Source organism: Triturus cristatus, chromosome 9 (assembly GCF_964204655.1).
Source record: "Triturus cristatus chromosome 9, aTriCri1.1, whole genome shotgun sequence".
Taxonomy (NCBI): domain Eukaryota; kingdom Metazoa; phylum Chordata; class Amphibia; order Caudata; family Salamandridae; genus Triturus; species Triturus cristatus.
Window position 1 is genome coordinate 227,802,455 of NC_140592.1, and position 576,716 is coordinate 228,379,170.

General features: G+C 46.5%; 2 protein-coding genes across 5 annotated transcripts in view; both read right to left on the bottom strand.

The window, feature by feature from the left end:
- Positions 1-39,100: 39,100 nt before the first annotated feature.
- EOGT (EGF domain specific O-linked N-acetylglucosamine transferase) lies at positions 39,101-304,431 on the bottom strand. Of its 4 annotated transcripts, XM_085624779.1 has the most exons (18): positions 304,202-304,335; positions 262,946-263,055; positions 250,048-250,113; positions 213,311-213,535; positions 203,271-203,371; positions 183,701-183,809; positions 183,533-183,627; positions 183,335-183,439; positions 179,351-179,457; positions 155,376-155,479; positions 154,427-154,519; positions 153,452-153,523; positions 127,606-127,692; positions 123,070-123,138; positions 85,138-85,199; positions 73,462-73,581; positions 44,045-44,147; positions 39,101-39,358 (listed from the first exon to the last, which is right to left on the bottom strand). In XM_085624779.1, the coding sequence occupies exons 4-18, from the start codon at positions 213,518-213,520 to the stop codon at positions 39,212-39,214; spliced, it is 1,584 nt and encodes a 527-aa protein (XP_085480905.1). In that variant the 5' UTR covers positions 213,521-213,535; positions 250,048-250,113; positions 262,946-263,055; positions 304,202-304,335; the 3' UTR covers positions 39,101-39,211. The 4 variants fall into 4 exon arrangements, with proteins under 4 accessions (XP_085480905.1, XP_085480904.1, XP_085480903.1 ...); XM_085624778.1 differs by lacking the exon at positions 250,048-250,113 and having other exon boundaries at positions 304,202-304,431; XM_085624777.1 differs by lacking the exons at positions 250,048-250,113; positions 262,946-263,055; positions 304,202-304,335 and adding an exon at positions 233,389-233,409.
- Positions 304,432-350,159: 45,728 nt separating this feature from the next.
- TMF1 (TATA element modulatory factor 1) overlaps positions 350,160-576,716 on the bottom strand; it is a 271,023-nt gene continuing 44,466 nt past the window's right edge. The window contains exons 3-17 of the mRNA XM_085624782.1: positions 532,192-532,295; positions 531,827-531,953; positions 530,563-530,668; positions 525,467-525,609; positions 504,463-504,629; positions 503,776-503,932; positions 495,288-495,380; positions 470,424-470,580; positions 454,852-455,044; positions 444,195-444,264; positions 444,010-444,102; positions 428,740-428,859; positions 427,862-428,014; positions 400,185-400,310; positions 350,160-352,257 (exon numbers count right to left, since the gene is read on the bottom strand). Coding sequence (XP_085480908.1) covers positions 352,114-352,257; positions 400,185-400,310; positions 427,862-428,014; positions 428,740-428,859; positions 444,010-444,102; positions 444,195-444,264; positions 454,852-455,044; positions 470,424-470,580; positions 495,288-495,380; positions 503,776-503,932; positions 504,463-504,629; positions 525,467-525,609; positions 530,563-530,668; positions 531,827-531,953; positions 532,192-532,295 — 1,953 coding nt within the window. The 3' untranslated portion in view covers positions 350,160-352,113. The remainder of the gene's footprint in view (positions 352,258-400,184; positions 400,311-427,861; positions 428,015-428,739; positions 428,860-444,009; positions 444,103-444,194; positions 444,265-454,851; positions 455,045-470,423; positions 470,581-495,287; positions 495,381-503,775; positions 503,933-504,462; positions 504,630-525,466; positions 525,610-530,562; positions 530,669-531,826; positions 531,954-532,191; positions 532,296-576,716) is intronic.

The following is a 576,716-nucleotide window of genomic DNA, read 5'->3' on the forward strand; positions in this document are numbered from 1 at the left end:
ATCTTATAATCCTAACTGACTCAAGGAACATGGTAGAAATTTGAATTTAGTATGCCTGAACTCAGAATGATAAAATACATCTTTTAGTGAAGTTGGTTTTAACATTCTGTGTTTGAAAATACCACTTTTAGAAAGTAGGTATTTTCTTGCTTGACTGTCTAAGCCTGCCTCTGCTAGGTTGTGTATTGTGTGTCTGGTTCTGTGAGTGACAGGGGCTGGGGATTCCAGGGGAGAGGGTGAGTCAGCACAGGGCTGAATAGGAACATCTGCATGTAGATGGGTGGGAGGCGTTGCACCTGGGACCTGAATAGGGCTGTGCCTTCCCTCCACCTCCTGTGGTGTGTCTGATGTCTCTGCCCTGCACTCTGAAAGGAAAGAAGGAGTCAGGTAAACAAAGTGCTCCAGGACTGACCAGAACTGGTTTGGACTAGGCAAAGGCCTCTCTGCCTTCAGAGAAAAAAGAGAAAAGTAGTATAAATATGGGGACCCAAACCCCAAGACTTTAGATCACTTCTGGAACAACAAGAAGAAACCTCTGTCAAGTAGTAGAACCAAAGGAAGCTGTAGGTGTGGGACTGCACCCCTGTCTGTGTGCTGTGTTGTTGGGTTGGCCTGCAGTGGTGTCTTCATTGCCAAGGAGAGGAGAAGGAACTTTTACAGAACTTTCATCATCTTGCAGAATATTTCTCCAAGGGCTTGAACTTGTGCTTGCCTCCTGCTGAAGTCTCAGGGACAACAGACTTCACCACCAGCTCCCCTCTGAATTTCCTTGCTGGGAATTCTATCTGCAGAAGCCTGCGTGTTGCTGGGAGCTGGAAGCGCGATGCAACGAGAAGAAGCGTGTCGCCGCCGCAGCTGTAGTCATCGCATCGCCGGAGAAGCGTGCTGCCGCCGCATCTCCCAGAAGCGTGCCTCCATCGCAGCTGTCTGCTGTCGCATCACCGGAGAAGCGCGTCGCAACCGTGAGGGTCGCCGTCACATCATCAGAGAAGCGTGTCGCAGGGCCTGTCGCAGCTCCAAAGTACAGAGTCGCCACAAGGCTGCCAGGGCGTGTTGCATCGTCTCAACGTCATCGCATCAAGTGCGCCATCTTATCGGATTGCACCGGATTGTCGCATCGCATTGAGGCGCCATCTTGCCGCATCGTAACTGGGCTACAGCACAAGAATCTACGCATCACTTCCTCTCCAATAAGGATCAAGACGCATCCCCTACTCTGCGGACGCATTGAGGCACGACGCATCGTCTCCCCCGAAGCAAGGAACCGACGCATCTTCAACGCTGCGAGCCTTTTGTTTATTTTGCGTTACGCATCCAGGTACTTTTGTGAGAACTGTGTCGCATTTACCAACAACTTGAACTAAGCTAATTCTACCATCTTTAAGTCAATTTTGAGTACAGTATTGTGGATTTTTGTCGTTTGTGGTCTTGTGTTAAGTCTACATAAAGAACACTTATTTTTATAAAACCTGTGTATTGTCCATCTGTAGTGTTTTCACTGTATTACTGTATGTGTTCACAAATGCTTAACACACTGCCTCTGAGATAAGCCTGTCTGCTCGTGCCAAGCTACCAATGGGGTGAGCAGGAGTTATCCAGTAGTGTAATCCCCTTACCCTGACTTAGAAGCAAGGGTCCCTATTTGGTCAAAGGTACCTACCTCTGCCAACTAGAGACCCCTAGTTCTAACAATAGGCATAAGGAAAGAAAAAAGGAGATTCAAGTTATTTGTCCAAGGATATACTGTATCTGCCCAAGCACAAACTATTGCTACCAAATGCATCAACAACAACATACATTTATAAACTTGCACTCACCCAAGTGCTTCAAGTGAACTGCCTTGAAGAAACGTCCTTCCATAATGCAGGGCTTCATACAGTCTCCAGGAAAATTAAGAAGGGTACCCTGATAACTTCTCAAGGACCCATAATGTAAGCTCACATTTCCTTAGTGTCGATTTATGATCATGAAATCACCTTTATACAAAGTCTGTAACCATCCTTTAGCAGGAGCGATATCCAATAGTAATGTCCTCTTGGCTCAGTGCTCTGATCTTTATAGTTAGATATGTTATTCACTTCAATAGGTAGCCATAGCCATAGCCATCTACTTTGTCCGTAGTCAATTATGGGGCATAAGCGCCGGAGACAGCCATCAGCGTCAGACCAGATGAGCTGCCATAGACACAGGGAAGGAGATTGAGGAGGGGCAGGCGAGACAGCTTTCACACGCAGGAGTGAGGAGTGTGGGGGCAGGAGAGCCAGCTTGCACATGCAGGTGAGAGAAGTGTGACAACAGGAGAGGCAGACTACACATGCAGGGCTGAAGAGTGTGGGGCAGGAGAGGCAGACTTAAGAGCCAGGAGAGGGTTAAATGTCCAGAACAGGACCTGGCTAGTCAGCTCAAGCGGGGAGCAGGAGGGTGAAAGTGGAGAACACGCACAAGAAAACCCTGGAAACAGCCGCGGCAGTAAGCCAAACGACGTTCAAGTTAATGGGTGTGGTCTTTCTAGACCGCGTCCACAGGTTCCTCCAAAACATTGTGCCAGTTTGAGCACCAAAAATAAATGTGTTTTTTCCCCAGAACTTTTCTTCCCGAGCTTAAAGGGGACTGAACATAAAAAGTATCCAACTGGCAGTTCCACCAGGTCAGACTGAATTTCAGATCTGGCCTGCTCGGAGAAGAGTTTGTCTTCAGAAAAACTACAAAATCCCTTTTCAGATTGGGGCTTGATTTTTTTTTCGAACTTCCCTACTTACAGGCAGAAGCAAGATCATCTATTTGGTGTATCCAACTCGCATTCCATCGCGATCGGCCTCAAATTGCACCAAGGTCCTGGTCTACCGTGATCGTTGACTACCATTGGCACGTTGAGATTTTTGGCACTACTTTCAGTTAAATCTTTAAAAATTCATATCTTCAGTTCCCCCTCATTGGATTGTTGTCATTTTGGGGTCATGTTGTATATTAAATTTTACACTGTTTTACTAAATTGGAGTGGGATTTTATTGTGTTGTGCTTTTGACTGTATTGGTACTTCTAAATGATTTACATATTTTCTCTAAGTTAAACCTGTATGCTCTGTGTCACAATTGCCAGTGGCTAAGTGTAGGTTTAAATTACTGAAACCTTTGACTGGACTTAACAAGATAGTGGCTTTATTACTTGCGGTGGTCACCAACACCCCCCCCCCCCATCCAACTAATAAAACACTTTATCGCACCATTAAAGTCTAATTAATGTGGAGTGCCTCTTGTTGTGCATGTAGGCATGTATATTATGCATTATGGGTAAGCAGATATCCAGTTCCGAGTTTGCAGAGGATCTGTTTACCTGTAATCCTTTGTTGTTACCTCCTCGTAAATTCTCATGTCTGTCTGCTATGCTCACGTGGTGACCAAAGGCTGCAGTTCCACCCATGGTATACAGAGGTCATCACCCACAGTAACACCATGAATCCAGGCTGCAATCCTGCTGACACAAGTCAAACTATGATTTATTATTAGAGAGGCAGGTCACAGTACGAGCTAATGTGAAGTTTTCTTGTACAATAGACAATTCAATGAGGAGAATTAAACTCTATTACAGTACCTGCCTCAAACTGGCCTCCGTTTCACCCAGGTTACTTTTTTACTATGCTTTATAGTGAATATAAGTGCATCACTACATCTAGGTGCATAAAAATGCAACTAAACTGTTCCTACTGGAACAGGACCAAGATTGATTTACATATGGCAGGTCTCTGTCTGGAGTGGCATAGTGGGTAAAAAACAATGGGCTGTAATGTGGCCCGAGCAATTCAAGCATTCCTTCTATCACTTTATTGTTTGTGGCAATCGATTTTGAATTAGACAAATCAAACATCTGATACTTTTTATTAAAAAGTCTCACTACCAAACAAAAGAAATTATGGCAAGATACACGCACACAAGTTTTATAGCATAATAAATAATGGATGCATTAACTTCTTTAAACCAGAGAAGAAAGGAAGTAAAGCCAGGAGACAAGGAAATATTAAATAGAGGGTGATAGGATTTTGTACATAACGGACAATTTTGTAGTCAAACAGAAAACGTGTTTTAGGTTATAGCTCTCTGTAGGCAGACCTAACATTTTCAATACATAACACATACTTAGAGTGGGCTTTCTCATGATCGGATTGCTATGTTTCATGTCTCAGTTATCTGCGCTTGAGTTCATGGATTCCTCTCTATTCTTTTGTTTGTCGAACCCATGAGCAACACTGTGTCAAAAGGTTCTGATTTGATTCGTTGCATCCTTCCCCTGCATACTGGAGGGGACTTTTTTTTACTTACTATTAAGCACTCAATGGGAGTGCATGTTTCCTCACTCTCTCATATTTTGTCATTTTTATTCCGCCTCCCCTTGTGCTCTCCCCTTCTGTTCTTTTTTTCACTTCCGCCCTCCCCAACAAGTTCCTCATGTTAATTTGTAAACTTTTTTTTTATTCTACGAGGGACCGGCAGGGCTGCACACTTCTTTTTTTACCTGCACTTCTTTTGACTTTATTTTTAACGTTTTATATGACTGCCTTTTTAGAATATAAATTAAAAAAAGGATACCAGGTGTCATGATGCAAGCAGATTACAATTGGTGTGCGTGCAAGCTTCACAAGACTGCAGGCCAAGTGTGTCCGCGCGTCTTAATGCATGCGATTAGCAAAGCCAACAGCTTGGCCTTTTACGGCCTAGATATTTGGCTTTGCCAGTGCTTGTTTTCCCTCTTTTTTTATTTCAATATAGTTTTTTATTGTTTTTTTACAACAAATAACATATAACATGTAACCGTCAACGCTTTGTACATCTTAGGTTAACAAGTATATTTAGCTGGTACGCCCATTTTTTCTGCAAGCGAAGAGGTACACAAAAGCTATATCACACAAACGTTTTTTTGCCGAAATGTCTCTTTGTGTAGTTGAGTCCCTTTTCCCAGTTCAACAAACTCTGCAAAAAATCCACCTTATGACATTTTTCTCAAACGCAGCATTATCATTATTATGTTTTTTTATTATCACTATCTACCATTGTATAAAAACAGAAGATATAAAAAAAAAATCCCAAACATTTTGTTTTCAATTCAGATTGCTGAACAATAAAACTAAACCTAAATAAAACATTTTACGCTTTGGAGAACCATTAAGATGAATGGTGGAAAAAACGCCAGTGGAAAAATTTATGGAAATAGAAATGTTATTTTAAATAATGTGTTTCATGGTTATAGATATTAACAATTCTGATAATTGTCTTTGTTTATTTCTGTGAAACAGAGGAAAATGTTACCATAGCACTTCAGAGTCTACAGACGATTGGCACTTTGTCCGCATCACTCATCCCTAATCCTTGCGCCATTAAAATGACGAGCTCCTCAAGCTAGTTCCTAACAATTAGTTCATTCCTTCATTTTATTCCAGCTACTTCCTAGGGACCGTGGCAATGGTAGTTCCGAATAGCTCCGCAATTTGGCAGCCAGGGCCGGATTCAGCACGACAACCATTTTTGGGGCCCCCACACCCCATAACCACCTCCTCGTATTCTCTCACTACCAGCGGGCAAAAGCGCTCCTCCTCTCTCCAATCATAAGCTATTGCTAAACACAGCGCCCCCCGTGAGGTCAGCGCCCCCCTCCATAGGTCAGCGCCCAGTGCAGCTGCACCGGTCACACTGCCCTAAAGCTGGTCCTGGTGGCAGCATGCTTAACAAAGGAGTCTCTTCACAGTTACATCTAAAGCCAGTGATGAGTGCAACTACCGCTGAGTTAAGAATTTTTTTTCAAGGTGCATTTGAAGGCAAAAATGGAGAGCCCGATAGGGACCCGTCTCAGGACTTGTTTTAAAAACTGCCGGTGCTCAGCACTGGCTGACCCCAGCCCTGGCTCTATTCGACAATAGCACAATTTCAGTTTTGAGCAGACAAAGGCTCTGATCCTCCCTAAATGAACTGTTCTACTCTCACCAATGGTTAGCAGTCATTTTCACTGAATGGACATATCGCTCCTTCTCCCAGTCTAGAAAGGGTGAGGTGAAAAGAGGGTGAATCAAACTGTTCTTCAACAGGTGGGTGCTGGACATTGTTCAACAGAGATACATCAGAATTCAAGAGACCCTCTCCGGACTTGGGCTACCAGCAGGTCAGCATGGTCCAAATAGTAACTGGAAATACTGGTAACTCTGAGAAGCATCCAGGAACTTCTTGCAAAAGAGTTCATCTTCCCCATTCCTCCCTAAAAAACAGTGTACCTGAACCTTTCCGATTTTATTTGTTCAGTCCTAAAACCATATAGAGACTAGAATCCAGTCATTGATTGAAAATGGTTAACAAAAGGCATCCAGACTGTTGCATATGCTTTACTTATGTGAGCGTGGTTTTCACGAGCGTCTCCCTTTCTACGCTTGTGGAGATCATGCCCAGTGTTTTGTTTCAACTATGTGAGCGTGGTTTCCACGAGCGCCTTCCTTTCCACGCTCATGGAGATCACGCCAAGTGTTTTGTTTCAACTATGTGGATTCTTGGTGGGGCGGTTGAGGATTGCGGTTGTGGGGCATTATGTAACTGGCTCCTGACTTATGAAAACGGATTAAACTCCTCTCGTAACCTCATATTCCTTCCCGTCATTTCTTTACTTGGATACGCCTAACTTTTCCCACATTGGCGACGGCACGGATTTGCCCATGTTTATTTAAGGATTACTATTTTTTGGGGGGGGAAACTCCGGAAACCTACTCATCACATTTTGGCCATTGCCACTGTTGCCTATTGGATGTACTTCTTACACCACAGAGTGTCTTGGAACATTTCATTTTTAATTGTTTTGTTCGTTGATCCACAAGAGAATCGCATTTGTATTTAGTGCGAAGTTGATGACATTGGAGAGGATATCGTGCGCACGACTGTTGCCTGCAATGCGAGGTAGAGGGAATCGGAAATGGTAGAGGATTTTACATCTCTCTCAACTAGGTGAGTTTAGAACGCCGCTGTGCATTTCTTTCGAACTTGCATCGCGGTTCACTCACCACTTTGAAGTAGACTCCTCGGACCTGTTCACCTTCAATCTCGTTCTCCTTAAGCTTCGAGCACGCACGCATGTTATTACCTCATACGTGACGCTGCACCTTGACCCTACGTGCCTCCGCATTGAATTGTCATTACCTCATCACGGATACTGACGCTGCACTTTGACCCTACGTACCTCCATATTAAATTGTATTACTTCATCACGGAGGTTGACAAACAGCTGGTTTCAATATTGCAGCACTCACGTTTTATTCTGGAATAAGATACCTGCTTCCGCACGATCATCGCGTGTGGTGAAGCATTGATTACATTAGTACGGAGGAAGGAAATATTTAGCAACACGCATACCCCGCGTTGCGTGGTACATTATTGATTGGCACTTATTATATTTTTTTTTCCTTTTCTTTCTTTCTTTTCTTTTCCTCCTCAACTTTACACTAATTAACAATAAGTCTGCAAGGACATAAAATTTCAATTTCTACTGAACTAAATACATATATTTGTTTTGTTATGCTTTATTTATGTGCACATTAAGCACACTTGGATAATTTGTAACTTTACCTCCTATTATTGTTATTTTTACGTGACATGTCGGGTATTGTACCACCTCCTTCCTTCCTCACGGCATCAGGTGATCCTCCTATGCCATGGGAGGTGTGGGAGCCTGTGTTTCTGGCCTATGTTGAGGTTCTGGAAGGAGACGATTGTGAAGCTGAAAGGAAATTATCCTTATTAAAACATTGTCTAGGAGGATTTGGATTAAAAGAGTTTAAAACATTAGCTGCTTTAGTTAATCCTGGGAGAATTAACGTATACCAGTACGCTTCCTCATAACTCAACCTACGTTTTGGGAAAAAAAAAATGTTGTTATGGAAAGATTAATCTTTTACTCACGCAAACAACGTCCTGATGAATCGATTGAAGACTATGTTTCAGCACTCAGGTCCCTTGCAGCATCTTGTGATTTCGAACGTATCTCATATGAACAGGTACTGAGAGACCAAATTCTAATGCGTACCAATAGCAAAAAAGTTCAGGAAAAATTGTGGTCCACCTCTGATCTATCATTAAATGCGGCCATTGATATAGCCAAATCCATCGAACATTCAGAGGAATTCGTAAAAGAAATTAGTGGCAATGAAAAAGGAGATGTGTTTAGTGTCAACAAAGAGTCCAAAGACCTTGATAAACAGAAAAAGACTTAATCAAAGGATTGACAAGTCCAACAAAACTGAGAGCAAATACAAGAATTCAAACGCAAAAGTTGAAAGACGCAATCCACCTTTACTCTGTTTTAGATGTGGAAGTAACAGCCATTTAGCGAACTTTAAGGGTTGTCCTGCTATCGATAGTTTGTTCTAAATGCAATAAGAAGGGCCATTTTAGTAAGTGCTGTAAAACTACCCCTAGGGAGGTAAATTATATACAATGTTCAGATGATGATAACACTTCCTATGATAATGATGAAAATGAAATCAATACTGTAATTAATGTATGCAGTGATGATGGGGTTTCAAAATTTCCTTCTTGTTTCATCAATGTTGATGGAATCAGTTTGAGATTTTTGGTAGACTCTTGTGCTTGGTATTCCATCATTTCCTCAAACGTTTTCTATGAGAATTGGCCAAACAGACATCTTATTGATCCCGATGTATCTCCTGGGGGTTACACTGGGCACAAGATTGACCTAATAGGTTATTTCAACGCAGATTTAAAATTCTCTGGCCGCCATACCTTCAGCAAGATTGATGTGGCAAAATCAGGGAAATCCCTTCTTAGGTGGCCACACCAACATGAATTGGGCATTAGACTTGATCCCAGAGCCAATCCTCCCGTTTTTGCTGTTGAGTCTGTTACTCATTATCAGCCTATTTCAGTTGATAAATGAATCCGAGAATTTCCAGGTGTTTTCAGTGGAAAACTAGGGAAATATGAAGGATTTGAGCATGTTATTAAACTTCACGAAAATCCCACTCCCATTCGTCACAAAGTAAGAAATGTCCCACTCTCCTATAGGGACAAGTTGAAAGATATGCTAAAGAATCTTTGCAATGAGGGCATAATAGAACCCATAGAGTCCTCTCCGTGGGTTTCTCCCATAGTTATTTCGGTAAAATCTTCAGGTAAACTCAGGCTGTGTGTTGACTTACGCAGTTTAAATCGTGCCATTTGGGTTGATGCACACCCTCTCCCCAACTTGCACGAAATGGTTTCCACTTTAGCAGATGAGCAAGTATTTTCTTGCATTGATTTAGCAAGTGCGTATCACCAAGTAGTTCTTTCGGAAAACTCTAAAAACTTTACAGCATTCATTACACCCAAGGGTCTTTTCAGATATTGCCGCATGCCGTTTGGCCTGGCCAGTGCCGCATCAGTTTTCCAGTGATTGATGAAAGAGACTCTGGAGGGATTGTCTGGTGCCATTGCGTTCCAGGACGACATTCTGGTTCACGGAAAGAATGATGAGGAGCATGACCGTAATTTATAGAATGTCATAGCGCCTTTAGCTGAGAAGGGCCTCACCCTTCGTTTGGATAAATGCAAAATAAAAGCAAGGGAAGTGGAATACTTAGGACACACAATCAGTGGGAAGGGCATTAAACCAAAACAAAAACACATTGAAAGTATTGTTAACGCTCCTTTACCTACCTCAAGAGAACAGTTAGTTGCGTTCCTTGTGTTAACTGAATTTTATGCAAAGTTTATTCCAAATTATTCTGCTAAGGTTGACCCATTCAGGTGTTTGCTTACAAAAAATGCTAAGTTCATGTGGTCGAATGATATGACTGAAGCATAAGGGCAACTACCTTCCCGCTCTGCTATATGCAGATGATACGGTCCTCATGGGCCGCACCCCCAACGCGTTACGAACTCTAGTGAATGGTTTCGTCGACCATATGGACTCCTTGGACTTAAAGACCAATTTTAAGAAATCTTTTGTTATGTCCTGTGGCCCGAAGAAACGACACATTGGAAGTATCGCTGTGGGGACTGAGAGACTGGGGTCTACCAGCAGCTTCCCGTACTTGGGAGTGGTCTTTGCTGCGAACAACTCCTGGAGTGGGCATATCACCCACTCCAGGGGTAGGTTCTCAAAGGCCATTAATTCCATCCTAAGCCTCCCCCGCCCTAAAAGGACGGGCGCATTGGCCGCAACTTAAAAAATATATAAGGCCCAATGCGTTCCGGTTGCAACATATGGAGCTGAGGTTTGGGGAACAGCCAGATGTCCGCACATCCTTGCAGAGGAAAACAGATTTTGCAGGAAGCTCCTTTGTGCCCCTATCTCCTCTCCCCATTACATTTGTCATAAAGAATTGGGGTTGCACTTCATTGAGGATTTTATTCGTGCTCGCCCTGCCCTTTTTTGGCTGGCCATTTGGAAAAACCCTGCTGCTAAACTGACTAGGGACATTATAGAGGATTGTTTATGTTGTGATAGAGGCACATCCATCCCTTGGCTTTCCGGAGTGCAGAGCGTTCTTGGTAGTGTGAACTTCCAAAATGTTTTTTCTGATCCTACCACCATTCAGCTCCCCCCAAGTCTGTACTCAAACAAGCTCTCTATACACTGTTTAGTGATGAAAGGGCTGTGAGAGAGTCCGCAAAATCCAGTGTCACTAGATACCTTGCCCGCAATCCTTTAACTTATCCTATGCCCAGCTACCTAACTCTCCCAATGAGCCAGTGGAGCGAGGCCTTTTATTTCGCCTTAGGGCTGGCACTATCAAACACGCTCTGAGTTTCCCGCTATGGAACTATAACGATCAAATTGTCGAGCCATGCCCATGTGATTGCCGGAGTGACCAAACAATTTTACATTTCTTATTTTTTTGTAAATTTTATATGAAATATATTAAATGGTTTTTAACTCCGTATTTTAAAAAATTAAAACCGATTAGCCTGGATCTTGCACTTTTAATGATATTAACCCTGGATGATTCTGAACTTGTTTTCCGTGTGGGTTCCTTTTTAAAAACTGCGGTTCGTGCCCGCTTAACCGTGTCCTAAAACATGAATTGCTGTTTTTACTTTGTAAATACTTGCATACTGTATATCTGCAATGTCAATTGTATCTTGTGCTTTTATGGATTTTTATAACCCGAATAAAGTCTTTTGAACTTGACTGAAGCATTCGAAAAATTGAAGAGATTTATTGTTAATACACCATGTTTAAAACCATTTGTCCTTGGAAAAAATGTATAGTTATGGTAGATGCCAGCAATTTGGGCCTTGGTGGTGTCTTACTACAAAAAGACAATTGTAATGAATGGATTGTAGCTTATGCTTCTAGGGCTTTAAGAGACGCAGAGAAAAATTATTCTGTTGTCGAAAGAGAGTTACTTGCTTGTGTATGGGGTGCAGAACACTTTAGAAGTTTCTTGTGGGGTACTGAGGTTATTATCAAAACCGAGCATAAACCACTTGTATTTTTAATGTCTCCTGGTGGAGGTAGGTCTATGTCTGCACAGCTAGCCAGATTATCCTCAAGATTACAATCTTTTCGCTTTTGTATTGAGTACGTTCAAGGAAAGGCGAATATGCACGCTGACTGCATGTCCAGGTTACCTATTGCTAGTGACAAGAATTTGCAGGATGATGATTGTGAAGTAGCCTTCACTACACATGATGTGAACTTAATACATGGTGGAAAACCAAGTTTGTGTGAGGATATCTGGATTTCTGAAATGGAAGAGGATGTTGAATTAAATACTGTTAAGAAATACATTGTGCAAGGATGGCCGGAATTAAGGAAATTGTCAGGCAATATGATAAGTTTGTGGTAAATAATTTAATTACCGGGACTTAATTTGATGCGGAAAATCTATAATAATAGCTCAGTAAAATAAGAGGCAGAATCCGTGGTATTAGAGGTTCGGAACGGGCTTTATTCCAAAATCAATTCGAATTGGGGACTCCATATTCCATCACCACGAAGGTTCAGGAAGTGAAGGACCCCACTTTATTGACAAGTAATCATTTATATACAATAGGCATTACAGTGAAACAGATGCCGGAGGCGTAACAGTTGATAACAAAGATAAGAACATACATGCGTAACTAAAGTGGGTGTAACTAAAGAACGTCATCAGGTATGATGTCATAAATGGGTGGTTCCATGGAAGAATTTCGCAATGTCAGCAGAAATACTTGGCAGAGATGCGCACGCAGCAGCATGACGTGTGATTGACGTGTAACTAGGGGATGAAGGGGACTTGACATTTAGCTCTACATGTGGAGACAGAAGTCTGGGGTTATGTCAACCTAATCCCAAATCATATCTAATATCCTATGTTTAAAGAACTGTGTTATCCAGAAAGAAAGGTCTCTTAGGATAGAATCTTATTCTATACTGACTATACTGTCCGTTAGTGCGTGTACAAGCGTCTAAGTGTCTACACTAGATGCGAGGGCAGAAATCTTCCATAGTAATAGGGCTATTAATTACTTGCATGAAGACAGAGAAGCCGGGCCCTTTGCTCGGTAGCTGGGAGAATGTTTACTTAAACTACTAGACAGGAATGTATTGGAGAGGGAGCGGAGCAAAGCAGATAATCTTGAAGGTGAAATACAGTTTTTGGCAGGCAACAGGCTGGAGTCAGGCACCGTTAGCCGCGCAGGGAGTAGGACAAAGTTCATGGGTACAGATGCGAGCTCAGACTGGAGCTTTCAGAGGCAGAAGGCAGAAAAGACTTGATGGCAGAATCAGGGCCTACTCGTCTGAACTGTAAAATGGGATAAGTGAACCATATAAAGCCGGTGGCCTTTCATACTTATGAATAGAATATCCGGTCCATTCATGGCGGATCTGAAAGAGGACATGTTGACGGTGGACGCACATGTGTTTGCGTCTTCATAACTGGAACTGGAGGGAACATACATGTACTTATGGTTTATACATGAAACCGTTGGGGTCCAAGATAGGGGACATAACTGACCATAAAAATCCATATTTCCACATTCCCTCCTTGTCCCCTACTTGTCCTTAAGAGATATCAATCTTCATCAATCCGTTGATCTGTTCATATAGCATCATTTGTTCTTCTTTCTTCTTCCGGAATCTTGAATGAAAACTTGGATGTGGGATACACGAGGTGGCACACAGACCACAGATTGCTGGTCCACATTGTAGGCATAAACAGCAACTGAATAGTATGAGAAAGCCAATACCTAGGAAGGATAGGACCCTCCATCCAAAGGTAGATAATACACTCCAAAACCAACTGGACCAAGTCCAGGTGCTTGGATTCTGGTGTATCTGGCTTACAATCTTATGAAGGCGAGTTATGGCTTTATATACAGATGGCGAATTTTCTGGTATGAAAATGCAACAGCTTGATCCGATGACCCTACAAGCTCCGCCCCTATCGGCCAAGATGACGTCAAGGACAAGACGATTTTGAAGCACAACAATTCGCATAGCAGACTGCTCTTCTGTTAAATTGCCTAAGGCGGAAATAGTTTCGTTCACTACTGCTTCAAGGGTTCTGGTTAATCTACGTATCAGCTTACTATTGGTAACTGTACCTATATAGTGAAAGAGACCTTTATTGAAATCTGTGTATTTTTCCCATGCTGTCTCAGTGTAATCGACTATTGGGAGATCTCTCCGTTCTCTATTGTGTACTAAATGAGTATTTCTATGATAATCAGGAGGAGCTAGGAAAACAGGTGGCAAAAGGAATCCAATGTAGCAGGTACCATCCCAATCTAGAGGCAAACGTATATATGCAGTCTGACCACATACAAAGTAGGAATGGCGAGAAGCTCTAAATGTAGACTTGCCTTGATCACTGAATTCTATTACAGTGGTGCATTTACTGTGGCCCATGTGTATAGAGCCATTCTTTCTTATACATAATTCACCTTTAACTGGAAATACTGACATAGCGGGCAAAATTGGTGCAGGTTCGGATTCGACATTCAGGATCATGAGATTAAGCGTGAAATTACCTAATCCATATACTTCATTTTCTAGATCAGTTCCTGTTCTTTTGGGAAGTCCCTTCTTGTCAGGGTAGCAGACTTTAAGTAAAACTAAGTGCAGGTTTCCCCATACCCAGTTGTCTTGATAAACTGTGGAATTCGAATCTTGGGAATTAATTAGACTAAACCATGCTCCACAGGAGCCATTGTGTGTGAACGGGTATGGGAAGAGAGGCAGAATTCCTTTATAGTTCTGATAGGGAGGGAGTCGGCCACATATCCAACAATTTGTAGCATTGCTAACCTGATGGGAATGATGTAACATACTAATAAAAGTGTTATTGCGCAGCGCAAATCTATATGACAACTCATGCGGGGGAAGTTCACTAAAAGAATGTTCAGCAGTAACATTATGAACATGTTTAGAAATAGGATAATATATGTGCAACAATATACTTGCAGCTATTATTAAAAGACATAAGAAAAACAAAATTAATAACGTCACTGTGCAATGACTACGCAGTGATTTACAGTACGCATGTTGTTTCAACTTCATCCTTCTGTTTCTTTCTCTATACAGGTCTAAGGGATACATGTCAGAGACAAATTCGACCGATTCACCTTGGAGAGGACTTAAACAATCAAATTGCCTGACTTGTTAGACCGAAGTTTTAGTCTGTATTGTTCTTTGTCATTCAGTTCAACCAAAGGAAGCTTTGAGTCAATCGGTGAAGACACGCAAGGTGTGTCATTTACGTCGGACGGTAGTCCATGAAATTTCTTGATATGACTTGAATGTATCCAGCCCTTTCGACCTTCGATCTTCACGGCTGTCCTCGTCGTTAACAGTACGATTTGAGGCGACTTCCACCTAGGATCCAGCTGAGACTTCCGGTCAAAATTCCTCACTAACACCAAATCCCCTGGAATTACGTCATGGGGTTTCACCTCGGTGTTGTCGGGAAAGGCTGCAGCTACCTGTGAACGACAAGATTGTAGTGCAGACATCAAGGAAGCCAGGTCATCTGTCAGCATATTACAGTCAATATCAGTTATTTTTCGTGGTATAGGCGTCCCCCACATATTTGGTGGTCTACCGAAGATCACTTCATAAGGGGATAGCCCTGTTCGAGAGTGCGCTACCATTCTCATGTAAAAGAGTGAAACTGGTAAGGCTACTACCCAGTCGACACCTTTCTCTCTACATATTTTGGACAATCTAATTTTCAGGGTCTGATTATGTCTTTCCACGAGACCTGCTGCCTCGGAATGTCGGACACAGTGGAATTTCCACTGATAGCCTAACAAAAGTGAAACGTGTTTCATTAGTTCGGAGGAGAACGGCTGGCCGTTATCTGAGTAGACAACACGTGGTAAACCGTATCGTGGGAAGAATTCTCGAACCAACTGTTTGGCAGTAGTCGGGGCAGTGTAATCTGAAACCGGGTATGCCTCTGTCCAACGGGAAAGAGCACAGACAACTACGAGAACATATTTGAATCCTCGACATCGTTCCATCTGGATATAATCCATCTGGAGGACTTCAAAAGAGTGATCAGGAGGCTGAAATCCACCCTGTTCTACGGGAATGCTTTTACCTGGGTTAAACTGACAACAGATCATACAGGTACGGACTTTTTGTTTAGCTGCTGCTCGTAAATGTTTGTTGAACCAAATGTGTTGAATGCTGTCTAGCATAGCTTTTTCTCCTAGGTGCGCTGGACTATGTACAGTGTTAATGATAACTTGGACCATTGAATCAGGAAGGAACCACACAGATTTTTCCTTCGTCATCCATCCTTGATCCGTTTGGGTCCCTCCTAATTCAGTCCATTTCTTTATTTCATCTGGTGTAGCATGTGTCTGTATGTCAATTACGTCAAGAGCGGGATCCTTAACCGTCATGCAATGTGTTGGTGTCGGAACTATTGTCTTTCTCATGTCAGACGTGTGGGTTTGAGCAGTCTGTTTAGCTGTTCTGTCAGCTAAATCATTGCCTTGGGAAATGATATCAGTAACTTTCGTATGAGCTTTACATTTCATAATTGATATTGCAGTTGGTAGATGTATTGCATCTAATAAGGCATGAATAAGGGGTCCGTGCTGAATGTGGGTACCGTGAGAAGTTAAATAACCTCTCTCTCGCCACAGCACGCCGAAGTCATGTACAACTCCGAATGCATAACGTGAATCAGTATATATGTTGACTTTTTTATTCGTAGCTTGAATACAGGCTTGTGTCAGAGCGACGAGCTCTGCTACTTGAGCGGACAAGGTATTTATGCGATTTGTTTCAATAACTTCAGTATCTGTTGTGACTGCATAAGCGGCCACTAACTCTCCTGTACTTGTTCTCATACATGACCCATCTACATACAACGTCAGGTCTGGATCTGACAATGGGACGTCTGTCAAGTCTTGTCTAGGTTTCGTCGTGATAGTGATAACTTCAATACAATCATGTGCAAGTGGGTCTGTTCCATTTACTGGTAACAGTGTGGCAGGATTCAATGTACTACAACGTCTGATTTCTATATGTGGCTGAAACAATGTTAATTCGTAACCAGTGAGTCGTGCTATAGTCAAGTGTTGTGTCTGTGTGCGGTTCAAGAGAACCTCTACTGCATGTGGTACTTGTACTGTCAATTGGTGTCCTAATACTATGGCATCGCTTTGTCTAATTGCTAAAGCTGTTGCTGCCACTGATTTCAGGCACGCAGGCAGAGCCTGAGCTACGGGATCTAATGTACTAGAAAAATAAGCACACGGTTTGTGTGATCCTGCTTGTTCCTGAGTGAGTACTGACAAAGCAGTACCTTCGCGTTCTGTAACAAAGAGTGTAAAATGTTTATAGTAACATGGTGTTGCTAAAACGGGTGCTTGACATAAAGCTTTCTTTAGGCTTTCAAAAGCTTGTGTATGTTCCTGTGTCCAAGGGAGGACAGTCGATGTGGCTGCCTCCCGTGTTGTCAACTGAATGAGTGGTTTTGCTAGAAATGCATACTGAGGGATCCACTGCCTACAATATGAAGTGAGGCCTATAAAAGCCCGCACCTCCTTTTGTGTCTTGGGTATTGGCATGTTAGCAATTAACTGGATGCGATCTGGTGTAAGCTGCCTTCCCTCCTTGGACAGCGAGTGACCAAGGTAAACAACTCGCTGGACACAGAATTGCAGCTTAGAAGGGGACACCTTGTGCCCCTTTTCGGCCAAAAAATGTAAAACCGTCAGTGAGGCTTTTTCACATTCAGGTTCGCTTCTAGCGGTGATCAGCAGATCATCGACATATTGAAGCAGGGCAGTGTTGACTGGCATGTGTATACTGTCAAGTTCTCGTTTCAGTGCTTGGCTATAGATGCTGGGGCTTTCTGTGAATCCTTGGGGTGCGCGTGTGAATTTAAAGCTTCGTCCATTTAAACTAAATCCGAACAAGTATTGGCTTTCCGGATCTATTGGGACGCTGAAAAAGGCATTCTTGAGATCAATTACAGTAAAGAATGTTGCTTCGGAATCAATAGCTGTCAATAATGAAGAAATGTCTGGAACTACTGGGTATTGTGGTACAATACATTTATTTAATTCGCGCAGATCAATGACCAATCGATATACTGGCGGGGCCTTTGGATCAGTTCGTTTAAGAATCGGAATTATCGGTGAATTACATACATTGGAGTCTGTTTCCACAACCACTCCTTGGGTAATGAGTTCGTCAATGATTTGCAGTAAAGCCACTACAGCATCTGGTGGTAACTTGTATTGTCGCATTCGTGGTAGTACCACTCCTGCCTTTAGTGTGACTCGATATGGTGTAATGTTCATGCAACCAACATCTGTAGGGCCTTCTGCCCATAAATGTGTGGGTAAAGTCTGCAGTCGGTGATCCATGTCTCGGGACACATAGTGCCCTTTGAAATCACGTAAAAACAATCTTACTCCTTCCGGAGAACAACATATTATAGCTCCTAGAGCTTTCAAAGTTTTTATACCTAACAAGTTTTCTGGACATGATTTAGTAAGTAATAAATCTGTAGTTCGTGTCAAAGGACCAATCGTAAGGGGAAGAGGCAGTGATACTTCGTTAACGATAGGTTTTCCTGAAAAGCCAAGGGAAATATTCTGTGAGCCTGAGAGGGGTGCCCCTGGAACTTCACTACGTTTTATTGTTGTTCGGCTTGCCCCTGTATCAAGTAAAAAATTTCTATCTTGGCCTAATAGTTCACTGTGTACATAAGGTCCTTCTTGATCTACAGGGACCTCAATAAGGGGTAAGCCAACTTCCCTCTCTAGGCTGTTTCATGAGTATCGTTGATAATCAGGATAGTCATACTGTGCGGTCTGGTACATCTGTCGTGTCGTTGTTTGTGTGGCAGCAATAGGCTGCGATGGTGGAGCCGGCAGAGACTGTTGCGGGGCTGGCATGGACTGTGCATGTTGCGGGGCTCCTTGTTGGTTCTGATCCTGTCTAGGTGGCCGTGGTCTTTCTTTTGTATTACCTATGGCGATATTATGTTTTAAAACTGGACAATCGTGTACATAATGACCTGGCTGTTTACAATAGTTGCATGTCCCTTTTACAGGACTTGTTGAAACACTGGACTGTGTCATACCCTTTTTATGACCGTCAGCTGGAACTGTCTGGGAAACTAGCATTTTCATTTTCGTGTCTTTCATGCGTCTTTGTTCATGTTCTTGTTCCTCTCTAATTCTATTGTGATGGTACTGTAGCATCTGTAACATCTGTGACGGAGTGTTACCTTGCCAGGTACTCTCGAATTTCAATACTCTATTCTTAACTTGGGGCAAAGAATTTTCAACTAACTTTGTCACAAACAGATGTGGATACGACTCGCTACTTGCTTTTATTCCACTATTTATACCAAAACATTTTTCGAATCGGGCGTAGAAATCACTAGTGTCCTCGTCTGGTTTTTGTTTACAGGCTGAGATTGCACCCCAGTCTTCCTTTTTCGTAGTTAATAAACGTGGCAGTACCTGTACTAGTAAACCTGGTAGTGTTTTGGTCTTCTCCCCAAGCCCTGCACCTGGACCTCGAGCTTTTTCTTCGTTTTCTAATGCTGTCCAATCTATCTTTTGGTCTCCCACCTCCCAATCCTTTTCCTTGAGTTTTTCATAAATGCCCGCAGGCATTAATACCTTCAATATTGTCATGATGTCGGGGTAGGTATATTCTCCCATGAGTAACATGTCTTTAATTTCTCGGTGGAAACCCGCTGGGTCTTTGTCATGACTGGGTACCACCTTCTTCATTTCCAATAGTTCTATTTTAGATATGGGTGTGTATACAAACACACGTTTAAACTGATTGTCCTCACCTTTTATCGGGTGCACTTCGCGTAAGGGATTCTGTCTATCCATATAGTACGTCGTTCTTTCCTTGATGGGCAGTGAAACATGTTCGGGACATACAAAAAGAATGTACTGCTTTCTGGATTCTAGTATTTCTCTAATTAGCTCAGTACCTGAACCTCTCCATTTATTCGTGAGTAATTTAGTCAATATATCAGGTAAGGGACCAGGGTCGGAGTGTTGGCTTTTATATAATATAAGGAGTTGTTGAATCATATAGATACCAGCTAAACGCTGTTCATCTGGGGCGAGGTTCAAAAACGTGTGCGCTAATGTATCATCACTATATTTTCCGGGACTATCAACCCAATGAACGGCTGACCTGGCTAATTCTTGTTCGTCCATAGAATCGAGTATATGATAACCCCTTCGTTCTCGGAGTAGGTTGTCAGCGGCTTGGAACGAATGTTCGGGGGACCTTATATTTATTATAGGAGTTTGGAAATTTCTGCTATTATCTGGACGTACCGGACGTATCGGATCAGTGAAGCATCTAGTATTATTGCAAGATCTTCCTCTACCTACATAGGCCATGGTTTCTAACTGTCCTGTGGGCAGTTCTAATTCTTCCTCGTCCTCGGTTTGTTCAGGTTCGTCTACTGCTAATCTTTCTTCGTGTATTCGTTCTATTTCTTTGCGGATCTTTCGGCACATAGCTACTATACATGATCGTTTATCATGTCTCCCCTCTGATATATTCTGACTCCATGTGGTAAGAATTTGCATTTCTTTCGGATTTACCCCTGGTTGGTCTTGATTTCTGATCACACAATTTATGAGGAAACGTAACAGTTCCCCCTGTATTTCCACTTTTTGGTACTCCATGGCTCTGTTAATACTCTCAGAATCTCGCCCTGACTGGACAAAGTGATATATATTTTCTAAGTGTGTAGTCATTCCTGGTAGTTTCCCTAAATATATAGCAGCTCGTCGGATACGTAATGATGCTAGCATCATTTCGTCCCCTTTTCCTGGCACAGGGTCATATCTACAATCTATTAGAAGTTCCTTGAGCGCGTTGGGAGTTACTAGTTTGGGCGTACGTTGGTGGGCTATTTCTTGAAAGGAAAGTTTATTTACTCTGGGTGGCGTGGAAAAAATGTTTGATGTACCTCCGGTAGCCCCACCTGGGGTGCTGGATGTGAAAGGATTCGTCGAACGTGATATAGCAACTATAGGTGTGGATACAGATGTCGAAGCAGATGTGCTTGCCTGAACTTGTGTCGGAGTTTGCTGTTGCGGAGGTACAGACGGAAGAGGGTCTTGGCGTTGAACCCCCTCTGCAGGCGGTCTATGTGGCGCAGCATTAGCATACTCGGGAGCTGCGTCGTCTAAATAAGAGGAAAGAAAAACATCTTCTGCGGTTCTGGGATGCCCTTTGGGATGTACTTTTATCGGAAACAATGGGGGTGGTAAGTCTTTTGGTATCTCCGGAGTAGCCTTAGGTAATCCTTCGGCCAGGAGAGGATACATACCATTCATAAGGGCATTTCGTTGTCTGTCTACTTGTTCTGATTTTACTCGAGTACCTTCTTCAATTAATATATTTTCTCGAACTTTATTTAAATTCTCCTTACTCTTTTCTTCCTGTCTACGTGCTTTTTCTGTACGTCTATACGATTCTTTACGCCATAATTCAATGGCGTCTTTCTGTGATTGTCTAGCTTTCCTTTTCCATAATTCTTCCTCTACTTTCACGATGCAATCTGCATCCCAGGTCCCAGCTGCAGGCCACCTCTGACTTTCTGGTAATTCCTTGGTGTAGTCTACCCATAAATCAAGAAATAATATGGCGTCTAGGCCATGTTTATGATACATGAAGTACCCTGGAGTGTCCCTAGGAGGAATGGGAACAGCTTCTTCGAGTACCCCTTTTCTAGTTTTGATCTGTCTTAATTTCGAAAAGAGCGGCATTTTGAGAACTGATCTGATCTGATACCTAATTTTGAACACGTTTAATACAACGAAACACAATAATGAACAGTCATTCACACCACAATATGCAGAACGTATTTAAAACATTTAACATTTAACATTTAATGAACAACAATGATGGCCGTTCACTAAGCATAATACTCGATACTAACTAGATAATTCTGACTTCATATACTAGACATACTTGATATACTGCTAAACAGTACAGATACACTGCTGAAACAGTGCAGACCGGATTTGTGTACCCAAACCCGTCTTGACCGGCACAACCTATGTGCACGTCAGAACGCCTCCCCGACAATGGTACTCACCGGGTAGCTCGGAACGGAAGGCCTCGGAACTGAACTGAACTGGACTCGGACCGGACTGGACTCAACTCGATACTTCGGAACTGGTGGGCCTCTGTATACCTCGGATCTTGCTCTCTCAGCTAGGCTCTGGTCGGGATACTTCGCACTTCTCACCGCCTCGTCTGGGTGTTGATCGCAGCCTCAGTTACCCCCGCTCGGCAGGAGGGAGATACAGGAAATCCTGTGGGTACGCGTTGTTGTCCGTCCAGCTGTGACAGGAGACCGGGCCTGCAACGCACCTCCGGCGCGTGAGATGAGAAAGTGTCCCTGTTCGGGCGCCATATATGTGGTAAATAATTTAATTACCGGGACTTAATTTGATGCGGAAAATCTATAATAATAGCTCAGTAAAATAAGAGGCAGAATCCGTGGTATTAGAGGTTCGGAACGGGCTTTATTCCAAAATCAATTCGAATTGGGGACTCCATATTCCATCACCACGAAGGTTCAGGAAGTGAAGGACCCCACTTTATTGACAAGTAATCATTTATATACAATAGGCATTACAGTGAAACAGATGCCGGAGGCGTAACAGTTGATAACAAAGATAAGAACATACATGCGTAACTAAAGTGGGTGTAACTAAAGAACGTCATCAGGTATGATGTCATAAATGGGTGGTTCCATGGAAGAATTTCGCAATGTCAGCAGAAATACTTGGCAGAGATGCGCACGCAGCAGCATGACGTGTGATTGACGTGTAACTAGGGGATGAAGGGGACTTGACATTTAGCTCTACATGTGGAGACAGAAGTCTGGGGTTATGTCAACCTAATCCCAAATCATATCTAATATCCTATGTTTAAAGAACTGTGTTATCCAGAAAGAAAGGTCTCTTAGGATAGAATCTTATTCTATACTGACTATACTGTCCGTTAGTGCGTGTACAAGCGTCTAAGTGTCTACACTAGATGCGAGGGCAGAAATCTTCCATAGTAATAGGGCTATTAATTACTTGCATGAAGACAGAGAAGCCGGGCCCTTTGCTCGGTAGCTGGGAGAATGTTTACTTAAACTACTAGACAGGAATGTATTGGATAGGGAGCGGAGCAAAGCAGATAATCTTGAAGGTGAAATACAGTTTTTGGCAGGCAACAGGCTGGAGTCAGGCACCGTTAGCCGCGCAGGGAGTAGGACAAAGTTCATGGGTACAGATGCGAGCTCAGACTGGAGCTTTCAGAGGCAGAAGGCAGAAAAGACTTGATGGCAGAATCAGGGCCTACTCGTCTGAACTGTAAAATGGGATAAGTGAACCATATAAAGCCGGTGGCCTTTCATACTTAGGAATAGAATATCCGGTCCATTCATGGCGGATCTGAAAGAGGACATGTTGACGGTGGACGCACATGTGTTTGCGTCTTCATAACTGGAACTGGAGGGAACATACATGTACTTATGGTTTATACATGAAACCGTTGGGGTCCAAGATAGGGGACATAACTGACCATAAAAATCCATATTTCCACAAGTTTCTCAAAGATTTATGATGAATTAGCTATTGAAAATGGGTCAGTCATGAGAGAGGACAAAATAATTCCACCATTTGGCCTTAGAAACACCATCATGGAGATTGGTCATAAGGGACACCTTGGGATTTAGTTCACTAGAAGACAAATTAGGGAGGCATTTTGGTGGCCTGGAATAGATTCCTCTGTCGAGCACTTTGTACGCAAGTGCAGTAAATGTTCGAATAGCGATAAATCAGCTGTTCCTTTACGTGTTGAATCTCACCCTGTTGATTGTCCTGTTGGTCCATGAAGGAAATTGGGCCTTGATATCATTGGTCCATTTCATGTTCTACCAAAAGATAAATGTTTTGGCATTGTTCTAATTGACTATTTTTCAAAGTGGCCTGAGGTCAAGATGGTCAAAGAGGTCACCTCACAAAGTGTGATTGAGTTCCTAGACAATATCTTTTGCAGAGAAGGGATTCCGCAAGAAATTGTTACGGATAATGGACCTCAATTCATTAGTAAGGAGATGGAGTCATTTTTTGGAAAATGTAGTATAACCCATAGGAGAATATCTGTGTTCCATCCAGAGGCCAATGGTCAAGTGGAACGTTTTAACCGCGTTGTGAAGGAAGCGAGCCAACTATCCATTAAGGGGGGTCTTAATTGGGGTAATGCTTTACAATCCATGTTACTAGCATATAGGACATCTCCCAATGCAGTTACCCTGGCTAGCCCATTTGAACTTTTGAGAGGACGAAAAACAAGTACTAGTTTAGTTCCGTGGTGGTTAAAAAAAGGTTTAAATGATAATAAGTTGACTGCTATCGACTATGATGTCGTTAAACAAAGGGTCAATGTGTACAAAAAAAAAATGAAACAGGTTATGGATAAGCAGAGAGGTTCTGTAAGCAGACATAAAATTGTTATTGGTGACCTTGTTCGTCTGAGAAGAAAAAAATGTTCCAAAAGGTTCTCAATGTTGGTCAGATCCAAAGTGAATTATAGAAGTGTTCCAAAATGCGGTGAGAATAGAGGGAGGAAGTGTTTGGAATTTGAACAGGATTTCTTTGTTCAAGGGCGTTTCCCATTCACTTAAGAATGCTAGCAAAAATACATGTTTGGATGATGTACACAATGATGTCTTCCCTTAACAGCACCCCGGTTGCTCCAAGTGGGACAGTGATCCTTCCAGGAGGAAACGTGAACACCACTGTCCTGAAAGATTCAAAGATTATGTTATGGATTAGTATACTTGTTAAAAGAAAATCAAAAGAAAAAATAAAGGGGGAAGATTAGTTGCATATGCTTTACTTATGTGAGCGTAGTTTCCACAAGCACCTCCCTTTCCACGCTCGTGGAGATCACGCCGAGTGTTTTGTTTCAACTATGTTCCTCTCGTAACCTCATATTCCTTCCTGTCATTTCTCTACTTGGATACGCCTAACTTTTCCCACACAAACCACGTCCAGTCAAATGTACATTCCAGGGCATGATCCCTCTGGTTTCTGTATGGGCTTTCATTTCTTCCATTGAGCTAGTAATGTTTTTCTTCCTGCAAACCACGGTCAAAGTTAAAGGTAGACAGCTCAACATTCCAAACTCAAACAAATTTAAACAATTAAAGTTCCGCTTAAAAACACTCCAATGTATGGTTGGATACCCGAAGTACTGTTCACACATGAGTAACCTCAGAATTCTAGACTTCAAGGGCAAGTGAAACTGAACACTACATTAATGGAGTTGATAACATATGACATAAAAATGTTTTTGCACCCTGGTCTAGAGTGTCAGCTGATCTGCCAATTGCCCATGTTTATTGTGTTCCATTTGGATGTGAACCCAGGTAAACGCTGCTGAAATTTACTTGTTACTTTTCAGGATTTCACCAGCATTGAAAAATATGGTAAATGCTCAAGAGCAGTGGTTCTAAACCTTTTGACTTCTGTCGACCCCCACTTAATCATTACTGAAATTTGGGGACCCACACTGAATCATTATTGGAATCTGGGGACCCTCACTGAGTCATTACTGGAAGCTGGGGACCCTGGCATAAGCAATTTCGATGATTTGAACTGCTAAACAATACACAAAAATACAAACACAAGTATTCATCAAACAAATAGATGACTGATGACATATTTTATTTAATTCACAACTAAATATAAAAAAAAGCATTGGCATAGCCAATAGGTCTCGCCTTTGGGACCTTATAAGTGTTTAGCCATGCAACAGTTCAAGTTGTTGCACCAAGGATATTGTGCTGGATAACGAAACACTTTTAAGGTTCCAAAGGCGAGACCTATTGGCTATGCCAATGCTTGTTGAAGTCACGGCTGGGATTCATGCCAATTATCCATTATGCATTATGACAATTTATTTTAGTTTTCGCCGTCACGTGCCTTGGGGTGCTGAATGAAGCTGGACACCTTGCCAGGGCACAGAATGCTGACTTCCACTAAGTGCGCGATATAATTGATGCATTGCATTTCTCAAACACCCCTTCCACCTGTTTAATGGGGGTGATGGACTTTTATCAAGTGGCCGAGTGATAGGAGAGTTATACATTTCTGTCAAGCATACATTACACTCTATAAAGTTCAGAAAATTAAACAAACAACAATAAAATGAGGGGAAATTAATAACTCGTTACATATATAAACAAAGTGTCTGAAAATTGCAGGTTGCAAATTTGGCATTGCTAATCACCACTGGCCCATAGCTATTTAGCGAGTGTGTAAATTGCACATTTTCGAGTCGCACCTCCTTGAAATTATAATTATGTGCAATTTACATATGGGAATGCACAAATCTCAATTTACACCTGTGATTTGTGGCACGTTTATCATCCACAAACAGCGGGGCTAACTTATCACATTAGGATCAAGTTGCACTTTGTTTTAATCCTGTTTTAGGCATGATTACCTCCCAATTTGTCACCAACGCATGGAATGTTTGAGCACGAAAACTGATTAGCAATGCTTGGGAGAAACGTTTCTTTTTATAGTGAAATAGGAAAGAGTGGTGTTTAATAAATAACTTCAGAAGGAGTCCACAAGTTAAACGCTCTCTGCTGACATCTGTGAATGTTCAGCTCATGAGTTTGAATTTTGCAAAGACTTCAAGGTAGGTAACTTGTGTGATAGAAAAATGCCTTCTTGAGAGTACACATTCTGAGAAATGGAGTGCTGCAATATATAAAGCTCATTTTCAAAGTGCGAGAGCCAGGGAAAAGTAGCACAATCTGTGCATCATGCATGCCGGCAGACATTTCACGTTAGTTGCATCCTTGATTTTAAACTGCACCAACAAACTCTAGTACGTCACTTTTTGAAAGAACATATCACACTGCCAGAGAGCTTTGGCATGGGGGAGAAATACCAATGTAGCTAGCATCTTTAATGGAGACCACTGCTGTCCAGCTTTTAGACTAAGCGCCCAGGGGCTTATTTACAAGCCCCCTTGCGCCACTTTTGCGTCATTTTTAACATGGGAAAAGAGACGCAAAAGTGGCGCAAAGTGCTTGTAAATAAGCCCCCAGTGCATAAATTTTCCATACGAATGCCGCATTGACGCGCTTGTTTCTGCACTGTAAAGCCTGTCCTTTTCGTTGTTAAATAGGTGCGTTTCTAATGTTCGGGGTGGGACACTCAAAACATTTCATATCAGTTGTTTATTTCAAATATTCTCCAGAAAATGTAATACACTTCTGAACTTAACTGAAAGAGAAGCATGCACGATTAATCCCTGCGGAGGCCTGCTGAAAATAATTAAACATTTCTACCTGAGCTCAATGAAATTGTATTAGGTGCCATCCAGGGTCACGGGGAAGGAAGGAGGAAGCAGAATGGACAGTGGGGGAGGAAGGGAAGGGTTGTTGAACACAAAAGAGCAACAACAGACAAAGAGGGCGGATGCCGTGTGAGGACGCACCAACAACAAGTGGATGGTGGTTTTAAAGCAGCATGTGGGCACTGGAGGAGGGCTGGGAGAGTGCACTTAAAACAAGCTGGGTTTGTGATAAGCATCACTGAGAGCTTGTAAAGCCCGCGCGAGGAGAGGGCAGGAGGCGAGCCGCTCAAGCTGCAGCTTTCACTTCAACTCACCTTTCCAGCCCCAGTCGTGTTTGATGTGTCTGGGTCAGGGACCGTACTTTTTTATTATTCATTATTATTATTATTATTATTATTCTGAGTTTTATATAGCGCCTGGTTACCAATAGGCATCCCAGCGCTTGCCGGCACATACCGCTACTGCAAGGATGAGGGGATTACACAAAAAACAGAAAAGTTTTTAAAAGTTTACGGAACCGAAGGAGACTAGCTTCCGAGCGCAGTTGTAGGGGCAATGAATTCCACAGAGAGGCCACATTTATTGAAAATCTTCTGCCACCGGTTCTTGCCTTTTTCACCCTGCCAACCTGAAGGAGATGTTGATGATCAGAGCGGAGAGAACGAGAGGCCTTGTAGGGCTGGACCAATTCCTCCAAAATAGGTGGACCTACCCCATGCAAAACTTTGTGGGCGATGCAGAGTGACTTAAATTTCACCCTGTCCCTCACCGGGAGCCAGTGCAATGCCCTCAACGCCGGGCGGGCAGATTGACGCCTAGGGAGACCCGTCAGGAGCCTAGCAGCCGCGTTCTGCACTTGCTGTAGTTTATTCAAGGTAGCTTCGGGAGCCCCCAGGAAAAGCGCATTGCTGAAATCCAGTCGCGAGATGATAAGTCCCTGGATAAGAAGCCTACGAGTGGCTACTGGGAGCAAAGGCAGAATCTTCTGGGCTGAGCGGAGCAGGCCGAAGCACACGCCAGCAGTCTTTTTGGCATGGGTTTTAAACGATAGGTCCTGCTCCAGCCATACCCCCAGGCTCTTGATCTCCAGCTTGGGGGGGGGGTACCGGTCCAAGACAGTCAGGCCAGCTGCTGGGGGACAAAGATGGAGAAGAGTTCCCCAGCAGCATCAATTCCGTCTTGGAGCCATTTAACTTTAGGGCTGAGCTGCACATCCACGTGTAGATCTTTTCAAGACACGTGTGCAGCCGGTCGGGAAGGTGCGCCGACTGGGAAAGGCCAACCACCAGCTGAGTATCATCAGCGTAGCTGATGATTTTAATACCCAGCGGCAGTACCACACTCTCCAGGGGGGCCATGTAAACGTTAAATAAGGTAGGGCTCAATGAAGAGCCCTGTGGCACACCACACTGGAGAGGGGATGAAGATGATTTTTCCTGGCCTTCCCATACCTCAAATGAGCGACCTTCCAAGAAGGAGGCGAACCATTTGAGGGCCAGACCCGTAATCCCCACCCCCGAGAGCCGTTGGAGAAGCACCTGATGGTCCACGGTGTCAAAAGCAGCGCTGAGATCCAGGAGGATCACTGCCACTGAACCTTCCGAATCCAGCATGCTCCTCGCATTCTCCACGACCGCCAGCAGGGCGGTGTCAGTCCCCTGACCGGGGCGAAAGCCCGTTTGGGAGTCGCCCAGAAGGGAATTGGTTTCCAAAAAGTCCGAAAGGCGGCTGTTCACCAGCTTCTCAGCCACCTTACTGATACCCGGCAACAAGGAGATAGGCCGAAAGTTGGCGAGGTCGGCGGGATCAAGGTTAGGTTTTTTCAAAAGGGCCTTAACCACCGCCCCTTTCCAACTGGGGGGAACTACCCCCTGGACGAGAGACAGGTTTATCAGGTCCGTCACAGGGCCACCAATTGTAGATGACACCTGTTTAAGATATTTAATAGGTACTGGATCTTTCGGGGAGCCGCTCTTCATAGACCCCAGAGCCACCAAGACTTCCTCCTTAGTGACCGGACCCAGGGAGGCCAGCTCCACCGATTGCAACCTAAGTTGGGAGGTGGAATTATCCTCCAAGGACGAGACCTCACCTGGCCGGGGAAGGGAAGCCAATATACTATCAATTTTGCTTTTAAAAAACGAGGCCAATTCTATACATTTTTTGCGAGGGTCCTCGTGGATAACCTGAGGATCGGGGGCATTCAGTAGCTCCTTAATAACCCTGAATGACTCTTTAGAGGAGTTGGCCGCCGAGCCTATACGCTCTTCAAAGAATCTTGATTTTGCCACCCGGATAGCGGATTTATACCTGCTCAGGGCCGCACGATATTCTTTACGACTTGCCTCACTCCAGTCTCTCCTCCAGGACCGCTCTAGCCTCTTGCATCCCTTCCTCAGGGTTCTGAGTTCTGGCGAATACCAGGGTGCAGAGCCCATTCTCTTCCCCCTCGTAAGTTGTTTCTTTTTGGGTAGGAGAGTGTCCAAAGAATCCACGAGCCAGGTATGAAAACTCGCATCAGCAACTATTGGGTTAGCTCCCAGAGGGGGCTGCGTGGCCTCCAGGTGTGCCACCCAGGTGTCAACTGGGAGCCTCGACCAGGCTCTCTCCAGAGTGTGCACCCGTGAGACCACTGCAGTTGGGCTATTGAATTGCCATGTCGCGGACACCAGAAAGTGGTCTGTCCAAGGCAGGGCAAGAGCCGGAGATGAAATAAGATGGTCCAAGTTGGAAAGTATGGGATCAAGCAAGTGGCCCTTCTCATGGGTCATGCCCGAGTTGGCCAAATTAATTCCAAAAGATTTAAAATCATCGAGCAGATCGACTCCCGCGGCATTGGTGGGGTCCTCAAGATGGATATTAAAATCCCCGAGGACAACAAAATTGGCAGTTGAAGAGGCAAGGAGCGCAGTAGTTTCAAGGAGAGAATTAGAGAAGCTACCCAGGGGTCCAGGGGGACGGTAAATCAGCAAACCTACCAAAGACACTGTAGGTGACAACCGAAGGGAGAACTGTAAGCTCTCACAATCAGTCACCCCTCCATTCTGAATCTTACAAGCAAGAGTGTCTCTATAGAGAACTGCAATTCCTCCTCCCCTCCCTTTAGGTCTATCAAGATGGACAATGTGAAAGCCCGGAGGGAGTGCTCTGACCATGTCAGGACCTGAGCTGGGGGAGAGCCAGGTCTCAGTGAGAAACAACACATCCAACTCGTGGTCTAAGATAAGTGAATTAATTTCAATGGCGTGGCTCGGCAGGGACCGGCAATTTAACAAAGCCATGGAAAGAATAGATTTGACAGCCACTGAATTATGGCCGGAGGGGCAGGCTCTACATGGTAAAAACGGAATAGTTCCCATCTGTGCAGAGCTACAACTAATGGGATGGGGCGGACGCAAAGTCAATAATGCGTCCCTCCCATATCGAAGCCTAGTAATAGATGGCGCCACAGAGTCGGGCATGATGACAGGCCCTAGGCCCGTCTGGGCCCGGACGGGCACAGACGGGCTTGACTCTGGCGAAACTCCGGCGATATTCCGGCGATGACGCTGCGTGATGACGCTGCGCGTCAGCATGGCTGGCTTTATACTCGCCGAGCGCGGGCCACTAGGAACACTAGAGCGCTACCTGCGCCTCATGCAATGTCCCCCCTCCCAAGATGGCCACCAACACGAGACAGTGGGCAGGGACCCGCTAAAACGCGGTGATTGACCAAGTTAAGGTGAAAGTGAGGTGGCAGCAATGCGGGTATGTGGGTGGCACGAATTTAAAAACAGGGGAAAACCAAGAAACTAAGTTAAAAATAAATGACAAAAACGGGACGTTTTTAAAAGTAAATTACAGCAGCAGCCAGCAGCGGAGTAGCGGTAAGTGCGAGGCTATCCCAACGCAAGTGGTCAAGATGTTAAGGGTGCTCACCTGCGATTTGCCTGGCTTTATGCTCGCCGAGCGCGGGCCACTAGGAACACTAGAGCGCTACCTGCGCCTCATGCAATGTCCCCCCTCCCAAGATGGCCACCAACACGAGACAGTGGGCAGGGACCCGCTAAAACGCGGTGATTGACCAAGTTAAGGTGAAAGTGAGGTGGCAGCAATGCGGGTATGTGGGTGGCACGAATTTAAAAACAGGGGAAAACCAAGAAACTAAGTTAAAAATAAATGACAAAAACGGGACGTTTTTAAAAGTAAATTACAGCAGCAGCCAGCAGCGGAGTAGCGGTAAGTGCGAGGCTATCCCAACGCAAGTGGTCAAGATGTTAAGGGTGCTCACCTGCGATTTGCCTGGCTTTATGCTCGCCGAGCGCGGGCCACTAGGAACACTAGAGCGCTACCTGCGCCTCATGCAATGTCCCCCCTCCCAAGATGGCCACCAACACGAGACAGTGGGCAGGGACCCGCTAAAACGCGGTGATTGACCAAGTTAAGGTGAAAGTGAGGTGGCAGCAATGCGGGTATGTGGGTGGCACGAATTTAAAAACTGGGGAAAACCAAGAAACTAAGTTAAAAATAAATGACAAAAACGGGACGTTTTTAAAAGTAAATTACAGCAGCAGCCAGCAGCGGAGTAGCGGTAAGTGCGAGGCTATCCCAACGCAAGTGGTCAAGATGTTAAGGATATTCATGGTGACACACTCCCCCTGCCTGTGACTATCCTAAGCAAGCTCACAGGCCCTCTTTAAAAGTATTCGTAATAAAGAAGCTGCAGGAGGGATGTGACTGTACCGATGAATACCCCTGCAACTACTGAACTCAAAAACACACACTCGTGAAAAAAGATGGTGTGTGATGCATCAACAGGATATTACTGTAACCCTCTGATCATGCACATTAAAAGGATACTGCTCACTTGCGCATGTTTAGTGTGGGGTGATAGATGAGTAAGCTCACATAGACACTACTTCCGTGCACATGCTCAGTGTACGTTTATTACATATGACCCATTCAGCCGAGATACAGTATATTCAGATGAATGGTTGTGAACATCCGCCCCTTCACTAAACGAGAAGATACAACTTTTTACTATATCGCATTTTAAAAAGGGGAGGGCATTTTTTCCACTCGGCACATGTACACATACATAGGAAAAATGCATAAAGTTAAAGCACATAATTGCAGGGTCTGGAATCAAACCGCTAGCGCTGAGATTTGTGAACTGTTCTGTGCATCAATAAGAAGACAGGGTAAAAAAGCCATCTAAAAATCCAAACATAAATGCTGCCCAAGAGCATGCTTGAAATACGTGCAGTGGCATGCTCAAAAGATAAGGTAACAAGCGCTAAAATACGGCCGCGAAAGTTAACTGTTAACTGAGAGGGGGAGCAGGAGGTGAGCCTGTGAGTGGTGCGCACGCGCCTAGAAGAGCGACAGCTGATGGGCCTGAGAGGAAAGCCAGATGGCGCCTGTGCGTGTTACTGTGCGCGTAACCGCAGGCTCTAGGCCACACAAAAAGTTGTGGTCTGCTTTTTAAAGCCCACTTACTAAAAGTCTCGCCAGAGCAGCGCATGCCCTGGCTCAGGCAAGACCTAAAAAACGAAATTGTAATTTTAATGGGAAGGTTGGTGTTTTTCTACATTCAGCTGAGGCCTCCAAATTCACATTCCTACACACTTGTAGAACGTTTTAAAATTTTGAATTTTACTTCTTTATTTACATAACTTTATTAATCTGTTTATATTATTACATTTTGTAAGCAGTCGCGGACCTCCTTAGCAGGCTTCGCGGACCCCCAGGGGTCCACAAAACACAGGTTAAGAACCACTGCTCCAGAGGTGAGAGCTGCAGATGCGAGTTTTACAGGGCAGATCTTAATAGATTTTGCAGCTGAGGCGGTTGCTGGTTGATTCCAGAATTTGAGAAAATTGGGTCATAGGTGACTTATTCAGAATTTCCATTGTTTAGTTGGATTGTAAAGCGCTACATTCACTCCGAAAGGGTATCATGGTGCTATGAAAATAACTCAGACCTCGAAAGACAGTACACGCAAAAAGAAACCATAAAAGAACACATATAAATTACATCTAAACAACAATATCCTCAGTTCATTCCAAAATTTATCGAGGTCCACAATCTCCTCAAGAATTAAGTGCAACGAATTCCACTCAGTTGCTAAAAGAGAAAAAGCATGTCACAGCTCCAAATTTTGCAAACACAAGGAGATGATGGACGGAGCACTGAAACTTTTCAGACACTCACTCCTGGTCACAGATCTGGGTTAAATCCATCATCGTTCTTTAGCTCACTTCGCCAACCCAGTTCAGACCCAGCCTTATGCAAATCAGTCGTGACCCTGTTGCTCATGGGTTATGAATCCGAAACCAGTCCCAGGATGCTTGTTTCTGGTCCAGGGAAGACATGGCTTGGCAGTTCGGGCTGGACTGTTCCCATGAGGCACAGGGTCAGACTGATTTGCAAATGGCCATGTCTGAACTGGGGTGGTGGAGTGAGCTAAAGAATGATGGTGGATTTAACCCAGATCAGTTGACTGGGGGTGAGTGCTTGCAATGTTCAACACTCCGTCCATCATTTCCTTTGGTTTTTGCTTTGTTCGCCATAAGTTGGCAGGGTATGCTCAGACGTGAGTCCCTTGCTCACTTTGTCACTGGATTCAAGCAAGCCTGGCTGAAGACGGCTGAAATGCCAGAAACCGGTCCTAGGAAGCTTGTTTCCGGTCCAGGGAAGACATGGCTTGGCAGTTCGGGCTGGACTGTTCCCATGAGGCACAGGGTCAGACTGATTTGCATATGGCCATGTCTGAACTGGGGTGGCAGAGTGGGCTAAAGAACGGTGATGGATTAAACCCAGATCAGTTGACTGGGGGTGAGTGCTTGCAATGTTCAACACTCCCTCCATCATTTCCTTTGGTTTTTGCTGAATACACCTCTTGCCAGGCCCAAACCTTCCCCTTTAACACATATAAAAGTCACCTCTAGTGCAGGCCCTGGACAGCCTAGAGGTTAGGGTGTGGTGTATTTAAGCTATCCTGGCTGAAGAGGGGTGAAACCCCGAAACCGGTCCTAGGATGCTTGATTCCGGTCCAGGGAAGACATGGCTTGGCAGTTCGGGCTGGACTGTTCCCATGAGGCACAGGGTCAAGACTGATTTGTATATGGCCATGTCTGAACTGGGGTGGCGTGGTGAGCAAAATAACGATGGATTAAACCCAGATCTGTGACTGGGGGTGAATGTTTTGCCAATGTGCAACATTCCGTCCATCATCTTGTGTGTTTTGCTGGTATTTAAAAAGTTGGACATGTACCTTTAGGTTTTACATGTGCTAGTAGTGAAAAACTCTCCAATTCGTTTTTCACTACTGCAAGGCCTACTTCTCACATAGGATAACATTGGAGCTACGTTATTACATTTAATAAGCTGTAACTTCTAAATGAGAACAGGTAACCAGTTCATATTTGGTGTCTATGGAATTGTACTGAAAACTCCTACCTTATGGTGAAGTCAGATTTTAAATTACAATTTTGGAAATGGCACTTTTAGAAAGTTGGACACAACACTAGGTGACTTAGTAACCCTTCGGGGACTGGGTATAAAAGTCAACACACAGAAATCACCTAAAGGGGAAATATATTTTGTGAAATGCTCTGTTAGCGAAAAAGCAGTAAAATGATCTGCTAATCCGAATCTATGCAAAAAAAATGAAAGTAAATAATGGATTTAATCAGACACAATTTATTCATAGAGCACAGTTAATCAACTCACAGTTCATTAGCATAGTGTCAAAATAATTACATCCATAAATTGCACCGTCTCATGGTACAAATCAGATCATAACTTATAATTCCAAAGCAAAAGGATTGATATGAGGAATCATTCAATATGTGTAGTCCTCCTTATAGGCCATGCAAAGTTCTTAAGAGGCTAGAGGTTTAAGGCTCCTTAGGATTGATAAAATGTGGTGATCACAGCATCGAGGTTTTGGTCCTCAAGCTTCTGAATAGTACATGGGTCCATCCTCAGAATGAAGTGTTGAATACAATAAAGACCTTTACAAAATAAACAACCCTGAAATTAAATCATTGCAATCAGTACATAATCTACTGCACTAATGCAGTGAATATTTCAAAGGAGTACGCTACCAAGAAGACCAAAATGTGGATCAAAGCCAATCTAAGAGAGACTCCTGTGAGGAAAAACAAATGCAACCACCCGACACCAAAATCATCCACTACGTACTCACACAAAGTGTAAAAAATGGGGTTGTATGATGTGACGTTACAACGCATGCCTTTTCCATGCATGCGTTACAACGCGGATGCCATTACCACGAAAATGCCTTTACCATGCAACGATTTTTGTTGTAAAACATGCATGATAATGGCATTTTCATGGTAAAGGTTTTCTCCGATCCCAGTCCCAATTCCTTACATGTTCCCTTGCGCCCTCCTTTTTATAATACCCCTTCCCTGTACCCCTGTGCGACCCTCCGCCCCCATTCCTTCTATGAATTACCCCTGTCCGTAACACTAAAAATCTTGCCCCGCACGATTCCCCCACCCACAAACCCTTCTATCAAATACCCCTCCCCTGAACCCTAAATATTTACACTTGCGCGACACCACCCCCTCATTCTTTATTTATGTATTTATTTCTAACTAAGATTCTCCTTACCTCTATACGCTCTCTCCACTCCAAGCACTGCCGATTTGCGTTGCACGTGGTAAAGAGGAAGCGGAAGTGTCTTTCCGTTTCCTCTAACAACGCCAATTCCCTCCACATCTTTTTTCTTCAGACTCCGAAAACGACGGAAACAGGTGCGTTTTATTGGGGGGGGGGGGGAGACCCCCCAAGCCCCCTTTTTTCAACCCACGCTTTTTTGGGTGGGGGGAGATCCCCCAAGACCCCTTTTTTACCCTTAACACACATGCCTTTACTACGTATCTCGTAGTAAAGGAATGCGTGGTAAAGGCTATTCGTGGTAACCACGTATGCGTTTTAAGCATGCGTGGTTAAGTGTATGCATGGAAACGGCCGCGTTCTAATGGTTGTTTCCCAAAAAATGGGTGGAATGGTCAATCTCTACCCTCCATCAGTTTCGATTCTCAAATTGATATACCAAACAACCTAAAAAATTGAATACCAAAGATTACTCACCATTTAAAGCAAATACTAGTACAACGACAAGTGTTTTCAAATATTTTAGATGCGACTCGTTCTAGTGCAACATAATACTAAGCCAAGTAAGGAGGACTAAATGCAACAAACAAACACCAAAATCATCGACGGAGTACTCAAGTATGCAAAACTGAGGGGGGTGGAGGAGGGGAATCAATCTAAAGCACCATCCATATCTATTCTCAAAGTTGAAGAACCTAAAAATGGAACACCCAACAATTATTCTCTATTTTAAACCAATTATCGTACCACGACAAGGGATATCAAAATTTTTAAAACATGACTCGAGATGTACCAATCAAGTGAATATCGCCTCATCTGTGAGTGCATCCAAAGGTCCTTAGTGTAAACAATACCAATACGACCAGATATCCACACTTAGCGCTTGGGCGTTTTAGCACTGTTTCAGTGGAAATCTTCAAAATTGCAAATCAACCGGTTCTATTAATTGGATTGTTTCATTCATTAAAGTTTACTCTAATTTTTCTAATTTGGTATGGGATCCCTTTTTGTGGTGTGTTTTCATGTTATTACTGTTTGAAGTGTTGCATAAACGCTTCACACATTGCCTCGGAGTGAAGCCTGATTGTGACGTGCCAAACTACCTGAGAAATTAGCAAAGATTAATGTAGGATTGCTTGTGACTTCACCTTGACAAGGATTGTGGTTCCTGCTTGAGTTGGTTTCACCCCCATTCAACCAGTTATCCAATTTCTATCAGAGTGCATGCTTTGTGGAGCGCTTTTGAGGTCAGCTACACTCTCTTTATTCAAATTGTTTTTAAGTTGAATACACTTTTCTAATTTTAAATTTTAGTTTACTATAGGGAGAGCTACACTAAACTGGTGTTGGAGATCTCCCCATGGTAAAGTATAGGGAAAAGTAAAAACATTTATTCATCTTAAAAGTAAAATAGCATAATATGTTTATATTAAATATAAATATAATGTAAATTAAAATTATTCTTCTGAAGTTTAAATTAAAATCAACTAAAATAAAAAATATATAACTTTTTCATGCATTAAAAAATATATAAATTGATGTATAGAGTTAAAAGTAATGTAATTATATTAAATAAAGATAATGTTACTTTAACTTCTAAACTTAAAAAAGCTAACATTTTAAAATAAAATTAGAAATGTTATTTTTAGAAATATATTTTTACAACAAATGATATTTGTTTATATTTTAACTCGTTTAAATAACAATTGAATATTCTTTCCTATGAGGAATTATTTTACGACCTTACCTTCATATTTTACTAAGGGATGGGGTTGAAATACCAGTGGATAGCCATGTGTGGTGCTGGGCTGCGCCATCGCTGAGCTGGAGTACATTTACTATTGTTTTGGGTCCTTTTTGGCTGTAGTAAATTTATAAGTGGCGTGTGTAAATAGCAATCGGCTCTGTCTTTTGTGGGTGGGTCCCTGTCCTTCCCAAATCCCACCCCTAACCATCTCTTAACCCCTCCTTGCTCCACCTTAAAATACTTCCATTCAGTAGTAAGAATGTCTCTTTTTATTGCCACCCCCCATTGTCCATCCCACATTTACTACAAAGGGGACGATTCCGATGCAGTTCGGAACGCATTCCTACCGAATCAGTCCCGGAATGCTTTCCGGACGACTTGGATCGTGGGGTGCCCGACCAGGCGATGTGGATGTATCCTATGCTTTCGGATACGATTCAGCCGGACTCCCATTGACTTCAATGGGAGCCTGTGTTGCGAACGAGAACACAGGCTCCCATTGAAGAAAGGGGTGGCTGGGGAAAACCGTGCACCCTGTGGCGGGCATGCCATGGTGCCTGCCACACTGTGCATGGTTGGAAAGGGGGTCCCTTCAGTACCCACACAGGCCTGATTCGGAGGGCCCTGGGTGAAGGGGGGACTGCTATGGGCCCCCAAAGAAAGATTACAGCAGCCGATTTGTTTCGGAGCGACTGTCCGAATCGGTCATCGTAATTGCTCGCTCGGAAAACGAGTCCATAGAGCTGTACGATTCGGCTAGGAAAGACGCGACCTGTCCAAATGCCTTTCGGAACCGAAACCGGACAGCTCTACCCATTTCCGGGCATCGTATTTGGTCGTTGGGAACTGTGTACAATTCAGTCAGCAACAAGCCCAAAGCCCTTCTGAACGGCATCGGAATCGACCCCTAAGTAGAAAACATACATGAGAGATGATCTCTCCAGAGGAAAGATAGGCGAGGTGGAGATTTACAGCCGTAAGCTTGCTCCTGAGGTTTTTGTTGGCAATCTGTTATCAACCTGACTACATTTGGGAAAATCTCATTAGTTTACAATGCATGCAACTTTTTCATGAGAGGAGAGACATCTACTTGAAAAGATATAATCGGTGAATGAACACAATCAAAATGCATGTTGTGAAACTACATTTTAAACCACTCTGTTGCCTGAGTTACTACCACAACTAAAGTACTACAGATGGGGACTTATCCGTTTGTATTTATGTAGCAAGCAAAATATCAGGATTAATTTCCACCACTTCCTGCGATCAGCTGTCTGATACAAGCGATCTGTCAATCTCCTCAGACATGTTAAACATGGTAATTCGAACCGTCTACACACTGGAAGTGTGATTTACAGATGGGTAGCAATAGAAAATCCCCGGATTGTGGAAGATGTGCTATATGCAGAGGAAAATCCACTTGCGGGATTTCTTCCACCGTAGGAACAGCAATGGATGAGGAATTTCCACCGGTGGATTTTGCTCCGGATTCAGCATTTCCCCCACAAATCGAAATTAGTTCCAAGTTCCCTTTCCATTTCTGTGGTCTTCTCTTATCTATACGGCATACTTGGGTTATCAGACCTACTTTCCTCAGTAGCATAAAACTTAAATTTTCCTGTTGCTTGGGGATTGGTATTCAGTTTTTCTTTTCTGTTGAAATTACTATTTCATTACGGTTTAATGGGTTGCACTGATGGTTCCACTGCTTAAACTATGAACAGCACCCCTTTTATCAAACACAGCTGACAAATTACATCACTCACCCAGAAAATGACCAGATGTTCTTGCCTGTGGACAACACCGAAAAAAATAAAATACAGCAATCATAAAAGATAATACGCAATGGGAAAAAACAAAAAACAAACGCAGTGGAGGTCTATAAATAAATATTTTATGTAGATGATAAATTTAAAGGAAAGTGCCTGCAGAGCCAGTCTACATCAAGACGTTTCACAAAAAGCCGCCTTATTTCAACAGCATTCATAGTTCATCGCGATTTGTCCTACATGGCCATTTCGGATGCTTCGATACATGATTTGCTGCTAGAAGTACAAGACTCAGAAATTCTTCGACATCAAAAGAGTAATTTGTAAATTTAGGGTGTTCTCCTAGTGTTGGATGATGACCCTGCAAAATTAAAACATAACTGTGATTAAGGGGGGTATTTTGCTGAAATACCACAAGTATGCACGTCATATGTTCTCTAATAATACACAAGAAACTATTTATGACACTGGCAGTAAAAATAACCTTTTCAGTTAAAATGACAATTTCATTCGGCAAGTCATATAAGGTTTACTAATTTTCGGCTTCCTAACTACAGGCATTTCTATAAAGTAACCCCTTCAAACAAACATAGCAACTATGAAAACTATGCCATGAATTTGCACATACATGTATACGACATATGCATGTTTATATATTGTATGCAATATTTTCAGGAAAGTCGTCTCTCAACGTTACATTAGATACACCTACATTCCTGGCCTCTGACAACCACAGCTACAAGCACAGTGGGCGGCATTTCTGTATTGAGGTATACCTCATGAGAACTAGACATGCTGACAGTTGTGGGTAATTGTATGGCTGTATATATGTCTAAAACGTCTAGTGCCTTTGACGGCAAATGTATAAAATATTGAGTGTGAACATGTTTGCCAAGAATCCCTAGAAATGCTAGAACAGTAAACAAGCATTAAACCAGGGTTCGGCAGTCTTGTGCAAAGTACTCACAATAAGTCAAGTAGCAGAGCAAGCATAAGCAGGAGTGGGTACTACACAGTGACCAGAAAGCCCACCATCTGATAAGAATTACCAATATTCTGTATATTTAGGTGTGCCTAGCCACTCATTATTCCTCACTGCATCTTCATCTTGGATGTGTGTTCAGATTTGTTTCAGAAATTGTGAGAATTAGGCAAGAGCTACCCCTATTATTCGGAAGACATGGCTCCATGAGCACATTTGCACCATCGCCCAATCATAAGCCTGCATGTTCTCATTTGCACCATCAGTCAATAATAAGATCGCATGTTCTCATTAGCACCATCACACAGTAATCATTAGTGTATGTTGAGATTTTCACCATACCTCGCTAATCTTCACACAATACCCATAGCTAACACCATTACCCAATGCTTTTTTGTGCTGCAAGGGTGCAGCACCACATGTCGCTACTAGAGGTCTCTCTGGAGTCAGCGACGGGGTGAAGTACTTCCGGTCTGTACTAGGTGTTCCTCCGAAGTCATCATAAAGGGATCAGTTCATCAGGTAGTTACTAGATGTCCTACTAAAGTCAGCAGAGGGTATAGTTATAGCTTATATTTGAAGGGAGGCACTATCGCAAGAATACGGTTAGCCACCAAAGTTAGGAATAATGACAAAAAGGGGAGGGGCGTCTAACAATGGTGAGACTGCTCTCTAAGGGCCTGATTACGATCTTGGTGAATGGGATACTCTGTCACAAACGTGACGGATATCCCGTCCTCCATATTACAAGTTCCATAGGATATAATGGAGTTGTAAATTGGTGGAAGGGATATCCGTCACGTTTGTGACGGAGTAACCCTGTCCACCAAGATCATAATCCGGCCCTAAGTCACTAACTGTATTTTAAAAAGCAGAGTTGGGTGTAGACTAAAGTTCCAGTATGACTCAAATGTTTTAAAAAGTAAGCAGTGAATCAAAGGGCAAACTAAATCTCAAATCCCTTCACATATTAAAACGGTAACATTTACTAATATTTATTTGCTGATCAGAGTGATTTTTATACATTAATTCACACTGTAACTTTATTTAGGACCTGTTCATCTAATTTTCAGAAAATTAAGTGAGTGCCCACTACAGTGTTCACTGTTGCCTCAGCTCTTACTAAGATCCAAAAATGCTTTACTAGTTTTTCAAGAAGGACCACTGCTAAGGCCAATGTGAGAGGCGTATTAAACGTTCAGGGTGTAGCTGCAGGAATAGCGACGTTGGATTGACTTTAATGATCCTGCAGCACCTCCCGTACATTAGAACGCATCTTGAGCCATGTGCCCATTGACAACTCCTATGGCAAGCCCGCTGGGTCGATCAGAGTGGCTTCAGCAAACCAGGATTTGCACAAAAATGCATCTATAAATCTGTTCATTCAAGAGGCCTGGGGATGGTTAAGTCTGTCTTTTCTCAAGTTTACGACAGCGGCTGGTAAGGTACGAGATATAGAATCCAAATATCATGATCGTTTTATCCAAATTATTAAATAAGGCCACCAATCTAACATTAAGGTAGTGATCCCTAACTCCTGCGGTCAAATCTGTTGGTCTCAAGAGTAGACCATAAACATCCCAGGCAGAGGTCGATGCATAGACTTCTGAACCAGACAAGTGCAAAATTATATCCAAGAGTACATTCAACTAGATTGCTTTTTTTTTCTAACTGAAATTTCGTTTGACATGGACTACAACCACATTCTGACCGGTATAACCTCCATGACAAAGTCTTCTGTAAAAAAAGAAAAAAAACATAAGGACTGAGTAGGAGGGTGATGTTGGTATCATAGCCAGATACCACACTACACTAAAAGAACGGTGTTATGACCTAACAATGCATGCATTTACAACGCATGCCTTTACCACGCTTTCCATTACCATACAATGCCTTTATCACAAATCCATCACCATGCAATGCCTTTACCACGCATTGCCTTTACAACACAAGGTAAGTATATGTAAGGTAAGTGAAAATCCATATTTTATATATAACTATATATTTTTTTAATTGGGGTAAACACCCCAAATACCTCCAAATTTTTCAATGATCTTTACCACCCCATCTCCCTTCCCACCTCTAAAACACCCTTAGCACCCTATACCCACCCCTAAACCCTAAAAACAATCTCACCATCCCCTAAACCCTGAAAACACCCCTACACCACCCAATACCCTCCACTACACCATAAAAACACCCTTACCAACCTATACCTTTGCCCACCCCTAAAAACACCCTTCACCCTTTCCACCCAATACCCTCACCCACCCCTAAATGCACCCACTTACTATATATATTATATATTATCTATATATATATATAACCTTGCGCTGTAAAGGCATGCATTGTAAATGCAAGCAATGTTAAGTCATAACATCCTACTAATGGAATTTGTGGGACACAAAACAACTGAAAAAGGATGTCAGGGTCAGGGCCGGGCATTGGTCTAATCAGGGCCGGACTGGGAACGCAAACTGGCCCTGGCAATTGAGTCCAACCGGCTGCTGAGTGAAGGGGGGGTGGGGTTGCATGTGGAAAACACTGCAGCTGCTTTTGTTACAGGGGGCCGATAAAACCAGCTCTGGTAACAAAAATGGCCCCCCAGGGGTCCAAAACCTGCCCCATCCTGGCGGCCCACAGGGGAAATTCCCGGTGCAGCTACGGCCAGTCCGACCCTAAGTCTAATAGTTCAGATCAAGTACTGTAGCACATGCTGGATCCTAGCTCTCCTAAGTTCTGCCTCTCCAAAATCCCAACTACTTTTTGGCAAATTGTCTTCAATAAAGATCAAAGGGAGCTTAGGATTCGCCTGATGGTTATGAGCTGCACAAATCCCCCAAATATAGTGTTTCTGTAAAAAGCATGATGGCCTAAGCTCCTCTGGCAATCTTACTTTATTCAGAGGCCACTTGCTCCTTATTTTTGTATTTTTTTAAATATAAAGCTTTATTTTGAATCTAAGACACGGATTAAATGTTTTAAGCAGCACTATTTCTTAAACACTTACAAAAGCAGTAGCTTTGCCTTTTTTATATGTAAAAAAACTGGTGGGTTAGGTTTAAAGGTGTTGTGCAGCACGTTTCATAAGGCGGGGTATCTGAAAATGGTACTTTCAATTGTTGATGGACAAGGGAACAAATAACATTCGCGCCAGAACTCCATTTTACCCTTTTGAACGAGTGCAGTAGTGAACGCCATCAGGAAGTATGAGAAAGCGCTCGCTCCTCTCACGGGGATGATGTACTTTTAGTGGAACCGTTGCAACACTGCTCTTCAAGTCTTATATATCTTGAATGCCAAAGGACTGTCGCGTGTTACCAACGATGCTGTACTTTAAATCATAAACTGACAACATGAAGTGTAGGTATTTGATAGTGGCCTTTGTCTGGGAAACCACGTAGAACAAAATCAGTTCTGTGGCAAGCGGTGTCCGTGATAGACTACTGCGTCTTCTGCTCTGTGCAGCGGCCGCGCCTCCACTATGGCGGAGGAGCGTCCCCCCCCCCTGCCAGCACTCTAAAAAAAATGAAAAAATAAAACGGTTTTTAACCCATTTTATAATTGTTTCATTTTTCTTCTTTGTGACTGTGTGCCGCGTCTTGGGGGCGGGGTCAGGGGTGACAGTACTGGAGGGCGAGTGGTGGTCATTTATCAGTCCGTCTCAGGACGCACTGATGCGCTCTCCCACCTGAGCTGCATTGCTGGGTTGGAGACAGCTGGCAAAGGTTCCCAATCTCACTGGGAGCGCAAATTCATGGAGCTCAGGCCAATCCTGGAGCTGCTCTCATGCATAAGAGCAGCTGCGGGATTGGCCGCAGGACTGCGCCTGCAGTGGAGAGGAGCAGAAGCGCGCGATGCTGGAGGGCGGCAGGTAGGCTCTTTTTTATTTTTCTCTACCGTCCCCCAAATTTGTTAATGAAGCCCACCACAAAAATAACTATTAGAGAACATCTAAAATGCTGCAGGGGGCTTGTGAACACATATAAGCATTCCATATGGAACCAATCACATTGCAAAGAGCTATACAAAGTTGTGACGTAGAGGTCGATGCTGGCACTTTACCTTGTCCTGAGGGAAGACTTTACTCTTGTTGTGCCAGGTCATGTAATGCACGCCTCTCAGCCTGGCAAGGTCGGAGTAGCAGCGCTCATCGTCACAGTTGTACCTACGACAACAAACACAAGGATGCTACAGGGATGCACAGTCTGACTCAGAAGGAGATGGGATTCCAAAAAATCTACCAATTGAACCCTCAAATACATAATAATGCAGGAGATTCACAAACAAAAAGCTCATTTCCAGCCATTTATCCTATGAGCTCTGTATGGTTGCCAGGAATATAAATTACTTTTTGTGTATTCAGAGTAATGGTTTTTATGTCGCTTCGTCCTTCCTTTCTGACTGCTTCAGCCACGACATGAATTGTTCAATAACTGCCTGTGTATATCCCGGGTCTCCGACCTGGCACATAACCGGTCGGCTCATTAGCAGGCAGGATGTCCTGTCTGCGGGCCAAGATTGCTATTTTCAAACAATATTTTCATCCTATTCGTATTTGTTACATTGCCCCAGGGTTTATAAGCAGCTGCAAACAAATGCAGTACGAGGCAATCAGAAACAGAAAATGACATACAAGAACAAACAAATGTACATTTTAGCCACACACATCTCCCTCGCCCGTTGTCAGTCTGTGTGAATCTACCTGTTTTTATTACCTTGACTTTTCAATATTTTGAAGACAAAACGTGCCTGGTATCACGTTTACTCTTACCAATGCTTTTAGTCTGAGAGTAAGGCTAAGAGGGGAGCGGGAGGAGAGGAGGGTGTTGTCGGTGTGTGCGTAAAGGTCTGCATGTTGGGTGGATGCCGGGGGGGGGGGTCGGATAAAGAATTCTCAAAAACACTCTGTAGAATTCTAAGTGCCAATAATTTGTAAGCCCTAACCTGGCTTACTTTTTCTTAAATATATCTTATTAGATTCGCATAATGCACCGCGATCAGATCAGTGTATTTGCCTTCTTTAGGACAAACAATGCCATGGTGTAGGATTAGCAGTCACCAGTGTTCTGCAAAAAAAAAAAAAAAAAAAAAAATACTTTTCTGACAAAAAGTTAAAAGTCGCCAACCTCAGTTAGTGTCATCTAGTGCCCGCTCCAATATCCGATTTGTGTTTGAAACTACAAGAAATCAGGTCTGCATGGAGATCTGCAAAGATCTTATAGGAATGACACGCCAGTGTCACCTTAAGGATGTTTGCACACTACCGCCAGTTCTGAACAACTTCATACCAAACAATGTTATAGGTTACATCCTTAATATAAGATAGGAAGAGACAGTCTGAGATAGAGGTGAACAGAAAGAGGGGATTACTTGAAATAGAGGAGATATGGACAAATCACTTCACCAGGGCGCCCTTGGCAACCGTCCACTTTGCAATGCGTCAAAATGTCTCTGTGATACACAATCGAAGCTAACCATTCGTCACTCCTTCTCAATGTACAGGCGCGACCTATCACTCATAGTACACTGTGCATAGGTCTGAATGTTCCAGTTGACCACGCCCACCAGCCTTTAAGAGCCAGAATGAGCCCATGCCACACCATGGCTGAGGTTAGTTGAAGCATTCCATCTCTAACTTTATTTCCTCAGTGCAACAGCAGACCTGCTAAGTCACACGGTGCCACTGTGTGACACACTATATCGGCTTCCTTCACACGGTCAACCGGTGAGGAGCCGATACCACACAGTGGCAAGGAAAACAAGCTGAAAACCACTGCAAACAGTGGAGTTTCAGCTCCTTTTCAGAGGCTTTGAATTGCAGACATCTAATAAGGGGTGTGAAAACGTCACAGGACATCAGCACCAACCTCCGCAAGCTTTTGGAAGAGGAAGTGAATTGGAGGTGGGGCGGGGGCAAAAGTGCCTCTTATGTACTTCTCGGCACGAGGCCTTCACCCCCTCCTAGGTCCCATTCCCTTCTCACACGGTGCATTTTTTGTTGCAGTTGGCAGGTCTGCAACAAGTATACTCAGATGTGGGTCATATGCTAACTGTGCCACAGCACTTAAGCAGCATCCCACTGATGAGGCCCTTAAAAGGCTGAAACAGGTCCGGGTTGTGTTTCCCTTGACAGCGGGTATGTCCGGGCAGTTGGGGCCTGACTGTTCCTACCGGAGCAAGACCAATGCTGATTTGCATATGGCAGATTCCTTTCTGAGGTGACATGGTGGACAAACAAGAGGAAGCGGAATACCGTCCCAAGCAATTACCAGTGGATGAGACTCATTCAAGCAATTAACCTTTTCTTTTTTGTTTGTCTCTTGGAGGATATCATTGCCATGCTCAGTAGGATTTCCTTATCAACTGACAAGTGCCTCAGACCTATGCCTCAACTCATTTAATTATTATTCTTCAACTGGAAACATTTTTTAGAATTGCGAACTCCGATGTAAACCAGGTCACTGCTCCAATTTAATGTCCCACAAGTTCATCTTTCCCATCCACACTATCATGCAGCCTCTTCCCTTTAAATGATTGGGAAAACAATGCTATTGCTCCTGCATGCGGGTCACATGCAAATTTCAACACATGCCCCATGAGTACATTCCTTTACAGAGCTTTCGCTTTCTGGATCTTCCGTGAGGATGGATGTCTAAAAGTGGAAATTTAAAACTGAAACCTGGATTCTTGGCTCTGAGCTTCTGCTCTTCTCGCTGTAATTTTTTGATCACACAGTACCACCTTTGCCAAGTATACGCTGTTGCACTCCATTTTGTTGCTGCCCTAGAGTAAACTGCCGTCATGGTCGCTCGTGTTCCCATCAGTGGCAGGCTCAGCAACTCCCTCAGCAGCAGTATCACTTCTGGCTGCTCCTCTCTTCTCTTAACTGATCTTTCACATAACAGGGAAGAATGGATACCCGGAAGCCCAAACTATGTGCCCGATTTAGATCTTGGAGGCCCGTTACTCCGTCAAAACAGTGAAAGATATCCTGTCTGCTGAAATATAAATCCCATAGAATAGAACGGGATCTATATTTTGGCGGACAGGATATCCATCATCATTAACCACAAGTTGATCCAAAGATTGAATGAGAATGAAATCCAGGGACTGGCGATAAAATGGCTTGTGAGTTTCTTGGACCAGCCCACTCAAACTGTTTACCTGGGTCCTTTCCGCTCCCGCATCATGAAGCTCACGAAGGGGGTACCACAGGGCTCTTGTCTTAGCCCTATCCTGTTTAATGTATATGTGGTCCCTCTTGCAAAGATCATTAGAGATCTTGTTCACTCCCTTCTCTTATGCGGATGACACACAACTTCTTTTTTCATTTGATAACAATACAGCTTCAACCAAATCTCTCTTTGCTGATGGTATGCTGGCAATTTCTAGCTGGATGACGGAATACCTCCTCCAGCTAAATGCTGATAAAACTGAAATCTTATTATTCGGTGCTCAAACTCTATGGTCCCCTGACTGGTGGCCCCCGGAATGTGGCCTAGCCCCTACTCCAAAAATAATGGTAAAAAACCTGGGGTTCCGTTTGGACCAAGCTCTTACTATGAGAGACCAAGTAATGGCCACTTCAGCTACTTGCTTCCACACGTTGAGCCTCCTCCATAGAGTGTTCAATTTTCTTCCTTTATCTTTTCACAGGACCCTGATTCAAGCCTTGGTAATCAGTCGCCTTGACTATTGCAACACCCTTCTTGCAGCCACAAAGGAATCCTTGCTGAATAGACTGCAGGTGGTTCAGAGCACAGCTGCCAGTGAGGCACTTAATATGCCCCCTAGAACATCCTCCCTGCCACTGCTGAGAAATGGTCACTGGCTTCCCATCTGCCAAAGAATCAAATTCAAAATTTGTTGTCTAGTCCATAAAACTCTCAATGGCAGTGGCCCTGGCTATCTCGCAGAAAGACCTAAGTGTTATCAGCATGGCAGATCTCTTCGCTCAAGGGAAAAAGCTCTTCTTGTGATCCCACGTTACAGAAAACTCCGCGCTGGGGGCAAAGCTTTCTCATACTTCACCCCACGGTACTGGAATTCACTCACTCTACATCTGCGTAAGTGCCCGGATCTCCTTTGCTTCAGGAAACTCCTGAAAACAGAACTCTTCAGTAACTGATCTCTCAAGCCTTGCATACCCGCACCTTTAGAACGGGGATACCCCTTCGGGGACGATTCCGGCATTCTATAAATTCCATTATTCATTCATTGTGACAGAGTAATCTGTCCGCCGAGATCTAAATAAGGCCCTATGCACTTAGTGTTTATTGTAGGCATCCTTGTACAAAACATACGCCTCCTAATAGCTATGTTAAAACAATCCTAACACGATCATTAGGCTGTGGAAGCATGTTGGGCCTACCACTAGGAGAGGGCTCTCCTTTGGCCCAGAGTATACTGAGGACTTGCTTCCTCCTGGTGTTGCAGATGTTAATGAATCCTGCGGACCAGTAGCTAGTGAAATGAGTGTATGTGGTCTGTCCTGTTCTCTAGCCAGTAATGTCACAATCAGATTTCGCCTTACATTGTGCCAGACTGTATAGTTCTGTGTTAAACTATTAATTTCCTTAATTTGATCTCTTCTCCTATACCTTTCAAAGTTCTTTATTTATGCATGATTAATCAGTCATTCCAAACTATTGGTTAAAAACTGCAAATGCGATAAAATGTTACAAAAAAATATATACAATCTGACGACAAGAACCAGTTAAAATGGATAGTAAGCATGTAAAAAAGAACAAGGTGCAGCAGTAAGCAGTACTAACACAGACCCAATCTCATCTTAATTTGCTTTAAGAAAACGAGTAGCTGATATAAGTACTTGTAAGGGCAGCACAGAAAAGCAGCCGAAAATTCACAACCATTTGAGGCTCAATTGAATTACAACTGAAAGATACAAAGTGCAAACATTCCACATCATAAGCAGGTAAAGTGCAAGTGTTATTAATAGCAGAGTGCAACAGAAAACCTCGACCTATTCACATCAAGTTCTTCTGATAGTGAGCTGGTACTATGTGTACAACTGCTGCAATAATGCTACTTCAGTGCTAATTTAAAAAGTGCTTATTTAAATGCTTATTAAAAATTAAATAGTCATTTGACACATGAAACCGCAACATTACATTTATAGCAGACTTGATAAATCTTGCGGATAATTGGCACGAGTCCCCTTTTAAGCATTCGTCTACTGCAGCTTTACAGGATCTGATGTTCAGTTGTCCAAAAATTGGTTTAAACCAATGGCGCCTCAGACAGGAAAGGTAAGTGCACAAACAGATGGAATAAGCGAGACTCTCTGACGTGGGTCGACATCACTTCCATAAGATCTCCTGATCATCTGACAAACGGCCATACTTGTATGTTTTCAGGAAGATCCAGGCCAGTCATAGGCGGAGTAATTGAGTTTTGAGAAAAAGTTTGGATGGGCGAGATAGGTACGATGCCAGGGTTAATGGCTGGTAAAGGTCCATGGTTAGTTTTGTGTGAGCCTTGGTACAGATGACCTGCTGATCGTCATAAGCTGATAGAAGCCTTGCTTGTTTCCAAAACATTTTTGCCACCTTTCTCGGTGAGAGAAGGATTTGCATAGGATCTTTAGCTGCAAGCCCGTCAATCGCAGCCTGGTAATAATTGTGCATTTCTGATGCCTTCTCTTGAATGATGCCCCAAGGGAGATGCTTGGTGGACCCCAGCTCGGCTGATTTGAACTTAACAGAAGAGGAAAGAAATCAAGCATAGAGTGAATTGTCTTAGTGGAATATACCTCTACCTAGTAGGATAGGGTGGTGTGAGGTGGGGTGGTGTCGGGTGAGGTGGGATGGGATGGGGTGGGGTGAGGAGGGATGGGATGGGGTGGGGTGGGGTGAAATGGGGTTGGATGGGGTGAGGCGGGGTGGAGTGGAGTGAGGTGAGGGGGTGGAGTTAGAGGAGGGGGTGGGGTGAAGTGGGGTGGGGAGGGGCATGAGTGAGTGGGCTGCTAGACAAGGTTCACTGAGAGAGTGCCTCCTGCTTACCTCTCACCAACTTCATCTGATAATTACCTTTTTTTTTTTTTTTTTTTTTTTTTTGTTTCAAAGACCTTTATTACAAAATTCACAGCAGTACAGCAGCACGCCTACAACCTCACGGGCCGGCCACAGTTTAGAATGCCCCCTGTTTACCAACCCAGCTATACACAGCCACATGACCGACAACCCGGAGGCCCGGAGGCAATGCCCTGCAACAACTCCTGTATATGTTTTCTGCGTGTTGCCCAGGAGTCCAAGGTCCTTGAATTTAGTTTTGTGTCATTTTCACGCTCTTGTACTATATAGTAACATCGAAAAACAATCTTGGGGTATTAATGTCCAAAAGTCTCATGCTAAACAGAAGGTCGTGCCTGCCGTGGCTCCGCCGGGCACCCAACTGCAGCCACCAACAGGACGGGTTCTCAAACCTGATGGGCCATAGGCCTAGAAGTAGCTCCCACCACAGAAACCTCAAGAATAAGCAGCACTAATGGGTTATATGCCACTAAGATATTCCACAATCCCCGCAGCGTAGACTATGCCTCTCACCCCAGTGTTCCATCCACTTCATCCCAGCTTGTGACAATTATACCCGGGTCCCTCACCTCCACGGCTCCCACAGCAGCCCCCACTCTGTACATACCGACCATCCAAACGCCGCAGCACCTCCAGAGCCACCAGAGCTATAATGCATCCCTCATGTAGAACATCTCAATAATGTATCCCACTCTTCGCCAAACCAACCCAGCAACACAGCCGATCCTAAGCGAACTGCTCCTAGCTGCGTGTTATATGTGCAGGACTAGTCCCCGCTACCTCCAGATTTCCATCTCCACCTGAGCTGGCAGTAGCTGCCAGGTATGCCCTGAAGGGATCCCATATGTCTCTGGCCCTACTACTCACTGGCTGTGTGTCAGCGTATATTGTGTTTTGTTCTTGACAATATAGTAAATCATCTAGCCACTCCTTAAACTTCGGCGCATGGCCCCTCCCCCACCGACATGCAACCCTCCGTTTCGCCAGTAAAAGTGCAATGTTTCCAAACTTCTGATTCACCTTGGGTATCCGCATAGTATATCCCAATAGCATCATTAGCGGATCCCGGTCAACCGTGTCGCCCAACATATCCTTCAGTGCTGTGTGGACCTGCGTCCAGTACTCAGACACCCTGGGACACAGCCATGCCAAGTGCAAGAATCCGTCCCCTTCCGAGTGGCATAGCTCACATCTGTCGTTGTCCGATAGGCGAAACCGCAGCTTTCTTTCAGGCGTACAGTACAATCTTTGCAAGAACTTATAATGGATAATCCGTAATCTACAACTGGCCGAGATCTGTGAAGTGAGCTCGCAACAGTACGCCCACTGCGCCTCCGTTATGTCTCTGCCTATATCCACTTTCCACTGCCTGAGCGCTCTACACTCTCCACTCCCACTTTGCCCTCGGATACTCCGGTACAGGTGTGAGACCAGATGGCTACCATCCGCAGAAGTAAGCAAAACCTGCAAAGGCAGTACAATGTCTGGTTCCTCCGGAAATTGCGGTATGATAACCCGCAGCCCCTGTCTCAGCCGGATATGATAAAAGATGTCAAGCGGTGTGGGCTGACATCCCTGAAACCATTGGTCTTTCGTTTTGAACTGACCATTCAGAAATAAATCGCCCCAGTACCGGATCTTCAGCTTAGCGCACATCTCCCGGAACCCCCTTTCCTGCAACAGGGACAGACTCGGGTGGTAGACCAACGGCAAAGTCGGTGCATATAAGAACTCAAGCGCGACCCTGCGCAGGATCCATCGCCACGCATCTATCGTACATGTCACCGTAGTAGCCGGCGTCTCTATTGCACCGGGCCCTGAATAACGCCCCTCAGTGGCAGAGGCCGAACTATCCAGTCCTCCACAGCCAGCTGCGGCATGAATGGGGCAGGTGCAAACCAGTGGTATGCATACTGAGCCTGAGCACTTAGGTAATAGGCCAAAAAATCAGGGACATCAAATCCCCCGACCCCATAAGGCTGGGTAATAATCGACCACGCCAATCTAGGTTGCTTCCCAGCCCAGAACAATCTAATCAGCTCCGAACGTAGCGTCCGGAAAAAGAAAGCCCCCGGGTAATACGGGACATTCCGGAACAGATATAAAAACCGGGGCAATACCACCATTTTAATCAGTGAGGCTCTACCAGCCATGATGAAAGGCAAAGAGATCCAACGCGTTACATCCTCTGCCAGTTTTGTGATGGCTGTGCCATAATTCAGTCGCAGCGTCTCCTCCCTAAGCCGTGATATCTGGATTCCCAAATAGCGAAGATCCGAATCACACCATTCAATCGGAAAGTCCAATGAGAAGCGGACCACCGCAGGAGTCAGAGGAAAAAATTGCGACTTCTTCCAATTGATTTGTATACCAGACATTCGGCCGAACACCAAAAATTCTCTAAGCAACGGGTTGAGGTTAACCTGTGGATGGACCACATACAGCGTTACATCATCCGCATAAAGCGACACATCGATTTGACATTGGACACATTTAAAAGCACTTTGCTTGTGTAGCTGTCGGATACGACATGCTAATGGTTCTATCGCGATCGCGAACAGTAATGGGGACAATGGACAACCCTGTCTGGTGCCTCTGGTCAATGAAATCGGGTCTGACATTTCACCATTAATCAATACTCTCGCCTTCGGTTCAGTGTAAAGCAACTTTACCCATGCCACAAAGATCTTCGGGAACCCTATCCTGTACAGAACAGCGAACAGATATTTCCACTCAACCGAATCAAATGCCTTGGTGGCGTCAAGAAATACAGCAACGACCGGCAAGTCGGGCGCTATTGTGTGGAGCAGGGAGAATAAGGTTCGCAAATTACTGGCCGTAGACCTCCCCGGAACGAACTCGGACTGGTCCGAGAGGGCTATCTTAGTCATTAGTAAAGAAAGCCGATTGGCAAGGACCTTCGCCAATATCTTAACGTCACAATTTAACAAAGGGAGTGGCCTATACGCATCGCAATCAGTAGGGTCCTTGCCCGGCTTCAGCAAAGAGGCAATCACCACCACCCTCATTGTCCCCGGCAAGACGCCCACCTCCAGAGAATCCTCATAGACCTCCTTGAGTACTGGGGCCATAATATCTATATAGCATTTATAAAATTCCGCCGGCAGCCCATCTAGGCCTGTCGCCTTACCATTATTCAGGGACATAATCGCTTCCCGGATTTCATCCAGCTCGAACGGGGCTCCAAGGAATTGCCTGTGGTCATCACTCAGCCAACACAACGCCACATCATCCAGAAAATCCCCAAAGTCGACCTCCCCAGCGCTATGCGCAGCATATAGCTCCTCATAATGTGCAGTGAATAAGCCTAAAATACCGTTCGTATCCTGAAGCGGCACACCTTCCGATGTGCGTATCTCCAATATGTGTGTAGTGCAATGCGGATGTCGAGTAATCTCTGCTAATGCGCGCCCCGGTCTCTCACCCTCACAGTATCTTCGAGCCTGCCAGTATTTACCTCTGAATTTAGCCTCTCTATCCGCCTCTTTTATCATACTGCGTAAGTCTCTCTCTAAATTCCTTATGTATTGGTCCCATAGGCTCCCTGTCCACCCTAGTTTCCAGTTCCTTAAGTTCCATCTGTAATTTCCTAAGCGCCCCTCGAATGTCCCGCAGCACCCCAAAGCTCTTCGAAATGTAGTATTCCCTGACCGTCACCTTAAATGCTTCCCAGATGGTTTCTACACGGGCAACCGACCGTTTGTTGCGGGGGGAAAAATTCTGCGATCTCCTCTCCCAGCTCCGTTTTAAACAGTGGATCCAAAAGGGCCGTGGGTTGCATCCGCCAAGGTGGGGGAGCCCTCCCATAGCCCGGGACCGCTACCTGAACCAGAACCGGACAATGATCCGAATATGACCGCGGCAGGTGCGTGACTCTACCCAAGTCCGACACTAGTCCACGAGACAAAAAACAATAATCAAGTCTGGCCATATGTGTTAGCATATGTTATGTTATGTTATGTTATATGATTGTTAAAGCGCAAACAGCTGCCCCAGCAACGGAGCGTCCCGGCGCTGACCTAACCAGTACCTGAGGGGGGAGGGGGAAGGCTACAGAGGACTAGATGAGGGAAAAGAGATGGGTTTTTAGTGATTTCCGAAAGGCAGTCAGGTTAGTTAAAGTGCGGATATGTTGGGGTAATGAGTTCCAGAGTCTAGCCCCCAAGACTTTGAAGGAACGTCCACCCATTCTACAGAGCCTGAATCGAGGGATCGACACAAGGTGTTGTCCCAGTGAGCGTAAATTACGCTGAGGGGTGTAGGGTACAAGGAGCGGGCGTAGGAGTTCCGGACAGTCAGAATTCAGAATTTTGAAAGCGGTGGTAAGAGTTTTAAAGTGAATTCGAGATTCAATTGGGAGCCAATGCAGGTTACGGATGGTAGCTCTGGCAGAGCACCTGCGTGGGAGGCCAACCACCGCTCTGGCGGCCGAGTTCTGGATGCGTTGCAGCCGTGCTAATTCTGCTTTATTTGCCCCCAGGAATAGCACATTGGCATAGTCCAGCCGGGCAAGTATCATGGCTTGAATAATGAGTTGGCGGGTACTGGGGTCGAAGAACCCGAGTATCGGGTTAAGACTCCTCATTAGACCCACACACGTTGCTGCCAGTTTCTTTGTGTGGGACTGATAGTTAAGAGAAGAGTCAAGCCAGACACCTAGGTTCTTCACGACCTCTTTTGGCACAGGGGTAGGGCCAAGCGGAGAGGGCCACCAGTGATCGCTCCAGTAGCTGGAATTCTTGCCAAGGAAAAGGACCTCCGTTTTCCCGGCGTTCAGCTGCAGGCAGTTGCGTGTCATCCACTATGCAACTGCCGCTAGCCCATTCCTGAATTTGGTGGCCGAGGTAGAAGGGCCTTCAGAGAGTGAGATAACCAGCTGTGTGTCGTCGGCGTACGACACAAGCGTAAGGTCCCACTCTCTTGCCACTGCAGCAAGAGGCTGGACGTACAGATTAAAAAGAGATGGGCTGAGCGCCGACCCCTGAGGAACTCCTTGGTCGATGGAATGGGGTTGGGAGATGTAGGGAGGGGCTGAGACTTGAAAGGATCTGTCCTTAAGAAAGGACCGGAACCAGTCAAGGGCAAGTTCGTTAATCCCTATGGCCTCAAGTCGATTCAGCAAGATGTTGTGTGAGACCGTGTCAAAGGCCGCGCTGAGATCCAGCAGGATCAGCGCGGCACTTTGACCAGCGTCCAGGATGCCTCGAAGGTGTTCCGTGGTGGTCAGCAGGGCTGACTCAGTGCTGTATCCTGGCCTGAAGCCATTTTGAGAGGGGTCCAGGACGTGATTTAGCAGCATGTGGTGGGATAGCACTTTGTTAACGTGGGCTTCAGCCAATTTGGACGTCCAGGGGAGCAGCGAGATGGGTCTGTAATTTTCTGGTTTAGTGGGGTCTAATGAGGGTTTTTTAATAATGGGGGAAACCCAAGCTGATTTCCAGCAGGTGGGGACCACAGCTGTGGAAAAAGAGAGATTGAGTAGGTTAGAAAGCGAGGGAAGGAAGAAGTCCAGTACATCCAAGAATTTAGCTGGTCTCATGGGGTCAGTGGGGGAGCCAGACTTAACCTGCCTGCAAAGTTTAGCAAGGTCGTCGAGGGGTATGTCAGGTATTTTTGACAGTTTCGACGTGTGCGTCACAGAGCTGGAGGTGTTGATGGACACAGGCTCATCTTGGGGGAAGGACGTATAAATTTTCCTCACTTTCTCAGTGAAGAAGGTGGCAAGGTCTTCACACTGTTTCGAGGAGGTAATACAGGAGACCGGGTTGGAGGCTTTTTGGAGGTTTTGAACTAATTTAAAGATCGTTTTGGTGGGGTTGGTGCTAAGTTTAATTTCCTTTGCATAAAAGGAGGCACGGGTGGTACGTATTGCCCTGTGATACGTGCGAAGTTTAGACAAGTAAAGGGCTTTGTCACTGTCTAGGTAGTTTTTTCTCCAATCGCGCTCAGCTTTTTTGCAGTCCTTCCGTAAGGTTTTGAGCATTTCATTGTACCACGGATTGGTGGGGGAGCAGCGAGTTTTAGTCCATTTGGCCGGGATTAAGGCATCAAGCCCTGTAACAATCCAGTCATGAAAAGCAGCGTAAGCTGTATTAATGTCTCTGCTGTCGTCGGGGGGATGGAAATCACCTAGCTTTTTAATGAGGTCTCCAGAAGAAAGTTTGTGCCATGGTCGTTTGTGGCAAGGATTGGCTGTAACTTTGGTGGGTGGTTTTTTTGTTATAATAATAAGTTTGACGAGAGAGTGGTCAGTCCAACCCATGGGTTCAGGGGACTCAGTACTAGCTTCCAAAATGTTGGAAAAAATGGGATCTAGTATGTGCCCAGCAGTGTGAGTGGGAGAGTGGACCAGAGAGTTAAGTTGCAGGGCCGTGAGGTCGGCCAACAGATTTTTAATGCTCGTTTCAGTCACGGAATCAAAGTGGAGATTGAGATCGCCCAGTATGGTGAAATTGGGGGAAGAAACTGCCAGCGTGTGGGATGTTTCAAGAAGTTCGTCAATGAATCTGGTAGATGGGCCAGGTGGTCGGTAAATGTACAGACCAGAGAGGGAGAATTGGGGGCAAATGGAGATCTTAAATCGGGCACATTCACAGCCCCATATGTCTTCCTTCGTGAAGGAGCAATTATATATCGTACGAAATATAACGGCTATGCCCCCGCCCCTAGAGTCTCTGTTGACCAGTTTTATGGAGAACCCGTTGGGCAACGTGAGGTTTAAAATGCTAGTCTGGTCGTCATGAAGCCAGGTTTCGCATATAAACAGGATGTCAGGATTTTCGTCCAGTATAAGGGTGTGGACCTCCGCATGGTGCTTAGCGAGAGACCTGACATTTAAATGAAGAACCCGAAGGGGAGAGAGTTGAGATGTAGTCACTAGGTCGTTAGCTAGGCTAGGTTTAGGCGTAGTAAATTTACAGGACTCACAGTAAAGTGCTGTTTGTCCGAGGCACCCTCCAAGCCTGGCGCATCTGGTGTTGGTATTTAGTGCGAAAAGATGGTGTCTGTCATAGCAGACTCTAGGCTGGGGATTTTGTGCAGGGGGTCTGGCGAGAGGCGATGTCTTGGCGATGACGGGCGCAGACGGGCTTGCCTTTGGCGCGCCTTCGGCGCGCAAACGGCGCTCCCGCTGCGCTCGTCCGCTGCGCTTCCTCCATATGCACATTTATGGTAGAGTAAGGGGGTGTGGCCTGAACGGGGGCGTGGTCAGCGCGCACGCCTGCTCTGATGGCGGCCGCTTTAGGGGAGTGAAGAAAGCGCGACAGCTTGTCAATCAGCTGTGCACTACAGGTGAGGATTTCCAAGGAGATGTCGGCCGTGTTTAAAAACACAGTACGTGACACCACACTAGAGAAAATGCAATTTTTTTAAAATATCGTGAGCAAGAGGTTAAAAAGTATGTGGTAAAGTGTGTACCCTCCCGGAGCCCAGCATGCACGAACCTCCAACTATCTATCAATCCCCCTTCCTCCAGTACACCCGCCAGAGCATCCCGCGCATTTTTATTGTACTGAGGGCCGCCATCAGACCTGTCCATCCCCGGGGCCAATGCAACATTAAAGTCCCCACCCCATATAATATGCATGGAGCCTGTGGTCAGCTGTGTGAAAAAGGTGGGCGAATCCACGTTAGGACCGTAACAGTTCACTATCGTAACTGTGTCAGTGCCAAGCCTGCCCCATAACAAGACAAACCTGCCTTCTGCATCTGTATGCTCCCCTAGTTTCACAAAAGGCACCGTTTTTTTGATTAATATCGCTGCCCCTCTGGCATACCCTGAATACGAGGAGAAACTCCGTATCGACGCCCATTTGCTAGCCAAGGCATACGTTGGTCGGGGGCGAAGGTGCGTTTCCTACAATAAGGCGATTTGCACCTGATGCTGCTCTAAATAGGCCATCACCTGTCTGCACTTTCTAGCATCATTTAGACCTCGAACATTCCATGATAAGACTGTGATTTTCGCCATCCGTACCGTATCAGCCATCATCTATCAACTCCCCACACTCCTATGAGCCACCGGACAGTAAGTACAGCCCATGTACCATGAACCCGTATGTTTAGCAATAGAAGCATCAGCAGCCACAGCATTAGACCCTCACGAAGAACCAAAACAGCAGTCCAATAACCCCCTGCCACCTCCCTCCTCTGTAGACAAATACCCCACAACAGTCCCAAGTCCCCCACCCACGCAACCAAACTCCAAACACCAGTCCCATCAGTAAACCCCATATACCCTCCCCCCTCCCACTGAAGCAATACCCAACCTGCCAGCCAAGTTCCCTCCCCTACCCTCCCACAATCACCCCAACAACAAGGGTTAGCCAGTTCCCCACATCCCAACGAGATTCTAGGGTTTTTCCCTTCGGGGACCATACCTAGGTGGCACCACTAATTCCCCCTCATCCGTGCCAAACTCACAATGGACTTGCAGTCTGACTTGGAGGCCCAGAGGGGTGTCCGGCGCTATATCAATAGGCAACTGAGGTGCCCCATCAACACTCTGTACGAACTGTAGAATGTAAGAGATAAACACACACCACACAGCCGGGGGAACCTTCAATAAATATTGGGTGATCAACATTCCCACCCATTTCCTGCTACTCCCATAAGACTGTATAGGCAGGCAGAATACTGAAACCAAAGCATGGCCTGATACAGCCGAGGACCCCATTCTCAGTTCTCCTGCAAAGAACATCCTTATCCCAATGTTACAGTGTACGATCAATGTTCACCCGACTCACTGTTCACCATCCTCCATCTCCCCGGGCGGTGTGCCCAACTCGTCGTCCGCCCCAGCAACAGGCTTGTGCGCACGCTTGTATTGCTTGAGAAACTCCTCCACTTGCTGAGGGCTGGTAAAAAAAATGTGTCGCCCCTGGTACGTGACCCGCAGCCTAGCCGGGTAAAGTAAAGCATAGTCCATTTGCAATGTGGCCTTTATTGCTAGAAATTTCCTGCGCTCCTCCTGGACCATGGGAGTGAAATCCGGGTACAAAGTAAAGGAATTTCCATCATATGATAGTGAGCGCGTGCCGCCCTCAGGGCCGCGTCACGATCACGATAATTCAGCAGCCGGGCTATGATGGGCCTAGGGGTTGCCCCCGGTTTAGGTCTGGGGCCCAGGGCACGATGCGCCCGTTCCACTATAAATTGGGAGGAAAATACATCAGAGCCAATCGCCGCTAGCAACATCTTATCTACATACTCCTCCATTTTGCCCACATTTGTCGTCTCCGGAATCCCTACTATGCGTACTTCTCGCCTCCAAATCCTCGTTCTTGGCCGCAATAAATCGCAGCAGGTTGTCCATTCTGGAGAGCTGCGAGGTGTGTTGTGTCATTGTGTCCTCCGAATCCGATATCCGCTGTTCCGCTCCCTTCAGGCGTTCCTCATGAGCATCCAATTTGTGCACCACAGCATCCATACGCGACGACATCCGATCAACTTTGTCAGCAATCGTCGCAAACCCCTGGCGCATCTCACGCAAAACCTCTTGCAAGTTGGTGGCCGCCTCTTGTGAATCCCCCGTGGCTCCGCTCGGCCCATCCGGACTGTGAAGTACCTCCCCAGATTTGGTCGCTTTCTTGCTGGAATCAAACGTGAGCTTAGGCTGTCGTGCATCCGTTCCGCCCATCCTGAACGGTGGACCGATCAGTGTAGCGCACCGGCAAGATAAGTCCCCTGAAATTTCCCAGCCAGCAGATCCACTGCGTTACCGGCAGCCGGGGCAGCAAGGGGGGGGGAGGGGACGCCCCAGCCCCAGCGCAAAGCAGGCCTCCAGCGCGACCCTCCTCCCAAGCCTCAAGTCCCCAAGCCTGGCACTGCTGCTTCCTTCAGTTTAGTTGGTGGCGCCAACGCATGGGACAGTGTACTCCACCTTCACACACAGCACCCACGAATGAAATGCCCCTGCCTAACATTCAGTAATGGCGCCAATGCTCACCAGCAGCCCCTCAGCGTCGCTATCAAGCTCCAGTCGGCCCACGCGCGCGTCTCGCAGCGATGAAGCCACTTGTATACCGCGTTGCCACTCAGACCTCTCCAATGAATCCACTCCAAGGGCCCAGAGTCAGGGCCGTGAGCACACTGGGCATTCCGCGGAGCGAGGTCCCAGGCGCCTCAACCCGTCCCGACCAACTCACCGCCGCAGCAGCACCTGCAAAGGCACGAGGCCTGGCCTCGACGTGCGACTCTCGTGGGTCTTCAGCACTGAAGGCACTCACCCGCGGGGGCAGTTGATCAGAAGCTCCACTGTCCCAGTCCCACTCTGCCAGCCAAGTTCCGTTACATCCGCCAAGTGCACTCACAGGCAAGGCAGCCCCTTCACACGGGGATCCCTCTCAATACGCCCGTATCTCCGGTGAGGGAGGAGGGTTCCGGCGATTCACCACCCTAAGCCGACCTTCCGAGCCTCCGTGCTCATCGCAGATGCGCCACCAACACCCCGTCGATGTGGTCCTGCAGCGCTCGGGCGGGCGCGGTCCCCTCAGCTTCAGCCCCCCGGCACTGATAATTACCCTACGCTTAAGATAGAAAGTCTGACTCCAGGACTCATAACTGAATCATTTGAGCATACTTTTCTAAATGTAATGTATATCAGTAAGAACAGAAGAAAAGTATCATCACCCTCCCGGACTTGAACCTGGCATTGGCAAAGTCCATAGTCCGGCTTAGATGTGCAAACACATGTTAACACAGGCATGCACAAATGCAGTTTGCACAAATTAGCAAATTAAAGTCATACGTATAGACATTGCTAATGCTTGTTTATGTACAAGAGTATATGGGCTTGGTGCCTGCTCCTCCTAACCCCAGAAGTTATCCTTGGAATTGACTCTGATTGTTCGGCATGTCCAGGCTGACCTGGCACGGTAATGTTATATTTCTGAATTTTAAAAATATACTTAAAGAGTAAACAGTACTGCCTCCGCTCCATGCGGGCAAATCTTCATCTTTGATGGTCAGCAAGATCCACTTCTAAACGACAGAATCAATACATTTCTGACAATCTGTTATGTAATACATCTATTTGTACATGTACTTTTATGCAATACATCTATTTGTACATGTACTTTTATGCAATACCTCTATTTGTACATGTACTTTTATGCAATACCTCTATTTTTACATGTACTGTTATGCAATACATCTATTTGTACATGTAGATTTCTTCGCTATTTTCTACCTGGAGGGTCAGTTCAAACGTTGCAGTACATGAAAATCTGTCCCCAACATGAGATATATGACCAGGAGTATAAAACGCATTTCAGGTATCAGGTAAGTAGCGGATCACGCATGTTTTAATGGCATGTTATCTTCAGTTATCTTGGGGCAGTTTTTAGGTCCGTTTTGACAGTGCGCTAATTGCAATACCTTTTGTTACCAATTCTTTCAAATATACAAAGAGGCCTGTCTTCAGAGAGGTCTGTCTTCAGCTCCACCCTCAGGAGTATTTCTCTCTCACCTCGTGTTAGTGGCTGTTTGGTCTATTTTTTTTTTTTTTTTAAATGCAGATTTATATAGCGCAAACTCAACCCGAAGGTATTGGAGCGCTTTACATGAGCACCAGTTGCGTTACACAAGGACACATTCAGGCACGGGGAGATGAAGTGATTTGCCCAGAATCACAGGATATGGACGCGACTCCGAGGCTCGAACCTTGGTTTCCAGCACCAAAGTCGGCAGTCTAGCCGTCAGACCACATCCTCTCCCTAAGGTCTATGGTCCTCCCTCTTGTAGAACGCCTGCATTGCAATACAAGAGGAACTCATTTTTATCTCAAACGTACACTGAATTCTCACACAGGTTTCGTTTAAAATATTTTAGTACTCAAAATGCAAGTCAGATCTATTGGCTTTTAGGTGTTTGTTGTCAGAGAACTGTGACAATGGTAATACGTGGGCTTTGGTTCCGTCCATTACGCACCACTGTTTGTTTTTCTTGTCATTCTCCTTTGCTTGCTTCTTATTTGCTGTCTTTTCTTCCTCCTCTTGTATTCATACCTTTAGCATAGTTCAGGTTCCTTGCCATCCTTCTGGCTGGATGGTCTGTATCCTTGCACAGCTCCACATCAGGGAAATACGTTTTTCTTTCGATTTCAGCACTCCAGGGAAGTGCATTTGTTTTCTTGCTCTATCCCCCGAGTGGTACTACCCCTGCACTTTCCCTGTTGCCCCCAAGCCAGTCTGTTGCTTCCCACGTCCCTCCCTATCACGCAAAGTTTTTCAATGTCCTTTTTTAAATTTATTTTTGTAATTCTATCATCCTCACTAGCTGTTCCCCCTGCTCAGCAGCATAAATGAACTCACCCCTCCCACCCGCTCCACCGTTACACCCCTAAATCCCACACTCTTCCTGTCGTATTCAATTTTTTAGTTTATTTATAGGAAAGCCTGCAGCTGCAAATTGCATCCTTCTAAATAACGCACCTTCACACTTTTTTAAGTCGAGCCTGAGCAACGCGTGCGTGCGAGGCATGCTGTATTGGAGTATGGACATGAACCCCCGCCCACTCTCCACCCATATTGGTCATTGGCTTGTGTCATTGTCCTTCGTAAATGCTGGCTTCTGATTCGGTAATAGGCTTGTTAGTCCCTCCTTAGTACCGCCTTGTCTTCATTTGTAACCTCCCATGAGGACTGGCCCTTTTATTTCGGTTGCTACACAGTACGTTTTATTTAGTCTGTAAGCACTATTTTCTTTAATGAGTTTCTCCTACCGCAGGCACTGACATGCTTCCCTGCAACATTCAGCACACCGGGCGCACTTTCATGGGGCGCTTTTATCAAAAAAAGCATTTGTCAATTTGACAAACAAATTCTTTTTGGGTAAAAGCACCTCATACCGCGCTTTCACTTTAATAGCGGCTGCGGACCTTTCTTTAGACACAACTAGTCTAAAGAAAAGTGTGTGGCCTCTATGAACGTGAAAGCGCAGCATGGGGTGCTTGTAAACAACAAGCATTTGCAATGCAATAGGTCTCGCATTTTAGAAACTTTGACCTATTGGTATTGTAAACAACAATGACTTTTATTATTGCAGGTTTGTTAAACACAAATAAAAGGCATTGTCATTTACAATGCCAATAGCTCAAAATCTCGCAATTGCGAGACATATTGCATTGCAAATGCTTGCCTATATTTGTTTTGATTTACTGTTTCAGGTTGGGCATCAGCCTTCATAAAATGGTAAATTAAAAAGAGAAAAAATGGCTGCTGATGCATCATGACACATAAGTGCGGCAAAGCATGTGCACGTATATATAGGGCTTTTTTGCCTATGCTCTTCAGCACTGACAATAACAATGTTTTTCTTTTTGCAGATGCTAAACAGCATTTGCAAAAATCACTGACAAAACAAAATGCCAAGACCTGGCCTTCATAATGCATGATTTTCTAGTAACCCTTTCTGCCTCTGCATCAATTCCAGAAATGAAAAACATGGTGTAGCATTTTTTTTGCATAAATCCCTTGAAGGTCTAGTGCCATGGCACTCAGAATGATAAGGAACAGATCTCTGCAGCAGGTACGTTAACCCCATAAGATACTTTAAAATGCAGCCATTGTGACCAAGTGAGCAGTAACAGCTGTGTGAGTGTGATGCAGCACACCTTCCATACTGCTGGCTGGCCCTCTGCAGCATGAACTCCTTCCCATCTCATCAAGGAGCAGTCTCTAACATCTAGAAATCCCTCAGGCTCGGATTTCTATGTTTCCAGTTCTGCTTTGCTTGCCACACCTGCAAGTCTTTTGGTGCTTGACCCCATTGACTACCCTAATTGTTCTTAGACCCCTCCGTTTACTCTCGAAATGATGCAAAATTCATCAAATGCCATCCAACCCTTTGATAGGTTGTTCATACCTGCCAGGTGGAAGACTTGGATCCCAAGATCTGAGAACTATTTATCTGCCACAAAAAAGACTGACCCTGAAACAAAGAGATCTATTCTTCTGCAGCCAGTGGGCAGAGGTGCACAAAATGTTACTTACCCTCCCAGACATTGGCCAAGACAATAACTATGTCATAGTCTTAACTGCGCTGAAAATGTAATTCAGCACACAGGCAAACCCAGACTATGAACGATTTGGTCTAAAGATAGTGACACAGGCCGAATGAGTCCGCAAACGCATTTTACGCTCACCTACTTGCACTGGCGAGCATGCGCCAATTCCTTAAGGTTGACAAACTGCATGCCCAAATCATGCAAGTTTGTCACTCATCTTACCTATGAAAATACATTGTGAGAACCAAGAAGATGAATCTACCACCATGTTTTCCCATGGGTGACCTCATGAACTTGCAAATGCAAGAGCTGCACACATTGACTCATCATTAATGTCTAAAACCAACAAGACTGAATAGAGTGGACCCAGTGGAGAAACCCATGCCAACTTCATAAAATCACTGATCAGAAGGCAAGACATACCATATGGCTACTGCAGTAACATGCAACACCATGGACCCCAATGCCCAACCAAAGGCAAGACCCGTCCCGCCTACTGCAAAGCGAAACACTTACCAAAAGTGTGCCGATTAATGAACTCAGCACAATCAACCCCTGAAAGAACCCTGCAAAACCCATGTCCATTGTAAGGCACCTAAGCGCCAGCAGTAGTGGTACACAGCAGCTCGAAGACTCGGATGACACTGTATTGTTTGACATAGAACAAATCCACCAGTTCTAGGCCATTGACAACCCCGCAATCATTCAAAGAAAGTCGCATCTGAGGTGTGAACAATACATTCATGGGAATCCGATAATTAGTCTCATATATAAAGGAGGCACTGTATGTATCAGTCTATATTTGCCCACTCCTGTGTGACCAAAACCAAAGCCACCACCATGATGAGCTGCAGCACGTTAGAGTAATTGAAAACTCATTGTCTTTGTGTTTGGAGTGCAACAAGGCATTGTGCTGATGGTAGAAGAGTTTGTGGATGTGTTCTATGGGATTGTAACAAAGGGAAGACAGTGAAATTCTATATTGATTCCACGATCCTGCCTGACCTCTCCGGCACCGAAGAATCCCAGACCATATGCATGTCCAAGTGGAGCAAGAGCTAGAAAAATTGGAAGCAGCCTGTAGCATATAAATGCCAAGCTTTGATGGAAACGTACTAAAGATATTGTCAAATGGAGAGAGAAGCGACTGTGGTGCTGTGTGGCTGTAGAATTTCCACCGGTATCTCTATGGAAGCACATTCCGAGTGTGCACAGACCATATGCCTCTGATGCCCAGCGTTCAAATTGCAACCTTGCATTGTGGGTGTTGCAATTCCAAGAGAACTCGTTTGAAGTGGTTTACCGGCCAGTGCAGGATGATCCTGCTGATCACTTGTCCCTCCACTACCGAGCTGCACCTACAGCCCAACAAGAACAGGCCATCAACATGAAAGAATATGTCTGGCTAGTGATCAAAAGCACCCACCCCAAGTGTTGCACACTTGAAGAAAATGGTCAAATCTCCCTAGAAGATCACTGTTTCCAGAACGTCAGATGGTCCCTTGAGACAAACAACTGGTGGTCCAATCATGAAAGAACAGGCAAGTAGGATCCCTGAATCTGGTTTGCAAATACAAGCAATGTACAATATCTGAATTTATCAGTAGCTGAATATGGTCTGCTTCTTTTAAGTAATCATACAGTAATACCATGTCTTTTACATTGAATCATGCAGGTAGTCCACCAAACACACCAAGGGATTGTGAAAACGAAAATGAGAGTCCAACAGAAGGTCTGGTTCCCCGACTGTGACCTCCATGTTGGGAGGACAGTTACTGAATGCCTGTCATGTCAGGTGGTAGGACAGCCAGATGCTCCAGCTCCTGTCCTGTCTGCAGAGGCTCCTATGATGCTGTATATACTGTTACCCAGCTAAGTGACTGTTTTGCAGCCCTACCAGGGAATCAGCATTTGCTGGTGGTAATAGACAACTTTATCAAGTATCCTGAAGCTAAACAGGTCCTTTCAACGTCAACTAAACACGTGATATCGAAATTCAAGAAATTATTTGCCACACATGGCTGTCCACATGAGGTCCGAACCAACAACAGACCCCCTTTTCAAAATCACAAACTGTCTGCATACTTCTGTTCTTTGAGGCATAGAACAATAAAACCAAGGGAGCACCAAGCAAACAGGCAAGCCAAAACCTTATTAAGACCCTCCATAAATAATTAATTAGGACTACTGACCATATCAAGTGAGCCATTCACAAGTTTCCCTGAGATTATCACCACACCCCAAATGCCTGTACAAATGTGTCTCCTGTTACTATGATCAGTGGATGCAGAGAAAAAGGTATCTTGCACCATTTGTCAAGGGTTCCTTCTGTTGCCAATAAAGATAACTTCTGTGACCGACAGCAGAAGAACAATGATGTTGTGAGCTGCCACGTGAACGCTAGATGGCAACCACTCACAATTAACAACCCTTCGTTGCTGAGCTACTGGAGGGGCAACGTTTAGATGACTGGTTTGAGCCTGAACCGTGGCGTGTCTCAAGTTAGAAAGGCACAATGGTAACTGATGTTAGAAGGGAAGTGACCGTTACCCAAAAGATCTCGTACTTTGAACAATCTCCGAACAGGCAACGGAGCAAAGCTCAAGAGTCGGTGGCCATGATAAGACACTATTGGATCCCAGTTTACTCCATGCAATGGAAGTGTAGGCCCATCTGAAGAACTGCTGCGGGGGGTTCCTGCATCATGTGCAACAGTCAACATTCCCTCCAGGTGCGTCCCTGCAGACTTGTGCTCCAGCACAGTTGAATCCAATTTTAGAGTGGTCTTCATCAATACACCCAGAGACCCAACCCAACGCCATTTAAGCATTGCAAAGACTATGAACTGCAATCAGGGACGTGGCTGTGGATGGCTCAAATGTTCAGGTCCAGGTGTTCCAGGAGTAGAGTTTGCTAACAGAAATTTTGATTGACATCTCTCTCTCATTGACGCTGTTGTTTCAATCTAAAGTTGGGAGGATTCTAGTGTCCGAGTGGATAGCAGTTATCACTCCACACGTCATCGGCACCAGTGGTTCAGCCCGTGTCATTATGTATGCTATAAATACAGGAGTAGCGCCTTATGAGTGACTGAATATATGTCTTTTTCTGGTCTCTTTCTGAAGGCATGCATGAGGACATTACCTCGACAAAACAGAGTACTGACCCGACACGTCTCTCTGCATGTTGTTAATTGTTTTCAGATTGGCTCTAGCACACAGCTAGCCAGACCTAATAAGATGCACTTTCCAGGCAGGGGGTGCTGGCAGAGGGGAGCATCTCCCCTTCACTGAAAAGAACTCAAACAGTGGGATATACAATAATCTAATAACTGGAAAAAATATTCAGAAGTTAGATGTTCTTTTAGAAATCGTTTAAAAAAGAAATGCCCCTTTGATAGCCAAACATTATTTGCTTCTACATTCATTTAATGTACTTAATTTGGCTTGCACAAGTTATGTTTCAGAGGTAAAAGCTAGTCTTTATAATACTCGTTTTCAGGAATCTCGATTGGAGAGTCACAGGACAGACAGGGAAGTGCGCCCTAACTGTACTAAAGGAGCTCCCATACTTCAGAGCCCACTACAGGGAACAAAGTCCCCTTTTTAGCACTTGACTTTCAGGATAGGAAGGCAGAGCAGTCCAGGGATTACTCAGGGGCCGTGCTGTGGAAGAGAGTCTCAGCACCCAGATAGGCAACAGATATTTAAATCGCTGCTAGTCAGTGCTTTTTCATATAAAAAGAACATCCCTTACACTAATAAATACTATGCACAAATTTACAAATATATACAGAATGGTAGTGGCGGCTGGTGACATTTGAAAGTGGTATGAATATCAGTGGCGGCTGGTGACATTTGAAGGTGATGCGGCGTAAAATTTGTGCTGGAGCCCACCGCGGCGAGCGAGCTTGGCCAGCGAGCCTGAACAACCTAAGGAAGGTTCGGGGGTGTTCTCCCCCAAAGAAAATTTTAAAAAATGAGAGGGCAAATGGTGCGTTTTCAAGCAAATTTGAGAACACACGCTCTTAACTCTTCACAGTCAAAAACGAGGTGAGGGTTGGCCTAAACTAATTAATAATTAGTCTAGGCCAACGCTCACCTCATTTTTGACTGTGAAGAGTAAAGTTAATGTGGTTATGTAGATGGTTAAATACATACATCCCTTCCTAGTCAGTCTAGCCTGACTCAAAAAAAATATATATATAATTCAGCCTCTACTTATCTCTCTTGCAGACAGAATATCAGTTGTGTTTATGTGGCACAGTTCTGCCGCTGAGAAAGCCGGGACTGCAGACTTTTACTGGGTATATTAAAGTTTTGAGCGACAAATCCTACATCTGTCAAGATTTACGCAAATGTTTTGTACCTGCCAATGACATATGTGTGATACCGCAAGGGTCCAGATAATCCAGGCTGTTTTTTTTAGCTAGAAGCACTTTGCATGCTGGGCTTTTTTAACTTGTATTTCAAAACCAAGATTTTGCAGCATTTTGTTTAGATGAAAGCCAGGACTCACCGAATGTGTCACAAATCTCAAGTTGCCACTTGGAGGCTATGAATGTCTTAAGCTTTCGCGTTCTGCCAGTCTGATTCTGGGCACGGGTATGGAGTCCAGGGCGAAGTACATTCTAATGTCTGTCCCAGGTAGAATTACCAAAAATATCTAAGTCACAGGAGTAACAATGGGTCAGACTTAGGGCTTCACGTAACAAAGAAGTGCGTTCTGGGAGTTGTAGTCTTAATTTCACATTTCCGTAACGAATATGAACTAAAAGAAAAGATATTGTGCCGTCCATGGATAGTCAATTGGTAAGCATAGCCTCAGTCACGTTCCCTGCACTTTTAGTCGAACTGTTGGTAATAAACTTCCCACTTTCTCGGAAAAAAAGGTCATCATTGAATCTAGCAATAGGCCCAACTCTCTCCAGATGTGCACAGAGTCCTTTAAAATTACGTGGGTTCCCTTGCACCTGTGGGCTGTCGGCTCCGAGGAGTGCTTTGGAGGGGGCCCAGAAAGCGCAAGCCACTCCCCAAGATTGCTGCCCTGCCTTTTAGCTCCTCTCAAGCTTGGGTCTGAGAATAAGAGACTCCCTGGGCTCCTAGTTTGTACACATTTCGGAGTGCGTCATCTGACCACGACAGGGAACTATCGTAGGTTAGGCAGAGACATGGAACTGTTTCCTACTAAATAAATATTCATCAAGAGTACGCCAAGACATCATGAATTGTAAATGATAAAATGTACAAGGTACTCCTAACAAAGCCACAGGAAAAAAACATGTTTAGACTTAGCCCATTAAGGAAATTCACCCATAGAATGACAGTGTGAATTCTTAAGTCGAAAGGATGCTGAACCGTAACACTTTTCAGAATACCCATACCAACGGAGCAAGTTAGCGTCCCACAACCTGGCAGTATATTTCCTTTTCCTATAAAAACCAGTGGTGAGGATGAAACTAACCGCACTAACCGCCGCACTGACCGCCAGGTCAGAGTAAGGAATCTGCGTAACCATCACCAGTCCATGGTTTCAGAATAACTAGCAAGCCGCATCGCAATACTCGAGGGGGGGGGGGGGTAATCGCGCGGGGGCCGGGGAATTAAAATAAAATTAAAAAAAGAAAGAAAACGTACCCGACCGCCGGTCCGCGCCGCCTCAGCCAATACTGGCGCTGCTCCAGCAGCGCCACTATTGGCTTAGAGCAGGGTTACTCACCGCCCGCCTGCCCATTAGGAGACCGAGGGTTGAGCCTTTGATCAACCCTCGCTCTCCTAATGGGCATGCGCCAGCCAGAGCAGACACTAGTGCGCATGACTGGGCACAGCGGAAAAATTCACCGACCTTCACCAGTCATGCGCACTTGTGGTGCTGCCTGCCCCTGGTCTGACAATGCATCATGCATGTCAGTCAACATGACGCCGGACCGCCCACCCCCTTCAGACTCTGAAGGGGGTGGGCGGTCCGACGTCATGCTAACTGACATGATTGTCAGTTCTCCCTCGGCGTCTCTGAACTTAAATAAACTGAGTCAGTTTACTTAAGTTCACAAACGCCGAGGGAGCTGCGGGCGGCTTGTGGGGCAACTACCCAGCGCCCTAATGGACGCACCGCCACTGGTGAATATGTATGGTGAAACCTCTAAAAGGCCTCACAACCAACATGTGGCACACACTAAAGACAGGCAGGCAGACAAGTAACTCCCTAAATGTACCCTGTATTCACAGCACTGGAGGCACCTCTAATGGTCTATGCACCAGCAAGTCCTGAACCCTAAAACCACACTACCTCTTCTATGTCCTTAACTAAACATAGAGTGTGCAGTCAATAAACGTCAGGCATACTGGCTTTTGTAAGAGTGTCACCACAATAGTCAAAGCAAGAATTATAAAGTCAGAGTAATCAATATTAAAACATTTCAGGATAGTTCCGCCTTCCAATAATTTTCAACAATATGAGAAAATGATTCTATGCTGGTAATGTTCATGTCAATGAAGATTTCAATGATTAATACTGTGCACTGTATTAGTCTCTTTTTCCCTCGTTACACTTGCTGCAAAGCTGGCACAGGATAAAGAAACAAAGGTCCTCGCACCCAAGAGCCCTAAAGGCTAAAAGCACCAGCTTGGAAGTGCTTGAAATCCCAACAAACCTCTAGCAGGTTAGGACTTCAAGGCCACAGAAGCTTAAGCCCAGTCAATGAAAACCAGACGGTGGTTCTTTTTTGTGGGGATTGGTTCTAGCGGGGTGTGTGCTGCACTATTGGCGTCCCATCAGATGCAATTTACAAGGTTGGTGGTGCCCCTAATCCTCCTGTGGCACACGGCCCAGTGATCTCAGAATTTCCAGGGCTCTCGTTCAGTGAGTCATACCAAGGGTCAGGCGATGCTGGAGAGTCTGGAGAACCTGGCTTTAGAAACTGGTTTCATGGTGACACAAGACTGCAGAATACAGTTTTTGCCCATCCTCACTTCTTGGGTAGCCCATGTCACTTCCAAGACACTGGTGGTATAGACAGTATTTAGGCCGCTTTCAGTAAGGAGCAGACTCCTGGTCATGTGTTGCTTAGTTGCTGGTGCTTTCTTCTTCAATAGAGGTCGCACCAGTTACCCATCCTTATACCTTTGCTATTTTCTCCCTTTCGGGTTCCCCCGTGGTAAGGATTTTCCCTTTTAGTCCCTCCCTTGGACCTCCTGCACCGTAGTTTTGCCTTTTTTATGTTCCTGTCCTTAATTTTGCTCCACAGCCGGTGACCTGGCTGTTGCTGGCATCCTGGAGTTCCCACCTGGTATCCTGGTTTGACAGGAGCTCATTCCAGCGCACTCTGACATAACGATGAATAAGACATTCATTGTCCAACTGTTTATTGTTGTTGGCGTACCCAATTCAATATACTTCAACTTCACCATCTACCCTGCTGTTGCTTTCTCCTTAGCAACAGCTGGTCGCCCACTACAGAGACAGTGGATCCAATCGTGGTTTTCTCAAACCACTTTCCCTGTTTTTCCCCAGATTCCTCCAATAGGCATATCAGTTTGAGTGATACCCCATGCAAGGATTTAGGGACATCAGAAGCTTTTGGCAAGTCTAAGCTCTTGGAATCTGACAAGTGCCATCTGTGGTGCGCTTTTGGCCACAGGAGATAACTTCCCTTCAACAATGAACTGCAAAATGGATTTCAGTTTTTATTTTACTAAGGTAAATAGATTCTCGGAGGTAAACTTTCCAATTTTGAATCTAGATGCCCTTGCACCTCCTGTGGGACACCCGGGTTATGAAAGCAAAGACTGCACCTAAGCCCAAGCATGCACAACACGGTCACCTCTCTGTCTGGCGAGTACAACTCTGTGTGCAGGCACTGGAGCGGGCACTCTTCACTCCCCCACCTGCCTTGGGTCCGGGAAGGTAGCCAGATGTGCTCCCCCGAAGAAAAGGGAGCCTGGGAGGAACACCACCAGGGGGTCTGACCCTCCTTAAAAGCGTGAGCAAAGGGAGAATGCAACACTCGTAAGTATCCCTCGGGCCTGGCCTTTCCCCGCGGCAATAAGTTGGTGGGGAGCGCTTGGTGCTTCAATCACTGCTTTGACCCCGGGGATCCTAGCACCCCAGTGTTCTACTGGCAAAGCGGCAAGTGGGTGCCACACACACTGGTCTTCACAGTGATCCCTGGGGTGCACTGGCCTTTACCAGGGGATACTTGAAAAATCCTGTCGGCCCTGTGGGTCCGACCAAGCATATTCCTCAAGAGGGGAAGCAAAAAGGGCTGTTTTTGCCAGTCCTACTGGGCCAAATTTGGTGAATTTTGAATTGTTTTGCTCCTGGTGGTATGATCTATACGCCACGGGTATTCATTCTTGCCCTCTAAACGTTTGCACATTTTCACAAGCTTGATTTTCAAATGAGCTTCCTCCAGTGAGGGAGAGCTTGGGGCCTTTCTCTTCAGCCCTTTAATTCCAAATAGCCCTTTGAGGCCCATCCCCTAGCTCCAGCCCCCAACTGCCTCTCCAGCAGAAGAGACTGTGCTGAAACAAGGAGCTTCTCCTCTGCCTGGCCTTCTGAAACTTCTGCTTGGCCCAGGGCTTTCCTCAGCAGCACCCTGCAGCCATCAGGCACATTACCCTCGCCGCCTAAACTCCCCAGGCCCCATGGCCTCCTGGCCACTTGCAGGACTGTGCAGGAGTTTACATTTTTGTTATTCAGATTTTCAATTACAATGTTGAATTACTGCTACTCGGTTAAATCACGAGTGGGGTTCGAACATCAGCAACAATGATCCTAAAGTGATTCTGAATAGGCCACATGATAAACTTGAAACACTCCATGGTAATAGTGGAACCAGCCTGGATATATCACCAGCCTTTGCTTACCTAACAAAAAGGCTGAGCTAATCTACATTTATCATCCATTGTGAAACACCACTGGAACAAGTAACACCTCACTCACAAGTGAAATGAGTTAAGCAAGAACATTGGCACCATGAAAATCACAATTTGATATTTATGAATCATGAATTACTTTAACAGAACAAAGGATTTTTTATGCATTTTGAATACTCACTTAAACATACCAGGTTAAACATAAATGAATGTGAGACATTTTTTTATTACATTTTTGTGCTGGTTCCACAGTAATGCAAATTGAACCCAGCCCACAATAGTGATAATGAGTCAAAACATACATTAAGGCTCTATTATCAGTGCAAATTGAACCTCAATCTTACATTTGGGTAATTATCTCCGACATCATACACCAAGGCATGGTTGCCTTATAAACATCTTTCTAAAATGGTATGGATTAGAATAATTTAAAAACTATTTAGAATGAGGTAGAGACTGTGAAATATATTTTAAAGAGCTAACACAGTAATCATAAACATGCAAACAAATCTTTATATGACTTACAGCTCAAAGACAACTGCCCAGTCCGGTAGGAAGAGTAAGTGCGTGAGTCCAGCTCCATGCATTCCAATAAATATATCTGAGTTATGAGTTACTCTCAGTTGGTCTACGAAACCAAGCTCCCTGAAGACCAGACAGAGGAGAAAAGCATACGTAGCCTGTGAGCACAATATCTATATTTATTAGCAATTAAGTGTTTAACAGCAGCTGTACAACAGGAATATAAAAAAAATAAGACATTACTTCTTCATGGCTCTTTCCATACCTATTCTTACCATCAAAACAACCTTACCTTTTCACACTAGATTCTGGGCCAGAAAACGACTGTTTTTAACGGTCGCAAATGGAGAATCGGGCCATTTGCGAGCGCTAAAACGGCTTGTGCAATGTACCAACCCTATTTTGCGAGTTAGTAACCTATTACCAGCTCGCAAAATAGGGTTTGCAAGTTGCTATTAGGAAGTGGCGTGACAAGGGCGTCTCTTCCCAATAGCAAGTCACAAGGGCATGTACTTTTGATTTGCAACCTGAATGCGGTCGCAAAACAATCGCAGTTTACTGCCTACTTCATGTAGGTGGTTAGCCAATCGCAAATGGGAAGGGGCCACTTCCACTTTGTGATTGGCAGTGAAAACTTTTCAAAAGCAGGCAGTGGTCCAATGGACCACTGCCTACTCTTAAAAAATTAAACAGAAACGTTTCATTTTTTCTTTTTGAAACGCATACCAATAAAACAGGATGCATTAAAAAAAAAAAGTTGCTTTATTTAAAAGCAAACACAGACATGGTGGTCTGCTGTCCTTAGCAGGCCACCATCCTTGTGTTATGGCCCTTTCCCAATGGGTCCCAAATTGCGACCTTCCTCATGAATATTGGGCATTACTAATGTGTCTTAGACACATTAGTACATTTCATTTTACGAGTTGCTAAAAATCACAATTTGCGAATCGCAAAATGTAATGGCCATACATTTGGCCCTATGTTTCCTAAACGTATGGATTTTTGGGAATGAGAGAGGTGTGACAAACATGTTACTCTTTACAGATATCTGGCTTCGTCCAAGTCATTGCTGAGGTGTAAGGACTTGTCAATCCTCCAGTAAACTAATATATTTTTAAAGTGATCCAAATATGGACCAGCTTGTCAAAATTCTGTGGAACTCCACGGTCCCTGCAAACGGAGATGAACTATAGAATCTCTTGAAAGATGAGTTAGATCCCAGAACCCTTCCAAAGGTGGCTCTTGCAAAAGGATTCTTTTTCAGATATGATAAGAAAATACATAAAGTCTAGAGCATTAGTTCTTAACTTGTGATCTTTGGACCCTACGGGGTCCGCAAAGCTTACTCAGGTGGTCAATGAAGGTTTAGTAAATTAAATAATTTTAGCAGATTAATAGAGTATACATAGAGAACTAAATGTAAAAATGAACATTTTAGTTAGTAAATGTAAAGAAATTAGAAATCGGTGGCTAAACATTAAGTTGATATCCTGAGCTTGATTTGTGGGAGCAGCACAAGTACAGAACACAGAATCTAGGATGCAAGATTAGTAGCCTGGAAGCACTGGCGTGCTCGCACACAAAGAAGAGAGCATTCATGAACAGCAAAAAAGACAGTGATATGCCAAGTCTATGACTTTGGCTTTTAGAAATGAAATCCAGTATTGAAATGTTCCAAGCTTCCCATTAAAATGTAAACTCATGACTTTTGCACATTTTTTGTGACGCAAATAAAGGATTTCATTATTTGTTGAATGGTTTGGCGTATACTAGCTTCTGTATTGTGTTGAGGTTCAACTCATAGCGATTGCTTATGCGGGAGTCCCCGGCTTTCATTGGGCGTCCATACAAGTCAACAGGGTAAGAACCACTTAGATATTCAGACAGCGGCAGTTTCTTCGTGAGGGCGGGGGAGCGTCGCCCCCACCTGCTGCAGCGGCACTAAACTTGAAAAGAACAGCACGCAGCAGCTGCCAGCCTGTCTCCAACTGGGAGAAATGGGGGCGAGTCCTCCTCTGTTGCCCATTGGCAGCAGAGGAGGACTGAGGCAGAGCTGACTGGACGCTCCAAAATGCGCATGTCACAATGGCCGGCTGTTCTGTGCCAGCCAAAGCGTCATGCACACTTTGAAACTCTCCACCCAGTTGTCTTGGGCATCTGGGTGGAGACCACGCACAGGCTCAAAGAGCCTGAAGTAGCGTCCAGCCAGGACGCTCCATCTAATCCTGGTGCTGCTCTCATGTTGGTTAGAGTAGCGCCAGGATTGATTAGTGAAATTTCCTGGACGCTGGAGCCCGCGGACCCAACTGACGAGGAACCGGGAAGGACGTCGGACATGCAGCAGGCAATGTAAGTGGCTTTATTTTTTATCATTTGCCACTTGCCTTGCCTGCATGCATGCACGCACCTAGCCATCACTTAGTTGCCCGCCTCACCGATGTTTTAACTTGCCAGCCGCCGTTGTATACAGATCCAAAGAGAGCAATCGCCAATTGAGATTTACGGTGACTCTTTAACAATGTACATCACAGTAGAGGGCAAGAGCAATGAAAATGCGTTCAGTCGCTAATTTACGGTGTGTTAGAAAATATGTTTACATAAACACTGAACGGAATTTCCAAAATGGTTCAGCAGTGTAATCCTCTTTCGAAAGTTGTTAAGTGGACACCTCTGAAACACAAAAGCATAACTTTTCTTGTGTTTGTGTGAACACTATCTGGAGTTACTGCAAGGGCCCTAATCAAACGCTGAACGTGGGGTGGGGCAGCAGGATACATGGTGGAAATCATGTGACACAAATGGGCACTTTTCATATATAATACTTGTATAACAATACTCCCGGCCGCACCCCTCTTCATCTCAGCCGTCACTAGAAAAGGAGCATACACAATAGCCCAAACTTCATGTGTCCCGCCTTCCCAGGATAACACCGAGGCTAGAACTTTTCACTTCCGGTTCAAGTGCTTCATCTCCAAAAGGTTCGATTGTTCAGCAGAGCTCAGGCTTCACAACGTGGCAACTACCTACGAGTTTTAGAAACCATGACATTCAAAAGGATATAGAGTCACAGGGTGGGACAGGCCTATAGGGCAATCTGGCAGTGCATGAAGAGCTTGTCTGACAGGTCAATGTGTGGGCCACTTTTTCGGCTGTTTGCCGCATCCATTGGAGCCTATTTCAATAGAGGATTTTAGATGATTTTTGATGAAAAACCAACCTTTTGTAGAAATTATAGCAATTTGTCAATTGGGGGATTAGGCAGCCGGATTAGGCAGCCTGATTATGCAGAGAAACATTTTTACTTACAAGGCACTGGTGATGCATGACAATTCTTTTTGTTAGCACAAGTTCTTAACCTCCTTCACCCAGGATATTGTGCTGCCAACTTTAAGTGAATGGTCAGTGGCAGATCTTGCTCAGCTTCAGTGTTTGAATGGCCAAAGGGCTCTATTCTTTTATTTTTAAGGAACTGTTAGAAATTGGGTTTCAGTTTGGAAGAGATATGCACTGTACAAGCAGGAACCAAAATCCTAGTCAGGGTAAGTCAAAACATACCCTAAATTATCCTGTTCTCACCCTCTGGTAGCTATTCACAGATAATACAGGCTTAACTAAAGAGGCAAAGTGTAAAGCATTTGTGAAAAACTTCAAACAGTAACACAGTGAAAACACCACAAAAAGATTCCACACCAGGGTAGTTGGAAAATAATATTTTTTATAAATATAACAAGACTAAAACGACAAAAATCCAACAAGCAGAAGTCGAGATATACATTTTTAAAGATAAAATAGAGCTAAATGCAATAAGTGCTTAAGTGGGATATCTGGTAGCTTTGTACTGAGACAAAGCCAAAGGTTCAGGCTGACCGCACGGGCAGGGTACAGGGACCCACTTGGGCCCGTTGAACCAAAGTACCTTGATACGGAATGCAGCGGCGAAGATGCATGGTACAGCCAAAGAAATGCGTTGATGTCGAGCCACTCAGTGGACGAGATGCGTCAAATTTTTCCATGCAAAAGCAGCGATGTGTCGGTTCAGAGAGAGACGCACTGGTACCGAATGTGATGCCCGGCTGCTGCTTCTGCAGTAGGTGATGCTTCAATTCCAAAGACGATGCGCTGATCCTGAAGGCAATGCACCGAAGTCTGCTCTACGTAATGACGAGGATGCAGTGGTTCCAACTCACACAAAGGTGAAGATGCGCCGGTTCCGATGAGGATGCATGGGTTCTGGTTGAAGAAGCACCTTATACTCACTTCCAAGTGCCCAGGACTGGGTTAGCACCACTTGGCAGGGCAAGACTTGTTCGCAAGCAAAGTCCAGGCGCTGTAGCAGGATTATTTGAAGTCTTTGATGTCTCTGAGATTTAGAACAGGAGGCAAACCCTTGGAGTCACTCTGGGTTCAAGTGATGCAGGTCCAGTTCTTCTTACCCAGGCAGGAGAACAGCAAGCAGCAGAGCAGCTCAGCAAGGTAGGAGTCAAACAAAGCAGCAGAGTGGCAGTCCTTTCAGCAGCACAGCAGTTCTTCCTGGCAGAGTCTTCACAGGTCCAAAACTGTACTAAAGTCTGAGGTACAGTACTTATATCCAGTCGTGCCTTAGAAGTAGGGAAGAGTTCAAATAAGACATTGAAGTGAACAGAGGTCCTCCCTTCCTGCCCTCAGACTCACTACGGGGGGGGGGGGGGGGGTGCATGCCGCCCATTGTGTGTGGACAGGCAAAGACAATTCATGTGTAAGTGTGAGGCTGTGTCCAGCTGTTCCCTCCCATCCTCCCAGCAAGACCCATCAAGGCACACCTAAATTCCCTTTGTGTGTGGCTGTCTATAGGGAATACACAAACCACAGCTATCACTGAACCCAGACTGAAAAGAGATAGGCTGCAGGCACCAAATGACTAAAGTAAGTAAATGCCAACTTTCTATAAGTGACATTTGCAAACTGTAATTTAAACTCCACCATAAATTGTGATTTTAAATTGTGTGTCCAGTGACATAAAACTTGAAAATTCTATCTCTTCACAACTGGGAATTACACTTAAAAGATGCTGCAAGGTAATCCCAATGTTAACCTATGGGAGAGATAGGCCTTGCAATAGTGAAAAATGAATTTGGGAGTGTTTCACTACCCGGACGTGTAAAACTTAAAAGTACATGTTCTCCCGTTTACATATATTGCCCCTATCCTGTGGGTTAGGCAAGGCCTACCATGGGGGTGACTTATATGTATTAAAAGGGACGGTGTAGGCCTGGCAAGAGGTTTATCTGGTCAGGTCGAAGTGGCAGTGTAAATGCACATACAGGCTCTGCAATGGCAGGCCTAAGCCATGGTTTGAGGGCTGCTAAAGTGGGTGGTACCATGAGTGCTGCAAACCCATCAGTAACATTTACTTTACAGGCTCTGGGCACATGTAGTGCACATTACTACGGAATTATAAGTAAATTAAATATGCAGTTGGGTATGAGCTAATGTTACCATGTTTAGGGGAAAGAGCACAAGCACTTTAGCGCTGGTTAGCAGGGGCACAGAATCCTAAAGCCAGCAGTAACAAGGTCAGAATAAGAGGGGAAGGAAGGCAAAAAGTTTGCTGTGAACCTGCAAGGGGCCATTTTCCAATATAACCCCTCTCCAGCCTAATTTCAGGGTAGACTAATCAATACCTTTAGGGACTTCCCTGCTTAGGGAGCTAGAACATGGACAATAGACCACTACTGCAGGGGCAATTGCCAGTTCTATGCCTCTCTGAGCCCAGTTAGATCCCTCGGTCTATAGACTTTGGGGCCACCAAGCTGACCCATGGGGAACCCTTCTCCTTCCCTGTAGACCCCTTGTGTGCAGCAACTAACTTTAACTTGCTCACAAATACATCCCAGTAGGCAGACAGTACCACCATGACCGACAAAGTGATGTGGCCCATTCCACCCCTTGAACCAGACTTCTGTCTCCAACCCAAGGAGAATTCTGTCCATAAGGACAACAACCAACAGAGGCCCATGACAGCTATCAGGGTCAACAGCTAGGTCCCAGGACATCCATTGCCAGGTGGAGGCCCTATGTGGGGCAGGTGAGTAAGCATCTCTTCCAGCCTAAGGGCTTGCAAGGGCTTCCCTATGGCCACCAAAGGGTTTTCTGACCTCTGAGGTTTCTTAGTCTGGGCGCAGTGGCGCTAGGTGTTGTGCACCCTTTCTTCACATTCCCTCCCACCAGTGCTGGGCTGATATTCTGAAACTGGTCCTTTAACTCAGGGTCTGTACCCTTAGGCTGAACATGTGCCTGGCAAGCAAGGACTTCAAGGGCGGTACAACCACCCTCATCGAGGGTGACACACCCTGTCTTTATCATGCAAGAGTTTGCCTGGTGAAGGTCCCTGGCCCTCTGTCCCTGTGACATTGTATGGAGCCCTACTTTGTCAGAAGTTTCCTCCCAGAATCAGTCTTGGGGTGCTCTGTTCTCAGAGCCGGCAACCCCTGACCCACTGCTCCTCCCACTGTGGACTTTTTCTACCTCCTTCCGCCTCATCTGGGCCTCAGAACCCTCCGCTGTGGAGTGGAACCCTCAGAAAATAGAACTGGTAGGGCGCCTGTGGCGGCTGCCCTACCCTGCTCTCCTGACACTGTAAAGCTCCCACCAGTGGATGGTCTCTTGGTACAGACACCAGGTCCCCTTGCTTGTGCCCCCTTTGGGAACAATCCAAGCTCTGGGGCTGCAAATAGGGCACCCTTGGCCTCCGCTCACCAAAACCTCCCTTCCTAAGCTTAGAAGGAAGTGGGAGCCCTCCCCCCAACTCATTATATTGGGACCTGTCTGGGTCACTGCATACCTCCCCCTCATTCTGATGAGGGGAACCTGAGCCAACCCTCTTAGGATCACTTCAAAATGCCTTGTCAGACATTCTGGTACTCACCCACAGTCTGCCTTCTTTGCAAGCTCTCTGGTGTTAGTGAGTCACCAATCAACCAGGTGTTGGCATAGCTCTTAAAAACAATGACTGAAAATGTGCTTTCTGGTGACCAAATTTGTACAGCCCCCTCATAAGTGTTTATCCTATAACCCTTCACCCAAGCATCCACTGTAGTTTTGCTGCCATCATTTTTGCGAAACTTTAACAGCAGTTAGGCCTTCAAGTTCAGCTCTTTAAGACTCCGTTCATGAGCCAACAAGATCTTTCTTTCTTCCTGGGTTGTCTCTACCTCAGATCTCCTCTCCTCTGCCAGGGCTTTGGCAGCCTCAGCTCTTCTTCTCTCCTCTGCTGTCAGTTGGGCCAGCTGAAGCTTCAGGCCCCTCTCAGCTTGTCTGACCTTCAATTCCTCAGGGGACCAGGTTTGGGAGGAGACACTGCTTCCTGTGTATAATCCAGTGGGGCACTGACTCTCTGTGGGCTACACTCTCTCCTCTGGAGCCACTGCTCAGTCGTTTTCCTCCGCCACGTCCTTCTCATTATCCTTCTGAGGGTCATCACCCACTTAGTCCTCTGCTGCAGCCTTCAGCCAACGTGCTTCCTCAAAAGCATACAGGGCATCCTGGAGGTCCTGCCTGGGGACCCCTTTTTGACAGCGAGCCCTCTATCTTTGCAGAACTTCCTCAGCTTACCCTTGCTGAGGGCTTAATTGGGGATCAAGTCCATATCATTGTAGTCTGCTAGAAAGTTGGAATCCATTTCCAATCTGTTCAGGTATCACAGGTCAAACAACTTAAGATTCCCAAGTTTATGAAGGTGAGGAATCAAATTTGGAAAAATGACCAATGGAGAGAAAGAAGGAGAATTTCAAATTGGTCCTCATAAAGGAATGGTAGTGTACACCAATTAGTGTATGGCACTACACAAACCCAAGTCATATCCCAATGATGCCACCAATGTTAGAATGTGGGTTTCTGGTTGGCAGAGGTATGCACTGTCAAAGCAGAAATCAATCCTAGTCGGGGTAAGTCATAACATACCCTAAATTATCCCATGCTCACCCACTGGTAGCTTGGCACAGAGCAGTAAGGCTTAATTGAACCCTTCCGCTGCGTGCGTCGGCCAACGGCCGTCGCGAGCACTACCTCCGTAGTGCTGCGCACGTCCGTTGGCCGACACGGCCCTGCCCGCACACGGAAACGCCCGCAAAATCCGCCGCGGTTAACGGGTTAAGAGCCAATGTGTAAAGTATTTGTGCAACGCTTCAAACAGTAACAATTATAAATAAAACAAGACCAAAATGACAACATTCCAATAAGTAGAAGTTGAGATGTGAATCCCACTCACGCAAAGGCGAAGATGCGCCGGTTCTGATGAGGATGCAAGGGTTCTGGTTGAAGCAGCACTTTATACCCACTTTCAAGTGCCCAGGACTGGGTTAGCACCACTTGGCATGGCAAGATTTGTAGCAAGCAAAGTCCAGGTGCTGTAGTTTATGAGAGGATTGAAGGAGGTCCTGCCTTCATTCCCTGGCTCAAGACTCACCACAGGGTGGTATGCAGCCCTTTGTGTGTACATTTTTAAAGAATAAAGATAAAATAGGGCTTAGAAGCAATAAGTGCTTAAATGGCTTCGTGTTGGACCTGGGCAAAGTCAAAAGTTCAGGCTGACCGCAAAGAAGACCAGGCCGGATAAAGGGACCCACTTGGGCCCAATGAACCAAAGTACCTTGATCCGGAATGCGTTGTTGTCGACGAAGATGCAATGTGCATCCGAAGTGATGTGTCGGTGTCGAGCCAAGCAGTGAACAAGATCCATCGATTTTCTCCAAGCAACTGCGGCAATGCATTGTTTCCAAATGCAACACGCTGGTTCCGAACGCGATGCGTGACTGCTGCTCCCTCAGTATCCGATGCGTCTATTCCGAAGGCAATTCGCTGGTCCTGAAGGTGATGCCCCAGATTCACTCTACATAACGACGAGGATGCGCAAGTTCTGACTCATGCAAAGGCAAAGATGTGCCGATGCAAAGGCAAAGATGTGCCGATGCGGCTGCGTGGATTCTGGTTGAGGTAACCCTTTATACCCACTTCCAAGGGGCCAAGACTGGGTTGGCACCACTTGGCAGGGTAAAACTGCCAGCAAGCAAAGTCCAGGTGTTGTAGCAGGAGGATTTGAAGATTATGAGAGAATTGAAGGTCTTCCCTTCCTGCCATGGCTCAAGACTCACCACAGGGTGGTATGCAGCCCTTTGTGTGTGGACAGGATACAACCTTTTTATGTGAAAGTGTGAGGCTGTGCCCATTGCCCACGGTGAATGCCCTATTTATCCCAGGAAAACAGCCGATGAACTGGAATACTTCTGCATGTCAGCATTATTCGTCAGCTTGCTCCTAGAGGATGAATAGTATATACTCTAGCAGTAGCCCGTGTGACCACCAGAATATAAATCCAAGTTTGGTTGCATTTTCAAACGTTATGCTATGATGGCAAATAACACTGCAATAATGAATACATTGGGAGGAGCCAAGATGGCGACCGGAGCAGACGCTTGAGCGCCCGGCTCCGTCGGTCCGTTGCCTCGGACTACTATCCTGATGCTCATCCTTGCCGATTCTCGAGGTGCACCGTGTGCGAAGACGCGCTGACCGCGCTGCTGCTTTCCCGGAGTCCCAACCCGCCCGGATGCCCGAGTTCTGGGTGCTTTTGTCCTCGGCACTGAAACCCTGCGCCCTTACGGCCTTTGCCGGCCTCCTGGAAGCTCCGCAGTTACCGGACCAGCTAGCGCTAACCTGAGCCCCGCGGTCCCGATCTCGCCTCGCACCATGGATCGTTGCCGGATGAGCCCGGGGAGAGACGGCCGGACACCTTCTGCACCCTGTGCCTGACGGGCTGGAGCTGTGGGGTGGGCCCCGGTGCGGTGAGTCTCCTGCCCCGCTCTGAGGACCGAGCTGCGGGGGGCTGCTGCCCCCTTTGCCTATTGCCTAGCCAGCGGCGAGGGGGACCGGCGAGAAGATAAGCGACTGTCGGCCTTTCCTGTTGCGGCGTAGACCTGAGGGGAATTGACCCCTTGCCACGACCCCCCCCCCTGGCCATTGCACCGTATAGCGGCAAAACATGGCGTTGAGTGCCTGCTCGCGGCTGGGGGGTGATACTCCGGTCTCGCCCGCTGCCCACTTCGCCCTCCCTCTTCCGGACACCAGCTCCACAGTGCCGTCCCGGATTGCTGCCGATGTTGGGGCCCAGCTTCCGCTGACATGCGGCTCCGTTCTGGCTGTCCTGCGGGACTTTCAACTACAGATGTGCGCTGGCCTGCAGGCGCTGAGTGAGAGGTTTGACCCCATACTGTCGGCTGCGGGCCGTGAGCGCACTGTTTGTCATCCACGGGGCGTGGGTCTCCCGGTGCTCTTGTCCTCTTGCGGGGACGCAGCGGCGGTGTATGATTGTGCTACACTGGTGCCTTCATCTAGCGCTCCCGGCGCCCAGGGTCCACCGCTCTCCACCTCAACTGCGGATACTTTGTCCCCCTGGTCATGGCTGCCTGCTTCATTGTTCCCTGCCTCACCGCGTCCGCGAGGCTATCCTGCTGAGCGATACCTAACGGCTTCGAGGGACCGTCCGCGGTGGCCCACTGCTGCCTTTTTCTGGAACTCCTGTACCTTACTTGCCAGGTTTGGATTTTATGTGGTGCAACGAGGGACCCCAATCGGTGGTCGGCGGCCATTTCGTGATCCTACTTCACCATCCTCTCACAAGCGGCCATCTTGTCTTTGTCTGCTCGGGACACGGGGCCTTCACGCAGGAGCTGGTTTAATCCCAAGCCCGCGATCGGGCCAGGGCTAGACTGACTTCTATCGCTATGGTTTATGGACGGGCTGGCCTGGGACTGGGACTGTATGTATGTTTTGCGCGCACTCGTCGCGACTTGTATCCCTTGCTTAAACTGTGGTGCCATGGTATCTTTGCATGCCGTTTTTTGGCGTAGAGGGCTTCCAGTGTGTGGGGGCCATAACTGGCTGATGGTTCGGGGCGCTCTGGTGTCCAGTGGGCTCCTCCCCACCTTCTTTTCTGCTTTCTTCCCTTCTTTACTCTGTTCCTACTTTCTCTCTTCTCTATATTTCGGGTTCATTGGGCGACAGGCACTATGCTGGGGGGGGGGTAGGCCGTAGCCTCCGCATTGGTGTAGGGTGGGGGGGTAATACTCTGTTCTCAATTAGTTCTATGGGCCTTTCTTCTTTTATGTCTCTGTGCTCTACTTTCTTCGATTCGGGGTCCGGGTGTGGGGTGGATCGAGTGGGGGCGGCTCTGGAGGGGCGCGTACTTGCTCATGTGACTATCCTGATATATCTCTGCACCGCCTCACTGATTGAGATTTTACTCCCATTGTTGTTCTTACTGATGTTGCTGCTCGCCCGTGTGGTGAAGCTATCTTGCGGACTCGAATCTACTTTGCTCTTATCCTTCATTGACTTTTTTTCTCTGATAAAATTATCAAAAACTTAAAATTAACCTTCACCTCTCCTTCCCCGGGTTTCAAAGATATCTCCAGTATGTAACTCATAACCTGTTGTTAATCCTGACCGTTGATGCACGGGGGCTGTAATGTGGGTATCAGTGCTTTACTGTATCGTGGCCGGCCTGACGGTTGTAGGCCCGTATTTGTTCTTTTAAGATGCACGAATAAAGGTTTTTAAAAAAAAAAAAAAAAAAAAAAAAAATAATGAATACATTCAGATACATATATACACTACAATGAAAAATGTAATTGAACATTTACTTACTTGTATTTAAAATCAACTACTTTGACGTGGAATGTAAGCACAGTTTTCAGAACGTTTCTCAGCTAAGAAAAAAAACAAATAATTTTTAGTTGTGCTACTTCTTGACTCAATAAACACTTGCTAAGAAATTGTATATTACCCCTGCAAGTACATCAATTATCTGTGCAGATTATTTACACATAAATGACGCATTGACAAAGCAAATGGCCCAAGCTTCTTTTTAAAGAACACAATCACATTCCCTTAAACACCTGCCATAAGCACATTCCCCAGGCAGGCTACAGTACCTCAAGCCTTCACTAGAGGTCCCTCAAGTCAGACAAGTCCAGTCTGTAGAAGGTTGTTACTAGAGGTGCTTTGGGTTAAAGACACATTCTTGCTGTAGCAGGCTATAGTCCTTAAGCCATTAAAAAAGGTTCCACATCCTTCCACCACTGTCCACTAAAACTTTGAATCCCATGAGAAACACAAACCAAATGCCCTTGAATGTCTCCTTTTTTGAAAGTGGAAAGAAACTTGTGCCCCTGTCATGCACTGCTAATGACCTCACATATTACATCAATCATGATATATTCAATTACAATTCAATTAAATCATGTATGACATTAATGATTACACCTCAAATGGCATCATTGAGGACATCACTGCGGATAGGCCCTGTGGCCAACCCACATGGAGGCAGCCAACCCACCTGGAGGCAGCTAACCCCCTGCAGGCAGCCAGCCTCATGATTAAATAAATCGTCCCCAGGGGTTGGGTCCCTGGGGTATTTTAAGGCTTGGGGAAGGAGGCACGCAGCTCACTCCATGTTGGTGCACATTTCGGCCCGATGGTAGGCTTCCTGGGGCCTATAATTACTCAGGGAGAGGGAGCAGCACACCCTCCTCCCCTTATGAAATGTGGCCTGGGAGTGGACTCCCCTGAGCCTATAATGGCTTGTGTGCGGGGTATCCACTCCACTTAATTAGAGAAATGCAGCCCTGGGACGCCATTTTTTTTTATATAACCCCGCTGGAGTCCTGTGGAATTCCAGAAAAAAACTGCAGGTTTTTTTCCTTCAATTTTTGCCCCAGGAGCTCCCTTTGGGTCTCCCCCACGGGGGCAGAGTATCCCTACCCTGCTCCCTTAAATCTTAATTTGTTTTCAAACTTCACGACAAAATACTAAGCCCCCGTGTCCTGTAATGGCTGCCAGCAACATTTTTCTGATGCTGCTGGTATCCAGTCAGAACACACGCTCCTACAGGGGGCGTGAATTGGCCCAAGGTAAAAAAGCTCTCTAAGCCAATCAGAACGTTCCATTGTTAAACTGGGGCACCAGCGAGAGTCTTGCAAGACTCTCATGGACCCAACCGTCCAGATATACAAATATTTTTTAACCTTGATTTCTTTAAAAAAAAAATATAACATATTTACAACAACTCACAAAAAGCACAACCTGCGGACGAAGATCTAGCTTCCTGCCAAATCTGGTGTAATTCCATTCAGCACTTTTTGCTGCAGCTATGCTTAAAGAAGTCAATGGAAAATGCATGGGGATTCTGCGTTTTGGGCTCCCCCCCCTTTTTTTCTTGGCCCCCGCTTGACACATCATCCAGAAACTTTCCATGCACAAACTAAGCAAAAAGATCACTTTCTTATAGATTCGTCAAACGGTGCCAAAATCATTAGCAAGCAAAAAAATGGATTTCCGATGGAAACTCTGACATAACTAACTAACCAGTGGCGACCGCCACTGAGTAAAATAAATAAATAAATATATATATTTTCAAAAGGCTACAGGGGCGTTATAGCTAGGTTCACATTTTACCCATACAAAACCATAGAAATTCAGCAGTTATACTTATGTTAAGAAACTATAACCTGTGGCCTAAAGTTACTTAACGGCATGAGTTATAGTTTCTTCAGGTAAGTATAACTATAACTGCCAAATTACTATGGTTTTGAAGGGGTAAAACGTAAACCTAGCTATATGTCCCAGTCACCTTTGGTATTTTCAGGGTATTTCTATGGATTTTTTTTAACATAAAGTAACATATAATTCCTGTACATTAGTACAACCACTGCTGTGCACCGCTTTTGTCGTGTACGGAGGGGGTTGGCAGCAGGGCCTGGCCATAGGCCTGGCCCTGTAGCCAATCACCCCACATGCACTCAACCCCACACTGTGCTGTGCACAGGCTTCGGCCATACGTGAACGGGTATAGTGCGTGCTGTTTTTTTCTCATTGTGCCTCGGTTCTGCAGGTACCCGAGCCCCTACGGGTAACCACGGATCCCCGGTTCGGGCCCAAAAATTGTGGGAGCAATTTCCTGCCCATGGGACACCTCCATGTGTCCTATGGGGTCAAGATACCTCTAGCCTGACACCGTATATGTTTTGACACTCTATTTTTCCCTCCCCCCGACCAAGCGACAAAGAAGATGGTGGCTGCAACTTTCTTTTCAGTTTGCGGCCAGCCAATCTGGCTTTGCCCCCCGACCTGCGGATCCCCCTGTGGGAGGATCCACGAAGGATCCACGTCCCTTGATATGTATACATTTCTTTCTTTAATATCTCCCAAGCTACAGCTGAACCGTTTACACCAAATTAAAAAAAGCACACTTTCTACACCAAGATCTACCTTTCTGCAAAATTTGTTGTAAATCTATTCAGCGGTTCGGGCTGTAGTCATATTAAAAAAATACAAAATTCCCATAGACCTTGCATGAGGAAAAAGCGTTTCGGGCCCCCTTTTCATCGACCCCCGCTTCATCACTCCAAAACTTTCCAGACAGCAGCTCAACTAAGTTTTACACTGGTTTTTTAAAATGTCACTAAGATTCGTCAATTTGCACCAAAAAAGTTATTATCACAACAAAATATGCTTAGACAATGGGATAAGTTGGTCCTAACTACAAACTGGCTATCGCAGGAAGGATATATATGTGTCGCCAGTAGATAGTTATAGTTACAACCTAGTTTCCATAGGAAATCTCAAAATTCTATTTTGAATAACTTTGGCGCCGGTTGACGAATCCTCGCAAAATTTTCAAAACGAATGGGGCGCTCCGTTCATCTCCTATCCTGAAAGTCTCGGGGTCATTTGTCAAGCGGGGGCTGAGAAAAAGGGGGTCCCAAAACGCGTTTTCCCCATGCATTTTTCCATAGGACCTTTAGTCGCAGCTACAGCCCGAACGGCTGAACAGAATTACGTCAAATATATGTATAGCTAAAGATTAATGGAAGAAGACATGGGTAAATAAGTGTCTAAATACAGTGATGTAATATCTGACGTCATCAGCAGAGGATTGCGGTCGCGTGAAATATAGTTGCCTGCACTAACTATAACGGGGGAATTTCATTGGTTTTTTACGAGTGAAATGTCCAGCTAACTATAACATGTGTGAAACCTATGGTTTTTTAAGTGAATGTATATATATATGTACATATATATATATATATATATATATATATATATATATATATATATATATATATATATGTTATAGTTAGGACCGTGTTTCCATAGGAAATCTGAAAATTCTATTTTGAATAACTTTGGCGCCGGTTGACGAATCCTTGCGAAATTTTTAAAACTAATGGGGCGCTCCGCTCAGCTCCTACCCTGAAAGTCTCGGGGTCATTCGTCAAGCGGGGGCCGAGAAAAAGGGGGTCCCAAAACGCGTTTTCCCCATGCATTTTTCCATAGGACCTTTAGTCGCAGCTACAGCCCGAACGGCTGAACAGAATTACGTCAAATTTGGCAGAGAGGTAGCCATAAGGTCAAGGAAGTGCCTTTTGCAGGTCTGGTGTAAATCTGTTCAGTATTTCCTGAGAAAATAGCATTTAAAAGCATATCAATATCTATACGCGCGCACCGTGCGCGCACTGTGCGCGCACCCTGCCGTGCGCGAGCGCAATTCTGATTGGTTGTTAGATGTCGGTAAACATTCGAATCGGTCGAAACCAGGAAGTGTTGGCCGCCATTTTGTCTCTCGCAGTCTGAGGGGGTGAAAAACAAAGGTGGAGAACGTGAAAAGGGGGCAGAGTGGCCAGTTCATGACCCCCTAGCCTTGGTCAGGGGGTCACAGAAGGACCCCCAAGGGCGAAAAAAACATTTTTTTTTTTTTTTAAATCGCGAGGTGCGCGCACCGAGTGCAGACAGCGCGCGCACGGTGAAAAACCTGAAAAAAAAATATAATAAATACATAACTTAGCATTTAAAAAAACGTACAAATTCACTGAAAAAACCATAGGTTTCACACACGTTATAGTTACGAATTAGCATTTAAAAAACCTTGCAAATTCACTTAAAAAACCATAGGTTTCACACATGTTATAGTTAGCTGGACATTTCACTCGTAAAAAACCAATGAAATTCCCCCGTTATAGTTAGTGCAGGCAACTATAACTCACGCGACCGCAATCCTCTGCTGATGACGTCAGATATTACATCACTGATGACATATGTGTCTTTATGAAAAATAAATATTTGTAATATATGTATAGCTAAAGATTAATGGAAGAAGACATGGGTAAATAAGTGTCTAAATACAGTGATGTAATATCTGACGTCATCAGCAGAGGATTGCGGTCGCGTGAATTATAGTTGCCTGCACTAACTATAACGGGGGAATTTCATTGGTTTTTTACGAGTGAAATGTCCAGCTAACTATAACATGTGTGAAACCTATGGTTTTTTAAGTGAATGTATATATATATATATGTACATATATATATATATATATATATATATATATATGTTATAGTTAGGACCGTGTTTCCATAGGAAATCTGAAAATTCTATTTTGAATAACTTTGGCGCCGGTTGACGAATCCTTGCGAAATTTTTAAAACTAATGGGGCGCTCCGCTCAGCTCCTACCCTGAAAGTCTCGGGGGGATTCGTCAAGCGGGGGCCGAGAAAAAAGGGGGGTCCCAAAACGCGTTTTCCCCCCATGCATTTTCACATAGGACCTTCAGTCGAAGGTACAGCCCGAATGGCTGAACAGAAATACTTGAAATTTGGCAGAGAGGTAGTCCTCAGGTCAGGGATGTGCCTTTTGCATATATGGAGGCAATATGTTCAGTAGTTCCTGAGAAAATTGCAGTTAAAAGCACATACATATCTATAGCCGCGCACCGTACGCGCACCGTACGCGCACGGTGCGCGAGCGTAATTCTGATTGGTGGATTTATGTCAGTCAACATTCGAATCGGTCGAAATCAGGAAGTGTCGGCCGCCATTTTGTGTGTTGTATGGGTGATAGTGAAAAACAAAGGTGGAGAACGTGAAAAGGGGGCAGGGTAGAGAGTTCCTGACCCCCTAGCCTTTGTCAGGGGGTCCCTGAAGGACCCCGAAGGGTGAAAAAAACATTTTATTTTTTTTCAAAAAATCGCGGGGTGCGCGCACCCCCAGCCGCCATTTTGAGTTTTAGAGGTAGAAGAGAGCTAAAAACACAAGTAGAGAACGTGAAAAGGGGGCAGGGTAGACAGTCCCTGACCCCCTAGGCCTTGGGGACCATGAAAGAACTCTTAGGTCTCAAAAAAAAAAAATTAAAAAAAATATCGCACGGTGCGCGCACGGTGGCAAAAAAACCATAAAAAAATAGATTAAAAAATCAAGTATAAGTGTTTAGATGTTGGTTGGCTCTAAAAAGAGCCGTTGCGTTCATTGAGTGTTTTTTGTACCTACAAGTAAGTACCGATGCAGAGTCTAAAGTTCAAGAGGAAGACTCTGTTGCCATCATCTGTGAAATGAACACCGTCTCCTCTATAAATGCCTTGCATGTTGTAACGCAAGTTGTTGTGGTATATAGAACCCATACCATAGTCTCTGAGGAAAGCAGAAACAGACTTATTGACATGCTTTCTTGCTTTGTCAATCTGCGGACAATAATGGTTGGACCAGTTCCACTTTTGCCTTTGGCATATATTAGAATATACAAAGGCAGTTTGTGGAAAAAGTGACATCAATTGCACAAAGGTGTCCTTAACAAGCATTTCCAGACCTACCCCAGTTAAAGTGCCTAGGTCATTTCCACCACAGTGCACAATTATAAGGTCAGGCTGTGGGAGATGTAGAAAGGATTTCACCAAGGGCATTAATTCGTGCCACTTTAACCCTCTCTGACCAATCCATTTAATGTCTACATTTGGCAAAGCAAGGTCTTTGAAAAAACCTCTTTTTTCTGCATACTTTTCATTCCAGAAGACATAGCTATGACCTACAATCCACACTGTGAACATCTTTCAAGGAGATCTGGATGCACTCAGAAGGTGTCTTTCAGTAGAATGGCAATATGAAAAGAAAGATAGTTGTAAAATGGAGGCTTACATACTTTTTTTTTAAAATAAAAATAACTCATTGGCTGTTTCAGAACATTCAACACTAAAAACTAGGCTGCAAGTTTAAATTTTTGAAAAGCATGTTTTGTATTGGTTTAGAAAAATGTGTACCCACAGAACATTACTTTAGATTTGCTGTTAGGTTTGAAAAGTCAAGCACTCTTGCTCTTTGGATTAGAAACATTGTGTGCTGAACTTCTGACCTCTCTGCTCACACCAGTGTTCCATGACCTGTTGCTATGGTAGGAGGTAGAAGTCATGTGGGGGGTAGGGATCATTTGGAAAGGGTTGGAATGTGCAACCAATAGAAATGTGTGTTTCCATTTGAAAAAATGTGGGAAGCACTGTGATTTGAAGTTAACATGTATATGTGTGAAAAAAAGAGAGGGAAACATTGCCATTTACTGGTTCTGCTGAGAGAGGTACAGTTCTGAGATTCTGGCTCTGATAATCTGCTGTGTGAGTGCCACATTTCTTTCTCAACTAACTACTTTTAAAGGTGAGTTATGAATTTGAGAGGGGATGTATGTGGTGCATTTTGATAAAAAAAATGTAAATGAGATTCTTGTTTTAAAGTTGTGTTTTACATTTTATGTTTTGGAAGATATTTAACTGCCATGAACTTGTCAGATAATATGGAGTATGTCTTCAAAATAAGTAAAGGTGTACTGGTATCAACCAGGAATATTGTTTTCTGCCTAGAATCACACCATGAGTCAGTGTGCACAGAGGAATTTGTTGTCAGAGATTTAATTTGTCGTGGTCTGGTTCTGTAAGACTTGCATTCGTAGGAAAGGGGCAGCTTGTTTTCTTGAACTGTGATGGTTTGCACTGTGTGGTATTTCAGATAGCAGTGTGTAACACTAACACATTTAGAAGGCGAGTTATGAATTTGAGAGGGGATGTATGTGGTGCATTTTGATTTAAAAAAATGTAAATGTGATTCTTGTTTTAAAGTTGTGTTTTACATTTTATGTTTTGGAAGATATTTAACTGCCATGAACTTGTCAGATAATATGGAGTATGTCTTCAAAATAAGTAAAGGTGTACTGGTATCACCCAGGAATTCTGTTTTCTGCCTAGAATCACACCATGAGTCTGTGTGCACACAGGAATTTGTTGTCAGAGATTTAATTTGTGGTGGTCTGGTTCTGTAAGAATTGCATTCGTAGGAAAGGGGCAGCTTGTTTTCTTGAACTGTGATGGTTTGCATTCAGCAGAAATCACTATCTCACAAATGAGAGGCAAATCCTAACACATTTGAAAACAACAGGGTAGATTTTCCTTCCACACCTGCCATGGGTGAGGTAGATTCTACATGTTTCAAACTGCAATTCACCCTTACCCAACATGTACTCTTACATACATCTGTGCAGTCTTCATGCAGTTCTGCAAGCGTCAATGCAGATCTCTCTTGCACCTGACAATACACAGTCTCCAAAAGCATGCTCTGAGCACACAGGCAGTTGCTTCTCCTGCACTCCCATGCTATGTATTCAGCACTGTGTGGTATTTCAGATAGCAGTGTGTAACGCTAACACATTCAACGACACCAAGGCTCATTTCCTTTGCTCTAGTCTAATGACTCACCCAGGTTCCACATGCTCATGCTCTCAAGTAGCTGTTAGGACATGTGCTCTTTTCTGCCTCTCTAAACCATAAGGAAAATGTGTCAGACTCTTACAGTAATTATCACTTGCAAAACCACAGCTGAAAATGTGCTTTGAAATTGCCAATGAAAAATCGTTTTCTGCCTAGAATCACACCATGTGTCTGAATGCACACAGGAATTTGTTGTCAGAGATTTAATTTGTGTTGCTCTTGTACTGTAAGACATGCATCCGTAGGAAAAGGGCAGCTTGTTTTCTTGAACTGTGATGGTTTGCATTCAGCAGAAATCACTATCTCACAAATGAGAGGCAAATGCTAACACATTTGAAAACAACAGGGTAGATTTTCCTTCCACACCTGCCATGGGTTAGGTAGATCCTACATGTTCCAAACTGCAATTAACCCTTACCCCACATGTACTCTTACATACATCTGTGCAGTCTTCATGCAGTTCTGCAAGTGTCCATGCAGATCTCTCTTGCACCTGACAATACACAGTGACCAGAAGCACGCTCTTAGTACACAGGCAGTTGCTTCTCCTGCACTCCCATGATAATTATTCAGCACTGTGTGGTATTTCAGATAGTAGTGTGTAAAGCTAATACATTCCACGTCACCAAGGCTCATTTCTTTTGCTCTAGTCTAATCACTCACCCAGGTTCCACATGCTCATGCTCTCAAGTAGCTGTTAGGACACGTGCTCTTTTCTGCCTCTCTAAACTATAAGGAAAATGTGTCAGACTCTTACAGTAATTATCACTTGCAAAACCACAGCTGAAAATGTGCTTTGAAATTGCCAATGAAAAATCGTTTTCTGCCTAGAATCACACCATGAGTCTGTGTGCACACAGGAATTTGTTGTCAGAGATTTAATTTGTGTTGCTCTTGTACTGTAAGACATGCATCCGTAGGAAAGGGGCAGCTTGTTTTCTTGAACTGTGATGGTTTGCATTCAGCAGAAATAACTATCTCACAAACGAGAGGCAAATGCTAACACATTTGAAAACAACAGGGTAGATTTTCCTTCCACACCTGCCATGGGTGAGGTAGATCCTACATGTTCCAAACTGCAATTAACCCTTACCCCACATGTACTCTTACATACATCTGTGCAGTCTTCATGCAGTTCTGCAAGCGTCCATGCAGATCTCTCTTGCACCTGACAGTACACAGTGTCCAGAAGCACGCTCTTAGAACACAGTCAGGTGCTTCTACTGCACTCCCATGCTAAGTATTCAGCACTGTGTGGTATTTCAGATAGTAGTGTGTAAAGCTAATACATTCAACGTCACCAAGGCTCCTTTCTTTTGCTCTAGTCTAATCACTCACCCAGGTTCCACATGCTAATGCTCTCAAGTAGCTGTTAGGACATGTGCTCTTTTCTGCCTCTCTAAACTGCAAGGAAAATGTGTCAGACTCTTACAGTAATTATCACTTGCAAAACCACAGCTGAAAATGTGCTTTGAAATTGCCAATGAAAAATCGTTTTCTGACTAGAATCACACCATGAGTCTGTGTGCACACAGGAATTTGTTGTCAGAGATTTAATTCGTGTTGCTCTTGTACTGTAAGACATGCATCCGTAGGAAAGGGGCAGCTTGTTTTCTTGAACTGTGATGGTTTGCATTCAGCAGAAATCACTATCTCACAAATGAGAGGCAAATGCTAACACATTTGAAAACAACAGGGTAGATTTTCCTTCAGCACCTGCCATGGGTGAGGTAGATCCTACATGTTCCAAACTGCAATTAACCCTTACCCCACATGTACTCTTACATACATCTGTGCAGTCTTCATGCAGTTCTGCAAGCGTCCATGCAGATCTCTCTTGCACCTGACAGTACACAGTGTCCAGAAGCACGCTCTTAGAACACAGTCAGGTGCTTCTCCTGCACTCCCATGCTAAGTATTCAGCACTGTGTGGTATTTCAGATAGTAGTGTGTAAAGCTAATACATTCAACGTCACCAAGGCTCCTTTCTTTTGCTCTAGTCTAATCACTCACCCAGGTTCCACATGCTCATGCTCTCAAGTAGCTGTTAGGACATGTGCTCTTTTCTGCCTCTCTAAACTACAAGGAAAATGTGTCAGACTCTTACAGTAATTATCACATGCAAAACCACAGCAGAAAATGTGCTTTGAAATTGCCAATGAAAAATCGTTTTCTGCCTAGAATCACACCATGAGTCTGTGTGCACACAGGAATTTGTTGTCAGAGATTTAATTCGTGTTGCTCTTGTACTGTAAGACATGCATTCGTAGGAAAGGGGCAGCTTGTTTTCTTGAACTGTGATGGTTTGCATTCAGCAGAAATCACTATCTCACAAATGAGAGGCAAATCCGAACACATTTGAAAACAACAGGGTAGATTTTCCTTCCACACCTGCCATGGGTGAGGTAGATTCTACATGTTTCAAACTGCAATTCGCCCTTACCCAACATGTACTCTTACATACATCTGTGCAGTCTTCATGCAGTTCTGCAAGCGTCAATGCAGATCTCTCTTGCACCTGACAATACACAGTCTCCAAAAGCATGCTCTGAGCACACAGGCAGTTTCTTCTCCTGCACTCCCATGCTATGTATTCAGCACTGTGTGGTATTTCAGATAGCAGTGTGTAACGCTAACACATTCAACGACACCAAGGCTCATTTCCTTTGCTCTAGTCTAATCACTCACCCAGGTTCCACATGCTCATGCTCTCAAGTAGCTGTTAGGACATGTGCTCTTTTCTGCCTTTCTAAACTATAAGGAAAATGTGTCAGACTCTTACAGTAATTATCACTTGCAAAACCACAGCTGAAAATGTGCTTTGAAATTGCCAATGAAAAATCGTTTTCTGCCTAGAATCACACCATGAGTCTGTGTGCACACAGGAATTTGTTGTCAGAGATTTAATTTGTGTTGCTCTTGTACTGTAAGACATGCATCCGTAGAAAAGGAGCAGCTTGTTTTCTTGAACTGTGATGGTTTGCATTCAGCAGAAATCACTATCTCACAAATGAGAGGCAAATGCTAACACATTTGAAAACAACAGGGTAGATTTTCCTTCCACACCTGCCATGGGTGAGGTAGATTCTACATGTTCCAAACTGCAATTAACCCTTACCCCACATGTACTCTTACATACATCTGTGCAGTATTCATGCAGTTCTGCAAGTGTCCATGCAGATCTCTCTTGCACCTGACAATACACAGTGTCCAGAAGCACGCTCTTAGTACACAGGCAGTTGCTTCTCCTGCACTCCCATGCTAAGTATTCAGCACTGTGTGGTATTTCAGATAGTAGTGTGTAAAGCTAATACATTCAACGTCACCAAGGCTCTTTTCTTTTGCTCTAGTCTAATCACTCACCCAGGTTCCACATGCTCATGCTCTCAAGTAGCTGTTAGGACACGTGCTCTTTTCTGCCTCTCTAAACTATAAGGAAAATGTGTCAGACTCTTACAGTAATTATCACATGCAAAACCACAGCAGAAAATGTGCTTTGAAATTGCCAATGAAAAATCGTTTTCTGCCTAGAATCACAACATGAGTCTGTCTGCACACAGGAATTTGTTGTCAGAGATTTAATTTGTGTAGCTTTTATTGTGTAAGACTTGCAGTCGTAGGAAAGGGATAGCTCATATGATATGTTTTGAAAAGCTCATAAAAAATATAGTAATATATATAAATTACATAAAGGTATTTTTTTTTATTTTTTTTCAGGTATTGCTGAACAACACTGAAATAAATTAAAGATGCCTATAAAATCAAGAAAGAGAAAAGAACAGCAACAACATCTATATTTGAAGACAACTGGCCAAAAAAAAATAGTTGAAGAACCTCATGTTGGAAAAAAGAAAAAGCCTTCTGGTAAGCAGACTAAGGATTTTTTTTTAAATATCTTCAAGCAAAGAAAAAATGTAAGAAATATATCCACTGGAAATAGTGTTTCAAGTAGAAAACAAACAGACAATCGACAGAATATACTAAATGCTAATGTACAATCAGAAGTAAGAAAGAATGACTTAAAAAGAAAAATAGGTTTTAAAAACATTCGTAGAAAAATGTTTGAGAGAAGAGTGATGTTCAATCTGCTGAAGGATGTGAAAAAATATAGGAAGAAAGCCAAATTTTATAAGAAAAAGGAAACATATTGAATCAATTGTTGCCAAGGCTTTGGAATTAAAAAGAAAACTATTTATTTTAATTTTGAACAGGATCCGTACATTAGATAAATTAGTGAATTTAATGAAGTCAAAAAGAAAAAGAGAAGTGAAAAAAAAAAACTTTTGTAAAGTGTTCTTAGGAGAATGGAAGCATAGTTCAAGTACTGAACCATTTTGTAATGAAGAGAGTTATCTTCAAAGTAATAGTTTGCTGCATGCAGTTGACACCAGTGGTCGAGCTTATGAAGTTAAGGATGGTTGTGTAATGGAAAAGGAGAAAAATGGTTCCAAGAAATGAGGAAGAAGTGTTAGCTGATGAGGTTATGGGGAGACGTCCTAAAGCCCCAGTGTACACTTGGAATTGTAGTAGTATTTGTACTGTACGACAGGAATCTATTGATAAATTTCGTGATTTTCTAAGAGAATATAGTAAAAAAAAGTGTTAAACAGAAGATTAAGGTGCTTCACAGACTAGATCCATGCAGAGTGAGAGAGAATACTGGTTTGCAAGGACATTCTCTGGCTTGTCTTTCTAGGAAAGTTTGTCAAAGTGTTTTTCACCATTTTAGGATGCTGGCTGTTCATCATACTGAAATGAGAAAGTTTGTGAGAAGATTGTATTTTGCTAAAAGTCCAGCTTTAAAGTTAAATGAGTTGAATAATGCTCTGTTCCGTGGATCTGTAACAGATGTGAAGAAGGTTTGTGAGGATATTGAGTTTTGTTACTTTGGTCCAGAGCAAGAAAGTGCAGGAAATGACACAGTTATTGAAGAAAATGTGGAAGAAAATGTAGAACTCACTGTTAGTAAAACATTTGAAGATCAAATGACAAAATTTACTATCATCTCTAATGAAAGACCAAATATTACTTGTATTTGTTGCCGGAGAAGCCATTATAAAAATCAAACAAGGTATGTTGATCTCTATAAAAAAAAGTGAAAAAGAAAATAATACTAAGTGGATGGATTTTGCTACATATTTATTTCTGGAAAATTGTTTTGATTTGGGTGAATATCACCGTATTTGTAAATACTATTATAACAAGTTAGAAGAAAATAAAATGCCAGCTAGAGCTGTACATAATAATTTAGAATTGGTTGAAATTCCTGCAGAACTTAGTGATTTAAATACGTATGAGTCTATACTCATTCAATGTGTCCATCCTTTTCAGACTATAGTTCGTATGGAGCCCAAAACAGGCAAATTACCTCCTACAGATTTACAAAGAGGTTTAAAAGGAAGAGTTGTCTATTTGCCATTAGATTTGAAAAAAAATATTGAAACAATTGATGCAGATAGTTTGGAAAATGAACCATTAGTTATTCTGGTTAATGGTGTACCTACAAAGAACAAGAAAATTTGGCAGGAGCTGGTGGATGTACGAAAAGTACAAAGAGCAAATTTATATTTGAAAAGAAATAATAAATGGTATGAATCAATTTATATGGAAGAAGATGAAGAAGATTTACTAGGAGACTCAGGAATACCAACTGGGCAAATTGAAAAAGTGGATAAGTAAAAAGAAGAAGAAATTTATGAACATTTCAGCATACATCCTCTTCATTCTAAAGAAGTTATGGGAAACACTATTGATCTCTTTCAGATGAAAAAAGCAAAAGGAACTCCCGTGAGTGTATGGGAGGAGAGCTTGGAAGCTCGTAGTTTTCCCCAGCTGTTTCCTACAGGAAAAGGTGGACGATATGATGAACGTCCAGTACAGATTTCTGCTTCTGAGTATCGGACTACAAGGTTAAATGCAGAAGATCCAAGATTTCGTCAAAGTATTCCTTATTTGTTCCATCTTTTATTTGAAAGTGACTTATCAGCACTATCTTATGCAGTAAATCACATTTTGAAAACTGGAGTACATCTACATAATGTGTCTGCAAAGGATTTTCTGAACAAAGTGCAACGGCGAGATGATCATTTGGAATCATAATTAATTAATCTGATGGCTTGTCAGTGTGGGACTAATGAATATTGGTACCGACGCCATGGAGAATTGAAATGTATGTTACGGAATTTAAGAACTCCTACATGGTTCCTTCCCTTAAGCTGTGCAGAGTACGCTTGGGATGATTTACTGGATTTCCTTCGAGAGGCAAATTCAAATATTGAAAACATCCAATACAAGACAGCAGGAGAATTGTGCTCATTGGATCCGGTTAATGTTTGCAGATATTTCAATCACAGATTTGAGGCTATGATGTCCTTCATCTGCAATAAAAAAAATCCACGTCTTGGAGAAGTTGTGGATCTCTTTTGGAGAAAAGAGTACCAAGCAAGAGGTGCTCCTCATATTCATATGCTGTTGTGGATCAAGGATGCTCCAAAATTTGGAACAGATTCTGATGATGCAGTTTAATCTTTCATTGAAGGATATGCAACATGTGCTATACCTAAAAGCACAGAAGAAAAAAACTTAAAAGAGCAAGTTTTACGTTTCCAAAGTCATCGGTGTGGAAAATACTGTCGAAGAAAGTACAAGAGTAAAGATAAATTCTGCACAAAATGTCGATTTGGATTTCCACGACCTGTTCTTTCAAAAGGAAGAGTAAACAGTTTTATGTCAGCTGTGCGACATACTATTACAAGAAAATCGCCTAAGAATACCTATAACCTAAGAAGAAAAGAAGAGTCAAAATATATAAATGACTACAACCCAGTCATTTTATCCATGTGGAATGCTATTGCTGTTGCTCGGTATGTCACATCTTACATCACTAAATCTGAGAAAACGGAATTGAAAGAAATGTGGGAAGAGATTTCTCACGAGAAGACTGTCAGTAAAAAGCTATACAGTTTCAGTTTAAAGATGTTATCGCATCGAGAAATTGGATCCTACGAATGCTCAGATAGGTTATCATCTGCAAGTCTGTACTCCAAATCCAGAAGAATAATTTGGGTAAGTTTAGGCCTTGCAGGAATGAGAAATCGGGTACTGAAATCTATTCGAGAAATTGAATATTTAGCAGAGTTCAAACCTGAAAGTACAGACATTTTAAGAACAAACATGTTGGACACATATTACCCAAAGAGAAGTCATCATCTTGAGAACATGTATCTCTATGAAGTGCTGCAGAACTACATTTATAAACGGGATGCCACAGAAGAGATCAACAATGGAAAATATAAAGTCATTGGTGAGGAAGGATGTTTGGTAAAACAAACAAAAGGAAGTTTGATTAATCACAGGAAGCTGAGTTGCGACACTACTGACAAGAAGGAATTTTACCACTTAGCACTTTTACAGTTGTTTAAACCATGGCGCTCAGAGGATGAATTTCTTGGACATTTTCAAAGCTATGAAGATTCCTTTAATGCATGCAAAGATACCATCGAATGCAGTACTTTCACAACTTATGTAGAAATGTTAAATGAAGAAATTGAACAAGAAGCAACAATTGCAGCTGAAGTAGCTAGAGACAGTTCTCAAGACAGTCAAAGTTCTGGGACGCTCAGTCAAGATCCCCTAGGATAACCAATCGTAGAAAATGAAGCTGCAATAGCCATGACTGAAGTGGAAACAGCTATGAATCAAGCTCAGGAAGATTTAATAAACTTACCAAGTTTGGAACAGCAACTGAATGATGAACAAAAACAAATTTATGAGGAAGTCACAAAACAAATTATTCATGGATTACTACATGAAAATAAAGAGTGCTCATGCACATCGTTTGAACCAATCAGAATGTATGTGAGTGGACAAGCCGGAACTGGAAAAAGTTTCTTGATTAAAGTAATTAGAAGCTACCTACAGCAAAAAACAGATTCAACTTTGTCTTGTGTTGTTACTGCTCCAACTGGGTTAGCAGCATATAACATAAAAGGAATTACCCTCCATCGTTTGCTAATGTTACCAGTAGAGCATGAGAACAAAATACAATACCACAAGCTAACAGGAGAAGCATGTTTTGAAGTTGCAAGAGTATTGAAAAAAATGAAAGTTCTCATCATTGATGAGGTAAGCATGGTATCAAACTTAATGCTTGCCTTTGTGCATTTAAGAATGCAGCAAATTCTAAAGACAAACTATGACGTGCTATTTGGAGGAAAACATGTTATAGTTTTTGGGGATCTTCTGCAGCTCACTCCAGTTAAAGGACAACCAGTATTTCAAACTCTTACACATGAAGACACGAAAAAGTCGTTAGGAAGTATAGGTAATGTGAATATTTGGACATACTTTGAGTATAAAGAACTCATTACCAATATGCGGCAGGCAAATGATGATGATTATGCAAGTATTCTCAAAGATATCAGAATTAGACTACTCACAGAACATGGCAAAAAAGCTTTACAGAGTCGATTTCTATGTAATTTGTTCCCAACAGAACAAATTGTTCCAGAGAAAATATACAAGAAAATTGCTGGAAAAAATACTGAAATCTGCTTAACGCCAACACTACATGAATGCTCTATATTCAATCAAGAACTTTTGAAATTGGAAAATGAAGAGATTGTCAAACTGGAAGCTGTGGATAAAATACAACATGAAGGAATAACGATTATATTGACAAGCAAATTGACAACTAAATTGGATTCTCTAGAGAAAAACATCTCGAAAACAGCTGGTTTAGAAAAGAATCTTTATGTATGTATGAACTGTCGAGTAATTTTAAGACGTAATTTGGATGTAGAAAAAGGTTTAGTGAATGGAGCTATGGGTAAAGTTGTGGGTTTTGTTAATTACCAGAAAAAAGTTGGAATTGAATTTTTAAAAATAAAATGTGATCAGATTGAAGAGGTTAAAGACATTTGTCGTTGTTCAGTTCGTTTCTTGCTTGTGAAAGACTTATATGTACGTAGGAAGCAGTTTCCATTTTCTCTAGCATATGCTGTAACTATTCACAAATCTCAAGGATTAACTGTAGATAGTGCTTTTGTAAACATTGGATCTACTGTGTTTAAAGAAGGTATGGCATATGTTGCTTTGTCACGAGTAAAATAATTATCTGGTTTATTCATGATAGACTTTGATGATTCAAAAGTTAGTGCTGATGCAAACTGTGTAAAGGAATATAATAGATTAAGAAGAAGCTATGCTCCTCATTTAGGTCAGTATCCTGTGTTTGAAAAACATGTTGTTTGTCGGAAAAGGAGAATTGAGAATATCTGTAATGAGGATGTACAGAAGACAAAACAAAAGGAGAGTGATGTGATTCCAAGCAAAAAGAAAAAGGACAATGTTGAAGAGGTTGTTGGTTGTCATTTTGAAAATAGCTCTGGTGTCAACTGCTACGCTAATGTAGTGCTGAATGTTGTATTTTATCTTGAAAGTTTGCAAGAGCAGATAATACTAAATCATGAAAAAAGATTCTGTTCTCTGCTGAGTTTTCTTTTTGAGAAGCTGAGTAATGATAAAACTAAAATAGAAAGTGCTTCTGATGTTAGAAATCTTTTAGATGTATGTTCTGGGTGTACACAGTTTACTCAAAATGTCCAGCACGATGCACAGGAATTCTTGATGTATATGCTTATGGTACTGGAAGATGAAGGGGTAGAAATAGAAAATATGTTTGGTCTCTCTTATAAATGGGAACATAGTTGTGAAAACTGTTTGAACACATGCAGCTCTAATGTTGATTCTGAAAGGTTCATATATTTAACATTACCAGAGAGTAAATCAGTGACTTTTAGTAAATTAGTTAAAGATGCCAATCACAACATGGAATGTTCTCATTGTAAATCAGACATGTTATCAACGTTATTTTTAAAAAAATATGGACAGTATGTAATTTTAATGATGCAACGTTGTAGAGCTGATGGTACAAAATTGGACACTTTAATAAAGAAGTTTACAGGACATCAATTATCAATATCTGGAAAAACTTTTGTTGCAGTTGCAATCATTTTCCATGATGGACCTTCTATAACTTCTGGTCATTACACAGTTTATCTAAAATGTGAAAAAGGCTGGACACTGTGTAATGATTCTCAATTGATTTTCAAGCAACGTTTGCCTGCAGAATTACCAAATTCCTACTTAATTTTTCTAAAACCAAAATTTTCGATACAAATTGCAGCATCTGAACAAACCATTATTTCGATTTTATTGGATTACCATTGGATATTTCACCAAAAAAGAATTTAAAAATTACCATTTGGCCTCATGGAAAGGTAAAAATTTCTCTTGTGGACTTCTTTGACAGATATTATTTGAATGTATGTGCTTAAGCAACAAGTTTTACAGATGTTATTTATTGCAAATAGTTATTGTTCTAAGATGATATTTTTATTATATATGTTACATTTCTATCAAGGTATGTTTTACTGAGAAGAGATTCAGGGCTTTTTTTAAACAATCTTTCAGATTGTTAATTATTTTGCCCGCTGTTAAGTGATGAATGCAATTGGTTTCACAATTTGCAGTGAAATTCAATATATTCTGAAAACAGCAAAAAAAGGGCAAAAAATTACTTTGTTAAATATGAAAATATGTGTACTGTATTCTAAAATGTATTGTTAAATATTAATACTTTTTTTCTTTTTTTTCAGATCGAGAAAGAAAATTTAGGAAAATTAATCCTTTTTTCTAGCAATTAAAAAAAACCATTTATTTATAATTAAATTATTTTGTTGGTCAGGTAAGTTTGAAATATCTGTATTTCTCACCCCTTCACTTTCATGCTCCCTTTTTTTCACTTCTCCTCACTCTGCTTTTCTCATTCCCCTTCTCTCTGTCGTCTTCATTTACTGCTGTTTCATAACTCCCTCACTCCTTCTCTACTACTCCCTTAGGTTTACTGCCTCCATCACTACTTTTTCAAACATGTATCTCTCCCTGTCTCCATGTGTCTCAGTCATTCTAACTGCCTTACTCCTTCTCAGTTCCTTGCTCTCTGTGTCTGATTCTCTCTCCCTTTGTCTGTCTTACCCTTAATTTCCATTACATCTCTGGGGCAGATTAACAAGGCCTCTGCGCCACCACTACGTCACTTTTCATAACGTACTGGTGGCGCAGGGAGCTCCTTCATATTTACAAGGAGAGGAAAAGCCACCCTGCGTGACTTTTCCTCTCCACATAAATACAGCCACTTCACACGCAGCACTGTGCGTTGAAGGGGCGTTCCATGGGTGTTGTTTTGGGCGTTCCCACGCAACACACAAAGAACTAGACACATCTCCAGGTTTACGAGAAATCGTAACTCTGGAGATGTGTGTGAATGCTAAGCAACTCTAGAGGTGGTGTTGCGAGTCACAACGAGGAGAAATGTTTTTATTTCTCCCCGTTCTTTTCTCTTTTAGTGCGTCCTCCATTCTACAGCACGGATTGAAAGAGGAAAAGGCCTCTTGTGATTGTTTTTGTGCAGGAAAGTGTCCCTTCCTGCACAAGAACAATCTCCCCACCATGCAGGCATCCTTAGCCCATGGTGCAAGAGAGCCTGTGCTGGCGCATGGCTGCAGTTTGTAGGCCTGCACTGGGGAAGCATAGAGATGCGACAAAAAAATCGTATAAAAAATAGAATTAAAAAAAAAGATTAAGTGTTTGGGTGTTGGTTGGCTCTAAAAAGAGCCATTGTGTTAATTGATTGTTTTTTGGTACCTATAAGTAAGTATCGATCCAGTGTCTAAAGATCAAGAGGAAGACTCTGTTCCCTTCATCTGTGAAATGTACTGTTGCTCTTTGGATTAGAAACATTATGTGCTGAACTTCTGACGTCTCTGCACACACAACTGTTACATGATCTAATGCTATGCTAGCAGGCAGAAGTCATGTTGGGGGTATAAATCATTTAGAAAGGGTAAAAATATGCACAAAAAAAAAGTGTGTTTCAATTTAAAAAAAGGTGCAGAACGTGAAAAGGGGGCAGGGTACTGAGTTCCTGACCCCCCTACCTTTTGAAAAGAGGTCCCTGAAGGACCATGAAGGGTGAAAAAAATGTTTATTATATTTAAAAACACAAGGGGTGTGCGCAACGTGCACGCACGGCGGGGAAAAAAAATAAAAATGATGAAAAAAAAAAAAAAATTTAAGATGTAAGGTGGCTCTAAAAAGAGCCGTTGTGTTAATAGAGGGACAGAGGAAGGAAAGAATGGCAAAAATTATAAGGTGGCGCACGTGTGCTGCTGTATCTTGTTATCAATTAGGGGAATGCTGGACTCCCCAAAAGCAAGAAGAGCATAACACGTATTGCACCGTATATGCACCCTCTCAAACAGAGGGTGAATGTCCAGAGGAGCAGAAGAAGGTGAAGCTGCCACCGCAGAGGAAGTGCTCGGCTGAGCTGCCGATGATGTACTCGGCTGAGCTGCTGCGGATGTGCTTGGCTGAGCTGCAGGAGGGTTTTCTCTAGTAGCTCGAGCATAAGTCACAGGATGTACATCCCTAACGTGCCTGATCATAGTGTAGATACTAAAAGAGTACTTCTTCTTAGGATCTCCTCTAGATAAGACACGTCCACAAAGAGTGCAGGTGACTTTGGGAGCATTGACTTTCTTCTGCCCCTGTGGAAATGTAAAATATTGCCAGACAAAAGAATCTTTCTGTTTCCTCTGTCTCTGTCTGACAAGGCTCTCCTGCTCACTCCCAGAAGATGACTGCTGCTCTGCCATTGTAGCACAAAAACAGTTCAGCTCCTTCTCCTAGGGAATCAGAAGTAATAATGAGGGGAATGGGTGTGGTGTTGGAAGTTTCTGGAAATGAATGTACATTAAACCAATGAAAAGTGTTGTTTCTTGATCACATGACTAACCGTGCGCGCACCGTAGGCTTACGGTGCGCGCACGGTACAAGTACGCATGCGCATACGTAAGACGCGCGCATGCACGTACGACGCACGCGCGTAAGCGCGTTCAGGGCACGCGCGCATGCGCGTACGGCGGACCCGCATAAGGAGCACGCGCGCATGCGCAAAAAGAACACGCGCGTATGCGCGTACGGAGCCCGCGCGTACACATCGCAGACGAAGTACGCATGCGTACGTAAATCACGTACGCATGCGCACACGGAGCACGTAGCCATGCAAACTACGTGCGCGCACCGTACTTGTACCGTATTGTGCGCGCACCGTAAGCTTACGGTGCATGCACGGTAAAAATCTCTTAAGAAAAAAAAAACAACAATGTTTAGAGGTTCGTAGAAGATATTAACTATGCTGTTCAACTATATCTAAACATTTTTAAAAAAAGGTGAGCCATTCCATATTGCAGGATACAGTAAATCTATAATTATATACATAGGTAGCATATTGTTAAAAAAATAAATTAAAAAAATAAAAATAAATTCATAAATTAGCATTTAAAAAACCTTGCAAATTCACTGAAAAAACCATAGGTTTCACACATGTTATAGTTAGCTGGACAATTTTTCTCGTAAAAAACCAATGAAATTCCCCTGTTATAGTTAGTTCAGCTAACTATAACTCGCGCGCCCGCAATCCACTGTTGATGACGTCACATATTACATCACTCATGACATGGTCAGTGACATCACTCATGACATCACTGATGACATCTCAAATGACATCACTGATGACATCACTGATGACGTCATCCATGTGATAAATTACCACATCTTCTCACACCCTAACATAACCTTTCAAACACCGACTGAAAATTTCAGAGTTACATTCTCAAAACCATACCTACTCCAATACCAATAACTAGATACTCACTTATTAACTCTTAGGTCTACATCCAACTCCACTCATTCACCTGTACAGTCACTCATACTTACAGTCACTCCATACAAGACTATCATATGCATTTAGATACCTATATAGACACTCACACACCGCCAATCATCCATTGAGGTACTGACACACCTACTCAGTCGTGCAAGTAATTAAACACAGTCCAATTTACTCACCTATACAGTTAAACACACTCAAGTTCACTTACTCATAAAAATAGTACCACATTCTTACGCTCTTATACAATAATTGATACAAGCATACACGCATCCATACAGCCACTCTCACAATCACACTCTCACATATACCCACTTATATACTCTTACACACATATATACTGCCTTTCACATGTGTAGTTAGTCACACATGTACCACTGAGATATACATTCAATCCCTAACTCACCCATACATACACTCATCCAACCATACAGTCCCTCACAGATGCACTCTTAAAACCATGCACCCATAGAATCACCCACTGAAACACATCTATGCACAGAGTAACACACACCCTACCCACACAAACACACAGGCACCCATACAGATACTCAGACAACCAATCAATAACCCATAGAGACACTCATATAGCTAATCACAAAACCATGGAGCCACTTAGACACCAACACACAGACACATACAGACATTTACACAGTTAAGTCACTAGTCTGCAGTAAGATACATTTAATGACTCACTTATAGACTCAGTTACGCACCACAGAAAATCATCCATTTACACACTTGTACACCCACTCATTCTTCAACAGGCCTTTCCCTATATTTATTAAACATATTAAAACTGTTCAGAAACACACATTCACTGGATGATGTCATCAGTGATGTCATCAGTGATGTCATCTGAGATGTCATCAGTGATGTCATGAGTGATGTCACTGACCATGTCATGAGTGATGTAATATGTAACGTCATCAGCAGTGGATTGCGGGCGCGCGAGTTATAGTTAGCTGAACTATCTATAACGGGGGAATTTCATTGGTTTTTTACGAGCAAAATGTCCAGCTAACTATAACATGTGTGAAACCTATGGTTTTTTCAGTGAATTTGCAAGGTTTTTTAAATGCTAATTCCTAACTATAACGGGTGTGAAACCTATGGTTTTTTCAGTGAATATATATATCTATATATATAAAAAATGTAGAAATTCACAGAATTCAGTGAATTTCTAAGTTTTTTTTAAATTCCATTTCCTGGGGGGCGTGGCTACGCGGTGTAGCAAGATGGCTGCTAGCTTAGGTTGCACCCTCCCTGAACGTGTTAATCCGACACACAAATCCGTTCCTCCGAGGCGAGAATCGGCAACCGGAGGTGCCGCTGAGTGCAACAACCCCAAACTCGAGTTCGGTGGGACCCGGGAGCCAAAGTTAGCGCCGCGGCTGGCTGCGGCCTTCTCCAGTGTGGAAGCCGAGACCTGGAGTGGTGGCCGAGCCTGGTGGTGCGCGAGTGGCAGACGGCAAGATTCGGTCACGGACCCCGGCACCCAAGTAGGCGCTGTGTGGCAGAGATCATAACCACTAGAAAGAGAGGCTGTACCTGACGATGTCCTGCAGTCGACGGACCCCGGAAAAGCAGCTACGGTACCAGTACAAGTAGGGGGGCGGTGACGACGAAGAGGTGCGGACTGCTGCGGTGGAGAGGCCACGAATTAGTACAGGACCCCGGGAGGCTGTGGTGCCCTCGCGCCGTACTAAACCCAGAAGAGGGCCCGATATCGAGCGGTGCGGGATCGGGGGGGGTACGTCCCACGAAGACCAGACCTGACGTGGCTGATCCTGGTACACAAGAAGTGGACAGCGGAGGAGCACATACCTCAGGCATCGACCCGAAAAAGAAGGCCTGCTAGATGACCGGTGGCCTGATATAACTTCTTCCCCCCCGCACCCCGCTGGACACACTGAGGGGTTTCCCCCCTCCCCCCCACCCGCTCCCTACGCTGCGAACTTGCTGAGTGTGCGAGCTCCCACTGGGCTTGAAGTACTTGCACGCAGCGGTGCATCCTATGGGAGCGGCCACCACTAAGAAGCCTATGATCCTGTACCGCCCTGGGGTGCTGCAGCCTCTCTCTGAAGCTCTAGATGGACCACACTCCACGGCCGTGGCCCGCAGATGGGAGGTGAGGCGCCGGGATTTGGACATCACAAAAGGGGGTTTTGAGACCTGGAGCGGAACTGACGCCTCTGCTGATGACATATGTGTCTTTATGAAAAAAAAATATTTGTAATATATGTATAGCTAAAATTTAATGGAAGAAGACATGGGCAAATAAGTGTCTAAATACAGTTTTAGCATCAGCAGAGGATTGCGGTCGCGTGAGTTATAGTTGCCTGCACTAACTATAACGGGGGAATTTCATTGTTTTTTTACGAGTGAAATGTACAGCTAACTATAACTTGTGTGAAACCTATGGTTTTTTCAGTGAATATATATATATATATATATGCCAACAATTTCCTCCTCAAAGAAAAATAGGGTCGCACTCCAGTTCGTGAATATTGAGTGAATTTATTCACAAGTCAGCCACAACGACAGACACACAGGTCCCAACCAACGCGTTTCGGTATACACACGATACCTTGTTCACGGTCAATTGTTTTACTCTGAGTAACTCAAATTTAAACTTTTAAAAAAAAACTTTACAAAAGGAAATGGATATACCTCATTTCCTGTTCAGAACAGGGCTTACTCCTCAGACTGATGGGAGTTGTAGTCCCTTTAATTTACGACTTTGCATGATAATGAGAAGATAAGAGACAAGCATTGAAATAAACAAGCATTGGTTGAAATGGATACAAAAACTTGATAGATGAAGAGGAGAGTAGGTATCTACTTGTAGATTTCCCCAAACTGGCAACAATATATTTTCTCCCGAAAATACACAAAAATCGACAAGACCCACCGGGAAGACCAATCCTTTCAGCAAAGGGCTCCTTACTAGAACCAATGGCAAACTACATTGACTTCTTCCTGATTCCTTATGTAGCCAACCTAGGCTCATATATAAAGGACACAACAGACCTACTATTAAATTTTTACAAACAATAACTTGGCAAAATACATATCATCTAATAACAATGGATGTAATTGGACTGTACACCAATATTGACAACGCCCTGGGTCTGAATGCTGTCAGCTACTTCCTACAGGAAAGAAACATTCATTATAAGAATCATAATGAAATGTTACTAGATATGATCTCAACGTGCCTTACATGTAACATCTTTTTGTTCGGTGAAGATCTTTTCCGACAAAAGAACGGAGCGGCGATGGGCTTTGCCTTTAGCCCAAGCTATGCCTGCTTAACAATGGGCTGGTGTAAGGAAAAAGTTGCATGGAATACCCAAAATGAGAAATATACCAAACAGATTGTCAGCTGGACTCGTTGTATAGACGATCTTTTTATTATTTGGAACGGGGAGGTGGAGGACTTCCAGGATTATTTTCAAATACTAAACACCAGCATAAACGATTTGAAAGAGTGACCTTCCTGGACATGGAAATTTATGTGAAAAATAATCAACTGGAAACAACACTTCACCGTAAAACAACAGCTACAAATGCAACTTTGGAAGCAACAAGCTTCCACCAACCTTCTCTAATAACCAGCATACCGTATGGAGAATTTCTACGGTTAAGACGAATATGCAGTGAAGAAGGGGAATGGAGAAGACATAGTGCTGGGACAATAAAGAGATTCAAAGCCAGGAAATACAATGAAAAGATAGTTAATCGATGCTGGAACAGAGCCAACGAGAGCCCCAGAAATGAGTGTTTGAAACCAAAAGGAGTAGAACAACAACCAGAAATGGAACCCATCAGACTAATAATGGATTTCTCGTTGGAATCAAAGGAAGTAGCTGGCATCATAAAAAAGAACTGGAAAATTCTACAGCTGGATGGCACAATTGGTGAAAGAATGGGAACCCAACCAACAATAACATATCGGAGAGCGACCAATTTAAAAGACTGGCTTGTACACAGCCATTTTAAAGCTAAACAACTAAAGGAAACATGGCTCAAAACCAAAGGATTCATCAAATGCCACAACTGTAAAGTGTGCCAAATTGCGCAACCAACAATGGAAACGACAATGGCCAATGAGAAAGTCTGGCAACTAAGGGATTTGATATCATGCAAAAGCCAATACACCATATACATCATCGAGTGCCCATGCAAGTTGAAATATGTGGGAAGCACCATATGCGAATTGAAAAAAAGAATTTTAGAACATGTCCGTGCGACAAAGAATAAAGACAAGATCGCGGGGGTATCTGTACGCCCCCCCTGGTGGACACCGATATCGCCATGTCCCCCTGACCCTTGACGGTTCCGGGCACCTTTTGGAATGACTACATATGGACGTTCAGTTCCCTTGGCCCCCCCCCCCCCGTCCCCAGCCTCCCGGTACTCCTTCCTTTCGTGTGCTGCTTAATGGTCTGACCTGGAGTTCCCCGGAGGAAGCCTGACCTGCGCCGTTTGTCTTTATGCCTCGCCTTTTGTTTTTCTTTTAGTTTTCTGTGTTTGTTTGATCTAAGTCTCCTGTGCCTCTAGAACTATCCGGACTCACTACGGGGCCGACCCCCGGGAACCGACTGCAGCTTTGATAAATGTATATTTCATTCTGTACTTAGCGGCCGGCCCTGGTGGTTGTAGGCCCGTGCTTGTAATCGAATTATTGTTCAATAAAAACTTTAAAAAAAAAAAAAAAAAAAAAAAAAAAAAAAAGAATAAAGACAAGAATAACGCAGTGGCAAAGCACATGGAACTTCACCACAATAGCAATTGGAAATCCCTGAAATTTTATGGAATCGAGACCATTTCTATTTCGTCACGTGGAGGTAACAGGGAGAAAATGTTACGCCAACAGGAATCCCGTCACATTTTAAATTTCAGGAGCTTGACACCACACGGTCTAAATCAATCGGAAGAATTATATATACACATTTGATTTAAAGCAACCAAACAGCGAATTGTATAAGATTGCATGAACAGCAATGTTAAACAGAAGGTTGAATTTCTAACCTCAACATGGGTAGAGACACTCCACTGGAGGATTTCAAAAAATAAAATAGCCCCACTGAAGGGTCAAGACATGGAACTTTTCAACCCGTAAGAATTGCACTCTGCACTAAACCCTTATAACCAAAGTGGAAGGGTTTTCTTTTTATATTGGACTACAAACTTGGAAAGAATCTGTTATTAGGACTGTATAAAACATTTAAATGCTGAAAAACGAATGTGTAAATATTTCACCTTGGTTTAAACTATGGTATGAATTATAATTTTGGCGTCCAATCGACCTGAAACTTTATTATTGTTTAATGGATTATCCATTTCAACCAATGCTTGTTTATTTCAATGCTTGTCTCTTATCTTCTCATTATGTAAATGTTGTAGACTTGTAAAGCGCACAGCTGCCCCAGCAACGGGGCGTCCCGGCGCTGTAGACCGCTGGGGAACCCGTCCTGGCTATCCCTGTGAGATGGTCCCTTTCTGGGTATCTCCAAGGTGAAACCAGGCATCCCCGGCGTCTGTGGGGGGCCGTTGTAGAGATGAGGCAAGCTTAATGCCCAGAGTTGCCGAGTGTGTTCCTGGTTAGAATAGGTACCGAGGCGAGAATTATCGAGTCCGTTTTGACCCTGGTCCACGACCCTGCCGCGTCGGGAATTGAACCCTGGTCCCTGGCCGATTCTCTGCTTACGGGTCTGCCGCCTCTAACCAGTGAGCCACACTGCAAAGTCGTAAATTAAAGGGACTACAACTCCCATCAGTCTGAGGAGTAAGCCCTGTTCTGAACAGGAAATGAGGTATATCCATTTCCTTTTGTAAAGTTTTTTTTGAAAAGTTTAAATTTGAGTTACTCAGAGTAAAACAATTGACCGTGAACAAGGTATCGTGTGTATACCGAAACGCGTTGGTTGGGACCTGTGTGTCTGTCGTTGTGGCTGACTTATGAATAAATTCACTCAATATTCACGAACTGGAGTGCGACCCTATTTTTCTTTGAGGAGGAAATTGTTGGCATGTTTAGCGGTTTTTGGTTCAAACCGCGAGGATAACGCACCTTTTTGAAGCGCCGTACACCCGGACCTCTGAACCGCTGTGGGATAGCATATATATATATCCAACATTATTTCCTCACAGAAATATGATGGCTCCAGTGCACAAAAGATTTCAAGCACTTTATTTCAAACTCTGGAGACAGGCTGGCAGTTCATCTTTAGTCACTTGCCATAACTCCTTACGCGTTTCAGCTTTTCCTTAAACCTTGATCACAGGAAGGCAATCATCAAACTATCGCAAAATGTCACATGCTTTTCCAGCATAGGTAAGACTACCTGATTGGATGTAGTCTACCAATTACTGTGTCCGTGTTTGATGAGCACATTTTCGAATTTTTAAAGAGAGATTTCAATAAACTGCGTACTTGTTGAATTATTAGATATTTGAAAAACTGCAGTTCTTAGTGTTATTAATGCTGTAGGAAAATGTGCAAAATAAAACAGTGCAATGAACTTGCCTTGTGCATTTTCAGACTCCGAGTGTGTGCTTTATTTCCTTGAACACCAACCAGCAGAATACATTATTCCACAGGCATCCCTTGCCGGCCTCCTGTTACAATTTCTCCTGGGCAAAGATCCCGTTTTATTTTGTGAAAGGGGGCAGGCGGGTCAGGCTCCTTCCATAAATCCAGACACAATTTCCTCGTTTGTAGAGCCCCAGACCCACGCAGGGCGGCTTCATCAAACAGGAACGAAGAATCCTGTTATTAATCCAAAATTATTTCCTCATAGAAATATGACGGCTCCAGTGCACAAAAGATTTCAAGCACTTTATTTCAAACTCTGGAGACAGGCTGGCAGTCCATCTTTAGTCACTTGCCATAACTCCTTACGTGTTTCAGCTTTTCCTTAAGCCTTGATCACAGGAAGGCAATCATCAAACTAATGCAAAATGCCACATGCTTTATATATATATATATATATATATATATATATATATATATATATATATATATATATATATATATATATATATATATACATTCGTAGCATGGGTTCATACAAGTTCTTTTTCGAGTCACAAGATGTTGCTGCGACTCGTGACTCCTCTCAGTGTACATTGTGCAAGGGCAGACTCCATGTTGTTTTGCTTAGAACTCACAGATGCGCCTAAGTGAGGTGATAGCCACAAGGAAAGCCACTATCCAGGAAAGAAATGGCAGAGGGCATGATTGCATAGGCTCAAGTGGGCAGGACCATAAGTTTGGTTAAGGACTCTGTTGAGGTTCCAGATTGAAGCAGGAGGTATTCTTGGGAGTATGACACTTTCGAGACCCTCCAGAAATGCTTTAACTACTGGCACCCTGAACAAAAATGAGAGCTATCTGTGTGCATGTAAGTGGAAACTGCTGTTAAGCTGACATAAACTGATGTGTAGTCAAAGCTCGTCTTCTGAAGTTGCAAAATGTATGCCACAATCTCCTGCCCTGTGGGGTTTAAGGGATCAGATGGGTTTGAAATGCAGTAGTGGATGAACATTTTCAATTTGGCTTCATAGCAGGCATATACTGTGGGCCGTCGGGCCTCCTTCAGGGTGGACATACATTCGGGTGGGAGGCAGAAGTTCCTTGGGAAGGAATTCTAGCTCATGGGCTTGAAGATGTCTCCTGCTGAGCAGGTCCACAAAGCTGTTGGCTATTCCTAGTAGAAGCTCTGCTAGGAGGTGACTGTGGAAGCAAAGGAGCCAATGCTGTGTGCCGCCCTGTTTCTGGATGTAATACATCACTGTCATCATCTCTGTTCTGATCAGGACTACCTTGGGCAAACAAATTGCAGAAAGTCGTTGAGAGCTAGCTGAAAGCCCATCTCTTCCAAGTAATTAGTGTGGCAGTACTGATACTGAGTCAGCCACTGTCCTCGTAATCTGTACTGTATGAGATGCATGCCCCAGTCTGTGAGAGAGGAGTCTGTGGTAATGGTCAAATGCGGAACAGGGTCTGCCAAACAGCTGCCTTGCACCAGATTGGCGATTGACCACTACTGCAGAGAGTGGTGCACCTTGGCCTGAATCAACACTGGATTTTCCCCATTGACCCCTCTACTTGTAATCATTGGACTGCCAGACACTCTTAAAGAGGACGCATGGCAACCTTGCAAGGGAAACGAATGCAATGCAAGACGTAATCATTCTCAAAATACACATGACTGTGTGAACTGTGATCTGACAGTTGGGCTGAAAAAGAGGCAGCAGGTGCTGAAAAGCTAAGACCCTATTCTCATTTTGTATGATATGCAAAACCACTAGAGGGAATAAGGAGGAAGAAGAGACCACTAAGTTCTATCTCCAAATCACATAAAAAACACACGAAGATGCTGGCGGTCTGGAGGGACATAAGGCTATCCAGGGGTTATTACCACTGGAGATGTTCGTGAGAATGGCCAGATACTGCAATTAAAAGGATGGAAACCCTAACCCACTATGCATAAATGTATGGGTGAAAACTACCTCTTTACTGACTTAAAGGAATGTATTCCTGTCTCCAAGTGATAAGAACGCAGAGTAAGAGCTCATCACAGTATTGGTGTAAAGTTATCCCTATTTCATACTCTTAAAGTGGGTGCAAAGACATTAATCAGGACTGAGAGAGTCACTCTGCCAAAACTAAGTAAAAAAATAAGAAAATAAGGTTAAAGATACGACCATTAGTGATGGGAATTGCAAGCATCGACCAGTGTCGGGCAAACTAAGGATGGGTCATGTGCTCCAGCTCGAAGCCTCAAAGTTAGAGCAATGACGCTTTTGAAAATACGTTGTCTTGACTTGTACCCCGCCAGGTCGAGGAGATATAGTTTAAACGCGTAACTCAATACATTGCACTCTGCAACACACACCCATATTGATGCCTTTCTACCTCACAAGATTTACCCCAGGTGTACCATCAATTTTAGTGATCCTCTGTTTTACAGAGGTTTGTAGCCCACACCACTGGTCGCTGTCAGTGGTGCAGGAAGAGACCCTATTATGAAGAAACCCACCTCAGGGTGGGTGAGAGAGTGTGTCCTTTAAATAGCAATAACTTGCTATGCTTTGCCAGTGAACATATTCAGGATTGATCCGAGGAAGGACTATATCTGAAGGTGTTGCAAGTATGGCCTGGTAGCCTTTATAGTAAAGCCTAATGCATGACGCAAGAACACCGCCACTTGCATGCGTGATTGACACTGCCGCCTGCTGCTGCTCTTGTTCAGCTAATCATCTAGGTATGAAGAGACAAGCTTTCCCTCGTTGCCGAGATGCGCCGACACTTCTGCCAGACACTCTGTGGACACCCTGGGGCTATGGTGACCCCGAAGTGGAGTACCTTGACTTGGTAGTGATGTCCACATACCACAAAACTAAGGAACTTTTGATGGGCGGGTGGATTAGAATATGGAAGCAGGCATTCTTGCAACAGAGTGCAGTTATGAAATCTCCTTGCAAAGGAAGGTGGATGATGACCTGAAGGGCTCTCATTCGGAAATGTTCTCATATGATGAAACGATTGAGGGGGCCTAAGACCAAAGATGTGGACTGGGTGAGCATCCTTTTTGGGTATGAGGAAGTACAGCAGGTATAACCCTGCTCCTTGATGTTGCAGGTGTGTGGCCTCTATGGCCCCTTTTGCAGAAGTGCATGCACCTCTTCTTCAAGAAAAGAGAGATGCTTGTTGTGGAAGCTGAGGCTGTGTGATCATGGTGGGATGTTGGGAAGGGTAGAATGCAGTCCAAGGCAATAGATGTGCTGTATAATGTGTAGTACCCATCTGTCTGATGTGATTTCCTGCCAGTATTGGAGGACATTGCATAATCTCCCTCCGACAGGTGATATGTGATATGGGGGATGCATGGCACATCACTGTTTGGCAGAGGCAGGCCCCTTGTTGGAGCGTCCTTTGCCTCTACCTCTAATGTCCCCTCTGTAGGATCCCTACTGTATCCCCCTGCTGGCTTTATCTGTCATCTCATCAACAAGTGGCTCAAAAAGGTGCTGCCTGTCAAATGGGAGGTTAATGAGATAGCAGCTGAAGCTCTGGTTTAAAATCAGAGCCACGAAGTTAGGCATGGCATCTAAGCTGGTGTTAAATCCCCTTGAGCCAGTGTTGGCAGAATAAAAGTTGGAATTGGAGAGGATTATGGCCTCAGACACTATCTACCCTTATGTCCAGAACTGTCCCAGGAGGTGTTTAAGGAGTTCATCCATCTCCTGCCACTGTGCCATTCATATCTAGATAGGAGAGAGACAGAATAAGCTATTCACCAATGGGTACCTGCTCCCACCGTCACCCTGTTGCCCAGAGCATGTATATTTTTACTCTCCTTATCTGGTGGAAGGACATTACCAGTGGATTGAGTGGAGGCAAACGTGTGAGCAGTGTGGATCACTAGCAAATCTGGTGAGACCTGACCCCTAATGTACACAGGGTAACTGAGGGAGGATTTATACTTGTTTCCACTCTGAGAATGACTACTTTGGCCTTGACGGCCACTCTGAAATTATTAGGGGCTTACTTTAACATTTCTTTAAGTATAGGGAGGTAGTGGATTGAGCGCTCATACTTCGAGAGTGGCTCCATTTGAAAATCGTTCTCCTCTAGTATTAAATACATGTCAACTTAAGTAAGTTTCCTCTAGCAAGGAATAGGCTCCGATGATGGAGGTAACTTGGTAGTCATCATGCGTGAATGAAGAGGCGCTGTTGCATAGTGTTTAACTTTTGTTGTAACCTCACCAAGGTTTGGGTCTCGACATCCTCCCTCATAGGTGTTGTTGGAGACTTGTGTCTTACCTTTTCCTTGAGACTTCAATGAGATTTCGGAGCAGATTGTAGCATTGGTGCCGAAGTCGGTTTGGCGTCGAGGAAGGCTCAGATGTCGATGATGGCTTGGTTGCCAATGTAGGCTTCAGAATGGGCATAGCTTTCTGTATTGAAGGAAGCATGGGCGCCGTTGAGGGCTCTGGAGCAGAGAACCGCTTTGGTTTGAGATTGTCAATAGCCTCGTTGGGAGGCTTGATAACCTCTGAATGCTTCTCTTGGTGGGGACCAGAGCAAGAAGGCTCATTGCTCATGGGTGGGTTTACCTTGACTGCCTGCCATGACCCAAGGGGCAGCCTTCAGCACCGGGTGAAATTTGTCTGGCTGGTCATCTTCAGATTCGCCCAGCAATAACGGGTCCAAGCTGAGCGACCGTTGCCTCAAGGGTGAACCTCGAGGGACCAGCTTCCTCTTGTTGAGGGGGCTCTTCCTCCCTAAAGTTGTCCTGGATGTCAGACAGGTCCTGTTGCTGCATGGAGCTATGTGCCCAGCAGCATATACTCTTATACTGAAGCATTTTCTTCAACCAGAGGATGTGGCACGAGAAGCAGATGGTGTTGTCATGGTCAGAGGAGAGATAAAGATTGCACACCTCATGTTTCTCAGTCCAAGGATATTTTGAATGGGATGCAGCAAAATTTTGGAATGGTGGTGTTAGCACCAGAGTAGTTATAGTTAGGCCGGACTTTCAATAGGAAAGGCATTGTTGTTTTCTTAGTAACTTTCAACCAATTCCACAAATCTGCATGAAACGTTTCAAAAAATGAATATATACATTTTTACTCCTTCATGGAAAGTGTTGTACTCCTCTGTCAAACAAGGGCCAAGAAAAAGAGGGGGAGGGGTCCCAAAACACTGATTTCTCAATTTAATTCCAACAGGAAAGTTTGCTGTCCCGATGCCCAATTTACAAAAGTAATAGACAGTTATGTCTGTTAGACATTTCTGGTGACAGGGATATATATAGTGCTTGTTGGTCATCCAAAATCACATGATATCCTAATGCAGTTTATACAGATACTTGGTTGCGTGGCGATCATGCAGCAATTCATGTGGTAACTTTTAATAAATGAAAGACGGGTACGAAGGAAACACATGAATTTCTGAAATAGAGCTTATTTGTACAACTCTGAATTTGGAGCTACTCATACTATTGTATGATTGAGGGAGCAGTTTGAAAAATGTTTTCTTCTTGCACACTGACTTACAATTGGAAGTGAAAAATGGAGAGAAATTCAATTGATAATCCATTTTCTACTATTTGGTGTGATCTGTGTGAATCCCATCATGTTTTTTTCTTCTCTAGAATGCCATCAAACCACAAACTTTGGCCAAAAGCACACATTTTCCTCACATTTCTGTAATGGAAAGTTCGTGAATCAGCGGGGATCAATTCCTATCATTTAGCCTTCACACACTTCTCGCCTAATGGTTTTGATAGGACTGGATGCAAACTGTGATCATATGAAGTCAATGTGATAGAGATACTGCTGGAAAGGGGAACACTGTCCCCTTTCCATGCATACCTGCCCCGCACTGATCTGCGATCCTGTTCAGTGTTATGATCCCCACCCTCCCCGAGCACTGATAAATGTGAAAGCAGTTAGGTTCAAGTGGGCTGACTGCTTTTACTTTTGTCACTGTGACTTCAACGCATTGTGTGCATCGCAGTGAAAAAACAAAAAATGAAATTCAGAACACAAGAGATTCTGACTTTCTTTTTTTTTTTTTTTAAAGAAAATCCTTTTGCTTCTTGCACTTGAGAGATTTTGACTGTTAGTGCGGTGGATGAACCATTCACGTCCATCACACTACATAAGTAATGTGGTGGACATTAATGGTTTGCCCATCACATTTAGGCGGGTCAAAGACTCAAGCATGTTTTTAAACAATCCGAATGGCACTGGAGGACTTGAAGAAATATTTATCCTCAAATAACAAGTTTCTATATATCAAAGCTAGGAGACAATACAATGCGACAGTCCGTACAGCTAGAACTGGTTACTACTCTAATCGCATTATGGATTGCATCTAACACCACTAAAGAGACCTTTAAAGTTGTCAAAAAACGTATCCAAGCCTAGCTACATGCAAATGGCAATCCCTACCGCCAAGATCCTGTGTAAAGAATTAGTAGATTATTCTCCACCCAAATCGAAAATATATATATTTCCTTCCCATCGGCTGAACCTGAAGATCCACCTAATGACAGTACTACAGTAAGTGCAGCACTTAATACAGAGATATCTATGTCTGCTTTCACTCTTTTAACTACTTGCTCTCAATTAGCCAAAATCCCTGCCATCAAATTAGGTTTTCTGCTTGATCCCTGTCCTCTCAAAGATTTTCCAAATCTTTCAAGATCTCTTAGTACTCATCATACTGAACTACTCCCTCAACATTGGCCTAGTCCCTTTTGCATGGAATCATGCTATTGTAACCCCACTATTGACGCAACCCACATATTCTTTCTTACACCCCTCTTTTTCCAAGTTTACAGTCAGCGATCAATGAACAGTTTCCATCCTTTCTCGAAAATCATGGACATCTAGAGCAGCGGTTTTCCAAACACATTCCCAGGGGGTCCACAGGCAGCAATTTTAAAAGCAAGGCAAAGTTCCTAGTATAACCAACAGTTTCCGGGTAACAATAAAAGTGTCAGATAACTCCGGTGATTAATGTACCTGCTGGAGAGAGATGAGAGTTTTGTTAAGTGGCAGCTTTGACTCATCTATGGTAGCGCAGATGGTTAATATGTCTGCTGCAAAGATTGAGTACCATGCATTTTAAAGAACAGTATTTTATGTGCATAGCTCAGTGTGGGTTACTACTTTTGTCACAGAGATTCTTGTTACAGTGCAGTTCATGAGTTACAATTGTAATCTAGCACAATGAGCTATGAACTGCCATCAAAGAGCTGCATACAAGTACGTTATGTTTTTGCCTCAGTCTTTTAATATCCTGATGCTGCTAAAAAGGTTTTGTTTGGGTAGAAATAGATTCTTATTATTAAAGTCAACACTAACCACTGTGTTATGTTCTGAATACTGAGTTTGCACTTCTCCAGACCAAGCACTCTTAAAAATGCCTACCAGTATGAATGGCATGTGAATCCTACACCTTGAGGTCCCCGTTGCCTTATGTAACATTTTCTGTACACTGATTTACACATGTGTGATTCATTGTTTCTGTATGTGACTGATGTAAAGTGCTCCGACATCCTACACTGCTAGAAGAGGTGCTATAAAACAAATGAAATACATGTGAGAGGGGGGCTATGGAGAGATGAGAGGCAGTGTTGGGAGTTGATAGTGAGGAAATCATTGAAGAGCCCCAACAAAGATTGTTATATCCTGGTGCACAGTAAGGTCATCATTTACTATGCTTTAAAGGCTAATGCAATTGAATATATAATGACAAATGTGCTGTAGAATGCACCATTTTTTCCCAAATTTTCTTGGGGGGAGAGCCCCCAAAGCCTGCTTTTGCATATTTTTTCAATATAAAATATTAACGACTTTATTAATTAGAGTATTTGTTTGGTGTGTACTTGTTTGTGTATTGTTTGCGAAGCACTATTTTAATGTTTTCAATTTAAATTGTACAAATTGCTTGGGGGTTCCCGGCTTCCAGTAGTGACTCAGTGGGGGTCCTCAGGAGTCAAAAGGTTGGGAACACTGATCTAGATGAAGCACAAGCCAACTCCAGACCTTTCACTGAACAAGGTAATTTGTGCTTGCTGCACTCAACGATCTCTGCAGCATGCTTGACAGAGGCAAATCAGGGGCAATTGTACTCCTTTAAAACTCTCTACAGCATTCAATATGGTCTATCACTCTCACCTCCTAATATGACTTCAGGGGATGGGGTGAGACGTAGCCCTGCTTGGAATGGTTTTCTTCCTTTCTTGAAGGATTTTCCCAAGAAGAAGCCTTTTTATCATATCAATCCTCCTTTCACCCAGTACTTTATAGCATTTCACAGAGCTCAGCCTGGAGCCGTAAACTATTTAACCTCTACGTAGGCACACTTGCACATCTGCTTGGAATTTATGGAGTAGGCTTTTACTGCTTTGCTAATGACACTTACTTTTTTTTCTCTTTTGGTACGAATACCACCACACAATTTTTACGTGATCGTTTGAGAGGCTCTGACATCCATTCTTGGCTAAGCACCAATCAACGTAAGCTCAATCCTTCTAAAACAGAAGTTTTCTCTCTAGGGAATTCCTCTGCTAATTTTGAGACCCGGTTGCATTCATGTATGAATGACGCCCCTACTCCAGTTTCTCATGCTGTTCAATCAGCATTTAAGCTTGCTTCAACAAATTTCTAAATTACTGGCTGTGTGTTTATTGCTTTTGCATTTCGTAGGCAAAATAATTCCCCGTCTTCCCAGAAACCCGTAGTCTTGGCACTCATTTCCTCCAGAGTGGACTACTGTAAAGCGGTCTACCTAGGGCTTTCCCCCTAATTGACAAATCAGCTACAGCGGATTCAAAATATTGCAATACACCTTAGTAGCATGCCTTATTTTAAGTCTTTCTTGATCTAATCACACATTGCATTATCTCCACTCTCTTCACTGGTTTCCTATACATAGATGCATTATCTTCAATATCATATGCATCTTTCACATGGTGTTGCAACACATCAGATCTCAATTTATCAACAAGCAACTGGAAAACTATGAACCAATGCGCACCCACCGATCAGCAAATGGCAATCTTAGGACAATGTAACAAATTAAAAGATTCATATGTGGTGGAATATTGTTCAGGTTTATAGTTCCTAAAATCTGGAACGCCTTACTGATTTTTATTCAGTAACCCAAATGTCATCTTGTGTTCAGGAAAGCTATTAAAACATGGTTATTCATCTGCTCCACCACATATAAGCTGAATCCACCAGCAATTGAATAGGAACTGGGATACCTCTGAGAGGTCATGTACTGCACTATATCAAATTGCATAATCAATTTATTCAACAAAGTCTACAAAGGCATCATCCCTGAGCACAGAGTGATTTTGGGCACTATCACTTTCAAGACCTTCCACAAGGAATAGCACTTTGTACAAATCAATCCCCATTAAGAACGGCATCGTTGTTAATTGCTAGGTTCTGCTGGCAGACTTCTCACAGGACAGAACTTCGAGTTTTGATGCCACAGGTCTCCCAAAAAACGGTGACTAAGCCACATGTATTTTTCAGGATCATGCAAGTTATGCCACAGGTCTCCCCAAAAACAATGCAAATATTTTACAATAAGCCGGTCTGAAGGCTGAAAACTATGAGGTGAAGCAAAATTATAAAACTATACACGTGAAGAAAAGTAAGCTCACCTCAGGTAGATTCAATATTCTTCGGTAGTCCGTACTGCGTGCTAGAATGGTGACCCGAATTCTTCCATCCTAAATTTAGAAAACAAATGTTTAGCAAATTTGTTTGGTTTCCATCTTGCATGTTGAATGCAAATTCACTCTGTCGGTCAAAAATGGAGATAAAATGGATAACACCAGTTTACAAGAAATCTCTGCACACTAGTAAAGAACATTTCTTTTCATGAGAAATTCATCTTCCCTACATTTGTGGGACTCACAGCAAGCAGAAAAGGGTGACTAAGCCACGTGTATTTTTCAGGATCATGCAAGTTATCTGACTATTGACACAAAACATCAAAAGAAAGCATAGGGTAGAAATATGTGGATGTAAAGATATGTGATCTATGTATAAGATCAAAATGTATATGTAAAACTAAAGTGCAACAGCAAGAATATATTGGTCATACAAAGGGTGAGATCTCTTCTTTAAGGTGATAAAGTGAATGTAAGAAATTGGGTTTAGGATTGAGGGGGTGAGCCACAAAAGTCCCAAAATTAACCTGTGCTTAACCCTCTGGTAGCTTGGCACAAAAACAGTCAGGCATAACTTAGAGGAGGTGTGTTAAGTATTTATGCAGAACACACACAATAATACAACACAAAAGATATCACACTAATGTACAAAAGTAGAGTACAATGTAATAAATAAAATGAAACCAAAACAACAAAAATCCAATCACGAGAACTGGAGATATGCAATTTTAAAGGTTTAACTAAAAACAGCATCAAGAAGCAGAAAGCACTAACTATGAGTATCTGGTCACGCTAGACCAGAACGAAGTCACGAGTGCAGGCGGATTGCAATTCAGTGTGGGCAAAAACAAGGAACAGGTCAGTCCAGCTAAAAAAAGTTACCTTCTCAAAGTCTGGCGTGCAGAGTTCAAAACTTCAGGATTTCACATGAGAAGCTCACCTGATGCCAGCCCCGGATTCAGGACCTGGAGAGGCACATTTTGGGGATCAGGAACTCACACCAGCAGAGGCTAGCAGGGCACAGGCATATCTTTTTTGCAGGTCCAGGCAGATCCAGTTGCAGCAGGTCAGATGGACTGTTGCAGGGAGGACTCTAGAGCTTGTTGTGTCCATGTAGGTTACAAAGGTGGTCAATCAACAGACCCTTGGAGTCACCCTGGAAGTCCTGGGTTCAAGGAGATTGTCTTCTCTCCTTCAAGATGCAAAGCAAGCCATAAACAACAGGCAGTCCCTTGTAGCAGCAAGGCAGTCCTCTGAGAAACAAGGCAGGCCTCAAGCCGAAGGGCAGTCCTCCGAAGAACAAGGCAGTCCTTCTGAAGTCTTCCACAGGTCAAGGGGTGTACTGATGAGTGGATCAGGAGTTCCAATATTTATATCTGGTGCCACCCTCTGAAGTGGGGGAAACTTCTAGTCTACCCCCACATCTGGTTCTGGAGATGTCCTTCCTTCCCCTGTCCAGCCTCCAAAACGGTCCAAGGTGACAAAAGGCTGGTGCCAAGTTCCTTTGATGAAGGCAGCCTTTGAAATGTAGGTGGGACAGGGAGCAGCATCGTACCTCCTGTCCTGGCAGGATGGCTCTCTCCCAGCTGACACCCAGGTCCTATTGTTCACTATCTGGGCCCAAAACCCATTCGTAATGGGGGAGCTATTAACAGGTCCAGACAGCTGGAGACTCCCTAAGTTACGGGCAGAAAAATGTCAACTTTCTAAAAAAGGCATTACCAAAATTGTAATCTAAAGTCCGACCTTAGAGGATTTTAAATTACAATTCAATTGAGTCAAATCCTGACATTCCTTTCTAACCACTCCCAAACAAAAGTTAGCTCTTATTAAATGTAATAAGGTAACTATATGTTATCATAAGGTAGATGTAAGTCTTGCAGTAATGAAAAACAAATTTAGGAGTTTTCCATACCAGGACATGTAAAACTTAAAAACACATGCCATACTTTTTAAATACAATGCACCCTGCCCTATAGGTTGTTTAGGGCCCACTTTAGGGGTGGCTTTTAAGTATTAAAAAGGAATGTATAGGCCTCGCAAAAGGTTTATTTTGCAAACACAACAAGATGATGGACTGAGTGCTGAAACTTTTCAACCACTCACCCTCAGTCAAGAAATCTGGGTTGAATCCATTGTTCTTTTGCTCACTATGTCACCTCATTTTTGAACGAGCCATATGCAAATCAGCCTTGACCCTGCTCCTCATGGAACAGTCAGGCCCGAACTGCCAGGCCAGGTCCTCCCTGGACCGGAAACAAGCATCCTGGGATAGGTTTCAGGGTATCAGGGGGATGAGTGGCATGCGGACCCTCGCAAAAAAAAGGAAAACAATAAATACACCTCACAGAAAGAGATGTGGGGACTGGGCAGCATCATGGAATGACTAGAGGGTAAGGGTAAATGACAAAAGTGCACAGGGGAACACAAGCAATGGATTGAGCGGCCCAGCAGCAGCACCTAGCACCTCCCCGGACCATGTAATAAAATATTAACAAAAAATAAATACATAAGTTACCAGGAATGGAATGCGGAGTGGGGAGTATGTAAGGAAACCAGGGGCTGAGGAAAAAACAGGGAAGAGAGCAAAGAAACACATAGACTCCAATGTTTTTGTGGAATATAAAACAGAAAAAGTCAACTCAAGAATGCAGTCTCATCAGAACACTGCAAGATGAAAATGCTCTTGAATGGGACAAATACAAGAAAATGGTGAAAAGCCATCGGTCAAAGAGCAGTTAACTGAGAAAGACAACTAATCCATCTAATCATGAGCAACAGCTGATCCAAAAGCTACTCTAAGTTTATTAAGCACTGAAAAACACAGGTCTGAAAAGCCACAGATAAACCGGTCTACAGCTGAGACTTAAAAAGTGGTCTTTTGTGTATGAATTCATCAAAATATCAATTAATTGTGAACTCAGTGGGTTCAATGAATGGAAAATGTTGACATTATTGGAAAATGTAATGCAGTCAGGAATTGCTGGATTCAAAACCTAAGCTTCAAAGAATCAGGTTTGGGTTTTCTTTCTGCTCCTAATTCACACCCACTATGGTGAAAAATTAGTTGTAGTGAATTTATGGTTGGAAAAGTGATCATGGATATCCTGAGGGGAAGTATTTTGGGTGTCCAATCAGAAGGTGAACAGCCTAATATGTTGACCTACATATAAACACATGGGGGAGGCAAAGGGGTAATAGTTGGCAATATCATCGTTCTATCCCATGCATCTGAAAGGGCTTAACCTATAAGGAAGTACTTGATAATATACATCTAAAGATCACGTGAAGAAGCTGTGGTTAAAATTACCTAGTAGGCTACCCTGGAGATAATTTTATTAGTAGGTCCTCTGGTAAGGTTAAAAATGGAATTACCCTAAGAGATTAGGAATACTCGGTGCCATACCTCTGTACATATTAAGGCAGATTTTAGTTGCTTAGAGGGTCAAATGACCTTTGTCAGGACCAAAGATCACCCAAATTCAATGTATTATAAACCAATGTGTAAATCACTTGTCTAAATAAAAAGCACTAATTCATAGGTATGTTCTCCAGATGGAATAAGCCAGGCTAACTTCCCTAGTAAAGTTTTAGTAAAGCCCCAAAGGGGTTGAGGAAGTAGGCTGTCTTTGTAATGACACCGTCATCAACGGATGCAGCCCACTGGTAACACCTCGTTTGTGCCCACCCAAGATTGAACTTTAATGCCATGTAGTCAAGTGAAAATTTGCTGCACAAAAACACCCTATACCCTTATATTTGCAAGGAATATAAAGAATGGATTAATCTAACGGGTGGACAAGTTTAAAGCACATTTCCACTATTCTTACCCTCTGATTGTTCATCCAATAATTTACAGAAGTGGAAGTAATCAGGAAATCTGTAAATTGAGTTGATTCCCATAGGCACTAGAGGGCATTTTTACAAATACACTAAAAGGGTAAATACACTCAAACCATAGTCTAAACCTACAAGTTATTTTTTCACTTGTAACTTTGTCAACTGCCACACAGGACTTTTTAAGTGTTTTCAGACATCTCATGAGTGGCTATGTGGTCATAATAATCACCGTTTTACATCTCTGAACTTTAAGCCTTTTGCCTACATGATTTTGGACTTTTCATGAGAATTCCTAAACATACAGGTTGATGACAATGACTTGATAGTTTCATTATAATTCATTATAATAGGCAGCACTGTATGGACAATGATGTGTTTCTTACAAAAATGTAAACTGCACATTTATAAGCACAGCATGGGAAATTAATTTAAAGGTAGGATAACTTAAGAAGCCTACGTTTCAAATCACTAAATGTAACTCAATGTCTTAACTAAGCCTTTGCCCTTTGTAATATTCATTCAGTCTGTGGAGCAAAGTGAGACATTCAAAAATAGGAGTCATTTTCCTGAACCTTTGCTGAAGTCTTAGAAATCTAATCTATAAAACATGTATAAGTAGGTATATTTTGTAATAAAAAGAAACTGAAGGCGAAAGGACAATTAGAATTCAAATATATGTCTTACCTTACACCCTTCTTGCGTAACATTTAAACGATGTAATACATGCTGAGAAAATGCTCTAAAGAGTCCTGTGCTGTAACAGTCCGATATCTGAAAAAAAATAAAAATAAATGGTGAAAATGACTACATATACAATGTAACAATATCATAGGTTTATTAACTGAAACCATACCAAGGTCCCGCAACTTGTTACTGGTTTCATGAGCTGGAAATGAGGTAAGTGCATTAATTACTATATTTAAAACCCTTCTTCCGTGTCCGATTTTGGACAATTGCCATGAGATATCATGAGTGATGTACTAACCAATGATAATCCCTTCCCTCGGAGATGCTTAGTGTACATTCACAACCTACTTAGTGGTTTAAACGTTCTTCTGACATAGGTCAACCAGAAACTCCCTAATAAAAATAAACAAACAAAATCTGTCAATTACTTAAAGTCTGGATTTTGAGTCTTCACAATCAAGAATCTAGGTTGCTCGATGTACTATTATCTGTAAGTGAAGCAAGCATTGGGCAAGAAAATTGCTACACCCTCAACCCACAGACCACTATCTAAAAATGAGCCAGTATTTCCTACCTATGGCAGCTCCAACAAGATTGGGCAATTGTTCTACGTGTTCATTCATATCTATTTGGCTTGTCAGAGAAAGATGTCATTTTCCTCCTATTCCTATGTCCTTTAGGGAAAAACAAATGGGCAAAGCCCCTATTCAAAGATAATGGCATTAAATAACATTTTACCCTCATGAGTGTCTTCAATGTCTGTTCATTTTGTAGGAAAAGAGCATATTGATTCTCCGAGCATCTCAAATACAGAAAATGATGTACCATATTCATTTTACAGCCATTCGTAAAATACTGTATAAAGTTGGTCCCGGTACCCAAAGAGAAAAAGACAACTGGCAATAGTTTGTGATCCCTGACCAATACAAACTGTGAGGAGATCCTGTAACCTGTGGATAAGGGTCCTTGCAACAATTCTTCCACTGACAAATAGAGCAATTTTGTATACACTGGTAAGGCCCGAACACTGCTGTTCGTAGTCATAGTGACAAATCAATTTTTGGGTGGAAATGTACAATTTTTTTATATTTCTTTCACAGCAGCATATATACTTGCTGCAATAACAAATGGCAAAACATAATTAATTCCATGACATTTGCCACTCCCCTTCCCACAACAGCTGCCAGAATTAAAAAAATATCGATTCAGCATCCATACAAAAAGGAGTGAGGATGTTAGACACGCACTTCTATTGAATACTTTTCAAAAAGCATATTGGTCCAATGTTCAAATTATTTATAACACTTTAGTCCACTTAAAATTCAATTAACAGTACTCAAAACATCGATACACTTCACCCTTAAAATGAAACGTTCTAGGGTATTTCGCTTTTTACAATGGGTACACAATAGGCAACTGTTATGGCCACAAGTATTTCAGTATTTCTGTAAGAGTCTGCATCAGTTCCAGCACCATGTGCTGGTGTGCATACCATTTTCCAGCAATATGAGGTGAACTTAGATCTGTACACCTGGCTGACTATGCTTAGAGCCCCCACAAGTTGTGAAACAAGTATTCAGAAATCTGAAACCAACATATTTAATGTTCAAATGACTTGTGACTCGGATCTGCTACTCATCTGTGTGAACGCCAAGTTTCCAAGATATGCTTATTATCATTTGTTTCTGTGCTCCACCAATGACCATAAGAACACGAACAAAACAGAAGGCGTGTACAAAATATGTGATTTTCTTATTTACAGATCAAAACCGAAATGTGTTCTTACAGTGCTGACATCTCCTGACAATAAATCTATAAGTAACCAGGGAGAATTGTTTTTAAAAAAACAGTAAGCTGCTGATGTCAATTCTACATCTGCAAAGCAATGCTGAAGATAAGTAGGCGTCAGCACGTGTTGCAAACACAATCAATGACAACTTTGGCCTACTAACATCTAGATTCTGTGCCAGTCACATTTTCGGGGGTGTTTTGTTCTTTAGTCTACATGGGGGCTTGTCCTTGCATAGATATGTCAAAAGCTGACTATTATGCCCCTCTGAACAGTAATTACCGAACAGACACATAACATAAACAAACTATATTAGACAGATAAAGCTTCTCAAATACAAGAGTCCAGATATGGCATGTACTTGCCTTTCACAGGCTCCCAAGAGGACCACCAAAGGCACATCACCAAATAGTCATCCAGCACCACGCAGGAAACCTCACGTATATTCCACTGATAAGATCATGCACATAGTTGGCTAGCATAGGGCTATCAACAAAACAAGTAACTCAAAACACCTAAGAGTACACATTAGACAGAAAGCCTCACATGCGCCTAAAATAGCTCACAAATGCCATATACCTGGCTATCAGATGGAGCCGAAGTCCCTTAGCGCCTTAAGCTGCTACCATTGGAACCTGGCGACCCAGGTTTGACTCAAAGCATGTGCAGCGTGACTCACCTTTGTGTGAGTCTGGGAAAATCACTTACTTCCCTTGTGCCAAAAAAAATGCATGTAAAACGTATTTGTGTAGTTCCCCCTTGGTGTACACGATGTTGTGAATCGTCTCCCAGCACCTCATGTCATGTAGAGGGATTTGTTGCTACACAGTTAGGTTTGCACGATATAAATAACCAAAACATACATACATCACTAGTAATTCCTTTAGGTTTTAGAGCTACCTATACCAGAGGAAATCCTCTTTAACTAGTAGACCTACCGAAGAGCAATCCACAGAGCCAGCCAGCCACGTTTTCTCTGATACCAATATGAGATACTCAAACCCCAATGATTTCATATCACCTCTAAACTCTTCAGCAAGACGGAAGGTCAGCCCATACGTATTAACTCATTGATCAACCTTACTTCAAAGAAGCTATACCACGCAACACTAAATATACGCCAGAACACCCTCAACATATCACATGAACAGTCAGACTCCAGTCTGCAATCTAATTGTTGGAATGTCACGGACAGCGTCCCAGAGCACCGATGAGGCCATCTAAAGGCAGGCTTGTCCATCATGGTACTGTCCACAACATAATGAAGTTGAAAGAAGTGATATTTTGTATGCTACATACCAGAGTTGTAAGAATCCCTTCCCATTGAGTAGCACGAATAGGTGTAAGCAACAGTGAAGGCAATGGTGGTTCAAGAAGTCGAAACTGGGAGAAGACAAGTGTAGTTTTTAAGCACAAATCTCACCAGGAGAGTATTCTGGTTCTTGTGAGAAAGGGGTGGTGCTGCCCTGGCTGGGGTCTATGTGAACAGCCACGTTTTCATTTTGTTCCTGAATTCAAGGACTTAGCTGGCAGCCCATAGGTGAAGGGGGAGTTCTTTCCAGGCTTTAGGAGCCAAGAACAAGAAGGTGCAGTCGCCATCTCTAGCTTTTTGGATGAAGAGGACAACGGCCAACAGGAGGCTGGATAAACGGAAGGGTCTGGTGGGGTGTGGAAGCTGATGTGGATGTTCAGGTAAGTGGGGCCTAGATTATGCAGTGCTTTGTATAAGTGTGAGTAATTTCAAAAGTGCATACACATGTATGGGGGACAGTGGAGGTCTTTGTGGTGAGTGGACATCTGGGTGCATTGAGAGAGGTTGCCAGAGTCTAGTTACTGCATTCGAAATTGTCTGGAGCCGCTTTGTGAGGTGGACAGAGATTCCGATGTAGAGTTTGTTTCCGTAGTCTAGCTTGCTAGTAAATGCCTGGGTGATAGTTTGGTGGGTGTTGAGAGGAAGCCACCTGAACATTTTAATGAGGGTCCTTAGGGTGTGAAAGCAGAAGAGGTAATCGAGTTGACTAGGGTGGACATCAATAGTTTTTTGTTGATCATGATTTCCAGGTTCCTTGCTTGGCTGGACAGGGTGGATGTGGGTCTGAGTTGCAATTGCCACCCAGCAGAAGACCTGAGTGATGAGTCCTTCCTGAAAAGTACCTCAGTGTTATTCAAGTTGAGTTTAACAAAGTTGAATGTCTTCCAGAGGGCGATTTCTAACATGTGCTCAGTGAACTTTGGGCGCAGCCGGTGTTCTCAGAGAGAGAGAGGATGCGTTGTCATTGGCATAGGAGATTATGTTGATTCCATATATTCGGACAATGTTGGCAATTGAGGCCATGCAGATATTGAAGAGAGAGGCTGAGTAATGGTCTCTGGGGGACTCCACAGATTGGCTCTGTGAGTTTATAACTGCAAGAGGCTAAGCTGAATTTCTGTATGCGTCCTGTAAGGAAGGAGTTGATCCAGTGTTGGATGAGGATAAAGAAGGAGGTGGTATCGAAAGCCATGGAGAAGTCGATGAGGAGAATGAAGGATGCAGTGTTGCCTAGGTCCAAGATGGCCCTGATGTGGTCTATGGTAGATATGACGGCTGTTTTGGTGCTGTGGTTCTATCTGAAGCCTGATTGGGAAGGAACCAGGAGGTGGTTGTTGTTCAGGTGGCTTGCTAGTCTCTTGCTGAGGAAATTCTCCAAGACCGTTATTTGGTAGGGTAGCAGAGAGATAGGTCTGGTGAAAATGGCTCTGCTGTGGATTTCTTCAGTACGAGTAGGATGGTGGCGTGTTTCCAGTGGTCCAAAAAGATAGCCGTGGAAAGGGATTCATTGAGGATCAAGGTGAGGGCGGTGCAGATGGTCTTGAGTCTTTTTGCAAAGGTGTTATGCGGGCAAGGGTCCAATGAGGCTCCTTATTGGATGGAACGCATGGCAGTGTTGGTTTACATGTGGGTGATGGAGGGCCAGCAGGTAAGTGTGGTTTCTGGAGTGCTGTAATTGTCTTGAAAGAGGGCTGCCAGAGTGGAGGAGTTCATTTGGGGAGCAAAGTTAGTCTACATCGTGCTTATCTTGTTATGGAAGAAGAGTGCGAGTTAGGAGCAGAGCTCCTGATATGGAGCCATTGTAGTGGAGCTGGCAATGAGCTTGGTGACTTCCTTCACTAAGCAGAAGATTCTCTTTGAGCTGTTGGTGCTGTTATCTGTCTGCTCAGTCAGTGCGCTTGGTGGTTTTCAGTGGCTGGTAGTATTGTCAGAGGGCTGATTTATAGGTTGTTTGCTGGTTTCATAGTGGGCGAGTCTCCATCGGTGTTTGTGATTCTTTCAGTGGCGATTGGTCCACCGAAGGTCGTCTGTGTTCTAGTCCTTGCAGTGGTCTTCATTTTGAGAGGTGCCAGGGCGTCTGCTCAGGAGGAGATCCAGTGGATCAAGTTGTCGATAGAACACGCAAGGCCCTCTTGGTGCAGTAGGTGGTGTTTTTGTAGTTCTGAGGACCATGTTTCTTCAGAGATGGTGTTCCAGTTGAGCCGTGTGGTCTTGGGCAGGGCAGTAGTTCGTTGGTGGTTGAAGTATAGATTGAAGTGGACGAGACAATGGGCGGATGAGTGTAGTGGGCTTGTTCAGTGAGATGGAGATGAAGATGGGGAACAGAGGATAGCCAGCAGTGTGAGTGTGCTCATGTTCTACAGAAGGTTGGTGGTGTTTAGGTCGGTGAAGTCCTCCAGGTGGAAATGAAGGTTGCTGAGCAAGACAAAGGAGCTACAAAAGACAACGAGAGGGGGGCGTGCGATTATGTCAGCGATGGAGTTTCCAACTCAGCTCTTGGCCCTGGTGATCGGTACAGCATGGCCCCTTCCAGGGTGGTGTTGATGGAGATGAGCAGTTTGAATTCCAGGTGTTCATGTTTGTTGCAGGAGTCTGCTTTGGCGAGGGAGCAACAAATGCATTCCCTGTAGATGACTATGATTCCTCCTCAGGGTTTGTTGGTCCTGTCCTGTTTAGTTATCTTGTATACCAAGGGCAAAGCCAGTTGCGATATCAGAAGCTGATGCAGGTTTGAGTCAGGTCTCTGTGAGAAACAGTATGTCAGGAGAGAGGTCATGTAGGAATGTAGGAGGTCCCACAGTTCGAGGGGGTGTTTGGTGAGAGAGCGGGCGTTCAGTAGGGTACAGGTCTGTGGCGGGTGGGTGTGGTGTGTGTCTGTATTAATGGATGGGGGAGTGCAAGTGTTGTAAGGGAAGTAGGGGATGCTGGTGGGGTCGTAGGTGAAGTGGCAGGCGGTGCAGGGGACTGCACCTTGGCTGTTGGATGGAGGGGTCCTACAGCACCATGTAGAGATGCTGATTTATAGGATGTTTGCAGGTGTCATAGTGTGGATGAGTCTCCATCGGTACTTGTGGTTTTTTCAGTGGCGCTTGGTGCATCGAAGGTCGTCTGTGTTCTAGTCCTTGCAGAGGTCTTGATTTTGAGAGGTGCCAGGGCATCTGCTCAGGAGGTGATCCAGTGGATCAAGTTGTCGATAGAACAAGCAAGGCCATCTTGGTGCAGTAGGCGGTGTTTTTGCATTTCTGAGGACCAGGTTTCTTCAGAGATGGTGTTCCAGTTGCAGCGTGTGGTCTTGGGTAGGGCAGTAGTTCGTTGGTGGTTGAAGTGTAGATTGTAGCGGACGAGGCAATGATCCCGTTAGTGTAGTGGGCTTGTCCACTGAGATTGAGGTGAAGATGGGAAACAGAGGATAGTCAGCAGTGTGGTTGGGGCCCTTTACCCAAGGGGTGAGTTTGAGTGTGCTCATGTTGTCGAGGAGGTTGGTGGTGTTTGGGTCGGTGAGGTCTTCCAGGTGGAAAGTAAGTTTGCTGAGCAAGACGAAGGAGCTACGGTAGAGAATGGGGGAGGGGCAGACGATGAGGTCTGCAATGAAGTTTCCAATTCAGCTCATGGCCCTGGTGGTCAGTACAGCTGGGCCCCTTCCAGGGTGGTGTTGGTGGAGATGCGTAGTTTGAATGCCAGGTGTTCATGTTTGTTGCAGGTGTCTGCATTGGTGAGGAAGCAACAAATGCGTTCCCTGTAAATGATTATGATTCCTCCTCTGGGTTTCCTGGTCCTGTCCAGTCCAGTGATCTTGTATACTGAGGGCGATGTCAGGGGCTGATGCAGGTTGGAGTCAGGTCTCTGTGAAGAACAGTATGTCATGGGAGAGGTCATGTAGAAGGTCCCACATTTCGACGGGGTGTTTTGTGAGAGAGTGGGTGTTAGACCCGGCACTCGTAACATAGTCAGACCTGACCCCTGCACCTCACACCAGCCCCGAGCCCACGGCCTAGCCGATCATTCCCACCAGAACACACACACCCGACCCGGACTTCCCCCGTCCGTGGCCTTCCTCCTTCGGCCACCCCGGGCCCGCGTGCCCACTTCATGCACCAAGATGGCCGCCCGGCCCCAGCGTGACCCTAGCCTATAGGCGCCACTCCGGCTGGAGGACATCGCGCTCCCCTTGGGATGAGAAAGGGAGGAGCAGTTTCCATCACACCTCTGCGCTTCCCTGGGAAGGTGGGTTTCGATCGACCCGCCGGCCTCCCCGAGGGCTGGCTCCACGCCTGCTGGGTGTCTGGGGCTCCTCCCGACCCGGCCCTGAAAGGATCAAAGGACAATGGCAGGAAACCCCCAACAAGCGACCCCCAGGTGACAAGACCCCTGCCTGCACAGACTCCGGACATCAAAGAGGAGTCGCCCTATAACAAGGGGTGCTCTGGGACTGTCCGGCAGATTCGCCTTGGAACACCTGAGCCCTGCTGAGTGACTCGCGGCTCCCTGAAGATCGTAAGACCTCCGAACTTGTGCTTGAGCCCTGCTGAGTGACTCGCGGCTCCCTGAAGGTCGTAGACCTCCGAACCTGTGCTTGAGCCCTGCTCAGTGACTCGCGGCTCCCTGAAGATCGTAAGACCTCCGAACTTGTGCTTGAGCCCTGCTGAGTGACTCGCGGCTCCCTGAAGATCGTAAGACCTCCGAACTTATACTCGAGCCTGCTGAGTGACTCGCAGCTCCCACAGACTCTCCTGGTACCGCCGGACCCCACGACGACAAGCGTATCCCCCAGCTCGAGGATTGTGAGCTGTGCGCCGGGTACGCTCCTGCATTTGATTCCTAGCCCCAAAGACTGTCCCGCTACCTCCTAACCCACCTCCAAGACTTTGTGAGCCCGCGCTCTACTTGTATATATTTTGCCTTGCTGATCATAAAGATCCTACAACTCCGATCTGATAAAGATTTGCTCTTAAGAACTCCTCGTGTACTGTCTCTCTGTCGTGTAGCGCCGAGTGTACGATCCTAGATACGAGGTTCCTCCCCTGAGGAGTCTCCCGCCAGTGCCCGGCTACGATACCTGGAGGGTGGGTCTCAGGGCAGTCAGGGCCCCTTCCGGGCCCCTCTGAGGTCGCCTTCTAACATTGGTGGCAAGCGACGGGATTCAGGCCCATAATCTAGAGATCGTACCGTGAACGGCTGACGCACTACCGACAAAGATGGCAGAAGGAAACACCGCGGTTCTCATAGAAGACGACGCCAGTACCGTGTTCCAGGTGGAACAGCTGGAAGAGTACACTCACAAAGAACTAAAGCAATTCTGCAAGGAACTCAGAATCGCTACCACTGGTCTCAACACCAAAGAAGATATGCAAAAGGCACTGAAAGCTTGGGTGGATTCTGGAGCCTCCCGCCCAGAAGGAGCGGGGGAGCCCCACGACGAAGCTGAACCCTCCCGAGGAGAACGCAGCAGCAACCAGGTGCGAGGCTTCGTACCAGACGGGGCCCTATCCCCGGAGGAACTCGCAGACAGAGAAAAAAGTCGCCATCACGAGCTCGAATTAGCCAAACTCAAAATTGAGGGCGAGTTGAAATTAGCCGAGAAAAAGCTAGCAGTAGAACAGTTGCGAGTACAAGGAGAACTAGAAGAGAAGAAACTCCAACGAGAACACGAGGGAAGGAGACTTCAACTGGAACATGAACGCAGCTTGAAGGAAATAGAACTGAAAGCAAGAAGCGAAGAAGCGCGGCCCCCGGGGAACCGGGAGGCGGCCGCCCCGACGGAGCAGAAGGTCCACATCCCCAAGGATGTGGTCAAAGAATATTACAAAAATGATGACATTCAGCAGTGGTTCCGGGCCTACGAGGTCGCCATGACCTCCCATCGGGTCCCACAGAAGGATTGGGGGGCTGGGTTATGGGGACGATTCCTGAGCGAAGGGAGAGACACCCTGCTCGACCTACCCACCTCCATGCAGACCTCCTATGATATGAACACATGAAAGCGGCCCTCCTCACAAGGTACGGCCTCACCCCGGAGATGTACCGCCAGCGGTTCCGGGACTGCAGGAAGATCCCGGGTACCACCTGGGTGGAATCTGTGAATTTCTTCAGCCGCGCCTTCGATGGGTGGATCAAGGGCAGCAAGGTAACCACCCTGGAAGAACTAACCGACCTTATGTTGTGGGAGCACCTGGCTGCCAACTGCTTTGTGGAACTACGCCAGCATCTGCTCGACAGCAAGCTCACGGACCCGAGGAAGCTGGCTGTCGAGGCGGATCGCTGGACCAACACCCGGGTCTCCAGGGGCCCTGTAGGAGAGTACCCCCGAGCCAGTCAGGGACCACCCCGCCAGAGAGGGGGGGGAACCAGGGAGGGCATAGAGAGTCCCAGGCTAGTCCCCCGAAGTCCCAACCTCCACCTTTCCCGGCACCCCCACCAGCTGTATCCGGCCCCCCCCTGAGACGGGGGCACCGGGTAACCATCACTTGTTTTCGTTGCCAGAAGCCCGGGCATTACGCCAACGACCCGGAATGCCCCATGGCCCCACGCACCACCCAGGCAGCACCCCCCGCTAGACAGATAGCCAATGTAGCCCTGGGGGAGGAGGTGGAGGAGGCAGAGGAGTGGGAACCCGCCGCTATGGCCCTAGTATCCTTAGGAGATAGAGAGATGGTCCCTGGGAGCCCCCTGCCCTCTAACACAAAGAAATATGGGCAGCTCGTAACGATCAATGGCCACCAAGTAGAAGCCCTCCGTGACACAGGGGCCAGCATCACCGGGGTCCTCAGCCATTTAGTCCACGAAGACCAGGTCCTCCCCAACGTATTTTGCCCTGTCATTTCAGCCGACAACACAGAAAGCCTATGTAAGGTAGCCCTGGTGCCCTTTGAGTGGGGAGGGGTGGTCGGCAAACTGAAGGTCGCAGTGAGAACCTCCCAGCCCGTCGACTGTCTCCTGGGGAACGACCTGGAAAGTTCCCCCTGGGGACAAGTTGAGCGCAAGACCCACCTAGGGATGATGGGCCTCCCTGAGTGGGTGTGCGCCACCACTCGATCCATAGCGGCTCGACTGACCCCCCTGAGGGACGTCGACGACGCCCCGGCCCCTGAAGATGGGATGGTCCCGGCCGAGGGTCCCCACATCCCCCCACCAGAAGAGTCGATCGCCAGTGACGAACCCCCGCCTTCCGACTCCACCCCAGACACCGAGTTAGGCGATCTGCCCGAATTAGCCCAGTGGTGCCACGAGGGGGGCCCCTCCCGAGAGGAGTTCTGCCGAGAGCAGGCTACCTGTCCCTCCCTGGTCGGGCCCCGGCAGCAGGCAGAGGCCCAGGCCGCAGGCGACCAGACGGGGACGCACCGGGTATATTGGGAGAATGACCTTTTGTACAGCGAACAGAAGTCGGTGGAGCTAGGGTCCGGCCGGGTGCTGGTGGTACCCCTACGCTTCCGAACCCTCCTCCTGGGCTTGGCCCACGACGTCCCCCTCGCAGGCCACTTGGGTCAGGACAAAACATACAGTCGCCTCGTGACTCACTTCTACTGGCCCAGAATGAAAGCGGATGTGGAAGCCCACTGCAAGTCCTGTCCCACGTGCCAGGCCAGTGGGAAGAGTGGAGGGAAGCGCAAGGCTCCCCTCCAACCCTTCCCTGTCGTCAGTACCCCTTTTGAGCGGGTCGGGATTGACATTGTAGGACCTCTGGACCCCCCAACTTCCCAGGGGCACCGGTTCATCCTCGTCCTGGTGGACCATGCCACCCGTTACCCTGAGGCCATCCCCCTGCGTACCGTCACGGCCCCCGTGGTGGGCCGGGCGTTGATGGGAATCTTCTCCCGCATGGGTTTTCCCCGCGAGGTCGTGAGCGATCGCGGTACCAACTTTATCTCCCGATACATGAGGTCCTTATGGCAACAGTGCGGGGTGTCCTACAAGTTCACCACCCCGTACCACCCCCAAGGAAACGGCCTGGTAGAGCGGTTTAACCGGACTCTGAAGGGGATGATCGCGGGCCTGGAAGAGCCCCTCCGGCGTAAGTGGGACCTCCTGCTCCCCTGCCTCCTATTCGCATACCGAGAGGTTCCCCAGAAATCCTTGGGTTTCAGCCCTTTTGAGTTACTCTACGGGCACCCCGTCAGGGGGCCCCTCAGCCTGGTCAAGGAAGAGTGGGAGGCGGCGCCCCGAGGCCCCCCCCGAGACGTGTTCCGTTACGTCCTGACCCTCCGAAATCAGACTAGGAGGTTCCGGGAGATGGCAGAGGCCAACCTGGAGGCGAGTCAGGAGGAGATGAAGCGCTGGTACGACCAGAACGCCGCGCTAGTCGAGTTTCAGCCGGGCCAGCTGGTGTGGGTCATGGCCCCCGTGAAACCCTGCGCTCTCCAGGATAAATGGACCGGGCCCTTCAAAGTAGTTGAGCGGAAGAGCCCGGTCACGTACTTGGTAGACGTCCAGTCACCCCGGGACCCCCTCCGGGTCCTCCACGTGAACCGCCTCAAGCCCCACTTTGTGCGGACGGAGCTGAGCCTCCTACTGGCCACTGACGACGGGTCCGAAGAAGAGTCAGATCCTCTCCCTGATCTTCTGTGCACCAAGGAGAAGGACGGCTCCGTAGAGGGAGTGAACCTCTCCCCGTCTCTCACTCCCCAGCAACGTGAGGATTGCCGCCAGCTCCTAGGGCAGTTTCCGGACCTTTTCTCCTTGGTCCCCAAGGTCACCGACTGGTGTGTCCATGATGTGGATACCGGGGACAGCCCGTCAGTAAGACACCGAGCCTACCGAGTCCCTGATCGGGTCCAGTCCTGTATCCAAGCCGAAGTCTTGAAAATGTTGACCCTAGGCGTGATCGAACCCTCAGACAGCCCCTGGGCCAGCCCCGTGGTCCTGGTCCCAAAAGCAGCTGCCCCCGGGGTCGCCCCAGAACTCCGCTTCTGCGTGGACTACCGGGGACTCAATGAAGTCACCCGAGCCGATGCCCACCCCATTCCCCGAGCCGACGAGCTCATTGACCGGCTCGGGGCTGCTCGGTTCCTCAGCACCTTCGATCTCACCTGCGGCTACTGGCAAATTGTGCTCACAGAGGGAGCCAAGGAGCGGTCCGCCTTCTCCACCCCGGATGGGCACTATCGCTTTCGCGTGGTGCCTTTCGGGATGAAAAATGCCCCGGCCACCTTCCAGCGACTGGTAAATAGAGTCCTGGCCGGGCTGGAAAAATTCAGCGCTGCATATCTCGACGATATTGCAGTTTTTAGTTCCGAATGGAGTGAGCACCTCCACCACCTCCGGAGGGTGCTAACCGCCCTACGCCAGGCGGGCCTCACCGTGAAAGCCAGCAAATGCCAGATTGGGCAAGGTTCGGTAACCTACCTGGGGCACCAGGTCGGAAGCGGGCAGGTCGCCCCTCTACAGCCCAAAATCGACGCCATCCTAGCCTGGGAACCCCCCACTACCCAAACAGAGGTCCGAGCCTTTCTGGGCCTCACGGGCTACTACCGGAGATTCATCCGGAATTACGGCAGCCTGGTCGGTCCCCTCGCGGGACTTACGTCCAAGAAACAGCCCAAGAAGGTACAGTGGTCCCCTGCCTGCCAAGAGGCGTTCAATGCCCTGAAAACGGCCATGTGTACGGCCCCCGTCCTCCAGGCCCCCGACTACTCCAAAGAGTTTGTGGTACAAACTGATGCCTCCGAGCATGGCATCGGGGCAGTCCTCTCCCAGGTAAATGACCAGGGTCTAGACCAGCCCGTGGCCTTCCTCAGCCGAAGGCTGTTGCCCCGGGAACAGAGATGGAGTACCATCGAGCGCGAGGCGTTCGCCGTAGTCTGGGCCCTCAAGAAACTACGCCCTTACCTGTTCGGCACCCATTTCAGGGTCCAAACCGATCATCGCCCCTTGCGATGGCTCATGCAGATGCGAGGAGAAAACCCCAAGCTTCTGCGGTGGTCAATCTCCCTCCAGGGGATGGATTTCACCGTGGAACATCGCCCTGGTACGGATCACGCCAACGCCGATGGCCTCTTCCGATTCTTCCGCCTCAGCGAAGAGAACCCCCAAGAAGATGGGTAGTTCTCTCCGGCTTTCAGCTGGGGGGGACGCGTGTTAGACCCGGCCCTCGTAACATAGTCAGACCTGACCCCTGCACCTCACACCAGCCCCGAGCCCACGGCCTAGCCGATCATTCCCACCAGAACACACACACCCGACCCGGACTTCCCCCGTCCGTGGCCTTCCTCCTTCGGCCACTTCGGGCCCGCGTGCCCACTTCATGCACCAAGATGGCCGCCCGGCCCCAGCGTGACCCTAGCCTATAGGCGCCACTCCGGCTGGAGGACATCGCGCTCCCCTTGGGATGAGAAAGGGAGGAGCAGTTTCCATCACACCTCTGCGCTTCCCTGGGAAGGTGGGTTTCGATCGACCCGCCGGCCTCCCCGAGGGCTGGCTCCACGCCTGCTGGGTGTCTGGGGCTCCTCCCGACCCGGCCCTGAAAGGATCAAAGGACAATGGCAGGAAACCCCCAACAAGCGACCCCCAGGTGACAAGACCCCTGCCTGCACAGACTTCGGACATCAAAGAGGAGTCGCCCTATAACAAGGGGTGCTCTGGGACTGTCCGTCAGATTCGCCTTGGAACACCTGAGCCCTGCTGAGTGACTCGCGGCTCCCTGAAGATCGTAAGACCTCCGAACTTGTGCTTGAGCCCTGCTGAGTGACTCGCGGCTCCCTGAAGATCGTAGACCTCCGAACCTGTGCTTGAGCCCTGCTGAGTGACTCGCGGCTCCCTGAAGATCGTAAGACCTCCGAACTTGTGCTTGAGCCCTGCTGAGTGACTCGCGGCTCCCTGAAGATCGTAAGACCTCCGAACTTATACTCAAGCCTGCTGAGTGACTCGCAGCTCCCACAGACTCTCCCGGTCCCGCCGGACCCCACGACGACAAGCGTATCCCCCAGCTCGAGGATTGTGAGCTGTGCGCCGGGTACGCTCCTGCATTTGATTCCTATCCCCAAAGACTGTCCCGCTACCTCCTAACCCACCTCCAAGACTTTGTGAGCCCGCGCTCTACTTGTATATATTTTGCCTTGCTGATCATAAAGATCCTACAACTCCGATCTGATAAAGATTTGCTCTTAAGAACTCCTCGTGTACTGTCTCTCTGTTGTGTAGCGCCGAGTGTACGATCCTAGATATGAGGTTCCTCCCCTGAGGAGTCTCCCGCCAGTGCCCGGCTACGATACCTCGAGGGTGGGTCTCAGGGCAGTCAGGGCCCCTTCCGGGCCCCTCTGAGGTCGCCTTCTAACAGTGGGCATTCAGTAGGGTGCAGGTCTGTGGAGGGTGGGTGTGGTATGGGTCTGTATTAATGGGTGTGGGAGTGAAAGTGTAGTAAGGGAGGTAGGGGATGCAGGCAGGGTTGTAGGTGAAGTGGCAGGCAGCTCAGGAGACCGCACCTTGGCTGTTGGATTGAGGGTCCGACAGCACCATGTAGAGATGTGTCCCAGGTTCGGGGCATGAAGGGGTAAGGTAAGGCAGCGTTGTGGACTATGATTCAATGGCACTGGACCAGAGGTCCTGGAACTTACCACGGACGGGTGCAGATGGGCTTAATTAAGCAATGTCTGCTGCTGCCATTAAGGAGGTGTGGGAACGGGAGGAGATCCTGGGGTCAGTGGGCGATGCCTGGAGGATCACTGGGCGATGCTTGGAGGGGCAGAGGCGAGAGATGGGAGAGGTGCGAAGGCGGTGGTGGGAAGAAATAGGTGAGAGCATGGTGCGGGGGCACCTAGACAGGAAAGCAGAAAAAGAAAGTCAGAGCATGCAGAAGTGGCAAAGAAACACAAAGAAAAAGTGGCAAAAGCTGGCACAATGCAGCATAAGAAAGAGTGGGAAAAAGAGAGGGAAAGCCCAAAAGTGTAAGAGAGAGTGTAAGAGGGAGTGCAAGAGTGGGCAAAGTGAAACAACCGGGACAAAAGGAACAAAAACATTAAAAGTCACAAAGAAAAAGAAGGGAAAAGTGGTAATAAAGGGGAAAAAGTTGTGAGAGAAAGAGAGTGAGTAAAAGAGTGGGCAGTGTGAGCCTAGTCCTGAGGGCGAGCAGCGCAACAGAGTGGCAGGCCGGAGGGCCGTGCATAGCCACAGGGCCTAGGCAATCAGGAAAGGCAGTTAGGCAATTCCTCCTAAATTTCAATCACATACAATGAAACAATTTCTATTTTTTAGGTTTTATTATATGAATACCACTTGCAGCATTCATGCATGCTAAATCCTTGGGAAGACAAAAGAGGAGCAACTGGCTTTGTCATTAGTTGAGCAAAAGAGGCATGCAAATTTCAGGTTTCAGAAGGAAAATGCTACTTACCAGTATGCATCTGTTCTTGGCATGTAGAGCTGCAGATCCACAAACAGCATTAGATCGCCATCTGGTGTTGGGCTCGGATGCTTGCACCTTGTTGTTGTCTTGGAAGAAGTCTTTGTAGTCACGAGATAGGTGACTCCTCCCTTGGACGATAGTGCGCATGAGCATCAACTCCATCCTCAGATTGTTTTTCGCCATGATGGGAAATGATGGAGTTAGTAGAAAAGAAAAGGATGTCCATGTGTATATATCTAAGTAAGACATAACTGGAACCGATACAGGTCCCGGGGAGGCGGGTGGACGTGTGTGGATCTGCAGCTCTACATGCCAAGAACAGATGCATACTGGTAAGTAGCATTTTCCGTTCGTGGCATATGAGCTGCAGATCACACACTTAGCGTAGACTGTACAGCCGTGTCTCCCCTAGCGGTGGTCACCTGTATCGGTTGCAGTAGTTTGAAAAAGTGTTTTAAGAACAGCTTGGCCTACAGAAGCTTGTTGTTTGGCCTGCACGTCAACACAATAGTGTTTAGTGAAGGTGTGTGTTGTAGACCATGCGGCTGCCTTACAAATGTCTTCCAGGGGAATGTTCCCTAAGACTGCCATGGAAGCTCCTAGTTTGCGTGTTGAATGCGCTCAAGGGGGAATTGCTAATGTGCGTTTAGCTTTTTGGGAGCATATTTGGATACATTTAACAATCCACCTTGCAATCCCAGCTTTGGAGATGGGATCACCTTTATGAGGTGGGGAGAAAGCTACAAACAATTGTTTTGTCTTTCTAAAGGATTTAGTCCTGTCAATGTAATAAAGTATAGCTCTTTTGACGTCTAGCGTGTGAAGAGCTCTCTCTGCTACGGAGTCTGGATTTTGAAAAAATACGGGTAACTCCACTGATTGGTTAAGATGGAATGCAGAGATGACTTTAGGAAGGAATTTTTGATTTGTTCTGAGAACCACTTTGTTACGATGTATTTGTAAGAAAGGTTCTTGTATGGTTAAAGCCTGGATCTCACTTATTCTCCTGAGAGAGGTGACTGCAATAAGGAAAGCTACTTTCCATGTAAGGAACTGAAGTTCACATTAATGCAGAGGTTCAAATGGGGGTCCTATGAGCCTAGTAAATACGATGTTGAGATTCCACGCCGGAGAGGGTGGTAATCTAGGAGGAATGATTCTTTTAAGGCCCTCCATGAAGGCTTAAATTGCTGGGACCCTAAAAAGTGATGAGTGTTGTCTGTTTTGTAAGTAAGCGGCAAGTGCTGCTAGATGTAGACGTATGGATGAGTATGCTAAATTACATCCTTGCAAATGTAGTAAGTAGCAAATGATGTTCTGGATGGACGCATCCAGTGGATGAATATTATTGTGAGTGCAGTAAATGGCAAATCTTTTCCATTTTGCCGCATATCAAGCTCTAGTGGTAGGGCGCCTGGCTTATTTAATGATATTCATAGAGTCCGGTGAAAGCTTAAGGTAACCGAACTCTAGGACGCTCCATCCACAGACACGCCGTCGAACTCTGGAACCTCCTCGACACAACATCGCCAGATGTCGCCTTCCTCACAGAAACCTGGATGAACGCCTCCTCAGCGCCCGACATCGCCACAGCCATCCCGGAGGGATACAAAATCTCCCGGAGGGACCGCGTCAACCAGACTGGAGGAGGCATCGCCATCGTACACAAGAACACCTTCCGCATCACGACCAACTCCGACGACACCTTCACCGCCGCCGAACACCTCCACTTCCAGATACACTCCGACCCCAAGACAACCCTCAGAGGCACCCTCATCTACAGACCCCCGGGACCACGCGCACAATTCAGCGAAGACATCGCAGACTTCATCAGCCCGCACGCCCTCCCCTCCGCTGATTACATCCTCCTAGGGGACCTCAACTTCCACTTGGAGAACAACAAGGACTGCAACACCACCACCCTGCTGGACAACCTCGCCAACCTCGGACTCAAGCAACTGGTGAACACCCCCACCCACTACGCCGGCCACACGCTTGACCCCGTCTTCTCATCCAGCAAACACATCTCCTTCAGCCACTCTACCGAACTTCATTGGACTGACCACAGCTGCGTTCACTTCAGCTTCAGAAAAACCACGACCCACCACCACCCGCAACAGGTTCCTCGCCGGAGCTGGAGCAAGGTCACCACCGAGCAGCTCACCACCTCCCTCAGCCAAAACCCTCCCGCCAGCACAACGGGCCCTAACGAAGCAGCCAGCAACCTCACACAGTGGCTGACCGCCTGTGCCGACGACCTCGCACCACTGAAGAACCCTCCCAGCAGACCCAGCAGCAAGAAAGCCCCCTAGTTCAGCGAGGAACTCTAGGACTCCAAGAAGAACTGCCGCACCCTCGAGAACGCCTGGCGCCACGACCAGACAACAGACAACATGACCGCCCTCAAGCACGCCACCCGCAGGCACCACCAGCTGATCCGCACCACCAAGAAGACAGCATACAAAGAAAGACTGGACAACAACGCCCACAACAGCAAGGAACTTTTCAGCATCGTCAAAGAGCTCTCCAACCCCAGCGCCGGAAACAACGACATCACCCCCTCACAAGACCTCTGCGACTCACTCGCCTCGTTCTCCCACCGCAAGATCGCCGACATGCACAACAGCTTCGGCGCACCAACCACGCCCCCAACCGCCGAACCAACGCCCCACTCCACCACCCTCTGCGCCTGGACCCCGGTCAGCACCGAAAACACCACCCGCATGATGAACACCATCCACTCCGGATCACATGCCAACCCTTACCCCCACCACGTCTTCAACAAGGCCGACTCCATTATCGCCCCCCAACTACGGGACATCATCAACACCTCCTTCCACACCGCCACCTTTCCGGAGAGCTGGAAGCACGCCGAGCTCAGCGCCCTCCTGACCCCACCGACCTCAAGAACTTCCGCCCCATCTCGCTCCTCCCTTTTCCTGCCAAAGTCATCGAGAAGACCGTCAACAGACAGCTCGCCGCCTTCCTCGAGGCAAACGGTTCCCTCGACCCCTCGCAGTCCAGTTTTCGAGCCAACCACAGCACCGAGACCACACTGATCGCAGCCACCGACGACATCAGATCCCTGCTCGACAAAGGGGAAACAGCGGCCCTCATCCTCCTGGACCTCTCTGCGGCGTTCAACACTGTCTGCCACCGCACCCTAGTACAGCGCCTCAGCAACATCGGAATCCAAGAGAAGGCACTGAAGTGGATCATCTCGTACCTCGCCGGAAGAACTCCGAGAGTCCGCCTCCCCCCTTACAGATCCGAGGCCACCGAAGTCATCTGCGGCGTGCCACAAGGATCATCCCTCAGCCCAACCCTCTTCAACGTCTACATGAGCCCCCTCGCAGCCATCGCAAGCTAACACAACCTCAACATCATCTCCTATGCCGACGACACCCAGCTGATCCTCTCCCTCACCAATGATCCCGCCACCGCCAGAACCAGCCTCCAGGAAGGGACGAAAGACGTCGCCGAATGGATGAAGAACAGCCGCCTGAAACTGAACTCAGACAAGATGGAAGTCCTCATCCTGGGATCATCGCCCTCCGCCTGGGACGACTCCTGGTGGCCCCCTGCCCTGGGCGCCACTCCCAAGCCGACGGACCACGCACGCAACCTGGGCTTCATCCTGGACTCCTCCCTCTCGATGACCAGACAAGTCAACGCCGTCTCATCATCATGCTTCATCACCCTACGCATGCTCCGTAAGATCTTCCGATGGATCCCCACCGAAACCAGAAAGACAGTCACCCAGGCAATCGTCACCAGCCGACTGGACTACGGAAACACCCTCTACGCCGGAACCACAGCCAAACTTCAGAAAAAACTCCAACGCATCCAGAACGCCTCCGCACAACGCGTCCTGGACATCCCCCGACACAGCCACATCTCCGGCCACCTGAGAGACCTGCACTGGCTCCCCGTCAACAAGAGGATCACGTTCAGACTCCTCACCCACGCACACAAGGCTCTCCACGACCTGGGCCCCAAGTACCTCAACAACCGCCTGACCTTCTACACGCCCACCCGCCAGCTACGATCAACCAGCCTCACACTCGCCGCCGCACAACGCATCCGCAGAGCCACCACCGGAGGAAGATCCTTCTCCTACCTGGCAGCCAAGACGTGGAACTCCCTCCCCATCCACCTTCGGCTGACCAAGGACCATCTCTCCTTCAGGAAGCAACTCAAGACCTTGCTGTTCGAGCAGTAACGGACCCCTCTCCCCCAGCGCCTTGAGACCCTCCGGGTGAGTAGCGCGCTCTACAAATGCTATGATTGATTGATTGATTGACTTCAGGAGCCAGATTGCCAGATTCAGCTGTGTTGGATCGGGGTGCCTTATGACTCCACGGTTCTGCGTTAGTAGTGATGGGGAGAGGCAGTTTTTGGTGTGGGACTAGTGAGAGTTCCAATAGTGATGTGAACCACAGTTGACATGCCCATGTGAGAGCTATTAGGATCATTTTGAGAAACTGATGTCGGAGCTTGCGTACCACTAGTGGAATGAGTGGGAGTAACGGAAAAGCGTACGCAAATCTGCCTGACCAGTTCATTCAGATCGCATTGCCCTTGGACAGCGGGTGTGGAAACCTGGCGGCGAAGGTTGGGCATTTTGCGTTTTCGTGTGTGGCAAATAGATCTATGTCTGGTTGGCCCCACTTTTGGAAGAATGGTAGAAGAACTTGTGGATGTAGCTCCCATTCGTGAATCTGTTGTGTCTGTCGACTCAACAGATCCGCAATCTGATTGTGAACTCCTGGAAGGTGTTCTGCGAGGAGGTATATGTTTTGTGGGATGGCCCATCTCCAAATGTTCAGTGCAAGCTGGGACAGCTGCAGAGAATGTGTGCCTCCTTGTTTCTGTATGTAATACATGGCTGTCATGTTGTCCGTCCGGATGAGGACAGCCTTGTTTTGTACATGTAGTTGGAATGATTTTAATGCTAGGAATATCGCTAGTAGTTCCAGATGATTGATATGGAGCACTTTTTGTTGAGTGGTCCATTTGCCTTGGGTTGTGTGATTGAGGAGATGGGCTCCCCATCCTGTGAGTGATGCATCTGTTGTCAGTACTATCTGTGGAACAGGTTCGAGGAACGGCCACCCTTTGGATAAGTTTGTTGTGTTCCACCACTGCAGAGAGCGACGTGTGCAGCTGTCCACCAACACCAGATCTGTAAATTGACCTTGAGCCTGATTCCACTGATGTTCTAGACATTCTTGTAAGGGACGCATTTGTAGTTTTGCATAAGGTACAATAAATATGCAATATGCCATCATGCCTATGAGTTGCATGAACACTCTGGCTGGGAGAGAGTGTTGGGTTTGACATTTGGTGAGGAGAGCTTGTATGCTGGCTATCCTGGCTGGACTGGGATATGCTGGAGTTGTGGCAGTGTTTATCATGGCCCCTAGATATTGGTGTACATGAGAGGGCTGGAGATGGGACTTGGTTTAGTTGACTGTGAACCCCAAGTTGTGCAATGTTTGGATGGTTTGATGAGTGTGGTGAACACACTGGTTGAATGACTTGGCTTTTATCGGCCAGTCGTCCAGATATGGGAAGACATGGATTTTTGTCTCCTTAAGTGTGCTGCTACCACTGTAAGGCATTTGGTGAGTACTCTGGGTGCCGTGGTGACTCCGAATGGAAGGACTGTGAACGGATAGTGTTGTCCGTCCACTACGAACCGTAGATACTTTCTGTGAGCAGGATGTATGGGAATGTGGAAGTAGGCGTCCTTGAGATCTAGTGCAGCAAGGAAGTCTCCTTGTTGCGGCAGTGGAAGCGCTTGTTGTAGAGTGATCATGTGAAAATGATCCGAGTGTATATACCGATTGAGGGGTCTGAGGTCGAGTGTTGGCCTTAGAGTCCCGTCCTTTTTGGAGATTAGGAAATACAGCGAATAAACCCCTGTTCCCTGATGTGGTAAGGGGACTGGCTCTATGGCTTGCTTTTGAAGCAGTGAGAGAACTTCTTGTTTTAAAAGTGTAATATGTTCTGTGGACATTGGACGCTGCTGGGGGGTTTGTTTGGGGGGTATCTGTAAGTTCCAGGCAGTAACCATACTGGCTAATCTGGCTTACCCACTTGTCTGTTGTGATGGAGTTCCAGACAGGCAGGAACTGTGATAATCTTCCCCCGACCGGAGTGGAATGGTCTGGGGGGAGTGGAGGGAAGTCAGTTTTTATTAGCAGGGGAGGTGCGAGTGTTGTTGTTACCTCTGCCTCTCCCTTTGGTGTTATTCCCCCGGTATCCTCCTCTAAAATATCCTCTGTTTGGGGATGTTTGAGTGGTATTTTTGAATGAAGATGAGGTATCTGCACCAACGTTTTTGGAGGCTCCTCTATAAAAGGAGCGCCGAAAGGAGCCACGTGTGTGTGGAGTTTGCAGTGCTCCCATGGACTTTGCAGTCTCTGTATCTTTCTTCATTTTCTCGAGGGCAGTGTCCACAGCTGGTCCAAAAAGTTGTTCTTGATTGAACGGCTGATTTAGAATGGCTGTCTGGACTTCTTGCTTAAAGCCTGAAATGCGTAAACAGGCATGCCGTCTGAGCAGAACACTAGTATTAATAGACCTAGAGGCAGTGTCTGCTGCGTCAAGGGCGCATTTAATGGAGGCATTAGTTATTAATTTGCCCTCTTGAATTAGGTCATTTGCTTGAGTTTTATATTGGTCAGGCAAATGCTGTAATAGGATTTCCAGCTGGTCATAATGGGCCCTATCATATTTAGCCAGCAGTGCTTGAGTGTTGGCTATGCGCCAGTGATTGGCCGCATGTGCAGCTACCCTTTTGCCAGATGCATCTAATAACTTGGATTCTTTATCCGGGGGTGGTGAATCCCTGGAGGTTTGTGAATTGGCATGCTTCCTAGCTGTGGAAACTACTAGTGAATCCAAAGGCAGCTGTCCTTTAATGTACGCAGGGTCGTCAGGGGCAGGTCTATATTTGTTATCGTTTCTAGGATTAAGAATCCTAGCTCTTACAGGATCTCTGAATATTTCAGGGACATGTTTAATGACCCCTTTAATCATTGGTAGTATTTGTACAGTTTTTTGGGACTGTTGAAATGTATCTAAAAGGAAGTCCTCCTCTGTCGTGTCTGAGTGCATGTGCATGCCGTGAAATACAGCAGCCCAATTAATGAGTTGTCCAAAACCAATATTATCGTCTGGGGGAGATGGTTTTGTTGGGTATGGTTGGGGGCTTCGGCTGTCTGGTGGATCTATTGGGTCGTTGTAATCCCAATCGTCTTGTGGTATGTCGTCTGGATCCGTGAACGGGTCATTAGGGTCTCCCCCTAAGTCATCATTACCATCATCTTGTGGTGGTGTATGTGGTGGAGAAGTGAGAGGTAGAGGTGGTGTAACAGGTTTTGGGAGAGGAAGGGGATTAGAAGGAAGGGCAGGAGAAGAAGGAGGCATGGGTGAAGTGGCACAGTCATTCTTCTTGACAGGCACTGGAGGGGTATGTGCTGTGTCTGCCTTCCTCTTCTTGCATGGCACAGCCGTGACATGTCCTGCTTTGGGATGAATGTAGATCTTTTTCTGTTTAGGATCGACAGGATCCGGATAAAAAGTTCCTCTTACTCGATACCCGCTTTCGTGCCGTTTTTTTCTGTTCCGAGCAGGGCTGGGTTTAATGATCTTTGGCCTTACAAGGCGTGGTAGAATCCTTTGGCTTGGTTTTCAGTTCCGAAGGCTTGGGTTTCAGAGCCAAAGTATGATCTTTTGGTTTGGAAGTATTCGAAGCCGGTTTATCTATCGGCCTTGAAGTGTTCGAGGCCAGTTTGTCTTTCGATGTGGAATTTGGAGCGGAATGTTCTTTTGGCTTCGGTATCGAAGGCGCCGGTGGGACTATTACATGCGGTTTGCTCGGTCCCGAGCTACCGGAAGGCTTGTCTTTTTTCTTCAGAGCCGGGCCCCGAGGCAGGGCTTCAGAAGTGTGTTTTCGGTCGCGACTGGGGCCAACAGGCGAAGTCTTGACCAGTGCCTTCTGTTTTGGTGAGGTTGGGGTAGGGGCAGTAGTACTCACTCGTTGACCAGGAGTGATGGGGTCATCTGAGTCTTCTGCCTCTGACACGATTTGTAGATCTTCGGTATCTTCTTCTGGGACATCTGGGCCTTCATCGAAGATGTCCACTGGTTCCGGAGCTGATCTCTGCGCCATGATGTGACGTCGAGCCCAACAATCTCGAATGGTCTTTTTTGGACGAAAAGAGGCACAGGCTTGGCAGCTGGACTCGTTGTGTTCTGGCGAAAGGCACAGGTTACAGACCTTATGATGGTCACTGTGTGGGAACTTCGCTCCACACTGGGGGCATTTTTTGAACAGCGTCCTTTCCATGAGCCGTAGGCCTTAACGGCGTCGATAGGCCCAGCGGCCCGCGTCGACGACTGGAATCGAACCGTGGAAAAGCGCGTCGAAGATTTCGATGTTGGAAAGGGTTAGAGAAAGTTTTGCATGTCGAAAAAAGTTTGAAAATAAAGTTTCGAACTGGTGCGCAAAGATTGCATCCGAACCCAATGGCGAAAAAAAACAATCTGAAGATGGAGTTGATGCCCATGCGCACAATCGTCCAAGGGAGGAGTCACCTATCTCGTGACTACAAAGACTTCTTCCAAGACAACAACAAGGTGCAAGCATCGGAGCCCAACACCAGATGGTGATCTAATGCTAAGTGTGTGATCTGCAGCTCATATGCCTCGAACATGTTGTTTAGTTCTTGCCCTTTCTAATGTTGCATCTGCTGTTTTCCGGAGTGGCAGTGGTAGTTATGTCTTTTTATAAAAAGTATTTGCAAGGCCGGCATGTGCTGTGACACTCCGAGTCACACCAAGATGTATAGGACGTGAAGCAAAAGGTTCAGGAGGCACCAAAGAATTCACAAAGAATTCTAAAAGAACTCAAAGGAAGCAGTAACAGTCATAGAATTTCAGGAGTACTCACATTCCTAAGTATGTAAATGCACATGGTGTACATTCATGCATGTGTAAATGGCTAGAGAAAGAGCTAATGGGTTCTTATCTTTTTTGTCCAATGGATAATTATTTTTCCACTCAACGCAGCGCCCTCTGAATATCTACCAGCTATTGCAGTGGTGTCCCTGCCCTCACTACGTATACCCTGTAGATATGTTTACTACCTCTTTTGACAGAAGCAAATCTCCGACACTAATCTGGGTGGTCATGTGCCTTGTAATGGTTTGTGAATATCCACAAAGTTAGGTGTTTCTTGGTGTTCAGCTTTTCCAAGGCATCACTATTCTGGAACACCCACTTTTCACTCCTGGCAGCAGGTTTGCTTACATGTAATTTTAACTATACTGGTGCAATATAGCATGGAGTAAATGACTTTACAAGTCTACGTTCACATTTTGTAAACACACAGTGCGAGTTTACAATTGTAAAATAAGACATTTGTGAGCCTAATTTCGATATAGGTTTTGAAAAGGCTTTGTGCATCGGGCACATGATATTTATGTAAAAGAATGATGTCCCCTTTGTAATGTCTGCTGTATGGGAAAACAATCTGGTGAACACACTAGTTTGTTGCTCTATTTATTGATATAAATTCACTCGCCTACACATTGTCTTGTCTACTCATGGGGAAGATTGTCTCCACCCAATCTGTACTGTTTCTCCAGTCTCACAAAATTCCTGTCCAGCTCCATGGGGCAGGAAGTCGCATCCAGTGACCTGGCTAGGGACCTGGAAGGTTTCCATCTCGCAGTCTTGTGTCCATTTCAGAACATTACACCCTTTAATTTCCCAGGTCATCAGAAAGGCACCAACGGTGCTTTTCTTTTAAACAACAAATACAGTGGACCTGACATGTCAACTAAAATATGCATTCCAAAAACGTTAGCATTTGTTTCCGAATAATAGCAGCACTTTAAAAATAATTACCTTCAAGGAAGCGAAAAATTAAAAATAATTTCTGTCAATCATTTGTCAAATCATTTCAGTGATTTGTAATCAGGTAACACATCTTCTGACACTGAGAAGTAGAGTGGTCTAAAGAGGCCATCTGTGCTTGATGTTAAAATCGGCCTCAAAACCCCATCTGACATCACACAAACAATATTATAGAACGCCTGTTGTTAGAAATTGGCAGAAATGTATGACTAGGCGAAGAGAGTTGTTTTCTTTTCTATATATTGGCTGGCTCCTTTAAGTACATTTGGGTAAACTTGTTCCAGGTTTTTCTAACTCACATACCCAATAGTGGTATTTATGCGTTTTCAAGTTGTTGAGACAATCGTATCTAACAGGACACTCTTCAGTTTAGTCACATAAAGCACTTCAGTGTTTTTAATCTCTAAGTCTTTACAAAAAGGCATTTATACAAACACTAAGAACTGGTTTTCCACACAAAAGGTAAAAAGATACTCACCAGTGGTGTGTTATAAAATAGGCCAAATCTCATGCGCGGAAGTAACGAAAACATGGCATCCTTAAAGCACACCTGAAATATCAATATTAAGAGCATTAAAGTGGGAAGAAACAACTGACCAGTTGAGTCCACATCTTTGTAGGAATGAGAGACATGGTACAAGAGCATTTTTGTATTAGTGATAGAAAACTAAGCTACGGTTTTGGGAATAGGCCATCTGCCTTGAAAATCGGAGATTGCTTCCAAAAAACAAAAAAAAGGAGTCAGAAGTAGGAGGCAACACTTTTCCCTAATCCTTTACCTCTTGACCGTTGGCCGGGTGCTCTCCAGTAGTACAGAGGGACTCTACAGTTTAGGGCCACTAGTCCTGTCCATTTTGACCGATATGGTGTAAACAAGAGATAGGACAATGATCTTCAAAAAACAGTGATGCGTTTTGCTATATCTGACATCGAATCATCCACAAAAATGTCCCTTGCCTTCAGGGATATGAAAGAAAAACAAATACCCTGGTGGCACAGGAAAAAGATGATAACCTAAAAATGTATTCTGAAGAAGTTGAAGACACCTATCTCTCCTAAAGTCAGCTGGATAACTATTCGGCTGTCCTGTGACAATATTGAGAAAAGACTTTACAGATTACAAAGTAACCTATCACAAGCTGAAGAAATTCTTTTAAAATTCGAGGACTGTGATAGTTTCTACAATAACAATCAGTTTTGCCAATCAGAAGAATTAATTTGTGCAATTTAACTGCTTTGATGCCATATTAAATTCTCCCCCTTGACATCTTTTTTTCACCCATTTTCTTACACGTAATATTACGGTTAGTGAGATTCATATTTTACGTAGCTTTTAGTAACTTATTTCCAGTCTGAACTTTTCATTAATTACTGTAAAAGACATAGATTACAAAACAGAATACAAAATGATTTGCTTTTCATTTGATCATGCATTTCTACTTTTTCTCCATACCCTTTTGTAATCGTACGTTTTCAAATGTTTAATCTCGTGGTCAGTAAAGGCCTTCCACGTTTCACTGAATAAGTCACCATATCCAAGAGAGCTCTGAAAAGGTACACAAATGAAATTTTCCATATTAAAGGCTTCAGGCACATCACATCACGATACATTTGCAAAGGTATGCTCGCTTTATTTTTATTTGCAAATAACCACCAAAACTGAACATAATCCTATCTCCGATGTTAAAGCCCTTTAACATTTATTCTCAGGTTCGATTACCATTTTTTTTTTACTACAAACAGGGAACTACCATATGCAAATCCGTCTTGGCCACACCCCAAAGAGATGTTCTAACCTGAATGGGATCTTAAACTATGCAAGAACCGTTTTTGTCTGATTGGGCCTCACCAATAAGGTGCAGCTTGAGTCCTATAGAACAGTGAACATGGACCTATGTTTGCCTATACCCCTCCCACTGAGGACACTCTTCGTGGATGGAGTATATGGTCCAAGAAGTTCATAAAGCATTATGTTTTTAAAACATCAGGCAGATCTTAAGAAGAGTGAATGAACCTATGAATAAAGGGCTTGCTAGCTGCAGGTCAATGTCAGGTGACAGGCTACTAAAATGGATACCCAGCTCCAAATTAATTTCAGTGAAATGCATGACGTTGAAGTCTCCAAATTGAATCAAATTAATTATTTCTCCTGGTATTGTGCACAAATGTTGTCTGATTTTCTAAGACTCTTTGAAACAGGTGGGTGTATGTCATGGAAGTGATGGTGTAGATGTTGGCTTAAGCAAGAGCAGGACGTGCATATGACTACGAGAAATTAGGAGCCCTAACCGTTGCAATTCAGCAATGTGTTACTTTATACAAATCATCTATAGTTTAATACAAAAAAAAGTATGCACTGCACAAATCACCATATTAAGTACATTCAATTGAGTATTACTTACAGTGTCCCACATGACAATGTTGACGTCAGTGCTAAATGAATTGTTAATATGTTGCGTAATGTAAAGATTGACAAAATCACAGAAATGATGGTACATATTGACACCTAATAGGAGAGAGAGAGAATAACTGGTTAATGAAAAACAACAATAAAAAACACAGGAGAACTACAACTACAGATCTTGTTAGATATATTGAGAAATGTCCACAAATTATAAAGCTATAGAAACATTCTAAAGACCGAAAGGGTTCAAATTTGCGATTTACAAATTCTGCAAGAAATATACAATGATGCAGATACACATGTGAATTTTAGACTTAACTTCCCTGAAAGGTGTTCATATCAGAACCTGAACATAAAGTTCAAACACGGTTACTGTTGGGCCCTAAGTATTTCACAGACCTAGGACTTGCATTCATATATCTTCTTGAGGGAAAAATTCAATCCAAATCTAAGAACGGTATGCATGTAGTCTGCCTGCATGAGTTTTAAGGACGTTTGTTCCTTTTCTGAATAATACAAATATATGTATTTATACACCCACGGTTTGAATAGAATAGGTTTCTAATACACAAAGGGATGCTTGCACCTAACCAATTTCGAGGAAATGATGCTAGTCATATTGCTATTTCATTTTTATAAAACATAACACAGGGTCTACAAGCGTCTTTAATATGGCAGGGGTGAACCAATGGTAGTATTAATTCATACCTGTATTAGGAAAACAACTACTGTTGATCTTTTTATGGATGACTTCAAATAAAAGCAATGGTTAGGTGGACTGGAGGGGAGGGGACTTACCAATCTTACTGTTAGACCTGGCAATTTTCAGCAGGCTTATCACCAGACTTTTTGCTTTTGGGCCTCCTATTTTTGACCCTGATTTTGTTGGTGTTAGGACTCTGGGCACTTTACCACTCCACTGCTAATTAGTGCTGAAGTGCATATGCTCTTTGTATAAATTGTCAATATGGATAGGTGTTTCCATGATTGGCTTATTTGACTTAGTACTAATTCCCTGTGTGTGCCCAGGGCCTGTGAGACAAATGCTGCTAGTGGGCCTGCAGCACTTATTGTGCCACCCACACAAGTAGCCTTTGAAAGGGTTCTCAGACCTGCCACTGCAGTGTCTGCGCGCATTTTCTACTGCCATGATGACCTGGCAAGTGCACCCACTTGCCAGGCCCTAACCTTCTCTTTTATTACATGTGATTCACCCTCAAGGTAGGCCCAAGGTACCCCTTTGGGCAGGGTAAGGTGTATGTGAAAGGTAGTGCGTCAAAAAAAGGGGGAAGAGGGGGGGACCAGGAGCTAATTAATGGTCCAGTACCTGTGCTCCGAAAAATCAATGAGGTAATCACTAAGGAGGTACTGTTCCGAGGCGGATGTGGTCAAAGATCGACCGGTGTCCGCCCTAAGGTTAAGAGAGAAAAAAAAAAAAGAGCTGGCGTCTGGATCGGGCAGGTTTCCAGTGCCGTCACCTGAGTAACCCCCCTAGATGGTGTGGGCCTCCTACGCCGCATAGCTCATGGAGTAATCCCAACTCCCTTCTTAGGTCTAATGCAAACGGGGCATAACTCACTCTCCAACCACACGCTACTTGTGTAAGAGATACTACCTCCTCCTTTGCCCAGTGAGAGGGTGATTAATACCCCACTCACTACACTTAATCTGTGCACCTTTTTTCACATCACTCACCTTCTCCGGTCCTGATGAAACGCCAAGGATCGTTCTGACCACATAAGGCGTGAAACATGTCGACCACTTTGTAAGCTACCTTAGACACATTACGTCTTGATAGGTAACTATTAACCTATGGGTTTTTTACTGTACCAAGGGTACCTCTTTTTTAAAACATCCCCAACCTGTGGTAACCCTTAGGTATTTTTATCTCACTTTGCACACACAACCCCTATCACTGATCTTGGTACTTCCCCTCCACATACCCGCATGCACCCATCGGCAGTTCTCGAAAAGATCTCCGCTAAAGAGACCCTTCGGGGGACCCGTAGGGCATTGCACCGCCGGCCCGACGAGGAGCATACGCCCGATGATGAAGCATGACATCCCTCGGGGTGTGTGAGGGCAACAAGAGACACCTTATGTCTCCCCCCACCCTTAGTACCATATCCTAGACCTCTTTTCTCTTTTTTTTTTTTTTTTTTCTCTCTTAACCTTAGGGCGGACACCGGTCGATCTTTGACCACATCCGCCTCGGAACAGTACCTCCTTAGTGATTACCGTATGTGAAAGGTAGGACATGTACTGGTGTGTGTGGCATGTCCTACAGTGTATTTCGTTTTTCACTATTGGAAGGCTATCTGTCCCATAGGATAGAATGGGAGTTTATTTATAACATCTTATAAGTATAATTTCCCATTGGGACAAGATGGAAAGATGGAGTTTAGCATGCCTGAACTCAGAATATAAAAATGCATCTTTTAGTAAAGAAGAATTTTATATTGTGCGTTTGAAAATACCACTTTTAGAAAGTGGGTATTTTCTTGCTTTGCCATCCTGTGTGCCTCTGCTCGTTTTTGTGGATTGACTGTCTGGCTTTGGAGTGACAGGGATTTGGAATGTGCATTCACTGTAGATAGCCACGGGGGGAGTTGAAGTGTGTCCTGCCATTCCCAAATGAGTCAGGGCTGGGCAGAATAGACCCGAGCTGCATTTAGAGTAGCGGGAGGAGAATTCCTTGCAACTGAATGGGCCTAGTCAGCCTTACACAATGCTTTCTCCACCTCCTGCCAGGAAGCTGGACCAGAGAGGACAGAACTGGTTTAGACTAGGCACAGAGAGTCTCTGCTACAAGAGAACACATAGAAATGCTATATAAATATATGGGGCCCAGACCCCAAAACTTTAGATTACTTCTGGACTCAAGAGGAACCTCTGCCAAGGAGAAGAGCTGGGATAGCTGAAGGAGAAGTACTGCCCCTTTGTTGTGTGCTGTCTGGGGTTGGCCTGCAGTGTCTGTTTCTGCCAAGGAAAGGACAAAGACTTTGCTGTGTGCTGTGTATCCTGCTTGTAAAAGATCTCCAAGGGCTTGAAGTAGAGCTTTCCTCCTGTTAAGAAGACTCAGGGACACATAAAACTTCCTGCAACTCTGCTGGTGCTGATGGACTCTGCCATCTGTGAGTACTACCCTTGCCTGAGGTGCCTCCCTACCGACGCCGGATGACACAAAGCTGACGCATCACTTCCCAACACAGTAAGAAACCTCATCTCCAAAAAGGAGCCGACGCATCACCTCCCCTGCCTGGCAGTAAGGAACTGATGCATCACCTCCCCTGGAGCAAGGAACCGAAGCATCAACTTCTCTGCATGTAAGTAACGGACGCATCACCTTCCCTGCGGCTGTTTTTGCCTATGAGTTTGACGCATCCAAGGTACTTTGTGTTGAAAGTGCTGCATCCATAGTTTTCTATGGACAGAAGGAATATGCTACTTACCAGCATGCATCTGTTCTTGGCATGTAGAGCTGCAGATCTACACACTTTTGCATAGATCGCCATCTGGTGTTGGGCCCGGATGTTTGCAGTTTGTTTTTCCTCTTGGAAAGTCTTTGTAAGTCACGAGGTCGGTGACTCCTCCTTTGGATCGTATTGCGCATGAGCTTCGGCTCCATCCTCAGATTGTTTTTCGCCAACAGGGAAAGATGGAGCGTAGTAATAACAGTGAAGAAACCCATGTGTGTTGTATCTAAATAAGATAGACTGGAACAGATACAGGTAGCCGGGGAGGCGGGTGGGCGTGTGTAGATCTGCAGCTCTACATGCCAAGAACAGATGCATACTGGTAAGTAGCATATTCCGTTTGAGGCATATGAGCTGCAGATTACACACTTTTGCATAGACTATATAGCAGTTCCCAACCTTAGCGGCGACCACCGGTATCTGTTGCAGTGGTTTGAAATAGTATTTTTAGTACAGCCTGGCCCACACTAGCTTGTTGCTTGGTTTGCACATCTACACAGTAGTGTTTAGTGAAAGTGTGCGGTGTTGACCATGTAGCTGCTTTGCAGATATCATCTAATGGGATGTTCCCTAGGAAAGCCATAGAAGCTCCTATCTTTCGTGTAGAATGGGCTTTAGGGGGAACGGATAGCGTTCGTTTTGCTTTGTGGTAGCAAATCTGGATGCATTTTCCAATCCACCTAGCTATCCCTGATTTTGAGATGGGGTTGCCCTTGTGTGGTGGAGAGAAAGAGACAAACAGTTGTTTGGTCTTTCTGAAAGGTTGTGTTTTTTGGATATAGTAAAGTAAGGCTCGTTTGACATCTAGCGTGTGTAGAGCCCTTTCTGCAACAGTTTGAGGTTGCGAGAAAAATACTGGTAATTCAACAGATTGGTTTAGGTGAAAAGGGGAAATGACTTTAGGTAGGAATTTTGGGTTGGTACGGAGAACAACCTTGTTCTGGTGCATTTGAAGAAAAGGTTCTTGTATGGTAAGTGCTTGTATCTCACTGACCCTTCTAAGGGAAGTGATGGCTACAAGAAAAGCTGTTTTCCATGTGAGAAATTGCAGTTCGCATTTATGCAAAGGTTCGAAGGGCGGCCCCATTAGCTTTGTGAGAACAATATTTCAGTTCCACACAGGTGAGGGTGGTACTCTGGGGGGAATTATTCGTTTTAGGCCTTCCATGAAGGCTTTAATGGCAGGTACTCTGAAAAGTGATAGGTGCTGCCTGTTTTGTAGGTAAGCTGCAATTGCTGCGAGGTGAAGCCGAATGGAGGTATATGCTAGGTTACACCTTTGTAGATGGAGTAAGTAGCATATGATGTGTTGTATAGACACGTCTAGAGGATTGATTGTGTTGTTATGGCAATAAACAACAAATCTTTTCCATTTGGCAGCATAGCAGTCTCTAGTGGTAGGGCGTCTAGCTTCTCTGATGATGTTCATACAGTCAGGGGGAAGGTTTAGGTATCAGAATTCTAGGATTTCAGGATCCAGATCGCGCAGGTTGAGCTGAGCTGGGTCCGGGTGCCTGATCTCTCCATGGTTCTGGGTTAGGAGGCATGGTGAGAGGTGTAGCTTTTGGTGTGGTACTACTGAGAGTTCCAGCAGCGTGGTGTACCACGGTTGTCTGGCCCATGTTGGAGCTACTAGAATCAGTGTGAGGGAGTGCTGTTGTAGCTTTCGCACCACCAATGGAATTAGTGGGAGAGGTGGAAAGGTGTACGCAAATTTGCCTGACCAGTTCATCCATATCGCATTGCCTTCGGACAATGGGTGTGGGTATCTGGCGGCGAAGCTTGGGCATTTTTTGTTTTCGTGGGTGGCGAAGAGGTCTATCTGCGGATGCCCCCACATTTGAAAGAACGGGTGAAGAACCTGCGGGTGAAGTTCCCACTCGTGGATCTGCTGCGTCTGTCTGCTGAGTAGATCTGCCATGGTGTTTTGGACTTCTGGGACATGTTGGGCTAGGAGAAAAATGTTGTGTGGAATTGCCCATCTCCATATGCTCTGTGCTAGTTGAGAGAGCTGTGGAGAGTGTGTGCCGCCTTGTTTTTGAATGTAATACATGGCCGTCATGTTGTCTTTGCGAATGAGGACTGCCTTGCCTAAAATCTGTCTCCGAAAGGATTTTAGGGCTAGAGAGATTAGTAGTAACTCCAGATGGTTGATATGGAGTAACTTTTGTTGCGGCGTCCATGTGCCCTGCACTGTGAGGTGTAATAGATGAGTTCCCCAGCCGGAGAGCGATGCGTCTGTTGTTAGTATTATTTGTGGAACCGGGTCCAGGAACGGTCGACCTTTGGAAAGGTTTGTGGTGTTCCGCCACTGCAGAGAGCGATGGGTGCGACCGTCTACCAACACCAGATCTCTCAGTTGCCCCTGGGCCTGGTTCCATTGGCGCGCTCAGCACTCTTGGAGTGGACGCATCTGGAGTCTTGCGTGGGGCACTATGAAAATGCAAGAGGCCATCATCCCTATCAGTTGCATAAACACTCTTGCTGGGAGGGAGTGTTGAAGTATGAATCTTTGATGCAAAGCCTGAATGCTTGCAATCCTGGCCGGATTGGGGTAGGCTATGACGTTTGAGGTGTCTATGGTGGCACCGAGGTATTGCTTTATGTGGGATGGTGTTAGCTGGGACTTTTGGTGGTTCACCGTGAAACCTAGTTGGTGAAGTAGTTGGATTGTAGTGGCGGTGTGGTGTACACATTGGTTGTAGGACGTGGCTTTTATCAGCCAGTCGTCCAAATATGGGAAGACGTGAATGTGCTGTCTTCTGAGATGTGCCGCCACTACCACTAGGCACTTGGTGAATACCGTTGGTGCTGTTGTGACTCCGAATGGGAGCACCTTTAACTGGTAGTGTTGCCCGTCCACTACAAATCTGAGGTACTTTCTGTGAGCATGGTGTACCGGAATGTGAAAGTATGCGTCTTTCAAGTCCAGTGTGGTGAGGAAGTCGTTCTGGGAGAGGAGCGGAAGCACCTGCTGAAGCGTTACCATGTGAAAATGGTCTGAATGTATGTATGTGTTTAGGGGCCGGAGATCTAGAATAGGTCGTAGAGTCTCGTCCCTTTTTGGTATTAGAAAATATAGGGAGTAGACCCCTAAATTTTGCTGATTGGCGGGAACTTGTTCTATTGCCTGTTTTTGTAGGAGGGAGATTACCTCCTGTTTATGTGGAATGTTCTTGTGACATTGGGCGTTGCCTGGGTGGAATGTTTGGGGGGGGGTAGATGTTAATTCAAGGCAGTACCCTGAATGAATAATTTGGGTCACCCATCTGTCTGAGGTGATGGTCTCCCAGACCTGAAGGAAATGTTGTTGTCTGCCCCCGACCGGAGTGGGATGGTCTGGAGGAAGCGGGGGGAAGTCATTGGGTAGGCGGTGTGGCAGAGCGGGTGGTATTTGTTTTGCCTCTGCCTTTATTGTTATTGCCCCTATAGCCGCCTCTTTGATAACCCCTTGTGAAAGTGGACTGAGTGGGGGATTTGTAGGAAGTGGACGCGCTATCTGAGGAGTAGCCTCTAGATGTACTCCAAAAGCAAGAGCGACGAAAGGAGCGCCTAGGAGGGTGTGACTGCAGGGCTCCCATGGACTTCGCCGTATCAGTGTCCTTCTTCATTTTTTCGAGGGCCTCATCTACCTTTGGGCCGAATAGGTGTTCTTGGTCAAAAGGATGATTTAGGATGGAGGCCTGTACCTCTGGTTTGAAACCTGATATTCTCAGCCAAGCATGGCGACGGAGGAGGACGCTAGTATTAATGGCCCTGGAGGCTGTGTCTGCTGCATCTAAGGCACAGCGTATGGAGGTGTTAGTTATTGTCTTACCCTCTTGAATTAATTCATTGGCCCTATTTTTGTATCTTTCGGGGAGGTGGTACATTATGGTTTCTAATTCATCATAATGTGCCCTATCGTATCTAGCCAATAGCGCTTGGGTGTTGGCGATACGCCATATATTGGCTGCCTGTGACGCAGTGCGCTTTCCTGACGCGTCCAGTAGCTTTGACTCTTTGTCAGGTGCTGGTGCTTCACCTGACGCCAGGGAGTTTGACCTCTTTCGTGCAGTGGAAACCACTAGGGAATCTAGTGGCGCTGGCCCTTTGATATAGGCAGGATCTGTGGGGGCAGCTTTGTACTTTTTCTCTATGCGTGGGTTAATGACCCTGGCCCTGACTGGGTCTTTAAAAACCTCTGGCGCATGTTTTACCACCCCCTTGAGCATAGGTAGTATGGAGGTAGACCTATGTGCGGTATCAAATGTGTCGAGGAGGAAATCCTCCTCCACTGGGTCAGTGTGTAACTCTACCACGTGATAATGTGCCGACCTCTGAAGTAGGTGGTGGAAACCTAATGAGTCTTCCGGTGGAGATGGCCTGGAAGGGTAAAGGTCATCTTGTGGGACGTCTGGAATATCTGGGTTATTGTAGTTGTCCCATGGGTCTGGGGATCCTGTAGGGGTGCGGTCTTGGGGCACATCCCCTGGATCGTGATATGGGTCCCCCTGATTATCATCGTCTGGAGACGGGTTGGAGAGCGATGAGGTGGGGGTGGAGAAGGCGGAGGGGGCAGGGGTGGAGAGGGTGGAGGAGGTGGAGGAGGTGGGGAAGGTATTCTGAAAGGGGAGGTAGCAGAGTCCTTCCTTTTTGGAGGTGGAGGCGGAGCCGGTTTGTCCAAATGTCTCTTTTTGGAAGAGAGTGCCAAATGTCCAGTTTTTGGATCCATGGTAAGAGTTTTTTGTAAGGGAACCGGTGTAAAGAGTTCCTGTGACAATGTTTGTTCCGTCGGCGCCGAAGTCTTCGGGGCCGATGGCTTTTCTAGGCTTGTCCGTGCCGTGCTTAGCACTGTGTTTGGGAACCTCCGATTTCTTGGTCGGTGCCGAGGTGGGCTTCGGCGTGGAAGTGTTGGTGCCGAGGGCCTTATGGGGTTTGGTCGGTACCGAAGATGGCGTCGGTACGGAAGCGCTGGGTTTCGACACCTAGGACTTCTGTGAGGAGCTTGGTGTCGAGGTAGAGGCCGGTTTATTTTTCAGTGCCGAAGTGTGTTTGTCGGCACCGCTGGAAGGCTGGCTCGAGCCCGAGCTGCCGGAAGGCTTATTTGGCTTCTTCACCGGGCCCGAAGGTGGGGTGTGTGAAGCAGTGTCTCTGGTCTTGCCTAGGCCCGGAGGCGAAGGCGTGACCGAAGCCTTTTTGGGTGTCGGCGCGGGTGTGGGGGGGGGGTATATTACTCACGACCCTCTGCGCCGGGGTGATGTCCTCTACATCTGAGTCGTCGGCTTCGGAAGCACTGACGAGGTCCTCTTCGGTGCGCTGCTGTCCCGGATCTTCGACGTCGTCCCCGAAGATGTCGACTGGAGCGGAGGTCGAGGAGTGCGCCATGTTGCGTCTGGCTCTTCGGTCCCGAATAGTCTTTTTCGATCTGAAAGACTTACAGGCCGGACAGTCTCGAGCCTCGTGTTCAGGGGAGAGGCAGAGGTTGCACACCTCATGAAGATCGGTGTGGGGGAATTTGGACCCACATCGAGGGCACTTCTTGAATGGAGTTCTTTCCATCAGCCGGCACCGGAGCTTGGGTAGGCCCGAAGGCCGCCGTCGACGACTGGAACCGAAGATTTGTCGATGAGAAGGTGATTGAGGAGATCGCGATCGAAACAATACCGCGATGTGAGTGAGGATTCCGCTACGATCGTCGAACTGGAAATGTTCGGAACCGGAGCGCGAAGATTACATCCAAGCCCGATGGCGGAAAAAAACAATCTGAGGATGGAGCCGAAGCCCATGCGCAATACGATCCAAAGGAGTAGTCACCGACCTCGTGACTTCCAAAGACTTTCCAAGAGGAAAAACAAACTGCAAACATCCGGGCCCAACACCAGATGGCGATCTATGCAAAAGTGTGTAATCTGCAGCTCATATGCCTCGAACCTGTTTTTACCTTCTAAAAGTCATATTTGGATAACTGGATGTGGGATTTTTGCAGTTTTGGTCTTGTTTGGTTGAGATAAAGATTACTTATTTTTCTAAACTGGTGTGGTGTCCATTTGTAGTGTTTTCACAGTATACTGTATGTGTGCACAAATGCTTTACACACTGCCTCTGAGATAAGCCGGTCTGCTTGTGCCAAGATACCAAGAGGATGAGCAGGGGTTTTCTAAGGGCATAACTCCCTTATCGTGACTAGAAGCAAGTTTCCCTACTAGGACACAGGTACATTATCTCTGCCTATTAGATACACCCATTTATAACACTTACCATCTCAGCTGCTCAGAAATATATAAATAAATATTACCTGCTGAATATAGTGCATGTTATCATCTAAAAATTTAGGTATACTGCTAGCATCCATACAGTTTTTATCCTTCATGACCTGTCTGACATGTCTGCCTAGTTCACAAAACTGTGACTTGCTTTGCTCAGTGATGAGGGAACACTAGATCCATTTTAGACCTTATTCCTTTCCTGCTATTATAGCCCACAATTCCTCATCAACAAAACAGAAGCAAGACTCATGCATTTGTTGAGAATCCTTCAAACGTGGATTTAAGATACTCCTGAGGTTCTAATAATTGCTCTTTAGAAAAAAAATACTTCCTTACAAACACAATTCTAAAACTTGTGGAAAAATACTCTTCCCTAATCCTATCAATACTCTACTGTTAAAACTGCAACCGTAAAGAACAGTAAGGGGACAGCACCAACACCAACCGACCACGCACGCAACCTAGGATTCATCCTCAACTCCTCCCTCTCCATGTCCAAGCAAGTCAACGCCGTCTCCTCCTCCTCCTCCTGCTACAACACCCTATGCATGCTCCGCCGGATCTACAAATGGAACCCGACCGAAACAAGAAGAACAGTGACACAGGCCCTCGTCAGCAGCAGACTGGACTACGGCAACGCACTCTACGCAGGAATCCCAGCCAAACACCAACGGCGGCTACAACGCATCCAAAACGCCTCCGCCCGACTGATCGTCAACGCCCCCCGCCCCAGCCACATCACCCCCGTCCTGAGAGACCTGCACTGGCTCCCCATCGACAAGAGGATCACCTTCAAGCTCCTCACCCACACACACAAAGCACTCCACAACGCCGGACCAGCCTACCTGAACAGCAGACTCAGCTTCTACACCCCAACCCGCCAGCTCCGCTCCGCCAACCTCGCCCTCGCAGATGTGCCCCGCATCCAACGTACGACCGCCGGTGGCAGATCCTTCTCTTACCTCGCCGCCAAAACCTGGAACACCCTCCCAACCCACCTACGACAGACCCAATACCTACTCGCCTTCAGAAGACTCCTCAAGACCTGGCTCTTCGAGCAGTAGCGGCCACCCCCCTCCCCCCCCCCCCACCCCTCAGCGCCTTGAGACCCTCACGGGTAAGTAGCACGCTTTACAAGTACCCTGATTGATTGATTGATTAAGATAACAAGCATTTGCAATGCAAACGGTCTCGCCTTTGGGACCTTATATGTATTTAGCTATGCAGCACATTAGCTTGGGTGCTGAAACATTAGCTGTTCTTTAACATGGAGGGAAAGTAAGCACCAAACTGCGTGACACGGCAGGTATGGGAACACATGGAGAGAAATATTGCCTTTCAGCAGGAAATGGTATAGTACAAATCTCTGTTTTTAATATAAAAGCAGGGCCTTCGGTGGTCATATCACTGAAAATACAAGATTTGAAAAAAGTATTATTGTCTACGGGTGTTTGTGGAAGATAATTTATATGGACTGGAAACTAGAGAATGTTAAAGTGATTCTGGTATTTTACTGACCTCTGCTAAAGTATATACAAGAGATCTTGAATGCTAGACCTAAAAATGCTTTTTATTTGCTGGAGTTGCCTGAACTTTTTGATTTACTGACAGCGAGGGGCCCGAACTACCTTCCTATGGTTTGAAAGCCTCAACACAGATTTTAACGCGTTTTAGGTTAAATACTATGCACTTCCTGTTTGCGTCCCTAACTGTGGTACTTGGTTTGAAAATGTCGTTGAATGCCCCAGCACAATTAGAATTATAATGCATACAGCACTTTGCATGCTGCAACGCTAGGCGAGACCTAAAAAGTTACCAACGTAAGTGATATGGCATTCTGCTGCTACTACTGTGGTCTTGAAGCAGTGGTTAACTTCTCTCTGAAAGTGTTCAGGGGCAAATATTTATAGATATGAAAAACGTGAATTGTCAGGATATGAATCTAGAGTTGGGAGGTGAAAAAGAACAAGCATTGGCAGAGCCAACGGATCTTTGAAAAGACTGAGGATACCAAATAGTAGAGCTTTTTGGATATGTCAATTTTTTGCTATCTTGTACCTATCATGTACATAGAATTGTGCAGACCTGTGCAGCATGGGGAAAAGTTAAAAAAAATTGATATGATACGGCCAGTGTTGAGTACGCGATAACACTTTTTTTTTTTTTACTTTTATCCATGTTGCACAGCAGATGCTCTGCTGTACAACATCACTAAAAAAATATTGACAAAGCCAACAGATCACCAAATAGGCGAGCTCTAACTTTGCATATGCTTGTTTTACTGGTGATGGAAGCTGAAGCGGAAGTGCATGTTCTGATGAGAGGACTGCTTTCCTCGCAGACTCACACAGCAAGGGCTTGGGGACTTTAAACTCTTTTAACCCGGACATGGCAAAGGAAGTCCATCGTTATATAATGTTAAGCTGTGACACTCGCACAACAGCAACTAAGCAAGTTGTATCTGTGCTGGGGATACGGTCTCATTGTGCAGAGCCTACCTAACGTATGTAAATGTTGTTATTGAGGTAGTCTTCAGCCGCCCCACATGATTCTTAGCTTTTAGGCATTTAATACGACCTGTAGCACTCGTAACCAGCACTGTCAGAAGCTTGCATCTCAGAGAGAGGTAATGTGCCCTTCACCACAGATACCAATTGCCCCTTTGTTAGCGAGCATGTGCCTGGACAAGAGTCAGTCCGAACATCAGAGAGTGAGTCTGAATCCTGCACCTTAAAGAGGGAGAAGGATTCTGAACCTTAGTGACATAGCATGCGCCCTGCACATTAGAGAGGGATTTTACACCCAGAACTTCAGTGAGGGAGATTACAACTCAGAGAAGGAGCCTTTGGCCTGCATTTGAAGGAAGGATGTGGCACTTCTACATCACATAGGAAGCATGGATACTGTGCCCGCAAATGTTTTGAGGAATGCGTCACACACAATATAGATGAAGAGTGTGCCCTAAGAGACAGGTCGGACTTTAGAGAGAGAAGAAGTGCCCTGCAGTTCAGAGAGGGGGACCTGTATCATGCAGCCCAGAGACATCAGCATTTCAGAGAGGCAAGAGAAGGAGCCTGTGGCTTACACCTCTGACAGAGAACATGAGCTTTGCTCCTAAAAGATAACCTGTAGCTCAAAGAGGAATCATACATCCTAGAGAGAAAAGACAGGCTTTTGACGCTGAAACACAACTTGCACCTCAAGCGAGAAAGAAACTGGCAGTGGCTCTGTACCGGAAGGAGAGAGTGTGCGTGAAAGGGAGGAGAGACAAAAAAAGTGCATGGAGATAAAAGTGTGTGCGCGAGAGAGACTTTCCTCTGCATACCTTTGGGACAGGTTGCAGCTTGGCGAGGGAAGGTGGTCAGTAAGCAATAGTTTGTTTGTTGTTTTACAGGGGTACTTAAACAGCCCTGCGCAGGCCTGTCTCGAGGCAACTGACAGCGCACTTTTTTCCTTAACTGCTTGTTATTCGTTATTTTATTGAGATCCCAAATAGCACGGCAGGGACACGCCTACTCTCCGTGTTGAACCCAACATATTCCATCTTTTGAAATATGCTATAAATGTGACCAATTAGTGTTTTTAAAAAAATTATTTACCCTTAAGAAATTCATCCTACATTTAAAGACGTTGTTAACATCTTTACTACTTTAGCAATTGTGTTGCAGAGTAAGCATAGGGAGGGGAGGGGTCAATATAGGCCAGAATCGGCAAACCGAGAAGTTCATCTTCAACTCTGCGCAGTATATCTGGAAGCAAGCGATGGGAAACAGCGTGATGGACATAGAAAGGGGACTATTTGTTAACTAATGAATAAACAAGCGATCGCAAGTGTCCCGGCAGTATCGAAAGTAAAAGTGTGCACAGCGCGCTGAATATAAACAAAGCACGTTGCACTTTTGGCGTGCATGCGTACTATGTAAGGCACTACTTTAAAAACAAGCATTTTCCATTCAATAGGACGTGCATTTATGCAAGTCTTATTGCATTTTAAAAGAAAGTATGGGCGGGCAAAATGGCACGAACGGGAGTGCGGGGGGGGTGATGGTCGGAGAAGTCAAGGACTGCGGGAGGGGACGGGGGGAGAGGCATGGGAACCAAATAGTGTTGACAGTAAAGTGTCCAGTAGCCATGGAAGGACACAAATGACGACATAGCCGTCAGGAGGAGGGACTAACAAGCCTAAAACCAATGGGAAGGCTGCATTTAGGACCTAAGCCAATACAAATGATGGGCGGAGAGTGGGTGGAGCTTACACGGAGCTTCCATGCTATAGTATATACTGCATGCCTCGCAAAGCGAGCAGCACATGCGCTACAATGCTAGCGAGACCTAAAAATTAGGTGACAGGAGCATTTGTTTTATTTGATGTTTCCAATGATGAAGATGTTAATGATATATTTCAATTGAATGCAAACAATTGATGTAAAACAAAATAACACACTTATAGTTGGGAACCAGACTGCTATCACATTGCTTTTGAAATCTGATTGTGATATTTTCATTTAAGATAAAGCCAGGAACTGTCAGCTGTAGAGCAGAAGAAGGGCCTCATTCTCCGGGCCCGGGTGATCTGGGAGGTGATACCTCTCCCTGTATATAATGATATCCCCATCAGTAGTATTTAACAGGGTCGTTCCCACCTCCCTATTCCGTGTACTGCACCTCAGAATGAGGCATATAATGTGACAATGCAATTATATTTCCCTGTTCTAAGATGCACAACTCCTAAAGTGCAGATTTCCACAGACAAATCCAGACAGATTTTGACTGGCAACATGTCTGCAGTATTACCAGGCCAACTGTGATCTCAATTCGGGCGCAAACTATAATTTGTTTCTTCATTGAGATTACCAGCCCTCTCAGAATGAAAGCCTGAGGTTTGTCAAATAATATCCTATTGGCACCAGAGAGGTGACATTAGTACAGCTGAATGTAAAGATTTTAAGTGAAAATGTAACCTCTTACATCGCAAAAGTTTAAACAAATTTTCCTTATTGTTAACGAGTTATAAAGCCCTGTCAGCCTGGAGATCATGTGTTACGTAAGACATTTCACAATCAGTACCATGGAAGTACAAAACCTTGGGTGAAATATTTAGGCTACTTGTGATTCTGTTCTCCTCCTTTGAGATAGTAGTTGGAGATGAGAGTGTTGCTTATACTCTTTCAGAGCTACATTAAAAATTACAGCGAATTATAAAATGGAGTAAGTACCTATTTACTCTACACATGGAATATAAGTCAGGCATGGAAGAAGCAGTGAGATGGGTAGGTAATTGGAAAGGAAAACAGAAAAAGGCCAAGAACAAGGAGAGGCAACAAACTCAGGGGAGTGAAGACCATAGGGCTTGACTTTTTTAGGGCGCGATACAGCAAAAACTGTTGAACGGAATTACAAACTGAATTTGACAAGAAACTACATCTTGGTCCATAAAGTGTGCTTTTTGTGATTTGGTGCAAATCCTTTCAGTGGTTCTAGAGAAATGAAGGATCAAAAACATTTGCATATCTGGACGGTTTGGTTCGTGGAAACTCTTGCAAGAGTCCATTGAACCCAACTTAAAAAAAAAAGAAATAGCGCTTTCTGATTGGCCTAGGGGGCTTTCTTCCCCACTTGGACCTACTCGCTCCCGCAAGAAAAATGCCCCCTAGCCCTTGTTTGGGGCCAAAATTTTAAAAAAAAGTGTTTATGGTGTGATCCCATGGGAGCCCATTTCCTGGGACCGAATGTCAATTTAAGGGGAGGGGGGCATGCATCTTCCCTCTCCGAGAAGCTGTTGGGCCCCAGGTACCCCATCACAAAAAGGGAGGTAGGCTGCACACCCCCCATCACTGTGCAGGTATCTGCTCGGGGACCCCATCCCCTGGGGCGTGATACTTCATAGTGTCCCTAGGAGCCTATCTCCGGAACAGTGTTGTTTCCTGCCTGGATGAGTTTTGGCATAACTTGCCCGCATTTACTCAGGCAAGGAATTCAACTTTGCTTCTGCACAGCGGACGTAGTGAAAAAACACTGCTCCTGCCGATCAGGAGAAAAGCAAATAAGACGCTCACACCAGCACCCAGTATAGTGCTGGCTGAGAAGTCTTGAGGCTCTCGCCGTGGTCCCCAACACTGTGGGTAATGCAGTACCAAGGCACCCACCTACAACACAAAAATGGCTGGCTCCCACAAGGGAGCCGTTTGGGGCTGAGGGGCCCTGGTGCTTCCACAGGGCCCCCAATCACCTCCTACATTGTGGGTACATCCACCTAGATAAACAAAAATGGCTGGTTTCCACAAGGGGAGCTGTCTGGGGCCGAGGGCGCACCCCCACCTCGCAGCCCCCAAATAAACAAATAGAAAAGAAGTTATGGGCGCCACTGTTGTATACTGAGCCACCCATAAAATGTTTTCTAAAAGAAATAATAAACAAGCAGCAGGAGTCACTCATTTATTATTCACTGCTCCCAGAAGGAGACCCCCGTAAGGCCCCTAGAGGGTTATTTATATATTTGTTTACCTTGGTGGTGCCCTTATAAGGGGCAGAAGCAACACATAGCATTTTGTTGTAATGTTGTGGGGTGCCGCAGGGAGTGTAGCAGCCCCCAGTAACATTGAAATAAAAAACAGGCAGTTCATGGGTCATTAAATCCATACCTGAGGAGAACTTACCATATATGTTTAGGGCACGCCTAGCTGGATCTCTACACTATTCAGCTGGAGTGCAAGGCCCTCTAGTGGTTGTTTTTATGACTGTATTTTATAGGCTAAAAACGTTTAAAAGAAAGACTCAGATTACACACTTTTGCATAGACTATATAGCAGTACCCAACCCTAGCGGCGACCACCGGCATCCGTTGCAGTGGTTTGGAACAGTGTTTTTAGTACGGCCTGGCCCACACTAGCTTGTTGCTTGGTTTGCACATCTACACAGTAATGTTTTGTGAAAGTGTGCGGTGTTGACCATGTCGCTGCTTTGCAGATGTCATCTAATGGTATGTTCCCTAGAAAAGCCATAGAAGCCCCTATCTTCCTTGTAGAGTGGGCTTTAGGGGGAACAGATAGCGTTCGTTTTGCTTTGTGGTAGCAAATCTGTATGCATTTTACAATCCACCTAGCTATCCCTGATTTAGAAATAGGGTTGCCTTTATGTGGTGGAGAGAAAGAGACAAATAGCTGTTTGGTTTTTCTGAAAGGTTGTGTTCTTTGGATATAGTAAAGTAAGGCCCTTTTAACATCCAGTGTGTGTAGAGCCCTTTCCGCAACAGTTTGAGGTTGTGAGAAAAAAAACGGTAATTCTACCGATTGGTTCAGATGGAAGGGAGAAATGACATTGGGTAGGATTTTTGGGTTGGTGCGGAGTACAACCTTGTTCTGATGCATTTGGAGAAAAGGTTGCTGTATAGTGAGTGCTTGTATTTCACTAACCCTTCTAAGGGAAGTGATGGCTACTAGAAAAGCTGTTTTCCATGTGAGAAATTGCAGCTCACATTTACGCAATGGTTCGAAAGGCGGTCCCATTAGCCTTGTGAGAACTATATTTAAGTTCCAGACAGGTGAGGGTGGTACTCTGGGTGGAATTACTCTTTTGAGGCCTTCCATAAAGGCTTTGATGGCAGGCACCCTGAAAAGTGATAGTCTGTTTTGTAGGTAAGCAGCAATTGCTGCGAGGTGTAACCGAATGGATGTATATGCTAGGTTACACCTTTGTAGATGGAGCAAGTAACATATGATGTGCTGTATGGATACATCTAGAGGGTTGATTGTGTTGTTATGGCAGTAAACAACAAATCTTTTCCACTTTGCAGCGTAGCATGCCCTAGTAGTAGGGCGTCTAGCTTCTCTGATAATATTCATGCAATCAGGGGGAAGGTTAAGGTATCCGAATTCCAGGACCTCAGGAGCCAGATCGCAAGGTTGAGCTGAGCTGGGTCCGGGTGCCTGATCTCTCCATGGTTCTGGGTTAGGAGGCATGGTGAGAGGTGTAACTTTTGGTGTGGCACTACCGAGAGTTCCAGCAGTGTGGTTTACCACGGTTGTGTGGCCCATGTTGGAGCTACCAGGATGAGCGTGAGGGAATGCTGTTGTAGCTTTCGCACCACTAGTGGAATTAGTGGGAGAGGTGGAAAAGCGTACGCAAATTTGTCTGACCAGTTCATCCATATCGCATTGCCTTTGGACAATGGGTGTGGGTATCTGGCGGCGAAGCTTGGGCATTTTTTGTTTTCGTGGGTGGCGAAGAGGTCTATCTGAGGATGCCCCCACTTCTGAAAGAACGGGTGAAGAACCTGTGGGTGAAGTTCCCATTTGTGGATCTGTTGTGTTTGTCTGCTGAGCAGATCTGCTATGGTGTTTTGGACTCCTGGGACGTGTTGGGCCAGGAGAAAGATTTTTTGCGGAATTGCCCATCTCCATATGCTCTGTGCTAGTTGAGAGAGCTGTGGAGAGTGTGTGCCCCCCTGTTTTTGAATGTAGTACATGGCAGTCATGTTGTCTGTGCAAATGAGGACTGCCTTGCCTGAAATCTGCGACTGGAAGGATTTTAGGGCTAGAAAGATTGCCAGTAACTCCAAATGGTTGATGTGGAGTAACTTCTGTTGTGGCGTCCATGTGCCCTGCACTGTGAGATGTAACAGATGAGTTCCCCAGCCGGAGAGCGATGCGTCTGTTGTTAGGATTATTTGTGGAACCGGGTCCAGGAATGGTCGACCTTTGGAAAGGTTTGTGGTGTTCCACCACTGCAGAGAGCGATGGGTGCGACCGTCCACCAACACCAGATCTGTCAGTTGCCCCTGGGCCTGGTTCCACTGGCGCGCTAAGCACTCTTGGAGTTGACGCATCTGGAGTCTTGCATGAGGCACTATGAAAATGCAAGAGGCCATCATCCCTATCAGTTGCATAAACACTCTTGCTGGGAGAGAGTGTTGAAGTATGAATTTTTGACGCAGAGCCTGTATGTTTGCAATCCTGGCAGGATTGGGATAGGCTATGGCTTTTGAGGTGTCTATGGTGGCACCGAGGTATTGCTTTGTGTGTGATGGTATCAGGTGGGACTTTTGGTGGTTCACCGTGAAACCTAGCTGGTGAAGTAGTTGGATTGTAGCGGCGGTGTGGTGCACACATTGGTTGTAGGACGTGACTTTTATTAGCCAGTCGTCCAAATATGGGAAGACGTGAATGTGCTGTCTTCTGAGGTGTGCCGCCACTACTGCTAGGCACTTGGTGAATACCCATGGTGCTGTTGTGACCCCGAACGGGAGCACTTTGAACTGGAAGTGTTGCCCGTCCACTACAAATCTGAGGTACTTTCTGTGAGCATGGTGTACTGGAATGTGAAAGTATGCGTCTTTCAAGTCCAGTGTGGTGAGAAAGTCGTTCTGGGAGAGGAGTGGAAGAACCTGTTGAAGGGTTACCATGTGAAAATGGTCTGAATGTATGCAAGTGTTTAGAGGCCTGAGATCTAGAATAGGTCGTAGAGTCTCGTCTCTTTTTGGAATCAGAAAGTACAGGGAGTAGACCCCTAAATTTTGCTGATTGATGGGGACTTGCTCTATGGCTTGTTTTTGCAGGAGGGAGATTACTTCCTGTTTTAATAACGTGGCATGTTCTTGTGACATTGGGTGTTGCCTGGGTGGAATGTTTGGGGGGTAGATGTTAATTCTAGGCAGTACCCTGAATGAATAATTTGGGTCACCCATCTGTCTGAGGTGATGGTCTCCCAGACGTGAAGGAAATTTTGTAGTCTGCCCCCGACCGGAGTGGGATGGTCTGGAGGGAGCGGGGGAAAGTCATTGGGTAGGCGGTGTGGCAGAGCGGGCGGTATTTGTTTTGCCTCTGCCTTTATTATTATTGCCTCTATAGCCGCCTCTTTGATAACCCCTTGTGAAGGTGGACTGAGGAGGGGATTTGTAGGACGTGGATGCGGTATCTGAGGAGTAGCCTCTACCCGTGCCCCGAAAGGAAGAGCGGCGAAAGGAGCGCCTAGGAGTGTGTGACTGTAGTGCTCCCATGGATTTCGCCGTATCAGTGTCTTTCTTCATCTTCTCGAGGGCCTCATCAACCTTTGGACCAAATAAATGTTGTTGATCAAATGGGTGGTTTAATATGGAGGCTTGTACCTCAGGTTTAAAACCTGAAACTCTTAGCCAGGCGTGGCGACGGAGGAGGACACTGGTGTTTATGGCCCTGGAGGCTGTGTCTGCCGCATCTAGGGCACAGCGTATAGAGGTATTAGTTATGGTTTTTCCCTCTTGAATCAATTCATTAGCCCTATTTTTGTATTTTTCAGGGAGATGGTGCATGATGGTTTCTAGCTCATCATAATGCGCTCTGTCGTATCTGGCCAATAGCGCTTGAGTGTTGGCGATACGCCATATATTGGCAGCTTGTGACGCAGTGCGCTTCCCTGATGCGTCTAGGAGCTTGGACTCTTTGTCAGGTGGTGGTGCTTCGCCTGACGCCTGAGAATTTGATCTCTTCCTAGCTGTAGATACCACTAAGGAATCCAGTGGTGCAGGGCCTTTAATGTAGGCAGGATCTGTGGGGGTGGCTTTATATTTTTTCTCTATACGTGGGTTTAGGACCGTAGCCCTGACTGGGTCTTTAAAAACCTCTGGTGCATGTTTGATTACCCCTTTTAGCATAGGTAGTATAGCAGTAGACCTATGTGCAGTATCGAAGGTGTCTAGGAGGAAATCTTCCTCTACTGGGTCAGTATGTAGCTCTACCCCGTGATAATGTGCCACCCTCTGTAGTAGGTGGTGAAAACCTAACGAGTCTTCTGGTGGGGATGGCCTGGATGGATAGAGGTCATCCTGTGGGACATCTGGGATGTCTGGATTGTTATAATCATCCCATGGGTCTGGGGATCCAGTAGGGGTGGGGTCTTGTGGCACTTCTGCTGGATCGTAGTAAGGGTCCCCTTGATCATCATGGTCTGGAGACGGGGTCGGAGAGCGATGAGGCAGGGGTGGAGAAGGTGGAGGTGGAGAGGGTGGAGGAGGTGGAAGAGGTGGGGAAGGCACTCTGAAAGGGGAGGTAGCACAGTCCTTCCTCTTTGGAAGTGGAGGTGAGCTGGTTTGTCCAAATGTCTCTTTTTTGAAGACAGTGTCAAATGTCCAGTTTTTGGATCCTTGGTAAGTGTCTTTTGCATAGGATCCGGTGTGAATAGTTCTTGCGACACTGGTTGTTCGGTCGGCGCCGAGGTTTTCGGGGCCGACGGCTTTTTAGGCTTGTCTGTGCCGTGCTTTTTTGGAACCTCCGATTTTTTGTTCGGTGCCGAGAGGCTTCGGCACGGGAGTGTCGGCGCCGAGGGCCTTATGATGTTTGGTCGGCACCGAGAGGCCGGGTTTCGACACCGAGGGCTTTGGTGCTGAGCTCGGTGTGGAGGTGGAGGCCGATTTTTTCTTCGGTGCCGAAGGGTGTTTTTCGGCACCGCTGGTAGGCTGGCTCGAGCCCGAGCTGCCGGAAGGCTTATTAGGCTTCTTTACCGGGCCCGAAGGTGGGGTGTTAGAAGCAGTGTCCTTGGTCTTGCCTATGCTCGAAGGCGAAGGCGTGACCGAAGCCTTTTTGGGTGTCGGCGCGTGTGTGGGAGGGGGTATAGTACTCACGACCCTCTGCGCCGGGGTGATGTCCTCCACATCTGAGTTGTCGGCTTCGGAAGCACTGACGAGGTCGTCGTCGTCTTCTTCAGTGTGCTGCTGTCCCGGAGCTTCGACGTCGTCCCCGAAGATGTCGACTGGAGCGGAGGTCGAGGAGTGCGCCATGTTGCGTCTGGCCCTTCGATCTCGAATAGTCTTTTTCGATCTAAAAGACTTGCAGGCGGGACAGTCTCGAGCCTCGTGTTCAGGGGAGAGGCAGAGGTTGCACACCTCATGAAGATCGGTGTGGGGGAATTTGGACCCACATCGAGGGCACTTCTTGAAGGGAGTTCTTTCCATCAGCCGAGACCGGAGCCGGGATAGGCCCGAAGGCCGCCGTCGACGACTGGAATCGAAGAAGTGTCGAAGAGAAGGTGATTAAGATGATTTGTTATCTGAAGAATCTCGATGAACGAGGATTTTGCGTCGATCGTTGAACTGGAAAAGTTCGGAACCGGAGCGCGAAGTATTACATCCGAGCCCGATGGCGGAAAAAAACAATCTGAGGATGGAGCCGAAGCCCATGCGCAATACGAACCAAAGGAGGAGTCACCGACCTCGTGACTTCCAAAGACTTTCCAAGAGGAAAAACAAACTGCAAACATCCGGGCCCAACACCAGGTGGCGATCTATGCAAAAGTGTGTCATCTGCAGCTCATATGCCTCGAACATAACTTTACATTGAAAAAAACCTAGAAATTCACTGAAAAAAGAAAATCAAAGGTTAAAGTGATGGTATAGTTAGTTGACAATTTCAGTGACAACGTAACGTTTTAAACTAAAAAAACCACCCAAATCAATGTTATAGTTATCTCAAGTAACTATAACTCGTACCCTCAAGTAACAATAGCTCGCGCCATTGCCATGCATAGCTAATTACCCCAAATATTACATCACTTATCACACGTTCTATAACCCATTGATTATATCGATGACAAAACTGTGAAATGCAAAGGCACAAGTTATGGAGACTTTAGAGGACAAGTTCTGGTTACTTGAGATATAACTGGTGAATTTCTGTGGCCTTTTGAATTTGAAATGTTTGTTGTCACTGAAATTTCCACCTAACTAGAATGTCACTTCTGCCAACTTATTTGAATAAAATAGAATTATCTCCACTTATGAGTGGAACTCTTATGTTACATGGAATAACATTGTTTGGATGAGCTAGATAGATATTAATTTTCCCATACAAAACTTGTACGGCGATGCTGCAAAAAACACTGACTAGAATTACACCACATTTGGCAGAAAGCTAGATCTTGGGTCCAGAAAGCGTGCTTTTTGTGATTTCGTGTAAATCTGTTCAGTAGTTTTAGAGAAATTAAGGTTTAAAATGTATGTATATATCACGCAGCAGAGGATCTGTGGAGCCAACAGATCTTGAGATAAATTTGTATTGACTTCCACCACATCAACAAAGATGCGATGGAAACCATTTTAGGACTCTGGAACTTAGTGCCCTGTCATGAAAATAAGTTTTAAAAAACATATGGGGGGGCAGGATCCCTCGGTATTCGCTGCTAATTTACCTCACATAACATCAAGATTAAAATTAAAGGCTTCTCGCCAAGCTGCACCCCACCTAGAAGCATTTTGCTAAAGGAGGAAAAGCCAGTGCTTTTTTTAGGGGATATAGCTATTTCAAATGTGAACACTGTGGTGCATTATTATAAGAAGTCCGTAATGTGTGTAGTGGATTTTGCTAATCCTTTCTATAAGCATCAAATGAAACAGTCGGACTGTTTGGTTACTGTTTTCCAGGGGCTGAAGTTCCTGACCCATGGCTTAACTTGGTAGAGACACATATTCTGCAAGGGGAGCACTGCAATGAGAAGTAAACCCAGTAATTATATGGTCATAGGCGAGCTCCCAGGGTCCAAATAAATGACCCTGACAGTATGAAATCCTGCATACCGGCTAAGGACTGACAGCAGGTAGGACTGATGTGATGCAGAGAGAATGGTTGAGTGAATGCAAGGAGCTTGATGACATTAATTTCCAACTACAGTGCTAGGCTTGGACACAATTTAGTTTCCCAAAATCTCTTCACTGAACATGAGGTACTTACAAAGCAGAAAGGCTCATTTATTACTGTTATTACTTTACAAGGCTAACTGACTCCACCAACAGAGCTGTGGTGCTTTAGGTGGAACTGGCACCAGCATGTCACTGGCCTAGCAGAATCCTCACACTCTAAGTAGCACATGTCTTGCAGAGTTGTTGCTCTGGCCCTACCTAAGGGAACATGATTCATCAACATATTCCTAGAGTAAATATAATGTTAATAACAATGAAAAATCAACCCAAGATAAGGGGAACTACCGGTATGAATATCAGATTACTACCATTTTCATGGAAAAGTCACGACTTTCATCACTAAATATGGTTTAGAAAGTTCTACTATTAGCAACATAATAAACAAGAACATGGGCTATTTGGGTTACAGGCCCTTCTTTTAATTATGTTACAAGGATCCTCCTTGAAACTATCCATCCATTTGATACTTAAGGATTATTTACTTTTTCGTTCCCTGGTGCTGTTCTTTAATACAGAAGAAATGTGCCTGTAGATAAAATTCAGTCCAATTTTACTATATATAATGAGACATAAATATATTGCTTACCTGCATCTAACTTCATAAAAATAGTTGGCTTTTCAACAATGAGGTCACATTTTCCATCTTCTATGGGTGTAAAGTTCAGGGACGTATATGCCTGAAGCTCTGCAAACCTGTGATTATTTAATTACATCAAGGTGTTATTATTGAAATAGTGAGACTGGATTTAAGTATCTCGTAACTTTGCTAGAAGCCTCATCCCAACCACAAAACAAAAGAAAAAAGGCATCTGAAGTGCTTTTATATTGGTTTAGACACATTCTGCAACAGTTCAACATGCAATACATTCACCAGCTAAGCATAAAGATTAGACCAAAAGCTTGATTGACTCAGGCAAAGAACAGAAGTTAAAAGAGATGGGAGACATTCAACAAAATCCATGGGGGGACAATTTTGAAAAGTCTGCCTGTTCTTCATAAAGATCATGGTTTAGAACTCACCAGACCCATAATTTCTTACTGACTCTGATTCTCTACAAAATCCTCTGCTTCTTATGCAAAGCTCGGTGAAATAGGTTCCAGTTCCCACCAAAATCGGGCATTTTCCAGGACACAAGAGATCATAGAAAATCATGCTAGTTTCCAACACAAGACAAGATGGAAGTAATAAGAAGGATAAAAGAGTCAAGACCTAGGCGAACAAACTCTGTAACAAGCTGTGTCGTCAAGTAGAGCTCAACCTTTTTATTACAGATTCAGGTATGACTTGAAAGCAGATATGACAGAGCAAACCCCACCAGCCCAAATTCCCCACTCATTCACAAACCCCTGAAAGAACTTGTGTCACTCTTAGTCCCACTTATTGGTGGCCTGAACCACATCTAAAGGCCTCTAAACTAATCATTACAATAAGACAGATTCCCTTCCATTAGGAGACCAGACATTACTTAAGTTTGAGCCAAACGTTAACCCAGGCCATGTAATTAAAGAATAGTCATCTAATCACCTGTCTGACATAGCTGGCAGACATGGATACGAGACAACACTAAGCACTATCCCTTACTTAATAAAAAGAATATGATTAGCCAGTTTGGATGTACTATGTACATTTTTACCAGAATCATGACCTTCCATACAATCATTTGCAGCGGTTGCTAAAAATGTTCAGTTCAAGTTAAAAGTGTCTCAAAACAGTTCGGCCTTAACATCTTTCAGATCAGCTTGCGTGATGAGCTCTGTGATACAAGCTCACTTCCATCAGTGCATCTCTGCCTTCATGAAAATCAGTTTTATACACTGTTAGATACTATCCGCAAATAGAGAGCATCAAGACTAAAATTAGTCTCTCACTCCCCCTTTCCTCTTTGATTATAAAGTGGAAAAAGTAAAGCAAATGTTATCATAAGCTGGTATAAGGTCACGACAATGTAGTCGACCTTACTATAAATCATGGTTGCCCATCCAAGAGTTCATCAAATCAAATCAATGCACATTGTCATTCAAATGGAAAGCACTTTCTTATCTCTTCTTCACACAAAAAAGTAAGAGGCTTGACTGATTTAAGTAACTGAGACCATAGGCAGGAAGTCTATGGACAAATGTAATGTACATAAGTACATGGGAGTATATTCTGCCACGGATGTTCAATTAACATACCCTGCTTCAAAAGACTCATAAAATTTCAGTGTGCATTTCTAAAGACAATAATTATCTTAACTAGGTTTAAAACTGATTAATGGATTGAAGTAGGCAGAGCATTTGTTTCTAAGTATTTATTACAGGTTGTGATGTGTGGTAGAGGTTTGTGGTCTTGCAATCTAGTGTAAAAATATATTTCTGTAGCACTCACGTTTTGTAAATGTTCTTTGCTTCAATGAATCTGGATGTTTTGGTAAACCCAAAGTCTCCAGTGAAAAATGATCTCCATACTTCATACCCACACTTACTCTTAAATTAACTGATGTGTGACTTTGAAAATATCAATATTAGGACCGGTCTAGCAGGAAAAACTATAATCCAGTCAAGAAAGAACCCTTCACTTTTTCTTTCTCAATTTTGTTTACATCTTCCAAATGGACAGTCTTTCCCTGGAGGGTTCCTTTCCATATCATCAGTTTCTGCTTCATTGACTTTGAGCTGAAGTTTGGAGAAGGAGCAACCTTTCAAAATGATGCAGGAGGGACACAGAGCACAAGTACTAAGTAAAAAAGGTTGAAGATGGAGAACACCAAGTAGGGTTTATCATGATTGTGATAGAAAGAGTCAGATTGCATGGGACTCTGTGTTCCATTATGTTGCCAGATATATTTAAACAGCAACGCTTAATTTGGGGGTCTGATTTAATGTAAATATTACAGATAAAGTCTTACTTTGCACTGTATGATGGATTTGATTCTGGCTAAACTCATCCAGTTTGTCATTGGCGGGGATTTTTTTACAGTCCATAGGATGTAGTGTAGGAGGTAATTCCTTTAAATGGCAGTGTTGTGTATTTAGCGCCCCTAGTTTCTCTCAAAAGTTATATCTAAGTGTCCCTAGGTGGCATGTATAGTGACACTTTATTGTCTCTGCATGTAATTTATTGTGATGGTTTAGTGACCCTAGAGGTCAGTCCAGTGAGTAAGAATTCTTAGGATGCAGATGAGGGGACTAGTGCCCCTAAATGGCAGTACTGTGCAGTGCCGAACTGTACGTAGAATGCAGTGGAGTGCGGTGGTTCAGAGTCAGTGGGTTGTAGTGCAGTATTGTAGAGTACAGTAACTAGGAAGCAGTACCATGTCGTGGGTTACTCTATGGGATGCAGGTCTAGGTGGTGGCTTGCAGGTCTTGGGATATATTACAATAGGGTGGATTTTTCTCTGTAGAATCTTATGCAGTGTGTCATGTCTCTCTAACATGTAGTGCAATGTGGTGGTTAGAGCTTCAGGATGCAGTCCATTAATGTTGACTACCATGCCTACAATTCAATGAGGTAAGATAGATTAGAATCTTTAACATGCAGTGCGTCACGCTGTGGACCCTACAATGAAGTGCAGTGGGTCAATATTGCTTAAGGACAGTGCACTGTAGGTATTGATGTCTACAGAATGCAGCATGGAGTAATACTAGGTGACTTACAGAAGGCTCAGGAAAGAATAATGGTATCTGTGGGATAGCAGAGACAAGTAGAGGGGTTTACAGATTCTAAATGACAGCAGAGTGGGTCTCAGTGTCTGTAGTGTGAGTCTTAGGGTCAAATGAGGATGACTGAGAGCCAATGGAGGATCCAAATTCCAAGGGAGGGTTTCAGGTTATTAGTCCTTGAAGACTGCCTGAGGGTGTTTAGGGACTAAAAATAAATCTCAGGTTGGCTGATAAATAGCTTAGGGTTGGCTGAGGGTCTATGAGGGATGGTGGACGTAATATGAATGCCAGCTAAGGGATCCTGAGGCATCCACATGATGGGCGATGACAAGTTGATAGTCATCCTAACGTCCAGCTGAGGGTAACTGAGTGCCAGCTGAAAACCTTACCGTGGCCAGGAGAGGGTTACAGTGGGTTACCTGAAGAGGTCCAAGGGGATGGAAGGCCTGCCCAAAGGCCCTTAGGTTTGCGGAGGAGTTTTGAGGGATGACAGAGGCACCAGCAGCAGGCCCCTGCCAACACTCTCCATACTCCATATATTGTTGGGGCTAGCAGAACCCCAGAGAAGGCCAACATTCCCACCCCCCCCCTCAAGAATACACTGTTAAGGGTTCCATGTCTCCTCAGCAACACACACTGCTGTTATCTCTGCTGTACTACTACTGTGTTTAATAGAAAAATAGCACTAATGCTGTCCGTGTGGAAGAAGATCGCAGTGCTACTGCCTTTGATATATACAATATATACTGTTGAGCAGTCCATACATTTACTGTTTGGATGCAGGGGCGTGCATCATTGAATTTCATCCGGGAGAAGTAGGCCACATTTTGTTCCCTCAAAGCAGGATGAACACCTTCATAGTCAACCTCTTCTAGTTTACAGTGATAAGAAGGGTTAAGTGCTTCAGTTTTGGAAAATTAAACCGTACCAAGATTGCAGAGGGCTTTTACGTTGATTTTGAGCCATCAGCCCTTGAACATCAAGGTTGCAGTGCCCACCAACTTCACCACTTTGGAACAAATCTTCTTTAAATCTAAAATACATAGACAATAAAACAAATGCATTTATTACATATTGCAGGGATGAATTAAACAAAAATGTTATGCAAACTGAATGCTGATTTAACCTTTCGCTGCTTCTTTTTGGAGATCTTAAATCCAAGTACAAGTTTGTTGCTCTGCAATTCTGAAGGTTGCTTGAACAAGATAGCATAGAATCCCCCTGAAACAAAAATTGTTTTTAAAATGATAAAAGTCCTGTCAAAGATTACAATTAAGCATATTTTTTTACCTACACTTGACATAGGTTTGCACAGAATCTGCATTTCATCCAATCTTGCTTTCACATAGCCAAAATCAGCTTGTTTCCAGAACACTTGCCGAGCAGTCTCAATGTCATTGGCCCTATAACAGGAAAAATAAATATTAAGTACTAGAAACTACAGAATAAGCATAAACTGACTACATAATAGCCATGACATCAAAACCAAAATACATAGGTTAAAAAACAAATGCATTGATCCACATCGAAGGAAAGAATTTAAAAAATATTTTTTGCAAACTTAAATCCAAGTACAAGTTTGTTGCTCTGCAATTCTGAAGTTTGCTTGAGCAAGATAGAACTGTCATTAGTCCTATAACAGGAAAAATAACTATTAAGTACTGGGAACTGCAGATAAGTATACACTGACTATATAATAGCTACTTAGCCATGAGATCCAAACCAAATGATTGAAGATTTACCTACTGAATTCTGAGGAAAAGAAAGTTAACACTTATGATACAAGATATACTATATAGGTATACTAATAGTTATACTCATAATAAAATGTTGTGCGTGTTGTAAAAATCACACAATTGCATCACATTAGACATCAGTTGCTTACCAATCTTTTAGGGTAAATATGATGTAAATAGTATTTCAAAACAGAAAAAGTGATTTAAAATTGTCAAAAGAAATATATAATTAAATAAGAAATTTCAATAGAGAACAAACTTATATTTGAAGAAAAACATTAAAAAGGCTAAAAAATAAATTTCAGAACCAAAAAAGCAAACTAAACATGAAAATAACAAATTAAACTTGCTTAAAGAACTGAACAGAGAATGCACTGAAAGCTCTTGCAAGATGTGAGGAAATAATTTAACCACAGCTGATGATATGACTGATGATATTAAATACAAATACACAATTCATAGAATGCTTTTATGTAGTGTGTCATAAAAAAAATCCAAAATCACACCAACATGCTCTCTCAAACGGTCAATAGGCAACTCTTTTTTGTTTGTTAGACAACTCATGATATTTGCAAGAAAGTGGGTTATTAGTTATGAAGGATGCAAGTCCTTCACAAGCAGTAAGTCTGCAACATTCAGTTTATTGGGGACCAAGTGCCCCATTGTAGCACTTCACTCTCTCCAGGCAGAGGAGTTCAAGGCCTCAGGGGAAGTTGTGAGGGCTAATACCCTAGTTCACCGGTACGGGCTAGGACCCCATTTCGCTGAGGTGCAACAAACGACACTCAATAAATCATTGTCCTGTCAGTGCTTTTTCTTATTAAAAGGAAAACATTTACATACACTACTGAATACTACACATTCATTTACAAATATCCACACATAGACAGATGGAAATACCTATGGTGATACCCTCCTAATATCTCACACCCCTAGCAAGCCTTGAACCCCAAGACCACAGTAGCCTCATATATACTAGATGCAATACAAGGGGTGTCCTTATCGAAAGGCAGGCCTACTGGATTTGTTAGGGTGTCACCAAATTAATAAAAAGCAGAAATAGATCATATAAAACAAATGCAACACCATTAAATTCACTATGGATGGTAGCCTCTTATAATAACCTTCATGAAACATAAAACATTTAATTAATAATTTTATCATGTTCAATTAAGCAGTTTGCACATATATTGAAAGTATAAGTCTTTCTCTTACTTCTAACTTGCTACCACAGGAGCTTTATGACCGACCAACAGAGGCCCCCTCACTCCAGAGCCTATGTGCAAATGCACAAGCTTTAAGAGTGCTTGGAAACATCAGAAACTTCTCCTGGGGGCAAATACCCTCCGACAAGAGTTAGGACAACCATCAATGTGACCATCTTCTGGAGGGGCTGCTGCATTGCCTGTAGCCCTCAAACAGCATTTAAAAATGTAGGTGGTCCCCTGCTCACTTTAGGGGCACCATGGAGCCCATGTGCACATTTCTTAGAGGGCCAGATGACACTCTTTTCCCCGAAACTGTGCATACAGCCTTGCAACTGGTACAAGGTGTGTGTGTGTGGGAGGGGGGGGGGGGGTGCAGCTATACTGCCAGCAAAAATGGAGGAAGAAATATGGCACAATAAAACTATCACCATCCCCATATTCTCGTACTCAGAGCTGAACCAAGGGGAGAACACTACTCTGGAAAACCAAAAGGGGAAGAATCAAGTTAATAAAGTTTCTTAAGTACAGTGAAAAGGTAACAACAGATTGTCTGTCTGAAAACAGATGCCTACTTTGAGCAACTTAACTAATGCAATATGCTTAAAAACATCTCTATAATGTTTTTATAACAGTCTTTTTTGACATCACAGATCATTTGTAATAAGAAAACAAAATAGCTATTCTACTACACTAGCTTATTGCAGTTGAGCTATGACATTAAAATATTTGCAATGAGAGCCAGTAGACACCATGAAAGCAGGTAACAACAGAGTTGCAGCTGTAAATAATGAAGACAAGTACTAGCTTTTCCCTCCAATGAGCAGTAAATTAGCGGTTCGGAGAAATTTATAGCAGCATGTTTTGCACAGATTTAATTACGTGAAACCAGGACTCTCTCTGCAAGTTATATCACAGATGTAAACTATACCTGTTATTTTAAATTGACTTACATTAAACTGTGTGTAATATGTTTAGACAAATTTCTAGCTGCATATTGGTATTTTTATATTCACACCACATTTTCTACATTTATTTCACATATATCAGCCATACTATCTACTTCATATGAAGGCGCATGAGATGAAGGATCTAAGATTTTCGATTTAAGATTGACAATGTATTATAAGAAAATAAATACCCCATCTCATACGTGAAAAGGATAGTGCAAGTCACTTCAGAGTTCCATGACCTCTTAAAGGTAATGAAGCCTCGTTACTCTATGACGTTCAATATCCTTATTAGGTGTGGTAGAGTGTACTTTATTCAATATAAAATCGATTTTTACTCAGCAATTCCATTTGCGGAAATGCTCCTGGTCCCCTAGAATCCAAGAAAGTCTCATGTGCTCATCAACCACTCCAGGTCAAGGATTATACTCTTCATATGCAATACTCCACTCTCATAGCTAATACATGATGAAATCAAAGGTTTCCAGGCAGTGATGATGTTTGACTTCAAGGTTAGAGGGGATAAAGACATCAGTGCCCAATTAATGACAGTTCGCCTTGCCAATGCAACTAACTCAAAAATCTTTCTGCCCCTGTAGCATTTGAGTCACATAAGCTTCATCTTAGGTACCGTACCAGACGTTGACTTTGGGTGTTCTGTGGGCATAGTACACCAGAATGTTTTAGGCAGCTTCTTATTAGTAACTGACGGAGCAGGTAAAACAAAATATTGTATACCTTCTCTATTTTGCATGAAAATACTAATGACGTAATCAATTGACATATTTACCTGTATTAACTGTATGCCGTGGTATACTAACCAACAAAGTGCACCATGATAAACACGAATTACACGCGGGACTAAATGCTAATTGCATGGCAGAATAACTTTAATGACAGTGGTACGCACATTAACAATAGAAGGTGTGGTGATAGAAATTGCATGATTTAGATTGCTTTTGTGATGTTTTGCGTTCCTGCTGGGACAAAATGGTGAGTATTATTGTTTAATTGTCACTATAAGCTAGGAAAATACTAATATATAATGGGATTAGTGTGGGTTTAAACATTAGAATCTTCATTTCCGTATATTAATTATGGTTTATGTGTGTTTTGCTTAAGTTGGCATTCGGGCCTACCAGGCCATGATATTCAAAATGGGGTTCGGAAGTGGCCACCGTCTTGTGAGCGCGATGTCTACTGCGCAGACTCGGATGGCTCCGAAGATCTCCAGGCATCCTCAATTGAGAGCACAGTGTTCCTTGTCAAGGATAGGAACGTGGAGGACTGCCAGATTTCAGTCAGTGTGAATGACAAGAAAGAACAATAACCACCTATAACTGGAGGTCAACATGTCGATACATCAGACCTTTTCGCATAAGAACTGTATGAGCTAAAAGAGTGACATAACCATTTCCCTGGGAACCCAGGACTATGCGAAATAAAGGACCATATTGCAACTTTAAAGGGCTTAACCAATCACAGACATTTCCAATTCAGTACATGTTACACGTTTCCCAGAATTTATTATAAAAGAAGGATAGTAGAGTAGGAGACAGAGAAGGTTAGTGCGTTCAGGAGGGGTGTCCCGAACTTGCGTGATCGACTTGCTTGCACGATTGCTTGGTCCTTTGGATATCTTTGGGACTGTGCCGTGCTGAGAAAAATAACTTGTCGGACTTGTTTTAGTATTGGCCTGCATTCGATTGGGACGATTCTATCCAGAAGGGATTTTGAGTGATGCAGAGCTAACAGAGTTAGAGAAAGAGCCCCGATATCAAGAATAGGTAAATATAAATGTCATGCAAATTTGTGCTGAATAATTAAATTTGGACTTTGTGTTGACCGAAATGCTAATTATGCCACTGAAAGCGAAGTAATTAGATAAACTAAACATTGACTAACAGAAACAGAGTTTGTGATTCTTTAAATAAGGCATTGAATAAAGATTCCGAAGCTTTAATGTGTTTTAGCTGGTTAAAAATCACCAACAACCAGTCCAACTAATTGGTCCGTCGACCTTGATGTTAAGGTTAGGATTCTAGAAGTACAGATGTAAATATGTACATATTGTAACGAATTTCCTTCCCTATAGGTAATAAGGTACCCCCACATGTTCAGCGCTCCTTTCCTACTGTGTGCAGACTCGGAGCGAGACGTATGAGTGTTGGTGTTATGGGCCCCACCAACCAATGCTGTGTGAATGAGTTAGCGTGACGACGGGTCTGTGACGCAGGGAGGATCTGTAAATTTGCCGTTTTTCTGCTGGATCAGTTTTCCTGGTAGAAGATTGATGGTTTTATTGGATTGGTTTGGTGATTATTGATGATTGATTGAGTGATTGATTGTTGATTTAGGTTCTAACATTTTGTGTTGAATCGCGTTGTGTTCTATGTTGTTTTGAAGACTTACGGGATGTAGGAAGTTGGAAGCCCTGTAGGTACACGGGGAAAATGTGTGGCAAGTGAAGTCACACAGTGTATTGTCTTGTTGCCCTGTAGTTACACAGGGAAAACGTGTGACGATTGGAGTCACACGACGCATTGTCTGGGTTCGACTTGGTAACATCGTCGTGTGTTATCGGTAGGGATATTTTCTGTGTGAAAGTGGTGTATGGATAGCGAAGGCCACCTGTGAAATTTCAGCCTTAAGAACAGGAGCAGATTGTGAGCTATGATTACTCTTATCCCTGGAAAGGTAACAGGTCTCCCCAAAACTTGTAGGAAGGGTAAGGTAGAGGGAAGTGCTACTTTATCGGCGAAACTGAATAATTCTGTGGTAGGGTAGAGGTAAGCGCTGCCTACTGGAAATACAGAATTCTTGTGCAAATGGACTACATTTTCCGTATGAATGTGTGCGAGTGAAATAGCACTCGGTTTTCTCGTGAAACTCTGGCCTTATTTCTCAGGAGCATTGTAGTCTCCACATGTGTTTTATCCCCAGAGAAACGGTGAACATTTGCTTGTTAGAAGGGTAAAGTAGAGGGAAGTGCTACTTTGTTGGCGAACGGAATAATTCTGTGGAAGGGCAGAGGTAAGCGCTGCTTTCGAGAAATACAGAATTCTTGGGTAAAAGGTCAAAACTATTTCTTTGGTTTAGTGAAGAGGACAATGGTGGTGTTTTTATGTCGTTACTAACAGATTTGAGTGAACGTAGAGAAAGGTTGCCGATAAATTTGTAAAGGAGGGGTCAGCGGAAGCAGGAGAAGCAAGAAAAGCTGATGTCAGAAAGACCGCGCTGGGATTGGCCAGCCATTAAGAGACGAGGGTTTCACGGATTGTGCGTTAGTGTGAGTCGCACTGGGATTGGAGAATTACAGGGTGACGTAAACTCTCCGGATTGGTGCGTTAGTGTTAGTCGCGCTGGGATTGGAGAATTACAGGGTGACGTAAACGCTCTGGATTGGATCGTTAGTGTGAGTAGCGCTACGATTAGATAAGACCACAGAATAGTTGTAGAAGAAATCTAGCGATACAGGATAAGGAAAATGATGTATTACGATCCACCAGAGAAAGAGAATAAATCACGGTTTGGAAAAATCAAGAACTTCTTTAAAAAGGATAAGCCAATTGTGACTAGGGAAGGACAGATACTTCCCCCACCGAAATCGCCCGCATCCTTTATGGTGGCGAAATATGGGTACCATACATGTATTTGGTTAGATAATTAGGCAAAGTATACCAAAGAAGATGGAGTATTAGCATTTCCAGAAAATGGCTCCTTTAGTTTAGCGGTATTACGAGATTTAAGAGAAAGGATGATGAGATTAGAACCGAAACCTAGACCTACTCAGTTTGTAGCTTTAACTGAATGGGAAGATGAGATGTATGAAAGGGAGCGACAGCGGAGTGGCGAAAGGTATAAATACATGTTTGGGAGACCGTGTGGACAGGAAAGTCATGATGACAGGATGAGGAGATGGCGGAGTGCAAACATGGCTGATGGGATGTTCCCTATGAGAAATGCTGAAGAGACTAGTAGTAGAAAGTGTACAGAGAAGAGAAACAATACAGGGCCAGAAGGTTACAAGTATGGTGTGAATGAGTCGGAGGATGATGTACTCGAGGACATGTTTTATAAAAATCCTCCCCCGTACCAACCAAATTCCACGTTGCTGACGCCAAGTGCGCCAGTAAAAGAAGCACCATGAAACAAGACTTTTGAGCCAACGCCCCCTGATTTAGGGAAAAATAATCCCTTTAGGGAATCTGAAATTACACAGCAAGTTAGGATGGCAAATGAAAATTCAGCTGAATGGGCTGGAATTAACTGAAAAGATTAGGGAATTAACCAAAAATATGGAAGCCGTAACTGTTCCTGCAACGATAAGACCAGTGATGCCTGTCTTTGATAAGCAGAAAGACAGCGAGCATTGTCTAACGATTCCTTACAATAGTAAGAAACAAATTGAGACGGGAAAAAGGGATTCAGGAGAAAATCCATGGGGAAGATTGGTAGGAACTTCTGGGTTAAGTACTCCTAAAAATTTGCCAATAAATCAAAGTCCAGCAAGTAAAAAACTGATGACAACAGAATCGGCACCAGAATCCCCAGAGAAGAGTCTAGAGCGAGTAAGGAATGAAATAATCCCTGTAGGTCCCACTTCTGATGAACTAAGTGATTGGTTAAGGAGCCTACAGCGAAAAGATGCCGAACCTCGACCTTTAGATGTGGCATAATTGAAAATAACTTGGGAAGAATTGATAGTAGGGACTATTCCAACAGAAAAGTTAAAAGCATATCAGGATGAAGAGCTAATGTTTCTATGTAAAAGTATAACATGGAGGGCGAGAAGTTTGCATGAGAAATTGGAAGAAGTGGTGAGTGAAATGAGTATTGATTTTGAGAGAATAAAATCGTTACAGAAACCATACAGAGTAGTCTTTGCTGAAAAGGATATTGAGAATTTCAATACCGCAGGAAGATTAACTCAAATTAAAGAATTAAGGAAATGGGCGATGTAGATAAATGGAAGAGCAGGTGGTTTCGGAAACGAGACGATGCAACAGATAAGACTTTTTCAGCTTTCCCAGTAAGAGAAAAAGAGACAGTGGTAACTGAATGTCCCATGAGGGCGATCCCAGGAGGGGGCTATGTGCATGTTTCTTGGACTAGGCAGGACATTTTATCATTTACGAATGATTTTCCCCGACTACGCGAAAAGCCGGTATGTTAAATTATCAAAAGTATTATGGGTAGATTTGAATAGTCTGTTCGATATAATTGTGCCAGCAGATTTATGGGCAGAATGTAAAATACAATAGATTGGCCCACTCAGGAGTACCCTAGGGATCCCAAAACAGGTGCCCCTGATCCAGAAGTAATGAGAAAATACGAACAGGTAGTTACTTTCTTGAAAAATAAAGTACCTCCAAAAGAAACTGATTGGGTAAAAATTGATAGAACTCACCAGGAAGTAAATGAATCTGTACATGCCTATTATGAGAGAATGTTATTGGCTTTTAAGCAATACAGTGGTGATGAAAATTTGAGTGAGAAAGATTTAAGTCATTTTGTATATCGATTTGTGTATGGGTTGCGACCTGAAGTAAGGGAAATGATAAAACAGCATACTGTGGATTGGCAAAATAAAAAAATAGACGACGAATTGAGGCATGCAAAATATTTTAGTGATGAGATTGAAGCCAAGCAACGTAAGCTAAAAGAAAAGGCCATGTGGGCTCAGGCTAAGGTGGCGGAAAGACAGGAAGCCCAACTGATTGAACAGGCAAATGGCATGAGCCATGTAAAACAAAAACCTAATATTGGGAAGGGAAAGGGACAGATTAGTTTAGAAGAAGCACAAAAGAAGTGGCCATGTCATAACTGCGGAAAGGTAGGGCATTGGAAATCCGAGTGTAAACTACCCCCAAGTGCTAATGGCGACAATGCATCATTAAATCCACAGGTGCCGAATGAGGTGAGTTGTCAACCGCAGCGAAAGCAGCAGATTGTTGCCCAACAGTGTCAGGTGCCAAAACCACCTTTTCCACAGAGCGTAAACCCTCAGAGATACAGTAATGAGACAGGATTCTACACCGAAGAACAGGTAACTAAGGTACCGCGCGCTAGTGCTGTTTCGCAGTATTGGCTGCAACGCGATGAGTGTGAGTCAGAAGAGAGTTATTGACGGTGCCGAGGAGAGGAAGAAGAGTGCGTACTTGGCACAACTCTGGAAGTAGACCAGACAGGCCCGTTTGTGGACGGAAAGATAAATGATGAAAATATTACTTTCCTGGTAGATACTGGTGCTACTCGTTCAACTGTTAGATCTGCTGACGTTAAAAATCTTCCTCTCTCGGATGACACAATCCAAGTAGTTGGAGTCTCAAAGAGACAGATAAAAACGTATCTTACTGAACCAGTTAAGGTTAAAATAAGGACATTTTCTGACATGCACCACTTTGTCGTATGCGACACCAGCCCTGTGAATTTGTTAGGGAGGGATTTGTTGTGTAAAATGAATTGTACGATCTTCTGTACTCCTGATGGCATAGCTTTTGAGATTCCTGATGAGGATGTATTATACAAAATCACTATGGCCAATATGGAACCTGAGGTTACTGAGGCATTTGTCGTATTTGATCCAGAGGAATTGCCTCAAGAATTGAAGAAAACGTTGAGACCCGAGGAATGGGATTTCACGGAAGAATACATGGGATTAATGAGAAATGTAGATCCCGTAAAAATTATTGTAAAAGAAGGAATAAGTTACCCAAATATTCCCCAGTATAAATTGACACCTGAGATAATTGCAGGAGTAACTCCTATAATAGACACGATGATTGAACAAGGTATTTTGAGAGAAATAATGAGTAGTCCATGCAATTCTCCAATTATGGGTCTGAAAAAGCCTAACGGAACTTTCAGGATAGTACAAGACCTGAGAAAAGTGAATAAAATTGTTGTATCATGTTGTCCCATCGTACCAAACCCTTCTGTGATCCTATATCAGATTCCACATGATGCAGAATGGTACACAGTCATTGATCTGTGTCATGCTTTCTTTTCCATCCCATTGCACCCTGACAGCCAACAGATTTGTGCGTTCCGGTTTGGCGAACGTACATTGGCATGGTGCAGAATCCCACAGGGGTATACAGAAAGTCCATCGATATTCAATAAGATTTTGAAGAAGTCCCTAGAAGATTTAAAAATGCCCAAAAGCTCAGTACTAGTCCAGTATATGGATGACCTACTGGTGGCATCGAGAACTCGAGAAGCCTGTGTAGTGGATACTGTTGCGTTGCTGAATCATTTGGCGGATTGAGGACTTAAGGTATCCCCATCAAAATTACAATTTTGCCAAAAGGAAGTACAGTATTTAGGCCATAAAATTGAAAAAGGGCTGAGAAAGGTGACTGCAGATAGGATCAGGATAATCAAAGGAATGAGAGCACCAATGACTCAAAGAGAGGTGAGAATGTTTCTTGGAATGGTTGGATACTGCCGTCAGTGGATCAGCAACTTTTCACTGATTGCAAAACCTTTGGTACGATTGACGAAGAGTGATGTGAAAGACCCCCTTGAATTGAACAAGGAGGAGTTGAAGGCTTTTAAACAATTAAGAGACGGTTTGTGTGAAGCCCCAGCTTTTGGAATGCCTGACTATGAAAAAGAGTTTGAGCTCTATTGCAGCGAGAGGAATGGGTGTGCACTTTCTGTGATGGTACAGTAACATGGAAAATTGAGGCGACCAATTGCATATTTTTCGGCCATACTGGATCCTGTAGCAGTGGCATTACCTGGTTGTTTGAAAGCTGTGGCGGCTACCTGTAAGAGTTTGGAACAGAGTGAAGGAATTGTGATGGGATATCCTGTGAGAGTGTTTGTGCCTCATGATGTGGTGATCCTTTTAACTAGGAGTTGCACCCAGTTTATGACGCAGAGTCGTCTAACTAAGTATGAGAAGGTCATTTTAGGTGCAACAAATGTGAGCCTTGTGAGGTGTCTCAATGTGAACCCATCGACGTTGTTGCCTGATGCTGAAAATGTGGAAGTATGGGATGACGTGGATCATGATTGTCTGGAAGTGCTTGACTTTTGCACTAAATCATGCCCTGACATAAAAGATGTGCCTCTGAAAGAAAGTGACTATGTGATGTTTGTGGACGGGTCATGTTTGAGAACAGACAAAGGGATTTTGAGTGCAGCGTATGCAGTATGTACTGTAGCGGCTGTAGTGGAAGCGTCTTGCCTGAGAGGAGTGAGATCAGCCCAGGTTGCTGACCTGTTTGCATTAACAAGAGCGTGCAAATTGGGAAAGAATCTGAGAGTCACTGTAATTACCGATAGTGTATGGCTTTGGAGTGGTGCATGACTTTGGGCAGATATGGTACCAAAGAGGGTTCTTGACATCGAGTGTAACTCCGATAAGGAATGCTGAAGTGGTTGGGAAGTTGCTTGAGGCGATACAGCTGCCTAAGCAATTGGCAGTAGTAAAATGTGCTGCCCATTCGAAGACCGCTGACTACGTTTCGGCTGGGAACGAGCTTGCAAATGACATGGCGCAATATTGTGCGCGCAACCAGAATTCAGTTAATCGAGGCAGGGAAAAGGAAATGAATTCATGTCCCTTACTTTTTACTAACACTGTGAACACGTGGAAGAGGTGAGGCAATTACAAGAAGAGGCAGGAGATGAGGAAAGGAAACAGTGGATAAAATCAGGATGCGCACCCCGAGAGACAGACCATGTTTGGGTTTATCGGGATGGAAGACCAGTCATGCCTGATAGCATGGTCTCTACCATGGCACGGATGTATCATGGACAGGCACATGCAGGAAGGGATGCTATGATTAGACTTTTCAAACAGACATGGTATAATGCCAAGTTTCGGCTTGTAGCTGAAAGCTTGTGTCAGAGATGCCTTATATGTCAGCAATACAATCCAGGAAGAAAAACAGTGGTGAGTCTAGGGACGATAGGACGGGAAGGAGGTCCTTTCACCAGAATGCAAATTGACTTCATTGAAATGCCCCCCTGCAATAGGCTGAGGTATGTTCTAGTAGTAGTTTGTTTATTTTCAAGTTGGGTGGAATCGTACCCGACTAGAAGAAGTGATGGAATTACAGTAGCAAAACTCCTATTGAGATCATTCATTCCCAGATTTGGTTTTCCAGTCACGATCGAATCAGATAGAGGGAACCATTTATATAATGAAATTATGAAATTGATTTGTGAAGCATTGAATGTACAGCAAAAACTGCATTGTGCTTATCGTCCAGAGGCTTCTGGAGTGGTAGAGCAAGTGAATGGCACCATTAAAAATAGGTTGGGAGAATGTGTTTGGCCACAGGTTTGAAATGGCCTGATGTCTTGCCTCTAGTGCTCATGACTATTAGATCTATCGCTGATAGGAATACTGGACTGAGTCCCCATGAAATTGTTATGGGGAGGGCCATGAGACATGTTTTCATTCCTGTCAACAAACTACTGCCTATATCTGATGACTTCGTTTTTGGATTATTGCAAGGGGTTGGCTGATTCCGTTTCTGTGTTTCATCAGGTTGGATCGGATGCCACCACTCTTGAAAAGAAGCCAGCTCATGATTTAAGTCCAGGAGATTGGGTGAGAATCAAAGTGCATAGAAGAAGGAATTGTCTGGTCCCACGGTGGGTAAAACCACGTCAAGTGATCTTGACCACGACGACGGCTGTGAAATGTGCCAGAGTGAGGAATTGGATTCATGCGACTCATACCTTGTGAATCCCTAGTCCAGTGAATAACCCTGAAGAGGAATACTTGGAAGAATCTGATACCAGTTCCGAGTCGGATTCAGAAGAAGCAAGAAGAAGACCAACTCCTGAAAGGGGAGAGTTGGAATCAAGTCCAGTTATAGCACCAGGGAATCTGCCTTTAAGAAGGAGATTGGAGATTTCTGATACTAGCTCAGAGTCAGATACTGAACAAGTGAAAGTACATGAGAATGCAAAAGAGAACATTGAGGAAACTGTCCAGGAAATTCTCGATAAAGAAGCTCCATTTGTAAGTACAAGAGAAATTCCACCTGAGGTCACAGAAGTAGAAGGTGAAGTACTAGATACAGAGAGTAAGGGTAAGATTGTTGCGGAAGACCCCCGAGGAGGTGTAGGGAAACAACACATCCAGGTAGAAGAAGGGACAGTTAGTCAGCAGGAAGATTGCGTGGAAGAAACACGAGGAGGGACAAAATTAGATAGAGAACAGGAAGTTGTGGAAAGAAAATCGACCGAAGGTAGGGGTCAAGGCGGAACCGAATCTGAAGACAGTGAAGAAGAAGTACAAGAAGGTCGAGTCCTGAGGAAATGAACATGGAAAACTGAAAGAGGTGAAAGGGGAAGTAAGTTGAAAAGGCCAGCGAAGGAGGAAATTTGGCCAAACAAGGTAAAAAGATTAAGGTATCGATTGACATGAGTAAAGTCATCCAGAGCAGAACAAGTGAATGAGGTGTCTAGCCAAGAAAAATCAAAGGACACGGATCAGACACCCTTGGAGAAGGGAAAACGGACTAAGAAACTCAACCAGAAGTATAAGTCACCAGAATGGACATACGTGGCACTTCCTGAAGTACAAGAGGAAGCAGACAGCCAAGGAAGTCTAGGTGTGACTATACCAGAGGTGGTTGAGGAAGACAAAGATTCGGAAATCCTGAGAGTTATCTTGTCCGACATCGGAGAAGAGACGGATGTTCAGGAAATTCTGAACCAAGACTGAGAGAACGAAGTGAAGAATGATCAAATGCCAAATTGAAGGGACATGAAGGTGTTACAGAGAAATTGAATTACTAAGTAAGACATATACCCGAAAGGAACCAAGTAGGCGCTCAGATCCTTGGGTTCAGACAAAACTAGTTGTGAGTAGACAAGGCTAAGTCAAAAGACACTGATCATTTCCGAAATGGCAAACACAGAAGGTAGAAAATCTACATGTGTGTTCCTTCGAAGATGGTGCAAGGTGTGTTGTTGTTGTACAGGATTACTAATGCTTCTGTGGAGTGTATTAGCTTTAGTAGTTTCATTTAAAGTAACGTTCGAAACGATAGAGGGTCATAGTGAAAATAAGACTAATATAGAAAAGATTCATGATACTCATCCAACTAGACTGATAGATACAACTGATTTACATAAGGATAGGTCCATAACTGATTTTTCCAACAACGTTTTCTCAAAATTATTATATGAATATGTAAAAACTATGGATATGAGAGACTGTTACGTTTGCATGCAGTTACCTGCATCTGTATCTGAAGGTATTACGTACCACCACCTTCCTGTGACATATGGAATAACATGTAGTGTATTAGCAAGTTTGTTTTATAAAACAGGGAAACTAGAATACTACTTCTCTGATGTAGATAACATTTTTTCACAAGTACCTGTAATTCCTGAATTGAATAAGATAAAACCTGGTAAAGTTTTAGGTGAATATTTCTTAGAAACTAGAGAATTAACTTTAGAGGCAGTATTTAAGAATAATCTCACTTGTAGTCTGAAGAGGGAAGAAAAGACCTTTTTGGATATGGTGGAAGACAGGAGAATCAAGATGCAAAGGAAGATACCTGAGGGAAAGGGAGAAAAGACGGTCTGGGACGTAGAAAGAGAAAAACATTTGAAGGGAGAAACCAGTCCGGCTATGGCTTTAGATTGGCCTCAGAAAGGGAAATTGTGTATTAAAAGAAATGAAACTGTGTATGATAACTATTTTATAGGTGCGAGTGAATGCCATGATACGTATAGAATCATGGGAGGATGGGGATTTAAAGGAGGAAATGATCCGGTATTCCCTGGATTATATTTTATCTGTGGGAACAAAGCTTATTATCGATTACCGGACCATTGGTATGGCACATGTTACCTAGGCCTGGTCTTCCCAAAGATATTTTATGTGGGAAGGGGAAAAGATGGTGCGCATGAGACAGGTAGACAACTAACACGTAGAAGGGGGGAAAGTTGGTCAGAAATTGTAGGGGATATTTTCGGAGCACTGATACCAGCCGTTGGAATATCTCTGAATGCACACAAAATTCGAAAATTGTCTACAGTAGTGGATCGCTTATCGACAAGCACTGCTGGAGGGTTCTTGCTGTTAAATACCGAAATGGTTGCCATGAGAGCCATGGTAATGCAAAATCAACTTGCCCTTGATATCATTTTGGCAAAAGAGGGAGGAGTCTGTGGAATGCTTAAAGTACAACATTGTTGTACTTATATTCCTGATGAGAGTTATGATTTAAAGAAATATATTCGAAATATTACGGACTTGCATGAGGAAATTGTTCAATTGGAGGTTGAGAGTGTTTGGGAGAAGATTGGGAAAGGATTTTCTACTATTAAAAATGTTCTGATAAAATTAGGTAGCTCATTTGTAGGTAAGATTCTAATTCCAGAACTTGTGTGATAATATTAGTATTAATTCTGAGGTTAGGATGTGTATGTATAAAAAGAAGAAAGTTACAAAATAAAATAAAAAGAGAAGTCGCTAAGAAAAGAGAGAAAGAGAGAAAGGTAAGAGAAATGGGAGACATAGAACTGGAAGAATGGAAAGAAAATATGTGTAAGAAAACAAGAGAGGATGAGATGGGGGAAACTATGATGTGACGTAACAAAACTTAAAGAGAACTGAATTCATTTCCGTGAAACATTTATCAAAATTTTGTGGGATTTGTGGTGATATTAAAAAAATCACCAAAGGGGGGATTGATGGAGCAGGTAAAACAAAATTTTGTATACCTTCTCTATTTTGCATGAAAATACTAATGACGTAATCAATTGACATATTAACTTGTATTAACTGTATGCCGTGGTATACTAACCAGCAAAGTGCACCTTCATAAACACGAATTACACGCGGGACTAAATGCTAATTGCATGGCAGAATAACTTTAATGACTAACTGTGGTACGCATATTAACAATTTAAAGTGTGGTGATGGAAATTGCATGGTTTATGTTGCTTTTGTGATGTTTTGTGTTCCTGCTGGGACAAAATGGTGAGTAATATTGCTTTAATTGTCACTATAAGCTAGGAAAATACTAATATATAATGGGATTAGTGTGGGTTTAAACATTAGAATCTTCATTTCCGTATATTAATTATGTTTTATGTTTGTTTTGCTTAAGTTGGCATTCGGGCCTACCAGGCCATGATATTCAAAATGGAGTTCGGAAGTGGCCACCATCTTGTGAGCGCGATGTCTACTGCGCAGACTCGGATGGCTCCGAAGATCTCCAGGCATCCTCAATTGAGAGCACAGTGTTCCTTGTCAAGGATAGGAACGTGGAGGACTGCCAGATTTCAGTCAGTGTGAATGACAAGAAAGAACAATAACCACCTATAACTGGAGGTCAACATGTCGATATATCGGACCTTTTCGCATGAGAACTGTATGAGCTAAAAGAGTGACATAGCCATTTCCCTGGGAATCCAGGACTATGCGAAATAAAGGACCATATTGCAACTTCAAAGGGCTTAACCAATCACAGACATTCCCAATTCAGTAAATGTTACACGTTTCCCAGAATGTGTTCTAAAAGAAGGATAGTAGAGTAGGAGACAGAGAAGGTTAGTGCGTTCAGAAGGGGTGTCCCAAACTTGCGTGATCGACTTGCTTGCACGATTGCTTGGTCCTTTGGATATGTTTGGGACTGTGCCGTGAGCAAAAGAACTTTTCGGACTTGTTTTAGTATTGGCCTGCATTCAATTGGGACGATTCTATCCAGAAGGGATTTTGAGTGATGCAGAGCTAACAGAGTTAAAGAAAGAGCCCCGATATCAAGAATAGGTCAATATAAATGTCATGCAAATTTGTGCTGAATAATTAAATTTGGACTTTGTGTTGACCAAAATGCTAATTATGCCACTAAAAGCGAAGTAATTAGATAAACTAAACATTGACTAACAGAAACAGAGTTTGTGATTCTTTAAGTAAGGCATTGAATAAAGATTCCGAAGCTTTAATGTGTTTTAGCTGGTTCTAAATCACCATCAACCAGTCCAACTAATTGGTCAGTCGACCAAGTGGTGGAGTGCCTTGATGTTAAGGTTAGGATTCTAGAAGTACAGATGTAAATATGTACATATTGTAACAAATTTCCTTCCCTATAGGTAATAAGGTACCCTCACATATCCAGCGCTTCTTTCCTCCTGTGTGCAGACTCGGAGCGAGACGTATGAGTGTTGGTGTTATGGGCCCCACCAACGAATGCATGTGTGAATGAGTTAGCGTGACGACGGGTCTGTGACGCAGGGAGGATTTGTAAATTTGCTGTTTTTCCGCTGGATCATAACAATGAGGCGATATAGAAATTCCAGCAACTCCTTCATATTCCTCTTATCTGTCCCCTGAAGAGGGTCCTGTAGTTTTCTCTATCACAATGGAAATGACTCTCTAGATCAAAATTTCTATTTGTGCTACTTCACTGTTGTCTTTAGATCCTTGAAGGTGGCCAAGTGCTCTGTTACTGTCCCCCACGGTCCAAGAGTTGTGAAATATCTATAATGACAGTTTCTCTCACTGTATTTGCTAGTGGAGTGGTGACTCGAGATACCCATGATATTACATTTGTGTTCCAATGCACTGCTCTGGCACACCTTTCATCAATGATCTTAGCAGCTATCTTATTAGTTTTCTCTGCTGTCTATTGTCTGCTAGACATCTGCAGACAGGACTCTCACTTTTCACTTGCTTGGCTAAGCACACTGCTTTCAGACTAGCCATGTGCCCAGTTCCCCCGCCCCAGAACCAATTTTACTGGTTGACCGTGCTTAGAGAGTTCAGGTGACAGGAGCAGCCTTCAGATATGTTCTTTGCCCAGTCCCTCTTCAGCCAGAGTCCACTGGGCATGGCAGTTTGCTGTATCCATTACGCACGTTTCCTTGACCATGCCTTGTGCCCAAGGTCTGTGCACCAAAGCCCACAGTTAGGAGTCTTTGGCATGAAAAACAGATATTTACTGTTACCCAACTTAAGATGAAAGGCTGAATATACCTGCAAGAATTCAAATCTGTAATCATGAGGTCAACACACAGATTCTTGCAGTGGATGCATCAGTCCTCTGAGCCATCAGATTCAGGCCAGTGCAGCCCTGGAAAAAACACCTGCATTTCTACTGATGTGGAAATTTTGCTTTCGTAATGTCATAGATGTCAATGGTGATGCTATTTTAGATGTCATCTGTGTTACTAGGTAATGAAGGCTATTGCAGTTACATGCAATAACAATATCTGAAAGGACAGTACTAGTAGTTGAAAGGCTCCAGAATCACTTTCAACAGTGAGATGCCGGCTCCCTGTTAGGGCAGAAAAGAGGCAGTACTTTCTTTCTGCGGTTTTCCCTGCTGCAGTTTTATAGCTAGGAGGAATCAGTATGGGTTGTGGCTCCCCGGCCCATTAACTAGTCTGGAGGTCCTAGGTATTTTGGGACTAGTTTCACAAAGATGTTGCAGTGGCTAGGCCTTGTAGTACTCCTGATTTCTAGGTGTAAGGAAAGTATGTAAGCTTACTCCTGACTTACTGCAAAAATAAGCTATACCTACTCATGTAGCAATCTTCAGTGAATCGTGCCCCTGGTCTCTCTGGCCGATCCCTTATTCTCTGAATTGCAAGTCTTAACAATGTTTGTATGCCCTAGGTTACAATAACTAAAATTTGCATCTTTTTCCACGTGAAGTTCATGAACCAGCACTGGCAGGCCACAATTTCGAAATGGGTGATGGGAGAAAATAGTATTTCAACTAATCATATTCATTTTTATTTTTTGGCATGTTAAGACATTGTACATTTTTTTTAATTATTCCGTTTAACATTTCTCAAAAATGGTGTAAAGATTTACACACAAACAGAAAAATGGTATTTGTTGAAACAAACAATATTTACCTTCTAAATGTGATGTAATTAGGTCCTAATTAGCTGTTGCCCCAAAACAAGAGTTTTAATGGACTTTGGACCCCTTTTTTAACGTGCACTTTGTGCAATATGCCCAACATCTTCTAAGACCAATCTTAGATGCATGCACACTGTTTCTGGAATCGTCTATGGAGTTTTATCTAGCAGGCCTATATAAATTCATTGTTTCTGTTAAATTAGGTTTCAGTGTAAGGACATTCTCACACCTCATCCTTCATTTCTAATTTATCACTCCTCGCCCATGATTCCTCAACCATCATTCATCCATCGTCCCTCATTAATGGCTCATCTATCATTCCTCCTGTCATTACTTTTCTGTCTTCCTCATCAATCATTTCTCACCCATAATTCATAATTTCTCAGCCATCATATTCCAGCCATCATTCCTCCACCATCATCCTTCACACTATGCATCATTTATCACTCGTCCATGATGTTTCATCCATCATTCCTCCTACCTCAGTCCTCCTCCATCAGTCCACATTCCTAATCTATCATTTCACATCCAGCAGAAACATTCAATTTTTGTTTCCAAAATTGTATGAATTCATGTTTCATTTCCATTCCAAGGTCGTATGTTGGGTAGAATTCCAAATTCAAGCATTAAGCATATTTTCCAGTGATTTTCATTATAGTTAGAACATGCACATTTTGCAGTCACGAATGGGTGTTAGGGGTTGTGTTTAAAGCCCCTATTTGAGAGTACGCCAATTATCTCTAAATGTATTATGTGAGATCTGCTGGTCAATCATTTAGAACTAGTTTAATCAGGGAAATATCTGATGATGCCAGTGGTAAATAAAAATGTTTTTTTAAATCTCGCAATGACATGTCTAACGAAAGAAATCAGAGATTTGGTAATTAACTTGGTTCAACATAGTTACTAACAAATGTTGAGGAGAGAAAATGTACCCAAAATCATTCTCTGGCACAGATATAATTTCAACTAAGAATGTTTTCCCCAAACCCAACATCTTGTTCAGTGAGTGAACAAGCTCATCTTCTATTTGTTAGGAGCCATTCACTTCCATAAACTGCAACCACGTACACAACAACTTTCAGTATACATTTTAGAAATGAGAACTTACCATCCTGAGTCCAAGTGTGTACACACAGGGTAACTAAACTGGTGTTGTGCATTGCAAGACTTCTCATAACCCCAGCAAGACTTGAGGTTCTTCAGCTGATCCTGAAACACAATAAACACAGCTGAGAATGACTGCAAGGAAAGAGTTATCTAAAATATTCTGCCAAATGTCTGCTGTTTCTGACACAGTAGCAGCTCCTCCTTGATACATTTTTGGCTTTAATGATTCTTCCTGCATAACAGAGTTATTTTCCTGGCATATTGTGGCATTCTTGACCGCTTTAGGGCTTTCCCTCGCATAATAAAGACTCCTCTTTGACACTATGTGGCATTCTGGGCGATGTTCTGACTATCACACTATAAAAGTGACCTTTCAGTGACATATTGAGAGCATTCTTATGAATATTCGGCCATCCCAGGAATAATAGTGGAACATCAATGTCTTAGTGCCATTGAACAAGTTACTTACCTTCGGTAACGATATATCTGGTAGAGACATATGTTAGTTGTAGATTTTCCCCCAGGCGCAAGTTTGGATCTGGAGATTTTTTCTTCAGCAATAACCATGCGCGTCAGTAGGCGGCGTCGGTCAACTCTACGTCCGTTGTTGAGGTCGCCAGGATGACGTTGCGGTGCCTACCAAGATGCTGCCCCTGCACGCTGACGTCAGTTCTGACACGACTTTCCACGCCAGAAGCGCAGAGCCATGAAAGACACGGACCACTGGTATGCCACAACTAGGGCCCTGTAAAAGTTCCTATCCCTAGAAATCAGTTCACACAGCTGGGAGGATGGGTGGGGAGGTAAGGAATCTACAACTAACATATGTCTTTACCAGATACACCGTTACCGTAGGTAAGTAAATTGTTCATCTGATAGAGACTGTTAGTTGTAGATTCCTTAACTTAGAATAGATACCCCAGTAATACCATCCCCGGAGGTGGGTCTGCGAACCAAGTTCACACGAGTAAGTCCTGGAGGACCGAACGGGCGAAACAGCCGTCCCTACGGACTTGATTGTCCAGGCAATAGTGTCTGGTAAACGTGTGCAGAGATGCCCATGTTGGCGCATGGCAGATATCAAGGAGTGGGACTCCGCGTGCCGACGCAGAGGTTGCTGCCATAGCCCTAGTGGAGTGAGCGCGCAACCCCACAGGAGGATCCTTCTTTGCTAAAGCATAGCAGATCTTAATGCAAAGGACAACCCATCGAGAGATGGTATATTTTTTAACAGCCCAGCCTTTCTTGGCACCCACATAGCCAACAAAGAGTTGATCATCCACTCGAAATACTTTGGTGCGGTCAAGATAGAATGACAACTCACGTTTAGGGTCCAGACGGTGGAGTCTCTCCTCCTCCTTGGAAGGGTGTGGAGGTGGAAAAAAGATGGGCAAGGTGACGGATTGTTCTACATGAAATGGTGTAACCACTTTAGGAAGGAACAAAGGTCTCGTTCTAAGCATCTCTTAGTCTAGATGCACAGAGAAGAAAGGGGGCTTGGAAGATAGAGCCTGGAGCTCACTTACCCTGCGACCAGAGGTGATGGCAACAGGGAAGGCAGTCTTGAGAGTGAGGATCCTGAGAGGACAGTTATGAAGAGGCTCGAAGGGAGCACACATAAGAAATGTGAAAACAAGATTCAAGTCTCACTTGGGCATTATGAAGGGAGATGGAGGAAATAGATGCGTAATACCCTTAAAGAATCTGTTAACACTAGGAGACTTGAACAAGGATGGTTGATCTGGCAGCCGAAGAAAAGCAGAGATAACTGCAAGATAACCTGCTGGGCCAAAGAAAGTATATTCAAAAGGAACACTGAAAGATGGGCAGAAAGGGGATCCACAGCCTTTGCTGTGCACCGTGCCACAAACTTGTTCCATCTACAGTCGTATATCAATTTAGTGGGGGGACGCCTGGCTGCTAAGATGACATCACAGACTTCGGGTGGAATATCGAAAGTGGTCAACTGTCGACGCTCAATCTCCAGGCAAGGAGGTGGAGACTGGAGAGGTTCGGGTGAAGAACCATCCTCTGCTGCTGCGACAGAAGATCCTCCCGAAGGGGCAGTCTGATCAGAGGATCGATGGCCATGCTCAGAAGCTCGGGGTACCAGTCTCTTCATACCCCGTCCAGAGGCACAAAAATAACTTGAGTCCGATCGTGCTTGATCTTCTTGAGCACTCGGGGCAGACATGGTACAGGCGGAAAGGCGCTGATGGCTTAGTTAGTCAGCCCTGGCATTCAGAGAACCTGCCAGGTGTTGAACCACCAGAGTTATGCCATGATGGTCCAGCCATGTCCAGAGGCGGAAAGCCTCCTGACAAAGGGTTCAAGACCCCACCCCGCCCTATTTGTTGCAGTACCACATGGCAGTGGTGTTGTCTGTGAACACCTGCACCACTTTCCCTTTGATAGAGGGAAGGAATGCCTTCAGTTGATATGGAGCCCGGACTCCGCCGGAGACAAAATGCCTCTGATCTCCTTCTACCCCAGATGACTGCCCCATCCCAAGAGTGACGCATCCGTCACTAACGTTAGATCTGATTGGGGAAGAAAGAAGGATCTGCCTCTGACCCAATCTTGGTTCATTACCACCACTGCAGCTGTGATACAGTCCCCTATGAGATTTGGACATAGTCGGAAAGATTCTCCTGATGCTGCGCCCACTGGAACTTTAGGTCCCTTTGCAGAGCCCGCATATACCACCTGGCAGGATCCACCAGCAGGATGGAGGAGGCCATGAGCCAGCAGCCTCAGATTCATTCTCACCGAAATCCGGGATAGAGGCTGAAACATCAGTACCATAGCCCGAATATCCCATACTCGCTGTTCGGGAGGACAGCCCCGAAACTGCACTGTGTTCAGAACAGCTCCGATGAAAGGGAGCGTCTGAGAGGGAGTCAGGTGTGACTTCGGCAAGTTTATAGTAAACCCCAGCGAATGCAGGTAGTCTGCGGTAGGCTGAAGGTGGGAGACGACAGCCTGGGGCAAGTCCACCTTCAACAACCAGTCGTCGAGATAGGGGAAGACTGGAACCCCTGATCTGCGCAGATGAGCTACCGATCATAGCCATCACCTTTGTGAACACCCGAGGGGCACTGGTAAGTCCAAAGAGGAGCACAGTGAACTGAAAGCGCAAGTGGCCCACTGTGAACCGTTGCTAGCCTCAGTGGGCTGGCAGGACGGGAATGTGGAAATAAGCATCGTTCATGTCCAACGCCACCATCCAGTCTCGCAGTTTGAGCTAACGTGAGCATCTTGAACTTCTCCTTCCGGAGGAAGCGGTTAAAGGCCTATAGTTCTAGAATGGGACGCAGGCATTTGTCCTTCTTGGGCACCAGAAAGTAGCAGGAATAGCAACCACGTCCTACTTCTGGTGCAAGGACCCTTTCTATAACTCCCTTGGCCAAAAGAGCGGAAACTTCCTGGTGGAGAAGTGCCAAACGATCCTCCGACATGCGACCGTAAGACAGTGGCATGGAGGGAGGGGTAGCCTCGAAGGGGAGGGAGTAGCCCCTTCGGGCGATTTGCAGTGATGGATTGCCAATGGAGGATGTGATGGCGAATCCTGCCTCCAACTGGCTGAAGATGGGCCTGGAACGTGGGACTAGGAAGATTTGGAGGCAGTGGCAGGGGGAGATGGTGGATTGGTCTGCCCGCTGGCTCCCAGATGCATGAGGACACCTGGTCCCACGTCCGCGGCCACGCAGAGGCTGGGCAGCTTGCGTGAACCGGTGGCTAGACTGGACCGAACATGGTTGGGAAACCCTTCCATAGCCAAGAAAGGGAAAAAAAGCAGACTGGAGTGGACGGAAAAGCACAGTGAGGTCCAAAGATCTGGCCGTAGCTTGAGAGTCTTTAAAGCGCTCAAGCACCGAATCTGCTTTGTCACCAAAAAGACGGCGGCCATCGAAGAACATGTCCATCAAGGTTGACTGGACATCCCCCGAACAGCCATACGTCCTCAACAGGCGTTGTGTCTAAGGGCTACTAACATGGCAATCGTTCTGCCCAGTGAGTCGGTGGTATACAGTCCACACCGAATGGTTAATTTGCTACGTCTCTCACATCCGCAACTGCCTGGGAGAGAACAGCCTGTGCTCTCCATGCCACTGGAGTGAAGCTATCCTGGCTGATAAGGGGTGAAACCCCGAACCCGGTCCTAGGATGCTTGTTTTCAGTCCAGGGAGGACCTAGCCTGGCAGTTCGGGCTGGACTGTTCCCATGAGGCACAGGGTCAAGACTGATTTGCATATGGCTGGGTTCAAACTGGATTGGCATGGTGAGCAAAAAAACGATGGATTCAGGCCCAGATCTCTGTACTGGGGTGAATGTATGACATTATTCTGCATTCTGTCCATCAATTGTTCTTTTTGCATTTGTCACCTTGAGGGGTATGGGTAGGCCCAGACGTAGGTCCCGTGCTCTCCATGCCACTTGAGTCAATCTAATCTGGCTGATGAGGGGTGAAACCCTGAAATCGGTCCTAGGATGCTTGTTTCCAGTCCAGGGAGGACCTGGCCTGGCAGTTCGGGCTGGACTGTTCCCATGAGGCACAGGGTCAAGACTGATTTGCATATGGCTGGGTTCAAACTGGAATGGCATGGTGAGCACAAAAACGATGGATTCAGGCCCAGATCACTGTACTGTGGTGAATGTATGACATTGTTCTGCATTATGTCCATCAATTGTTCTTTTTGCATGTTGATTTCACTAGTCAGGTCTCTTGGCTTGAGATTTGTATCACTTTTGATTTTGCTACCCAATCCTTTCTAAGTAGACACTTAGAAATGAACTAGGGTTAGGCATGGGTGGAGGGACTGGGAGGGTCATAAAAGGCGATGGCAATGCAGCACAGTACGTCTCTTACTTTGATAATACTTATACAATCTGCAAATTTAGAAAAAAATGTTGAGGCTGAACTTAAACTGTGTAAATATATAGGGCAGGGATGCAATAAGTTAGTCAAATGATGAAATAATAATAAATATGAAAAGCCTCTCAAAAAGGGTATGGCATTCCTTCAAAAGGCACACAGACCGCCTAATCTCTATGCGTCCCATATTACTCTGGTGTCCTTGGAGGCCTGGGATCTTACTAACATTAAACATAAATTAACTACCTTTCCGTCTCCGCTTACCCCACTATTCGATAACCCGACTTTCAGCCGGGCATGGGGGAGGCAGCATGTGTACGTTGACGCTCCAAGGAATGTCGGCCTCCGGGCCATCTCTTTGATTTCCAAATGATCATACAATTCCAGCAGGTCAAATCGGATTATGGGAACCCTGAAACCGAGCGACTATGATACCTCCAGATCTGCCACTGGGCACTACACCCACAAATAAAGCCACATGCTCACCAACACCTCTCTACATACGAAAAATGGCTTACCACACGCACATCGGAAAAAAAACTGATCGCCGACTTGTACAAAATGCTATTGGCCAGGAACACACATATGAAAAATATTTTTGCGCACTACAACACCCAGAAGGCCATTAGACCACGCCCACTGTGGCAGGTGTTCAAATAGATTGTGCGCGGTAGTGCTTTCATCTTTACCACGCCACTGATGAAAGGTTATTTCTGAAACGCGTCTGGCGAATATGTAAAGATGTTTTGTTTCCTGACAGGGTGCCTGCTGGCAAGCACTCAATAAAGAAAAGTGAGCTTTACTCAAGTCGTGTGGCATCACCTCAAATGGGCTCTTGTGTGTTTTGGAATATATATATGTCCTGGCTTGTCTAATTTGAAGGATATCAGTCTCCCCCGACCTCCATGACATGCCCATTATGGAATCTTATTTCGGTCTGCTGTTATATTCAGGCTGTGTGACACCATTCTAAAATTCCCAATTTTGACTGTGGACTGAATTTAGAGTACCCGGTGCAAATAGAGCAATTCAAGGAACATTTGCAAATTCGAGCTTTCACTGCAGGCATACACCAACGGACTTTGGTATTCCAGGGCCAGTAAAAGGTATTATGGGTCCTGTAGTTCCGTGGGATAGCAAAATTAAAGCGCCATGGACATTTGACCACCCCTCAAAGTTATGCCCGCAAGGAGTTTGTTTTAAAAAGTGCATGTGCGTGTTGCAATTTAATCATGCTCTATTTTTCACGGGACAAGTTGATTACAACTGGATGGCTGTGTCTTTTGTATGGTTTTTATTTCAGGCACAGCAAGTGTTGTAAATCACTGTGCAGCCTCACAGCAGCCCGATTTTATGTACTGCATTAGGGCAGTTTTTATTTGGAACAAAGTATTAATAGGGTGAAACGCTATGAGAGAAGTGGCACCATTTCTGAATATTATATGCCTCCACCTGAAACGAACAGATGCAATTTTTATTTTCTGTGTCATTACACTGTAGAACAATAATCTGTTCACAATTATTCAGCAAAGTATATCTATGTGACATTATGCTGAGATTTATTGTACTTTAGCGGATATTTGAATTTTTGGCACCAAGTGAAACGGAGCTGGGATTTGCCAGTGACATATTGCATCTAGTCTTTCTACCATGTTTACACATGTTTGAAGGAGTGGGAGGGCGCTATATATATCCTTGAATTGGTGGTGTCACTTAGATTGATAAAGCCTGCTGCGCAGGCGAAACGCGTCTCTCTTTCTTGTGGGGTCGAGGGCGACTTGAAACACCATTAAATCAGCCCCATACTCACAGACCAGTGTGCGTGCCTCTTCTTTGGGGAAGTAGGATTGGCAATGTGATATATATATATATATGTATATATATATATATATATATATATATATATATATATATATATATATATATATATATATATAGAGAGAGAGAGAGAGAGAGAGAGAGAGAGAGAGAGGGAGAGAGAGAGAAAAGAGAGAGAGAGAGAGAGAAAGGGAGAGAGGAAGAGAATGTAATAAATATATATGTATGTATGTATACAGTGTTTCTAAAGTGTCACAGAGTCCAATAATGCCAGTGAGAGGTTCTAGTGACAAAACAAACAACAAGGCTAAGGGACAACTGGTCTTATTACACATTACTCAATATGTGTTTCTCAAAACAAGTTGATTTTGACACTAGAAACAGTTAAATGATGGACGATACTTGCAAGAAAATGCCTCTTTTTACATGATCACCCCCATTTTTTTGGACTGATGCTGCTGGTTTTTTAACTCTGTTAAGCTGTCCTTAGTGCATTTACTCTGTTAATAGGTCCAAATTATCTACACTCCTGATTGGCATATTTAGCTTACCTATAAGTCCCTAGTATATGGTACAATGGGTACACATTGCCTGCAAGTCAAATGTCACTAGCCGTTGGTCATTTTGTTGGGTCTCGGAGACTTGCTCTTGGAGATTAGGATTAAAAGTACTGTGACTTTTCCTAAAGTAGAATTTGCTGATGGTAAATGTAGTTGAATATCAACATCAACTGAATGTTGAACTCTCTGCTCACTGCAAATGGCTTCTGTTAGAGTAAGTCCTGATCCCCAAGTACTGTTCCGGAAGCCTTGGTACCCTTGGCTGGCATCAGAGTGTACAACTCATGCCTATCCTTTAAAGTTGGGACTTGGAAACTTGCGTCACACTTTTTGCCAGAAGACCCATCAAGGGGCCGGGACCAACTTACAAGCTAATCCGCCGAGGGTGCATTGCTGGTGGGCCTGACTTCACTGTAGCACCCGTGACATTCTACGCTCGACGTGGGAATCAGTTGAATCTGAGGCTGCTTCAACTCACAGCTCCTTCAGCGCTGCCGCCAAGGAATCGTAAAACACCATAGACAACCAGGATTGGAAAAACAACCTTTTTCTGCCTAAACCGACGGTTTTGCCAAGGCTCATTTAACTCCAGACTCAGTCGACGCTAATGTTCTTCCCTCGATGCTAGTCCACTACATGCTTCCAGTGAAGGTTGTCAACATCAGGAGGTAACTTTTCCATCAGGTTGAACCTGTTCTTGTGTCCAACCCGTGATACACTGAGCGCGGCCTTAAACCTTATCCACGTCCCAGTCTGTCGTGGTTGGCACTTAGTGCTTGTTGGTGCTATTTTCTTTTAAACTCTAAAAATTCATATCCCCAGTTCCCCTCATTGTATTTTTCTGGTTTTGGGGTCATTTTGTTCATTAAAATAATCTCTATTTTTATACATTGGAGATTTTTTTAAATTGTGTTCTGTTTTTTTGACTTTTTAGCAGTTTTGTTACTTCAAAATGCTTTACACATTTTCTTAGATTAAGACTGTCTGCTCTGTGCCATAGCTACAAGGGGTTCAGCTAAGGTTTAAATTGTGAAACCTTTGTGGGACCTAGCAAGAATGGTCATTATTACTTGTAGCAGACTACTATTGACCCCAACTAATAATCAATTTTCTCACAATACTGTTTTGCTGATTACGGTAAAACTAAAAACATCTTTAGAGTTAATGTGTCACTTTAAGAAGAATTGATTTCCTGTGCTAAGAAGCACATTCCCTATGTTAAATGGAGAGGTTTTTGATGATGCAGTATGTTAGGCATTGCTAACAATAGGCCCTGATGTAAATTAGAATGTTCAGGTTGTACTTGCATTTATGGAACAGGAAGGTGATTCTACAAAACCACTGAATATTATTAGAGGTTTATTAGTTGTAGGGGAGTAAATCAGACTGAGACGAGGTCTCCCACTGGATGAAATCTATAATTCATGGGCATCATGTGGTATTGGTGAATTATGAAAAGTACTTCAAGCACATTTATTCACCTGTTCTGTTTATAGAGCACAGTCCTAGCCACAATGACAGTTGAGTGCTTTGCAAAGAGTACATCTTGGTTACAATAGTTTTAAGGAAAGAAATGATAGTAAATTGTGATACACTAGTATTGAATGAGCAGATGGTGATAACAGAAAGTTGAAAATAAGTGGAAGGTATACTAATGTAGGGGATGAAGCATGACGAGATCAATTTAAGTGTTTTGTTAAAGAGGGGATTTAGACTTATGTTTTCAGGAATCTGTTTCCGAAGCCTGGGGGTATACAGGAGAAGGCCAGGTTTATGGTCAGCTCTTCTCTGCTTTTGAGATCAAGAACATGATGTGATTTGCTTCTCACTAGTCTTTCTCTTCGAGTGGTGTGTAGTTTGTCTTTGAAGTAAGGCAGTAGGCCAGAGTGCAGAGCCTTTTGAGAAATACAGGCTCACTTGAAGTTGTTTCTTGCTTCAAACTGTAATCATTAGAGTTATTTTTGAATTGGGCAATGTGACTTTTTGGCACTGGAAACCAGTTGCATACCAGCATACAGGACTCCTTTGAGAGACAGTTTGTGAATTTGGAGAGCCCAGCAAGTAGGGGATTGGCCCCATCTGGGTGAGAAAGCACAATGGCTTCAACTGCTGATTTAAAGTCTGTGGGAGGAATAGTGTTTTCAATTTTCTCTTGAAGGTGGAACTGGTATGCCAGTGTTTTCACTAGTTTATCAACTTTCTCAATCAGGTTGAGATTCAGATAAATGATGAAGCTGACAGGTTTAGCAAAAGGAGTTGACGGCAAGATGCCAGCAGTGAGAGGACGTCAAGCCATTTTTTAAATAGTCCAGAATGGTAAATTGGTGAAGTAAAGAAGTAAGAATTCTATTTTGCTGTGGTTCAGGTTTAGAGAGAAGGCAGACATCCAGTCAAACATCTTCTTTAGAAAGTTTTTAAGGATGTTAAATTAGGTTGGTTGGCAATTGAGATAAAGCATAAAAGACATGAATCATCTCTCTGCTCTACAATTTACATGTGAAGTATCTGTATAGCTGTTGTGAATTATCAAATAAATAATATTCACAAGAAATGATTCCCTTGGACACTTTATTAGGTAAACATGTGGCAATGGCACCCGCTGCTATGTCTGCAGTGCAGAGTACACAGTAATAGAGAACACAGACATCATACTATGCTGAGTGACAAAGATATACACATTCTGAATGCAACTTGCAATGGAGTACGGAGTACTTCAATTTTGCTAACCAATTTATAAAAGTGGAAAAAAGGGAAATAGGTGATATGAAGTTATGAACCCATACCTACTTTAAATGGACATTGAAGGTCTTGCTTGCATATGGTGGCAATATGCCTATTATTATGCAAGAAGTAGGGAATGTGCTCCTCTGGCAGATTAACAACTGTGTAGTCATAGCTTCGTACTTGAGCGAATTCTTCAGTCTCAGGAGCCCGTCCACTCCGGGCACTAGCTAGTGTTTCCTGAATCAAAACTCCAAACGCCAACAGCATCAGCATGACAATCCACAAATCCTAAGGAGAGAAATTGTGCAAGATACTAAAATACAAATAACAGATTCTCGATATATTAATATTTAATTGCATTGTAAATATTTCTTTGATAGAACTGCATTGCTTAAGTTGTGCCATTTTTATGAGTTGTCTTCATAAGGATAAGTCACGAGAGGCAAAGCGAAAAACAAGTTACATACCTCTAAACTGGCATTTGATGCATGGTCCATTGTTTAGGTCCCTGCACCTTGAATACAAATCTCCACAGGAAAAATGTAAGGAAAAACATGTCTGATGTCCACATTTTACTAGAAAAAGTGACGGCAGAACCATTATAGTCACAGGCAGCTAGTGTGCATCACTAATGCATCCAGGGCACCACCATCCTGCCAGGCACATTGCTTTTCTCAGTAGTTCCGATTACTTTGTTCAGTGCTGAATAAAAGGAAAGAATGTATGTCCTGGTAGGACCCTGCATACAGCACATGATCCAGCAATCCAATCTCTCATGGCATTAGCATTGGGCCCTAAAGCCTAAAACACTGGAAAGATCCTAAAATGAAGACATACAGCATAGTTGCTCAGCAAAACTAGACCCCTGCTCTTGCATACATACCATCACAGCAGTAATAATGACCACATCTCATGCCCAGTTATCTCTCCCCTTGTCTCTCGAGTTCATTTAACTGTTGCTAGGGATTCTGCTCACTTGACCGCTCATTGACTGTCCGTTTGGTTTTTCATTAAAGTGGCTTCTATTTTAAGAGACGTTCTCATTCCGGAAGGTGTACTTTTCTTGGTTACGAAAGAGCATGTGCAGAAGCTCATTCCCTTCTATTAACAAGAATGAGGTGTTGAAGCGCAGCATGTGCACCCGGGCTCACCAAAGGCTCACCAAGGGCAAACCATCCAGAGCCCCTCCATTCCTGACCAGTGCCTAGTGCCAGGAATGCTGCCTGTTTGATATCAGCTGTATCACACAGGCAGTATCCCTCCCACAAGAACCCTTAAATTTTAATTTGATACTTCAGGCCAGATTCTGCACTCAACTATAGAACAGATATTGATTGGCAGCAACATTCTCTCAAACTGTTAGGAAAACAGCATGCCTATTGAGAACAACTCTTGCACCCCTTACCAATTCAACTGCACCTAGAAAGGGAGAGTATTTAGCATTCACTGTTTAACTCCAGATCTTTACCCAAATATAAAATGGATATAAATATGATCTTATTCGGAACTATGACCTGGATGCTCTAGTTTAAACAGGCACCTGACTACATGAGGGGTCAGCCCTGGATTTGGCACAAGCAGCCCCTGATGGATATACAATCTTGCACATGCACAGACTCCAGAAAAGGGGAGAAGGGCTGGCATTGATTTTCAGAGCTTCATTCATTTTCACAGCTAAATCTAGCCAAACCTTTTGGATAGACTTCGCCACAGGTGAGCTGCAGATTTAGTCTTTATTTTACTTTTATGTGCTATGCAGAGGACACCCAGAAGGCCTTTAAGCTTGAGGATCCTAGGGACCTTAAAGAAGGATTCACTCATGTTTGATAGTGGCTTCCTGGATGTCGGAGAATACATTGAAATTTAACTCAGGAAGCTGAAGTTCTGATATTGGGTGAATCAGCAGTGTCATGATTTTCAGTACATCACGTGACCAGGGCTGCTGGTCCCTCCAACTAGCCCAGCTGCAGAAGCTGAAATTCTCAGGGTTATCATCATCAGTGCTCCATCTTTCAGAGCATAGATCACGTAATTACCTCTTTATGATTCTACTTCTTAAAGCTTTTGGCCAAAATCTGTCCACTCATATGTTGCTAGCTAGAAAGCACTGGTTCAAGCCATTGTTCTTTCTAGGCTGGATTATTACAAAGCTTTATTTCAGTATTTAGACTTTGTGCTCAATTTTTTTGGTCAACTGACATTTCGCTGCCTCCACTACAGCTCCTAATTAAACAGCGCTACAGTCGGAGGTGGCAAAAAGCCTGAGGCCAGGGTGGGAGAAGAGAGGAGCGGAGCGACGGAGTGCACCCCCCTAAAAAAAAAAAAACACACAATAATTGTGTAGAAAACACCAGTGTCAAGAGAGTGTCAGTGTATGCCCCACAGTAAAATTTCCACAAAATCCTTTATTTCGCTGGCTTCCCAAGTGCACTCTAGCCGAATTACAGCGGTTACTAAATCTTGCAGCATGACCCATACTAGCTCAACCCAGGAGGGTCCATATGTCTGCTGTTTTCAGTAATCTTCATTGGCTGCCTATTGTGAAAGTGCTCTTTAAAACCTGATGCATCACTCACCTACTCCATCAAGGACCCTTCTATCTACATGGTACATAATGTCCTTTCGGCCTTCATGCACCCTTCGTTCCTCTGCTGTGTACCTGGTCTCGGTCCCCATTTAAAAAAGAGTAGGCCAGGAGTCCACTCCTTCAGTGTATTGGCCACAAAGCAATAGGCTACTCTGCCTCTCGGTTTGAGAATGGAGACACACCATCTTACTTTTAGAAAGGGTTTGAAGACCTGGCTTTCTCCCAAATGAATACCTATGCCCTTCTTTATACTCACCGGAATTAGGCTTACTTAGTGCCAGGACACGTTAGTTTAGTGGTGCACCCTATAAATGTCCAAATATACTCATAAAATTCAGGCTGACTTTTTTTCTACTTTTCACCTTCTCACCAACTGAAAGCTTGAAGGGCAGTCGGAACAGTCACAAATAACGGGATTTGTGTTGCATGATTACATAAATATTTTTCGAGATAGAAATAAAATATTTCTGCTTCATACTTGCAGAGATGATATTTTCAGAGGCTACCCACTCTAAAATTACCTGAATAGGGTTTCCTGGAAGATTCATGCTTTGGTACGTTAATGCCAGTAACTCAGTGGATGTGTTTATATCCAAATGAAGTGGAAAAAATAACTTGGCGTAATCGTGATGCTAAGGGGATCCCAGTTATATAACCGTTTTGAATTTAAAAGAATTAAACTTCACAAACCTCAAACAGTGTGCAGTGATCTATTAATGTATTGGTGCTTATTTAGGTCCTATGGGAACTTGATATATGTGGTGATAATCAGAGGATAAGGTTTTGAGTAAGAAGTGATCATACTGCAGAAACTAGGATCGGAGGGGCATGCAGAAAAGCAAGGAAGACTTTGGGGAAGTTCTCCAGGCTGAGGGGTACTGAAGGCTATTCGTAAACTTGTAACCAAGAAACACTATATCAGGGATGTGGAATTCCTATAGCCCGACGCCCAGGACATATTGTTTGGGGCCAAGGGCAACAAGTGTCCATGTGTATTTTGTCCTTTGGACAAGTAGGCCCACCCCCCTTCAGCACAAACCCTTTGGCTGCCAGTTTGCAGTACCACATTACGGATCAGGAAAGGGCACTGTCTGCAGTTAAGGTAATATTTTTGTCCATATGTTAATGCTGTTCAAACTTGTATTTATAGTTCATTAATTGAAAGCCTTTATTGTTTGGGTGAGCGCTTTAAGTAAATGTTGTAAGCTCCGACTGCACTACTGAGGGGGAGGGGGGGAGGGAGAAGGAGTATGAATTGTCAATGCCAGACTAAAATAGGTGCCCAGTTATTAAAGAGATTCTCAAAAGTGCACCCATGGTATAAGTCCTTGCATTTAGTGGAGCTATACAGCTTTCATGAATTCCCAAGAATTTACATAAGTAGGACAAGAAATGGTACTCTTTGAAAATATTTGTGAACTGGATTTTAGCATGAGCAGATATGCGTGTGTAGATTTGCTCATGCGAAAATCTGAGTGTTCGCAAGTTCACTTTCGTTTCAGCCACTTTTTTCCCAACTCTGGAAGAAGGGTTACGTCTGCCATTGTCAGGAGTAAATTTACAACATTCCTCAGTAGAGGAAAAAGGTTAGAGAAGAGTTGTTATAAACCCTTAAAACATGCAAGTTAGAAGGTTTGCACAGACTCAAAAGGGCATTCTAACCCTGAAACTATTGCTTACCACTACCTTCAGCCCCAGTATGTAGAGCTGCGGAAACGTGGCAACATAAGGGGATGGCAAGAATTCAAACACTGCTTTGGTATGAGCCCTAGTATAATCCGAGAGGCTATATCAGAGCTCTTATGTAATGATGTTGCTGCCATAATTTTTTGCTGCACTACATGGCACCAAAGGGACAAGTGGATTTTGTTACAGGACAAGTAGATTTATGAAGCAACCTGCCCCATGGACAAGTAGATATTTTATTAAATTCCACACCCCTGCTATATCATGTGATCTCAGAAAAACCCACTGTTTCGGGGATTCTGCTCATGCACAGAACTATGCGCAGGAAACCAGGACCTCAGTAAATTGTGGTGTACCAAAAAACTCACCTCAGTACCTAGAACCCCTATGCGACTAGCATCAGTGTCTCATTCGTTCTCCGTATCATATCGAAGCTACCAATGATTAGACAACCCAGAAGAAGCGACTTAGAATACTCTCAGGAATGGTGGGAATCAAGAACACCTTTTAGCTGTTATTCTCATATCAAACGTGAGTAATCAGAGACACAGAAAAGTTTAAAACGTTTATTTTTAACTACGTGCTCTAAGATGCAGTACTTTGGCTAACATAAGCAAACAAATGATCAGAAATAAAACCATCAGCATTGTTACAATTCCATTAAAAACAAAGGGAGAAATCATTTTATAATGATAGTGAAAACAGGTCCTATAATACCTTGTGTACCACCCTCCCTTGGCTAGTAAGCTAGTTTTATAATAATAATAGAAGGTCTCTAGGTTTGAATGGGGAACCCCATACCTCAAAGATCAGCTTAGGGGGGCGTGGCCGAGCCGTTCATGGAGTGAGCCACGGACTATCGGGGCTCCGGGCTGCCGCCGGGAAAGAAGCTTCAAAAAGCGGTTTGGTGCCTGGAGACACGTCTCTTTCGAGGGCGAGACGGCGGCGGAGGGGAGCGGGCTGCCTGCAGACGCTTTGGCGAGCCCGGAGACGAACAGCTAGTGGCGCCGGAGACCAGATCGGGGAGAGACCCCTGGGCGAAGCGGAGGCGGCCGCCATCTTAAGCGGTCTGACCCGAGGCACTGAGGAGGACCTCCACGGGTGGCCTGGGTGACTGGGGTTACCGCCGGAGCTGCTCCGCTGTCCTAGGCGGGCCCGTGGTCGCCTGAGAGCTGCAGTCGAAGGTTCCTGGAGCCGGCTAGCGGTGGAGAAGCTGGCGGGGCTGGCCCGGAGGGAGAGGCCGAGTCCGCCATCTTGTGCCCCTGGCGCCGCGGAGCAGACGAGGAGGAGGCCTTCGCGGCTGGGGGCCAGAGACGCCAGCGACTTAACTCGAGGGGCCAGCACTGGGGTGAGGAGGTCGGCGGGCCCGGTGTCTGCCCACGAGAGGCTGCCACGCAAGAGGAAGGCTGGCGGTGGCAGGAGATACCTCCTCTGAGGTGGGCCTTCTTTTGCGGGGTCCCTGAAGAGCGCTGCCCGCGCTAGCGACGGTGGGCCAGGGGTGACACCCGGAGTGGCTGCGCAAAGACCTGCCTGGAAGCGCGTGACTGGGGGCGACTTAGCTGATGGTTGCCTGGCCTGCAGCGCAGACGAGCCCGCCATTTTGTGCCCCTGGGATCACGGAGTGGGAGAGGAGACGGCCTCTACAACCGGGGACCGGAGTCAGCAGTGACCCAGCTCGAGGGGCCGGCGCTAAGGTGAGGAGATCGACGGGCGGTATCGGCCCGGAGTCTGCCCACGGGAAGACGGCGTGCGGTGGTGGGGGACGCCCTGGCTGAGGTGGGCCCGGCCTTGAGAGGTCCCTTGAGAGCGCTCCCTACGCTTGAGACGGTGGGCTTGTGGCGACGCCCGGAGTGGCTGTGCAGGGACCTGCCTGGAAGTGCGGGGCTGGGGGCGATTTAACTGGCCAAAGTAGTGTTCGCCCCGGATTGTTGCCTGGCTTGTGTTGTTATACTGCGGGGGCGCACCGGGTTCCTCTGGAGGTGCTGAGCGGGGGAGGAGGCGACGCACCTCTCCACCCGGCGACCCTGTGACATTCGCTGCCTGGGTGAGAGAGGGGGGTCCTGAGACGGAGCGTCGTGGACGTGGGGACTGGCGGCGCCCTTGCCCTGAGGGCGGCCCGTGGCTGCGGGTGTCCTGGTGCTCTGCTCCCCTGCTGCGCCCAGAATGCCTGCCCCGTGACGCCGCGACCAGGGCACAAGACCCGGAACAGGGGGAAGCGGCCTCAACTTGGACTCTGCACGGCCTGACCAGCGAGCTCCTGGATGCTGGGAGTCCTACCGGGTGGGGGCCGCGAGTGGACTAGTCAACTTGCTTTGGGGGCCATCTTGAGGGCGAGACGCGGGACTGCACAATGACGCGCACCAAACAGGGGAAGGAGCCGCCGGCGACCGCTAAAGACGCCACGGTAAAGGACCTTTGGAACAAGCCTGGAGTGGCGGCGGCGGGCTCGCAGCAGGTGGGGGCCGGGACAGCGGCGGAACCGGTGACGCAGTCCTTTATGGCGCTCTTCATGCAAGACCTTAAATCTGAAATCGGTTCGCTGCGCACAGAGGTCCAGGCCTGCGTCAAGGAGCTTCGGAGGGATGTGGGGGAACTCGGGGACAGAGTCGACGACATGGAAAAGACCCTGGATGCCCGCACGGAGGATCAGGAACGCCTCTGGCAGCGGATAGCGACCCTGGAGGAACAGAATGTCGAACTACAGATACGGCAGGAAGATTTGGAAAATAGGGGGCGCCGCAACAACATCCGCATTCGAGGCGTCCCGATTGGAGCGGAGGGGGAGGATATTATGACATTCGTGGCGGATCTCCTTCATGAGCTCCGGGGGGATGACGATGCCTCGCCGCCAGCCTTAGAGCGGGCCCATAGGGTCTCTGGACCACCTGGGAGACCCGGGCTAGTCCCCGACATTCTGACGCGGGTCCACTTTTTCGTCGAAAAGGAGGCCATTATCAAGGCAACCCGGGAGAAGGCCGATATCAAGTACAAGGGCGCCTCGATCCAACTGTTCCAGGACCTGGCCCCCACGACCCTTCGGCGCCGGAGAGCTTTCCGGCCGATCACAGATAAGCTGCGAGACCTCAACATTCGTTATCAATGGGGCCATCCCTTCGCCCTCATCTTCCAGTGGGAATCCCGACGCCGGGTACTGCGCTCCTACAGGGAGGCGGCGCAGCTGCTTCAAATCCCGGACTCCCCGCCGGCCAGCCCGATGCCAGGTGCTGCGAGGCCACGTGTTCCGCTCCGGCCTAACTGGTCCAGGGTGAGCCGTGCGGGGCGGTCTCCCTCTCCTGTGGCTAGCCGATCATCAAGGGACAAACAGGACATCATACGCCACATTCGGTCCCTGGAAGCGGGCTCATCGCCGGGGGGGGTCGCAGGAGCCTGCCCCCCAGTGAACCTCCCTGTTTGTAAAGCAGTTCTGGATACAGGCCGCCGGGAAGGGGGGGGCTCGCTTGCTCCCCCATCAGAAATGCGAGGTGGCCTCCCTTCAGGGCTGCGGCCGCCTCGTTTGGAACGGGTAGGGGTGCCTGCTTCCCTCGGTCGTCACTGCGGCCCCCAGAGTGGGGCGGCGGCCCGGGGCCCCTCTTGGTGTACTTGGTGGATGGTGGCAGTGCCGACGGACCCCCACTCCTATTCTTGGGAGAGTGACATCTCCGGGATAGCCTGTGCCACAGTGCCTGGCCACTCCCTAGACTGGAATAGGCCTTGTTGGCCATGTTGGCCGCTTTGTGGTTTTGGTTCTTCTGTTCGATCCTACTCTTTCTCCTTTCTCCCTCTATACTTCCTAACCCTCTGGCGGGGGGGCCTTGTGGATGGGTTGGGGGCTGCGGGGGGGACAACTGCACTAGTTGACCAGTGTCTATGACTACAGTACCTTCCTGGAAGGTTGTCTCTCTGAACGTGAAGGGGCTCAACTCACCCAGCAAACGACATCAGATCTGGAGATATTTGCTTCAACAGAGCGCCGACATAGTATTCCTGCAGGAGACGCACCTTCTAAAGGCCGATGTAGGTCGAATGGCTCACCCGCGCTTTCCCCATAGGTTTTGGGCGTCTGCAGCCACTAAGACGGCAGGGGTCGCAATCTTTTGTCGGGCGGGACTCTTGCATGGGGACACACAGGTGCGTAGAGACACTGCGGGTCGGGTCCTGAGGGTTGAGCTAACGCGGGGACACTGTAGGCTCACGCTTTGTAATCTTTACGCTCCCAACCAGGGTCAGGACTCCTTCCTGCGCGGGGTCATCCGGGAGTATCCCGACCCGGTGAGCTCGGACCTCATAGTGGGGGGTGACTTCAACCTGGTATGGGACGCGGAGCTGGATCGTTGTGGGGGAGGCTTTCATGGGGTGGGGGCCCTGTCGGCCACAGTGAAAAAATCCCTTACTGCTTTGAACTTGGTAGATGTTTGGCGTTATCACTCCCCGGGGCTGAAAGACTACACCTATTACTCACACGCGCACCGCTCTCACTCTCGCATCGATATGCTCTTTGTCTCCCACTCTATGCTTACGGACACTATGTCGGCATCGCACTCGAGTATTTCGGTCTCCGACCATGCCCACGTGGAGGTGTTGCTCCATGAGCGTCTCACTCGCGCACTAGGCTCACGCCGCTGGAGGTTCCCGGATCACGCCCTGTGGGACCCGGTGGACAGGGAGGAAATAAAGACGGCCATACTGGAATACTTCGAGCACAATGAGTTGCCGGAGACCCCCCTTCCCCTCTTATGGGATGCCTTCAAAGCCACGATACAGGGCACCCTCACGGCTATAGCTGCCGCTCGGACGCGGGAAGCCCAACTGTACGAAACCAGACTTGCCCGCGAAATCAAGACGCTGGAAAAGATGGACCAGGCCCGCCCGTTGGCGGCCCATAAGCGGCGTCTGGCGGTCCTTAGGGGGCAGCTACGGGCACATAGGACGAACAAGGCGGAACGGGCGCTTCTTGCGCTCCGACAGCGCTTCTACATCGGAGGAGACAAGGTGGGCGCAGTTCTAGCGCGGCGGTTACGAACGAGGGCGGCCAAGGCTCACATCGCGAAGCTACAGGGGGAGGGGGGTACCTGGGCGACCACTGAAACTGCGAAGCTCCAGGCGTTCCATGACTACTATTCCTCCCTGTACGTGAGTGACCCGCCGGACCCCGCATTGATCGCGGAGACCCTGGGGGAATGTGAGTGGGAGCCGCTGAGTAAGCACCACTCCGAGCTCTTAGAGGAGCCCATTACACTGGAAGAAATAGCGGGCGCCCTGGGAGACCTCCCGTTAGGCAAGACACCTGGGCCAGATGGGCTCCCGGTGGCGTTCTTCCGTACCTTCCTACCGCAGCTACAACCTTACCTCCTACGGCTCTTTAATTCATTCACGGACTCGGGAGGGCCATCCCCAGACATGGCGATGGCTGAGATCGCCCTCATACCGAAGCCAGGGAAGGACCACACCCTCTGCTCGTCCTATCGACCCATAGCCCTATTGAATACAGATCTTAAACTGTATACCAAAATTCTCGCCAAACGACTCAGTGCACACCTCCCTCGCCTGGTGGACCCGGACCAGGTGCGGACAATGTACGTCGCATCACCCACATTGTGGGCAAGGCCAGGCATTGGGGAATCCCGGCTTGCCTGTTGTTCCTTGACGCTGAAAAGGCGTTTGACCGGGTGGACTGGGAGTTCCTTCGAGCGGTCTTACGGAAAATAGGCCTTGGGCCTAAAATGGAGGCGTGCATCATGGCTCCATACGCTGCCCCTGCGGCCAGGGTGCGAGTGAATGGCCAGCTTACACAGCCATTCCCCATCTGTGGGGGCACTCGGCAGGGTTGCCCCTTGTCGCCCCTGCTCTTCGCCCTAGTAGTGGAGCCACTAGCTATTCTCATTCGCCAGTCGCCGGATGTCAAGGGCATTTCCCTTAGGGGCTGTGATCACAAGATTGCGCTCTTTGCCGACGATCTCCTTCTTACGCTATCTGCGCCCTCAACTTCGCTCCCGGCTGCGCAATCGTTGCTCCACGCCTATGAGCGTGCCTCCGGGCTAAAAATTAATCACACGAAGTCCTGGGTGCTTAATCTCACGATTCCGGAAGCGGAGGTTGCAGCGCTGCAGACCTGCGCCCCATATCAATGGGCGAGCAGCTCAGTGAGATACCTTGGCCTTAACCTGACACCGGACCTAGCTACCTGGACACAGGCCAATTGGCCGGAGTGCAGGCGCTCGGTCCTAGAGGACTTGCGCACCTGGAAGGCACTGCCGCTCTCCTGGCTTGGTCGCCTCAATGCAATTAAGATGTCCGTGCTACCAAAGATCCTCTACTTGTTTCAGACCCTGCCGACTCCCATACCGGAACATTATATCCAGGGGCTACAACGGGACCTGATCTCCTTTATTTGGGGAGGTAAGAAACCGCGATTCTCTAACAAAATATTAAAGCTCCCTCGGGACAGAGGTGGTCTTGCCTGTCCCAATCTAATGGACTACTACTGGGCGTCGCACCTCCGCTATGTTCTGGAGTGGGGGGCGTGGGAAAGCGAAAAAATTTGGTTCCACATGGACAGGGCAGTTACCTGTCGCCCGATTTGGGATCACGCTTGGCTGCCCCGGGCGGCGCGCCACCGTAGTGCATACATGACGGTCTTGGAGATCTGGGACAGGGTGGCGGTCCGCAGGGGCCTCACCACCTTCCCCTCGCCACACACCCCCCTGGCTCGCAACCCACAGTTTCCGCCGGCCTGCCGCTCGCCATACTTCGAGAACTGGACGGAAAGCGGCTGTAGGACGATCCGAGATCTCTTTGTGGGGGGGACTTCAAATCCTTCCAGCAATGCCAACGGGAATTTGGACTGACGGACAAGGACAAGTTCCAATACATACAGCTTCGGCACTGGGTGCAGGGCTCCTCGCTGGTGCAGGCGGCCACGCGGCCTCTCACCCCGTTTGAGCACTTGGCGCGCACGTTTGGAACATATAGGGGCCTCATTTCCCGCGTCTATAAAGTGCTCCAGCATACCCAGCGTCCAGGCCTACACCCGTACCAAGTACGATGGCAGAACCTCTCGGGCTCCGAGATCACCTCCGCACAGTGGGCGCGGCTATGGAGCGACATCCCCAAAACCTTCCGTAGCATCCCCCAACAGGAATCGGCCTACAAGGTGATGACCCAGTGGTACTACACCCCTGTCCGACTCCAGAAGATGTTCCCTAAGGTGTCCCCGTTGTGCTGGCGCTGCGCCCAGGCGTTGGGGGACTTTATCCATGTTTGGTGGACGTGTCCGAGTTTGACTACCTATTGGAAGGAAGTCCTCAGCCACATCAATCGGGTACTAGGCTACCCCCTGCCGGAGGACCCGCTCACGATTATCTTGGGCCTCCGACCGACGTTGCGGCGGGCTATGACAGGTCGGGACTGGCACCTGAGCCTCCACATGTTAGGCGCAGCAAAACAAACAGTGGCGGTATACTGGAAGAAGGCGGAGACGCCCTCCATCAACGTGTGGTTTGCCCGCCTCTGGCAGGTCTTGGTGATGGAGCTGCTCACAGCCCGTCTCCAGTTCAGGGAAACTAGGTTCAAGACCCTCTGGAATCCCTTGGTAGAATATCTGGCCAGGATAGAGCACGCACGATTGCAACCGCCGAGACTGCGGGCCCTAAAGCTGTTCGACGACGAGATTAGTCCGATGTGCCCCGGGATTCTCGTGCGGTCCGTGGAGCTGATGCCCTCATCGTCGGAGGGCTCCTAGCTCCAGGCGAGGGCGCCAGGGTTTGACCTCCTCACTACACAGGCATACGTCACCCCAAGGGTACCAGGGACGTCAGGGGACTGCCGGCCCAGCTTAAGCGAGACTAGTTGAATCCGCCAAACTCCCCCACTCTGGCATTTGGCGTCCTGCTTCCCCTCCCCCCGCCACTTTCCCCCGTTTTTTGTTTGCTTGGTTTGTCCTGTCTTCAGGACCTACAGAGGTTAAGCGATGTGATAGTGCCTTGGTGACAGAGTACGGTGGCGCTACGCCACCCCGTCCAGTCCCTCCAAGGACTGCGAGCTAGCCTGGGAACATTGTACTGCACTAAATGAGCTGTCTGGGGCATGACACATGAACTTAGCATAGACCTGGCATAGAGAGTAACAAATACTTGTCCTGGGCAGGGTAAAGACACTCACTGGACTTGGAACTGAGCCCTGTTGGCCTCCTCCCGCGGGACCCACGTTAGAGACTAGACTGCACCACCAGCTGCACCTGCTCTGTCTGACCCTCCGGCTGGTGTGAACATAGCTGTAGGCTGGTTTTGGGGTAACGGACACGCTGGGTGGGATGCGCTGGGTTGGGGTACCGCAGATGGGATAAGGCTGCAGGGCTTTTCCAAGAGAGTGACTGCTGGGGCATAGAGGGGCATAAGATCCAGGGGAAGAAGGGCAGACCCCGGGCATGGAGGCCACAGCAGGGACCTGGTGGGAAGGTACAGGAGATATGCTATGCTTCCTTGCTTTTGTACGATGGAATTGGACTTTCTCCGCTGCCGGCCAAGATGGTTGTAGGCACACAGCTGTGTACTTTGGCTAACCTCATCTTTCAATAAATACAAAGTTGGTAACAAAAAAAAAAAACAAAAAAAAAGATCAGCTTAGGTGAATCACATCACAGGATCAGCACTGCTCTCTGTGTCTGGAAAGGTTTTCTCCAAGTGTGTCAGCATCATGCATGCAATGCAATATTAAAGGCACCTGAGTTTAGGATATTTGCAGCTGTGTGCTTGTTGTGTCTAGAGCGTGGGCCGATCAACCTGAATTCAACAGCATACATTGTTATTTGACCTTGACGGTTTCTGCACACAGTGTTCAGACTAAGGTTGCGGTGCACGTCCAGGGATGTAAAAAACAGACCGTTCTCATGTAAAGAAAAAGCAAGCAAGCAGTTTTACTTATAATAACAGCTACCTGTAGTGTTGTGTGCAAAAGCAGCAAAGTGGCAAGATGGTGTTTAACTTCCAAAACGCTTATGCTAACATAGCAATGTGTGCAGGCAAAAGCCTGTCTTCACTACACCCTCCCTTGTTCGGACCACAAACAGAATAGGGAAGAAATGTAGGAACGCAGAGTTCAAGTTCGAGTGAGACAGAACCAACCCGTATAAGTGGTAGTGAAATTTCGAAAAGTTTGTTGGGGAAAAGTAAAAAACAAAAAAATCAATCCGGGGCGAACAGCCCATTTTGGAGTAAAAAAACAAAAACAAAAAAAATCGAGATAGTATGTGCGGAAGATGGACAACTGCCAAGCTAATCCATCAATGTGTAGGCACAGTATGTTGCAACAGCCTCCAAGAGGAAGTCATTGTAATGTTCAGTAAATGATTTAGCCATCCAATCTAATAAAGTAAATGAACATACATGCTCTTCGATTACAGGAGCCTCTAGCACCATCAGAGGACAACTTGCGTGTTCTTCGAGATAACTTCGCGCCAGGAAGTCATGGGCTGCTGCATTTATATCCCAATTTCTGAAGATTCCGTGCGAAACTGCACAGGCCATAATCCCGATACCAGAACAGTCCAACTCATGAGCCACTAAGGGACTCATCAGTCGATCATAATCCGGGGCAGGAGACGCCGTGTTTGACAGGCACAAATCCAGAGCCCATTCAAAAGAACAATCAATGCAATGGAAAACAGGTTGCACGCAAGTAAAGTATGAAAACCGGAAGGACAATCCATCGGCTACGCTCAAAGTGGCCAGAGGTAGTGTTCCATAGTATTCAAGCATTCGGTTGCGAAGGTGGAGCAGCCGGGGCAGACTGTCGCGTGATACAGATCGTACATCCATTGCGGAGCAAACAAATCAACAGCAGCACACCGGCAGTCAAGGCGAGGATTAACGGAAGCCCGCCGAAGATGCTGGAAAAAATAGAATGAAAAAATGCCGGTATCACACCAAATATTGTTTGGAATGAGGTCACAAGGCCGGAGCCCACAACTTTGAAAAAATGTGCCAAGCCAGTTGTTGACGAGGCATTGAATATAGTGTGAATCAGAGCACCGAAATGAAGTGGGAGATCAGTATTTAAAAGAGCATGCACCTCGGTGCGGGTGTTAGCTACGTGAAGGACAAATGTTTCACGAGAGGAAGTTAGGGCGACTTCTTTTGAGACAATAGAGTCCTTATTCTGCTCATCTTGTTGAACTCTGCCTTCAAGGTTGGGATGGAAGGCCAGATGGATACATCGAGTCTCCCATGCGGGGGTGGGAAAAGCACATTCTTACAACAGACAACTCGTTGGGAGACAGTTACAATGTACAGAATCCCTGTTAGCATTCTGAACACGCCTCATTATATAAAAACAAATAGCTATCGTTAGTTAATAATGTGAAGGTTGGCTTAATTGCAGGCACAGGATTTCCCTTTAAAATGCAAGCTAAATTCGGGGCGGGAATGTTGCAAGCGCCATGCAATTGGATGTTCCTACAAACTACTGAGTGATCAGGTGTGGAAGTGCAATCCTCTCCTTTTAAAGAAACCTCTTTACCCTCTCTCATACACCTGTATGTAAATGGGAGAGACCAAACTTCATGTAGGAAAGCGGTACCTAGTGGTTCATATCTGCCTAAGGCATAGTGTTTCATACATGAACTGAACTTAAACAACGGGAAAGGTAGTGTGATTAACCCATGGATAAGCCACACAGCTGAGCTCGATTCGGCCAAAGAGAATGGCAAAGGTTCCAACTTTTCAATATGCAATAGTGAATATGTTGCATCCTTCATGGACATGAACTGTTGTTTATCTGTCAAATTAAACGGCAGGAATAAAGATGATGTGTTCATGTAGTCCCAGGGAACTTTCCCAGCTTTCAATGTTTGTAGAACGCAATTGATTTTGACCATGCAGACATGTCATCCTGCACAATATCCACAACAGATGAAACAATATTATCTAATGTGTAAATTCTGGAAGAAAGAGTGTTAATGCTATTATCAATGACAGCAAGCACTTTCAAACCGGGGGTCAACCCTAACCTGTGTGGAACCTGATCTCAGCCCCAGAAAACGATGTTGACACGAGTCTGAAGTTTTTTGCCATAATAACCATTCTTGGGGATCTAAGCTGGAAATATTGAAGGATGTATTTGTAATCAGTGACTGCAATTCATCCATGGACAGATCTGTGTGATTATCCCAGGAAGGATAAGCACCCAGATCAGGAATAGTAGGGGCGTTCATCTTTTTAGAAGTAGCCAATCCAAAGTAGGTGGTCTGAAAAATAGTAGAATTCCAAAATAACATATGGTTCGGGATAAGGCACGCACGATGCAAAGCCTCAGAGCCTTGCACTTGCCAGGTTTTAGAACCCCAAACAGATTTAAGATCAATGGTATCTTTCCACAGCTCATAGCCCCCTTTAGCTAACTCATCCATAAAGGACTTTGAATACAGTAATTTTGTGTGTGTAAGTCTAACTTTGGAAGCTGACTCAGCAGACATTTTAAATTCGATACACTGAATTCGGTAAAATATGTAAAAATTTTCACTAAAGTTTTGGAACTGCCTTCAATGGGAGCTGGACAATGTTCCCATTGTGTATAATTAACGATATTTCTAAATGTATTCGCTTTATGCAGGAAATGATTGCCAAAGTGTTTGCTGAGTCTAAATACAAATCTTCAGCATAAAAAGCGGCATAATATTTCAAATCAGAAAAAAGAGCCTTGGACATCCCAATCATCAGAGCGTATGTTTTGTTTTACAACATCCCCCATAGAAACATAAAGTACATTGGTGACATTAATCACCTCTGTGGGGCCATGAATTTGAAATTTAACAGCATCCCATACAATCCCATCTAACACAGGCCAGGCAGTAATATTAACAAAAGTCTGGTCCCTCTTCATGATGTGTGATGAGGAGTGGGGTGCCAAAGTTCCATCAATTAATCTAATTGCAGATCTTTCGGTTAGATAATGTCCATTCACTAGACGAAAAAAGACAACCACAAATCCAATCGACATGAAAAAAAAAATAGATATGAGCACCAGCCAAATGTAAGTCCAAGGGGGAATTTAAAAAAAAATATTTTAAACCAAACAGCAAAAATAGAAATTTTCGATGGGGCATTCGATGTTGTAGAGTTAATGTCAAATGAAAAACGTGGCTGGTCAACTGCACTTGATTGCACACCAGGCAACGACACATCTGTGGGATAGGTATACTCAGTATCTTCATGGGGACCACCAGCCAGTGGAGTCAATAAAGGATTAGTAACTGTATGCATCTCGATAGCAATGTCAGGCATGTTCGTATTTGCCAGAGCCAAAACAGAATTTCTCAGCATTGCTGGACAAGAGACCGCTGGAGACATACTAAGAAGAATCGGCCACTCATAGTTTGACATTGTCAATGGAGATGTACCTGCTATCCTTGCGACCAGGAAGTGGAGGTAAAATGACTGTTCTTGTACCCTGCACACTAAGCACTGTAACAGGTGCACGATAAGAGGGGCCAAACTCCTTCTTGTTCTCCACCTTCTCATGGGCTAGGTCACCAACTCGAGGTAGCCAGCCAACTACTGGAATCTGAAGTGCAGCATCAGTTGTGGAGGGCAAGTGTTCCTTTGCAAAACTGTCTCGAGTCTCTTGTAGATTCTGTAACACAGCAGAATGATCATCTACGTCAAAGGGAGCGGCCGACGCCGCCATGTCTAGACCATCAAGGTCCGGGACAAACATTTTTATGCGAAAGAGCATTTCGTATGGGGTCCACCCACCCAGAGACCTTCTAGGGAGAAGTGCACTTTGAACGCTATACAAATGGGCCAACCAGTTCCTGCCAGTGCCTAAAACCCTAGCTGTCAAGGATTGCTTTAAGTCACGGTTCATTCGCTCCACAATAGAATTGCCCTCAGGCCTATATGGAGACGAAAATTTGACTTCGACCCCCAAAGATCTCGTGGCATTCTTGTACGCCTTAGAGGCGAACGCTGGACCCTGGTCCGAATGGAGGGTACCACACGCAAAAATTCCCACAAAGACAAACAAATCCCTGATGACAGTTCGAGCATCAGCACTCCTTTGTTGCCACACCCATAGAAAATGTGTGCACGAATGCACTGCAACTAAGATGTACTTATACGCAGTATCAGAGGAGAAAGGACCGCAGTAATCCAAATTAACACACCCAGGTGATTTATTAGATATGTACAACTATGTTTGAGGTGGACGCGCAGCAGTCCAAGGTTTAATCTGCTGGCAAATCTCACAAGTAAGGACATAATCACGAGTCTGTTTATACAATCCGCGCCACCAGTAAAGTTGTTGTAAGATAGTGACAGTTGCTGAGATGCCTGCATGGGCTGAAGCCATATCTTCGTGAGCGGCTGTTATCAAGGCAAGTCTGCGGTCCGCGTTGGGAATCAACCTGTCACCAACGTCGTTAATTCTCACATAGGGAACTTTATCAGGACTTAAATGATAAGAGTATTTAGAAGGGAAACTTCGAGGGTAATTATCACCCTTCTCTGTTGCAGCAATGGCTGCCAAGATGTCATCATCAATTTTACTTTTGGTTCTTGTAACTGCTGCTACTGTTGCCACTGCTGTTTTCGCTGCTTCATCAGCGAAACTGTTGCCAACAGCGTGTACCACTACGCGCTGGTGACCAAGAGTATGAATTATATTCACGAGCGGCAGACGTTGTTTAAGTTCTGCTACTCGCACCCAAAGCATTTTATGTTTGATTGTGCTACCTTTGGAATCACAATATTCATTTTGAGATCAAAAGAATAAATTGTCGTTGAAAGACTGTACACAGTAGTATGAGTCACTCACAATAAGAGTAGTCACTCGAGGATCAGCAAACTCCAGTGCAAGCACCAGAGCCCGTAGCTCTGCCAACTGGGTGGTACAAACACCCAATGTCTGCGTATGCACGACATCAGACTTGAATTCTCAATTCACAAAAGTACCAGCCACTATTGCGCAGGCTGCTGAATAAGCATGCTTAGATCACGTCGCCGGTTGCGCCGAACCGTCAGTGTAAATGATACAATGGTAATCCTCAAGCGGGCGCAAGGACAGAGAAGCTGGATGAACAAATTCATACTGCAAATACTCCTGAGTCTGCAATGAGGTATCAAAGATGAATGTGACATCCGGAGACGTCAAAGAAGTGGCCCATTGTATCCAACGTGGATGCAAAGTTTTAGAATTCGGTACACTTGCCTTCGTCACTGCCTCAAGGGCAGGATAAGGTGTGACAACCAACATGCGTTTTCCCTGAGATAGCGCTCTCTCTTTTAGAATTTTAGAATTGCCATCTGTACTGCAGTTGACACCTTTTCTACGGTGGAAAAGCGCATTTCAGCCGAAGTGTACAAGTGTGACTTGTAAACAATAGGGACCGTGTCCCCTTCATTAAATGTCAAGTACGTGAAACCCATTGTGCCAGGCACAATTCTGATTACGAGGTTTGTGTGGTTATCACGTGTCAATAAGTACTTAGAAGCAAGAAGATCAGCCTGCAAAGATAGCTGAATGTTCTGGCAGCCAGTAAGATTTGGTAAAAGTAGGTTGTATAGCGGCTTGATACGCTGGGCATAATTGGGAATGTAAGTATGCCCAAAATTACAAAAACCTAGCAGAGATTGTAGTTTTTTCGGAGTTGTTGGAGCGCGCAAATATGCGCATTTCTCCAGGAAGTGAGGTGTTAAACCTCGTCCTTCGTTGTTGAGTTCATAGCCCAAAACAACACTGAATACTCTGCAATGTGTGATTTTGCAAAGTTAAATTTGTAACGATGTTCGTAAACATGACAATGATGCGGTCAACGCGACACAGATGCGGCCATAATTCGTCATCTGTGAGATATATATCATCAACATACGAGTACGCATCAGGGTCAATGCTCTCTAACAGAGAGACTACACGTGCGGCAAAGACTCCTGGACCGTTTTTGTAGCCCATGGCTAATCTTCTAAACTGTTTTTGTTTGCCGCCAGAAGTAAAGGCTGTCCATTGACTACTAATAGAGGACCGGTTATGGCTATAAAAGCCATTTGAGATGTCAAGTGTGGTCTTAAACCTTTTTCTCACGAGACTATCAACGAGGCAGAACTGTGGGTGTTTTGTTCCCACGCAAGTCCGACAATGAGAGTTCAAATGCCGATAATCCAAAACTAGGCGGTACGACCAATCAGGTTTGGTTACAGTGAAAAGAGGATTATTCATGGGTGACACACGTTTCAATTACACCTTGATATTCCAATTGTTCAAGGATATCCGCGACGTGAGATCTAGCTTCTCAGCGCATGCGATTTTGGGGTTGCGGCTGTGGCATAGACCGTAATGGAATCTCATGGCTTGGTGATAATTTATCCCACCCAACCTGAGTACGGTACAACGGCGGAGCAAGCACCTGTGTGCACTCTTCTGCAAACTTCTGAGCTTGCTCCTTCGGCACAGTGTGCGCAAAAGATGGGAGGATTACCTCCTCCCCTCTGGGAGCGGCCAAAATGAAAGCTGGGGGCAGTCCGCCTCTGTTAACAAAATGTCATATGTAGAGGTCAGATTTTCCCCCCAAAATCCCTTTTATGCTACGTTGTATGTCACCTTCAATTAAAAGGACTAAGTCATATAGTCTGTCAGGGGGAGCCACTCTAGTGTCAGCAGTTTCTATAGTAATAAATGTATCAGTTGCTGTCGCCTTCAGATATGGACGCAGTGCTTGCCGCACTATTGTAACCTCCGCTGTGTTGTCTAGCAGCGTTAGTGCCCATGTCAGGTTCCGAAGCTGTGTTCTCACTATCTGTGGCATACCTCGCTGTTAGTACAGCAACTTTCTTTTTCTGAAACAGAAGTCGTTGACGTGCAAAGTCGTCCTGCTTGCCTTTACCATCAGCCGGGCGGGGCTGCTCACGTCCTTGTGGTGCACACCGACCTCTGTCATGTTCACCTCCACCGGCGTGCGAGACCAATGTTTCCTGTGAAGAACAAGGAGAACGTAGTTCAGGAACCTGAAATCTATCAGGAGACCTAATTTGTGTGCGATCGTGCAATTCATATGTGCGTTCAGCCACTGGTATTGGTGATGCGGGACGAGACCCCTGTTTCTGTTGCTGCTTCCCCTGTTTCTTAGTTTTCCAATTTTGTTTAGGAAAAGCTGGACGGTCGTCTTTAGTAGACTTAACCGTCTGAGTTTGAGGTTGCGCTGTTGTTTTAGCAAAAGGCTTAACCCCCAAACTATTGCGGCCAATGGTCTTATAAGCCTCCGCAATAATTCTCGATAACTGCCGTTGTTTATCGACGTCGGCGACGAGGCGCAGCTCATTCGACACCTGAAAGTTAACTGCATCTCCCTTGACGTTAGCAAGGATGAGATCAGAAACTACATCGAACACACCGACAAGCCTCATTCCCAACTCGACCGCCGCCTCCGGACCGTGCTCATCCTGAACACGCTTAATCACGGAGGGCAATACAGTCATAGACGGTGTGCCAAAGCACTTCGCGTAGATCGCTGCATACACTTTACCCCAGTTCTCACAATCTGTCACCTCTGGGACTAAGTCTTTCTGCAAACTAATGGTAAGGATCCTGTGTTTTTCCACAGGAGTAGAATTTGGAAACAACGTTACCTGCTGATCAAATTTCTCAGCAAGCCAATAAGGCATATAGTCCTTATTCTGGGGGCACTTGCCCATTACTGAATAAACCATGACGGGACTAATAGAGATCCCGGCCGGCCACCTGGTTGCGTCGCAACCCCAGGTGCCCTCACCTGGACATTGCGAGAGACGTATTGCACTAAAGCCCTATGCACCGCAATTAAAGCGGTATGTAGTTGACGTAATTCATCAATCGGGGCTAGCAAATAACGTGGATGAGGTGTGACCCCGGCCAAGACAGGCCAAGTGGCCCCAGGAATGGACAAGGGACCTAAGTGAACCGGAGTCACGGTGTGTGGGAGGGCACCATTGAACCAAATACGATGCTGCCAAGCAGAAATCGGAATTTCCTGCGTCCTATACGGCGTGTAATTCGCTGGAACTGCCGTAGGAGTGTATGAATGGAATGTCTTATCATCCGCATTCACCTCCGGAAAAGTAACCCAAGAGTAAAACAACTCATAGGAGAACGATGCATCGGCACTCACTACAAAGATAATTGACATTCCATCGTCTGGCACCCCGAACTGCGTCAAATGACGCCGGAGAGGTGCACGACTATGCGCTGCAATAGCAACTTCAGCCATAAGGATGCAGAGAAGAAAAACAATCTATATTAAACCGTAGCACAAAATGGGTTAGCAATTCAAAATGAAACCTTTTTAATTGTCAAGCTTGAAGAACCTATAATTCAACTACATAGGTAGGTTTAAACCGTCACTCCCTTCAACCAGAAACAAGAGTGAGGGTGTTGTGGACAAATATAAGCACTACTAAGGCATCTCAATCATAAGACCAAAACGTTTGGTGCGCCATGTTGCGGGGATTCTGCTCATGCACAGAACTATGCGCAGGAAACCAGGACCTCAGTAAATTGTGGTGTACCAAAAAACCCACCTAAGTACCTAGAACCCCTATTCGACTAGCATCAGTGCCTCATTCGTTCTCAGTATCATATCAAAGCTACCAATGATTAGACAACCCAGAAGAAGCGACTTAGAATACTCTCAGGAATGGTGGGAATCAAGAACACCTTTTCGTTGTTATTCTCATATCAATCCACAACGCGAGTAATCAGAGACACGGAAAAGTTTAAAACGTTTATTTTTAACTACGTGCTCTAATAGGCAGTACTTTGGCTAACATAAGCAAACAAATTATCAGAAATAAAACCATCAGCATTGTTACAATTCCATAAAAAACAAAGGGAGAATCATTTTATAATGATAGTGGAAACAAGTCCTATAATACCTTGTGTACCACCCTCCCTTGGCTAGTAAGCCAGTTTATAATAATAGTAGAAAGTCTCTAGGTTTGAATGAGGAACCTCAAAGATCAGCTTAGGTGAATCACATCACAGGATCAGCACTGCTCTCTGTGTCTGGAAAGGTTTTCTCCAAGTGTGTCAGCATCATGCATGCAATGCAATATTAAAGGCACCCGAGTTTCAGATATTTGCAGCTGTGTGCTTGTTGTGTCTAGAGTGTGGGCCGATCAACCTGAATTCAACAGCATACATTGTTATCTGACCTTGACGGTTTCTGAACACAGTGTTCAGACTAAGGTCGCGGTGCACGTCTAGGGATGTGAAAAACAGACCATTCTCATGTGAAGAAAAAGCAAGCAAGCAGTTTTACTTATAATAACAGCTACCTGTAGTGTTGTGTGCAAAAGCAGCAAAGTGGCAAGATGGCGTTTAACTTCTAAAACGCTTATGCTAACATAGCAATGTGTGCAGGCAAAACCCTGTCTTCACTACACCACAGAGTGAATACTAGGGTGGGAAATTGAAAGCAGCAAGGAAGATGTGTAAAAGAGGTGAGTCAATCTAGATATCCGTGCCTTATGAAGATCAACACCAGTCGTGTGGGCCATCTCAGGAAACTCCGGATAATTTAGTGGTCAAAAACACTGGTTAAACCATGGAAGAGCATGTGCAAACCACAGAGAGGCAGAGTCGGTCTATGGACATAGAAATAAAAGATGTGGTAGGAGGAGGGACGAGACAGACAATGTAAAACTATCAAATCAGAATTGAAGAAAGAGATAGGGAGCTCTCCAGAAAAATAACTAAATTAAACCACATAAAATGTAAATTTACACTTCGTAAGAAGTTCTTGAAAGAGACGTTTACAGTCTCTAGTTGTAACACCAATTTGATATCGAAAGAGCCAACTGCTCCCTATTCATTGCCATCCAAAAACGCATAGGTGCTGTAAAATTTTCAATATTTCCTAGGTGATCCCTCTGTTGTGGAGCGTGAAATGTTATAATGAAACTTGCCTAACAAGGTGTAAGACCACTAGGGTGACATTGTGGTGTGTTAAATATCAATTAATGACAGATTAGAAGATCTTGCAGTAGAGCAATCCACCTTATTAGGTGTAGATACAGTGATGTAGGTCATTGTCCAGATGGCCTCTGGAAGCTGGATGGATTACTACACAAACAATTTGATTGGGGGTTGGAACTGGAGTTGGATAACCCATGCTTGCAAAGTGTTAAATGTTTTACTTCATCCTGTTCTACCCAGTTGTGAGTCAGTTTCTGACTACCGTTGGAGATCTTGTTGGTAGTGAAGATGAAACATGGTTGGATTGCTCCATTGTTGAGAGATATTGGCTTGACTGTATATAGGAGTATTTAGCATTTGGTGAAAGCACTAAGGGCCAGATGTACAATATTTTGTTAGGTCACAAGCAGCCCCATTCACAGAACTGTGTTGTTTGCGACTGGAAAAAACATTTTTCAATGTACAAAGCCTTAATTTGCGACTCAGTAACTCATAACCGAATCAAAAAATGGGTTTGTGATTCAGTATTAGGAAAGGGTGTGCTAAGGGCGGCCCTTCCTTATAGTGACTCACAGTAGTATGTGTGAATGTTTTGCTATCGAAATGTGGTTGCAAACCATTCGCATTTTACCGCCTACTTCAATTAGGTGGTAACCCATTCACAAACTAGAAGGGGTCCCCAAGAAACCCCCTTTCTCTTTGTGAATGTTTGTAAAAACATTTTTTAAGAGCAGGAAAGGGTCCCACGGACCTCTGCATACTCTTAAACAATGAAAAGAAAACTTGTAATTTTTCTTTCTGAAACGCATCCCATTTTCCTTTAAGGAAAATGGGCTGCACTCCAGCACCCCCCCACCCCCCCCCCATATCATTTCTTTATTTAAAAGCAATCAGAGACATGGTGGTCTCCTGACCCAGCAGGCCACCATCCAATATGGTTTCTGCAATTCCCAATGGCTCGCAAACCCAGACCTACCTCATGAATATATGAGGTGGGTCTATCTGCAACCGACTGGGAATCGCTAGATGTGTCAAACACACATTTTTACATCGCTGTTTGCGATGACCTAATAGCGAATTGCAAAAATTTGCTATTAAGTATTCACAAAAACAAAGCTATGTACATCTGGCCCTAAATTCCTATAAAAGCTTCCCATCATTTAGCATATTACCAGTAAAGGCCAGTGGGAGATTCTTTCTGTCAAAACGCACTATCCAGAGCAGGACTTAAATGCAACAGTTCGGAAGATGAGAGTGAAGATCCTTATGAAAGTGCTAGGGGTTGAGTTAGGGCCATCTGCCAATTTAGTACCAGCATTATCCTTTAATTAGTTATGTTCATCTCGCCGGGGCACAAACAAGACTGAAACAACAATCCCTGCTACTGAGAAGAATCCTGGTGCTGCTCCCTAAAGGAACACTGAAAAATCAGACCTAACTCAGTATTTGTGTCAAGTCAAAGAGCAGAACATATGTTCAAAGACTTCTTGACACTAAAGGAATATCAATGCACGAACTATGTAAAGCAGATAATTAACGAAGATAAAAACAGGTTTTAGCAGTTTTCCCGAATTTCTGTAAATTTGATTGCTTATCTATGTTCAACAGAAAAGTTTCCAAAGCTTTAAAAGAAAAGTCTCTTCCTCTTTGTTACAATTTCCTTCTTCTGGGGATTAATCATTTTAAAGAGGCAGTAGTCCTCCAGGGTTGGGTGGGAAAACTTAAATAGGTGTCAAAAACAAGAGGTTTCCTCTACAGATGGCCTTGTGGAAACATGAATTGGATACAGTCGTGAACCAGGAACCAGTGAAGAGAAGCCAAAGAAACATGGTCAAATCCATTCAACTTCAGCAAATTCATGGCTGCAGGGTTCTGAATCTGCCATAACTAACACAGTGCTATCTTAATATAGCCCAATATAAATAGTTACAGTAGTCAAGACACAAATAAAGAAATACATTGCCTGTGTTCCTTTTATGTGATGTGTAAAAGCTTTACATTCTCTAATTGACTCAAAGCTGGAAAAGAGTTAGCCTATGTCATTACATCGATTTGAAAAGTATCCATCAGTACGCGGACAAGCAGCTGTACTTGTGAATCTTATCTGGCCAAGGTATCAAACAACTGGAGGCCTGCTTCACCATACATCATGCAAGGTTGTTCAAATCTTTCGCTTGCTCAACCAAAGATAAAATATGTATTAATAGTTGACAACAGAAAACAACACAGAGTACGAAACTAGGTGTCAAAGATGAGTCATGATTGTGTCCTCCACAACTCACCAGCTGCACAATGTTTGTAGGGTTCTAACAGTGGTACCAAATTCTTCTTTGAGTCCCACATCATGCAGTAAATAAATGTTACCTGGAACTAGGTGATTTTTGTTGGCAACGCGAAGCCCCTCCCTCCTGAAGCAGACTTTGGAATAGCTATACAGGAAATTGACTTATCTAATTTCGACGAAAGCACTACCCTCTTTGCCTTCATCCCAGAGGCCCAAATGACAGCACTGGAAATGTTTCTAAATGCAGAAGACTATCTCAAATTCATGTGCACATTTGACAGAACTAAGCCATCACCCAGAGAACTCCACTGATTCCCTCTACCCGCACACACTACGTTAAGACTATCTGCATCATACACCACGATCTTAATGATGACACCTGTTAGACCTGGCATCATTGGCATGAGTCTCTCCTCCATTTTTTTTCTGTTTGCCTCCTCCGTTTACGATGTTTTTGCTGGATTATTGCTTTGGGCACTGTGCCACTGCTGATCAGTGCCACAGTGCAAGTGCTCCCTATGTTAAATTGTTACATTGATTGGTGTTACCATGATTGGCTTGGTTGACTTACTGTTCAGACCCTAGTCTAGTGCACTGCGTGTGCCAAGGGCGTGTAAGTTAACTGCTGCTGGTGGGCTTGCAGCACTGGTTGTGCCACCCACAGAAGCAGCGTGCAAAATGTGTCTCAGGCCTGCCACCGCGGCGCCTGCGTGCAGTCCCTGACTGCCCTGTCGACTTGGTAAGGAAACCTACTTACCAGTCTCTAAACCTTCACTTTGCCACATTTCAGACACCTCTATGGTAGGCCCTAGGGCAGGGTGCATTGTTGGTAAAAGGTAGGTCATGCCCTGATGTGTGTGGCATGACCTAATAGTGAATTACAGCCATTTTCGTTTTTCACTATTGAAGGGCTACCTGCCTCCAATAGGCCAGACTGGGCAGACTGATTATTAACTCCATTATAATCTATCTGACTCAGGGAGCATGGTAGCAAGTCGAGTTTAGTATCCCTGAACTCAGAATTTAATAACACACCCTTTAGGATGGATGGTTTTTAAATTCTATGTTTGGAAATAGCACTTTTAGAAAGTGGCTATTTTCTTGTCCAACTATCTACCGGTCTCTGCTGGTTTGGTGTGTGTGTCAGGGGCTGGGTGGCTCCAGAGGTCTGAGTGAGTCAGTGTGGGGTGAATGGGGCGTTTACACATAGAGTGAGGGAAGAGTAGCCTGCCCTGCCTGACACAATACTGGCTCCGCCTCCTGCTGGGCGACTGATAGCCCTGCTCCTACCAGTGACAATACTGGCTCCGCCTCCTGCTGGGCGGCTGAGGACTCTGCCCTGCTCAGTGAATAGGCCAGGTGCCTCTGCCTGGCAACACCCACAACAAACCTGAGATGGTGGGAATCTCCCTGCTTGGACAAAGGGAACAAAGGGAAAAAGGGGTATAAGAGAAGGACCCCTGAACCAAGAACTCAGATCACTTCTGACAAGGAAACCTGTACCAAGGACAAGAAGCCTGCTGATCTAAGGACTTGCCTCCCCTTTCTGCCAGAGTGCTGTTTTGCTGTGGAGGAACCTGAAAGCCGCTTCTTTATTTTTGCCAAGGAACAAGGAGAGAGGAACTTGGTGTGTACTCTCTGAACACTTGCTAGAAAATCTCCAAGGACTGGAAGAGTGCCAGTCTCCTGTTGAAGTCACAGGGCCAAAGGACTTCACCATCTACTGAATTGCTGAATTGCTGGAAAGTGTTGTTTCCAGTACACCAGGGAAAATCTGCAGTCTCGACGCCAGCAGCAACGCCAGTGAGCAGTGGGTATCGGCCCCGGCTCCAAGTGACCCCGTCTCGACACCGGTATCGACGCCAGTGAGGAGTGAGTATCGGCTCTACCTCCAAGCGACCCCGTCCCGACGCCGCTGCTGATCGCATCGACTCGACGCCCTTCTCGACGCCGTGAGCGCTGCTCCGGCCCGACATCCCTCGACACCACTGCGGATTGACCCGACTCCGAGGCACGATCGACGCCGACCTCGACGCCGACATCTCGACGCCGTGGATCATCGTTTTCTTCGTTTCTCAAGGTACTGTACTTGTGGGGTCTGTTGCGACTCCAGGCTCGACGTAGCGCTCCTCGCGGTCGACGCCGAACCTTGGGAATCTTGTAGACTCGACGTCGTGTGACTCCTGTGGGGGTTACGTTGTTGCCAAAGAACTGTGCTCAGAAGAATACTTTGCTAAAGAACTATTTGCCAAGAAGAAACCTTACTTGAACTATTATTTTTCCTTCCAAAGAGTATTTATTAAGACTGTGGTATATTTTTGTCGTTATTTGGTCTTGTGCTAAGCCTTATATAAAAATACTATTTTTATAATAACTTCTGTGTCGTGTCCATTTGTAGTGTATTCACTTTATTACTGTATGTGGTCATAAATGCTTAACACACTGCCTCTGAGATAAGCCTGTCTGCTCTGCCAAGCTACCAAGGGGGTAGCAGGGTTTATCTGAGTGTGTAATCCCCTTGCCCTGACTAGAGTTGGTTGGTCCCTATTTGTCAGAAGTGTATACCTCTGCCAACTAGAGACCGCCGGTTCTAACATTGGTGGCAGCGGTGGGATTTGAACTTTGCATTTATGACTCATGTGCAGTGATTAGTGTACGCTACATAGTGAAAGCAGACCATAACGCAGCCACAGTCTGTTTGGTAGGATTGCCTATTTTTGTTCTCCGCTTTCCTGGAGCTTATTTTCTTAAACACTGCCAGTTTTGACCATGGAGAATGCCAGAGCTGCTACACCTGTGGAGATTGTTGTGGGGGAATTTGATAAGGAGAAGATAGATTCCTACGTGCTAAAGGATCTAAAAGGATTTTGCAAGCAGTTTAAAGTTCCTACCACAGGTCTCACAAGGAAAGACGACTTCCTCAAAGCGCTGAAGGCCTGGTTAGAGGCCAGAAATCCCTCTGACCCGGTGGTGGTACCGGAAGAGGAAGAAGAAGAGGAAGAGGAAGAGCCCACAGGTGGGCCAGTGTCATCTCCAGGCAGTAGTGCGTCCTCTAGGAGCCTTTCCCCCGAAGAATTAGAAGACAGGGAGAAGGAGAGGGGGTACAAGTTAGAAATGGCAAAACTTAAATTAGGAGGGCAGTTGGAATTAGAGAATGCGAGAAGCAAGAGAGAAGCTGAAATGGAGAGCAAAAGATTAGATTTTGAGAGAGAGAAATTAGCGTTTGAACGTGAGAAGATGGTGAGGGAGATGGAGCTTAAAACTAGGAGTTTAGAGTTGAATCCCTCTGGTGGCAGCACTCCATCTGTGCCTGCAGAAAGTAGGTTTTATTTTCCTAAAGATGTGATCAAGGATTACAGTAAGAATGAAGATATTAGCCAATGGTTTAAAGCGTATGAGTTAGCATTGTTGGCCCACCGGGTCCCTGAGAAGGATTGGGGAACGGGGTTGTGGAGCCGCTTTACAAACGAGGGGAGAGATACCTTGTTGAGCCTTCCTGCTGAGGATAGGATGTCTTATACTCATATGAAAGATGCTTTAATGCTGAGATATGGCTTAACTCCAGAAAAGTACAGACAAACCTTTAGAGAATGTAAGAAGTTGCCTGGTACTACGTGGGTTGAATATGTGTCTTTTTTCTGCAGAACCATGGATGGTTGGATAAAGGGTAGCAAGGTTGATAGTTATGATGCTCTTTATGATTTGTTTGCTTGGGAGCACTTGTCTAATAACTGTTTTCCAGAGCTACGCCAGCACCTTGTTGATAGCAAGCTATCTAACCCTAGAAAACTTGCTGAGGAGGCGGACCGCTGGGTCAGTACCAGGGTCCACAAGGGTCCAGTGGGAGACTCAGCCAAAGGTGGGCAGGGTCCCCAGCAGAAGAGTGGGGGGGACAGGGGTAAACAGAGGGAGTTTCAGAAAGGGCCCCAAAGTAGTCCCCAAGGGAACCAAGGGAAGGGTTCCCAGCCTCCCCCTGTAAAGAAGCCAGAGGCCCCGACAGGTAAACCTGTTCACAGGGGCCCCATGACCTGCTATGCCTGTAAGCAGGTGGGACACCGTTATTATGATCCCCAGTGTCCCATGAAGGATTCGAATGCACCGCCGCGTGCACCCCCTCGTCAGGTAGCGAGTGTAGCCCTGGGAGGGGATGAGATGGGTGCCCCCGGTGGGTGGGGTCCCGCAGAAATGTCCCTGGTCTCTTTAGGAGACGTGGAAATGGTCCCTCCAACCCCTCTGCCTAGTAACACTAAGAAATATAGGCAGTGGGTGACCATTAATGGCCATAGGGTGGAAGCTCTCAGAGACACCGGAGCGAGTGTGACAGCTGTCAAGTGTCACTTGGTGTCCAGAGAGCAGGTGGTCCCTCATGCATTCTACCCCGTTGTAGCTGCTGACAACTCACAGAGTAAGTGTGAGGTAGCTCAAGTTCCTTTTGAGTGGGGGGGGGTCTCAGGTACTCTTCAGGTTGCTGTGAGGCCCGCCATGCCTGTTGATTGTCTCTTGGGCAATGATTTGGAGGACTCCCCTTGGGCTAAGGTGGAGAGAAAAGCGCATCTGGAAATGTTGGGTCTGCCTGAGTGGGTGTGTGCGACCACCCGGTCCATGTCAGTCAGTAAGGGTGTTGATGGGGGCCCGGAGCCTGAAAGTATGGCCCAGGTCCCAGCCGTGAAGAGAAGAGGCAGGGGGCGCGGGAAACCGTCCCCCATCGTTCCCGCGGTCCAGGAGGGAGCAGACCCTGAGGGGGATGCCCTGGAACCGACAGAAGAACAAGTGGCCGAACTGGGAGACCTGCCCGAGCTGACCCACTGGCAGCAGGATGGTGGTCCCTCCAGGGAGGAATTTTGTGCTGAACAGAAAGTGTGCCCTTCTCTTGTGGGTATGAGGCAGCAGGCCTCAGCCCAAACGACAGGTGATCAGTCAGGATCACATTGGGTCTACTGGGAGAACGACCTCCTGTATAGCGAGCCTAAGGCTGCTGAACCTGGGTCAGCCCGTGTGCTGGTGGTACCCCAGCGCTTCAGAGCCTTCCTACTGGGGTTGGCTCATGACGTTCCGTTAGCTGGACATCTGGGGCAGGACAAGACCTATGACAGGCTTGTCACCCATTTTTATTGGCCTCAGATGAGAAGGGATTCAGATATCCATTGTAGGACCTGTCAAACTTGCCAGGCAAGTGGGAAAAGTGGGCGGAAGCAGAAGGCTCCCCTCCAACCTTTTCCCGTCGTCAGTACCCCCTTTGAGCGAGTGGGAATTGACATTGTGGGGCCACTGGACCCCAAGACAGCCATGGGCAACAGGTTTATCCTGGTCTTGGTGGACCATGCCACCCGGTACCCGGAAGCCATCCCTCTCCGAACAGTGACGGCCCCCGTGGTGGGACGGGCACTGATGGGTGTTTTCTCCCGCATGGGGTTCCCCAGAGAGGTGGTGTCAGACCGGGGCACCAACTTCATTTCGAATTATATGAAGTCTCTGTGGAAGGAGTGTGGGGTAACCTACAAGTTTACCACTCCTTACCACCCTCAAGGTAATGGGCTGGTTGAGAGATTCAACCGGACCCTAAAAGGCATGATCATGGGTCTTGAAGAACCAATGAGGCGTAAATGGGACGTCCTCTTGCCATGCCTGCTGTTTGCTTACCGTGAGGTGCCACAGAAGTCTCTAGGGTTCAGCCCCTTTGAGCTTTTGTATGGTCACCCGGTAAGAGGACCTTTGAGTCTGGTCAAAGAAGGCTGGGAGCAATCTCCCAGGAAACCTCCCCAGGATGTATATAGTTACATGCTGGCCTTTAGGAACCAGACTCGGCGCTTCAGAGATCTTGCTCAGGCAAATCTGGAGGCCAGCCAGGAAGAGATGAAGCGGTGGTACGATCAGAATGCCACTCTGGTTGAGCTTCAACCTGGTCAGAAAGTTTGGGTCATGGCCCCTGTGGAACCTTGTGCGCTCAAGGACAGGTGGACTGGACCGTTTGAGGTTATGGAGAAGAAGAGCGATGTCACCTACTTGGTGGACTTGAAATCTCCCAGGAACCCCTTAAGGGTCCTGCATGTCAACCGGTTAAAGCCCCACTTAGACAGGTCCGAAGTGGGCATGCTCCTTGCCACAGATGCTGGGATGGAGGAGGAGAGTGAGCCTCTTCCTGACCTCCTGTGTGCAAAAGAAAAAGATGGGTCAGTGGATGGTGTTGTCCTCTCTGACACACTGACCCCTGAGCAGCAGCAAGATTGTCGCCATCTGTTGGTACAATTCCCTGATCTGTTCTCCTTAATCCCTGGTGTCACTCAGTGGTGTGTCCATGATGTGGACACCGGGGACAGCACTCCTGTGAGGCACAAGGCCTACAGGGTGACTGACAAGGTCAGAGCATACATCAAGGAGGAGGTCTCCAAGATGTTTGCCTTAGGGGTGGTTGAGTCCTCTAGCAGTCCTTGGGCCAGCCCAGTGGTCTTGGTCCCAAAGGCTGCAGCGCCTGGTGCTTCACCAGAACTTCGGTTCTGTGTGGATTACCGAGGACTCAATTCGGTCACCAAGACTGACGCGCACCCCATCCCCAGAGCTGATGAGCTCATCGATCGGTTGGGGGCTGCCCGGTACCTTAGTACGTTTGATCTAACGTCTGGGTACTGGCAGATCGCCTTGACTGATGGGGCAAAAGAGAGGTCTGCATTCTCCACACCAGATGGGCACTACCAGTTCCGTGTGATGCCCTTTGGGATGAAGAATGCCCCTGCCACATTCCAGAGGTTGGTTAACCAGGTATTGGCCGGGCTGGAAGATTTCAGCGCCGCCTACCTGGACGATATAGCAGTGTTCAGCGCCAGCTGGGAGGAACTCTTGCGCCACCTCCAGGAAGTGTTGTTGGCCCTGCGCAGAGCAGGCCTCACAATCAAGGCTAGTAAGTGCCAGATTGGGCAGGGTTCAGTGGTGTACTTGGGGCACCAAGTAGGGAGCGGCAAGGTGGCCCCCCTGCAACCCAAGATAGATACCATCCTGGCTTGGGAACCGCCCAAAACCCAGACTCAGGTGAGAGCCTTCTTGGGTCTCACGGGTTACTACAGGAGGTTTGTCAAGGGGTATGGCAACATTGTGCACCCCTTGACCTCGCTGACTTCCAGGAAGCAGCCGAGACTTGTGATCTGGACTGACGCCTGTCAGAAAGCCTTTGACACCCTGAAAACTGCAATGTGTACAGCACCGGTCCTCCAGGCACCCAACTTTTCAAAAGAATTCATTGTCCAGACGGACGCTTCAGAGCATGGTGTGGGGGCTGTTCTAGCACAGATGAATGAGGAGGGCCGAGACTTACCTGTAGCCTTCATCAGCCGGAGGTTACTTCCCAGGGAACAAAGGTGGAGTGCGATAGAGCGGGAGGCATTTGCTGTGGTCTGGGCGCTGAAGAAGCTAAGACCCTACCTGTTTGGGACTCACTTCCGGGTTCAGACAGACCACAGGCCCCTCAGATGGTTAATGCAGATGAGGGGTGAGAACCCAAAACTGTTGAGGTGGTCCATTTCCCTACAGGGGATGGACTTTACGGTGGAACACCGCCCTGGTACAGATCACGCCAATGCTGATGGTCTGTCCAGATTTTTCCGCCTTAGTGATGAGGACTCCCTGGGTGAAGGGTAGTTCTCCCCACATTTCAGCTGGAGGGGACACGTGTTAGACCTGGCATCATTGGCATGAGTCTCTCCTCCATTTTTTTTCTGTTTGCCTCCTCCGTTTACGATGTTTTTGCTGGATTATTGCTTTGGGCACTGTGCCACTGCTGATCAGTGCCACAGTGCAAGTGCTCCCTATGTTAAATTGTTACATTGATTGGTGTTACCATGATTGGCTTGGTTGACTTACTGTTCAGACCCTAGTCTAGTGCACTGCGTGTGCCAAGGGCGTGTAAGTTAACTGCTGCTGGTGGGCTTGCAGCACTGGTTGTGCCACCCACAGAAGCAGCGTGCAAAATGTGTCTCAGGCCTGCCACCGCGGCGCCTGCGTGCAGTCCCTGACTGCCCTGTCGACTTGGTAAGGAAACCTACTTACCAGTCTCTAAACCTTCACTTTGCCACATTTCAGACACCTCTATGGTAGGCCCTAGGGCAGGGTGCATTGTTGGTAAAAGGTAGGTCATGCCCTGATGTGTGTGGCATGACCTAATAGTGAATTACAGCCATTTTCGTTTTTCACTATTGAAGGGCTACCTGCCTCCAATAGGCCAGACTGGGCAGACTGATTATTAACTCCATTATAATCTATCTGACTCAGGGAGCATGGTAGCAAGTCGAGTTTAGTATCCCTGAACTCAGAATTTAATAACACACCCTTTAGGATGGATGGTTTTTAAATTCTATGTTTGGAAATAGCACTTTTAGAAAGTGGCTATTTTCTTGTCCAACTATCTACCGGTCTCTGCTGGTTTGGTGTGTGTGTCAGGGGCTGGGTGGCTCCAGAGGTCTGAGTGAGTCAGTGTGGGGTGAATGGGGCGTTTACACATAGAGTGAGGGAAGAGTAGCCTGCCCTGCCTGACACAATACTGGCTCCGCCTCCTGCTGGGCGACTGATAGCCCTGCTCCTACCAGTGACAATACTGGCTCCGCCTCCTGCTGGGCGGCTGAGGACTCTGCCCTGCTCAGTGAATAGGCCAGGTGCCTCTGCCTGGCAACACCCACAACAAACCTGAGATGGTGGGAATCTCCCTGCTTGGACAAAGGGAACAAAGGGAAAAAGGGGTATAAGAGAAGGACCCCTGAACCAAGAACTCAGATCACTTCTGACAAGGAAACCTGTACCAAGGACAAGAAGCCTGCTGATCTAAGGACTTGCCTCCCCTTTCTGCCAGAGTGCTGTTTTGCTGTGGAGGAACCTGAAAGCCGCTTCTTTATTTTTGCCAAGGAACAAGGAGAGAGGAACTTGGTGTGTACTCTCTGAACACTGTTAGAACCGGCGGTCTCTAGTTGGCAGAGGTATACACTTCTGACAAATAGGGACCAACCAACTCTAGTCAGGGAAAGGGGATTACACACTCAGATAACCCCTGCTACCCCCTTGGTAGCTTGGCAGAGCAGACAGGCTTATCTCAGAGGCAGTGTGTTAAGCATTTATGACCACATACAGTAATAAAGTGAATACACTACAAATGGACACGACACAGAAGTTATTATAAAAATAGTATTTTTATATAAGGCTTAGCACAAGACCAAATAACGACAAAAATATATCACAGTCTTAATAAATACTCTTTGGAAGGAAAAATAATAGTTCAAATAAGGTTTCTTCTTGGCAAATAGTTCTTTAGCAAAGTATTCTTCTGAGCACAGTTCTTTGGCAACAATGTAACCCCCACAGGAGTCACACGACGTCGAGTCTACAAGATTCCCAAGGTTCGGCGTCGACCGCGAGGAGCGCTACGTCGAGCCTGGAGTCGCAACAGACCCCACAAGTACAGTACCTTGAGAAACGAAGAAAACGATGATCCACGGCGTCGAGATGTCGGCGTCGAGGTCGGCGTCGATCGTGCCTCGGAGTCAGGTCAATCCGCAGCGGCGTCGAGGGATGTCGGGCCGGAGCAGCGCTCACGGCGTCGAGAAGGCGTCGAGTCGATGCGATCAGCAGCGGCGTCGGGACGGGGTCGCTTGGAGGTAGAGCCGATACTCACTCCTCACTGGCGTCGATACCGGCGTCGAGACGGGGTCACTTGGAGCCGGGGCCGATACCCACTGCTCACTGGCGTTGCTGCTGGCGTCGAGACTGCAGATTTCCCTTGTGTACTGGAAACAACACTTTCCAGCAATTCAGCAATTCAGTAGATGGTGAAGTCCTTTGGCCCTGTGACTTCAACAGGAGACTGGCACTCTTCCAGTCCTTGGAGATTTTCTAGCAAGTGTTCAGAGAGTACACACCAAGTTCCTCTCTCCTTGTTCCTTGGCAAAAATAAAGAAGCAGCTTTCAGGTTCCTCCACAGCAAAACAGCACTCTGGCAGAAAGGGGAGGCAAGTCCTTAGATCAGCAGGCTTCTTGTCCTTGGTACAGGTTTCCTTGTCAGAAGTGATCCCTCTGCCAACTAGAGACCGCCGGTTCTAACATTGGTGGCATACATGCCCACTTCAGTTAGGCCTCGATACATCTTTAGTACTGGGATGAGCTAAATAACTCTTCCAGGAGCAACAACTCACATCATACCTCCCAGACACTCTTCCAGAAGCACTGCCTCTTTATGAACCCTCTCCCATTCCAGACTTGCTCTTGCTCCTCACCCAGTGAGTACTGCTACAGCCAGAGTCAGACATAGTCAGGTGGGTTGCTCAACTCTGTACAATTTAAAGACGCTGCAGCTGTGAAGATTAAATGCCAGACAGAACAATTTACAATAATCTACATGAGAGCCTATTATGGCCATCAGAACCAGAAAGTGAATGATCTGTCAGTTGCCTCTAAGCAGGAAAGTACAGGCAAAGCTGCTGCTGACATTTGGGCTGTAAGTTGAAATGCATCTTCAAATTTAACACATGCTTTTTACAAACAGCAGAAGGAGCAGATTGTGGTCCTAGGTCCTTCAGCCACGGTGAGCAATATCACAGGGAACAGCTCCATGCGGTTATCAAAACCTCGTTTTTGTCTGGGTGAGTTTCAGATAGTGTTCAGCCATCCACCCCAGCCCTCCTGCAGCTAACTACACAGCGATTAATCACTGAAAGTGCAATTACCCAGATGACACAGGATAGGAGTAGTGTTGGTGCATTAGAAATACATGAAGGCCACTGGAGCAGAGTTGTGCAGACAGAGCTCTTATAGATGCACTAAAGAGCCCTGAGATACACCACAGTTCGTGTTGGAAGAAACAGAGTGATAAGGACCTATAGAAACATTCTGAGAAGGGTTGTCCAGAAAGGAAGTGAAAAACTGAGGACTTCTTCATTGCGTCCAATGACTTGGCGAAAGGATATAAGGATGCAACTGACAGATCTAATATCGGTGTAGTGATGTTGCTGATGTTGGCATGTGTGTAGGTCACTCAGTCCAGTCACCATCAGAAACTCAATAGATGAGTGGTTTCAAATTAGGTACAAATTGTTTTACCACATATTAGTCAAAAACTTCTACCGCCCGTAGCAGCGTGATAGGGTGGAAACTCCCATTATGTGCTGGATGACCTCAATTTTCGAGTATTGTTAGTATGAATAGGCGTTTTCAATACCTTTAACACAAACACCATCTCGGGGCGTCTTGGTTCTGTGTAAGGGATGCAATCAAATCTCTGAATGCCATATACACAGTCTCTTGTACAATGAGCTTCTTAGTTAAAAATATATAAATTACCAGTCTGCAAAGGCTGTTCCAAGGAACAGGGGATCTTGTCTTCTGTAGAAGTCCTGGGAAAATAATCTGCAGAGAAGGAATGGGCCCGATATCATTGATTCCAGAAACGCAAGCAATTCACTAAATCCAGGAAAGGTATAAATAATATAAATTTTACAGTGCCAGCCCTATTGGGCATGACAGGACATGCAAGCTCCTTTGAGACTTAAATCATAACATATATATATTTAGATGAGGCCCTAACACTAGATGAGGTGCTAACACTTTACATATATTAAAAAGAAACGACTTACTTGGCTTTTAGGAGTATATCTGTTAGTCGAAGCAATTACTGACTTTCAGATTTAGGAAAGAAAACATATGATGCGCCCAAGACTGAACATCTGCTGACCTTTGTCAAGGGATTTCCCTCAATCGAGGGCAAGTATAAGTTAGGAATTTGCCATTTTGCCAGAGGAACGCCAACCTTTGACCACCATCAAGTTCAAGCAAACCTTCAGTGTCACCTGCCAAAGGCAGTGTACTTAATAATGCGACACCACAGTCATCCTCATTTAAATTGCACCTTTGTTAGCCAATGACAGCTTCCATGAGATGATCACAAGAGACCTGTTTCACTGTTTGTGGTAAGTAATACCAAACAACCGACTGCTTGGTTTTATAATGGAAATGGATAACAAACATCCACTGAGATCTACTGTAAAATGCCTCATAGAGCAAATGTTGAAAGGGACATTAAAGGGCAGCGAGCTTCTTCCCCTGAGGGATACAAAAGGAATATTTTACACAGCTGCATTGCATAAAAAATGCAGATTTTCAGTGAATCACTTCGGGTCCCAGGAGAGCAAGGTGATCATATATCAAAGCTTCTGAAAGTAATAGGGCGTTGTACTGAGAGTCTCGATTTAAGGAGCAGTGCAGTAGTTCTCACAGGAAGAAGGGGAAGGGCTGATGGCACAAGCCCACTCAACGAGGCAGCCTTCCTTGGATAAGATTCTATATGCAGTGTAGGGTGACCAACTGGCATGGGTGCAAATTCAGGACGGTCAGTGTAAAAATTCAGAACAAAGGGTAAAAATTCAGGACAAAAATTCAGAATAGCAGGTAAAAATTCAGGACAAAAATTTGGGACAAAACATACGTTTTACAGGCATATCAGAGGAGGTCGCACAATAGTATTACCTACTGGCGGTCGCCAGTAGGTAGTTATAGTTAGGACCTATTATCCATAGGAAATTCGGAACATTCTTTTCCCAATAACTTTGGCGCCGGATGACGAATCTTCGCGAAATTTTTAAAACTGGTGGGGCGCTCCGGTCAGCTCCTATCCTGAAAGTTTGGGGTGATTCGTCAAGCGGGGGTCGAGAAAAATGGGGGGTCCCAAAACGTGTTTTCTCCATGTTATTTCCCTTAGGAAATTTTGGAACAGGCTACAGCCCGAACTGCTGAACCGAATTACACCAAATTTTGCAAAAAGGTAGCCATTGGCTCAGAAAGAGACCTTTTTTTTAAATGGTGTAAATCCATTCAGTAGTTCTTGAGAAAATCAAAAAATAGCGGTCAAAAAATCCATTTCCCATAGGAAAGGTTATACACAGTTAAAGCAAAAACTGAACGGAATTACACCAAATTTGGCAAAAAGGTACTGCTTGGCTCAGAAAGCGTCCTTTTAAAAAAGGTGTAAATTCGTTCAGTAGTTTTTGAGAAATTAAGAAATAAAGATAGTGATATAGTGATATCTAGAGGCACGGAGGATCTGCGCACCCTCCCGATCACGAGCTTAATGCTAATTGTCTGTCAACACTCCAAACCAGGAAGTGTTGGCAGCCATCTTGTGCCTCAGTAGAACCGAGGCACAAGAAAACAGAAAAATAAACGCGAAAAACAAGAAAAGGGGGCAGGGTAGAAACACCCTGACCCCCTAGGCCTGCTCAGGGGGTTCCACAAGGACCCCTCGGGGTCAAAAAAAGCCTTTTTCTTTTTTTAAAATCGGCAAGATTCGTGCCCAGGCTCCCGCGGTTCGTTTAATTAGGCCCCCGGGGGGGCCAGGTTCCGGGGGCAGTTAAAAAATGTGGGGGGGCCCCTAATCCCCCCCACACTGCCCCGGGGACCGCCACCTCCCCGGGGCTTGATCAAAGAGATGCGGGAGGGGGCACGCAGCCCCCCCCCAGCCCCGGGGACCGCTACCCCCGGGGCAAATTTTTAAATGTGTGGGGGGCCTCTAAGGCCCCCCCAAGCCCCGGGGACCACCACCCCCTGGGGCTTTCATTAATTAATCAGTGATGTCATTTGAGATGTCATCAATGATGTCATCAGTGATGTCACTGACCGTGTCATGAGTGAAGTAATATGTGACGTCATCAGCAGTGCATTGCGGGGGAGCGAGTTACAGTTAGCTGAACTAACTATAACGGGGGAATTTCACTGGTTTTGTACGAGTGAAATGTCCAACTAACTGAAACCTATGGTTTTTTCAGTGAATTTCTAAGGTTTTTTAATTGCTAATTTCTAACTATAACGTGCCTGAAACCTATGTTTTTTTCAGTGAATATAAGTAAACAGACAACCAAAGTAAGTACAAGTCAACATAAGTTTATATAAGGTTGAGACAATCGCGCCAGTTCACAGTTTTGCAGTATGCTTGCAGCTTTGCAAAGCGACATCCGGCCCTTTCTGCAATCAAGATTTGTGCAGGAGAAGGAACACCACATGCTGTCACTATAATAGGGTCCATTGTCATTCTATCTGTGATAATCGTCTGCAGTCTCTGAATGACAATGGGACAGTCTACCGTCTGCGAGGCCAGGAGGGGCTTCTGCAGGTAGCCTCTGACTACAGATTAAAAGATAAGTGGAAACTTTTAAATTCATGGGGCCTCTTGCAGGGAAACAGCCTACCTTCCTGAAATTCCTTAATTTGATTATAGTTTGATGTCTGTAAGACGTCCGTAATTTTGGGACCACAAATTACGGACTCCTTACAGACATCATACTGAAATAACGGACGAACCGTGAAATTTACGGATGGTTGATCACCCTAATGCAGGGAGCAGTGCTGACTGCCATGTCCGTGCCATGAGAAGTAAAAGGTCGTAAAGAGGTTCCCACAAGCAGAGAAGAGATGCTTCTTCGAAGCTGGTTATCACAAGCGGACAGAGGCATAACAAAGGCCCCTGCAGTACCCGCGGTGTGGGGAACCCCAGGGTTTCTTGTTTTGAAGGGTGTCCCACTCACCCTCTAAGCCATGCCACTGTATGCCTTGCAGAATGTGTTGCGTCCGGTGTCAGAGTGTGAGCACCTGGACATTCCAGGTGACAGAGCTAAGAAGGTTGGGTTCACGAGGTTTTGGGGCAAGGACGGTGGCATGCCTGGTTGTTGCTGCACTTAACGAATAAAGGGACTCAACTACAACCTCTTGTTGTGGCCGTACTCAACAATTTTGGCGACAAGCTGCTGTGTGGCACAACTTCGAACCCACAAATTACTCAGCCTCATTTAAAGACGTGCCGCGCCAGTGCTGGAGATCGGTTGGAGCCACTTCCCTGTAAAGGAAACTGAAGCACAACTTCTATGAGAAACGCAGTAACATACCTGCTGGAACACTAAGTGCGCAACTATTTGGGGATTTCATTTTAGTAATATGCCCATTCTGAACTCGTTATCCTCCTCCCGCTGAGTAGCTCTCGTGCCCAACTACTTCTTGCACTGCGTCATCACATCAAGCCATGATTTTAAACCCGCCATATTAGGTTGGACCGAGCTTCCCTGCATACTATTAGGCAGTCAATTGACTTAACGCCATTACTACGTTTGGCTGTGTTGCTCTTCATGCATGTGCAGCTTCAAGTTAATCGCGCTGCAATTGTGAACTATATTCTAAAAGTTCCTGTGACATTCTCAAGACGTCTACTTAATCTGAAAGCTTGTGCCTCTAAATTGCTTATTGTATGCAAACTGTGCTCATTGTACTGCATACTGTTTTAACTAAACTATACATATATTTGGAAGTTATTTATGGTCTTTCTTTTGTGACTTTTGGGGGTTCTTGGACTATTGTTTAAATAAATAAAAAAAATAGAAATATCTAATACTCAATTTTTTTACTACTTTCTCTCAATTCGCAATTCTTTCAATGAGGCAACATGTGTGCATCACAAATCTTTTAACTTACTCTGTCTCAGGCATTTCTCCCTGCACCGGTTGAGCCTGTGATGAAATGGCCTGAGTGGGGAGAATATTTTGAAAACTACATTTCTACTTTGGAAGACGAAAATGAAGAGGAATTTTCTGCTGCAAGGAAAAAAAATGCTTTTACACACTTAAGAGGCAGAAGGATTGATAATTTACAATCAAATGGAAAAGAAGGCTAGACAGAATGAGGAAACAGATGTGTATGTGAGAATTTAAACAACTACTTTTCACCCATAGTCTGCGTTGCAATTGATCGTTGCAAATTTTTCCAAATAATAATACCGCCATTTGTAAAGCGCTAACAGCTTCCTCCGAAGAGGTGTCCCGGCGCTAGGCAATAGAATGGTGCACAGCTAAGCCGCACACTACATAACCTAGAGAGCAGATTAAGCTGGACTGAAGAGCCAAGTTTTTACAGCTTTTCTAAATAGTAGCTCTGACTCAATCAGTCGGATGCGGTTAGGCAAGGAGTTCCATAACTTGGATGCCCCCATCGTAAAAGATCTGCCGCCAGGGCGGGCTTTCCTAACTCGCGGAATACAAAGCAGATTTTTCTAATTGGACCTCAAGGCGCAATTTTGTTTGTAGATGCATAACCGTTGTCTCAGGTAACTGGGACACTTCCCATGGAATGACCTGAAAGCAAGGGTTAGGGCCTTGAACTCAATTCTTTTTGTCACCGGTAACCAGTGGAGTTCTTTAAAATGCGGAGGGATGTGATTACGAAAAGGGACCACGTCTAATCAATCTCGCAGCCTCATTCTGTACCATCTGAAGTCTCTCAATGAGTTACACTGGCAAGTCCAGGTAGAGGCTATTAGCATTGTCCAGCCTAGATGTTACAGTGGCATGGACTAAGATCCGTCGGTGGTCCTCCGGCAGTAAATGGAGGATTTTCCGCAGGTGTCTCAGCTTGCTAAAACAGGTGGCTGTCACATGCTGTATCTGCTTAGAAAACGAGAGGTCTGCCTCCCACTTTACTCGAAGGTTTTTTATTGTGCCTGCTGGGACGGGCGGTGATCCCACTTCCATCGGCCACCACAGCTCCGCTGCAGGTGGCTGAATCTTGCCAAAGAACATCACCTCAGTTTTCTCAACATTGAGTTTCAGTTTGTTATTATTCATCCAGAGAGCGATGTCGTTCATACAGCCTTTGAAATTCTTAAAAGCAGCCGCTGACTAATCTTTAAAAGAAAATATCGACTGTGTGTCATCGGCGTAAGATATCGCCTTCGAATATGTGACGCTACAACACGATCAAAATGATCGCGGTACGTTACATCGCAGTTTTTACAACGCAGGTCATTACGACTTGCGCTGGAGGGCGCTGGACTTAGGAATAGTATGATTTACTATTCCAACACCTGTCTACGTACAGTAGGGAAGGTGTTGGAATAGTAAATCATACTATTCCTTAGGTTAGAGTGCCATCCAGCACACGTTGTTGTAACGACTTGTGTTGTAATACAAGCGATGTAAAGGCATTGCAATGCAATGCCCGCGTGGTAATGGATGTTTCCCATCGCCTTCACACCCCAGTTGGCTATGAGTGAGAACAGTGGGGCCACGTAGATATTAAAGAGGAGCGGGCTCAATGCCGACCCCTGAGTGACCCCACACCATAGGTTTTTGGGACCAACTGGTATGGTTGTTGTGAAACCCATTGAGTGCGATTATTGAGAAAGGACTTTAGCCAATGTCCTGAAGGCGCTGCACAAGGACTAGATGATCTACTGTATCGAAAGCTGCTGACAAATCCAGAAGCACCAGCATCACTGTTGCCCCTGAATCTGTAGCCATCCTCACCGACTCTGCCGCCTCTATAGGCGCCGTCTCAGTGCTGAAACTGGCCCGAAAGCCAGATTGGGTGTCATGCAGGATACCTTGACAATCAACGAAATTCGCCAGTTGTTGCTGCACCACTTTTTCCAGCATTTTTGCTGGCGCCGGTAGCAGTGAAATTGGTCTATAGTTATTTAATTCCCCTGAATCTACACTAGCCTTCTTCTTAAGTGGCAGGAGGATGGCATGCTTCCAGATGTCAGGGAAAATGCCTGAGATGAGTTCCATATGTGAGACAGCACATGGAAAACGCCATGTGCCATCTCCTTCCACAATTTAGGGGGGCAAGGGTCCTCCGGTGAGCCTGACTTGCATCTTAGTATCTCTACCATGGCTTCTTGTTGAGAAATGGGGGAAAATTACATGAGGGTGGACTGAGGTTTTCTACTTTAGATCACATCTGTTTTAGCAGTCATTACAGCCGGGGAAAAGGAGTTAAAGACTTTGCGAATTTTATCGGCGAAAAATTCAGAAATTCTGAAACACAGCGAGGGAGGAGGCTGTACCTCGATCTCAAGTTCATGTGGTTTAAGAAAAGCATTAACAATCTTGAAAATGTCTTTTCCTTAGTTATTCGCATTACTGATACACCTCGCTATGTAATCCCTCCCAGTCTCTCTCATTAGTTTATGTAGATTATTCAATGCAGACTTGTAAGCCTCTTTGGCCAAAGTCCCATAATCCGCCCTCCACTGCTGTTCCAGGCGTTTACACCTGCTTTTGTTTGTCCTAAGCGTCTCTGAGAACCAAGGAGCCGAGGGGGAAGTCCTCATTGATTTAGTGACTCTAGCTGGAGCAGTGGACTCCATCGCACCGAAAATCCATTTGTTTAAGGCCTGTGTGTCAACGTTCGAGTCATTAGTTAGTGGTGGTTGACTGTTCTGCAAAACTGGGCCTAAGAACTCTGCGGTCAACTTCTTCCCATTTCTCTTTAAACAAAGGCAAGGGCTCCCTTGCCTTTTAGATTTTTCCACCTTAAATGAGAAAGGAATTAAGTAATGGTTGGTCCAGGTCATTGGTCTTGGGGAGTCTGTTTTCAGAGAAGGGATATTAGAAAACACAAGGTCAAGAGTATTTCCTGCCTTATGAGTGGGGAGTTTCACGTGTTGCGTCAGGTTAGCACCTGAAAGGAACGAAACCACCTGTGCTGCCTGAGCACAGCTTGTGTCGTTCACATGAAGATTGAAATCCCCTACTGCAGTGAAATTAGAATATAGCACAGATTTCTGGGCAATGTAATTTCACAATTCCAGATGCATACTTGCCGCACAATCTGGGGATCTGTAAATCAGGAGCCCTGGAAAAGAGATTATTGGACAAGTCTTAATACAATAGTTGAGCCCTTCAATCATATCCATGTTGATAATGGCAGCTCCTCTTCCCCTCTTTGCTCCCTCCCTGTTAGCACAACATATTTTGAACCCAGGCGGGATAGCTAATGCCACTGCAGCGAAGGCATCTTCTTTCAACCATGTTTCTGTCAGGAACATGACATCGCACTCATTCTCCGCCAGTAGGAGCCATATATCCTCCGCGTGTCTGGCCAGAGACCTACAATTGATAAGACCCGCCCTAATCACCTCATCATACTTACTCACACCCAGCTTGCAGCCCTTCTGGTTGTGCTTGCCTGACCTCCCAGCGGTGTCACTGAACACCAGATTGCATCCAGTACATATGCTTGGCATTGCTTCAAAGGCCAAGTTGATGTCATATTGTCTAGTGCAAGGTTTATCTCTAAGAGCTAGGAGGTCAGTTCTAGACCATTGAATTATTTCATCACTAATCATCTGGGCAGCATGGCTGGCGCTGGCAGCGATCCGGACGCGGACGGGCGCAGATGGGCTTGCCTTCTGCACGCTGGTGCAACCATGTGGTTTAAATACCACCTCCAATACCGGAAGTATTCAGGGGGAGGAGCCGCGTCCCTCCATACAATTGGCACAAAGAGCCATGGTGGAACGGTGACTGGCTGTCAAAGAAAGTGTGAGTGCATTAAGGTATTCAGGGGGGAGGAGCCGTGTAACTCCATACAATCGGCACAAACAGTCGTGGTGGAACGGTGACCGGCTGTCAAAGAAAGTGCGAGTGCAATAAGGTGAGCTTCTATTCACAATAAAACTTGAGATCACAACGTTTTTTTTTTAAATGTCAGCATATAATCCACACGCTCAAACTGCAAATGCTGCTTTTAAAAGTCATATACTTTGCCTGCCGGCGCGCTGTTGTCTATTGCAAAGGAAGAGAAACAAGAACAAACCTATAGAAGACTATGTTTCCAGCCTGAGGTAATTAGCCATAACTTGCAAATTTGGGAACCTGAAAGATAAATTTATTAGGGACGACATCATCATGCATACCAACAACTCTCGCATCCAGGAAAACCTGTGGGTATATGATGATTTACCCTTAAAAGATGTCATAGCAATCACAAAAAAGGCAGAACTTTCCAGAAGGTGTTCACAAGCTGCAAATATCAAACCAGTGGAGGTTGAATAAGTTTGTGAGGTAGTGAAGAGGAGCAAGGCAGCAGGCAATTCCAATGGAGGGGAGTCCAGCCATTTCCTTAAGACTCCTTGAAGCATGTCACATATTATGCGCACACAGGAGCAGGAAGCATTACAAAGGCTAGAGGGAGCTGAAAGAGCACCTGAGTAGAAAGCAGGATGCCAACTTACCAGGCAGAAATTACAGTGCTGGGCATGAGCTCCTTCTGTCATCTAGCAACCACATTTTGCATCAAGGATGAAGAGGGGCTTTTAGGTATGTACAATCTTGAGTTATCAATCTATACAACTAAAGGGTGAAGGAAAAGAGTCATGGGAGCGAAAATATGGTCCCCAATATCAGAATGGATCTAACAAAATAGTTTAATTATGCAAGGCTTTACAAATTGTTCCTACTTGTTTGGGTTGGCATATTAAGGGAATATGCTAAGTTTGTATAAGCATTGATTTATTGTCTGGGAAACTCTGCTCATTTAAAAGCTTGACTATTTTTTTCCTGTTCTATGTGTGTGATCTATGAATTTATTTCAATTTTGTTTGAAATGTATCATAATCTTATGTTTCTAACTGTATATATATTGCCTTGTCTAAAAAGGGATAAAAAATATTCAGTAAAAATATAAAAAGAAAAAGGAAGGATGAAGGGGGGGGGTAATACCCAACAAGAGCAGAGTGAAAAAGTTAGCAGCAGAGTTAAATGGTGGCTCCCATAGCCTGGATTATTTAAAAAAAAAATTGGGGTATTTTACCCAACAGAATGCCTTGGGAGGAGCATGAAAGACACTTATGTGGCATGTAATGTCCACGTACAGAATCTTTATAACTGAGCAGCGTAGTGGCAGAGGATGAGGTGAAATTGAAATCATAATACTAGATCTCCCTTGTACCCGAGATAACCCTGACTTCAACTGAGGCCTCTGCATCAAATCTCAGTGCACCCACAGAGCCATACTGTATCTTAAGGCACTGGTCTGTACCAAGCCACAGAAATCAACCAACTCAACTCAGAAAATAAAGAATATTGGAAACTAAGAACTCAATAATTGTACATTTCCACTGTTTTTAACAGCAGTCTTTGTGTCACGGATCACGCGCCACATTTAAAATTATATTATGATAATCTTATTCACTATACTAAATGTTTCTAGTCTAAATTTTGATTTTTGGGATTTCAAGGTAAACAAAGCTATGGCTTCTTATCCTCATCTTCAAGTTCACAATAGTTAAACACGGTAATGTGACCAGTGAGGATCAGTGTATAGGACTGAAAGGTGATACCATACTACCTGAGTGTGTTATTTACCACCATGATGCACTTATGTCACCTTATTCAGCAGAGTAAATAAAAAGCTGAACCATACTTCACTCAGTTTGAGAAGGGATCCTGAGCATGCATTGGTTCCCATTACCATTAATATCTAATCCAAGCCTCACTTACCTGCTGAAAAGAGAGTGACATTTATAGGAGTTTCTTCCAAATAAATCAGTTGATTAACACACCATTTGGCTACAATACTCAAGTCAAATTATTTATTGTTTGCGATGACATACCAATTTAAAGAAAAAATAAAAGCAAAATAAAACTCAAATCAGAACAGTAGGCTTATTCACAAGTACAGCTGTCCTCAAGTGCCTATAGCTAAAATCCCAAAATTCTAGAACTTATATTTGTGCACTGGGTGATCTTTATTCAGATCTCCTACAGTTCCCACAGTTTACAGTTATTTGAAGTCATCAACTATTTGGGCTCTACAATAAAATTATGTTTTCTCTAGTCACACTAACTTTAACTGCTTATTTCTATGCCAACTCCTGAAAACTATTCTCTTGTTCATTATACTACTTAGGGCTTGAGTCGAATCGCCTTTTAACATTTGTTTGCTTTCACGTGTGATCGACTCTTGGTATGGAGCATGGGCAATGCAAAATGTCCGGGTTTAAAAGAATGCTGTACGGTAATGTTATGCATTACAAGTAAATAGCAAAGGAATGAAGATGTATTTGTGTGGAAGCAAAGAACTAATACTGGTGTACGTTAAAAGGTCAGGTGACAGTTAGACACTGTACACATCCATGTAGGTTATTGACTGCCCTCCTCCCATCCCTGCAGGTGCCAGGCAAGAACAACATAAATTATCTAGTTATCGAAGACCCTTTAATAGCATTACCATGTCATGTGTGTGCCTGTAAAAGTCCAACACACGATGCTGGATAAACATGCATTGGCAAAGCCAATAGGTCTTGCCTTGGCTAGAGCTATTGGCTTTGCCAATGTGTTTTAGCCATATGGTACACCAGAGTGGCTGCTGTTCAGCATAGAAGAGAGTGGTCTGGAGTGCCGTAGAGCGGAATTGAGAAGAGTGGAGCTGAGTGTTGTAGAGTGGAGTGGCACAGAGTGTTGTGTATTGGAGTGGCATTGAGTGGAGTGAAGTACAGTACAGTGGAATGGTGTAGAGGGCATTGGCGCAGAGTATAGTGGTGTAGAGTGCAGCAGCATAGAATTCAGCAGCGTACAATGCACCATCACAGAATACAGTGGAATAGATTTAGAGTTTTACATAGTAGAGTGTAGTAGCATAGAGGGCAGTGGTGCAGAGCAGAGCAGCGTATAGTGGCACAGAGTGCAGTGGTGTCGAGTAGAGTGCCACAGAGTGCATTGGCGAAGAGTGGTGCTGAGTAGAGTAGCGTACAGTGGTGCAGAGTAGAGTACAGTGCTGTAGAGTGCAGTGGCATAAAAGTGCAAAGGTGTAGAGTGGAGTGCAGCAGAGTGCAGTGGCATTGAGAGGAGTAATGCAAAGTAGAGTGGTGCAGAGGCATAGATTGTATTGGCATAGAATGCAGTAATGCAGAGTGGAGTGTCGTAGAGTGCAGTAGGGTAGAGTGCAGTGGCATAGAATGGTGTTGAGAAGAGTGCCGTAGAGTGCAGCGGCATTGAGTACACTGGTGCAGTGGCGTAGAGTGCAGTGGTCAGAGCGCAGTTGCGCACAGTGCAGTGGGGCAGAGTAGAGAAGAGAGCAATGGCATAGAGCGTTGCAGAGTATAATGGTGAGGAGTGCAGTGGTGTAGAAAATTGCAGAGTATAGTGGCGTAGAGTGCAGTGGCGTAGAATTCAGGGACGTACAATGGAGTGTACTAGAATGAAGAGACGTAGACTAGAGGGGTGCATAGTGGAGTGGTGCAGAGTGGAGGGGGGTGGGGTGGCGCAGAGTGGAGTGGCGCAGAGTGCAGTGGTTGAGAGTAGAGTAGAGGTGCAGAGTGCAGTGATGCGTAGAGTGGCGTAGAGTGCACTGGTGGAGAGTGCAGTGTTGTAGAGTAGAGTGGCTTAGAGTGCAGTGCTGTAGAGTGTCAGAGTGCATTGGTGTGGAGAGCTGTGGCGTAGTGCACAGTGGTTCAGTGACGTAGAGTGCAGTGGTGTAGAGTGATTGTTTCAGAATAGAGTGAAGTGGTGAAGAGTGGAGTGGTGCAGGGTAGAGTGCAGTTGCATAGAGTACAGTGGCATAGAGTGAAGTGGTGCAGGGTAGATCAGATTGGCATACAGTGCATCAGCGTAGAGTGCAGTGTTACAGAGTGGAGTTGTACAGAGTATAGTGGAGTGGCCTAGCCTAGAGTGGTGTAGAGTGCATTGGCATAGAATAGAGTGGTGCAGAGTAGAATGCAGTGGCATATAGGGCAGTGCCGCAGAGTGGAGTGGCATGGAGTGATGCAGAGCAGAGTGCAGTGGCGCAAAGTGATGCAGAGTAAAGTGAAGTGGCATAGTGTAAGTGTGATAGCACATTGCCACTACAAACAACACATTTTGAATTGAAATTACCATTACATTTCCATAGATATACAGTTTTACTAATAAACCTATGCAGCGCACAAACGATAATGTGTGAAAATGGCATCACCTAGTGAATTGATTTGTCTTGATCATATTAAAGTATTTGTTTCCAACACACTTCAGAATTACCCCAAAATTTGCTTCGTTTGTGCTTTCCAAATTATGATATATTCAGAATTACTTGTACAGTTCAGTTAAATGTTGCTGTGTGCTAGAAAAACACAATTTCCTACCCCCTGTATCTAGCAAGGTTGTCACATAAATCCTCTCACTTTAAAGTCAGAGGAAGAAAAGTAAACACCAAGCTCCCTTCAAAGATAGAGCCTAACATTTGACCTCCATCTTTGAATGCACAGCAAATGTGACAAGATAAGAACCAGATTTACAGGCCTGTTTACAGAAAGGAGCACTCGTGGAAGAATACAAGGAGCGGTAGTGTGAGATGGATTTGCTCCTTGGCAGGGACAAACTCACACTGGACAGCCTAAAACAAATAAAGCCAGCAAAGGGAAAGCCAGAAAATGTGAGTTACAAACCTCAAAGCCAATGATAAGCAACGGCTGAATGCATTCCCACGGAAGCTTTCTGAATGTCCTCAAGATGTCTTCAGCAAACCAGACACCTGCACTGTCTGCTAGGGTTCGACCTAATAAAAACAATGATCACAGCTGTTTAAAGTGCAAGCACATTTTTTGTGGAAGCACACAACTTCTGCACAATCAAAATATGTACTCCTGGCTCCCAACATGTGGACGGAGAGAAAGCCCCTCTCTAGTGATTAACACATAATGGTTTGGCGCCGGCTGCGCTGTCAAGCAGACCATAAAAAGAGTACAGTGCAAATCACAGCATTACTGAATCAATGGAGTCAGCAAACTCTACTGGGGGCTTTGGCATTTAGATGAAATTACATCAGGTTTTGTGAATCAGAAGCCAAATTCAAATGAAAAAAAACATGATAGGTTGGGATGGTAAGGAAATAAAACTTTACAGTAGTAATCTACGAAATGAAAAGTACAAAAACTCCATTATACATACATTGGAATAAGCAGGAATTATTTCAGGGAGGGATAAACACTTCCTTCTTAGTCTGTATCACATAAAAGGAGCACCATGTTGCATTGTCAAAGAACTCTTGCTCCTGGTAATAACATAGACCACCGTCCCCAAAAATAGGTTACGCAATTTTCCCACCGTAGCACGAAAAATCACAAACTTTAGAATGAAAATTATTCGCCAGAAGAGCAAAGGAAACGAAAAGGTTGGACAGAGGTCACATCGAACAATAAGAACATCAGAGGGTCCCTGTACTAATAGATAGTGGGGTAGAGTAGCAGGGAATATACAATTCAAAATACAAGGAAAAACAACCCCTATGACAGGATAACCTCTCAAAAACCACAGAATGAGAACAGTGAATTATTATCTGCTTTTGTTTTATTTATAAAAATATATATAATTGTAGATCAATTTCTTTTTTTTTTAATAAATCATTTCATTTTTTGTAAATAAATATTCACACATCGCTAGCTATAATTCAAACTAGAGTAGACGAAGCAATACAATTGACGAAAAACATGTAGAAGGTGACAGTAGTGTAATATAAAGAATAATCACATGCTTATGATGCACGCAGCATCAGGACGTGTGCCGATGTCATTTGCATGAAATGTGCCCGTACGTGGCACAAAGTTATTTTTTCTGTTTTGCATGTTTCATGTCACTGTGTTTTGAGGCATCTTGCTGCTCACAGCTTTTTCCACATCTTTTAGAGCGCTGGCCCAAAGGTTTTGTTTCTGTGGGGGATATCCCAAATAAAATCACCTTCGCATGGAATGACTTTGCCACGAGTACTGAATACATTTCTATAACCACCATGACATTTCCCATCAAACTGCACAACAGCACACTCACAAGCAAAATACATCTTTCAAATGACATATACAAGTTACCCTACGAGTAATTTAACTGCCCCCATGATCAATATCAAAGGAATTACTTTAATTGACAATGAACATTTCCATAACAGGCCGTAAACCTGGGTCCAGATTGGCGTGTAATAGGCATCACTCATCAGTAAATGTTAACACTCTACTATAACTGGAGATACAGGGGCCGCGGCTAACCAGCCAAGATGGCGGATGCTGTTTGGTAGAGCTCCAACCGACTCCCAAGATATCCTTTACCATCCTACCTGCTAGAAAACCATAAACTCGCCAAGCAAGTAAGGACTATACTCCTGGGAACACCGGATTGACTCCGGAGGATGGAGCCCTGGCGAGTGGGCCACACCGACCCGGAGTAAAGCGGACTGGACGAAGGATAGATCCCTAGCACCCACATAGGACCAGCGAAAAGGTGAGGAGATGAAGGGAGGCTTCCATCAAAAACACACTCCTGGTACGTGGGCCCTTGAGAATAACAAGAATTGGCAAAATCGGTAGGTTGTGCCAATACAAGAGCGTTTGGCTTTGTCAATGTGGTTTTGCCCTTATGTACACCAGTGTGGCTGCTGCTCAGCATGACTAAAAGTTAGTGGTGTGGAATGTCCTAGATTGGAGGGGTTGAGTGTTGCAGACTGGATTTGTTGTTGTAGAGGGGAGTAGGGGGAGTAGAGTGTCATAGAGTTGAGAAGAGTTCAGCAGATCAGTGGCAGAGTGTCCTAGAGTGCAGTGTCAGAGTGGAGTAGCGTAGATTGGAGTAGAGTGGGGTGGAATAGGGTGGAGTGGATTGAGGAAATGGGGTGGATTGAAGTAGATTAGTGTGTATTTGACTGGGGTAGAGTGGGTTGGATTGAGTTGAGTGGGATTGAGTGGGGTGGATTGGAGTGGGTGGACTGGTGGGGTGGAGAGTATTAAATTGGATTGGAGTAGGGTAGTTTGGATAGGAGTGAATTAAAATGGAGTGGAGGGGGTGAACTGGACTGGAGGGAGGTGGATTGGAGTGGATTGGACTCGAGTGGAGGGATTGGATTGGAGGTGGGTTGATTGGAGTATGGTGAGCTGGATGGATTAGATTGAGTGGGGCGGACTGAACTAGTGTAGAGTGGATAGGGGTAGAGTGGGGCAGATTGGACTGCAGTGGAGTGGGGTGGATTGGGGTGGATTGGAGTGGAAATGGAGTGGGGAAGTATAGAGTGGGGTGGAATGGAGTGGGGTGGGGTGAATTGGATTGACATTGGGTGGAGTACATTGGATTGCAGTGAGTTGAACTGGATTGGGTGAACTGGATTAGATTGAGGTGGACTGGATTGGGTTGAGTGGTTTGGGGTGGGGTGGATTAGATTGGGGTGTGGAGGAGTGGCGTGGATTTGATTGAGGTGAGTTGGATTGGGGATGATTGGGGTGAGGTGAGGTGGACTAGATTGGAGGGGGGTGGATTAGAGTGGGTGGATTGAAATGGGGCATATTGTTGTGGATTAGAGTGGGGCAGATTGTTGTGGATTAGAATGGGGCAGATTGTTTTGGATTGGAGTTGGGCAGGTTGTTTTGAAGTGGTGTAGGTTGTTTTGGATTGAGTGGGGCAAATTGTTCTGAATTGGAGTGGGGCAGATTGTTTTGGGGTGGATTGGATTGATGTGGCGTGGAGTACATTGGATTGCAGTGGGGTGCATTGGATTGAGTGGGGAGTATTGGATTGGGGTGAACTGGATCAGGGTGGACAAGGATTAGATTGAGGTGGATTGGGATGGGTGGTTTGGATTGGGATGGGTGGTGTGGGTTGAGGTTGACTGGGGTGAGGTGGATTGGGTTGGAGTGGGGTGGAATGGACTGGGCAGATTGGAATGGGGTTGATTGTTAAGGATTAGAGTGGGGTAGAATGGAGTTGGGCAGATTGTTTTTGAGTGAGGTACGTTGTTTTAGATTGGAGTGGTACAGATTGTTTTGGATTGATTGGGGCAGATTGTTTTGGATTGGAGTGGGGTGGGCTGGATTGTTTTGGATTGCAGTGGGATGGATTGTAGTGTGGATTGGGGTGGGATGGGATGGGATGGATTGGATTGGATTGAATGGGGTGGATTGAGATGGATAGGAGTGGGGTGAATTGGGATGGAGTGGGTGGCCTAGGGTGAGGTGAATTGAATTGGAGTGGAGCGGGTCGGAGTGGGGTTGGAGTGGGGCGGATCAGAGTGGGGGGGATCAGAGTGGGGTGGATCAGAGTGGGGTGGATCAGAGTGGGGCGGATAGTTTTGGAATGGGGCAGTATGTTAAGGATTGAAGTTGGGAAGATTGTTGTGGATTAGAGTGGGGCAGATTGTTTTGGATTGGAGTTGGGCAGATTGTTTTGGAGTGGTGCAGATTGTTTTGGATTGAGTGGGGCAAATTGTTCTGAATTGGAGTGGGGCAGATTGTTTTGGGTGGATTGGATTGATGTGGGGTGGAGTACATTGGACTGCAGTGGGGTGTATTGGATTGAGTGGGGAGGATTGGAGTGGGGTGAACTGGAGCGGGGTGGAGAGGATTAGATGGAGGTGGATTGGGATGGGTGATTTGGATTGGGATGGGTGGTGTGGGGTGAGGTGGATTGGGTTGGAGTGGGGTGGATTGGACTGGGTAGAGTGGAATGGGGTTGATTGTTAAGGATTGGAGTGGGGCAGAATGGAGAGTGAGGCACGTTGCTTTAAGATTGGAGTGGTACAGATTGGTTTGGATTGATTGGGACAGATTGTTTTGGAGTGGGGTGGGGTGGATTGTTTCAGATTGCAGTAGGATGGATTGTAGTGCGGTGGGGTGGATTGGGGTGGGATGAGATGGATTGGATCGGAGTGGGGTGGATTGGTGCAGGTGGATTGGATTGGTACGGGATGGATTTGAATGGGGTGGATTGAGATGGAGTGGGTGGCCTGGGGTGAGGTGAATTGGAGTGGAGCAGGTCGGAGTGGGGCGGATCAGAGTGGGGCGGATCAGAGTGGGGCGGATCAGAGTGGGGAGGATCAGAGTGGGGAGGATAGTTTTGGAGTGGGGCAGATTGTTTTGGATTGGGGTGGGGAAGATTGGAATATGATAGATTGGAGTGGGGCCGATTGTTTTGGTATGGAGAAGATTGTGGTGGGCAGATTGTTTTGGATTATTGTGGGGAAGATTGGAGTGCGAAAGACTGGAGTGGGGCAGATAGTTTAAGATTGGAGTGGGGCAGATTGTTTGTATTGGAGTGGGGTTTATTGAAGAGGAGCAGATTGGAGTGGGCAGATTGGAGTGTGATGGGTTAGGAGGATTGGAGTGTGATGGATTGGTGTGAATGGTTTGGATTGGAGTGGGGTGGATTGAATTGAATTGGTCTGGGTGGATTGGATTGAGGTGAGGGGGAGTGTTCTGCACGATTATGTGTTAAAGCATCATTTCAGAAATTACAAGTAACAAAGAAACAATGTTGCTTTGCAATAAAATTATCGTCATCTTTTGAGAACAGTGCACACAAGCAAAAATAAACTGAAAGCATGACTGCAAAGTGAGAAAAGAAGACTTGGCAAAAGAAAAGAAAGTTAACTATAGGAAATAAATCTCTGTGATTGTGTTTTTAGGTCTCGACCTTGCTATCGCGTAAGCGATCGCAAAGCGAGACTATAGAAAGCGGGTTTGAAAAGTGCTCCCAAAAAGCAGATTGCATTGCTAGCACGCGCACAATCACGCGCATCGTGCCGCCATGCAATCCGCCTTTTGGGAGCACTTCAAAGGGTCCGCTCCCCCGCCCCCAAGAGCGTACGCGCCACGCTCCGCCGGGCTTGTTATTTGTAGGATCAGCAACATCACAAACAAGCTAATAGGTTTTGTCAATGCCTATTGTCTATGTCCATGTTTTTAGACGTTTGCACAGCAGCGATCGCCGTGCTTTGCAACATGGCTGAAAGTGTAGAAAAATATTAGCGTTATGACACCTTCAACACTGGCCGTGTTACAGTGCTGTTATTGTCTTTGTGTCCAAGTGATTTACCCAGATTCACATCACGTTGAGCTGACGCCGAGACTCAAACCGAAACGCAAGACAGTGTGTTCTTGGTTTGTATTTTGTCTCCTTGGATCCACAGAGGAAGTTTTTAAAAATGTAATATCGACTGTATACAGCAGAATGAATTAAGTACATTTATTAATAATTAACTACATTTATTTGTATCCATTTAAAATGGGAACACTCTAAACTTTGGTATGTAAAATCGCTCCTTTTTTAACCAGTTTTTTTAAGGTGTCTCACAAGAGAAAATCTTCCCTTTTGTTTTACCACGGACTCTAAATTCAACGCCTCTAATAAATTGAAGCAAAATGTAGAAGTGCTCATGAGTTCACTGGCAACACGTGTTGGTTACCGTTCCCGTGTGTGGCCTGGTACATAATAGCCGGAAGGGGAATTTAATGTTCCTTAAAGATTCCCCACCCCATTCCTTGCATTCCTCCACGCAGGAATGTAGGGAATTCACATGCAAATATGTTAATGTGATTTCAGATTTGCTCCTCTTCCCCCTAATCATAGCAGAGCTGTTTAAGATGAGGATAAACCCGGGGGGGAGGGACAAGAAGGAAAAGAAAACGCCTGACCCTTCCTTGCAACATCGGATCAATTAAAGACCCGTTACGTTCAGGGGAAGTGCTTCAGGGCCTTTGATCTCGTGACATCCTCTCACCCCAGAATGAACTGCCTTATTTCAGGACACGAACTGAAAATAGACACTAGTTTAAAAACAATATTGAAATTAGTAAATGCAATTTCAACCATATTTATATTGATTTGCAAAAGAAATCACTGAAATGTTATATCTGCTACGTGTACACTTAATATGTATCTTATTTTGTTTATTTTTACGGCTTCTCGATGGTGGCTTCGTTAATTATTATTTTTTGTTTGCAGTTTTATATAGAGCGAACGCGACTCGATGGTATTTGGAGCTCTTTACACGACACAAGATCACATTCATTTTTCTTATGAGGATTCCTATGAGGAGATTCAGTGATTTGCCTAGAATCATCACTGGGTGTTGAGCCGAGATCCAACGTCGAGAGCTGTGGCCTTGACCCAACATACTCTCTCTTCTGCGTGCTGTTGTTGTAAAATGCCATACGTTACAAATGTTTTTTTAATTTGTCTCTTTTTGTATATGCTTTTTTTGCACCAGAGGAGTTGCTTTTCTTTATTTCTTTTATTTTTATCCGAGCACTACTAATAAAACATGTAGCATATACTGTACGTTAGTGATATAACACACACACACACTACTTAAAGATCACATTCTACGTATGTAGCATACAAAAGGTACCCTGACAACAGCAATCCCTTACGTGCACACATTTAAAGTGGTCATTTTTTGTTACGAACAACAAAGGAATAATCGTGTCGAAAATAAAGGTTACCACAGTAGAGGGCAAACTGGTGTAACATATACCATGTCATAAGTAAACAAGCATTGGCATAGCCAATAGATCTCGCCTTTGGGACCTTATAAGTGTTTAGACATGCAACAGTTGATGTTGTTGCATTGTACTGCATAACTAAATACTTATAAGGTTCAAAAAGCGAGACCTATTGGCTATGCCAATGCTTGTTCCTGCTGGGCACCTTTTTGCCAACGACACGCGTTCTGTTTGCAGGGCACTAAAAGTTAAACAGAACAATCACGTGGGGAGCAGGGGACGGGCACTGATTAAGCTGAATCAATCAGTGCTTGATCCCTGCTCGAGAGGGGAACGGAAATGATGTTCAGCCTGCCATGACGAATTACGAGGCTGTAAAGTAGAGTGACACACAAGCCAACAAATGGTAAGCAACGGGTGAACTCCAAGTCCTTGTTAACAGTAACTCGCAAGCTCGCGCGTGCTCTCACAGGTTCAACCCTAACAAGCATTGGCAAAGCCAATAGGTCTCGCTTTTGGGACCTTCTAAGTATTTAGTTATCCAGCACAATATTCTTGGTGCAACAACAACTGTTGCAAGGCTAAACACTTGAAAAGTCCCAAAGGCGAGACCTATTGGCTATGCCAATGCTTGTTCTGTGTTTCTTCCTGGCACAATGAGCAGTTGTGATGGTGGAGCACAAGGGGTGAAGATGGCAGAGCAAATAGAGCTGGTGAGCCAACCCCATCTGACCCCTTCCACAGGAGCCATTACCAGAGAAAGTGTGAGACATGAGCTTGGGGCCAAGTGACCTCACTACAGTTTTAATTTCACCAAGAAGCATATGACATCATGCATAAACGACTATTTCAGAGAAGTCCGAAGAATATTCACCTAGAAACTGTGAGACTTTGGTGTCTTTGTGTGGGAAAAATTAGGCTATGTATTAATCAGCATCGCCCCATTTCAAAATAATAAAATTCTCCTTTTTAATGCTGAAAAGTATAACTAGTTTTTATGGCTTCTTTCGCTGAGCAGCGATGAGCCGTGAACGACGTCGAGCGCGCGCATTAGTCCTCCACATTTATCACGCCGGCCTGCGCGCTCGCTGGTGCGGGGTCTTGCGTCCCCAATCCGAAAGAATCGTGCCCCACTTAATCTCTATATTTAAGGATTATTTGCCAGTTTATCAGCACACTAGGGGCGGGCATAGCGAAAACTAAAGGTCGTCGTGAATAGGAAGCAAAAATATAATAATTCTTGATGTAAACGAGGCGCCTGCGACCGGGCTCGGCGAATGCAGAGTAGTGGGCGCCAAGAAGCGGCTTTCCTGTAAACAAAAACCCATGAAATGAAAGGGGGCGTGTCCTTGTGTATATTCTGCCCTTATATTATCAGCGGGCAGCTACTCCAACAATACACCCTTTCCGTGTCATATTCATCAAAGGAGGCCTCTTGAGCTGAAACATTCTCACTTCAGTATTGAACTCGTGTTGTGGCTCGAGAAGAGATTCGCGCCACAATGCAGAGCCATTGTGCTTCCACGGAATACAGCGCTACAGTAAATGTAATTAAGTATCGCCTCCAAGACTGAAAGAGAGAAAAGAATGGAGTGCACACGCCGTACAATAAACCCAACAGCCTTTTCTTTCCTGAAAATTGTACAAGCCTGGATGGCAAAGGCAAATTCAACGGTAATTGTCGCCGAAGGTTGTGTGCTGACCACCATTCTGCTCACTCGCTTCTTAGTCCCTGTTGGTTGTCGTCTTTGATAGAAAAACACGTGAAATTCAATACGGGCAGGAAGTGGGATGAGGGAGGGGGTGGCAAATGGCGTGTACATTTCGCGGGCGCTTTGATGAGAACATCAAAGCGCCCGGGAAATGTACACGCAGGCTGCCAAATGGTGCGCGCACACGGAGCACATGCACTGTGTCAAAGCGGCCGTGTGGCCCGCGAAAGTGAATGCAAACGAGGCCTCCAAATGGTGCGCGCGCCCGGCCGACGCACATGCACTGTATATGGAGGCCTGAAAGCACTCGTTTTCACTTCCAAAACTCGCTTACTATAAGTCTCGCCAGAGCAGCGCTAAAGCGCTGTCTCAGGCGAGACCTAAAAAGAAGCGGTGATAGTGGGCAGGAACCACAGGCCCTGCAGTCAGCAACAGACAAGATGTCAGCGGGAGCCGATGGGAGGTGGCAGGTTGAACGCGAGCAGACTCACTCTTAGCTGGGATGGTGGCTCCAGTGCCCTGATAACCCCCTCATGGTTTTCTCACCCACCCCATGCTCTGCGGTGTTGAACCCTCCCTTGTGCTGGAGATGGACAGCAGGCCGAGCAACAAAGTGCTGTACCAGAGCATATGCAGAACTTGTAGACAGCGGGAAGATGGCCTCAAGTATACACTCAGTAGTGAAGCAGTTGGAGTGTGTGCTGCTCGAGGTAGGAGAGGCTCAGGCCAGTAATTCAACTCTCCTGACTCTGCTTTACCGCTCCGTGATCAATAGAGGAGGAGACACAATACCATCCCAGGTCCTTTGCAACAAGGTTGGCCAGCAATCGGGACTGTGACCCTGGGTTTGCTGGAGCTCTGACCCATGCCAGGGGCACTATAACACAAGTGCCCGGGTGCAAAGGGCATATACACCCGTTTTCTGCACCCCCAGGGCACTCTGGTAATACAGAAGGGGCTGCAAATGCTTGTGCGGCCCATTCTGTAATACGGATTGCGCTGGTGTACATATAGCGCCAGCGTACCATTAGAGGGTGTTCCCTTTTTGTATGGCAGGCCACCCCTTGGAATTGAGGGAATCACTTTTCCTCTGCGCCTGTACCATATTACCAATGTGGGTGCAAAGGCAAACATGCCTTTTTAAGGTGCATTAAAAACGCGCCACAAAAAGGTGGTGCACTTTCGGTGCGTCTTGTAGATGCAGCCCTTTAAAGGGATGAACGGGGGTCCCATGGACCCCCCAGACATGCCCTTGCAGGGGGGTGCAGTCACTCACTGCACCCTCCTGCAAGGGGATCTCTAATCCCTTTTAAAAGTGCAGGCAGGTTGTCGTCTGCACAGAGAAACACGGAGCAGCTTTAAAACAGCTGAGGGCAGCAAATTCTTCCTGATAGGGCACACATTCCATGTTTGCACCTGGCGCACCTACTTTAAGGTGTGCCGTGGTGCAAACATGGAAAGTGCGCCCTATCTGTAATACGGGCCCAGGTCGGAGCTTCTTAACCTGGAGAAGTGAAGAAGGCCTCCCTGGGGACTACAGAACCCTTCTTTGCAACAGAGTGGTCGGTGAAGAGAGCCCAGGACCAAGAGCTTGCACCCCTGGGTCTACTGGAGCTTTAATCTGGGGCCCGGTCAGAGTTTCTTCACCCAGTGAGCCCGGCAGATGGAACCCAGGCCCATGGGGACCACACCCCAGGGCCTGCTGGACCTCTGCCAAGGGGATGGTCAGAGCTTTCCACCTCAGCGGAATAGAGACTGGTTGTCTTTTTGCTTGTTTGTAAAACCATCCCAAAACCCATGTACCATCCAGGGAGACTAACCAGATGAAAATCAGTTAACCCATATCCTGTCCCTACTACGCCAGAGGAGGGCCATTAGCCGTTCTTGTAATCCAAACTCACTGGGTGGTGTTCAAGTGAATGTATCCGACCTCATGGAGCCCTAGTTGGTCTTGAATCGTCAAATAAGCCCTCATCAGGACTTCCAGGGCAGCTCAGAATTCTGAACACTGAGTCATATGTCTTGTTTGCTTATTTACTTACGTGTTTGTTTCAGTTTCTTTTTTGATTGTCCATGCACAACATCACCAGTGATATTGTAGGTAGTTGTTGGAGGTTCGTACCCTTCTTAATCATGCAATGATTTAATCAGAAATAGAGTTCATACAATGCATTCATAGGACAATAAATAATCTCTTTATTGTCATGTTAGGCAAGTTGCTGGTGCAAAACGAAAAGAAGAAGAAAAAGAAAACAGCCGACATGTTTCGTCCAGTGGCTAGACAGCCGGGGGCTTTTTCAAGGCAAGGTTCTGTTACCTAACGTCAAAGAAATTGAATTAAAGGTCAAGGTTTGCTCTGTGTGGTCTGCGCGGTCTCTGTGGTCCCAGTGATATTGGTAGGACAAATTTCGCACACACCTAGACATGATAAACATTGGTACATGCGTAATGTTACACACAGCTATTTTGAACGACAGCTCAAACAGCACTTAGCGAGCTGGTGATGCAACTGAGCACGGCAATCATTCGAGGCTTTGCTCCACCTGAAGAAATTCTGAAATCATGAAACTTAATTTCTTGCTTTTCTCCTTTGTTCTTTCAGTGTATTGGCCTTACTTTCTTTCTTCTTAGCATCCTTCTTTTTGTCTTTTTCTCATCATGAGTTCCTTCCATCTTTTCTGCACTTTCACAATCATTCATCCATCATTCTTTTTATCCATCCATCCATACAACCATTCATCCTTCTTTTTATCCATCCATGCTTCTCTCAACCTTCCTTCCTTTTTCATCCGACCTTTCTTCTCACCATCCATCCTTCCTTCCTTCCTTCTCCTATCCATCCATATTCCCTTCCTTCATTTTTTCCATAGATCATTTCATTCATTCTTTTCTTGATCCATCCTTCTTTCTCTCCATCCATCTCTTCATCCGTTCTTTTCTCTATACATCCTGCGCTCCGTCCTATCCTCAACTCATCCATCCATCTCTTCATTCCACCCCTTCCTGCCATTGCAAGAGGTGGTATTTAAAAACATACCATCATGTCAAAAGGAGCCATAAACAAAAATGTAATGTTTCACATTACTCATAACTTGCCAGTGGTATGCCCAATCCCGCGCCCTCTGGTCAAGCTGCTGGAGGGGGGTTCATGATACCCATATATGTCCAGAAATCCCAACAATTTAAAACCTGTGAATTGCATACTTCTCGGTTTCCTCTTATTTACTTTCTCAAGCCAGATACTGTTTGGGAAAGCTGCTTGTGTGTTGAACAAAAATAAGTACTTAAATAAAAAAACGAGTAGGGTGGGAAATGGACTACAAGTAGGGAACCATGATGCCAAAGTAACCACAAATCTTATTTCTACACATATAATTGTGCATTCCATCGAGCATTGCCCAAATGGATGTGTGCCCGAATCAACTTCTGAAAATGAAAGCTTTCTGTAGGGACTAAGCATTGTTGACAGTCGTCAGGTCTTTTTACAGGATGAGTCACTAAACACAGAAAGAATGTATGGGAAGTGTACAGGCCCAATAGCGTGCGTAGCAAGGAAACTGGGGGTGCAATGAAAACTAAATACTGGTTTTCAGCAATACTGGTGGTATTCCACATTACAATAAAAACATCCAATACAATCTGATACTTTAGTCATTTTTCACTCATGTAACCTTGGGGTTTTGTCATGGTGTCATTCTCTGCTTAATGTCTCTTTAGTTTTACACAATACCTCTTGTACTAAGGTTGTGCCTGTGGTTTTATCATGCTCATTTTTTTCCCCAGCAGATAAGTCTACATCTGAGGCTGTATATCACACTTTTATAGTCGTTCATGATTTTTTTGCGGCATTCGGGTTCAGAGTATTGAAGCTTCAGTTCCATGTGTTCGTGTCTTACTCTTGCTTGTTGAGCAGACCCATATTGTGGTTTACAGAAGAGCAGTCATTGAAAAGGATGGGCACAAAGATTGCCGTAGTGTTGTAAACGCAGGGTTCAGCAGTGGATAAACTGGCATCTCCAGAGAATGTAGGGAAATCAGAACTCAGAAAATAAGTGTAGGTGTAAGCAGCTAAATAAACACTATTAAAATCCAGAAACCCATTGTTGAAACCCCTGCTTATCTTAATAGTTCCCAATGTGTGAATTCAAAGCATCTCCTTTGTAAGCAAAGTCATCTCTTACTGTCATAAAACGTATACCTTCCAATGCAGAGACCCCTTTAATTTCAACATGGAAGAGTGTTATCGAACATGCAACAAGTGATGAATTGGGATTCCATGAAATTCACATTTCTAGCATATTCTTCTGTTCTGTAAACGCGTCATGAAGTCATGATAAGCGCGCTCATGCAAAAACACATCCAGTGATTGTCGAGTTTTATTCCATGATGTTATGATTGTTCCCCTGCAAATTGAAATATTTTATTTATTTTAATAACCTCCTTTTAGGCTTCTTTATTTTAGTTTTAGTGAAAAGTTGGAGGGTTTTAAACACATGCAAGACAGGTTCCATTTTAGCTGCGATTTCCATTTTAGTTAGCCAGTCTGTGAGAAAAGAGGGCCCTGCTAGGGGCCCCCAAAGTCGCTTTCCGACAGGGTTCCCATGTCAGAAAGCCCGACATCGGAAACTGACATCATAATCCCGACAGGGAAACGCCGTCCGTTAGGGATTATGTGGCAGTTCCAACAGGCCGATGGGCTATTTGAACCTGTCGGAAGCTAGTCTAATTGATCGGCCGGTTCTTTGTAATAAGGCGGTCGGAGTTTAAACCAAGGATGCTGGTTGGTAAGCCTCCAACGAGCGGTCAGAGGCTTCCCAACCGACATCCTAATAGGCCCCTTAGTGTCTTAAAATCCCCATTCGATTCTTAAATGTAAGTTAAAAGTCAGTGGTCAAATCATATATAAGCCAGAGAACTGACCACAAAAAAAGAGTAAAACTTCACCCAGAGCGCAGATCCATGTGGCGTGGCACCAGATTCAACCTTAACCGAAGAAGATAGCAGCGAGGCTCAAGATGCACTAAATGGTGCCAGGGTAATGTTTGTCCATGAATAAACACAATGTACTTGCCCTCAAAAGAGGCTGGCAAACGATTCCAGACAGACAACAAAACTTATTGTCCCAGGTATGCATACCACCTCTAAAACTCGAGAAATAGGCTTATTATTTATTAGCTTCTAGAATTAGCACATTGCCTCGAGATAGCACAATAAGGGTGTTAAGGGCTACAAAATGTGAAAGTGTTACAATTTTTCCCTATTATTTTACCTGTTTGTGAAACGTTTAGCTGCTTCTAATTTTGTTGTCTGTGATGTTACTAAACAATACTGCATGCACTAAATTCAAGAGTTTTAAAATAACTATTTTAAAATAAATATGTTGAAATATATATCCAGTTTCTAGCGATCATTCAGCATTTAGCTCATTAATTAAAGATCATCTAGATTACCACTGCATCCTTGTGCCCTTTAAGTTAGTAACCCAGAAAGCACATACATCACACCAACAGGCATGCTCAATGTGCTGTGCGGGGCTACAATAACCTGATCTCCCCTGCTCAAGCAATGGTGCACTTAACTTATTCCCTGCACACGTAGGTAGGGAACTCAAACCTTATGGACCTGGGCTAGGGAGATAGGTTACACAACACTTATTGGAACCCCTGCATAATTTTTGAATGCTCCACCGTCAGAAATTGCCATTGTTTGTGTTGCACTCCCGCAGATTTTTGCCTTTTGTTGCCGTTTTGGTTGGCCGCAGGACTCTGCGTACTTTACTTCTCCTAACCAGTAGTACAGTGATTGTTTCCTCCCTGCTAAACATAGGAAAAATGGGCGTATATCTAAATGGATCCTTTAATTTATTTGCAAGTTCCTAGTATAAGGTACAACATGTACCCAGGGCCTGTAAATTGAAAGCTACTAGTGGGCAGCATCACTCAATGTGCCACCCAGTAAAGAAGAACTGTAAAATATACCTCCAAGCCTGCCATTTGGAGCATGGGTGTGCAGTTTTAAACTGCCATTTCGACTTGGCAAAATAAATCTTTTGACCAGCCTAAACCTTAGTTTTCAATACATCTAAGTCACCCCTAGAGTAGGCCTAAAAGCCCATAGGTCAGGCTTTATGGTATTAAAACTTTTTAATGTGTCCTGGCAGATAAAAAAAGCTAGCTCTCCAATAGGTTAACACTGGTTTACACTATTATTTTTAATAAGTGTTAAATTCAGTTTGCGAGAGGGTAGTAAAATTATTAAAGGATTCATTTTAATAGTAATTTAAACTCCAACCAAATAGACAAGTCGGAATTTATATTACTGTTTTTGGAATGACATTTTAAGAAAGTTGTCATTTTCCTGCCTAAAACCAAAAGGATTTCCTGCCAGGGTTCAGCTGTCACCTGACCCCTGGTGGCTTTCCTGTGGTGTAATGTATATTGCTCCTTGACAGTGGACAAAGCGCTTTGGTGTCAGGTGTTTTTTTTCTTCCTTAAGCAAGATGGCCTGGGTTGAACCAAGCCCCTTCCCGAATTTCAAAGTAAGTCTACCTTGGCATTGGCATATAAACTTCACACCTAGGCCTCCCTCCCCTTTGTTCCTCTAGTCAGGTTGGTACCAAACTCAATGGGAAAAGCAGAACTAACCAGATCTGGTTTAGGGGGGAAGACAAATGCATGCCCCCCCACCCACAAGCTGGCACAGAAGAACATCCCATCTGTCTGCTGACCCTGAAGGAAAACTGGGCCTCCTTGCTTGAACCCAGGATCCCAAAAGTGACTCCAAGGGTCAGTTGAGTGACCTCCTGTTTGAGCTATAGGTACACAACAAGCTTACAGAGGCCTTTTCCTGCACAGCTGACCACTTACAACTAGACCTGCTCTGGACCCTGCTACTTGCCTCTTCTAGAGTGAGTCTTAACCCCCAAGTAGTGTCCATCAGGTGCTACAGAGCACTCCTCCAGTCCTCAAACTGTAAAGGGCTGGGACTTAAAAACTTTTTGCAAACTTTCTGCCTGGAGAATGGAACGAGACAAGAGTTGCTGTCTAAGACGCAGCTGTCAACTTTGAATCGGCGTTCAGCCTCAGCTAGTTGGTTTGCCCTGCTGAATGAGATCTGACTTCCAGAAAGTTTCTGAGTCCGAACATGGAAGACTTTATCAGGACCGATACCGACCAGCAATTCGTCAACATAGAGGCCATCCTAGGGACACACTATGCACACTCTGAACTCTACTGCTTTCATCAATGACCACACAGGAACCACGTTCTCAGAAACCTGTCTCTGTCGAGCCCTGCTTTGGATTCAGCTTGCCCAGACATATCATCGACCACTTTTCCTGCAAAGAAGCTTCCTTTTCAGAAGGCAAACTCATCTCTGGGACAAACCTGGTTCCCGTTTCCAAACATGCTCCACTGTGGGTGGCCTTAATTTTGTCTTTAACCCGGTCTAGCGCAACCAAATAGCCGCAGTTGCTCTCTATGTTTTTTAGTTCTACATTTACTTCAAAACTCCATAGGTCTGGTTCGGTTCTACTTACTAGATTTTTGCCGCACTGATGTCATTTTTATTAATAAAACGTACTCTATTTTTCTAAATTGGTTTGGGGTTTTTCTTGTGTTGATTTTCACTTTCTTACTGTTTGAATACTGCATAAATACTTTACATATTGTCTCTAAATTAAGCCTGGCTGCTTTGTGCCAAGCTCCCACAGGATTAAGCACAGGTTTAGTTAGTGGCTTTAGCATTTCTTCTTGAAAAGGATTGTTATTATTATTTGAGGTGGGTTCTCACCCCCTTCAACTTGTACCCCAATTTCTTGCAGCTACTCTGCACCCCGGGCCAGATAAACACTGCAGAGATTACCATGTTTAATAAATGGTGGAGAGGCTCACAGATGCAGCATTTAACTAAGCGCCATCTTGGTTGGCGTACCAGACTTTCACCTAGGCGGCTTCCCGCGCTCCACGGTGATAAAAAGGAATGGAGGATCTAGCGCGCAGCGTTGGCGCGCAGCGGTCGCGCCGTGGGCGCGCCGGAGGTGCGCCAGAGGTAAGCCCGTTTGCGCCCGTTCGCGCATCGGGCGCGCTGGCGGCTGAGACAGTGGAGTCACCCCCACCTAAGCGCATAATTTATACAAAAGAGGATTTGTGTGCTTTGAATTCTGTTAATTTGGCACAATGTCAGCTCATTACTGCCACCAACAGCCCTCAGTCTTTGACTTGTGGTCTGTTGAACGTGAGATCTTTAGGTAGGCATCATGTAGAGATCGCGCTCCTCATAGAACAATACGACCTAGATGCCTTGTTCATGACTGAAACATGGACACGGCCAGATAGTGGGGTTGAACTGGGGCAGGCCTGCCCCCCAGGATACAAGATTAGGCATAACCCACGTATTGGGGCCAGAGGAGGAGGTGTAGGGCTTATCTATAGAGAGTCATTGGATTTCTCTCCGCTAGAAATTAAGAAAATCAGGGACCTTGAACTGATGGGCTGTTCATTGAAAGGACAGGGAGGTGTACTTTTTACGGTACTTGTGTGCTATAGACCCCCTGCTGGTGCTATGTCGGCTGTGTCCGAACTTACAGACCTGATTTATGACCTATCTAATTCACATGCCAGATTATTAGTGCTGGGGGATTTTAATCTATGGCCTGGCGGTCCAACAGACTCAGCTTACTCTTGCCTTACTCAGGCGTGTAGTAACATAAACCTGGAGCAGTTGGTGGCCTCAAAAACCCATCTGAAGGGCCATATACTGGACCTGATCTATGCCAATCATGGTCAGGTAAGGGTGGAAAATATCCTACCACAATGTTGGTCGGACCATGCTTTAGTTCTGTTCTTGGCCGACCTTCCGGAAAACCACCCAAAGTATAGTAGCCTGGGAAATGTCAAGATCGGTAGACAATGGTCTAGGCTCCTGAGGAGTGAATCTCTTCCTAGTCTGCTCCCGGACACCTTCCACCTGGATGAGAATGTGGAGCAAAGCTATGAGATCTTCATTCAGCGTATCACGGCGTCTTTAGATAAGTTGGCCCCATTAAGAAAAAGACGAGACAGGAAAAGGGTTGCCATGCCTTGGTATTCGAGAGAGCTTCTCCAACTAAAACTCCAGTGCAAACGGGCAGAGAGAAAGTGGCGGAAACATTATTTGGCATCGGATCTGCTACTTTTCAGGCGGGAATTGGCAGCATATAAGATCCAGATCAAAGGCGCAAAAGCAAGGTTCCTTGAGGAGACTTTGTTGTCAGCCTCTAATAAAGCTCAGGCCCTATTTAAAATGGTTAATGAGTTATCTCGACCGGCCAGTGCGTCCACCGCCATTCCTGCCTCTCAGTCACTTTGTGATTCGTTGGCGGCGGCCTTCGAAGACAAGATTGCGACCATCTTGAGTAAAATGAATCCTAACATCTCGGTGACCACTTCCTCGCCTACATTGGAGGTGGCGGATGGAAGAGCAAGGCTGGATAGTTTTCCCTCCCCTTCCTTTTCAGAATTTGTGGTTTTAGCTAATAGTGTGTCTTCAGGCTCGCCTTTAGACGTTCTTCCGCACAAGTTCTGGAAGGTGTTTGGGCGGGAGCTGTTTCCTCCTCTCCATGCAATCTGCTGTCAATCTTTAGGCTCTGCCCAGGTTCCGGACAGCTGGAAGCTTGCGGTAGTTTCTCCGCTGCTGAAGAAGGAATCACTGGACCCCTTATCTCCTGCTAACTATAGACCGATCTCATTGCTCCCGTTCCCGATTAAGATCCTGGAGAAATTGGTCACAAGACACCTTTCCAATTTCCTGGAAGCTAATGATTATCTAGATGCAGCGCAGTTTGGGTTCAGACCAGCCCATGGAACCGAATCAGCTTTGGTATCCGTTTTGAGCGACCTTCGTTCGCGTGCCGATCATGGTCAGGCAGCCTTTTTAGTGCTGCTTGACATGTCGGCAGCGTTCGATACGGTCAATCATGCCATTTTGACCAGGAGGTTAGAGGAGGCTGGGGTGATGGGCCTGGCCCGAGATTGGCTTGTTTCATACTTGACCAATAGACATCAGGTGGTTGCCCTTCCCCCCTTCAAGTCTACCATCAGAAGGGTAGGGCAGGGCGTACCCCAGGGTTCTGCCATCAGCCCTATTCTTTTTAATCTTTACCTCCGCCCCCTGGTCCAATTAATTAAATCTTTTGGCATAACGGTTACCAATTATGCTGAAGACATCCAACTCGTCTTCTCCATTGAGGGGGAGAAAGCGGTGTCATTGGAGGCCTTCCATCACTGTATGGTCTCCACGGCAACATGGCTAAGTAACAACTCGCTGCAATTTAACAGCTCCAAGACGGAGGTGTTGCATTGCTCAGTGGATCGTGTTTCACGTCCTCTACCGCAAGACTTCTGGCCCCCTTCTGTTCAAGGCACAGTAGCAGCAGCAAGCTCGGTTCGCAATCTGGGTGTGATCATGGAACCCAATCTTCAACTTGAGGGTTTCATTGACAAAACAGTGTCTTCCTGTATGGGGCTTCTACGTACCCTACGGAAGATTCTTCCTTTGCTCCCTGCCCATGCCAGACCAGAAGTAGTGCGTAGTATCATTCTTAGTAGACTTGATTACTGCAATGCACTACTTCTGGGGGCTCCCATCACGGCACTGGGCAAACTGCAACGGGTCCAGAATTTTGCCGCCAAGCTAGCACTCTCTCGCCGACGGTTTGACTCATCATCTGCAGCCCTTAAAGATTTGCATTGGCTGCCTATTGCTCAGCGGGTCGAATACAAAGCTCTGTGTTTGGTCTTCCGGGCCTTACATGGTTTGGGACCACTCCCCTTACAGGAATTGTTCACTTGGTACAGCCCTGCCAGACTTCTCCGCTCTGCGTCAGCTAGCTTGGTAACGGTCCCCAAAATCCGGAGGAAGCGGATGGGGGGACGCTCGTTTGTCTACATGGCATCCAAGCTGTGGAACAATCTCCCACTGTCGCTTAGATGTGCTGGAGACTTTCTACCTTTCAAAAAACAATTAAAAACTCATCTGTTTCCTAGGATAGAGTAGCCTGCTGCTGTTTACACAGGTTTATTTGGATTATAGCGCCAGGATGCCCGTTGGGTGATTGGAGCGCTTTACAAATATGTTATACATACATACATACATACATTTACAAGCTACAGCAATGTTTACTGAACATGATAGGGAGTGAAAGCAATGGTTAGACTGGACACTAACGCCCTGGTCAAGGAACCACACTTATAGTAGAGAAAGATTTTAATTGCATGCAACTAAAAGAAACCAAGAGGTCTACAAATAAAGGTTTGCAAACTATTACTTGGAATCAAAGGAGTGTAAAGAGAGGCAAAGAGCCCCAGGTCACGGGGGCACAGTGCTGAATGGTCTTCTAGAACACAAAGCAACCTCAGACTGTAGGGTAGCTCATAATGAGACTAAAAACCTTCCTTTCAGACATGGTGCAAGTCTTTCAACAGATAGCTGCATGCACCGTTGTATCTTTTGATTTAGGTGCAATCCAAATCTTCTGGACTGGAACTGCAACTGAACAGTGGGAGAGAGTAACAAATAGTACATGAAACATTAAAATGTTGACTTGGGAATACATGAGTGCAGAGCATAGCCAATGTCACAGTTGCCTATAACTTCTACTGTTCAGCACTTGAATAAATGATTGTGGTAGACCACTGGCAGCAGTCCATATCATCCAAGCATGCAAGAAGGGTAAATTATGGTACGAAACATACTTGTTATCATAGTTGCATTTACGTGTGCTTTTGGTTATGAGTGTAACGCCCTCGTCTTTGTCAGTATTTGGTTTCCTTTGTCCTTTTTAGGTCAAGCCAGAGCAGCACATGCGCTGCTGCGAGGAATGCAGAATTTGAGTATGGCTTTGAAGCCCCGCCCACTCTCCGCCCATATTTGTCATTGGCTTGTGTCATTGTCCTTCGTAAACGCTGGCTTGTGAGTTGTAATTAGACTTGTTAGTCCCTCCTTGGTACTGCCTTTTCTGCATTTGTAACCTTCCATGGCGACTGGCCCTTTAACTTCTGTTGCGACATGGTATGTCTTATTTAGTCTGTAAGCACTTTTTTCTTTAATGGGTTTCTCCAACGGCAGGCACGACGTGCTTTCCTTGCCATGCGCGCTTTCACTTTCAAGCAGCCCCAGACAATGGCGGCCGCTTCTTTGAAGTGAAATAGGTCTCGCATTTACCAGAGTTTGAGCTATTGCCATTGTAAATGACAATAGCTTAAACTCTCATAAATGCGAGACCTATTGCATTGCAAATGCTTGTTCTAAGCTTAATAGCATGATTGTACCTCGGCACAATTCATGAATCTCATGTACATATATGGTAGCACAACTCACAGGAAACACCAGTCTACGAGACTATACTGAAATTTTCATTCAATTTAATAGTTTGTGACAATGTTTCACTTTATACAATGTAATCAATCTGGCTTTTAGTATAAACATGCATCTATTGACCACATTCGAACATTTATATGTTAAACAGCTAGTACATGATGGTCCAATTCTTGAAACATCATTGATGGTAAAGAAACATGGCAGCCGACACGTGTTTCGTTACTACCGTAACTTCTTCAAGGCGTGAATCTATGGAGGTATAAATTCTCAAAGTAGCGTAGTTTGCCGAAAACCCAAATACATAAGTGGTTGTCATAGAAAGAGAGGTGAAATTCGGAAGGTCCTTGTGATTGCTGATATCCACGTTGGATATCCGTTAAGGAGCTTCAATCGTGGCGGACCGGTTCCAAGGATAAGCGTGTCAAATGACAGTACAATGGAGGAGTTTTCTAATATAAAATTCTGTGCTGAAGTAACCTATCTATCCTAAAAATACAATGTGAAACAGTGGACTCTTCTAATACGTAGTTTGTTGCTCTAAAGCGGGGCTATAGTATGTCCCTTTAATCTATAGGGCGTTAATGTGCTTGGGCTATGATATGCCCTTAATCTGTAAGGTGTTAATATGCTTGGGCTATGATATGACCCTGTTCCATTTAGTCAGCATAGCAAGCTACATAGTCCACTCCGGTCCGGGTGAGGAACTGTTTAAAGTACAGAGTGCTTGCTTCAGATGAAATCATTTCTTCCAAGAACTGTTGTATGAATGTTGTTTTGTTGGAGTTGGGTGGTTTAACGGATAAGGATGTCGAGTCCTAAGGACAAGATGCTGGTACGGTGATGTAATTGGTGTCACGCCTTCAGAGAGAACAGTGCCTTCCCGTCCCTGTTCTCTGTGGCACATATGCAGTGCCTAAAACGTTAATACTGTTCCTCAGCTCAGAGAAGACTTTGCAACTTTCAGGAAAAGTAACAGGGAAAGCTACAGTCAAATATTAAATGGCTGTACGTGAACTTAGAATGACATTCACCACAGTGAAGGCTTGTGCATGGGTTAGGAGCACTATGCGTTACAGAACTCCAAAGCTGCCCAGTCCCATGCACAAGTAGATCATCCAGTCCAAAATGTAACAAATGCTTTTATAACTCCAGACTGGATGAGCTAGTTGTGCAGGGGTTGGTGAAACTTGAGGACTTTGGACACCCAGGTCAGGCCAAGCTCACAAGGCAGTTCTCAGCATTCATTGCAGAGTTCAGCAAGGATCTTTGTCTGGAAACATTCACAGTACTGCACAGAGTGTAAAAGTCCTTAATTAATTTCCAATTTGTTACAAAGCAGTACCATGGCAACTCTCAAATGAAAAGTATGATGTATGTATCAATTACCTCTCGTTGTGTGTCTTCCTAGGCTGGCCTGTGGAGTTTCCCCTTTGTCGCAATATTCTTTTGTCCATGTGTAAATGCTGTCTCATCAGATGACATCCTTGATAATCCCGCAGTAGGGATCCAACACAATGAGCCTTTCGTGAGACCGCCTTGCTCTATATCTGGATTTTGTAATGTTAGGGAGTTGACTTATTCTACTATGGCGAATTTCGAAAAGAAATGATTGTGTGCTTATCCTACTTCTTGAGCGCACTTAACCCTATTGTGTTGTGGTGCTACAAAGACCAGCACGAAGACTGCTTGCTGCGTAGCCAGTGTGCAGAAAGGTTTAAATACACTAAGACTGCAGCGGGGGCATGTTTAATATATGGTGAAGAGGCTCAAAAAAGCTGCATGTGCAAGCAGCAGCACAGTTTACTGAACATAATGGGAAGTTAAAGCAACGTTTGGGTGGAGCACTAACGCCCTCGTCAGAGAACTGCACTGACAGTAGAGAAAGATTTCAGTTGTCGCAACCAAAAGAAACCAGAACTCTGCATCTATGGGTTTGCTAACTATTCTGTGAATCATAGGTGTCTATAGAGATGCAAAGAGTTCCAAGTCATAAAGGCACATTGTTGAATGCTCTTCCTGAACACATAAAGCAACCTCAAAAAGTAACGTAAATTATATAGAGATTGAAAACCTTACTTTGCGACATGGTGGAAATGATTCAACAGACAGCTGCAAGCACCTTTATATCTTTTGATTTTGATGCAATACAAATGTTCTGGACTGGGGGCAGAGCCGTGGTGGCCAAGATGGCGGTCGCTAACCTTTGAGCTGCCCCTCAGGTCCCAGCTGATTCTTGGTGTTGCCGGTGCAAGCGTGCCGCCTTTGCCGCAACCAGGCTCCTGAGGTAAACCAGGGAGTGAAGGAGGCCCATGACAATCCGCCGGAAGGAAATCATGCCGGGGCTAGAGCGGCCGCCCCAAATTTAAGCACGCACCAGCTGGGCCGCAGGTAGACGCTTTGAGGTATTTGCCGGTCCCCAAGAGGCGGCCTACCTGCTGCAGCCCGATCCCTTGGACAAAAGCGTAGGGGTTGAATGCTCCCCATCACTACCTTCTGCAGCCATGAGGGGGGAACAGTGGGGAGAAACGGGCAGCCTCCCCATATAGGGCACACGATCGCAGTCCCGACAGGCCTACTGTGCAACCATCGGAGCAACTGGGTCCCGGGAGGCCACAAGGAGATAGAGTTGCACCTAGGCATCTCTTTAGACCCGTACAAGAACTGCCTGGAGTGGGCCTGCACTGGCCTGGAGAGTGGAGCCCTAGTCCGTGGCACTGCCTGCAACCTGTGGTGAGTCTGGCTGGAATGGCGTGGCGGCATCAGCTGCGCAGTGGGCCCTCCCTCACTTAATTTGTGGCAGATTTCATCGAGGGGGCTGCCGGGTTCCGAAGATTCCCCCTGCTGACGGGGTTGTGGACACTGAGGTGGGCACGGGTATGGTCGGTGCCCCGTCTGACAGAATACGAGGAACTCGTTAGGGGCCCACTTGCAGCCACAGGGGCCTGGACAGTGGGAGAGTCCAGGGGAGGGTAGTGAGGATGGAAGGGAGGGGGGAGCTATCGGCCCTAGCCTGCACACCAGAACCTGCTAGACCCCAGCTGGTTGTGCTGCCCGCGCAGTGTCTGGTGCAGGGCTGGAAGGCAGGCACATTACCATGGCTACCTGCAATTCAACTGTATGACACTCTGAAATAAACCCCCTGGCGATGAAAATTAAATGTACACCTCCCACGGGTAGACCCAAGACCCAGGGTAGAGGAGACACTACAGTCATCCTACATGCGATCCAGGACTAACCCTTGAATCTAAGATAGGAGAGGTTCGGGTGGATGTGGTCCTCCTGCGCCAAGATCTGCACAACACCACAGTAAGGGTTTCTGAAATACAGGGGCACATTTTGGAACAGAAGGAAGCTGTCCATGAACTCAAAACAGAGGTGATCTGTCTATCGGAGGCATCCGTGAACCTCAATGTAGAGTGGAGGATGCTAAAAATAGAAGCCGCAGGAGCAACCTCCACTTCATTTGATTCCCTGAAGGGATGGAAGGGACTGGACTGGAGGCTTTCCTAGAACAACGGCTTATATCCTGGATCGATCCTGGCAGTCTGTTGAAATGCTTCATAGTCGAACTAGCCCATAGGTCCCTCGCACAGAGGCCTCCTCTGGAAGCCCCCCTTGCAACCAATGGTCATCAATATTTTGAATTATCGCAATAGAGACATAATCCTGCGAGAGGCAAGTGTTAAGGTTCAATTTACTTACCAATCCAAGCAAATAATGGTGTTCACGGACTACACCTGACAGGTTCAGTCCCAGCACAAGTCTCCCGAGCAGGTCAACCACAAGCTCCGGTCCATGGCATTACAATACACACTTCTCTTTCCTGTGCGCCAGCGGATCATCTTCAAGGGCAAATCCTACTTCTTCGATTCTCTGGAGGACACCAGGAAATGATTAACAGAGCAATGGCCATTGCAGCCGGGCCCTACGCCGCCGTGGTCTGACCGGCCCACTTATGAGGCCCCAGTGAAGGAGGGAGTGGGGCGCAAGGGGCCCGGCTCAGAAAATATTCCCCCAGAGTCAGTTGGGACCGCCGAGACGCCTCAGCCACTTCAAATACAGACAGGGAGGGAAACTCCACCCCACCTATGATGGAGGACATTCATGCTGAACTGCCCTCTTTTCCCCCAGGGGATGCCCATGACTGACCTCAATAACCGGCAGACACGGCCTTCCTCTGTACTTTTTCTGCAAAGGCATGCCAGCACCACTATATCCTTTTCACATCCTTAAGGCTGGGAGTCTCAAGGGGGGGACCAGAAGTCTGGTTTCTTTCTCCGCCTACCGCTGTTATGGGAAGTGTTTGGGCAACAGATGCTTCTGCTGGGGTGAAGTATAAGGAGGGGGAGTTGGGGGGTTTGGGTTTTGGTTTTCTTGTTATGTTGTTGTGTTTGTTATTTCCACAGTCACTACACTCAGCAGCTGCGCTCCCCGACACCACATGCCCCACAGCTCCGCTGAGGCCTGTGCCTTGGTGGCGGCTGAAGTGGGGGGTTCACTAACTGCTCTATACAATCCTGTTGTACCCCACCTGCAACAAACACGGACCCTTTTTGATCCGCCATAACAGTGTACACGGTCTGGACGGCCTCAATGCTTGGTTTCTCAGCGACAAGCAAACCATCCTGGCCCTGGAAACAGACCTGGAGGTCTTCCTTGACACTAACCAGATGAGGGTCGAACCACCCAGGGTGCTATAGGGGTCCTGCAAGGCCATTATGCACAGGAACACCAGCTTCCGCATTCAGGGCCAGGCCCGTGAGACTCGGACTTGCATTTCTCAACTGGAGACTTCAATCCTCCAGCACAAAACTAGGAAGGGGGACAATTTAACAGGACACTTGAGTCACTGTCTGGCGTTGGAAAGGTGCGGATCTGCAACAGTTATGTTTGGGAGAAGCCCGCAAGTACTGGGAAGTCACTACCAGCAGAACATACAAATGGGGGGACACGTCAGGCAGGCTTCTCCACTGGCTAGCCACGACAAACTTGGCGTCGAGGATAGTGCCCACTATCATTGACCCAGAAGGTGAGCAAGCAGAGACCGGACCCGCTGTGTCCAATGCATTTGCAGCCTACTACAAATCCCTCTCTGCCGCAAATATGTGATCCCCATGGAAGACACGTCACCCACTGCTTAGGGACATCCCGATGCCCCCGCAGCCCCCGCTGAGCGGGAGGCCCTTGACCAACCCCTAACCGTGAAGGAGCTTGGTGATGTCCTCTCGGAGCTTTGCCCGTGGAAAACTCCGCTTCCTAATAGCTTTCCCACAGAATACTACTTCAAATTGCATCATTTGGTCCTGCATCCTATCCTGAGTACGTGCCTCAAATCGGCTGACCGAGGCCATTTCCTATCGGAGATAGATCTGGCCACCATAGTGGTATTACTGAAGCCCAGCAAGCCTCCAGGCTAATGTGTCTTGTATCGGCTCATCTCCCCCTTTATTACTATAGTCAAACTCTATGCTAAATTACTGGCTCAGTGCCTGCTTCATGTACTTGACTGCCTGGTCCACCAGGAGCAGTGTGGCTTTATCCCCTGCCGTAGTACCAGACACTGCATCCGCAGAGTCCACTTGGCCCTGGCCCGTTTTACAGAGTTACAATATGCTACGTCATTGATGATTCTCGACTCTGAGAAGGCCTTGGATTCCCTGCAGTGGAACTTACAACGGAAGGTGTTGATCAAACTCGGTTTGGGGCCTTGGTTCTGTGCCTGTGCCCAAGCACTATATGCAGAGACACAGGCGCAGGTACGAGTGAAAGGTGTGGCATCCCCAGGTTTTTCCATTCGTCAGTACACCAGAAAGGGGTGCCCCCTCTCCTTTTAGCCCTGGCTTTGGAACCACTGGCACTGTGGATACCCTGTGATGGCCAGGGGTGAGGAATCAACTGGGGGATGGCACAGGGGGAAAGCATAGCCCTCTATGCCAACGTCCTCCTCTTCATGGCCCATCTGGCCGAGACAGAGCCCTGTCTCGTCTCAATCCTCAACGTGTTTGGGGAGGCATTGGGCCCGAGGGTCAACTGGCTCAAATCGCTCTTGATCCGACTAAGAAGGGATGGGTATGATGAGACCTGGCATCCTGCCCTGCAGATTCGCCTCCTCCTCTTCCAGTACTTGGTAATCCATATGACCTGGGAGCCAGACCTGGCCTGAAGCCTTAACCTCGGACCCCTTACCCGCACAATTCAGGCTGATCTTGATAGGTGGGCTAAACTGCTCCTTAATATACTGGGCAGGGTGGCCCTATATGAAATGATGGTCCTCCCACGGCTCCTGTACGTTCTCCAAAATGTTCCCTTCCCCCTGCCCAGCCGGTGGTTTGCCACTCTGGCTTCCCGGGCCCAGAATATCCTCTCCTATGATAGATGCGTCCAATCCACATACGACGGAGGTCTACCCATGGCCAACATCCGCTAGAATTACTGGGCAGAAAAGATCCTATTGGTGAACAACTGCCTTAACGGAGGGTCGGCAGACCCTGCATTCAGAATGCAGTTTTTAATGATCAGCCTTGATAAATGCTGTACGTAGCCTAATCCCTCACTTAGTTTCATAGATTACCAAATCAGTCCTCCGTGCCTGCAGGGCAGTGCTGTAATGTTCTGGGTGGGGTCAGCTGGTGAAGCTGGAGACTCACCTATGGGTGGGCAGTTTGCCGGGCCATGTGGCAGATCTGGAGGGATTCCAAGGATGGGACGGGATTGGCATCTAAAGGCTGGGTGACGTTTGGGAGGGGGACCACATGGAAAGTTTCCAGACCTTCCAGTTCACAATTTTTCCAGTAACTTCAGCTACGGCATGGACTTTCGAGTCACCAGGAGGTGCTAGCAAACCTCCTTGAGTTCAATCCTTTGGAAGCTCGAATACTTATGGGTCCAGTGATCAGGGGTGGTATCTCCCAAATCTATAATGCCTTGGTCAACCATTCAGCATGTACACTAGCGCCTTTGAGGGAGAGATGGAATGGGTGGGTGGTCCAGTTACAAGGGGCGGAGTGGCGAGAGGCATGCATGGCACAACGTCTCCTTGCCATTTCAGCCCAATTATCTATACTGTCCTTACATCACCCCGAGAGCCTGTGGAAAGCTTGTAGATTATCAGATCCTGTGTGCAGATGATGCCTGGGGAGGTTGGGGATTTTTACCACATGGTCTGGAGGTGGCCCACTATTAAGCAATACTGGCAATCCACATTTAAGACCCTAGAAGCCTCCCCCAAAGTTGTGCCACATTGGCCTCGTGGGTGAGCTGCGTGGACCAAGGGGAAACCGTATTCTGGTGGGCTTGGGCATGTTATTAGCTAAAAGAGACATAGCCAAATACTGGAACTCACAAGAGGCTCCACTACTGAGGTAATAAAAACCAGGCATGGACCGTTCTGCGAAATTGGAGGAACCTATTTAGGTTGCCAGTGGATGCCCCAAGAAACATCAGAAGATATGGGGGAAACGGTAGGCGTACTACGGACTGTGCACTTCGACTATACACAACCAAGGAGGTGGGATGGATTGGGGGAGGGAGACTCCAGCTGTAATTACTGGGGCCCTTTACAAAGCAACAATGTCTGATATTGCTTTGTATCTTATAAAACTGATAAAGTGTTGTTACATAAAAAAATAAATCTGAAACTCCAACCAAGCAGAGAGAGAAGTTTCCGAACAGTACATAAAAGAGTAAAACACTGTAATGGGAATACCTGAGGCAGAGCATACCATTGCCGCAGTTGCCTGCAACTTCTGGTGTTCAATTTTGGAATGAATATTTGCGGTAGTTTTTTTTCTAGAGGAAATCATCCTAACTTGCAAGAAGGCCAGGGTAGGGTAGGACATCTTATCAATGTTGCATATACACTATGCTTATGTTAATAGTGTAACGCTTGTCTGTGTCAGCATTTCGCTTCCTTTGTCATTTGCCTAAGAGACTTCAATTACAGTAGACTTGCGTTTGATGAAAATGTTTCCTCCAAAGACTGCTGTATGAATGCTGTTTTGTTGGTGTTGGGTGGTTCAATTTTGTATTCTCCGTTCCTCTCCCTTTTCCCTGCTGGGGATCCCTAAAGCTTGACGTCCTCGAATGGGTGACCGTGCCTTTTCTATAAAATGAGTACTGTGTGGAACAGTTTGCCTCTTTCAATTATTTCCATAGGTAAACTTCTGCAATTTTGAAAAACATTCTGTACGCTGGCTGTGCAGCCAATAGCCTTCAAACCATTCAAGTAGCACCACAACAAGTTTGGTTAAGTGGGCTCTAGAAATGGTAAGGCCCATTAATCATTTATTTCCAAAACTGGCTATGGTAGTAAGATTCGCCTCCTAAAGTTACAAAAATCACTAGGGCATACCCTGCTTATTATTGTTACATAGGGCTGGGGTAACGAGCAAAATCAACACATAAAAAAAAATGCCCCTGTACATAACGCAGTCATTCATGAGTTACGCAATCCTATTTATCTTTCTGCAAACAATTGACAAAAAGGTTAAAAAAAGAATGATGACGAGAGCAATTAGATACAGAAAACAATCTTATTTTCTACATATAAAGGAAACAATACCCAAATAATACAGGCAAACCCCCATACGTGCCCCCATAAAGGGAGTCACACAAACCCCATCATACATCCCATCTAAAACACACAAATACATTCAGCCCATCTCAAATTTTCAAAAAGGAAAAACGATTTCACTAACAAGACAGACTCACAAAAAAGCTCTCCTATGTTCAAAAAAGCTCTCCTATGTTTGATCGCTACTCAGGGATTATCAATGGATGTCATTTGATGAGACCACATTCACAAATGAACAAAAGGGTACAGCAACAAAAGGGAAACTCCACAAAATCAACACAGAAAGACCCAAAACAAGATGAAATTGATACATAAAGCATTGTTTCCGTTTGGTTGTTGCCATAGAACTTCGTTTTAACAAGCTGCAAATGAATGTGATTTCTACACTCTGTGTAGTCCTATGAAAGTTTCAAGACAGAGATCCTTGCTAAACTCTCCATACTGTATGCTCAGAACAGCCCTCTGGGCCTGGCCTTGGCATCCAGAGCCCTCAAGTGCCACAGACTCATGCTTGAGTGTGGGCACCAGAATAGTACCTGTGCCATGGGTAGGAGGAAAAGGCCAATTGGACGAAAATCAGTTTGAAGATCATTGTAAAAATTAATTACATTTCTATATCAGGACCGGAGGCGAGTATTAGGCTTTAACATTTCCCATATGTTATTAACCAGCACCCATCAAATGTTATATATCAACATTAAAACTACATTTCCCATGAGTCCTTGAGAAAAAGGCAAAACAGTTCATTCTATCAGAATGGCGTATGCCCCTTCAATATTCCACAGAGACGCTCTATCCTCTTTCTTCACTGCTCCAGCAGCCTCTGATAAGCGCTTTCTCACACTGTATTCTGAGCATTGCCTGTCGCGTGTTTTTCTAACGTGTGCCATTCCTTTGCAGCGCGGCCGTAGGAACGTTCTTGCTCTTAGATGGCTGCTTTCCCTTTAGTTAAGGCTCTTGGCGCTGCTCGGTCATCCGACGGCGGGGGGAGGGGGGGGGGCGCACATACTAATCAACACCCTCAGAACGTTCCTACCCCCTGGACGGTCGACACATCATTTTCACCCCATTCTTTTGAAAGGTGAAGCTTGTCCGGCCACGTCTGTGTATACTGGGGCAGTAATAACATTATTTTCAAATTCCTTCTTCTATTTTAAAGAGCCACCACCTGCAGCTGAACGCCCGTTCCGCGGGTAAGACTGGTCTCCAGTGACACATATATTCAGGGGCACGTCCCAAGTGGCTCAAATCGGTTCCCTACTAATTAAAGGGAGTGCTGGCCCCAAGGCCTGTTTGGACCTTTTGTTCAATTCCTCATGGGATTAACTGCAAATTACTGGGATCCCCAGATACTTATTCCCCAGTCTTAACTCCCCATTGACGACCATTTCAGCCAAGCCATGGGTGCCTCTATTTTTAAGGCTGTGTCTCGGGTTATTGCGCCATTGAGAAGAAAATTCTCCAGCCTCAGGCTCAATGCCAAAAAAACCCTTGAACCGAAGGAAGACTTATCTAGGCCTCAGGCCCCAATAATTCCAGGAAAGCACTCCTCATCAATTCCAGACAGTAAGTGCAAGCGTGCAGACTATCAAAGGGTTAACTTTGACGCCTTTGCGCACCTTAAAAAGGCTTTCATGGACTCCCAATCTTCCCCTTCTGACTCTGAAGTCCCAGGCATTTTGGGAGATCCCTTCTTCCCTCCCTCCTTCTCAGACTCGGGGGACGGGGACGACTCCCCTAATGCCTCTGATGGGGACGGAGACTCTGGCAGGTCATGGCATCTATCTGGTGATCCTCTGTCCTCGGGGAATGATACCAAGGCAGAGCCGGCCCACCAAGATGCAACCTCAGACAATACGCCCGAGTCTTCCGCTAGTGGGTATACCTCAGGTGGGCTAGTGGGTATACCTCAGGCGGGGCTGGGCCCCCCCTCACGCAGCGACAGTTGCTGGGTTTGGAGGAGGCGGGTGTACGTACTGTAGGCAATCGTTACAAGGATAAAGAATGGCTCCCGCTGGCTGAGTTTCTTACATACCATGAACTCCCCCGGGTCAGTTTTTAAACTGTCATAAGCTCCGTGGGGCTGTGTCGGAGGTTTGGGGTGCAGCCTCTGGCGATCCGGACACACATCCGGCCCTGGAGGCGATGGTGACTTTGATACGCTGGCTTTATCTGGCCATAAGAGAGCTGGCGCTGAACGAGCTTCCGGGTCAACGGGAAAGATGGGAGAAACTGTTAATGCGACCATTGTCGGATAAGGAATGGCGGAAAGTTCTAATGAGCCCAAAAAAGATCTCCAGGAATACAGCCTTTAAGGTCCTTCAATTTAACATACTGCATAGGACCTATCTCACTCCACATAGGTTGAAGGTGGTTTATAATAGAGACCATCGGGCCTGTGCTAGGTGCACATTGGGGAACGCGGACTTCGATCATATGATCTGGTACTGTCCGCTGCTTTCCAATTATTGGACCACGATTGTGATCTGGTTAATAAAATATTGGATCGCTCCTTGCAGTGCAGCCCTGAGTTTTCTCTGTTGGGCCTCTTCCCGAGACCCAAGGCCCGTAAGTTGGGGCACAGATTTGTAGATCTGGCCTTCCTCCTGGCCAAAAGGAGAATCGCGCTTCATTGGAAAGCAGGGAATCCGCCACTGGTTACCAGGTGGGAGGCTGACGTAACCTGTTGGGTACGGGCTGAGGAACGGGTGCTAATCGCTGAAGATAAGATCACCAAGCGGCGTAAACCATACGTAGAGCCCTGGGGTGACATCGCCAAATCGTGGGACACTCATCGTGGAGTGGGACTCAGAGGACAGGGGGACTGAAGCTTCAGAGTAGTTGTGTGAGGGCGTTTGCCCTGCTTGCCCTGGACTGTGGAGGGGATTGGCCCTCTTCTCTGGGCACTCTTTTTGGGGCCCATGCCCCCGTCCCCCCCACCATCCGCCTATACTGTTGACAGTTGGCTCATTCTTTGCGGCTGAACCGCATAGTCTCCTGGCAGTTAGTTATTAGTTATTTTTTTTTAGGCAGTTTGGATAAGTTTCCTTTTTTTGTTCATGTGCGAAAAGATTATTTGTGTGTGAAGAAGGCCGGCTGCGCGTCGGGGTGTTTCCTTACTATTCAGATTATATGGCTCCTTTCATTTGGGAGTCCCAGAGAGGTCGCTTATAGCCTAGCATTTGATTTGGGCAATTAATAGTACCATTAGGCTGGTAACTGCTTATGTGTGCATGGTACTGGACTTGCACCTCCCATGGGGTGGCGGACCTGAGCGCGCGGATTCGACATGCGGCGTAGGAGAGATGTAAGAACTAATTGTGTATACGATCGATAAGTATAGATAAAGATTGCACGAGCATTGAAGAATGGGTTCTGTGCTAAATGAAAGGGTGACACCCTGTCCCTTGATAGGTGATTATGTCTTTACACTGTATTCTGTTATTATATTTATGAGTATGGTGGCAACGCTATTATGATGGAAATGCATTTCTGTAATTGAAGTACGTTAACGTCTTTTTAAAATTTAATAAAAATAAGATTAAAAAAAAAAAAAAGACGCAGGCTCAGACATGTTGGATCCAGATGAGCTTTTACATTCACACTCCTCAGAATGCTCCCCGGCACCGAAGGTGGCCGCGTATATAGCAGGCCGTTTGCGAAAGCCATAGGACAAAGAAGTCAGGAGTTGTCTACGAGTCTTATCTCCCAGACCTGCTTTGGAGGGCAAAGTAGCCCTCACTCCAGAGATTGATATCACAATGGCTACTTTCCTGGCAAAGTTTGTGCAAGATCCCAAAAAGGGAAAAGATCGTTCTTGACGCTCATGCCAAGACAAACTACTTGATGTAGCAGGACCCCGTCTAAGATCCTGGACATGGCCGAAGATGCCAAAGCATCCGGCTCTCTAATTTCTCCTAATGCTCAGTCCAGCTGGGTTCAAAGAGTCATAATGTTTTAGGGAAATGCGAACTGTGTGATATCCACAGAACGATCCTTATTGATTAAAATCGATCCCAAGATCGGAGAACTCGCAACATCGGAGGCAGGGCCTAGAGCAGAGGGAAGTAAGTCTCTTCAGAGATCCTTTAATTCGAGAGTTGGGCAAGTTTGTGTATACTTTCAATTCTTTGGGCAAAGCCCAGACTTCCATCAAAATAATTTTTATGCCCGTATTTGTGCAGGAGCCAGCCAGGGAGGCGCTTGGCCGGTCGTGCTTCTCACTAAGTCTCCTTTAACGGTGCAGACTCTCGCAGAGGGCAGTGGCAGGATCCTTCCAAGTTTGTCAGTTTCTACCCCAGCAGGAGCTACCCCAGACGGAGGGGTGCTAGAGGAAGAGGCAATGACACCTATAATACCCTCTAAGGTGAGTGTACAAGACTCAGAGGGAATCAAAGTTGGAGGCTTCTCACACAATTGGGAATCTCTCACCTCAGATGCTTGGGTCCTTTAAAATATCAGAGGTTTTCAAATAGACTTCTGCAGCTCTCCAAACCAACCACTCTATTCAAAGTCCCTGTTTTTGTTCCGGTTCAGTTGGAATTAATAGACATCAAGATTTGTCAGCTCTTGGAGAAGGGCGTGATCGTCCCAACAACCCTACATCGCCAAGGTTTTCTCAGAAATCTCTTTCTGGTAGAAAAGAGAGATGGGAGTCAACCCCCCATTATCAAACTGAGGGAATTCAACGAGTGGCTGATTTTTCTCCACTTCAGGATGGAAGGTATCCATCTTCTCAGGGATCTGTTGCAGGCTAACGATTGGATGGTCCGACTGGATCTCAAGGATGCCTATCTCATGGTTTCCATCTTCACCCCCACCCCCACTGCAGGCAGTTCCTGCAATTTCAATGGAGGTCACAGATATTCGAGTTCACCTCCCTTCCTTTCGGACTATTTACCGCTCCATGGTTTTTTACCAAGGTGGTAAAACCTGTGGTCGAACACCTGAGAGCTGGTGGCATCAGAAAAATAGTTTACCTAGATGATCTTGTCATTCTCAATCATTGCCCGAGATGCCTGTCTCATCACTTACAGATGAATATTAATCTTTTGGAGTCTCTCGGTATTGTGTTCAATGAGGATAAGTCATACTTGCTTCCCTCCCAGAAACTACAATTTTTGGGGTTTGTGGTGGACTCGGTCAAGGCCACTCTGAGTCTTCCCTCTTGCAAGCTTACCAAGACAAATCATAAGCTCAGTAAGACTCTGGCTAGACCTATGATTTGCCTGTGAAATCTGGCTCATATAGTGGGCCTTCTCTAATTGTCAGCCATTTTTCCAGGCCGCCTGCACTACTGGGCACTGCAACGCCCAAAGATTTTTTGTCTGCAACAGGGTCTCACTTATTCCCAATCCATTCCCCTCTCGGAAGAGGCAAAGGAGGAGTTACAATGGTGGGTCTCCCATAAGGAGGCATGGAACGGCGGAGCCATTTTTGGTTGCCAAACTGACCTTGTGATAGAATCAGACGCCAGCGGATTGGGTTGGGGGCAAGATGTGGGGCATTCTACACAGGAGGAAACCGGTCATCTGCAGAGCAGATCCTTCATATCAACTGCCTGGAATTAAAAGGAGGATGTTTAGCTGTGAGATGTTAGACCAAGGACAGGGCCCAATGTTGCGTGCTTCTCAAGACGGACATCATAGCAGCAGTCCGATACATCAACCACCTAGGTGGAACGGGATCGAAGACTCTTTCAGATCTAGCTCGCGCCTTTTGGAACTTCTGCCGGGCCTACCAGATATCTGTCATAGCAGAGCATCTTCCAGGGAATTCCAATCAGGTGGCAGATTGCCACTCCCGACACTGGCAGGACGTCAGTCAGTGGAAACTTGATCTGGTGAGTGTTTCAGGACCTCCAAGCTCGATGGGCCCTTTCACCAGCGATCAATTCAATAGGCACTGTAGTTGGCGGCCGGATCCCAACGCAGAATCGACCAATGCATTTCTCCAGGACTGGAGCGAGGAGAAGGTCTATGCCTTTCTCCCATTCGCGATGATCATGAGGTTGACCACTCAGGTGTGGTGACAGCGGGCAGAACTAATGGTCACTACCCAGATTTGGAGATCTCAAGCTTGGTTTCCACTTCTGATAGAACTTTCTTGGGATTTTCCAATCCCTCTACCCGTTTCAGGATCTCCTCCGGGATCCCCAAGGGAATCCACATTATCTGGTGCTAGCGTGCTCTATCCATCTCATGGCGGCTTACATGGAACACCCAGGAATTTCTCAGAAGGCTGCCGCATTGCTCACCAGAGCCTGGGCGGATAGCACAAATAAGAGATACAGCTCTGCCTGGTCATGATGGCTTGGTTGATGTCATCAATGGCAACTGGATCCTGTGGGAGCAAACACTGTCTGCATTCTGAATTTCCCAGCTGCCTTAGCCTCCGAGGGTTAGGCTTATGGATCCACTAACACCTTTAGATCTGCCGTTTCGGCCAGCCATGTGCAGACAGATGGGTGCCCGATTGGGGAGCATCCTCTGGTCTGTAAACTTCTCAGTGGCATTAGATTGTCTGTCCTACCGGAGCCCGTTAATCAAAATTGTTGGACTTTAATAAGGTTCTTTGTTTGTTTAAATCATGGCCCTATAATAAGTACATTTCTAGGAAGCAGATGTTGGCGAAACTAGCCACTCTGCTGTGTTTGATCTCCTGCCATATGGTTTCAGATGTAAGAGCCTTAGATGTAACAGGTAGAGTATTCACTCCAGAAGGAGTAACTTTCCATATTTCCAGAGAAACAAAAATGTAATTCAAGAATTGTATCATATCCAGCATTTCCAGATGTTTCAAAGTTATGTGTAGTTGGAGCATTAAAGGCTTATGAGTCTATGACAGAAGATTTACATCCTTAGGGTGAAAGACAATTACTCATTGCTCTCACTAAACTTCACAAGGCAGTTTCTTCCGCTACCATCGCTAGAAGGGTCCGATGAGCCATGTAAGATGCAGGTATTGACATCTCCCAGTTTGGAGCTCATTCCGTGAGGGGGGCCATGGACTCCAAAGCTTTTTCATTGGGTGCTCAACTTGAGGATATTCACAATGCAGCGGATTGGTCCTCAGATTCTACCTTCAAAAGATTTTACTTCAAGCCAGTTACAAATCTGGAGTCTTTGGAGGTGGAGATGCTTTAAACTCGCCTAATCATCACCTCCGGTCCCAACATAGAATGAAAAATGTCCTAGCTCTCATAACAGAAAGTTCCAATTCTATTGAGGACTCAGAGGTGAGGATTAGCCCACCCCTTTCTGATTTGGTTACTACACTCAACCGATATAAGATACAGGTAGAACGTTGAAGCTGTCCAGTTAATGAATATGTACCATTTTACAGGATGGCAGATTGCTTCATGATTTCTGGCCGTTGATATGTTTGCTTGCATACTGTACTTTTCTGGCATCAATTCATGACCTTTGTGTGGAAATTGTTGTGGCAACAAAATCGCACTTTACTTACTTGTCTTCTTGGGGACGGATTCAAATAGAAAAGGAGTGATCCGATCCATTGAGAGATCGGTTGTGTTCACACAAAGATAGAGGACGTTAGAGCATCTTCGTGGATTATTGAAGGGCATACGCTGTTCTGATTGAATGAACTGTTTTGTCTTTTTTTCCAAGGACTCATGGGAAATGTAATTTTAATTTTGATTATGTATATATATATATACATACATATATACACACACACATTATTTGTATATATATATATAATATTTGATGGTTGCTGGTTAATAAAAAAGGAAAAAGTTAAAGCCTAATCCTCGCTTCAGAGTCCTTAATAGAATTGAAACTTTCTGTTACGGTAGCTAGGAAATTTTTCATTATACAGTGCATTGTTCATTAAAATATATTATACTACAGTACAATGGTAACAAATATGGTTTCTAATTTAAAACCCATACAAATAATTACAATCTTGTAATTGGTTCTACGAAGGCTAAATTAAAAAAAAACAGACTTTCCGGACTAGGTGTAGAGAGGATGAAAAGGTGTTCATTAGCACCTAACTATCAGTTACTCGGTTTTCAGGTGGCATACACCATAAGCAGGCGTTTATTAATTTCAGCTAAAACTAGGTCACGTTTGCAACAATGGAACTGGACATATATTGTCATTATGTTTGATAAATGTTAAAAGGTTCTAGTTTAAAAAAGATCCACAATAGTACAAATACCCACAGGTTACAAGGTGTAGAAGGATGTGGCCTAACGGCTGGAGCGGTCGACCTCGAAGCTGGGGAACCAGGCTCGAGTCTTGGCTGGGACGCTCAACATCCTGTGATTCTGGGCCAATCACTTGTGCTCCCCGTGGCTACCAAAAATGAGTGTGTCTGTCTGTAACGTAACTGGTGCTACTGTAAAGCGCTCTGATACCTTCAGGTCAAGTTTGAGCTATATAAAACTCTTAAAAAACTTTTTATAAAAGCTACATCAACAGATATTCTTAAAAATTACTGTGCATTCATTTAACATTATGCCTCCAAAGAGATACAGCTGCTTCTAAAATAAGTAGAGCATGTGCAATACAGGCAGGTATTACGAGTTAATTAATATAAGTTGAAATGGAGAAAAGAAGTGGGGATACTGGGCCATGACATCTTCCTATTGCGAAAGGCATGCACCGCTAGCGAAAGAGGGATTAACTTGCTTCAGTACAGATGACAAAGCACCACAGTACGAGACATTGAGTCCTGCAGCGAAGAATTGCTGGTACTGTCCTGATAGGCTCTTGCATATGTGTAAGATGCAACAGCAATGTCAATGCAACCTGTTGCTGTGTGGGAGCAGCATAAAGAAGTGCCTGTGGCTGGCCTTGTGAAATAATGCAGTAGATGTGAGATCAGTTCTGGCACCGCTTTGCAAAATAGGTTTTGAGCAGTGCCCTCTTTAGATGTTTTCATGTTCAGAAAAAGCAACAATAGTATTAACCGGCGAGTTACAGGCTTCTAGCAGTTACATTTTTAAATTATGACTTCCAGATTAGGAACCACAGAGGTAATTTTAGACTGGCAGATGTTTCCCCTTCCTCACTGACATTCATCCGTGTCCCTTCCCAGCTCTCTGGATCATTGCAGCTCTGCTTTCAGTCCTTGGTGTAGAAATGAAAAGAGTGAATCAGAGAATTGGGCCTAAAACCTGACTCGGCTATAGACTTCAACTGTTTTTCTCAAGGGAGTCTTTTACACTTATAAACATGGAAATATTTAGACTTTCAAATAAATAGTTTAAAGCAGTGCCCATTTAAGTTGTGGAATTTTATGCTTTCCTTTCCAAAAATGTTAAATGAAGAAATGATGCTGAGAGTGCACGACAGAAAATGTTTGCTATTCTCACAACATATAACAAAAATGAAATACCCACTTTAGATTTCGAGGTCCTTTTGATACATCATAATATTCACTTCAGCCAATTTCGCTGTGGGGATACTGGATTCCCTGGTGGCGCACGAAATCAAACAAACCAGCTATCATCGGTTTATTTAGTTACCAAAATTGTGCATGTGCGGTCTATGTCACAATTATGAATGCACAGTTTGTGCTCTTTACCGAAGACACGTGCTGGGGGAATCACCAGCTTAGCCAATGTGCATTATTATTATAGTGTTCTAGCCTAACAAACTAGCGGTATGGATCAGCTATTCTATACATGGTTTTAAGTGAGCTGAGTCCCTCCGGGTCTCGGACTCGGTAATAATTAAAAAGAGACATTGAAATGGGTCCCTATCAGGACCTATAGTCCTGTCCTTAACTTTACTGACAAAAACACGTTTCAAATTTCTGAAAAATTAATGTAAAAAATGTAAGGTAATCTATGGCAGCGATTTAGTTCCTGTTTATATTTCACGTTTTGCTTAATCTTGCATTCCCCAAGCGTCTTTGCTATTTCTAAAATGTTGTGTTTCCGTAGTCCGTATGTTTTTTTCTCCATGTAGCACATTACTCTTGGATAATCACGGCCGGCTCTAGGGCGGTGCGACCGGTGCCACCGCACCAGGTGCTGACTTCGCACAGGGGCGCCTGTTTGGTGTTTTGTTAGTTTATATTGTGCCTAAAAGCACCTGCTGCAGCGTTCCTGGCCTCTAGAAATGTCCAGGCAGCAATTAAAATGTCAAGAAACCTCCGGTGTTTAATGTTCTTCCAGGCGAGTTCGAAGTTTAGTGTAATAGAAGGTTTGACTCCAGGAAGTTTTGATTCTTATCACAAAGTGAATGTAACGTAGACAGGTCAGTGGGCTACTGCGTTTGTCAGAGACTCCCTTTTGTTAGTTGCATTTTACAGTGAGCTATTAACTGTCAAAGAACTGCGTGCAGACTTTAAGGTATAGATTAGAGCCTATGGGTTTTCCCCCAGACAAACTGCGTGCAGACTTTAAGGTATAGATTAGAGCCTATGGGTTTTTCCCCAGACTTTCATTATTCTAATGTTGCGAAAAGGGTTCACTTGGGTACTTATCAGTTCTTGTTATTAAAGAGAGCCCCAATCCATTTTCTTACATTTTAAATTCTGAGTTTGTGCTTCTCCAGACCAAGTACTCTTCAACTATACTGCCTACCAATATGGATGACGTGAATTCAGCCCTTGTTATCCTTTGTCATATGTAACATGTACACTGATTTACACACCTATGATTGATAGTCTCTGTGTAATGTGTGCCTTATGTACAGTGCTCTGACAACCTTCACTTTTATGAGTGACGCTATAAAATGTATTAAATGCATCTGAGAAAGAGTGGTTATGGAGACTGTTAAAGGGTGGCGGGGAGGGAATCTGTGGCGGAGGTGGTCATGGGGGGGGTATAGCAGAAAAGGGGGCACCAAAAACATTGTCGCACTGGGCACCACCAGTGCTAAAGCCGGCCCGTGGATAATGCATTCTGTGAGCTGAGCTGCCTCCGGGTGCCACTTTTGAGAGATCTGAAGTGGAGGGTGAAGGCAGTGGCACTTTCTCACAATGCCTTTAAGCGAGTCAAAAAGGTGTTCCAAATACATGGTTATCCAATCCTTGGCCTCTTTGCAGAGTGCACAAAGTAATGGTCACAGGTGTCAGTTGCACTTGAGATTCTGTGCAAATGGGTTTACAGTGAGTATGCAGTTGACAAAATACTGACAAGGCGAAAGTAAAAGAAAATGCAGCGTTTGCAGATGTGTGTTGGGGTGAGACAAGGAACAGCATAAGAAGAGAGTGGCAAGAGAGTGCTAAAGAGAAAAAAAAATATGCAAATCAGTCTTGACCCCCCTGCTCCTCGCTTTAGGTGTATGTCAGCTGTAGTGTCATATCTGAGTGCAATTACATGAATAGGGATCACATAAACTTAGTTTACATATTTAAGCCACGCCCTTAGGTACATAAGCCACGCCCGTAGGTAGATTGGTCACGCCCTTTTCAGAGCACCCTACACTTTTTTCATCCCACTTAAATCCGCTTGTTAAATACTGAGTGGGAGAGCAGCTCCTTCGGAGCAAGCCGCTTACCCGCGCTGTCACGTATACAGCGAGTTCCTGTTCCTATGAAGTTGCAATCTGTGGGTGTGAACACATTGAAAAAGTGTCACTTAATAGAAATCAGTAACTACATGCTCCCTTCGACAATGACATTTTAAAAGTCTGTTTCTGCCCTCCCTCCCGTGTAGCTCTACTGCGTCCTCCTGCAGATCCGGCTCCCGCTGCTGCGCGCGCTCTGCCGCCTCTCTCCCTCCTCCGCCCGTGCCTGCCCAGGGCTGTCCAAACCTCGCGGCGACAGCTGCTTCCCTGGGGCAGGTGGAGGGCGGTACCTATTAAGACTTGTGTGCCGCCGAGCACCCACCTGATGCAGCTGCAGCGCCGCCGCCCCCGGCTCTCTGCCATCCGCCGGGAGAAGAGGGAGGAGCCAGGCGTCACAACCGGCCGCCCGGCTCACCGGAAACTGAGCCTTCCGGGCCCGCCGAGCGGGGTGGGCGGACAAACCGTGAGAAAGGAAGCATCAGTTCTCCGAAGGCAAGTATGTGGAAGAAGAGATGGAAAGAAGTGTCAGGCAGCCCAGACCCCGACCTCAGCGGTGCAGCTCCTCCCCGTTGGGCGATAGGCAGGAAATGGGGATTATGCAGCCTCCAGACATTAGGTTCCAGAGACCACACGAATGATTGCTAACTAAAGATTTATACAGACCACTCGATTCCTTGTAGTAGCGTAGCAAGGATGCCATGGGCCCTGGTGCAAGCAAGAGCAAGCATTGGAAATGCAATCGGTCTCACATTTGTTTTGAGTTAGAGCTATTGGCATTGGCAATTCCTCCTCCTCTCTACCTAACTCTCCTCCTGTTCAATCTTGGATGAATAACCTGAATTTACTGAATAACAAACTTATCGTAGTTGACAGAGCTAAATCCCTTGGTGTCATTCTCAACAAAAAGCTCAATCTACACACACACCATTGCAAAGAATGCACGCTACCAACTGCGCCTTCTCTGGGGGATTCGACATTTCCTTCCAGAACAAGACCTAAAAACCTTGGTCCAGTCTCTGGTCCTGTCTATTGGACTATTGCAACTCTCTGCTTACTGGCCTACCCAAATCTCACCTTTCCCCTCTCAAATCCGTACTCCACTCTCGTTTTGTCTTTGGGGCCAAAAGAAGTGACCACATCATACCCATCCTTTTTTCTCTTCAATGGCTTCCCATTGAAGCAAGATCAATCTACAAACTTGCCTGCATCACACACAAAGCCCTGTACACTTCCTCCCCTCGATACCTGGCAAAAAAGCTTAAAATCTTTGGAGGCTTTAGACCTTCTCGTAATGCCGAAAAATTCCTGCTTGAGCCCCCCACCTTCAACAAGCATTTGCAATGCAATAGGTCTCGCATTTACACGAGTTTGAGCTATTGGCATTGTAAATGACATTGCCTTTTATTTATATTTTGGTTTAAAAATAGATAAAAGGCATGGTCATTTACAATGCCAGTAGCTTAAACTTGTGTAAATGCGAGACTTGTTGCATTGCAAATGCGTGTCTGCATTGGGACGTGTGATGTGGCATTGGAATATCCTCTGGGTGGAAAGCAGCAAGCAACCAACCTCCCTACAAGGTGTGACAAATCGAAAATCTGTGCACCTGTTCTTACTGTTAATTGCCTGTATGAAGGAGACATTAATTCCAAACCCACAAGAAAACCGTGCTCTTTACAGAAACACATGCAATGCCCTCCCAAGAAGGGGGATAAAAGAAAACCAACTTTTCAACATGTGTGCATTTTCAAAATGTTAGTTAGTGAGAGACAGACACGAGTGTCTTTCCGTAAACGCGGAGGAGATCATTGTTGTTCCTTACAAAGAATCAATAGTGTTGAATACATTGTGGTGGTGGTGGTGTAAAATCGGAAATATATATTTTTGCTTTTAATCCACAATTGGCAGAGGCGTCATGGGGAAGCAAACAGTGCAGTTCTGTCTGTGGGGTGTAATGCTAGATACATTTTTTTTGGGCGGGTTTGACACTAATGGAGGCGTGTATCAGTTGATGCATTGGCGTAAATGAAGAACAAACACCGGGGTGCGCATTCCCCCACTGTAGAGAAGCCCCCCCCCCTCCCCCCGGAGGTGTTTACAGCTCACCAGTGTTAAAAACAGCTCAGCAGGGGCACAACAGCCGCCTGTACCAGACGTGCACGTCCAACCTCAGCAGCACGGGGGTAGGGGCCTGAGGATGCCTACGGCATTGTTCTTCCTAAGGCCTCTCGGCGCACACATCTTACTGCCAGCATGTGTCAATTACAGCGTTACAGACCCACGCATGCGTGGACACGCTTCACAAATACTTGTGATATTGGGGACTTGACCCCCATCAGTAGTGGCGAGGTCTCTTTGAGTACGCCCCTAAAACAATTAATTTCTAGCGACACCAGTAGGGGTCTCCTAAGAAAGGGTTTGGCAACCTGCACTCGCATGTTTTTTGTAAAATGAATCGCTCCTGTGGTGAGGAGGCTTCATGGCACTATTTCCAAGGCCAGTGGAATTATGAGAGTCTGCCTGCGCCTGTGGTGTTTTCCACATAGTTATGGACTTGCCACATTTGACGCACAATCCATTATCTGCAGATTTGAACCCCCAAAAATATTTCTAGCTGAAACGTATCAAAAGTTATTACAAATGTGGCTACCGCGGTTGCCACAAAGTGGAGGACCCTTTGAAAACATTGACTGGTCGCCTTCCGTTGCTTATTGCAGTATCTGGGTGTTAAACGGATACTCGCGAATGAGCGTTTTATTCAGACAGTGTTAGCATTTGTAAAAATAACCATGTGGAGAAATAATTAACAATACAATCACAAAAGGTGTTGCATTATGCTGAATAATGTGCCTTTTCTTGTTGTATAATTTAATTAACCCTGCCGCATAATTCCAGCCTACATTACGCCCCTAGGCACACAGCACTCGGACACCACTCATTGGTTTCACAGGTACTGTAAGGGTACCTCTACTCCCAGCGATGTTCCTGTGTGCTCGCCTCGGTATGTGGCACTTCTATTTCTGCAGTCCAAAAGGTTGTGTTGGCAGCGGCAGGCCGCTTTGTGTCTGTCAAGGAAGTGATATCAGTGAGCTGGGACCTCAGTGAGCTGGGACCGCAGATGCACAGAGACAAGTGTTTGGACGAATCCAAGCTCGGCAGGGGAGGCGGTCACAAACATACATACCTTACAGCCTTTTTCTGATTATCTCATGGCCCTCCGAATCACTTGCAATGTTTGCCAGAGTCGCAGGTTTGTATTGCCACTAACTGGAGATATGTGTCAAAGTGGCACGATCCACGAACCCCCCCCCCCACACATCGGAATGGTATGAGCCGAGCTGCACAGCTGGACTGACAACCTAAGGAGTGATGCACCCTAAGTAGGAAACACGGAAGTGGCAGTTAGAGCAGCGCTGACCTGCACCCCTGGTGGATGGACCCGGCCCTGCCGCTCATCCCCCACCAGACAACCTCAAAGAGCAGAGTGCGTTTTGGGGTGCGTGGCAGCAGAGGCAAGAGGACGAGAGAAGAGGAAGAAGGTGAAGCAGAGGTGTGTTTTATCGGGGGGGGGGGGGGGGGAATGCGCCTGAGGGAAGTAGTGCACAATCTACTTGGAGAGTGGAGAGGAGTGCACGGAGTGGGGAGAGAAGGAAGGAAGGTGGAGAGGTCAGAGGGAGAAAGGAGGTTATATAGGGAGGGAGTAAAGGAAGTAAAGGTTGGGGTGAAAAAAGTATGAAATAAGAGGAACCGCGGGGCAAAGGAAGGAGGAAGTGCAGACGAGCTGATAAACGGAGAAAAGAAGAGGCATCGGAGGTCAGAGAAAGACCCACGGTAGACGAGCGAGTAAAACCAGTGGTCGAAGTAGATTAAAAAGTAAGGGAACTGTGACGCTGTGCACAACGGGGGCCGTGCAAGGGGGCGGGGTCAAAGGCGTGGCTAAAACCACAAAATATTCTGTAACCTTCACCTTCAGGTGTGTACATATAAAATATCACACCGCTTAAATGTAACCAGGCTATAGAGCATGATTCAAAGGCAATGGATGAGCCAATAGTCTCAAAGGCGCGACCTATTGGCTTTGCCAATGCTTGTTGTACAGGGGGGGGCGGCGGCGGTTGCGAGGTGTGTGCACGCGTGTTAGGAATCCGCGGATGCGGTGAGGGGGGTCGGCAGCGGCGGGGTGTGTGCGCGCGCGTGTGTCTGTCTGTGTGTGCGTCTGCGCAAGCGCGTCTCAGAAGCGCGTCCACAGACCCCGACCCCAATCGCTATCACTGCGCGTGCCCCGGTCTGTCTCCCTTGAGAGGCATCTCGGCGACAATAGGTCTCGAGAGCGAGACCTAAAAAGGAAAGATCGATGGCTCAATCCTTCTCAGGCAGTGCGGTCAGAATCTGGAACTCGCTTCCTCCACTACTCCGTACCACCACCTCTATCCGGACTTTCAAAGCCGACCTGAAATCCTTTCTCTTCCAAAGTCATCTCCAGAATTAATGCAACCCTTTTCATGCCCCTCAAGGAAGTTCTTACAAAGTTGTAAATCTGTAATCTATGCCTGTGCGTTCCGAATCCTAGTGTGCCTTTTGACTTTTGTGTGACTGCCATCTACTGTTTATTTCACTTTTTCTTCTTCCTTGTTGTATTTTGTAACTTGTAAGCAGGGCTTTAAGTGGGCTGGGTCTCACTGGGTCTGAGCACCGGCAGGTTTTTTTTAAGGGTGCCTCGAAACGGGTCTCTATCGGGCTCCGTTTTGTGCCCTGCCACAGGCGGTCCGTTTTTTTTCCGGACTGCAGTGACAGCAGGCACATTGCTGTGTGCGCGTGCTCACTAGTGGAGAAGTTTGTCATGCCAGGAGAGCGTTGTAGTGGAAGGGAAATCCTTTAAAGAGAGTCATTTTCTCTCTGGATTACCCTTCTCTTTTTGAAACTCAGGAGCAGCAACATTGTCGTGATGTCACCAGGGCTTTAAGTGGAAGTTTTTTCAATATTATATACACGCCATAGTTGCTGCTTATTAATCTTATGCAACTAGCAACCATTGACAAAGCCAATAGTCCTGACTTGTAGGTATGATGTGACTTGTATCTTATCTGGACGCAATGACAGGAACAACAAAATACAAGTTGGGCGGCACACTGTGCTGAACACAGATTTTTAGCTTACGAATTTTAAGCCACACCCTTAATTGCAGTGACCACGCCCCTTTGAGAGACCCCCCCAGTTTTTTCATTCCACTTAAAAGCCCTGCTTGTAAGTATGTACATTTCCTCATGTAACGGTCTTGGGTCTAATGTAAAGCGCTCTAACATCTTTGGGTAAAGTCTGTGCTATATAAAACTGCGTTACAACAAACAAATGATGGACGGAATGCTGACAATGCAGACATTCTCCCCCAGTCAAGAGATCTGGGTTAAATCCATCGTTCTTTTGCCCACTACACCACCCCAGTTTAGACATGGCCATATGCAAATCAGTCTTGACCCTGTGCCTCATGGCAACAGTCAAGCCCGAACTGCCAAGCCATGTCTTCCCTGGACCGGAATCAAGCATCCTAGGACCGGTTTCTGGCTATCAGCCGTCATCAGCCAGGATAGCTTGACTTCAGTGGCGTAGTGAGCACGGGTCCCACGTCTGGGAATACCCATCCCACTTAGGGCGAAAAGCGTTACAACAAACAAATGATGGACGGAATGCTGACAATGCAGACATTCTCCCCCAGTCAAGAGATCTGGGTTAAATCCATCGTTCTTTTGCCCACTACACCACCCCAGTTTAGACATGGCCATATGCAAATCAGTCTTGACCCTGTGCCTCATGGGGAACAGTCCAGCCCGAACTGCCAAGCCATGTCTTCCCTGGACCGGAATCAAGCATCCTAGGACCGGTTTCTGGCTATCAGCCGTCATCAGCCAGGATAGCTTGACTCCAGTGGCGTAGTGAGCACGGGTCCCACGTCTGGGAATACCCATCCCACTTAGGGCGAAAAGCGTTACAACAAACAAATGATGGATGGAATGCTGACAATGCAGACATTCTCCCCTAGTCAAGAGATCTGGGTTAAATCCATCGTTCTTTTGCCCACTACACCACCCCAGTTTAGACATGGCCATATTGAGGAAAATAAAAATCTATGAGGCCTATGTGTCCCCATGTGCCCCCCTCAAACGCTTATATGCACATACATGTAACCTATGTATTTCCCCTCCATGGCCTTTCTATCATGATGCTTATGCTATAACGTGGCCTGCCATCATCCAGTCTCCCATGAGAGAAACGACAAATCTGTATTGAGGCCTACACGTTTTTCATCATGTTTTCCTGCATTTTCATGAAGCCCATGTTTATGGCTCAGCCAGAGCCGAAAAGAGGTTTCATGCCTCAGAACGCTCTGAAAGCTGCAGCTACGTATCCTTGGCCTTGCACACTTGGGCCTCAGCCAAAGGGGCCCCGACCGAGGTGCCAAGACAGTATTGAGCACGGTTATCTGCTTACTCTTACTGAAACCACATTCTTGCCTGGTGAAGGAGGAATGAACGCGACCCATCTGCAAGGAGGGAGCCCAGCCCTACTGTCTCTCTTTGTGAGATTGCAAAGCTCACGTCAGTAAAAAGCCCATAGCCCCCATGTAAGGCCTCTGCAGTAAATGAAGAAATAGATGCCACATCGGCTCTTGGTGATGAGCAACCTATGTCACAAATCAGTCCCTGCTCCAGACATCGGATATCAGATAATACAAGATGTGCTGGTCGTCCTGACACTGAAGGCCTCACTCACTGAAGGCCTCACTTCCAGACTTGTCCGGTTGCATAGCAACCCTCCCCACGTCAGTTACACGTCATGCTCGAGTTGAGCACAAGTAAGGCAAAGTTCCAGTACAATTCCAGCAGATCACGCAACCCCCTCCAGGTATCCACCCACACATGACAAATTACCCATTATCATCAAGTGGACGCCCACATGGACGCCCACCTTCACGCCTACTTACACGCCCACATGCTCTTATCTCATTCTCTCTTGCTCTTTTGCTTACGTACAATTGAGAAATGTATATATACTGTACTCTGTGAATAATGTTTTGAGAATATTGAGAATACTTTTGAGTCCCTTTCCAGATCCTTTTTGGTGATGGTAATATTCTCCCTTTGACTCGAGTTATTGGAATAAAGCCCTTTATGAACCTGATACCACAGACTCAGCCTCTTGCTTTATGCATGATCTTATTTATATTTTAAAATTCTGAGAGCGTAATATTTTATTTACCACATAATGGCGCCCGAACAGGGACATCTCTTTCCCCACACGCCGGAGATGAAGGTCCAGTTTTGCCCCCTTCCATAGCCGTGACGGACTTCAAGCGCGCACGTCGCGGGTCTTCCCGCCAACTCCCTCAGGCCAACGAAGGGGACGGACTGCGACCAGGCATCCAGACGAGGCGGTGAGGAACGCAGATTGTCCTACCCAGAGCCCACCTGCGAGAGAGCTGTGTCCGAGGTATACAGAGGCCCACCAGATTCCGAAGTTCCGAAGTATCCAAGTCACGATTCGAGTCCAGTCCAGTCCAGTTTGGTCTAGTCCAGTTCAGTTCCGAGGCCTTCCGTTCCGTGCTACCCGGTGAGTACCGTTGCTGGGGAGGCAGTTAGACGTGCACATTAGGTTGTGCCGGTCAAGACGGGTTTGGGTACACAAATCCGGTCTGCACTGTTTCAGCAGTGTATCTGTACTGTTTAGCAGTATATCTAGTATGTCTTGCATATAATTCAGTATTCTCTAGTGTTAGTATTATGTCAGTAACTAGTTTCCTATTAGTTATCATCGTTCGTTAAATGTTAAATGTTAAATGTTTTAATATGTTTTAAAAATTGTGGTATGAATGAGTGTTCATTATTGTGTTTATTGTAATTTATTGTGTTCAAAATCAAGTAGCAAAGTTTAAAGATGCCGTTCTTTTCAAAATTAAGACAGATCAAAACCAGAAAAGGGGTACTCGAAGAAGCTGTTCCCATTCCACCTAGGGACACTCCAGGGTACTTTATGTATCATAAGCATGGCCTAGATGCCGTATTATTTCTTGATTTATGGGTGGACTACACCAAGGATTTACCAGAAAGTCAGAGGTGGCCCGCAGCTGGGACCTGGGATGCAGATTGCATCATGAGAGTAGAAGAAGAGTTATGGAAAAAGACAGCCAGACAGTCACAGAAAAATGCCATTGAATTATGGCGTAAAGAATTGCATAGACGCACAGAGAAAGCGCTCAGAAAAGAAGAGAAAAGTAGGGAGGATTCAGACAAAGCCCGAGAAAACGTATTAGTTGAGGAAGGTATCCGAGTAAAAGCAGAACAAGTAGACAGACAACGAAACACTCTTATGAAAGAGAAAATGTAGACCAGCTCGGAAGGATGCCATTGAGTTTTGGCGCAAGGAGTCACATAGGAGGACAGAGTAAGTGTTTCACGAAGCAGAGAGAAGTAGACTGGAGTCTGGAAAAGCCAAGGAAAAGATGTTACAGGAGGAAGTGGAGCAGGTAAAATGAGCGCAGGCTGACAGAGAAAGAAATACTGACGTTGCTGGTATTTATCCCGTCCTTTCAGAGGACCTAGCAAGAGTGGCCCCAGTAGAAGGTCCAGTTAGAGTGCCACCGCAAGTACCACGATACATATAATAATGATATAGTAGCCCAAAGGTTCTTGAGCCTCCCACCAAACGAACAGCGCATAGCTGGTGTTTTCATGGTCCAACATTTGATTACGTTGTTAAAAGGGACTTGAGAGGGGTGTAGCTAGGGTAATAGCAACACCTGTGATTTGATGACCCCCCTAATGTACAAAGTGTTAACGAAAAAATAATTAGTGAAAAGTTTAGCTTGAAAAAAGAATTGTGGGTATTTCGAATTTGCAAATTGTTCAAGAATACAGGTTTGTGTTCTTGGTGGTCCAGTGAGCCAATGTGCTGGGTCAAGTCGGTAAGATTATGACCCCCTGAGTGCAAATTGTATGTAAAAATAATTTTTCAATTGGGCGAATTATTGCAGTTTTTATGGAATTGAGTAGTCTTTTTGTCTTTGACAGCTTCAGAGTGAGGAGAAGGTGGGGGCTGTGTAGAGCAGAATGTGATACAGAAATCGGAGACAGATTCTGACCTTGTAGCCAGTGTAGGTGGGGGCCGGTGAGAGGAGCGGAACAGAGGCACTGCTTAGAAAGCTTCTCTGACATCGCATCTGTGTAATGCCTGCAGCCGGAGAGCCTTGGGGGCCAGGAGTAGGAAAAACAAAAAAGATGGCTGGCAGCCCAGGCTCAGGCCGCGCTGAGGGGCTATTTTTAGCTTCTCTGATAAGACAGGGCAGCTGAGAAATGTAAGTCGAGAAAGATTCCCTTGTTCTATTCTGTGCAAAACGAGTGCCCCGAGGAAATGTCTATGGAGAAGATTTGTTTTATTTTTTAGCAATTGTTATATTGCTTCTGGCCAGAAAGTAAAATGTTGCTCTTGCTTGGAATTTTAAGGGCTATATGCCTATATAAAAACGATTTTCAAATTCAGACATTTTTTAATTGTGGCCACAAGCTGCCACCAGTTGCATTGGATAAATGATCCAGTGGTTAAAAGTCTGTGAGGAGAGATGAGAGGTGCGTCTTCGTCTGGGACATTAGGGTACATTGTGTTGACGAAGATGCATAGCTCATTTTTATAAAAGAAAACAAACAGGTTCGTGTGTTCTTCGTTTTTGATTATTATTGCTGATTCTGTGTGTCAGACTTGACACGGTGATTTCAGATGGGGGTGTATAGGGCAGGTAAATCAATTATTGATTATAAGCCTGACAAATTAAGCAGGCCAGAGTGTTCGCCTCTGAGCTGTAGTTACTATAATTGCGCATCGCTGCTCATTTATATATGTTAGTGTAATTGTCTATGCTTTCTGTGCTTGGTATACTGATGGCTTGGCATATGTATTTTATATATGTTTTGTTTTTGTGTTGTATTGACCAGTATGTTTGGCATTAATACAAGTTCTCCTGGGCGTTACAGAGATGGACGTGACGACGTATATCTTTGCGCTGCGCTTGGCTGGAACTTGTTCACAATTACTAAATTTCACAGACATGATATTACCTTTATCATGCTGTCAAAATAGCGGACAACACGTTATCAGTGTATGTCTAATTGGTATTGGTAATGAATAAAAGAAGAAAATAGTTATGCAAGACTTAAATATGTATCACATGACTGCCTTTCTCTTATAGACAGGCAGCCTCGGTCATATGTTTCCAGATTGGACATTAAGGAACCATTATGATCTGTGCACTCGCATCTTACCTCTTGAAAGGCCTGTTTTAAATAAGGACTGCCACCCCAGAGTGACAAATGAGGCTCGGTATTTAGGGTAATGAGAAAATATCTGACAGGATTTCCTTTTTAAAGTTTGCTTTAGTAAGCTCATTCTTGTAAGTGGTGGCCCCAAAAGTTGACTTGTTTTTAAATTAGGCTGTTTATTGTATAGGTGGAAATTATTGCAAAATGACTGATTTTTTTAGCAGATGAATTATTAATTATCAACATTAACAACTGTTCTTAAACTTGGTTTTCCGAATATTTAGGTAATTTAGCATTCCTATTAGGGCCTCCTAGCATTAATATTGACTTCAGGTTGGTGTAGGTTCATGTAATAGGGACATTTGCATATGAGATGTCATTTGGCCAGCTTATGAGCTAACACAATGAGGTTTGTACATTAATTTGAAGGATTTCTCGCCGTTTCAAATACGCTGTGTATCTCCTATAAGTTTGCTTACGCCCAGTAGCTACACACAGGGATTAATAGTGTTGACAAGACACAGGGTTTGATAGTGTTTGACAGCAGTGAAATCTGTTTCAGATTTCCTCCTGTCAAAAAGGGGGGGAAGGAGGAGAATATTGGCTTTCTGCTGGCCCCTGAGGAGGTTCGCTTCCCGCTAGCCCCTTAAGAAATTAAGCCCCTTAGAAATTAGCCCCCTTAGAAATTAAGCCGAGGAAATAGGTATGGTGCTTTCCCCTTTTTCTCATGTTTTATTGTGATCTTTCAGGGGAATTAGTCCAAGCCCCTAATACAGCTTCTACTAAAGTCCTCCCTTGGACACAAGAACACACTGTGGCATTTGAGGAATTAAAGAGAGCTTTATGTCAAGCACCAGTTTTAGCAAACCCTGATTACAACAAATCGTTTATGCTTTTTGTGACAGAGCGGGATGGAACAGCACTATCTGTCCTAACACAAGATCATGCAGGAAAACACGAGCCCTGTGCTTATTTTTCTAGTCCATTAGACCCAGTAGCACAGGCTTTGCCTGCGTGCCTAAAATCAGTTGCAGCAACGGCCTTAGCCATAAGACAAAGTGACTCGATAGTGCTGGGCCACCCTCTGACAGTACAAGTACCACACGCAGTAGAGGTTCTCTTGAACCGGACACAAACACAACACCTGACTGTAGCTAGACTGACAGGCTATGAGCCAACGTTATTTCAACCACACATAGAGATCAGACGATGCAACATACTGAATCCTGCTACCCTTTTGCCCTCCAGTACAGAAAGCGTTTCACCACACGACTGTGTTGAAGTAATACATACCGTGACTAAACCAAGACAAGACTTGACAGACGTTGCACTCCCAGACCCCGACCTAACACTATAAGTTGACGGCTCATGCATGAGGACAGGGGCGGGAGAATTAGTGGCAGCATATGCAGTGACTACTGATACTGTAATAATAGAGACTAAAAGAATAGACATATTGTCAGCACAAGCAGCAGAGCTCATCGCCCTGACACAAGCGTGCATAAGAGCTAAAGCACCTGAGAGTAAACATTTACACCGATTCTGTGGCGAGAAAGAGGTTTCTTGACCTCTCATGGGGCCAAGATACAGCATGGCCCCCATATTCAAGCCCTACTGGAAGCAATACATTTACCAACAGCCATAGCTATCCTAAAATGTAAAGCACATACTAGAGCCACAGATACCATTTCCCAAGGCAATGATCTGGCAGACCGAACAGCTAAACAGACAGCTCAGACCCCACTAGACATGACAAAATCACAGATACTATCACTGTCCAAAGCCATGACAGTTAGGGATCCTTCCAAGGATTTACAAGACATACAGACACATGCTACTATGGACGAATTAAAGAAATGGTCGGAACAAGGAGGGGTACTGACTGATCAGGGTTGGATGAATAAGGGCAAATCCACATGGTTTCTTCCTGATTCGATGGTACAAGTGATTATAAATACCGCACATAGTCCTGCACACTTAGGAGAGAAAGCAATGATAGATAGCTTACAGAATATATGGTTCAACAAGCACCTGCGTGCAGCAGCGAAACAAAAGGTCAGAACATGTATGATCTGTTGCCAATTCAATCCAGGTAAAGGCATTCCGATGGAACAAGGTGGATTTCATCCACCTGACCACCCTTTTGAAGTGCTCCAAATGGATTATATCCAAATAAACAGATGTAGAGGTTACAAATATTTCCTGGTACTAATGAAGCAGGTGTCCCTTCTGTTAGGGTATACCTGGAAATTCCATTGTGTGCGACATCCTGAAGCAGCAGGCCTTGTAGAAAGACATAATCGGACATTAAAAATTTGCGCAGACAAAGGTGTAGATTGGATGGTAGCCCTGCCGGTTGCCCTCTTTTACATGCGAATGGTAGCCCATTCTAGAACAGGCTTATCTCCCTATGAAGTGGTCTTTGGTAGACTACCAAATATGTGGGGCACTCCAATGCCTAAAAGATTACTGATGTTGATAGTAACATGCTGACAGATTACCTGGCTTCCTTGATGTCTGCACTACTCTCTTGTTGTTCGCAGGTTGCTGCCGCCTTCCCTGACAACACCCAGGTCAAAGAATACTCCATCGCTCCTGGATGGAAGGCGCCAAAGTCAGTGCTCTGGACCACGGGGACGGCCGTTAAAGTCAAAGGGCGGAAAGGATGGTTGCACCTTCACCACTCTTTTACAAAGGAAAGACTTTGAACACCATTTTCTAAGAGGAGACTCCCCAGCAGTTTCCACAAAGCTAAACTTAGATCTAAAAAGTCAGAACCCGTTTGATCAATTAAGTCCACTAGGTGGTGAAGCGGTTGAACATGTATTCTGGCTTGCATAAGATCTTGGACAATAACATTGATAAAAAAAGCAAGATAAAAAGCAAATACTGTAAAATATTACGTGGTAGATGTATAGTGACTGTAATTTTTCTATCTCTTCTGTGCATCACGATAATATGTATCAGCTTAATACTACATGCTATTTTTCCTCCTATTGCCTCACTCTTATACTCCTCCACTAATGATACCATCAAGCACACATTTAGTGATCTGCCATCCTATGAGCTATCATATCGACTTGCCTTACGCAACAATACCTTTATTCAGATGCTGCACCATTCACATCAGACTAGCAATGCTACAGACTGCTGGGTCTGTGGCCGATTTCCCCCGTATCAGAAGGTAAAGGGAGTGTTGCCTCTTTTTCCTTTTCCGTTCTCCCATGATGGTTCTTGCGGAGCATGGTTTGCCTTAATGACATCCATCAACGGTGATGCCAAAGAATACAAAGCAATAACAAGGCTCCACAAGATTGCCCAAAACATACATCAAGACCCAGGCACGTGGACATGGTCCGGTTGGCTCTGGGGATTAATATCGGCTTGGGGATGGAAAGTGTTGACCGTTTGTGGGTTGATACTATTAATGATATTCAGTTGTTGCCTATGTCTGCAGTGTGGCCCGGCCATTTGTGGCCTGTGTGCTACTGCATGTGTTCCACATCCCTATTTACAAAGCATTGAAAATGGAAAAATAATGCTGCAAGAACAGATCGACTGTCTCATGAAAATAGACGTTACATAGGGGGTTCACTAGGGTACAAGGAGGGAATGAGGAAAATAAAAATCTATGAGGCCTATGTGTCCCCATGTGCCCCCCCCAAACGCTTATATGCACATACATGTAACCTATGTATTTCCCCTCCATGGCCTTTCTATCATGATGCTTATGCTATAACGTGGCCTGCCATCATCCAGTCTCCCATGAGAGAAACGACAAATCTGTATTGAGGCCTACACGTTTTTCATCATGTTTTCCTGCATTTTCATGAAGCCCATGTTTATGGCTCAGCCAGAGCCGAAAAGAGGTTTCATGCCTCAGAACGCTCTGAAAGCTGCAGCTACGTATCCTTGGCCTTGCACACTTGGGCCTCAGCCAAAGGGGCCCCGACCGAGGTGCCAAGACCGTATTGAGCACGGTTATCTGCTTACTCTTACTGAAACCACATTCTTGCCTGGTGAAGGAGGAATGAACGCGACCCATCTGCAAGGAGGGAGCCCAGCCCTACTGTCTCTCTTTGTGAGATTGCAAAGCTCACGTCAGTAAAAAGCCCATAGCCCCCATGTAAGGCCTCTGCAGTAAATGAAGTAAATGAAGAAATAGATGCCACATCGGCTCTTGGTGATGAGCAACCTATGTCACAAATCAGTCCCTGCTCCAGACATCGGATATCAGATAATACAAGATGTGCTGGTCGTCCTGACACTGAAGGCCTCACTCACTGAAGGCCTCACTTCCAGACTTGTCCGGTTGCATAGCAACCCTCCCCACGTCAGTTACACGTCATGCTCGAGTTGAGCACAAGTAAGGCAAAGTTCCAGTACAATTCCAGCAGATCACGCAACCCCCTCCAGGTATCCACCCACACATGACAAATTACCCATTATCATCAAGTGGACGCCCACATGGACGCCCACCTTCACGCCTACTTACACGCCCACATGCTCTTATCTCATTCTCTCTTGCTCTTTTGCTTACGTACAATTGAGAAATGTATATATACTGTACTCTGTGAATAATGTTTTGAGAATATTGAGAATACTTTTGAGTCCCTTTCCAGATCCTTTTTGGTGATGGTAATATTCTCCCTTTGACTCGAGTTATTGGAATAAAGCCCTTTATGAACCTGATACCACAGACTCAGCCTCTTGCTTTATGCATGATCTTATTTATATTTTAAAATTCTGAGAGCGTAATATTTTATTTACCACAATATGCAAATCAGTCTTGACCCTGTGCCTCATGGGAACAGTCCAGCCCGAACTGCCAAGCCATGTCTTCCCTGGACCGGAATCAAGCATCCTAGGACCGGTTTCTGGCTATCAGCCGTCATCAGCCAGGATAGCTTGACTCCAGTGGCGTAGTGAGCATGGGTCCCACGTCTGGGAATACCCATCCCACTTAGGGCGAAAAGCGTTACAACAAACAAATGATGGACGGAATGCTGACAATGCAGACATTCTCCCCCAGTCAAGAGATCTGGGTTAAATCCATCGTTCTTTTGCCCACTACACCACCCCAGTTTAGACATGGCCATATGCAAATCAGTCTTGACCCTGTCCCTCATGGGAACAGTCCAGCCCGAACTGCCAAGCCATGTCTTCCCTGGACCGGAATCAAGCATCCTAGGACCGGTTTCTGGCTATCAGCCGTCATCAGCCAGGATAGCTTGACTCCAGTGGCGTAGTGAGCACGGGTCCCACGTCTGGGAATACCCATCCCACTTAGGGCGAAAAGCGTTACAACAAACAAATGATGGATGGAATGCTGACAATGCAGACATTCTCCCCTAGTCAAGAGATCTGGGTTAAATCCATCGTTCTTTTGCCCACTACACCACCCCAGTTTAGACATGGCCATATGCAAATCAGTCTTGACCCTGTGCCTCATGGGAACAGTCCAGCCCGAACTACCAAGCCATGTCTTCCCTGGACCGGAATCAAGCATCCTAGGACCGGTTTCTGGCTATCAGCCGTCATCAGCCAGGATAGCTTGACTCCAGTGGCGTAGTGAGCACGGGTCCCACGTCTGGGAATACCCATCCCACTTAGGGCAAAAGCGTTACAACAAACAAATGATGGACGGAATGCTGACAATGCAGACATTCTCCCCCAGTCAAGAGATCTGGGTTAAATCCATCATTCTTTTGCCCACTACACCACCCCAGTTTAGACATGGCCATATGCAAATCAGTCTTGACCCTGTGCCTCATGGGAATAGTCCAGCCCGAACTGCCAAGCCATGTCTTCCTTGGACCGGAATCAAGCATCCTAGGACCGGTTTCTGGCTATCAGCCGTCATCAGCCAGGATAGCTTGACTCCAGTGGCGTAGTGAGCACGGGTCCCACGTCTGGGAATACCCATCCCACTTAGGGCGAAAAGCGTTACAACAAACAAATGATGGACGGAATGCTGACAATGCAGACATTCTCCCCCAGTCAAGAGATCTGGGTTAAATCCATCGTTCTTTTGCCCACTACACCACCCCAGTTTAGACATGGCCATATGCAAATCAGTCTTGACCCTGTGCCTCATGGGAACAGTCCAGCCCGAACTACCAAGCCATGTCTTCCCTGGACCGGAATCAAGCATCCTAGGACCGGTTTCTGGCTATCAGCCGTCATCAGCCAGGATAGCTTGACTCCAGTGGCGTAGTGAGCACGGGTCCCACGTCTGGGAATACCCATCCCACTTAGGGCGAAAAGCGTTACAACAAACAAATGATGGACGGAATGCTGCATTAAATAAAATTGAAATAAGTAAAAATTGCAAATGGCAATGTCTTTTACCTATATGTCATGGAGTGTATGTATGTGGTGTGTAGTGGAATTATGTAGGTTGGATTGGATTAGTTAGTTTTGGAATTATGTGGTGGAATTTTGTGGCAATGGCGTGCTGTGGAATTATGTGGTATTGAGTGCATTGGAATTATTTGGAGTGGGATTGTGTGTTATGGAGTACAATTACGTTGAATGTTGTTTTGTGTTGTAGAGTGGTATGTAGTGGAGTTTAATTATGTGGTGCGTTTTGGAATTTTGTGGCATGATGTGGAATTTTGTGGTGTGGATTCAATGTATGTGGCATGTTGCGTAATTGTGTTGTTGAGTTGTATTATGTGGTTTGGTGTCAAATTATGTGTTGTAGATTGGAAATGTGTGGCATGGAACTGTGTGGATAGCTTTGCCTTTTTGGTGACAAATAAAATAAATACGTAGGAGCTAAGCTCCATATTTGTGTGTTGGGTTGTTTGATTAAAAAAAAGAGTTAGAGCTATTTGCATTGTAAAGGTGTTTTACCTATGTGTTGTGGAGTGCAGTGCATGTATCTAGTGGGTGTGTAATGGAATTATGTGGGTTGGATTGGGTGGGCATGGTCATTAAAGAAAGCTTGAGGTCGCTCCTTTGGGGCTGTTTTGAATGAGGCATGTGTTGTCTCAGGATGTTCCATTGGGAAAGTAAAATTTCCTTGCTCTTCTTTGTTTATACAGGGCTTAAGAGGTGGTGGTGCAAGCTCTCAAGAGCCCACCTTGCCTTTGTTTCTGCTGACTTTGGTGACCTATTAACTTTGTGCGACCTCGGAGGGTTGGTGGTGGGGACGGGTAAACAGTGTTGTGGGAGGAGCAAAGGGGTGGGTGGGATGGCACAGAGAGAGTAAGTGACAGGCGAAGCTGATGGTGATCAGAAACAAAAAAATCAAGCCCTTCATGGCAACTGGCGTCCATGTAAAGCGCTCCGATACCTACTTTACGCTTTACCAATGGACATTAAAACAAGCAGCAACCTTAGAGGGGTGGTGGTGGTGGGAGCGGGAAAGCAGTGTTGTCGAAGGGGTCCAGGGTGGGTTTGTGGAAAGGGGAGAGTATGTGATGGGCGAAACTGAAGCCAATCAGACACAAAGCAGATGCATGCTACGGCAGTAGCACAATGTTGGCTAGTTTTGCATTTAAAAACAAGCAACAACGTGGGCCGGACTAATATCTTTTTTTTTAGCAGATGCAGAGTACGAAATTACACCAACGTCGGCCACCTCACCTAACAATAAAAAACACTTCATCTCCCTGTGTAAATATGACCGTGTGTAATGCAACTGGTATTCATGTAAAGCGCTCCCATGCCAACTTCGCACTTTACCAATGTACATTAAAACAAGCATCAACCACGGAAGGGTGGTTGTAGGGGCGAGTAATCTGTGTTGTGGGAGGGGTGAGGGGTGGGGGATGGCACCGGAAGAGTATGTGACAGGTGTAGCTGAAGCCGATCAGAAAAAACAAGCACTTCATGAACGCGTACAGGATAGGAAAAAAAAAAGTGTGTGCCAAAAAACCAGAAATATACAAAAGGGTAGGGGGACATGTAACAGGCCAGTACTCCAGGTGAGGAGCAACACACGTGAAGGTGGGACATGTAACCATAAGAAACCATAGAGCAGAAAGCTTTTCAGAACAACACACACTTTAACCAATTGGCAGCGAGGGTGTGGCCAAAGCCCATAGACTGAATACAGCATGTCTCGAAGCAGTGCATGTGCGCTGCCTAGGCTCGATGTAAAAAAATGGCCCCTGACTGATGTTGGAGCAGTAAAGTAAAGCAATTATTAGGCTTCAATGGGCCCTGGTCCCACTGCACCTGCTGCACCAATGGTAGCTACATCTCATAAGTCATATCACTCTCATTTGGCCTATGTCACTCGTGATTTACTCCTACTCACGCTCCTGACAAACAAAATGTCTCCATAAACCTCTTTTGAAACCTATATCACCCTGCAAAAAAGTTGCTTTCCATTTACCTTAATGGAATCACCCTCTTAAACATCAGACTTTACCCTTATTTTAGAGTCAAAAGATTGACAAAGTATGTCAACATGGTTCTTGGGCAATCACGTTTACTGGACGGTAGTTGGATTTGTTTTGTACTTTATTTGAACTCTGGTGTCCCTGGGCTTGAAGTAGTGTTGCACTACAATTAGGTAACCAAGGTCCTTAAGTAAGAAGTGATATAGCGGTCGCAAAGCCTATGATTTGCATGACCACTGTTTGCAAGTGTGAAAAATCTTTGCAACTCACAAAACGGTTTGTGCACCCCATTCGGGTGTGCAATTCAGGGCTGATGACTCCTTTTTGTAAGTTGCAATACTATGTCTCCATGGTTTTAGATCTCAAATGTGGTTTCAAGCCTTTGAGAGGTTACCGAAACTCACGCTGGGCTGGCAACAAATTTGCAAAGTGGAAGCTGTACCTGTGGGTTAGCTTCAACTTTGTGAATGCCAGCAGGCAGCCTTGGGACAGCTGGAAGCAGTCCAGGGGAGCACTGCACCCTCCCCCAATGGTATGCCTTATATGTGACCATGTGGAGATGGAGAACTTGCCAACATCCCAGCTTTAGCGGTACTCGCAGGAAGTTGGAAAGTGCCACTAGACTCATAAATATTATTAAGGTAGCACATTTTTGCAACCTTCAGTGAATGTACATTTTGCGAAGTGACTTTTGTATCAGTCGCATCACAAAGATGGTAGAGGAGCCAATTTTTGTAAACAAACTTTATTCAGTTACAGCTCATCAATCAGGTGCCATATCAAGGATGACACAGTGCCGACTTCTGGTTGAATTAATTAGCGTCATTTACGTTAACAATTATACATTCCTATAAACATCGTCTCGTCTAACGTCTCCGCTTCGCAAAGTGCTCCTGTATTCATCTATCTTAACAGTCCCAGTAGAATTGTGATCTATATCTCTATCTTGGGAGTCAATTTCATAAGCATCTGTGCTAGTCCTCACTCACATTCATCCCAACAGGCAATGGATTAACAAAATACCCCCTCCCCTCCCTCCCCCCCTCTAACTCTACCCACCCTGGTAGAGGAGCCAATGATCAAATTATTTACTTGTAATTTTCATTAGTCTCAGACCTACTCTTCCTCATCCCAGTCCTCTTCACTATCTCCCTTCCATCCTATTAGGAAGTGCAGGATGAAAAACAGTCGGTGTGCAAAATACGCCGCCTGGTTTATGACCCTCAGCTTATTACATTGCTCACCAGTAACACCCTTTGTTCACATGACTGCAAGGGTAGGCAGTCAAGCCTTTTTCTATGACTGATATGTTCTTTCCCATACAATGTAAATAGTGCTCAATCACATAATGGTTATTTTGGAACAATGACATGGATCCAGCCCTTCTAGATCTAATGGACACCCCTGTCCTAGAAGGTGGTAGAGGTAGGGTGTCCTCCTTGTCAGAGGTGGACATTTTTTGACTTGGTTTGCTTAGGTTGACCTAATGAAGTTAACACACCTGGTTACAATAATTTGTACCTAAAAAGACCAGACTGCAAACTGTATCCAGGATGAGCTGGCGTGATGTGGCTGTACTAGGTAGAAAGTGTAGATATGGCATTACACAAGTAATTACACTCAATGAGCACCATGCCCAGTCAGAATTATATGTTTGAAAACAAGAATGTGTATTTTTATGCATGTCCAGAAGTAGGGGAGGTTAAAATAAAGATACACATTAAACATATTGTGGCACCTTCTGGACCTGAAAAATAATCCCAGGCATTATTAAGTGTCTACCTGCTAAGCACTAAAATATAAGCAACAGGTTGTTAGCGGTGAGCAATTGAACAAGCTGTTATTCCTTGTGCAAAGAGCCAGTCCGGCTGCAAAGTTTTACTGGAAAACCTGTGTTTACAAATATCTCTAAACAGGGCAACAGTGCAGGATAGAAAGATAGAATGTGTCCAGATGGATATGCTATGTATACCATCACTTTAGTTTCACACATACATGGACTCAAACAGGGCATCTGTGTGTTTTTGTGCAAGTACTGCTACATTTTCAATATAAATTTCCTATAAACCCACCACCCAAACTGCCATACAAAACACAGGGTGCTTGGGGCTAGTCATGCAAAGTTCTGCTGTCCAGTTACCTTGTAGTCAGTATCCTCATGTCACACAATTGAATATGCGACCAATTAAGGACTCAGTTGGTTCCTATCAGTGCAAGGTGACTAGGTACTAGAATGAGCCTAGCACTGACAAAGACATACCCCTGAGGTACAAATCTGAAGAACCCATATCGCAGAAATGGCCTGTTGCAGTCATGATTTTTAGTTGGGGGCGACACCCTTGGGACAACACGTGCTCACTAAACCAAAGGGAGTAATCAGTATGGACTGACAGCTGCGATTTAAACTGAAGGGACAACCGCAACAAGCACCAGTAATAACTCCAGAATAGTATGGGCTACAGAGACCATTCCAATGGTTCCAGAAGCAGTTGACCAGCAGTAGCTAGGAGAGCACTGTTTCACGACGTGGGTTGATGAAGAAAATCATCTGTGCCCAGAACAAACTTTTGATGGGTTGTAGGCATTCCTCACCCTTCCTTACAAAGAGAATTTGCAAAACAACTCATTGTTTCAGGAAATTTCTCCACCCTTAGTATACATTCCCCAATGGGGTAGTCTTGGATTGCTTACATTGACTTAATAAGGCTAACACATCTAGTAACAATGGTTTGTAGGCAAAAATATTAGACTGGAAACTATGTCCATGATATCATGGAGTGAGGTGGCTGTCACTGGTAGATGGTTTAGTTATCCAACATACAGGGCTTTATTGCTTTGTACCTAGGCTCATGCTATACCGGTCAAGATGTATACACATCTGTCTGAAAGATAGGTGCTGCGGCATTCAACTAAGACAGACACAAAGTATTAACAAGCACAGACAAATGCGTATTTTCACTTTTGGTTTATTTTGTATTATACAGGTTTGGACAAGGCGAGCAACAATATGCCAGGTTTACTAAAAATTCACATTACACACTCAGCAACTAAAATTGATGTGCTGCGTTTGGTGAAAGGGAGATAGCAGAACACCCCTGTGTCTACTAAAATATGGAGCTGTTTTCCTCTATCCCTGTACTGGCCCACTTTATGCTGCCATGCGCCAACGCAGACTCTCTTGTGCCATACTGCAAGGGTGTGTGTTTAATGTAAGGGTTAGTTTTTGTACTGGAAGGGAATCCGAGTGGAAATGAAAACATTTCTCCTATTTACACCTGCTTCGAGGAGTCATAAGATTTTGCTGTAAATCCCTGCCTACAAATATTTGTAGATAGGGATTTGTCTCAAAATCCGTGGGTGGTTGCATGGGTATGCCCCAGGGAACACCCCTTTGACACAAATTAATGCAAAGCAGCACACACACAACTTTGAATTACTTAGGGAAACTATCCAATGCAAATCCTGATTTGCATTGGATAGTGAATTCCAGCATGACACTTTGCATCGGGTTTACATTTCAAAAGTAACGCAACCCAGCACAAAGCATTAGTAAATCGGGGCTCCATTGCGCTGAGACAGCAACAGTTCTCACCCCAGTCAGCTTCAGTAGGCAGGCCCGTGGCTACCAGTCGTGTTGTTCAGCCCCATCCAAAGTATCGCTCTGGTCCGTGCTCATTTCACCTGCATGAAAACCAGAAGTGACATGGGATAAGCCTTTGGGGGTTAGGTGTGAAAGCTGCTGTTCTCAGATCACACCCCATCCCCATTCACAGAAAAATAAAAATAGGAGCATCATGCAACATCCCGAGAACAACAAAAAACAGAATGTAAGTGGCGATTGGTGAGTTACTACGAGAAGCAATTCATCTGTTAAGGATTTTTACTTCCCAAGAAAACGTAAGCAATAATAAGTATGCAATTAGAACCAAAATCTTACAAATGTTTTTTTCCTTAGTGCTGTAAGACACTTCATAACATGCAGTGCTATTTAAATGTAAACTGAATTGAAGAAATAAAATGTTGCATTCTGACTTTGTGTTAAATATTTGTTTGGTTTAAAAATAGCAATTCATGTCTCACTACTGCCATTTATAAATAACAGGTGTTACTGCTGAACAATGTAATGGTACTCTTACCTAGAAGGACAGAAGGCTGAGTTTGCCTTGATGAGGTTTAAACTTGTAACCTGAAGATCACTGCAAGTGTGTCTGTAGTGAGCATACATCTTAATGTTCCATCGTTCATTTTACTTACTCCATGTTAGAAATGGGGGTCTCTAGTTGGCACAGGTATGCACTTGCGTCAAGCAGGGACTCTCAATTCTAAGTCAGAGTAAGGGGGATCATTCTTTCAAATAACCCCTGCTCACCCTTTAGGTAGTGTGGCGCAAGCAGTCAAGACTATTCTCAGGGCGTCATAGGTTAAGCATTTGTGAACACATACAGTAATACAATGACACACCACAAATGGACACCAGTCAAGGTTGTATCAAAAATAGGTTTCTTTATATAAGGCTTAGCACAAGACCAGAATAACGTTTAGAAATGACCACAGTATTATTTCAGAGTTCAATGTTCTTGTAAAAAGGCTTAAAATGCAAAAATAGGCTTCTTTTACTCAATTCTGCTTCTTTTCAGGCTTTGTACGGTTCGTACCTGGGTGTGCGACTTGTCCGCATTAAAAACAAAGAAAGTACGAGTCAAACAATCGGTGCGGACTCCGGGGTCCGTGACACGCACTCTGCGGTGCGAACAGAACAAAGTACCTTAAATTCGTGGATTCCGCGACGGACAGTGCGGGACAAGTTGATGGGTCCGGGTCGTAGTTCGGCAGCGTATTCGGTCTGGTCGGGTCGCGGCGTCGGGACACGGCGTTGGTACGGGACCTTCAGGGATACGTGTGGATGGCCCGGATCAGCTTGCAGAGTCCGTGGCGTCCGGCGTTCGAGCCGTACCTTCGGTGCGGATAGGCGGCGACACTTCTCGGCGCCGTACAGCGTACGGGGAGGATCAGCGTACTGCGGCTTCTCGGCTCTGAGTACGGCACAGTGCAGTACGTTAGCAGTGTACGGACCGTACCTGCGGGACGATGGAATTTGGGTCCGGCGTACAGGGTTCGGCAGCCAGTGATGTACGTCTTGAATCGGCGGGGAAGGTTAGGTGCAATGCGGCCGGGAGGGATACGGCGCGTACTAACGCTTTTGGATCAGCGTAGACGCACGGTGCCGGGCGGCAAAGACACGGCTTCGCGGCGAATGGTGTACGAGGCGTACTGGGGCCAAATCCAGCGGGAAACAAGCACAGATCGTCCAGGCAACTCAATTTTTGAAGGCAGAGGAGTCCAATGGTCCTGGGACTCAGTTCAGGGGGCAAGCTCTCTTCCAAGCCCTTGGAAATAAATGAAAAACAAAGTGCAAAATCTCTTTCAGTCTTTTCCTCTCCTTTCTCAGCAAGGCACCAACTGCAGGCCAATCCCCCAGGTCAGGGAAAGTTACTCCTCCTTCAGCTTCTTCCAGGTCCTTCTAGTCAGGCAGAGTTCCTTCGTGGTTCAATCAGGATCTGATTTCCTAGGAGCAGGGCTCCTACATTTATACTAAGTTTCTTTTGTCTTTACAGGCCAGGGGGGCCTTTGCATAATCCCAGTCCAGTTCTTTTCAGTGAGGAGCACTTTGTTATTGGGACTCTGGCTTCTTCTTTCAGCAGGCAGGGCAGAGACATCAGACGCTACCCAGGGGGTGGAGCCAGCATTGTGGAGGCAGAGCACTGCCCTATTCAGAGTCAAGGTGCACTCCTCCCACCCATCCTGGTGTAATCTCTCTATTCACCACCTGGCAGCCCCAGCCTGTCTCCTGGAACTTCCCAGCCCTGTCACTCAAGCTACACACAAAGAAGATAGCCCTCCCCTCCAGAGGCGGACTGAAATGGTTAGGCACGCAAAGGCTAACTTTCTAAAAGTAGCATTTGCAAACCCAGGATATTAAAATAACCTTTACTAAAAGATGTATTTTATTATTCTGAGTTCAGGCATACTAAACATGAATTTCTACCATGCTTCCTGAGCCTGCTAGGATTATAGAGTGTTATAATCTAGCAGCCCATTCTGGCCGATGGAGAGCAGGTAGCCTTACAATAGTGAAAAACGAAAATGGCTGTAATTCACTATTAGGAAATGCCACAAACCTCAGGGTATGTCCTACCTTATCCTTACAATGCACCCTGCCCTAGGGCCTACCATAGGGGTGACTAACATGAAGGTAAGGGAAGGTTTAGGGACTGGCAAGTGGGGACACTTTGCCCAGTCAGCATGACAGTACCAGACTGCATGCAGGTTCTGCAATGGCAGACCTTAGACACATTTTACCCCGCTGCTTCTGTGGGTGGCACAACCAGTGCTGCAAGCCCACTAGCAGCATTTGGATATACAAGCCCTTGGCACCCCTGGTGCACTCTACTAGGGACTGATAGTAAACCAAATAAGCCAAACATGGAAGTCAATTCACAGAATACATTTTACCATAGGGAGCACTTGCACTATGGCACTGGATGGCAGTGGCACAGTGCCCTGAGCAGCTAACACCAGCACAAAAATACATTGAGGCACAGACAAAAATGGAAGGGTGACCCACGCCAATGGTGCCAGGTCTAACACTCCACATTACGCTTATGTTCACATATGTGTCAGTGATATGGTTTCTCCAGAGATCTATTTGCAATCTCCAGGGCATGGTTTCAATCTAAGCATAACTGAGTTGCTTTGGTATACTTTTTACTTTCACCTACCAGGCAGGTTTTAGCTATCTGTAGGCAAAAACCTCTTGTGGACCATACCAAAAGTTTGTGTGGACTTAGAACCTGTCCCCATTGCTTGCTTCTTATACAGTGGCTTGCCTTCCTCTTCAAGTGTTTGACCCTCCCCTGGATCATACCCTCTCGACCATTCTTTTGATTGGATGGCTTCTATCGTTTCCACTGCTCACATTTATAAACCATCATTTTAGGTCAAGCCTACCAGTCAATATAAGCTGTCTGGTTGCACAAGACCTATTGACAGCTTTCCAAAATCTTACCGTGGGCTTGAAGCCTGCCCATTGCTTACCACTGGTAGGCTTTACTGTCACTGTCATTTGCTTGCTTCTTATTGAATGGCTTGCTTTTTCATCTTGTGTTTGTCCCTCCCATGGAGCATAGCCTCTTTACTTGTGTACTTCCTTGCTCACTTTTAGGGATCTGCATTTCCCTTTTTGCTTAAGCACTCCACAAGAGTGCATGTTTTCCCAACTGTCTCCCTCATGGGTTTCTCTCCCTGTCCTCTTCCGTGCTGCTATCTCTCCTCTGATCTTCTCTCCAGAGCACCACTGCATCATGTCCATATGTTTCTCTACACCCACCCAACCTTCCATATTGTTCTTTCTCACCTGTTTGCTTCTGTTGTATTCTCTCCTTCTTGTGCTTCTCCCCCCTTCCTTACCCCGCCCACTCCTCCATAACTTCCCATCCCCCCCCCCCCCAAATCTAGCATTTGCCATCTTGGATCGGTAAATTAACAATTAATGCAAATGGTGCCTGTATCATTCTGCTGGTGCGAGCATTCATTCTGATCAGTGGAATGACATAACCACTATTGTTTCTATTTGTAATTTTTTATTTCAAAAGTGCTGCATAGCGTCCTTTGAAGCAGTCTGGCAGGAAATGGCAGCTGTCCGGGACTCCCCAAAAAATAAAATGAAAAAAAAGTAAAGGACAGCAAAGTTGGGGAGGAACCAGCGTAGAGTGGGCGGGGTGCTTGTGGGAGGAAACATCACGAGCGAGTGGAGCTGAGGAACAAACAGAGGTGCCCCCAAGTGCAATGTTGTAGAATGTGCCGGGGCACTAGGACCGGCGCAGTAAGGGTAAAGTTGGGAGGAGAGCAGGGAGGCGGAACAGGAGGAGCCAGGACGGGTAGTAAGGAGCAGGGAGAGGAAGAAGGCAGACGTGTATAAAATAAAGCTCTCACATGTTTATACCTCGTGTCAGTGTCGTCTCTTCCTGTGTCAAGACACTACAGCTACCGACGAAGGTGGTCGTGGACCCTGGCTGCATATCGTCTGTTGCAGTGGTGTCACGTCGAGCGCTCCGCTGCCTCGGACCTGCTGCGCCGCACCCGGGAGCCCACCCCAGTCACGTGTTCCTCCTGCTGTCTGCCGTACTGTATCTTCGGATGCGACCTGGGAGCCCACCCCGGTCGCGTGTGCCTCCTGCTGTGCCTGCCGCGTACATGTTTACATGCGACCCGGGAGCCCTCCCCGGTCGTGCAGGATCCTGATTATGCTGTACCCGCTTTGCTGTCTGGCCTGTGAGCGTCAATTGGAGGCGTGTTTGGTGCCTGTTCCAGCCCGGTGGTTGCCTCTACCCGCAAGTAGGTCCCCAGTGCCTGCTTTGCTGACTGTACCTGCTCGCTGAACAGCTCCCAAGCTGCCGGCAATCCCTGCTTCTGGCCTGTACTCTCGCGAGGAGAGAGATACACCTGGCAGCCATCTTGAGGTCAGGCGCCTCATCTAATCCCCTGCCAGAATTTCACGGCAGCCATTTTGAAGTCAGGCAATTGCCTGGAAATGTATTTAACCTGCAAAAGGTCCTACCTAAATGACATTACTGCTAAAGTTAGAGTGGAACACACGTTTTTCCCGCCACAAGTTCATGAAGACTGGTAATGCTAGTAGTGTTTGGGTATTTGTCTGCTAGCTGTTGCGCTCGCTGCATTCCTGGGTCCCTAGTTGCTGATCCTGCACCCTGCCACAAGTGCTGATATCATCCACTTTATTGCGTCTGCGCCAGGTGACAGGCGCTCTGAGGCTTCCTGTGCTCGAACACCTCCCTGCCAATCATTTGCATAACCCTACACCATGTCAGGGTCCCCAATGTCAAGACAGCGTCATGCCTCCCCTGGCACCACCACCAGGCCAGGGACCTCTACATCAACGTCCCAGACAGGTGGCCACAGAATTGCCATATTGGGAGTCCCTTTTCTACGCCTGCCGGAACCCCTAGTTCTCATTTCTGGGGAGGAATGGGTCTTCGCTGGCAGGAATGGATAGAAGATTTTGAGGACTTCTTGAAAGGTTCACATGTGACTAATGAGGATCAGCAACTTATTGCACTACGACCCAGATTGTTCTTTGCCCAGATCTCCTTTCCCTGTGTCCCTAGTTAACTCTTGTTTGTTGTCCCCGTGCCCCAGGAGTGAAAATCGCATGCCCAAGTTGTGCTCCTCCGTACCAATACCAGTGTCCCTTACATAAAGATATTTCCGATGGCGGCCTCCCCACTTTCATGAAGCTCCGTCGCCTGAACCCCCACAGTCCTGTCTGAAACGTATGCCTCTCCTTGTAGTACCTTACCTGGCATCAAGGTCGTAGCCCGCTCGGGGGCCCACTGCGTTACCATCTTTACCTGCTGCCAGGTTCCGCCCCATCTGCCTTGTTGCTGCCAACCACTTGCATCATGAAAAATACTACAGGCATATGTGTTAGAGGAACCCCCCCCCCCACCCCAAACCCTCCTGCCACCATCCAGCTTCCCCAGACTGAACCTCCTCATCATCCTGCAACTCATCTTCCTCCAAGTTCTCCTCCTCATAAACAAGAATTGATACATCCGCCACATTTGTTTCCACCACTCGCTGAGCATCTCCTTCCGCCCAAACTTGTGTATGTCTGTCACCACGCACCATTGTTTAACAAACCATCTTATGCAGGGGGGCTGTACCTTACCCTCCCCACCGCTCCACTGATGCGGGGTGGATCATCTTGTGCGCTCTCCCGCTAGGGGTTGTACCGAACGCTCCTGCATGTTGCACCACTGAGGCCACACCAGACTTTCTTGGGGCAGGGATTTGTTGTCCAGCGGTGCCATGCAACCAGCAGCCCAGGCCCAAGACTTCTCTGCCCCTCAGGCCAGCGAGCCACACTAAGCTCTCACGAATCCACCATTACCCCTTCATCGATGTCCTGCAATAAAGAAAAAACAAGGCCCGGTGTGCTGGTATCACGCCTCCCACCCAGGAACCTTAAACCTCATACCAGTCACCCACCTCCGCGTACACTTACACCCCACCCCCCTGTGCTGGCCGAGGGTAAACCGTGTATCTCAAACTACTCACTGACAAGGACCTATGCAGCAGGCATTCAGCCCCCTTTTGGGACCGGAGAATCCAGCACTCCCGTAGGCCTACAAGACTCAACTGTGCCCTCTCTTGATCAGCCTCAACACTCCAAGCTGTATTGGCAAATGCCACCGAAGGAGAGGACCAGTCATCTGGAACCTGACCAATCAGTAAGCCAGACCTACCCATCCCTTGCCTGTGCACCAACCCCAGTGACTCTCCTCTCCTGCCCAGTCTCCCCTTCTGACCAATCAGTAAGACAGACCTACCCATCCCTTGCCTGTGCACCAACCCCAGTAACTCTCCTCTCCTGCCTAGTCTCCCCTTCCTGGTGCCCAATGGCCACTGAGCTTTTACCCCCTCTAGTGCCCTGTATGAGGTCCCACTGTTCCTTGTCCATGCAGCTGGGGGCTCCGCTGTCATACTCAACTGGCCTGCTCACGTGCTCCCACTTGACACCTCCGGGTATATGTAGCGCTATGTAAATCCTACATTTCATTTCCTTATTCCACTCCTGGTAGATGGCCACAAAATCCACCCCTTGCTCCACTGCAGGGTCATAACTAGCCCCAAATTCCTCAGGCAAGCCTCTCCTTCCCACCCAGCTCCATAACTGCCCTAATGCTGGTTACCCTGGGCCCCTCACCACTCTGACATGAGGAGCCACTAACCCTCCCTTTCCACATGTCCATGACGGCCCCACCCACTTTTCAACATTTCAAGGCTCTCCCAAGGCTGAGAGGCCTCGTGCTCACCCTGTGCGCCTCCTGCGGCCCACCTACTTTCTGCAAATTTGAGGCCTCTATCTGCCGAGAGGCCTCGTGTTCACGCTGTGGAGCTCCCAAATTAGCATGTGCAATCACGACCTGCCCACCTGCTGTTGGGAGCCACAAGCGCCCGAGGTAAGAAGCGTTCCCAAGGCCCACTACAGCCCTCACAGGGGCTGCTCTCTGCATACGGGAGTGGCCCCACCTTCCTACCTGACTTGCTACAGTTAAAGGGGTCTGGCGCAGTGGTGAGCAGACCCACACAGCCGCTGCAACCCTTTTAGCCCCATTTCTACCAGAGGTGACTGCCACGAGACAGCGCTCCCTCCACCATCACCAAATCGAGGCGCATTGCTGGGGCCAACTTGTCCTCACTGGACAAGCCGGACGCTGCCATTTCGACCTAAGTAAGAAGATTGACAATGGGGGGATATTAAACTGCTTGAGGGTACTATCCTTATAAAGACACAGAACGTCAGCAACAAACTGACCCTACCGCTACCTGACACAAACACATTTCTAACTACCAAGAACCAGCCACTGTGCCACCAAGAAACAAGCATTGGCATAGCCAATAGGTCTCGCCTTTGGGACCCTAGAAGTGTTTAGCCACGCAGTACATTATCCCCCACTGGCTGGGAGGATCGACGAAGTGAGCTGATTGATGGGCCCTGCGAGAAATGGCATGGATGAGAGCGATGGGGAAATATCAAGAGGAAGACCCTGGGCTCAGCGTGAGAGGATGAGAGCGGTGTGTTGTCAGTGACATTTCAGGATGCGCAGAGCAGTGGAATCCGTGTGAAAGGAAAGGGGACCGGGTGAGAGGGATAGGCTTTTTTGTGAAAAGTGAAAGGAGAAGCTGCCCGGTGAAGCGGAGAGCTGTGGGCACTGGGTGAACAGGCAATGGAGAGCGACGGGCTCTTGGTGACAAGTGAAAGGAGAGTGGATGGGGAGGGTGAAGGGCTGTCGGTGAAAGGACAGAGGATAAATGGAAGTATGGAGTTGGTACCTGTTGTCAACTCATCCAGAAATGAAATTAACTATGTCATTCCAGAGTTTCCAAGTGATTATGTACGACTTCACGTTCATTTAAAAAGAAAATTAAGCAAACAAACTTTTCTTAAAATAAGCGAAAGGCAATGTCACAACATAGGACACGAGTGAGTGGTAGTACTTCTTTTTCAGGCATTATCAGGCGTAGGTTCACTTTAGTGCAGCCTCGGATCTCATAAGCATGGGCATCTTTATTTCCCAGGTAACCAATCTCTCTCTTTAACAACGACCATGTAGAAAAGGAACGTATCTCACTGTAAGCTATAACAGCAATGTCAAAATAGGAAGGGGCCTGTGAAACCGTTACAGGCTTCACATTAGCTGCGACATCAAATGAATGATTCAGAAAAACAATGCGCTCAAGCATACTTAAAATACATGCAGTACAAATTGAACCAATTTTCCAGTTAGCAGAAGGAAGGACTTCTCTTGGGATTTGGAAGGCACCAGGCGTTTGTCCTTTCCTATGCTTGCCCTCTAGTTCCAGGAGTACATAGATATCCCACAGAAACAGAAGAAAGTTGCTGTTGTCCGCCTGGTCCACAGAGGTTTTATCCAATCAAAAGACAGGATGGAAGGAGCGTGACTTGGAGAAGGGCAAGGTCTTCAGGGGCTGCGGTTCTTCTAATTTCTTGTGCATAGCTGCCATGGTTTCAGATTGCTATGTGTGACATTTTCATAATTTCACTGTAATTATGAGTGACATTTCTACAACTATGAGTGACACTTTCTCTCAAGCAAAATCAAACAATGAAGACGAGGGAAACATATAATGATCAGAGATGACACCTATTTGAGCAACAAGAAACTTAAGATGATATTAAAACTGCTGCAAAGCACCAGAAATGGAAGGGCACTAACCTAGTAGTACCATAACGAAGCTGGCAACCTTGGGGTGCCGAGGTGCTAGCCCATGTTATCCTATGGCCCCCCTGGCCACTTATAGAAGTCTCTAAAGGAAGGAGGCTACTATAGGGACATATAGGATTGCATTTATATGTCCTCACCTTTAATATAATGTTCCCTGCATCCTGGGCTCAGGAGGCCAACCTTAGGGGTGACTGACATAAATTAAAAATAGTGCTGTGACTTTGCCACTCATGGTGAGGGCAAAGTTGAGTTTGAGGAGTTTGCACTGCTTCTGCAGCCAGCAATGGCAGACATCTCTTAACTGGGTCACTCAGGGTGGCAAAAACTGTGCTGTAGGCCCAGGTGACCCCTTCAACTCCTATGCCCTCGGTACCACTGGTACCCCTTATCAGGGACTATTAAGGGGGTTAAAGTCCCTGCCAACTGGGGTTACCAATTCATATTCATCATATTTTAGGGAGACAGCACTTTGAGTCAAAACCATCAGCATTGGAGAAAAAAGTGTGTGGGTGACCAAACAAAATGAGGACTTTCTTACAATTCCTTACCTTAGAATAGATACCGGTTAGAAATGGGGGTCTCTAGTTGGCAGAGGTAGGTACCTTTGTCCAAATAGGGACCCTTGCTTCTAGTCAGAGTAAGGGGGATACACACTTTAGATAACCTCTTCTCACCCCTTGGTAGCTTGGCACGAGCAGACAGGCTTATCTCAAAGGCAATGTGTAAAGTATTTGTACCAACACTCACAGTAACAGTGAAAACACCACAAAAGGACCCCACACCGGTTTAAAGGATCTTTATCTAAACTAAACACGACCAAAACGACACAAATCCAACATACACAGTTAAAACAATGACTTCCAAAAGGTTTCAAGAATTTGTACCATAGAAAACTATGGATGCGTGACTTTTCACCAAAGTACCTGTAGTTGCGTAAAAGTTTACCAAGCCAAACAGCCACATCGTGGGAAAACAAAGAGATACGACACTCCCGAGACCCTGAGGAGGCGATGCGACAGTCCCGCTGCACGCAGAGGAAGGATTGCATCGATTCCGGTCTGTGGGAGGGGGTGATGCGTCGGTTCTTCGTGCTGGTTCCGGTCAGCAGGTGAGGCGTCGGGGAAGCATGTCGCTCAGGTTCGATGTGTGGATCTTCGGGATGCATTGGCAATCGATGCAGCGGCGTTGTACGGCGCAGCTTCAGTCCTCTTCAGCCGCGATCCCTCAATGCGTCGATTCTTGCCGCAACGACAGGCGCTGCGATGGCTTTCGCAGCGGCACGTCGCATGGAAATTCTTTTCGCGCCGTGAAGATGCATCGGAAAAACAGCAGCAAGTACAGCAATGTGTCAAGTACCTTGGCCTGAACTTGCATGTTCCACAGGAGCAGACGACAGTTCCTCAATCCCCTACCCCACTACCGTGAATACTATAGTCACAAGAAGCAGAGAGGGGAAAAGGGGAGTGGGAAGAAAAAAGAGAGACTGCACTGCTTCACTTCTCTTGGGCTGGTCTTGTGCTGAAATCTTCTGGAAGACCTAAAAACCAAAGGCAGAACATAACAACCACTTCTTACTAGGTTAAGATATCCTTACAGCACCTCCCTGGTGTACCTGTCTGTTTACAGTGCCTTGCTGCTCTCTTGTGTATCTTGCATTGAGATATGTTGCACTTGCCTCGCTAAATGGTGCGCTACTAGGTTAGTCTCCTGCAACATATAAACAGGTAAGATGTTACATACTACAGTAGAATATTATCATATGTACTTCTTTCTTCTACCTGAATTCCCCGTTACCGGTATTACCAGTTGCAAAGCCCTTCTCTTTCTTTATTAAGATTCCATTAACTATGTTGTTTTTAAACGCTCTCCTATTTTGATTGACAAGTTTCTTATCTTCCGTTCTTTTCTTTTTACAGATTGTCCTTGTTCAACTTGGTTGGTAAGTACCTCTATATATATATATTCACTGAAAAAACCATAGGTTTCACACACGTTATAGTTAGGAATTATCATTTACAAAACCTTGCAAATTCACTTAAAAAACCATAGGTTTCACACGTTATAGTTAGCTGTACATTTCACTCGTAAAAAACCAATGAAATTCCACGTTATAGTTAGATCAGGTAACTATAACTTGCGCGCCCACAATAAACTGCTGATGACGTCACATAGTACATCACTCATGACATGGTCAGTGACATCACTCATGACATCAATGATGACATCTGAAATTACACATTGTGGATTGCGGTCGCGCAAGTTATAGTTACCTGATCTAACTATAACGTGGAATTTCATTGGTTTTTTACGAGTGAAATGTACAGCTAACTATAACATGTGTGAAACCTATGGTTTTTTAAGTGAATTTGCAAGGTTTTGTAAATGATAATTTCTAACTATAACGTGTGTGAAACCTATGGTTTTTTCAGTGAATTTGTACGGTTTTTTAAATGCTAAGTTATGTATTTATTTTTTTTTCTGGTTTTTCACTATGCGCACACCCTGCACGCACGGTGCGCGAAGGGCGCTCGGTGCGCTTCGTGCACCAAGCGCCCACGTTGTGCAGTCCATGCCGTGCGCGCCTCGCCTTTTTTATCGCAGTAACATTTGTTTTTTTCTCCCTTTTTGGTCCTTTAATTTATTTAATAATTGTGATTACTTCTTTATTTATTTTTTATTTTTTTTGCCGTGCGCGTACGGTAAGCTTACCGTACGCGTACCCCGCAATTTTTTTTTTAAATTATTAAATTTATTTTTCGTACTTTTTGGTCCTTCTTGGACCCCCTGACAAACACTAGGGGGTCTGCAACTCTCTTCGTTGCCCCCGTTTCACGTTCCCCACCTTTGTTTCTCAGTGCGAGAGACAGAAAATGGCGGCCGACACTTCCTGATTTCGACCGATTCGAATGTTTACAGTCATGTAACCACCAATCAGAATTGAGCTCGCGCACGGCACCGTACGCGTACGGTAAGCTTACGGTAAGCGCACGGAGCGCGCTTACAGATTATATATATTGATTTAAATGCTATTTTCTCAGGACCTACTGAACAGATTTACACCAGACCTACAAAATGCACATCCTTGACCTGAGGACTACCTCTCTGCCAAATTTCAAGTAATTCTGTTCAGCCGTTCGGGCTGTAGCTGTGTCTAAAGGTCCTATGGAAAAATGCATGGGGAAAACGCATTTTGGGACCCCCCTTTTTTCTCAGCCCCCGCTTGACGAATCCCCCCCGAGACTTTCAGGGTAGGAGCGTAGCGCCCCATTAGTTTTGAAAATTTCGCGAGGATTCGTCGACCGGCGCCAAAGTTATTCCAAATAGAATGTTGCGGATTTCCTATGGAAACACGGTCCTAACTAGAACTATCTACTGGCGACCGCCAGTAGATAATATATATATATATATATATATTACCTACTGGCGGTCGCCAGTAGGTAGTTATAGTTAGGACCCCTTTTCCATAGGAAAACCTCAACATTCTATTTTGAATAACTTTGGCGCCGGTCGATGAATCCTCGCGAATTTCTCAAAATAGGTGGGGCGCTACGCTCTGCACCTACCCTGAAAGTCTCGGGGGGATTCGTCAAGCGGGGGCTGAGATAAAAGGGGGGTCCCAAAACGCGTTTTTCCCATGCATTTTTCCATAGGACCTTTAGAACGAGCTACAGCCCGAACGGCTGAACAGAATTACTAGAAATTTGGCAGAGAGGTAGTCCCTAGGTCAAGGAAGTGCCTTTTGTAGGTTTGGTGTAAATCTGTTCAGTAGATTCTGAGAAAATAGCCTTTAAATCAATATATATATCTGAGCCCGCTTACGGTACGCTTACCGTACGCTTACTGTAAGCGTACGGTGGCGTGCGCGAGCGCGATTCTGATTGGCTCTTAGATCTTAGTAAACATTCGAATCGGCCGAAACCAGGAAGCGGCGGCCGCCATTTTGTCTCTCGCACTGAGTGTTGTTTATCAAACAAGATGGCCAAAAACATGTTACGGGGCTGTTTTGACAACTCCCTCCCACATAGTCATGTTGAGGGAGTCCCCAAACATCCCCCAAGAGCAAAAACGGTTTTATTTTTTTTTCGGCAATTTCGCCGAGTACGCTTACCGTACGCTAACCGTAAGCGTACGGTAAAAAAAAATAAAAAAAAAAAAACACTATCCACACTTACCCCACCCCCTGTGCTTTTGGTGGCCGTAGGCCACCAAATTTACAGGGCTTATTAATAGGAAAAAAAAACTAAATTTTGGCAACATGAAATTATAAAATCGAAATAAAAAAAACACTATCCACATTGACCCCACCCCCTGTGCTTTTGGTGGCCGAAGGCCACCAAATGTACAGGGCTTATTAAAGTTGATAAAAACCGTGCACGGAACGAACTGCGTTAAGTGGGCGCGCACGCCTCGAATGGCGTAAAGTAACTTAGCATTTAAAAAACCGTACAAATTCACTGAAAAAACCATAGGTTTCACAAACGTTATAGTTAGGAATTAGCATTTAAAAAACCTTGCAAATTCACTGAAAAAACCATAGGTTTCACACATGTTATAGTTAGCGGAAATTTTACTGATAAAAAACCAGTGAAATTGCCCCGTTATAGTTAGTGCTGGCAACTATAACTCACGCGACCGCAATCTTCTGCTGATGACATATGTGTCTTTATGAAAAAAAAATATTTGTAATATATGTATAGCTAAAAATGTATGGAAGAAGACATGGGCAAATAAGTGTCTAAATACAGTATTAGCATCAGCAGAGGATTGCGGTCGCGTGAGTTATAGTTGCCAGCACTAACTATAACGGGGCAATTTCACTGGTTTTTTATCAGTAAAATTTCCGCTAACTATAACATGTGTGAAACCTATGGTTTTTTCAGTGAATATATATATATATACACACACACACACATATAACCATACCTACATGGAAGATTCTATTGGTACTTGTGTCTCTGGTTACTAAGATGTACTGATAACTGCTTGTTCTTCATTAGACAGAAAATAGTGCTAGTCTCTGCGACAACTTGTCCTCCTCAGTGCTACAAAGAAGTAACTAGGACTTCGTATCCTTGGAGAAACAGTTCCCGTCGTCTTTCTTTTGAAAATAACTTTTTACGAAAACTAAATGCCCAAATAACATTAAAGTTCCTTCTTTTGGGGCATTCACAGAATCCAACTTTTACACTAGAACAAGACTTACTTGGAATTCTGGGAACCCTCCTGATACATCTCACCAAGATTCGTGGACAAAGTCTAGAAGTGGGATTTGACTGGAAACTCCTGTGAACACTTTCCAGACTTCAAGCATACACTGCCCAGGAATTCCTTCTGCCTCTATTATTTGGAGCGACACGAAAAGAATCGTCGGAAAAATGCCCAAACGGCTCTAAGGCTGAGGAAAATGACAGCGGGAACCAAAGCTGACTGTTCTCCTCAGAAAAAACGGTTGAAGTGCGCCGCGCTAATGTGGAGCGCGAGCTAAACAGCCGCAGTGAGAAAGGCTGCTAAAAAACCAGACCGCCAACCTCTTACTCCTCTGCGGCAGCCATCTTGAAATTCCGCGATCTGAGCGCGGTAAACAAACGAAGCAACAATGCCACTTGCTTGATTGGGATGACTCTACGCATCCTGGCAACAGGTAACAAAGACTTCTTCTCCCTACAGGACGGGGTCTAGCACTTGACTGACCATTCCTGACACAATGTGTCGATTTCTGTAATTCTTTGAGTTTCTTCTCTCTTCCAGCTCCCAAATAGCAACAACAAGCTTCAGAGGCCCAAAACTGGCACAGGCAACATCAAGGCAGGTCAGAACTCACAACAGCAGAGTTCAGAGGAGCTGGGGGTGAGTCTTTGTGCCCATGAGACTTCTGAACAGGAGGCCAGCTCACTCCAGGCCCTTGGAGATCTCCTTCAAGCAGGGGACACAGCAAAGTCCTTCTCCTTTCCTTGGCAGAAACAGCAACTGCAGGCCAACCCCAGACACAGCAAGGGCAGTACTTCTCCCTCAGTCTCTCCAGCTCTTCTCCTTGGAAAAGGTTCTTATTGAATTCCAGGAATGATCTAAAGTTCAGGGGTTTTGAGTCTGATACTTATACCCCAAAATGTCTTTGTTCTCTTTGTGCAAGGGGCTCTGAGCCCAGTTCAAACCAGTTCTGGGGCAGTCTGCCAGTGCACTACAACATCCTTTGTTAGTGTGAGCCTTGGCTTCAGACACACCACAAGAGGGCGGAGGCGCCAGCATTGTGGAAGGCAGGCACAGTCCTATTCAGGTACATGTGCTACTCCTCCCACCACTCCAAATGCAGATCAGGCATATTCAGCCTAGTGCTGACTCACCCAGATTCCTGGAGCCACCCCAGCCCCTGTCACTCCAAAGCCAGACAGTCAATCCACAAACAGGCAGAGGCACACAGAAAGGTTGAACAAAGTAGCCACTTTCTAAAAGTGCTATTTTCAAACACATAATTTAAAAACCATCTTTACTAAAAGATGTGTTATTAAATTCTGAGTTCAGGGGTACTAAACGCCATTTTTCTAATTCATCCCTATGGGAAGATATGCTTGTAAAATGTTACAAAGCAATCTCCATTCCGTCCTATGGGCAAATAGCCTTTCAATAGTGAAACACGAAATTGGCAGTATTTCACAATCAGGACATGTTACACACACCAGTACATGTCCTACCTTTCACATATACTGCACCCTGCCCAGGGGGGTACATTGGGCCTACAATCTATGTGTAAGAAAAGGGAAGGGTGAGGCCTGGCAAGTGAGTGCACTGGCCAGGTCGACATGGCAGTTAACAAACTGTGTGCAGGCACTGGGGTGGCAGGCCTGAGACATCTTTTCAGGGCTACTCATGTGGGTGGCACAATCTGTGCTGCAAGCCCACTAGTAGCATTTGATTTACCCGCCCTGGCACACTTAGTGCACTTTACTAGGGACCCACTGGTAAAACAAATATGCCAATCACAATATCAATTTACACAGGGAGCACTTGCACTTTGACACTGATCATCAGTGGCAAAGTGCCCAAAGCATCTAAGCCAGCAAAAAGATGAAATCCAGCACAGCATCAAAAACACAGGCGGTAGAGGACAAAAAGTCAGGGAAAACCACCCCAAGGATGCCAGGTCTAACAATACCCAAATATTACATCCCCGAAGGGGAGTCTGCAAAATTATTTCATACTAGTGTTACCACTTTTTGTCCCTGCCATACTTCACTGTGTATTCCATCTCTTGTTTTCTCTCTTTCCCAGCTGTTTCCCCTCACCTTCCCATTGGCTGAGACACACCATGTGAGCAGGGATCACCCTATTTAAAAAATGCCCGTTGCCGACACAAGTTGCTTGGCTTAAATTGAATTTTGCCTTTGTGTGGATTCCAGGCTTAGCGAGAGTGCAGGAGCGCTGACTTTGTTTCCCTCATCTTTAATCGGTGCGTGGCAGGAGCCGCAAGCACCCTTCTCTTCCTGGTGGCTGCGTATGTGGTCTCGTAACCATGGACGTTTTCCTGGTGCATGGCTGGAGCCGTTAGCACCCATGGCCTCTCCCAAACAGCGGACGTGGTTTGTACCCCACAAAGCTTTCCGGGGAGTGTGACTGGAACCGATGACTTCCCTTCGACTTCCAGATCGCGGATGCTGTCTTTGAAATCCTTTTCACAAGTGGTGAGCGGCAGGAGCCGGGAGCACCTACTTGTGTACGGTCTCCTCCTTCTTGCGAGTCTCTTCCGGTGCGCGGCAGGAGCCATGAGCACCTTTTGTGCAGGTCAAAACCGCACATGCGGTTTCCTCCTTATTTTGGCAATCCCTCAGGGTGCATGGCAGGAGCCGTGAGCACCCACTGTGCAAATAGACCCTGGTGACGATCTCATTACTATTTCAAGTTCCCCCAGGTGCACGGCAGGAGCTGTGAGCACCCACTGTGCTGGTAGACTGCGTTGCGGTCTCATTACCCATTCTTGTCATACCCCCCCCCCCCCCCAGGTGCGCGGCTGGAGCCGTAAGCATTGACTTTGCCCTCTGACCGAGAGTGCGTTCTCTTCTTCCTCTGTTTGCCCCAGCAGGAGCACGGCAGCAGCCGTACTCCGTTCGCTCGTTGTCACCATAACCGCGGGCGCGGTTACTCGGTCCCCTTATTTGCCTTCCCGGTGTGAAGAAGGAGCCTGCATGAACACCACATCAAGCTACCACTACTGTTGCAAGTAGTTGGATTGTTTGGATTTCCCTTCTTCATTTGTTTCCCCCTGGAGCACTGAGGATCCTTGGGAGATCATCCCCTTCAAAGCGTATACACCAACTTGAACTCAGCACAGACTTGAAAACCTGAAAAACATACCCTACCCATCACTCTTAAGACTTCTACAAAACAGACTCTGTCTGTGGTGCCCTCCTTCTTTTTTCAGGACACTCCAGGACTCCCCTTCAGACACCAACTTCCTCCACCCCCAAAAGACAGAGAGTGGTTTATTCACCTTCCTTTCCCATTGAGATCAATCGCCCATCCTGTGGTTTGAGTGGAGGATTGGTCCGGAGGTAAGAGGGGCGCTCTCCGTTTCCGCGGTTCCTGGTGTTCAGGTGAGTGGAATTGTGACAACTAGAAAGTTCTGCAGGACTGAACGAGCAAAGTGTCCGTACCTACAGACCTGACTGTCTAGGAAGTAGTGCTTGGTAAACATGCAGAAATGCCCACATTGGTGCCTGGCAGATGTCCAGGACAAGGACTCTGTGTGCTAACACAGTGGTCGCAGCCTTTGCTCAGGTGGAATGAGCACATAAAACCTCAGGGGTTGCTTCTTGGCCAACGTGTAGCACATTTTAATAAGAGCACGATCCATCGGGAGATAGTCCATTTCTGTACCGCGTTTCCTTTCTGGGCCTAGATATAGCCCACAAAGAGTTGGTCATCAACCTGGAACTCTTCTGTGTAGTCAGGGTAGAATGACAATGCTATTTTTCAGTCTAGCCAGTGGATTTGCTTCTCTTCCTTAGAAGGATTAGGCGGAGCTTAAAAGGTAGGCAGGGTGATGGACGGTCCTACATGAAAGGCAGTGACCACCTATGGAGGGAAGGTAGCTCTAGTGAGAAACTTGTCTGGGAAGATGCTGAGGTACGAAGGTTTAAAGGACAGAGCCTGGAGCTCATTGACCCTCCAGGCAGTTGTTCTTGCCACTAGAAAGGCCGTCTTGATAGTAAGGGGCCTGAAAGGACAGATGTATAGTGGCTCGAAAGGAGAACACATCAGAAATGTCAGGACAAACTTTAGGTCCCACTGAGGCATGATGAAGGTGGGAACAAGTGTTGGAGACATTTCAGAAACCTATAAACAATGGGGGACTTGAAAAGGGAGTGCTGATGTTGGAATCGCAGAAATGCCAAAATGGTAGACATAAATCCATTTAAGGTGTCCAAAGCAGAGCCCTGCTGGGCAAGAGAAAGGTAAATAAAAGAAACTGAGAAAGGGGAGCAGAAAGGGGTCAACCTGTTTTTCTGCACACCGTGCTACAAACATGCCCCAAAGGCAGGCGTACACCGTCTTGGAGGAGAGGAGCCTGGCTGGCAAGAAGACATTACAGACTTCAGTCGGAAGGTCAAATGCTGTCAACTGCCGCCACTCAATCTCCATGTATAAAGGGGGAGCATTGACAGGTTTGGGTGGAGAACCCTCCCCTGCTGCTCCGACAGAAGATCCTCACAAAGGAGCAACCTGATCAGAGGTCCAATGGCCATGCCCAACAGCTCGGGATACCAGAATCTCCGAGCCCAGTTCAGAGCCAAAGGATGACTTGGGCCCAGTGGTTCCTGATCTTTTTGAGAACACTGGGCAGGCGTGGTATGGGCAGGAAGGCGTACGGAAGCCTGAGCTCCACTCGAGACAAAAAGCATCTCCGAGCAAGAGCCGCCTTGCAGATTCCAACCCACGGAACTGCTGATATTGCGCATTCTCGGAGGTGGCGACCAGATCTAACCAAGGTTCTCCCCACTGCTGAAAGAGACCTTGCACCACCTCCGCATGGAGACACCATTCGTGATCTGCTAGGCATTTTTGGCTGTGTTTGTCCGCTGTGGCGTTCAGTGATCCTGCCTAGTGTTGGACCGTCAAGGAAGTGCCCCGACATTCCAGCCATGTTCAGAGACGACAAAGGTCCACAAACCCAACCTCCCTGTTTGTTGCAGTACCACATGGTGGTGGTGTTGTCCGTAAACACCTGCACTAGTCTTCCCTTAATGAAAGGTAGAAAGGCATTCAATGCCAGTTGGATCGATTGGAGCTCCAACAGGTCGATGTGGAGTCTAGATTCTGCAGGAGACCATAGGCTTCTGATCTCCACCTCTCCCAGATGGGTGCCCCAGTGTGGGAGTGTCACTACTGTCAGGTCTGGTTGGGGAGGGGAAAGGTGTCTGCTGCAGTTCGTTAACAACCCCAGCATATCTTTTACAGTGCCCTCCATGATCTGGACCATGTTGGAGAGATTCCCCTGATGCTGCGCCACTGGTACTTCAGGTACCACTGCAGAGCCCACATTAACTAGCAGGCATGCATCACAAGCAAGATGCAGGAGGCCATAAGGCCCAGCAGCCTCAGTCAGTCTCACCGAAATCCAGGATAGAGGCTGAAACATTGGTATCATTACCTGTACCTCCTGGACTCACCGTTTGGGAGGATTAGCCCGATACTGCACTATGACCAAGAAAGTTCAGATAAAAAGGAGCGTCTGAGAAGGGTCAGGTGAACCCAAGCAGGTGAAGGAGGTCCACCATAGTCTGGAGATGGGAGAAGATTGCCTTAGACGAGCCCGCCTTCAACACCCAGTTGTCGAGTTAGGGGAAGACGGACACCCCACTGGTAAGGCCACAGGGGAGTATGTGGTGAACTGAAAGTGCCCATGGCTGACCATGAACTGCAGATAATGTCTGTGAGCAGGTGGAATGAGGATGTGGAAGTATATGTCCTGCATGTCCAACGCTACCATCCAGTATCCCAGGTCTATGAAAGACAGAACTTGAGAGAATGTGAGCATTTTCAGTTTCTCCTTTTTCAGGAAGAATTTGAGAGGGTGAAGGACTAGGATAAGACAATTGCCTCCGTCCTTCTTGGGCACCAGAAGTAGAGGGAATAGCAACCACAACCTACTTCTAATGCCGGCCCCCACTCTAAGGCACCCTTGGCCAAGAGAGCCACCATGGTTCTCCGTCAGCTTGTTGCAAGTGGGTGGTATGGGTGGAGGAGTAGTTTAAAAGGGGGGGGGGGGGGAGTAGCCTCTTCAGACAATCTGGAGAATCCAGTGGCAGGATGTTTTCAACCTCCAGTCGTGCAGTTGATGGCGCATCCTGCCTCCCATGATTGTTGGAGGGCAAGCTAAAAAAGGCTTGGAGGCTGCAAGTGAATGGTGAACTGGCCAGAACTCTGGCTACCTGACCAACGGAGCCTGTGGGTACCACATACTCAGCCACACAGAGGCTGGGGAATTTTGTGTGCCTTAGTGGCTGGGCAGTAGAAACACATCTGGAAGCCCCTTCTGAGGTCACGAAAGGAGTGAAAGGTGAACTGAGGTTGGAGAGGGGCCATGCAAAGGCTGAAGGCCCTGGCTGTAGCTCCAACGCCAAGTCTGTCTTGTCTCTGAAAAAATGGGAGCCATCAAAGGGGATGTCCATGAGTGAGGTCTGGACATCCCCTGAAAAGCTAGAGGTTCTCAACCAGGCATGGCGCCTAAGTGCCACCAACAAAGAAACTGCTCTGCCTAGTGAGTTGGTCGGATCCTGTTGACAGCGTATGGGAACTTCGCTGCAGCCCTTCCGTCAGCAATAGCTTGGGAGAGTGTAGCATGGTCTTCCTCCAAAACCATAGGCAGCACCTGCGCAACCAAGTCCCAGAGCGAGTGGGAGTATCGGCCCAAAAGGCACACAGTGTTCACCGACGGCTGTGCCAGGCTGGAAGAAGAAAACATCTTCTTTCCTAATGTACACAGCCTCTTGGTACCCTGTCCAATGAAGTGGTAGGTAATGCGCCAGGATTTAATTTAGAAGTGGAGGCTTGGATAACAAAGCACGCTGGGGTGGGGTGTTGGTTGAGGAAGTAGGGGCCCCTGGGGTAAGGCGATGGTGGCAGACTCACAGGGGGCCCTGTGCAGGGTTTGGATCATGCCCAGAGTAGGATGTCCGTGAGAGCTTCATTAAAAGGGAGAAGCAGTTCAGAAGGGGTGACCACTGGCTGAAGCAACTCCCTCAAGACAGCCACAGAGGGTAGCTGAGGTCCAGGACCTCAGCCGCCCTCCTCACCACCATTGCAAATAAGCTCCCTTCTCCATAGCTATGGTAGGTAGGAGGAGAGACCAAGCCAGTATCTGGGCAGGTGTCCGGTCCACTGGCATCCACAAAATGCTCACACCAGTTGTCTTGTTTGGGGTCTAGGGGCGGATATTCATGAGGGTCCAGTGGTCCCTCTCAATCTTCCCCAAGTCCTAGCCATAAGATAGGGCTCAGGCTCCGGCCTGGATGGCATGCCTCCAGTTGGTGTAGGACGACACCCATTCGGCTCCAAGTTGGGGATAAGAATGGGGGCGGTGCTGGGAATGTTGGCAATGGGACTGCTGCCGGAAAAGGTCAAGGTGGCTCGACAGGCATTGGTCCAGATCCTTGCATGGATCGGTGACTCAACTGGTGCCGGGGGCAAATCTTCAGGAGGAAAACCAGTAGGGGCCCCTCCGGACCCCAAGGGGCCCGAGGGAGCACCAGCAGGGACGGGTGTATATCTTCACCTGGGACCAAAGAGTTGGTCCTTTTCTTTTCCTAAAGCCTTGCACCAGTTACCACCCTAATATTTCATGTTCAGGTATAATTCATATCTCTTCAATTCTGAACTGTATTATTACCTTTATAAATTATTCTTCCACCTATTTTTGTTTTCTATTGTTCTTCATTAACATTTCAATTCACATGTCAATGTGTTTCTGTTGTCATTGTTCATCATTTCTTGAAGGTCATATTATCAAAACTGTTATTATGGTCTTGGAGACTGTTTTGATGTGTATATTTTCTAATTTATACATACTTGGAATTGCTACATGGAATGACAAGGGCACTAACTCCATCGAAAGACAAAGAACCATTTTTTACTTGTCTGAGTTAGGTGCTAAGATTGCTCTATGTCAAGAAATTCATATTTTGAATTCAGATTGTATTTGGTAAATTCTACAATACACAAAGCCTTCAAAGAATACTATCCCTCATGCTAATCTATCAGACGTTTGGAGACTCTTATCCAGATGACAAATTCTTTCCAATCTTAGTCTTACTAATAATTTATTCAAATCTGAAATTGGTTCTATTCTCATTTCAGATCATGCACCTGCTTTTTCTGATTTCTATTTTTTCCACTCACAGGGTTGCTTTAGACAGTTGGAGGCTAAATTTAGACTTATGAAATGATATAGGGCCAGACGTAGGTAAAGTCAGTTTTGTGAGTCCTTAATAGGGATTTTTACCCGAATCGCTATTAAGGACTCGCAAAATGGAATGTATGTAGGAATCGCAAAAATAATTGCGATTCCTTAATATTCCTTAATTGCGAATCGCAAATTGAGATTCGCAATCAAGGAATACCTTCCCATTCATTCCTATAGGCCAAGAGGCCCATAGGAATGAATGGGAGATGCGCACGCAATTTGCGAGTAACCAAGAAGTACTCGCAAATTGCGTGCGCAATTTCAAGGGTTCCAAAAGGACCCCCTGTTGCACCCCTGAAATGTGCATGTGTGCACATGTGGCGCAAATACATGCCCTAAGGGCATATATGTGTGCCACATGGCACTTTGAAATAATCAAAAAGTGCTTTTTTAAAGGAAATCGCAAATTACCACCAACTTGAAGTTGGTGGTAATTTTTGATTCCTTAAGGCAATATCACAATTTGCGATGCCTACTAGCATAGCATTTAGGGAATTGCTAACTGCGATTCTCTAAATGCTTGCGCACACTAAGGAATCGCAATTTTTGTGATTCCTTATTTTGCGAGAGGGTATTTGCCTACCTACATTGCACACAGCCGAAATCTGCGAATTCCAGCGTTTGCGATCACAATCTGGCTTCCTACATCTGGCCCTTAGTTTTCCTGAAAGAATTTCAGTTGTTTACTGATGAATTCATGATTTTTAATTTATCTTGTTAAACATCCACCCAGAATAAATAAGATTCTTTTAAAGTGGTCACTCGGGATGTTATAATTGATGAAACCACAAAGAAGAAAAGTGTTTGTGAACTATAGGGAAACATTAAATCATATTAAAAACTAGGACCATAATATAATTAAAATCAGAGACTTATTGACCTTATTATAGCTAAAACTAAATTAATAAATATAAAAGTCTGGATGGATGTTGGTTTGGGATAGAATTAATTCCATCCCGCAAACCTAAATTCCATTTAATATTGCTATTATTCTTAAGGGTAGTCATGTGAATGACTGGACTTAGTTACGGTCTAAAGTGTAGATCTTTTTGTTGCAATTACCATTCAGTAAATAGCAACAAACTGAAAACATAATTCAATTACCATCTGATGAAAGTTGGAATGGCATTTGTACCAACCATACAGCGGGCAGTAAGCAGATCTCTCTACATGATCCCTTACATAAACATGCAATCTTATGGCCTCCTTCTGGGAGTATCTTTGAAAAAGTGGTTTATATCTCCAAAACCATTAATGTGATGCATATCAGTGTGCCATTCGTATCATATTACTGAAATTAAATACCTGAGATTGTCTTACACATCACAAAACTCACAAATTATTATTTTAGAATATTTATTCTTGCCAATATGGCAAAAATAAAGAACATGCCCTTCATCAGTCATCATATGGAGTACAGCACAGCATTTCAGACACAAGATGTTGCCAAATTACTTACACTTACAAATATTCTTCTGAACTACAAAAACCTAAATGGCCATTTTACAGTCCAGGTAAACACCGAGGACCACACATTTTAGGTGGTCAAAGCAAAATAAAGGTGCCTGCGAATATGTTAATACGAGGTAAAATAAAATCGACCTCAGTTATTCATAAATCTTGCAAATTATGGCATGCTAGATTAATGCCTTTCCATTACGTAACATGCCAAAACGCTCATGTTTAGTGGTAGGCCTTTACATGGCCAGTATCTTAGTTTGTGGGGCACAGTTTACATTCGAGCAGATGTTGGGAAATTTTAGTAACAGTTAAGTTGGCTATGCATGCAACTGATTTTGTGGCTTTTAGTTTGTCAGGTCTGACATTTCTTGTGCTACATACTGAAGTTTGGACAGACATCAATGTATACAGATAACACCATCACGGCTCCACACAGAACTACAACGTTAGATCACCCTCATTTTAACTTTAAAATAAAGGGAACCATATATTTGAGCACTCTCTTTAGCTGAAAAGCAGACATCTGGAAGAGTCAACTTTATATCTGACAAATCTTAAAGAGGCACCTGAACTTGTATGAGGAAAATATTTAGACTGGAACAGCGGTGCAGAAAGGTTACCGTGCATAACCAACAAAGCAACTATGTGCAGTGAGCCATGAGGGGCTTAATGCCAGAATTATACACAACAACCTTTTGGCTTCTCACATCTTCTGAAACATAGCTTTTTCACCATTGCTTTAAAGTGATTGGGATTTTCAGTATATTCAACATGTACATTTGACTTGAAGAACTTCCAAAAATACATATCGTTTCTAACCAAGATGGAGTATGTTAGACATTTTTGTTAAATAGTACTGCATTTAAAGTAATTCATAAAACTGATAATGTGGTAGAGCAGTGTTGAAGGAGAACTGCAAGATCCTAAACCTCAAAGGATAATTTGGCTGAAGCCAGATGAAACATTCCTTTCATGCCCAATACTTTGTGTATTAATTGTACATCAAGCAAGTCGACAGTCATGTTACTTTTGTGTCATTAGCAAAATCAAGTAAAATTACTTTTAAAGATCAGAAAAAAGGACATTTAGAATATAGCAATTAGAAACTGTCAGGCAGAACACTAACATGACAAATGCCCAGTTATCAAACAATCTGTGCTTAAAATACCATTTTAAACTCAAATATTGTGTGCAGTGAGATGATAAAACCGATCTGGACCATGCCCTTCCACAACCCCCAAGTATCAGATACAAAAAGAAGGGATGTCTGTAAAAATGTTTTTCTAGCCTGTATCACTGGTAAAATAAACGAAGAACGTGTGCAACCTATATTGAATAAAAGGTACATAGCAGAAGCAAATATACAAATATTTACTCTAAATTGCATACTTTTTGATTGAAGTACATTTGATCAATTTTGCGCTAAGTCAACATGAAACAATGAGCCAATATTAAAACCATGAAATAAGACACAAACAGCTCACTGTAGTTAGGGATTACTGATGAGTGCTAATCAATCAATGTGGTACAATAGAATGGACACATTGAAGCTGCCCTCTTTCAGATGACCCAGGGTGAGAGAAGAGGAATCAAGTTTCTTTTCCAAAAATATTGCACAGAATAATTTAAAGGCTGGCAGCTACTAAACTATCTTTTAAATGAATTATAATGATAATGGGAACATATGCGTTCTTAAATAAAAATCATTTTCTAATGTACACTATTAGATTTTTTTTATACAAGATATTTCTGAGCTCTGCATTTACATACTAAACAATTTACATTTTACAGTTTTTATTAACAATGAACTTGAAATGAGTGCATAGGAGGAACTAGTGGAGTCTTTGTTTTAAAAGTTCATCAATCTGAGTCTTGTACATGTTTTTCACATCCTCCAGATCCAGGCGAAGTTCCTCCGCTTCTTCTGCTTTTTCTCCGTACATTTGTAGGATGGTATTATAACGCTGATCCAGATCCTACAAAACAAGCATGATGCCTCTGTAAGAACCCATATCGTCAGTCTAGTATGAGTGCAATGATGCACACAACATTTACACTACTGGCAGTATAGAGCTATTTATCCTTTTACAAAGGCAAACACTTTCTGATCTTGATGTAAACAGTCACCATATTGATATACATCATGAAGAATTAACTAAGAGAATACCACATCTAAGTGGTTCATTCTAAAGAGTGGCATGAGGAAAAAGCTGGACCACTCAGTAAAAAAAGAGGTCATGATGGAGGACTCTTAATTTTTTAAGGAGGCTCTGATGAAAAACAAGCAGCTAAAACTTTCTTTTCCATTCAAGTATCCTATTGAACAGTGCGCCGTGGCTAAACTTAAAGCACAGATTATTACATCAGGACAGTTTCGCTTTTGGGCCAGTGTGCAAATACGATGTATTTAAAAAAAAAAAAAAAAATTTATCATTATAAGTTACAATAGTCATTAAACATTTAAATGGTGATTACAAATGAAAAGTCTATAAACAATCTATGCAACCATTTCTCCACCGCTACAGGACTAGTAAGACACATTTATATATCGAACAATATAAAAAAATTACAACTATTTATGGCCTGGAAATATTTTAAAATACACAAAAACTACAGATGAAAAATGCAGTCAAAAAACATTGGCTGCATTTTATTAACAGATGAAAATGTTCAAATTCCTTTGAAAACACAGAACAGACAAGTTACTTACCTGTGGTAATGCTCTTTATGGTGGATACTCCATACAACTGCAGAACCCTCACCTTTTAAAATGTCTCGAGGCATCAGACTGGATTCAGAAATTTTCAAGCAGAATTCCTGCGTGCCAGTATGTTGCGTGGTGAGAAATTGGTTTACTGGTTGAGGTGGGTGAAACCCTACTCAAGCAGCAACCACAATCCCCGTCAGGGTGAGACACAAGCAAACCTCAAATTAACCTGTCCTCAACCCTCTGGGAGCTTGACACAGAGCAGTCAGGCTTAACTGAGAGTCAATGTGTAAAGCATTTATGCAGCACTTCAAACAGCAATGAAAGGAATCACAACACAAGAAAAACGCCACGTCAATTTGGAAAAAGAGAGCAAAATGTAATAAATAAATCAAGACCAAAACAAAAATCCAATCAGTAGAACCGGGATATACAATTTTAAAGATGAAAGTGAAAATAGCGCCAAAAAGCCCAAAACGGAGGAGAGTGCCTGGGTCAGATGCTGAAGTGGTAGGCTACTGCCATTGTCCCTTCATTTTTGGATTGGGGGAATGGATGCCTCAAAAGCCAAATCCTCCTTGAATGTGAGCATGTGCTTTTGGGACATGCATGAGAGCGCACGTGGAGGCTCGCTCGGAGGCACCTTGGTGGATCTTGCAGGTGTCCATATGAATGAACTGAGTTGTCTGCTTGACGTTGGGGACCTCAGGCAAAGGTACAACGATGGAAGCCTCGATAGTGTTCAACCTCGGAGTTGAAGGCAGTTTCATAATCAGTCCGACAGCTGCTTTTAGCATGGATCTCGGCTCTAAAGAAGGCTTGGCAATGCCTTGGAGCGAGGGTGGAGTTACCTCCTAGAGTGGTTCAACACCTTTGGACAACGGCTCAGTGAGTGTCAAGAGCTGCTGACTGTCTCAACCAGCAAAGGGTGTCAAAGCTGGTCATGTAGGTCATTGCCTCTAAAGGCTTGGCTGGGGGTTTGAAGCCGGATTCCACTGGAAGCAGTATTCTGTCTCGGTATGGGCACAACTTTGGGGTTGAAGCTTCATTTTTGGTCTTTGGACATTGAAGCGGCAGACCTAGTTGTGTGTGGTCATGGTGCGAGGGCTGGAAGGTTTTGGCTTAGTCGTGCTACTCTTCAGAAGTGTTGGAGGAAACGGTTAAGAGTTGTACATGCTCGGCACCACTCGAAGGCCAGTGGGGCCTGCTTCTTCCTCCTCAGCATGGAGAGAGTCTTATGGGCTACAGATGTTGGGAGTCTCAGGCAAAGGTTGTTGCATTTTATGATGCAACTAGCATCTCTCTCTGTTGTACTGCAGTATTTTCTTGCACTAGGATGAGAGGCAGAAGTCACAGGAAGTGTTGTGGTGTCATAATCAGGGGAGAGACAAAGGTGACAAACGCAATGGTGGCCAGACGAAGAGTATTTGGTGTTGCACCTAGGGCAGAATCAGAAGAACGTACATTCCATATCCTCCCAAAGGCATTCTCCGCCATTACGACCTGTATTTTTTCGAAGTTTGGGTCATGAGTTGAGGAAGGTTGTCGACCGCGAGTTGCAAAGGAAGAGGTTTGTGCGGAGGAAAGTTGGTCCTGAAAATTCAGCAAAAATGCCTTTGTCTCAAAGCTTGTGCTCAAAATGCCCGAAACAGATGGTGGAAAAGGAATATGCTACTTACCAGTATGCATCTGTTCTTGGCATGTAGAGCTGCAGAGCCACACACTAAGGATAAGATCGCCATCTGGTGTTGGGCTCGGATGATTGCAGGTTGTTGTTGTCTTCAGAAGAAGTCTTTGGTCACGAGATAGGTGACTCCTCCTCTGGACAACAGTGCGCATGGGTATCCCATCATGGCGATTGTTTTTCACCATGATGGGAAATGATGGAGTGTATAAGTAGTAAAGAGAAAGGATGCCCATGTGTAGTGTCTAATTAAGACAATGCTGGAACAGATACAGGTCCCGGGGAGGCGGGTGGGCGTGTGTGGCTCTGCAGCTCTACATGCCAAGAACAGATGCATACTGGTAAGTAGCATATTCCGTTCGAGGCATATGAGCTGCAGATCACACACTAAGGATAGACTATATAGCAGTGTCTCCCCTAGCGGTGGTCACCTGTATCCGTTGCAGCAGTTTGGAATAGAGTTTTTAGGACAGCTTGGCCTACTGAAGCTTGTTGTTTGGATTGCACATCGACACAGTAGTGCTTAGTGAAGGTGTGTGTAGTAGACCATGTGGCTGCTTTGCAAATGTCTTCTAAGGGGATGTTCCCTAAGAATGCCATAGAAGCCCCTATTTTACGCGTGGAGTGCGCCCTAGGGGGAACTGCAAGAGTACGTTTAGCTTTCTGGTAACATATTTGGATACATTTAACTATCCACCTGGCGATACCCGATTTGGAAATAGGGTTGCCTTTATGTGGTGGGGCGAAAGCAACAAACAGTTGCTTGGTTTTTCGAAAAGGTTTGGTTCTGTCGATGTAATAAAGCAAGGCTCTTTTAACATCTAAGGTATGAAGTGCCCTCTCAGCTACTGAGTCTGGATTAGGGAAGAAGACTGGCAGTTCGACTGACTGGTTTAGATGGAAAGGGGAGATGACTTTAGGGAGGAATTTAGGATTTGTCCTAAGAACCACTTTGTTACGATGTAGTTGTAGGAAGGGTTCTTCAAGAGTTAAGGCTTTTATTTCACTTACTCTTCGCAGGGATGTGATTGCGACAAGGAAAGCCACTTTCCATGTTAGGAACTGCAGTTCGCATTTGTGCATTGGTTCAAATGGGGGACCCATGAGCCTTGTTAGAACAATATTAAGGTTCCACACTGGGGAAGGTGGTAACCTTGGAGGAATAATTCTTTTAAGACCCTCCATAAATGCTTTAATGCCTGGTACTTTAAAGAGGGACAGGTGTTGTCCATTTTGCAAGTAGGCTGCAAATGCCGCTAGGTGTAGACGTATAGAGGAATACGCTAAATTGCATCTTTGCAAGGGTAGTAAATAACAAATGATGTTTTGGATGGAAGCATCCAGTGGTTGTATGTCATTGTTAGTGCAGTAAATGGCAAATCTTTTCCATTTTGCAGCATAGCATGCCCTAGTAGTAGGTCTTTTGGCTTCTTTTATGATATACATACAGTCTGGAGGAAGGTTGAGGTACCCAAACTCTAAGACTTCAGGAGCCAGATTGCCAAGTTCAGTGTTTGAGGATCTGGGTGTCTGATTTCTCCATGGTTCTGGGTTAATAGATCCGGGGAGAGACGCAGTTTTTGATGTGGAACTAGCGATAGTTCCAGAAGTGTGGTGAACCAGGGTTGACGTGCCCAAGTGGGAGCTACTAGGATGAGTGCTAGCGACTGTTGTTTAGGTTTGCGTACCACAAATGGAATGAGTGGGAGAGGCGGAAAAGCGTACGCAAATCTGCCTGACCAGTTCATCCATATTGCATTGCCCTTTGACCGTGGGTGTGGGAACCTGGCGGCGAAGGTTGGGCATTTTGCGTTTTCTTGTGTGGCGAACAGGTCTATGCCTGGTTGTCCCCACTTTTGGAAGAATGGGAGTAGGACTTTGGGGTGTAATTCCCATTCGTGTATTTGCTGTGTGTGGCGACTTAGGAGGTCGGCCACCTGGTTCTGAACCCCTGGGAGGTGTTCTGCTAGCAGGTAGATGTTTTGGGGAATTGCCCATCTCCAGATTTGTTGTGCAAGTTGGGACAGTTGTAGAGAATGTATCCCCCCCTGCTTCTGTATGTAATACATTGTGGTCATGTTGTCCGTGCGGATGAGGACAGTTCTGTTTTTTAGATGCACTTGGAAGGATTTCAGTGCTAGGAACACCGCCAGAAGTTCTAGGTGATTGATGTGGAGCTGTTTTTGTTGAGTGGTCCACCTGCCCTAAGTGGTGTGTTGAAGGAGGTGGGCTCCCCACCCTGTGAGAGATGCGTCGGTGGTCAGCACAACTTGTGGAAGAGGCTCTAAGAACGGCGCCCTTTGGACAGGTTGATGGTGTTCCACCACTTCAGTGAACGAAGTGAGCGGCTGTCCACCAACACCAGATCGGTAAGTTGTCCGTGGGCCTGGTTCCACTGTTGTGCTAGACATTCCTGTAAGGGACGCATTTGAAGGCGTGCGTGGGGTACTATGGAGATGCATGACGCCATCATGCCTAAGAGTTGCATGAACACTCTTGCTGGATGAGAGTGTTGTGTTTGAAATTTTTTGATGAGATTTTGTATGTTGGCTATCCTGGCTGTGCTGGGATAAGCTATGGCCTTGGATGTATCTATGGTGGCTCCCAGGTATTGATGTACGTGGGAGGGCTGTAGTTGAGATTTTGGATAGTTGATGGTAAATCCCAAGTTGTGTAGGGTTTGAATAGTGCGGTGAGTATGGAGAACGCATTTTTCTAGAGTATTGGCTTTTATGAGCCAATCGTCCAGATAGGGGAAGACGTGGATTTGTTGTCTCCTGAGATATGCTGCCACAACTGCTAAGCATTTGGTGAATACCCTGGGTGCGGTTGTTACTCCGAATGGGAGAACTGTAAACTGATAGTGCTGACCGTCTACCACGAATCGTAGATACTTCCTGTGAGCGGGATGCATAGGGATGTGAAAATATGCGTCCTTGAGGTCTAATGTGGCAAGGAAGTCGCCTTGTTGAAGTAATGGAAGGACCTGTTGGAGAGTGATCATGTGGAAATGATCCGATTGTATGTACTGGTTTAGTAGTCTGAGGTCTAGTATGGGTCTTAAGGTCTTGTCCTTCTTGGGAATGAGGAAGTATAGAGAGTATACTCCTGTGCCCTGATGTTGTAGTGGAACAGGTTCTATTGCGTGTTTTTGAAGCAAAGACTGAATTTCCTGTTTGAGGGGCGTGAGGTGGTGAGACGTCATAGGACGGTGCTTGGGTGGTATGTTTGGGGGGGTGTTTATGAGTTCGAGGCAGTAGCCAGACTGGATAATTTGTCTTACCCACCTGTCTGTTGTGATGGAATTCCAGACAGGTAGGAACTGTTGAAGTCTTCCCCCGACCGGAGTGGAAAGGTCTGGGGGGATTGGTGGTAAGTCACTGTTTAGTGGCTGGAGAGGTGCGGGTGTTGTTGTTGCCCCGTCCTCGGCCTTTAGTATTGTTTCCCCTGTAACCTCCTCTAAAATATCCTCTGTTAGGGGATGTTTGACCGGATGTTTTGAAGGTGGAAGAGGTGTCTGTTCCCACATTTTTGGAAGCCCCTCTTTAAAAGGAGCGACGAAAGGAGCCTCTGGGTTGAGTAGACTGCAATGCTCCCATTGATTTGGCAGTCTCATTATCTTTCTTCATTTTTTCTAATGCAGTGTCCACTGCGGGTCCGAATAGTTGCTCCTGATTAAAGGGTTGAGCAAGAATGGTCGTTTGTACTTCCGGCTTAAAGCAGGAAATGCGTGGCCATGCGTGGCGTCCAAGCAATACACTTGTGTTGACTGCCCTAGAGGCGGTGTCCGCTGCGTCTAATGCACCATTGATGGAGGCATTTGATATTAGTTTACCCTCTTGGATGAGGTCATTGGCCTGTGATTTGTATTGATCAGGCAGGTGTTGCAAAAGGTCCTCTAGTTGATCATAATGAGCCCTTCTCATAGCGAGCCAATAGGGCTTGTGTATTGGCAATACGCCAGTGGTTAGCAGCTTGTGCGGCAACCCTTTTGCCGGAAGCCTCCAAGAGTTTAGACTCTTTGTCTGGGGGCGGCGTGTCTCCGGTTGTTTGGGAGTTCGCCCGTTTTCTGGCATTTGACACGACTAGAGAGTCTAAGGGAAGTTGCGTTTTGATGTACGCAGGATCCTGTGGTGCCGGTCTGTATTTTTTTTCGATCCGGGGATTGAGAACCCTGGCCCTAACAGGGTCTTTAAAAACCTCAGTGGCGTGCTTTATCACTCCCTTAATCATGGGTAGAATGTGAACGGTCTTTTGTGACTGCTCGAAGGTGTCGAGGAGAAAATCTTCCTCAGGTGTGTCGGTGTGCATGGTGACGCCGTGAAACAGTGCCACCCTGTTTATAAGCTGACCAAACCCTAAATGGTCATCAGGAGGGGAGGGTTTTGAGGGGTATGGAGTGGGATCAGGCATATCAGGCATAGGGTAAGTCCAGTCATCTACTGGTGCTGTGTCCGGGAGTGTAAAGGGATCAGTAGGATCAGTGAGATCATTAAAGAAATCCGGGTCTCCCCCTCCCCCTAAATCATCATCATCCCGTGGAGGTGGTGTGTGAGAAGGAGATGGTAGAGGTGAAGGCGGTGGGGGTGGGGGGATGGGAAAGGAGGTAATGTAGGAGAGGAAGGACGTATGGGTGAAGTGGCACAGTCCTTCTTCTTTGGAGGAGCTGGAGGGTGTGTTGTGTCCAGCTTCCTTTTCTTGTACGGCACCGCTGTGACATGTCCGGTTTTAGGATTTATGTAAATCCGTTTTTGCTGTGGATCTGGCCGAAAAAGTTCGTCAGTGTCCGAAGGGGGCTTTGTCGCCGACTTTTTTGGTTCCGATCTGGATTTTGTGAGATCGGTGGGTTCTTTGTGGACTTTTTTTTAGCACCGAGGATGTTTTTGGTGCCGAAGAACTTTTCGGTTCCGGTGGATTTTTCGGTGCCGAAGAACCTTTCGGTGCCGAAGGACCTTTCGGTGCCGATGAGCCTTTCGGTGCCGGTGGAGACCTTGGCGCCGAAGAACGTTTCGGTGCCGGTGGAGATGTCGGTGCCGAGTGACGTTTCGGAGCCGATGGAGATTTCGGCCTCGGAGCCTGCTTCGGTGCCGAGGGTATTGTAGGCACAATAATATGAGGTTTGCTCGAGCCTGAGCCACCTGCAGGCTTCGTTTTCTTCGGAGCCGGGCCCGGGGGCAGGGCTTCTGAAGATGATTTTGGATCGCGACTGGGCCCAGCTGGCAGAGTCTTGACCAATGCCTTTTTTGGTGGGGTTGGGGTAGGGGAGCTGGTACTCACAGGCTGCCCCGGATCAGAATCGTCGGCCTCGGACACGATCTGGAGATCTTCGGAGTCGTCGTCAGGGACATCCTGTGCAAAGAGGTCTTCTGGTTCCGGAACCGGCTTGGCCATGATATGGCGTCGAGCTCTTCGGTCTCGGATGGTTTTCTTCGAACGGAATGCGGCGCAGGCTGGACAGCTGGATTCGTTGTGGTCTGGTGAGAGGCACAAATTACAGACCTCGTGGTGATCACTATGAGGAAACTTTGCTCCGCATTGGGGGCATTTTTTAAAGGGTGTACTTTCCATCAGCCGCGTCCGGATCCGGTCCGATGGGATTTCGACGTCCAGTTATAAATTTTTGAGAGTGGTTGTGATTGCTAGAAGTTTTCTGCTGGAGCGGAAAAAAGTTCATCCGAACCCAATGGCGGAAAAAAACAATCTGAGGATGGAGTGGATGCCCATGCGCACTGTTGTCCAGAGGAGGAGTCACCTATCTCGTGACCAAAGACTTCTTCCGAAGACAACAACAACCTGCAATCATCCGAGCCCAACACCAGATGGCGATCTTATCCTTAGTGTGTGATCTGCAGCTCATATGCCTCGAACATAAACAATCTCAGATGGAGCCTGTGCCCTTGTGTACTATGGAAGGAGTCACCGCAGATCTTATGACCGAGTTCTTTGAGCAAGACAAGTTGCAACATCCAAGCCCAAAACTGGAAAGAAGGACTATGCACATCTTCCGCCACACAAGCTTTGAAATGTCACTTATCTTTGACAACAAGATTTCTGGTCGAAAACTATATATGTTCCTATACATTCCTCAGCTTATGAATGCTCACCAGGTAGAAGGCAGTATTTGTTTCCATGCAATAGCTCTCCAGCACTGCCAGGTGGCAGCATGCAGCCTCAGTTGCGACATCACCCACCCAGGATGAGGTAACATCTAAGTATATAAGGTGCACTGGTGCCAGTACATGGTATTTTGTTTGTGCACTAATCAGGACTGCAAACAGAAATTACATAAGTATCAATGACAGCACCAGGTGCAGGGGCGAGTAAACCCATCTTCTTAGAGTGTTTAGCGATGGGAGCAGTGACACCGACGGTAGTTACTAGTGTGGATGAGGTTGGGTGTGACCCAGTAAAGAGAGTATCTTGACTAGTATTAATAATATGCCCAGCATTAGTGCCTGAACAGGCTTGATCACTTGCCCTATTGCCAGAGATAAGGGTCGTACAGTATGCCGCCAAACCTTGATCGAAGGGAGCCAAAGCCTGCCCCCCCCCCCTGAGTCCTGCCTGCTTTTTCTCCCTTAATGACGACTCCGGATCATCCTTCTCAAGCGGGGAAAGCCTCACGGGGAGCTCAGACTTGGAGTACTCGGAGGTAGAAGGAGCCACAATGCAGAAGGGGTTAGCAATACAGAAGACCAAATCGCAGAACCAGAAAGATAGAGCTTATACTAAATCGAAGCTGGGTGGAAGCTCTTTACTTGTGGCTAAGAAGCTTGATTGGGATCTGTGAGAAAGTGGCTCTGTATATACTGTTCCCTAATAGGTACAGGGTGTACAGAGTCCACAGTCCCCCAGAGGCTGATAGAGGTCAAAGTTAGGTATGACCTTACTCTCAAAAGTGGTAGCTTGGTCGAGCAGTAAGGCAGTACCAGAGGACAGTGTAAAGCATTTATTGTACACACTCAGTCAGCAAATGGTTTCACACACTCAATAACTGAACTCTAGGCCAATGATTTGTATATATAAAATATATGCTTGTTTTATTTTTAGAACCACAAAGGGGGTAAAAATATACTTTCTCAGAATGAGAGGTTGAATATAAATACTTTTGTTTCAAGCAATAAATTTGTGTAAACAGTCACAGTTGGTTGCAATAAACAATCCTATTTCCTAAACATAACAATGCATTGAGCTCAATGGTAAATTCAGGTTATTTGTAATAAATTACTTTTCAGATTACTTTTGGAATTCCAGGTCTGGATCCTAGAACCAGCCTGGGGTCAGTATTCAGAATCAAGTGATGAAAGTCGACTTAATAACTGTAATGATTTTTAAATAATATTTAGCTATTTCAAAAGTTAGCACTTAGAAAATATTTCACAGAAAACATTCAATGGATCTCTATGGCAAGAAATTCAAATTGCAGGTAGAGTACTTTATCGTTACTTTAGTAATCCAGGACTGGGTGCCTAGACCCAGGACTGGGGTCCTTATCAAAAACAGGTAAGTAATTTCGTTTGCAGAAATGGTACGATTTTAAAAGAATATTTCAAATTTGCTAAAATAGACACTTAGAAGAAATTTCACAGAAAAGCAGACAATGGTTTCCTATGGGAGAAAAATGAGTTAGAGGTAAGTATAGTTGTGAGTACTTTTCAGGGTCAGGGCTGGGCACCAAGATCCAGCACTGGGAGCTCACCCAGGAACAGGTGAGTAAATTCGTTTTTGTCACTTGGCTGATTTTTGGTGAATTTTTACAGTTTTGAAAAGTTCACACTTAGAAGATTTTTGAAGAAAAAGCCAGTCAATGTTACCCTATGAGGAAAATGAAGTTAGCGGTTGAAGGGTAAGTACTCGACTGGCAGAGTTGAAATTCCGGGCATAGACTCAGGGGTCCCCCAGTGTCAGGTAGGTACAGTTGGTTCACCCTCAGCGGTTTCAGGACGGCCGGGTGCAGAGTGAGTTAGGCCCAATGTTATCCTATGAGGGATAGGGGGGCCTTGGTTGGTGGCTGCTGTCTGGCAAGCCACGCGTCTGTGGGAGCTGGGCTCCTGGTCACTTACTCAGGGCAAGTGGGGAAGTAAGTTAGTGTAGAGAGTGCACTGCCAGGGCCACTCGGGCGGCTGGGTGCAGGGTGCTTTTGAGCCTTCGGGCGCTCAATGAAAGTCAATGGGAATGTTCCGGTTTGGAAAAAGGCTGCAGGCTCGGGGACGAGGATGTTTCCGGTGCCACCACCACTTCGAGGGGTAAGTTGGGTAGTTGTAGGTTAGGTGGGTACCCCGGGATTGGGCACAGGGGGCCGCCGGGTGCAGGGGTGCCTTTTGACGTCGGGAATCTTACCCTCTGGTTGATCGCGGCTGGGGTGGCACTCGGTTCTGAGGCTGCAGGCTTCGTCCAGGATGTCGAGGGGGGTCCTTGGGTGCCGGACTCGGGGTCACAGTCGCCGTGGGGTCGTCCTCAGGGTCTTTGTCCACTCCGGCACTGGCCAGGCTTGGCTGGTGCAGAGTGTGTTGGGTCCGCGGTTCCGGGCTGCTGCCAGGAGTTAGGAATAGGTTTCTCGAGTAGAGCCTCTACTCATGGGAGTCCCAGGGAATCAGAGGTCAAAGGTAGCCAGGTCCTCCGGGGTTTTTGAGGTTGCTGGCCACAAGAGATGCCGCGCTGGAGCAGGAGCAGGTTCGAGGGTCGACAGGCCGGTAGGGCTGGGGCCAAAGCAGTTGGTGTCCTCCTCTTTTTAGCAGCTGCAGGGCAGGTCTTTTTTCTTCTTGCTCTTCTTGTAGGTTTCTATCTGGAATCTCCGGAAGGAAGGTTCAGGGGGCCCCTAAATACTAGATTTAGGGGCGTTACAGGTAGGTGAAGGCCAGGGACCAATGGGTCCTTGTCCTGGGGTGGGTACACCCCCTATCCTGCCTCTCTCCTGTGGGAGGAGGGCAGTAGCCTAATCCTGATAGGGTAGGGCCTCTTATCTTCAAGATGGCGAGAGCCCGGAGATGTGCTTCACCTCGCCTCCCCCACCTGAGGGGTGGGGTGGGCAGGCTGGCACATCCCCTGTCCTTGTATGGGGTTTCCGGCCAAGCTTCCTGCCAGAGTGGGGGGTTGCAGTGGCCTGGGGAAACTCCAACTGGCGGCATGCCTTTGAAGCTTCCCTTTGCTCATCCTGGGGGAGGAGATTTCTCACCTCACCCAGGATGTGCATTGTTGCAGGCCCGGGAGAGCAGGGGCTCTCCCACCCAGGGGTCCAGCAACGTGTCTGCTGTGTGGCAGCCTGGACAGCCTCAGAGCAGACGTGGATTGTAGGTTAGCTGTAAGGGGGCATCTCTAAGATGCCCTCTGGGGTGCTTAGTACATTAAATCCCACACTGGCATCAGTGTGGGTTTAATGTGCTGAGAAGTTTGATACCAAACTTCCCAGTCTTCAGTGTTGCCATTATGGTGCTGTGGAGTTCGTGTTTGACGAGCTCTCAGCACCATGTACTTGTAAAAGGCAGCACTGTACTTACAGTGCCCAGGAATGGACCTGGGTACTGTAGGGGCACAGGGCTCCTGCTCCTGTGCCCACACCATAGGCATAAGGCACCCAGCCAGAGGGGTGGCCGACATATGCCTTGGCAGTATAGGTAATGGGCATGGCACACAGAGATGTGTGCCATGTCGACTCTTTGTTTTGTCCTGCACCCAGACACTCAGCCTGCAAAGGCAGTGTGTGTGTGTAAGGGTACAGGGCCTCTAAGGGTGGCACAAGGAGTGCTGCAGCCCTTAGAGGCCTTCCCTGGTCACAAGGCCCTGGGTACCTAGGGTACCATTTACCAGGGGCTGACATGTGGCCAGGGTTTGCCAATTGGGAGTTTGTGTGTTTTAAGGAAGGAACATAGGCCCTGGGCACCTGATTGGCAGGAGCCCAGGGCACAACAAGGAAAAGTGCATCAGCTATTAGGCAAAAAAAAGGGGGGGTTACTGCAACAGAAACCCACTTTCTCACACAAGCCCCCCCCAGCCCAAAGGCCAGGAGACTTCTGCCAAAGCTGGGAGAGTCTACCTAGTCTTTCAGGCGAGGAAGAGTTGGGGAAGTGGTTTGAAAGTTGCAGGGCCTACTTTGCCTTACATCCTTCTGCCTAGGTCAATCCCTTTGGGGAGCTGGCCTGTCTTATTAGTTTCAGGACCTAACTCCCAAGGCTCCTCTCCTTGTCTTTTACTGTCCTGGTCCCATCTTTCTATTTTGGGTTTAGAGGTGTATACCTCGGTAGTTTCTAACTTAGCCAGGGCTAGGCCCAGCTTACCCACAGAGGCTACCCACAGCTTGAGCAACCCCACCATGACCAATAAGGTCAGGGGGCCTGACTTGCTATTTGGCAGGGGGTTAGGCCACCATGCCAAGGATAGGGCTGCCATGAAGGCTAACACCCAGCAGAGGCTGCTGACAGCTGTCAGTGCCCAGTACCATACCTTTAGCTCCTGACTGGCAAGTGAGGGGGCTATTTTATAGTTCTCTTTGGGTCCTGGCTGTTGGTCTGTTTGAGGATAGGGGGTCCCTACTCTTGGTAGGGAACACCCCTCCTCTACCCCTTGTTCTGCCACCTGAGGAGCCACTAATTCAGGCTGGACAGTTGCCTGACTAGTCAGGTCTTGCTGTTGGCTAGGGGGGGCTTTACCAGTGCCATTGTGGGAGTTTTCCCTTACTGGGATAGCATCTCCCTGGCTCTCTGGAACTGTGGCTAACAGTTGCCCACCTTTCCTACCCTGTTTCTTCTCACTCTTTTGGGACTCAGCTGCACTGACTGCAGGTTGAGCCCCCACAGGTTCTTTGGGCGAGGCCTGGCATTGGGCCAGCACCTCTCTTTGGCTCAGTTCCACATCTAAGTGATCATTCCCCAAGAGACAATCAAGGGGGAGGTTTTTACTGACTATCACTTTCCTCCATCTAAGGGACCCAGCTGTGGCTAGGGGCACTATAGCCACAGGCCTAACAGTGACTCCCCCTGGGACAGTTCTTACCCTTCTTGTTTCCCCTGAGACATATTGGTGTGGGAATACCAACCTGTCATGTACCACAGTGTGACTGGCACAGGTATCTCTCAGGGCAGTGGCTGGGATTCCATTCACCAGTAGGTGGTGGAAGTGTCTACTTCCTTCTGGGATCTCCAGCTTGCTTCTTGGGCCCATTCCCCAGTTGAAAGCTAGGAGGACTTCCTCATCTGAGGACCCTCCCTCCCAAGCTACACTGGCAACCCCTGGGGCTACACTAGTCACCCCTGGAGCTGTACTGGGAACCTTATTTTTAGGACAGCTAGAGTCCTGGGTGTGGTGTCCAGCCTTCTGACAGTTGAAACACCATATTCTGTTGGGATCCCAATTCTTACCTTGGTACCCTGGTTTAGTTTGTGAGGTGTCTTTGGGCCCACCCTCCTGGTCAGGTTTTTGGGGGGCTACCTGGGACTCCTTTCTTTTATCCACAAGGGGTTCACTCTCTTTCTTCTGGGGAGGTTTTGGGACCCCTTGGTTCTGGTCCCTCCCAGTGAACGTCCTAGTCACCCTAGTCTTGACCCAGTGGTCTGCTCTTTTTCCCAATTCTTGGGGGGATTTTAGACCTAGGTCTACCAAATGCTGATGCAACTTTTCATTTGTGCAGTTACTCAAAATATGTTCCTTCATGAATAAATTGTACAATCCAGTAAAATCCTGCACACCATGTCCAGCTAACCAACCATCCAGTGTCTTCACTGAGAAATCTACAAAATCAATCCAGGACTGGGTCTGGGTTTTGTGAGCCCCCCTGAATCTAATTCTATACTCCTCAGTGGTGAATCCAAATCCCTCAATCAGAGCTTTCTTCATGAGGTCATAGGATCCTGCTTCTGGCCCAGAGAGAGTCAGAAGCCTGTCCCTGCAGTTACCAGAGAACAGTTCCCACAGGAGTGCCCCCCAGAGAGGTTTCTTTACTTTCCTGATATCACAAGCCCTCTCAAAGGCTGTGAACCATTTGGTGATATCATCACCTTCCTCAAATTTAGGGACAATCCCTTTGGGGATTTTAAGGTCAGAAGTTTCCTCCCTATCCTTGTTTTTATTATTGCTGCCACCATTGATGGGTGCTAAACCCATCTCTCTCCTTTCCTTTTCTAGAGCCAGGAGCCTGGACTCTAGATCTATTCTTTTGGCCAGCCTCATAAGGCTGTCCTCTTCACTGGGGGGACCCCCAGTGTTGTCTCTGGGACCAGAGCCACCTGTGTGGTCTCTAGGTGCCCAGATGCTATGTCTTGAGTTGGAGGGTATGGGTGCCATCTCCACCCTAGGGAATAGTATGGGGAGGTTGCTGTCCTCCTCCCCTGTTTCCCTTTCCTCATCTGACTGGCCATCACCATGTTCAGATGGGTGGTCTTTAGCATACTCAGCCAGGAGCTCCTGGAGCCCTTGTTTGGTTGGATGCTGACCCATTTGTAAATTTTTGAGTTTACATAAGGACCTCAATTCCTTGAAAGACAAGTGTAAGTAAGGTGTGAGGTCGAGCTCCTCCACCAGGTCCATGTTATTATTATCACTAATAGCTGGGTTTGTTTGAGACATTCTAACCTGACAGTTCTAACCCTCTACCCTGACTATAGTGACTTTTATTTTTCTAAAATTCTAATGGGACTTAAGCAAGGCCCTAGCAAGACTTTTAGTAATTTTGGAAAAACCAATCAGAATTCTAAAGGCAATTTTTAAGAGTTCTGTCGTGTGATCAGATGGTAACCAAGTAGTCCAACAAATGCAAGTTTGTATCCCACCGCTGATCCACCAATGTGAGAAAGTGGCTCTGTATATACTGTTCCCTAATAGGTACAGGGTGTACAGAGTCCACAGTCCCCCAGAGGCTGATAGAGGTCAAAGTTAGGTATGACCTTACTCTCAAAAGTGGTAGCTTGGTCGAGCAGTAAGGCAGTACCAGAGGACAGTGTAAAGCATTTATTGTACACACTCAGTCAGCAAATGGTTTCACACACTCAATAACTGAACTCTAGGCCAATGATTTGTATATATAAAATATATGCTTGTTTTATTTTTAGAACCACAAAGGGGGTAAAAATATACTTTCTCAGAATGAGAGGTTGAATATAAATACTTTTGTTTCAAGCAATAAATTTGTGTAAACAGTCACAGTTGGTTGCAATAAACAATCCTATTTCCTAAACATAACAATGCATTGAGCTCAATGGTAAATTCAGGTTATTTGTAATAAATTACTTTTCAGATTACTTTTGGAATTCCAGGTCTGGATCCTAGAACCAGCCTGGGGTCAGTATTCAGAATCAAGTGATGAAAGTCGACTTAATAACTGTAATGATTTTTAAATAATATTTAGCTATTTCAAAAGTTAGCACTTAGAAAATATTTCACAGAAAACATTCAATGGATCTCTATGGCAAGAAATTCAAATTGCAGGTAGAGTACTTTATCGTTACTTTAGTAATCCAGGACTGGGTGCCTAGACCCAGGACTGGGGTCCTTATCAAAAACAGGTAAGTAATTTCGTTTGCAGAAATGGTACGATTTTAAAAGAATATTTCAAATTTGCAAAAATAGACACTTAGAAGAAATTTCACAGAAAAGCAGACAATGGTTTCCTATGGGAGAAAAATGAGTTAGAGGTAAGTATAGTTGTGAGTACTTTTCAGGGTCAGGGCTGGGCACCAAGATCCAGCACTGGGAGCTCACCCAGGAACAGGTGAGTAAATTCGTTTTTGTCACTTGGCTGATTTTTGGTGAATTTTTACAGTTTTGAAAAGTTCACACTTAGAAGATTTTTGAAGAAAAAGCCAGTCAATGTTACCCTATGAGGAAAATGAAGTTAGCGGTTGAAGGGTAAGTACTCGACTGGCAGAGTTGAAATTCCGGGCATAGACTCAGGGGTCCCCCAGTGTCAGGTAGGTACAGTTGGTTCACCCTCAGCGGTTTCAGGACGGCCGGGTGCAGAGTGAGTTAGGCCCAATGTTATCCTATGAGGGATAGGGGGGCCTTGGTTGGTGGCTGCTGTCTGGCAAGCCACGCGTCTGTGGGAGCTGGGCTCCTGGTCACTTACTCAGGGCAAGTGGGGAAGTAAGTTAGTGTAGAGAGTGCACTGCCAGGGCCACTCGGGCGGCTGGGTGCAGGGTGCTTTTGAGCCTTCGGGCGCTCAATGAAAGTCAATGGGAATGTTCCGGTTTGGAAAAAGGCTGCAGGCTCGGGGACGAGGATGTTTCCGGTGCCACCACCACTTCGAGGGGTAAGTTGGGTAGTTGTAGGTTAGGTGGGTACCCCGGGATTGGGCACAGGGGGCCGCAGGGCGCCGGGTGCAGGGGTGCCTTTTGACGTCGGGAATCTTACCCTCTGGTTGATCGCGGCTGGGGTGGCACTCGGTTCTGAGGCTGCAGGCTTCGTCCAGGATGTCGAGGGGGGTCCTTGGGTGCCGGACTCGGGGTCACAGTCGCCGTGGGGTCGTCCTCAGGGTCTTTGTCCACTCCGGCACTGGCCAGGCTTGGCTGGTGCAGAGTGTGTTGGGTCCGCGGTTCCGGGCTGCTGCCAGGAGTTAGGAATAGGTTTCTCGAGTAGAGCCTCTACTCATGGGAGTCCCAGGGAATCAGAGGTCAAAGGTAGCCAGGTCCTCCGGGGTTTTTGAGGTTGCTGGCCACAAGAGATGCCGCGCTGGAGCAGGAGCAGGTTCGAGGGTCGACAGGCCGGTAGGGCTGGGGCCAAAGCAGTTGGTGTCCTCCTCTTTTTAGCAGCTGCAGGGCAGGTCTTTTTTCTTCTTGCTCTTCTTGTAGGTTTCTATCTGGAATCTCCGGAAGGAAGGTTCAGGGGGCCCCTAAATACTAGATTTAGGGGCGTTACAGGTAGGTGAAGGCCAGGGACCAATGGGTCCTTGTCCTGGGGTGGGTACACCCCCTATCCTGCCTCTCTCCTGTGGGAGGAGGGCAGTAGCCTAATCCTGATAGGGTAGGGCCTCTTATCTTCAAGATGGCGAGAGCCCGGAGATGTGCTTCACCTCGCCTCCCCCACCTGAGGGGTGGGGTGGGCAGGCTGGCACATCCCCTGTCCTTGTATGGGGTTTCCGGCCAAGCTTCCTGCCAGAGTGGGGGGTTGCAGTGGCCTGGGGAAACTCCAACTGGCGGCATGCCTTTGAAGCTTCCCTTTGCTCATCCTGGGGGAGGAGATTTCTCACCTCACCCAGGATGTGCATTGTTGCAGGCCCGGGAGAGCAGGGGCTCTCCCACCCAGGGGTCCAGCAACGTGTCTGCTGTGTGGCAGCCTGGACAGCCTCAGAGCAGACGTGGATTGTAGGTTAGCTGTAAGGGGGCATCTCTAAGATGCCCTCTGGGGTGCTTAGTACATTAAATCCCACACTGGCATCAGTGTGGGTTTAATGTGCTGAGAAGTTTGATACCAAACTTCCCAGTCTTCAGTGTTGCCATTATGGTGCTGTGGAGTTCGTGTTTGACGAGCTCTCAGCACCATGTACTTGTAAAAGGCAGCACTGTACTTACAGTGCCCAGGAATGGACCTGGGTACTGTAGGGGCACAGGGCTCCTGCTCCTGTGCCCACACCATAGGCATAAGGCACCCAGCCAGAGGGGTGGCCGACATATGCCTTGGCAGTATAGGTAATGGGCATGGCACACAGAGATGTGTGCCATGTCGACTCTTTGTTTTGTCCTGCACCCAGACACTCAGCCTGCAAAGGCAGTGTGTGTGTGTAAGGGTACAGGGCCTCTAAGGGTGGCACAAGGAGTGCTGCAGCCCTTAGAGGCCTTCCCTGGTCACAAGGCCCTGGGTACCTAGGGTACCATTTACCAGGGGCTGACATGTGGCCAGGGTTTGCCAATTGGGAGTTTGTGTGTTTTAAGGAAGGAACATAGGCCCTGGGCACCTGATTGGCAGGAGCCCAGGGCACAACAAGGAAAAGTGCATCAGCTATTAGGCAAAAAAAAGGGGGGGTTACTGCAACAGAAACCCACTTTCTCACAGGATCTGCCACATCTCAGTTGTACCTAGAAGATCGAGGTTCGGATGTGCAACAGGTAGCACAGCAAGATACTGACACCCCAGGGCAGATCCCTACATTGGATTTACTGTATACTACCCTGAAGCAGATGCAGGGGGAGGCTACATCAGAGATTCGGAGGGCTAAACAGGCGACTAAAAAGATCCAGGGGTCATTAAGGAAAGTGAATAAGCTTTACGACGATATTGCTGGTAGAGTTTCACAGGTGGAGGAGAGGACGATGAAGCTTGAGGACGACTTTAGCAAATGGGAGGCATTTAAGGAGGCACAAGTGAAAGCAACACAGGATGTGCAGTGGAAGATCGAAGATTTAGAAAATCGCCAAAGGTGGAACAATATTAGACTGTTGGGTGTGGCAGAAGGGTCAGAAGGGCAGGACGTCCGGGCTTTTGTTATTAACCTACTTAGGGGGGCCTTCCCGGAAATGACAGCATGGAAATGGGAAATTGAAGTACAGCGGGTGCATCGATTCCCCCTGGTTCAAAAGAAAAGGAATTTCCCCTCTCAGGGCGATAGACCAAGAGCCATACTGGTATATGTCGGGAATTACCTTCTCAGACAAGAAATCATGGCCAAAGCAAAACCCGAAGCCAAGCGCACGTTTGAGGGCACAACATTTTTTGCCCGCCCAGACTTTTGTCACGTTACGGTGGAGAGAAGATGGCGGCTGAGACAGCTGATTCCCGCTTTCCAGAATCTGGGCTGTGAGGCTTTTTTACTATTTCCATCTCGCCTTAAAGTTTTAGACAATGGACAAGTCAAGATGTTTTTTTCTGAAATAAAAGCTCAAACGTATCTGACAGAGCTAAGGGAGAGAAAGGGAGCTTAGGAATATAAAGGAGTATAGAGGTCCTAGGGGTGTATTAGGATAATACAAGGTAATATAAGCTGGCGTGCAGATTTAGGATAGCTTCTTAAGTTAAAGCACCACCGGGTTTTTGGGCGGTTATGATAAGGGGCACTGGGTATTGTATTGTTGGTATTAAAAGCATTAAAAAAAAAAAGCTTAATAGATGGGGTTGTAACTGGGGGGGGGGGGGAGGGGGAGCGACTCCTGCGGGCACACAGCTGTCACATATAGGTCATGCCTGACCTATTTGCCTGTAGGGGGGGGGTGGGAGACCTCAAGGGGAGGGGGGCTGGGAGGGGGGGGGGTGGACACGGGCACAGGGCATACTACAGTTAGGTATTTTACGAACTACAGAGAGGCTACATATTGGTCTGCACAAAAAATAAAAGGGGATGAGATGGACTTTGAATGACAAGAAAAGAAAAGTACCACTTTGATATCTGTAATGCTGGATAACTGGAGAGGATTGGCATTAGATGTGTTTTAATGTATACACGGATAGTTACACTTAATGTGTGTGGCTTAAATGATCATCTCAAGAGGCAACGAGTAGCGACACTACTGAGAGCAACTAGGGCAGATTTTATTTGTCTGCAGGAGACACATATTGAAGGAACGAAAAGTTTTCTATTGGAACAATTGGGGTTTTATCTCCTTGCTTATTCAAAACAGGGGGGTAAGACTAGAGGGGTGGCTATATTAACTAGATTGAAGGACGTGATAGTTAGAAAAAAATTGGAGGATCAGTGGGGCAGATGGGCATTAATAGAGTGCTCTATAGCTGGAGATTGGGTCACTATGGGATCTATATATGGTTCTACTGAAGATGATCCAGAGATTTTCACTTTTTTAGATCTGGAATTGGCTACATGGGCTCCATATGTTATTCTTTGTGGGGATTTTAACATCAATGGAGTAGGAGGCCTGGGCCTAGATCATGTTGGGAGATATCAGGGTCGAAAGAAGCGAGTGTGCCGTGCAATCTCAAGCTTAGCAAGGAATAACGCGCTAGTAGATGCTTGGGCAAGGTTGAAGCCCACTGACTCTGGGTTTACTTATTTTTCTGCCCCTCATAAGGTTAGCGTTAGGCTGGACTACTTCTTAGTTTCTAACCGTTTGCTCATAAATGCCCAGATCGAAAAATTACCTCGCGTCCTTTCTGATCATAACCCCTTGGTTTTTTCCTTAGATACTACAAAACAATTTAAGAATGAATTGATATGGACTTTTGAGCGGGGGTTATTAAAGAATGAAGATTATGTATGCCATATGAAAGACTGGATTAAACAGTACTGGGAAATTAATAGAGGTAGTACATCTTCGGGAATCTCTTGGGATGCTTTTAAGGCAGGCATCAGAGGTGAAACGCTAAGTTTTAGTCTATTTAGACAGAGACAGGAGCAGTTAAGAGCTTCAGAATTAAGTAAGGCTTTGATGGAAGCCGAAGACAAGCTGGCTTCACTGTCGGTAATTGGTGCTCCTTTGGATTAGGCATTAATTGAAGTTACTAGAGCAAAAGTAAGAGTAGAAGAAAGTATATCCAGTAAGGTGGCTGCTACATATTTAGTAAAAAGGGAACAATCGTATGAGCTTGGTGAACGGGTGGGCCACATCCTAGCAGTGCGCGCTAGGCAAAAAACAGCTTTAGGTGAAGTTAAAGGGGTTTTTGATGGTCTTGGGCAATTACGTACGGACCCGGAGGGAATTCGCGAGGTTTTTAGACAGTTTTATGTTTCACTATATGTTGAGGAACACCCAAAGGATCCCTCAGAAATTCACTCTTATCTTACTGATATTCCTGCCCCATCTCTATCACAAGAGAGTGTAGAAGCTTTAGAGGCGCCTCTGAGGGCAGAAGAGATATCTACTGCTTTAACAAGCTTAGCGTCAGGTAAGGCAGCTGGGCCTGATCAAATCCCGATGGAATTTTACAAAACTTTTCGGGATGAGATCTTTTTGGACTTATGCACTACTTTACAACAGGTTCAGTTAGGGGTATCTGTTCCTAGTACTTGGGCAGGAGCAGACATTGTAGTAATTTAAAAAAAGGGAAAGCCAACCACAGAACCGGGGTCTAGTAGGCCGATCACGTTGATGAACGCGGATGCCAAAATATTTTCTAAAATTTTGGCTACCAGGTTATCAAAGGTCATAGATACCTTGGTTAGTACCACCCAACATGGATTTATTCTAGGAAGAGGCACAACACAGCATATCCGCAGAGTTATTACTCTATTTGATGCTACAGAGGTCGCAGGAGGCCCGATGGCAGCTATGTTACTGGATGCCGAAAAAGCATTCGATCGGGTCTCCTGGGAGTATCTCTGGTCAACATTGAGATGGTCTGGATGTGGAGAGGGATTTATAAAAGCCATCCAGGCCTTATATTTAGCTCCTACAGCTCGAATTAGGGTGAATGCCGGTCATACAAGGCCCCTACAGATTAAACGAGGTACGAGACAGGGCTGTCCATGTTCGCCACTTCTGTTTGCACTATATATAGATCCCTTTTTACGTAAATTAGAGGCGAACAATAGGATTCCCCCTATAAAAAGTCTAGGCATAGATTGTAAAATTCTGGCCTACGCCGACGACGTGGCAATTCTTACTTCGGCGCCCACTGAGGCTATAAGAGAGGTTGAGAGGGAAGCCCTAAGTTTTGGCCAGGTCTCTGGATATGCTCTGAATGGGCCCAAGACGCAGATAATTAAAAACGACAGCACATATTGCCTGGACTCTCGAGTAGTGGAATTTGGAGTCTATTTAGGGGTTATTATCTCGGCGGATTTGAATAAGGTAGTGGAAAGGAATATAGACCCAATAATACAGAAAGCAAAAAATGATATGGATAGATTGCATAATCTTCATCTCTCTATAGTTGGACGCACGAATATCATTAAAATTATATTTTTGCCAAAATTCCTCTACCTTTTTAGATCAATCCCACTTATATTTGAGGAAAAATGGTTTATTATAATAGAGCAGATGGTAAATAGATTCCTATGGGCACAAGGTAAGACAAGAAGGGCTTTACGTTATATGGCACTCCCTAGAGACAGGGGAGGATGGGCTGTGCCTGATTTGAAAATGTATTACTGGGCAGCAGCCTTACAGTATATGTCCGGACTTTTAGGTGGCGGCGGCACCGTGTCAGAGGATATTTCTGGTTCTATATCTATTTACTCGTTATTACTGGGAGAAGAAGCAGAGAATGCATTTCTGAAGTACACTGATCCAAGTTATTTCAAGAGAACAACATTTAAGACACTGATAGCTGCTCATAAGATAAGGCTATCCTTCAAGAAAAGATATGGATTAGGGAGGTTTAACGCATACACTCAATTGTATAGGAACCATACTCTCCCAGGGGACATTTTCAGATCCGGTTTTTGCAGATTGGGGGGGTCAAGGTATAACGAAGGTAGGGGATTTAATGGGCATAAATGGAATACGCCAGTTTTCTGATATTCAAACGGCTCATGGGGTGGAGTCTAGAAGCTTTTTCAAATACTTACAAGTCAGGAGCTTCTTAAAAACCAAGAAGGGTGGGCCTGCCGGGTTTGGGAAAAATGCAATTATGGAAATCATCCGGGGCAGGGTGAGCTGTACGATTAAAAGACTTTATGCTGAATTTATGGCGGGTAAAGAAGATGACCTTGTGAAATATCAAAACAAGTGGGCCGAGAAACTTGGAGTGGGCCAGGAGTGCTTTTTACTCTCATTAGAACTAGCGCAGAAAGCTCTCTGCTCAGCGGCACTTCAGGCTCAGCACTACAAAACAATCTACTCACTATACTATACACCAGCCAGGATTGCGCAGTGGGGAGGGTCGACCGGTATCACCTGCTCCAGGTGTGATAGTTTTGAGGCGGATCTAATACATGTCTTTGCTACCTGCCCTCATCCATCTCCGCTCCATAGGGCTATAGAAGTATTTTTAGGGAGATTACTGGGAAGCAAGGTCACCCTTACCCCACCGATAATATTGTTGGGGATAGATAGTGATGGCACAGAGGACCCAACATGCTTCTTTATGTTTCTGGCTATGGCTGTCCTGCGAATTTGTATTGCCTCGGCCTGGCTGGAACGACCCCCACCTACGTTTCATCAATGGCTGGCTAGACTGCTTTCAGTCTATAACCTTGAGAAGGAGATATACGCAAGGAAGGGCAAAAGGGGAAGAAAGCTAGGATTACAAATTTGGGACCCCATTATTAAGTGGAAGGAAAATTAGAAACTACGGGTACGGTATTGCCTAAATTATTGTTTTGCTTTGTTTTTGCTCTCTCGGTTCATTGTTTAATGATTTGTATGTTAAATCCGCTTGGAATAATTGTATGTCCAGTCAAAGTTATCATTATATAATTGCTTTTAGTTTTAAACCGAATCTATGTAGTACTCTGTCTTATGATTCCTATGATGACCATGCTCTGTAAAAAAGGGGAAAAAATGCAATAAAAAAATATAAAAAAAAAAAAAAAAAAAAAAAGTATCAATGACAGCAACAATATAGCATATGATAAGTTTGCACAAATTTGAATCTTCAAATCACTGTACTTGCTCAAAGACTAGTAAGGCTGGTAAGGAATCCTTAGGAAAATATGGTATCCACCAGAAGGAAAATGCTACTTACCCATATGCATCTGTTCTTGGCATGCAGAGCTGCAGATTCACACACTGTGCATAGATCGGCATCTGGTGTTGGGTCCGGATGTTTGCACTTTGTTGTTGTCTTGGAAGAAGTCTTTGGAAGTCACGAGATAGGTGACTCCTCCTTTGGAAAATAGCGTGCATGGGCATCGACTCCATCGTCAGATTGTTTTTTCACCAAGAAGGGAAATGATCGAGTTTTGTGAGAAACAGAAATAGATGCCCATGTATGTTGTATCTAATTAAGATAATACTGGAACAGAAATAGGTAGCCGGGGAGGTGGGTGGGCGTGTGTGAATCTGCAGCTCTACATGCCAAGAACAGATGCATACTGGTAAGTAGCATTTTCCGTTCGAGGCATATTAGCTGCAGATCACACACTGTGCATAGATTGCATAGCAGTACTCCTCCTTAGCAGCGACTACCAGTATCTGTTGCAGTAGTTTGAAATAGCGTTTTGAGTACAGCTTGGCCCACACTAGCTTGTTGTTTTGCCTGCACATCTACACAATAGTGTTTTGTGAATGTGTGCGGTGTAAACCATGTAGCTGCTTTGCAGATGTAATCTAAGGGAATGTTCCCTAAAAATGCTATTGAAGCCCCTATTTTTCAGGTATAGTGGGCTTTAGGGGAATAGACAGTGTACGTTATGCTTTGTGATAGCAAATTTGTATACATTTGACAATCCACCTTGCAATCCCAGACTTTGATATGGGATTGCCTTTATGTGGTGGTGAGAAGGATACAAAGAGTTGTTTTGCGAAAAGGTTTTGTTCTGACAATATAGTAAAGGAGTGCTCTTTTCACGTCTAGTGTATGAAGATCTCTTTCTGCTACTGTTTTTGGATTGCGAGAAGAACACTGGCAACTCAACAGATTAGTTGAGATGGAAGGGAGAAATAACTTTAGGAAGGAATTTGGGATTTGTCCTGAGAACCACTTTGTTATGATGGAGTTGTACAAATGGTTCTTGAATAGTTAGTGCCTGTAGCTCACTGACTCTTCTAAGAGATTTAATGGCCACAAGGAAAGCGACTTTCCATGTAAGAAATTGCAGCTTGCATTTATGCAGAGGTTTGAATGGAGGACCCATTAATCTTGTGAGGACGATGTTTAGATTCAACACTGGGGAGGGTGGTACCCTGGGATGAATTATTCTTTTGAGGCCTTCCATAAATGCTTTGATAGCAGGCACCTTGAACAATGACAGATGATATCTATTTTGTAGGTAAGCTGCAATGGCAGCGAGATGTAATCTAATTGATGTGTATGCTAGATTACATGTTTGAAGATGCAGCAGGTAACATATGATGTGCTGAGTGGAGGCATCTAGAGGATTGATGTTGTTATTGTTACAGTATATAACAAATCTTTTCCACTTGGCTGCATAGCAGGCTCTAGTGGTGGGGAGCCTAGCCTCTTTGATAACGTTCATACAATCAGGTGGAAGATTGAGATAACCAAACTCTAGGACTTCAGGAGCCAGATCGCCAGGTTGAGCAGTGCTGGATCTGGGTGTCTGATCTCTCCATGATTCTGTGTTAAGAGCTGTGGGAAGAGCTGTAGTTTTGGTGCGGACTACTGATTGTTCCAGCCATGTTGTGTACCACGGTTGTCTGGCCCATGCTGGAGCAACTAGGATCAGTGTTAGTGACTGTTGTTGCAGCTTGCGCACCACTAATGGAATGAGTGGTAGAGGTGGAAAAGCGTACGAAAATCTGGCTGACCAATTCATCCATATCGCATTGCCTTTGGGCAATGGGTGTGGATATCTGGCGGCGAAGCTTGGGCATTTTGTGTTGTAGTGTGTGGCGAAGAGATCTATCTCTGGCTGCCCCCACATTTGGAAAAACGGTTTAAGAACTTGTGGATGAAATTCCCACTCGTGAATCTGTTGTGTCTGCCGACTTAACAGATCTGCCATGTGATTTTGAATTCCCGGGAGATGTTGGGCTAAAAGGAATATGTTTTGAGGAATAGCCCACCTCCATATGCTCTGTGCCAGTTGAGAGAGCTGCAGCGAGAGTAACCCACCCCCGTTTTTGTAAATAGTACATTGCTGTCATTTTGTCCGTGCGGACTAAGACAGCTTTGCCTGATATCTGTTTCTGGAATTATTTTAATGCCAGAAAGATTGCTAGTAACTCCAAATGGTTGATGTGGAGTTGCTAGTAACTCCAAATGGTTGATGTGGAGTAGCCTTTGCTGAGGTGTCCATGTGCCCTGTATGGTGTGATGAAGTAGATGAGCTCCCCAGCTGGTGAGCGATGAGTCTGCTGTTAGCACAATCTGTGGAACTGGCTCTGGGAACGGTCGCCCTTTGGAAAGGTTTTGGGTGTTCCACCACTGCAGAGAGCAATGTGTGCGGCCGTCCACCAACACCAGATCTGATAGCTGACCTTGAGCTTGGTTTCACTGACATGCTAAGCATTCCTGTAAGGGGCGCATCTGGAGTCTTGCATGAGGTACTATGAATATGCAAGAGGTCATCATCCCTATGAGTTGCATGAACACTCGAGCTGGAAGTGAGTGTTGCGGCTGGAATTTTGTTATAAGGACTTGCATGCTTGCTATCCTGGCTGGACTGGGATATGCAATGATTTTTTAGGCGTTTATTGTGGCACCCAGATATTGTTGGATGTGGGATGGTTGGAGGTGAGACTTTGTGAGGTTTATGGTAAACCCCAAGTCGTGAAGTAGCTGGAATGTGGCGTGTGTGTGATTTACACACTGGGTATGTGACTTGGCTTTTATGAGCCACACGTCAAAATATGGGAAGACGTGAATTTGTTGTCTTCTTAAGTGGGCTGCTACCACTGCCAGACATTTTGTGAAGACTCTGGGTGCTGTGGTGACTCCGAATGGGAGAGCCTTGAACTGGTAATGCTGACCGTCCACCACAAACCAAAGATATTTCCTGTGAGCAGGGTGGATGGGAATGTGGAAGTAGGCGTCCTTGAGAGAAGGAAGTTGCCCTGTTTGAGTAGAGGGAGGACCTGTTGAAGGTTTGATTGAATGTAGAGGTTTAATGGTCTGAGGTCCAAAATGGGTCTCAGTGTTCCGGCCTTCTTTGGAATGAGGAAGTACAGGGAGTAAAACCCTGTGTTTTGGTGATGAAAGAGAACTGGTTCTATTGCATGTTTTTGTAGGAAGGAAAGCACCTCTTATTTTAAAAGCGTTACAGGCTCTGCTGACATTGGACGCTGTTTGGGTGGTATGTTTGGGGGAGTTGAAGTGAGCTCTAGGCAATAACCTGATTGGATGATTTGTCTCACCCACTTGTCCGTGGTAATGTTGTTCCAGACAGGTAGGAACTGTAGCAATCTTCCCCCGACCGGAGTAGAGTGGTCCGGGGGGAGTGGAGGGAAGTCATTGTTTAGGGGTGGAGGCGGTGCGAGTATTGGTAGCTTTGCCTCTACCCTTGTTGTTATTGCCCCTGTAGCCTCCTTTGTAATAGCCTCTGTTAGATGAGGTCTGGGTGGGACTCTTGAGGTGCCCTAGAGGCGCCCCTATACGAGGAGCAACGAAAGGAGCTTCTGGGAGCTTGCGATTGCAAAGCTCCCATTGATTTGGCAGTGTCAGTATCCTTCTTCATCTTCTCCAAAGATGAATCTACAGTGGGCCCAAATAAGTGTTCCTGGTCAATTGGTTGATTTAATATGGTAGTTTGAACCTCAGGTTTGAAGCCCGAAATACGTAGCCACGCATGTCTGTGTAAAAGGACACTGATATTAATAGCTCGGAATGCTGTGTCCGCAGCATCCAGAGCACAACGAATGGAGGTATTAGTTATGAGCTTGCCTTCCTGGATGAGATCATTGGCTCATGTTTTATATTGGTCTGGAAGGTGATGTAGTAGGGTCTCTAGCTCGTTGTAGTGTGCCCTATCATATCTAGCGAGCAAAGCCTGTGTGTTAGCAATTCTCCATATGTTGGTTGCTTGAGACGCTGTTCTTTTACCAGATGCGTCCAGCAGTTTTGACTCCTTATCTGGAGGTGGAGCATCTCCTGTGGTTTGGGAGTTAGCCCTTTTCCTGGCGTTGGAGACCACTAAGGAATCCAAGGGTACCTGCCCTTTAATATAAACAGGGTCAGCTGGGGCAGACTTGTACTTCTTTTCTACCCTGGGGTTAATGACTCTGGCCCTTACAGGATCCTTAAACACTTCAGGAGCGTGTTTGATTACCCCTTTTAACATTGGGAGAATGGAAGTGGGCCTTTGGGATGGTGCAAAAGTGTCCATGAGGAAAATCTTCTACAGGGTCTGTGTGTAAGTTCACCCCGTGGTATTCTGCTGCTCTGTGTATGAGCTGAGTGAATTCTATAGTGTCCTCCGGAGGGGATGGTCTAGTTGGGTAGATATCATCCTGTGGTGTGTCTGGGACCTCTGGTGTGTCATAATCCTCCCATGGGTCTTTTGGGGTACCAGGAGGACTAGGTTCCCCTAAAGGTTGATCATCCTCTTCCTCTTCGGAGGTGTTGTCATCATGCTGAGATGGAGGAAATGGTGAGGTCAGTGACGATGAGATAGGAGAGTGGTGTGGGGGAGGAGGTGGAGAAGGAATCCTTAAAGGAGAAGTTGCAATGTCTCTCTTCTTTAAAGGAGGTGGAGTGGGTACAGGTTTGTCCATTTTCCTTTTCTTGGAAGGAGTAAGTATAAGTTGACCTGTCTTGGGGTCTTTTTGAAGAGTTTTTTGGGTTGGATCAGGTCGAAAAAGCTTCTCCTCTGGAGTCTGTTGTTTCGGTGCCAATTTTTGCGGGTCCGATTGTTTGTGTAGCAGAGGTTTTGGAGTGGTTTTGTGCTCCTTAGGTCTGGAATCAGGAGTTTTCCTGGGTTCTGGTAGGGTCTTCGCACCGGTTGTTTGTTCGGTTCCGATGGTCTTTGGAACCGGGTGTATACTTGGTTCCGACGATTTTTTCGGAGTCTGGATGTCCGTACCAGTGGATTTCGGCGCCGAAGGTGTCGATGTGGAGCTAGGCGTTGGCGCGGAGGAAGGTAGTTGTTTCTTTTTTGGTGCCGGGAATGGAGTTTCGGCAACAACGGCAGGCTGGCTCGATCCCGAGTGGCCTTGTGTATCGACTTCTTTGCCGAGCCCAAAGGCGGGGAGTGAGAAGTTTTGTCCCGGTGTGCACCGAGGCCCGAAGGTGAAGGTGTGACCAAAACCTTTTTGGGAATGGGTGGTGGGGAGGGGTCAACGTCAGTACTTACGACCCGCTTACGGCTTCAGAGGAGCTGATGTTGCCCTCTTGGATCTGATCCTGCACGTTGATGCCTTCCTGGAAGATGTTGTCCGGAATCGATGTCGGTGATCGAGCTCGACAATTCCGAATTGTCTTCTTGGAGCGGAAAGAGGCACAAGCTAGACAGTCTTTGGCCCCGTGCTCGGGTGAAAGGCAGAGGTTACACACCTCATGAAGATCGGCGTGTGGAAACTTGGATCCACATTTAGGACACTTTTTGAAGGGAGTCCTTTCCATGAGCCAAAGGCCTAATGGCGCAGGTAGGCCCGAAGGCCTGCGTCGACGACCGGAATTGAAGAATCCAAGTTTGAAGAGATGCGCGTCAAATGGGAACGCGATCGAAACAATACCAAAGTATGGGTGAAGGATTTTGCGTCGAAAAGATGATCGGTAACGACACCGAACTGGAGCGTGATCAACACATCCGAGCCCAATGGTCTAAAAAAACAATCTGACGATAGAGTCGATGCCTATGCGCACTATTGTCCAAAGGAGGAGTCACCCATCTCGTGACTTCCAAAGACTTCTTCCTGGACAACAACAAAGTGCAAACATCCGGGCCCAACACCAGATGGCGATCTATGCACAGTGTGTGATCTGCAGCTCATATGCCTCGAACAATAATATTACTTACCCTGTAGGCATTTGTTTGTAATGTGTAGTACTGTAGATTCACATACTTGGCATACTCCTGCCATCTAGTCTTGCGCTTGGACATTAGAAATAGTTTTCCTTCAAAGAAGCTTTGAGTCACTGGGTACTGTGTGACTCCTTAGTCTACAATGCGCTTGGGGACCAACTCTACTTTTAGATTGTTGTTTTTCGCACATCATGTGAAAGGTGAGGGTAGAGGAAAAGGGAGTGTATGTTCTCTGAGCATTGTAATTAGTTATTCAATGTATATGGAATTAAAAGAACATGTTCAATCACCTGCAGCATATGAGAAGGAGGTGGTGGTGTATTTAATTCTACAGCAGTACATGCTACAAACAGATGCTTACTGAGTAAGAAACATTTTCCGTTCAGAGCACGTGTAGCTATAGATACACAAGCTTTACATAGACTTTAAAGCAGTTTCTGCACAGCAGTGGCTAGCATGCAGATATTTGAAACAAAGTCTTTAGCACAGTTTGATAATCACAGCTTGTCGTTGAGCGAATATGTCCATGCATTAATGCTTTGTGAGCATGTGTTGTGTTGACCAACTTGTTGTCTAGCAGCTATCCGCTAATGGAATGTTGCCTTGTATATTTAAAGTGTGCTCTAGGAGATGGTGGGAGCACACATTTAACCTTGGCATAACAAGTCATAGAACAATCCACCTTGCAACGTCTGATTTAGAAATTGTGTGACCCTTGTATGGGTCAGCACAAGCAACCCAAAGTTGGTTAGTCTTACAGAAAAGCTTAGTCCTGTTAAAATAGTACATTAGTGCCCATTTTACATCTAGCATGCGTAACGGTGTCTTTAGCAACAGTATCAGGATGTAGGGGGAAAAACGGAAGCTCAACAGTCTGTGTGAAATGGAAAAGTGAGATTTCTTTAGGTAAGAATGTAGGATTGTTTTTAAGGACTACCCTGTCTTTGTGTACCTGAATGAATGGGTCCTGAATAGTCAGTGTTTTTAACCTGCTACACCGCCTGAAGGAACTTATAGCTACAAAAAAAGTAATCTTCCATGAAAGGTAATGTAATTTGCATGAATAGAGAGGCTCAAAAGGTGGTCCCATAAGCCTAGTAAGAGCTATATTGAGGTTCCAAACCAGTAATTGAGGTGTTATTGGGTGCATCAAGCTTTTAAAACTTTCCAGAATACCTTGGCTATTAGAAACCTAAAACGGGATGAACGTTCTCTGTGCGGCAAGTATGTAGCTGCAGCTTCAAAATAGAGACGTATGGAAGCATATGCTAGACTTGCCTTTTGAGAACGTAAAACATGGGAAAGCATATCCTGCACCCTAACATTGAAGGGATCTAGAGATGTAGTAGTGGACAATAGGTTGGCATTTTGCTGTGCAGCATGCATCAGTGGTAAGTCTACGTGCCTACCACAAGATTGCCACACACTCTTGTGGAAAGTGTAGATTTCCAAACTCAAGAACTTAGGTGCCAGATCGCTAGAGTCTGGGTGCCCAATTATACTGTCCTGTTGAGTGAGAAGATCCAGCTTGAGGGGAAGCTTCTCATTGGGGCGGATGAACGTTTCTGGTAGCATTGAATACCACGGTTGTTTATCCAATGTTGGTGCTGCCAGGATGATGGTCATGGAGACCTGCCTCACCACGTATAGAAATGAGTGAGAGAGGCAGAAAAGTACAGGGAAATATCACTGACCAGTTCATAATTAGTGCATTGCCCATGGAGGCTAAGCTTGGGCATTTTGCATTTTCTGGAGTATTGAAAAAGGTTGATGGCTGGGCTCCCCCACCTTGGGAAGTCAAGTTTAAGGAATTGTGAGGGGGGTCCCCACTCATGAACTTGGTAATGCATCCTGCTAAGCATGGCCAAAAAGTCTGTCACCTCTGGAAGGTGTTCCGTCAGGAGGTGGATGTTGCGATGGTTTGCCAAGTGCCAAATCCAATAAATAACAGCAAGCAGAGGAGGAAAAGGTGTGCCCTCTCGCTTTTTTATTTAATTATTTAAAACATTACTGCCATGTTGCCCGCCTTTAGTAGTACTACCTTGCCATGGGAGAGTCAATAAAAAGATTTGAGGGCTAGGTGAATAGTTAGTAGTTCCAGGAACCTGAAGTGCCTCCCTGTTGAAGAGGAGTCTACATGCATTAGACAGGCATGTCACCAAACTGTGCACCCCAACCTATGAGTGACGAGTCAGTGGTAACTGTCCACTGTGGAAGAGGGTCCAAAAAAGGCCTACCTAGCAAGAGATGATTTGTTCCACCACTGTAGGGAGCTCCGACTGGTGACCTTCATCAACACTGGATTTTCCCATTAACCCCTGTTTGAAACAATTGACTTGTGAGGCAGTGTCAAGATGCCATCAAACCCAGTAACTTCATTACAGCTCTTACAGGTAATGGATGAGTAGACTGGAAAAGAGGCAGTAGCCGTAGAACTGCAACCATCTGCTGTTTTGGATAGGCTTTCCTCCTGACCGCGTTCAAGATTAATACACAAAATGGTTGGATCTGTAGAGGTTGTAGATGGGATTTCTTTGCGTTTATAGTAAACCCTAAGCTGTATAGATGGGTTAGAGATGCCTGAATGAATGCTAGACATTGCTGTTCGCTTCTGCTCTTGAGACAGGGGAAGACAAAGAAACCTGCACTCCACAGATGAGCAGCCACCACTGCCTGACACTTGGTGAAGGCCATTGGGGCCTTTGTGACCTTGAAGGGTAGTCCTTTGAAATGGTAGTGCCGTCCACTTATCAAAAACTGGAGGCACTGGTGATGAACAGGATGGAGGAGTATGTGAAAGTAGGCATACTTGAGGTCGAACGCCAACATGAGGTCTCCCTGTAGATGAAAAGGGAGGAAGTCTTGTAGGGTAATCATAGGAAAGTTCCCCAACAGTATAAATTGATTGCGCTGAGCAGCCTAAGGTCTAGAATAATCAGTGGTGTACCATCCTTCTTTGGAATGAGGAAGCACACTGAGTAACGCCCTTTCCCCATCAGTGTACAGGCTGTATGGCACCCTTTTGAAGGAGTGTTTGGACTTCCTCTTGTAAGACGATGAGATGAAGATGGCCTAGGGCACGTTGCTGTGGTTGTATGTTGGGCAGGTGGTGTGAAATTTTAGACAGACTACCGCAAGCCACTGACTGGAAGTGATTTAGGCCAAATGAGAGGAAATCCCTTAATCTAATTTGACTGGTGTCGCATGATCGGGGGGGGGGGGGGGGTTAGGGGGCAGTAGAATGGGTGAATCGGTGTTTGGGAGCAGCAACTCTTTTTTGGAGTAACCTGTACCCTTGACATTGCTGCCTCTGTGATTCCCTCTTGGGTATTCCTACCAGGCTGGGAGTCATTAAAAGGACCAGTAGATTGCGTTTGGTCTTGGAGGGTCTGCACCAAACATTCGTCCTCATCCTCTATGACGTGCATGGCGATTTCATGGTGCTGAGCCAATCTCTGGATGACAGTATGGTATCCGGCAGGGATAGCTACAGGACTTGGTCCTCAAGAGAGTGGGTCAACATTATAGTTGTCCCAAGGGTCATCTCTGCCCCCTACACCAGTGGGCTGGTCATATGGAGCCCTTTCCTCCATAAGGGCTGTCTGGGTCTGAAAAGAATTATACTGACCCTTCTGAGGATTGAGGTGGATGTGGTGGCAGTGGTGAACCTGGCCTTGATGGTGGAGGGAGCGGTGGGGAATGCGGCTGTGGTGGTGGAGGAGGAGGAGGAGGAGGAGGAGGAGGTGGTGGTGGTGGTGGTAAGTGTGAACATGGTGGGGCAATTGGTGCATACTTCGGTGTGGGAGGTCGTGGAGGAAGATTGTTGCCTAGTCCTTGAGCTACATGTGAGCTGAGCATGGAGGTATTACGAAGAAAGTCAGCCTCCTCTTGAAATGGGGGGCAATTTGGAAAGCGGCTTTGGTTGAGGTGGCAGTGGATTCACTCTTCCTCCTTGGATGAATGAGATTGGGCAAAGAACGTCAGCAGGTTAATAGACTGCCCAATATGGAAAAGCAACTTTTAGGAGGAACGCTGCCATAGTCCAAGCACCAGTGTATCTGGGTAGAAGATGGTGTACTGCAGTTGGACAGAAAGTGTTTGCAGCTCACTCACATGACAAGCTGATGTGATTGCTATGAGGAACACTGTCTTTAATATGACCAATCTCGGTGGGCAACTGTGCATAAGCTCGTATAGGGTGCACATCAAGACCGTGAGAACCAGATTAAGGTCCCACTGAGTCATCCGAAAAAGTTTTGGGTGGAAAATACAGGTCAGCCTTTTCTGAAAACACAACGTAACAGGTGATTTAAACAGAGACGGCTGATCAGTCAATCATTAAAAGGCTCAGAAATAATTTTCAACTGATGCTACAGCAAGGCCTCACTGAGCTAATGATAAAGATAAAGGGAAATGCTACTTACGCTGTAAGCGTCTTTTTGTGGCATGTAGTGCTGTAGATTCACTTGCTGTGCATACTCTTGCCACAAGCGATTGGGGAGGAGGGCAGGCACATGTGAATCTACTGTATCAAAAAAAGAGAGGGGGGACCAGGAGCTGGTTAATGGTCCAGTGCCTATGCTCCGAGAAGTCAATAGGGTAATCACTAGAAGGCACTGTTCCAGGGTCGGTATGGTTGAAAGTCAACCAAGACCAGACCTCAACAAGAAGCAAAAAAAGAAAAAGAGATAGATCTATGGGTTTTTGGTCTAGGGTGATGTACTCTGGATGGGGGGAGACAACAAAAGTGTCTCTTGTTGCCCTCACACATCCCGAGGGATGTCATGCTTCATCATCGGGCGGTGCTCCTCGTCGGGCCGGCGGTGCAATGCCCTACGGGTCCCCCGAAGGGTCTCTTTAGCGGAGATCTTTTAGAGAGCTGCCGATGGGTGCATGCGGGTATGTGGAGGGGGAGTAGTGATGAGGGTAGTGTGTGCAAGGATAAAAATACCTAAGGGTTACCTGGGAGGCTATTTTAATAAGACGGTACCCTTGGTACAATAAAAATCGTGAAAAAAAAAATTGTTACTTGTCAAGACGTTATGTGTCTGTGGTAACTGGAAATAAAGGTCAAATGGTCGACATGTTTCGCGCCTTTTAGTGGTCAGAATGATCCATGGCGTTTCATCAGGACCAGTAGAGGTGAAAAGTGTGGGAAGAGGTGCCCAGACTATGTGTGGTGAGGGGGGTAAAAAATCACCCTCTCACTAGGCAAACAGGGGGGGGGGAGCGAAGTGTCTCCTAAACAGGTAATGTGTGAAAAAGGAGTCTGTTGTGCCCCCTTTGCACTTGACCTAGACCAAACAAGGATAAAACATAACAAAGTGAAGAAGTTTAAAATACATATGCGGAGGTGCCATGTCAATCTGCATATGTAGGCAGCAATGAGAGAAAAACACACATTGCATAGAGACATTCACAATATCATACATCTGGGGGCCCAGGCTACTCTCGAGTTTTAGGAGGAGCGGGCAGCTGTGGGTGTGGTCCCATGCCAGTCATAGATGGTAGGTTACGGGTCCCGGTGGCGGTCACAGAACCCAGCTAGAGGGTCGCTAGGTAAACTGCTGTACCCCGCGGGGCCACAAAAACCTCCACTAGGCTGCGCAGTGGGCTCACCAGGCGTGTTATCCAACGGGCAAGTCAACGAGACATGTGCATTGCTAAGGTGAGTTCACAAGTAAATCCGCAGGTTCAACACGAGAAAGGTGCACATAGAGTAGTCTTACCTATGGAAAGAGTTGGGATTACTCCTTGAGTTAAAAAGCGGCGTAGGAGGCCCACACCATCTAGGGCTGATAGTCGGTAATGATAGGTATCAGCAGGGAATACCCGATGGGTAAAGGAGACAAAGTGGAGCGTTAGGTTTACTTACATAGTTGCCAAATGTAGAGCAGGGTGAAGACTTACGTTGTGATCTGAGTAGATAGGTCCGCTCGAGGAATACTCACGGGTTGCTCAGGTGACGGCACTGGAAACCTGCCCGGTCCAGACGCCTGCTCGAAGGTAACTGAGTCTGCCTGGCCCGTGTTATTTAAGGAGTGAGACCCGTGATTAGAAGGAGGTGCCTGCTTCCGGTATTGAGGAGACGCTGAGTCATGTGGGCCCGGAGCTGCGCATGCGTATTAAAACCTAAAGCCTCAGTATTCTATCGCGCATGCGTGTTAGAGTTTATGCGCATGCGTGGTGTGTGTAGAAAGTGATACTACGCGCATGCGGGCCGTGAAGCAATCTCGATATGTTGTTGCCGGAAGAGAGAACTAGACAACTAAGATATGACTAGTATGTAATGTAGGGATGCCTTGGCTAAAGATGTGTGTCACTGTTAGCCTATGACTGGTATGCCCGGCCTGTTACCAAGGTTGAGGGTATGTCAGAGTTTGTGTGGGGGGGGGGGGGGGGGGGGTGGGAAGGGGGAAAGAGTTGTTTCCGCACTACCTGGCTTTTAAGGTGTATAGATGTGACAGTCCCAACAGTCCACCGGTTGATGTAAAAAGTTGCAGTATCACAAGTTACTAGGTGCGACTTAGAAAAGGACCGACAGTTGGTTGTCTGAGTAGTGTTGAGTGAGGCATAACTCAGAGCTGTAGCGGCTGTGGTCGGTATATCATCCGTTGTCTGCTGCTACAGGCACGTTCCTAGAGGAAAAACCGGATTATAGGATGGACTGCACCTTACAAGAGTATTCAGATATGGCCGTATTATAGCTCGGTCCATGGGATATCGTCGTTGAGCCCCTGGGTGTCTGTGTGTAGGCGGTGCACCCAGCGTTGTTCACGTCTAAAGAGTGACTCACTGGTCCAGTTGGTATTAGATTCCAGGATGGTCCATAGGATCGCTTCACAAGGGTGCCCTTTTTCCAAAAAGTGGTTCGTCAGCTTAGTGGCTGTGCGGGCTCGCCTAATGGTACTCTTGTGTTCACTAATTCTCGTTTTGATGGATCTGGTGGTCATACCGACATAGTAAAGTTCGCATGGGCACGAAATCAAGTATATACAGTTAGTGGTATTACAATTCGTATGCTTCCGTTGTTCCCATTTCAGATCACCAATTTGTAAAAATTTCGTATGTCGTGTGGAGGTGCAGGCGCTACACGAACCACACGGGTAATGCCCCTTCACTGCTGGGAGGTCCCAGAGGGTGTTTTCTTTCCTCATTTGTTTTGGACGTGGCCGTGTGTTAATCAGCAGGTCTCTTAAATTTGTGGTTCTTTTAAAGGCAAAGCGAGGTGCGGGGATGTTAAGTGCATCGCTGTTTATGATTTTCCAATTACGGTTGATAATTCTTTTGATTTTGTTAGAGAGAGGGGTGAAGGTCGTGACGCAGGTGATCAAGTTATTGATATCGGGCTCTCTTGTTTCCAGGAGGCCCTCACGAGTGTTGTTTCTGGCCCGTTTTTTAGCTTGGTTGATCACTTTTACCGGATAGTGCCTCTCTGTCAGGTTCTCAGTTAAGGTGTTGGCTTGTCTTTCAAAATCCTGTAGCTTGCTGCAATTGCGTCTGATCCTGAGAAACTGGCCATAGGGTAAATTTTCCCTTAGAGCTTTTGGGTGGTGGCTCTTGAAACTCAGGAGACTGTTGCAGTCAGTCTCTTTTTTGTACGTACTGGTGTGAAGTATCCCATTTTCCAGTTGGATAGATAAATCCAAGAACGGGTTTGTCTCTTCACTGGAGGTCATAGTGAAGCGTAAATGGGGGTCCCGATTGTTTATCCACTCAAAGAATTCCAGTGTTTCAGATGCCTGTCCTCTCCATAGGATCAGCACATCATCGATGTACCGTTTCCAGGTGACAAGGTGTTGGTGAAACGGATTGGAGTCAGTGAAGATATGGTTAGTCTCAAAATGTGACATGTACAACCCAGCCAGGCTCGGCGCAAAGGTGCTCCCCATGCTGGTGCCTTGTACCTGGTGGTAGATGGTGGCTTTGTACATAAAATAATTGTTGGTGAGGGCAAGGGCAATGAGTGCCGAGATGAAACTGGCCGGTGTCTGCGTGGGGAGTTCCGAATTTTGTAACAGGTTGCTCACCACTTCAATGGTTGCCTCCTGCGGTATATTCGTATAGAGTGCTTCCACGTCCAGTGTGAGTAGTAGGTTAATTTCCTCGGTGTTTTCATCATTGATGGTCCGGATGAGGTTGAGGACATCCCGGGTGTCTTTAAGGTAAGCTGGTGTGGCCTGGACCAGAGGACGCAGAAAGAAGTCGCTGAACTGGCTTAAAGGTTCCAGAAGGGAGCCTATCCCAGATACGATGGGCCGGCCTGGGCACGGGGTCACCCCCTTATGGATCTTGGGCAGAAGATAAAAGTAGGGCATCCTTGGAGATGGATTCACTAGAAAGGCTGCCTCTTTAGACGTAATCCATCCTTCTGTTGCCGCTTCGTTAACCATGGTTCTGATCTGACCTAGTAGCCTTGAAGTTGGATCAGTCTCGAGAATCTCATAGTACTCAGTGTTGTTAAGTTGGCGTAAGCACTCCTTCTCGTAGTCCTGTATGTTGAGGATCACTGTGGCACCCCCTTTGTCTGCCGGTTTTATTATGATGGAATCATCATTCTGAAGAGTGGTAATCGCTCTACGTAGTTTTTTGGGGAAATTATTGTAAGAGCTCGGAGGTTCTAAACGATTGACTTCCCTAAGAACTGCTTTTTCGAAAGTGAGGACCTCGTGTGGGACCATGCCAGACGTGGGGGTGAATTTCGACGGGGGTCTCAGGCCAGTGTCGTCCTCAGTCTGTGTTTGGTTGTTTTTAAAGAAGGCCCTAAGTCCCACTTTGCGAAACAGTTGATGTAATTCCTCATTAGTTCTAAAGTTGTCCTCCTGTGGAGTAGGGACAAAACCCAGTCCTAGTTCCAAGGCTGTGATCTCATCGGAGTTCAAAGGTCTCGAGGAAAGGTTGACGATCAGTTTTTTTGTTGTTGTGCCATGCTTCTCGTTGTTCTTTGCTGGTTGTCCGGATCTTGCCAGTGGACCTGCTTGTTCCCTCTTCTTCTTCCTCTGCCTCTGCCCCTGCCTCTGTTCTGAAAAGGAGGAGGAGGGTTATGGAGGAATGGTTGCTGAAAACCCTGTTGTAGTGGGTTATATGGAGGGTACCACATGGGTCCGTGTTGTGGGAATGATTGAGGTGGAAAACCGTAAAATGGTGGTGGTCCTAGCGGTGGTGGTAATAGACCCTGTTGGTTGGAGCGACGGCCCCAGCTCTGATTACTCGAGTTGCTACCTGAGGAGCGGCCTGACTGGTTAGACGTAGATGATCCATCGTCAGAGATCGTGTCAGTTTCTGTAGGTTGGAAGTCCTCTTTTGTGTAGGGATAGATCTTTTCCCTGTCAAATCTCTTCAGATCCTTCTGTAGTTTGGTTATCTTCTGGTTTAGAAGGTAGTCTCGATGGTCAGAGATTTCAGAATTTATTTCTGTTAGGCGAGTTTTATATGCAGAAAGGCTAATGCTGGTTTTGAGACCATTCTCTGCTATATTGATCTTAACAATCAAGGCATCCGATAGGCGTTTTGCGGTACTGATAATTAAAATGATCCAATCCCGGGTGCATTTCCATGCAATTTGGCTCCATTCGCGTCTGAAGATCAGGTCTTCCAGAAAGATCCTTGGTGCTGTGCGGACCAGCAATCCATTAGGTGCCGAGTTTGCTCTGAGGTATTCGGTCATGATCGAACCGTGGAGGGCGGTCTTAACCTGAAGTTTTTTAAGGGAAGTAAGGGTGTTCCAGTCGCCTTGTGCACTGGTACCTGCTGTATTGCCATCGACATCTAGGAGTGACGGGGTTCTCAGGATTTCAGCCACAATGTCCTCGCCATAGCTGAGGCCTAGGTTGTCCCCCATGGTAGAAAGTGACATGTCTCAGGGAGGGTAGGGAAAAAGTCACAATGTGGGATAAGATGGTATAGAAAGAGAGAGAGGAAAAAGAGAGGAAAACAAAGGAAAGGGAGGGTCCCTCGGCTGAGCCGCCGTGCTTAATACTGTATCAAAAAAAGAGAGGGGGGGACCAGGAGCTGGTTAATGGTCCAGTGCCTATGCTCCGAGAAGTCAATAGGGTAATCACTAGAAGGCACTGTTCCAGGGTCGGTATGGTTGAAAGTCAACCAAGACCAGACCTCAACAAGAAGCAAAAAAAGAAAAAGAGATAGATCTATGGGTTTTTGGTCTAGGGTGATGTACTCTGGATGGGGGGAGACAACAAAAGTGTCTCTTGTTGCCCTCACACATCCCGAGGGATGTCATGCTTCATCATCGGGCGGTGCTCCTCGTCGGGCCGGCGGTGCAATGCCCTACGGGTCCCCCGAAGGGTCTCTTTAGCGGAGATCTTTTAGAGAGCTGCCGATGGGTGCATGCGGGTATGTGGAGGGGGAGTAGTGATGAGGGTAGTGTGTGCAAGGATAAAAATACCTAAGGGTTACCTGGGAGGCTATTTTAATAAGACGGTACCCTTGGTACAATAAAAATCGTGAAAAAAATTGTTACTTGTCAACCGTAATTGGAAAATCATAAACAGCGATGCACTTAACATCCCCGCACCTCGCTTTGCCTTTAAAAGAACCACAAATTTAAGAGACCAGCTGATTAACACACGGCCACGTCCAAAACAAATGAGGAAAGAAAACACCCTCTGGGACCTCCCAGCAGTGATGGGGCATTACCCGTGTGGTTCATGTAGCGCCTGCACCTCCACACGACATACGAAATTTTTACAAATTGGTGATCTGAAATGGGAACAACGGAAGCATACGAATTGTAATACCACTAACTGTATATACTTGATTTCGTGCCCATGCGAACTTTACTATGTCGGTATGACCACCAGATCCATCAAAACGAGAATTAGTGTACACAAGAGTACCATTAGGCGAGCCCGCACAGCCACTAAGCTGACGAACCACTTTTTGGAAAAAGGGCACCCTTGTGAAGCGATCCTATGGACCATCCTGGAATCTAATACCAACAGGACCAGTGAGTCACTCTTTAGACCTAAAAGATCTCCGCTAAAGAGACCCTTCGGGGGACCCGTAGGGCATTGCACCGCCGGCCCGACGAGGAGCACCGCCCGATGATGAAGCATGACATCCCTCGGGATGTGTGAGGGCAACAAGAGACACTTTTGTTGTCTCCCCCCATCCAGAGTACATCACCCTAGACCAAAAACCCATAGATCTATCTCTTTTTCTTTTTTTGCTTCTTGTTGAGGTCTGGTCTTGGTTGACTTTCAACCATACCGACCCTGGAACAGTGCCTTCTAGTGATTACCCACATGTGAATCTACAGCACTACATGCCACCAACAGATGCTTACAGGTAAGTAACATTTACCATTCGTGACATGTGTAGCTGTAGATACACATGCTTAGCAGGTCCTCCTAAAAGTGGTGGCTTAGCCTGAGGATGTTGCAAAAGACTGGAAAAGTGCACGGAAAACAGCCAGGACAACCTTAGCTTGCTGTCTGGCCATGACATACACACATTAGTGTTTGATAAGGGTATGAGGGGTGGACCAAGTAGCTGCTTTACAGATATCAGCTAGTGGTATGTAACTCAAGAAATCCAATGATGCCCCTTTCTTTTGAGTGGAATAAGGTCTTGGAGGGTGGGTGGGGGGGGGGGGGGGACAGGTAAGGTTATTTTATCTTTAGTGTAACAAGTCTGTATGCAATTGACCAGTCATCGTGCAACACCTGCCTTGGAAATGGCACGCCCCTTCTGTGGCTTGGAGTGGGACAGAAATAGATGTTGTGTCTTAGATAAGGTTTTTGCCTTTCAATATAGTACATTAGCGCTCTCTTGACATATAAAGAGCGCAGAACATGTTCCACTACAGTCTCTGGGTGAAGTAAAATAAGACTGAGAGCTCGATTATCTGATTACGGTGAAAGATGGAGACTACCTTTAGTGAGGAATTTGGGACTGGTCTTGAGAACCACCCTATCATGATGGAATTGGAAGAAAGGCTCTTCCAAGGTAAGAGCGTGCATCTAACTGACTCGCATAAGGGAAGTGATGGCTACAAGGAAGGCCACCTAGTGGGCAAGAGTAGTGGTTCAAAAGGAGGGTCCATGAGTCTTGTGAGAACTATCTTGAAATTCCACGCAGGAGGCCTCTGGGGTAAGATAATGCATTTGAGGCCTTCCATGAAAGCCTTAATAACTGGTATTCTGAACAATGAAGTATGTTGTCTATTCTGTAAGCAGGCGACTATGGCAGCCAGATGTAACCGAATGGAATTGTAGGAAAGGTCCGGCCTTTGCAGGTGAAGGGGGTACCAGACAATGTCCTGTACAGATGCTGTGAGAGGACTCACATGTTTAGGAAGACAGTTATGTATGAACCATTTCCATTTGGCTGCGTAGCAGGCTCTGGTAGTAGGTCTTCGGATCTCCTTGGGAATAGACATGCATTCTGCTAGTAGGCTGAGGTAACCAAACTCTAAGAACTCAGGAGTCAAATTGCAGGGTTGAGCTGCTGAGGGTTGGGGTTCCTGAGAGTGCTGTGGATGTATGAGAAGGCCCAGCCGGTAAGCTTCTCATGTGGAACTAGAGAGTTGCAGCAAGGTGGTGTATCATGGTTGGTGTGTCCAGGTTGGTGCTACCAGAATGAGAGTTCGGGATGTTTGCCTCAGCTACCGGACCACAAGCGGCAGGAGTGGGAGAGGTGGAAGAAGTGTAGGCAAATATCCCCGACCAGTTCATCTATAGTGCATTGCCCGTGGACTGTGGGTGTTGTTGCCTGGTGGCTAAGCCTAGACATTTAGCATTTTCGGCAGTGACGAACAGGTCTGTCAGTGGAAAACTCCAAGGTTGGAAGCATGGGAGTATTACCTGGGGCTGGAGTTCCCATTCATGGACTAGTTGATCTGTCCAGCTGAGCAGGTCGGACAGATTGTTTTCCATCCCGGGAATGTGTTGGGTGGGCAGATGTACTCTGTGATGCATCGCCCACTGCCAGAGGTTCTGGGCTACTGCAGATAGCTGTGGTGAGTGTGGGCCCCCTTGTTTTTATAAGTAAAACACAGCAGCTGTGTTTGTTCTGACTAAGACTGTCTTGTGTTGAATGAAAGGACAGAAGGGCCGGAGAGCCAACTGGATAGCGAGCAACTTCAGGTGACTGATGTGGAGGGTCTGTTAAGTACATGTTCACTTTCCCTGAACGGTAAGGTGATTGAGAAGTGTGCCCCAGCAGTGAACGAGGCGTCCGTAGGGATGGTCTCTTGTGGAACTGGGATGAGAAAGGGCGCCCCAGCAACAGTTTGTGCTTGTTCTACCACTTCAGACAGCGATGTGTGCAGGCCTAAACCAACACTAGATCCTCTAGATGACCCTCTGCTTGAGACCACTGTGCCACTAGGCCTTCTTGCAAAAGGCACATGTGAGGAACTGCGGCGATGCAGGATGACATCACTCCAAGCATGAGCATCACCGTACTGACTGTTACTTGGCAATTTGGCTGAAAAAGAGGTAGTGTGTTTTGGAACGCTGGCACTCTTGCTGGACTGGGGAAAGCCTTTCCCACCCATGAGTCTAAGACGTCCCCGAGAAAGGGCTGTACTTACAGGGGCTGGAGGTGGGATGTAGCTAGATTAGCAGTGGTAACCCGGAACGGAAGCACTTTGAACTGGTATTGTTGTCAGTTCACCACAGACCGCAGGTATTTTTGATGCGCTGTGTGTAAGGGCAGGTAGATGTAGGCATCCTTCAGATTTAGGGCAACCATGAAGTCGCCCAGCTGCAACAGTGGTATGACGTCTTATAGAGTCACCATATGAAAATACTCCTACAGAATGTATTTGTTGAGGGATCAAGTATGGATCAGAGGAAACTTTCCTTTTGGGGAATAAGGAAGTATATGAAATACACCCCTTTTACACTGTGTTGTGGTGGAACTGGTTCTATGGCTCCCTTGGTGAGGAGAGCATGGACTGCCTCCTGAAGGAGATGCAGATGTTCTGGAAGGGAAAGGAATGTTTGGTGGTGTATGTGTGAGTTCTAAACAGTATCTATCTCCTATGATGTCCAGAACCCTTTGGTCGGAGGTGATTTCTGTCCAGTGCAGCAGAAACCCCTGTAACCTTCCCCCAACAGGTGTTGGGTGGTCAGAGGCAAGGAGGAGAGAGTCACTGTTTTGTGGAAGCAGCCCCTTTGGGGAGTGTGCCCTTTCCTCTACATTGCCATAGCCGCACCTTTCCCCTGTAGCCGTCCCAGCAGTAGCCTGTGAAGGTGACTGCTAGGGGGACCTGGGGAAGATGGAAGAGGGTTCTGGTGTGGGAGCTTTGGCTGAACTTTGGTACTGTGAGTGCGAAAAAAGGAACTGGAAGCAGGGGTCTGGAAGGCGCCCATAGCTTTAGCAATGTCGTATCCTTCTTAATCAATTTGAGCATCTTGTCGACCTGAGGGCGAAGAGGCCATCAAAGGGTACGTTTAGGAGGGCTTTTACTGAGCCTCTGGCTTAAAGCCAGTAACACGTAACCATGCGTGAGGGCGTAAATGATGCTGGTGTTTATGCTGCAAGCAGCTGTGTCGGCGGCATCAATACACAGTGGATGTTAGTGATGGAGATGATCTTGCCCTCTGCCACCACCTCCTGTCCCCTCTAGTGAAACTGCTCTGGGAGATGTTGGAAAAGATCAGCCATCTCATACCAGTGGGCGTGGTCGTACCGGAAAAGTAGGCAGATGGAGTTAGCCATCTGCAAATGAGTGGCACACAGCGCCGCTACTTTCTTGCCCTGTTGTTGATTTTCTTGCTCTCCCGGTCTGGAGGGGGAGTGTCACCTGTGCCGTGCTTGTTAGTGAATTTCCTAGCTGTGTGGACACCTAGGGAGTCAGGGCACAGCAGCCCCTTATGTATGGGGGTGGTTGGTGGGAGAGACCATGAACTTTTTGGCAAACCTGGGTGTGACCACCCTCACCTTGACTGGCTCTTTAAAAACATCAGTGGCCGGACTGAGGACCCCCTTGTGCATCTGGAGGTACTGTAGGGAGCATTGGGTAAAGGAAAGAGTCTCCATAAGGAAGTCGTCCTCCTCATGTAGGACATGCATCTCCACTTCTCGACAAGGTGACGGGGTGAGGGTTTAGTGGGGTACATATCTGGATCTGTGTCCGCTGGAGGCTCTGTATCAGTCATCCCAGGGGTCTGAGATCTGTGGGTGATGTGGGGGGTCATAGGGATCAAAAAGTAACCTTGGACTACCCCCCCCCCCCCAGAGTGCCAAGAACCCTGTGGTGAGTGTTGTGGAGATTTCACAGGCAGCACAGGAGCAGTAGGGAGAGGGGGAAAAGGAGGTGGAGTAGAAGGGTGAGCAGGGGGAATTGGAGAGGTGGCCCGGTTGTGTTTCTTAGGCCTTTTAAGTATAGGTTCCAAAGGAGGCTTGAGGGCTTCTTCAACAGTCAATTTCTTCTTGTGAGGAATCGAGTCCTTTGGCAGATGTGGAGGCTTCGCCAGAATCCAAGCAGTGCCTGGCTGGATAAGGATCTGGCGCTGCTTGGCATAGAGTTGATCTTGCAGCCGCTGGAGGATTGGTTGGTCGAAATTCTCGGACGCGGCGGAGGACGCAACCGTAGAAGGCGGTCTGGATGGAGCCGAAAAGGGTGGACGTCCAAACCGTGCCAAGCTCGATCTTGGCTCCAAGTGCATGAGTCCAAATGCTTTGGATCTGACAGTGGTCGGGTATTCGTATTCGGATCCATCCCTGAAGAAGCGGTTTAACTTCAATGCTCGAGGCTTCGAGGAGTACTTTGGTGCAGTGTGTGAAAAGGGCATCATGTCTGGCTCATAATGACGTGTCAAAAATGGCCGGAACGCAGTGGAGCATCAGAGGCCACAGGAATGGAATGGAAATTCGAAGCTTATGCCTCTCTTTGGTGAGGAGGAGAGTGAGGATGGTGCTCAAGGCAGTTTTAGACTGGTCCTCGGCCGGCGGGCGCTCGTCTGTTTCGACGTAAGCGTAAGGTCACCTCAACTTTGGTGCCTGGAACATCCAGATGTTGTATAGCTGCTTCCTCCTCTTGCCCCCCAAAGAGATCCGAGGTATCTTCTGCCTCTCGCGTGTGCGCCTTGGAGGCGGAAGTGATGCATCAAGCTCGTCAGTTTCGAAGTGTACCTTTGTTGCGGAAAGCGAGATACGCCGAACAAGAGTACAGTGGTTGGGGACAAGCACAACTTGCAGATTTTGTGGAGGTCTGATTTACTGGACACTTGGCGTGGCAAGTAGGAAGTAACCAAAATTAAGTCCTTTCCATCAAGGGAATATTCTCAATCGAAGTGATGGTATTCCAAGATGTCTTCTGTCATAACCGAGCTGAGCAGTACACAACGGTGGAAACTGACTGGTAAGCATGATTGTTTCTACTGGCGAGGAACTGATCCAATGGCCCAGCGACAACACCAGGCGGCATCGAACCGTATTTAACATTGACACGACTGAATCAGACACCAGAGGAAAAAAAAAAAATCAATCTAATTATAGAGCCCATGCGCATGACCACTCATAGGTGGAGTCACTAAGCCCTTAACTTGAAAAGACCTTCTTCAAAGAAAAAGAAGTTGCACATGTCTGAGCCCAACACTAGATGGCAGGAATATGCAAAGCATGTGTATCTACAGCTAAACATGCCCCAAACAGTAGGTTATCAGACAACTAGGCTTGGAAGGGTAGGATATGTCAAACAAACGTTTCCCAGCACCCCCCATTAATGTTTTTATATAGAGGGCTCCCTGGATGGGAAAATGACATTTACTACTTAGAAGGGCCATCAAAGCAGTAAATGGTCACCGGGTTAAGTATTTTTCAGCATCGCTTATCACCCGGGTAACTCTGGCTGTATCGCGACTAGGGCCAGGATCAGTCCCAATGTGGAGGACAGAGACAGAGACCTGGAGGTACCCTGATGTTTGCGTGACTTCTGATGAGAGTGGCCGGAAGAGGAGGAGCCATATTTTGCCTTATGGCGTTTCTTCTTATTTGACTTACCTGAAGACTTGGAGTGGGATCAGGACCTCTCTCGAGACAGGACTCTTAACTGAGAAAGCATCCGTTTCATTGACTTTATGTCCAGGCCTTCCAAGCCTTCTCACCAGATGAGGGTCCTTTCTTCCGCCCTCAATCTATACTATACTCTGTCTATTGTGTAGAGTGTTTGTTAAAATTTGTGCCTAATCTTATATTCCTGCAGTTTGTGGTCGGCCATGGTAGGATTCAAGCTTCCTCATCCAGGAAACACATCCCCAGAAACTAACAATCCCAGACGAACAACTGCCAAAAGAATTGAAGATTGCAGGGAAGCCAAAAAGGAAGGTTTTCAGTCAGAATAAATGGATGAATAATGGAAAAGCAGAGCTCTGTAGAGACTCCCTGCATGCAAGACATGGGGTAGGCACCTTATCTATAGTCATCTCTTGGGAGAGTGGGGTACAGAACACCTCCACCTCATTGGCTGGAGTAAAAAATGTTTTAGCTTGTTTCTGTAGTTTGTTGATGGCTAGCACTGTAAGCTGTACTTACCTTAGTGACAAAGTCAATCCCTAAGTGGGGATAGGGTCATCCCTTGAAATGCATCTATTCCTTAACTGTTTTGGAAGGACCTTGTGTCAATGGCAACACATGCGGTAGAGGCATGCATCAGATTACTAGTTCCCACTATGGAGACTCAGCGGGTATGTCAGTTTGCTACCCAAACAGCTAGTGACAATACACATATGGACTAGAACTACAGATGAAGTCTTTAGTTTATTTTACCTTACCACAAATATAAAAAGGCAACACATTTTAAGAAACATGGTTTGCACATTACAGAATCGCTAAGCATTAAAGAAGTATGTACCATTACACAATGATGGTCAAAAAAGGGAAATATTAAGTGAGCAGCCCGAACAGGCGATAAGGGATGCAAGCATAAATGATGCATGCGTGTGTGCAGGATAACAGGCGTGCAAGACCAAAGTTAACTTATGAAAAGCGTATTTCATCCGGTCACTAAGTGGTACAGTACCTACAAGTTGAGAGCTAAAGTGAGCCAGGACATTGCAGTAATGAGGGAAACTGGTAACGAAGGAAAGGGTAATAACAAAGCTTTTAAACAATTAGAAAAAATCATAATAAATTGCAAAACACTTACCCTCAACTGTACCCGCAATTTTGGTATCTCTTGTACTTTCTCGTCAAGCTCATCATTAAGATTGGTCAACTTTACAAGCTCCTCTGCCATTATTGCCCTTGTTTTTTCCAAGCTCGAAATTTCTAGCTGTTATAATGCAGACATAAATATTCCTATTCAAATCCATTTGTTTTCAATTTTGAATGCAAACAAGATGTAGAAGAACATTGTACAGCATTGCACAACAAATATATAGAGTACATTTTAACATTAATCAATCACTATTGAACTCAAAGAAGTAACCTATAAGAATGACAAAGAGGCATTAAAAGAGAACAGTTTGCAGTTCCTTGCTTTTGTGAAGGGGTAATATGACTGCCTCTGTGTAAATTACTGTGATAAGGAAAATCATGGATGAAGCTTTTGGTATCAAAATAGTCAAATAGTCTTAAAATTTTAACAAACCAACTGAGACAGGTATTTCACAGCAAACATTTGAAAGCTCTGACATTTGTTATTTAAGACGTTAGTGTCTTCAAAGTAAGGACAGAAATAATATTTACTCATAGATGTGGTATTTAATTGGACAAAATAAAAGTGTATAGAACGTGTGCCTTCCATCGAGGTGCTCCAAAATCTATTTTCACCCTGATGGTATCTAGCTGAAGAAACCACCCCATATAATTTTCTATAAGTATCAATATTCCTGCAACTCCCTTGGTATATCAAGCACTATTCACCTGGTGTAATTTTATATTATCATAAATATCAAAGGAGGGAGTGGAGAGAGGAAGTGTCCGGAGGGACACAGGGAGTGGATTCAATCTCCCCTGACTACAATTCATAAACAAATGGAATCCACCCACAAGGCAGTAAGTGAAACAAGATGTATGGTCTTGGGGGGTGATGTGTTTCCTACAGTGGTGGGTAGCACATTGTGTTCTTTAAATTCCCCTAACACACCAAAAGTGCCGTTGGTGTCATGCTTCATCATAGAGTTCTTTGCACCCCTCTACGGAGCGCGGCGTGCTGCTAACCAACTGATACGCGGGAGCACTTGATGTAACCACTATGTGTAGTGTGTGAGGGTGTGAGTGGTAGGGTCAGCAGTGAATAGTGAGTGAATGTTAAAAAATACCTGGCAAGTGAGGACTAGAAAGATTTTTAATAAACCTCCCAGCTGGTATTGTTAAAAACAGTGAGGTGGAGGGGTTAATGTATTGATGTACAATGCCTCCTGTGTGTCTGTGTCAACATGTTTCGAAGCCAGATGCTTCTTCTTCAGGACGGGTACACAGATCCCTACCCTACTCGCAAGAGGCAGTAAAATACCGTCCAGAACATAGGGAATACTATGTGTTAATTAAATGTATAATGTGCCTATTATGCTCAATTGATGTGGCGACAAAGTAATATCTTTATCTCCTCTTGCGTCGAGGCCTCATGAGCCTTCAGAGAAACGCAGGCAACCCTGTGCTATCTAGCACTATATGTGAGGATACTACCTCACCCGAACGTCCCCTCCGTGGCTCCGTGGATAGCCACGGAGGGGACGGTCGGGTGAGGTAGTATCCTCACATAGTGCTAGATAGCACGGGGTCCCCTCACTGTTTTTAACAATATCAGCAGGGAGGTTTATTAAAAATCTTTCTAGTCCTCACTTGCCAGGTATTTTTTAACATTCACTCACTATTCACTGCTGACCCTACCACTCACACCCTCACACACTACAAATAGTGGTTACATCAAGTGCTCCCGCGTATCTGTTGGTTAGCAGCACGCCGCGCTCCGTAGAGGGGTGCGAAGACCCCTATGATGAAGCATGACACCAAGGGCCCTTTTGGTGTGTGAGGGGTATTTGAAGAACACAATGTGCTTCCCACCACTGTAGGAAACACATCACCCCCAAGACCATACATCTTGTTTCACTTACTGCCTTGTGGGTAATTTTATATTAGTTATTCAATTACTTGAGGAAGTCTGCTTTCAGATGTGATGAATACTACTTATAGTCACACTAGTGAATCAATCTTTTTTTCTGCATTATTATTAGGATACTACGGCTGACTGGGGTTATCTTTTTTTTTCTTTTCAGTGTTTTGAAGGCTTTCTGATTATAGAGGTATTGTATTCTACAATCATTAAGTCAATGGATTGCAAATGCAGTTAACCTGAATGTTGAATTTGAGAGAAAACCTGCTTAACGTAATTAAACAATGATCAGACCACTCACTTCTAATAGAGGTTTTGTGAAATTCTATGGGGATAACAACATTCAATCAAATGTATTTGATAAATTCTGAAACAAGTAGATGATTTACAGTCCGTATTATCCCAACCAATATCATAACACCTTAAAAATGTGTGAACCTCATTCCGAGAAGAAGTCAAATGAAATTATAATAGGTATATTTAATAAGCACAAAATCAATAACAGTACAATTGGTAAATCACACCACTCCAAGACATCCAGTAATAAAAAATGATTAACTTGGAGGAAGAAACAGTTACATATCTGTAATCAGAGTCCACCATGTGTAATATTTTGACCCGAAACCTTATAATAGTTTCAGCTAAGAAGCAAAGACCTAAAAAACAAACCGTAGCCCCAGGGCCTGTAAGAATGACGGTCCTTAGGAAGGCAGCACTCATTGCTTATTACAATTCTAATTCTCCATCAGTTTTTGATATTAAAGTTATAAACATGGAATATCTTCACTCGGGTGCAAGATCCCGGATCATTTAATAGAAACCTAGTTAAAAAAATAATCTAGCATTGCCTATCCCAAGGCAACATTTCCTTTTTTTTTTTTTTGGATGGTTTGGAGAGACAGAGACAGAGACAGAGACAGAGAGAGACAGAGACAGAGACAGAGACAGAGAGAGACAGAGAGAGACAGAGAGAGAGAGAGAGACAGAGACAGAGAGAGAGAGAGAGAGAGAGAGAGAGAGAGAGAGACAGAGAGACAGAGAGAGAGAGACAGAGAGAGAGACAGAGAGAGAGAGACAGAGAGAAAGAGAGACAGAGAGACAGAGAGACAGAGAGACAGAGAGAGAGAGAGAGAGAGAGACAGAGACAGAGAGAGACAGAGAGAGACAGAGAGAGACAGAGAGAGACAGAGAGACAGAGAGACAGAGAGAGACAGAGAGACAGAGAGACAGAGAGACAGAGAGACAGAGAGACAGAGAGACAGAGAGACAGAGAGACAGAGAGACAGAGAGACAGAGAGACAGAGAGACAGAGAGACAGAGAGACAGAGAGACAGAGAGACGGAGAGAGAGAGAGAGAGAGAGAGAGAGAGAGAGAGAGAGAGAGAGAGAGAGAGAGACAGAGAGAGAGAGAGAGAGACAGAGAGACAGAGAGAGAGAGAGAGAGAGAGAGACAGAGAGAGAGAGAGAGAGAGAGACAGAGAGACAGAGAGACAGAGAGACAGAGAGACAGAGAGAGAGGACACCGTTTTTAATGTCCGCAAGTACTGCAGTATCCTTGAAGGGTGAGCAGTCCGGCTTGGTATTTCAACAGGAAGGTGAGCGAGAGAAAAGAACGTGGTCGTTAATTCACTATGTTCCCTACTTGCTATAACAGGTTGGTGAATGGACAGTTAATTGATTCAATGAACATATCCATGAAGGGGAGTCGGGACTGTAGGTAAGTAGGTTTTCTTTCTCCATCAGGAGATCTTCACTAATTATTAGTCAGAATATGTAACGATAATCTTGGTCTCTCTACAATAAACAAGAATGAAAAAGTTCCTGAGGGGCACGGCAGACGCGTAAATACAAAAGGCGGGTAGTTGTTCCTATAGAAAGAGAGAAAGTCTAATGAGAAGTGTAGGCAGAAATTCTTCAGTTATGGGGAAGGTCTTTCTTAATAGAAGACTGAGCCCTCACACACCCAGATGGGTGTCATGCTTCATTATAGGGCTTCAGTCATTCACTCAGCTAGAATATTATGTGGACTAGAAATTGGGAGAAATACCCACTGCATGAAAAATGCTTATTAGCGGCCCTCGCTGCTGGTGACTTGTAATCTGTTTTTACTCCCAAGGTCCACTTATTCTTTTAAAATGCAAAAAGGTTTAACATGGGGTTTCAACTTGCCTGCCTTAAAAATGGTTGAAAAGCTATCATTCTTCACAACAGTGTATAAAGAAAGTGGCTTGGCTATAGTATAGAGGGAAGCAGATGAAGGTCTGACTGCCCTGTACTGAAATCAGAAAAATAAGGCACACCCTTGAAACCTTTTTGTCTGTGACAACCATTCCTGGAGGCAGAGTAGCACAGACTGTGGCATCTGTTACGGAGAAATTGCTGTCACTGGCAGGAGTTTGGTACAAGAATGAAGGTCAGGGACTGCTGAATGAGAAACTTAAATCAGATAAGAACACCAGATAATGCTGATGCCTTATCTTTCTTTTAAAGTCTGAGTAACTGGCTAATTCTCTAATGGTTCGTCCACCAGAGGTAATCAGTGGTCCTGCAGAGGACTTTATCTCCTTTGTTCAGAACAGTAGTCTGAGAAAAAACATGACGGCAAAGCTGCTCTCACACGTTTATATGGCTTGGGGCTGTCTCTCAAAGAGACACAACATGGATTACAAGACTACTCCTCTGTGTGATACAGAGCATCGTATTGGTTTGCCTGATTTAATTTTCTTCAAGACACAACAGTTTGTATCGACAAAATAAAGTCACACCGATGTACCTTCTGTATTACATTGGTATTGTTACTGTGTTTCCTTGTCGCCTCTACTGGAATCCGCAATACCACTTTGCTTCAATACTACAATCATACAGAGCAAGAAGCAGGAGGGGGAAGACACTCCAAAGCAAGGAATGAAGCCGCTCAGCACAGCCACCCACAAGACCATGTCACAGAACATGGAGAGTTATTGGAGTGGCAGGTGGTACAATATGTAACATGGTAAGGTGGATAAACATACTTAGCAAGAAAGCTTACAGGGGAACAGGGAATTCAACTTTCAAGGATGAAGTGGAAACATATATGAAAAGAGAAGAGTCAAGTAGTTTCTGCAATAGCGCCCACCAAACCTTCTGGTGCGAGTGACAATATGGACACACAAAGCAACAGATGTCAGCAACAATGTTTGTGCACGTGCTAACATGGGCACAGAAGCAGACTACACATGCTGAGGTGAAGGAACCAGCAAGGACTATGACGGCTGCTGGGGGAGTGTTGGACTCAGAGCCCTGTGGGTGATATACTCCTCAGGTTTACAGCGTATGGGAAACAATAGAATAGCCTCTATTTGGGATAGAAGGCTTAAGCTGACCTGCCTATATGTGCATCACTGGGTTACAAAAGAGGAAAATCTCAACAGACTGGGGTTTGTACCTTTATGATCAGCCACCCAAGCAAGAGGTGCATGCTCATTGACCATTCCGAGGTTCTTTTAAGACACAGTAGGCATAGGTTGTATAGAGCCTAACTGCAGGTAAACATTCTTTTGTGACTGTCCAATATGATGTTAAGACAGGTTCTTTGCACAGTGCTTCCATTAGATCCTTTAAGACCTGGTTAGTGGGCTCAGTTCAATATGTCTGGTTATTTCATTTCCAGTAGATGTGAGAAAAGCAGCTCCAGTGGACATCTGGGGTTTAAATCTCGAAGGATACCCCTGAAAACGTTTTCTTGGTTCTTTGTAGTGAAATCTATTAGATTGCCCCCACTTTATGCTGTTATTTTGTTGGGTTAGTTCTAATTTAATCCAACTGCACAGCTTAAATACTTTGCCTGTTTTCTGCATAGACTGCATTCCTCCTGCTTGGCAGAAAGAATGTGTTACCAGAGACCGTTACACACCAATGTGAGATGCTTTAACTGATATTTGCAGGAGACACTACCTTATTTTGAAGTAATGAAGTTCTGTTCTCAATCAAGCATGTTTTTATAAACTTAATCCCCTGTACTGGAAACAATAAGGTATTGCCCCTTTGACTCCTGTAGGAAAGTGCCCCTTTTCAGGTGTCGCCTGACCCAGCGCATGCGCTGGTCTGGCGAGACTTTTTGAGAGGGCTCCAAAGAGTGCTACCAGGCCAGCCTAGAGCTACAGTGCATGTGCGCGGGCGTGCGCGCCGTGCTTTTCCGCGATTATTTTCACTTCCGCTTGGCATAGCCAATAGGTCTCGCTTTTGGGACCTTATAAGTATTTAGTTATGCAACTGTTGCATGGCTAAACACTTATAAGGTCCCAAAGGCGAGACCTATTGGCTATGCCAATGCTTGTTGATATGGCCACCGACACTTTCTGCCCAGACTTTCTGCCTGGTAAATGACGTGATTGCGACTGAAAGTGCACTTGTTTCCTGCTAATAAGGTTCCCAGTGCCGAAACTCTTTCCCAAAACTTGTTCCCCAATTGGCAAAACTTTTCCACCCTCTGTAAGTCTCCAGTAAATGGGACCCTGGTACCTAGGGCCTGAGGTACTAAACAAGGCCCATGAGGGCTGCGGCATGAATTGTGCTACCCTAAGGGACCCCTCACCAAGTACCTGCAAGACTGCCATTATCGCAGGCTGTGTGTCTTGATGCAGACAAAAGCGAAAACATGACATGTAACACTTCCCTGTGTGCTATGTCTCCTACCACACATGTGATACTTGTAAGTCACCTCTACAGCTGGCCGGACAGCCCTAAGGCAGGGTGATTAGTACAAGTGAGCGTATACCTGCATAAGCAGATATGCCCATGTGCTGGTCAGTTCCATTACAGCCAGTAGAAGTGACCAGGGAAGCCATTTTATGTTTAAATCTCTTTATTAAATACCAACAACAAACCAGCAACATCCGTAACAATCCATGCATACGCCTACAACCGCAGGGGCCGGCAAGTATCACATGGAACATCTTCTTCCCCCGGATCCCCCCAGGCCCTGTCGCCCTGTCAAGGTGATTTCCCGTGTCTCTCCGGCCCCTCCTAGCTTCCTTTATGAGTTTCTCTGTTACCTGGGGTCCATGTGCCAGCAAACTTTTAACCCTCCCTCCCGTCCCCCCTCCCCCCCCCTGCACCACACCCCCTTCCCCCCCCGTCCATCGTTAATGTCCAAGGACCTTGCTCCCCGCCACGTCAACGACCGTGCCTCCCTACTTAGGTGGCCTCACCCAGCCTGTCCTTCCGATTCCGAAAGCCGTAAGAGTTTGAGGTATCTGGGGCATGTCAGTTCCCTGAATTCGGTGGCGAGCAAGGAAATAAACAGCCTCCAGATCTCTCTATATTGCTCGACCTCCCCCCGTGCTGTCAGTGACATTTTCTCCATTCCCAGCACATACCACAATCTGTGCAACCAGCCTGTGACTGTGGGGAGCGTGGGAGTGCGCCAGTGTGTGAGGATGTTTTGGATGGCTGAGCCTAGCGCTATCGCAATCTGCCTCCCTCTGCGAGATCGGAGCGGGTACATCAATGCGTTGGGGAGGCCCAACAGAATGTAGGCTGGCAGACGTGGTAACTCAATGTCAAACTGGGAGTCCACCGTGTCCAATATCTCCTTCCAATAATCCCCCAGTCGCGTGCATTCCCACAAAATGTGGGTCAGTGTCCCCACCTGCTCGCACCCTCGCCAGCATCTCGAGTCTTTACTGCTGTCCATCGCATGAATGCGTGCCGGGGTGTAGTACCAATACAGAGAAACCTTCGTGAGGGTCTCTGTCAGGCCGGTGTGATACGCCGAGTGTCGTGCCCTATACGCAATCTGTTCCCACTCCTTATGGCTTAGTGCCCTACCTAGTTCCGTCTCCCAGCGCGCCCGGCCCGGGTGATAAAAGTGCGAGGACGGCAACTGGAGGAATTTATAGAGATCACTTATAAGCTTCGCGTCAGACGTCCGGGTCATAAGCCAGCGCTCGTATTGGGATAGTCTCCTATCTGCGGTCTCTCGCACCTGCGGGCTCAGCGCCCAGTGTCTAGCCTGCAGGTATCTCATTCTCTCCGCCTCGGGCAACGTATATTCCTGCCGAAAGCTCGAGAAAGGGATAATCCCCTCAGAGGTGTACAGGTGACACAGAGCTCTACAGCCGGCCGCCCTCCAGTGGGCAAACGCTCCCCCCTGCATCCCCGGCGTAAAGTCCGGGTTGTCCACCAAGGGCGTCAGCGGGGACGGAAACGAGGTTAACCCGTATGCAAGGTTTGCGGCGTCCCACGCCCTCAGTGGCACTCTGGTGATAAAAGAGGCATAGAGGTTAGCTGGGCGGTGGGCCCGTCTCAGGAACGGCACTTCCTGCAGTGGCCGACCCGCCACCGCTTGATCCTGGAAGAGCCAGTGTTTGTCCGACTCCCACTTGCTCCACTCCACCAGGTGTCGCAGCTGAGCTGCTTGGAAATATTTGCGGAGATCTGGGACACCAAGGCCTCCCTTCTCCGGCGCCAGCAGGGAGAGCGCCAGCCGCAGTCTCGGTTTCTTTCCCTGCCACACAAACCTCCCCAGCTCAGACTGCATCCCCCGGATCCACCCAACCGGCGGCGTCAACGGAAGCGCCCGGAACAGATAGAGTATCTGAGGTAGGGCAGTCATTTTAAATGCAGCCACTCTGCCTAGCAACGACAGGGTACCGCGGTCCCACCGAACCAGTTCTTCCCGTATTTTCCTGCCTAGGGTCATGTAATTGACCGCCGTCATCTCCGGCAGGGTGGAGGCCAGCTGTATCCCCAGGTACGGTATCGTGCCTGTAGACCAGACTATCGGGGCTAGACGCTGCAAACGCGCCCGGGTCTCCGGCGAAAGCGACAGGCCCAGGGCCACTGACTTCCCCATGTTCATCTTAAATCCGGAGACTGCAGCGAACGCGGTCAGCTCCTCGAGACACGCCGGCAGGGCTCTGAGCGGTTCCTCTAAAGAGAAGATAACATCATCCGCGTAGAGGCTGACAGCGTGGTAGAACCCACCCATTTTTACTCCTTTCACCTCTGGGTTGTCCCTGATACGTTGCGCGAATGGCTCCATATACAGGGCAAACAGTATGGGCGACAACGGGCAGCCCTGCCTCGTGCCCCTCTCAATGTTAAAGCTCCCGGAGCTGCAGCCATTAACCCTCACCACCGCGGTTGGAGTCCCGTAACAGTTGAATATCATATTACGGAATTTATCCCGTATCCCCACTTTCCCAAGCACTTGTTCTAGATAAGGCCAGTGCACCCGATCGAAGGCTTTCTCGACGTCTACCGCCAGGAGCATTCTCTCGCCTCGAATCCGTGATGCCTTCTCTATAATGTGCACGATCCGTTTGGTGTTGTCGACCGTCTGCCGCCCGGGAACAAAGCCCGCCTGATCTGGGCCTATGAGCCCCGGCAGCAGAGGGGCTAATCGGGACGCCAGGATCCCCGTGTATACTTTTAGGTCCACATTCAATAAGGATATCGGCCGGTAGGAGCCACATTGTGAGCTATCTTTCCCCGGCTTAGGGATAACCGTCAGTGACGCCCGCAGCAAGTCCCGCAGCATAGTCCCCTGTTTCGCGAAGTTGTTGAAGAGGCGTGTGAGGATCGGCGCGAGTGTAGTGCAGAACATTTTATAAAAGAGGGCGGTAAATCCATCCGGCCCCGGGGATTTACCGATCTTAAGTTTGGCAATGGCGGAGATCACCTCTTCCACTCTAATGTCCCTGTCAAGTCCCTCCGCCTGCAGCGGTGTCAGTGTGGGCAGAGAGACCGATTCCAGGTACCCTTTCGTGGCTCGCCCGTCCGGGGGGTCCCCAGCATAAAGATCCGCGTAGTATTGGCGAAATGCGTCCGCGATGCTACCATCCTCCTTGACTGTCGACCCCGAGTGGTTGGTGATTTCCCTCACCCGGTGCTTCTGTCTCGCCACTCGGAGCTTGCTCGCTAGCAAGCGGCCGCACCGGTCCCCCCCAGTGTAGTAGGCATGTTTAAGGCGAAGCGCCGCGTATTCCGCCCTGTCCATATCCAGAGCGACCAGGGTCTTTCTCGCTCCTTGGAGCTGCCGCCATATCCGGGGGGCCCCGGTTCGGCGATGCATGTGTTCCAACTTCCTGACCTTCTGCGTAAGCTCCTCCCGTTTGCTACGTCTGTGTGCATTATTCGCCGCCGATATCGCGATGAACTCCCCCCGCAAGACTGCCTTCAGGGCAGCCCATTGCGTCGCTCTGGAGGTTTCCGTGTTCTCATTGTAGGATTGGTATTCCCGAATAGCGGCAATCACCTGTTTGATGACGTCCCCTCTGTATAGCAAGGAGTCTCGAAGGCGCCACACTCTAGTGGTAGTATCCACCGGCGGCACCGAGAAGGTGGCCGTCACCGGGGCATGGTCCGACATGGGGATTACACCTATGTCCGCCGCTGTGGCCAGTGCGCTGACCGGCTCGGTCACTAGGAAGTGGTCCAGCCGTGCGTAGGTTTTGTGTTTATGTGAGTAGAAGGTGTAGTCCCGTTCCGTCGGGTGCAGGTGACGCCACAAATCCCGCAGTCCCATGTCCATCAGCTGTACCTTGCTACCTGCTGAGAACTCCCCTGCCTGCTGTGACCGTTGGGCAGATCTATCCAGTGTCGAATCGAAAACGAGGTTAAAGTCTCCCCCTATAATTACGTGCGTATCGGTGCAGCCGCCACCTCCCCCAGCGCCGCCTCTAGAAATCGGTCCTGCCGGTCATTCGGGCTATATAGAGATCCAATTGGGATGGCTGTGCCCGCCACCCGGAACCGATAGACCAATAAACGGCCCCGTAGCTCCGCCAGCTTGTGGAGGACCTCTCCCTGAAATCGCCGAGCTACCAATATCGCCACCCCCGCCGTTTTGGTACTATTAGAGGAGAAGAACTGCGTGGGGAATTTGTGAGAGCGCAGTCTGGCGCAGTCCCTGGGCAAGAGGTGTGTTTCCTGAAGTAGACAGATATCTGCCTGCGTATTGTCTAATAAAGAGAGCACCGCCCGCCGTTTGGTCGGGTTGTTAAGGCCCCGCACATTCAGCGTCACTATTTTAAAAGTCATGGGTGACATGTGGAAGCGAAGCCCCTCCCGCTCTGTTCTCCCCCGGTGTCAAATGGCATTCCCGTGAGGTCGCTGCTCCTGTCGTGTCCCTTTTCCCTGTCTTGCCATCTGTCCTGCTCTGGACGGTGTCCCCTCCCCTCCCCGTGATCTGCCCTCCTCGCTCCCCTTCCTGGTGTGGTGCCGGCTCTTTCAGCCCTTCCTCGCCGCGACATTAACTGCCCCCTCCCCCTCCTCCCCCTCCCGCCCCCAGCCCGTTCCCCAACTCAAACCAATAACTGCCCCAACAAAACCCCCCACCCTAGCCCCAAACCCCGTATCTGCATAGTCCAAGTCCGGTCCTCTAGAGGACAAGTCTTTGGTAACACTCTCCAGTGGGCGTTAGACCACCTGCCCCCCCCCCCCCCGCCAGCCCCCCCTCCCCCCCCTTACCCCGAACCTGAAAGCTGCTGTGTCCTCATGTGATCTCCCCCCGGAGCAGTTCTTAAGCCGTTAATGCGACGTCGCTGTCGCCGGGACCAGCGCTCTCAGCCACCTCCGGATCTGCTCTGTCCTCTTCTGCCCGGTCGGCAGGTGCGCCCGGCCTCGTCGGGCGGTCCCGAGAGCGCCTCCCGGTCACCCGCCGCCAGTCTCCACCTCTGGCGCGCCCTCGACGCGGCGGGGACGCATCCTCCTCTCCCTCTGGCAGGCCCAGGATACTGCAGGTTTCCCGCAGGGAACGCAGCTGGTGCTGGACTCCATTCCACCGAAAGATGAGCCTGAAGGGGTGCCCCCAAGCATAGGGTACCTGGTTTTCTCGTAGAAAGTCGGTGGCTGGTTTGAACGTCCTCCGTTTCTGGAGCGTGATTGCAGACAGATCCTGGTAGAGGGCCACTGAGTGCCCCCGGAAGGTCAAGGGCTGCCGCCTCCGCGCCTCCGCCATAATCCGCTCTTTGAGTGGGAAGTCTGGTAGAAAGGCTAAAATGTCCGGGGCCGGCGCTGGTCCTCTCCGCCGTGCTCCCACTCTGTGTGCCCTGTCGATTCGGACCTGGAACTCCTCGGGCTCTCCCAGGACTTCCCGGAACAGCGCCCCCAGGTAGCCTGCAATGTCTGTTCCCTCTTCTGACGATGGGACCCCGCGGACCCGTATGTTGTTTCGCCGAGACCTGTTTTCCAGGTCCTCGGCATGGGCCTGGAGATCGATCTGCTGGTCTCGCAGTCTCAGTACCTCTTGTCGCAAATGTTCAATCTCTTCGTCCCGTCGTAGGCTGGTCTCTTCCACCGTGGCCACACGCTCGCCTAAGCCGTCCACCTCTCGTTTAATTTCCCGCACCTCACTGGCCACTTCCTTCTTCAGGACTTGAAAGTCTTCCCGTAAAGATCCAAAGAGAGATTCCATAAAGGATCTGGTGAGCGGGGCCTCCCCTCCCTCGGGGTCTGTCGCCGTTCCGGGGGCCTGGGGTGACCGCTGCCCCCTTTCCTGCCGTTGCGACTGCCGGCCCAGCATCTCGGGGAGAGTACGCTCTCCCTTCCGTCCACCTCTGCTTCCAGCCATGGCCGCTGGGTCGGACGGCCGGTCTCGATCGCTTTGCTGATCCTGCACCGGGTCTGATCCCCGGGGCGTCCCGTGCCCGAACGCTCCTCCGAGCCTCCTGTCCCTCGACCTCCGGCCTCCCTTCCTCAGGACGAACCTCCAAACCACGGGCGCCTGTGGTCGCTGCGTCCGGCTGCGTTCCCCGTTCGGGCCTCCCTCGGCGCTCTGATCGGACTCCTGGCGGTCCCAGTCCTCGCTGGCTCGTCTCCTCTGCACCTGACCTCGTTGCACCTGGTCGTCCCCGCTCTCCCGGGGGCAACCCCCGACGCCGTGTCACCACCCCGTTCCCGAGGCGCCGGTCCCTCCGTTTTTCCTCCGCCGTGGCGCCTCTCTGGAGGGGGCAACGTCCACGCCTCCGCTCACCCTAGTGCTTCAGCCGCTAGCCTCTGCTGCCCACAACCGCTCTGCGCCGCCAGTCCATCAGCCCAGGGTCCATCCAGCGCGACGGCTGCTCACGCTCCGGCCTCTGCCGCTCGGCCGTCGGGCGCCGTCTGCCTACTGCCGCAGGGGCACTCCCCAGGGCCAGCTCGCTCCTTATCCACCCCCGAAGGGAGGTCACGCCTCTGGTGCCCTCTCCGGCGCCGATTCTCGGGCTCGTTTCCGCAGTTCGTCCCCTTGCTCCCCCCTCACAGGTCCCTGGTCCGCTGCGGGTAATTCCTCTTCCTCGTGCGCTCCCCCTCCGCCACCGATCCCACGTGGCTCGGGGGGGGGGAGGGGGGGGGGGGAAGGGGGGTACGGACGGGAGGGGAACCCCGTGTGGGCTCCAGCCCCGGTAGCCTCGCCGCTCTTACAGTCCTCTCCCCTCGAGACTCACCCGGGAACTCCCGACGTGGAGCCCCCGTCGGCCGGGGTCACTGCTTCCTTCCCCCTCGTCTGCTGCCCTACGGCGGTCTCCCGGGCCTCTCCCGGGTGGAGCTCCCTTGTCCGCGTCAACCCGTCTGCGCGGCCCCCTCCTTCTACGGGGCCGCTCCGCTCAGCATGGGACCGCTCTCGCTTCCTTTCGCGGGCTCGCTCCCCACTTCGCCGCGCGCCAGGCCTCTTCGGCGAATCCGGGGCTCTCTCGTGGCGGGCAGGCCGAGGGCGCTGCCGTCCCCTCCGGCGCTAAGCTCCGCCTCTGCCCGTCGGCTCAGCTTCCACGACCCTCCGTGACTGCCTTGGGGCCCCGGGTCTCCAATCTGCTTCCCCCTCGGTTCCGCCGTCCCCTCCGCCCGTCAGAGCCTCAGTTTGGGGGGAGATCCTGCTGCGGTATCTGGGCTAGGGGTTCAGCGGAGCGGGAGCCGACGGAGGAAGCGTCCGCTCACACCGCCATCTTGGCCACGCCCCCAGGGAAGCCATTTTAGAACATGTGCTGGACACTGGTGAAAACGAGTTCCCCAGCTACATGATGGCTTCACTTAAAATAGGGTTGTTTTGTATCAAACATCTTGTATTGGCAAACACACATGGATGCAAGTGTCAGATTGACCAATACATGCACTCTAGAGAGCACCTTAGAGGTGTCCCCTGAAAACCTACCAGCCTCTGGTTTCTGCCAGCCTGCTACCGAGATGCTGTCTTACCTCCTAGGGTGAGAGTCTTTTGCTCTTAGGACAATCAAAACAAAAGCCTGCCGGGAAGAGGGTGTAACATCCCCTGCCACAGGATAATCTTCTGATTAGAATTCCTTAGGTGGCAAGCTTCAAAGGGCTGATGCCTTTGAAATGCAAATTTGGCTCCCCCTCACAAGTGAGGAAGCCAACCCCTTTGTCCAGGAACCTCTTGGCACCTGGACAGGCAGGAAAATTAGCTAGTCAAGTAGGCGTGCCACCACCAGCTAGTACCACCCCTAAGGTGGGTTACTGTGAGGTGGACCCGATTTTTCAGAAGTAGCCATCTTTGGGATGGCCAATTTAGGAATTTTGGGACACAAAACAGGAAGTGGTCATATAGGGGGTGTAGTGACCCCAAAGGTCAGTAGCCCATTGGCTACTACTCTACAGTCCCTAAATTCAGTATGCAGTGGAGTCCCTAGCACCAGAGAAGCAGATCCTGACGACCTACGAAGACGAGACAAAGAGTCTCAAAAGCAGATGACTGAAGAGAGCACCTGACTAAGCACTAGCCCTGATGTCCTGTCTGCCGTTCTCTGTTGACCCTGGGCCAAAGATGGCTCGTCCTGCAGCTGAGTGCCTCCAAATCCTGGGAGGACTGTCTGCCTTCAATAAAGACCAAGACCTTCTGTGAACAGTGGACCTGTTACAAAGAACTCCAAAAGAGAAGACTCTGAAGCCTCCGGAACTGCCAAAAGCTGACACCCTAAGCAAACACTACACTCTTCACCTCTGGCTCGAGTCGAAGTGGGCCAATGGTGCCAACGAGGTTCCCCAGCCCTTCAGAGCTCGAGTCCATCGTGGTTTCAACCCTAATGGACTAACAGACGTCAAGTGCAGCCTCGGCAAGCAGGCCCCCTCGACCACGACTGCTCCCAGTAAGAGAAACCAGACGCCTAAAGACACCCCTGCATCCGTCGCCACCAGGCCATGGAGAAGAGGACCCCGGGTGTCCCGATGTCCCTGAGCATTCCAAGCCTTGAACCCCACTGTTGGTTCAACCCGACTGGCTTCCTAGCAAGAACCTGCAGCCTCTTTTTACAGTGACCAATCCCCATTGAAACCCATTAGACTTCCAATGCTTATTTGCACCCTGCACCATCTCGCTCTCGTGCCGCTGGTGGTGTACTGCTGGTGCTGACTTGATCCTTACCACCAACCTTAACTCCAGGAGATTAGTCCTGTAAGTAGATGTACTGTACCTGTTTGCAGAACTTCTTCTTACTGCCATAGGAAAACATTGCAGAGCTCAAAACATGCATTGTGTCCACTTTTTGAACTAAAAAGAATTTATATTTAAAAACGTACTTACCTGAATTTAACGATTTTCTCTGAATAGACATATATAAAGATACTTGCCATTTTTATAAATTGGTGTGGATCTCGTTTTTGAGTCGTGACGCAATTTATTGATCATTGTGTGTATTTGCAAATGTCTTGCACTGCTCTGTGTTAAGCCCAAGGCTGCTTGACCACAGTACCCCCTAATAGAGCACTTTGGAATTGCATAGCAAGCCGCTGTCCACTCATAAGTGAACCCCTGGACTCTTTACACGGTACATCAACTTATTGATATATCACATAAAGAGCCAGCTTCGGACAACTTTGGATTGCTTTAAGGTAGTTCAGAAGTAGGGATAGACTCAGGTCAATATGTGGAACCAGATGGAAGAATCTCCCTATTTTGGAAACTTTAGCTGTTTCAGTGAAGAGGCACTGCCCATCAAAAGGCATGTCAATCAGACTTCACTGAATGTTTTCTGAACTTTCAGTGGGGCTCATGCAGGCGTAGCGTTGAAAACCAACACCTAACACAGAGGCCATGCCACAGTATCTACTGCATCTACTCAGGTGTGCCTAACCTACACGTTTTCAATCATTACAGAGCTACAAAAAGCCTTTACAAATGCTGTAGTAAAGATGGAGCAGCTATTTGAGTCATTTTCCTTAAAGCAACACACAGACATATATGTTACAGGCTTTGAGTGCTACACCTTGGGACATCTCAGGGAACAACACACCAAGCTTCTTTGGCTCGATCTGGTGGAGGAGATGGAAGCGTGTTAAGTTTCAGTTTGATAGACTAAGCCTTAACAGCCAGGCTCTCTGGCAAACATGTTAAAAAATTACAGTGGGATCTGACAGGACTGGTTTCAGTTTTCTGGCTACATGTCTACCACCTGCATGAGGGGAATAAGGCTTATCCTTGAAGCATATAAAATGTTCAACAAAGCTTCTCTGAAAGGAAAACAATCTTGTAGTCTTGTGTGGCAATATGAATCTTTGTAGATTTAGTCTATGTTGTGGGGAGGGGACATATTGAGACGTACACCACTTTTTAAATAATGGGCAGCTCCGCAGTGCTCTGCGCCGCCTGGTATCCAGCAAGGCCCCTGTTGCAGGGTTCAAGTCCCCGCTGACCCCGTTTTGCCAATTTTTGTTTTGCTGATGTAAAGTGTGCTTGGTAGTGTTTTTCACGTGTGTCATATCAGGATTAGGACTGCTACTGTTATTTTGTATTTTTTCCTCTTTGTTCCCCCTTGTTGCTTCCTGTTTTCGCCTCTATTTTTCCTCCGTCGCTGTGCCTTCCCTTTCCGCCCCGCTCCCGCCTCCCAGCTGCTCGTCCCTCCCCTTCAAATGCCGACCGCTGCGCGGTCACGCTGCGCGGTCACGCTGCGCGGTCACGCTGCGCGGTCACGCTGTGGGCGTGCCTAAGGCAAGCCCGTCTGCACCCGTCCGGCCTGGACCGCGCCCAGCGCCAGAAAGCCTACCCTCCGCGACCCCCACAGGACCAGACGCCACTACGACGCAAACACCCTCCACGCACTCAACACCAGCCGAAATCCCACCTGCCTCCAGGTCACCTTGAAGCTCACCCACGGGCCCTTCACCTGCCAAAACTGCAGCTACACCAGCCGGCGCACACCAGCACATCCTGCCCATCCCAACACGGAAGGTAACAACCACCTCAGCTGCATACTACTCAACACCTGCTCAGTCCACAAGCATGCAGTAGAACTCTGGGACCTGCTCGACTCCCCCGCCCCGGACGTCGCCTTCCTGACGGAGACCTGGTTGAACACCTCCTCGGCACCAGACATAGCCATAGCCATAGCCATCCCGGACGGCTACAACGTCACACGCAGGGACCGGAACAACAACAAACAAGGAGGAGGCATCGCTATCATCCACAGGAACACCAGCAGAATCTCAACCAACACCGAAGACACCATCAGCATGGCCGAACATCTACACTTTCAGATCCACGTCGATCACAACACCACCCTCAGAGAAACCCTCGTCTACAGACACCCGGGACCCCGACCACAGTTCAGCGAAGCCATCGCCGACCTCATCAGCACGCACGCCCTCGCCTCCCCAGACTACATCCTCCTCGGAGACCTGAATTTTCACCTCGAGAACACCATCGACAACAACTCCAAAACACTGATCGACAACCGCTTTACAAAATACACAAATAAATAAATAAAATAAATAAATAACCGCGCCAACCTCGGACTCAAACAACCCGTCACAACACCCACCCACTCCGCCGGACACACGCTCGACCCCATCTTCTCCGACAGCGACCACGTCACCTTCAGCCACACCACCGAACTCCACTGGACCGACCACCACTGCATCCACTTCTCCTTCAAGAAACACACCGCACACAACCAAGTGCAACGGATCCCACACCGCAACTGGAAAAAAGTAACCGAAGACCAACTCATCACCACACTCGCTCGAGACCCTCCACCCGAGTCCACCGAGACCGACGCAGCAGCCACAACTTCAGACAATGGATCGACGACTGCGACAACACCCTCGCCCCGATCAGGAAACCCTCCAACAGGAACACCGACAGAAGAGCCATCTGGTTCAACGCAAACCTTCAGAACTCCAAGCGCACCTGCAGAAGACTCGAGAAGCAATGGCACAATGAACAGACACCAGACAACCACCAGACAACCACGCAGCTCTCACGAATGCCAGACGCAAATACCACCAACTCATCCGATCCGCCAAAAGAACCTCCTTCAAGGAACGCATCGACAACAACGCACACAGCAGCAAAGAGCTCCTCAACATCGTGAAAGAACTAGCCACTCCCAGCTCCAGCTCCAGCTCCAATGAGGTACCGCCGTCAATGACAGACGCCAACCCCTCGACCCAACACCGACCAAACACACCGACCTTCTGCTCTCCTGATTCAACATCAACGACAAAGACACCACCAAAATCATGAACACCATCCACTCCGGCGCACCTTCCGACAACCGCCCCCACCACATCTTCAACAAGGCAAGCTCCGTCATCGCACCCCAACTCCGAAAAGTAATCAACAGCTCCTTCCACACCGCCACCTTCCCTGAGAGCTGGAAACACGCCGAGATCAACGCCCTCCTCAAGAAACCCAAGGCGGACCCAAAGGACCTCAAGAACTTCCGTCCCATCTCCTTGCTCCCGTTCCGGCAAAAGTCATTGAGAAGACCGCCAAGAGACAACTGACCCACTTCCTGGAGGAGCACAACGTCTTGGACTCCTCCCAATCAGGCTTCTGCAGCAATCACAGCACCGAAACCGCCCTCATCGCCGCCACTGACGACATCAGGACCATACTGGACAAGGGCGAAACTGCGGCCCTCATCCTCCTGGACCTCTCGGCTGCCTTCGACACTGTCTACCACCACACTCTGCACACACGCCTCCGCGACGCAGGGATCCGAGGCAAAACCCTGGACTGGATCACCTCCTTCATCACCGGCAGAACCCAGAGAGTCCGCCTCCCCCCGTACTGATCCGAAGCCACCACGATCACCTGCGGCGTACCCCAAGGATCATCCCTCAGCTCGACACTCTTCAACATCTACATGGCACCGCTCGCCAACATCGTCAGAGCACACCACCTCAACATCGTTTAGTACGCCGACGACACCCAGCTGATCCTCTCCCTCACCAAGGACCCGAACACCGCCAAATCCAACCTCCATGAGGGAATGAAGGCCGTCGCAGATTGGATGACGACCAGACGCCTGAAACTGAACTCAGACAAGACGAAGGTCCTCATCCTCGGCTCCACCCCCTCCGTATGGGACGACTCCTGGTGGCCGAACACACTAGGAGCTGCCCCGGCACCCACTAACCACACACGCAATCTGGGGTTCATCCTGGACTCACTGCTCTCTATGACCCAGCAAGTCAAAGCTGTTTTCTCCTCCTGCTTCAACACCCTCCGCATGCTCCGCAAGATCTACAGATGGATCCCCACCGAAACAAGGAGAACGGTTACCCAAGCACTCATCAGCAGCAGGCTGTCCTACGGCAACGTCCTCTACGCAGGAACCACGGCTACACTCCAGAAGAGACTCCAACACATACAAAACGCCTCCGCACGCCTCATCCTCGGACTCCCTCACCACAGCCACATCACCACCCACCTTAGAGATCTGCACTGCCCGGTCAACAAGAGGATCGCCTTCAAACTCCTCACCCATGCTCACAAAGCTCTCCACAACGCCAGACCAGCATACCTCAACGAACAACTGTCCTTCTACACCCCGAACCGCCAGCTTCGCTGGGCCGACCTCGCCCCACGCATCCGCCGAATGACCACAGGCGGAAGATCATTATCCCACCTCGCTGCAAAGACTTGGAACACCCTCCCCGCCCACCTGCGTCAAACCCAGGACCTGCTGACCTTCAGGAGACTTCTCAAGACCTGGCTGTTCGACCGGTAGCTGCCACCCTCCTCCTCCCCTCAGTGCCTTGGGACCCTCACGGGTGAGTAGTGCGCTTTACAAATGCTTGATTGATTGATTGAAGAAGACTGGGAAGGAGAGGTCTAACCCACTGACTGTCTGCAGGTCCAAAACAAACCCGAACCAAGAAAACTCTGATGGGGACAATTATCTGCCTCACTTTCAGCCTTGAAAAATGAAGGACACAAGAGTCTGAACCTAATAGGTGAACAAACCTGCAGCAGGCTCTCATCTAGTTTTTATTTTCATGATGGGCATCTTCTCTTTTCAAAGATTACAGCCATTTTTCTTTCTTTCTGTTGGAAATGAATTATGTACAACTCAATATAAATAAATATAAAGGGGGCGCTAGAGAGCGCGCAAGCAGAATGGCCGCACTGCTGTGAGGCTCCTGCAGCCTGGAACCAAAATCCGTAATTTATCCTGGCTAAACCGCTGTTCCCGTACCTGTAACTACCCTTGGCTGCGAACGAGGTCTTGCTGCTGCCTCGGTGAAAGTTGGAGCCCTGTGCGAGCGGCTGCGGCGGAGTTAGCGACGGTTGTGGCCGGAGGGGGAGTTCAGCGGACGTGTGGCGGAGCGCGCCGCCCGGCGTGTGATTCACGCAAGACCGAGGCTCACCACGAGGCATGCGGGCCGTGCTGGAGCCCGCGCTGGCGACACATTGACGGCTGCGTGGTTGGCGGAAAAGTCGACAGGAGAAGAGGAGGCAAGTCGGACACCCCCCCGCTATAAGGCGCGCTGCTGCATGTGCACTCGGAGCCCTGTGAGGACCGGCGCCATCCGACGGAGGAGCCCGCCTGCAGCGGTGAGGTGGGGGCTCTGGAGCAAGGGCAACGAGATCTGTCGGCGCTGGGGGCCCGTGTAGGTGGGCGCTCCCCCCCTCCCCTCCCCCTGCCAGAGGAGGACGCGTCGGTGTCCGCGACGGACGTGGGGGCAGCAGTGCGGAGTCTGGATCGGTGGAGAGGACTCGGAGACTCACCGCCCTGTTTGCTGATGCCTTGCTGGCCTCTCTCCCGCGTGCTGGCCTGCTGTTGAGGGGCTCGTGGGAGACGGCCGTTGGTTCCCTGCACCCTGCGGCCTGCGGGGCATCTCGCATCTCCATTCATTCGCCTGGCACGACTACATTGGATCTTGGGGTCCCGGCGGCCGGGCCTTCTTCGGGGGACTGTGGTGGTGGACGCCCCTTACCTGCCTTTTGCTCCCTGGTCGGGGGGGGCTGGTTCGGACCCGGTGGTGCCCTGATATTTACCGCTGAGGTCGAGCTGCACGCTGCCAGGAACTTCTGGGCCCGCCTGTGCCCTTGAGGATAGCGGAGGCTGGCGCGCGGAGACCTGTGTTGCCACTCACGATGGGCAAGCAGGACAATCGCCAGCCCAAGCTCTCGTTTGACCCCCCGGCTGCCAAGAAAGGGGTGCGAGGTGCGCAGGACCCGGGGGGCGCCCAGAGCTCGCCCGCGCCCGAGGCGGGTTCCTCCTCCACGGCCACGGACCTACAACACATAATGCAGGAGATGAAGCAAGGTTTCGCTACCATTGTGGACAAGGTCGACCGGCTATCGTCCAGAATGGACGCCATAGCGCAGAGAATAGACATCCATGAGGAGAGGATTGCGGAAACGGAGCGGAGGATATCCGATAACGACGATACCACAGCCACCCACACCACACAGCTTGCCAGAATGGATAATGTCCTGAGACTTATTGCTGCAAAGAACGAGGAGTTGGAGGCCCGTGGTCGCCGCAATAACATCGCGTGGTGGGGATTCCAGAATCCACCAATACGGGGCGCATGGAAGACTATGTGGAAAAGATCCTCCTGGCCGCCGTTGGTTCCGACGCCTTTTCTAAGCAATTCATTGTTGAGAGAGCACATCGCTCTCTTGGGCCGCGACCAAAACCGGGAGCTCCTCCTCGACCCATCATTGCACGGTTGTTAAACTATAGAGACAGGGACACAGCGTTGCGAGCGGCTCGCACGGCCCAGACTCTTTCGTGTGATGGGGTTAACTTTACTGTCTACCCAGACTTCACGCCTATCGTGCAAGAACAACGGCGTAAATTTCTTGAAGTGAAAAAGAAACTGAGGGCCCAACAAATTGATTATGCTCTACTCTACCCGGCTAAATTGAGGATTACTCACCAAGCACGACAGCATTTCTTTACGAACCCGCAGCAGGTAGAGGACTTTCTTAAGGCTCTGCGGAATGGGCGAACAGAGAGGTCTGCTGAAGTCGAAGCGGATCGTGAGGATGAGCGTTAGGAAGAGTGGTGTGCTTTCGTGCTGGATGGATCTGCGGACTCAGGAACTATTGCCATATGCTTAATCCGGATGAGCGCCCAAGGGACGTGAGAGCATGAAGATGCTGTGACTGTTTGGACCTTCTTTGGTCGGATGTGGGACAGCGGTTGGTAACGTATTCCAGGCACCACCTCCCCGTGCCTTCCCCTGTTGTGAGAGGGGGCGGGCCGCTGGGGGTGGATCTGGGCGCACTCTGGACGGACCCCATGGGGTGTACCCCATTGCTGACACTGACTATGTTGCTCCTGTTGAGCTTTCTGGTGGGCCTTATGGGTGGGGGGAGGGGAGGGGATTCTGGCAAGTTGGGGTTGCTTCAGTGGGTTGGGGGTGGGGTGGGGATGCGCATGATGGCCCTGGTCTCTCCCGTTGCCCTCGCTTCATCCAGAGCAACTTTGCCCGGATGGAGGGATCGGCACGGGTGGGGATCCCTGCTGCACGCAATATTTGTATATGTGGCCTGCGGCGGCGATTGGGTAGGAGCGCTCACTGACAGGTCATGGAGTATGGGATGCACGGAGCTATCTGTCCTACATCTCGGGGGGGACGCGGGGGGGAGTGGAGCGAGGACCCTGGAGCCTACTGGCCCGGGCCGCCCTGCTATGCCCTTGCCTAGGGACTGTGGTAGGTCTTTGCGTGCTCGCAATGCTGTGGCAATTCTTGTGGATAGCTGCGGGACAACTAAGTCGGAACGATGGTATGTGATGACCCTAGCCCACACTTTAGCTCCAACTGCTTTGGACAGGTTGCTATGCAAGGCTGCTTACCCTGGGTGGGGCGAGGAGATGCGCGTATCGGTGCAGTGTGGGGATGTCTTAGATACGGTGCTAGTAGATCATGTCCTTCAGATGGTTCCGGGACTTTTGTTTACACTGTTTATGTTGTGGGGTGGGGGGATGGAAATGTTTGAATATGTTATTGTACTATTTTATGCGACCAACATCACTGTGGGTTTTTCTTTTTTTAAGACTTTGGGTTCCCCGGCAGGTGGCATACTGGAGGGCCCCCCCTTGGCGCCGACTCATCCCACATTCAATCATGGGGGATCTGGCGGAGGTACCGGCAGGCATGGGGGGCACAGAAGGTGGCGCGGCTCTGCTGCTGCGGTAATACTGCGGTTCAACATGTGTATTCACGGCTGCGTGGGGGGCCCTCCCCTGTCGCGGCACTGTCATCTCCTTTTACTGTCCCCATGGCACGCACAGATTCGGCCTTAAATATCCTGACGTGGAATGTTAGGGGACTGGGAGACCCGCGGAAACGGAGACAGATACTCTCCTATCTAGACCGCCATGTTATCCATATTGCCTTTCTCCAGGAGACCCACTTCAGAGCGCACACCAGCCACCCCTTTGCCGGCAGATGGGCTGCATTGGCTGCCTTTTCCTCCTACTCTTCGTACTCTAGGGGTGTGGCGATATTGATAAAGAAGGGAACGCCCTTCAGTATGGAGGGCACTAAAAGTGACACTCAGGGGCGGTACTGTCTGATGTGGGGTAGGCTGGGACATGTGGCGGTTGCACTGATCTGTTGTTATGGCCCCAATATAGATGATCCGCACTTCTTTACTGACCTTAATGCAGCAATTGTGGGCTTGGGCCCGAGGCAGCTTATTTGGGGAGGGGACTTCAACACCTCATTGGACCCGTCTAGGGATAGATCCCACCCGGCCTCGCACCACTACACTAGGGCGCGTGCGAACCTGTTGGACGTATTGGCTAGTCATAATTTAATTGACACGTGGAGGCACCTACATGCAGACGCACGTGAAGGTACTCACTTCACGGCGCAAGCAAAATCATGGGCAAGACTAGACTATGTTTTTATCTCCCCTCATTTTCATGCAGCGCTGGAACATGCACACCATCTCCCACGCACGTTCTCTGATCATTCGCCGACCCGTGTCACGTTGCGAGCGGCGGACCTAGGACCGCCGGTGACATCTTGGCGCCTGCAGCCCATGATGCTGCTGGACCCGGTATTTCAGGAGGAGTTACGGGAGGAATGTTTGGAGTTCTTTGAGCGTAATAAGGATTCCGTGTCTGAGGTCGGAACCATATGGGACGCTTTTAAGGTTACCATACGGGGAGTTTGCATCGCTAAGGGGTCAGGCGTTCTCAAAACCATATTAGCCCGTCTGCGTACCCTGGAGAGTGAACTTGAGGCGCTTGAGATGTCGCTAGCTGATGGCCCTACGGATGCCACGCTCGCTAGTATTCGGGAAAAGATAGCGGAATATGTGACCGAAGCTGATCGGGAGGTGAAATTTAGGGGCAAACACTGGATAGCTCGCCGTTATGGCGAAGGCGAACGGCCAGGGAAAGCCCTGGCAGCGACGATGCGACTGTCGCGCCCGCCTAATACTATAATGGAAATTGACAGCGGTAGTGGTCTCGTTTACAGGGACACCACGCTCATTCTCAACGCATTTGTTGAGCATTATCATCACTTGTACACTTCGACCAGGGTTGGGGATCTGCAACTGCAGGACTATCTGGGAGATGTCTCCTTGGGATGGCTTAGCGATACACAACAGGCTTTTTTGAGCTCCCCTTTCGAATTGGATGAGGTGCGGGAGGCTATTATGCACATGCAATCGGGCAAGGCCACTGGCCTTGATGGGATCCCAATCGAATTCTATAAGACCTATATTGATTTTATGGCGCCGGTACTCCGTGAGGTGTATGAAGATGCACTGGAGGTGGGCCATCTCCCCCCTTCGATGCGTATGGCCCTCATTACTTCGCTCCTCAAGCCTGGTAAAGCTGCTGACCTATGCGATTCCTACCGACCCCTCTCATTGCTCAATTGCGATGTTAAAATACTTGCAAAACTGATAGCTACCCGGATTAACCTGCTCCTCCCTAATCTGGTCCTCCCTGATCAGGCGGGGTTCGTGCCTGGCAGGGCCACATCCCATAATCTGCGTACCTTTTTCTCGATTCTGAATGCCGTGCATGACGATCTCCCGATGGCTGCTGTCTTCCTTGATGCCTCGAAAGCTTTCGATTCGCTTGAGTGGGATTATGTATTTCGAGTTCTGGAACTGATGGGGTTTCCCCTCATCTTTATTTCTTGGATCAGGCTCTTGTACGTATCCCCTAAGGCTCGCGTGCTTGTGAACGGGAAACTGTCGGAGGCGTTTCATATCACCAGAGGCACTAGGCAGGGTTGCCCCCTGTCGCCCCTGCTGTTTGCTATCGCCATGGAGCCGCTCGCGGCGCGGCTCAGGCAGCATCATAACGATAAGGCGATGCGTTGCTTTCAAAGACAAATATTGATTTCTATGTATGCAGACGACATTACCCTGTATATTCGGGATCCCCGTGATAACCTTCACCCAGTTCTTAGGGAGTTCATCAGGTTTGGTATGCTCTCGGGAATTCAGATCAATTGGAGCAAGTCTCGGGTTTTCCCGCTTACGTCATCTACTAGCAGCTTTACGCTGGAGTTCCCTCTGGCTTGGTGCGAGGGGGATTTCACCTACCTAGGTATACACATCGAGAAAAACAGGGACGAGCTGCTGAGGGCCAATTATGGCACGAAGATGACTCGAATTTCAGACTGCATAACGCGATGGATTACACTCCCCCTTTCTATGGCGGGTCGGGTATCGCTGATTAAAATGGTGATACTGCCACAGTTGCTGTATCTCTTCCTGAACATCCCCTTTCACCCGGGCAGTTTCTTCTTCCGGACCTTGCGCTCGGAGCTTATTCGCCTGGTTTGGGGGGGAAAGTCTCCTCGACTCAAATGGGAGATCCTCACTAGGCCGTTTGTGCAGGGCGGGTTTGGCGTCCCGGACTTCGAGCTGTACTTCCTAGCGGCGCAGGCACACTTCGCCTATTTCTGGATACAGCAGCCCCGTTACATGCCCCAGCTTGCGGCAGAACACTGGCTGGCGCATCCGGTCCCTATAGAGGGCGCATTGTACGCTCCGGTAGTCGGGGCAGATGCGCTGCCCACTACAGTGGCGAGTACGGTGACGGCCTGGAAACGAATAACTGCTAAGCTGGGCCTGAATATGGTATACGCCCCGCTCCTGCCGCTTGTTTATCACCCCGCCATGCCCCTACTGCAAGAGGCAGGGTTTCGGAGGCTGGCCCAGTCCATCCACGTTAAGACATGGGGAGACTTATATCATGATGGCACGTTTCGCTCTATGGAGCACCTCTTTGGGGGCATCCAGCCTTCCCCCCTTGCGGTTTTCTTGTATATTCGGCTCCGGCAGGGGCTTAAGGCACTCACGCCCGATTTCCCACGGGAACCGCCAGAGGTTGCGCCATTACAGCGTGCCCTTCGGGACGAGACCCCTACCAAATTAGTCTCCAAGATCTACGGGTCGGTACATTCGCTGATAGACGCGCCGCCTCTTGCTGCCCGGGAGAACTGGGATCGGGAACTACAGACCCCGCTGACGGACAAACAGTGGGAGTTCTGCCTTCAGCAAACGGAGCGTATTTCTTCTAGTAGCAGATTCAGAATAATACACTATAAATATATACACAGGTTGTATTACACTCCTTTAAAGCTGCACAAATTCCGACTCCGGGAGGATGATAGATGCGACCGATGCCACGCTCCTGGAGCAGACTTCCTCCACTTGGCATGGGCGTGCGGGGCGGTGCAGAGGTACTGGCATCAGATCTTTACAGCAGTATCCAAAATGATTAATTCGGAGATAGAGCCTTCCCCTGTCCTCGCCCTCTTGGGATATGTAGAGCCCATACAAGCCTCGCACCGTAAATTCATTGCATTAGCCTTCCTGCTTGCCAAAAGACGAGTTGCATGCAAGTGGGGCAGAGGCAGGGCCCCCAAATTTAAGGAGTGGATGCGGGATATGGTTTATTGCCAGGAACAAATTAATACGTATTCTGAACTCTTACCGCCTACTTCCAGGCCCACTGATACTTGGGCGCCCCTGACGTGCTACTTGATGGGAGGGAAGACTGCCGGGGAGGTTGAGGCGATCCCATAATCACGTGCGGGACTATCCCTCCAGACATGTGTCACACCTGCGATGAGGGGTGCGTTCCTGGGCGGATGCGACTGACTGGCTGGTGGGTGCAGCGGCCCTTCGGCTCGGGGGGAATGGCTTCCACCTGCTCGGTGCTTGGGCAGGGGAGGGTGGAATTGCGGCTCCACCGGGAAGAGTCTGATTTGTCGCGCATTCCACAGTTGTTAAGGATTTTAAATGCGATCTTGACTTATGGATGTATTGTGATATTGATGTTTGCTGTGATGCTCCTTGCCACCTCTGTACTACTTCCTATTGCCTTCTGAACCCATTGTAATAACTTGCTTACGATGTATGGTCGCTCACTTTGTTTCGTAAATAAAATTTTCAAAAAAAAAAAAAAAAAAAAAAAAAAAAATATAAATAAATATAAAACATAAAATATCAAAAACGAAGCGTGGGATAAAACAATAAACAGATTTGCTGGCTGTTCTTGTAATTAGAACACTAAATAAAATGAGGTAGAAATACTTATAATATCTATGCATGATGAAGTGGATTATCCTACCTGCAGCTGAACAATTTCGCCTTCCCTTAGTTTTAACTGTGACTGTAGATTCTCAATAATGCTAGAGCCAGACCCCATTCTTACGGCTTCATAAAGATTGCTTCCACTAGCAGACATTGTCATCGGGCCAAGTGAATGTTCATGAGGATCATCCTGAAATAAATGATAGAAGATGCAGAATATTGATTGCGGGAAAGGAACGTCAGGACTGTTTTCAATACAGATATTCACTGATTTTAGTCGTCACAAAAAGCGCGATCATTATTTTCAACATAAAGCTCCTCAAAATGTGTAAACTATCAAGAGCCCATTGGTTCATTCTGTCATCATGTCAAACTAACCTTGATTGCAAATAGACCACATACGGTATGTAGCACACAATACATTCCTAAATTTATTTTACCCGTTATAAATAAAACCCATCTATTTAGCTGTGTCGGGCCTTCTAGAGCCCATAGCTATGCGTTATTCTTTTCAGGAAACTAATTGGATTAGCTACATAATATAGATGATATTACTGAAACCTCAACACTCATTTTGGGAAGAAATGTCAAATAGATGGTGAAGCATATTTGTGGGGGCTTTGTGGGTCCTGAATCTGCCTGAGGGTGTGGGGACCAAGTAAGTTGGGAAACAGGGACACTGCTAAAAGAAAGGAAGATCTGGATATGGATAATACATAGAGGTAATATGGCAGCTCTGAGTGCTGCTGAACCTTAGGTTCTCAGAGCTACGATATGGATTACTGTAAAGAATAATTGATGAAACTATCATCAGTGCTCTGGTTATTGTTATCTAAATGGAAGCTGATCAACTTACAATGATCATGTAGGCAAAAATCGATTAAACAGGGTTTATGTACAGTTGAATAGAAGTACCTGAGAAAGGAAGGATGATTGAAGGCCTGCCATATCCACTCCACTTACTGAACTGGAACGAGACAACGATGGAGTACTTGAAGAAGGTTCAACGTTTGAAAAAGTATATGTTTTACGCTCCTAAAAAATAAATAAAGGTGACGATCATGCAAACCTTGGCATCAAAAGATTAGAACACACTCTTTTTTTTTTAAGTATGATTCTACCAGACCTTTCTTCTTGAAACAGGTTATAAATCTGTGAGACATCATCTATACCACGGTTAAGAACTATTACCTATATGTTCTGCTAATAAATGACAGTCTCCAAAAGATTGTTTACAATAAATTTCTTCTCATATCAGTTTAATAAAAGGAAAATTCTACTTACCCTTTAACCAGTTGTTTGGAGAATGTAGTGCTGTTAATTCACATGCTTAGCATACTCCTGCCATCTAGTGCTGGGCTTGCAAGTTTGCCAGTTGTTTTTCTTCTAAAAGGTCTCTCAAGTCATGAGATGTAGTGCGACTCCTCTTCTTGGTGTACATTGCTCATGGGCACTGACTCCATGTTAGATTGTTTTAATATAGCGGATGAGAGTATGTATGGAGTAGGTAAAGTGCGTGAAGAGCAATGTGCAGTGAAAATGCAGTAAGAGATGTGCAAAAGAGAAACACACGTCTGGGGAGGAGGATGGGCAATTGTGAATTTACAGCACTACACACTACAAACAGATGCTTACAAGAAAAGTAGCATTTTCAGTTTGTAGCATGTGGGGTTGTAGATACACTTGCTTAGCGTAGACTGGATCCTCAATGCCAGATTACCTGCACTTCACAACCGCACAGATTTGATGAATGATCGGTCCTCCATGTGGGATCATGAATATCAGGGCCTGCCTCTCATCAGCTGTAATAGTTTGGGCAGGCCACAGTAACATTCACACACATATTGCTCTCGCAGATTACAGTGTGCCGCTCTACATTCCAATTTGAGCAGACTGGTTTCTTCTCACTCACATCTTGATGCACCTGTATCCCCTTACTGAGAATATTGTATATACTTCGATAGGATTGTACTCTTCACTGTCTCGGGCAGGCTTTGATTCAAGTCCTGATGATGATCCATTTATGTAAGTGGATCAAAAAGAAATCAACCATACTTTACTGAAGATTTTGCTGCATCTTGTCCGTCTAAGATCAGTTGCTGATTGATGCCATCTCAGACAGCTGGCAAGATCCCCACAACTTTGTATCATAGTGCATGTGAATATCTGCCCAGTAAACATGTGGTACTTACAGGCCTAAGGGCAAGACTGACAGAGAAGAACATTTATTTAGCGACTGTCTAGTCTCCATCCTCTTACATTAGGGTTCAAGAGACTAGTGGATGCTTGGACCACTAGTGTAGAAAAGTGCCTCTTTGTGACATGGTCACCCCCACCTTTTGCCGGGTATTTGATGTGGTTTTGATTGGAAGTGCACTGGGGCCCTGCTAATCAGGTCCCCAGTACCAGATCTCTTTCCTAAAACTACAATTGTTTCCCCCAATTAGCAATACTTTTAGCACTCTTTAATTCCCTATCAAATTGTATCCCCTGTGCCTAGGGCATGAGGTACTAAAGAAGGGTCTCTCAGGGCTGCAGCACAAATTGTGTCACCCTAAGAAGCCCCTCACCAAACACATGCAAGACTGTCATTGCAGGCTGCGTGTTTCGGTGCAGTCCAAAGTGAAAACACACATGACACACATCCACCTGTGGCATGGCCCCTAACACTGCAAGTAATATTTGTAAGTCACCTCTACAGCAGGCCTTACAGCACTAAGGCAGGGTGTTTAATATTATATGTAAGGACATACACTGCATAAGTAGATAAGCCCCTGTGCTGGTCATTTCCATTACTGTGAACAGGGAAGCCATTTTATAATGTGTGCTGGACACTGGTGAAAACGAGTTCCCTGGGTACATGATGGCATCACTGAAGACAGGGATGTTTGGTATAAAACATTTCGTAATAATAAACCCACAGACATTCTAGAGTTGGATTTATAAATACATGCACCCAGAGGGGACCCTAGAGGTGCCCCCTGAAAACCTAACAGCCCCTGCTGTGTTGGCGGACTAGATTCTGCCAGCCTGCTACAAGTGTCTAACCCCCCAAGGGTGAAAGCCTTTGCTCGCAGGAGGTCAGAAACAAAGCCTGCTCTGGAAGAGGGTGTTCACACCCCCTCTCACAGGATGACCTGCTAATTAGCCTTCCAAGGCAGGGGAGCTTCAAAGAAGCTACCGCCTTTGAAATGTGAAACTGGCTTTCCTCACAGGGTGTTCAGAGCCCTTTGACGCCTGGACAAGCAGGATAATTAGCTAGTCATGTAGGCGTTACCACCCCAGGCTAGTACTACCCACAAGGTGGCCTAATCTGAGGTGAACACGGAGTTATCAATCTTTGTGTTGGCAAACATAGGAACGCTGGAATAGAGTTATGCCCATTTCCCACAGGAAGTGGTCATATAGGGTGTGCAGTGACCCCAAGAGTCAATAGTCCATTGGCTACTACCCTACAGCCCCCCAAATTCAATATTTAGGGGAGCCCCTGGCACCATAAAATCAGATTCTGCCGACCGGAAAGAAGAAGAGGGACTTGAAGAGTTACAAAGAGCAAGAACTGAAGACCCAGCAATTGACTCTGAGCTACCCCTGCCGGTCTGCCTGCTGATTTCGACAATTGTGCCAAAAGACAACTTGTCCTGCAGCTGCAGAGTCCCCAAAGCCCGGGAGACCTGCCAGCGCTTCACCCAGGGACCAAGATCTCCTGTGAAGCAGCAGACCTCCTTCCCTGCACTCTGCAGTCAACTCAAAGAGATCTGAGAGGACTTTACAACCACCAAAACCCGACACCTAAGGACACATAACTGCACCCGTCGCTCCAAGCCTGAGTTGCAGAGGGCTAATGGTGTCAGCGTGGTCACCCAGCCCTCCAGAGACTGAGTCCACTGTGGTTTCGCCTCTCATGGACCCCCCTATCCCCGATATTGCCTGCAGCCTCTGCACGTGGCCCTTTCTACCGCGACTGCTCTCGGTAAGGAAAAACCCATCGCCTAAAGACACCTCTGCACCTGTCGCCCGTGGAGTAAAGGACAAAGGGTGTCCCTACGTCCATGAGCATCATGAGGCCTGCCTTAGCCCCCCTGTTGGTTCAGCCCGACTGGCCCTCCCAATAAAAGCCTGCAGCCTCAATGCGGTTTTGCACCCCTGCACCTGACTGCCCTAGTGCAGCTGTTCTGTTGGTGCTGCCTTGGACCTTGCCCACCACTCACCTCAACTCCTGGAGACTAGTCCCACAAGTCACTGTATTGTACCTGATTGCCGTAATTGTTCTTCCTACCACAGGATAACATTGCAGCTTCTAAAAATCGGATTAAGTGTTGACTTTTTGAATACAAAATAATTTCAATTGCAAAACCTACTTAATTTATCGAATTGTTTCTGGTGCCGAAATATATACAAAGATATGTGCTATTTTTTATAAATGGGTGTGGATCTCCTTCTTGAATCGTGTGTGTCATTTATTGACTATTGTGTGTATTTACAGATGTCAAACACTCCGCTCTGATAAGCCTAAGACTGCTTGACCGCACTGCCCCATAGAAGAGAACCTTGAGATTGCTAGAGCAAGCCGCGGTCCACTCGTAAGTGAACCCCTGGACTCTTTGCACAATATGTCTCATTTTGGTATATCATATAAAGATCCAGCTTCCTACAACTAGGATCTCCTGAGTGTCAGGTTGCAGAGGGATGTCAGGGTCTCGGGGAGCGAGCCTGTTCTACCTTCCGATTAACTGGAGGGAAAGATCCTGGCTTTGCCCAGGTGCCCACCAGCATATCTGTCAGGGCCTCATTAAACAGGAGGAGAGGTTCTTAGCCATCTGTGCGGGATTGAGGACCACTAGAAGTGCACTAGTCTTGATTTCTTAAGTGGGTAAAGTAAGGTCAAGAACTTTCACTGCTCTCCAAATAACTGAAAAGGAGGCAAACTACTCAATTGCAAGTGCTGGATTTGATGTGGAGAGTCCAATGTCTGGGTAAGTGTCCAAGCCTCAAGGAGGTCATGGAAAAGACTGCTGTCGTTTAATGGTTGTCATCATTGTTGCCCCAGTCATTGTCCTCAGCATCATAAATTGTGGCGCATGAGTGGCAATACCGCTGAGTTCTGGGTTGCGGAGCATGGATCACTGAGTCTGATAAAACTACTGGCTCCAATTTCAGGCTCCATATGTGGCTGTGCGGGGTTTCGGCCAGTGCGAGGTTGGAAGATCGGAGGTTTCTTTTGGGTACGTGAAGTTGATTCTGTTGTGTAGGCATTTGTAGGAGTGAGTGAGGATTTTGAAAGTGACTCTTTTCTCCACGGGGACTTAGTGGAGAGACTTTGTAGGTGTTAGCTGATGTGTTTGTGTCGGGGGATGCCGAGGACGAGTCTGGCGGTGGTGTTCTTGTATTGTCTGGAGTTTGCGGAGTAGGAATTTGTTGATGCCGGCGTAGAGTGCGTTTCCATAGTCCAGTCTGCTGGTGATGAGTGCGTGGGTGACTGTCTTCCTTGACTCAGTGGTGATCCACTTGAAGGTTTTGCGGAGGGTGTTGAAGCAGCTGGAGGTGACGGCATTGGCCTGTCGGTTCATGGTGAGTGATGAGTCGAGTACGATGCTGTGGTTCTTGGCGTGGTCTGATGGGGTAGGTGGGATTTCGAGGGCGGTCGGCCACCATGTGCTGTTCCATGCAGAAGGGGTGGTGACGGGGACTTCTGTCTTCTCGGCGTTGAGCTTCAGACAGCTGTTGGTCATCCAGACTGTGACGTCTTGCATTCCTTTCTGGAAGTTGAGTTTGGCAGTGGTGGGGTCTTTGGTGAGGGAGAGGATGAGCTGGGTGTCATCGGCGTAGGATACGATGTTGAGGCCGTGTTGTCGGACGATGGCTGCGGTGGGGGACCATGTAGATGTTGAAGAGGGTGGGGCTCAGTGATTAACACTGTGGGACTCCGCAGGTGATTTTCGTGGGGTCGGAGAGGAAGGGTGGGATTCTGATCCTTTGGCTTATTACAGTGAGGAATGATCGGATCCAGTACAGGGCTGTTCCTTGTATGCCTGCGTCGTGTAGTCTGGCGACTAATGTGTGGTGGGAGACGGTGTCGAAGGCCGCTGATAAGTCGAGTAGGATGAGGGCAGCGGAGTGGCCTTGGTCCAGGAGGTTGCGGATATCGTCTGTGGCGGCGAGTAGGGCGGTCTCTGTGCTGTGGTTGCTTCGGAATCCGGATAGGAACGGGTCGAGGACGACGTTCTCTTCAATGAATCGTGTCAGTTTCCTGTTGACTGTTTTCTCTGCAACTTTGACTGCAAAGGGGAGGAGCGAGATGGGCCGATAGTTCTTGAGGTCGGTGGGGTCAGCTGTGGGCTCCATGAGCAGGGGTCTGACTTCTGCGAGCTTCCAGTCATCTGGGAAGGTGCCTGTTTTGAAGGTGGTGTTGATGGTGCATTGTAGTTCGGGTGCGATGGCGGCCGTGGCTCTGTGGTAGATGTGGGGGGGGGGGCAGGGGTCGGTGGTGGCCCCCGAGTGGATGTTTTTCATGGTCGAGGCGGTGTCTTTGGCCGAGATCGGTGTCCAGTTGGAGATGGTGGGCTGGCTGGTGTTTCTGGGGTGCGGGGGCAGTCTGTGGCACCTGGTGGATGGTCGATGAAGTTGTTGTAGAGGTTTTTGATCTTGAGGTGGAAGTAGGTTCCAAGCTTGTCGCAGAGGTCTTGGGATGGGGTGATGTCTGTGGCTTTGCTGCGTGGGTTGGTGAATTCTTGAATGACACTGAAAAGTTCCTTGGAGTTGGTGGAGTTGGCCAGGATTTTGTAGTGGATGACGTTCCTCTTGGTGGCTCTGATCTGGTTGTGGTAGTCCGTCATGGCGTCCTTGTAGGTGGTGTGATTTTCGGTTGTCTTAGCGTTTCTCCTGTTCTTCTCCAGGAGTCTGCGGGTGCGTCTGGCTTCTTGGAGAGCGGTGGTGAACCAGGCGGCTTTCCTGGGGCGTTGTCTGTCGGGGTTGCGTAGCGGGCGAGCTTGTCTGCGCACTTGGAGATCCAGGTGTGCAGTTCTCTGGCTGCGTTCTCTGGCTGGCCCCCTTCTGATCCATTGGGCCCAAAGGCACTCTAGAGGGATCCGGTGAGGCACCGAAAATGTGGTCCATGGCCACCTTTAGTTTCTGGAGCTGTTGCTATGTCACTGACCATTCGCTGTGGAGTCAAAGCAGGACTAGTGTCTGAATCGCTTCTGGGTGGGGTGGGGTGGGGATAGTGTGGGGAAACAACTGCATGATCTAGAAGCGGTCGACCTTCCGAAACTCCGAAAAACAGGTGTGTCGGGACAAGGGAGACCCATTTATGACTTTTGGGCATTTTATGGGACTTCTTGGACTTGAGCTCCATGACCTCGATGATGATCCATTGCTGAAGTGGCTTTCGGAGTGAAAACGGGAGCGCGCTCATGCCTTCGACCGGGACCGCTTCTTTGACTTACAGAGTTAGGCAACTGAGAATTTTGCCTTCCAGTCCCAGATGGCTATATTGTTCATCCTGCAGTGGCACAGACACGATGCAAAATTGTGTTTGGATCTAAGTGCAGATATAGTGCCTGCCCTCAACATCACATCCAGGGCAGGGCAGACCGAGTGCAGAGCCACATTATACCACCTACCGATGCACAGGGAATTACTATGAAAGTTTCCAGCCTGGGGAAATTCACAAGGTGAGGAATCTGTGGTTTTCATCAGAAAGAAAGAAACATGTAATATTCAGAGTTTAAAAGGCGCAGGATGCAGGACAACACTGCTACTTCCTGGAATGTGATCGCCAGTATTCACCAATAACTGGAAAGGGAATTGTATGTACTGGACCTGGTGCAGTCTCCACGTTGCCCACAATAATCAGGACAAGAGGGAGAAATGTGGGTGCAGGAAAGGGAGGCATAAGGACAGGGACAAAGGAAGAAAAATGCCAGGCGAGAGCAACTTAAGTAAACGTTGATGATAATAAATAGCGCTTGAGTTAGCGACATTAAATGTAAGTGGCTTACATAAAGCTTGTAAAGAAAGCTCAACATTTTCTTATTTTAGGGACACACAAGCACAGATTGTAATCATGCAAAAAAATACATCTAATCCAGGAAAAAAAGCTGAAGTAAATTGGAAACTAAAATACAGTTGGATCCAGGAGATTATATTTGCAAGTGCCACTACATCCTGTAGAGGTACAGCTATACTAATTTGAGGCCTACAAGTTTGCTAGATAGTTAAGAACAAGTACAATATCAAAGGAAGACGGGTGATCACACTTCTACAAAAGGCAAAACCTTCCATGTATGCCAATCTATTACAGACCCATCATGAATGACCCTCAAACACTGGAAGATTTAAAAATACCATTAACTACATACCCGAACACAATAATTATGGAAAGGGGTTTCTATAGAACTAGAACCTTCGGACAAATTAACTTCTTGAATAGACGACAATGGGACAGCAGAGAAATAAAAGACATAGGAAAACAAAGTAATACAAGCCTACAAAAGTAGAGGGATATGTGAAGGGAATTGCACCTTGACTTCAGGCAACAGATTTATACTAGCTCTGAATGTACTTTCTCTGAATACACTATCTCTGACATGCTTCACAACACAGTTTAAGACTTTTTGGAAAATCCCAGCTAACCATTCAGCAGTCATGGCTAAGTGTGCTACTGGATGGGATGAAATAGGTTTTATACCAGCACAATAGTTGGCAGCACAGACACAATTCCTGTTAGAAGCATTTTCCTATCTGTCCCAACAAAACCACACTGCGCTGACCAGTTTTTTATAAGCTGAAAAAGCATTCGACCTAGTGAACCTTAATGAGAATGAATATAACCCACCATTTCATTAGGGCAATATCGAATACATATCAAAGAGTGTGACACCATTTAAAATGAATGCGAAATTAGAACATCCATTCAAAGTCAGCCGAGGGACTAGAAAGGCCTGGCCTGTCTTATGTCCATTATTAGTTGCCTTCTACATAGAACCAATTGCCAATAAAATGAGAAATGATTATACTGTGCTAAGCTATCTTTCAAGTGGTAAGACAACCAAACTATATATTGACTTTGCTGCACGGTATCTAAAACAAGAACCAACACATTTAGAACATACATTTTGGATTATCCAACATTTCTCGTAGGTGTCTGGGTATAAAATTGATCAGTCACAGCAGAATTACTTCAATATGGCTCAAACATTGCCAGACTAACACCACCACTTAATATAACTGTGATACACAAAGCAGTTTTATACCTTGGGATATTTCTACAAACAAAACTATATCGCTTATGAAAAATATAACAAATAGATTGCAGAAGTGGGATCAGAAAATACTTCCAAAACAAGACACTAGTTTGACCGAAGTCTTCAGTAAAAACACCTCACCATGGGATTCAAATTGGTGGCCAGCCAAACTAGGACCAACATCCACACACAGCACCCACGCCAGGAACCTCTGAATCATCATTGACAGCAAACTAGACATGACTGCAAAAGCCAAGACAGTCACAGCATCCTGCTTATACACTCTGAAGATGCTCATGAAAATCTTCAAATGGCGCCCAAGAAACACTACAAAAACCATCACTCACACCCTAGTCACCAGCAACATTGACTCCGGGAACACGCTCTCTGCCGGGAGCACCAAGCAAATGCAAAAAGATCAAATGATGGATGGAATGCTGAACAAATCAAACATTCATCCTCAGTCACAAATCTGTACCCAGCCATATGGAAATCAGTCTTCACCCTGCTCTCCATGGGAACAGTCCAGCCCAAACTGCCGGGCCAGATCCTACCTGGACCAGAAACAAGCATCCTGGGACCAGTTTCTGGGAATCGCCCATCCTCAGCCAGGCTAGCTTAAATCCAGTGGCATAGCAAGCACGGGACCCACGTCTGGGCATATCCTTCCCACTTAGGGCGACAAATGCAAAAAGATCAGATGATTGAGTAGTAGTACAGCACGAAAAGCAGGTTAAATTCATTAATGCAGGAAGGAGGAGCCTAGCGCGCAACCAAGATGGCCGCGTAGGTGCGAGGCTCCCGAGGACCTCCGCGACCTCCTGAATTAATCCTGGCGATATCCTGTCCTTGTTGAGGCGACTGTGTTGGGGAACCGGAGCTGAGGCGCCACCCGTTTTTTGGGCTCGAATCGGACCCCGGACGCCGGTGGGAGCATCGATCGAAGGTTGCGGCCTTCTCCTCGCCGGCCCCCCGGATTGGAGTAGTGGGGCGATCCGGGGACAAAGTGAATAACAGCGGCGAGCGGGGCTGGGCGACTGGCGTACCCCGCACTTTCACTTTCGCGCCCTCCTAGCTCTCAAGCGGGGTCGGACTGCGGAGCGGGGTGCGGTGGTGTGGCCTTGTCCAGGAGCCCGGCTGACCCGCCGGCGGTGGGTTGACCCGCGGTTCGGTGGTCGCCCCTGCCCCCCCCCTGGCACCCGTGACTTGGTATAGCGGCCCGTTTGGGGAGCTTGGCACGACGGTGGAAGAGCCAGCATGTCCACCAAACAAGATGGCGACCGGGCGAAGGTGAAGACGACCCGCCGTGGCACGACGCACCAGGCCAACAGTATGGACCGCTACACGCTCCAGAAGGGTTCTCCGGAGACATCGCGTGCATCCCCGGTGGGCCCGACGGAGGCGTCCGCTCATCCGGCGGATCTGACCCTCCGGGACGTCATGGGCGCCATCGCAGAGATGAAGGCCTCGGTGGACCAGCGTTTCGACACCTTAGCGCAAAAAATAGACTCGGTCCTGGTGGATGTGAGCCTTGTGAGGGCAGACTTGTCCAAAACAAACGACCGAGTCGACTCCCTGGCCCACACCGCAACGAGCCTCACGACAGACGTGGTGGCCCTCCAGAAGGAGGTGCGCCGGCTTGGCCAGGCGAGCGCCCTGATGGACCGGCGACTGGAGGACTCCGAGGGTCGGGCCCGGAGGAATAATGTCCGTATTGTGGGGGTGCCGGAGGGACGAGAGGCGGAGGCGGCGGATCTTTTCGTGGAAGAGTTGATCCTGACCCATCTCCAGCCCCGGGGGCTGAGTAAGCTTTTTGCGGTGGAGCGTGCTCACCGGGTCCCCGGGGGCAGACCTAAGACTGGTGCCCCGCCGCGGCCTCTCATTGCCCGGATTTTTAATTTTCGGGACAGAGATGCTATCCTCCAGACCTCCAGACAACAGGGACCGGTCAAGCTTGACAACATGGAGGTACATTTCTACCCAGACTTTACCCCGGCGGTCCAGAAGCAGCGACAGAGCTTTCTTGGTGTTAAACGTCGCCTAAGGGACCTGAACCTCAAGTACTCAATGCTCTTTCCAGCTAAGCTGAGGGTAGAGGTGGATGGTCGCACGCACTTCTTCGACCGGCCCGAGGCGGCTGGGGACTGGCTGGACACTCTGCCTGGAGATCGGGGCCGGGGGGGCGGGGGGGGCGCGGCTGGCGAGGAGGGCCCGCCGGATCAGAATTGAGGGGTGACTGAATAGGCCTTGCTCTGGACGTTGTTCCTTCACCATTTATTGATTGCGTATGTTCCCCTCCTATGGAGGTCGTGCGGGGTCTGTTGGGGGCTTCCCTCCTCCTCTGGGGGACTAGTTAGTATTTTAGCTATGGGGCGACAGGCACACTGCACTTTGGGGGGGCTGTCTGGGCTCATGCAGGGGTGCAGGGAGGGGGGAGTTTTGTTGGGACCGGGGGGTGGGGGGGGTGTGTTGTTTGTTAGCACCGCAGGGCAAACCCGCTGCTATGTTGTTGTTTTTAGGATGCTCGATGGGGGACGACCGATTGTTTCGACGTATGATGGGGGGTAGGGATTTGAATGTGTTGTCATGGAATGTTAACGGCCTGGGGGATAGGATTAAGCGTGGTGTGGTCCTGCAGTACTTAAAACGTATTTCACCAGATGTTGTCTTCCTGCAGGAGACGCACCTTATAGGTAACTCCTTTTATGCAATGAACCGGCGGGGATATCGTTTAGCGGCCCATTCCGGCTTCACCTCGGGCTCGCGGGGGGTGGGTATTATGATCAAGAACTCGCTCCCGTTGGAGATTGATGAGGTGCGCCATGATGAGAGGGGACGCTACACGGTTCTGGTGGGAAGAATGGAGGGTAGAGTGTTTATCTTTATATCAGTGTACGTCCCGCCTGGGTTACAAGCCACCACATTCGCGGACCTGGGGCGCCTCCTTCTGGACCTTCCGAGTGGCCTGCTGGTGGTTGGAGGGGATTTTAATGCGGTAGCCTCTGGGTCTATGGATCGCCATCCCCCTAGGGACCTCCCCCGGGCACAGGCGTGGCTGCCCGGCCTTCTGGACACGCTGGGCCTGGTGGATTGCTGGCGATTAAAGCATCCTGCATTGCGACAGTACACCTTCCACTCGGGTGCCCATGGTAGCCTCTCGCGGCTTGATTACATCCTTGTCCCGGCGGCCCATGCAGGGAGGGTGGGGGAGGTGCGCCATCTGGCGCGGGGTATCTCAGACCACTCCCCATTGTTGTTGCATTTCGATGTCTTCCCGAGGGGGGATGGCAGGGTGGCCCCAATCAATGCATGGTATTTGCGTGACCCCACCATTCGTGCCGATTTGATTAAATCCTTACAGCGATATTTCGATGAGAATGTGGGGTCGGTCTCTTCGGCCATCTCCCTGTGGGAGGCTTTCAAGGTAGTCCTTAGAGGGGAGGCCCTCTCCTTTATCTCCCATGCCCGGCGGCGCGAGCGGGAGGAGGTGACCCGGGTAGAGGCCGAGATTGCAGAACTGGAGGGTGACCTGGGGAGCGGGGTAACAGACGACAAGTTGCATGTTCTACACCTAAAGCAGGCGGCCTATCGGGCCCTCGTCACGGAGGCGGCCAGGGGCCTCAGTAGAGAGCAGCAGGGGCGATTGTATGATGTGGGTGATAAGGCTGGCAAATTGATTGCGTGGTTGGATAAGAGGGAGAGAGCGAGCCGCGTGGTGCCTTTGATTGAGAGTGTTGATGGTGCGTGTGTCACTGAGCCGGAAGCCATTGTCTCCTGCTTTGCGGATTATTTCCGCGAAGTCTACTCCCCGGTTTCCCCCTGCTCGGAGGCAGATTCCCATGCCCTGCTTCGGGACATCGCACTGCCCTCCCTAACGGTGGAGGACAGGGATTCGCTGGACGCCCCTCCCACCTCGGACGAAATTGCCTTGGCTATTCGCTCGGTTGCATCCGGCAAGGCCATGGGCCCCAATGGTATTCCCATCGAGCTCTACAAGCTACGCCCGGATGTGTTGGCGCCCCACCTGCGCGCGATGTTCCTGGCGGCCCACTCGCGGGGTTCCCTCCCGCCGGACCAGCGTCTGGCCACAATTGTGGTGATCCACAAGGAGGGGAAGCCCCGTGAACGGGTCACATCCTATAGGCCGATTTCGCTTTTGAACGCGGAGCCCAAAATCCTCGCCAAGGTGTTGGCCAACAGGTTGGTTGGCGTGGTGAGCGATTTGGTCCACCAAGACCAATCTGGCTTTATACCGCACCGCAACACGGCGCTCAATCTGCGGCGCTTGCACGGGGTGCTCGCGCGTGTCCCATTTGTGCGGGAGCCGGCCATCTTGGCGTCCTTGGACGCCACCATGGCGTTTGATACGCTTGAATGGCCATACATCTGGGCGATGCTGGCGAAATTCGGGTTTGGCCCGGGTTTCATTAGCTGGGTCAAATTGCTATATTCGGGCCCATTGGCGCAGGTGGTAGTGAATGGGCGAGTCTCGGCCCCATTCGCGCTGGGGAGGGGTACGCGACAGGGTTGCCCCCTGTCGCCTCTCCTATTTGCCCTGGCCCTGGAGCCCCTGGCGGAGTGGCTGCGGTGGCACCCTTCTATCCGTGGTCTCCGCTGGACCCCCGAGCATGAGGACCGTGTGTCCCTCTATGCTGACGATATCCTTCTGTATCTCGCCTCCCCGCGTAAATCACTGATCGTCCTGGTTGATGTTTTGCGCTCATTCGGTCGCAACTCAGGCCTGGTCATCAACTGGGCGAAATCCTGTGTCTATGTGCTTTCCGGGGAGGCTCCGGCCCTACCACGGGACTGTCCGATCCAGATTGCCTCCCAAGGTTTTCGGTACCTGGGTATCTATATCACTCTTGATCCGGAGGCCCGCTATGAGCGGAATTTGCTACCCCCCCTCCGGCGCTTGAGGGAGGACGTGGTGCGCTGGCGGCGTCTGCCGCTCTCGCCTCTCGGCCGAGCGGCCTTGTTTAAAATGATGTCCCTGCCACGCTTCCTCTACGCCCTCCAGAATACTATGGACTTGGTCCCGGCACGCTATTTCCGTGAGGTGGAGGGCCTCCAGCGGCGCCTGTTCTGGGACGGGAGGCCGCGCATTGCTCTGGCTAAATTGACGCTCCCGTGGTACGATGGGGGGGGTCGCCCTCCCTGACATTAAACGGTATTACTGGGCCTCCCAACTAGCTGCAATTAATCATGGCCTTTACGGGCCCGCCTTGAACCCGGCATTTGAGATGGATAAGATGCTCCTGCCCGGTGGCGATTACAATCGAGCGCTCTACGCTGGCGCGCCCGACTCCCGTTTGACGGGACCGACGCGTGTCATGGTGCGTGTCTGGCACGCGGCTAATGCAGCTATGGGGTGGAAGGACCGTTTGACCCGGGCGTCACCGCTGTATGCGTCTGAGAGGTTGGGCTCCCTGTGGATGTCGAAGGGCTTCGAGAAGTGGGACACGATCGGAATCAGCACGGTGGGAGATCTCTGGACGAGGGGGGGATTCAAAACTTTTGAGACGCTGCAGGCGGAGTTCCAGCTGCAGGGCAGTGAGTACTTTCGGTACCTACAGGTCCGCCATGCGCTGGGCTCCGTCTTCCCGGATGTCGCATCCATTCCGGAGTCTTCCCCCCTGGAGGACAGAGTCCTCGATGGCCATGTCCCGGACAGCACGATCTCCCTCATATACAAAAAACTGATCAACGATAGATCGTGCCTGCTGACTAGTCTCCGCGTGGCTTGGGTTGCCGACGGGCTGGAGCTGGACGACGAGGATTGGATTTCCGCGGTGGCCTCTCCGAAAGAGGTGGCCATCCCGGCTCGCCTTCGTTTCGTCCAGCTCAAGATCCTTCACCGGGTTTACGTGACGGGGCCAAGGCTTCTGCGTATGGGTTTTGCTGGTGACGGAATGTGTAAGCGTGGCTGTGGTGCGTTGGCGACTTTCATGCATATACTGTGGGAGTGCCCGAAGGTGGAGCGATTCTGGCGTGGTGTGCATGAGGTCCTGCGTGTGGTTACGCGTGTCGCGCTGCTGCCTGAAGCGAGGAGATGCTTGCTGAATGTATGGGAACCGAATGACTATTCGGTCCCGCAGACGCGGTGGGTGACTCTGGGATACATGATAGCCAAGCGCGACATTGCTCAATTGTGGGGATCCCAGAGGCCCCCTGCGGTGTCGGCCTGGAAAGAGCATATGGATTGGTGTATGTTTCGTGAAAAGGTGGTGTATGTGGCGAGAGGTAAGCCTGGGGCGTGGGTGAAACTCTGGGGCCCCTGGAACGCCTACCGCGGGGGTATTTGTGAGCCACCACTGCTACCGGCTGCCTCGCCTGCTCCGTCTCCCTAGACGGCCCCCCTCCCTCGGCCGCGGGCGCGCGGTCCCCCAGTCCCTGATCTATTCCCATTCCCCTCTCCAGGGTTCTGCTGCTGGTTTGGATCCCCCACTTATGGAGCACGTGCTGTCACTTTGGATCGCGGGTTGCCTTGCGGGTGTGGTTTTTTGGTGTTGTTTTGTTTCAAGAAAAGGGAACCGTACTGTGGGCTTGGAGCTGTGTGGCCTGCACCATTGATTACTCCTGTCTCACTGCTCTGCACTGCCGAGAGACTTTTACTGTATGTATGCAATATGCTTTTGTCATTCTAGCGGCCGGCCGGATGGTTGTAGGCCCATACCTGTAACTTTTACAAACTGCAATAAACGGTTTCAAAAAAAAAAAAAAAAAATTCATTAATGCACGCCAGAGACTTGCAGACTCCACATCCCAACATCTATACACAGAGAGACCAGAATACAAACAAAACAGTCACAACAGGTGAATAACTGCTGAAATACACATATTAGAGAACACAGATGATAGAAGAAAATGCCTCCTGCAGTCTAAAGGAAAACTTTGTTTAGGCATGAACTTCCTAAGCTGTCCCTACAAGGTGTTTTACCTTTTCCTTGGCTGCTTCCAGGGCAAGAATTGCCTTCTTTTTTTCTTGTTCAACCCTCATTTTCTCCATTTCTAGTTGGCTGGTTAACAGTGTCTACAAAAAAAGGTTCAGATATAATTCTCCAGATATCTCAACGTCTACTAACATATTCTTATTGGTTTGCAATTATGGAGTTGAGTTTTTACCTTTTCTCTCTTTGCATCTTCACAGGTTTTTACATAATCGGACTTTAAGTTTTCCAGTTCGACCTGATACCTGCAGTGGTTAAAACAAAATCATAAACCTCTCAGTATCACGGTCATCATCCGTCAGTTTAATTCACCAGTAAAAGGCAAAAAAATGTATAATTCATAAAGCGAAATAAATGTCTCCAGTAATTACTATCCTCTGAGAACACAATTTAGATGTGAAAATAGGCTGTAGGTAGCAACATTATGAAGGGTAGCAAAAGCAGTGTCAAGTAAACTACAAATGCCTGGCTAGGAGAGCACCTTGAACCGAGGGCAACTGTTCAATTTTGAATGTGTGCAATGAGCTTATGGCCTTCAAGACCGTGCACCTAAAAGCTTTCACTAGGAGGATACCAATATTGACACAAATAACACATTTTTAAAATGTATATGGAGCAAGGGCTTCAAGACGTTTATTTATCAATAAAATAATAATAAACAAGTTTTGAGAGGATATGTGTTCCATCAGAGAATCAGCACAAGCATATGAATCTAAGCAGGCCGGCCTGTGCGGAACTTATGACTTAAATTCCAGACACTAGAAGAGCTCTGCTGCAGGAAGGGTTCTCAGTATGTTCTACACTGTAAATAGAGTCCAGGGAACAGATAGTAAATAATTCATGGAATGACAAAACTGGTACATGTTCCAACTATCCTCCAAACTGCCAGGGAAATGCAGTTCACCTTTTAATCCCTGCTCCAAAAGCATCAAAGAATTAACTCTACTCTGACATTTTTCAGACTCTCTATATAAAGAAAGAATACACATTTAACTTAAATTGTATGCAAAGATAGTTAAGCTGAAGAAACTGCTTGAGAGTGGTGAAAGCTGGAAGGTAAAACAGTTACCAGCGTGAAAATCATCTTACGCAGAAAAGAAGGTTTGTGCAAGCAATTAAATTATAAATGTGAAACAAAAGTGCATACACCTTATCTGCCTGACAGGAAAGTGCACTTAACTGCTTTTATATGAAGAGGTATGCATGGGGGGGAAATAAACACTCAAAGACCAATTTAGCACCACTGCACAACCTCAAACGTTCCCCTTTAGGCCTATTTGAAAACATGAGGATTTTCACAATCAATCTGTTAAGTCTACAGGTTTTGTATAATATTTCACAATGTAAAATGAGTCCTACTGCCTTTGTCACCCCATGTAAAAATCAATAAAGTCTACTGGGTTTAATATGAACAATCATAATCCATCAAACATTTTAGAAAGGCACAGAGTATATAGTAACATGAACATAAAGGCCATAAAGTCCAAATCTAGAACGCAAGCACTTATAGAGGGCACATACAAAGGAACCTAAAAACCGCATCAGATTGCATATATCGGAGTGCTTACAATGTAAAATCCCTTGTTGTTGCTTTTGTCAAGTAGCTCACAATGTAAAGCCCCAGTCTATGCGGTACAGAATGTTTATTTGGTTTGACATTTGAGGTGCACCGTCATACATTTATTTATTTTTAAACTTTATTAAATACTTTTTCACTTTAAAACAAGTTCAGCTTTACATTAATGCATATCATTGCCCTAGCAGTCCGCCCAGATGGGCAGTCATTAGATTGATGTTTGCTACTCTCTGTCCCCTGGTGGATCTCAATCCCCCTCGTAACAGGTCCCATTTCCATCATTGGTGGTTTAGTTTAGTGGTCTCTGGTTGGATCCGGTGACAAACTCTCCCCCCTCTCAAGATCATAATGAGATGTCCTCCTGCCGCCGAGCACCTTCCTAAATATCCGTGGGCAGCCTCCTATACCACCCTCTCAACCTTCATACATATGTTCATGTCCACACACCATATTTGGATAGTTGGTACTTGTTTGTTGGACCGTAATTTAGTTAGGTCTCTTTTTGCTAATATAAAGACTAGGGTACAGAACAAAACTGTGAGCCTTGGAGATCAATGTTGCATGGTATGCCCAAGATAATTAAGTTGAAAGTGAGTGGTATGCCCATGTGTAATATGGACCCTAGTTCCAAGGTTATAGCCACACAGTAAGATGCTAACCTGTGGAGAAACGTTCCTTCGACACAATTACATCTTTTACAGGTCAGGGTCTGTGTCTTTTCCCCATTTTATAATCTGCTCCTAATAAACCCTATGCAGGTACTTCAACTGGATTAACCACAGTCTGGCCTTTATGACAACCTCCTTAAGGGTGCATCAAAGTTGCCTTCCAGTCCATGTTTTCCAGCTAAGATACCCCTTCTCGCACCACCACATCTGCCAAAGTTTCTGTAGAGAGCTGGAGGCATTGTTGAGGATAGCACTGTAGACCTGAGAGACAGTTTTAGTTGTAATTTCTGTCAAGAAGATCCTGGCTACAAAGAGACTATAGTCTAGTATCTCCTTCCATTCCACTTTTTCTGCCGCCAGAGCATGAGTCAGTTGCAAGTATCTGTATGCATGGCTGGGCGCTAGATAATACTCTACCTGAAATTCTGCATCCGATTTCAGTCTTGTACTATACATCATGTTACCTAAATTAGAGAAGACAATGGTGCCCCACTCTCTAAAACCCATTAGTTTCCCCTATTTCTTTGAGCACCGCCCCCTCCATAAATGTGTATCCTTCATTAATTTCCCCAGCCAGCCCAGGTATTTATTAGCCCTGTCCCAAGAGCTGAGGGTCATTTTTGTGGGCTCTGGCAATCTATTTTGAGTTGCTTCCCATAAATGTTGTGAACATATGTCTGAAATTCCATACAGAGCCTCTTAAGTTTAAGTGCAGGGCGCTTCTCACGATGAATCCCCATTTGTTGACAGTCTGAAGCTGAGAGGCCCAATAGTACAACCTCCTGGCTGGGAGTGCTATCTCACCGCTGTACGCAGACCTTTGCAACAACTTGAGGGAAATGTAAGGGGTACCCCCCTCCCAATGGAGAGTGTTGAGCATTCTGTCAATCTTTTCAAAATAAGTGTCTAGGATCATAAATGGGGTGTTTTGTAATCCGTATAGTGATTTTGACAGGGTAATCATTTTCAAATTGAAGGCTTTGATCATCGGTGACAATGGCAATATGTGCCACCTTTCCAGGCCCAACTGAAAGTCCCTCATAAACCTTTTCAGGTTTTTTTAACAGAATGTAATTTTTATCCGTTATTATCACAATACCTAGATATTTAAATCCATGTGTGTGCTCTACTAGTTGGTATTCCACATGCCCCACTCCCTCCTAGTCACCTTTCTTGTGTCGGACTAAATTATCCCAGTTAATGTGGTACCCAGAGTCCTTCTCAAAGCGTGGAAAATGGACAATGTGGTTGGGATGTACATCCGGGGATCTGTGAGATAACCAGGACATCGTCTGTCCAGAGCAAAATCTTCTTGGCTCGCCCACAAGGTCTGGAAAAACTGTAATATCAGCTTGCGCTCTGGCACAGCATGCCTGGGGCTGTAGGCAGAGGGCAAAGAGGAGGGTGGACAGTGGTTCCTCCTGCCTAGTAACACATCCCAAATCAAACGGCTCGGACAGTATCCCTCTCACCAAAACAGTGGGTGCATTATAAATCAGTGCCACCCATTTGCAGAAGTTGGGCTAAACCCAGACTTCTCTAGCATCCGAATCAAGTATAAACAATCTATTGACTCCAACACCTTTTCGGCATCCAAAAACCATATGACCAGTGATTCCTTTGTGGTTCCAATTCCGTGTAACCAAGCGTATAGCAGTCTAAGGTTCAGCCTAGTCGCCCCACCCAGCATTAAATCAGTCTGGTGTTTGTGGACTGGTGTGGTGATTACTTTCACTAAGTGCATTGCAAGTTTCTGGACTAGGATTTTGACTTCAATATTTAGGAGGAAAATGGGTGCACAAGTCGCAAGCAGTATTGGGTTTTCCCCAGTCATGCATTGCAACTACTGTTGCGTGCTGCAGGTTGGAAGGCACACCGGCCCCCTCACTGACCGCTTTGAACATGTTAAGGAGGTGCACGCCCAGCACAGAACCAGTTTTTTGTACAGCTACGTGGGGTGGGGGGGGGGGGCATTGGCTCTCTCAGTCTTCCTGTTTGGCATGACTATCAAAGCTTCGGATATTTAATCTACTGAGAAATCTTCCTCCAGTGCTTCCCTGTCTTCCATCCCCAGCACTGACAAGTTCAGTTCCCCTATGAAGTCCGATATGTCTTTCTCTGGGACCGTTCGTCTATTCTTATATAACTCACATTATTATTGTGCAAAGGCCTTCCTCTTTGTTCCTTGTGTTGCCAGTCTGTATGATTTTGCCATTCATCTAGATGTGTCTTCTCCTTTTCTAGGCCAGGCCAGCAAACAGCTCTTCTTGTCTCCCACTTATACAACTTCTGCTGGGTCACCAGCCAATACTGCCTCGCTGCATCATGGACAACGTTATGGTATTCCCTTTTTTTAGGGGTGTTACCTGTGTCAGGCTGTTATTCTGTCCAGTGTCATGGTATCGCTTTCCCTCTCCCATAAGTAGTTCGCAATGTAAAGTCTTTTCCTGTAATATCTGTCAGATAGTTCACAATATGAAACCGTTTCCTACTGTATTGGTCACAGGATTACACCATGCAAATTTCCTTTCTATTGTATTTGACCGTAGCTCTACATTAGAAAAATACTGGTCTACAGGCCTTAACACAGTGTAAAAAACATTCCATACATAAAAGTCTCTTAGGTTTAACATATGCCAATGGCAATAAATAATTTTTATAATACACAGATCAGACCTAAGTCATCTGACACCTTTTCGCAATGAACAAATAGGGGATAAATCATTGACCTGTTAACATAACCAACTAAGGCCTACCGGTAACAGCATAATCTGTGTACTAGAAGCACTCTTTTTCAGTAGAAGCATACAACCTCTACCCAATAAGAAGAAACATCAAGATGTGAATGGATCTAAAGCCCCTCTTTCAAGTAGTGCTTCTTAAATTAATAAATTACTTACCTTCAGTAACGCCTTATCTGGTAGAGACATAATCTAGCCGCAGATTTCTTACTTTAGAATATTCCAGGCGTCAGACTGGATCCGAAAGACTTTTGCTTGGGCAAAACCCATGCGCGTCTGTAGGTGGCATCAGTCGGTTCCGCATGACGTCAACGTCCGCGGCAGAAGTGACAGCCACGTCACCTATATAGGAGCCATTTCGGTGCGCTGATGTCAGTTACTTTTCATGACCTTCCATGCAAGGAGCGTGTAGCCATGAAGTGCAGGGCAGTGATGTGTTTAGAACTACGGCCCTGAAAAGGATCAGCCCTGACCCTAAAAAGCTGCCAGCAGTGCGGGCAGTATGGGTGAGTCGGTAAGGAATCAGCAGCTAGATTATGTCTCCACCAGTTAAGGCGTTACTAAAGATATGTAACTTGTCCATCTGATAGAGACTTCTAGCCCAAAATCCTTACCTTAGAATAGATACCCCAGCAATACCATCCCCGGAGGAGGGACTGTGGAAAAGTTTAGACCAGGAAGTACCGCAGGACAGAGCGGCCAAAAAGGCCTTCCCTGTGCACTTGACTGTCCAGACAGTAGTGGTTACTGAATGTATGAAGTGATGCTCACGTTGCTGCCTGACAAATGTCAGGGACTGGAACACCACTTTGCAACGCTGTGGTCACAGCCTTAGCTCTAGTGGAATGAGCTCTTAAGTCTTCAGGAGGTTGTTTCTAGGGCAGAGCGTAGCAAATTTTGATGCAGAGTACGACCCATTGCAAGATAGTCCTATTCTGCACCGCACAACCTTTCTTTGCTCCACAGGACCCCACAAAGAGTTGATCATCAACCTGGAACTCTTTAGTTAGAGGGTTGCGGAGGAGCATAGAAAGTGGGCAAGGTGGACTGACTGCCCACGTGGAATGGGGTTACCACTTTCGGTAAGAAAGAGGCCCTAGTACGAAGCCCCAATTTATCAGGGAAGATGGTCGGATAAGGAGGCTTGAATGAGAGAGCCTGTAATTTGCTCGCTCTCCTGGTAGACGTTATTGCCACTATAAAGGCTGTTTTGATGGAAAGACGCCGGAGGGGCAGTTGTGCAGAAGTTCGAACGGAGCGCATATCAGGATAGTGAGAACCAAATTAAGGTCCCACTGAGGAATAATGAATAGGGCAGGTGGGAACATATGTACAAGCCCCTTAAGAAACCTGTTTAAAATAGGGGATTTAAATAAAGAAGGATGCTCTGGCAGCCTCAACAAGGAAGACAAAGCCGAAAGGGACCCTTTAAGAGTGCCCAGAGCGGAGTCCTAGTGGGCAAGGATCAAAATAAAGAGAAGGACCTGAGACAGGGAAGCAGAAATAGGATCAATAGACCATTCAGTACAATATTTTACAAATTTCTGCCACCGGCAGGTGTAGACAGTCTTGGTAGAGGGACGCCTGGTTGCCAAAATCACATCCCAGACTTCAGGAGGAAGATTGAATGCGGTCAACAGCCACCACTCATTCTCCATGCAAGAAGTTGTAGAGTTGACGGGTTCATGTGGAGGACCTTGCCATGCTGCGACAGAAGGCCCTCCCGGAGGGGCAGCCTGATTGGAGGATTGATGCTTATTTACAGAAGTTTGGGATACCAAACTCTCTGTGCCCAGTCCGGAGCCACAATAATGACTTGGGCCCGGTTGCTCCTGATCTTCTTGAGCACTCTGGGCAGGAGTGGTATGGGCAGAAAGGCATATAGCAGGGCTGAGCTTCACTCAAGACGAAAAGCGTCTCTGAGCGACAGCCGCCTTGGAAACTCCAACTCACAAAATTGCTGACATTGCGCGTTCTCGGCGGACAACAGTTCTAACCAAGGCTCTCACCACTGCTGAAAGAGACCTTGCATCACCTCCGGATGGAGACGCCACTTGTGATCCGCTAGGTATCGATGAATGAGTTAATCAGCCCTGGTGTTTAGGGAACCTGCCCTGATGGTCCAGCCATGTCCAGAGGCGCAGGGCCTCCTGACAAAGGGTCCACAACCCCACCCCACCGTGTTTGTTTCAGTACCACATTGCAGTGGTGTTGTTCCTGAACACATGAACTAGCTTTCCCTTGCTGGAAGTAAGGAAAGCTTTCAATGCCAAGCAAATTGCTTGGAGCTCCAGCAAGTTGATGTGGAGTCTGGATTCCGCCAGAGACCAGAGTCCTCTGATCTCCACCTCTCCCAGGTGGCCGCCCCATCCCAGGAGTGATGCATCTGTCACTGCTGTGTGATCTGGTTGGGGACGGGAGAGGCGTCTGTCTCTGACCCAATCGCGGCTGGTCAGCCTCCATTGCAGGTACTATGCAGTTCCTGCCGAGATCTGGACCATGTCGAAGACATTCCCCTGATACTGCGCTCAATGGAACTTCAGGTCCCACTGCAGAGCCCTATATGCATCTGGCATGTGTTCACAAGCAGGGTGCAGGCAGTCATGAGGTCCAGCAACCCCAGAGTCAGTCTCACCGAAATTCAGGATAGAGGTTGAAACACCGGTATCATAGCCTGAATATCCTGGACTCGCCGCTCGGGAGGTTAGGCCCGGAACTGCAGTGTGTCTAGAACAGCCCCGATGAAAGGGAGCGAATGAGAGTGAGTCAGGTGCGACTTCGGCACATTGATAGTGAATTCCAGTGAAAGAAGGAGATTTGTCGTAGTCTGGAGGTGTAAGAGGAGAGTTTGGGGCGAGATTGCTTTCGACAGCCAGTCATCGAGATGGGGGAAGACTGGCATCCCTGATATGCGCAGATGAGGTGCAACCACCGCCATCACTTTGGTGAACATCCGAGGGGCACTGGTGAGGCAAAAGAGGAGTACTGTGGACTGAAAGTTCTCGCGGCCTACCGTGAACCTCCGGTAGCGACTAAGGGCAGGCAAGACGGGAATGCAAAAATAGGCTTCCTGCAAGTCCAAAGCTCCTATTCAGTCTCTGGGGTCTAGGGCAGACAAGACCTGAGCAAGGGTGAGCATTTTGAACTTTTCATTTCTGAGGAAATAGTTATGGGCTCACAGACCTAGAATAGGACGAAGGCCCTTGTCCTTTTTCTTGGGACCAGAAAGTAGCCAGAATAGCAACCACAGAGTATTTCTGGAGCCAGAACCCTATCTGTGGCTCCCTTGGTCAATAGAGTCCTGACTTCCTCCTCAGGCGCTGCATGGTTTGAATCCAGAAGTCTTCTTCAACATCGAGGAAAAAACCTACACACCAAAAATAGTTGACAAAACGTTAAAAAAAGCCTGTCAAAAAGTGACAGAGGGTAGCTCTCTTTACAGATCTGCACCAGCTGGCATGTAAAGAAAAGAACTGATGTCAAGGTGGCACCTATATAGTTCACATGGACGTCACTTCCGGCGCAGACGATGACGCAGCCGTCACGCAAAGCCGACCGACGTGGGCTACTGGCATGCAAAGGTAATGCTCGAGCAGAAGTTTTCAAGATCCAGCCTGATGCCTGGGATATTCTAAGGTAAGGAATCTGCGACTAGATGTCTCTATCAGATGATCTTTTTACATTGATCACCTAAGGTAAAACAAGTCCTGCAGTATTATGCCAGGCCTAAAACACATCTCTAACTTCAGAATCAACTAGAGGCCGATTATCAGAAATGGCAATTAGCACTGTTAGTTTTGATGTTTCCAATATGACAGCCAAAGGGATTCTGTGTATGTCTGGTTGCCTGAAGTCAGTGGGTCTGTTGGATGACACTAGAATACCTTTTCCCATTAACAGACTGGTGCAGTAACTTTTAGACATTTAATTACCAATTTTAAACATAACCCTTTTAGTTACTAGTAACTAACCCACCCTCAGAACCAGCGTGGATAAGCATATTCATTTGAATTAATAAATCTACCCACAATGCTTTTGTGATGTGTTGCATCCAAAAAGGGTAGAGTTAGTGTCAGTTGCTGCGGCCAAAAGAAGGTCAAGCGGACCGCAAGCCCACCAATGCAGCCCTCAAAGTTTTAGCTGGAGTCCCTTATCGCACTTAATTTCTTTCCATTTTTGGTAAAGTAGGTAAGACAGCCAAATAATATCAGCAGCTTATGTACCAAACCCATAAGGAGGGCCTCAGTTTTAGCATGTGGTGGTTCATCGTACAGACTAGATAATATAATTCACTTCTTAAGGTGCTGAAATAATCTTCACGGTCAGCTGCACAAGAGTGATATTGCAGATCGCTGGCTCTGATGATGGGAAAAAATTGCTTAGTAAAAACCAATTTGGGCTATGGCGATGCTTGAGGCATCTCATACTTGACACTTCGGCCAACTAGAAAAAGTCAAATTTGACCCTTAATGAAAAGCCAAATGTGGAGAATTTGAGCGGTCTAAAAGCTGCTTTTGACACAGTGGCTACAGACCCAAGTCTTTGCAGCAGGAGGTCAAAGTCCACCATGTCAAAAGCCTCAGATATATCAAGGCAGATAAGAGTTTTCCTGGCCCCAAACTCAGACCAAGACAATTACCAGCAGCTGTAATCCTATGGTGAGCGATCTGGAGTTCTACTATAGTGCAGGGTTGCATTGCATACTGTTCCAAATAAGTGTGAATGTTTCCTGATATCATTGCCCATATAGCCAAAGACACGATGTCCATCAAGGTACCAGGGCATTTTGCATGTGAGGGCTTCAGAGATTTGTCCCCGTTCAAGGAGGCTGTTGAATGTAATAATCATAATCATGAAATCACGCAAGCCTCACTCAGCTGTTCAATATGAAGATGGCTGTGCACAACGGAGCTCAGTGCAGCGACCCACTTTAAGCATTCCCCTGATCAGGGGAACCTGCTGGTCAGCCCCGCTGGAGTGGGCCCCTGCTCAACCAGTGAGAGTCCTGGCAGCAACCAGAAAGATAGAACACAAAAATACAGACACTTCCCACATACCAGATGGGCATCAAGGTAATACATATTGAGTTCCCTGCCCAAGTGGCAAACCTAGCCTGGGTTAAGAAGAGGTCTCTTCATCGACACGTCACCAGGAATACTTCAAAGTTGTCTAGGAAGAAGCATGTTCTCCACAATCAGACTGACTACTCAGAAGATTACCCTGAGCTTCAGATTTTGCAAAACAGAAGATGCAGTATTCAGGGTAGCACTGCTTTAAACATCTGACCACAGGATTGCGAGTTCCATCAAAACGGATATAAATAAACTTGTGTGAAGGCTAGCATATTCATGTAAGGAATGAACCAAGGTTGGACAAGTAGAAGTAATTATAATAAAGGAGCAAATATTTAATATGGAGACTAAAGCCCTCATTTCGACTGCCAGTCTATTTCAATGGGCCTGGCTTCATTCCTGAGCCCACCAGAAACACCAAAGACCAGTCTTGTAGCCCCTCTGTCAACTTTTCAAAACAGCAGAAAAGAATGGGGGAAATTGCTTGACAAAAGTGGGAACTATTGTGTTAATTGGATGCAGAATTAATTACTGATACACCAAGTATCAGTGGACATTCGAGGCACAACTCAGAATACCCACTAACTCCACAAGCCCACAGTTAATGAGACCCCCGATAGTGTGAATTCCAGGAGTTCAGACTAACCAGGTGCAGGACCCACACAACTTAACTATGGGCCTAAATACAGTTGTAGGAGAGACCAATAAAGGGAGTACATGGGCCCTCTGCTAATTATCTGCTCATTAATATTTATGCATTTACAAGAATACCAACCTGCTATGCTCCTCTTCTACTTTACTGAGCCTGGTCTTTTCCACTTCAAGTTGAGCTTGTAGTCGGCTCTTTTCTTGTCTCAGTAGACTAATCTGTGATTCAGCTGAAGAGATGTGGGTTTTGAATGAAAGAAGTTCTTCAGTAGCAGCACGCTCTTTTTCTACTGCTGCTGCAAGTAAGGTCTGGGCTTCAGCTGCTCAACAAAACAGAAAGTATATAAGACTTCACATCTCTGTTCATAAAGTACAAATATAACCAACAGCTAAACATTTCCCAGAAATCTAGGTCATTATTTGTAAGCACTGGCATGTAAAAAGCACAAGTTACTTACTTGTGTAACAATATATTGTGTAAAGAGACTTAGTTAGTGATAGATTCCTTACCGTAGAATATCCCCAGGCGTCAGACTGGATCCGGAAAGTTTTCTTCAGCAGTACCCCTGCGTGTCAGAAAGTGGCATTGTGCGGCTCCGCGTCCGTCGCTGGCGCCGAGCTGACATCACGGAGACTACTTAGGCGCCACCCATGCGCGCTGACATCAGTTCTGTACCCGACTTTCCGCGCCAGGAACGCAGAGCCATGCAAGAAACTGACCACTGGTGCCATGATACAAGGGCCCTGAAAGGGATGACCTTAACCCTAGAAATCAGTTCGCAGAATGGGGAGGATGGGTGGGGCCGTAAGGAATCTATCACTAACTAATGTCTCTTACAGATATACCGTTACACAAGTAACTTGTGCATCTGAAAGAGACACGTTAGTGAAAGATTCCTTACGATTTCCAAATGGCGGCTTATCAGCATCCGGCATTCTGGCAATATTCGGTGCACCCACAGGGCCCACCACCATACCCTATGCCACCACAAGGCCCCCCCCCCCCCCAATTTTACCCCCCGATGTATAACCAACCTTTTTTAGGCAGAGGCTGCGGCAGAGGGCGCGGGCAAAGAAGAAAAAACAATCAGCGACAAGGAACAAGGATCCAGTGGGAAGACACTCCGAGAACCATGGAGACACGGAGTCATACGACCAACAAAAAGAAGACTTAGTGGTTAATCTCTCTCAGAGACACCTCAGTGAAATGGAACAGAGGGTCTTACAGAAGGGTTTAGGGTTTGTACCCACTCCCAAGATTGACCCCTTCAAACAGCAATGTGAGGTTCAACAATTCTTCCGGAAAATTTGATTGAAAGCCTTTTTTACCAACACTGAGGCTCCTGAACGGACAGATAGTGGTTTACACAATGCCTCCACCTTCACCCCTAGTACTAATATGATTCCACCTGAAGTTATTACTTTTGAACAGGCTGTTCTAAAGGATCTAGCGAAAATAACCAATTCTAGACATTTTAATAACATGTCTAAGGCGGAAACTGAGACAGTCACCACCTTGTCCAACGACACCTCCATTACCAATAAACAGGCAGATAAAGGGGGAGCCACAGTAATAATGGATACAGTGGACTACGAACTAGAATGTAGACGGCAATTGAGTGACCAAGCTTATTACACCCCTGTCCCTACTGACCCAACCCCACGTCTCCTAACTACGATCAAAGCCTTGGTCTTCTCGGCTGAGAGCCAAGGCTGGAGAAGTAAAAAAGAAGCCATTTTTCTGGTAAAAAAGAACCCACGCACCCCTTACTTCTACATCCTTCCGAAAATCCACAAAGGAACTTTCCCTGTACCCGGGAGACCCATTGTATCAGGCATTGGCTCAGTGCTGGAGCCCTTGTCACAATTTTGTGATTTTTTTCTTCAACCGCTTGTACACAAGACAAAATCTTACATACAAGACACTTCAGATCTACTGAGACTCTTACTGTCTCTATCCCCTACAGATGAAATCACCCTACTGTTGAGTTTAGACGTGCAGGCCCTATGTACCAACATACCCCAGAGGGCCACACTCGAAGTGGTGGAAAACATTCTCCAACTCGAACCATGGCAACATAACACTCCCATAAGTTTCATTATGGACTGTGCTACTCTAGCCATGACAGAAAATGTTTTTGAATTTAAAGGACAGATCTACAAACAGACACAGGGCACTTGTATGGGTAGCACCTTTGCGCCCAGTCTGGCCTGCCTGTACATGTCCGACTTCGAGTCCCGCTACATCTTTCACCACACCAACCCCTACAACACTGATGTTTACCTCTGGAAGAGGTTCATTGACGATATTTTGATACTATGGAAAGGAGACATGTCAACTTGTCTAGAGTTTTGTAATTGGATCAACACTTTGGATCCACACCTTAAATTCACACACACAGTGTCAGACAGTAGTATCTACTACACTATATAAAAAACCAACGGATCGTAACAGCCTGTTACTATACTCCAGCCACCACCCGCGGAGCTTGAGAGATAACCTACCCGTGGGACAATTCCTCAGGATAAGACGTAATTGTAGCAACCTAACTGACTACAAGACTGAAGCTGAAAAACTAACGAGGAATTTGAAAGCACGTGAATATCCAGCGAAACAGATCGCCCAAGCCAACAAAAGAGCCCGTAATAATCCTAGAGAGGCCTTACTAGAACCTAAATCTAAGATACAAACAGAGAACATTACGTGTGTTACCTCGTTCACCCCGGCATCTAACCAGATCACCAAGGTGATCAAAAAGCATTGGAAGATACTAAACACAGGCTCAATGACCTTAGAAACACCTAGGTTCTCTTTCAAACGCACCAGGAACCTGAGGGACTCTATAATACATACTCGTCCTCGAACACAGAGACAGATAACACAGAGAACACTATGGGAGTTGCCCCCTGTGACCGGGCATTACCCGTGTGGCTCTTGTTCTGTATGTCACCTTACTGACATACACAAGACAGTTGATATCAACGACAATTTCAAGTGGGAAATACGACGCCACACCAATTGCAATACCACCAACTGTGTATACATGATTACATGCCCTTGCACACTACAGTACATAGGCATGACAACACGCCCTGCTAAGACACGCATCATAGAACATCGCAGCAATTTCCGCTGTAAAAGAACTAACACTAAGATGTGTGCGCACTTTCTAGAGGAAGGACACCCCCCCCGATTCCTTTAGATGACTTATTCTGGAAACATTTCCGAACATAACCAAAGAAGCCCTATTAATCAAAGAACAACGGTGGGTGTACAAAAGTGGCACAGACACCTCTGGACTCAATGATGCCATCCCGTGGTGCTCCCTAAAACCGCCTTGAGACATAGTGTACACCAAGCTTCTGAGCTACCACACCAATTTTTGACTAGCCTTCTCATATACAGAGGTGGCACTGTCACTACCACCCGAAGACATAGTGCACACTAGGCTTTGTAATCATTACTCTGATATCTGATTAGCTTGCTTATATAGCGATTTCCACACTTGCCACATCTAGCATTAACATTCAGGCAACTTTTATGGGGACAGTAACCGATTCATTCGATGCCCGTGAGTTCAATACATTGTATATTTATGACCCGTTTGCCATGGTTTATTTGTAGTGTGGCAACCCGCCATTACAACAATATTAGGGGTTAACTACAATCATATACCAACTAGATCTCGTAGTTTCAATACAACTACAGAACATATCCGGTTACATTATCAGCAAGAATAGACATTGCTTACACCCAAACCATGTACAAAACCATCACATGTTTACTTAGCGACGACTCCGTCCCTCGTACTTCTCCCAACATGGCGGCTACTTCTAGTCACTTTCACGAACTACATTGCATTCTAACTCCACATGGGCGGTGACGCATATCCGCTTTAAACACACACAAGACTGTTGAACCCCACCCCCCAGTCCTGGTAGTGCGGGGTAGGTCTACGAGCGACACGGACTCGGCGTGTCAGTAAGTAAAAACCTCATGTCTCTTTACATGTTTTATATTTTATATGTTGTATCGCTAGCTCTACCATGCATATTTATAACCACATAGCGATGCCACGCCGAGTTACTTGACTATCGGTTCATCTAGTTTGAGACCTGCTTTCCACCTACACATACGGGAACACATAGACCCACACAAAATATTGCAAGGAGCATTTATCTATGAGACACGCTTTCTTGTCCTGTTTCCCGCTCTGCGTGAGATTTTCATTACTATTTATTTCATGCAACGCGTTTTCTTACTGACTGACCATTACTGAGAGCAGTTGTTCTCCAGGCACTTCCTAGTTCTATTCACAACCATTGATCCCCATTATAATTGCAATATATTACTGGTGTGGATCCAAGAGAAGGGGTGTTAATGACCCTGGAGTATTACATTTATTTAACCTGTTTTTAAACACTGTGGCATCCAAGAGAAGGGGTGTTAATGACCCTGGAGTATTGCATTTATCTAACCTGTTTTTAAACACTGCCCCCATACACCAATACAGAACGCAAGGAACTCCTTGCGCAGCCTACCAGGGACTGCAGTGGTTTATCCTATGGAACATATAGGGTAAGTCCAACTACAGCTGTTGAAACACCTTTAGAGTGATCACTTCACGTGGCTTTTGTGTGTTTATAATCCCCCCCCCCCCCACACAGAATGTGCACCTTCATTGTAAATGCACGTTCCACCCGCACCATGTACGATAACTGTTTTGTGAATGAGCGTTCCTTAACGATTTTGGTCTCCCATTCTCCATACAGGTAGACCGAGCCGCAGGTAACAATACCAGCTATATTACATCCTGAAGGGTATGTGATTCACAATATCCCGATGGCTGTGTGAGGGCTCCAATATCCATAACAGATACCTTCCTACATAGTACATCCTTCCCTTTAGGAACAGCTTTGTCACTTGTTATTTGCGTAGAATAGATGCCCCAGCAATACCAACCCCGGTGGTGGGTCTGTGAACAAGATCACACCAGAAAGTCACAGAGAACAGAACGGCCAAAGAAGCCGTCTCTCCAGACTGGACTGCCAAGGCAATAATGCTTGGCAAACATGTGCCGCGAGGCCCACGTAGCTGCCTGACAGATGTCCTGCAAGGGAACACCGCGTCCCAAAGCAGTAGTGGCTGCCGTCGCCCGGGTAGATTGGGCACGCAGCCCCACAGGCGGCTTCTTCTTACCCAACGAGTAACATGCTTTGATGCACAGAAAGTTCCACCGAGAGATGGTCCGTTTGTGCACGGCCCAACCTATTTTGGCGCCCACGTAGCCAACAAAAAGTTGGTCATCCACCCGGAACTGTTGTGTGCGCTTCAGATAGAACGTAAGCGCACGTTTTGGGTCCAGACGGTGGAGCCTCTCTTCCTCTTTTGAAGGATGCGGAGGCAAAAAGAAGGTGGGCAAAGTGATGGTCTGCCCGATGGGGAAGGGCGTGACAACCTTTGGCAAGAAAGAAGGACGAGTCCTTAAAACCACTTTGTCCGGATGAACAGAGAGAAAAGGAGGTTTCGAAGAAAGAGCCTGGAGCTCACTCACTCTTCTGGCAGAGCTGATAGCTACCAGGAAAGCCGTCTTTAGAGTGAGAAGACGTAAGGGACAGTTATGAAGTGGCTCAAAGGGAGCGCACATCAGATAGGTCAAGACAAGATTTAAGTCCCATTGTGGCATTATGAAAGGCACGGGGAAAAAGTGTGTGTAATGCCTTTCAGGAAGCGATTAACAACCGGAGACTTAAAAAGAGAGCGCTGATCTAGAAGCTTTAGAAAGGCGGAAATGGCCGAGAAATAATCCTTTATAGTGCCCAGAGCAGAGCCCTGCTAGGCCAAAGAGAGTAGGAACAGAAGGACCTCGGAAAGAGGGACAGAAAGGGGATCCACAGCCTTTGCTGTGCACCATGCCACAAATTTGTTGCACCTGCAGGCGTATACAGTCTTAGTGGAGGGACGCCTGGCTGCCAGAATAATATCACAGACTTCGGAAGGAAGGTCGAAAGCTGTCAACTGTCGTCGCTCAATCTCCACGCATGGAGGTGGAGGCTGGACAGGTTCGGGTGGAGGACCATCCCCTGCTCCTGCGACAGAAGATCCTCCCAAAGAGGCAGTCGGATCGGGGGATCGATCGCCATGCTGAGTAGCTCGGGAAACCAGTATCTTCGTGCCCAATCCGGAGCCACAAGGATGACTTGGGCCCGGTCGCGCTGAATCTTCTTCAGCAGTCAGGGCAGAAGTGGTATAGGCGGAAAGGCGTACAACAGATCGCAGCTCTACTCATGACGAAAATGTCCAGAGGCGGAGAGCCTCCTGACATAGGGTCCACGACCCCACCCCACCCTGTTTGTTGCAGTACCACATGGCGGTGGTGTTGACCGTGAACACCTGCACCACGCTTCCCTGGGCAGAGGGAAGGAATGCTTTCAGTGCAAGTCGGATCGCCCGAAGCTCCAAAAGGTTGATATGGAGCCGGGACTCCGCTTGAGACCAGAGGCCTCTGATCTCCGCCTCTCCCAAGTGGCCTCCCCATCCCAGGAGGGACGCATCCGTCACCACTGTGCGCTCCGGTTGGGGAAGGGAGAGGGATCTCCCATTGACCCAATCGCGATTCGTGAGCCACCACTGCAATTGTCGTGCAGTGCCCTCCGAGATCTGGACGTGATCGGACAGGTTGCTCCGATGCTGTGCCCACTGGAACTTCAGGCCCCAATGCAGGATGCAGGAGGTCGGCCGTAGTCTGGAGGTGGGAGACGACTGTCTGGGGCGAGCCCGCCTTCATCAACCAGTCCTCGAGATATTGGAAGACTGGAACCCCTGATCTGCGCAGATGAGCTGCGACCACCGCCATCACTTTCGTGAACACACGAAGGGCACTGGTAAGGCCGAAGGAAAGCACAGCAAACTGAAAGTGCTCTAGGCCTACCGTGAACCGCACCACGCCCGCGGCCACGCTGAGGTTAGTTCTGCACAAGCTTCTGGCAGAACGAACGTGTCAGGGCACCCCTTCCGTGGCCACGAATGGAACGAAAAGCAGACGTGGCCGGGCGCGTGGTGGAGAGACCCAAGGACTTGGTCATAGCCCGGGAGTCCTTAAAACGCTCCAGCGCACTATCTGCCTTATTGCCAAACAGGCGAGTACCATCAAAGGGCATGTCCAAAAGAGAACTTTGTACATCCTCTGAAAAACCAGTGGACTGCAACCAGGCATGACAAAGGAGGGCCACTGCTGTGGAAATCACCCTACCCAGTGAGTCCGCGGTGTCCAGTCCACACCTGATGGCGAATTTTGCTGCATCTTTCCCCTCAGCAACAGCTTGGGAAAGTACTGTCCGAACCTCCTCCGGAGACTGAGGCAACACCTGCGCAACCGTGTCCCACACAGCGTGGCAATAGCGGCCCAAGAGGCATGCGGTGTCCACCGGCCGCAGCCCTAAGCTGGCAGAACTGTTCCAGCTTCTTGGATTCCTTATCCGGCGGAGCAGTAGGGAATGCGATTAGGGAAGTGGAGGCCTGGATGACCAGGCTCTCCGGGGTGGGTGGGCGGACAGAAAAGCAGGGTCACCAGGGGCCGGGCGATGGTGCCTGGCCACATTCCTATCCATGGGGACCACCGTGGCTGGTCTAGACCAGGTGCCCATCAAGACGTCAGTTAGGCCCTCATTGAATGGCAACAGGGGCTTCAAAGAGCTTGCTGCCGGCTGAAGCACTTCAGTCAGATTAGTCTTGAGGGTCACTGTAGGCAGGTCAAGGGCCTCAGCTGCTCTACAGAGCACCACAGTGTATGTAGCGCCCTCCTCCACAGCCACAGCAGGAGAAAGAAAACCAGGGTCAGAGGAGAGGTCAAGGCCACCGGCATCCTCTAGCTCTTCCGTCCATTCCTGTTTCGACCCGCACTGCCGTGCGAGAGGGTCCTCAGACCCCTCCCAGTCGTCCCCTTCCTCCACCGCCCGTGGAACAGGCTGCGGAGGTGGGGGAGGGACAGGAGAATACAAGTTGTCGAACGGCGCCGTTGGCACCAGGCGGTGCTGGTGCGGCTCTGTGTCCCAATTAGGGCCCCAACTAGGGGCAAAATTGTTCAGAAAACCAGGCAAAGGCGGTGGAGGAACGAACGGAACCCACTGCGGCACCGGGACCGGAGCCGCCAGAGGAGGTCCCTGCAGCGCCGGGGCCGCCGGCGGCGCCAGCAGCAGAGCAGACGGCAAGGGAGGGCCCTCAACTGGGCCCGCAGGGCCCGAAGGCACGCCGGCGGGAGCCCGAGGCCTGAAGAGGCGGTCCATGGCTGCAAGAAAATCTTGCACCTGGGCAGGAGTCCCCGATGGATCCGGATAAGGTAGGTAGGCCGCGGGACTCACAGGCTCCAAAGGAGCCACAGGGGTGGGACCCCTGACCCCCCCTCATCTGCGTCCGGAGACCGATGGGGGGATGTCGTAGTGCGGAAACGCTTCTTCGACTTCTTCTTATGACATCTCTTATCCGATTCAGAGTGTGAAGACTTCGACCCCAAGGAGCGATGATGATGGCTCTGCGATCGGGCCCTCGATCAACCCCTGGACCTCGAACGGCGCGGAGACGACTGCAGGCCTCCAGCAGCTTACGGGACCACTACCGTAAGGCCTTCGGAGCCATGGCCAGACAGTCGGAACATGACCGGGAGTCATGGTCGCACTCCAGACAGTAGAGACAGATGCCACGGGGGTCGGCCACCGACATCGTAGGGCGAGAGGCCCCGCAGGATTTAAACCCAGGCACCCTATGTGGCACCAGGAGTCAAAGACTCAAAAGAGGGAAGACAAAAGTATAGTCAAAAAGTGACTAGGGTACGTGCTCTAACCAGATGTGCGCTTGCTGGCACGGAAAAAGAAAGAACTGACGTCAGCGCGCATGGGAGGTGCCTAAGTAGTCTCCGTGACGTCATCTCGGCGCCTACGATGCCAGCGATGGACGCGGAGCCGCACGACGCCACCTTCCAACATGCAGGGGTACTGCTGATGAAAACTTTCGAGATCCAGTCTGACGCCTGGGGATATTCTACGGTGAGGAATCTATCACTAACGTGTCTCTTTCAGATCCTAAAGCCTGCCCTTTTAAAGAAAGTGGCTATATTATCAGATTGAACATAACTCATAAAAGACTAGGTGCCAGATGTACAAAGCCTTTTTGTTGGTGTAAAGGGTCAGAGTTGCGAAATTGGGCCATTTGTGACCTCAAAAAGGCCTTTTCTTATGTACAAAACTAAATTGCTGTTCGTTACCAAATCGCAATTTCAGTTTGCGACTAAATACCGATTCGGTATTTGGAAGGGGCATATTTAGGGCGTCCCTTCCAAATACTGAATCGAATTGGCATATATTAATATCCGGAAACCAAATTCAATAAGAAAACATTAATCTTTTACCATTTCCTCAAAAGAGGTGGTAAGCCATTCACAACCGGGAAGAAGGCTACAAGGGACCCTTCTCCTTTGTGAATGTTGGCAAAAACATGTTTTAAGACTAAGGAGTGGTCTCAAGGACCAATGCCAACTCTTAATAAAACGAAACAATTTTTTTCCCAAACACATCTCGTTTTCCTCTATGGAATACAATTATGTGCATCCACAGCACACATGCCTCGAACATATGCAGAAAATTATTACTCAATACTACTATTGGCCCAACCATTCACAGAATTCTACTGGCCAATGAATACTGCCAAAACGCAGGGACCTATGAAACTTGCCCACTTTCAGTGTCAAAGTCCAAGAGACGGAACAAAACTTCAAGTTCCAATAAGCCAAAATACCAGGGCAAGCAAGAAAGAAACTTCTCTCCTTTTTTTGTTTTAAATAGAATAAATAAATATTTGAAAAACATAGTAGATGTAAAAAAAAGGGGGGGACATAAAATTGCAGTTCAAGATATAAGTACAGCCCTGCCAACAACAGGTACATACGACACCTGTGATACAGGACAATATAAAAAGCACAGCAGCACATGTTAACATGTATACTCCATATATCACCATCCATACCATCTCTGAAATGAGAGATTTGGTAAAAAGTTATACTGCCACCAACAAAAAGAGGAAGTTACTATGTCACCACCACAACACTAAGTGAATCGTCATAAGAAAATTGCTGTCTGTCAATTGGTATAACTGAAAACAAGAAAAGGCAGTCATGAATCCTCACTAGGTGAGAAACGCTGAAAGAAATAAGTACATCCCTTCCAGAAGATAGGGAATGTACATCAGACAGAACTACATATATCAAGAACATTCAAAAAAGAAAGAACAGTTTGCAAAACTGGGTGGATGGATGCATGCACCAAACCTGTGATAACTTTGGGACAAGGTGGACCAAACACAAACCTTCGGCGGCCAATATACTGCACCACAATGTGGAGCATGAATAGGTGTTACCTATATTTGAGGACGATAATGCTGTCTATAGCAGGCATTGGCCCTTACCCTAAAGGAAGAACTCACAAGCAAAAAGCATCCAAAAAATGCAAATGTGCACTCTGAAGTAGAGCAACGTTCCAACATGCTCAACCTCTTCAAAGCTCTGATGCACTCAAAATGCACACGTAGGGCACTAAGAAGCAAAAACATATCGTTTTGAGTACACTGGTTTAGAAAATACCATAGGTGGTTGAAAGTGCAACAGAACCCTATGACAGGTGATCACAAGAAGAAAATACAGCTCTTAGCTCACTACAATAGTTCTTAAACATACCGCCAAGTCCCAGTAGGACACGGCTGTACAACGGAGAGACTCTATAGTAGAGAAATACGCTACCAATACTCCACATAGAGTAAGTCACATACCCATAAAAGGGGGATAATCTCGAGACTAGCTCTTTATGAGCTTGAGGCTAGCGCCTAATCAGAGAACATTTAAAATAAATTTAAACCAGCTACCCAGCCGTAAACACCATCCGGGACTTAAAGACTCAAACCCAGAAACTAATACTCTCATTATAAGTCAAAAGCAGTGTTTTACACTTCAATACTACTAACTCAATGAAGGCCTTAAACTTCGGAACTACAGCCATGGACACCATAGAATAAATTAACAAGACCTGATGAGGTCCAATCACAAATTGCGAGCAATGAGGCGCTGGACTGCAGAATCAGCATGGCTATCAAATAAATTGATTCAGTTAAAAGGTAAGTCCTTTGACTCTCCCAAACATTCTCGGGGAAACTGGAATCACGCAACCAAGCGTGCCTCCTCAGAGCCACTGATCTAGCCATAGCTCTACAAACGGAATCCATTGTGTCCACTGACGACCTAATAGTGAATTTATCCATTTCACGACCATCCTGTATCAGCTGAAAAAATTCAGCTCTAACTCCCTCAGGAAGAGAAGGAAGTAGTCAGACGACAAAATCCCATAGGGCACAAGAAGCCCATTCAAACACACAGGACGTGTTTAAAGATCAGGAGGCAGAACTAGCGGACGCAAACATATTTCTGCCACATGTCTCCAACCACCAAGACTCACTGCTTGGTGGAACCAATGGAAGAGCTTATAAATTCAGCGAAGCTGAAGCTGGCTGCACAACAAGCCCTTTAACCTTAGGGTGTTGACAAAGATCAACAGGATCACCTGGAGCAGGTCGATGACGGTGTGCAATGGCACGCTCAACAGAGACTCCCGCCTTGCCCAAGTCCCCAAAAGAATGTCATATAGCGATGCTCTGAAGGGAAGTGAAGGCTCAAACCCAGTGACTCCTTGATGGAGCAGACTCGATAAGGGATCAGAGGATAGAGACACCACAGGAAGCTGCAACTTCAAAAATTTCAGAAGCCTTCCAAATGACCCCGGCATAAGCTGCACTAGCCTCTGCCGCTATTCTAGGTTGTGAAAGTAAATCATAGGTAAGGGACGGTTGTAGACTAACGTTCCCACTAAAGCCTAAGAACCTCGTGCATGAGGCTGGCCAAGAGCACCCAAACACTCAACTCCACCAGTATCTGCAGACTCTTCCTGCAACACTGGGGAAATGGCAACCAAAGTAGCCTCATCCTCAATTTGTAGAGGAGATGTGGCAATAAGCTGTGTCTCCAGGGTCGACCTACGTCGAGAGGGCGTCGTATTGACGTCCACCATTAAAGATGTCTCTAGCTCCGACCGGGATCGTATCGACGTGCACCACTAAAGGTGTCTTCGGTGTCGCACAGAGTCGAGGTGGTGATACCTCCTCTGCGAACGCCACCAACGTCATAACAGGAAGCCGCACCGGGCTGTTTCCCGACATCTTAGCAACTCCAGCTACGGAGCCAGGGTCCTCAATCGGTGCCGAAGGCGAATCTGCCGGCGAACTGCCAATCAGAGTCCCTTCAATATCTTTAGGGCCGAAGGCGTACCAGGGAGAGGTGTTGACCCAAAAAAACACTTGTAATGCTTGGAAATATACTTCCATTTGGGCCATAGTCGCCCCCTCACCAGGATATGGTGGAATCTCGGGGTCCACTACTGCGCAACTGCCTCCGGTAAGGACCAGGAAGAACAGACGCCAACGTCATGGCCTCGCGAGGCCGAAGGCATCCGTGACTTTGATCCCTTCAGATGGAATTTACATGATTTTGACGAGCGACGTCCACGGGAACGGCTCCTTGATTTGCCCCAAGCAGGAGCCTCAGAACAGGAAGGAGATCAGCGCTTAGACTCCAAACGGGACAGCCGAGCCGACAGTAACTTCATCCAACATTCTCATAACGACTTGGCCTCTTACAGGCGTCGCACTCCTCGGAGTCGTGGTGCTCTCCCAAGCCCCACATACAAATGGCATGCGGATCCGTCGCCGACATCTACTGCATTCAGGTGCCACACAAGTTAAAGCCTGAAGACATCGGCACACTGTTCCAGATGCGAAAGGAATCGAGTAGGCCACAAAACAAAAAGGGCCACAGGAACCACTTCTCCTGGATCCGCGTTACACCGCGGAAAAGAAAAACTGACGTCAGCGCACTGGAGGGGACTTATATGGCTCCACAGACGTCATATCCGAGGACGACGTCACTACGTAGCCGTACGACGCCGCCCCCCAGGTAGCAGAGGTACTGCTGATAAAAATCTCCAGATGCAGATTGGCTCCTGGGGGAAATTCAAAGTTAAGGAATCTACAACAAGATGTCTGTATCAGATGAATACTTTGAAGGTGTTGTTACAAAGGGTTGACTCGATTAACCAGTCCTGGCACCAGAGAAGGGGCCCCCGTAACCAGGTCATCATTACTTGGTGCGTCACCAACTACAACAACGCAGAGTCTAAATTATGTTACAACATTGGACACAAAGGCCCGCAAAGTCACCAACGGAGGGCGCCTGGCAAAAGTCGGTACGGTTTTTTTATATTGTGTCTACCACTGCTTTCTAAAAGTCCTGTACACCTGGGCAATGCCATACCACATGTATGAAATTGTCTTTTTCATATGAACCTCTACAACCGGCAGGACTTATTCCCAGGTCAAGTCTAAGTAAATTGGGGTATGATAAATCCTATTTAAAAACTTAAACTGTATAAGCGTTTGCCTTTAGTTTAGGGATATAGTATTAGTTTGGAAACAGCTACATATTTACGATTCATCAGTAATAGAAAATTCCAAGTCTACATAGGATACCTCTCGTGCCAGGTACACACTGCATGGTAACATAGGGGCTGATTACGATGGCGGACGGACTTCAGTCCGTATGTGTCCCTCAACACCCACAACCAAGGGCCAGAGGGGCAGGGGAGCTCGCTACAGGTTCTAAATGTCCCTTTCCGCCAGCCTTTTCATGGCGGGTAACCCACCATGAAAGGGCTGGCGGAAAGGGACATTGTAATCCCTACAGCGGTGCCTGGTAGGCACTGCCATCATTATAGGGACTACGAGCCCTCCCGCCCCACCGGCAGGCTCAAGGAGCCCGTCGGATGTGTGGCGGTTGGCCTTTACGACCGCCACCGACAGCCTGTCGGTGGCAATCTCCCTGCCATTGCAATCAGCCCCATAGTCGCAAACATCTTTTGCAGTTTGGAAATGCTTCAGCGAATATGTAGAATCAGTATTATGTGCATCAATGGCGTGACCTCAGAGGGCATACACACACAAAAAGTGATGAGAAAAATGCTTGCAAACAGTCTAAACCTTCGGCTATTGCTCTTGGTAGCATTTCACCCCTTAGTTTTTTGGGGTAGCCAAAAGTGGGTCTTGGGTTCACCCTACCATTGGAACCAAGCTGCACCAGACTGAAAATGCCCCAGTAAGCCAAAAGTAGTCTTGGGTTGCTTGTGTTTCCGTTCAGAGAGGACTTGGCTTGGCAGTTTGGGCTGGACTGTTCTCACTAAAGCAGGAGAAAGGATGATTTGCATATAGCTGTGTTTAGTTTGAGGTGGCATGGTGGGCAAAAGTAAGATAGGTTTGAATGCTATCCCAAGCAATTGCCAGCGATTTGACTGTTTGCAAAAGTACCTCCCATCACTTTTTGTGTGTTTGATCTCAGGGGGCTCCACAAGGAATGCTGCGCAGATTGATCTCTCACAGTTGCAATGTAAAATATAAAAATACTTCCATACTAAACAGGGTACAAACAGGTTCCAACATAATTTTAGAAAATTATGCAGAAATTATAGCATTTTAGCTACAGAGTTTCCACAGAAGGGATTTATATGCATGCTTCACTACATCCCCTCATTCTGTACCATCACCACTTCCAGACCTTCTCTTGAACTTTTACTAAAGGAAATTAGATGGGGGTGAGACAAGGAGTAGAATCATGCAAATGAATATTCATAGCAGACGTGGATGAAAGAATCTAAGGGTCATTTGTCAAAAACGTGCATGCGCATTTGATGAATTTTTCATATTACACCACAAGAGACGTGCTGTTCCAGCAGGTGAAATAGGATATGATATTTTGGTAAAATCCTGGCTAAGCGAAAAACACCTTTGCTAAAAAGGAAAAACATTTCAGAGAGAAACTTCTTTTAAAGATGAATTAAAAAAAATTACAGGCCGTTCACTAAAAAAATAAAAATAACAATGCTTAAGTTACACTGAGGCAGTTCCAATCACAGAATACATGAGCAGATCCTACCAATGAGATGTTATTGATGTACCAGGAGGTTCTAGTAAACAGGTAACCTCCGAGATTAGCTTTTTTTTTTTTTACTTGAATGATCAGTTTTTGGATGACTTGATGAAGGAGTAGAGTTCCCAATCATTAAGGAATGAGAAACAGCAAGGCAAAGCCAGCACATATTTTTCTTGAGAGCAAAGCTAAATAAATATAATCCTGTTCACACTATATAATCCAGAATAGACTACAAAAAAGGAAAATTGTCTGCACCACTAAAAAATTCCATTGACTTCCCAGATTCTACACATTTTTGATTGGTGGGACAACACTATCCCTAGATCATGATCAAGATCGGTCTCATATGTATACTGACAAAGGATTAAGTAAACGTTTAAAAATATATCTGTCAGAGTTCTACTTTGAAGGATAGTGGTTTGCCTGATGCCTAAACAATGCTTTAAAAATTATATTCTAAATTTGTATAATGAACACACATGGGCAAGCAATACAGGCAGACAACTTAATTACTACTGCAAATATAATAACACCACCAGACAACAAGATAATTTTTGCATTGTTATAGCAGAATGGGTTGGGAAAAACAAAGGTGTTAGTGTGGGGTGACAAATTAATCTGTGCTTACCTAGTCTATCAGAAAGATTCTTTTCCAGCTTTTCCCAGGATGTTGTATGAGCTCCTAATGTAGCCTGCAGGTTTTCTATCTGTCGGAGTAATGGCCTTGTGGCAGATGTAACACTTTGGCTCAGATCTTGATTCCGATTTTCTCCTTCCTGAAGTCTCTAAGATTAACATTTTTAATGCTATTAATACAAACAACTGAAATATGGTCTAATTTAAAATAACACAATTAAAGGGCTTGAAAAGCTCATTTTAACATTAAAATTTTGGAAAAAATCAACTAGTTTAAAAATCGAATGTTGCCTCAAAACTTGTAAATTGATCATGTGTTCATTCTCCAGACATTCAGGAACCAAAGCTAGCCAACCTTCTTTTTCGGCAGGCATGCGTCACCTTTGCTAGTCATCGAAGCAGATGTGCTATGTTCCATTCAATGTGTGAGCACCATGGATTTAGCAGGGATGTTAAGGCAAACTGCAGAGGATAACCAGGGGGTGGAGAAGGGGACTCTAGCTAAGAATGGGTTCATCTTTGACATGCTGGTAAGCAGATTCTCAAAGATCAACCAGCACCATCCCAAACTAATTCCAGAATGGCAATTAACACCATCACCCAACCAGGATTTCATACAAGCTCTAATCCAAGGGCTCAAGTAATATTGCTCATCAGATGTACAGTGGCACACGCTTATGACAATGGTTCCTTTCCCTCCCTGCTAACTGTACATTGCCCAGCAGGACGGTAAACTCCAAATATGCGGTTAAAGCCAGCTCCAATAGTTTTCATTGCGCAGCCCCAAGGAGCAGTCCAAAGGCAAAATTAATCTAATAATGAACTTGTTCTTCACATAAATGGACAACCTAGCATCAATTCCCATTAGGTATCTTTGAGTTTAAAACAATTTGGTAAACAAATTCCAATTTTTGCAAGCAATAGCAAAAAACAAGACACTAACAAAGTGCCACATTCATGTCTGTCAGGGTAATTAACAAGGCTCAACCGTACTGTTTTTTTCTGTCTCTAAAAAAATAAATAGAGCATTGTCTAGCAACAGCAGGACACATTTATGAAGTACTAAGCTGAAGCTAAAAGTGATTGTAAACAACTAACCCTAGTACAATGGCAATCTCTGCTAGCACTACTACTCTGTACAGATGCAAATACAACCATTTCAGTTTCTTCCAAATGAATTCCATGCTACTTTGAGAAGTAAGGCAAGTAAGACAGGAAGTGGGACTAAGTTCCAACAAGACATTTCCAACAACCTCTGGGTGCTATTTGGTGTATCCTGCACAGTATCCGACTGTCCCAACTGAAGAGTGCTCTTGTTGAGGGATTTGAGCTCATGGCTTTCATTTTAAGCATGTGTCCTTTTGTTCATAAGCAACAATGAATTATGCTGTCTGATCTGGAGTGTAATTGTATTGCTATAATAGTGTATTTCCTTGCTTTCTTATCTCAGTCTTTCTGAATGGGTGTGTATTTTTAGTTATTTCTTTATGTGCTACCCTTATGCGCAATTTTCCACCAACACGTATGAGCATGCAGAAATTTGAGATAAACTTTTGTGCTATCGACTATATGAGAGTAATCCGTGTGTTCAGGTTCCTTGATGGCAATGTGAAAACCAGTATAGTTGTGGGCTCCGATTATCAAGCAGCCCAGCAACAATATTGATTATCTAGTTTTCATTGGTGCCGCATGGTGTTGAGATCAAAATGCACATGCAGTTCATCACAGGCTCCCAGCTAGAAAACAGCAACCTCTGTTCTCCCGGTTCTCAAACGTGGAAGCCTCTGTCCAAGTACTACGATATGACATTCATCAAGTAGTCCAGTTTAATTCCACACGAAGTGTCCAAATAACGGAGACAGTTTATCACAGCCCAGATTCCACTTGCGCAGGATATTTTGTTCACTACCTATCACGACAAAGCGTAACCCAAAAAAAATAAAAAAAATATTCACAAAGTAAAGGAGCTTTTGACCTGCCCTGTTGCCATGCCTACTGTCTTATCTTTGGGTTTCTTGTATTAGGGCCGGATTCACAAAGGTATCTTAAAATAAAAAAAAATTCCATGGCAGGTGATTGACGTTACTATCGTGGACTTATCAAGGTCCTGTGATTTTGAACCCTCTGTTGGGAGTTTGGACATGTAAGAAGTCAGACTGATTGAATAATTATCAAACCGATGTGTAAACTAAAAGACCAGTCTCGTTATACTTTTTTGGGGTGTTACCACGCACCATGGGATGATATTTCTAAAATGCTTGGTCATTCTGCTGACCAGAGACTTGAAAGTGATTGTGTACCGGTGACTTCGATCAGCCTTGAAAAAGTCCAGGAGGACGAAAGACGCGTCGGCTGCTGCATGTATGACCAATTAAAAGGGTTCCTGCAATAAACAACCATACCGTCACTTGTTGGGGCTCAAATTGACAACGAGAAATTTGTGTGAATAGAGAAACAATCTTTGGATGATAGTAACTGCAACGTGTGTGCTTTGGTGCCCTTTTGGATTTATTGCATTGTACTGCACTGCTGTGTGGTAAAGGTGATTCACACCTAAGGTGGTTGGTGGCACTAGAGCACCACAGAACTGAACTTTACTCATACTGTGTCTTTCTCACTGACTAATGAATACTGGGGATAGATGTGCAAACATTAGAGCATAGTCACCGTCTATCTAGTTGTGTTGCACACTTTTAAATAAGTTTTCTCCTTTTCGGTAGCCACAATCTCTCAGTGTAAAATACTACTAAAAAAAAAAAAAAAAAAAAAAAAAAAGAAATAAACAGTAGTAAGTCAAATACTACACATTGCCATCTACTGGTACTGCATCAACCTCCTATTGAAAATAACGGTGGTAGGGAATCAAAATAAAGCCCTATAAGAAATAAAGTTAAATTCAATTATTTAAAATAGTTAAAAATATAAATTAATGTTAAAATAATTTAAAAAAATAGTACATATTTATTTAATTATAAAAAAGAACCCATTTTGAAGATAATTAACTTAATTTTAAATAATTTTATATGCCACTTTCAATTATGATTAATGCACAGCATAAGCTTTTTTCTTTATGTTTTAATTTAAACCTCAGAAAAATATTTTATTTAATATATTTCCATTAATTAAAGTTTCAAGTACCTGGCAGGTCGCTCCCCCGCCGCACAGCGCCGCCTGTGTGTCTGCCGCTGCTGCTGCTGAGTAAGTTGTTCACTGCATTGTCTGTACTGCTTGATCTTTGTTGTGCCCGTAACTGCTTTTTCTCCGTCCTCCCCGCCGCCTGTCCTTGCTCTGTGCCTGTTTTTTGCCTCTGTTCCCCTCGCTGCCCCGCATCTTGTGTCAGTTTTCGCCTCTGTTCCCCCAGCTGCCCCGCGTTTCTGTGCCCACTCTCGCCTCTGTTCCCCTCGCTGCCCCGTACCTCCATATCTGCCTTGCCTTCTGTAGCTTTGTTGACCCCCTCACCTGTGCCTCTTGCCTTCTGTACCCTTCGTCGTCCCGCTCCACTCCGGCTGCTGCCTCCCCTGCGGCCCCCCTGCCCCCCTGACTGCCCATTCGCTGCCCCACCTCCCACCTCCCAGCTGCTCCTCCCTCCCACCTCCCCATATATGCCGGCCGCGGAGCGGTGAGGAGAGCGACCCTAGACCCTACCCATTAGGTCGCTCCCACGCCGCACAGCGCCGCCTGTGTCTGCCGCTGCTGCTGCTGAGTAAGTTGTTCACTGCATTGTCTGTACCGCTTGATCTTTGTTGTGCCCGTAACTGCTTTTTCTCCGTCCTCCCCCGTCGCCTGTACTTGCTCTGTGCCTGTTTTTTGCCTCTGTTCCCCTCGCTGCCCCGCATCTCTGTGCCCGTTTTTGCCTCGGTTCCCCTCGCTGCCCCGCGTCTGTGCCCATTTTCGCCTCTGTTCCCACCGCTGCCCCGCATCTCTGTGCCCGTTTTTGCCTCAGTTCCCCTCGCTGCCCCGCATCTCTGTGCCCGTTTTTGCCTCAGTTCCCCTCGCTGCCCCGCGTCTGTGCCCGTTTTCGCCTCTGTTCCCACCGCTGCCCCGCGTTTCTGTGCCCGCTCTCGCCTTTGTTCCCCTCGCTGCCCCGTACCTCCATATCTGCCTTGCCTTCTGTAGCTTCGTTGACCCCCTCACCTGTGCCTCTTGCCTTCTGTACCCTTCGTCGTCCCGCTCCACTACCGCCGCTGCCTCCCCTGCGTCCCGCTCCCCTGACTGCCCATTCGCTGCCCCACCTCCCAGCTGCTCCTCCCTCCCACCTCCCCATATATGCCGGCCGCTATGCGGCCGCACCTAAGGCAAGCCCGTCTGCGCCCGTCCGCGCCCAGCGCCAGAACCCCTGGTCGCCGCACCCGGCATACGGAACGCTGCCACTACGATGCCAGCACTCTGCATGCTCTCAACCCCAGACGGACCCACTCCTGCTTCAAGGCCGCCCTGAAACGCACACACGGGCCCTTCACCTGCCGGATCTGCAGCTACACCAGCCTCAGAACCGACGAACCACCAGTCAAACAAGACCCCAACCACCTCCGATGCATCCTACTAAACACTCGCTCCGCACGCAAACACGCCATCGAGCTCTGGGACCTACTCGACACAACATCCCCGGACGTCGCCTTCCTGACAGACGTGGATGAACGACTCCTCCGCACCAGACATCGCCATAGCCATCCCAGACGGCTACAAGATCACCCGCAGAGACCGCACCAACGGAGTCGGAGGAGGAATCGCCATCGTCCACAAGAACAGCATCAGGGTCTCGACTAGCACCGACGACACTCTCAGCACTGCCGAACACATGCATTTCCAGATCCACACAGGCCCCAACTCCACCCTCAGAGGCACCCTCGTCTACCGATCGCCCGGACCACGCCCCCAGTTCAGCGACTCCATCACCGACTTCATCAGCATGCACGCCCTGGCCTCCACCGACTACATCCTCTTCGGAGACCTAAACTTTCACCTTGAGAACAACAACGACAGCAACACCACAACCCTGATTGATAACCTCGCCAACCTCGGACTGAGGCAACTCGTCACCACGCCCACCCACTCCACCGGCCACACACTCAACCCCATCTTCTCCTCAAGCCTGCACGTTTCCTTCAACCACACCACCGAACTCCCCTGGACCGACCACCGCGGCATCCACTTCACCTTCCAGAAACCCACCACACACCACCGCACCCAACAGATCCCCCGCCGCTGCTGGAGCAAAATCACCGAAGATCAACTTCATGCAAACCTCACTCTCAGCCCACCCACCGAACCCTCCAAAGCCGACGGCGCTGCCCTCAGCCTCAGACGATGGATCGAGGACTGCGCCCACACTCTCGCCCCGCTGAATAAACCCCCCCACAGACACCAGCAAGAGGGCCAGCTGGTTCACCCCAGAACTCCTAGCCTCCAAGCAAGCCTGCCGGAAGCTAGAGAAGAAACAGCACAGCGAACAGACCCCGGACAGCCTCGCAGCACACAAGGACGGCATCCGCAACTACCACCACCTCATCAAGGCTGCCAAGAGGACCTCCTTCAAAGACCGCCTCGACAACAACGCACACGACAGCAAGGAGCTTTTCAACATCGTGAAGGAACTCTCCAACACCACCGACATTACGCCGTCGCAAGCCCTGTGCGACTCCCTCGCCACTTTCTTCCACTGAAAGATAGCAGACATCCACAACAGCTTCAACACCCAGACCGCCCCAACCTACAGCAACACAACAGACTCTCCTCACATCATCGACTACGACCCCCAGCTAGCCTGGGCCAGCGTGAGCATTGATGACACCATCAAGACCATGAGCACAATCCACTCCGGCTCTCCGTCAGACCCATTCCCGCACCACGTCTTCAACAAAGCGTTCAGCTCCATCGCACCCCACCTGCGCAACGTCATCAACCTCTCCCTCAAGACCGCAACCTTCCCAGAAAGCTGGAAACACGCCGAGATCAACGCTCTTCTCAAAAAACCCAAGGCAGACCCAAGAGACCTCAAGAACTTCCGTCCCATCTCTCTGCTCCCGTTCCTGGCCAAGGTCATCGAGAAGATCATCAACAAACAGCTAATCCAATACCTTGAAGAAAACAGAATCCTGGACCCTTCTCAGTCAGGGTTCCGCAGTAACCACAGCACCGAGACCGCCCTCATCGCCGCCACTGACGACATCAGGACCCTGCTGGACAACGGTGAGACCGCAGCACTCATCCTCCTAGAACTCTCCGCCGCCTTCGACACCGCACACTACGCGCACGACTCCACGCCGCAGGGATCCGTGACAAGGCTCTGGAATAGACCACATCCTTCCTCTCAGGCAGAACCCAGAGTGTCCGCCTCCCCCCATTCCGATCCGAAGCCACCGAGATCATCTGCGGCGTACCCCAGGGCTCCTCCCTCAGCCCGACACTGTTCAACATCTACATGGCCCAGCTTGCACACGTCGCCCGACCTCAACATAATCTCCTACGCTGACACCCAGCTGATCCTCTCCCTCACCAAGGACCCCACCACCGCTAAAAAAAGCCAACCTCCACGAAGGAATGAGGGCCGTCGCCTGAAGCTGAACTCGGACAAGACGGAGGTCCTCATCCTCGGCTCCAACCCTTCAGCCTGGGACGACTCCTGGTGGCCGACAGCACTAGGGACAGCCCGACACCCACAGACCACGCACGCAACCTGGGAATCATCCTCGACTCAAAGCTCACAATGACCATTAAAGTCAACGCCGTTTCCTCCTCCTGCTTCAACACCCTCCGCATGCTCTGCAAAATCTACAAATGGATCCCAACGGACACAAGAAAGACAATCACCCAAGCCCTCGTCAGCAACACAGACTCCACTACGGAAACGCCCTCTACGCGGGAGCCCCGACCAAACTCATGAAACAACTACAACGCATCCAAAACGCCTCGGCACGACTGATCCTCGACATACCACGCCACAGCCACATCACCCCCCACCTGAGAAACCTGCACTGGCTCCCCGTCAACAAGAGGATATCCTTCAAGCTCCTCATCCACGCACACAAGGCACTCCACAAGACCGGCCCTGCCTACCTCAACAGTCGCCTCTCCTTCTACATCCCCAACCGCCAGCTACGATCCCCCGACCTCGCACTTGCCACTGTTCCGCGCATCCGAAGAACTACCACCGGCGGGAGATCCTTCTCCCACCTCGCCGCCAAAACATGGAACACCCTACCGCTGAGCCTACGACAGACCCAAGACCTGCTGACCTTCAGGAGAACACTCAAGACCTGGCTCTTCGATCAGTAGCAGCCTCCCCTCCTCCCCCCAGCGCATTGAGGCCCTCGCGGGTATGTAGTGCGCCTTACAAATGTTTTGATTTAAGTGAAACTTAATTTAATAGTGCTCAGGCATTTTATTTTCAATTTATTCAACATTTAAAGTAAATATATATATAACATTAATGTGCATTCATATTTAACATGAAATATTTTTTATATTTATTTTCTAATAAAATACATTTTGCAGTTGGGATGGAAATCCCCGTTTGGTAAAGTGTGGAGAAAAATAAAATTGTTATTTATCTAGAAAAAAATATTTAAAATATTTTAATGTTAAAGGCAAAAAGTTAATTCATTGTATATATGTTCTTTAAATGTACAAAATAAAAAAATGCTACTGCACTTTAAAATAAATTTTGAAATAAAAAATTAATGGAAAAATATTAAACTGAATTAAAATAATTCTTAAGTTTAAATTAGCAATTACATTCCCATCTGAAGAAAACAATAGTTTAATCTGCATAATTAAAAAGGCATGTATTTAATTAATTACCATGAATGTAAATATTTAATCAAATGTGTTGTTACATTATATTTCAAGCAATAATTAAATATATTTAAATTCAAATTAGGTTATTAAAATATTTTATAAGTAAATAATCTATTTGTTCTTCCTCAAGCCGGGTCACCCTCCTGACGATCCGGGTTCGTATCGGCCCATTTCCTTGTTGAATTTCAAGCCTAAATTGCTGGGGAAGGTCCTGGCAGACCGCCTCCGCACATGTATCCGGGATCTGGTGCATCCGGATCAATCGGGATTCATGCCTCAACGCTCCACCAGGCACAATATCAGACACGCCCACAACGCCGTGGTGGAGGCTCATCGTTTGGGGCGCCCCGCGGCGGTCTTGCTGGCAGACATGGACAAGGCGTTTGATTTGCTGAGCTGGACATACCTTTTTAAACTCTTAGAGGCTGTCAACTTGGGTCCTCGCTTTAGGGCCTATGTGAAATTACTATATACAGATCTCACCGCATCGGTGCGTGTGGCCGGACATTGCTCGTCTCCCTTCACCATCCGCAGGGGCACGAGGCAGGGGTGTCCACTCTCCCCGCTTTTATTCGCCTTAGCTATCGAGCCATTAGCCGCGTGGGTACGCCTGGATTCCGTCTTCCGTGGACTGCACTGGTCTCCGGATTGTTGAGACAGGATGGCGCTTTACGTCGACGACGCTCTGTTTTTTTATCTCCGATCCTTGGGCCTCCGGGCCACGGGTGCCCCAGATTCTGCGGATCTTTGGGGAGACTTCTGGGCTGTGTGCTAAACCATCCAAATCTGTCTTGTTCCCCCTATGCGGCGAGCAAAGGTCTATGTCCTGGGCTTCACAACTCATCGCCGCTGAGGCCGGTTTCAAGTATCTCGGGGTATATATCACACGGTGTCCTGACTAAGCTTGGTCGGGTAATATCGCGCCGCTGCTCCCCGCGGTCCGAGATGAGGCGACGGTATGGTCCCACCTGCCCCTTTCGCTATATGGCAGGTCAGCCATTTTCAAAATGGTGTCTTTGCCGCGCCTGCTATATCGGCTGCAAAATTATCCATATCCTATACCCCGTCATGGTTTCTCCAAATCAATGCGCTCCTGAATAGGTTCCTCGAGGGGGGCGCGATCCGGGTGGCCCTGGCGACGTGTATTCAGTCTATGTATTGAGGTGGGATTGCGGAGGCTGACATGCGCGCGTATTACTGGGCTTCGCACCTCCTGGTGATTAATGAATGGTGGTATGGCTCTCCGGTTGACCTGGCTTATGCAGTGGAACGGCTTTTCATGGCAGATACCCCACTGCTTCACCTCCGGTACAGCTCCTCGTCCCTGGTAGAGCTCCACCGACCTGTAGGACTGTTATTCAGATATGGAGGCGGGTGGTCCGGCACATGGGTTGGTGGGGAAGCTGACCAGTGGGACGCCCTTCTGGCAGGGCTCACACCTCCGACCGGTTTCGACACTAGTGGGATTCCGCAGATGGGACGACATTGGGATATCTACGCTCGGGGATGTAATGCAGGGGTCCATACTCAAATCCTTCCAGAGGTTGCAGGAGGAATTCGACCTCCACAAATCACAGTTCCATAGGTATCTACAGCTCCGACACGCCTTGTCCCACCTGATACGGCATCTCACGTCTCTACCAGAGTTTCATCCGTTGGAGGGCCGGTTGTTGATGGGGGATCTGGGGGCTCATAAAATCCAGCAAATTTATCAAACCCTCACTACACATTCAAAAACAACTATTCAGCGGACCCGGGCGGCTTGGGAGGCGGAAATACCAGCACCGACAGATGATGATTGGGCCGAAGCGTTGGCCAGCCCCAGGTACTCCATGGTTTCCACTAGGTATAGGTTGATCCAATTTAAATATCTCCACAGGGTATATTATACACGCCTCCGCCTCTGGAAGATGGGGGCCATTCAGTCCGCCGCATGTCTCCGCTGTGAATCGGATGAGGGGTCATTTCTCCATACAGTGTGGAGTTGCGGGGCACTGCAACACATTTGGTCGGACGTTCTATCCTGCTTGGGGCGGGTATTGGCAATACCTGCAGACCCTAGATTGACACTCCTACATGGCACAGAAGATATTGGGGAGAACAGATATAAAAGACACCTTCTGTTTTTCGGCCTTACATTGGCTAAGCGGGACATCTCAACAATGGAAGGCTTCATCCCCACCCCTTATAGCGACTTGGAAAAAGGATAGGAGCATGTCAGCCGAGATTACGGTGTTCCAGGCAAGGGGCTGTCCACAGAAGCACAGGAAGACCTGGGCCGGTTGAGCCAAATACCGAGGCATTGACCTGTCCCTCATGATGCAGCCAATACACCGAAACCCTCTAGAACAACTAGTAGTAAGCGACTCGCCAGTTTAATGCACTGGTGGTATTCGGATGTAGACAGGAACTCATGTAAAGTGTTTGCATCATGTTTTTTACGATGTGTATGGTGCGTGGTTGGGGGAGGGGTGTGGGGATTGGTTATTTTCTGATGTTCTGCAGACCTCTGGGGGGGGCCAATTTTCAGTACCTAGAACTTATACAATGTGTCTTTTACCTGTATGTTGCTGGCCGGGCTCAGCCCATCTGGTACTGCAAAAACTCAAAATCTGTTGTTAAAAACAAATAAGCGATTTGTAATATTTTTATAAATAATTTTTAACCTTCATTTATATTCATTTATATTTTTAACGATTTTAAATGATTTCATATATATTAACATTATTTCGTTTTGGGTTGTATTTCAAGTCCCTATCTCTAATATTTTGTATGTAAGGGTGTTGAAGTACAAGTGTAGGACTTACTACTGATTTGTTTTTGTATTTACTTACACTCTGACTTTGTGAATATCTAAAAATAGTAAATTGACTCAAAAGTGTAAACTTACTCAAAAGGTTGTTACCTTTGCGTATCAGGGTTTTTGTCTCAGAGGTCTCCTGTGCCCGTGCTGTTGTTTGTTGCCCCAAAATCCTTTTGTTCCTGTGCCCAAGCCTTTACTGACCATACATCTGTGTACAGGTCCATTTGTCCATCTTTTCCTGCAGCAATATCACCAGTCGCTCTACTTAGTTACGATAAGTTCACTTCTCAAGTCAGCGTGTTCATGTCACTGTGTAAGTTTTTATTTCCCTGCTATTATCTGTGTCCATTTGACAGTTTTTCTGGTTCCCCTCCTAATGATTTCCAGTCTCACTACCTCTCTCTCTGATTAGAGTTAACAAGGTCTGTGATTTTGTTTGCCTAGGTTTATCTGTCTGCGTGACAGTGTTTACCTTTTTCCCATGACTGTGTTTCCTTGTCTGTTTCCCGTTTTCCAGGGTCACTGTGCCTGTGTCCCTTCTGCTAACATGTTTATATTCCTGCCTCCTTTCTTCAGATCTGCGTTCTCAGTTTCCAATTCTACTTACCAGTCACATAAGATGCTGACACTTTCTATAGTCTTCCACTCATTGTGATCCTCTTAATCTTTTCCATAGCACAGAGACTCAATGTTTATAATTAGAAGAAAGTTGTTGCACGATCACCTTAGGGGAGGGTCCATTCACTGCCACCACTCAAGATTTGTTGTTTCTCAATATCATCAGAATCCATATGTTATTACTATCATCCAGCATTTTGAATTCTTCAGAATACCATTTATGTCTACAACTCCATATGTATCTTGCATTTCAGCCTTGCAGGCATCCAAGTGTACAACAGCACAAAGTCAAATAAATTAACAGACCCTGGCTAAACCATAAAATGTTTAAGAATAACGAAAACCACATCAGATTAGGCACCAATCTCAAGGTTAGTTGAAGGGCAATCCAAAATGTTGTTTCCCTTACTGACATTTACTTCACCTAAAGCAAATAAAATTATTTCACTACTAGAAAATCTACATTTCTTCCTGCAGTATAACAATCAAACATGTTTTCGAGGCGTGGCTAGCGGCAAACTGAGATGGCCGCTTAGTATCGTAGCTCCGTGATCCTTTCTCCCACCGTGTCTATCCGCCACCCTAATCCGTCACCCCGAGGGGCGAGGACACACCGGAGATCCCGCGGAGTGGGTGCCTGTCGACTCCGATCCTGTCCGGCCCTCACAGACCAGTTCTCCGAGGTCGACATCCTGAGGCCTGTGTGGTGTCCTGAAGCCGGGACCCACAGTGGGGAGAGGCGCCGCAGCTGACGCGAGTTGGACCGGACTAAATCCTGGGAGCAGCCGGGACCTGAAGGCCTGGCATCGGGGCTGCTTGCCGGCTGCTGTGGAAACAACAGGGGCTCAATAATTGCAGTGGAGCCTAACCGGTGAAGCCTGACATCGCGATGGCGGCAAAGTGGGCATCGACTGGCTGAGACGCCACTACGCCAAGGTACCGGCCCATTAGACTGTGCTACGACCCAGGAGAGCCGGGGGGCTCCGACGGTTACCGGAACTAACGGTGGGCCTCTCGGACCAAGGGTGCTGCTCTGCGAGAGGTGACAGCCCCCTCCTTTGCACTTTGACGACCCGCATTGTCGGCCGGGGGGCCCCCTTGAAAGCAAACACTGCAGCTCCTTGATCAGCGGGCAGAGCTGAAGGGTGTGACAGCCAGCCCTTTGCCCGGACGCTGTGGGTACCCAGAGCCGTCAGTGTGTGGCCTGGATTTCTACTGGGACCGGGCATCTGCTGGACACCACTTCTTTCTGAGCGCGGTTGAGTCGATCGAGCGCGCCAGCCCTCTGTGCCCCATCCGCTTCTTCTTGAACTGTTGGCCTCCTTTGCTGATCTGGGGAGGAAGCAGCACTGTCCCCTCGTTTCTCGCTCACGCCTGTCAGATCTAAACGATACCGTGGGCCTGCAACGTAGGGAAATGGCCACAACGGAGAGAAATAAGCCCTCAGGCACTAGAGGGCCTAAAGCAGCACAGACCAACAAACTTGACCGGTACACGTTGCCCAAGGAAGTAGTACCTAGCCACCAGCCTAGAGGTGCATCCCTGGGAAGTGACGAGGAGCAGGAACTTTCATTAAAAGACGTCATGGATGCTATTACCAGCGTTAAAACCTCCCTCGAGCATAAGATGGACACTATAGCTCTCGACGTAAATCTGATCAGAGTTGATCTTACCAAACTAAATGAGAAAGTCAAGCAGGCCGAAATTGTTACCACCAGTCTGATGGGAGATATCACGCAACTTCAAGGGGATGTCGTAGACCTACAGAACTTTCGCAAAGCCACCGAAATGAAGCTAGATGATTATGAAGGACGCCTTCTACGCAATAACCTGTGTATTTTGGGGGACCCGGAGCGGGCAGAGGGGCAGTCTCCTGACCTCTTTCTTGAAGACTTGATCCTGCAGCACCTCCAACCTAAGGGCTTTGATACCATTTAGTGGCCCTACCTCTGGGCAGTTTTGGCGAAGTTGGGATTTGGTCTGGAATACATCCAATGGGTGCGTCTCTTATATTCTGAACCGCTGGCTCAAGCTGTGGTGAATAACAAACTATCAGCTGCATTTTTTACTGAGTCGGGGAACTCGCCAGGGTTGCCCACTGTTCCCTCTCCTTTTTTCCCTGGCCCTGGAACACCTTGCAGCTTGGATCCAATGATAAGGGGGCTGCGGTGGACCCCGGCTGGAAGGACCGCATATCACTTTATGCGGACGACATATTACTCTACTTGGCCTCCCCTAGGAAACCCTTGCAGTAGTGTTGGACATTCTTGCAGTTTTTGGTAGATTTTCTGGATTCTCCATCAATTGGGGAAAATCCCTGTTATTTGTCTTGAGAGGGGACCCTCCCGTCCCTCCTCGAAACTGCCCAATACAAATCAATACGGTTGGGTTGATTTAAATATTTGGGGATCTTCATTTCACTTGACCCCTCGGTCCGCTATGCCCACAACCTTCTTCCCCCTCGCCGCAAACTCAAAAGTGATATTGCCAGTTGGAAGACACTCCCCATCTCCCTCTTGGGCAGAACCGCCCTGTTCAAAATGATGTCCTTACCAAGGTTCCTCCATGTCCTGCAGAACACCTTAGACCTAGTTCCGGCACGTTATTTCATTGAGCTTGAGGGCCTGCAGACGGACTTATTATGGGACAGCAAACCTCGAATCGTGCTGAGTAAATTAACGCTAAACTGGTATGATGGAGGCATTAGCCTCCCAGATATCAAGAAATACTATTGGGCATCCCATCAGGCAGCCGTCAATCATGGTACATATGGTCGTGCTGATGATCCCGGCTACGCCATGGACAGGTGGCTCCTTCCGGGTGGCAATTACAGTAGAGGATTGTATTCCCGCCCTAAACGATTCATGTTAACAGGCCCCGCGAAACACTCCGTTCAAATTTGGCACGGCGCTACTAACTCTCTTGGATGGAGACACAAATTAACATTGGCCACCCCTCTTTAGGACTCAGAGAAACTGGGTGATTTGTGGAAAACGAAAGGGTTCGACAGATGGAACTTATTGGTATTTCGTATATTAAGAATATTTGGGGAAGAGGAGGGATCAAGTCCTTCAGTACGCTTCAGAATTAATATGAGCTAGCAGGCACTAACCATTATCGATACATACAGGTCCTTCACTCACTCCAGTCTTCGTTGCCTAAAGGGACTAACCCCCCCGGAGGCTTCTCCCCTGGAAGAGAGAATTTTAGATGGCCACCTTCCTGACAAAACCATCTCCTTAATATACAAGAAATTAATGAATCACATGGCGGATCCCCTCATGGCACTGCGGGATAAGTGGATGCACGATGGGGTGGAGCTGGATGATGAAGATTGGCAGGCAGCAGTGTATCCCCCAGAGTGGTGGCTATCCCAGCACGCCTGCGACTGGTACAACTTAAGATCCTTCATAGGATTTACATAACGGGGCCCCGAATAATGGGCATGGGTTGGTCTTATCCAGAATGTTAGGTAGGCTTGCATTTTATACTTGCAAACTGCTAAAGAGCTTCCCAGTTCTGCAGTCTGGACAGTGAAGGTATAGTCTATTGAGATTTCAGTAATGAGTAAGCTCAATGTAGAGCTGGGGGCTTAGTATAGCCTTCAACTATGGTGCTAAATATGTAACTTTCACCGTAAGACTATCCATTCTACACCAAGGTAAGACTTTGTAAAACTAAGGGAAAACGGGCAAGCGATATTCAATATTCAAAATGTGTGTTTCATTAACATGCAGAAGTGTTTCACCTAAGTAGGTCAGAATATATCAGACCATTGAGAAGTATTGTTTTTAAAATGATAGAGTTCAAAAATCTATTTAGAAACATGCATGCTTCCACCCACCCTAACAACAATGCCAATAGTTAACTAAGAGGCAAGTCAGTTGTTATGTGCAAACTTCTGGGTGACCGGGTTACTATTATACATGGACAACATTATAGTTTATTAAATCGAACACGACAAGGTTTTGTACAGCACATGTCCTGAAGTCATGTATTTCAAGATTCTTTTATATGTGATAATAAAGAAAAAGGAGCCAAAGTGAAATAAGACAACTGTCAAGGATCACACAATTTATTCAAGTGGGGATGCCGAATTTTATCAAAGTTTTTCTGGTTTCACATTGTGCAATTCAGCCACTAGATCTATATGCTTTGCTTCCCCCTATGCCCACCTTACACACCCCAGACCTCCACCCTGCTGGCATCAATGCAGCCTGCGGTTACAACCGAGACCAAACATTTTGCCCCTCGGAAAATGTTTCCGAGTACCTGTGGTTGAAACTATTACAATACAATTATATACACACGATATTTGATTCCAAAAAAGATAGGCGCAATGTAGATATATGTCCCCATCATATCGCCTCAAATGCAGGGCAAGTGAGGAAGATTTTTACCACATCACCTGGAACTGTCCAAACACTGGGGAGCATTGAGCTCAGGTCATAGCAGTGGTGAGTGAGTTGACTGAGGAAGTTGGACCAGCTGAAAGCTAGTGTATGTTCGGTGGGGTTGAAGACTCACTCAAGAAAAATAAATGTAAATGTACATTTACTGACAAAGTGCTCACTAACATTGAACTGAAATTTCCGTTAAGGCTCCAGGGATCAGATGCCGGCTGGCCAACATTAAAAATGAGCTTAAGCAGAAAACACTATACTAAACTAAGAGAATGGAGAGGTAACTTACCTAGGTATGTACATATATGGAATGAGACTTTACTAAATTGGCCTAAAGACACTCACACGACAGGCCGTCCAGACTATAATGGTGCAAATGAACAGTAAGGATATACCCAGGCACTAGCTAGTGAGACTAACATTGCAGGTTTAGGGCCTTGTTTAGAGTTTTTAAGAGTTTGATTAATAAGCTACTTCATCAGAAAGGTATTTGAAATTCTGAGCACTGTATTACAAGTGTAACAGTAAATGATTGTGGGAAACTGGGATTTTGTTGCAGCAGCCCCCCCCCCCCACACACACACACACACTTGTTTGCCTGGCATTTGATGCAACTTTGACTGAAGTGTACTGGGTTCCTGCCGACCAGGTCCCCAGTACCAGTGTTCTTTCCCTAAAACTGTACAATTGTTTCCCCAATTGGAAAAACCTTTAGCACCCTCTGTAAGTCCCTAGTAAATGATGCCCCTGGTACCTAGGACCTCAGGAATTAAAGAGGGTCCCTAAGGGCAGCAGCACACATTGTGCCATCCTAAGTGACCCCTCACCAAGCACATGCAAGGCTGTCATTGCAGGTTGTGTGTCTTGGTGCAGACAAAAGTGAAAACACAACATGTCACACATCCCTGTGGGTCATGTCCCCTAACACTGAATGTGATTTTTGCAAGTCAGCCTAATACGCCTGCCAGCCCTAAGGCAGGGTGCTGATTATTACATGTGACGGCATAGCTGCATGAGAAGATATGTCCCTGTGCTGGTCAGTCCTATTACTGCAGTACAAGTGACCAGGGAAACCATCTTAAGACATGTGCTGGACACTGGTGAAAACGAGTTCCCCAACTACATGATGGCTTCTGAAAATAGGGATGCTTGGTATCAAACATCTCGTATTGGTAAACCCACACTGATGCCAGTGTTGCATTTACCAATACAATACCCAGAGGGCACCTTAGAGGTGCCCCTGAAAACCTCCCAACCTCCTTGATGACTGGTTTCTGCCAGCCTACCACCCTAAACATGTTCTGACCTTCCAGGGTGAGAGCCTCTTCTCTTAGGAGACCCAGAACAAAAGCCTGCCCGGTAAGAGGCTATAACTACCCCGCCAATAGAATGACCTGCTGTTTAACCCTCTTTGGTCGGCAAGTCTCAAAAGGTTGCCGCCTTTGCAATGCTAATCTGGCTTTCCCTCACAGGAAAAGAAGCCGACCCCTTTGTCCAGGACCCCTTTGGCGCTTGGACAGCAAAATTAGCTAGTCAGGTACGTTTGCCACCTCCAGGCTAGTACCACCCCTAAGGTGGGCTACTGTGAAGTGGCCCCGATTTTTTAGAAACAGCCATCTTTGTGATGGCATACTAAGGAATTCTGGGACAGGATTATGTCCACTTCCACAGGGAGTGGTCATATAGGCGGCATAGTGACCCCAAGGGTCAGTAGCCTATTGGCTGCTACCCTACACTCCCCTAACGCCCCTAAATCCAGTACTTAGGGGAGCCCCTGGCAACAGAGGAGCAGATCCTGAAGACCTAAGAAGAGAGAGGACACTGAAGAGCCACAAAACCAGAGAAAAGAGAAGAAGCAGCTGATTTGGTACCAAAAATGCTGGCCTGTCTGCATCCCTCGTTGAAAACTGTGCCAAACGCGACTCGTCCTGCAGCTGTAGACTCCAGAAACTTGGGAGGACTGCCTGCCTTCAATAAAAACCAAAGACCTGCTGTGACTATAAAGCAAAGACTCTGAGGCCTCCGAAACTGCCAAAAACATGCACCTGAAGACACCACTGCACCCACTGACTCCGGCCCAAGTTGAAGTGGTACATGGGTGTCAACAAGGTCCCCCAGCTCTCCAAAGCTCGAGTCCATCGTGGTTTCACCCCTTGTTGACTCTCCGACGTCGCCTGCAGCCTCTACACGTAGGCCCCCCTCGAGCACGACTCCTCCAGGTAAGAAAACCTGTTGCCTAAAAACACCTCTGCATCTGTTGCCTTGGGCCGTGAAGTAGAGGACCCCCAGGTATCCCTACGTCCCCGAGCATCACCAACCTTGAAGCCCTCTGTTGGTTCACCCCAACAGGCCTTCCAGCCAGAGCCTGCAGTCTTTTTTTGCAGTGACCGATCTCCATAGAAACCTATTGGGCTACCAACGCTGTTTTGCACCCTGCACCTAGCCGCCCTCGTGCCACTGGTGGCATCAATCAATCAATCAATCATCAATCAGGTACTTGTTAAGCGCGACTACTCACCCGCAAGGGTATCAAGGCGCTGGGGAGGAGGGCAGGGTGCAGGTTCCAGTCCATCAAGGAGGAGGTCTACCGTAGAGCCAAGTTTTGAGGTTTCTCGTGAAGATGGGGAGTGATGTAGTCTGTCTGAGGTGGAGCGGTAGGGCGTTCCAGGCTCTGGCCGCGAGGAAGGAGAAGGAGCGGTCTCCCGATCTGGTCTTTCTGGCACGGGGGACCACGGCGTAGGAGAACTGGGCTGATCATAAGGTCCTTTGGGGTGCGTGGAAAGTGAGTCGGCTGTTCAGGTATGCTGGTACGGCGTTGTGGAGGGCTTTGTGTGTGTAGGTGAGGATTTTGAAGGTGGTTCTAGCCTCGATGGGGAGCCAGTGGAATGCGCACAGGTGCTGGGAGATATGGCAGTGTCTTGGCAGGTTGAGGACCAGTCTTGCGGTGGAGTTCTGGATGTTTTGTAGCTTGCGGTGAGGTTTTTGTTTATTCCGGCGTAGAGTGCGTTGCCGTAGTAGAGTCTGCTGGTGACGAGGGTCTGGGTGACGGTCTTTCTGTGCTCGAGGGGGATCCATTCGAAGGTCTTACGTAGGAGGCGGAGGGTGTGGATGGAAGCAGGAGGTTGCGACGGAGTTGATCTGGCGGTCCATTTTGAGCTCGGAGTCCAGGATGATTCAGAGGTTACATGTGTGGTCCGTGGGGGTGGTCGGGCTTCCAAGGGCGGGGGGCCACCAGGTGTCATCCCTGGGGTCGGGGTGTGGGCCCATGATAAGTACCTCTGTTGTGTCTGTGTTGAGTTGTAGGCAGCTGTTTTTCATCCATTTGGCGACTGCTTCCATGCCTTCTTAAAAGTTGTGTTTGGCTGCGTTGGGTTCGTTGGATAAGGAGAGGATGAGTTGGGTGTCGTCTGCGTAGGAAACAATGTTGAGTCCGTGGGTTCTGACGATGGGGGCGAGCGGAGCCATGTAAACGTTGAAGAGCGTGGGGCTGAGGGAGGATCCCTAGGGGACTCCGCAGGTGGTTGGTGTAGGGTCCAAGAGGAAAGGAGGGTGTCTGACCCGCTGCGTTCTGTCAGAGAGGAATGAGCGGATCCAGTTGAGGGCCTTGTCCCGGATCCCTGCTTCGTGAAGTCTGCGTATTAGGGTGCAGTGAGAGACTGTGTCGAAAGGAGACTGAGGGGATAAGGAGGATGAGGGCTACTGTCTCTCCTCTGTCCAGGAGGGAGCAGATGTCGTCCGTTGCGGCAAGGAAGGCGGTTTCTGTACTGTGTTTTTTTCTGAAGCCGGATTGGGAGGAGTCGAGGATATTGTGCTCTTCGATGAAGGTGGCGAGTTGGCTGTAGACAGCTTTCTCGATGACTTTCACTGGGAACGGGAGCAGGGAGATGGGCCTGTAGTTTTTGAGGTTGGTAGGGTCTGCCGAGGGCTTCTTTAGGAGGGGGTTGATCTCGGCGTGTTTCCAGTTGTCGGGGAAGGAGGCGTTTGCCAAGGAGCGGTTGATAGGTTGTCGAAGCATGGGTGCGATGGTGTCGGCGGCTCTGTTGAAGATGTAGTGGGGGCAGGGGTCCGTAGGGGCCCCGGAGTGGATTGACTTCATCGTCATCAGTGTATCTTTGGTAGTGAGGGCTGTCCAGCTGTCGATAGTTGACTTCAGGGTGTCGGGCAGCTGGTGAGGGTTCAGTGTGTTGGCTTTCTTCGTTGAAGTTGTCATAAATGTTTTTGATTTTGTGGTGGAAAAAGGTGCTGAGTTTGTTGCAGAGGTCTTGTGAGGGAGGGATGTCAGTAGATTCGCTGGTGGGTTGGGCGATCTCATCGATGATGCTGAAGAGCTCTTTACTGTTGTGCCCGTGTGTGGAGATTATGGCTTTGATGGCGGTTTCTCCCCTATTTCTGATGAGTTGGTGGTGGGCATTGGTGGCGGTTCTGAAGTAGTTGATGGCTTCTGTGGATTTGGAGTTTCTCCAGGCCTTTTCGAGGCGGTGGCATGTGCGACTGGACTCTCGAAGTTCGGAGGCAAACCATCTGGCTTTCTATGTGAGTGTGTTCTTGTTCTTCTTGAGGGGGGGCTATGGTGTTAGCACTGTCGGAGATCCATCTGTGCAGAGTTCGGGCTGCGGTGTTGGGGTCGTGGTCTTCCGCAGTGGTTGGGGTGGAGTTGCCGAGTGAGGAGGTGAGCTGGTCGTCGGTGATTTTGGTCCAGTTTCTTCGTGGGAGCAGGTGCTGGTGTCTGTTCTGAAGGTGAAGTGGATGCATCAATGGTCTGTCCACGGGAGTTCGGTGGTGTGACTGCAAGTGGTGGTTTCCTGTTGTGAAGAGGGGGTCGAGGATGTGTCCTGCTGAGTGCGTGGGTTCGATTACGATCTGGCAGAGTCCTATGTTTTGGAGGTTGTCCAAGAGGGATGTGGTGTTGGGGTCTTGTTGGTTGTCGAGGTGGAAGTTGAGGGCTCCCAGCAGGGTGTAGTTGGTGAATGCGATGGCTTGTGGTAGGGCTGGCCTGTTTCTTGAAGTGTAGGTGTTCCATCAGGTCTGTGGGCTCGTCGGGGAGTGCTCTCAGCCGGAGGGTGGATTTGTGGACTGTGGCGATTCCTCCTCCCGGGCGGGTGGGGCGGTCCTTCCGGGAAATCTTGTATCCTTGGGGAATGGGAATGGCAATGTCCAGTCCTGAGGTGGTGTTGGTCCAGGTTTCGGTGAAGAATGCGACATCCGGGGTGGTGCTGTCAAGGAGGTCCCAGAATTCTGTGGCGTGTTTGTGGAGGGATCGGACGTTGAGGATGCATTGCAGAGTCTTCGGTTCTGTTGTGTTCTTGCAGGCGGGTTGCGCTGGGTTTGTGGTCTTGGCGGTGCGGCAGCGGTGACAGCTGAAGGGTCCGTGGGTGTCAGCTGGCGATGCTAGCTTTTTTTAAATAACTTTTTATTAACAACGAGATATGCAGCAATACAGCAATCGTGACACATACATAGCACCTTCATAGACGTAATACACGTTGGGCATTTGAGACAATAAGCAGTACATCAAGGGCATTTAGGGCAGAGACTCAGCAAGCAGCGACACATTAGAGAGGTGATCCCCGGAACAGTTTACGACCAGGGGGGTCCCATCACACGGTACCTCGGCAAGGTTTCTCCAAGCATTCAGGTCAATGCACCCACTTCCAGATTGTCTAGTATGGCCTGTCTCTCTCGTCGGAGTTCTATTGTGGGAGAAATGCAAATGTCCCCCCGATACTTATTCCATCGTCCCCATTTGTGATCCCATTTTTTGGGGCAGCCTCGACCCTTATAGACGGTTTTCTCCGCCACCATCGATAGATCCATATCATTGGCCCATGCGCGCAGCGATGGCACAGTAACTACCCCCCACTTCTGGGCAATATTTCTTTTAGCTATGGCCCAACCCAACGCCGCCCACTCCTGCTCTGCTGGGGTGAGGTCCGTAGCATCCCACACATTTAGGAGGCACAGCTGTGGGGAGGGGGCGACCACCTTCCCGATGGCCCTCGCCATCTGCCGAGTGACTTCTATCCAATAGTGGTGTACGGGGGGGCAGGCCCACAAGATATGTGCAAATATGCCTACTTGATGACAATTTCGCAGGCAGAGCTCATCGGTACGCCTACCTAATTTACACAGCAGGGTTGCATCAAAGTACACTCGATGCAGAACTTTGAGCTGAACCAGCCGGAGCCGCATTGGTATCGCCACCTCCCGAGGGGAGGCCAGCGCATCCCTCCATTCTTCGTCAGACAAGTCGCCCACCTCTGTTTCCCACCTGGCCCGTACTTTCTGCATTGTGTCAGTGCGATTATTAATTAACTTTTATATGTTAAGGAGATGGGGCGATGCTAGCTTGCAGGTGTTGTTGCGGCCTGGGTTGAGTGCGTGGAGTGCCGCTGGGTTGTAGCGTTGGCGGTTCGGAGATCCAGGGTTCCTGGCGCTGGTCGTGGTTGGGTCGTGGACCGGTCGCAGAAGGGCACAGACGGGCTTGCCTTTGGCTCCCCAAAGGCACGGCCGCCATTAACTAGGGGTCAGGGAGTGCTGATCAGCTGGGAGCGGGGAGAGGAACCGGAACGGGCTGGTCGCACGGGGGGGGGGGGGGGGGGGGGTCGGGGCCGCGGGGGCAGTAGCGGCTGAAAAACGGGGGAAAGGAGGCCAAAAGAGCGAGGAAAAGTGAAATAAAGAGAAGAAGTGCAAAGACAATAAAGGGTGAGACGGAGCAGAAAGCAGAGAAAAAGTGATGAACAGACTGAAGGGTGAAGAAGCTAGAGGGTGACACGGAGCAGAAGGAGAGAATGAAGGGGGCAGATAGCAGAAAGCGGAGTGAGAGAAGGAGTTGAGGGCCTCGAACACCAGCACTACGGGAGTGCAGGGGCTCACAGAGGACCTCACTTATTGGTGGAGCTGCGAGGGTGGTAGAGCAGTTACACTGATAGCGAGTCAGTGGTCTTGCTCCTGCAGGTGAGTAACCTGTTAAACCAAGGCAACATCTAGTACAGGATGACTCCCACATTCCTGAGTTGGCTGCAGTAGAAGAGGTATGCAGGTGGTCACCTGAAGACTGGCAAAGGGCAGGGCCAGTCGGTGCACGCCAGTGTTTCACGCTGGTGCTGCCTTGGACCTTGCTCACCTCTCACCTTAACTCCTGGAGACTGGTCTCGTAAGTGGTGTAATATACCTATTTGCAAAACTTGTTCTTCCTTCCATAGGATAACATTACATAACTCAGAAATTGCACTGTCCACTTTTTAAAGTGAAAAGAAGTTATATTTAAAAACATACTTACCTGAACGGTTTTTCTCTGATGTCTAAACATACCTAAAGATACTTGATATTTTTATAAATTGGTGTGGATCTCTTTCTTGAGTCATGTGTCATTTATTAATCATTGTGTCCATTTGTAAATGTCTTGCACTCCTCCGTGTTAAGCCTAAGGCTGCTCGACCACACTATCCCTTAACAGAGCACTTAGGGACTGCATAGCAAGCCCTGCCTCTCATAAGGGAAGCCCTGGACTCTTTACACAGTATATATCAAGCCCTTTCCAGCCAAACTCTAAATAATGTCTTTAGACTGAAAGTGACACAGAAAAAGTGAATAGAACAAAATATGTTAGAACCAGAGCCTTATTGTTGACATTCAGAATGTATGTTACTGAGTGCAGTAAACTTCTTTTCTCAACCACAATTTAAGATTATTCGCCAACCTTGAAGATCTGTTGACTACCAATCAACCATATCTGGAATTTGCATTGATCCCTTGTCTTTTTTCTAATTTCTAGTATTGCACTGTTATTTACTGCAATAACGTAGTCACCTACAGAGGGGACACTTTTTTATGATTCCCCTGGAATGTATTCATATTTAGTGATACTATAATAAAAAAGGAAGTGGCATAAGCCTATAAAATATGTTTTTTTTAAAAAGAACACAGTGAGTGTTTGTGCAATGGAAAGGGTCCTAAACACTTGTTAAATGACTGACAGCTAGTACAGTGCTTATTGCTTGCAAGGCTGGAGAAATGAAGTATCAGGACTGGAGATACACAAGTAACCCTGACTGCATTAGGAACGCCTTGGAATCTGTAAAATCAGAATTCCGGTGTCTTAAGGCATAGTCTATTAACATTGTCCAGACACGAATATAAGGACGGTGGTGGGATGCACCTGGTGCAAGAATTCCAGGAAAGGCAAATTTTGAGTTTGACGAGCTGTACAGCTGGCTCAACTGGTGGGTAACCTGTTAAACCAAGGCAACATCTAGTACAGGATGACTCCCACATTCCTGAGTTGGCTGCAGTAGAAGAGGTATGCAGGTGGTCAACTGAAGACTGGCAAAGGGCAGCGCCAGTCAGTGCACGTCAGTGTTTCACGCTTGCTGGCATTCCATTTTTGATGGCCTTTGAACGGTCAAGTACAAGAGGTCAAGGTCCTAGAAAGCTAGTGCTGAAGCCAGGTGAGTACTCTAATTTAAAATCTATATGGATATCTGTGGAAGTCTAGCATTTAATTTGATAGGATTGGACCAATGTGGAGACAAGATGAGATATAGGCTGAACAGGAGATGGACTACAGTTGAGTCATAGGGTATCGTACAAACAGTATGGTGAAGGGAGACATCATCTGAGAAAACAGAACTCACTCTTGTACTCACCTAAGAAAACTCTGAAGGGAGTATTTTGTTTTGTCTGTAGTACACATTAATATCACAATGCACATTCTGTCAGGAATTTGGTACAACTTTACGCAAGCTCCGTTTTGAACTTGCAGGGAATAGGCTACAACACCACCAAAAAGCAGTAAGAAAAATACATTGTTGCAAGAAGCGAAATTTTTTTTTTAGAAAGAAACAAAGGATGACTGCTCAAAACTTCTACCAAAATGTCAGAAAAATCAATCAGCTGAATTAGGCTTTTTTGATGGATTAACTGATGAGGCACTCTTTGTGTGGTTACCTAGCTCTGATCTCTCACGTTATCCAGAGCAAGGTTACTTAATTTTAGTAATATGAGCGAATCTGTAGAAGTACTAGTTTAATTTTAGCCTACAAGCTTACAATTCTTTACTTTGGTCTACTTATGTGTGCACCGATCAAAAACATCAATAAGCATATGTGATTCGGAAAAATCAGTTTTTAACAATAAAAAATATTAGCAGTGCTTATCAATCTGGCAACTAAGTCTCATAGATGCAAAACTAAACCCAACATACCAGAAAACCATTCTGAATTTCTAGAATTTGTACCTGTTGAAGTTCCCCAATTTCTTGGCGCAAATAGTCTTCCTTTCTTGCTGCTTGATGTTCAGCCCGCTGCAAAGCCAATCTCAGGTCAGCCACCTGGATTGAATGAACAATAGTTAAGATATTGCCATATGCTAGCGTACTTCAGCAATGCACAACACATTAAACAATCTTGCAAAGGCATTATTACAATGCACAAGGCCATCATCCTCATCAATTTCATGATTGTTCTCAGTGTTAGAGGACAGGACATTTGATAAAGACAGAGCAGCCTCTCAAATGCCATTACTCTCTTGGTTTGAATAGGCTTTACCTGTGACTGTGTTTAATATTGCTCCTTAAAAGAGTTGTATATACTGGAGACTAAAATTAGACTTTTTTGCAAAGACGGTCAACCCTAATCTGTGGAACAGTGACCCTGCTGTCTGTGGTGTATGCTAGGCATTGCTGGGTAATTCCTGCTATTTATCACTCAGCTAGATATGGACAGACATGAATGGTGCAGTGGTGCAACTGTACTACAACCACTGCTAAACAGTTGGTAAAGACCCTTGGGGTTGTTGGGACCACAAAGGGTAGAACTTTAAACAGGCAGTGCTTTCCACTTACCACACATCTGAGGTACAGATTGCACCCCCTTTGAGAGAGTGGGCATCAACATTATTGGACCTCAGGATCCCAAGACCGCCCTGGGCAACAGGTTTATTCTGGTCTTGGTATACCATGCCCCCTGCTACCCAAAGGCTATACCTCTGAGGGCAGTAAATGCACCTGCGGTGGCTAGAGCTCTGACGGGGATCTTTGATCGTGTGTAGTTCCCCAAGGAGGTTGTGTGTGACAGAGGCACAAACTTCATGTCCGCGTACATGAAGGACCTATGGAAGGAATGTGGTGTGACTTATAAGTTCACTACCCCCTATCACCCCAAACCAATGGTCTGGTTGAGAGACTCAACAAGACCTGAAAAGGAATGATCATGGGTTTGCCAGAGCCCATGAGGAGGGTGTTCTATATGAACAGGTTGAAGTTTCACTGCGAGAGGTCTGAAGTGAGCATGCTACTAGTGACAGGAGAGGGAGTGGAAGAGGATAGTCCACCTCTCCCTGACCTCCTCTCTGCACAGGAATACAATGGGTCAGTGGAGGGTGTCAACCTCTCTCCCTGCCTGATCCTCGAGCAGCAAGGTGACTGTTACCAGTTTCTGGGGCAGTTCACCTCTTGTTCTCCCTCACTCCCAGACTGACACATCTGTGCGCACATGAGATTGACACCAGAGACAGCCCCCACTGTAAAGAACAATCTTTAGAGGTTGTCAGACCGGGTGCGAACCAGCATCAAGGAGAAAGTGTCCACAAAGTTAGCCTTAGGGGTAATTGAGCCCTCGGACAGTCCCTGGTCCAGACCAAAGATGACCCTGCCGAAAGCTGAGCCAGAGCTCCTGTTCTGTATGGACTACCGAGTTCTCAATTCAGTCACCGAACTGATGCACACCCTATCTTCAAAGCTGATGAGCTCATTGACCAGATGGGCGCTGCCAGGTTCCTCAGTACCGTTTTTTTGACAGCAAGGTGATGGCAGATCGCCTTGACTGAGGGAGCCAAAGAGATTCTAAACACCAGAGGGACATTGCCAATTCCTGGTGATGCCCTTTGGATTGAGAAATGCCTCTTGTACCTTCCAACGGTTAACAGGGTCCTAGCTGGCAAGGAGGCGTTCTGTGCCGCCTACTTAGATGACATCAACATCTACAGTTCCAGCTTGGAGGAACACCTGCACCACCTTGTGGAGGTGCTTCGGCCAAGCAACAGGTGGGCCTGACCATCAAGAGCAGTAAGTGCCATGTGGGGCAGAGTCACAAGGTGTATTTGGGACACCTGGCAGGCGGGGGCAAGGTGCAACCCCTCCAGGCCAAGACAGAAACCATCACGGCCTAGGAACCACCTAAAACCCAAACAGAAGTGAGGGCCTTCCTGGGACTCACTGGCTATTACCACTGATTTGTTCAGAGATATGGCCCCTTAACTGAGCTGACTTCTAAGCAGCAGCCTAGGTTGGTGAATTGGACAAAGGGTTGTCAGAGAGCCTCCAATTCCCTCAAGGACGCCATGTGCACAGCACCAGTGCTCAGAGTGGCCCTGATTTCTCCAAGGAGTTCATCGTGTAGACGGACGCTTCAGACCATAGCATACATGCAGTCTTAGCACAACTGAATGAGGAGGGCCTAGACCAACCAGTTGCCTTCCTTATCAAGAGGCTACTTTCAAGGGAACAGAGGTGGAGGGCCAATGAAAGAGAAGCTTTTGCTGTGGCCTGTGCCCTTAAGAAGTTGAGACCATACCTGTTTGAGACTCACTCCCTAGTTCAGACCGACCGCAGGCCCCTCAGATGGCTCATGCAAATAAGGGGGAGAATCCTAAACTCTTGAGGTGGTCCATCTCACTACAGGGAATGGACTTCACGATGGAACATTGCCCGGGGGCAGACCAAGTCAATGCGGACGGTCTCTCCAGGTTCTTCCGCCTTAGTGAAGAGCGATCCAAAGGGGTTGGGTAGCTCTCCCCACTCTCAGTTGAGGGGGACACAAGTTAAACCTGACAGCCTTAGGGTGGTCTTCTCCCAACGTTTTGCCTGCTTCTCTCCATTCTTCTGTACCCATGTTTGCTGGTTCTAGGACTCTGCGCACTTTAGTGCTCCTAATCAGTGCTAAATTGCTTGTGCTCTCTCCCCTTAAACACGGTGAAATTGGATCGTACCCAATTGGCATATTTAATTTACTTAGAAGTCCCTAGTAACGTGCACTAAAGGTGCCCTAGGCTTGTAAATTAAATGCTACTAGTGGGGCCCCAGCACGGATTGTTCCACCCACATAAGTAGCCCCCTGTAGGAAGCTGCTTCTGTATATACTATATACCAAAGTAAGGTATAGTGTGCACAGAGTCCAGTGGCTCCCCAGAGATATAGCAGAAGCTAAAGTAGATAATACCTCACTCTCTTTTGTGGTAGTGGGGTTGAGCAGTCAGGCTTATCAGAGGGTAGTGTTAAGCATTTATTGTACACACTCAGGCAAGAAATGATGTCACACACACTCAAAGTCTAAATCCAGACCAATTGTTTGTATAAAAAGTTATTTTTTTTATTTTTATTACTAGAACCAAGATTTACTTAGATAGCAGGTAAGTGATACTTTCAAAACAATAATACTTTTCAGTAGAAGCATACAAGTTACTGCGCAGTATAGAAAATGTGTTGTAAACACTTTAGAATACTTGTAATTACTTTAGATTACTTTCTGGTTATTTTTCAGTTACTTTTCTAGTTTAGTGCAAAGCAAACAAAGAATACAGTTTATGCATTGCAGTACCTTAGTAAGCAGGACAACTCATTTGCAGTCACCAAGTTACTTTGCTGCAATACAAGGCAGAGTCAACACATAAAACATTTTTCAGGGGAAAAGCACACCATGCAATCCTATGGGGAAAACGAAGTTAGCAATTGCAGGTAAGTAAACCAACTTTTGCTGTCCTCCGTTTGGGGGTAGAACCAAGTTTCCCCAAAGTTCAATTCTGCACACAAGATGCACCACCAGCAGCACTAGGACGGTCGGGTGCAGGGGTGCCAATGCTGGTCATTGGGGACTAGGGGCACAACGGTTGGAGGCTGCTCACGGGCAGGCCACTTGGGCTAGAACGAAGATCTCTTGAGGTTAAGATGAGGGCAAAGGGGGCATCAAAACTGCACCACCGGCGGCACAGGGGCTGCCGGGTGCAGAGTCCTTACGCAGCGTCAGGTGTCCAATACAGTTCTATGGAGATCTTCAAAATCGGACCTTGGAAGTGACACCCCTCATGGGTTTGGAGGTCAGGACTGCTGGGGAACTACTTCAGGACCGGTGGACCCTCTGGACAAGGGTCGTGGATGGCGGGTGCAGAGGTAAGTCCCTGAGCAGGGTTTCATGGTTTTGCAGGGTTGTGATCGTCTTTTGTGGACAGGGACACTGTCCTGACGAGTCTTGAGTCTTTACTGAAAGAGGGGATCAGTACTCACCAAGTCTGGAGGTTGTTGATCCTTTTTGGAGTCATTGCATTCTTCGCAGGGAAGTTCGGAGCTGCCGGCAGGCCGGTAGGGCTGGAGCCAAGTCAGTTGGATCTAGAGCCTTCACTGCTGCAACGTCTTCGGGTTCCAGTCTTTGTAGGTCGTCAATTCTAAAATCCTGGGTTCAGGGCTGCCGCCTAACTACTGTATTTAGGGGGCGTTTTAGAGGTCTTGAGGTAGTAGCCAATGGGCTACTGACCTTAGGATGACTACACCCTTGGTGTGCTTACCCCACATGGGGAGTGAGACCATTCCCTAACCGTGGTTGGGGGATGCCCCCCATCAGCAAGATGGCGGGCACTAAGGAGTGGGCTTCACCTTGCTTCCCCCACCTGAGAGGTGGAGTTGGCAGAGGTCGGCACACCTCCTGGGCTTGCTAAAGTTTCCCGCCTGTCTTCCCGCCGAATAGGGGGTGAAAGAGGAAAGGAGCCTGTTCCTGATAGCAGGAGAGGCTGGGGGCCACGTTGCAAATGCGACAAGGCCTTTGAAGCTCTCCCTCCACAGATGGCTCTTCCTGACCTGGGGAGGTCTGAACACCTCCGCCCAAGAAAGGCTTTGTTTCTGGGCCCTGGGTTCGAAGGCTCCCACCCCAAAGGTCCAGAAACCTGTCTTGTGGTGGCAGGCTGGTGTTCACCTGTCAGGGACCCACAAGTGGTTGGTTTGGTTCAGGGGACCCCTCTAGAAAGGACCCCAGAGTGCATGGAATCATAAATGTGACACTGGAATCAGTGCAGGTTACTTATTTTGAGATGTTTGATACCAAACATCCTAGGATTCAGTAAACCCATTATGGTGCTAGGAAACTTGTAGTGACCAGTTTCAAGACCATATACCATATACTCAGTATGACGTTACTGTGCACTTATAATATCTAAGAATGGCCTTCGATGTTTTAGGGGCCTGTCTGTTCATGCAGATAGGTCCTTACATGAGGTATAGTGCACCCTACCTTAAGGGTGGCGTACCTAGACTTCATGCAGTGCTTGGCAGGCATGGCACACAGAGATGCGTGCCATGTTGACTCTTCACTTTTAGCTGCACCATAACACGCAGGCTGCAATGACAGTGGTGCATGTTTCTGGTGAGAGGTCCCCGAGGGAGGCATAATACACACTGCAGCCCTCTGAGGCAATTCCCTGGCTACCATGCCCTTGGTACCATAGGTACTCCTTACAAGGGACTTATAGGTAGGCCAGGGGTTTACCAACTGTGGAAACAATGGTACAGGTTAGGGAAAGAACACAGTCACTGAGAGCCTGATTGGCAGGGAGCCAGGGCATACTCAAAGTGCATCAGAAATCTGGCAAAAAGTGGGGGGTTGACTGCAACAGAAACCCACTTTCCTACACCCCCTAACCATGTCTTAGGCCTGCCATGGCAACGCCTGCAGTTTGCTTTCAATGTGATTTAGCAGGTAAAATTACTTGCCAATCCCTGAACTCGCCCTTTTATTACATACCAGTCACCCCTAAGGACAGCCCCTGGCAACCCAAAGGGCAGGGTGCTATGTAAGCAAAGGGAAGGACATGTGCTTGTATACTTTACATGTCCTGGTAATGAAAAACGGCCTATTTCGTTTTTCACAACGGTGAGGCCTACTCACCTCAGAGACCAGCATTGGGACTTCCCTTATGTTCTTCTAAGTGGTCATTCCTGATTCCAGGGGAGTATCTTTATCATGTTTGGTATGGGTGGAATAGTAGTGATAAATGCGCTTTGCTGGTACTTTCAGACAGTGGGCATTTTTATGCTCTTAACTTTTCTCTATGTGATCTGCAACCTGTCTCCAATAGACATCTGGACAGAGTGACAGCCATAAGCCCAGAAAGGACAGGGTTGGCTGAAAACCCCCTTGCATAAATCTGCATTTCAATGACCGGCCTGGGCAGACGGGAGGAAAGGGGGCTCACACCGGGACATCATGGAGTAATGACCCTGACCCCCACATAAATGGTTGGTGATCCCCATAGATAACATGGCAGTCAGGACTGGCTTGAAAGGGGTGCTTGTGCACTTCAAAACCACTCTTTGAAGTTTTCCCCACATCAAAGGCACATTTGGGTACAAGTACTGGGTCTCTGACCCTCCCAAATCAGGCACTTTCGGACCTACACCGAATCTCTGCCAGAAGAACTATGGTACTGCTCAAAGGACTCAATTGGACTGTTTTTCTGCTTGTCGCCCTGCTGCCTGCTGCTGTGTGACTCTGCTGGAAGGAGAGCTGAATTCTGCCTTCCCTCCAAAGTGTTCTCCAAGGGCTTGCTAACTTGCCTCCTGTTTCTGAATTCTCAGGGACACAAAAGACTTCCTGAAGTGGTGCTGGACTCTGCCTTCTTTAAGTCCTACCCTTGCATGAGGTGCCCCCTCAAAGTTCTGGGCCTCAGAAGTGGGTTCTGTAGAGGAGTTTCTGCCATATCTGACGCAGCACGAAGCCCTGCAAAACCTCGCCTCACATCTGACCACTCTCGGAACCGATGCCAGAGGACGTTAAGCCTCGCCTAGCCTTTTGGAACCAGCGCAAAGCCTCACCTCACAGACTGTGCCTCAGGATCAAAGGTACTGTGTTCAGCTGGCCCAAGCAGGTCCCTGTAGCTGGCTCGTGCTCCATCGCAGTCAGCCTGATTTTGCACCAGACCGCAAGTAACCTTTTTAGGGCTACCTGATTCTATGAGCTTTATTACGTTTAGTTCTTCAACGTACAATATCTTGACTTCTATTTGATGGATTTTGATTGTTTTGGTCTGGTTTTACTCCGATAAATATTCATTATTTTTCTAAACTGTTGTGGAGTCTTTTTGTGGTATTATTCAAAAAATATGTTACACATTGCCTTCCAAGTTAAGCCTGTCAGCTCTGTGCCAAGCTACCAGGGGGTGAGCACGGGATAATTTGGGATTGTGTTGTGACCTACCCTGACTAGGATTGTGGTGCCTACTTGGACAAGGTGCAAACATCTGCCAACTAGAGACCTGATTTTTAACACATTGAAACAACTGCAATATTCTTTACAAACAACCTCCTTGTGAACAACTGCGGTGTAGAATGTTGGCTCCATGGGTTTTCCAAAAATTGCTGCACAGGTCTTATATAAATGCAGGCATTTTGCAGAATGATAACTCTTGACGGCATATGATGCTACTGGAAAATGTTCTGGGGAGATGTGGGATGAAGAGTCTAACACAGAACTCATCACTTCTTTACATCAGAGAAATAGCTCTCTATTGAATACTATACTTTTCCTTTTTAACCCCTTCCACGAGCATGACGGAACCACGCCGTCATGAGCCACGGGCGGCGTGTGCTCATGACGGCGTGGTTCCGTCATGCTGCAGCCGCTCCGCCCACGCGGCACTAATTCCTCGCCTGTGCGGGCGAAATAATAAGTGGGCGGAGTCGTGACGGAACCACGCCGTCATGAGCACAGCTCGCCCGTGACTCATGACGGCGTGGTTCCGTCAGGAGCATGGCAGCACCGCACTCACCCCGCACCCCCCCCCCCAGCGCCGTGGCAGATTTCGCGCCGCAGCGAAGGGGTTAAGTGTTCAGAATGGCTTTCAAATAATAGATGACATGCAACAAGGTTGGCATGGCTTTTGCAGTAATTTCTAAGATTACCAGGTTCTAAAGCAGAATAATTGTCAAAAGGTCGTGCCATGCTTCTTTAGAAAAAAGGAATGTTTTCACCAAGCAATCCATAGAAGAAAAGGTGGCATTTTTTTATGAGCTGCCATCTCTACCTAGGACAATAAAGAGCGTCCAATGGCGATATCTGGCAAAATCGCAATTGTACCGACAATGATCAATTCTCTCAACAAAATGAAAGACACTTTGTGGCTGCACTGCAATAGGAAAATACAGTTTTAAGATCAATTTGACCACTCCAGTCACCTTGATGAAGCTGGAGACAAATCTACATAATACAGAGAACTCATCAGTATATATATGATCTTACATGACTTTGCTAGAGGACTTGTGATATTCTCGCCTCTCAAATGGAGTGGATGCCAGAAGGGAGTGAGTGAAATCATTCGGTATTTACAGGTATAATCACAGACAGTCCCAGTAGAAGGCCAATGACCATATATTCCTTGCCTTGTGATTTTGAATGTCAACTTTTGTGGATAAGTTGCTCATACAAGAAAGGAATGTTAAACCACACTGTTTTAGGGTTTCAGCCTCTGCCTTCATTCAGTGCATGTAATTAACAGTATGAACTCTAAGCACTGAAAATTACTGGGGAGCAGGGGGTTCTGTTCTGTTTGTCTTGCGCTTTGCATGTCCAGTATGTCACTTTCTTGTGCAACAGGTTTTTAAAGTTTTATTTCAGCAATGACATAGATACAGCTAAATTAACATTACTGAACTTGACTGCAGATGCAAAGGTGATCTGAAAACAAACCTGAAGTGCTAGAGCTTCCTGCTGATGGCGACCCTCCTCCTGAGCTTTTTCGAGTGCCAGACAAAGTTCTTCTTTAGCTCTGATCTCACAACTCAAAGCTGCCTCTTGTGCTTCACTAAATTTTGCTGCATTAGCTTTGTGAAGTTCTGCAAGTTCTCTGAAGAAACAAAGAGATTATTAACTTTTTTCTCAGTACATCAATAAATGATCCAAACTATATGCCAACTGACAAATGACAGTCTCTAATATGCAGGGTTACAACACTGCAAACTAAAAATCTGAAACATTCAAGGAAATAAATATAAAATGGACATTGAACCCACAATCTATTAATTTAAAGGATAAAACTAGATATCCAATAGAGACACTTTTATTGTTATTTATTAGATAGAACATATTTTAAAAATAAATACTAGAACGTAGACCCACCCCCCCAAGCCTTGCTTAATGCTTTTGTTACATGACTCAGTTGAACCCCTTTAGTCATGCTCCTTTCAGATTCTTCAGCCTTTCTTTCTGCTACCAGGAGCAATGCCACATTTGTCTTCTAGCAGAAAACTGCATGGTTCTATTCATTAAAAATGACTGGCAAGACTGAAGCCTGTGATCTTGATTCAAAGTACACTACATGATGATACGATCATCCAGCACACATTTCATGTCCTGTCATGACAAATTATTATCTACCTGAAGGAGCTATCGAGTGCAGCCTGATGACTCCGGTTCTTTTCTTGAAGTTCTTCTAGGTCAGCCTGTTGTTGTGTGAGTTCCTTCTCTTGTCGCTCAACCACGCTATTTAACTTTTTTATGTTCTCTCGATGCTGTTTCTCCACTTCTTCTTTGTCATCAAACACCTACCATAAGAAACAATTGTTCAATAAAATATTTCACACACTAGACAAACACCAACCAAGCGGTTTCGTTTTTTTTTTTTTGAAAGAAATTTTATTGTTTTCACAACAAATACAACCAAAGGACATGGAATCAGACCGTGTGTACAGTTCATTGGACAAATCACCACGCAGATTCACAATTTCTTCAAGTAGGCCCAAGTCGAACGCTTTGAGACAAACATTGCCGTCCCCCCTCCCTTCCACCTCCCCGGCCTTCCTAGCCATCCGAGTCAGAGGATTCCTCATCTGTAAGAGGTGGTGGATCACATATGTTACCCCTATACTTGTTCCACGCTCCCCACACTCTGACCCACTTTCGAGGACAGCCCCGCCTGATAAATACGGAGCGCTCAGCAAACATAGCCCTATCCATCTCTCTCTTCCATATTGATAGCAACGGTGTCTCCACCGCTCCCCATTTTTGGGCTATGTTCCGTTTGGCCGTCATGTTCCCCAGCGTCACCCAGCCCTGCGCCTGACGATTGAGATCCGTGGGCTCCCACACATTCAACAGACAGTGTCTGGGCTCAGGCATCAACGAGACCCCGCACACCTGTGACATTGTTCGCAGCACTCGCTTCCAGAATATCTGGAGAACAGGACAGTCCCAGATAATGTGATAGAAGGTTCCCTCCTCCCCGCAACCCCGCAGGCAGAAGGGATGAGGTGCTCTGCCCAGTTTATGTAACAAGCTTCTGGTGAAGTATGAACGATGTAGAATACGAAGTTGCACAAGCCGCAGCCTCGAGGGTATACCCACCTCGCGTGGCGAGGCCAATGCGTCCCGCCAGTCCGGGTCATCAAAATCGCCGACCTCGCCGGCCCATTTCTCCCGCAAGAGCCCCATAGGGTCCGGCAAATTGTTGATCAGTTTACGGTACGTGAAGGACGTCGCCCTCTTAGGCATGTATTCGGTCAACAACCTGTCCTCCAGCGGGGATGCCTCCGGAACCTGCACTCCTGGGGTTAACTGTGTCGTCAGGGCATGTTTCATCTGGAGGTATCGGAACCATTCTGAGGGAGCCAGCTCATATTGCTGTTGTAAGCAAGCGAATTGGACAACCTCCCCTTTGTGCCACACGTCGCCTATCACCGAGATTCCGATGGTGTCCCAAGCGTCAAAGCCCTTGCTGTCCCTCAGACGTCCCAGCCGTTTGGTATCCCAGAGAGGTGTAAGCTGCGTCAGGACTCCCCGCCAACCCAACCTGGCCTGTGCCGCATGCCAGATAGATACAGTCTGTCGCAGAGGGCCGATCAGCTGCGGGGCCAGCCGGGCATCATATAGTGGGGTTAGCATACCCCTTTCACCCAGTACATCCCTATCCGCCTTAAACGCAGGGTCCGACTGAGGCGCATGGAGCCACTGGTTGATCACCTTAAGCTGCACCGCCCAATAATAGAGCTGGATATCCGGGAGCGCAATTCCCCCATCGTACCACCCACGGACTAGTTTTGCTTGTGCAATGCGCGCCGGTTTGTTGCCCCAGAGTAAGTTGGAGACCTGCGCCGCTACCGCGCGGAAGTAGGTCGGCGGCACCGGATATGGAGTATTCTCCAGCACATAAAGAAACCGCGGCAGGGCCATCATTTTGAAGAGCGCCGCCCTCCCCACCAGGGTCAAGGGCAACGTTCCCCAGTGCTGCACATCACGCTTGAGGCGGTCCAATTGAGGGCTCAAGTTGTGCCTGAAAAATTCCAACTGATCCAATGTAACGTGCACCCCCAGGTATTTGAACGACCCCTCCGCCACTTGTATCTGGCATCCCTCCGACAGTCGAGGAGGGGGGCCCCGTAGCACCAGGAGGACTGACTTCGACCAGTTTATCGTATAGCCAGATGCCCGGCCGAACACCTCGCAAATGTTAAGCAATGTCAGGATGGAGCGCCTAGGGGAAGACAAGTAAAGCAGTATGTCATCCGCGTAGAGGGAGACGCGGTCTTCCCAGTCCGCAGACCAGCGAAGGCCCCGCATCATAGGCTCGCACCGTATCCAAGTCGCGAGCGGCTAGAGCACTAGGGCGAAAAGCAGCGGCGAGAGAGGGCAGCCCTGACGCGTACCCCGCCCCAGGGGGAAATCCTCCGACATATGCCCGTTGGCCGCGACATGGGCCAGCGGCTTGGTGTAGAGGAGTCGGATCCAGGCACAGAACTTCGGCCCAAACCCCAGATGTGACAATACCGCGAAGAGAAAGGGCCATTCCACCATATCGAATGCCATGCGGGCATCAAGGGAGAGAATGACAGCTGGTTCCTGCAGTCGGTCCACTCGGGCCAGCACACCATGGAAGCGCCTCAGATTGTGGGAGGTACTTCTCCCAGGCATAAAGCCCGACTGGTCCGGGTGCACTATGTCAGCCAAATGAGGCGTGAGCCGGAGGGCCAACAGTTTCGCAAGGATCTTGACCTCTGCATTGATCAGCGAGATGGGACGATAGGAGGCACATTGATCCGCCGGCTTACCCGGCTTCGGTATTACCACGATAGTGGCCGTTCGCTGGTCCGCGGGGAGCTCCCCCGCCTCCAGGCCGTGCGTGTACATATTCAGCAAGTGTGGGGCCAGCATCTCGGGCAGCCGTTGATACAGCTCAATCGGGATGCCGTTAGGACCCAGCGCCTTACCGGGCTGCAACGCGTTAATAGCCACCTGTAGCTCCTCTACCGTGAGTTCAGCCTCCAGGGACTCTCTAGCCTCGGGGGAGAGCTTGGGCATCTGCAGGTCTCTGATATATGTCAATGCCATCTCCACCGACATGGAGGAATTGGAGGAGTACACTTCTCGAAAATGCACCGCCAGGGTGTGCACTATTTCTCGTGGGTCTGACGTTTTCGACCCCTCGGCAGTGTCAAGCTGCGCAATCCACCGCGCTCCGCTGTCACGCCTGTCTAGCCACGCCAGTAGCCTGCCAGTTTTATCGCCTACGTCGTAGACTGTGTGCCTCGAGGCCTCAAGTCGCTGTCTGACACGTTCTGCTAGGTGCTCCTTGTGTTTCACCTGAGCCACTCGCAGGTCATGCGAGGTTTCACGGGAGGGGGTTTCGGCCTGGCGAGCCTCCGCAGTCTGGAGCGCAAGCTCCAGCGACTGCAACTCAGATGTCTGCATGCGCTTATAACCTGTGATGAAAGCCATTGCCTGGCCCCGCACCACCGTTTTGTACGCCTCCCAAAGAATCGTGGGGGAGTCGACCGAAGCGGCGTTTTCGTGGAAGTAAAGTTTTGTCGCCTGTGCGATGGATTTACTAATCTTCGGCAGTCGCATGTAGCTGGGGCGTATTGGATATACGCGGCGGCGCATCAGGTGATAACTATTGTAGTGCAAGAGGATCGGGGAATGATCAGAGATGCCCCTGGGTCTAATGTCAATACTTTCAATATTGTGAAGGCAACCGGGGGAGCCCAGAAAGTGATCGATACGGGTTAGACTATTGTGCACCCCGGAGTGGTACGTGTAGGATCGCTTCCCCGAGTGATACAATCGCCAAAGATCTGTGAACCCGAGCGCCGCCGTGAAGCCCGCAAGGCGGGTCGTTCCACTGCCCCTCGCTCGAGGCGGAGACCGGTCAATGTGGTCATTCATCACTGCATTAAAGTCACCCCCAATTAACACCTCTCCCTCTGGTAGCGTAAGTAGAAATTCACTAAGCGCCGGGAGCGCCTCGGCATGTAACCCGGGTGGGATATAGACCGACACTACGTTGTAGGGCCGCCCTTCCCATTGAAGGTGAGCGGCGGCAGAAACGCCCGGCTCCGTCCGTATTTACACCAAGCACGATTAAGCGGGACTGTTTGCGCATCAATATGCCAACCCCCCGGGACCCAGAGGTGAACTCAGAATGCACCACCATCTTATATCCCCATCTGTCCAGCGCTCTAGTAGCAGTGCCCGTGAGGTGGGTCTCTTGGAGTAAGACCAGTGCTGGGGCACACCGTTTGATACTGTGCAGGACCAGGCCCCGTTTGATTTTATCTCCCAATCCCCGAACATTCCATGTGAGTAGAGAGAGGGGCTGTACCGGGGTCAAATTAGTGTCAGGGGCTACATCACTCAGCAAGTCTGACTTCACGGCGGTTGGGAGAAGTGACAAAGCATGATGCGGATAACGCATATTGCGACCCGGGTCGTGTATTGAGCATGTGCGTGGTGTAAGTCTGAGGGCCGTGTCCTATATAACCACAACAGAGAAACAAAACCATAAAACGTTCCCCAACCCCCACCCTCCTCCCTGCCTCCCTGCCACACGGACTCAGAACTGCCCGCCACCCCAACTCAGCAGAGTGCTCAATCCCTTTAACCCCAACCAGTACTTGCGCTTTAAGGAGCGTGGAGTCCGGGGGAGACCAGGACATCCCCTATCCCCAGGTCCCATCGTTCATGTCCCAAAACAGCTGATACGAGGCCAGTACATCATCAGCGGTCCCCGGAGGTCAGTCTCGAACTACATTTCGGGGATGATACAAGCCACTATGTCATCCGGTAGGTTCCTCCTCAACCTCTTCTATTCGTCGGTCGTGTCCAGTAGGATCTTCCGCATTCCCGGGGCGCCTTGTCCCCCGGTTAGAGCGCCCTGCGTTACCAGCTTGGCGCCACCCCTCCAACCAGTCATGAGCCTCCTCTGGTGTGTTAAAGAAGAGAGTCTTGCCCTCCGCCACAACACGGAGACGCGCCGGGAAGAGCATTGCGTATGGAAGTTCTCGGGCCCTTAGTTTCTTCTTGACCTCCACGAAGCTCCGCCGCTGCGCCGCCACCGCAGCCGTATAGTCTGGTAAGAAGGACACCGTGGAGTTCTGGAGACGGATGGGCGGTGCCACCCGCGCCGCCTGCAGAATGGCGTCCCTGTCTCGAAAATTGAACAGGCGGGCCAGGACGGGCCTCGGAGGCGCCCCCACCTTCGGACGCCCTCCTGGTACTCTATGTGCTCGCTCCACCGAGAAAAATGCTGAGAGGCCCCGGGGTTGTAACTTGGATTTGATCAATTCTTCAACATAGAGGTCCATGGCTGGGTGTCCCTCACTTTCGGGAATCCCGGTAATGCGCACGTTATTGCGGCGGGAGCGTCCTTCCTGGTCGTCCAGCCGGGCCGCCATACGTTTATTCTCTGACTCTAACTGAGACACCCTCTGCAAGAGGCATCTCGAGTCCTTCGCCAGAGTCTCCGTTACCTGCTCCACCTCCGCAACCCTGGCGGACATATTCTGGAAGTCCGCGCAAAGCAGAGACACGTCCGTAGAAATCGACCCCACCGTGGATTGTACATGTGTTAAGGCCGCCATAATGTCCTCCAGTGTTACCTTCGGTGTGTCGTTGGTCGCTGCCATCTTCTCGGCGCGGCCGCTGCGGTCTGGCACTGCGGAGTCTTTGGTGTAGGCAAATTTATCCAGCTTGCCTTGGTGGTGCCCCTTGGTTCCGTTCCCGCTCATGGTGCAGACGGGTGATGCCTCCCAAATTCCACTCCCGCAGAGCAATGGAGAGTCGGTGCAGCAGGGCGCCCCAGTCAGGCCACAAACCCCTCAGGCAGCCCGGGGAACGTTCTCCGTCCCAGGTCGTCCCCCTGGGGGTGGCACGGATCAGCAGGGGCGGCCTCTCACCTCGGCGGAGCCCGGCGCAGGGCAGGGCCACAGTTCCCGGTTCACCCCACCGGTCCCCGCTAGTAGTGAATGCTCGGGGGAGCCCCACCGGCGTCAGGCAGCAGCTCGCAAAAGCGCGTCTCAGGCCTCCAGGATAATCAGTGGAGTTCGCGCCTCAGCCCCGGCGCCTCAATCAGGTCCCTCGGTGTGGGCCGATCGGGGTCTTCAGGCACGGTTGTGCAGCCCTCTCCAGATCACTCGCCTCATTGCTGCCCCGGCTTCATCCGGTCGCGCTGTTGTCGGTTTTGCCAGTAGGCGCCCAACCTCCGCCGTCGCCTCAGGGTCGGTCCAGCCCGGTCGCGCCCCGCCCGGGGTCCCCTTGCCACTCGAGGCCCCGGTCGTACGCGCCGAGGTAGGCCGCAAATCTCCGGGCCTCGCCGATTCCGTCCCAGGCGTCCGAGGGATCCGGGAGTCGGATCAGGCGGCGTCGCTATGTGTCCGCTGTCCGTTCCGGGACTTTTGGGGTCGGATCACCGCACGGATGGATTACGGATGTAAGGGGAGTCGATCTCGTCCCCGGAGCCCAACTAGGCTGCGGCCATCTTGCTTGGCTGCAAGCCACGCCCCCCAGCGGTTTCGTTTTTGACAATTTATTTTGTCTTGGAAAGTTCTTTAAAAAAATCTATATATCTATATATATCTATATCTATATCTATATCTATATATATATGCAAATTCAGTGAAAAAACCATAGGTTTCACACATGTTATAGTTAGCTGGAAATTTTACTGATAAAAAACCAATGAAATTCCCCCGTTATAGTTAGTGCAGGCAACTATAACTCACGCGACCGCAATCCTCTGCTGATGACATATGTGTCTTTATGAAAAAAAAATATTTGTAATATATGTATAGCTAAAATTTAATGGAAGAAGACATGGGCAAATAAGTGTCTAAATACAGTATTAGCATCAGCAGAAGATTGCGGTCGCGTGAGTTATAGTTGCCTGCACTAACTATAACGGGGGAATTTCATTGGTTTTTTATCAGTAAAATTTCCAGCTAACTATAACATGTGTGAAACCTATGGTTTTTTCACTGAATTTGCAAGGTTTTTTAAATGCTAATTCCTAACTATAACGTGTGTGAAACCTATGGTTTTTTCAGTGAATTTGTACGGTTTTTTAAATGCTAAGTTACTTTACGCCATTCGTGGCGTGCGCGCCCACTTAACGCAGTTCGTTCCGTGCGCGCACGGTGCGCTTCGCGCACCATGCGCGCACAGTGAGCACGCGGTGCGCTTCGCGCACCGCACGCCCACTTTACGCAGTTAGTGCCGTGCACGCACGGTGGGCACGCGGTGCGCTACGCGCACCGCGTGCCCACGTTACGCTAGATGGGCCATGTACGCACGATGCGCTTCGCGCACCGTGCGCACATGGAGGACATATGATGCGCTTCGTTGTGAAAGGTAATATTAAAATTTTTCACATATGTAATATGCCATGCACAAATGGTGCTCTTCGGGCACCACTTGCACATGGGGTGGGGAGAGTATGGATATTTTTTTTTTTTCATTATTTTTTACCGTACGCGTACGGTAAGCGTAATCGGCGAAATTATCGAAAAAATTAAAATTCCGTTTTTGGCCTTGGGGGATCTTTGAGGACTCCCTCAACATGGCTAGGTGCTTAGGAGCTGTCTAAACAGCCCCTTTACATGTTTTTGGGCTTTGTTTTTTAACCCCCTCTCAGACTGCGAGAGATAAAATGGCGGCTGCCGCTTCCTGGTTTCGACCGATTCGAATGTTTACTAAGATCTAACAGCCAATCAGAATCGCGCTCGCGCACGGCGGCGTGCGCGTACGGTAAGCGCACCGTAAGCGCACCGTAAGCTGGCTCAGATATATATATTGATTTAAAGGCTATTTTCTCAGAATCTACTGAACAGATTTACACCAAACCTACAAAAGGCACTTCCTTGACCTGTAGACTACGTCTCTGCCAAATTTCAAGGAACTCTGTTCAGCCGTTCGTGCTGTAGCTGTGTCTAAAGGTCCTATGGAAAATGCATGGGAAAAACGCGTTTTGGGACCCCCCTTTTATCTCAGCCCCCGCTTGACGAATCCCCCCCGAGACTTTCAGGGTAGGAGCGGAGCGGAGCGCCCCATTAGTTTTCAAAATTTCGCGAGGATTCGTCGACCGGCGCCAAAGTTATTCCAAATAGAATGTTGCGGTTTTCCTATGGAAACAGGGTCCTAACTATAACTACCTACTGGCAACCGCCAGTAGGTAATATATATCTCCATATCTATCTATCAATCTATCTATCAATCTATCTATCAATCTATCTATCAATCTATCTATCAATCTATCTATCAATCTATCTATCAATCTATCAATCTATCAATCTATATATATATATGTATATATGTATATATATACATACATACATATTTCCTTGTTACCATCTCCAAGCAGCCACTCTCAAATGTGGTGGGTGCTGTGGTTTGCAAGGACGGTCTCACGTTAAACTCATTTTACTCCGCACAGGAACACCGGGCATTCAGGAGTGATCAATTTATTAATTTTTATTTTAATGTGACCACGACAAACAAACATACATGTTTCTGCCCCCCTGGCCTTTGTCAATGTCAGAGTCAATTGCACCTTCCCTGTGTTATTTACTGCGACATAGCTTTGGGATGGCTGAAGTGCCATAGAAACAACTGATGGGCTTCTGACCTCTAAATATTGTATATGGATTACTAGGGCGGCCATCTTAAAACATGTTTAAATACAGTGTATCTTTGTTACAGCCGGTGATCCAAGTCAAATCTTATCATTCGGGTTCCTTTGACAAGTAACATATATATCAATAATTACTCTTTATAAAATTCGAAATAAATAATTAAGAGCAATGAATTCCATAAAACAAAATTCATTTTCATGACTGAGATTAAATTCTCGCTAAAAGCAGGGATTTAATGTTGCTTTAGGATTGCACTCGCCCAATTTAAAACAAACAATAAACTGATGTTACTTAATACTGCATGCTTCAAATAAAATTCTTCACACTGGTACCAAATATATACAGTACAGATGATTCAGACCAGTCTCCCATTTAATTCCAGATTCAACAATATTGCCCTGAATGGGCTAAAAATCCTAAAAAGATGTATTAAGCTTGCTCCCTATGTTCCGCCCTGAGCGGGCCTGGATTTGGATCAAGACCTCCATCAAAAGTGTCTGTACCTATCAATAAAATGACTATGTGCTCAGTGCAAAACAAGTACTCCTAAAAATATACATATACACACATACATATATATACACATACATGTATATATACATACATATTTTTTTTCACTGAAAAAAACACCAAAGGTTACAGGGACGTTCTAGTTAGGCTGACATTTCACTTGTACAAAACCAGAGAAATTCACCAGTTATAGTTAGCTGAGCTAACTATAACTTATGCCCCCGCAATGCACTGCTTATGACCTCACACATTACATCACTCATCACATGGTCAGTGACATCATTGATAAAATCACTGATGACATCATCCACAGGACCACTCATACACCCACTCACACACCCATAGAACAACTCGTACACCCACTGTCACTCTCACACAACCACTCACATAAACATTCACAGACTCATACAAGCACTTACACACCCACTCACTGATCTATAGAGCCACTCACACATACAGCCTCTCACACACCTATTAACTCATCAATATAGCCACTCACACATCCAGTCATACAGACACGCACCCCCTCATACACCCATACAGCCACTGAATGAATGAATGAATATTAGTCTTATAGAGTGCAGATTTTTTCCCAAGGGCATCAAGGCGCTACGGATAGAGCGGGAGGTGGGAGGAAGCACAGAAAGGGCCTAGCAATTAAGAGTAAAGAGCCATGTTTTTAATGCCTTGCGAGACAAAAGGTGAGAGTTTTACCCAGAGATCGATAGGGGGAGAGAATTCCAGAGCTTGGAGGCAGCAACAGAAAAGGCTCTTCCCCCACCTGGCTCTACTGAAACTGAGAACTACCAACCAGTTTTTGTTGGCAGACCACAGTTGTTTTTAGGGACATACCGTAGGAAGAGCCGTTTAATGCCTTCCAGGCTTGTGTTGTGAAAAGCCTTATGGACAAGGCAGAGGGCCATGAACAGAATTCTCTTTCTAAGGGGAGCCACTGCAGCTTACGAATGGATGCCAAAACAGGGTGGAATTTGAGAAGATTCATTACAAGTCTGGCCGCGGCATTCTATACAGGCTGCAGTTTGTGGATGGAACCCTATTGATGTCCAGGTACAGTGCATTACAATAATCCAATCTGGACAGAACCAGGGCCACCCCTGCCTGCTTTCAGGAGGGAAAGGAGAGATCTTACTCAGAAGCCTAATGATACCAAAACAGGTAGGTATCGTTCTGTTGATCTGGGGGTTAAAAGAGAGAGAGCGGTCAACAACGACACCAAGATTCTTTGCTGCCGAGGCTGGACAGGGGCATGAGCCAAGAATTTCAGGCCACCAGGAGGGTGACCATATAGTTTGTTGGCTGCCAAATATCAAGACTTCTGCCTTGTCCCTATTGAGTCGCAGGTAATTGTCTACCATCCAGGAGGCCACAGCCAGCATGCAGCTCTTAAAATTTGCAGAGGACGCCTCAATGCTGTTGGTAATTGACACAATAATTTGTGCGTCATCCGCATAGGACAGTGCCTGCAACCTAAAAGTTCTGATAACCTTGGCCAAAGGAGCGACATAGATGTTAAACAAGGTTGGGCTCAATTATGAGCCCTGTGGAACTCCGCAAGAGGTATGAGTGACGTCAGAGTAGAAGTGATCCAGTTTTAATTTTTGTAACCAATTGGTATGAAATGAGGACAGAAGCATCAGAGCGGAGCCTGTGACCCCAATTTCTTTGAGACGGCCAACCAGCCTCGTAGGCGAGATGGCCACTCACACATATACTCAGTCACCCATACAGTCACTCACACAGCTATTCAATCACTCATACAGTTACTCACAAACACACTCACTTATACAGATACTAACACATATACTCACTTACCTATACAGTCACTGATACAGGCACACACCCCCATACAGCCACTCTCACATTTACTCACTCACTCATATAATCACTACCACACCCACTCATTCACCGATACAAGACTTATTGACCCAATCACTCACCCATACAGCCACCTAGACACCCTATCACTCACCTATACATCCTCTCACCTACCCACTCACTCAACCATACACCAAGCACAGTCAGTCAGTCACTCACTCACTCACCCACCCACCCACACACCACTCACCCTACCACCCATACACCACTCAACCACCTACTAACACACCAATACACTCACTGACTCACTCACCTATACAACCACTCACACACCCATAGAGCCAGATAGACACCTACTCAGGCATGGATAAAAACATCCACATATCCACTCACATAATATGTCTTATGGCATTCGGGTTGGGGCCATCGAGCGGATCCCACATGATCCATGGCTGAGCACTGCAGTCTCTCCCCCCTTCGCCATCACGACAGCTTGCAGCTGCCTCACAGCTTTCCGGTTGGGACATAGAGAAGCCGGAGGCTGCAGTGGCGTGGTTTGTTGTTTTCGGTCCTGATATAGCCACGCCTGTAGCTGGCACTACCACAGTGTTTTGTGAATTTCTGACCCGCGGCTCAGTTTGACAACCCACGGGTTAGATCATGAGGCTGGGAGACGCAAAGAACGTCCAGCCACAGCCAGTAGCAGCAGCGGGGTATGCTGCCTTTGCCCAATCTTCCGTCGCGTCTGCACCTCCACTATGCAATGTGCTTCTCCATTGACCTGGGCAGTCTGCTGAAAGCACCAAGCAGCCTCTACTGACCATATCAACTTCAGCAGTAATTAGGTTCTCCAGACCTTCAGGGAGAATTATGTTTTGATTAATAGGCTCTCATGAGAAAGGTTTAGCCTGAATAGCCTGAGTTGATCTACAACCCACACTGACCCCTGATGTTTCATAGTTTCACTCCTCCACCCACTATTGTTTGCCTTCTTGGACACGCTGAGGATTATATTGAGAGAAAGTTTGGGACTGGCAACTGTTGCTGGAGACTGGGGCCAGGACTGAACAGCCAGGTTTCCTGCTGGAAGGGTTAGTTCTCTCTGTTTAATCTTGGTTATTAAGAGGCACTAGGATTACCACGAGATTGGTGGTGGTGGGGGGCGGGGGGGCTGCTGGTTCGGTTCAGGTAGTTGGAGGTCTTTCAAAGCTTCTCTGACTCCATTGGCTTTCCTGTGATGCCTTTTAAAGTCAAGTCTGTCGACTATGTGAAAGCATGCTAAGATATCAGACGTTTCTGCCAATTCTGAGGCTTCAGCCTTGGCACAAAGGGTTAAAAAACGTGGAGGTCAGACAGCAGCGCGGGCTAACTGCAGTTCCTCGCTACGAAAGGAGTTACTGACAGCTGCGGGTACAGGAAACCTTGATGATAATCGGATATCTCCAGATGCCACTGAACATTCCGATCTTGAAGTAGTAGGCTTCGTCTCTCGGCAGGGTGGCAAAAATCTTCTGGATACTGGGGCCCTCATTCCCAAGCAAATGGCTGGGGGAGAGGTAGCCGAGACCTTGTTGGAGCCCGAATCAAGCCTGGGCCATGGCACGGGCACAGTTAAGGAATATCCTTTGTTTAAAAAAAATAAAGCTGGCACTGGGGCTGTTAGATTGAAGGGTTCAGTCGTCCTCTCTTTCTAGCACCTGCTCTAGCTTCAATGGGTAATCATGATTCCCTGTAATTATATTCACTGGTTCCCCAGGAGGCTGCACATAGTGCTTTGCAGTCAAATGGACTGGCAGCAGAGCTGGGGGGGGGTAAGTTGGGAAAACTGGTAGTCGAGTAACAGCAGGAGGCTTCCCAACAGGGTGTTGAAAGCCCCACTATGCAAGTGGAAGTCAAAAATATGCTCAATCTTATCTTGGACGAGATTAGGGAGTTGAAGGCCTCAGGGACTGCTGCGTTTTATGTCAGGCTCTCCAAAATCAAGGATTCTAGTGACAAGCATCCAGAGGAAGGAGGCGGAAGTCCAGATTTCTGAGTTGAAGGACCAGTTTGTTACGATGCATAAGGAAATCGGCCAATTCCATAAACAACAATCTTGGCTCGCGAATAAGATTGAGGAACTTGAAAATCATGCACGCCGCTCCAACCTGCACATTGTCAGGGTTCCAGAGGGCTGTGAGGGGCAACAAATGCTTTAGAGGGTTGATTCGTTTATTAAGACTCATGTTCTGCCAGAATTTTCTGGCGATTTAACATTAACAAGAGCTCATGGTATTCCAGCGCAGCACTTCCCCAGCTCAAAATACCCACGTACAATTCTTGTTAATTTTGAGGCCTATCAAGTTAAAGAGCAAGAATTGTCAAAGACAAATCACCAGAGGCAGTTTTCTACGCCTGATGTACCCTTTTGCTACATCTTTTCTGATTTGTTAAATTCTGTAGCCAGATGACAACATTTTGTCAAAATGCTTCACTTGTTTAAAGCACAGGGTGTACAAGCAACAATTGCGCAAAAATCTAAATTGAAGGTTTTGGTAAAGGGGCAATTCCATCTGTTCTGCAATGTCTCGGAGGCACAGGAGTTCTTGCAGCAGAAGTCTAATAAGACCTAGTAACTCTCATAAACTGCCATAAACTGTAATATAATGTTACTATTATTGCCGGTTAAAGGGTGGGCGGTAGGCACATACATCAAAAAATGAGAAGATGTTTATGAATTCCCATTGGAAAAAGTTGGGAGGGGGTTTAGAAATATTTATTCTTATATACATCAAAATCCAAGCAGTTTGGTTATGGTCAAGGGGTTCGGAAAATACTTTTTCTGATAAGTATTATGTTTGAAAATGGGTCACTAAGTCAGAATTTTATCATGTAATGTAAACTATATGTTTAATAGACGCAAATGGGGTGCATTGATGAAACGGGTGGCTTCTTTTGCCCCAAAGGTATACTTTTTTTTTTTTACAAGAGACTCATCTTAAATTCAACTCACCGAATGTTCATATACCAAGGCAGTATTCTCAAGCTTTGTTTGCCTCTGCTGGTCTCACAGTAAGACGGGGTTGCAATCGATTTGGACAGAGGTCTGGATTGGGTCCTTACCGATATAATAAGGAATACGCAGGGTCGCTGGTTTGGGTTAAGGCTATGGTCAATGGGTTCCCCCTCATTTTAGTAAATTTCTATGCCCCAGTGATGAATGAGCCGGAACCACTGCAACAGATATAGAAGATCGCGTTGGGAGCGGTCAGCGGAATATTTTGGGGTAAGGGGGGATTTTCACTACATTCAGGAACTTGCCAATGATACCTCTAATACAACACAAAAACAATTAAAACCTTGAACTAAAAAGGCTATCAATAAGCTTAAGAATGATTCCCACTTAGTAGATTCTTGGAGGTCTGACCACCCCGGTATTCAACAATTCACCAGTTTTTCAGGTCTGATATCTGGGCCAATTCCTTTTCTGATCATTCGCTTATCTCAGTTACTATAGAGGCCAAGGCAACTCAGAACAATAGGCCCAGGTGGCAGTTGGATCGCTCGTTATTTCCAGATCAACAATGATATGAGGAAACGTATTCAGGAATTTTTTCAGCTAAATCAGTGCGATGCTTTTTGCTTTTCCATATGGGAAGCTTTTAAGGCCACAGTCAGGGGTGGATTTATTGCCTTTCAGGCTAATCAACATAGGGAACATCGACCAAAATTTACTCAGCTGCAATTGCCCGTAGATCATGCATCACGATTGAGTAGATACTCATCGGTCTATGAAAAGGCCAAGCTGAATTTGAGGGATTTCTTTGTGTTGCAAAAAATTACTAGCTCTAGGGCTTTTCATAAGCAACAATACAAAGAAAGACAACAGATTGGGAGGTATCTGGCTTGGTCAGCACAGGTAAAATAAGAGTTTGTGTTTGTTAGGAAATTGAAGAATCCTGCATCAGGGGACCTAGTATTGGATAAGGATCAAGTTTCTCAGATCTTTGATGAGCTCTACAAGCTTGTATATGAAACCAGCTGTTCTACTTCTCAGTCAAGTATAGCTCAATATTTTAAAGGCTATTAGAAAAGCGTCTCTGGGGGATACCCAGGCTGACCAAGTTATGACCACTTTTCACTCACGGAGGTAAAAGACACTTTTAGCGACAATGCCTAAGGGCAATGACGGCTTCAGAGACAAATGTTATTACACTTTTGCTGTTGAATTGTTGCCTTTCTTGACTGAATCATTCAATTATGTTGAAGACGGGGGTGAAGTCTTATCTAATTTCAAGAAATCAACTATTGTCTGCTTTTTAAAAAAAGGGCAAGAATCCTGAAGACGTGGCAATAAATAGGGGGACCCCCTTTTGCCTATTTTATTTAACTTTTTTATAGAGCCTCTCTTGATTGGGATTAGGGCTTCCCAGGCTTTTGAGGCCCCTCTTTTGGGTATGACCAAGCTACTAATGTTCACAGATGATGTTATTCTTTTTTTGAAACCAGAAAAGGACAATATGAATTTGATCGGTTTAAGGACATTGGGGGATATTATATCAATCCAATAAAAAAAGAAGATCTCTTTAATTCTCCTATCAATGCTCTTCCGGCCCTTTTGCATCCACAAGCCCGACATCAGACACAGATTCGTTATCTAGGGGTATACGTCACTCAAGAATATTCCAAGCTCTTTCAATTGAATTATATCCCAATGTTTTATTAAATAAAGGGGCTGCTTGATAGATGGACACTGCTCCCCCTGACCTTTGTTGGCAGAGTGGCTCTTCTAAAGAGGTCTATTTTTACGTTGTTTTCTATTTCGCTCATTTGGATGTGCTTTTTAGATGGTTCATTTGGAACAACAAATCACCTAGGGTTAAATACTCTGCCCTCCAGCTGGATACCTTACAAGGTTGGTTCACCTTTCCCAATTTTCAAAGCTACTATCAGGCGGCCCTTTTGGATCTGTGTGGAAGGGTTCTGGACAGCAGAGGCACAATTGACTCCTTTTTTATCGATAAAATTATGCCGCAATCAATTGCCGTTTTATTAAGGTTACTAAATATCAAAAAAAGCCAGATATAAGGTTTGACTAGATTTAAGAGTCAGACTATTGAGCTTATATTGTTCCAATAATGTTTCTTCAGGCTGGATGTTTCCTACACTTCAGGAATTAGGGCATCTGGGCTTAATCTCCCCACTGTAGTTAGTCTTTTGGATCATCCCAGGTTCAGGAAGTTGGGGCATTTTCTCCTTCAGGGTAGATGGATGACATGGCTCAAGATTTTTGCTTGGTGTGGTGTATACGAGCCGTGACTTTTCCTGGGCTATCATCAGATCGTATCTTTTTTTTTTTAGGGCTCAACATTTCGATCCCGGTCTTAATATTCACACTGCACTTCGAGCTTTTTTTATGTCTAGAATGGTTGGAATAGGGAATTGGTATCAGCTAATACGGAATTCAGAGGTACAACCAAATGCTATTTAGAATATTTTTGAGAAAATTCGAGTAACGCATAGCCATTTCTCAGAGGGAAATTGGCTGACCATATCACTTTTAGGCTATAAGACATTGAGAACGGCGACTTCAAAAGATGTTGTTCCGCCCTCATTGGATGGCCTATTACACTCCAGCAGCCTTAAATTGGATGCTTCCGGCACTTCAATAACAATGAATTTGGATCCTGCCTTGGTACTTTTTGGTCTTCTAAAGAATGGACAGTCTTCAATTTAGCAAAATCTGGACAGAGGTTTTTGTCAATTGTTTCTATTATGGCCCGCTCTCTGATTTTGCAAATGTGGCAAACTTGCAGGGATTCGGTGTATCAAAAATGCCTGACTAAAATGATCAGAACGGAGCAATTTGAGGAAGCCTAGGCAAAGAGGGTCGGGGTTTAAAGCGATTTAATGCCTCCTGGCAGTATTTTGATTTAATCAGAAACCAGGGCTCTGTGGTTCCGCATAGTTTGAGATTCCCTCAAGGTGAATCTTGTGGTACATCTTCAAGGACGGGCTATAGTATTTATTTATTATGTGATAGGCCCAAGTTGTTGAAGTGATTTCCATTTTTCTATGTAATATGATCATGAGGGATAGTGGCATCCGGTCACTGTTCTGTTCTGCTTAAGCACTTTACAATATTTGCAAGGAACCGTAGTAATGAATACTACTCACCTTTATATGCACTTTATTTAAAACATCACCTTAGTGATACATTTTTGCTTCTTGGGTTTCCTGCATTAACCATACTTTAAATTTTCTTTTTAGAAGTTATTTACTTTCTTTAATGAGAATAGATTTTGTTTGCTTTCTTGATCACTTGCATTTAAAATTTGCTTTCAATTTTTTCTTGATCTGTAATTTATATTAATCATGATTGACATATGCAAAACATATTTTTTGTTTTTTTGCCTAAATTATGTGTCTTTAGTATAAATTCCGCTTTTGCACTTTATTGTATTTGTAAGGAACAGTAGTAATAAATATTTTTAACTCCAGTATGTATTTTTAGGGACCCCAAGTAAATAACTTCTGCTTTTTAGATCTACTGAATTTAATAAGGTCATAATGCGGTCTCTTTCTGAAAGGATTTTTTTCCTTTGGGTTATACTATGTATGCATATTTGTACCCCCGCTTTGTGAATTGTAATTCATATTAATCTTGGTTGATGATTGAAATGCTTCTGTCTTTTAAAACTCTTCTCATATTAAAAAAAAAAAAAAAAATTAAACATAGTTCTTACAAATCGTATCACTCATTAGTACCACACAAACAATGCTCAATTAATTTTTGTAGTATCTTACAATATATCTTTAACACTCAGAAACCTTTAGAGGACACAATCATTGGATGATGTCATCACTGATAACATCAGTGTAGTCATTTGAGATGCCATCAGTAATATCACTGATCATGTCATGAGTGATGTAATATGTGAGGTCATAAGCAGTGCATTACGGGGGCGTAAGTTATAGTTAGCGGAGTTAATTAAAATTGCTACATTTCTGTATTTTTGTATGAGTGAAATGTGAGCTTAACTATAACGCCCTTGTAACCTTTATTTTCAGTGAATATATATACACCCACACACTCACATACACACAGCTAAAACTCAAAAGTGATCAATTGAGGTTTATGTCAGCAGTGCTAGTGGTAACTGAAACCGAGTACAATTATGATGATTTTAGAAGGTGCTATTTGTATTGTTTTTGTGTAGTTCACCATTACTATGTGAGATTATACAATTCACGGGCATTTTATTTAACTGCATGGAAATCTTATACTCATCTACCATATACCAATGATAAACTTCAGGTCAGTTTACTGTTGGTTGTATAGTTCAAGGCTTCTGTTGGGGCACAATGCAAAATAGCAATTAGAGGCGCAACAACCTGAAAAGCACTAGGTGACAGTCCTGCATGTGTGCACCTACTGAAAAACATACTGCCTGTGCCACTGTGGGTGATGTAGAGTTGTGAGGCGCACAAGTTGAAGGCAGCAGCAGGTTTAAGGGTGGTGATAAGAGAGTCAAATCGTCACTCTGTGTGCCTTTGATGGAGTGGTGGTTGCGTCATGCAAGCAGTGCATTTGAGAAGTACTGTCTGGTATCTGCAAATGTGCATTCAGGAAGACATGCAGAAGGGGAGATTGTAAGGGCAAGCTTAAGTTGAGAATGGCACATTACCATTATGGAGTGGCTACTGAACTGGTGTTGGTTTGCAAAGAAATAATTATGGCATGATGGTGAGAGACAGCTTATTTGGGTGTACGTACATTTTTAGTAGACACTGGGGCAAGGAGGGGGCTGCACCATTCTTGCTAGCAACAGTTGCAAAAAGAAAATGCTCCCGCTGGGCGGAAGCAGACTAATTTAGATGCTGGCTCCTGCAGAGGGCAAGAAGCCTGTGGGGACCTTCGGGCTACCATCACAGCACCCAACCGGAAGAAAAGCCAACTGGGTGCCCTGGCAGGGATCGGGCACTTCACACTATGTAGATGCCAGCTCCTACACAGTGCAGAAAGTCACTGAGGTCAAGAGGGCCCTTGAACTACCCTCCTGGGGACCCTGAAAATGTGTGGGTGTCACATAAAAAAAAGAGAGAGCAGCCAGGGCCGCTCATTTATTATTCAATGTTCCCAGGCAGGAGCGCCCAATAATGCCCTCTGTCGGCTAATTAGCACATTTTTTAAAACTCTGTGGTGCCCCAAATTGGGTGGGGCATGACCATGTTTTAGTATGTTTGGGGGGCTGCAGGGTTGTCAGCAGCCCCTTAGAATGAATTTATTAGAAAATAACCCTATGTTTCCTGGCCCCTAGAGGAGGTCACCCCAGGAAAGGCTTATCCTGGTTTTAAGCTTTGCTAGAGCTGGAACATTTGTTCTTTAGCTGAGGATTGCAGGTACCCTGTGGCTGGTTCTACGGCTGCATTATGTGGCTGGAGGAGTAAGAAAATAAATAGATTCTGACACTTGCTTAATGTTGTCTTGAATTCTAATGCTTTATTTAAAAGGTTAATTGATAAACATTGCAATGCCTTTTTTTAAGAATGAATGTCTTTACATATAGTTGTGGATTCTATTGGGTTGAATCCTCACATAGGATTGCTGTGCTGGTAGTATTCTTTTGACAAAGCCAATAGGCTTGCCTTTTATATATTGATACAGCGGCTCTTTGAAAACGACACTAGGCCTGCCTTTTGTAAATGGATATGCATATGGTATAGGTGGTATTAGTCTGCACAGCTTTCACCCTGTACAGAAGACAGGCCAGGTCCACATCAAACCCCATTACGCAGAGCCTTCACCCTGCAGAGGACTTTGTGGACAGACCTGTCCCTCACCAAATGCTACGATACACATCCATCGCCCTGCACAAAAAGGCTAGTCTCTCACTAAACTCTGCCATGTACAGTCTTCACTCCGTACAGAGTTCTTGGCGGACAGATCAGTCCCTCACAAAACCCTACTATGCACAGCCTTCACCCTGTACAAAGCTCTTCACAAAGAGCTCAGTCCCTCACCAAACCCTGCTACACACAGCCGTCGCTCTGCATAGAGGTCTATGTGGAGTTGCAAGTCTCTTACGAAACCCTACAACGCACAGCCTTCACCATGTACAGAGGTCTTCACGGAGAGGCCAGTCCCTCACCAAACCCCATTATGCAGACTGCACCCGGTGTGCATTTTATTTACAGCCCACTCCCTCCAGACACCTAAAACCCCTTAGGTGGGAAGACCAGAATCTCTGCATTCTCTATTCAGCTCTTTAAGTGCCCACTCTTTACACATACTCGAAATACATAGCCAAGACTCTTCTATATACAGTTAGGTATGGTAGTCTTACTTCAAGTTATAAAACAACACCCTAGAAAAGAAGAGGAAAAAAAAAAAGTTCAAAGGGATGTTATAGTTAGGCGACAATGACTGTGGTAATGTAATGTTTTAAACCCCTCCCCCCGAATAAAGAATACGAAGATTTGCTATTAATACTTTAGAGAGCTATCTATACCTTGTGCCCCTGCCATGCACTGCTTCTAACCTCACATCATACATCACTCGTGACATGATAAATGGCATCACTGATGACATCACTGAATGCCTATGCTTTGTGTATTGTAGGGGGTTACACCTAACTAAAGTGTTGATGTGCATGCAGGCTGTGAAGGATGCTTGCAGGAGAGTTGAATTAAATCTGTCTGGTTTTGTGACATCCTGCTGGTACTGTATTGAGCATTAATGTCAATGAGAAGGTTAAATGGAAGTGGGGGAAAGTTCTAAATACGTGATCACTGCTCAAAATAGGAAACAATTCCAAACAAAGGACATCAAACTGGAATGAGGGATGTTAAGGGAGGTTTGAACATTAAGTAAACTGAATTCTGTGCATCTGTTAGTTGACAAGAGAAAAACAGGTGCACTTACCAGCACTTCACTGTCTGAGCATACAACCATACTGGAGTTATAAAACACAACACACGCATCTTCCAAACAAAGATATTTCACCATCAGCAGTTCTTGGGAAAAATACAAATCAACTACTTACATGAACAGTTGAGAAAGGCAGTTGTGAAGTTTTGACATTAAAGCATGCAACACTAATCCACAAAGCAAAATTAATCTGAATAGCAATTTTTATAGATGTCAAGTCTCGACCAACCTGCTTGAAATGTTGCAATTCCTCTTCTAGCTCCTTAATTTTTTTGGCCTGCTTTGTGATGGTATTTTCATTCTCTTTTTCTTTCACTCTTAATTTCTTAATGATGTTGGAATTGTGAAGCTGCTGCTTAGACAGTTTTTCCCCTGTAAAGGTAAAAAGACACATGGTCCACTTAAAAGAGACAAAGTAATAAATGTGAAATGGTCCCTCCTAAACACAAAGCTCAAATTAAACCTCTCACAATATTTACATATGAGACTTAAACGACATCATTGTGTAAGAACTTCAAATATACAACATAAATATAACAGCTTCCTTCAAATGTAAAACCTAAACTGAAGGGAACTACAGCCCAATACAAACTTTCCACAAATATCAACGTGACAAAAGCTGTTCTATGACAGGGAGGCCACCACATTGCGATATATTAATCACTAAATGTCCACTCACGTATTACTGGTCCCAGCATGAAACAACGAAGGGGGCTTTAGTTGCTGTATAACCTGATGTGTCAGACTATAAGGCTATTAAAACATTCAGCTCAACGCCGTTTTAGCTGATGTTATTCAGCTTCAGCAAAAACAAAAAACAAGCACTGGCAAAGCCTATTGGTCCATCCTTTTGAACCTACTTGTTTTGCCATTTCTATTTGATGAAACTCTGCAGCATCAGTTATAATAAAATGAAATCTTTTTTTTTTTAAATGGTGTTATGACGCAGCTGCTGGTCGTGTCATTTCATAGGTCTGCTCAATCAGGATGCTGTGTGCATGCATCATCAGACATGCATATGCATACAAAATGAAGCAGGCAGCTTTTTTATTTTTTATTTATTTACCTTTCCAAGATGGATTAGTAAATATGAAAATTGAATTTTTACTAGCTCACAAGGCCTTTTTGTAAATCAAAAGGGCCGGCAGTAAATTGATGCCTAGCAGTTCCAAAAAATGAACACATGTGAGGTCAACATGAAACATGCAGGATGGTTATTTAGTGGGGGAGAGGCATATGAAGGAGAGAGCAGGAAAACAGGTGCACTCTCATGGAGGGCCTAACCAAGAAGTATAACTGTCTTCCCTAAAAGTGAGCACTGGAAGCATACAAGTCAGCCAATCAAAAAGATAACGTGGATATGCTTCATGGGTGGGGGGCAAGGGGGTTGTAAACAAGAAAGGGAAGCCATTGAATAAGAAGTAAACAAGGGAAGCTAACCAATGGTATGAAATTGGTGGGCTGGAAGCTCCTGGTAAGTCCACAAAAACTGTTTTGCAATCAGACAGCTTGCACAGTCTAGTAGGCGAGACCTAAAAATGGTTACTCTCTATGCTGGCAGTACCAACACCATTTTTTTAAAAGTGCATCAATGCATACTCATGCGTCATCATACCTGTGCATGTATATACCATGATGCTAAAGTGGCCCTAAAATTACCACGCATGTGCGCTCATGCATAATGATGTGGTGGACTTTCTTTTATTATACTTTTCTGTCCCAAGATAGCAGATGCCCATCTTCGAATGTAAAATTTAAAAAAATTGTCTAATCACAATTTTGACAGGAGTAGCCTGACAGCAAATTGCAGCTTCCTATTAAGAAAAAGGAAATCGGGGCGAGGTAAGTTCGGTAGATAAAGCAAAGCTGGAGCATGTAAGGGTATGAAGTAATTGCCGATGAGTGGCAGGAGCAGCAAGGGTCAAGAGATCAATAGTTGAACACGGTTTATTAAAATAAACAAAACACAACCAAGCGGGACACTGGGTACAGGAGAAGCAATGACAAGCCGTAGGAGTGAAAAGCAACACAGTGAACACAGTCAGGGGTTTCGGAGAGAGAAATTACATGCACTCCCACAGAGTTCTGCTACAAAAACAAAAAGTAGTTCTGTGATGTGGAGCTGGACCAAGACATTCAATTAGAATGATGGTAACAGAGCTATGTTCCTGATTGGCTTAAAGATGCCACATATTCTCAGGAACAACTCACCACTTTCTGGGTACTTATACCTGTACAATCTAGACCCAAAGATATCTGGGCCCTATTTGAGGCTTACCTTCGTAAACGTGCAGACACTGTTGAGATGTCCACAGTCGAGTCTGCAGCATTTTATTAGTTACTTATTACTTACCCAAACCATGCTTCATTGGGGTCCTTCGTTACATGGCTGCAGTGGTATTACTACAGAATATGATCATCATTATACAGGACACCCAAATTGTGCATATTATTGTTCTCACGGAGTAGAAGTCCATTTCTTTTCATCTGTTTCAGCTCTTCTTACCTTTTGTTTGTATTTACCATGCAGTGGCTGATGAGGACGTAAATTTCTTTCATGTACAGTGATATTTTACTGTAAGTGTTAACCTGATTTACCTTACTGATTTCTGCAACCATTGTATTGGGTACATATACCTCAATAAAAAGTTTAATAAAAAAAAAAAAAAAAAAGCTTTGTTCCCAGAGAGGGACAAACGTAAGAAGAAACAGGCCATTGAATAAGAATCAAGCAAAAGAGACTGACAAGAAATGTAAGCAATTGGCTTACCCAAAGCTCACTAAATATTTGTATTGTTCACAATACGTAATCAAGAACAGGCAGCTGAAAGCAATGCATAGAAAAGGTATAGGAGACATGGAGAGCCTAAAGACCACCACAGCTTTATAGCTTTTGTCTTCCTTTAATGCTTCCACAGTCAATGACGCACGCCTGGCCACAGTAGTAAGTGTCAAACCTGGTAAGCATGAGCAGTGAAAGGAAGTAGAGGTATCTGCAGCCCTGAATCTCTCTTCGCTCAAAGTGCTTTACTTCATTTGACAGATCCAAGCAAGACAGAGAAACTACAAACAATTCGCCCTTCGCTCATTCCGGGGCTCCAATGACACAGTGAATTACGGTAAAAAGAAAGCTCACTGTTTCTCTTCACCCAGAGCCTCTGCCTCTCACTTTCACCTGTGCAATCCATATATCATGTAGAAGCAGTGCAGAAGGAAAATCTGAAGACTAAAGCACTGAAATGGTAACTGCAGTGAGTCCACATATGCGATTATAACCGGTTGTTACCCCCATTGCCTTCAATGGAGAGGAACGCATTCCAATATTCTAATAAACCTTAAAGCTAAATTGAAATATAGGAAAATCACAACAATTATTTTTTCATGGATTAAATAAGATTGGTGAATACTAATACACAATGTTTAGTATACACTAGAGATCTGTCTTGATGAGTAAGTGATCACATTAACATTAAAATAACTGTCCCACATCTTGCCATCCCTTTGTTTCTAAGACAACAGAAAAACAGCATATTCTTGAAAGTGCTAGTCATTTCAATTGGATTTAGGAGCAGATACAGCACAGAATATTCCTCTGATGACATATGCCCCAGTAACTCTGATGTTATGGCAGCCTTTTACACTACTGACCATCAAATTCCACTGGACTCTCTCTAAAAAGGAATGACTTACATTACAGAGTTGAAATGCTTTAAATTGTATCTTTCTGGAAACACTCAATTAATAAATATAAGTAAATCCTTTGTGTCTACTCGTTTGGAGTTCCTCTAGTTTAATATTGGTACTCATCTTTTTCAACTTCAATGTTGAACCACTATATCGGCTAAAAGAACTTGATGAACATTTTTATAAATACACTGATGTCACTTAAGTCTATATGTAACTGCACTTCATTGAATCCATCTCCATTACCAAAATGCCTCTACAACAATTTTACACATGGGAGAAGCACATTTAACTGAATACAAAGCTCTTAAGAGACAATTTCCATTACTCAAGCCTCAAAATAATTATTTTAAAACCAATCCAAAAAGGATTGAAATTATCAAGAGTATTGCATTACTCCTAACCTTACCAGCTCTTTGAAATCATTGGGTCTCTCAGTTCATGATAAACTACAACTCAAATACAACATCCAAGCAATGGCTACATCCATGATACTTTAACTGCTCAAAAAGCATAAGCATATGCTTTTCACACATGATCTGAAATTTGCAGTTAAGGCCTTTTACTTTCACCTTTACATGGCAGCTTATTCCTCACAGGCTACCAAAAAATCCAGAATGTAGGTTTCTTTCACACTGCTGCAAAAACGACTTGTTTCCTTAAAAAGCTCTAAACTTTAACAATCCCAGATATCTAACACAACAATTTATATTAGCTAGAAGAAAAAAGTGCTCTACACAGATATTTTAGAATAGTGCAACCAGCAATTGAAATACTTCTTCTTTTCATGATTTTTAAATTTTTCGAAAATATATGCACCTACAGAAACATTTTCCCTTTAACCTTCTGTCATCTCTTTTTTGTGTTTCTCATATTAAAATTTCCAAAAACATTAAATCTCACTGTAGATTTCCTATTGTGCCTACATGCCCTTGACAATTTCATATTGTTCTGGATCATAGTTACTTGGTGTTTCTTGTCTTCTCAATTATGTTTTTGAGCTGGTAAATTTTAGTAGCCCAATACCATTCATTCTTATGACTTTCTCCATACTGAAGTTGTCTATCCTCAAAATTCATTTTCATAAACTCAAAATTATTGTTTGCCGAGTGAGTGAAACATGTATTTCCCTGCATTTATACTTCTCTCAAATTACTCTATCTCTCATAGTAATCCCAAATTGAACCCCTCCTTACTCACCTTTTGTCCTTCATTATTTCACAATAGAAACTACTGTCAATTATAAGTGGTCAAATGGTGTTCTAAGTGTTCTATGGTAAATGTATTTCTACTACCGAACAATGTGCCGTATTTATGGCTTTCTTACACAGTTCATTAAAGTTACCAAGTCAGGCCGTTTTTGACAATCAGTCCACTGGCACACTATACATAGCAGTGTGCGGACTCGGACTGCCTTGCGGCGTCTGTTACCCTTGGATTTTCTGTTATTTATTCAATAGGATTACTCTACGTCAAACTGCTTTGACATGGTGTTCTATGGTACACAGAAAGTGAATTACACCTAATCAAACTCTGCAGGTCTTACCATACACTGCTCATCACTCTGAACCCCAGCTTGGGGCGGTTCACACTAACTAAAAAATACTTTTAAATACAAATATAGGAAAGTAACTCACTCACCTTCCTCCATCAATCCTTTTATTTGTTCATCTCTCTCTTTCATTAATTCAGCTGTTTCATTTGAGTTTAGTCTAGTGGCCAACTCTTCTTTAGCACTTTTTACCTCCTTAAATATACAACATATTCAGTCAAAATAAGCTTATACATAAAAAGATTTAGTTTTAATACAAAATATGTATAACTGTTTTTGTTCAACTGTTGTTTGTTCAGATTTCTGATGAAGGGAATTGGGGCGAAGAGAAGGTGCATAAAAATAATCAGGAAGAAAACAAAAAAACAAAAAAAGCAATCCATTTGTATTCTCAGACACAATGTGTATTGTAATACAGAGTAATGATAAACAGCATCAGAAAACAAATCTCCTCTGGCAGTTTGTAGAGTAAAACATTCTTATTTACTAAAGTAAAAGATACTGGAAAACTGATTCTCCATTGTCAAGGAGAACTTCATGCAACATTATTTCAAGGTCAATCTGGCTTATAAGCTTTTCAAAACCTGTAAACTATGGCAAGTGCAACTTTTCATAGCAAGAGAGGACAAATCAAAAGAGCTGCTAAAAAGAGAAATCACAAGGAATATACACATGTGTAAAGGAGAGCATGAATATGGTTGTGAATACCCCAAGTGGCGAGGTAAAAGCTGGGTAGGCACAGATGAAAAATAGGTAACACAGTGTGTAATTTATCAATATATTGAAATCAAGTGTTTTGTAGAATTAACAATTACTGTAATGCAGGGAAAGCAGCAAACAGTCATCAATGTGGACTCTGGTGCTACTAAAGTCAGCATTGAAACGTTTTTTCTTAAATTCAGACTAAAAGTGGGGTAATAACAGTCAATAGATAAAGTATATGTTCCAGAATGCCAGTTTCCGCATTATATTGCCTGCAATCTGCACTACCAAGTAAAAGGGCTTTGTATAATCTCCAATTTAAAAAAAAATGGTCTTTGCTTTGTAGCTTCATGGGATGTTGTGGGTGCTCATAACGAAAAGGTGAACCCCTCTTTTGGATATAAATGAAAACCCATTTTTTAATCCCAATTAATTTTTGGGACTTTTTTGTTGGCTTTGGAATTTCAGATTTGAAATACTTTGTATTGAATAGATCACAAGCCACAGGTAACTTTTTTAGCATGAGAAAAATCAAGTTCGCTTTTTTTTTTACACTGCTAGAAGAAATATTGTTATGGCATATGTATGCTATGAATCATGCATTACATATACTATGAGGTTCTTGTGCAATTTAAATCAGATGTGAATTACCTTTTTAGCTAAATCTCTTTCTTTGCATGCTAAGTGAACCTTCTTTTCAGCTTCAGCAATTCGAAGTGTAAACTCTTCCTTTAGAGAGATGATGCTACTGCTTTCCTCCTTTACCCGAAACATTTCGCTAAAAAATAAATAAAAATTAAAAAAAATACTGAACACATGAATGTGTGAGCTGCATGAAATAAGAAAAGTGACCACCTGGCAGTGCAGTTAAGATGTTCAGAAAACAGATCAAGATTAGTGCTCCTGGAAAAATAGCAGATTATGCAGTGTTCCGTAACAGGTACTTAATAACAAAAAGAAACCTCAAATGGAAAATGAAAACACAGAAAAGTAACAATTTACTGAACTAAACTTACTCTTTAAGATTGTCATAGGCTTCTTCAAGTTGAGCCTTTTCTTTACTAACAATTAACAGCTGCGTTTCTCTCTTCTCCAGTTTCTCTGTGAGGTCCTTGATCACCTGCATTATGCAATCCAAACAATACAAACAATGAAGGATTTTAAAAAACACGCAGGCATAATACGTATATAAGAAGTCTTCTTAATCTGCAAGTTACCAAACAGAGGAACAGTCACTACAACATTTTGCAAACTAATTATTTGCCAAAACATGAACTGCAAAAACAAAACAAATAAATGACACTATGAAACTATAATGGTGCCAAAACAATAATCTGATCATCATTTGAGATCCAATATTTTCTGCTAGAATATTATTCATTACACAATTACCAATTAATTTCACACTTCGTATTTTCTACTTGTTCAGGCAATTCTCATTAACTTAGAAATGGCACTAGAACTGGAAAAAGCCAAGTGTCTCAACAGATGCACTACCAATCTTTGGTTGCTCTACCTATTGATGTGACAAGACACTGTATTTTGCGAACAGCAACACAGAGTGCTCTAATGGGAGCAGAGGATGTTCACTTCAAATGACAGCCAATGTAGTAGTCCTCGTCTAATGCCTACTAGGAGGAAGTGTCAATCTACAGAGTTCATCATAAAAATCAGCCGAGGTCATAGGGAGTCTAGCCATGTGTGAAGAAAGAAATTATATCTGATCAATATTATCGTAGCACTTGGATATAGATAGATATATATATATATATATATACATACACACCACAAACATATAATACAATTAAAAAGGTTGACTAGTTAATGCATTAACTCTTAAGGAGCAGCTACTGTTGCGTTCAGTGTGGCAAAATAAAAAAAAAGTAAGCATTAGCAAGGCTCTCAATATAATTCTTTTAACGGAGTGTGCAAAAGTAGTTCTTTCTATCATTCAATGGAAGTCTCCATTTTAGACTAGTCTATAACCACCACATTTTTTAGACTCCCATTGACTGAAGGTATGGGCTACTCTTGCACACTGAAAAACAAGAATTACATTGTGAGGCAGGATAAAGCTCAACTGGCTTAATTTTGCCAAACTATGGGAAAACCGTGTGTCAGCTGAGTTCAAATGGAAAAGTGTGGATTAGTAATGAATGAGTTTAGATACACATCCATGAAAAAAAGAATATCTAATAAAGACAACTGGAGACAATCACATGAATACCACCAACGTATACACTGGTAAAAGACTGAATTTGGGATATTTGGAAAAACAACTGACCTACATAATAACTACGATTTTTCAAAAGCCCGTAATAAGATTTCAATAACCTTCTCCATTCGTCTAAGACACTCAGAATGAGATTCTATTTTAGTTCAAAGCCTATACTAAAAATGCATAAGAAGTCGGTTGATTGAAATTCTTAACTTGGGCACACAAAACATTAGCAATATGGCGTAGTTTCTTTTCTGTAACTCCAGTTCTGTAGTAGGGGTATCTCTGTTATAGTCATAATCTAGTGAATAGTCCCACCCATGTGCGTGGACCCCGGAGCAATACAAATAATCTCTTAAGTTGTCAAATCATGCAGACCTGCATCCAAACTTAAGAGAGAATTTCAAAGACAGATAATGCAGCCTATATCCACAGGCTACACTGTCCAGTACTTCAACTAGAAAGAATTCCACCAGCAACCACCAACAGCACTGCCTGTCCAGCTTTTTCCATAGAGAAAGAAAGCTGCCTCTTCCAGCAAAAGCCTCTGGAACGATAGAGAGGAAGGAATGGACAGACAAGCCCCATAGGCTGCCATTATGTGGCTCAGAACAGGATACTGTGCCTTTAAGAAAACTTTCCAGAACTTTCCCAGTATCCCAGAATGCACAGCAGGTCCCTTTTACTTTCAGTTCTTTTTGAAGGCGTAGCACGCCAGACCTGTAGCATTCCTCACATGAATAATCATCTCTCCACCGGGGAGGAGGGCGGGCGCTTATGACTATAACAGAGATACCCCTACTACAGAACTGGAGTTACAGAAAAGAAACTACTCCTTCTGCAGTAGGGGATCTCTGTGTATAGTCATAATCTAGTGAATAGAATGGCAAGCCCATCCCCACACAAAAAAGGCGGTGGAGAAGATACAAGACGATACCACTACTGTGCGAACAGATTTCGCAGCGAAGCCTGCCCAACCTGAGCATCAGCCCTGGCATCCGAGTCCAGACAATAATGCGCAGCAAAGGTATGGACCGACTTCCAAGTGGCCGCCTTGCAGATTTCTGCAATCGGAACATTACGCAGCAAAGCAGTCGTGGCAGCTTTGCCCCTGGTGGAATGAGCCTTAGGTTTACCCCCTAAGGTCTTATTAGCCTTTTGATAACACAATTGTATGCAGGACACAATCCACCGATAGATGGACTGCTTAGAGGTCGCGAGACCGGTCTTGACTGATCCATAATTAATAAACAATTGGTCTGACCTACGAATATCCTTGGTCTTATCAAGATAAAATTTCAACACCCTCCGAACATCCAGGGAATGGAGAGACCTTTCCGCTGGCGAAGAGGGATTCTGAAAGAACGTAGGTAAAGTTATGGTCTGGTTGACATGAAAATCAGAGATAACCTTAGGAAGAAATTTAGGGTGAGTACGCATAACAACCTTAGCAGCATGAAATACAGTATAAGGTTCTTGACAACATAATGCCTGAAGTTCACTCACCCTGCGGGCCGATGTAATGGCCACTAGGAACGCCGCCTTCCAGGATAGGTGCTGCAACGAAGCCTTGTGAATGGGTTCAAAAGGCTCCTTCATCAGTCTGGACAGCACCACATTCAAGTCCCAGGAAGGCGAGGGAAGTCTGACAGGAGGAAACACTTTCTTCAAGCCTTCCAAAAAATCCTTGACCACAGGGATCTGAAAGAAGGAAGTCTGTGAAGGGCAGTAAGCAGTCAAAGCAGCCAGATGAACCTTAATGGAATGGAAATTAAGGCCGGACTGCGCCAAATGTAAAAGATATGGAAGGATGACATCTTCCTTACATGTCCTAGGGTCAAAGCTCTTGAACTTGCACCAGCTACAGAACCTCTTCCACTTGTAGGCATAGGACGTCCTAGTGGAAGGCCGTTTAGACTCCTTCAGTATGTCCATACAATCTTCTGGTAGATTCAAATGGCCATATTGCACTATCTCAGGAGCCATGCCGCCAAACTCAAAGACGAGAGGTTGGGGTGCACCATCAGCCCCCCGAACTTCGTGAGAAGGTCCGGCCTGCACGGCAGCCGTATGTGAGGAAGGAGAGACCGGTGAAGTAGGTCCGTGAACCACCACTGTCTGGGCCATTCCGGAGCAATCCGGATCATCCGCGCCCCTGACTGGGACAGTTTGATGAGCACCGCCGGAATCAGGGGAATGGGTGGAAAAGCGTACAGAAAGCTGTTCAACCAGTCGATCCATAGTGCATTCCCCAGCGTCCCCCGCTGGTAGTACCTGGATGCGAAGTCTCGGCATTTGCTGTTTTCGGCGGTGGCGAACAGATCTACGTCTGGAGTCCCCCACCTTGCGAAGACTTCTCCTAGTACTTCGTCGTTTATGACCCATTCGTGGTTTTCCTGAATCAGTCTGCTCAGTGCGTCCGCCTGAACATTCTGCACCCCTGGCAGATGCGTGGCCGTAATCGTCAGTCCTCGGGCCAGAAGCCAGTGCCAGACCGCCTGCGCCTCCTGCGACAGAGCGCGCGATCTCGATCCCCCCTGCTTGTTGAGGTAATACATAGTGGTTGTATTTTCCATCTGTATCAGCAGCGAGGTGGTCTGGAAGGACGGAAGGAAGGCCTTCAACGCCAGGAAGACAGCTCTGAGTTCCAGGAAATTGATGTGGTACATCGACTCCAACGGGGACCACTTTCCTTGAATCTGCAATTCCCCGGAATGCGCTCCCCAACCTTGGAGAGACGCATCCGTCACGATACTTGTCTCGGGGATGTCCTTGTGGAAGGAAACCCCCCTGAGGAGGTTCTCCTCCGAACACCACCACTTCAGAGACTGAAGAGCATGCAGAGACAGCTGTATCTTGTAGTCCCAAGAACCTGTCCTCTGATCCCACTGATCCTCCAAGCACTCCTGCAGTGGTCTCATGTGCAGCCGTGCGTGAGGAAGATACAGGAGGCCATCGATCCCAGCAGAGAAGACACCTTACTCACCGTCGTCGATGGAGCAGTCCTGAGGCCCTGAGCTTTCCGAAGGAGTGATAACGGTCTCTCCTCCGAAGGAGACACGCTTGCTGACCGCGTATCGATGGATGATCCCAAGTACTGTATGCACTGGACCGGAGTCGGGATCGATTTGGACATGTTGACGTGTAACCCCAACTTGTTCAAGAGAACGCACGTCCACCGGAAGTGTTCTTGCGCTTCTGAGAAGGATGAGGCCTTGATCAACCAATCGTCCAGGTACGGGTAGACAAACACCTTGTTCCTCCTCAGGTGTGCCGCCACCACCGCCATGCACTTCGAGAAGGTCCTGGGCGCAGACTTTAGCCCGAACGGCAGTACTGTGTATTGATAGTGATTGGCGCCGACTTGGAATCGCAGGAACTTCCTGTGCTTCCGTGCAATGAGCACATGGAAGTACGCATCCTGTAGATCTATGGCACAGAGCCAGTCTCCCCGTTGCAGCTGAGGGTAAATCTGGTGCAACGATAGCATGCGAAACTTATCTCTGCAAATCCATTTGTTTGCCTGTCGCAAATCCAGAATGGGCCTGAACTCGTTCTTGTCCTTCTTGCGAACGAGGAAGAACCGAGAGTACAGACCTCTTCCCCTTTGAGACAGAGGTACCTCTTCTACCGCCTTTTTTCTCAACAAGATGTCTGCCTCCGCCTGGAGCTCTCGCAGCTGAAACTGAGAGCTTACCGGCGGAATCGCTGGAGGCGGGCTGATAAACCGAAGACTGTATCCATTGCAAACAATATTCAGCACCCACTTGTCTTGAGTAATTTTTCTCCATTCTGCCGGAAAAAATTTAATGCTTCCCCCCACTGGAGTGGGTAACGGTTGCAGGGGAAGTAGTCGCTCAGGGTCGAGACCCGGCCGGGCCCTTGGTAGTAGTAGCGGCCTGCTGGCCTCCTCTACCCCTCTGGCGTTTCTGGAAGGGTTTCCGGAACTGCTGCTGTTGGTGCTGCTGCTGTCCCGAACCCTGCCCACGCCCTCTGCCCATGGACCCGAACCGTCTCTGGAACGGGCGCTTCTTCTTCTCGGCCTTCTCCAACCCGACAGCCGTCAGGATCTCCGCCTTCATGCGGGCCATCTCATCATCCGCATGTTTACCAAACAGGGTTTGGCTACTCTGTGCTGAGCCTCTGGCTTGAGCGACGTCAGGCGCAGCCACGAGTGACGCCTTTGGTGGACGCCATGACAGTAGGCGTGCGCCGCCAACAAGGAGACATCCGCTGCCGCACTGATGACCTGGTTCGAAACCAGCATACCCTCTCGCACCGTTTTAAGGAAGTCCTCCTTCCTGTCCCGAGGCAGCAAGTCCGCATACTGTTGGAGGGACTCCCACAGGGCCCGGTCGTAACGCCCCAACAGCGCCCCCGCACTCGCCGCCTTCATGGTGGTAGACGCGGTCCCACACACCTTCCTGCCCGCCGAGTCCAGCCAGCGGCTTTCCTTGTCGGGCGGAACCGTCGATGAAGGTGCGGTCGCATGCTGTTTCCACGCCGCCGGTACGATGACAGAGTCCGGCTTCGGGTCCATCCGTAAAAAAGCAGGGTCCGACTCCGGGGCCCGATACTTTTTCAACAGCCGTGAGGGGGCGGATTTCGTCACCGCGGGAGTGAGGAACAACTCCAACGCGGGCTCCACCAGTCCCGGCACTAGAGGTAGCAGGGGGCGAGACAGGTGTTTTTTGTGTAGAGTCTCAAATATCACGGACGTCGTGGGTGTCGGCACCGTCACAGTGATACCCAACTTGGCTGCCCCCCTCAGCAGCACCTCCTGGAAGGAGACTAGATCGTCCACAGGAGACACCCTACTCCCCGGTGAGTCCGACAGCGTCGGTGAGAAATCCCTGGCCGAGGACCGTGCGCGCGACCTGGACCTGTGCCTCCTATGGCGCCGTCCTGATGTTGACGACGACCGCCTATGGCTCCGCGACCTTCTCCTCTTGACGGAGCGGGAGCGCGACCTCCTCGGCTTCGGCCGGTCTAGCCGGGCCCGGCCACCGTGGATGTCGCGGCCTCGGCGTCCCCTGCGGTGGAGTCGGGTACCTGGGCAGGGAGACCGACCGCGGCGGAACTGCAGGCGGCCCCAACGGAGTGCGAGGTGGTATAGAACGAGGAGGGGGAGGTGGAGGTGGCGACGCAGGCGGTGGTGGCGGTGGTGGAGGTGGTGGTGGTGGTGGAGGAGGAGTCGTTGGTGGTGGTGGTGGAGGAGGTGGTGATGGCGTAGGGTTCCGAGGGGGTGTATACACCACGGAGTACACCGATCCCGGCGACTCCGTTCCCCTCTTACTCCTGGCGTCAGGGCTCCCCCTGCTCCGTCTCGAAGACGAGCCCCTCCTCGACGCCGACCGCCTCCTCGACGCCGACCGCCTCCTCGACGTCGATCTTCTCGACGTCGATCTCCTTGACGGCAGTCTTCTCGACGTCGATCGCCTCGACGTCGATCGCCTCGACGGTGACCGCCTGGACGGTGACCGCCGTCTCTTCGCCGACGGCGATCGGCGCTCTCCCCTCGACGGCGAGCGCCGACGCCGGGCTGACCTCGACGCCGATGGCTTGATGGCGACGGCGTCGTCGCAGAAGATGCCGATGTCATCGACGGCGGCCTGTTCAGCGCCTTCGACGTCGATGCCGCTTCTCCCCAGAGCCCTGGGGAGATGGCGAACAGACCGTAGTCATCCCTCTCGACGCCACCTTCGAAGCCCTCGACGTCGACGGGGAGAGGAGACGCTTGCTGGTCTTCCTGCCCCTGGGGAGCCCCCCAGAAGCCTCAGCATGGGCAGAATCAGCCCCTCCAGACCCACCACGTGCCTTCAGCCTTCTGTCCTCCAGGACCTGGAGCCTGATCTTCATCCTCTCTCTCAGGGTCCTGGCTGAAAAAGAGCGGCAGATCTCACACTCCTCAGGCACGTGGGACTGGGGAAGGCAGACGATGCACACCCTGTGTGGGTCTGACTTAGCCTTTTTCCTTTCACAAACAGGACACTTGTCGAACAAGCCAGGCATGCTGTCAACACCAGAAGGAAAGGAACTTTACTAACACTTTTAGATCACTTGAAAAGTAACAAATAACCCTTGAAAAGGGAGAGCTCAATGCTCCAGGGTCCTGCTAGCAGGAGCCGGAAAAAAGAACTGAAAGTAAAAGGGACCTGCTGTGCATTCTGGGATACTGGGAAAGTTCTGGAAAGTTTTCTTAAAGGCACAGTATCCTGTTCTGAGCCACATAATGGCAGCCTATGGGGCTTGTCTGTCCATTCCTTCCTCTCTATCATTCCAGAGGCTTTTGCTGGAAGAGGCAGGTTTCTTTCTCTATGGAAAAAGCTGGACAGGCAGTGCTGTTGGTGGTTGCTGGTGGAATTCTTTCTAGTTGAAGTACTGGACAGTGTAGCCTGTGGATATAGGCTGCATTATCGGTCTTTGAAATTCTCTCTTAAGTTTGGATGCAGGTCTGCATGATTTGACAACTTAAGAGATTATTTTTATTGCTCCGGGGTCCACGCACATGGGCGGGACTATTCACTAGATTATGACTATACACAGAGATCCCCTACTACAGAAGTAGTTGTTCATTTCTTCTCCGCCATACTTAAGATTAATATTAAGGTTTCCTGCGAGATCAATTTACTAAAGACACTTACAAGGGTTGCACTCTCTGCCCAATAAACGGCACCGGCTCCGATGAACAATTCACATAATTCATCCAAGAGAATGTAGAATCTCCTAGTTTAATGATCAGAGAATCTGGATCTCATTAAAGACACGGAGGCTAGCATTATGCAGAACCTTAGGCAGCACTTTAAAGCCTATCTCAAGCACAATTAAAATTCCAGAAACAGAAATCCACTATAGTCTATAAATACCAGAGTGCAGCAGCCATCTTCCTCTTTTTAGCTACTCCAAGGGAACTTCTTTGAACTTTAACCAAAATAAGGATTTTTTTAGGGAAAAAACACAGCATGACACCGAATGAATACTGCAATTTAAGTAAATCACAATACTAAAACTTATATGGCCAAAATAACTCAGAATCTTCAATACCAAGCCATAACCCTCCCTTTTTTAATCTACCTGGGAAGGGAGGGTGGGATAATGCTAGTCTCTGTGTCTTTAATGAAATCCAGATTCTCTGATCATTAAATTAGGAGAATCTACATTTCATGTCAAGACCGGAGGTTAGCATTATGCATGCTCAAAGCTGTGATGACACCACCACTGAAACATGTTCCGTGGGCTTTCGATAAGATTTTGCAAATACAACAGCATTAGACTAGTCGGTCGCCCTCAGAATCTCTTCAAAGTGACCTCCAGATGCAAATACCTTACTTGCCAATGGCCCTGTCATTGAATGTGCTCCAAACTTCAACATATCTACTCTCCTGATTCAAACCTGCACTATCTCACCCAACGTGCAATAGTCGCAGCACTCACTGGATAAAGTGGCTTCACATACGAAATTAATAATTGGTTCATTCCATCCTTTCTAAATTCGGCCATCCTACTCTCATATTCCTTTAAACATCGTACAACCAGGGCCAGACTGGCCGTGGCGGGCCCCGGGCGTTTTTGTTACCAGGGGTCGGCAATATCGTGTAACAAAATCGGCTGAAATCTGCCCTGGCTAACAGCTCGGCCGCACCCCCTCTCCCCTCAGGGGGGGATGTGGGGGGGGGGGGCGGCGGCCGAGCAGTTTACCAGGGCCGGTTTCGGTTCCCAGTCCTGCCCTGCGTACAACACATAATTTAGGATGGTCATCAAACCTAGGGTAAAATATTGACAATGGCACAGATCTTTGTTCTTTTTGAAATGTTAAATATCACCCCATCTGGGTTATAAAATCCGCTATTTACCTCTAATGCACAAACATCTGATACCCTCTGAAAGAAATTAGACATAAAAGTGTTGTAACCTTGCTACTCAACTGTCGGAAGGCTAAAAATGAACTAGAAGGCCTACTTTGTATCCTTTTTCAAATTAAATTAACGTTCCATAAGTAACTATATTTAGGTTTAGGAGGCCTCCGTAACTTGATCCTCTTCATCACTCTACAAACCATAACATGCCTTCATACGGAAAAACCCTCAATTGGGGCATGACCTGCTCCCACTGCCGACCTATAACAATTAATAGTCCATAAGAAAGACCCTTCTCAAACAAACTTGATAAATAATACTATGGGAGATACTTACACGGGATCCACATCTCTATTCAAGCACCAACCAACCCATTCCCTTTATACTCCAACATATCTCTTCCTTGTCTCAGGAGCCCATGATTCCTTGAACAGCTCCTGAGCCTGTTCCGAAAGACCTTCAAACTGCTTTCCTCCCCTGAAATCTTCCAAACAAGAAGTTTCAAGGAACTCTCTACAACTAACTGATGAACCTCTCCGCCTGGTCCTACCAACATTTCCTCGTACATACGAATCAAATAAGGTTCTTAAACACCAATTTCAACAAACCTGAAAACCAAGGTTGTGCTGTCCAAAAAACAGATAATAATCTGACATTTCTGCCTCCTCATTATTAACACCACCCTCGGTATCAATGAAAATAGAGGAAATGCATAACCCTCAAGATTCCCTCAAACCTGCTGAAAAGCATCTACTGCTTCCGCCAGTGGATCCGCTCGCCAACTGAAATACCGAAGCAATTGCAAAGTTAACCTTGAGGCAAACAGATCCACCTCTAAGGGACCCCAAACATTCCGAATTCTCCTGAAAATATTCACACCCAACTTCCAGTCGCTGTAATCTCAGAGATACCTTGAATTCCAATCTGCCAGTGCGTTGAACAGACCTGGAATATACTCCGCCTGTAAACCTATTTTCTGTTCCAGACAGAAACTCTAAATCTCCTTCACTACCCAGGTCAAATTCTTTGATTTGCTGCCACCGAAACGATTTATATAACACATTGTCCATTTTTAGAAAAACACTGCAATTCTTCAATTTTTTTTCAAAACTCTGCAAAGCAAAAAGACCTGACTTCATCTCTAAACCATTTATATGGCTCGGACTTTCCTTCAATAACAATGTGCCACCTGTCTCTTCCTGTTCCAAACAAGCACCCTAACCAGAAAGGCTTTCATCCGTTTCCAGAACAAAATCTGGACATATCCCCAAAATTGCTTTGCCATTGCATGCCTCTAAATTATGCAGCCACCAAACTAACTCTTTGTGTGCTTCTGCAGGAATATTCACCAGAACTCCATACCACAAGCCCCTCCTTAGACCTTCCGCCTTCAACCTCTGCAAATCTCTGTAATGAAGCAGTGCCAGAAAAACCACTTGAATTGAAGAGGAAAACAAACCTATTATCCTCACTAAAGCTCGCATGGAAATAAACTCCTTCAAAATCTGTTTCACCTCTGTCTTTATCTTTACAAACTTCCTGTCTGGCAAACACAAATCTGCTTGTGAAGTATTCACCCGGAATCCAAGAAACTCCAATTTCTGACAGGGTTCCAGGACTGACTCCTCCAAATCGATTAAAAATCCCATAGACTCCAGTAACTGTTGAACCATGGACAAATGATTCCTCAACTCCTCCCAATTCTGAGACATCAGTAAGAAATCATCGAAGTACATGATAATACGAACTACTCTCTCCTAGATGCAAGGCCACTGGTCTTAACACCTTTGTAAAACACCAAGGTGCCGACGCCAGAACAAACAGAACGCAAACAAACTGATAAAGATCTCCCATCCATCTGAATTGCAGAAAAAATGAGACTCTCCTCTGCTATTAGTATGGTAAAATACGCATCTTTCAGATCCAATTTTACCAACCAATAGTTTATCTCTAAAATATCTCTTAATAGATTGATACCCTTCATCTATCCATCTTGAAATGTCTGTAAACTAGGTACCAATTTAAACTTCTCACATTTATCACAGGGCGTCATCCTTTGTCCTCCTTTTTTTAATTAAAATGTTATTGAAAAGTAAAAAAGAAAATAGTTACAGTGGCACATTAACATCGCACAGTGTACAAAATCATGAGTTTCTACATAGCGTCCACACTTCATGTGACACAAGAATATAGCAACACTTCCAGTGGCATAATGGAAGCGCTGGCCAGGGGCCCACTGTACCCGCTCCTCAACCTGCGTAACAGTGGACATTAATAGCATTACATCACACAACGACCCACCGGGCAGGAGACAACCCATAATACCTTGCAGCCCTCCCACCAGATTATCAAGGTTAAGCAGGGCCACCACCTTCAGTCTCTCCCGTTTCCTTCTCAACTAGATACTGCTGGTAAAGACCCCAGAAACTCTTAGGACAGCTCTGGGGAGGTAATAAGTCATTATACAATTCATATTGTGTGCTACAATACACCATATCTTTGGACCAGTCTGCTACTGACAGCGCCGGTCCGCGCCCCCAGCGCATCGGGATCCTACACTTAGCAAGCAAGCAACAATCCAATGTCTATTAATCGGCGTAGCTCTTTCTGCCACTTCCCAGTGTATCCCAGTAAGGCCAGTAGCGGGTCCATTGATAGCGAAAGGCGCGTGATTTCACTCAGCGTTTGAAAGATCTGTTCCCAGTACTTCGCAATCTCTGGACATGACCAGGCAATATTCAAGAACCCAGCCGAACATTCCGCAGTGTCCCGCGGGCCATATCAAAACAACCTCTCCGGTGTATAATAAACTCTGTGAAGAAATTTAAAGTGGATAAGGCAATGCCTTCCGTTTAGGGAGACATGCTGTGTAACCTCACAGCAGTACCGGCAAGTAGTGTCATCAAGAGCCACCCCCAAATCAGTCTGCCATTCCAATCTAGCTTTAGTGAAGTGGTTTCTATAGTCCTGTGTTATGTCATAGATGATATAAACAATCTTTCTAGGGGAAGCGGAGCGCAGGAGGTGAGAGAGATGCTAATTCAGGCGGGTCCGACATATACTGGCTCAGTAGTTCACGAAGAGCATGTCTCACCCCGTGAAAGTGAATCCAAGCTAGTGGCGTATAGTCTTGCCTCTCGGTCTTAATTTCAGCCCAACGCGGGCTTTGCCCTCAGAGAACAGGTCGCCAATCTTGGCAATATCAATTGTCGCAAGAGCCTGCACCACCTCCCTTTTCCCACAGACCGGCAACCACTGATACCACTCTATCGGAGTCAGGGAGGGGGGGTATCGGGACCGTGCCCGCCTGCCTCTTCAATAAATTCTGCCAGGCGTGCACTACAGAGTTGACGGAGTCCAGAATACTAGTCCTCCTAGAGGGAGTCTGGACCAACAGTAGCAGGAGAGGAGAAGGTGTTGCTGCCACCTTTTCGATATGCAAGTGCAGGAGGCCCATTCCGTCATGAATCCAGTGGTAAGCATGTGAGCACTGTGCCACTCTGTAATACAACTCTTGATCTGGGGTCCCAAGGCCCACCATAGAGTAGGGCAATGTGAGTATATCCCACTTGACACGAGGATGCTTCCCTACCCAGGCCAATCTCACTAGAAGGGAACGGATTACCTTAAACATATGCCCAGGGAGCACCATCGGGATGTTTAAGAATAAGAATAATAATATGAGGAGTACCACCATTTTCATAAGGGATATGCGTCCCAATAAGAACAAGGGTAAGAGGATCCACCAATCCACATCCTCCTCTAACCTAGAGATCATCGCTTTGCCATAGTTTTCACTGAGAACCAACTCCAAGTCCGTATGGACCTGTATGCCCTGGGTCTGAAGTCCACTGGAGGGGGTAGTCTAATTTGATGGGCACCATAGCTGGAGACAAGGGGAAAATTGTCGATTTAGCCCAATTGATCTTTGAGTCCAGATAGTTCCCCATACTGCACCACCTTATCTAGAATGAGGGACAAATTAGAACCCGGATCGCTAACATACAGAAGCGTGTCGTCCACGTAGGTGGATACAATAAGGTTATATTTAGGGAAACAAAGCCCCCTGTGACCGTGGTATTCCCTTAGGGAGCATGCAAGATGATCTGCCCCTAAGGCGTATAGCAGTGGGGACAACAGGCAACCTTGCCGGGTGCCCCACGAAATTTTGATAGGGACCGTGACTGTGTCGCCAACTCGTACCCTAGCAAAAGGGGAGTTATATAGCACTGCCACTAGTTTAAGGAATACTTCTCCCACCCCCATGCGCCTCAGCACAGCATAAATAAAAGCCCACTCAACAGAATCAAAGCCTTTTCTACGTCCAGAAAGACCACAGCAGCTTTAATCTCAGGCTTGACATGCTGTATCGTACTGAACACAAGATTGTATGACTAGCTGCGCTCCGGTACAAATCCCGACTGCTTCGGCCCCACCAAAAGCGGCACCAGCAGGGCAAGCCTATTAGCTGATATTTTTGCAAAGAGCTTAGTATCAATGTTCAGGAGCAATAGCGGCCTGAAGGGCGAACATTCATTCGGGGGTTTACCCAGTTTTAATAATGTTACTATAAGAGCTTCTCTCACTGAGGGGGGCATCATCCCATCTTCCCCCATTACTTCAAAAAGAGTGATCAGGCGCAGGATGAGCAGCTCCTTAATTTCTTTATAAAATACCACAGTAAGGCCATCCTGTCCAGAAGCACTCCCGACTCGCATTGCTTTGAGTGCAACAAGCACCTCCCTAGGGTCTAACAGCTTGATTAGGTGTTCCCTTTGCTTGTTAGTCAGCCATGACATCCGAATATGTTGTAAATACTCTAGAATTATTGCCCCGCCAGCCTCTGCCCTAGAACAATAAAATTCTGAGTAATATTGGCAGAATCTATCTGCTATCTCCGTAGGTTCGCTCAAGAGCTCACCTCCGCAGCTCGCAGCTCCGTCACAATTCCGGTCTTCCTCCTATCGCGCAATAGAGTAGCTAGCACTGCCCCCTGTCTCTCTCCCTCTCCATATGTCCTAGCAACTGCATATTTCCCCATGTGTTTTACCTCGCTATCCGTGACCTCATGGTACCCCTCAAGAGCACTTTTCAAGTCTTCCGAAACATGGGCATCACTGCCAGCAAGAACAGGCAGCTCTAGGCCCGCCAATTGTTCCTCTAAAACCAACAATCATCTCCTTATTGATCGGAGGACCCCAGAAAGCTTAGACATGGCAACACCCCTGATAAAAACTTTAAAAGTCTCCCAGACCGTGGAAAACTGCCGGACTGAGACAATATTTGGTTCAAAAAAGCTCTCCATGGCCTCAGCCAACTTAGACTTTTAGACCCTATCCAGCATGGCGTATGGAGAGAACCTCCATGTGAAGGGAGCAGGTTTCTTCCTCAGACTCTCAATGTCCAACAATATTGGGGAGTGATCAGAAAATGAACGGGGAAGTATCGTGCAGGCGCGCACCTGTGGAAACAGGGATCTAGAGATAAACCAATAATCAATTCTTGTGTGTAGGTCATGCGGGCCAAATAATGGATGAACCCCGCTACTCCCGGAGATCGCTCCCTCCAGACATCCAGGAGATCCAGCGGAGAAGCAGCATCACATATAGTTCTGGCCGCGGCGGAGGGCCATCGCGTTGGCATCCGGGAGCAGTCCAGTGCCAGCTCCAAAGGAATATGCTACTTACCAGTATGCATCTGTTCTTGGCATGTAGAGCTGCAGATCTACACACTTGTGCATAGATCGCCATCTGGTGTTGGGCCCGGATGTTTGCAGTTTGTTTTTCCTCTTGGAAAGTCTTTGGAAGTCACGAGGTCGGTGACTCCTCCTTTGGATCGTATTGCGCATTGGGCTTCGGCTCCATCCTCAGATTGTTTTTCGCCAGCAGGGAAAGATGGAGCGTAGTAGTAACAGTGAAGATGCCCATGTGTGTGTTATCTAAATAAGATAAACTGGAATAGATAACGGTAGCCGGGGAGGCGGATGGGCGTGTGTAGATCTGCAGCTCTACATGCCAAGAACAGATGCATACTGGTAAGTAGCATATTCCGTTCGAAGCATATGAGCTGCAGATTACACACTTGTGCATAGATTATATAGCAGTACCCACCTTTAGCGGCGACCACCCGTATCTGTTGCAGTGGTTTGAAATAATGTTTTGAGTACAGCCTGGGCCACACTAGCTTGTTGCTTAGTTTGCACATCTACACAATAGTGTTTGGTGAAAGTGTGCGGTGTTGACCATGTAGCTGCTTTGCAGATATCATCTAATGGGATGTTCCCCAAGAATGCCATGGAAGCCCCTATTTTCCGTGTAGAATGGGCTTTCGGGGGAATGGATAGCGTTCGCTTTGCTTTATGGTAGCAGATTTGAATGCATTTTACAATCCACCTAGCTATCCCCGATTTTGAGATGGGGTTACCTTTGTGTGGTGGAGAGAAAGAAAAAAACAGTTGTTTGGTCTTACGGAAAGATTGTGTTCTCTGAATGTAGTAGAGTAAGGCTCGTTTCACATCCAGTGTATGAAGAGCCCTTTCTGCAACGGTCTGTGGTTGCGAGAAAAATACTGGTAGTTCTACTGTTTGGTTTAGGTGAAAGGGAGAAATGAATTTAGGGAGGAATTTTGGGTTGGTACGGAGAACAACTTTGTTATGGTGCATTTGGAGAAAGGGTTCTTGGATGGTAAGTGCTTGTATCTCACTGACCCTTCTAAGGGAAGTGATGGCTACAAGAAAAGCGGTTTTCCATGTTAGGAACTGTAGTTCGCATTTATGGAGAGGTTCGAAGGGAGGCCCCATTAGCCTTGTGAGAACGATATTTAAGTTCCACACAGGTGAGGGTGGCACACTGGGGGGAATTATTCTTTTAAGGCCTTCCATGAAGGCTTTAATGGCAGGTACTCTGAAGAGTGAGAGATGTTGCCTGTTTTGTAGGTAAGCTGCAATAGCTGCGAGGGGTAGTATAATGGACGTATAGGCTAGATTGGACCCTTGTAGGTGGAGTAAGTAGCCTATTATGTGTTGAATGGACACGTCCAGTGGATTGATGGTGTTGGTATGGCAATAAACCACAAAACGTTTCCACTTGGCGGCATAGCACGCTCTAGTGGTAGGTCTTCTAGCTTCTCTGATGACGTTTATACAGTCAGGGGGAAGATTTAGGTACCCGAATTCTAAGATTTCAGGAGCCAGATCGCATTGTTGAGCTGCGCTGGGTCCGGGTGTTTGATCTCTCCATGGTTCTGGGTTAAGAGGTGTGGAGAGAGGTGTCGTTTTTGGTGTGGCACTACAGATAGTTCCAGCAGCGTGGTATACCACGGTTGTCTGGCCCACGTTGGAGCTACTAGGATTAGTGTGAGGGAGTGTTGTTGTAGTTTGCGCACCACTAGTGGAATGAGTGGGAGAGGCGGAAAAGCGTACGCAAATTTGCCTGACCAGTTCATCCATATCGCATTTCCTTTGGACAATGGGTGTGGGTATCTGGCGGCGAAGCTTGGGCATTTGGCGTTTTCGTGGGTGGCGAAGAGGTCTATCTGTGGATGCCCCACATTTGAAAGTATGGGTGAAGAACTTGCGGGTGAAGCGCCCACTCGTGGATCTGTTGCGTCTGTCTGCTGAGCAGATCTGCCACTGTGTTTTGGACTCCTGGGACATGCTGAGCTAGGAGAAAGATTTTCTGGGGTATCGCCCATCTCCATATGCTCTGTGCTAGTTGAGAGAGCTGTGGAGAGTGTGTGCCGCCTTGTTTTTGGATATAATACATGGCTGTCATGTTGTCTGTTCGGATCAGGACTGCCTTGCCTGAAATTTGAGTTTGGAAAGATTTTAGGGCTAAGAAGATTGCTAGTAACTCCAGATGGTTGATATGGAGTAACTTTTGTTGAGGTGTCCACTTGCCCTGTGTGGTGAGATTTAAAAGATTAGCTCCCCAGCCGGAGAGCGATGCGTCCGTTGTCAGTACTATTTGAGGAACCGGGTCCAGGAACGGTCGACCTTTGGAAAGGTTTGTGGTGTTCAACCACTGCAGAGAGCGATGGGTGCGACCGTCTACCAACACCAGATCTGTTAATTGACCCTGGGCCTGGTTCCATTGGCGCGCTAAGCACTCTTGGAGAGGACGCATCTGGAGTCTTGCGTGAGGCACTATGAAAATGCAAGAGGCCATCATCCCTATTAGTTGCATATACACTCGAGCTGGAAGGGAGTGTTGTAGTGCGAATTTTGCGCGTAGAGCTTGAATGCTTGCAGTCCTGGCCGGATTGGGGTAGGCTAGTGCTCTTGAGGTGTCTATGGTGGCACCGAGGTATTGTTTTATGTGGGATGGTTGGAGATGGGACTTCTGGTGGTTTACTGTGAAGCCCAGCTGGTGGAGTAATTGAATGGTGGTAGATGTGTGTTGAACACACTGATTGTACGACCCGGCTTTTATTAGCCAGTCGTCTAAGTATGGGAAGACGTGGATGTGTTGTCTTCGTAAATGTGCTGCTACCACTGCTAGGCACTTGGTGAATACCCTTGGCGCTGTTGTGACTCCGAACGGGAGCACCTTGAATTGGAAGTGTTGTCCGTCCACAACAAATCTGAGGTACTTGCGGTGAGCTTTGTGCACCGGAATGTGAAAATACGCATCTTTTAGATCTAGGGTGGTCAAAAAGTCGTTTTGGGAGAGGAGCAGAAGTAACTGCTGAAGCGTTACCATATGAAAATGGTCGGAGTGTATGTACGTGTTTAGGGGCCGGAGATCTAGGATGGGCCGCAGAGTCTCGTCCCTTTTTGGTATGAGAAAATATAGGGAGTAGACTCCCATGTTTTGTTGGTTGGTAGGAACGGGTTCTATTGCCTGTTTTTGTAGGAGGGAGACTACCTCCTGCTTTAGGAGTATTAAATGTTCTTGTGACATTGGGCGCTGCCTGGGTGGAATGTTTGGGGGGGTAGATATTAGTTCTAGGCAGTAGCCTGATTGAATTATTTGTGTCACCCATTTGTCTGAGGTGATGGTAGCCCAGAGGGGAAGGAAATGTTGGAGTCTGCCCCCGACCGGAGTGGAATGGTCTGGGGGGAGTGGGGGAAAGTCATTGGGTAGGCGTTGTGGCAGAGTGGGCGATGTTTGTTTTGCCTCTGCCTTTATTATTGTTACCCCTATAGCCGCCTCTTTGATAACCCCTTGTGAAGGTGGACTGAGTGGGGGATTTGTACGAGGTGGACGCGGTATCGGAGGAGTAGCCTCTAGATGTACTGCGAAAGGAAGAGCGGCGAAAGGAGCGTCTAGGAGGGTGTGACTGTAAGGCTCCCATGGACTTCGCCGTATCTGTATCTCTCTTCATTTTTTCTAGGGCCTCATCTACCTTTGGGCCAAATAGATGTTCCTGGTCAAAGGGATGGTTAAGGATGGAAGCTTGTACCTCCGGTTTAAACCCTGATATTCTCAGCCAAGCATGGCGACGGAGGACGACGCTTGTATTGATGGCCCTGGAAGCTGTGTCTGCTGCATCTAAGGCACAGCGTATAGAGGTGTTTGTGATAGTCTTACCCTCTTGAACTAGTTTGTTGGCCCTAACTTTATATTTCTCAGGGAGGTGGCGCATTATGCTCTACAACTCGTCATAATGTGCCCTGTCATATCTGGCCAATAGGGCTTGTTGTATTGGCGATACGCCACATATTGGCTGCTTGTGACGCAGTGCGTTTCCCTGATGCATCCAGTAGCTTGACTCTTTGTCAGGTGGTGGTGCTTCGCCTGACGCCTGGGAATTTGCCCTTTTACGTGCAGTGGATACAACTAGAGAGTCTAGTGGCGCTGGCCCTCTGATGTAGGAGGGATCTGTAGGGGCAGCTTTGTATTTTTTCTCGATGCGCTGGTTAATGACCCTGGCTCTAACTGGGTCCTTAAAAACCTCTGGCGCACGCTTTACCACTCCTTTAAGCATAGGTAATATGGAGGTAGACCTATGTGTGGTGTCAAACGTGTCGAGGAGGAAATCTTCCTCCACGGGGTTGGTATGCAAGTCTACCCCGTGATAGTGTGCCGCCCTTTGTAGTAGGTGGTGGAACCCCAATGAGTCCTCTGGTGGAGATGGCCTGGAGGGGTAAAGGTCATCTTGTGGGACGTTGGGGATATCAGGTATATTGTAGTCGACCCATGGGTCTGGGGATCCTGTAGGATTGGGTCCCCTGCAGGTAGGTCCTGGGGGACATCCCCTATGTCATCATATGGGTCCCCGTGATCATCATCTTGTGGAGCAGGGGTGGGAGAACGATGAGGTTGGGGTGGAGAAGGCGGGGGTGGAGAAGGAGAAGGTGGAGGAGGTGGGGAAGGTATTCTGAACGGGGAGGTAGCAGAGTCCTTCCTTTTTGGAGGCGGAGGTGGAGCAGGATTCTCCAAATGTCTCTTTTTGGAAGAAAGTGTCAAATGTCCAGTTTTTGGATCCTTGGTGAGTGTTTTCTGCAAGGGATCCGGTGTAAATAAGTCCGGTGAGGCTGGTCTGTCCGTCGGCGCCGAAGGAATCAAGCCGTTGGCTTTTTAGGCTTTTCCGTGCCGGTTCTTTGTTTGGAACCTGGTTTGGGAACCTCCGGACGCTTGGTCGGCGCCAAGATGGATTTTGGCCTCGAAGTGTCGGTGCCGGTGGCCTTGTGTGCTTTGGTCGGCATAGAAGGTGCTGTCGGTGCCGAAGAGCTGGGTTTCGACCCAGAGTGCTTCGGTGCGGAGCTCGGTGTCGATCGGCTTCTTTTTCGGCGCCAAAGCGTGTTTATCGGTGCCGGGAGTAGGCTGGCTTGAGCCAGAGCCACCGGAAGGCTTGCTTGGCTTCTTCACCGGGCCTGAAGGTGGGGTGTTGGAAGCAGTGTCCTTGGTCTTGCCTAGGCCGGGAGGTGAAGGCGTGACGGAGCCTTTTTCGGTGCCGGCAGGGGTGGGGGGGGGGACCCTCTGCGCCGGGGTGATGTCCTCCACATCTGAGTCGTAGGCCTCGGAAGCGCTGACGAGGCCCTCTTCGGTGTACTGCTCTGGAGCGTCGATGCCTTCTCCGAAGATGTCGTCCGGAATCGTCGTCGAGGAGTGCGCCATAGTTCTTCTGGCTCTTCGGTCCCGAAAAGTCTTTTTGGACCGGAAGGACTTGCACGCCGGACAGTCTCGAGCCTCGTGTTCAGGGGAGAGGCAGAGATTGCATACCTCGTGGAGATCGGTATGGGGGAATTTGGACCCACATCGAAGCCACTTTTTAAATGGAGTCCTTTCCATTAGCCAGGACCGAAGCTTGGAGAGGCCCGAAGGCCGCCGTCGACGACTGGAACTGAAGGTCCGTGCCGATGAGAAGGCGCGTCGAGTGGGGGAGATCGCGATCGAAACAATACCGCGGTTTAAAGTTGAGGATTGCGCGTCGACCGTTGAACTGGAAGCTGTTCGGAACTGGAGCGCAAAGATCACATCCGAGCCCGATGGCGGAAAAAAACAATCCGAGGATGGAGCCGAAGCCCATGCTCAATTCGATCCAAAGGAGGAGTCACCGACCTCGTGACTTCCAAAGACTTTCCAAGAGGAAAAACAAACTGCAAACATCCGGGCCCAACACCAGATGGCGATCTATGCACAAGTGTGTAATCTGCAGCTCATATGCCTCGAACACACAATTTAAATCACCCCCCCACCACAGCTGCAGCAGAGAAGCCTCACACGCATGGGTTCAAGTAGATCGTGGTAAAACTGTGGATTGTCTTAGTTAGGTCAGTAAACGTTGATTATATGCAAATCAACTCCCCTCCAATAGCACCTCGAGATCACATAACCACAACCTGGGTCTGCCTCAAGTGCCTCTAGCCGGATCCCTGATCTCGGGTTGACCCAGGTGAGTACCCCCCTAGCATGTGTAGTGAACCCCGCTACATAGAAGAGGCTGTGAAATCGCTTGCGCGTGAGCATATTACTGCCTATGGGCAAATGGGTCTCCTGTAGTAAAGCGATATCAATCTCGTGTTGTGTGAGGTATGCGGCTAACTTATGCAATTTCCTAAAATCGTTGAGGCCCTCTAACATTCCAGGTTAGCAGATGGACTCGGTTACCACTACCCTGCGCCATAGCAAAGTACCCCTCTCAGATCTGCGCAGCCTGCATCTGTCTTGTGCCTCCACATCCCTCCCAGGAGGCCACCTTAATCCTGAATATCATATGTACTGTGCGCTCACTGTAAAAACAACAAGCATTTGCAATGCAATAGGTCTCGCATTTGCGAGAGTTTGAGCTGTTGGCATTGTAAACGACACTGCCTTATTTACGTGTTGGTTTTTAAAACATAAATAAAAAGCATTGCAATTTACAAATGGCAATAGCTAAAACTCTCGCAAATGCGAGACACATAGTAAAACCGTAACATCCTTCTAAAACAAGAATGAAACAGGAGAACTGTGAGAGTTTGTGTGCGGGGGTCGAAATGTGCATTGTCACTTGCAGGGGTTATAAATATAAGAATCGTGTGTGGAGGGGGCCGTGGTGTGGAACGCAATACTGCGCTTGAGGTTCAACCAAAGACCTCTGATTACCTGTGGCTCCGTTCTGGTTCCACGGTGGGCCCTTGACCGGGAGGAGTAGATGCTGCAGGGGTCCCACCTCCTGCGGGCTCGGAGGCTTGTCTACTACCCGGTGTATGGCGTGTGAGCTGCCGTTCATGTAGCGAACCCCCAGGGGAGGGGGCTTCTTCAGGGCCCCCTTGGAATCCTCCGACAGCTGCTGGATGACCCCCCACTGCTTCTCCCTGCCCTGTTTAACGCGCAGCAGGACTGGTCTCCCTTTATTCTCATCGCCGCCCCGGCGTTAGAAGCACGGACTTGACCCAGTTCGGCCTTGGAGAGTAAGCTTCGAAGTCCATGCACAAAACACTCGAAGGTGAGCAGGCTGCTGGGGGGGCGCCGCACGGTGCAGGCACTCCAGCACCCCGCGGGGCAGATCCAGAGTGTCGCCCCTGCCAGCGGGACTATCTCCGTGATGAGCACCGCGCCCCGCAGTCCGTCGTCCATGATATCGTAGAGCGTCCGCAGGCTCTGCAGGAAGGCGCAGGGTACCCCGTCCGCGCCCTCCAGCGGCACCAGGGGCACCAGACGACGGGGATCCGAGCTCAGAGCAGCAGCCATGGAGGCCCGGGCCAGGGGACGTGCCCCCTTCCGACCTCCCAGCCCTGGAGAGCAGGCGAGGAAGAGGAGGCGCTGCTACACGAAGCTCCAAGGAAGATGCACAACCTTCCACCCCTGGGCAACTTTCTTCCCACATGAAACTCTGTTTATCCTTTGAATTAGCCTACAAGATTGTTGCATCACTGGTTAGAAGCATACCTCCCACTGATTGGTTAGAGTCACAAGCCCCGTCGCCGTGATTGGTTAAAAGTCCTGCATTCACAAATTTGATTTTCGATTCCGAAGTGAGAATATACCTGCATGTCAAACAAGAAGGCAGAAGCAAGCGGCAGGGAAAGCGAGCCATATGGTTTCAATTATCACACTTGTGTCTGGGCACGATAATTGATACCATATGGCAGGAATGCGCGTAATAGACACCAATAGACCATGGGCGGAGCAATGCGCCCGCCTTTGGTCTATTGTGTGCTATCTTTAAAAAAATACGTAGGCAAAGGCCAATAGCAGGCCACAAAGTAAAAACACACGCACGAGCGTGTACAATTCCACGGTCCGTTTCGGAACCCCGGACAAAAGGACTCTCGCTGCGCGAGCAGTGCTTCGCACTGCATCGCTAGGCGCGAGACCTAAAAATGACAACATTTCCCCCCAAGTTAGTCCATTGTATACCATCATATAGGCCCCCCAACAAGGTAAAAGTGAGCCAACAGAGACTGATGATGGGGGCAATGTAACAGTATATGTCCCATCGCTGCTGATAGCAACATCAAACAGTCATTGCTGGTGCCCCCCAGCGGACCCCGGCCGCCAGGCTGCTACAGCCATCAACTAGGCACCACAGTCAGTAAAACATGTATAACATACCTGTAGGAGTGAACATAAGAGGGCAAGTGCACAAACATTTCAGTTTTACTCTTCCAGGTCGCCTCCAGTCGCCCCGGCCTGCTCCCCAGATGAGCTTGCGGGCATCAGGCTTGGTGTATTCTATGAGGGCCTTCTGGAGAGACTTAGGGTCTGTATATATTTTTGATTTACCGTTCATAATGACCCTGAGTCTGGCCGGATGCAGCATAGCGTACTCAAAGCCGTGCTCCCACAACCGACGCTTCAAAGGTGCAAACTGCCGTCTCGCCTCCTGCACCTTCATGGTAAAATCTGGGAAAAGTAAGAGCGATGATCCCTCAAACTGCAGGTCACGTAATTCCCTTGCTTGTTTCAGTGCAGAGGTTCTGTCACTGTTATTGAGCAGTTTAGCACTCACATGGCGAGGGGGAGCACCAGGCGGAGGCCTAGGACCCATGGAACCCTGGGCGCGCTCAACGACAAACATAGCGAGTCACCAAAGGCTGCTCAACAAAAATCTCCATGTTGCCCATAGCCTTAGTTTCAGGAAGGCCCATAATAGAATATATTACAGCGCCATGACCTGACCTCCAAATCCTCTGCCTTGTCCTGCAGGGCCGTGAGTAGCTTTCCCATCTGCTTCTGCGTGTTGTCTGTCTCCATTTGGGCGTCTTCTACCTCGGACACACGCCTCTCCGCCATGTCTAGGGGCTCCGCATGTTTGTCAATGCGCTCAGACATACAGTCTATTCGATAGGCTAGGGAGTCGATTTTCCCATCGATGGTGGACGAGCTGCAGTCAGTATTTGGCAGACATCCCCTTCAGTAGTGTCCCTCTGCTCAACAACTGTCATGCCTGCACCTCCCTCCCTGTGCCTCGATTTACGCTGCTCAAATTGCAGCTTAGACTGGGATTTGTCCACCTTGCCCATGGTCTCCCAAAGCCTGGCAAGCTCAGCAATGACCACCAGCACCCCCAGATCGCAATGATAAGCCCCCCCCTCCAGCCAGAAGGGTACAGGGCAGTACTCCACCCTCAGTGCGGCTTGTCACAGATACCAGCGATGACCCACAGCGAGTAAAGAGGCAGGGTAAGGCAAGGGTGCAGTAGTCCAAAGGAGAGCCGCCCTCCCAACGGTCAGGACAGCACCGCAAGTATTCTGGGCCTGTAGGGAGGGAGGGGCACCACGTGCGGATCTCCCAGCACACAGGGCTCAGCAAATTGCCCTACTCCACTCCACGGTCTATCGGAGCCATCACGCTCCCAATAGCAAGAAGGAGATAGCCCTCACCAGTATCTGGGTGTCGTGCAGGACTCCAAGTTGCAGTCCACGTCAGTCCCTGGGGCATCAATCTCCCAGTCGCTCCTTCTTCACCCCAACTCAGGGTGCAGGCGTGCTCGCCGAGTCCTCACAAGCAGCTCTCTGCGGTGACTCAGCAAAAACGTGCCAGGCTCCGCACTCTAGGCCCGTCTGCGCAGTCTTCAGCCCACACCAGGCTGCGCAGCACCGCCCCCGCCAGTCCCAGCCAGCCAAGTCAGGTGCACTCACTGCGTTCTGATGATCACTGGTCTCGGGCTCGGGCTCCAGGACTTACAGGCGCCGCGGGGAACACTGCGGTCTCGCGTCAGCTGCAGGCCACGCTGCGTTCACCTGCTAGACCTCCGACAGCCGAACCCCAATGCGGTCCGTCGACAGCACGGCCGGCAGCAATAAAGGCACCAGCAGGAAGCGCCCACCAAGCGCTTTAGGTGGCGGCAGGCATCGAGTGAGTAATCCACGGAAATACCAGGATGCCTTAAGGATAGTGTAGATGACTTACAGAGCTCATTCAAGCAGCGGCCATCTTGTAGCCAGGCAAGCTTCGCCCCCCCCTTTGTCCTTCTTCTTTAGCAGAAATAACGTTCTCACATAGCCCCCACGTTCTGTAACAGCTTCCTCTATTGCTCCTTTCCTCAACATACCTTGAACTCCCATGCTCATCAACTCTTGTTGTTCCTTTTGAAAATTCAACTCTCTTGGCTCTACCTCTACAACAGGCAATTCTCTGAACTCTAATGAATATCCCTGAACTGCCTGTAGGACCCATTGATCCTTTGTTAGATTTCTCCAGTTTTGGGGAGAAAAATCATATTCCCCCCCCCCCCCCCCCCCCACCCCCGTCATGGGGAAAAACAGAAAACATCCTCATACCTACCTTGATTCCCTTGGACGAAACAAGACCTTCCTCTGGGTTGGCGTCCTCGGACAATTCTTCCTCTAGGGGGATAAAACCTAGTGGCTGACTGGAACCCTCTAAAGGAATGCAGCCCAAACTATTAATACTGGGACCTTGTTTAAATTGGCCAAAGATACGTTCCCTTGCTGCGGCCCTGTCAAAAACACGTCCTCCCAAAAATTTCTTAAGGGAACTTTGAGCCTTATCCAGGCTACTGAAGATGGAAACGTATTTTCCCACTCCTTTTACTAGCCCATCACCAAATAAATATCCTTCGGATCCTGGCTAGGCTCCTTCCTAGCACATGACACCAATTTTGGACTGATGCACATGAGGACTGCTTTTCATCTTTCCACCATAATGGCCATGTTTGCATTCCCAAGGAAACGCACCGCTCTTTGAGACCAACCTCTTAGATGCTCTGTATCCACAAAGACTGAATTTGTTTTGGCCTCGTCAGCCATGTCCATAATTCTACCAAGTGGGCAAATAACATCCAGCAACTGATCCTGGCGCTCTTTAAATGCCATTTTGAATAAAAAACTAATCAGATCCAGATCTAGAACTGGGATCGCACAAGCTTTATTTTCTAATACTGGGTTGGAGCATTCTGCCTGCATCACAGACCTAGCTTCCTTCTCCAAAGGCTTTTTTATCAACAGTCTTATAACTTCGCCACATAAGCAAACGGCCACCAGTCGGCACTTCTCGGGTGCCCAATTAAATCTGGACTGAAAATATCAATACCCTGAGGGTCTTTAACCAATCCTTTCTCTTTTCTGTTCTTTTCCACCGTATCATAATCCAGATCCTAAACATCAGAATCCAAATTATATAAAACAAACTCATCAAAACTCTCAATATCATGGCTATATGAATTATCATCATCAGGACCGTACTGATTCTCATGTGTGTTGCTAAGGACACCCTCCTTAGTGCAGCACTGGGCACCCTCTTTGTGAGCCAAGACCACCTTTCTGCCAAGCCGCAAACCTATCCTCTTCGTTCTCAATGTTCTTCCTCTTCATTTTCCTTTTACCTGACATGCTTCTAGCCTGTTCACTCTCCTCTTCCTCCAACGACCAAAATTCCTCATCAGAAACATCTGCTCCTTCATTTTCCTTTTAAAAACTGATCCTAAAATTTCCTTAACGGATTATCTTACCTCTTCCTGCACCAATATCTTAACCAAATCACTATTGGTATCCATTTCCAAAGATTCACTCATTACTCCATTAAACACAGACTCTCTAACACCTCTTCCTTAAAATCTTTTTTTTTTTACCTTTTCCCTAATATCTTAATAAAACCTATATATCTCTCTCTTTTGTTTTATTGCACTCGCTATTATTTCTCAAAACGTGTCGAACAAAAATAAAATCGCACTGAAGCCTCCTCCTCGTAACTGACAGGATTGCTGGGATTTCGTCTCTAGGCAACCCTGTATTTTAAAATGGCCAAACGCAGGACAACGACGTCACCGCGTGGCAAACTCTCTATTCTTTTTAACACAGAGGCCCGCAAGACTTACTATTTACTGTGTTGCCGAGAAACTAGTCTCCTAGCAACTCAGATGCACAAAATGGCCGCACCTATTTCAATGACGGTACCTCGTACCCAACGCACAATGTCAGTGAACTATGGAGGCCTGCGAGGACCTGTCTCCAATGCGCCCTCGAGCACAGATCGGAGAAAGGTCATTAGCCTCTACGCTGCTAAGAATACAGCGCGAGGTACAAACAAACGTAAATATTTTTGAAAGATATGCTGCTGATGCCTTTCTTTTAAAAACGAAACTTGAGAATTAGAATTACTTTTTTTAAAAATCATATCATACATATGTCATATGTCCCATGCAAGCCCATTGCTGTTTCCCCATGTTAGCATGAGCCCATTGCTGACTGCCTTCTGCTTTGCGCACGTTAATATACGCACTTATTTTGCTTTGTGCCAAACTGTACTTTCAAACAGAACCTTCTGTTGTTTTCGCGTTCTGTTCTTTACTGGGATTTAGTCTGAACATGGTGGACAAGGTCAAACAACAATGTTATTCTGTTCTGGTCAGGCCCGAGCACCTAGACAAAACACACAAATGCAGCTGTTGTTTGGGAACACGTACTTTTGTCAAATAGGTATGCACAAACTGGTAACAGCTCACTTGGAGCGGGATCTTTTCTGGGAAGAGATCGTGACAGCACCCGAGATGTAAAACTTTGTCTGTGTATGCTAAGGTACAACGCCTGCTGCCAAAACCCAGAGATGTTCTGACATATAATCCCTTTAATTCTGTAGAAGTGGAGGGTTACGGTCCCCTGTCTTATATAATGACAGTTCCTTTTATGAATTAGGGACTACTTACTATGCTGACCGTATTTGTGTTGGGTATTTTCTTACTCATTGTGGCATGCATACAAGAGCACGATAATTAAAATAAACATTTTTAAAACTTTTCGCGTGTCTCAGTCAGATTTTATTGTGGACGAGGGTGAGAGCGAAAGGGTGTGTCCTGCAACCGCAATTCCAGAGGGTCAGAAGTGTTGTGTTCCGGGGGTGTCTAATCACTTGCTCCTCAGTGAGTGAGACACTTTAGCTAGTCGGCCCCGGGCTTATGGGTACGCAGGTGGTAGGATGGCTCAGTCCCTGCCTACTAAGGTTCTATGATCCCAAGCATAGTTCTGTGACGCTGCCAACATTTGGTCTGGTTCTTTTTCACGGGACCCCTGAGTAGCGCTTGTGCTTGTACACAATACCCTTGCACCGTTACCCAGAGACGTCGGTCGTGGGAGGGCTTTGCCTCCTCAGTTTGTAGAGATCATCTATTGCTGGAGGTTTTTCAAGCTTGGTTTTGACCTGTTTCAAGCAAGGTTTTGACCCGTTTTAGTGCTATCGTTTGAATCCATTTCTTTGGCTCAATGGCTCAACCAGTTGCGATTCCTACTCATTGCTGCCCAGCAGTTACTCAACATATGTTGCAGCATGAGGCTCCCTATGCGGTGTCTCCCGTGTTTTTGTAGTTGAGGCGGATCCTGCATACCGTTTCGAAGTGTTTTACTCCTGGGTTACGTTTCCCGCTTTGGATGTGAATGATAATTCTTTTAATGCTTACACTGCTGCCGCAGTTCTGGCATATTATCGCCCTTATGCAGTGGTTGAAGTTCCTCTTTCGGCCTGGGAGCATCAGATTTGGTTTAATGGCACCCTACCCCATCCTCTTCCTACAGTTCAAATAGGCCGCCTAGGTACTGACGGGACCACTTGGCCTGTGTTGGCGGGTTTTACTCAATACCCTAATTATCTTTATGCCAATTTGGTGGAAGTACGTTTGTTGTATGCTCCGGTGGTTCTCCTTTATAGACACCTAATCCAATTTGTTGTCAATGCCTTTCTCGCAGCTCTGCCTGGGGCCCCGCCACCTGTGCAGGCTGCGCACAGTGGGAGTCTTGTTATTAGTCCCGTTATTATTTCGATGATGGGCAAACGTCCTCAGAATCGTGAGGGCTTTCTGTTTTGGATTGCACAGAAAATTGATCAGCTTGATGCAGTTTTCCCACTCACTGGTCCTGTTGAGAAACATAGGATCCTTACTATACGCTTGCCTAGTGGTCTGATTCCCCCCCTGGCTGACTGCAACACCTGGGGGACAGTGTTTGCCTCAGTGTAAACACTTTGTTTTGGCACCCCCTTGATGAGCGTTCTCTCAAGCGTTCTCAAACAAGTACAGAGCGAACATGCGGCTGATCCTTTGGGGATGAAGGATCAGATGTACGTCGGATATTTAAATCCTTTTGGCCATGTGCAAATCCTATTTTGCGACTCGCAAACATTTGCGACTCACAAAATAGTGTTTTGCGACTCGCTATTAGGAAGTGGCGTTCCGTTCCTAATAGCGACCCCAAATGCCATGTATGACTGTTTTGCGACCGCAACAGTTGCAGTTTACCACCCTTCACAGATAGGTGGTAAACCACTCGCAAACGGAAAGGGGTCCCTAGGGGATCCCTTACCCTTTGTGACTGGCTCCAAAAATGATTTTTTTAGTTTTAAATCTTTTTATTGAGTTATCAACAAACAAGATGCAGTGAGACATGTGGCAGAGGTCGGAGGCTGAGAGCTGTCGTTTTGCTTCGCTGAGCATCAACATAACAGAAAATATGAACTTCCCCACCTCCCTCCCTATCCCCCCTTCCCTCTCCCTCCCGTCTCCTCCTCCGTTCCAGACGCCTGAGCAGCAAGGTGAAAAACAACTCAGTACTCAATAGCACATAGGGGTAATGTCTAGTTTTTGCTTTGACCCAGTTCGGGAAGGCGAAGCAGTCGCAGATATCTAGGACAGGACAGCTCTGAAATTCAGTGCACAACAGGGAGACAAAGGGGCACCACACATCAGCAAAGGATGCCCCATCCCCTTGAAGCGAGGAGGTGACACGCTCCATGCCCAGAACATACCACAAATGGTGCAGCCATCCTTGTATGTTTGTTATGTTGTCTGTGCCCCAGTGTGATAATATATTTTGTAATGCCGCCCCAAGAGCTATACCTATTTTCCTGCCTTTGCAAGACTTAAGGCGATCGGTAAGTCTGCCAGATACCCCCAGGACCACATACACAGGGAAACGTAGGAGCATAGTGTCAAAGTGGCTGTCGACCTCGTCCAGCACCTGTGTCCAGTAAATAGCAAGCGTAGGGCATTCCCATAACACGTGTAAGAGTGTGCCTTCAGAGTCACACCCCCTCCAACAAGTGGGAAAGCGATCAGGGTTGCTTTTGTGAAGTTGGGTGGGTGTAAGGTACCAGTATGTCATGATCTTAGTGGCCGTTTCAATGCTATTTATTTTAGGTGTTGAATGTCGGCCTCGATAATGAATATCCGTCCATTCTTTGGGGGCTCAGAGTCCGACCTAGCTCCGCCTCCCATCGTCTTTGGCCTACTGACTTGACCGACTGTTCAGGGGGGAGCAAGATGTGGTAGAGATCTGTGATTAATCACTTTGTGGATTGTTTGGAAAGCAGCCAGCACTCATACTTGGTAAGGGACCTCTCTGCTCCCGGGCGAATTTGGGTTTGCATGACCCAGCGTCGTATTTGCAAGTAATGGTAGCGCGCTACTTCAGGCATAAGGAAGTCAATCTTAAAATCCTCAAAGGAACGGGGGTCCTCTGCATCGAAAAAATGCCCTACAGACCGGTGTCCTGCTGCATCCTAATGGCTGATCGCGTCCCATTTAAGGCCCGGAGAGAAATCCTGGTTTTCTGTAATGGGAAATCCTGGTTTTCTGTAATGGGAGTGAGGGGAAAGTCCTCACACTACTGCGGGTGGCTGTCACGTCCCAGGCTGTCAGTGTGGCGCGGGCCACAGGAGAACCATATGGTCCCGGAGGTCTACTAGCCTTGCGAAGGAAGGGGATCTTCCAGAGAGCCTTCTTTGCGAGCGCTCGCTCCATGAAGAGCCAGCACCTCTCAGATTCCAGTTAAGCTCACTCTAAGAGAGTCCGCAGTGGTGTTGCTTTGTAATAGTGGTCAAAATCAGGGATGTCTAGCCCTCCTTCCTCATGAGGCCTGTAGCTCAAATCCCTGTTCATTCGCGGTCTCTTATTCGCCCACACAAATTAGACAAATTCAGACTGTAGTTGCTTTAAGACACCCGGAGGTGGCTCTACTGGGAGGGTTTGGAAGAGATATGTGATTTTGGAGAGTATGCTCATTTTGAGGGCCGCTATTCTACCCAGCCATGATAGGTTAATGGTGGCCACCTTTGGAGCTCCTGCCTTGTCCAACGCAATAGCCAAGAGTAATTGAGGGACTTTGTCTCACCTATAGATAGGGACAGCAGGATGCCCAGGTAGGGCATAACTTTTTGGTCCCATTGAATAGGGCATGCATGAGCCAGGGCTGTGATAGTGGTCTGCTTCAGTGAGAAACTCAACGCTTGGGACTTAGCTACATTGACTTTAAAGCCAGAAGCCGCTGTGAATTCCTCCATTTCGGCCTGGAATGCCGGGGCGGAGGTGTGAGGGGACTCTAGCATTGCAACCACATCATCAGCGTAAAGGCTAACGGTGTGACGCTCTCCTACAAAGAGGATTCCCTGAATTAGCTGGTTGTCCTGTATCCTCTGAGCTAGCGGCTCCATGTAGAGAGCGAACAGTAAGGGAGAGAGCAGGCAGCCCTGCCGCGTGCCCCTGGTGATATTAAAGCGTGCAGAGGTAAAACCATTCACTCTGACAGTAGCCGATGGGTGGCTGTAGCCACTGAAGACCCATGGCGAAAGCGGCGGCCAAACCCGAACTTCTCCAGGACCGTCTCCAAGAAGGGCCAGTGAACCCTATCAAATGCCTTCCCGGCGTATATTGATAGGAAGACACGTTCCTCAGACTGCCAGTGTGACTTGCCTAAGACATGTAGTAGCCGTCTGGTATTATCGCTGTACTGCCTGGCTGAAACACAGCCAGCCTGGTCCATTAAGCCCGGCGTCATGGGCCCTGGTCTAGTCGCGAGGATCCCTGTAAAGATCTTGAAGTCAATGTTCAAGAGAGATATCAGCCTATACGAGGCGCAATATCTATTGTCTTTTCCAGACTTGGGCAACACTGCCACTAATGCCAGAAGCATGGTAGGTGGCAGTTCCCCGGTGTAGTCAATGGAATTAAAAAGTCGTGTTAATATTGGGGCCACAAGGGGCCAAAAAGGTTTATAAAAAAGGGGGGTGAACCCGTCCGGGGGATTTAAGAAGTTTAAGTTGGGCTATAGCCGAGATTACTTCTTCAGGCCTAATGGGACTATCCAGGGTCCCTACCTGGTTTGCCATCAGCTTGGTGAGTATTACGTGCGGACAGTACAAAGAAGGGTTCTGGTTGGGCAGAGGCTGTGAGGAGTACAGAGTCCAGTAGAAATCTCGGAATATATTTGCTATGTCCTCGCCCGTGTATGCTCGACAACCTCGGCAGTCAGAATAAGTGGGACTGTCGCTGCTGGTCTCTGAGCGTGCAATTTATGGGCCAGTAAGGTGCCACATTTGTCCCCCCCAGTGTAAAATGCATGCTTCAGGCGCAGCGTATTCCGCCTTATCGAGGTCAAGACTGGCCAGTTGTGCCCTGGCCGCTTTTAATTTCCTCCAAATTCGAGGGGCTCCCATCTTTTTATGGATCCCTTCTAATTCTAGCACTTGTTCAGTAAGCTCATCCCTCTTTTCTTTACGGGCCTAATTGTCTGCAGCGGAGGTGGCTATGAGATCTCCCTGGGCTACTAACTTGAGCGTTTCCCAAAGGGAGAAAATGGAAGTGTCATGCGTGTGGTTTATAGCTAAAAAGTGTTCCAACGTTTTTGTGAGGCGTGTGACTACTTCAGGGCGATGTAGGAGTGTATCTCTAAGTTTCCATGAAAATGGCGGTCTGGTGATGGGGGGAAACAATAGGGTGGTGGTCAGGGCCGCATGGTCCGAAAGCGCTTGAGGTTCAATGACTGATGAGTGCGCTATTGGGAGGAGAGAGCGGGACATTAGGAAGTATTCAAGTCGTGCGTAAGTCCCCCTGGGAAGAGAGTAAAATGAATAGTCAAGCATGTGAGGGTGGAGGTGTCGCCACATATCCACTAAACCTAGATTGTGCAACCATCGGCGGTGGGTTTCAGAAAGAACCCCAGTTGACCCCTGCCTCTGTGAAGAGCACTCAAGCTGACCGTTGAACACGATATTCAAGTCAACCCCAAGGAAAATTTGTTGGTCAGGTGTGGAGGTCAAGTCACCTATTGTTTTGTGTAAAAAAGCCTCCGGACCCTAGTTAGGAGCGTATTCAGTGGCCAGTGTGAGGGTGGCCCTCCTATGATCACCGAGTGTGCCAGGAGCCACCCCTTAATCTCCATCACCTTGGTCCCTACCCTCCCAGAAAACATACGCACGACTAGGATGGCTACCCCGGCCCTTTTGGTGGGTGGGAAAGAGTAGTACTGGTGTGGAAAAGCCTTGGAACGCATTCTGTGGGTGTCGATGGGCTTCAAATGGGTCTCCTGTAGTAAGCAAATATGGGCCCCAGAGTTCTCCAGATAGGACAGGATAGCCCTACGTTTAATGGGATTGTTGAGCCCTTTCACGTTTAGTGTAAGAATCTTAACACTCATCTGCATTAAAGGGGGGTGGGGGACCATGCTCTGCAGGGATCTATGGGCCAGGTGAGCTGTAGACGTCGTAGAGTCAAGGTAGTCCAAGTGAGGCGTTGATAGCATGCATGGGTAGTCAAACTGCGTGCGCGCAGTAGAGATTAAGCGAGGGGGGAGGAGACCCCAACATTGTAAGTAACAAAACCCCATAAGAAACAAAAACATAAGAAGTATGAAAAATCAAAGTCCATGTCCAGAGCTTCCTGCTCTTAGAAAAAGAGAAAAGGGTACTCGAGGTCCGTAGCTCCCCGCTCCCACCAGAAGGCCAATGAAAAGTTATCAATGTCATCCGCTAGAGGCGAGGGTGCACCTTCAAAAAATCATGAAACTGGCAGGGGTCAACCTCATTCCAAAGATGCTCCCATGAGGGATGTCAGCACTGCCTGCCGCTCCTTAGCCATAGTGTACAGATCAGGGCGTGCCGTGGAGCTCGGAGGTTTAATGGTAGTCCATCCGTGGCCGCTTCGGCATCCGCGGGGCCGCAAGTTCTGGCATGATTGGTCCGGTGCCGGTTCCTCGACGCCCAGGAGTTTGTAGGCTACTTGTAGGAGAAGATCAGCCTAAATGGGTGCCCCCAGGAATATTTTATGCCAGAGTCCCGGAGGTGAAGCGTGATCGGCCGAACAGACTTGCGTTGAATCATTGTGGAGGCAGCCAAGTCCTGGAATACAGTGGGCGTCTGACCTTGATACGTGAAGTTGGGATTCCGTCGAGACTCGCGGAGGATCCTCTCCATTAGTTGGTAATCGTGGACACAGGTCAAGATGTCTGCTGGGGGTGCAGGGGCCACCCTGTGTGGGCCCACCTTGTGCGTGCGATCCAGCTTGACCGCAAACTCTGGGGATTCCCCTAGGATAGAGTGGAAAAGACCTGCCATGAGGGCCTCGATATCGCCATCACTTTCATCGTGCACCATACCTCGGATGCGGATGTTGTTCCGACGGGACCTGTTTTCTAAGTCCTCAGTATGGGCCTGTAGGTCCAGGTTCTGCTCCTGCAGCCGGAGGACTTCTTGTTGGAGGTTCTCCAGTTCATCTCTTCCAGCTTCATGCTCTTACAGTGTGGCGTACATCCCGCAGGTCTGCCTGGAGGTCGTGCTTCAAGGTGGCCAGATCGTCTCAGAGGGAGGAAAAGAGGGACTCCAAAAAGGAGCGACTGACCGCGGCCTCCGGGCCCTCATTCCCCTCAGTTGTGTCCACGCTACCCGGACTCGTCTGCCGTGCCAGCTGTTGGGTAGACTTGAGCAACAGCTCTTTCACAGATCTGTCCTTTCTGCCCTTGGGGGCAGCCATGACCTCCACACATGTAGGGCCCAGTGCCCGAGCGGGAGCGAAGAGCACAGGGGTCCGCTCGCTGGAAAGGCTGCGAGTAAACGGTAGGGAGTAGTGTCAGGCCGGGGTGGCCACAGCTGTACATCCTCTCGTGCAACTCCCTCACAGTCGCCCCACGTTCACAGCACAGTGGGAGCGCAGTACCTGCAAGGACCTGCTTCTAGGCCTTATATCCTCCGTGCAACAGAGATGGCATCAGTCTTGCAGCTGGGGCCTCCGAGGGTGCTCTCCTGCTGCAGGGGCTCCGCTGCTAACAAGGGGTTCAAACTGCAGCAACTGGAGTCTCAGGAGTTTTCATGGCCAGGGCGACGCATAGAGGGGGCCCGCTGCATCTCCGGATGAGATGTGTCTTCACATCAAAGAAACTATACGCTGAAGTCTGGCCGGGAAGCATGCACGGTCTCTGGGCTTTCCAGTCTAGCCCCAAGGTGGTGAAAGGGCCCCTTAAGAGGGGGAAGGACTAATTGTGATATGATGGGGCCCAACTGTCTTCCACCGCTGGGCTGATGGATTACGGACCCAGCTAGAGAGCCCTGCTGCATGCCCTCACCTCCGGGGCCTGGCAGATGACTAGGCTGGGTCTCGGGCCTCTAAGGTGTGGCCCGGCCCCGTGTGCACTTCTCATCGCCTACGCCAGCCGGAGCCACACCAGCCCCTAACAATTCAGGCGGGTTAACGTCCGTGAGCCCCTCTGCTGGCACTTGAAGGAGGAGGCTAGCGGATAGCTTGAGGGACACGGGGCGCCATGTGGGCTGTAAGCGCAGTAGCCATTCCCTCTCTAGGACCACTAAAAATATTTTTTCAAGGGCAGGCAGTGGTCCCAGGGACCACTATCTGTCCTTAAAAATGAAACGAAAACGTTTCATTTTTTTTTTTTAAATGCATCCAGTTTCCTTTAAGGAAAACGGGCTGCATTAAAAAAAAAAACCTGCTTTATTGAAAAGCAGTCCCAGACATGGAGGGCTGCTGAGCCCAGCAGGCCACCATACCTGGGAGGGCAAGCCATTCCCAATGGGGTCGCAAATTGCATCTGAATTGATTCTTTCTAATATTAAAGGTGAAGCAGCGTCCTTAATAACTTGGTAGTTAGACCTTTTAATCAGTCTCAATGTAAGCCCCCTCCTGAGGAGAGTGGTCTTGTCTTTTCTAAAAAGACATGGGACAAATCTAAGTAGCAACAGAAGCCTTGGTCTAAAGTTGGGTCACCACCACCAGACACTTCTGAACGTAGATATGATTTGGGTGATTGCTCTAAAATTAAAACTCCTGAGAGGTTTTAGATTCCTGATCCTTGTTCCTTTCAGGAATCGTCTGATCAACAGTATGACCGAGTAGGGCAGTAAGATCGCAGACAGGGAGAATCCTCGTAACTCAAGCGGGATCTGCAGTGCTCTTTTGAAGCTAACGTTAAGAGAGAGGAACCACCTCCATATAGAGCCCTGTTACAGAAAAAGACAGACAGTTGCCAGTTTGACAGCAAAGTATGTCCTAGACAGTGAGAACCCTCCTCCTGGACAGTAGTTGGGCATTGACTCGCCTCGACAGCGTGGAAGTTACCGTAGTGCGCCAGACACTCCGCCAGTTTCTGGAGGCAAAAGCAACTGACACCTTTGTAACTGTTGAAACAAAGGACATCCGCGTAGCTACTCCTGATAGACTGTACCAATTAAAACTTCATATTGAAGGTGACATTGGTCGCACCGTAAATGCTGTTTTTGGGGCAACTTGACGTCTTCTTATGACATTTTGTTGGCGGAGGTCGATTGGCTTCCCCTGTTTGTTCTTGCATGTCCTCGAGGCGAGGACATGGTTATACCTTTCTTTTCGCAATTCGTCCCCAATGAGACTTAGCATGCTTATGCTTTTGAGTGGATTCTTGCTTAGGCCCCAGCTTGGTACCGCAACCAGGCTGGTTGGGATAAGGACTCTTCTTCGCATGTTGTTCCCATATGTTCTACTCCCCAGCCGCAGTCTCAATATCAGATTAGGCATGACGCTAAAGCGTCCGTCAAAGAAATTCCAACTCAATTAGAATATCAGGGTGTGATTGAACCCTGTCTCTGTGATGAATAATCCTCTTTTTACTATCTTGAAGCCTGATGGTTCTTGTCGAATAGTTTTGGAATATAGACATTTGAATAGTCATTCTTGTACTTTTGCAGTTCAGAATACTTATAGTACAGCTTTAATTAACAATATCGGGAGCAAAGAGTTCAAAACTAAACTTGATATTTCTAATGGATTTTTCAGTCATAACCTGAACTGAGAGCCAGGATTTGACAGTGTTCAGCATCCTAGGCTCCCAGAGGCGATACGCGAGACTGCCCATGGGGTATAAAAATAGCCCTGGTGTTTTTGCACCATGTATAGTGCATCTTTTACATTATATTGATCCTGACGCTTTCTCTTATGTCGATGACATATGTCTTACTGATGATGATTTAAATCCCCATCTCGCTAGAGTGGATCCGATCATTACCCTATCGGTGCTCTGGGCTACAAATTCAATTTTGCTAAATCGCATATTGTGTTTCTGGATGTTCTTTTCCTTGGCTATGAAATAACTAATGACGGTCATTGGTTAGCTCCCCATTTCTTGGAGAAACATGCTCAATTGCAACCTCCATCTACCCTTAAAAAACTGCAGTCTCATCTAGGATTTCAAAAGATGGCAGAACTTACATTCCCGTCTATGCTCAGAGTATCGAAACCAATTTATGCCTTGATATTCCCATCCTCTTCTGCTTCTTCATGGCTTCCTGAACATACCGCAGTGTTAAGTGCTTTACAGCACGGAATTGCTTGCTACGCAGTGCTTGCAGAATAGGTTAAATAGTACCAAATTGGTCATCCAGATTTTGCCTTATGCAATCGACTTCACTTATGTGACATTTAATGGGGGTGACACTGTTCCAATTGCTTAGAAGTCACATCTGTCACTCTGTATACTACTAACAAGAAGTGGCTCTCACTTCAGGATGTGAGACCTTCGAATTGCAGGTGGCGAGAATGTCTAGTAAAATACAATCATTGTTAAACACAAATCTTCCCCTACATTTTGGAGAATTGATACATCAAATATTTAATGTGTTTGATACCATGGGCCTGGCACGCTTTTTTTAAAAACTTGTGGGCTCGGGCCTTGTGACATCATTTCAGACAATTTTTTGGAGGAATCCCAGCTTTTGTACATTCTATTTTTACCAGCGTATTCAGTGGGTTCCGCTGATGCTGGTCTTAATTTGTGGCATCAATGTGCTGATTCTTCTATTCCGCAATGGCTACTCCGTTTGTGGCCCTGTCCGGACAGGCATCGCTACAACTATACCGTGAGCAAATGCTGCAACTTTTTGGAGAGGTGCCTTTAGACGCTCCGGATGCTGATTTTTTGTCTAACCTTACGCTATGCTTAATTCACCTGTGTACAACCTGTGTTCTATTGCATCCGGTGACCCTTTCAATGGGGCCTGGAAGTCTGCCTGGCTACACCACCTCACACTGCCCTAAATTTCTAACTGTTGATGGAAAAATCCAGCACGGCATCAAAAATACAGGAGGTAGAGGCTAAAAGTCTGGGGAAACCACGCACAAGATGCCAAGTCTAACAGGGTGTCTAATCACTTGTTCCTCTGTGAGTGACTAGAAGGGCAAGTGAGACACTATAGCTAGTCGGTACCTGGCTCATAGGTACTCAGATGGTAGGATGACTCAGTCCCCGCCTACTAAGGTTCTATGATCCCAAGCATAGTTTTAAGACTCAGCAGAATCCCTACAACTCTAAAACAGCGTCAAAAATAGTAAAGCATAATTCCAACTGATACAAAATAATACCCATAAATTGGGAAAAAACTAATTACACTGCCAACAATACAAACACTGACTAATAACAATTAAAATTATAAATTATTAAACACAAAGACATCAATACAATAAGAAAGTGCTAGCAGATACTTAACTGATAGGAGCAGCAAATAATAGAGGAAGATGGCTTCTGCACTCTGGTTTATATAGACTATAGTGGAGTTCTAATTCTTGAATTCTTAGTGTGCTTGAGATATGCTTTAAATAGCTGCAGTTTGGAGTGGCAATAAAAGGTTATGCATAATGCTAGCCCCCGGTCTTGACATGAAATCCTGAGATATTAGGCTTCTAGTTATCAAAACCATAGCATTGTAGATTTGCTTACATAACAAGTTTTATTCATTTTTTATAAACAATACTTTAACATTCAACTGGTGGCAGTACAGAAATAAAGGTTTAAGTTTCTCAGATTTCAATATCTAAAGGCCTGAACATAACAGACAATGTAGCAATGATTGGTACCCTTATTATACGTTTGCCCGAAGAGGTGAACACAAGTGTACAACTTTTGCTACTCCTTTTGACAACCTCACGAAGCGTTGGCTTAATCCAACCAAGTAATACCATATAGACCTCTCTGGACTACGTGTGGATATGAATATAATCTGTCCCTGCTACCATAACTCTTCATTCTGATATTAATGGTTTATAACAGTATTAAAAGTAAATATACAAAGGTACCCATAATCACATTAGCAAACTCATTCCCCTCGGAATGGAAAAGGGTACATTTCCAATGTAAACACATAGGGACTGTCTACACAGAAGAATCAACACTGCTCTATCTCGAAAAGTGCAAAAAGAGTTTCAATTAACATGGAAGGGGGATTTCAAGCATCACATTTAAGACAAAGGGTACTGCACTCCGTCAAATATGTTAATCATGTATAAGGGATTGCTCCATCTGATGTGCACGAAACAGAAGACACTCCATAAACAAAAAAACAAAAGACCTACTCAGTTACAATCAGAGTTGTAAAAGGATTTAAAACCCAACACTGCAGCTAAGTTGAGGAGATCAGCGTATGGCCACAGCAAGTGCCTATTCCAACTCTATCTTAATCAGATAAAATACATTTAAAATATACTTACAATCAAACCTAGCAAAGTGCTATCAGAAATTCCTTGCTACTTTCAAATTGGTCTGAAGAGATTAAGGACAACTGGCACGCTGGCGCATTAATACCCCAAAACAGTTATTTGCTGGGACACAAAAACGAGAATAAATAAGGAAGTCAAGCTTCTGGCTTTACTAAAAACATTTATGTCCTGTTGGCAGATGATGATGATGTTGGAGACTCATGTCTCATAAGAGATAAAACCTCTAAACAAATTACACAACAGTTAGAAGTGGCAAGACTAACATACAGCCACTCTGAGGGCTGAGGCCTGTTGGCTAGCCTTGTCCAGTAAATAGGAGTGGAACATTTTGTTGTGGACAAATGTCGCTCTCTCTTAAAAATAAATAGAACATATATTAACACGTTTGACTAATTACTAAGTAAAAAAAAGGGAATAGATTATATGATTTTGAACCTGGAAACTTGTACCCACAAAATAAAAAGCAAAAACAATTTTTGTTGGACCTTTGCTACTTCATGCAGCAACAAACAAAACTTTCAGTGTATAGGAACGCTTTGCAATTAAACTAAAATGGAACCATCAACAAAATTATAGTTTTTCACCTGGCTCGGATGGCTGGTGAACTTTAAAATTGGTAGGGCGTAAGGGCAACCATGAGTTTGCCTGCGCCTTCAATCGCGGAAATGGAGCATTTCTGATTAAAGGTGGGTTTGGCGGTTCCTCAACCTTTTAATTTTTTGGAAAATAGTGTGGTAAAATGTTGAATTTTTCGCACCCATTGCCATTCTAAACATAATAATCTCCGGAGGGCGAGGAAGTGTCCGAAACACCCCATTTGTTTGTGTACATGAAAATAATTCTTCACATGAAAAAAAAAATTTCCACGAGAAGAAAATATGTGGCATTCTTTTTCAATGTAAGGGTGCAAATGGTTTTCTGCCCTGCCCAAAACCACACTCAAAGTTGGAGCTGAAGAAAGGCATATGCCAAGACATCACACCTCTCACGTTTGTGAATCATACAAAGAAAGAAATTAAAAATAATACAGCTAAACAAATCAACTAGTTTTATGTGAATTACCCACCCACTACTTAATTGGTTCTAAATGTGTTGTAACCGTTTGATCACAAAATGGTAACAAACACACACACACACACACACACGAAAAATATAATAACAGGTCAAGAAAGTGTGTGTTATGGTGACTATGCACACCCCAAAAACACCAGATATTAGGTGTTGTGCACTTAATTGCTGTATTTTATACACTGAAATATCAATGACCAACACACCCTTTCTCCTCATTGTGACTTGATCTTCTCTGTAATGACAAGTGTTTTAGGCCAATATGTTGGGAAAGCCACTTTTTAGCGGATGTTCTGAGATTGGGGTGTCCCTACTTTAAGATTTTGAAAGGGGATACCACCACAATCCCTCCAACTTGCCTGCTTATCAGACCGAGACAGAGAATACACATCCAGCATTGAAGCACTGCACTTCCAGACACTCCGTTGGGACAACCGCCTCAGGAGGGGTAGATTTGCTAATGATTGGCATTATTTAGCTAATCATCCGCTGTGCAGAATAATATCAACATCAATAGGGAGTATTGCCTGCCACACCTCAAGGGCCCATGGGTTGGCACACCGGTGACAAGTACCTGAGTGGTTTTGCAATATGCCACCGGATTATGCTTTAATGTAGTTTATGAAGAAGTTCAGCTTTGAGGAAGGTGAACTTGCCCCCTTTCTTTTAATGGAATGTTTATGCTCTGAAATGGGTGTTATCAGGGGTCGAGCACAAGGTTCTGGAGAACTGCTTTTCAGAATAATAAAAAATGTACAGCTGAGGGGGAGAAATCTGTAAACCTTGAAAGGGATAGAAATAACAGGTGATTTTCACCGAACTAACATGGTGGCGCGGAGTGGTCGCACTCAGAACTCAAGTAGGAGTCAGAGTCTTTCAAAGTGCTCCACGGCATACCGTGGAATGACCTCCCAGGTGCTCACTTCGCCTGCATTCTCGGCAGATGTGAAGACGATCCAGTATTGTTACGGACGTTCGTTCCATTGCTCTCCCCACCGGGAGACTATCTCGTCCTCCTTTGGGGAACCGAACACGCCACTGGACTGGCAGCCAATGTCCCCACCCTAAATCAGGCAGAGCCGCATTCATACGGCCCCCTGCATAGATGTATTCAATCTTCCTTACCGGGACACGTGCCCTTACCTTACCATGAAGCAACTGCCACGCAATATTATTGTGCCACCGGAACTGAGATGGTCCTACGCAGGTTACACTAGGCATTTTTAGCCTCAGGCACCAATTAAGTCCGGATGATCATGATCCACATATTTGTAAGTGGGATCGAAACGTCATCGACACACAGTACCATAACTTTCAGCAATGCTTTGCTTTTATCAATTTGATAGTATTGGTACTCAAATCAATTGTGGCCAAAATTGTTCATTGTATCTATGGTCACTACATTAATGTCTGAGCCTTTCAGTTGGTCCTTGTTTTTCCCACTCACTCCCTTATCCTTGTTTTTCTTTTGCGTTATATAACTGAATACTTGCATTTTTTTAATTCTGTAAATGCGCTGACATAGAATTTATTGTTCCTCTAAGTCTGCTATTTAGTCTTTAAATTGTACGAAGGGGCCACCTGTTCCTTGATTGATACCTGTAACCATGGTCCCTTGCATAAGTTTGGGTTCCCTTGTTCACGATAACCCAGTGTCCATGTGAGCCACAACGCTTTCCCAGCTTATCACAGAGTGAAGTGCTTTCAGCAACAACTGCTGATAGCATACCACCCGGTGAAAAGTTGGGAAAGGTACACCCTCGTTGATTAACCCACAGCCTCGAAAAGAACAGGGCTTAAGCTTAAAGCACCCGTGCTGTTTTCAATCAGCGAGGGTACTGTGCATCACAGGTGGGTGTGGCGCTATAGTATCACAGGACGCAAAGGCTCTGAGCTGACATTAGACAAGCCAGAAAAGAAGCAACAAGGGCACATGCACACAAGCACATGTATCTGTGAGAAAAGTTGTGACTCTGCTTGGCCCTCAGAGTGAGGGTCACATTGATGGCAATAGGCACACTGCCTATAGTAAAACTTAAAAAAGAAATGAGAGGCATGAAATAGAGGATGGTCCTTAGCCCTGACGCTCTTATTAATGAGCCGTTGCTGCCACCTAGGTAGCTGAATTGTCCCACCCACTAACAGAATACAGAACATTTGGCATAATTTGTAGAAGCGTATTAGTAACTTTTCAATAATACTAGGAAGTCAGAATTGTACCAATCTAGGTGAAGATTGTCCTCACCTTTCTATCAACCACATACTCCTAATCAACAGGACCATGCATCAAGATGGTTTTGCCACCACAAGAAGCTCTATAGGGTAAAGATGTTCTTTTTGCACAATGAAGAGTAAGTTGGAGATAACATTTAGAAGTTAACTAAATGAGAAAGAAGGAATCCCACATGATGGCATGGGTGATATACTCATTTGTGATCAAAACCACAAGCACAATCAAAAGAATGTATTAGAACAATAGATGCTTCAGAGCTGCTGTAAATCCCCAACCTGAAGCATAGTCATTTGAATTGTGACACTGCACAACTGAAGAGGAGATATCAGAGGAAAGCAAACAAAACCCTTGCCTTTTTTGCAAACCATGTTATTATCGACATGGGCAAGCAAGACACCAGAATTAGAATTCAATAAAGTGGGTTATTTCTTTGGAAGAGTGGGATTTATCTTGCATATGACATGTTCAGCAAAATCAGCGAGCATGTCCCATAAATCAGGAGCGTTATCAGGCGCATAGAATTTGAGGCACTCACCCTGGCGCATAGAGCCACCAGGGGTCAAGGCCCGGCTTACTTAGGAGCCAGACTTCAACATTACCATCATGACGGGCCCTGAGATCTAACCACAAGCAGCTCCTCACCATTCCTCGCTTCCGTAAGACGAGGACTGGAGGCAGAGCTTTCTCTGTCAGGACCGCAAAACTCTGGAATGCCTTGTCTCACTCTCTCAGCCTGACTGAATCTGAACCTGCTTTCCTTCGAGCCCTAAAAACCTGGCTCTTCAACTCCCCTAACTCCACTTACAGTGCACCCATGTCAGTTATATATAAAGTAGTGCAACACTGCGAAAAGAATCAATTCTCTAGATGTTGTATTAAGGTCCCTTGTTATGGTTTAAAAATGAAAATAAATCTTTTTACAAAAAATCCATTCTAGCACCACGCCTACACTAAATATTTAATGGAGTCAATAAAACATGAAAAAATATTGAACTGCTCCTTCCAAGACCACTGAAAAGATATATCCAAACATTAATGTTTCTGCATTTGGCTTTGAGATGGTAGCAAGTATGAACAGAGTATCATAGTAATTTTAATGAGTCTGTCTGATATTTAGAGATGGTCATGTGGTGGCCCATAGATGCCTGACAATTATGTGAGGAATACAAATAGATTTAAACAGATTGCGAGTCCAATCTCTTAACATCCTTCAGGTAATCTTTTGATTTAAAATATAGTATATAACTCCCAAAATATTCACAGTGAATAAAATTGATGAATGCAGTTTAATTAGTAAAGGTTTCAATACGTATGCCACTTACAGTAGGACTTATGAGAACTTAAAGATATACCTCTGTCACATGAGACACAAGTAAAGAATGGAGATTTACCAGATCAACTGAAACCTCCAAACAGAAAATAAAGGGTATACCAGGATTTACTGGAGTTAAAATGATTACATAACACGAGCAAACCCGTACGTTTAAAAAAACAGTGTTGAAATAAAACGGAGTAAAGGAGGCAAAAGGCACAGAATGTCCTTAC

Bases quoted from the DNA above. Each gene is read 5' to 3' on its own strand.
- EOGT (XM_085624777.1), bottom strand. The intron at 155,480-179,350 runs GTAAGCAATATA...CTCTCCTATTAG, and splicing joins TTTTATGAAGTTAGATGCAG to GTGTCAATATGTACCATCAT. The intron at 154,520-155,375 runs GTAAGTAATACT...GTACCTTTTCAG, and splicing joins ACATTGTCATGTGGGACACT to AGCTCTCTTGGATATGGTGA.